Raw genomic sequence first — 509,575 nt, 5'->3', positions numbered from 1 at the left:
CTTCCAGATAATGAGACATAAAATCACATAAGTTATACCCTTCATTTTCCAATAAAGGGTATAACTAGCCACATTATTCGATCCAATACTTTCTCTTCTACACCGGGATCTGACAATATATTATAACAGTTTATTCCAATTCTTTATTTTAATTTTTTTTACTTACACCTAGCAATATAATTCTGAAAAGAGCTGTGTTTGCTTCCTCCTGAGGTCTCTCCACAGACGCTGAAGCTGCACTATGCTGCATCTGCAGCTGAACCGTCACCTCAGACACAACATCGCCGCCCTAAAGGCAACATTGTCTCCTTATTTGACATTTACCAAGCTGTGGGACCAAAACAGTGAAGCTTGCTGCCCTGATATCTGTAAGTGAATGAGACTTTCCAGTATTTTCCTCAATGATTGGCTCTCAGGCTATGTGTGGGTCCCTTCTTTACCATACCTAAAATGGCTGATTTCCTCTCATCTGCCCTTAATGGACGATCTGTCATGCAATAGTGAGCCGTAATCTGGAAATTAAGGGTGTTACAATGCCAAGAGTTCACACACAACCAATAGCAGCTGGAAAGGCAATCATTGACCCCTGCCATTTTGTGAGTACAAGTAGTGTAATCTATATATTGAATATACTGGATATACTAATACAGCTCCTGCTATTTCTGTGGATTTTGTGGAAAAGGGACCTTGATTTGTTTCAAGTGGTAAATACAAGGACATATGTTGGACAGATAGTACAACATTAATATACAGTGAGTTGCCTTTTAATAAGAACTGTGTTATTTCCCTGTTTGCAAGTATGGCTGAGGAAGAAGAGACACCTGACACAAGACAATCCTCTGCCACCACCGCACCACAGCGTAGGCAGCCAAATTTCACACAATTTTTATTTTTTTTGTAAATTATTATATTGTACTTTGCATAACTAGCACACTTCTTCTAATATTTGTCAAAAAATAAAAACATTGTCCAGGCATGGAAGATAAACACCTTTCATAAATGTAGAAAATGTAACATTATCAATCTTACCCTGCAACCTTTTTAAGTCTAACAAAAGAGGTTTATGTCTGGGTAGCTTTCTGGTATTAGTATTTGACCTTTGGCCCAGTACATTTCTCTCTCTATATATGTCTGTACATGTATTTTGTAAATACTTTGGACACTATACATTGCAACTTTCTTAACTTTTCACACAGGTGGCGTTGGAAAAACCGTGCCGGAGCATCTCTAATAAAGAGTAACCAGAAAGAATAAAAATATTAGTAATGAGTAACTAAATATAGAAACAATTAGGGAGATCTTTAAACATGATATGGTGCTAATGATGTAATGGTACAATATTTGACAATTGATTGTACTCGTACACCATGAGGCAAAGAGTGTTAATATGTTGCCATGGTGACAGAACTACCATTTATGAGTACAGTGTCTACCAATATATTTAAGACAAGTTACTTGTAAATAAGGATGTGATAGAAAATAGTGCCTAATAGCCAAGCGTCAACAAGTGGCTTTGCACCTTCAAATAGTTCAAATATGGACACTGCCATGGACATTTATTTGCAAATGGCTCTCAAATATTTTGGGGCCAGTGGACCAAAATGCAGATAATACAACTATCTCATGAGAGAGAACCTGCAGAGCGACAGTGCCAGACTGCAGATATGCACTGCATGGAGACAAGCTGTTATGGAGGCAGCAGAGAGAAAAGCTGCCAAGCCAGCCAACAAACAGAAAGAGAAGCTGCAGAATGAGAGGCAGAAAGGAGAAACTAGTGGGAACTTGCCAAACAGACCCCGTCCAGAGCAATTCCATGTTCTAGAGAAAAATGGGGATTTAGACTTTTCTGGCAGAGTTTGTAAAGGCTTGCCGACAGTATGGGCTGTCAAAATACCAGTGGGCCCAGTTCTTAAGCCCTGGTATGAGAGGTAAAGCCTTGGGGACATTTGCAGACCTTCCCCCTGAAAGGAGAGAGATTATGAGGTTATCGAAAGAGCACTGTTGCAGCATTTTAACATCACCCCTGAGGCTCACAGACAAGAGAGTTTAAACACAGTGCCTCTGATACTTATTCCGGTCTTGTGGCCAATTGTCTGCTTCTTTCCAACAGTGGAAAGAAACAGGGGGGTTGAATATCACCAACTTTATGCTGTTAAAGATTTAATGATCCAGGAACAATTTCTCACTTTGTGCCCAGCTGGTGTGAATGAATGGGTAGTGGATCATGACCATACATCATCGGAGTAGGCCGCTAGACTTGATGACAAGTACACTAACCCCTCCGATCTTCTTCAGCTGTCCTGTGTGTAGGTGGACACCAAGCAAGCCAGAGGGACAACCTGCAACCCGTCACTGTCAGTGACAAGGTAACTTTGGGATTAAGAGACACTGACTCAATCAGACCTGGTGGGGCTGGAGGACATCATTTCAGGAAAATATATTTTTGTGCAAGGGATGGGAGGAATTCACCTTGCAGTCTCTATGGCCAATGTTTATCTTGATTGGGGTGTGGGAAGAGGTCTAAGAGAAGTAGGGGGATCAGACAATATTCCTACAAATGTTTTGCAATCTCAATATGTCTCAGATGATGCTGGTGACTCTCCTGTGTTAGAGAATAACCATGTTTTCCCCAGGTACCAGGATGTCACAATGAAAATGTATGTTCAATTGTACCTGAAATGTGTAAACTGTCTGTATCTGAGGAGGTTGGGGATGTTCCTTCTTAATCTGTGTCAGTGCTGTATAGAATGTGTAGAAGGTTTATTCGTTCACATCAGTCTGTGCTAGAGTGGAGCTTACAATGTAATTTCTCTACCATGAGCAATCAGATGCATACATACTAAGGCCAATTTACTTATCAGTATGTTTTTATATTTACCACCATAGGGCACTGAATTTGAATGAGGGAACTATAAACTCCCTTACATCTCTGGGCCCAGGACTACTGCCCCAAACATCCTTTTTTATAACCATCCACTCTGCTCCCTCCTAAATCTCCAGCCTCATCAGGGGCACACTTAGGGGGGTTTCCAGTTACCCAGAATCCCCCCTTTCTCTAATCATGGAACCTCCCAGTTTGTAGGTATATTGAATTTAATATAGCACTTTTTATAACAGGTCTGCAGCCTAGGAAGCATTTCAATGAGCATCTGCATATGTTTTCATGAACGTTAGCCTCAACAAAATGGCCACCGTCACTTTTATCTCTAGTTTATTAGTTATGCAGTTTTGTATCTAATGTATTAGTATTTCTCTGACATAGACAATGCAGAAAGTAAATGCACTGTTATCATCTGCAGTCTGGTGTGCATCACTGGGCAAGTATCTATTACACTAATTTAATTTAGTTTTTATTTTAATTGGGTATGAGAGGAGATTACTATTAGCTTTGTAGAGTAATATTAATTTGGTAAAATGGTCAGATTTATTTAAAGCAGTGGTCACATTAATGTACAGCTTACCTTATGCCTCATTCTATTTTATGTAACATTTTATTACATTTATATACATTTTACTGTTTTAATTCTAGTTTTCATATCTGAATACAGCACTAGTGCCTGATTTCTGCTTTGTATGCAATTCTGAATTGTCTTACTATACTAAATATATGGACACTGCACAGTAACACTTCACTTTATGAAATACTTCCACTGTACATATGAACATTCATAGTATCATTTTTCTTTATGCAATTTTCATTCTGTACATATGGACACTGCACAGTACCACTTCTCTTTGTCATTTTCATGCCGTACATTTCAAAAGTCTCTTAAGCTTGGTGGTGGCCATAGTTTTTTTTTATTTTAAATTAAAGTTAAACTTAAAATATTAAAATAAGTTAGAATTAATAGGTTTTCGTGAACATTTCTTGATCAGGGACAAATTTACAGAGAACAAGGAATAAAACCGACGTGAAAACAGTGGAGCAAACGCCTCTCAGTAGCTACTTCTGCACCAACTGTTATTAGATTACGTCTTACACTCTGTGACTCAATCTCCCGTCTTATTTAAAGTTAAACAATTTAAAACTGTTGCCGGTGTATTGTAGCATGTTTGTTGCTTTGTTCCAAAATTAGACATTTGAAAACCCTCCCTCTAGAAATCATCATCAGTTATTTATATAGCGCCACTAATTCTGCGGCGCTGTACAGAGAACTCATTTAGAACTGTCCCTGCCCCATTGGAGCTTACAGTCTAAATTCCCTAACATACACACACACAGAGACTAAGGTCAATTTTGAAAGCAGCCAATTAACCTACCAGTATGTTTTTGGAGTGTGGGAGGAAACCGGAGCACCTGGAGGAAACCCACGCAAACATGGGGAGAACATACAAACTCCACACAGATAAGGCCATGGTCAGGAATCGAACTCATGACCCCAGTGCTGTGAGGCAGAAGTGCTAACCACTATGCAACTGTGCTGCCCCCAATCCTGTGTTCGCCCCTGTACATGGGCAAATCATTACCTAGTTTGGCCACACACATGGACAGTAGGTTGTGTCTGATTTCTGATAATACTTGGCACTGTGTATACATATACTATTTTTTAAAATGTAAATATATAGACATTTGTCACTATATTTGTGTATCCAAATAAGAATCGAATCATTTTGTAGATGAAATCATAAAAATATTTTTCAAATAGCATATTCTAATAAAACATCCCTAAATTGCATTCTCAAAAAACGGACGTTTCAGTCCTCTCAATGATATTTTATAGATTTTGAAATATGTTCATGCTTTCCACCACTAGATGTCACTATCGCTCAAGCAAATAAGTGGGCTGCACTAATGAGAAGCGGGTAATTACGCTGGCATATATGCCATCATGATTCATGCTAACTTTTATTTTAGAATCTTCTATTGTGTTGTATGAAAGTGGTTGATAAGATAGCCTAATTGCACAAGGAATCATTGAATGAAACACTTGAAAGATATCCTATGTGAAATGTGAATATGGTTTGATTTGTACATAAGCACCTCACCTGCTTTTATCTATTGTTTAATTTGTATCATTTTGCTGCTTGTGTTACAAAGTTTTAATGTGTGCCATGAACACAAGATTGGATACAGAGAGAATATAACAATAGGCTGATATCCTTAAAGGAGAACACCAGCCAAAAATATTTACACTTTTACTTTCCACTTTGTTTTCCTTACCTCAACTAATAGAGCTGCAGGATATACAAAAAAACCTTACCCCTGTGCTGTAATGCTTTTCCAAGGCAGTAAACTGCATTCTTTGGATGCAGGTGATTCAGCCGACCAGTTAGCTGCATAGGACATTTTTCGTGGCCTTAATTTACTTTTAAATTTCTCCTAATAGTTAGCCAGGGAAAAGCTAGTCTGGATATGCTCTGGACATGAACTGCTCATAGTATGGGTGCAGGACCTTTGTTTATTGTGGGACATCTCTTGTATATCCACAGCTGATATACCAGCTAGCAATAGGTCACAATTATCAGTGATCTACAAATGTAGAGCTGTAGGGGAGATATAGATCATACTCTTCTGCCCTCTTCTCCAAACACCATTCATTTGCACCCATGCACCAGTGAATGAGACATACCTCCCAAATATCCTACCTGCGGGACAAACTTGTACTGTTTGGGATGTGGGACAGAGCCCGCAAATTGGGACTGCCCTCGTGACAGTTGGGAGGTATGTGCGCGCCTCTAACCTTAAGGAAGTGGCAGTGATGTCCCAATCATCTCACAACTTTCTGGAAACCCCAATGCGTAAATTCCGTTTTCCATGGTCCAGTTATGGGTGGGCATCTAAAGGTTTCATTCAGTCTGGGGAGATGCAATCGCTGGGCGTAAATGCAGTTCTGATACACAATTTACAAAGTGGTGGACAATCACAGCTAATTATCACTTATGTCATTATCATCATCGTCATCATTGTTTATAAGTGTGGTGCCACAGATTCCATAATCAACATAGATGACATACATGAAACAGCAAGGACCTGAACAGGTACATGGGTACTATTGAGCAGAATAATAAATGTGTGGATGCAATTAGCAGAATAAAGTGCATGGTATATAGAAGTAATTTAGCGCCAGACATGACAAGGGACATACAAGGTATACAGCGGACAGACATGAGACATAAGCTAGAGTGAGACCTGCCCTAAGAGCTTACAATCTAGAGCGGAAGAGGGGTGGGGGTGAGGAGAAACAGTAGGATTAAGTGGGACAATTTGTTTGGGAGTATGGACCAGGTGACGGGGCAGTGAGGAGAGTTATTTCAAGCCCCTATACAGCAACTTCTTGTGACCCCTTCCATAGCTGCAGAAACAGGTGTGGTCACATCAGGATGGTGGCTCCTCCCACTACACAGGCAGCCCCCTGGTACATAGTACGTACCCCTCCCCCCTCTCAGTGCCCCTGCATGCACCAATGCACATTTTATGACTCGCTACTATCTCTGTTATTAGTCATAACTCTCAGCACTTGCATTACTTTAGTCAGCTAATTAATGTGCTCACATGTGGCTGTTCTGGTAAATGGCCTACACCCCTATGAAGCGCTAGTCTAGCGGGATGTGATTGCAGGAGGGGTGGGCAGATGCAATTGACATGGAACAAAAAGTGAACAGTATCTGAGGAGAACCAGCTACAATCTGCTACAATAAGAATCTGCATTTCTCATCTCACTATCCTGCATAATGTAACTCATACTTGTCTACTCTCTAGGAATTCCCAGGAGGCTCCCGGACTGCTGGAAGAGTAGGCAAACCTCCCGCATTCTCTGAAATTCATGGCATTGAATGGTGGGGATGGGGCTTAATTGCATTATTAAGGCCCACCCCCGCGTGGTGATGCAACAACATCACCACGCGCCCTCCTATCCCCTATCACACAACTTCTTCCCCGGATCTCTCAAGGAGTAGATTTTAAAAGTATGATGTAACTTGCTAATTTTTTATTCTTTTTATTTGCTTTTGCTTTTCCCTTAGTCCCTTGCCACTTATTCTCAAATCCCACAATTTTACAAACTGTTTTCTTACTGTCCCTCCTTGACATTATCTATAGTAATTATGTATCTATATATCATATGTAAATATGGCATCTGTAATTGGAATATACACCCCCCCCTACCACATAACCCTTTATCCATGTTGCCCCTTACCAGCCTCTCTCCTGTCATTAACACTTATTTCCCATCTTTGTTCATTAACTGCAACATCCTCAGACTGTCCAAATGAGACCTTTTAAAACTTACAATCATCTTTTCTACATTTCAATCCTTCTACTTCCAGCAGCTGGTGATATATGGCCAAATCCAGGTCCCCCCACATCTCCTACACACTTCATTCTGATTTAGTACATTGCAAACTTCCAACATATCACCCGCCTCCCTTCAATGTCAAAATCCAATGTGCCCTATGGAGCACACGCTCGGTCTAACCCCATCTATGACCTCTGTCTCTTAAACAAGCTCAGCTTTCTGGCAGTAACAGAAACATCAAAGTGAAGAATGTACTAATATCCGTAGCTGTAGTGGGAGGTGTTTTGTTTACGCGCTATAAACCACAGCGTCTTCCACCTGCGTGGGGTAACCTGGCGTCCTTTATAGTTCTTCCTTATTGTCAATTTTCTATAGACTTATGTATATTAATCCTATATACATTGTATATAAACACCAATTTATTTATAATCAATCACCCACATACCAAACATTCCCCCTCCGGTCCCTCTACCACCTCCTCCGGCACAGAATAATTCATATTAAAAAAAAACACACACACACACACACACACAAACATTAACCCCAAACCCCCCTCCCTCCCCCAATACATTAACCCTAGTAGTGCCAGTGGAATACAGCCAGCACAACACAGTAGATAAATATAATAGCGCCCCCCCCCCCCCTCCAAAAAAAAATGACAGATTAACCCTAGTGCTGCCAGCCTTGGATGGTACTAGCAAAATCAGGGGGACAAAAAGTGTGGGTTGCTCCCAATTTTACTAGAACCAGCACTAAGTGGCAGCACGGGGGTTAATCTATTTGGGAGGGAGCACACTGAGTTATTTATTTACTGTAATTGGTGGCACTATAGCAGGGGAACCCACAGCGTGGGGTCCCCCTGCCATAATGACAACTAGCCCCTGTCTGGTCAGCATAGGGCTGGATTCCCAAAGGAGACAGGGTCCACAAAGAAAAAATAGTTTTGTTGGTGGGAGAGACAATGGAGCTGTCACTGAGAACATTAATTTAAGACATACGTGAAGCTGGGGTAAGCAGTATTTTAGGACCAAAAATAAAAGACGTCATTGAAATTAATAGAGTGAGTGGTTCTAACGTGGCAGAAAATTGAATTTTGAAGTGATGTTTTTTACCACCCCCCAAGTCCCTACAACCGTGACGTGCCACACTTTTACCCATATACACAATGGTGTACAAATAGACACATGGGAGTAAATGTATCAAGCTGAAAGTTTTCCGGCGGGTTTGAAAAGTGGAGATATTGCCTATAGCAACCAATCAGATTCTAGCTATCATTTTGTAGAATGTACTAAATAAATGATAGCTCTAATCTGATTGGTTTTTCAAACCTGCTGGAAAACTCTCAGCTTGATACATTTACCCCATGATGTTACAACACTGCAGCTTTGTAAATGACTCTATGTCATCCTGTATTACTGCTCCAGTTATTTCAATTGCTCTAGTTTAGTTTAATTCCAGAGCCCTGGATCAAATTATCCTTTGATAGTTCTCACTTGTTTGCTTTCCTAACCTTTTGGCTTGTTTATTGATGACACACCATCTGTTACACTTTCACGCGCCACCGTTCTGTGGCCGGTTAAAGTGGGTGATATTCCTGTGTGCCCAATACCAGCTGCAAACACCTAGTGCAAGTCCTAGTGCTTTAATATTCTTAGGTGTACTAAACAATGTCCATATGAAATATTGTAGCTGTAATAGTATTATTTGTAACAGATCCATTCAAAAAATCTTTAATTTCAAGTTCATATCAAACCATAATTGTTTCAAATAATGATTTTCATGTATAAGTCATCACTTATGTATATTTGTTTATCTGTTATTTTGGATTGTTTTTATTAGAATTTGTCGTCCAAAACCAACCTTTTAAAATACCTCTGGCTCTGGCATTGTAAACTTTATTTAAAAGGACCTTGGACAAAAAATGTTGTTCCTAATTTTAAATATTTTGGTCTCTTTACCTCTCTGTTGATATTTTTTTTAAACAGTTTTTTTTTTGCAACACTACAAAGTGAACTGGTAACCATTGAGTATTATGCTGTTTGGTACAGATTATTCAAGTGACTTGCTGGCTGTAATGCAGCTGTACACTCTGCGGTAGTGTAGCCGATATTGGACAATTGGCCTAATACTGTGGCATCTGTGGGGCCATACAATAAGATGCCCAATAGTAATCTGATCTAAATTGATCAGATCATCAGAAGATAATCACAGATCACCACTGTCAGACTGTATTTGCAGCCATCTTCCGAAAGCACTTACATGCTCCAATCAAGTGCTGCTATAATGCATGGCCAGTTTGGATATTGGACTTGTCGTCAGGTGCTCGTGCTGAGCAGCAGGATTGACCAATCTGTGGCCAACTTAAGTATGAAGCGTAATCAATGGCGTAACTACCATTGGTACAACAGGTGCAATGCATCGTGGCCCATGGAGATAATAGGACCCATTGCACAGACAACTAACGAGTTCCCCGCTTCCCTGCTCCAGGGGCCAAAGCTCGCAAGTTCCTCCTCTGAGCGTATTATACCAGGTCCACTTGCCAAAATACTTTGGGTCATGTGAACCAGTGATTATATAGTAAATAGTTTGTGAATTTACAAGTATAGTACAAAAGCAACAGCTTACTCTGCTAACAACCCGAAAGTGCTTCTGAAGTGTGTGTGGGTGATATTAGCTTTTAAACACTTGAGTATTTGTTATCTATTTAAACCTATACTCTTGACTCGTAATCGACCACTTGCTACTTACTAGAGCTTTTGATTATTAGTATGCATTATTTAGCCACAAAAAGGGCAACATGTAGATCTTTGCAATATATCACATGTTAATGCTATAGAAACCAAGCACATCCTAGTTGATTGTTTACATTACAGAATCAATAGTTTAAGCGTGATATAATAACTATGTGAGAAATGCTGGAGGGTGGAAAGGTTGAAGACAAATGCACGTAGGTGGGTAAAAATGGAAATCAATATGCAGATAGAGGGTCAGTGATCCGGCACATTACAGCTGTTTGTAAAGAGTAGGCTGTTTATTCTTCCATTGGTGTCATCTATTATGCTGCCGTTATTAGAGAGAACATAATAACAGGTAAGGGAACGGTAGCATGATTTTACAGACTGACAGTAATGAATAGATGTAGATGTGACTTTTAATGCGTCGGAGGGCGCCTGGGAACAGTACTTAAACCTCAGAGATGGTGCCTACAAATAAGCATCTAAATATACAGGTCACAGCTGTACATAAGAAATAATGAAGCCTTTTCTGGCAGAAAAAAAAGCTGCAATAGTATAAAATCATCAGAATGTTGTTCTCTCATTATATATATCATATTATCATAATTATATTTTTTGAGCATTACGTTTTTGGTTATTTCGTATATTGAGAGTGGATACGCAACATGTTAAGTTTTTGGGGATGACCAATCTCACTGTATACCCTTCATCATCATCATCATCACCATTTATAAAGCGCCACTAATTCCGCAGCGCTGTACAGAGAACTCATTCACATCAGTCCCTGCCCCACCCTTATTTGTCATAAGGGGGTTGTCATTAAGATTATTTTACTTTATATATCACTGTATATGTCAACTACTTCTTTGCGATCAAGAGATATAGTTGACTTATTCCAATATAAAAGTTAACACTGACTATGATTCCACAAAGAACAAGAGGGGCAATCTTCTTGCTCTACTGTAGATTAAATGCATCTATCTATAGTTAGACATTGTCTAGTTCCCTAAGAGGAGAATGGAGTCTAACAACGATTAAAGGTATTGCGTTACGAGCAGCAATTTCATAGGTGGGAAGCGATGCCACGCAGTTTGGCTGGAGATGAATGGGCCATGCTGCAAGATCCCCATCCACTTTGAAATTTCTGCCAGGAACGTAATAGCATTGTGGATTTTAACCTCCCACCGTCTTCCTTTTCTTCTGCAGTCCTTTAAGGATGGCTTGACTCCAAATTCACTTATTTCAATAGAAATTTTAGTCCTGAGAAGTGTAATATGGCAGTTCAGACATGTACATTATTGCAGGAGGTGCTGACATTGTCTTTGGTGTGGTATCAAGTATCCAGGAAAGAAGAGGATAGGATTCCACCAATCACTCTGTATTTTTTTTAATGGTCTTATGTGTAACTCTATTAGGTCACAGAGGTTCTGTAAACCTGAGCTTTAATTGGCTATTAGCAAGTATGCTTTCTGTCATATACAGACATTGGCAGGCAATCAGTGGCAGAATGTTGACACTCTCTACCAATAACAGCAGCTGGGAGTTGAATAAACTAGCCACCAGAAACAGAGTCTGTATTGTGCAACAGCAACCAGAGGACATGGTGTGCATTGTACACTAGCCAATAAGCAGTGGTTCTGTGTTGTTCACTAGCTGCTGAGAAGTATAGATGACAGCACCGCAGTTGCTTGAGCACCCCCAATATTTGTGCTGCCATTATCAATGTCAAAGCATCTTATTTTTCAGTCATATGGGGGTATATGAGCACCGCGCCCCCCCTCCCCCCCAATCTTTTTAAAAAGTTGTTTTCAATGCTTGGATGAGAATAGTTCTCTGTACACTAGCCAGCAGAAACACCATCAATATTGTATACTAGCCTTCAGGAAGAGGGTTTGTATTATAAGATGCATCAATTGACAACAGGGATTTATAGAGAACAAAAGCCACTAGGATTGGGATTAGTATTACACACTAGTGTAACTCCTGGGTAGGTAGGCCCTTGAGTTTAATAATATGTTTGTACTTACAGTTGGTATCTTCAGTGCTCCACCAGTATCAGTGTTGCATGGGAAGCACAACAGGAAGTGGGTGAGTTCTTTACCTGTTAGGGGTTGACTCTGTAGAACCTCTGCCTGTTTCACCCAGGGACTTGAAGTTCTCGACTCTCCGTGCAATAGTGACTTTCTGTAGGTATCCAATCTCTGCTCTATTCATATATACAGAACAAACTGGAGTTATACTGAGGTCCAGCTATCACCACTCTGTATTGGTGCCTGTGGCTAAGCCTTGCTCCATCTATGGAGCTATCTCACCTACCTTCCTTCTCTAACTCTATTTAAGGCGGAAGAGAATAATAAAGTTGCTTCACATGGGATATGTTTTTTTAAACGGATGTTCCAAATTGCAGCTGTGGCTGATAGGATATTTGTTATCACCAGAAGTCAACTGATGGGAAGGTTGTCAGGGCCTAACGGAATGCCCAATAACTCCATCTACCAGAGAAACACAGCTTGGAATGGGGCTTACATTAAACTACCAGGATCAGTCATTAATTATTATATACTTACCTGAAGGAAATGTTTTGCATTGGGCAGTAGCTATCAGAAAGGGGCTTAGTATTAAAAATCAGCTACCAACAAAGGTATTGGTAATTTATTGTATGCTAGCCACTAAAGGTAAGGTTTGTTCTGTACACCAACAGGAAAAACGATCTCAATACTCGTGCCATCACAAATGGCTTCTATAATAGTCCACTAGCCACTACCATGGTAGTCTGCATGAAAGTTCATAAAAACTCAAGCATGCTTGTGATGCTCTTTTCATATGCTTTTCTCTCATTATGGGAGCCCTGCTCAGCATAAAGATATTATATATCAGTATTGTACACTAGATACCAGGAAGGAGATCAATAATGTACATTTGCCCCATGAAAAGGAGTTTGTGTTATACATTAGCCACCACATAATGGATTAGCTTTGTACAATGGTCTTAAGGGAGCAGGTTGTTGTATGTTACCCAACAGGGAGACACTATGCATTGCACTAAGACGAAAGACAGTACTGTACGCTAGTCACCTTGAAGGGTTCAATATGTTACAACTGTCTGTTTGTTTTCTACATGAGACCCCAAAAAGAGGGTGAGTGTTGTATATAAGTCATCAGCAGGGGAGATCATATTATATACTAGCCACCAGGGAAAGGATCATGATTGTTACATTAGCTACCACAAATGGATTGAAATTATAGACCAGCCACAAGGAAAGGTTTGCAGTGTACACTAACTACAAGAAGGGGTCTGTATTATACACTGACCAGGGCATCATTAAAGGTTCAGGCTGCCCTAGGCTTATACGCTCATAGTTCCCCTTCCAGACAAAGCTTATACGCGGTAGGTAAAAACAAACTTGTCATTAACCTAATATCCAGCTTCCATCACCTTTCTACCAATGTTTATGTGCCCGTGTTTTCGAAACTCAGCTCCACTTGGTTTTGTAAAAGAACCACGGCAATCTTTGTCACTCATTCAGTGTTCAATAAAATCAGAATTGAACAAGCACTTCTACTCGCTTATCCGCATATCCTCAGCCATTAACATGGGAATATGGTAAGATTAAAACCTTACTACATTTTTCTTTCATGTTATCTTTATTATTGGGCTCATTATTTCTATATTTATTTCGGGGGCATTATTTATTGATGACTTACGGGACCAGCACTTATAATGCACATGTCCATGTGCATGCTGCTGCTTGTTGTTCTACAAGTGTCAAAATGCAATAACACTCATGGTTTATCAAGCTTCGGATTTGAAAAAGTGGAGTTGTTGCCTATAGCAACCAATCAGATTCAAGCTGTCATTTTGTAGACTGTACTAAATAAATGATAACTAGAAAATCATTGGTTGTTTTAGGCAACATCTCCACTTTTTCAAAACCGCAGCTTGGTAAATTTACCTCATGGGCTATAGTACCACAAGTGCTTGCGCTATATTTGGACATTTTTTTCCTAGCACCAAAAAGCCAGGGGTACCAGATGTGGGGCTCCATCAAACCACTGCTTGATACATAAGTTGGGTTGTATTCCGGCAATGTCTGTAAAGACCTTGCAATTTTGTTTCATGCATTTGATGCTGTTTTGCACGGTTCACAAGCTGCGCAATTTATCGTACAGTTACTCTGCATTAAGGGTCTAGAAGAACTGTGGTTTTCAGATCTGTTGATCATTAATACTTTTACCTTTTTCTTGGACGATTCCTTTTCTACCAATATCTTTGTATATCGGTGCCATCTACACAACTAATACATAAGGTGCACTTGCATATGTAACCCCCTGTCACTGTCTGTAGTGTTGAGGTGCACAGTTTAGGCGGTGCACATCCTTCTCAGCCCTGGGTAGCTCCTGACATGGATGTAGATGACCAGAGGGTCCCCGCACATGCAGTTTATTTTTACTTTAAAGTCTCTTTGTAGTTGGTGGGACACAGATGATGTAACTTGGTGATGCAGTATAATCAGACGTCACAATAATCTGTGCCCCACACCATCTCTATATTGCAAAATAAACTCTTTATTTACACTCCTTCATCACTCCAGCACATTCTTAAACTGTTGCAGTGTTAATGTAAATATGTACAGTTCCTATATATATATATATATGTAATGCCCCCTAGTGGCGTTTTAGTAAAACCTGCACCTCAGTGAATACAGGAGGGGTCACCTAGAGGGCAAGCTAGAAGTTTATGAAAAGTTAAATAAACTGGTTACCATGGTGATAACCCAGCCCAGCCTGTGAGACCAAGTGAGAGGAAGGAGGAGCTGTGAGAAAGGGGGGACAAGAGATAGGGAGAGAGAGGAGACACAGGAGAGAAGAGATGTAGCTGGGGACCAAGGAGAGTGGGGTGGAAGCTCCAGGATCCCCCAGCATTGCCTGGAAGTCTGAGCGTGGTGACTGTGCCAGGGCAAGGAATGTGTGCCCTGGATGAGGGGGAGAACTCCATGTCACTATAGAGAACCCAAGAGAGAGGGGGACACTTCGCATGGAAGAGACCCTGGAGTGAGGGTTGCCACAAGAGGCACGGTCACTGTATTGTCAGAGCCTGAGGCTGGGAGAGCCCACAGGAGACATTATCCCCGCAGAGGAGGGGTGAGCTGCAGTTGAGAGGTACACAGTGTGTCAGAGCTGCATGGAGGAGAAGCTGCCTGCATGTTAGCATCCATGTGAGTGCCCCTGCAGAAAGGGTGATCTGCAAGACATGTGATTTATGTTATATAACATCTGGATAACATTAAGAACTGTGCAGGAGGAGTAATGAGATATATTTGCAACCATATTCGTATTGATCATTAAGAACTGTGCTGGAGAGAGTAAGGAGCTGTATTTATTTTTCTTTATTGCTGCAACCATTATGATTATCGTGCTGGAGGAAGAGGAGTGTAAATAAATAGTTCAGTTTGTCATAGAGATGGTCTGGCGCCCAAATTATTGTGACTTTTATTACACTGCACCAAAGTGACATTACCTGTGTCCCACTAACTACAAAGAAACACCTGCATGTGCAGGGACCCCCTGATCATTTACACTCATGCCCATCAGATAGCCAGGGCTTGAGAAGGAGGTGCACTGTGTACCCTTTGCACCCCACAATACACACAGTGACAGGGGGTTACATATATCTCCTGTCTCCTCCTACACAGTTCTTCAGGCTACATGGACAGAACCACTATGGGGGAGTCACATCCAAAATGGTGGCTCTCTAGCTCACCCTCATCTCTCTCTCTCACAGTAGTGGTCACTCACACTTCCTCTGTGGCGGCATTACCTGTCTCCCATTCTCTGTGGGGGTGATATCTCTCTCCTGTCCTCTATGTTTGCTGCCACTTCTTTCTATCATCCTGTCACATTCTGAGGTAATTTATCTTGGAAACCTGCCCCATGTCACTAGTATTCTGTCTGTGATGTTGTACTATGGCCCCTAGTGACAGCAGGCGATGGACCAGCTCCTCGAGATTACAAGAGGGTGGTCCCAGGACCTCATCCCCACTGTCCTGGGTCCCTGGCTCTTCCTCTCTCTACTGGTTCTGATCCCCTCAGTTCATACCAGCCTGTCTCCTCTGGGTCTTAGTGCTAGGCCACACAATGAGTCACTGGGGGAGGGGGGGGGGGTGAAAAACAACACCAGAGGGGGTGTTACACATAGTTGGCCTGAAGAGCAAACAAGGTGTATTTTATAAGTTTTAATCACATTATAACTACAGAATTCATTATCTGATTCTTTGTGATAATGCCAGCTATATGAGCTACAGGAAACAGGGGAAGGAGAGCAGGTTCAAGCTACAGGGGTATTAAAGATAAATAAGTGAAGATGCCCAATCGGGTTGTGGTACCAAAGCACAAAGGGCGATTTATTAAAAATAGAGGTGCGTTCAGAAATTAAGGACAGAAATAACATTCAAAAATACCACCAAACGCTTGAAGGTAACAAGCTCGTGCAGCCAGTACAAACACCAAGCTTTAATAATGAACAATCTGCTGTCCTATGAACTGTGCTGAGTTATTTATGCACAAGAGGGTGCAGGGGGGTCAACTGTATAACAGTAGATTTGGGCACAGTTACACTGATCACTATCCTATAAGTCAAAGGCCAGGGACATCCCAATAACACGGTCATTATAGGTCACCTATTCAGTTCTTTGTTCTTGAGGCTTGGGTCTTTCTCCATGGTAATTGTATATATGACCAACTGCTCATCCTCCAGCCACTCACTAGATCCTGATTACACAAGTATTTCCCCATTAGGCTCCTGCCATTAAAAAGTTATATAAGGGTACTCAATATAATGTTATAGACTTTAGCCTGATTTTATACACAATGAAACAATAATATTAAAAAATCAGATGAGGTAGCATCAGTGTAAAATACGATAGCAACTAACAGCAAATGTATACGTTTAATGTAGATCGCATCAGACACGACATAATCAGAAATATACATTGATTCAGATTGATCTTTCATACAATTTTAATAGTTTAACTTTAACAGTCCACCCTTTGATATTTCATGACATAATACACTTTCCCAAGTGGGATCATGTTGCAGATTGTCCAGTTCTGTGTTGTATGCTTTTATTAAATCCATTTCTGTATTTACTGATTCACACTCATTTTGTTTTACCCCTTAACCACACTTCATTTCCAGAGTAACACATTTACAGAACTTGTAGATGATTAGTAAAATACCTAAGGTTAGGATCAAGCGCTTCCTAGTTCTTTTACCCATTCACCAAATCCTGAGAACCAATTTACTTTATTCAGCCATAAGACCCTCTCTCCCTAACTCTGGTCAGAGGGGCATTATGTATTTTCTAAATTCCCATTACAATTGCAGGATCTCATCTATCTTATGGTCAATAATTTCCTTGGGATCGTCAGTGTTAGTCATTATATAGGTACACCATTTAACTCCAAACTGAGTGGCTAAAGTGACACAATACCCACCAGTGACAGCTAATTGATCAGCCGGTGCTAGACTAGTTCTTTCTTCTATGCTTGTAGCTCTTGACCTGTGTACCTAAAAGTATCATCATACATTTCTGTAATATTTTCAATTAATTTAGCTAAGGCCTAAATGTAATTGAAATGAATAGTTCCTCTGGCAACTTTAGTTATGTCCAAAGCTACCAAGAACTGATAGGCTTCGGACTCCATGATTAGATTTGTGACTAAGAGCTCTTCACCAGGAGACATACTTCTCTTGGATCGGTGTTCATATGTTGTGTACATAGGGAGGTGGTGAGCATGTGTGTATCTTGGTCATTTGTTCGTGTGGAAAAGTTATTATTCCCGGTATTACCTTTCCAATAAAACAAACTTTCTCAGTGTTCGGAGGTAACCATTTTTAAGCTATTTATACACAGATATAGTAAATGTCATCAGGGAGGATATATATAATTGAGTAGCCTAAAATAGTAGTACACATGCAGTATCTAAATCTACCTAACTCCAGAGCTTCCATCTGTTGACTATATGTATTAGTCTGGATGGTAACCCTGCAGTATCCAGGCTGTACCGTACCCATTAACAATCTTCTGGCCTTACCCATATACCCCACACTACTGAAATAGTTGTCACCCTTGATTTGATTGACTTTATCTGTGTCTATAGCCTAGTGTCTTCCCTTGCAAAGTAGGTTACAGTCCAAGTGTGCCGTATTATCTCCCAGTAGCCAGATTTCTTTGTATTTGTAATATTGACTTTATCTGTGTCTATAGCCTAGTGTCTTCCCTTGCAAAGTAGGTTACAGTCCAAGTGTGCCGTATTATCTCCCAGTAGCCAGATTTCTTTGTATTTGTAATATTGATGCATATCAAAGTTTTGTCCAGTGAATATTGGAGACGTTTTAAATTTGGAGACTTAGTTGAATTGAATTTCCAATCAGTAAGTCTTTCCTCCTGCAATTGAAGGACCTCCGAGAAATTTAATGACATGGGGAGTAATCCTACATTATTATGTCCCTGAGGCATGTGAGAACATACCCAACAATAACTTTGGTTCAGTAACTTTCCCACTAAAGAATGGTATCTATCCAGCGGTAGTTGTTCATAATCATTATTGTCATTGGATTTACACTACTGAATACATTTTTCCACAATAATATTACCAAAATAATTACAAATGCAATGCTCTTCAGACAACAATCCCTCACCCTGGGTTTTATGGTTGGCAGACCTTTTCTTAACTCTTTATTTGAAGGAGGTGTAGGGTTGATCCGAGGGGGCTATTTAATTACTGTCTACATCCCCAGAATTGATATCTTTGTCCTCGATATCACTACAAAAATAGGAGATACTGAAAAAAAAAGAAAAAAAGAGAAAAATCAAATCCATGGGGTATTCGTTACTGGTTGTTTTTGGATTTTAAGCAAGTCAAGTCTCCTTAAATAGATTCATAAGTGACAGTGATGTGTCACTCTCAAAATGTGACAGGTTAAGAGGTGGTTTAGGAGTAGTTCTGATACTAAGTAACCCTAGTGGCAGGGCTTCTGGCGCCGCCAATCCTGTTTCACATTGCTCAACTTATTCTTGATAGTGCCATTAACTATAGGGAGTGTGCAATTTACTATCAATGCCCAGAAGGTTACACATTGTTTGAAACACACCATCAGAGAAATAGGTACCCTTATCACTTTCAATGATCCTAGAGGTACCATACCTACACACAAATTCCTGCACAATTTGTTTTGCAGTAAATATAGCACTTTTACATGTAGGGAGGGATCTAGCTACAGTATCCAATTGTGCTCTGTAATAGTCTATTGGTTGGTTAGCATCACCATGTTTTTGTGTCAAGACTCCTGCCGCTCAGCCAACACTCTAGGTACAAAATATATGACATAGTTTGTCATAGTCTGGGATGCCCAATGCCGGTGATTGTGTCAAACTTTACTTGAGTGCTAGGAAGGCTAGGAAACACTAAATTGTTTAATGTCAGTTATAGCAGACTCTAATGAGTCTGAGCACAACAACAAATCATCAACGTATGGTATCAGAACAGATCCACAAGTAGGTTGAAAAAATTGTAAACAGTCATGTAAGGCTTGAGAGAAGATACCAGGACTGTCAATGAACCCCTCAGGAAATCAAATCCAAGTGTATTATACCACCCAAAAGGTGAAAAGAAATCAGAACACAGATCAATTACAGTGAAATGAGTGGCATAAGAAGGAACTTGCATCAAGATAACAGCTGAATTAGGTACTATCGGGAATTGGCTCTCAACTACTTTGGTTACATCTCTTAAATCCTGCACTAGTCTGTAGCACTTTGCACCACTCTTCATGACAGGAAAGATGGGACTATTGGCTGTGCTGGATGTACGAATTAAAATATCATGCAGCAACATCCTTTCAATAACTGGAAAAACCCCAAGTTCAACTTCAGGTTTCAACAGGTATTGTAGAAATTTTTAACACTTTTCTACCTCTTTTTAGATAAAGACAAGTTCTCCTTGACACATAAATAGATAAGAGAAAAGGGAGTGTAATTGTAGTCAACCATGCATTATACTGACAATATATCTGTCATAGAATACCAAATGTGTAGAATGTGTAAACGATGTATGTGGATAAAGTAACAGAATTATTAATGCAAATAAACAATGTTTAATGTCTCTCTATACAGTCTTGCACAAAAACGTTTCTGACCAGAAAACAGGATTACCATAAGTATGAAATATATTTCTAATGCATGCATGTGCTAATTTAGAGTTGAAATAACGCAGTTTAGTGAGCCACAGAAGTAAATGGATACAACATGAGTAATAAATAATAAAGTCCAGAATTAAATCTCAGTCTCTAGTTCAGTGTCTTATTCCAAATGGTTCTTTAAATAAAAGAAATGCTTGAGAATAGCAACCAAATGGTTTGTATGTTCAATCTGTTCAGATTTTTTCTTTTTTAAAACACTGCAAAGGGCTGTGCTGAAGATCAACAGCAGCAGTGCAGATCTTGACACCAGCTCTCAGGCACCAGGAAATGATGCACCTACTGACAGGCATAGACTTTACATTACAAGACGTGAATGTATACTTCCAGAACATGGTGCCAGCAGTATCAACATGGATCTAGGTGAGAAATAAAGAGGGTAAAAGAGGGCATGGTAGGGGTGTTTTATTTCAAATAAATTTAGTTTCAAAATTATGTATTTGGATGCCAGGGCATGCTGGAACTTGTGGTTCACCACAGACAATAATGGTTAATTAATTGTATTTTTTTTACAAATTAACCCACACCCATTGCCCAGAGGTGTGGGAATAACCCTAGTGCTAATCAACATGAGGCTGGATACATCTAGGCATTAATTATGTGGGGCAGAGCCCCCTTGGGAATCTAGACCAATGCTTACTGACCTAGGGCTGGATTGGCACTCTGACAGGAGGACCCCACGCTGTGGGTTCCCCTGCTATATTGTTACCGGCCCTGGCTGGCATAGCCTAACACTGGTACTGGTAAAATCGGACAGACTCCAATCTTTTTGCCCCCCCCCCCCCTGATTTTGCCAGTACCAGACTAGGCTGGCTGCACTAGGGATGTTTATGTTTTTTGTGGGGGCTAATTAGTTTTTCTTTAAATTATCTTTTTTTTAAGGTTATGGGGCCATTGCATATGATACACTAAAAGCTTATCTTACACTTGCAACATAGGATACGCTTTAAGCAAATGCTACGAAAATGTATGCACTATACCGTGTCGCACCTATTTTAAGAATATATTAAGGCTTGGAATACATAATAAATTACAGGACAGAATTTACCCTTACTCTTGAAAGGGTAAATTGCGTCCAACTCTACATAAGGCCCTAAGGGGTAATTAAGAGCAAAAGAAGAGCAAAGGTGCATAGCAAATGCTGTGTTGTTCATGCACATACATTCGCTCACATGTGCCAAGTTTAGCATGAAAACGTATGGATTATTTAAATTAGCTAAAGGGACAGATAGGGTGCATTTATGGGGACTTACCGTACCGGCATTACCTTTCTGTAAAAGAGCTTGTACTCTTAGCCACCTCTGTGGTCCAAGAGAATGGACCTCAGCCCTATACTTATAACGAGAAATATTTTACACCTTCTACTCTGCAGGAAAACACGTTCCTTCACACACTTCCATCAATATAATAAAACGCTCAAATACACAAAGTATAATAAAGACAGTCTTAATATCCCTTCACTGTTATTTTTAAGTCATAAACTTGGTTTAAACTGAGAAAAATTGTAGGAAAGAAAACTAAAAAGTTGTTCATTAATAGAGGGTGGTCCTAATGTCCTACAGTGATAGGAGGTTTCCATCATGCTCATTTTCTGGAGCGCCCACCAACCCTTAAAACTAGGCACTAACTTTTGAGTTATGAGGGTGTTGCATTAGGCGGACTTACGCACAAAAAGAAGCATTATGGGTTGTTAGAGTTTGCGGATCGTAAATGAGCCTCGTAGTCTCCTATGTGACATTATTCCTAATGTCCAAATTATCATTAAACAAGTTAGTATTTACCATTTTCCCTTGTTTCTTTTTCTTCAGACCGCTAATATTGGTTTGTGACTCCGGACTACCATGGTAACCACAGCCACATGATGTAGTGAGCAGGGAGGCTTTAGAATGCTTTACTGAGCTCTGTATGCATTATGACATCCCCCTCCTCCCCTCTGCCATCACATGACATGCTAAGAGCTGTGAGCCTGTGCCTGTGCAACTGACTGTGTCTGGTAACCATTTTTGTTTGCCAACCAGAAAGCTTTTAAATAGGAGATAATGATATGCAGAAGGGTAATAAATTGACTGTCAGATATATATCATTATAAAAATAGCCTGAGACTTCTCCAATGAGCCGGAATTTTATTCCATCCATATACATGCATAGTAACAACATTTGTTGAGAAATTATTTCTATCAGAAGTAGAACTTTTATCTCTGTGATCACCAGTCGCAGTATTGTTACACTTATAGGTACTGTAAATATATAATACATATGAATTAGATTCATATTTGCAGCATCATGTTTAGGGTTAAGATTTTTAACTGTATTTCTTAAAAGATAAAACTGGCTGACTTCAGTTCATAACTTACAATACTGCTTCCGGTAAATTTGTTCATTCATTATAAAGTATTGCATTAACAGCAAAGATTTTTTTAAAAATTCAGACAAAAATGCATCAGCAAATGAAAATACAGTTACTATACAAAAAAAAAAATCCATCTTCATTTAACATACAGTTTTCGGATTGAAAAAGTGAACAGGAACAGACTGCTACATACAAATGCAAAGCCTAATGTCTAAATTATTGTATCTGCTAAAGTATAGCTGTGATGTAAGAAGATTCTAATTGTATTGGGTCTTAACGGAGCTATATTCACACCGACCTGCTTGAAATGCCAATCACTGCTTTCGACTGTGATTGGCCAGAAGTTTGAAAAGACTAAGAGACAATCACTACCATAGAAGGTGAAATATGACTAGTTGCAGTGGCAGAACTGTGGGTCCGTAGCTACTGCACCCCCTGCGCCTTCTATTGGTACGTCCCTCATTGGTTATGAGTGTATATCAACCAATCATATCTTGTCGTCAAGAGCACTGAAAATTCTCTTACTTTTCTATTGTCTTCCAGCTGATCACTGTCAAACGCAACTATTGGCATTTAAAGGACAGGATATTGGGTACACAACCCATATAATGCAAATTGCTAGCACCGAAATATTTCAAAAGCATTATTTAATAATATGGGACAAATAGCAGCCAATCACGTGCTCTTGGTTTAATCGGGCAATCACATAGAATGCTATGCTGTGTCTTCATCGTATTTGTGATTGTGTGATTGTGCTGTATATGCACCATGTTATTAAATAATCTCATTTATATATTGGGTTAAAACCTGTTTAAGTTATATTTCAGCAGAGACCATCTATTCGTTCTGCAACAGCGTAGAAAAAGGGGGGGAAAAAGTCAGTATACACAAGTGCTTCTGAAGCTATTCCTAATATGTTTGTTTTTTTTCTGTAATGTTGTGTCTATATTATTTAAAATCTACTATACAGGTGCAAACCATATGTGCTACACAATAACTATACAATAACATTACAAATGACTTTAATGTAAAGTTCTTTAAATAAAAAATAACGTAACCACAGCTACAACTGGGCCCAGCGGTGACTGCTGTGCAGGATAAGTAGGTTTTTCCTGTGTAGATGGCTCCTGCACAGAAGTCAGCGCTGGGCACAAATGTATAAACACTGCTGGTAAAATAAATAATAGGGAAGAATGGCACCAATAATACACTTTTACGCATAACCATTATGGAATTACACTTCATATCTTCAAGTCATTATAAATGAATGGGTATCCTGATTGTCCAGGTCTCAATAAAGCAGCATTGTTTTTTTTTGTTTGTTTGTTTGTTTGTTTTTCTCTCTGACTGCAGGAAACAAATATACTACATAATTTACCAAAATCTCCACGCACGTTTGTTCATTTGACATGCTCGGCAGCATGTGACAAGCAGTAAAACTTTTTGTGAGTAATAAAGTTTGAAAGATTGTTAAACTGAATATCACACAGGCGACAATACTTCCCACCGGTGGCAGCTGCGCCAGAGCCGTTTAGGCTTTTCGTAACGCTCGACACCTGGTCCTCAGCCGTCGGGGCTGCAGGAGAAACATTTTCATTGGCTGCCAAAGGTTTGTCAGAAACCCAGGAGGGGGACTTGCATCCGTCTTCTTGTGGAGGGTTCTGGGAAATATTTTCTTGCTGGGAAATGACCACAGGTCTCTCCTCCTGCTTAAGTCCACCGTTCACTATTACCATACCCCTATTTTTTGGCAATAGCGGGAGTGACTCTTTCTTCAGCAGTGAACATCCATTTGAAGGTAGCTGGCTTTTGGGAGATTCGCTTCCCACATTTGTGCTTTGATCTAAATCCGCATTGTGCATTACAAGAGACCCAGATATATAATCACTTGGCTTGATGCCATAATACGGAGAGAGCTGATCCGCTCCTTTCGCTTTTTTTATTGCTCCTGGGTAAAGGCATTGTGGGAAAAACGCATTTTTGTTTTCTTCTTTCACTGTGATAAGCTGGGCTGCCTCACTAAAGACTTTAAGACCTTGAAGAGTGGCTAAGTGCGAAGAGAACAAGTTCCCGTTTGGTGAAGACTGTTTCGAGGTCCTGTTCTTTTCACACTTTATGGCCTTCCTTTCAAAGTTGGCCTCAGGACTGCTCCTTTCGCTCTCTGGGTTGGGAAACACTTTGCTTTCTAGATTCCCTATGTCATTACGTTGGTTTGCTGTAACAGGACAGAAGTTTTGCTTATGGGCAAGATAGTTTTCAACTTTATTAAAGCCTATTTTACATACCGTGCATTCATGATAGTCCAGAAGCCTTTTGGGAGACGTGGATACCCTATCTGATTGTGTTAAACATTTTTTACTGAGGTCTATAGGAGTGTCCATCTCCAGAGAGGAAATGGTTGAGTGTGAAGGTTCACATTTCACCACTGGAACACATTTAGTAATTGAAAGTGATGCTTCCAAATGTTTTGGAACAACTCCTGGAAAGATATCGCACCTGGGGTGATAACAGTCCCCCAGTCCTTCCGCTGACTCTTGAGCAGATGTACATGGGTTGCCAAGATTAGCTACTTGAAGAAAATGTTGTTGAACTAGTGGAGGCCTCTGATCGTGCTCAGGCAGACACATCTCATACATCTTTCTTCTCTTCCTCGTACGCATCGTTCTCTGCATGGCAGGCACTTTGTTTAAAGCAGACCGTTTTAACGGAGGGTCATGGCGAGTAGCGCAGTAGTACTGTTTATGGACCATGAATGTTTCGTGCCTGCTAAATGTGATATTACAGGCTTCACAGGTAGTTTTGTTCGGGTCACTGTTGTCTCCATCCACCTGAGGCGGTGTGGCATTTTTTATTTCGTTGGGTTTTCCATTAATTTTTTCATCGTTGGTGCCGGTGTTGGCTAACTTTTTGACTTCCGAAGCAAATTCTTTGTCCCTTGACTTCATATTTTGCCCCAGCAAATCTAGAACAGTGCCTGAGTTGATGCTGGATGTCTGAAGGAGTTGGTTGTCGGTTTCGGAAGAATGAAGAGGCGTGTTTAGAAGGTTTACGGAATTCTGAGCGTTGGTTGGACTTACGGATTCTGGAATCTTCTCCGTAACGCTGGGGAAGTCGGTCAACTTGGTAATATGCTGCCATCGGCTGCTGCAGTAGTGTTTCTTATGTACCAAATAGTTGTCCAAGTTGTTGAACGTTATATTGCACTCAAAGCAAGTTGCTCCTTTTGGCATCAAGGGGCTGTAAATTACAGGGGGGTAGCTATTGCTGCCATGCCGTAACCTCCTATGTACCAGCTCAGACATCTTTGCAAGTATTTCTGAGGCTTGAGGGACCACTGTGATATCGTGCGGGAAAGCAAACTGTGACAGAAAAGGTCCCATTGGGAAGGAAGGTCCAAGATTGGGTTGTACTGGAGATGAAGCAAGCCTAGGGCTGGACGGCTCAGATTTGATTTTAGTGTATGAAAACACATTTTTGTTCGTTACCTCCGGCCTCTGATTGGCCAGGAAGGGATGCGGTTTCTTTTCACTCTTTTCCAGTTCACTGTCTGAGCTTGCATCTTTGTTCTGCACAGTCTTTTGGCTTCGTAGAAGTTCATTTTTATTCAGCAATTCTGGCGTCTGTTGCGCATTTGCTTCGCTGGCACCGGGAGAATGTTCTGTGTCGGCTTCCTGTTGTAGTTTACTTCCAGGGACGTGAAGCTCCTGGTGTTGTAGGAGTTCCCTCTGAGTCTGAAAGCCAAAATGGCACTGATTGCATCTAAAGGCAGCTTGAGTTAGATGAGAGAACAGGTGTTTGTGGAAGTTAATCACAGATTCTGCAGTGTAGTTACAGACTGTACATTTCAGACTGGCCCCAGGAGGAAGGAAATCTTCCACTTTAACACCTGCGAAAGACAGGAATATGTAACTACAAATAAATTGTGCTAATCTATCGACAAACTCTAAAAAATATTGTATTACATTAAAAAACATCAAATCTCTCTGGCGTTTGAAACAACATGTCATTTTGCAGTTATTCTGCTTAATTGAAAACAAGAATGCAGAGACCATGTAATCTTAAACGTGTTTTCCACCCTCAGACGAATTTAATATATTTTGTAGATATGCTCGTATATCCTTTACTAAATATATAGCTGTATATTTCTCGTTATCTTCTAAAAATAATACATCAACTATTGAATACTACACCATAAAACATTTTAGTAATATTAATAAATATAAGTTTTAATAAATCACTAAAGATCTATAAGAGAAACCGATCTTTAGTCAAAGTCAATCTGTGTTTTTTCATAGCCGGAGTTTCAACATATGTAAAATCTTGAGTTAAATGAATGTTATCTGGAACTAAACCTCAGTAATAAAGTTTCAGAGATCTCAATATGATTTACAATATCATTGTCCATATTGTTTTCCACTGAAATTAATAACATTGCATATGGGCAGGCACAGTCCTAATTTTTAAAGTTATATTACAAGCCCAATATCCTGGCATATGTTTTCTTCACTGCCAGGTTTGGACATTTTTCAAAACACAAGTGATAGAGCCTGTGTCTTAAATGAGTTGTCAACTTCTCGAAACACCACCTTGTTGTATTCTTTACCTAAAGCCAGAGATGCTAACTGCACTATGACCGCTGGTCACCTCACGCTGCCCAGTCATTTTCCTTAGAACTTCATAGAACACTGCTGAAGAGCACAGGATGGATTGTAATACTATCTCCAGGGACTCAGGGCCTCACGTAACAGTGAGGAGTGGTTCACCATCAGATTGCAGGGCCAGTTATATTAATGTGGGGCTGGCAAAAAAGTGGATAACCCCTTTAAGTACTAAAAAGTAGATTCCTGTATTTAGAAAATTATGAAGAAGTGATGTATAGGATTTGTTAAGATTTATTTTGGTCTAACATTTCAATCTGCTTCCCATTGGTCTCCTCTGTTCCCCAGACAAACAATGCACCTGCTTGTGAAATTTAGTCTTGAACCATACGGTACATATGCTGCTATAACATCCAGATCTACTCAATTTTAGATTGCAAAATCAGTCCTCCTGGAATGATTGGTGGAGATCCCTAAACAATCTACCACCTGTCCTCCAACATCAGCCACCACATTTCCCTCAAGAAGCAACACTTGCCTTACATCGATCACATAACACTGGCTGCAAAGCTCTGGAAGAAAAGGGGTTAATTAAAGACACCCAGCTTTATCAATCACTGGACCAAATTCTAGGAGGCAGGAGTCATCGAAACTCCAGCAAGCCAACTGATGGTGCTTATCTAAGTTCTGGGTGGTGGCCTGTCATGTACTACAACCTAATGTCATCATTTCGTCAGGGCCAATTATACTTCAAACCGCTGTCCAGAGGTACTCACCTTACCTGATGCCCCATCAGCCCTGGTCCACATGATTTGGATGACATGACAGTATATGCCAAAGTAAGAACATCATCAAACAGATATGAAACCCGTCTCTCTCTGCATACAGAATTTTGCCTTTTCCTCCCAATGATCCAGTGCTACCAATACCCAACTAATATTAATAATCTTCTGTCCATTATACAGATTGTAATTCTACACGTTGAATAATCTGATTGATGTACTTACCGCTGTGTGACGTTAAGTGCATTTCCAGAGCTCTGGCATTAGAAAAACTTTTTGTACACTGCGGAAATGGACAGACACTGGACATCTGTGGGGAGCTGTCCTCGTTGTCCTCCGGGAGCTGAGAGTTTTCCCTCTGACGGCCGCTGCAGTAATACATTAGGTGAGCTTGCAAGTTGCGTTCACTTCGGTACCAGATTCCACAGGATTTGCAGGGAAATATATCTTCTACAAAGGAGGCAGCATAATAAACAAAATTAACTCTTTTGCATAGACCCTTAGGGAAAGAAAACACTGTTGTGCATGATTAACACCGTTAAAATGTAATTCTTAGTGTTTATTCTTCTTCTTAGCATCCTAAATTATCATAATAATTTCTAAAAAAATAATAATATTGCATGATATACTAGACATTAACAAACTAGCACGAAAAGCAGAGTGAGCCCTGCTCACAAGAGCTTGCAATCTAAATAGGTATACTCATTTTGTTAATAAAGGGGACTGAGCGATTTTAGTGGTATGGATACTGAATGCATAAATGGCCAGGGAGACCCTGTACGGATACAATATATGAACTGCAGATGTCCAGAAGGATTCAGAAATGGAGCTACAAGGCTATTCCTGTATTTTAAGTTGTGAAGGGTTTTGGAAAACATATTAATATGCGTCTGTCAAGGGAAGTTTGGAACAGGGCACAGTGGTCAAGGTCACTACAGCAGCAGTTTGTCTAATTCTGAATAACAATTGAATATACTGATTTAAATTTATGATCAAACAGTATCGGTGCCTACAGCTGCAATCATCCATCCTACAGTTCCCTATATGGCTTGAGACTGCATAGAATTCAAGGTTGCATCTGATTAGATAAAACCCCATAATTGTCCATTCAGGTGCAGCCTTTCATCCTACACCTTTTCCAAATCACAGATGCATCTCTAGGTAAGCTTCAGGTCAGAGGCGGAACTGTCATGGGTACAGGGAGTTCTCCCTCTACTGCCACTTTCAAGGCTTCTGCATCACTCCCCAAACAGCAGAGCGGAATCCATTTCTGCTTGGCACAGTGGTTGCCACACCGCGTATGCTTAAAAGAGGCCCCCTCTCTGCTCTTCTCAGAGCAAAGAGGCCACAGCAACTCTCTGGGCCCCTGCACAAGTTTTGCCATGGGGCCCAGCAATGCATTGTTTCACTCCTGCTCCAGGTACTGATATCTAGTGAGCAGTGTTCTGTGGAATCTGGGATATAGTGAACTGGAGGGAATTAGGCTGATACATTGACCAGGGAAGAGAGGAAAGACAAAAAAGACTAAAAACTGAACATTGCTTTAAACCAGCAAAAGTAGACACTTTCATTATGGTTGGATACAAGCAAAAAAAAAAAAAGAAAAAGAAAAACTAAAAAAAGAAATAAAAAGACAAAGAGTAACCAATCCTTTACAGTAAGCTTTGCAAAACTTAAATTAGATTTAAATGTAATTGTCATCTACATGTAAGTGTTTGTCAAGATGACTCACTTCATACATGTCCACTATTGTAAATCTACAGTAAAATATTATATGCTATTAGTAAATCTTAATATTCATCACTTTATCTACCACTTATGTTTGATTGCCTTAATATGGGATTGATGCTGTACCAATCACTACTGACATCAGTAACTATTTTATTATTGTTTTAAAAAGTACAGAACAGGCATCCATCACTATTAATTTCCGAGCCGTTCTCTATTGGTCACATTCTGTTTCTGTTTTTTGCCTATTACTGAAGAACAAGTTCGTGCGCAGCTTTCTAACTGTTCAAGTATGTTACGGAGAGCTCAATATTCCAATATATAAAGTGCACCTAAGAGGTTTATATTATAAGTGTTCTACTGTATATTGTGGGTCTCTTACAAATGCAATGTTTTATAATTAAAATATTTCTGCTGTGTTAATAATTTTGTCTTCATAGCAAAGTTTAAGTTTAAAAATGCTTTCCTTGGTATGAATACAGTCTTATCTTGCACTTGAAAAGTGTTTGACAATTTCAAAAGATCTAGTATAGTCTGTGACACCTACTGTTGACAATGGCTGTAGGCAAGATAGAAGCCATGGCTGCTTGTTGAGGAAGCAATTGTATTGAGTCCAACAAGCGAGCCGGATACATTCCTTCTGTAAGAGTCATTTGAGTGGCAGCTTGTAGCCTTGAGTCGAAATCCACAACAAAGGCAATTAACTCCTCGCCCTCAGCGATCGGCTTGGTGGTTGTACACCACAGTTGTCCTCCTGTAAGCACAAATAAAGAAGTTTACCGTATAAGGCAAAATAAATCCAATTGTCAAACAGGAATTAAACAAAAATTAGTAACATCTTCAGGTTACCCGAGAGCCGAGTAACCAAAACTGTAAACAATTTACTGTAAAAGTTTCAGGGACTTTATGCACATCTATGTCACTCCAAGTCTTAATAGACTACATGCCAAAGATGAAATAACAGCCATAAATACAGAGAATTGTAGTCTGACAACAGTTGAAGAGACCGCCCTACTAAATACATTGTTTTTTCCTATCTTTCTTGTCCCCTCTGTGCTTTTCAGTGGTGTCTTTATATAATCATGCAGATACATGTATGCTTCTTGTCCTGAGTTATGACACAGTCTTGCTGTGCTCTCTGTGTTGGATGCAATTGTATCCACAGAACAGCTTTGTTTTATACACCGCAAGAAAAATAAACAACACTGTTTGCTATAAAGACATGGTTGAAAACTTTGCAAGGAGGCAAGAAATTAAAATGTAGTAATAGTTACAGGAGTGTATGTACAAGATAATAAGTTAAAGTCATCTAAAAGTGGGAACCCCTTTAATTGACAAAGCTTCCCTAGTCCTTGAGTAAATGATGTGATCTCACTTGATCTAGTTAGACACCATAGGTTTACTTATAATTAAAAACAGCAACAATTATTACTTATTCAAACATTTTAATTGAGAGTGGTTGTCTCACAATATCATAATGAATTATGTTTTATTTACAAAGCCAAAACATCACATTTTTGTTTGAAATAACACAATATACACATGAGATGTTAATCCCCTACTACAAAAGTACACTTTTATATATTTTATTATATGTATGCAGCACACACTTATCATAGGTTTATCTTCACTTAGTAGAGTTTGTTATACTTTTCTGGTGGTCATCAGTAGGAGTCATGAACACATCATCTCTGAGATAGGCGGAATAGGAAATGCCTTGCACCAATGATCTTTTTTTGGCAAACACAAACCAAACAGAGATAAAAACCTGATTAAAATAAAGTATCTGCAGAAGAATAGGGGATGTAATCTCATTTATATAATTAATTTAAAAAGCAGTACAAGCCTTCTTAAAAGGGAAGGTATTCACATACTTAAAGTTTATCAGCACTAGGGAATAATCCTCACAGATGTGCATATTGCTAATTATTTGAGTGGTATTATAACTTTGTCAGTGCAAAAAAAGACCAATACCTTCTGATATAGGATTGCGCCAACTATTTCCTAGACTACAAAACTGGTTGACCCAATTATCGCACCAAGCAATGAACCTTCTCGCATTTGCTTAATACAAAGCATTAAATATTATAATAATGTAAATCATGGAAGATCCGAGACGGCAGCTTTCAATTAAAGCACCATGGCGTCTGACGTCTCCCGCTACGGAGAAAGCTAAGCAGCACCGAAAGTTATGGCCAGAGAACCCAGTTAAATAAGATTGCCGGGATTCTGATAAATACAGCAAATAAGTACTAATATTGTGAATGTAGGGGATTTAGTAAAGTTATTAAATAAAGTAAAAGACCCCTTTAATTGCTGTTGCAAATGATGGCATTCTTGTGGGATTCTGCATTAAAAAAAAACTAGATTAGGTTTGATGTATTAATGAGTTGAAGGAAGAAACTAATTTGTTTAACTTGTTTAGACACAAAACAAATCACTTAAATGGTGTTATCTTTAATTCCAGACATAGGTATAAATCCATATCTGTTTTGGCCGGAATAATATCCCATATTGTAGCGTTTACATTTTTTTGTGCATGTGGTATATAGACGCTGTATTCACTGTGCAAGTGAAAAGTGTATCCATATTGATAAGTAACACTGCAGTGTTAATCATAGGAGATAACTGCCTTTTCAACTTCACTTCATTTTTCTCCTCAAAGAGATTACAGTTTTAAAACAACTTATTACAGGAATCTGCTGGCAGAGATAAGGCCGGATGATAGTCTAGAGCTAAATTGCAGAAATTTGGACATTGTTTAGCGGGAAACACTAAACAATTAATTCGCCACGTCTGATTGATTTTAAAGATGAGGAAGCAAATATGTTTCAAAACGGAATTTTCGACGTCAATTTTTAAATTGCAGATTTATACGGCACCGCCAACAGGCGAAATTATATAACAAATTGATTTCCAAGATGAAATATGTGAAGTTATTTTCCTATTTGTCAGCTTATTTTGTTATTATTCTATTTACTTAGCAAAATATTGTTATCCATTGGATATAGAGTAATTAAATATTTTTGCTTTTTTTTTTTACCATCAAGAGCCAAAGAAGAATAACAGAACATAGAAGTAGATTTGTATCAATGGAACCTGCAGGGACACTCCATTGTCTTAGCCACTAGCCACACCTCATGCATGCAGAACGTTCTCTAATTTTGTTGGATGTGTCGTAGAACAGACTATAGTGACAGCATCCTCTTGCCTGGTAGGTTTACATCAATTTGTTTTTCTTATTCCCTCAGTTTTTTTCTCCCTTACTGATGAAAGAGAGGAAGCAGTTTGACTTCTATAATCTAATATATAAATGCCTAGTGGCGTGTGTGGGAAAAAAAAAACAAGCTGCAGCGCCACCTACTGGGCAGAGTTATACACTGACCTATATATTTCTTGAAGGAGAAGTGACAGTTGGGAGTGGTTGGTGGTTGCCGGGGGTGACAGTGGGGAGTTTTTAACACCTTAAGTAGCTTGATGAAGGATGTGGCGATGAAGATGAAGGATGAGGTGATGGAGAAAAATGATGAGGTGGTGACATGTGGACAAAACCACGTTAAAAAAGGGCGCTTGCGTCGGGAAGTAACGCTCTTCCCCTGAGGAGGCCTGGGCTAGGCCCAAATGCATGACAAGAACCTTTTTTACACCTTAAGTAGCTTGATTTGACTAGAATGCATGAGTATCATGCACGGGTTAACTTGTTTAATATAAATGCACACCCTACTTTGTATGTTATAAACACCAGAATAGTGACAGATGAAAGAAATATAGTTCATTGGTGCTTTTCTGAAGTGTTCATCTTGTTCTGGGAAATATTTCTCACACTCCGCCAGCGGACTTCATGTTACCTGAACCCAAGAGCTGGGTTATAGAGCACACAATTCATCCTTATCTCGACAGTAAAAATCTATGGCAGAGCTATGGACATACTGTATATGTATATGGCTCAGTGCTTAGCACTTCTGCCTCACAGCACTGCGGTCATGAGTTCAATTCCCGACCATGGCCTTATCTGTGTGGAGTTTGTATGTCCTCCCCATGTTTGCGTGGGTTTCCTCCGGGTGCTCCGCTTTCCTCCCACACTTCAAAAACATACTGGTAGGTTAATTGGCTGCTATTAAATTGACCCTAGTCTCTGTCTGTCTGTGTGTATTTTAGGGAATTTAGACTGTAAGCTCCAATGGGGCAGGGACTGATGTGAGTGAATTCTCTGTACAGCGCTGCGGAATTAGTAGCACTATATAAATAGAAGATGATGATGATATGTATATATAATGCAATATATTACCCTATAGCAAATAGCACAATTCAACTCTAGCTAGCTCCGATATGCTGTATGTGGGTGGCAGAACATTTGAGGGGTTGCCTAAATCTTGACAACCTCTTAAACCCGCCATCACTATTAAAACCAGCCACATTATCAGTACAATAAAAAAAAATCATTGAAGCTATAAAATATTGTTAATAAATAACTTTGTTTAACTTTATATGATTTATTTATCATACCCTTTATTTAAATGACTATGTTTTTCCTTTTCAAATGACTAAGACTATATAAGTCTCTGGGTTTCTAAAATCTGTGGACATGATATTCCCTGCTGTGTTAATAATCAAGATTCTTTAACCAAACAGATCTGGTTCCTTTGCAGGAAGTGTAGAACTTTTCGCTCATAATTGCTGTCAAAACTACGCTGAAGTATCTAGTGAGTTGTGATAATAAAGTATGAAATCATGGTTCAAACTTGATTACATTTTGGGAATGTGCGCTTCCCTTGCAAGAATCAGTGGTCTTAAATATCTCTCTACACCGCCAACAAAATTTCACTCACACTTTTCATTATTTTAAATAAATCATCTTCTGTGCAATGTCACAGAGCCCTTTTCCTGATAAACTCTAATTAAGATTAAGACAAGCCTTTTGGAAAGAATCCCATCATTAGCGAGCTTGATAAACACAAAAATACTCCCAGCTTGTCAACTAGAGGTAATTTGGGAGTCTTAACATGGCTATCTGTTGCTAGGAAACAGGGCTGACAAAGCTTCAATTATCTTACATTATGCGGACATACCTTAAAAAAGTAATCTGAATGGAGTTTTTGTATACAAGCGTGTCATTTTCTTGGTTGCACCTAACATTAACAGATATTACGGATTTCAATGGGTCTTTGATTAAACCTACATTTGCAAACTAATTAGGATAACAGGATTTTCAGATTGGGACTTAGATTCATAAATACTCTCAGAAAACTCATGATAAACTCACCTCCCTGTTCGTTCTTGCCCCCTTGTTTACATAACATCTCAGAATCGGTAACCCATTAAACACACACAGGTGTGGGCAGGGGGTGACTGGTATATTTGAGCCTGGGGAGGGGTCCAGACTTGGCTCAGAAGCCTATTAGGGACATTTGTGAAGAAAAAAATGTAGGTAGCCCAGTGATCTAGCCAAAGTTAGCCCACAATGGGTCCGGCCAGGGGGGCAAATGCCTGCCCCCCGCAGCCCAGCCAGCCTTTGGGTATGGTATCCATTATCTAGACTGTAATGTTAAACAACAACATCTCTAAAGCCCTTACTTAATTAATTACAATATTAAATCAGACTATAATTGATGATATAAGTATTTACCGCTTTTGCAAAATTACACCTACAAAATAAACCTTATTGCAATTAATTGTCTTCAGAGGTTCCATACAGAACTGAGTGGAGTCCTTCTGTGTACAAGTAAATTGTTTTAATTGAACTCAAAATGAGCTCCCACATTTGGTTAGTGCATTTCCAAACAAGAGCTTCATGGAGAGAGCATTATCTCAATGAGCATTATCTATTGAGTTGTGCCCCTATTCTGGTAAACTGTAGCTACTCTATAACTGACTGGTTTTCATAACTCTCTCTCGGAGATGCGGGATAAAAAGGAAGGGTGGGTGTTCCTCGATGATGATGTTACTTGCATAATCAAGTGGGTGGGGTAAAGCATATGATGACATCATCTTGTCCCTGCTCCCATAGTGTTTACTGAGGTGGGCTTGATGACACAATTTGCATCATCACTGCAGGTCTCCTCCCACTTAGCAGGTAAGAAGGAGCACTTGCATTGAAATTCTGGATTCTTTCTGTAAAAGTAGGATTTTATTGGAAATCTTATTTTCCTGTTTGATTGCCCTTTATTTGTTCAGTGCCCCTCGTAGATTGTAAGATGATTTAGGCAGAACAATCTCTACAAACTGTTTCCCTATCAGTGGCGCACGCAGGGGGGGTTTCTGAGTCTCTAGAAACCCCCCCCTGCGCTAACTAAGTGGCCACTGTCCTATACAGCAGCCGCGGCGCTGTCAAAGAAGCATCCGCGGCGGTGATGTAGTGTATACAGCACCACTGCGGACGCTTCTTAGACAGCGCCGCGGCTGCTGTATAGGACAGATCTGACGAAACGGAGCTGCTGCGCATTGTTTTTTTTGTTTTGTTTGTTTTTTGGGTCGGGGGGGGGGAACCCCCCCCCCGACAATCCTCCGTGCGCCCCTGCCTATATATATTTGTATGTAGTCTGTCTGTAACTTAACCCTTTGATTGCTATCACTATAGGATCTGCAGAGATGACATCCAGAGTTTGGGACAGACACTGTCACATACAGCTCTGTGTTCACTAATGCAGAGTGGACAAAGGAATAGCTACCTTGACACCAGCAGCACACTAGTCTCCTGAAATACTCTGTGCTGCAGAACACATTCTATTGATCTTATTTGCCACATCTCAGCCCGAAACTGGAGACATAAAGGATGAACAGGAAATTAATTTTGACTACAAAACGAGTTCTCTAACCCTGGTCATATGTTCCTTAAGACACAGATCATGTTTTTATTTTATTTATTATGTCCCAAAACACAGGTGAAATCTCCAATAAAGTACACATATTTAGTATCCCTGTAACATTAGGCGTCACAGAATAAACTGAATGGAGTATTTTCTGGGCTGAGTTAATTTTGTAAAAATAATGGAAGAATTATGCAAAAATATATTTTTTTTAACCGAAAGAGTCCAATTTTCCTCATATAATGTCCGTGAATTAAAAATATATTTACTTACTATGGGACCTAAAAAAAGGCTTATCTGTCCTGAAAAAAAAAGCAATATAAAACTTTCTTTGGTAGGGTATTCGCAGCTCAAAAGTCTAAAACATGCTTAGACCCACTGATGTGCAAATTTGACATGTACCTCTGGCAGCAAAGTGGTTAATCCTTATTGTGTAACACTGTTTATTACTGTATGTTGGCAATCGCTAAATAAAGGGAAATAATGAGGATAATAATTATCCCACCATAACTGCTGACTTTTTGTTATCTCCCGTCTCGGAGATCCTGGGAAGAGGTCCAAGGTGCAAGTGTGGGGGGACATGGCAATGTGCATTGCGCTATCCTCATGGCACCCACCCACTTCTCCAGGGAAGTGGACAGGAAGCGGGAGGGTGGACTTCTCTCCTGGGAGTCTGGGAGGACTTCACGAAATGTCACTGGTCTCCCAGAAGAGTCAGTAAAGTATAAACTATAAATTTACCACCACTACAGGACTACTACTACTACTAATAACAATATTTATTGTTGTTGTTATTAATATTATTAATCTTTATAATACAAAAATAAAATTAATGAAAATAAATAAAAAATATTCTTTGTATCCCATTGTCTTTGTTTTGTCAGAGTTTTTAAATTAGCATTGGTTAGAGAATTCCATCAAATACACTAAATTTACTTAAAAAAATAAATTAAACTTAAAAAAAAGTATCTGAAGTAGGAACAGGGCTTTTTGAAGCAGACTGGAACTAGAGCTTAGAGTCTGACCGGGCTCTGGAAACAGTTTGGAACTTGAGCTAAGAGTCTGTCACAGATCTGAAGCATCCTGGAACTGGAGCTAAGAGTGTGTCGTGGATCTGGAGACAGTGTGGAACTAGAGCTTAGAGTCTGACCTGGCTCTGGAGACAGCCTGGAGCTAGACCTAAGAGTGTGCTGTGGATTTGGAGACAGTGTGGAGCTAGAGCTTAGAGTATGACTTGTCTTTGGAAACAGCCTGGAACTTAAGCAAAGAGTCTGTCACAGATTTGAAGAAACCTGGAAATCAAGCTAAGAGTGTGTTGAGGATCTGAAGTTAGTCTGGAGCTAGAGCTTAGAGTCTGACTTGTCTCTGGAAACAGCCTGGAACTTGAGCAAAGAGTCTGTCACAGATTTGAAGAAGCCTGGAACTGGAGCTAAGAGTGTGTTGTGGATCTGGAGTTAATCTGGAGCTAGAACTTAGAGTCTAATTTGGCTCTGGAAACAGCTTGGAACTTGAGCTAAGAGTCTGTCACAGATCTGAAGCATCCTGGAACTGGAGCTTAGAATCTGACCTGGCTCTGGAGACAGCCTGGAACAGGACCTAATAGTGTGCTGTGAATTTGGAGACAGCCTGGAATTAGAGCTTAGAGTCTGACCTGGCTCTGGAGACAGTATGGAACTGGAGCTAAGCGTCTGATGTGATTCTGGAGAGAACCTGGAACTGGAACTAATAGTCTGTAGTGGCTCAGGAGACATCCTGGAACCAGAGCTAAGAGTCTCTCATGGCTTTGGAGAAAGCCTGGAACCGGAGCTAAGCATCTGATGTGATTCTGGAGACAGCCTGGAACTGGAGCTAAGAGTGTGCTGTGGATTTGGAGACAGCCTGGAAGTAAAGCTTAGACTCTAAGCCTTAGAGTCTGACCTGGCTCTGGAGACAGCCTGGAACTAGAGCTAATAGTCTGAAGTGGCTCAGTAGACAGCCTGGAACCAGAGCTAAGAGTCTCTCATGGCTTTGGAGACAGCCTGGAACTGGATCTAAGTCAATGCAGACATTCTGGAACTGATAATCCAGGAGTACCACCAACACAAGTGTTCTATTCACTCTAATAGACTCTGCTTCTACTCTCTGTATAACAGTCACAAGCAAAACTGCAGCAGAAACGTAATTTGTACAGTCTGATACAACTGCAGCTGAGTGACTCTGAAAGTGTCAGTGTTACTGTCACTCCCAACATTGTAGTTTTAGTACCTTACTATACCGGCTGAATGGTGTACAGGTGAAATAAACTCAATGTGATTTCCATATACAACGGCTCGGTATAATGCATATATCTGATGCAACAACGCTGCCAACAACGCAGGTTTAAAAGTATTTCTGGCACAAGAACACAAAATCAATCTAACAACACAATTTTAATAGATACAGCATTTACGTCAAGAATTAGGAAGGGAAGATATGAGACACAAAGCAAAATTCAGACTGAGACAAATTAAAATCTGAACTCTTGACCCATCAGGATGAAAACCGAGAAATGTTTTTTCTTCCGCTGGTCGGTTTTACTGGTCTTTGAAATTCTGCAAATTGCAGAAAGTCGGGTAGAGCGGCAACTAGCAGAGTATAAAATTAAACTGATGCAAATAGAACTAATGGCTCTATTTTTTACCATTCCGAAACAAAGTGATTATGTCTCAGCAGGATAGCATGTAACACACTGGCAATATACAATACACATGTTTTAATTAGGCTTAACTGACTGAAGTTTTCCGAGACGCCACCATTTTTTCATTTATTTTGCATCGTTAACATACTTGTCTTTCTCTTTTCTTTTTTTTATATTTTAAACTTCTTTATTCCGTGTCTCTTATTATGTGCTAGGGACTTTAAATAGCGACAAACAAAATGCCAGTTGGTTGTCATTTACTGTTTAAAGCTGTTAACACATTCAAGCGCACTCAAATATATGTCCAAATATACATATATATATCATCATTATCATCATCATTTATTTATATAGCGCCAACATATTCCGTAGCGCTTTACAATTGTGGACAAACATAATAAACTAATAATCAAACTGGGTAAAACAGACAAAGAGGTGAGAAAATCCTGCTCGCAAGCTTACAATCTATGGGACAATGGGAGATTGACACATGAGGTTAAGTCTACATTTTGCATTGTGGCCCAGCCAGACTGCAAGGTTAAAAGTGACTCATAAGCTAAATGATGATCCCGTCACACAACAATGTTGGTCAGGGGGTAGTTGTCTTGTGTGAAATTGTGTAACAGGCTAAAGGTAGCGAGGTTAAGAGGGTGGCTGAGGAATATTATAAGCTTGTCTGAAGAGGTAGATTTTCAGAGAACGCTTGAAAGTTTGTAGACCAGAGGAGAGTCTTACTTTCCTCTCTCTATATATATAAGCATTCACATATATATATAAGCATTCACTTATAAATGTTGTTATGCCTTACATAACACCAATAAAGAAATGACAGACAGCTTGGCGGGCTGTTGGCGGCACCAAGGGCCGCTTGTTGTACTCTGGTCTACACTATGCACATTTATGTTAGCTTGTGGTCACTATTTTCACTTTCCTTTGGCCTAAGCGTATAACCCTGCATTTCTGCTAGATAGTTTTGCCTGGAGTTCTCATTTAGGTGCTAATTCTTTAAATCAGGCCCCACCTTTTATTTGAGAGGGTTAGCACACAGTCATAATATCACGTTAATCGAAGCTAGGTAAAGTCCTGCAACAGGAATGTTATTAAACATTCATCGCTTAATACTTGCAATACACAAATAAAACTGGAAAATACAACAAATGTAATGAGTGCGCCATTAATAAAATGGACTTGCTCAGTAAACGTCAGGTTTACATGTAAAGCTCTTCCAAGCCAATCAGCACGTGTCGATTTGAAACTTACCGCTTATCTACAACTAGACAATAAAAAACTCGTCTCTCATTCATTTAACGGTATTTTGTTTTTTAAATGTTTGAAACAAAGCATGTTTTAGACTAATTAGAGCCCCTGCTTCATCTTCCACGGCTGCACGAGCCAACATACAGATCTCTAATTAGGCACCAACGTGCCGCATATATCTATATGTAGCCACATGGTTTGATTAAAAAATATAATGGATTTAAATTCAATACTGTTGAAATTCTTGACAGTGGAGTAGTGGATGGAGGAGAACTTAGAAATTATGTGTGCCCCTTCTTTGAAAAGTGCATCGGAGGTTTCTTTGTGCACTGGCAAATACAGTAGGAACATGAGGCATTGTGTGTTTCCTCCTGCACAGCACCTGATAAAAGAATAAAGAACTGTGACATATTCTTAAGACAATAGAGGAATTAAAAAGAGACAATGAGCCAGCTGCTTCATTAATACAATGAAAAGGCAGCCCAGCTCACAGTAGTCCAGATAATTAAGCACCACTGTTTTAGCCCTTCTTTCTATAAAACAGCTAAAAACACATTAACCAGTTCATAGTTGCTATATACATATATGTACTTGCTTATTTAGCTTGATGAATGCTTGCGTGCAGCCCGGTATCATGCCAACTCATGCTTTGTACAACTTTCCAACCGAAAAGAAAAAAAGTAAGTGATAAAAATCAGGTGGACGCATAGTAATAAATCAAAGCTCTGTGTAATGTGGACTTTTTCTCTCGAGCTGGAGAATTCACATCAACTGAAAAGCTAACCAACAATAGTGTACCGGCAATAGTCTCCATGAAACGTATTAGCTCTCATCAGTGCAAAATATGGAAGGGAGCAGTCCATGGTTTAGGACTTGTAGAACAATTGTGGTTAGAGTGAGCTGGGCGAAATGGAACCAAAAAGACCTCCACTGTAAATTAAATACAGTAATAAAGTATAAATGCTATAAATTAGCATTGTCTCAAAAAAACAAAAAAAAATATTATTATTATTATTATTATTATTATTATTATTATTAATATGTGGCGATAACAGGGAGAAAATCAATTACCGCTGCAAATTGCTACAAAATTATCGCTAGTCCAGTCTTTAAAAAGAAAGAAATAATTATTATTTTAAAATATTTACATTTCGAGAAACTGCTTTATTTAAGCAATATAGCATTGTTTCCTTATATTATCTTCTGCATTATCGCCATCCTTGTTAAACAGGCTTCCCCAATGCTCTTCAAAGGGAAAGTTCTTGCATGAGAAAGTGAGCAAATCTCTTCGCCCTCGGTGGCTACCATACGGGATAGCACTCCGGTGGCCTTTGATAGATCGTGTGAAGCCCTATGTGTCGAAAACACCAGTTTTTGTCGGAAATAGGCCTTTTGAATTGAACCGGATTCTCCGGCACAACTCTCACTGTCAAAGCGCCCATAAACGGCCTTCGTACAAATGTGTTGCCAAACTGAATGATCTGCCCATTTAATGTTCAAAAGTGCAGTTCATACAGAGAACAGTCACTGCAGTCTGACAATGAATACATAAATCACAGCCAGTGTAGGCACCTTTCATCAGTGCTCTTAACCACTGAGCTGTAACATCTTAAAATACATAGAATGACATAAATCTCTCAGGTTCAATATTATAACAGCAACTTAGTAAGTAGAGAGAATGCTGCCACCAGGCGTATTGTATTGACCATGAGTGCCAGTACTAGACTTATCAAAGCTTTATTGCTCTCTAATAGAACTAACACTATTTTCTGGGCTGCATCTTTTGCTGATGAACAATTTTGAAAAAGGAAACTGGATTTCCCTTGCATCTCTTTAGGCAACAGAAATGATCGTAGGCTCCCATATGGGCACCACATACTGAAAAAACTCATGGTAGGAAAATAGAAGCTCAATGGAACAAACTTCCAACAAGAAAAACTTGGGATGTCCTTAGTAAACCAGGAAAAATGGGAGTTTGTGCCTGTTTGTTGAAAATAAAACAAAAAGACCTTCCAAACAGGCTGAACATCACCATACTCGTAAGCTCCCACTGTCAGACAATAATATTTCTATATGATAAAAATGTGGTCAACTGATGGCTGCATCAATATATGTGTGGGACCTACCAGTTTGCATGTCACCCCCCTTACAATCCAGTCACTAAGGTCATACATCTGAACTATAAGAATAAATAGCCAGATTGTCCTGTGTGGACATCTCTTTAAGGGGGGCTTACTTCATAGTTACAACTGAAGTCCACAATGGTCTAATTTCTTTGATACCAAGATTTAGAGTTTGACAATTCTCCCATGGCTCAGATTGTTGTACAATTCACAATATTAGACCAATAATTCATTTGGAGAATTGAATCACAAATCTTTTACTAATGATTCAAAATAAGTAATTTAAAAAGATACTTTAATTGTATAAAACTGATTTTATAATATATATTTGACCACCATTCCCTACAAAGCCCTCCATCCCCCGTTATATACATCTGATATCTCATCTTAAAATACTCTCCCGCTCGTCCTGTTACCTCTGACCTGTACGTTGACTAGTCTCTGGTAACCACCTCTCTCTCCCACCTACAAGACTTCTCCTGTGCTGCTCCCCACTTATAGAGTTCCTTACCATCCCTGATCAAATCTTTAAAATCTCTCTAAAAACCCACCTTTATATTAGAGCTTACCCTATTCCCACCTGTATTACAAACACTAATACACCTTCACAACTGCCCCAATCTCCACTCTGAACAACATTCGTTCTTCTTGTTTCATCTATACCCTTTACCAATTATATTGTAGGACCAGGACTTTCCATACTCTTTTATATCTGCATTTATTTTATCTACCTTGTATGTCCCTGTTCTTAGGTATGTCCTGTTTCCCTCGCTGTCAGGAACCTTACAAATCAACAAGAATAATAATAATTTCTTTTATGATTTTTGGTTTCCTGAAAACATTATACATAAAGATGTAAAGGATAATGTTTTTGCACACAAACAACATTTTAAATACATTATTTTTCAGTAGAAGTCTCATCTATTATTTTGCTAACCCTAAAACATTGATATTCATAAAAACTCGAAACTCACTGAAATGCTCCACTCATCTTAAAATCAGTATTAGCTTTAATAAGACACTGAAATAAGTACTAGATAATTTCCCTCATTATCAAGTGAAAGAATCAATGATCAACACACTCCTACACAGTAACCCGATTTCCTCTATCATATAAACGGCTACACTTGCCAATTATGTAGCTATTCAGGCAAGATTGCACAACAATCAGACTACACAATTGCACAATAAAACAGTTAATATAAAGTGATTTGATAAAGTGGGAAAGATAAGAACAAATGAATGTGTCTGTGTTTGCACAATGATTATTGCTATTTTAAAAACATCATGCTTTGTAATGTGATGAACTGAGAAATTAGGAAAAAAGCAGAATACCAGGCACCGTAAATTCACTCCTAGAAAAAGTCAATTATCGTGCTTGGTCTTTCACTGCCAACAAGCATTAGTTTACGAGTAGTCTTTAAGGCTTAGAACAATTTAGTCCTGTGGGTCCCAAAAAGCCGGTGTTAGAACTACCGTAATAACGGTAATTACGTGCACTATTACGGCCATAACGGTAATAGTTTTAGCGCGGCTGCACTTCGGGGGGGATTGAATTCCCCCTTAGAGTCTCCACAATTTTTTCCAGGCACCCCTACGCCAAAATAATTACCAAGTAGTCCCCCACCTTGTTTACCACCAGCCCTCGCTGCGGCACCCCTGTGAGATCACTGGCGCAACCCAGGAAGCCGCGGCACAGTTTGGGAACCGCTGATTTAGTCTGATTTCAATCGTGACCCCCCCCCCACCACCAAAAAAAAATGGAGAAAGGTTCTTGGTTGAAATTTTGGACCTGAGCCTCCGTACCCCACCCAACATCATCCTCTCATTCACCACCCAGCAGTATTTTTGGAATTAATACTTCTTAATTCCATATTTTAAAAAAGCATAGAATTAAAGTAACTTAGGAAGATGTTGCAGAGAGTCACAAGAAGTGTTTAACACAGGTCTCCCTTGATTTTCTTCGGCTTTCTTCTTCTTCTAGTGAAAATTCCCATGGTGAACATAATCCTTTGGGCCCCTCTAATATCAATGATCCCCAGTGACTTAGTGAGCTAGGCTGTAACCAATCACAAGTGGCACTTCTAAAGACTGAACTTCAGCCTTAAAATTCCTGCTGACATAATCATAATTGTAGGGTACATTTCCTTTCCTTCCTAATTATCATATTTTAACATTGTTTTGCACAAGTCCTCCACATTCCTTATTCTATTTATTAGAGGTCAACTCCATCCAAAAATTAAAGTTTTTGTTTCCATTTGAGTTCTGTACAAACTAAAATACAGAGTATTACTACTGGTGGTTTGTTGTTCTTATGAGACAGATCACTCATATGTTTACTGTCCCCAATGCTCCTAAATGCTCAGGATGCAGCAATTTATCAAGGTCCTTCCATTCCCGCTCAGAGAATATCAATATATACAGCGCCAGGCAAGCAAGTTTTAGCTTAATTTAATCATGGCTGGGTGTCATATTAGCCATTTTTAACCTGCTTATTTAATTTTACTCACATTATTGATTTATTTATTTACATAGCGCCACTAATTCCGCAGCGCTGTACAGAGAACTCACTCACATCAGTCCCTGCTCTACTGGAGCTTACAGTCTACATTCCCTAATATACACACACATACACAGACAGACGAGAGAGACTAAGGTCAATTTGATAGCAGCCAACTAACCTACTAGTATGATTTTGAAGTGTGGGAGGAAACTGGAGCACCCCGAGGAAACCCACCTAAACACGAAGAGAACATACAAACTCCTCACAGATAAGGCCATGGTTGGGAATCAAACTCATGACCCCAGCGCTGTGAGGCAGAAATGCTAACCACTGAGCCACCGTGCTTAGCATAGCTCACGACTGCCATGCTTTTAATATCATATCAATAAGCTAAGGGTTAAATCATATTCGACGACTTCTTTGACCTTCCCTCTGGGATATCCTGGAGTAATTTGCAATTAAGCAGGTCAACAAGCCTCCTTCTCTGCAGAAGAGTAAGTATGGGTTAAATAGCCGTGTTGAAATAGTTACTTCGCCATAGCACATGAGCAACATAAAAAATGTGTGAACGCACGATCTCACTTTATCGGGTGCTTTTCTTTCTTTTTTGCTATTAATACACACAAAGCTCTCTTAAATAAGCATGTCAATTAAACTATTTTTTCCAGTGTTTGACAAAATTCAGGCCAATTCCTTTTTCCCTTGATTGAGTTTTTAGAGCTTATTTATTACATTGGGAGCTTCCTAGACGAATATCCTCAGAAGTTCTGTGAATTTTAAGAAGCTTATTTCTTTCTATTGGGACCTGAGTTGAAATCCAGAGTTGATCGAGCTGAGTATACATATCCTTTCATTAGATGACTATAAAAGTCTTAGGTGAAATCAGTTCCTGGAGGACTACAACTATTAACTATTTGGCACAAAAAAGCAGATTGGACTCAAAAAGCCTAAAAATGATGACTGAACGAGGCTCCCAGAGCACTCAAAGACTTGGAACCGAAAGAAAGTCAATGATCCTAAACATCTCCCTAATTAATTCGGCAGAAATGCTTAGCACCGAGAAAAAAATAAATATTTAGAGGTGAAGCCATAGTGTACTTATTTAACGTGATAGTTAATGATACAGTATGATGATTAATGGTACAGTGCGTTAATTAATGGTACAGTAAATTCATGGGCTAGATTTACTAAACTGCGGGTTTGAAAAAGTGGAAATGTTTCCTATAGCAACCGATCAGATTCTAGCTGTCATTTTGTAGAATGTACTAAATAAATGATAACTAGAATCTGATTGGTTGCTATAGGCAACATCTCCACTTTTTCAAACCTGCAGTTTAGTAAATAAATCCCCATGTCTCTTTTATTTCAGATGTTGTATTAATTTATCAATACAATGCAACCCTACTGTCAAAGTTCAGAGCAGGGTAGTTTGCTTGCAACAATGTAACTGTTATATTATCCTATTATATACAATTGTATTTATTTGTTACAACCATTGACAATTTTGTGTATATATTGGGCTCTGGCTATTCACCACCATCATACTCATGTTTTTCAATAGCTTCAGTTAAACAGCTCACTGTGATTTTCAGAGCTTTCATGTATGACCCTTAGGCCCTTTACCCAAAGTTGACAAAAATGATACCTTTATTAGTATTTTATTCTAGTAAAAACATAAAAACTGCTAAGGGCTATGGGACCTATTGTCAAGCTTATATATTTATTAAGCAGAGATAGGACTATTAAAACCTCCTATCGCTGCAAAAAAATAAAAATAAAAATAAAAAATGAATTATTGTCTGGCACTCCACTCCACTCCACTACAAAACAAAGCTTTATTTACATAAATAAAGTATCGCCATCCTGAGGTCCCAATAATGATAGGGGCTTTCCCATGCTTGGCAACCCCTTGAGAAATCCTATCTCCGGTGAAAACACCTGTTTTATCCAGAGAAACGGGGATTCTCCCTGTGTGTCAAACTTATTTAGATTACAAAACAGTGATATTTGTGCTCCCTGTAGAGTGTTTGTAACACATTTGTACCTGTTTTTATATTAATAAAAAAAGAGTGTTAGTGCTCTGAAAATAGAACGTGCAGTATTTATTTTAGTGATGTGTGACGTCAGTGCTAGTATGTAAATCTGTAAATTGTTTAATATTTGTCCTAAATTTAGAGCATTTTCAGGGAATTTGTTTAATTCGCCATTTACTAATTGTTCATTTTTGGCCAGTTGTGAAACTACCACACATCGGCGGAGATATTGCCCTCCCAGCTGCTGCATTTATTGGTTTGGAGACTGAAAAGTCAAATCGCCATTGACGTGTGGCCATTATATAACTCCTAAATCGCATGTGGTTTAGGGGAAACCCCCATTAGCCCCGGCCCAATTCTAAGGAGCACTGGGCCCCTCCTGGTACTTCTGGGCAGTGGATAACAGGGAAAGAGTGAACCGATTTTAAATTGACTACTAAATAATACATAAATTAAGCCTATTGCCCCCATTACTAAATAAATCATCATCATCATTTATTTATATAGCGCCACTAATTCCGCAGCGCTGTACAGAGAACTCATTCACATCAGTCCCTGCCCCATTAGAGCTTACAGTCTAAATTCTCTACTATAGACACACACTCACACAGACAGAGAGGGAGAGACTAGGGTCAATTTTATTTTATTTTTTTTATTTTTTTTTAAATAAATGTCTAACTGTGCCCCCATTTCATACTTTAATAACTTATAGTGCTCCCATATATTATATAAATACTTAATAGTGCCTCCTGTTTATTAAATAAATAAACAATGTTTTCCTAAAAATTAATCAATAAATAATATGGTCCCTATAAAATAAATAATATTGTAGCATCACATAAGTAGCACAGTGGTATTAATTTATAATTACCTGGAATCCTGATCGCACATAATCCATATGGGTAGAAAAAATACCCTCTTTGCAGACATGGACTGCTCCCAAGGAAATGAGTTAATGTGGGGTAAGCCCGCCTACTTAATAGCTGACCAGCCAATCAGTAGCTGTTTCTCATCTTTCATGGCTTAGAGACCACTCTTTAATTGGCTGGGGATTTAAATTTAGGAACAAAGCAAAAACATTTTAAAAAAGGAGCAAATTTGCACCTTGGTAGAACAATGTTGCACTGCAGGGGAGGCAAAGTTAAAATGTGCAGGTGGACTTAGAGTTGGTAGGGGGTGTGTCCTAGCTAAACTCTAAATTGCTGTGTAAAAATAAAGTTGTGCAGTATGTCATACTTACCAACTTTCTTCAGCTCCCTTCCGGGAGCCAGCCAGTGGAGGTGGGCTTGAGGGGGGCGGGGCAGCCAAAATCGCGTCATTTCGCGGCGTTTGGGATCTAATTCTGCCCACTTCACTATGAATTCCAGGAGAGTTGGCAAGTATGCAGTATGTGTGCTATATGCAAAGGCAGCCAGTATGTACCCTGCATGCACAAAAAATAATGCATTTGTCACACTTGCATCACAACAAATTTGTACTTTTTTTTTCTTTGTAACTCTAAATGATGCCACAGAGTGTTAAAATAACATCCTTTGAATTTATGGTTTGTTGCACTAAACTCAACAATTCACTCAATAATTATAATGGGATTTTTTTGGATCTTACCATCTCTTTTACGGAATGCTGTATGGTAACCATGCCACAGTCCCATAAATCTTTGTGTATAGCAATAAAAAATGTATGCATGGGCATAAAAGATCTCAGTATATAAAGCTGCTTTGTAAACTCCACCGTACAATGGTGTGTTTGCTGTAAACATATTACTACTACAGCCTGCCTAGTCACAATAAATTTAAATGGCCAGAAAAGAATGAGGGTCCCAATGGGAGGCTGTCAAAATTCAGACATGCAGCTGATAAGCTGATTACAAATCTGCAGAACACGTTGCTTGTAAACAAAAGCATTTATCAATTAATAATTTGCAGTAAAGTAATGTAACTTCCAGCTGAGGCCCAAACTATAATTGTCTTTACCATCTGCCTATGAAAATAGCTTTCCTGGCCATCAGACAGGAGCAGAGATAGATGATTTCAAATAGAAATAATAAATACATTGTTATACTGGAGCAACTGCAGATAGTGAAAACAACATAAGACATGAGAGGAGTTTTATTTAACGCACTTTGGGAGCTATTTACTAAAGACGCAGTTAATATGCAAATCCAATATGATACAGTGTAACTGTAGGGGCTATAAACCAGTGGGTGAATATGGGTGAGAGTCTTTAGCGCAGGAATAATCTTTGCAGTACTTTAAAGCAGGAAATTGCCTGGCTCCAGTGGTAGTTTAATTTGAGATATGAGAACAGTGACCAGCAATAGTGGGGTAAAAATTCAAACCAGGACAGCAAACAAAAGTGATTATCATCATCAATCATCATCAACATTTATTTATATAGCGCCAGCAGATTCCGTAGCGCTTTACAATTGGGAACAAACAGTAATAAAACAATACTGGATAATACATACATACAGAGAGGTAAGAGGGCTTAGATCGCAAGCTTACCATCTAAGATAACAAGCCTGATAAGGGTGTCTCAGGTAAAAACAGTAATTCAACGGAGGTATGGCCCCAGGACAGCGGGACAGAGTCCTAAAATCAAGACTGTCCCAGTAAAGTATACTAGAATGAACAGTATCATAAGGATAATCACAGAATTCATGAGGGGGGGATAAACCCTTTGTTAAATAACATTTTTGTGTATATGTATAACATGCATATAATCTACACATGTATATGGTATATAGAGATAGGAATGTGTCACAAAGGTACAAAGTTCTGGTTGACGTTTTGAGCACCAGAATTAATAATACTAGTACAGGCTATTGTTTTTTTGTCCACTTGCTAGTGATCCTAACACATCTATTGATCACTGTGAGAATTGCTCTGTCGTATTGGATCTAGTAACTGTTTTTCACTAACTTATAAAGGGATGTCTGTAGTCTGTCACATTTGCTAGTTGTCAGATTCCTTATTCATCACTGTCTCATTCTCAAACTGTGTGCAGTGTGCAAAGCTTACAGCACAGTTAAATGCAGCATCCTAAGCACAGCTGCAGCCCAGTTGTAGAGAAGCTGAAATTCATACAATTTACTTTGAATTGGTGTATTTACTCTCTGACACCTTCTCTTCATTTAATCCTTGCTAATGTAGATAAACTAAACCTTTACAACAATTAAAAAAAGTTAATACTGGCATTGGCAGACAAACATTGAACAATTACCTTATTCTCAAAAACGAATGTAAGATTCTGATTTTGAAGATAATTGTACTGTTATTGAGGTCGAGGTAGAGTGAGAAGGGGTTGATAGATGTTACTTATAATTGGATAAAGATTAAAATACAGATGTAAAACATGGATATGGTGAAGATGGATCAGTTAGTTTGTTATTTTAGCCCTAGTTGTTATCCCCAAGAATGACATCCTTGCCCCAGCATACAGTGGCCCTGCTCCCCTGCCCCTATACAGTGCTGCTAGGTGCTATGCTGATTATTTGAAAAAAGAAGACTCTGCTCCACAAATTTATTCAAGTATTCTTAAATCAATAGCAAAGTTGTCTGTTAAATGGCACAAGCTAAGGAGTGGCTCACCTCATGTTAGTGCCATGGGCAGAATGACTTTACATTGTGCCAATTCTTTAGCATCAAAATCACATGGAGACTATATGATAGCATATGCCCACTAGAAAGTGGGCAAAAGTGGCCAAGGGGATAGTAGCAACAATAACGGGCAGCAATTGCATCTTTCTCAGCAGCTGCAACACATACAAGGCAACATCATGTATAAAATGTTTTGAGGGACATTTGCACCTCTCAATGTCTTACATATATATATATACATCTATAAATTAAATGGAATTAATTTCGGAAAATCTATAATGGAAAAAGATTTGGGAGTGCTCGTAGACAGTAGACTTAGCAATAGTGCTCAATATCAAGCAGCAGCTGCAAGAGCCAATAAAGTATTGGCATGCATAAAAAGGGGCATAGATGCAAGGGAAGACAGTGTAATTTTGCCACTGTGTAAATCGTTGATAAGACCTCATCTTGAATATGCAGTACAGTTCTGGGCACCACTCTATAGAAAAGACAATTTGGAACTAGAAAGGGTTCAGAGAAGGGCAACAAAATTGATAAAGGGTATGGAGTCATTAAGTTGTGAGGAAAGGTTAGCCAGTTTAGGCATGTTTACTTTAGAAAAGAGGCATCTAAGAGGAGATATGATTACTATGTACAAATACATTAAGGGTCAATACAGAGAACTTTCATAGGAATTTTTTACCCCAAGGACTATACATAGGACACACGGTCACCCCCTAAGGTTAGAGGAGGGGACATTTCACAACCAGCAAAGAAAGGGGTTCTTTACAGTAAGGGCAGTCAAGATATGGACAAATTTTTTGCAGAAAAGTGTATCCAGGCATACGACCGTTAATTAAAATGAAGGATAGTAGTGGATGTAGGGTAAAAATAGGACTGCAATGTTGGGTCTGGGGGGATTTTCACAATTGAAACAGATTGGCGGTTGCTTACTCTGGATCAATTTCAAATATAAGTGAGGGATCACAGGAGATCCAAAATAGGTTGAACTTGATGGACTGGTGTCTTTTTTCAACCTCAACTATGTTACTATGTTTATATTTTCTAACTCATGCTTCCTCAAGTGCAATCTTCTATGTCTGGCTCAGGCGACCAATCTGTGTCCAGTTATGCTATAGTGTATCTGCTCTTGTAAATTTCAATAAAAAATGTTTATTAAAAAAAAAAAAAAAATTGAGGGAAAGTCCCATCCAGCTTCAAATGTCTTGGCAAGATGTGGATGGAATTTGGTCCCTGTGCACTGTAAGCTGATTAAGTTACAAATAAAGTAAATACTGCTATATTGTAAATTTGGTATGCAGATTAACAGGCATTTCTGTATATGAAATATATATAGCTATTTCTGTACATATTTCTGTACATAAAAAGCAATACTGTGATTTTACTAAAATGTTAAATTCGTATAGATGAGCATAATACACCATATAAAAGACATTAAACAGAAATCTATTGTTTCATCCTTGCACTGTATAGAAACATGAACTCGCCAGTAGAGGGCGCACTATGCATTTGAGTTAAACCAGAATCCGTCATTAGAAAACATTGTTCTGTATAACCGTGTTGCTTTGTTTTACATCATTATATAAGCGCTTGAATTATTATATAACCATGCAAATGACACAGTAAACAGCAACACTAAGTACATCTGGCATCCCAGTGGTATATTGTCCTAAATTCAGAACATAGAGGAAAAGAATTTAATTAATATTTTAAGTTTGACATGTACAGTATTATATATAGTGCTACAGAAACTTGCCCAATGATGCAAAGAAATGAAAATGAGATTTAAATTAGATTATTTCGCAGCCCCACTGTCTAATTAACCCTTTAAGACATACAAAGATATCAGGTAGGGAAGGTCTGCGGGGGATTCAACGAATGACACTCCTAGATAGTCTGTTTCATGTTGATAAAAATAGGATATAAATAACAAGCCACCAAAGTAAATGTTCAGGCCGAATTAAACAAAAATGTTGATGTTGAAGAACCTTGGGAAATAAGGGATACTCGGCTAATATTTTATTCTTCACCCGATAAGATTCCGGAGGGTGAGGTGAAGAGCAAGGGTGTCATTCCACCGTGAGTGGCGGGTTCAAAGTGACGCACCATGAAGGCCCCCATCCCATTTTGGCCCCGCCCCCCACAAGTAAAATGACATTTTATAGCGGGGGGCAGGGCCAAAATGCCATTGTCGATTTAGCAAGGGATTTGCGTGATGCGGGATAAATGCCAGCTCTTCCGGGAATCAGGGAGACCGACCCGAATTTCGGGAGTCTCCCGGACTTTCCGGGAGAGTTGGCAAGTATGCCCTATTCACTAGGAAGTGAGCAGGATACAGGAGAATGGCCTGCTCTACCAGGAGTCTGAGAAACCTAGCCGGACACCGGGGGTCTCCCGGTCCTACATGCAATGTTCGTTAACAACCCTCAATAACATTTAATTGAATGCACTGGGGGGATTCATGCACACCCCTACCACCTTCAATGGGGCAGCACAGAGGAACGAGGGAGAGTACAGCGCACTCCTTCTCCCTCCTCCAGGTATTGCCGCGTGTCCTCCCTGCACTGTGCAGAGGTGGTCACATGACTGGCAAGTCCGCTGCCCCCGTTCTGATAAGATCGGGTGCAGCCGGTCGGGGGGCTCTCTCTGAGTCGCTGGCTGCCCACCCCTGCTATAGAGGGACAGAAAAGAAGCAACTTGTTTTCTTTTACTTATTTCTGCTTGTCATTTCTTAAATGTTCTGTTGTATTGCTTGAACCAAAAGCCAAAAGGGATTCTGGGATGCAATAAAAAGACAGTCAGCCCAAAACATAGACAACAGAAACTAAAATGTAATACTAGCTTAATGCAGGGAGATTATCACTGTGCCTCAGTGGCCTCATAGCAAATTTTGGTTAGTGGTCCAGTAATGCTGTTGTCACCCCCGCTCTGCTGTCATTAGAGCTTGTACCCAGAAGAGTCCTCTGCACTTCTCTTTTGAGAGCACTGTTCTGCTTCCTCCTATTACTTATCATTAAGCAGGTTCTGTTCTGCTTCCTCCTGTACCTTATCATTAAGCAGGTTCTGTTCTGCTTCCTCCTGTACCTTATCATTAAGCAGGTTCTGTTCTGCTTCCTCCTGTACCTTATCATTAAGCAGGTTCTGTTCTACTTCCTCCTGGACCTTATCATTAAGCAGGTTCTGTTCTGCTTTCTCCTATTACTTATCAATAAGCAGGTTCTGTTCTGCTTCCTCCTATTACTTATCAATAAGCAGGTTCTGTTCTGATTCCCCCTGTACCTTATCATTAAGCAGGTTCTGTTCTGATTCCTCCTATTACTTCTCATTAAGCAGGTTCTGTTCTGATTCCTCCTATTACTTATCAATAAGCAGGTTCTGTTCTGATTCCTCCTATTACTTCTCATTAAGCAGGTTCTGTTCTGATTCCTCCTATTACTTATCATTAAGCAGGTTCTGTTCTGATTCCTCCTATTACTTATCAATAAGCAGGTTCTGTTCTGATTCCTCCTATTACTTCTCATTAAGCAGGTTCTGTTCTGATTCCTCCTATTACTTATCATTAAGCAGGTTCTGTTCTTATTTCTCCTTATTACTTATCATTATGCAATTTCTGTTCTGCTTCCCCCTGTACCTTATCATTAAGCAGGTTCTGTTCTGCTATCTCCTGTACTCTTATCATTAAGCAGGTTCTGTTCTGCTATCTCCTGTACCCTTATCATTAAGCAGGTTCTGTTCTGTTTCCTCCTATTACTTATCATTAAGCAGGTTCTGTTCTGTTTCCTCCTATTACTTATCATTAAGCAGGTTCTGTTCTGTTTCCTCCTGTACCTTATCATTAAGCAGGTTCTGTTCTGTTTCCTCCTATTACTTATCATTAAGCAGGTTCTGTTCTGTTTCCTCCTGTACCCTTATCATTAAACAGGTTATGTTCTGCTTCCCCCTGTACCTTATCCAGGGCCGCCGAGAGGGGGGGGGAGCGGGTACATTTTACCCGGGCCCGGCCATGCCAGGGGGCCCGGGCCGGGCCCTTGCTGCTATTTTTTGTCATTTTTTTTTTTTATTTTATTTTTTTGTATTTTGCGTATTTTTTTTTTTTTTTAAAAAAAATTCCCGCGGGGTAGGGGGAGGGGGGGGGGGGGGGGCGTTGGTGGGGGGAGCTATAAGAAATAAAAAAAAAAAAAAAAAAAAAATCAATACTCACGTGACCGCGGCGCCGCGTCCCTCCTCTCCTGTCTTCTCCATTCACACTGACTGTCGGGCGTGACGTCATCAAGTCACGCCCGGCAGTCAGTCAGTGAGGAGCGCCGCAGCCTGACAAGACCAAAGAAGAAGAAAGAAGAGAAGACAGAAGAGAAGAGAAGAAAAGAAAGAAGCTGACAAAAGGTAAGGAAAGAAACTGAGAGGCACAGAGGAGGAAAAGAGAGGGACAGAGGAGGAAAAGAGAGGCACAGAGGAGGAAAAGAGAGGCACAGAGGAGGAAAAGAGAGGCACAGAGGAGGAAAAGAGAGGCACAGGGGAGGAAAAGAGAGGCACAGAGGAGGAAAAGAGAGGCACAGAGGAGGAAAAGAGGGGCACAGAGGAGGAAAAGAGAGGCACAGAGGAGGAAAAGAGGGGCACAGAGGAGGAAAAGAGGGGCACAGAGGAGGAAAAGAGAGGCACAGAGGAGGAAAAGGGGGCACAGAGGAGGAAAAGAGAGGCACAGAGGAGGAAAAGAGAGGCACAGAGGAGGAAAAGAGAGGCACAGAGGAGGAAAAGAGGGGCACAGAGGAGGAAAAGAGGGGCACAGAGGAGGAAAAGAGGGGCACAGAGGAGGAAAAGAGGGGCACAGAGGAGGAAAAGAGGGGCAGAGAGGCACAGAGGAGGAAAAGAGGGGCAGAGAGGCACAGAGGAGGAAAAGAGGGGCAGAGAGGCACAGAGGAGGAAAAGAGGGGCAGAGAGGCACAGAGGAGGAAAACAGGGGCAGAGAGGCACAGAGGAGGAAAACAGCGGCAGAGAGGCACAGAGTTATAAAAAAAAGGGGCAAAGAGGCACAGAGTGAATAAAAAGGGGGGAAAGCAGCATGGAGGGCGCAGTGTAGTTGTGATGGGGCTTGTTGCAATGTAGTGTGTGTGCGGTAGGTGGTGGCTAATTAATGGGCGCTATTTTGTTTGTAGGGTGATGGTGAGGCAATTTAATAGTGGGGATTATTAATTTAAGATGGGGTGATTTGGGGCCTATTGAATGTGGAGGTGAGTTTGGGGAGGATGAGGTCTATTTATTAAATGTGACTATGAATTATTTAATGGCAGTGATGGTTGCGGGAAATAGGTATTGCTAGGCTGTTTGCATGACGGGAAATAGGTTTATTTATTACATGTGAATTCTATTATTTTAATGTTGGGGCTGGAGGAAGGCCTAATTATTAATCGTGGGTGCTATTGATTTAACGCTGCGTCTGACTGAAATTTTCTAAATGTAGCCATTTTTTTCCCAAATAGGTCCTTCTACATTCCAAGATCCAGGCAAGCCACAACTAAAGAAACCAGCAGCCTCGGGTGGAGAAAGTGAGAAGAACAGGTAGGACAGAGCAGCATAGTGTGTGAAATGTTGTGATTCTAGTAGGGACAATGCCAATGTTTGGTGAGCCCAGTGGGCGCAGGCCAAGACTGAACTGTTTGTGTACACACTGCATTCTTTGTATACTACACTGTGGTGCTGGATGTCTTAAAAGTCAGGAGTGCTTGGACATATGTGACGCTGTGGTGAATTCAGGACCTAGTGATTTTGATGTGCTAGCTATGCGCCCAACGGTGCATTGCCACGGCCCCAAATGTATGACCACATTCCCGAAAATTTTTGCACCGTCGTTAGGCTAGCTACGCCCCAATGGCGCATTGACACGCCCCTGAATGTATGACCAAACCCGCGTCGTGTTTTTAGCGCCGCCGTCAGGCGGCGCAAAAAATTTTTAGGGCTTACTCAACTATGGGGGGGCCCCATGAGTTTGTTGTACCCGGGCCCTGAATTCCTCTTGGCAGCCCTGACCTTATCATTAAACAGGTTCTGTTCTGTTTCCTCCTGTACCTTATCATTAAGCAGGTTCTGTTCTGTTTCTTCCTGGACCTTATCATTAAGCAGGTTCTGTTCTGTTTCCTCCTGGACCTTATCATTAAGCAGGTTCTGTTCATTCTGAACCTTTCTTCCCAGATAAAATAAATGTAGATGACAAATAAGCTGGAGGGGGAGAAACGGACCCTTGTTCGGTCAGTTGTAGCAATTTCCTTATTACTGTAAGAAGGAAAATGAGAAAAAAAAACTAAATCGAGGTCCTTTCATCTTTTGATCTGTGATAAAATGTGCATATTTTTACTTTCCTTGTTATGAACCTAGATTAGCTCATCTTCCCTTTCTTTCATCTTGAACTATTTTTTCATATCATCTGCATTATCAAATTCATCAATTTAAATGCATTCATTTTAAGTTACGGACATCTCATGTTATTTAAATCACTGTATTAATATTTAAATTTAAAAACTGACCCCTTCATATTTTTAGACATTTATCTGTGCCTTACACTGGTACAATTAAGGATGCATTGAGCTATAACCAACAGGCACATTTTAATAAGGTAAGTATTCTAACATCCCCTCCTATGCTTCGACAGTGTCAGTTAGCTGAGCTGAAATATTCTGTGCTGCTAACATTCTAAGGCTCTGATTGGCTGCAGATTGTTCTAACTCCTCCCACTTTACCTCCCGTTTGTCCGTGTGTTCCCAGTTTGGAAGAACACATTCAATAGGAGCTCTGACCCAAGTCAAATGCACCAAAAGAAAACACACCTTGAAAACAACCTATACCTTCCATGATTATTCATGCTAAAAGAGGGATCCTCTGATATAAGTCAAGTGTTTTAAATTTTGTTTTGTTTGTAACCTATGAATACATTTTGCAAATCAAAATTTGTTGCAGAATAGGCCGTTTAGATTTTAAACAATGACGCTCAATACATTCTGCTCATTTACTAACACCATGCATTCAATTAAACCATTTTTTTGTTTTGTTGATATTTAAACATTATCTTATAAACGTTGTCGTTCATGTTTCTGGGCTGAGCATGTGTTGGACACATTTAATGAAAACGTTGGACCTCATTTATGACACTAGTGACGCTGTGGGCCTCGATTTGTGCAGACGCACCTACATTTCTGCCAATGCAAGATGCCAACGCTTGCAGAAGAGCATAGATTTACACTGACCGATAGGAGGAGGACTCTTTCCACACTACGGGGAAGGAACGCTGATAAGTTTAGCTTTGCAAAGCAGTGCAAACATGGCTTCCTATTTGCAGAGCAAGATTATTGAAATAAGGAGTGGAGAGGGCCCGTTCTAGGGTCATTCCTTGCTTTACGTAAGGGACCACACTCATTTCCACTCTGCAGAAACACCTGATTTTTGCACCATTTCTGAGCTGGTGGAGATCTGGTCTCACAATATGGGGCAAATTCAATTGCCAGTAGGTTCCGACGGAGCTTAGCGAGAGGTGTTTCTGCACACAATACTGGCAATTACGGTACACAAATCTTTTCACTCATTTTTGCTTGCACTTCTATGGCCTGTGAGCAAAAATGAGCAAAGATTTAAGCCATAAACAGCTGGAGACACCCAGCTAATTGAATCAGTCCCTATATCTCTACATTTTGCCACAAATCAGAACGGCTGGTGTGACCATATCACGAAGGGGTGTGTGGCCTTTTCACAATTAGATGTGTGGCCATGTCACTATGGGGGTATGGCCACATCACAATGGAGGTGTGGCCACAGTCTTGGGGGCCTGCTTAACACTTTTAAGTGCTAGGCTCCTCCGAAAAACCCTGCCTTCCTAACAGCAGAACCAGTGGCATCTGTGCACAGAATTGGTTCACCATTGCTCTGTGAATTGGCGATACCTCTCAACTGTCCCTGTTTTGGCGAGACATTTCGAGTCACAGCCCGCAAAAGGGGCGTGTCTTAATGGGAAAGTGGGTGGGGGTTTGACCTAATATGGCAATTTGTGGGTGGAGTTTGTGTGTACCGGCTGCAACGTGGGGGCAGGGTTTATTTTGCCCCGCTTTCGGGATTCTGAATGTTAGAAGCTTATGCAGTTGTTGGTATGCAGTTCCAATGTCCCGTACACTTATGTTTAATAAGTTATGCTAAAAGAAGGGGGTGATTTCATACAGTGTTAGGGGGTTTGACTTTGATGTTTACACTTTTGAATAACGAGTCTCTTCAGATTTTTAAATATTTAAATAAATAGTAAATTGACACTAATCACAATCAGAAGCATTTTAATAGCCCCTATTACAATGTCTAACATGCCTATTTGTTAACAATTTAACATTAATGCATTCGATTATTAAAACAACACCCAGAAGAATGCTGGAGTTTAGAAATTAGCAGCAGTGAAGGTGTTGAAGTGTAATTCTGATTTATTCTGAAATTGAGTACACGATCTGCCAAAAGTCCTCAATTTTATTCAAGTTTACTCTAGAGTAAACTAATCCAGCAGAATGAAGCCTCACAATAATTCATCTTCATGTATTAAAAGTCATTACACTTTTTTGGCACAGAAGTGAGCAAATCAAGAAAAAGGATGTAAAAATGAAATTTTAACCTTTCCTATTAATGTTGCAACCTGGCGCTGTCAATTAGCCTGCATTGCATTAGACTGCATAAAATATGACACCATTAAAATGCCAAGTACTTTAGCAGACAATGTAAAACTGTAACTGAAAAGTGCAAATTCTTATGCTTTTTATAGTTAATTGAGCGACATAATACCAGAATGGCATATTATTGTCACCTTGACGGAGGCCTTGTGCAAAAATGCTTGCAAACAGCATGCAATTTATTTGCATAATTAATTCAAATTACTGGGAGGATGCATAGTGCCCACAGAGGGTTAAAAATAAGATTGCCCCTACCACTTAAATAAATTGACCATAACGGTGCAAATAAGTAGCAACACCTCCATTGTTATCAATATGACAGGGAAAAAACAATTCATGGCAATTTTTTACTATGTCAAACATATTACTTTGATTTTCACAATTATTCTTTATAATCTGTATTTACCTATATTTAATATTAATTTATAGGAGTGGGGTGAATCAATGGAAATAAAATATTTGAGTTGGGCACAATTTGGGGATTCAGCTGATGGGTTAATAGAGAATTTGTTGGGAAAAAAAATTCAGCTAGAGCTTTTATTTAATTAACAAATCAAATACTGACAGGTGTCCCTGGGTGTTTGCAGTATTAAAAAAAGACATATTTAGCATGAGCAAAGCAAGTGAAGCATCACACACATTGCAATAAATGGCAGATATTTTTGCGTTTTCAGGTTGTATTTGAGGTATAGGTGTGTAAACAAGTGCATGAAAAACAGATGTGCAATTATTTTTGCTCATATGATGCTTGCTTGCTTTTTGTTGCATTGAGCAAGGTGCAATGTAGCTAAATGGGATCCTCCTGTTCAATGCAATAAAATGCAATACGAGAGCATTTCAAGTGCACACGTGCTTTTCAATTACTTTTGATATTTTAAGATGAGTGCAGAAGCTCGTGAGCACATTGCTATGACCTCTGCTATACAGTCCTAGAACCACTTAATCCCGGGCAGCATGCAATATTTCACTATATTATTTTCCATAAGCACAAAAAAACTACATTATTATTCAAAATTAATCTTTATTTTTTAAAAAAAGAAGACAATTCACTGTGACCTCCATTTAATGCAGCATCCAGTCCCTTACTGCTCTCACTTCTGCACTCAAAATGAACTCCTGTCTGCACTGAAGACAGTTTTCTTAGACAAGCGCCGCTCCGAGTTATGATTGGTTGCCTTAGCCATTCAAAACTATTCTCTGGCATGTGACTGTTTTGCAAGGCCAGCCAATCAGAATGCTAGACATGTTTTGTTGCACTTCCATGTTACAGAGAAGACACTAAAGTGTAGAACAAAAAAGTGGAAACCGGAGGAATTCTATGTAAACACGGGGAGAACACACAAACTCAGCTATGACCCTGGTTGAAATCTAACCCATTACTTCAGCACTGTGAAGCAGCGATGCTAACTATATTGCCATCGTGCTGCCACATATCCTTTGATGTACACACTTACCTAAAACACATCCTGATTTTTTGTTACAAACAACTCAGTTAATTTACTGGATCATACTATGTGCCCTTAAGGGCAGCATGGTGGCTCAGTGGTTAGCACTTCTGCTTCACAGCGCTGGGGTCATGAGTTCAGTTCCTGACCACGGCCTTATTTGTGTGGAATTTGTATGTTTGTATGCCCTGTGTTTGTGTGAGTTTCCTCCAGACACTCCTGTTTCCTATCACACTCCAAAAACATATTAGTAGGTTAATTGGCTGCTATCAAATTAACCCTAATCTGTGTGTGTGTCTGTGTCTGTGTTTGTGTGTGTATATATATTATGGAATTTAGACTGTAAGCTCTAATGGGACAGGGACTGATGTGAGTTCTCTGTACAGCGCTGCGGAATTAGTGGCGCTATATAAATAGCTGATGACGATGATGTGTATTATTTGTATGGACATTAATAGTTTCTTTTAACTTTCCTACAAAGTAACCTTTTTATACCATGGGCTAGACTTACTAAACTGCGGGTTGAATAAATGGACGTGTTGCCTATAGCAACCAATCAGATTCTAGTTATCACTTATCTAGTGCATTCTACAACTGACAGCTAGAATCTGATTGGTTGCTATAGGCAACATCTCCACTTTTTCAAACCCGCAGTTTAGTAAATATACCCCTATATGTCATTCTAACCTTTTACATAAGTATTATGTTCATTTATTTTTTTTACTGTAAAAGGTCAAAACGAGAAAGAAAACATTACATTCAGATAATGAGGAAAATAACAGTAAATACAGCAAACGCATTCTTACAGAAAACAGGCTGTCAGTTTTCATTAGTTATAAATTATGGAGTATTAGGAACCCTGATTTCATGTGTCACATTTGGTTGCTCCGCTGCTCCCTTCTGATCCCATTCTGCTGTCCTGGCAGTGCCACTGTGCCCCAGGTATCATGGCTGGGCCATCTGCACCCGACATCTGTCGCTCCATTGATCAGACGGGTTTAGCACTTGATCAAACAGAGCAGGACAGAGTACGTCTCTTTCTGCATTACAGCAAATGCCAACTGCTGCATTGACACCGCAACAAAAGCATTCCATTAGCCTTTCTAAATAATACGGGATCCTGCTGTAAACTACAATAAAATTGTTATGGTGTAGTTGGTCTGCTGCTTTCTGAGGCAGACAAAATGCAAACAAACAACTATCTCACTGCAGAGTGTAATCAGACTAGTGTTATGTACTGAGGGGAGGGGGGGGATCAAATTGCATGTTGATTTGTGGATAACTGTTATAGTATGCAAATATATAAAGGGAGGGGGTTGCATATTAATGTATTGTCATTTGCAATGTTTATTGGTTTTCTAAACGTTTCAAATGACAGAAAAATAGTCAGGAATGGGATCAGCCCTAATATTAACAATTGCCCCCATGGAATGTTAGTCCCCCTGCAAAATTAGCATGATGTTTAGTGCACTTGGGTCTAACCTAAGTATTTTAAATACTCTTCTTATATTAATAATATATTAATGTTTAATATTAAATGATAAAGTCCACAGAATTGTGGGAATATAATGTTATATATAAAATAAAAGAAATTGGAATGTGAAAATTGTTACATTTTAAAAATGAATGACTTTGCCAGGGGAAAATAAATCTGGGACAAATCTTTAAAACCTGAGACTGGACTTTGCAATTCAGGGACCGCTGACCATCCTGGTGTTAATATCCTGTTATATGAAGTATAAGAGAGGGATAACTACAGTACTTAAACATGACAGCATATATAAGGGGGGGAATTCAATTGGCCGTGTTACTCTCGAAAGTAACGCATCTGCGCACTATTACTGTTCTTACGGTAATTTTAACCCGGATTTCAAAAAATCAGCGTTAAAAATTACCGTACTAACAGTAATAATGCGCGTACTATTACCGTAGAAAAGGTAATAGTGCTCAGGCCGCCTTACTTTTGAGAGTAACGCGGCCACTTGAATTCCCCCCCAAAGAATAAGATGGGTAAATTAAATCCCCCTGGGTGCGAATATTTTTTGTTTCTTTTACTGGTACCAAAGATATAAATCTACTCTATAACTCTTATGTTGTAGATTGTCACATTTGCATGCTAATAGTTTTCTTTAAATGGACAAATACCTTTGCAGAATGCCCTGCTCCAACTATACTTTATTAGACTCATTAATGCATTTTTCTGATAACTTTAATAACAAAAATAATAATCACAACCTTAACACTGGATTTACAATGTCTTATGTCCTGAATACAGAAGTCGGTCGAGCTGTGGCTCTATGGCTGTTGTACTGGACCGTTAGGACCTGCTTGGACTTGTAGTTCCACAACAGCTGTACAGACATAGGGTTGTCCCAGACTCTCGGAAAATCATACATTTTTTGTTTGTTTTTTTAAGACTCCCTAAATTAATTCTTAGGGGCGTATTCAATTGTTAGCGTTAACGCTAACAAACGAGCGCTCGAAAAATCTTACCGTTAATACGGTAATTACTTGCGGAATTTCAGCTCGCTGCTCCCTGAGCTGCGAGCTGAAATTCCGCGAGTAAACTACCGTATTAACGCTTTTCGCGTGCAATATTACCGTATAAACGGTAATATTTTTCAAGCGCTCATTTTTCAGCGTTAACGCTCACAATTGAATACGCCCCTTAGGGGCATATTCAATTGTTAGCGTTAACGCTAACAAACGAGCGCTCGAAAAATCTTACCGTTAATACAGTAATAACTCACGGAATTTCAGCTCGCCGCTCCCTGAGCTGCGAGCTGAAATTCCGCGAGTAAACTACCGTATTAACGCTTTTCTCGCGCAATATTAACGTATAAACGGTAATATTTTTCAAGCGCTCGTTTTTCAGCGTTAACGCTAACAATTGAATACGCCCCATAGAGTAACTCTGTTCCTTGTTCCAATGATGCTGTTTGTTGGAAAGCACAATTTACCCATTTACATTATACATTTCTTACATCTTCTTCACCATTAAAACTATTACAGACACCCTTGTGGGCACCAGGGCTCTTGGAGTTATATCCAAAATTCCTCCTATTATTGGCAGTGTTGCTTGGAGTCAACAGGGATTTATAGCACAAAAATAATTCTGTAACTATGTTGTTTCACAGATACACATAGACAATACACCAACATGTCTTTCCTATTAATTAAGTTGTAGGTAAAGACATAATAAGGATTTCGCATAGCTGCGCGTTAGCTGAACTTGCACATATAACTGCACGACAAATGAATATTGAAAGCTAATTGAAACTGTGCTACCTACAAAGATTAAGCTTCTTTCTATTCCAAATACTAAAGGCATTAGAATAACATTTTTAATGCCTTGTCTGAATGAGCCCTGACATTAATGCAAAGCTACATTAAAGCGCTGAAATGACCAGCTCTTTTGTAATGCATTCTATATGATCAGACACTGGGTCAGTTATGGGCACGGCGTCTGAAGTGAAATCAAGTGGAAGCTAATTAAAATATACTCGCAATGGAAGTTAACTGAAAAAGACACCAGCGATCACATGTAAGGTAGCGGAATATTGTACATCTGAGAAATGTGAGCAGTCAATAATCCTAATACCTCATCCATTGCAAAAAGGCATAGGAATGCCATGGAAATGTATTTTTTCACCGCTGCCGTTATAGGTCAATCTATTTATAGGTGGTGGAACGAGTTGGGTTGTTTGTAAGCTGTTTTTATTATGACAAGTATTTCTTTTAACCTATTCTTTCTGTTAAAAGGTTCATGAGGACTATAGAATAATGATATGTGTATCTACATCAGTGATGGGCAACAGACAGCACTTGGGCTACTTGCGGCCCTCCGAGCCTTCATCTGTGGCCCCCATCTCCGTCCTAATTTAGTGTCATATATTTGTTATATCTGATAATGCTTATTAAAAATGCCCGCGATATGTTATTACAAATAGGTGTCCCTTTCTTCCATTAATTGTATTATTTGAACTTATTACTGAGATTAAGTGTAATGTGTGGCCCGCCAACGGGGCCCCTGATATGTATCAGATAGACTATCATTGATCTACAGGGTCTTAAGGGCTGTAGTTTGCTTCCAGGGGTAGAAGACCGCTGGAGAGGGCTCAACGATGCAGTCCCATCTCACGGACCCCGATCTTCTTTCGGTTTCACCGTGTTTGTGCTGAAATGATAGCAATAGGAAATACCACAGTTGCACGGAACGCATTGACTATGGGCCCCCTCGCTCATCTCCGGACCCTGTGGCTCCTGCAACAGCCATAGTTCTGCCACTGTTTGCCTCTATATTCTACGGTGAATATGGCTGTAATGGAACGCATATATTTGTGTCAGGGATACTCATTCAGAGCACATTCTGAGTGTGCCATGAACATTCTTTTTGGTGTAGCGCTGGTAAAAGTGTTACTCTGTACTCACACAGCACTCACTATCACTCTCAAGGATTATATTCATCCAAGACTTGCTCACTATGGGATAAGTACAGACACAGGAGAACCAAAGGTCCGGTGTGTATAGATGCGCCCAGAGTTAATTTAAAAGATATATGTAACCTAAAATATGACAAATCCCAGATGGGTGTGCTTAACTTGACTCTGCAGGCACTTAGGGTACAAGCTGTGCGCATGCGCAGTGCAACAAAGTTCTAGGGGTAAATGTATCAAGCTGAGAGTTTTCCGGCGGGTTTGAAAAACCAAACAGATTCTAGCTGTCATTTATTTAGTACATTCTACAAACTGACAGTTAGAATCTGATTGGTTGCTATGGGCAACATCTCCACTTTTCAAACCTGCCGGAAAACTCTCAGCTTGATACATTTACCCCCTAGAGAGACACAAAACACCCACGTGCAAGTGCGCTTGCATCCAACTGTAACTAGTCCAGAAATATAACCGTTGATTATTGTAGGTTGCCATGGCTACCTGGAGCCAATATGGCTGAAAACAGTCAACCAATGTCAACCAGAAAGTGACATCATACTAAAGATATTTTAGCTATATCAACATCAAGCAGGAAAGATCATAGGGAACAATCATAAGAAGATAATATTGCAAATAAAAATATATTAAGACTATACCAACCATTACCTCTCATCATACAAACCTGATACCCAATAAACTGCAGCAAAACTTGCAACAGTAATAAACTATATTTAGAGGTAATTCTGTATGCATTACGCAAAACTGCAAATTGACCAATGAAAGGGATCATATATTGTAGGCTACCTAACGAGATATGTGCAAAAGCTTTGTTTTCCCAGAGGTTGAGACTAATAGTAAGAAAGAATGAAGAAATGAGGCTTCCTTTAAGCATGAGCTGGTAGATCTGCCGAGACCTGGCACTTAATATGACTGCAATTGCCCTAGTGACACCCATTTCTAGGCCACAAAGCCAGCAGTGACCCATATCTGATTGAGCCAATAAAGATTCACATATATCAGGATTTAGTCCTTTTTATTATGCATTTTAAAGGCTTTGAATAATGTTTCACACAGCCTGCCAACACTTACCATGTTATTTATGGGAATAAAGCTTTAAGAATTCCCTTATTTCTATCCTTAGAGACAAGGCTCTTGTGCAAGCTCTCTGCCTTGTTAATTTAATGTAATGATTGCCTCTGTTTTTATATTGTATACATTATTTAGATTCAAACGATGGCTGTGTACTGATGTTTGTTCAGAACAGATTAAACATTTTTTTCTTTCTTTATTATGTTATAGTAACAAAATTTGATAACCCTGGTCCCAAATTAAATTCAAGCACCTTTCATTAATATGCATGATTTACTAAGTTTAAAGGAGATTCAGTGATTCTATGGAGTAGATTTAGCAAACATTCTAAAAAGGTAGAGTGAAGGTGTTGCCCATAGCAACCATTTAGATTCTAGCTATCATTTTCTAGAATGTGCTACTACTGATTGGTTGCTATGGGCATCACCTACGTTTCCTTTTTAGAAGGTTTATAAGAGTAGATTGTTAAATCTACTCTTATATATCAGATTTACTGTTTTAAGGTCATGTCCAATGACCAGGAAATGGACCTCAGAATGAAAATAAAACAGTTGTATATTATTATTATAAATGACTTCCTTGTATAAGAATATTACATAATTTGCTCTTTCAACCCTAAGACCTAACTAATAAGTCCCTCTATTGTCAATTAAGACAGTTCAGTTCTCATTTTCAAACTATATAATAAAAGTTGAAGGGACTAATATCTGAGGAATGGGATGATACTTAATATTTAAATAGGAGCTAAAGTGGGGCGCGTTAGCAGCAGATAGCTGCCATCTTAACAGTAAATTAAAATCAGTCACAAGTCTGAATCCACACTCTCTTTTAATATTTCGCTATTATCGTTTATCAATTTATTTTAACAACATTAACATAATTTTAATGTACATCAATAAAGTTTACTAATACATTTTACAGAGAACAGACCTCTGGGTGCCCTGCTAGACACATTTCTTCTTTCCTCTCTATATGGTTATTGACCCAATCAATCAATTCATGTCACATGACTCATTCTCAACATATTCCAGATTATAATACACAAAAGTCATAGAGGGTATATTTACTCAACCTGCAGGTTTCAAAAAGTGGAGATGTTGCCTATAGCAACCAATCAGATTCTAGTTGTCATTTATTTAGCACATTCTACAAAATGACAGCTAGAATCTGATTGGTTGCTATAGGTAACATCTCCACATTTTCAAACCTGCAGTTTAGTAAATATACCCCTTACTATCCAACACCTCTGAAAAATCCAGCAAGGCATTGACTAGAATAAAGATTCCCAGTAGAATAAATTATCTGATCTAGTACTTTCCAAAACGCTGCTAGGTGCTGTGGTAGTGAACGGCCATGAGGTGCTTGGTTTGCTCCCTACAGTATAAGGTTACCGGAAGATTAAAAATACATGTTGCAATGCAAGAGGTGGAAATGCATGTATTGGTTTTTGCATGCAGGGCACGTACTGCCTGTTTTTGCATGTAGCAGTCAAATACTGGACAGCTTTGTTTTTTCTGCAACTTAGAGTTGAGCCAGGACATGCCGCCTCTTCCCAAATCTAAACATGTCCGCACATTTTAAATTCCCCCTCCTGCCATGCAACTTGGTTTTGCCAAGGTGCAAATTTGATCCTAACTCTACAATGCGCAAGTTTGTTGCATTGTTAAATTTCTTTATGCAATATCCTCATCACATCATTGCACGTCGCTGCAGTATATGTCAGCACTACCTAAAGAAACTTGCAAAAAGGGAAAAGTGGAGGTGTTGCCCATAGCGACCAATCAGATACTAGCTATTATTTTCTAGAATGTACTAGATAAATGATAGCTACAATCTGATTGGTTGCTATGGGCAACACCTCCACTTTTCCTTTTCAGAAGATTTAGGATTTAATTCACTTGTAGGTAATTTGTGACTATCAGGATGTTTTAGAACTATAAGTTCCAGCATGTCCTGTCGGATTTTTGTTGACAAAGCATGGTGGGCACGCTAAAGAAAAACGCTGCAGAACTATTATACTACAGTATGTGTAACAGCAGTAACATTATTATTATATTATAATATATACGTCTTGTTTTCTCTCTTGCATTAACACTGTTGCCACCTTCCTTATTTAAAATTGTTTATGCTAATGAACCCAAACAGCACCAATGTGTTCAGACATTGTTACCGGCTTATTTCACTGATACTATGGCTTATACTAATTAGTCATTACCAGGATGCTTACATGGCCAACATAATAATTGTTTTTCCCCGGCATGATAAAAAAAAAGAAAGCAGCCACCTCCAAGTAAAATAAAAGAAGTAATGATAAAAATATAACCTCCGTTGGTAGCTGTACAAAAGGCTCATTTATCGCCCTCCGCCCACCTGGAGTACGGAACTCAGGGCTAATGTGGCATATTGTTATTTTCTTTCTCCGGATATCTGCAGATCTAATCTAACCTTCTCTATTCACTTCTGCTGTTTGCTCCCATTATCTGCGTTTCACGCCTGCTTGTCAATGGAAGACGTCAGATGAGTTAATAGAGAGCAGATGTTGGGATTTCACCAATGACGACATTTTTAATTGAACAATTCTAAAGATATGGTGAAAGGCAGGTTTCTAACACAAGTTGGTACGCTGCAAGAAAACTACAAGTAGTTATTGTGGAGTACATGAGTCTTACATGATCACTTATATGGGCTTATTTAGCAACACTGCATACTGAGGGCCTGATTCGTCCCAGGCGCGGACTCTGAGCTCAACGTGTGTTTGTTTAAAAACGTACGTAAATGGGCTCTCTGTGTACAAGGATCTGAAGATACGTGCGCTGATGAATTCGGGTGTAGGTCTGCTCTTCCCTACTACACAAGACACTGCAGGATATGCCAAATGCATATGTGGAATATACAGTTGCAAAAGAGCGTACAGCAAAAAAAAATAATGCTGAGTTAATGTTACGGTTAATAATACAGGCATTAATGACAAAACAGAAAACAAAATTATTTTTTTTTATATATTTTCTTTCCATGAAATACATTTATTAAGATGATATTAATGTCTACTGAACATAAAATACATTTTTACAGTAGCTCCTGATTGCAAACACATGTTATAGCATGCATACAACATAATACTCAGGACGTAGACTAGTCCTGTAGCTGGAGCAAGAGATACGGCAGAAAAACAAGTAACTTTGAGATGCCCAGAGCTTGAGTTGGATGTGACTGTGTGTGCTCGAGTTCTGCATGCCCCCACTGTGCATTGTCTGTGGGCAAACGCCTCTTCCCCGCCCTGTTCCCTCCCAGAAATCATAGGCTGCAGTAAGTGTGCTATGAGTAAGTAGATGCTGGCGTATATGTCCTGGTTCTGGGCATTTTGTGTACAATACGCACCTTGATGAATCAGGCCCTTATTCTTTAATCCGTATTCCCTTTATGTTCTAAAGCATCTTACCAGCTGCCCTGCACTAAGATCTCCTACAGACAGCTGCAACATTGTTGCGACAAAGTGAAGAAATACAAGTGGTTCTGGCTGCTTGCCAAGTTCTACTATAGTCAACGGGGAAAGGAAGGGGCTGGTGGTCGCCCAGACTACTATCTTTTGATACTCACTTGATAGATGTCAACTGTTCTCTCCAGCTCACAAGTAGATAGGTTACTAACAACTGTACATTAGTCTTATTTTTCATCCTGAAAAACAAATATTACCAATTTTCAAATGGTCTTACTATAAATTAGAGCAGTGATGGACTAGAGGGTCTAGGGTCGCATGCGGCCCTCCGTGTCTTCCCCTGCGGCCACCAGCTCCTCTGTGTCACAAATGCCCGCTGAATGTTTTTACAGGTAGGTGTCTCTTTCTTTGAGTAAATGTATTACTTTAACCTTTTACTGATATAAGGGTTATGAGCGGCCCTTTGAAAGGTTAGAGGATCTGAATTGTAGCAGTTGGCCCATCAGTGGCCTAGGGCATATGAAATAAACAAATATGTGTGCTTATCAAGACTATAATTTTAAAGTATATTATGCTAAAATCTCTCCTTTTGCTATCGGAGTGATTTTTTGCCAGAATAAGGGATTGATTGATTGATTGATTTTTGTAAGACAGCAAATTAAATCAAGAGGACTCAGGTCAGGAAACAAACAGGGGCCCATTGTAATCATTAATTATTATTATTATTAATTTTTATTTATAGGGCGCTACTAAGTGTCTGTAGCGCCGTACAGGGACAAACGAAATTACAATACGAGGAGAGACAGCACAGTACAGTAAACAATCAGCACAATAACTCTGAGAGCTCAAAGCACAGCTAGGGGTGGGGGAGGGGAGAGGGGAAGGTCCGCATACGACGGAGCCCAAGAAGGAAGGTACGGATGACAGGGAGACCCCCAGGGGGGAGAGGAGGGAGTGAGAGGGCACAGGGGGGGGAAAGAAAAGAAAATTTGAATCATTAGTTACAATGTAACAATATGTAAACTGTGCTGGAGCTAGAGGATCACAATCCAGACTTAAAGCCCCCTGGAATCAGGGGCAGGCTGGGCTGGGGGGCAGGGGAGCATCTGCCCCCCAGGCCGGTCCCATAGTGGACTAACTTGGGCTGGGTCAATGGGCCATCTGCATTTTTATTTCCTATGAAATGTTCCTAATAGGCTGTCGAGTCGAGCCTTGTCCTCCCCTGCCCAGAATGCACTGTGAATTAATTTATTATAAAATAGTTACCGTACAATCTACAGCTTATACCCTGCTGGCAATTCTGCACGTTTTGCAGTATAAATGGGTGGCTGGTACAAATCAATAGACAAAAACTGTTTAATCACCAGGGATTTCAATGAAAAGTGCCTGTGTATACCTAGGCCTATACAGCAAATACAGGTGACCAGTCCTCTCTGACCTGCCCTAATACTGGCAGTATACACTGGGGTATAGAAATGAATACACATTTTCAGTCTCAAGAACAGACAGATAGAACTGACAAGCACTTAAAGGGACCATTTATTAAACTGTGGCAGTCAGTTTCCCGAGGACTACAATAACGACAAGAAGGGCAACTACTTAAAAATCACGATGAGCAGCAATGCGACAGTGAAGAAATATCTACATACCATTATTTAGCTGAACTGTCTCTCCGGCAGCAGTTATATCCACTAGCTGTAAATTGCAAATAGAGAAAATCCGGCCATTGCTAACCCATACTTGCCAACTTTTCCTCGTTGGCTTCAGGGAGATCCTGGGGGAGGTGGGCGTGCGGGTGGCGGGGCTTTATGAATTGCATCATGTTGGCCCCTTACAGCAAGGGGACGGGGCTAAGATGACACGATATTTGCGTCATTAAAAGCAGCTAATGAATCTCTAGAGACTGAAGTGTCTTTTACATTTCTGTCTCCATTACTGAAGTCCTGTTGTCTTACCTGTCAGTCTTTTATTAAATATTGGTCTCCATGAAAATGGCCACCTCCATAGGCATCAATACATGGACATAGGACACAATTTCTGAACTGTGTCATCATGCCACAGATGATGAAGCCAACCACGTCTTGTACTGGCTCAGCATCAGGGAGAATGCCAGACTCTTCAGGGAGTGAGGGAGCTCACCCCTATTTCAGGGAGTCACCCTGACATTCAGGGAGAGTTGGCAAGTATGTGCTAACGTCATCATTCACAGTGGCCACAGTGCGATTGGCGCTTTAAGGCAGCAATGGGTATTCCCGGTGCTAGAATACATTATCGAGGTGTCGGTCCACCCATTGCCACCTTAAAAGTGGCAATCTCCCTGTGACCACTGTGAATGACGAGGTTAGCAGTGGCTGGATTTTCTCTATTCGCAGTTTACAGCTGACGGATATAACTGCTGCCTGAGGGACAGTTCATCTAAATAATGGTATGTAGATATTTCATCACTGTCGTATTGCTGTTCATCGTGATTTTTTTGTCTGTGTCCTTCTTGTGGTTATTGTAGACATCGCCAATACCTACCCCACCCTTATTAAAAGGGGGGAACAGGAAAAAAGGTTCTGTAATTCATAGAAAAAAATGTAACTGTTTTTTTTTTTGTCTGTTTGTTTGTTTTTAAAAGAGTAACTTTTTAAATGAACGCAGAAATATGATTGGTTGTTGTGGTCTACATTACCTTTTTTCAAGAACAAGAAGGAAGTCATCCTCTCTGGTCTGTATGCTATCTGCCGAAATGGACAAATACAAATGTTGTGATCCAGCAACCCCCAAACTGTGGTAGACTCCCCGCATCGTGCCACAAAACCCAGAGCACTCAATTCTACATCACTCGCGGCAGCAGCGCTGAGCCTGGATAGCCCAGAGCCTGCCTGTCTGTCTGGTGTTTGATCGTACCACTTCACCCAACAAGGTGTGTTCCATTATAGATACTACATTACTTCAAACTGTAGCAGGTGAAAAGGATTCTACCTTATAGCCTGTTGTCTATTTAATTTAACTGCATGTTTTAAGTCATAAAACAAGCAAAAATGAAGATGGCTTGTGTTTTATTAATAAATAGAGAAATATTTTTTTACATACTGAATGATCAGTAAAGAGAAAAACATTTATGAATTTAAAAGAATATCTTAAGAAATGTTATTAAGCTTTTTTTACAAACTTAAGGTTTATTTTACGTGATCTCTGTACAGTACGGCCTTTGCCAAGTACTTATATTTTTACAATCCACTGGAGATGCACTCCGTAACCCAGGACTCATTTACTTAAAACATGATCCTTGACCGAAAGACGGACATCTTTCGGGTCACGATACTGCAAAGTTGTCAGAGACGAGTGGAGAGACCTACGGAGCGTGTGTCTCCGACACGTTCTAACTCTAGGTGGTGATATTAGTCTTTCAACGTCATTAGCACTTAAAATTCAGCAAGTTCACCCATTTCTTTAAAGAAGTAAATTAAATGCAACTAGACACATTCAATCAGGATTAGGAAATTCATACCTGGCTAGTGTGGGTAATGCCTGGCTGGCCAGAGATTAAAGTGAAGAGTCCCAGAAATTTATATTATAGAATACGAAAAGTTCCCATTATCTCATTAGAATTTCAACAGATCCAATTAAAAAGATAACAGAAGCAGGAATATCAGTCAATATCAGCAGCTAACGCATTTTAACAAACTCGTTGGTCTATGAATTCTAATGGGTTTCATTAGAAATGTGTCTATGAGACAAATAAGAATCCCTTTACATGTAAAACAAACATTACCCAGTCTATGCAAACATTGTAATGATTTTAAAAGAACCAGGCAGATCTGCCCTGGTTTCATTCTGTATTAATGTCAATGTAAAGTGAGAAGGAGCTTTACAGCCTCCCCTGTCTGTTCCAGCCACCGCATTGTCTTTCTTGTGTATCACAATGTCTACTGATAACAGGATTTAGGGCCGTAATATTGGCACAAAGAGATATGTACGTATACCCAGGCGGAAAGACCTTGTAAATCTATAAACCTCATTATAATACAGAGGTAATAGTCACTCTAGCACCTGTTTACATTTATTTTTCCAAAGGGAAAAATCTGCAATTGTTCTTGCTTGGTCTGTCTGTCAGTCCGTACGTACTCACAAATAGACTAGCAAACTCTCCTGACCTCGTTTATTTTTAGTGCTTATCTCGTTATGCATCTCATAAGCACAATTAAAGCAAATGATCATCTTAAACAACAATAAAAGGGATGTATAACTAAGCCCCTTCCCTAAGATTTCACCATTAACAGTACACAAGTCCTTACTATAGAGTACTTCAGACAGAGGGGCGTAACTACCATAGGAGCGGCTGCAGCGGGGTCCACAGCTGAGGGGGGGGGGGGCTGCCTCCTCGCAAAGCCCCATCTGTTTATGTGAGTCGTTCACCACAGGGGCGACATGGGGCTCCAAAATGTCTATTTAGGCCCCTGTTCAGACATGGCAGTAGAGTAGATCTCAGGGTATCCTTGTTATCTGATTGGATAGCTGTAGCGGATAACTTCTTGCAAAATTCTCCAGGCTCACGGCCTGCAAGTGCCCATTGGACGCCTCAGACGGTGCTCCGGCTTACAGAGCTGCGAGCAAAAATCACAGCTGAAATTACCATAGTAACGGTAATAATGCACAGCTATTACCATAATCACTGTAATAGTGTGCAACCCACGTTGTTTTAAAGAGTAATGCGGGGATTTGAATCTGCCCCTATGTCACTCATTCAGTGGTTTACGCTCCCCTACCTCTGGCGCCCTAGAAAACTATCTAGGTTTGTCTAGCCGTAGAGTGGGCCCAGTCCAGGCTCTAATGCCCGTAAAATAAATTGCTCAGCGGGTCTGCATATCGGTCACATTGAGGGTGCACATAGTTACTCCGATTCACAGCGCATATTAATAGGTAAAAACATTTTTGCAAAAAAGAGCAAGTTTACAACGTCTATTGTAAACGTTATGCAATATGTTAGATGCAAACAGTTATATGTTGGGAAGAGCTCGGTGCTCCACACAAACATTTTTGGGACAAGGTGCAAAATAATTCTTAACAACGTTATATTATAATGACGATAATATGTGAAAAAAAATTCTGGTGCAAGAACTACATCACCCGATTCTACTTTAAAGCTGCACAGGTCACACATTAGAATAACTACATACGGATGTAATATTTTTAAGGCTACAAAATGCAAAAAAACTATAAAATAAATTAAGAGGATATTTCAGATGGAATATATATCGTAACCTGGCTCCTGTGATAGCCAAGACGTAAATATCTCCCTACATTTCTGAGATATTTGCATCATAGCCGACAGGTTAATATGGCTATTGAATATCTTGAACCTTGTCCTACCATATAACGATACACTTGTGTTGTGATTAATGGTCCAAATAAAATGCATGCGAGAGACAAGTGTTACTGGACCCTTTAGAGCAGTAACATGAAATGTGATCGTATGTGATTTTTTTTTTTTTCCTTCAAATTCATCTCGGAACTCGACAGGACTGAAAACATCACATAACGAGTATGAATATCTGTGAACAAGTAGGAAATGTCAAAGGTAAACAAGAAACATTCTCCGCATGGCCAAAGGGAAATTGGCCTATTTTATTAGCATCAATAAATACAACGTGCAGTAAGTAAAATTGGGATAAAAAAGCAAGCTTGCAAAATTAATTTGAGAAAGTATACACCTAAAAACAACAAAACTGAATAAAGTGTTAATAAACAGTTTAATAGAGTCTATTCTATTGTTCAATGTTCCAAAACAAAGCTGTACATTGATGGGATCTATATATACACGTACATGCTTGATTACCGCTGGTATGTAAAGGCTGGGTAAACACTACAACTTACTTGCCAACTCTCCCTGAATGTCAGGGAGACTCCCTGAAATAGGGGTGATCTCCCTCACTCCCTGAAGAGTCTGGCATTCTCCCTGATGCTGAGCCAGTACAAGACGTGGTTGGCTTCGCCATCTGTGGCATGATGACACAGTTCAGAAATTGTGTCCTATGTCCATGTATTGATGCTTATGGAGGTGGCCATTTTCATGGAAACCAAGATTTAATCAAAGACTGACAGGTAAGACAACATGACTTCAGTAATGGAGACAGAAATGTAAAAGACACTTCAGTCTCTAGAGATTCATTAGCTGCTTTTCTTTAACGCATAGTTGCCTACTCTCCCGGAATGTCCAGGAGACTCCTGCATTTCTGGGAGACCTCCTGGGCTCCTGGGAGAGCAGGGCAACCTCCCGGTTCTCGCCCCAGCAATAGATAAGTGGCGAGGGGCTATGACGAAAATATTGTGTCATCTTAGCCCCGCCCCTGCTGTAATTGGCCAAAAGTGTGACAATCGTTGAGGGACGGGGCCAAAATGATGCGATTCATCAAGCCCCGAGCCCACACACCCACCTCCCTGGGATCTCCCTGAAGCCAACAAGGAAAATTTGGCAAGTATGCACTACAACGCAACAGAAAAGTGCGACATTTTTAACGATTTTACAAACAACAGAAAAAGAAAAAAAAGTCCCGATCAAAATGCCGATTCATATGTACACACTAAACACGTTTTACACGATTTACCGTCAGATCTGTGCTCTTAAATCTGTCATAACCATCGGCTGAAAAGATGGTGACTCTGCACACTCCATAGAGATCTATGGACACTGCCGGTCCTGAGTGCTTACACACTGCAGAATTGGAACAACATCATTCCATCGTTGAACGAGATTTTTAGTTCAGTTTAAAAATTAAATGAAACGATACAATGTGCTTTGGAACGATAATTGTCCATCGGTGGAGCGTACACACTAATGTGATATCTGGCAGAGCGGTCGTTTATCATGTGATTGGCCCAATACTGGGTTAAAAGCCCTGCAGTGTGTACCCAGTCTAAGGCAACCTCTAATTATAGCAATTATATAAACTCACCTATTATCATGGCTCTAGAGTGAATTAAAACAATGGTCAAAACAACACATACACATCCTTCCCATTATTAAGATTAAGACTGACAATTTAATTGGGCAGAATTTAATTTCTGAAAGATTTACTCCCTTTTAATTATCCTGAAAACAAGGAGCTTTGTGTCTAAGACCCAGAACTGTCAGATTACTTTATTTTGTTTTCTATATTCTGCTGAAAACATTGCAAATAGTATAATATAGTTATAATATGTAACACGATGTAGACAAGACCAGAAATAATAATGTAGCGGAATTTTTTTTCCCTATTGTGCCTCTCCTATGACAAAACCCATCCCCTACCTTGTATTATTATCCTTATGAGGTTTTATTATTTTAATGCATGATCAACTGAAATTATTATTTAAATATGTAAAGTTACTCTTAGGCTAGGTACAAACTGTAGAGTTTTCATCCAATAATCATACGACCGTTCGTTCGAAACTCGGGTTAGTGCGTATAGTGACACGATGGTCGAATGTCGTCACAAACATAGGCAAACCGAGGGGGTTTCTCTAGTGCCTGGAAACCCCCCTCCAAGACTGGGGCACTGTATAATTGAGGTGGCTGCTCCCTGCTCCTGCTTCACACGGCGCTGCGTGCACCTAACAGTAGTGCACGCAGCATTGCCCATGTATATTATGGGGATAGGAAGAGTTGGAGAGCAGCCAAGCACTGTCTAATATTATAGCCACGCCCCCATGAACGCTGGTCACGCCTACTGGCGGCGTGGTGTGGACCCCCCTCTACGAATCCTGCGTTTGCCCATGCCAAATTGTCCATTGTCGTCTCATTTGGTTGGCCACACTGTTTAATATTTTACTCCCAATCACCTAACGATCGTGTAGTGTGTATAAATTTCCGATCGATCCGCAAGCAACTGCCGATACGTCCTCGAACTGCGACTTCTTTGGGGGTGTGTGTATGTAAATTTCTGATGTCTGTACCTGTTCCACGTGATGCAGTGTCCGCACGTCACTCAGTTGGAAATTAGGTGCTTCTAGCGGTAAAACAATCGCAGGTGTCTATTGCATTTACGCGTATAGCATATGTCTGCCAGTTCAATTACAAACCTTTGTCAGTGTAGTGTTATAAAAAAACAATGTCTTGTTGATATGTACATGGACCTCATATGTCGTTTTAGGGTGTACGAAATTCAAATCTTTGCTCACGACAATATGGTGGTGAAAAGTCGCTGCCCAGTCAATCGGTCTTTCGTTAATCATCTAAAACGTGACTAGTGTGTACGCATTAATCGCCCGAGCGATCGGACCTTCGGTGGAAGGTAAAGTCGTTGTAGATAACACGTCGGTCAGAAAATTCTCCAGTGTGTACCTAGCCTTACTGAAACAGAAATAAGATATCTATATTAATGTTACAAGGAACACATAATTAAAGATTTATATTTGGTTATTGTGATTCTCCTATAACTCGCATTGTTACTTTGTGCTTTGTGTTGAGATCATGGCTGGGCATGCTGGATCTTGAAAGACAAACGGCTAATTAATATGGCTTAGGGCACATTTTTACACAATTTTATAAAATAAAACTTGATTTTCTTGCTTTTATTGAATGCTGTGATCGTGAAAAGATCGAACATATCAACAGATCTGACACAGAAGAATACAGGCTGAGCGATTCTATTACTGAAAAGAAAAAGCAGATCAGTTAAAAAGAAATATTGTCCTTTCAGCTATCAATGTTCCTAAATATATAATGTGACTTGTGGACAAAAACAATGGTCATTCTCTTAACGACGGCTCATCAGCATTTTTCACTAATGGTACATTAGCATTAAAAAATCCCCTAAAAGTATACAAATATATTTCTTTTATTTTTAGGCACTGTGCATAAAGTAAGTGATATTACACACATATTGGAAGTAACAAATCTCTGTAATCTGATAATAAAAAAACACAGGCAGTCACGATGCCACCTCTTCTTGTCTATGATGAATAGATACATAACCCATTGATCTGCCAGTGTGGTACCAGCTTTGCCAACTGACTCAGTAGTCCTGCTCCCTGAATCCTCATTATTTTTTGACAATTAGACCTCGTTGTCTCCTAAAATCTGTATTGAGCAGCTGTGAAGTCCTCTGAACACAGAAAACCCGCAAATTTAGGAAACTGTCATTAACAAACACCAAAGCCGGACAATTAATTTCTCCGTCATTCTCATCTGAAACATCAAGGGAAGTGTATAGTACATACAGTGTAGTGTCCATGCCGGTAAAAGGTAATTTATAATATATGTAACATCACAAATTCCAAATCCAAAATTTCTAATCTCTAGCAATATTTTCTAACTTTGTTGTGTAACATCAAAAACAAGAGTCTGGGCTTTTTGGACAAAGTTTCAGGAGAAGACTGCAGCCTCTGGATCACACATCCCTCCCAAAATTTTAGAAAACTCCCAAATAATCTGATTCAACCAAACTCTGTACAAATCCACCTAACAACACCCACATTCACGCCCAATTCCTGGCAGGCCATGGTCCCTCTAGGGTCTGAGAATCAGAATACTCTCACCAAAACTTGAAGTATTGGAAAGTATGCACACAGGTGTTACTCCCATCTGATGTAATATTGGCAAGTATTATTCTAACAAGGGTAAATCCTTTAGACATAATTATGGACAGCATGGTGGCTTAGTGGTTAACACTTCTGCCTCACAGCATTGGGGCTATGAGTTTGATTCTTGACCATGTCTTTATCTGTAATGAGTTTGTATGTTCTCCCCGTGTTTGCGTGGGTTTCCTCCGGGTACTCTGGTTTCCTCCCACACTCCAAAAACATATTAGTGGGTTAATTGGCTGCTAAATTAACCTTCGTCTCTCAGTCTGTGTGTGTGTATGTTAGGGAATTTAGACTGTAAGCTCCAATGGGGCAGGGACTGATGTGAGTGAGTTCTCTGTACAGCACTGCAGAATTAGTGACACTAAATAAATAGCTGATGATAACTACTTTAGAGGAATACTGAATTCTTAACATACTGACTTGTTCCCAACTAACGAGATTTTACATGGCAATTTTGGGTTGTCTTGCTCTGTTATCAAGTGTAAATGTTTCAATCAATATGTAGGAAAAGAATACAGCAAAGAATGAACATTGTTTGTTAAAAGCAAACACTGGTCACTGCTCTAACCCAGGAACATTAGTGTGTCTACTAAGTAGAGTGAGAGTGTTGCTGATGTGTGACTTATACAGTCTACTGACACAGTGTCGGGAGGAGAGAGAACTGTACAGAGCACAAAACATACTCACTGCTCTAACCCAGGAACATTAGTGTGTCTACTGAGTAGTGTGAGAGTGTTGCTGATGTGTGACTTATACAGTCTACTGACACAATGTCAGGAGGAGAGAGAACTGTACAGAGCACAAAACATACTCACTGCTCTAACCCAGGAACATTAGTGTGTCTACTAAGTAGTGTGACAGTGGTGCTGATGTGCGATTTATACAGTCTACTGACACAGTGCCGGGAGGAGAGAGAACTGTATAGAGCACAAAACATACTCACTGCTCTAACCCAGGAACATTAGTGTGTCTACTAAGTAGTGTGACAGTGGTGCTGATGTGCGATTTATACAGTCTACTGACACAGTGCCGGGAGGAGAGAGAACTGTATAGAGCACAAAACATACTCACTGCTCTAACCCAGGAACATTAGTGTGTCTAGTAAGTAGTGTGAGAGTGTTGCTGATGTGTGACTTATACAGTCTACTGACACAGTGTCGGGAGGAGAGAGAACTGTACAGAGCACAGAACATACTCACTGCTCTAACCCAGGAACATTAGTGTGTCTACTAAGTAGTGTGACAGTGGTGCTGATGTGCGATTTATACAGTCTACTGACACAGTGTCGGGAGGAGAGAGAACTGTATAGAGCACAAAACATACTCACTGCTCTAACCCAGGAACATTAGTGTGTCTACTAAGTAGAGTGAGAGTGTTGCTGATGTGTGACTTATACAGTTTACTGACACAGTGCCGGGAGGAGAGAGAACTGTACAGAGCACAAAACACACTCACTGCTCTAACCCAGGAACATTAGTGTGGATATTACATAGTCAGAGACACCGGCTGCTCTGGAACCTGTGTTGTCTACTGACATACTGCAGGGAGTAATCAGAAATGTACAGAACACTGTCCACTCTCACTGCACTAATCTTTAACATTCTTGTGTTTATACTAAGTTGTGTGAAAACATTTTAATAGATCTGCGCTCAGATAAGCTCACCCTGAAAACCGTCACTGCTGGGCTGAGTTTTTGAAGCAATGAGTTAGACTAATCCTCTCACAGACAGACTTAAACATGGACTGTTAAGAACACACAATGAGAGGAGTAAGGGAAAAGTACCCTGTTGTGACATCACTATACAGTAAGAGCCGCTCTCTACAGCAGAAATGTGATACGTCAATTGTATTATTGTTATCATCAGAATATGTGCTTTTTTCATTGGATACATTCCCTTTAAAATCCGATTGTCGGTTTATATTTCAGGTAAGAGGCGAACATATCACATGGTGAGATTCTTATTACACTCTAATAGAAGTAAGTGCTGGTTATCTTAAGCCTTTGTGGACAGCAGGTAGTTGACATTATTATAAGCACATTTTTACTTAAATTGCCACTGCTGCGATATAATTTGATGCTCTTTTGATACCATCGCACGCCGCTTGTAAGACTAACTTTACAGTCAGACAAATTATAGAGTACATCTATAGTACACAGAGAAACATAAGCAAGGGGATATTTTGCCTTGAGGGTTTCATCTCTGTTCGCTCCTTTGGTATATATTCTATCGCTTCTCCTGCTCCACACAATCTGATCAAACGTTTAGTTCCACACAATCCTTCAAAGAAAAAAAAAAAAAAGTAGCTTATTTGATCAACTATGTTATTGCGCTGATGTCTAACCTACATGTGCAAAGTTATTGAGCGTACATGGCCAGTGTTTTTCTGTATGTTTAACATTTTTACATCTTAAACAAACAATTGATGGAGGCTGCCATATTGGAAAATAGCTATTGTTCATTAGTGGTAAAAAAAAATTTAAAAAAGTGCTTTTCTTTTTTGGTTCTCACTTTGTTTGTGGAAAATGTATGTTGGTGTTTTATAAATAAAGTTCTTACGAAAAAAAAATTGCATTTTAAAATGATGGTGAACCCACTATAATGGGAATAGGTACTAACTTTAAAATGCAATGGGTTTGATTGACTATATTAGCTACATGTCTCCATTGTGGTCAGTGACTCCCAGTCTGCTCTTCTGAGAGCCTTGTGGGGTCCTTGGGAAGAAGGAGCCGGATCGCCAGGGCTTTCCCCCAAATTTTGACCCGGTCTTCCAACCCTGATGTAGTGATCTGACATTAAGGCTAGTTACGCTCTGGGTCATATGATATGTGTTTAGACGTACCTCCCAACATGCAAGTCCCCGGCAGCAGAACAGAGGCATGACTATGTCTCGGTGGGGATAGGACATGCCATGATGGGGAGCGTGACTACACCCCCCCAGAGGACTGCTGTAAAACGTTGTGCTGCCCATTAGATATCTCCCTTCCCCCAACATGCCCAAACATGCCCCCAGGTTGGACAATGGGATAGGACCCTAAATTCGAGACTGTCCCGCTGAACAGTTCAGAGGTATGCATAAACTCTAAAATAAAGTCTAGGGAGAAACTAAAGCATCCCAAAGTAATGGCAATTACTACAAATATGGACTCTTTGCTAACACAAACCCCACCTTAATATCACATCCATCCATTCCAACATTCCATATGGACCTCCCCTTCTATACTGTACAACCTGCTTAGCCCAAGTTCACCCATCATCATGAAAAAATATTTGCAGTCAACGCCACTCTGCCAGCTAATCCATGAATGATCCATAAAAACGGGTTTATCACAATATTGGAGAATATTAAGTTCCTAAGACATTAATAAGAGTATGAGATACTTGAATTATTTAGCTATTAATGCTTTATGTTTACATTCTAAAATAGAATGTTGCTAATAATCAGGTGTTGTTGACAATGTTGCATGCATTGCTGGGAATACCCCTTCTGCACAACCATTTCTGAAAGCCTTTGTGATAGTAAATATCAGTCTAACTCATGGACACTAAAGACAACATACAACTAAATAAAATATCCGGTCACTAAGGCAATATACAGACCCCATGAGAGGTAGGAACATATTTTTCTACCACTTGCATGCCATTTACTTACTTCTCCGCACGTGCTCTGCAAACAAGCGGATCAGGTGCCGAGCACTGCTGAGGAGAGGTGTAATCATTCTGGCAGGAAAAAATCAAATGCTTCAGATCATCTTATGCCAATGTTATATGAGCTTTCAACTGGATGGAATTTAACTCCGCAGATTATCTACTGGTAGGACACCGCTGACACACACAGAATTTGCTTTTGAAGCAGAATATATTTACTCACTCTTAATCCCACCACTTTCTACTAGGAAAAAAAAAAAGGAATCTTACAGATATTCACAACCGTGTAAAATAATCAGAGGGAGGGAAAATGTTTTTCCCATTTACTTTCTATCATGAATATATGGCTATATGTTAATGTACAATCATATATAATGAATAACACAACAATTGAGTTAATTTTGCAGCATATTCCTATGTAGACAAATGTACTGCAAACCACATTAAGAAATCATATTAAAGGGCTTATTTATGATGAAGCAGCTACAGGATTAGTTTGCTATCGCTGCTAATTGCAGTGATCGAAAACTTTTTTTTTCGACCAATTCACCATAAAAATGTTATAGGCATCTTTATGATACTCAGGTCCACGGCGGTACTGGCTGGCAGCAATAAGAGGACTCTTAGAGGTAAATGTATCAAGCTGAGAGTTTACGGCGGGTTTGAACAACCAATCAGAGTCTAGCTATCATATATTTAGTACATTCTACAAAATGATAGCTAGAATCTGATTGGTTACTGTAGGCAACATCTCCACTTTTCAAACCCGCCGGAAAACTGTCAGCTTGATACATTTAGCCCTTATTGTTTCACCAGTCAGTCCTGGTGCGCATTAATTTTTTCCATTAATTGTTCGGATGTAAGTACCGCTGCGTGCCGTATCTTGCGTGAAATTGGTGAGCGCAAGCTCAGAAATGGAATTTATACCAGTGAACGCAAATGCGTTCAATTTAAGCCCGCAAGCAAAAGACACTTTCGACTGCCTACAACTTGAAGGGTGTAACGGGGGTAGGAATGGGAGTGACACACGGAGGAAATGTACAGTAGGGGCGTACCAAACTCGAGCGCATATATGCATCCAATTTCAGCTCTGGGCATCTCTCAGGTACATGTATTTTAGCCGTATAATTGCACCAGCTACAGGTCGGGTGTCAGTGCCGACTGATAGTGATGACTACACATATACATGCCAGAAAATGTGTTTGCAAGTAAGAGAATCTATAACAATACATTTTATGTGCGCATTAATAACATCCTGATTTAAGTCTTTCATGTAATAACATACATATTTGCATAAATGTATATTAGATTATAGTTGTTATTAGATTTGCAATTGTCAATTTATTTTGCACATATGCTTTATGCCGATCGTGCAGCCTGTTCTGTCTGTCTGCATATGGCAAGTAACGTATATATAACATATGTTCAAATGGAAACGTCTCTTGAGTTCTGCTTGTACGTGACTACAGGTGGATGTGTGTGCAATTGCGTGCATTTTTTTTACACGCTAGTTGCGTTCACATTGCGTTTGAAGATGAATCAGGCACAAAGTGTTTAATTTCTTTCTTTTTTTTTTAAATGCAATTGAATCTAACCTTTCCGATTCCCAGAAAGGCTTTATTGAAATATATAAATCCTTTCTTCAAGTATTCTCCTCTACTAATGCCATTATGAGATGGCGAATGCTACAGGAGGACAGTGGTGGTATGCTCTTCCATGGGGAAGCTTTCGGCAGGGACCCCTGACGAAAGATATTGCTGGAATAACCCTATCTAACACTAGCCCAGGGGCTTTGATAAACAGGTAGAGGCAGTGCCGTAACTAGACATTTCAGTGCCCTGGGCAAGACAGGGCACCGGCGCCCCCCATCGAAGTGGGAGTGACATTTGCCAAGTGGGTTTTTTACTGTGCCACAGAGGGGAAGGAAGCGGGCAGCTGCTGCGCCCCCTTGGGCTTGCACCCTGGGCGACGGCACTGCCCGCAGCACCCTAGTTACGGCTCTGGGGAGAGGCCCTAAATCTGGTGAAAACTTTCATTTTCACTGGAGAAAGGGCTTTTCTCCCTATCATAAATAGGCCTCTAAAGCCATCAATGCATTAGCACAAGTTAGAAAATAAAAGCAAACATGTAACCGGTTGTCATGAGTTACAACACCTTTGTGCACACTGCACCACATTACCAAATAAGTCCCATTGTCTGGTTACACTTTGGCAGGCGGCACATAATACGTTTAAAAGCATCTTCCTTTCTCAAGAATTAACCACACAAACATAATATAACAGCAAGATAGGCGAGCTTTGCATCTTAAGTGACCCTGAAAATCTTACACAGAGACTACACATTACAGCTGCACCATCAGATGTAATGAGTTATGTTACTATTGGTACGTTGATAAGATATAGCCCAAAGAGGAACAAGAAGGATGTATAAAAATTATGGCCAGAGGATGGGATAAAATTATCAGCCAGTGTGTTTTCCTGTTTGGTTTTAATCTACATTTAATTAAATTCTTATCTTCTGTGTACTTATGGTCGCATTTGAATGGCGAGACTGCATTCATTATGAATAGTGAAACTTAAGTCAGGGAACATAGCATGTGGGTTTGTGAAAAAAATAAAAAAGACAAATTTATTTTTATTTTTTTTTCCAGTGGAGCGCACTTGTTTTTAGTCAAGTTCCATGTGGGAGAATTATCTCATATTTATTCTTGTTTGATGTGAGTGGGGAAAAAAGATGACCACGTATTTCTATTTTGCAGTTCAAGAAATCATTGTAATATTGTGTAAAGTTCTCTACAATCATCATCATCACCATTTATTTATATAGCGCCACTAATTCCGCAGCGCTGTACAGAGAACTCACTCACATCAGTCGCTGCCCCATCGGAGCTTACAGTCTAAATTCTCTAACACACACACAGAGAGAGAGAGAGACTAGGGTCAATTTTGTTGGCAGCCAATTAACCTACTATTATGTTTTTGGAGTGTGGGAGAAAACCGTAGCACCCGGAGGAAACCCACGCAAACACTGGGAGGACATACAAACTCCACGCAGATAAGGCCATAGTCGGGAATTGAACTCATAACGCTATAAGGCAGAAGTGCTAACCACTTAGCTACCGTGCTCCCCACTATAACTGAACTTTGCATTTTATTATATTTTTAAAATGTCCCAGGGTCCAGTTATACTTATTTTGCAGCATTCCTTGTGGGCAGCTATTCATCAAAATGCAACCAATTGAAACAGAACTTTGACAACTATTTATTTGGTACGAACCATTATTTTTACAATTGCAGCCTTTAAATTCCAAAGAACATCATGACATCACTGAGTCACTTAGTGGTTTAGCCCAGACAATGGCTGCCTTTGTTTAGGCAATGGAATCCTCGGGAAGAGTTGAACGTAAGTCCATTTGTGCACTATAAAATATGAGCTTCATTGATGCGCATGCGTACAAAGTAGACTTACGCTTGCATCAGTGTGCAGAGCAAGTGGCATACTGCGTTTAGGACCCCTAGCGCTTATAGAGGTGGATCAGGGGTGGCAAGGGGCGTGCAAGTCTAGGACAAGTTATCTAAGGGCGTGTTTAAGTAAATGCGACCTAGAAACAGGCACAGTCTGGAAATGTATCTGTTACGGGTGCTCTACCCCTGGTGTAAGATACAAAAGGGGTATATTTACTAAACTGCGGGTTTGAAAAAGTGGAGATGTTGCCTATAGCAACCAATCAGATTCTAGCTGTCATTCTGTAGAATGCACTAAATAAATGAAAGCTATAATCTGATTGGTTGCTATAGGCAACATCTCCACTTTTACAAAAACCCGCAGTTTAGTAAATCTAGCCCAAACTGTTAATGCTGAGATGCGACCAATTCCGTATACTGGGGCTTATGTTAAGCTGAACGTGCAAATCTGGCGTATAATACCTTATTTTACTTCTGGGCAAGCGTGCAAAGCACTATTTCCGAAAAACAATGGTGTGTGCGCACGCCTACATGTAAAAAAGCACATTATATGCCATAAACATGAGACACACTATGTAGAATGTATTTGTGGAGACAATTGAATTTCACATTTTAGACGGAAATTACATCCAACTCTATACGAGGCCCGAAATTTACAGATCCAAATATTTATCACAGAGTTTACACGTTATTTAGGCTTGGTAAGCAATATACATGTCACGTTACATTCAGACATTCCTACTTTTAACAAACCGGATCCTTCTCTAGACAGATCTGTCACCTTTATACTTTGTTTTCTTTCCCCATTCAATTTATTATCAAATATTTTGTTGGCACACCTGCAACCAATGCTACACATTTACTCTTTATTATTATTATTATTATTATTATTACTATTATTAATAATAATAAAGTGTTGTTGTTTCATTTTTGTATGGGCATATTGTGTGACTCATGGTAAACATTACATCCAATGCTTCATCCCAAGACATTGCACATTCTGACCTTTCCAACAAAAGAACATCATTCCGATAATGATGAAACAACTGCGTCCTTTATACTGGTTCAGGCAATGTGCATAAAGTGGGATGTTCGGTCTTAAGCCTATAATTAATAAAGGCACAATCTCCACCATTGGAAATAATGTTACTGATGAACAAACTTGTTATTGCATCTCTGTCTTGACATTATGCTCTGTACACTAATACTCCCAATTACTAACGGAGAGAGAGTAATCAGGAGCCCATGCAATGGAAATTAGCATTCCAGAGGAAAGTTAAAGACACAGAAGAAGTGTTTTAAAAATAATAATGATGTCAACTAGTTACAATGTTAAAACGTGATTTTTATTACAGATCCTTATTAGGGGGATAGAGTGATGTATCCCATTATTAGAACTGGTATTTCGGAAAATGTTAATAGGCTCCTTGTAGGAGGTCTCTTACAGACAAAGCGAAAATACAGTATATATTGTATGTGTGAAATCACTAAACTACCCATACCATGCACTCCTAATTTAAAGATTGCTCTGAAGTTCAACGTTTGATACATGGTCTTCCCAAAGTCAGACTTGAACCTCTACAATCTATTTTGCACGCAACGGCTAGATTGATTTTCCTTACTAACCGTTCTTCCTCTGCTGAGCCACTCTGTCAATCTCTACATTGGCTGCCTGTATCTCAATGAATCCAATATAAAATTTTTCTACTAACATACAAGGCCATCAATAAAAATGCACCGACATACATTTCCTCACTTGTCTCGAAATATCTCCCAACTCGACACCTCCGTTCTGCACAAGCTCTGCGTCTCTCTTCCACTCTCATCACTTCCTCCCATTCTCGGTTACAGGACTTTTTTCGGGCTGCACCCACTTTGTGGAATTCCCTCCCTCGCACAGTAAGACTTTCCTCTGGTCTTCAAACCTTCAAGTGTTCACTGAAAACCCACCTCTTCAGACAAGGTTATGATATTCCTCAACCACCATCTTAATTTCCCTAGATTACCCGATTACCATCCTCTACACAGCTAACGCAAGACAACAACCCTCTGACCAACATTGCAACACACACAGCCCACTCAATACTTTTACCTTTGCATTCTAGCTGGTCCATTGTGCAATATGTAGCACATGCCCTTGGGTTTCTAACTCCCATTGTCCTATAGATTGTAAGCTTGCGAGCAGGGTTCTCTTACCTCTCTTGTCTGTATGTATTACCCAGTTTTGTCTTAACAATGTTTGTTCCCAATTATAAAGCGCTACGGAATTAGTGGCACTATATAAATAAATTATGATGATGATAATGGTTATATAACAACATTGCTTAAAAGTGTATATGTGTAGTAGCTTATATCAACCAATCAGCAATCAGCTTTTATCTATAGTGTAAGTTAGACAATAAAATCCAAAGTCTGACTGGTTGGTATAGTTTGGTGTAGATTGGCACCTCTGCTGTAATGATTATAAATCTAAAGGGGAAAAAATGATAGGCTTATGTCTGTCAGATTTTTTTAATCAACATGTTATATATATATATATATATATATATATATATATATATATATATGTATATATATATATATATATATATATATGTATATATATATATATATATATATATATATATATATATATATATATATATATACGTGTATATATATATATATATATATATATATATATATATATGCATATACACATAAATTTATGCAGCAACACTAGCATACCTTAACGATCAGGTAACTGTAGGTATGTGATAAGATACACACTTTGAAAGCAGTATATATTCTCTGTTCTGCTAGTGCTAACTATGGAATATGAGGGAGATAAAATGGGATTTATCATGACACAGCTGAGAGCCAATAAACTTTGACTGCCATGAATTGTGCAGCAGTACTGAATGTGCATGAAGATAGTCATATTTGTTTTTAAATATTCCAGAACATGAGCACAATATGAGCTTGTCAATGCATAAAAACATTATGAGTGGACAGAGACAGAATTATTCTCTCACAGCTTGTACCCTTTCTCCATTAGTCAAGGTCTTCGTAGGCAACGTTCATGCAAATAATATACTGTAGTTGTTTGTGGTGGGGGAAAAAGACAAACCTTGCTTAAAGGAACAGTCACAAAAAAGCAGATTCACTTTCAGATAAGGCAAAATAATTATAAATTTAATGGGATACAGAAATTAACACAACTGGTTTCGGGCAAGAGACATGTGATTAACATTCACCAAGAACTTGTTTTAAACCCTACATTACATATTGGAATATTAAAACCTTGGTATTAAATGATTTCACATTTGCTAATTATTTTGTCGGGCAGAAATTAGGTATAGTCTTAAGACCTCCATTGCACAAATATGGTCACTGGTGCAGGGATTTCTGGGTAAAATATTCACATGGCTACTGATGTTTATAAAGTACAGTAAGTGGCCAAACAAGATAGTATTGCTATGGGTTACCTACCTATGAATGTTTAAACAGATTGGAAAAAAAATATTCTTATGTTACTTTTTCATTCTTATTATCCGTGCAAGATATTAATACTATATATTGTTTTTTGTTAAGGTAAAATAATAAAAAAAAAAAAAGACAGAAAAGTAGACAGTGAATCTGAATCAAATGGGGCAGCACGGTGGCTCAGTGCTTAGCACTTCTGCCTCACAGTGCTGGGGTCATGAGTTTAATTCCCGACCATGGCCTTATCTGTGTGGAGTTTGTATGTTCTCCCTGTATTTGCGTGGGTTTCTGGGTGCTCCAGTTTCCTCCCACACTCCAAAAAAACATACTAGTAGGTTAATTGGCTGCTATAAAAAAAATTGACCCTAGTCTCTCTCTCTCTGTGTATGTTAGGGAATTTAGACTGTAAGCTCCAATGGGGCAGGGACTGATGTGAGTGAGTTCTCTGTACAGCGCTGTGGAATCAGTGGCGCTCAATAAATAAATGGTGATAATGATGTGTGTTGTTGGTTCAATGTAAGAAGCATCTTGTAAGATGAGCTCTTTAATAATAACATAATATTCTTTCATTTCAACACACTTGGACAATGTCCTGAGTCATGTTTTATAGCATGACCACTGACTGACTAGATCTACATACAATCCAGATCTGACAGCTGTCAGGCTGAGTGGCGGGATCCCATGGGGCTCCGTAAGTGCGGACAGCCGATGACGGCGCAGACAGATAGCGATAACTATGCATTATCAGCCAAAGATGGTTCAAATATTCTCTATCATCACTTGTGGTAAGTGGAGCCCATCACACAACATGCTTTTGAGGGTCTATTTACTAAACTGCGGGTTTGAAAAAGGGGAGATGTTGCCTATAGCAACCAATCAGATTCTACCTGTAGAATGTACTAAATAAATGATAACTAGAATCTGATTGGCTGCTTTGCGCAACATCTCCACTTTTTTTAAGTAAATATACCCCTTGGTCTCAAATGGCCAAACTGGTCGACAAAATCAGCACAGGCGCCCCAAGTTATTATAATTGATAATTAATTAATTGCTAACCTTTATCGTCGCAGCTGCTTTCCACAACAATGCGTTTGTTCCAAAAGCTTCAACTGTTTAGTTACTAAAAGTAGCAGAACCGGTAACTTCATGTTCTACAGCTGTTGCCTTAAATTCAGAAAGTCATAGCTAAATGAACGGGTGAAACCTCACCCTATATTATAATAACATTCATTTTCAAGATTGAGTCGAGCTTGGAACAAGTTATTTCACCCTAAACAAATATGTGCTTTAAAAATAAAAAGCTGGAAAGACACCTGTGGAATAATGATCTGTATGTTTTGTTTAATCCTCTGATCACGGAAGATCTCAGCAGGTTCCACCGACGGGAATGTGTTTCGCTGGAACCCTGCTGACAATCACTGTGTCTGGAGGGCTGAACAACATACAACTCCCCATCCAAAGCTTTATTAATAATTAACTTTCAAAACGATTGACAATACTGTTTGAAATAATATTTGAAGAACGATTTCTGCAATTAGATGTATGAATTAGTCACAGCACTAGTACATGTACTAGGCACCGCAATGTCCTTCATGGTTAAAAAAACAAAATCGCCACCCAATGCTTCCGACGCTTTGCATTTACCTAACGCTCTATCAGGATGGCCCTTGTAGCTGGGGGTGAGCAATTGAAATAAATTCTTTATTATTAAAATACAGCATTTTTTCCTTTTTTTTTTTATTAAAAGTAATTTTTTTCTATATATTTTTTTTTTTTGTTAAATAACTTATTTTTATTACACTTTTATTGAATTTGCGCATGCTCGAGCCGTGCCCTAATTGACCGTAGACTGGCCTGCAAGCAGTACTCCTCGTACAGCTGCCAGCCAGTATCAGCATCGCACAGCTGCCCTGTCGTCCTTTTACTAATAAATTGTCTTATCCACAACTGCAAGGATTTGATAAATAGACCCCAGTGGTGTTATAATAACCCCGTTGGCTGTGATTCAAAGTATAGAACACTTAAATGTTTCCTAACCTCCATGCCTTGTCGTTCATCTAAACCTACACCCCTTATCTGTGGGCACACCCTTTAGGTACCCTTGTAAAAGATGGCAACTGGGGGGTATGGTATAACTATGCATATATTGTGATGAAGTATAATTGTTTTCTGTCCCAGTACAAAAAGGACGTGGGATGATATATTTGAGGCATAACTTTTTTATAGAGAAGATGAGAATCATTTTGTGAAGTGAGCAGATCGGGTTAGAAATATTATCCTTTTATCATCTTTAAACAAATACCTCCTATACTCTGTGTTTCAGTATACAGGGCCTCATTTAACAATAAGAGCAAATTTGCACCTTCACAAAGCCATGTTAAACTGCAGTGGGTGGGGGATTTAAAATGTGCGGGCGGATTTAGAGTTGGGAGGTGTCTGAGCTCAACTCTAAGTTGCAGTGTAAAAATAAAGCAGCCCGTGCAGGGGAGGGCTGGCAAACTTCAGCCCAGGGGGCAAGAGTAGACTCAGCAGCCTATTTTAAAGGGAAAGAATGCTTGTGGCCCAGTGACCAAGCCCAAGGTAGCCCATTTTGAGACCAGCCCGGGGGGGGGCAGATGCCCCCCTGTCTCCCAGCCTAGCCTGCCCCTGAGCCCGTGTCATACCTCCGTGTCTGTCTCCGGCAGCGGGACAGGAGGCGTGGTCACGGTACAAAGGGGCATGGCCACACCATGACTGGTGGCTTGATCACGCCCCCAGAGGGTGGCCTAGCGCTGTTAAGCACTAGGATGCCCGTTACATATCTCCCTTCCCCCCAATCAGAGCTGGATTAACAATAGGGCTAAAGGGGCTACAGCCCAGGGGCCTCGGGCAACTGGGGGTCCCACCGGCATTCATCGGGTCGGGGGCGGGCTCCGACTGTCATCTGTTCAAGGAGAATGGCAGGCAGCTAACAGCAAATGTTATGCTGTCAGCTGCCTACTGTCAGTGTAGTACTTACGCGGTGTGCAGTAATTTCCTTACTGAGATCTCGTGAGAGTGAGACTATGAGTCATAGTCTCACTCTCACGATATCTCCTCAGTAAGGAGATTACAGCACACCGCGGAAAGCACTACAGGGAGTGGGGGGAGGGTCATGGGTGGGGGGGTGGGGCTTATGGGGGGGTGGAGGCTCACAGTACCCTTAGCCCGGGGGGCCTCCCTTCCCTTAAACCAGCCCTGCCCCCAATATTGCCACCCAGACAGGACAGCGGGAGGTATGCATTATTTTCTCTGCATGCAAAAAAAATAAATGCAGTTGCACCCTTTGCATTGCAACATGGTTTATCCAGGAGCAAATTTACACCTTTTTTGCTTTGCTCTAAATGAGGCCCATAATGTTCATTCACAGTAAAGCCTTTTTAAATACATATTTACTTTGTCTCGTATCACCATAATTGTCTAATATGCAAGTAGCTTCCTATAGGTCCTAACGCTACCTTAATTCATATCTTCCTTCATTTGAATTTGTTAATCTTAAATGTTTTGATTCATGCAGGTTTGGCTTCGCTGATCACTGGAAATTTCACTGCAATACAAAGCCATTAACACCCAGCTAGTTACGAACTAAACTCCATTCACTCTGCTAATGAGCCATTCACAGATTTACAGAATATTGAGCAGGACCTTAAACTCTTCTCTTTCTTCACATTGACAAACACAGTGTTTTCTTCATTACCACACGGATGGCTTTTGTCCTCGTCTTTGCCTCTTGTTCCTTCCTCATTGATTCCTCCTTTCTTCATTACTTTCAGTCCGCTCTCTGCAATGCACCTGATGATCACTTAATACACGTCCTTTTGCTAAGTACAAGATTTCGCCCATTGCTCTCTCTACCTTTCGTGTCTGTGGCATTGTCTTTTGCAGGACTCATCAGCACTATATGTACAACCATTAAAGGAAAATTGCTATGAAGATGCATTTTTAAAATGCTATGTAATAGTGATCGAACAGTAAAACAGATAAACTGTGCGTGACATTGTGTCGCCAAATGTGACCTAGCCCAACCAGACCCAAATCCATTGTCTACGTTGCATTCAATTACAATTACACCCACCTCCCTTGAGTTTGGCGGGTTCCGATTTAGCACAATCTCCCAGCCGGCTACTCGCCCGCAGTCCCCATTTTAATTTCATCTAGCACGGTGGCGTAGTGGTTAGCACCTCTGCCTTACAGCACTGGGGTCATGAGTTCAATTCCCAACCATGCCCTTATCTGTGAGGAGTTTGTATGTTCTCCCTGTGTTTGCGTGGGTTTCTTCCGGGTGCTCTGGTTTCCTCCCACACTCCAAAAACATACTGGTAGATTAATTGGCTGCTAACAAATTGACCCTAGTCTGTGTGTGTGTGTGTTAGGGAATTTAGACTGTGAGCCCCAATGGGGCAGGGACTGATGTGAGCTCTCTGTACAGCGCTGTGGAATCAGTGGCGCTATAAAAATAAATGGTGATCATGATGATTATCCGAACCCACCCAAATCCCATTTAGATATATGTGTTCCTACCTACTATGTAAGACGAAATATAATTGATCAATGCATTTTTATTAGTAAACTATGCTTTTCTTTTATTATATTGAGTGGCTTGGTTCCTCTTTGTTGTCTACAGAAGACGTCAAAGGAACTTCATCTCCAGCGGTTATAACAAAAGTGTCATTAGCAGGTTACAGAATGGTAATGTATAGCTCCCAGCAGCAACAACAAAGGCGTTGATGTTTATTTTAATTTAGTGACACACTGTAATAAATTACACATCTCGGGATGGCGATAGCCGGGGGTCAGCACTTGAAAAAATGCTTTATTATTAAAAAAATATATTAATTTTTTTCATTTTAATTTCCTTTTTTCATCTGAATTTTTATACATTCATTTCTACATTTTTACTTTTATAGCTTTTAACAAAAATGGAACTAGAATCCAAAATATGGGCTTCCAGATTCACTGCGCATGCGTGAAACGTAAGCTGGTCCTGCATGCACATAGGCTCCCACAATGGGAACTGAGCCGGAGCAGCACGGTGGCTCAGTGGTTAGCACTTCTGCCTCACAGCACTGGGGTCATAAGTTCGATTCCTGACCATGGTCTTATCTGTGTGGAGTTTGTATGTTCTCCCCATGTTTGTGTGGGTTTCCTCTGGGTGCTCCGGTTTCCTCCCACAATCCAAAAATTACTAGTAGGTTAATTAGCTGCTATCAAATTGACCTTAGTCTCTCTCTGTCTGTATATGAATGTTAGGGAATTTAGTCTGTAAACTCCAATGGGGCAGGGACTGATGTGTGTACGTTCTCTGTACAGCGCTGCAGAATTAGTGGCGCTATATAAATAAATAATGATGATGATGATGAAGATGGGCTTTCACAGAAACATGGCATCTTGCAGTGAGATACGTCTGAATGATTCTCTACCATTCAAGAAAAGGCAAGATATTCTAGTTCTCATTCATATCTCAAAATAATGTATTTCTTTAGCTTTAATCCTAAAATCTGCAAAAACGTTAAAAATGTTTTTTCATTGATATATAATAATGATCATTTTTATTGCACTGATTTATGTATTCTTCCGTGTTTAATCTCTCTGTTTTAAAATCCAAAGTTTATGTCAAGAAACCACAGTCCTTTTTGTATTTAAAGATTATGAACCTACAAGCTGAAAGTTAATTTTCTTTTTTTTTTTTTCTTTTTTTTCCTAGTGTGACTTTTTTTTTTTTTCCACCCATAAATGCTTAATCATAAAAAATCATTAGAACCGCAATGCTTCAGTACAATGTCTTCACTGCCCATTGCTCCAGTAGCTTAGTCAAACCTTCCCTAGATTACTGTAATTTACAAAATGAATAAAAAGTGTGAAGGCTTTGTTCGGCTTTTCAATGCACCATTAATACACTGTTAGAAATTGGTTCCAAATATGAAATTGCTAAATTTCTGGAAGATTTGATGTTTCTTACTAATGAGAAGCAACATCCCTCACTTGCTAAGGATCCAGACTTCCCTGATAGAGACTTGGGCTGTTTATTAATAATGAATTTGAATGTTCGCATGTGGAATGTTATCAGCTCACACACAATCCAACCAATAGTTAGCCCTGATGGGGCAAGCTGGGATCCTCATTAGCCGAACATATTTAATCCAGAAGTTTCTTATCAAATGTCACACCTGCATCTCGAAATGGCATTTTCACATTCATTCGCATGTATTTCATAGATGAGACTCCAAGGTGCTTTACGGAGATTAAGAAGGAGAGACTACAAGCTTATTTTATCATTTAGTGAGTCTGGAAAGAATCCAAGAAGTTTTTGTGTTGTTGTTGTAATTAGAAAGCCTTTTAAGTGATAACGTATGCATAGGAATATGAATATGTAGCGATCATGCAAATGCTATTTGAAATAAGGGGGGGGGGCAGCTCCTAATTTTTTTTTTTGTTGCATGCAGGAAAACATTGAATTATATAGTGTATGGCAGGGATTAACTTAAAAACTTTAGTACAGCAACTAAACCTACTCCTATCTGTTGTTCGCAGACTTGTAGAGACAGACAGCTGAATACAGTCTTTGAGTTTGCTGTAAAAAAAATAAAATAAAACACATTAAAGGGCTTTAGAGGTGGCATATTGTACAACCACGACACTGAGGGGGTTAAGGAAAATCAATTGGAGAAAGAAAGCGAAATGAGGGACGGTATAAATGTACTTGTCCAAAATGACTTTTGTTTGTATACTCTGGGAAGCTTTTGCTTCTGGGAGCACCGGGGGCTGTAACTTCTGAGAAGAGATAAACAGGATTAAATTGTTTCATTTAAAGCGGTAGTTTTAATGTCGTTCATAATTTAAAGATAAATGTTCTGGTCAGGGCTGGGTTGACATCATTGGCGCCTGTAGACACGCAACCTTTGGTGCCATAAACCCACTAACAAACTCCTCCTCTAAACTACACTATATTCCACCACTTTTAGAGAATGGTAAGGGGGCTGAGGGTGGCGTGGGCCCAACGTTATATGGGATTCTCGTTGCGTTGGCGCACACCACCAAGTCTCGACTCCTAAACATACTTGCTAACTCTTCCTTGTTGGCTTCAGCGAGATCCCGTGGGAGGTGGGTTAGTGGTGGCGGGGCTTGATGAATCACATCATGCTGGCCCCGCCCCTAAACAATTGTCACAATTTTGGCCAATTACAGCAGCGGGCGTGGCTTATATGATGCAATATTTAGCGTCATTAAGCCCCATGCCACTTATCTATTGTGGGGGCGAGAACCGGCAGGTTACCCTGCTCTCCCAGGTGCCCGGGAGGTCTCCTAGAAATGCAGGAGTCTCCCGGACATTCCGGGAGAGTAGGCAACTATGCGTTAAAGAAAAGCAGCTAATGAATCTTTAGAGACTGAAGTGTCGTTTACATTTCTGTCTCCATTACTGAAGTCATGTTGTCTTACCTTTCAGTCTTTAATTAAATCTTGGTCTCCACGAAAATGGCCACCTCCATAAGCATCAATACATGGACATAAGACACAATTTCTGAACTGTGTCATCATGCCACAGATGGCGAAGCCAACCACATCTTGTACTGGCTCAGCATCAGGGAGAATGCCAGACTCTTCAGGGAGTGAGGGAGATCAGCCCTATTTCAGGGAGTCTCCCTGACATTCAGGAAGAGTTGGCAAGTATGCTCCTAAATGATAAATGTTGTGAGGTATTCAATATTACTCAAAGCAAGACGCATCCCTGCTTCCCAACATTTATTCAGGCAAAATCAGGACAACATAAGCACAAATCTGGCTCAACCACACCCACTTGTAGGTCATCTATAGAGAATGTAGGGGAAAGCTCCACCCACTTATTTATAAACCCCGCCCCTTTCAAGGCCAGCAATTGTTTGAGAGGAATGTATATTTTGTGTTTGTCAGAGTGTTTATGTAATGGTTTTACAGGTTTATTTGTGGTTTGCTGCGATAAGTATGCATGACTAACTTAGTGTTGGACAAGAACAAAACAGCAAAATCAATAACTGATAGACTATAAAAAATATTTAAACAACTGAAAGGGGAGTTGCCTGTGCAAAAGCAAATGTGTTTATTTCATGGAGGAAAGGTCACATCTGTAAATTGTGTAATTTTTTCCCCCTTGTTTTACCTAAACAGTCACAATTTTGATGAGACAAAATACTTGCCAGCATTTGTGATCTCCTCTCCGATGCCGGGTGCAGGGGGGCATCATAGGCAAACAGAGGGGGGGTTCCTAGTGCCTGGAAACCCACCTCCAAGCCTGGGGCACTGTATAATTGAGGTGGCTGGACCCTGCCCCCACTTTACACGGCTCTGCTCGAAAAGAGAGAGCTGCATTCACCTAACAGTAGTGCACGCAGCATTGCCCATGTATATTATGGGGATAGGGAGAGTTGGAGAGCAGCCAAGCACTCTCTAAAATTATAGCTATGCCCCCATGCCTGCTGGTCACACCCACTGGCGGCGTGGTGTGGAAACCCCCCTCTGCAGATCCTGTGTTTGTCCCTGATGTGGCTATGCGAATTCCAAACCCCCCCCCCCATCACTGCTTAATATGAATCTTGTCAATAAGCTCCACCCTCTTCACTAGGGAAGTGAGCAGGGTACGGGAGAACTCCAAGAAATATAGTTTCCCGGAATGTCCAGGAGACTAGGCAACTATATTATTTCTGCTTCTGAAAGGTGGCAGAGCTTTCACTATTAAGAGGTGAAACATTGTTATTGCCTTGAAATCATACTTGCCCATATTTGTTGGAAAGTGGCGGAGGAGTGGTGATGCCATCGCTTCATCATAGCCCAGCCCTGGTACGACTCGCGGCATCGTGGCACAGGACAGTAGGCATGTATGTTTAACATGTTCAGATTTCCCAATTAGGAATAAAGTTATGTATGGGTAGAGCTGTCATTGGGTCACAGGCTGCATGGGTTCCAGATGTATTATACACGCAATATGTACACAGTCTTAATCGTTATTATTATAACCGTTTATTTATAATTCGCCACAAGAGTTCTGCAGCGCCGTACAGTTCATAACAACCGCTGCATTGATTGATCTACGTCTGTATAAGTATTTTTCCAATCTTAAATAATTTATTCCTTTATTCTACTGCAAAATTTATAGTGAATTACAGTATACACTGCTGTTTTCATTCAATAGTAAAACAAAATGTTGTTTTGTTTGTTAGTTAACATCAATGTAGCGTTTTCCATCTCAAATAAACAGAGACAGATAGAAAATCTCTATGAGAGGTTCATTTAAAAAAAAAAAAAAAAAAGAATCGGCTAAGAGTAGCTGACAAATATCAACAGAATGTTTATCTACCACATTTTAAAAAGATTTATGCTATCGTTCAAATTTAATGGGTTCTATCTTGTCCCTCAGGCTGGTATGGCGGAATATTAAACATTAGAGCACGATCTTTGCTTGGCAGCCCACAGGGAGCTATGTAATATTTTAAAAAGTGGTCTTCTAATTTCAAAGAAAAGATTACAGTAATGCAACTCTCTGCGTCTGGAGCCTACCCTGCTATAGGTATGTGTCCAAAGTAGATTAGCATATAAATATTAAATATCGCATGTTACATATTAAAGCTGGTTTAATTTTTGGACTTATACCTACCCTCCTGCAAACTTTACTAAACAGTGGTTAGCACTTCTGCCTCACAGCACTGGGGTCATGAGTTCGATTCCTGACCATGGCCTTATCTGTGTGGAGTTTGTATGTTCTCCCTGTGTTTGCGTGGGTTTCCTCCGGGTGCTCCGGTTTCCTCCCACACTCCAAAAACATACTAGTAGGTTAATTGGCTGCTATCACAAATTGACCCTAGTCTCTCCCTCTGTGTGTGTGTGTGTGTGTGTGTGTGTGTGTGTGTGTGTGTGTGTCTATATTAGGGAATTTAGACTATAAGCTCCAATGGGGCAGGGACTGATGTGAGTGAGTTCTCTGTACAGCGCTGCGGAATTAGTGGCGCTATATAAATAAATGATGATGATGATGCTTTCATTTTTTGGCCTCCTTTCGGTGTTATCAAGCGTGTTTTCGGATTATCAGACTGAGCTGTTCATTTCTATTGGCAGAAATGCATCATACCCATTGGCCATTGCAATAAACAAATCTTATTATATAAAGATATGGCTGGTAAAGCAAGACAGAGACCGGAAACAAAGCAATGCACGTAGTTAAGGTTGCAGAAGAGCACATGTTAACCAATAAATTAAAATAATCGGAAGGTGGAAAATCCCTTTCAATAATAAAAGAGATGGACATTTTTTTTTTTATAAACATAAATAAAAAAATATAAATTTGATATAAACTCTCACTTTCAACCTAAACAAGCATAAAAGGGCTTTGCAATATTGCTTTTAGCATTATTTTGCTCCTTTGCTGTGTTCATATCTACACAAGCCTTTACCCGGTACTCAAGATAAGTCCTGAACGGAGAAGTATTGATCCAGTAAGAGCAGTTCAGAGTTTGACTGGGACACCGTAACCCTCAAGACATAATGTCATAGGCTCTTATCCCCTTGCCTCTTAACATTACCTGCCTATCTCCTCTGAGCTGTCACCTCTGGTAATACAGTTCCAAAAGCTTTCTAATCGTTACTCGCTCAGGCTGTATTTATTTCTCTGGCTTGTATATGAGTTGAGGAATTGCTTTGAGTTGCAAGAAGAACACGATTTCTTGTGTCGTAGCTTTTCCTTTATGGTCGGGCTTAACGGCTACAATACAGGGAAAATAGAGAACCCTTACAGGCCAGACAATATGAGACTGCAAGAGAGGAGTAGGCTTAAGAGAAATTGCTGTATTTGGGGCTGAACTGATGAATTTATCTCAGGGAACCTCAAGCCTTTCATAATGTCTGAGAGAAAGGGACTTTGTAAACATTGTGCTAATCCTAATATACAGCAATAGAGATGCACATTTGGGCAGGCTGTAATACCTTTCACTGTAACAATATCCTCATCCGGTAATAGAGTACTTGTAGGCTAGATCCGGTAGGTATTAAAAATATATTGCACACAGATGGAGCATGGTTTACTGCAGCAAGAAGCACAGCAGGATGTGTTTTGCAATGGACCTGGACACCTCAAGCTAAACACAACTAAGCTAATCAGATTTTTCACAATGTGTAGCAAAAAATGTTTTTTTTATATTTTTTTATTATTATTGCAATACCGTGTTAGTCAGAAAAATCTATGTGATATTAAATACTCTTGTGTCAAAAAAGACAAAAATAAAGTACCTTTATTGGCTAGCCATAAATAATTATAATATTTGCTAGCGTTCAGATCACATAGGTCCATTCATCAGGCACCTTTACAAATGGATGACTGAGAAAACAGCACAACATATAAGAGCTGTTACATGAAGAAATTTGTACAGGAGGAGGAGGGGATACATCATTAAGATAATAAAAAGGAGGTTTTCATTATGGGTGGAAGAGTAAAAGTCCTATGAGTTCAGAGGTTTGCACTCTGCTGTGGGGTGTGAAGTGTGTCCATGTAGTGGGTCATAAATCCAGGTGTTAGATTGAGTCCTTTGGTCAATGACTGGAATGTTCTTATCAGCTTGAATTCCCATATTTTTCTCTCCCTGACATTTTTACAAAGACCTTTCAGTATTAGGACTTTTAAATCTGTCATACTGTATCCTGGTCCAGAGAAGTGTTTACCCACAGGGGTGTACAGAGTCTTCTTTATTGTGTGTCTGTGTAGATTCATCCTGGATTGCAGTTTCTGCTTGGTCTCTCCAATGTATATTCCCTCATGGCACCTTGTGCACTGTATCATGTACACAACATTGGAGGATGTACACGAGAATGTGTCAGTTATTTTATAGTCCCGTTGTGTGCAGGGTATGTGGACTGTGTTTGTTGGTAGGACATGGGTGCAGGTTTTGCATTTTTTTGTTTTTGCAAGGGAAGGTGCCAGTCTCTGATGGGGATGAGAGGGCACTTCTAAAGAGGCTGTTTGTAGGAAAGGAGAGGTAATTCTGGGAATATTTCCTTCAGTCTATTGTCTTTCTGACAAAAATTACTTTTCTTTTGGGAAAGAAATATACCTGTAGTGTATGGGAAGTGCCTTGAGTAGTAAGATCTCACCTCAGTATGCTAATCTTTTCATGGCTAAACTAGAGGAGGAATTCTTATCAACTTGCACAATGAAACCTCTAGCATACTTCCGTTATATTGATGATTTGCTACTAATCTGGACGGGCTCTGAAGATGAGCTGCTGACTTTCCATAAAAACATCCACAAATTTCACCCAACCATTAGACTCACTCTTAACTACTCACAATCTCAGATACATTTCCTGGACATGACCTTATACAATAAATACAATTCTATACAAATATCAGTCTATCATAAACCTATAAGCCCCTCAGAATATCTGAGATGGAACAGCTTTCACCCAGGACACATAAAGAAGTCCATCATTTACAGGCAAGCTCTGAGATGCATTCGTATTTGTTCAGACAGTGAAGACAGAAAACAACACCTGCTATCACTGAGGAATACATTCCTACAACAAGGATACCATCCAATAGATGAACAGATCCACAGAGCCACAAGGATCCCAAGGAGTAGACTCCTGGATTACAAATAGAAGGAGGTTAACAGCAGGGTGCCCCTAGTGGTCACTTACAATCCCCACATGAATATCTTACGGAAAATTGCTGCTGACCTTCATCATGCCCTCAGCACGCCCTTACTGTACATTGCCTATGTCTGTCCGCACCCTCCCACCACTGTTCCGCCCTTCAAGTGGGGCAGCACGGTGGCTCAGTGGTTAGCACTTCTGCCTCACAGTACTGGGGTCATGAGTTCAATTCCCGACCATGGCCTTATCTGTGTGGAGTTTGTATGTTCTCCCCATGTTTGCATGGGTTTCCCCCAGGCGCTCCAGTTTTCGTCCCACACTTCAAAAACATACTAGTAGGTTAATTGGCTGCTATCAAATTGACCATAGCCTCTCTCTATGTCTGTTTGTGTGTATTAGGAAATTTAGACTGTAAGGCAGGGACTGTATTTATTAAAGACCTTTGAATTTAATTGTACTTTTTAATTCTAATATACTTCTTATATACCTGAAAATGTACATTTCTTTTTAAAGTGAGTAATTTGCAGTGTTAATTAACTTTAAGTTTATACAACTATCTTTATATTACACTTATTATTTTACTTTAATAATAAGGTAACCTGCAATGCCAGAGTAAGTTGTAACCACACACTCCTCCTTACAGCCGTGGGAGAAATACTGAATTTCTGGTGCCTTCTTGCGTGGCCTTTTTGATTTTGTAATACTTTAATGCTGCTCAACTAACTTCCATTAAATAGTTCTTGTGGGATAGTATTCCAAGGTTAAAGTCATTAAATAACTTTTATGGTTGATCAAATATAAGCCCTTATTATACGCAGTAGGCAAAACCATACGTTTTAATTACTTTGTTATCAACCATCTAGTTATTTACATTTCATTTTTCAGTAAGAAATATGAATTTGTGCCCCTTTCACTGAAATCGCGCAGTTTAAAGTATAAGTGTTTCTTTTTTTAAAAAAATCCTTTTTGTAGAGAGGCATTGCACCTGAAAATTAAATGTGATGGAGGTACATAGTTATCTTTAATTTTGTAGAAGCAAAAAAAAAAAAAAGGTTGGGGCTGGTAGATTTTCCCTTACAATGTGTTTGACTAAGGTCTAAGCACCTTCTTCTGTCCAATCTTTATCCCCTGTTTATCCTCGTCTATCCTGTTTTAAAGTGGACAGGGATAGAACAACCCAATCAGATCATTGGAATGTTCAGAGCAACATAAATTATTTCAGGAGATCAATGTTCTGGGCTTACTCCTAATTCTGTTGCTGTGTAAGTGATGTCAAATCTGCATGTGGCAGGGCAGTGTCAAGAGGTGAGCAGAGTAACAGAGGCAAGGAGAAAGTGGTAAACTGACAATTAGATAGTGGAAAGAACAGGGTCTTCCAACAGCACAGAGCAGTGATGTGATTCTCACTTCAAACTGATACTGGATCATTGTGCAGTATATGAAATTAAGTTCATCATTTAATTTGTTTTACTTGAAAGTAAATTGTACTGTAGAAAAATAATTATCCATCACACATAAAGATTGCACACAGTCATACCTCCCAATATTTTAAAAAGCAAATTAGCATAAGAGCTCCCTCCCATATTCCACCCAAATTACGCCTTGACCCACCCAAATCAAGCCCCAGTTTGCCCAACTTCATCAACATTATTCTTGGTATTATTACTGACGTTGATTTGTAGGGTACCACAGGGCTCCACCATGCCGAATAGCAGGGAACCATACATGAAACAGAGATATATAAGGTAGCAAAAATAAGATGGCAAAATAAGTGCAGATGTGAAGACAAAGGGTAGGGAGGGCCCTGCTAGTGGGAGAACTTGCAATCTAGTGGACAAAATGCAGAGTGGAGACAAGGCTCAGAGCGGAGATTGGGACAGATGTGAGGGTGCATTACTGTGGGCAGTATGGGGGGCAGTAGGGTAAGAGATGGATTTTTAGAGCATGAAAATAATTAAAGGCTGTGGGAGAGTATGATCAGTTAGCATAGGCAAACCAAGGGGGGGTTTCCTAGTGCCTGGAAACACCCCTCCTAGCCTGGGGCACTGTATAATTGAGGTGACTGGACCCTGCTACAGCTTCACACGGCTCTGCTTGAAAAGGGAGAGCTGCGTGCACCTAACAGTAGTGCACGCAGCATTGCCCATGTATATTATGGGGATAGGAAGAGTTTGAGAGCAGCCAAGCACTGTCTAAAATTATAACCACACCCCCATGCATGCTGGCCACGCCCACTGACGGCGTGGTGTGGAAACCCCCCTCTACAAATCCTGCATTTGCCCCTGCGTTAGGTAGGGAATTCCGTAGGTAAGTAGCATTATGGGAGAAGTGTTGTCAGTAGCCCGATGTGGTTGATCAGCGAGGAGATTCAGGTAGAACGAAGAGGATGTGAGGAGAACATTTTGGGTTGGGGTTTGAGATGTATGAATGGGTGATGTTACTGAAGGCTTTGTAGGTGAAGGTGAGTAAATTGAATTGAAATTTTGAAGGATATGGGGTGCCAGTGTAGGAATTTGTAGAGTGGTGCGGTGGATTTGGAGAAGCGAGAGAGGAAGATCAGTCTTGCAACACTTAGGATGAATTGAGGCAGCAGTATATGTGTGAGAATAAACATTAATGTGTTCGATTTCAAAGGTTGCTTTGAAAACCATTAAGTATACTACACAGTGTAGCCATTGACATGTTCAAAGCTGCTCAAAATTTAAGCCTCATCAAAGTTCAAGAATTTTTCATGAATTTTAAAACTAGTTTGAAGACTATTTTTAAACTATTTTTAAACTATTTTAAATTTTTTCTTTTACATTGTTCTCTTAAAGAATATTAAACAAATTGGTTGGCAAGTCTCTGCATATGTAAACATACATGTAGTCCTGGGGTAAATGTATCAAGCTGCGGGTTTGAAAAGTGGAGATGTTGTCAATAGCAACCAATCAGATTCTAGTTGTCATTTTGTAGAATATACTAAATAAATGATAACTATAATCTGATTGGTTGTTATAGGCAACATCTCCACTTTTTAAACCCGTTGAAAACTAGCAGCCTGATACATTTACACCTGGAGATATTTCATACAATCTTACACAGAATAAGAACAAAAACTCATTGATCAGATTATACCTCTATTCTCTGAATGAGTTTAAGAAACAAAAAAAGCAGCTTTTTAAAACAGACAACAGCACGTATACTGCAACTTGTCTCATAACCTGTAGCTTTCAATGACTGAATGTATAATGACTGAATTCTCCTTTTAAAGAAGAACTTGTCAGAGTTATCCATTAATACATGAAAAAAATGGAAAAATTTAAGGGCTATCCATTAACCTTTAACACAGGTGTAAAAACAGATTTATTACAATTAGGTAGTTATTCCTTTTTGGTATCTCGCACCATAAATATTTCAAAATAAAACTGTAAGGTGATACATTAATAAAGATAAGAGTCTGGGATAATGGCGACTGCATTAGAAACGGAACTTAGCCAGATGCTCCGTAAATGGAGTACAAGATCAAACTTATTTTTAAAATAAGATCAGTTAAGATTTCGACTATTATTGCATGCATAACTCTTTACACATAGGCAAGTGCAGGGGGATTACAATTGCCATGGATCCCCCCTCTGTACCCTATTTATTGTTTAAAGAGAAGCTTTTGCCCTTCTGCCACATAATCGCACACATAATTTTGTCAGAGCCTAATTAACCTCACACATGCCTAATTCTTGGACCTCCACTCTCGGAGATCCCGGATAGGCGGTCCAAGGGACAAGTGTGGGCGGTGACATTGCAACTTACACCATCACAGACCCTCCCTTGTTTCGCAACATTCCGGGAGAGTAGACCAGTATGATTAGACCACTGGTATGGATTTTGGACTGTGGGAGCAAACTGAGGCACCCTGAGGAATTCCATGCAAACACAATGAGAATATACAAACTCATGGTCCCAGCGATGTGAGGCAGCGATGCTAATCACTTGTCATGGTCCTCTATGTATATACAGAGAATATGAATATTTGGGTGAACGGCAAAATTAGAATCCGTACTATACAAACCCTCGTTTCTTCTACATACTGTAAGCAAACCTAAACTTCAACTAAATAATAGGAAATAATCTTTTATATGGTTTGCTAAGGTTTGAAGTGACTCCTGAATAAACAGTTTTTATGAATTAATAACAAAATATCTAAAATCAAATATCGAAATCAATTTAGCCTGAAAATGATGAGACTAAAATCAGGTTTCCGTTGTATCTGGAGTAATTTAACTGAATGTGAGGTATATTTACTAACAATGCTCAAAGCTGCAAATCAGCACTGGACTCACAGAGATCTGATACTTTAGCCATCTTCAAACTGCAACTTGTTAAACAAATAGTAATGCTAAGTCATATATATGGAGACAATAAGCTATATAGAGGCACACAATATCAGCACACATTACACGAGTAATAAAATAAATCATTCCTTATCTGTCAGACACAAGGGGCCGTGTCTTTGTACCTGGTACACTCTTACATTACAGGACAATGCAGAAACACCACTTTGTGATATCACAGCGAGGACACTGAATACTGCTCCATCTGTAAAGCATCAAGTGCAGTTTACTCTTTGGGCAATATATGTATTGTACAAACTGAAGCTGCATGCCACATACATTGCCATAGCAGTGGTGGGCAGCATGATATATTACAGACAGGTCACCACCCCACAGACATATACATTATACTGCTTGTTTTTCTAAAGCTTGGAAATCATGGGGGATTCATTGCTGGTCATGAGGGCCCATATGAACCTCTTGAACTCAAGCAAACTTTTCCCAGCACTACAGTAAATGCTGTCTTGGGTTATGAAATCTGGCGCTCATGTCCAAGCGGCTGCAAATAATCAGATTCTATCTGTCTTTTTCTAACCCATACTTGCTGATTTCCGCAAGACTTCCAATATAGTGAGTGATCTACCAAACTCCCTGAAACTGGGCCAGATAGGTAATCAGGCACGATGATACAATTTACTCCATCGTGCACCGCCTAATGCAGAGTGATGATGAGAATTGTATAGGGTGGAGCTGTTAATATGGGGCGCTACGCTCCATCTCCCATCTTGTTAGTGGTGTCCCCTGAGATTTAGTGAAGACGAGAAATGGGGCAGCCTCCAGCCGTCAGCATCGCTCTACTGAAAATGCCCAGACAGGAAGTTCAGCTCTCAGCAAGTTCTTCCAGTGACAGTTGAACTGTAAAGACATCATAATGGAGCTGCATCCTTTTTGTGTTAAAGCTTTCTTATATATAGATATATAAAGTGACGGGAGGCAGAAAATTATATAAGAGCAACCTGTTCTCTGACATTGCCCACAATATAAACTTACTACCATCTGCATATATTGCGGCACTATAATAGTGTTAAGTACATTAACTGCATAAGCTTGTCATACTGCCTGTCTGTTGCAGTCAGTATTAACTGTGAGCAACAGGATATATGTATATATCATCTTTACAACGGTTCTGAAATAAAACCAACAAATTGGTAAAATCTAAAAGCTTCTTGTGGTTTAACATCTACCACCAACGCCGCTGACACCTATTATATATAACAGCACAAGTGCCCTAATAATAGGTTTCTGCCAATAGGGGCATTATCAAGAAACTCATAAAATTACGTCCTGCCCACCCTCAACTTCAATGATCTGTCTTCAACAGTGAGATGTGAAAAGTTGCCAATTATGTTTTAGTCTCTTTTATCATTTCAGAATTTTTTTAAGCATATATACAACATTTTTGTACCTAGCATCGTAATGAACCTGTATATTCGCACTGACAATGGTCCCTGTAAGTGTCCTCATTTCCAACCTTGATAATAAGTAATAAACAAATGCCCCAATGCAACTACACTATGACCTTATTTAATACTCTTGACAACAGAGTCCCTTTAGAAATGTAATTTGGCTACATCCAAATCTTTGCGGTGATATGTGGCAATTCAAGTTAGCTGTTAAACCACGAGATTTGTTCGACCCTCATTTTCCTCTTCACAGGACATGGTGGTAATAAGATGTGGCTGATTTTTATGCTCTGCCTGATCAACCAATATTTTTTGGCTATAGTGATCATTGCATGAGTGACACATGCCAATTGTGTTTGATTAGAAATTGCAAAATTGTGAGAAAAAAAACCAGCTGGGCCTAGCGTAGTGTCACCTCTTTCAATTGTGATCAGTGGTCAAAGCGGAAACTTTAGAAGGGCAGCATGGTGGCTAAGTGGTTAGCACTTCTGCCTCACAGCGCTGGGGTCATGAGTTCAATTCCTGACCATGGCCTTATCTGTGTGGAGTTTGTATGTTCTCCCCGTATTTGCATGGGTTTCCTCTGGGTGCTCCAGTTTCCTCCCACACTCCAAAAACATACTGGTAGGTTAATTGGCTGCTATCAAAATTGACCCTAGTCTGTCTGTGTCTGTGTGTCTGTGTGTGTGTGTGTTAGGGAATTTAGACTGTAAGCCCCAATGGGGCAGGGACTCATGTGAATGAGTTTTCTGTACAGCGCTGCAGAATTAGTGGCACTATATAAATAAATGGTAATGATGATGAAGTGCTGGTATGAAAAATGTAATGGGAATGTAAGTGAACAGAATTTGATAGTTTAATAATGAAGGCAGTAGGAGAAGAGGCGGTATGGTATACTATCGTATACACCCTCGCTACCACCACTGATTGTGATCATACCACGCAAGTGTGCAAAATGTCACACACTTCATTGTATTTTCTTAAAAACCTGTCAAAACTCTAGTTCTCGGATGCTCATATGCACAATGCACAAAATACATTTAATTTGACAGCCTACACAAACCACGAATAAGCTGCCATTTAAATACCTTACATGGATTACCTAATCAGCGAATCTGCTCTGTATGCAAAAAAGTGGCAGACTTATGGAAATTGGGAAGTCGGTAATGATGCCATGTACTAAGGAGAAGCACTTTTGCACAGTGAGAGATTAAACCCAACATACAAAGTAATCTAGAGTCATTTATAATGATGCATAATTCATCATTAAGATTAGGTTTAAAACCTTGAAGGAAAAAAAAAGGATATATTAATATATAAATCTTATCGTTGCTCTCGGTGGCAAAAAAAAAAAAGCATGATCTTAACTATGCAGGTCTGTACTAAAACACGTTACATTAGCATGAAAAGAGAATACTTTGTGTTTAATCCTGAAGTTACATTTTTGCAAAGAATGTATCCAGTACTCTTTTTAGAAATGTAGTTTAGAGTTTTTGCCGAGGGATGCAAAATTCTAAAGAGATCTGTAATGGAAAGGTAAATCTGTTTTTCATTTGTATAAACAGCAACACGTATGAGTCAGTGATTAGCTTAAAACACCGTTTTGAAATACATGGTATATGAATACTAAAGAAGCCTTGAAAAGCATGTAGCCCAGTGATGTACATCAATAGACCTTACATATACGCATCTATGATCCTGTCTCCAGAATTCAGTTTAATATATAGATCGTTCATACATTTATACAATGCACAATATATAGATTTTTCTAAAATATAAATAGCCTTAAATTCTTAAGCCGGCAGCCTTGGATCCATCGCGTAAGTCGTTCAGCGCAGATTGCTTATAAATTAAATCTGTTTTGGCAACCCTGACAACAGTTGAAAGAGAGGTAAAAAACTAGGTCAGACATTATGATGTACTGAATAGATATTTTTTTTAGGCTGCATACAGAATGCGTCTTGTAGCAGGATAGAAATATAGATTCAGACGAGATGAATGAATGCAAAATGACAGTGCAGAAGTCAGAAACACTGGACTCCAGGCAAGTAGACCTGAGATAAACCAGAGATCTCGTTCATTCTGTAGGTATACTGTATCCCAGTGAATTGTGGGAGAAAAAGGGGCCGGTGCAGAGGGGGGTGTACGCCAGTTAGCGTAGTGGATCTTGGGTGAAAATGTTCTGTAAGTGCCAAGACAATGGTCACATGCGTATGCTCCTATGTAGACTTTTGTGATTCTGGCACTTAAATTCGCCTATGCCTGGTGAGGTAGGAGGGGGAGGGGGGAAGGGGGCATTGGCCGAGTACAGGATAGGCGTGTTTATGCAAATGCAGATCATGCTGACCTGCCGAAACATGAATATACAACCGTAAGGAGGAGTCTCTCTAGGGGGCATATTTAATAAAGCACGATAGTGCTTTTAACGGGTCATTAAGGTCCCACAGTGTCCTCCGCAAATTTATTAAGGGGGCATCGCAGCAGATATCATGGATATCTGCTGCTTTTCACTCCTCTTCGTTTTTGGGAGCAGTCACCATTCAGCAGAATGGTGACTGCTCCTTGCCGCAATCTAACAAGTCCCGAAAAAACATTTTTTTCGGGAACTTGTCATGTTAATGTACGCCAGCTGAAGCTGGGGTACATCATCGGAATTGAAGAAATCTAATGCTGTCAGCTCTGCTCCGGAGAGCAGAGCTGGACAGCGCATGTGTGGAGGGATCACATGATCCCTCCCTGTCACTCAGCGCGCTCTCTCTGCAACGATAGAGGGGATCTGTGTGCGCATGTGCAGTTCTTGGAACTGGACATGCGCAATTGAAGAGTGAAGAGAAGACCCGGAGACAGCGCTTCCGAAGAGGGGGGTAAGTATGATTTTTTTTATCACTGAAACAGCAGTTTTTCAGAACTGCTGTTTCTGTGCAGGGCTGTACATAAATGTGAGAAGTAGTTCAATCCTTATCATTGCGATAAGGATTGAAAACTACTTTTCACTTTATGTGAATATTGATAAATGTGCCCCTAAGGATGATGACTTGTCGTAACACAGGCACATATACAACTCATACTAGCCAACTTTGGCAACACTATCTCTGGGAGGGGAGATCTCACTGCTGCATCCTAGGTGCGTGGCCCCAAGAATCGCGTCTTTAGGCCCTGTCCCACAGCTAAACTTTACCTATTTCTGCCTAATACAGCAAGGGGTAGGGCCAGGATGCCACTATTACCCCTGCCTCCACCCACTTCACTAACGAAGTGGGCAGGATGCGGGAGTTAGCCCTGCTGTCCTGGTGAGTCTGTGAGAACTCTCAAAAATTCAGGAGTCTCCCAGACATTCCGGTAGACTAAGCAACTATGATCCTACTGATGTGAACACATCTCAGGATATGTACAGCTCTGCATATGGGTGGAAATATGGTATATCCGTGCTCTCTTTTTAAGAATAATTTACATCGATTTTGCAGTCAATTCTGCCTCAGTCCGAAAATCTGCATCTCTCTCTCTGACACCCTAAACAATAGCCAACATGAATTTGCAATGCACTAGTGACATTTTCACCATTTTGTCCACCTGAACAGTATACACATTCCTCTCATTCTCAGTAGGGCTGATTGCAGCCAGAATGTGGCAACCTTTGCAGACATATGTTTAGTTTTATTCCAGGGTCCCTAGGACCCTTATTCCCAATTGTAACCGTTGCTATGGTAAGAAATACTGAATATACCATGAAAACAATACAAGAACATACATGAAATCGAAGACGTGAGAGTGCTGCTTGCTGGAGCGTACAATCCAAAGGAAGCCAAATTAAAGGACCGGGACCTGTATTAAGTCATATTGTAAAGATCAAAATTGACTATGTTTTTATACTGCAAGAGAATGTAAAATACTTTGCACAATATGTGTACCCTGGTAAACTAGGAACTGGCTAACAGTTGTTTCTGTTATCAACATTGCTTCAATAGTCTTACAGACAGAAAGCCTGGTGTGCACAGAAAAACTGCTTCCCCCCCAAAAGTTGGCAATATGAAAAGAGATCCTGAAATATAATATATATATATATATATATATATATATATATATACATACTGCGCTACAAGTGTATATTGCATATGCTCTTTAATACCTAGGGCAGCACACACATATAGCCATATTGCTATTGGAATAATGTAACATATCACACACTTTTTATATGTTCTATATATTTCACGGAGGTTGAGACTGAAATCCAGTGATGTAATGATTTGGCATTGAGGATTTATAATTGATGGTGATAGCGGTTATCTGTCTAACGGTACAAGTCATCGGAGAGATATTCAACACTCCCACGTGCAGTGGTGAACACTTTAATTTTATGACATTTACAGTTACTTTCTATAGAGTAAAAATAAATATCATATAATGAGTTTTCACATTTCTAAGAAGTAAATATGAAAATATATAATAATTAGAGAAATGTCAGTGTGTTTCTGGCTTAATTGACATATAAAAATAACATTTCCACTATCCAATTTGTACACAGAGCAGCCTAGACAGTCATCTGGTGACCTGTCCTAAAATGAAGTAAATGTAATAATAATACAAAAGAAAATGATGTATTATTATATATGGGAACTTTGAGGTTTAATACAACATTGCTATAGGCACACATGTGCTGTTACCCATATTAAGAAATTCTAACAGTTATTCATCTAGAGCTATTGGAAAATGAATGCAAACATGTGACTGATTGCTATGGGTTACAGCACATTTATGCCCATGACACCAATCTATCACGACTGTTTCTTTATATTGCTGGGAATGCTGGGAATTAGATGTGGCTGATTTTTCTGCTCATTTGGGTTTTGATTGCTGAAAATGTCTATTCCTTTTTTCTAATCGCATGTAGGCTACGTGCATGTAAAAGTGTATAGGGGGAATTTAATTGGCAGAGATGTGACACGGAGTGCCAATATTAAACCCCAGCAGTGCATTCAGAACTGTCTACCTCCCTCTGCTGCTATATTGTCCTGTTCCATATGTCTCCCCTTTACACACTGATAGCTCAATACAGCTTTACTTTTACCCATAAGCCTGTGCGAGTGGTGCGCTCCTGATAACGGAAGCACACTCCTATAGGAAACACAATCTAGTTTGACTTATTTTTATGTAAATGATCAGTAACAGTATCTCATTTCTCTACAGCCCTGTGAACATTTTAATTCTCTGATATAAAGCAGTTTGGACTAGCTATGTGGACACTCTAATTCTCTGATTGGCTGCAGGTTGGACTAGCTATGTGGACACTAATTCTCTGATTGGCTGCAGGTTGGACTAGCTATGTGGACACTCTAATTCTCTGATTGGCTGCAGGTTGGACTAGCTATGTGGACACTCTAATTCTCTGATTGGCTGCATGTTGAACTAGCTATGTGAACAATCTAATTCTCTGATTTACTGCAGTTTGTACTAGCTATGTGAACAATCTAATTCTCTGATTGGCTGCAGTTTGGACTAGCTATGTGGAGACTCTAATTCTCTGATTGGCTGCATGTTGAACTAGCTATGTGAACAATCTAATTCTCTGACTGGTTGCAGGTTGGACAAGCTATGTGGACACTCTAATTCTCTGACTGGCTGCAGGTTGGACTAGCTATGTGGACACTCTAATTCTCTGATTGGCTGCAGGTTGGACTAGCTATGTGGACACTCTAATTCTCTGATTGGCTGCAGGTTGGACTAGCTATGTGAACATTTTAACTCTGTGATTGGCTGCACATTGGTCCAACTCTGTGAAAGCTCTAAGACGTTGATTAGCTACAGGTTGGTCTAGCTCCTTATATTTTGTACAGCTGTGACTGGCTACAGGTTGGTCTAGCTCCTTATATTTTGTACAGCTGTGACTGGCTACAGGTTGGTCTAGCTCCTTATATTTCGTACAGCTGTGACTGGCTACAGGTTGGTCTAGCAAATATCCACATTTAGGAACATTTTCCTAATGTAGACTTAATAGACCAAAAGTGCTTTTGAAATCCCTGGCGTCATTTGCCAAGATCAATGGTTTTTAAAAACCCTGGTTCAAGTAGCTTTTCAAGCTGGGGATTTTAAAACTGTTGCTGATAAACTGGAGATAAAAGCAGTGTTATTTTTATTTTTTATAGCATACAGAGTTCATCTACCACACTTGAGTTGCAAGTCTATTTGGTTTTAAACGGCTGACCCTGATTGGTGATTGCTTTAGTTTCTTAAAATGAAGGACTGCGCACTATACAACAGCATCAACTGCCAATGAATTTGTATTGTTAAAATTATTAAGAAGCAAATTCAGGCTATAAAAAAAAAGAAAGAAAGAGAGCTGAATGTAATATATTCAGGGTTATCGCACCTCATGAAGAATCAGAAAACAAATATCCCTGTTGAGTACTTTTGTACTGGTATCAAAGTGTCTTATCGCACTAGTTCAAATGCTTTCTGTTCCTGTGTGGATTTAAACACGGCTTTGATTTGTGAGATGTGTATGGTAAAAATCTTGGCAATCATCATAAACAGTAAATATAAAGTAAGAGCCTGTAAATGCTACAAGCTATATAACAGGTACAGTGTATGAATGTAAAGAAACACGAAACTGCGCTGCAAAATGTTGATGGATGATTAGTTGCACAATATAATTATAACATATTGTCTAAAAATATATTTAACAAAAATATATTCTGAATTGGCTTAATTGGACAACTCCACAGGTTTGATGACGGATTGAATTGTTGGGATGGTCCTATCCTCTAGTTCAGGGGTCAGGGAACTTTTTTACCTTTTACCACCAAATATATTTAGATACGCCAACGTTACCCCATTGATTTGAAAGGAAGTAAATCCTATATTATTAATTATTGGAATTCAAAATTTTATTGAATCTATTCAAAATTTCTTTGAAAGCTTCAACTTCAAAACTTCAGGTTTTGGAGAAATGAAGTTGCTTCATTTTTGATACGAGAGCACCAATATTGGGGCATTTTGATGTCAGAGCAATTTGGATACAGTCTTCAGCGTCCAATTGATTTCTCTGCTTTGTTTTTATGTTCGTTAGAGTGGAAAATCCTTGTTCGCAAAGGTAGGTTGTTGCAAAAGGCAGCAACTGTTTGACTGCCTCCTCATGTACAATTTTGATGCCTTTGCAGCTGTTGACATCCAAAAATATGACAGATCTGCTTTGTTTTCAAATGCAATACTTGCTTCATTATTGCATCAAAGCTCAAGAAGTGCCTCTGCCAACCCTTGAGGCTCTTCTGGTACAACAGCAATTTCACATTTAAAGGGGTCTACAATCCAACTGACAGCATGTGAATCGGCAGTATTACCCCCAGGAATTTCATTTTTACCCCATTTGGGGTAATTTACCCCTGTTCCCTGACCACTGCTATAGTTAGTCATTGACCAATAGCTCTGTAAATTCAAATATATTATTATTGACCCCTCCAAGATGCAAGGAGTTATTAACAGGCAAAGAAAAAATGCCTACAGGATGTGCATAATGCATTCCAAATATTGGGGATGAACCCGGTGGTCGTGATTGTGTACATACACAGATACTGGTTTCCCTAGTAAGAAGAATACATGCTTTTTATTTGTAATTTCCCTGACTAAGGGACACAAAGAGATCTTTGTGGTGTAGGAGGAGATATAAAGGAGCTCCTGGCAGCGCGTGTCATGGGAGCACTCAATGTCACACATCAAGGGTCTACCGACTGGCCTCTGGCAGTGGTTAATTAAGCCGGTGATGCCTCATGGCAAGTGCGATACTGAGATCCACCAGGGCGGGGCTATTGCTCTCTCTGGAGTGGGGCACGGGAGAAGGCAGTAGAACGGAGACACAGGATTAGGTCTAACACACAGGAGGAAGAGGAGGCAGAGCCTGGACACAGGGGGGGCAGGAAATTAGTACTAATGGGCAGCATGGTTGCTCGGTAGTTACCACTTCTGCCTCACAGCGCTGGGGTCATGAGTTCAATTCCCGACCATGACCTTATCTGTGTGGAGTTTGTATGTTCTCCCCGTGTTTGCGTGGGTTTCCTCCGGGTGCTCCGGTTTTCTCCAACACTCCAAAAACATACCAGTAAGTTAACTGGCTGCTGTCAAAATTGACCCTAGTCTCTCTCTCTCTCTGTCTGTGTGTGTATGTTAGAGAATTTAGACTGGCAGAGACTGATGTGAGTGAGTTCTCTGTACAGCACTGCTTAATCAGTGGAGCTATATAAATAAATGATGATGATGAATATACTGTATATGGTAAACTACATATTGTATACTTGACTGCTAAACACCATAGGGACTACGGTATAATGTTCTGGGCAATACTGAAACTATATAGATCTGCACCAAATTGGGACCACTGCATACTGTGCTGGACCGCACTGGGACTCCAGCATACAACTATGTACTCTATCCATACTTCTGCTATTGGCTCTATTGATACTACTGTATACGATATTAGTCATTGTATACTGTGTGCTAGACACTATGTAGGACACACTATCTATGTTGGGCATTGTGGCGAGGACAGTAATCTAGACATTGCTAGATATAACTGATGCATGTGCCCTTTAAACCTATAAAGTGACATCGGGTTCAAAAAATAAAAAATACATCACAAATTAAGCCACACACACTTTCTATTGCATAGCTGCGCCAACATTATTATTATTTTTTAAGGCATCCTTCTGTTACTTTCCCTAGCACACATAGCATGCTGCTTTAGTTCCTTCCTTGCATCCTTGGCACTATTCCCAAAACTGATGCCTTTCGCAAACTCTGATGTTTTCCAACTTTGATTAGACCCTAGCCCTGGATGCACCTATTGTAGAAGTTTATTTCATAGTATATAGTTCAACTAATTTAATTAATTGACTAGCTGAGTATTTAAATGTAAGTTTTAGAATAAATGTATGTTTGCACGCAGACCACTTTTCAGCAATAAACTACGATCCCATATTAAATGATAAAACGTGAATCATTAGTACATTCATGAGTTCCTTGAACTAATATATACATTGCATTCATTTTACAAATGTGGGCAAATCCATAAGGGTCATTCCAATTGTAAAAATGAATGTGTAAATACTAGTAACACATTAGTAACTCTGTGATATAATGTATGCAAAATAATACATCCGGTATACAACACCAAGCTGAACAAAAAGACTATGCCAATTAATAGCTATTATAAATAAGTTGATTTAGTAGTACAAGCAATTCAGCATGCTTTTTATGACACAGCACAGTGTGTGCCAGGCTAGTAGATGTCCGTCGTGATCACTGAATAGACGTCCGTGATTTCCACTGAAAGATTTATTAGACTTTACGCCGTAAAGCATACTGGATTATGGCTCAGCTTACTTTATAAAATGAAATTTTGCCATTATAGGCAAGAGTTCACCGTTGTAATTATTGCAATGCACTTCCCAATCAATGCGTGTAAGACGGCCGAGCCAAACCCTCTCCTGCATGCGCAGGTCATTGTAGAAGAAAGTCCTACAGCTTCAACAACTTTGTGTGACCTTGCACTGAATAACACTGGGAAATTGATTTGGCTCCAGTAATAAAAGCCCGTCTGCATTATCTGCATTCTAATTATAATTAATATGACCAGGATAACTGCGGTATTATTTACGATTAGAGCTATGGCGAGCACAGTGTAATAATAATCTGGTACATAATTTTTTATTGATCGGATGGTTTTACTGCACAAAACAAAATGTTACACTGCTGTTCTTCCAAAATCACTTTTCTTGATATATTATTTTACGCTAACAAGTTTTATTCAATATTGTTTCTTTTTTCATCACATCAAACCCCTGCAGTTTGTATTATTTCACTGAACAATAATAACAATCATTGTTCCTGTCTTATACCTGTTAAAGTTTATCCATGCAATAAAAGGGCCTTTCCACTTTCAGATTATTCTACTTTATTGACCTGATGTACCCGCCTGCAAATTTCACTAATTACATCCTTTTTTTTTTTTTGCTTTTTAGCTTCCTCTGTGTTTTTTAGTCATGCATGTATATCACCAGGATGTGTTGTTTATTTTCGTTACCTAGGATACTGCACAGAGCTGGTCTGTGGATACAATGTATCCCATTCAGAAAACGGCTGTTGTATCGCAAGGATATAAACAACTCTGCTTAGTGATAGAAAGACATGGGTAAAATGCACAGAAATAAGTAAGAAACAAAATTACAATTCTAATACTTGCAGACAGGCATAGATAAGCCAAATAACAGTGGCATAAAAATAGAAAACATCTTAATATATTAATTTGCTTACTCTAACTATCTTTCCAATAACTAAAGAGCAACATAGTAAGACACTCTGCCACATTAGAGATAATTAAATCTCCCACAGTTTAGATATTAGATATGTTTTTGGTATTGGACCAATATTTTATATTTCACCTGAAGTAGGGCTAGTTCCCTAATCTTTTAGATGTGCTACAAGTAGAAAAAAATAAAAATAAAAAGGGTAAGTTTCAAATTGATCAATTTGTTGTTTTTGTTGTTTTTACAGACTTTGTCATTCAAAAAATGAAAATTGATATTTTTAACAGATCTGCATATTCAATAACTCCTTATAAGCAAACTTTCCGTGATCTCATTATTCCAAACCGTAACACATTGTTTCACTGTGGTTTGTGAATCAATAAAACATAGCATAACATTATTAGAACTAGGCATTTTTGCAATCCAGGTTCTCATATGACTGGAAAAACACAAGATTTAATTTTTTAGGACTTTTGCACTATGGAGGTTCACCAACGGATCACAATTAGCACATTCCTAACAAACGAGACAACAACAGCTGTAATTTCTAGGTCTGGTCACTAGAGGCAGCATAGTCTTTAGAACTCTTTTGTGACATCACAGCCCAGCGCCACACTCACTTCTCATTATAGACATGGAGGAGCAGCCGCCAACTTCACAGGTAATGTCAGGGCGCTGCTGGGACGTTAAAAGCACTGAATGAATGATACTGTCATACATCAATGTGTTAGGCGCCCCTAAACATTGGCGCCCTAGTGTATTATTATTATTATTATTACCATTTATTTATATAGTGCCATTAATTCCGCAGTGCTGTACAGAGAACTCACTCACATCAGTCCCTGCCCCATTGGAGCTTACAGTCTAAATTCCCTAACATACACACAGACAGACAGACACACAGACTAGGGTCAAATTGTTAGCAGCCAATTAACCTACCAGTATGTTTTTGGAGTGTGGGAGGAAACCGGAGCACCCGGAGGAAACCCACGCAAACACGGGGAGAACATACAAACTCCTCACAGATAAAGCCATGGTCGGGAGTTGAACTCATGACCCCAGTGCTGTGAGGCAACAAGATTCACCCAAGATTGGCGCTAAGCTAAGGCAATATTGCACTAACTGGAGTTTCTTTCTGCGCAGGGCAGTAGGTATTGATTGTGCAAAGATCCACGCTGAATAAAATAACAAAGGAGTGGGAATAAAAGGCGTGTAAGATTAGAATAATGCTATTATCTGATTCTGTAGCAGGGACAAGATTTAAAAAGAATCAAGTCCAACATAACTGTCACCTACACATAACGTAAGCAGCCGTTTTAACCAATATTCAGATTATCAATGCACTAGGAACAATTGACATCACAGAAGCATGTGAGACGTATACGGCAGTGATGTCACAGATTCTGAGTGAAGCGATTGGCTGCATTCTCATACATATTGATTCAGGCATAAAATGTAAAACAGGTGGGATCAATTATTTCTCGCCCCTTATAGTGCAGCATTTTGATGTGTAAAAGAAATCCAAAAGCCTAACGCCTAACCTATGAAGGGATAACACATGCAATGAAAACGAGTCATGTGTTTATCTCAAAGATGGTCTGTTTTATGGAGAGAGCAAAATAAAAGACAGACTCATTGTGTTATCCAATAAATTTGGCTAAGCTTCCGGACCATTGCTTTGCAGGCACCTAAACCTTACTTGCCTACATTTTAGGTGCAAGTGGTAAGTGGTGAGTTCAGGGGACGTGACAAAGAGATTCACGGCATCACTGCCCCCCCCCCTTATGCCGCAGTGCCGTGATTCGTGTCATCGCACAGCGGGAGTGGGGCCATGACAATGCAATTTGCGGCGAACCCAGAAGGTGCCTACACTTCGAGCTGAGCGGTCTCGGAGAACTTCCTGATATTCTCCTGTCTACCGGACATTCCCGGAGAATAAGTGTGTACGAGCGAAAATAAAATTTCAAGTCTCAATTCACTGTTTAAATGACAATCACATTAGCAACATTACATTCCATCCCCCCATTATATTTACAGATTGCTGTTACACTAAATAGTATGGATGTAGACGTTACAACGCCAATTCCTTCGTTTTCTGTGTGACAGCTGAATTATCACATGACTGTCTGTTTAAATGTCTCAGTACTCTATCCGGGAGGCCATATTTAATCTTGATTTTGATATCTCTACTAAGATACTCCCACGAAAGAAGTACCAGGTACTTTTGTTATATATTACAGTTAATGGGCTCATCACGTTTCACATTACAGAATCCATTAGCACTCTTCATTTAGAAATATTTTGTGGTTAAACAACCTTTAGATGATCTGCGATAACGGACTATCAGCCAGAGCCAGTGAGTTAGAATATCTTGATATTAAGGGTGTAATGTTTATTAGGCTTGGTTTTATGCTGTGTGGCATTGAATGTACAATTGACACCCTTTAGCTCATCCAGTTTATGACTTAGAAGCAAACATGGTGGGCTTGGCTCCTTAACTTAGCTTTGTAAAATGATGAGGCCTATTCTGCTTAGAGAAGAAATTTCTATTTTGAGGTATATGTAATGAAAGTGCAAATATCACAATATATGATATCCAACTAGTACGAAATAACGTTAAGCCAGCAGATATGTGGAGTTTTCATTTCTCAGTCAATCTAACACAGCAGTCTTATGTTGTTCAATGGAGGTAGAAATATACAGCTGCCTGGATATAATCTTATATAGAAAAAGCAGTTTAAATGAAATAATCTCCACTCTGTTAAACAATGACATTGTAATGTACAAGTGGGTGTGGCCAGTTTCTTGGGTACAGATGAATCAGCCGTGCATAGTAAGGAGTAAAATTATCAAGCTGCGGGTTTGAGAAAGTGGAGATGTTGCCTATAGCAACCAATCAGATTGTAGCTGTGACTTTGTAAAATGCACTAAATGGATGATAACTAGAATAACAACTAAATATGGCACATAGATCCCAATGTTCATCCCAATTAGAGTCAGGGTGTGACACTATTTATTTTTTTTATAGCACTTGCTGCTGATTGAAGATTAATACATGCTAATTAGCATATAATAATTATATTCCGAGTACACAATGCTGAAAAAAATAATGTTTTGGTTTTGATTGGTCGGCCTTTGGGAAATAAAATTAGCTAATTAAATATTAATTAATATTAAGATGAGTGATTTACCTACGTACATTGTTTTATCTCTAGTTCTGCAGAGTGCAACATGGCACATGAAATTATCATTTTATTGTCCCACTGATGTCTTTAAAGAACCACTAAAACTAAAATATGTGTAGTTTTATATAACAGCTACTGATATTACATAAGGTACAAATATGTACACGCAAAAGTTTGGAGAGCATCTCAGAACAGAAGGTATGTGAGATAAAGTTGTAATCTATGTCTATTAAAGGCTGTATCTGTGGGAAGTGTCTGATAAGAGCCCATGAACACATTAAGTCAGACACTAGTAGGCCCAAGGCAATGATCACAATAGAGGGTCCCCAATCTCCTTTTGCAAAACAAAATAGGAACTTCTAGCTGCATCGCTGAAGCAGAACGTTTCCAAAGTTTCTTATGGAAAGTAAAAACGTTTCCAGTGTGACCAATTAGCCCTTGTGAGGGTTTGTTACATTTTTAGAAATTGAGGTGAACGATCTTTCGTGACTAAGAATATGCTGATAGCTTGAACTATGGTTATGGTAAGGCTTGGGATGGGAATCAGGCTAGAACGAGAGTTAAAATAAGAATACATGTATCCAGGTTCAAGATTTGGGGTAATGTTAGAGCAATGTAAAAGTACTTATATCAAAAGGCAAGGTTAGTGTTTAGGTTTTTAGTGATAGGATTTTTTATTTATTTATTTGGTATTTTATTTTACATTTAAATTGAAAGGTGACACTCTCTCCCCAGAAACAAAGTCTCTTTTGTCTATTTACCTTTACCTCCAAATATATTTAAATACGCCGACGTTACCCCCTTCATTTGATAGGAAGGAAATCATATATATTATTAATTATTGGAATTTCTTTGAATGCTTCAACTTCAAAACTTCAGGTTTTGGAGAAATGATGTTGATTCATTTTTGATACGAGAGCACCAATATTGGGGCATTTTGATGTCAGAGCAATTTGGATACAGTCTTCAGCGTCCAATCGTTTTCTCTGCTTTGTTTTTATGTTCGCTCGAGTGGAAAATCCTTGTTCTCAAAGGTAGGTTGTTGCAAAAGGCAGCAACTTTTTGACTGCCTCCTCATGTGCAATTTTGAATGCCTTTGCAGCTGTTGACATCCAAAAATTTGACAGATCTGCTTTGTTTTCAAATGCAATACGTGCTTCATTATTGCATCAAAGCTCAAGAAGTGCCTCTGCCAACCCTTAAAGGCTCTTCTGGTACAACAGCAATTTCACATTTAAAGGGGTCTACAATTCAACTGACAGCATGTGAATCGCAGCGTTACCCCCAAGAATTTCATTTTTACCCCATTTGGGGTAATTTACCCCTTTTCCCTGACCACTGATTTAGGACACTGGATGCGGCTTTTTGGAGCTTTCTCTAATTAAATAGTTCCCAAATCTGGAGGTAAATGTATCAAGCTACGAGTTTCTGGCGGGTTTGAAAAGTGGAGATGTTGCCTATAGCAACCAATCAGATTCTAACTGTCATTTTGTAGAATGTACTAAATAAGTGGTATCTAGAATCTGATTGGTTGCTACAGGCAACATCTCCACTTTTCAAACCAGCGGAAACTCCTAGTTTGATACATTTATCTCCTGGGGTCTAGCTAGAAACACGTTTGGAGTTTCTGCCATCCAGGCTTCCCTGTTAGGAAATCTAATGGTGGGCTCTCTGGCTCTGTGGGCCAAGGGCAACTTCCCCTTTCCTAAGGAGAATAGCACATGTAAATATCAGATGTTTGAGTGTGTACTGAATCCTATATTATTCTGTCGGCCCTGATAGTGTGTATATAGGCTTAAGACACAAAGAGGTTTGTTCGTACAATTAACACATTCAAAAAAAGGAGAGATTTGGCAAAATCATTGACATCCTTTACATGACGTATTTCTGTAGTGTCCGGCATTGTCGTCCACTGCAACAATGCTCAGCGCACGAGGAGTTAATAAAACCCCCTCAGACTGTCTCGGTCCCCATACTGTATCTTATGATAAAATGATGAAAGGATCTGAGGCTATTGAAATGTGATGCTGCTCTGCATTGAAAGATTCCGTTGAAAATCTGCATTACAATACCTTTGATTCTCAATTCTTAGTGAGCTCCACTACATTAGACAGGGGGAAAAAAAACAGCACATTTCAATGACAACTATTAATATCGAAGGAGTAGCAGCTACATTAACTACACATAGAAAAAAATGACTTTTAAAATATCCCCTATTCTGTTATTTTAGAGTAAGTTGGCATGCAGAGAAGGACGCTAAATAAAATGTTCCCAAACCTTTTCTTGTGTTATTATTTTTAAATAGTGGTTATGTATCGTGTATAGAAGAGTCTCACACACTAGAAAAATACCGCAACTCAAACTTCCCAATAATGTGATCTGCTCCAAATCCACAATTACAATATTCAACAGGAAAAGCCTCAGTACCACTATTTCGGTCATGGCTCGGTCTTGCCTTCGATCATGGCGTTGGTCTTGCTTCGGTCATGGCTTGATAAAGGTCATTCTGGGACTAAAATGTTATTTGTGCCAATTAGTGTCCCCATAGATTATAAGCTTGCGAGCAGGGCCTTCTCACCTCTTTGTCTGTTTTACCCAGTTTGTTTATTAGTTTATTATGTTTGTCCCCAATTGTAAAGCGCTACGAAATATGTTGGCGCTATATAAATAAATGATGATGATGAATTAGTGAATAAAATCTTACCATGCCCTGTGAATTTTACTGTATCTGTATTGGTGTTGGGTCATACAACATTTATCAAATAAGTTCTGCATTCAATTAAAATAATAATTAAAGACCCGATTACTTAAGACCTAGGGCTGGGACTCTGGTGCAGATTCATTTTTAATAGTACTACATGCTGTAGTTCTTTAGAATTTAAATTCCCAGACCAACATCTTCAACACAATCCCAAATTGTGTCCATAAAATGACAATTAAAACACAAGGAATTCCTAAAATGCCTACTTTATTTTCACCTTGTGCTGTTAGTGATAGTGATTAGTGCTGTAAGACGTAGTGTTATTTCTGAAACCACCGGACTGTCAGACAGTGCTATGGAAAATATTTCCTTGCCGAGTGGATTTCGTGTCTGCTAGTTCCTAATTCCTGCAAGCAGCCATCGCAGCCTCCTCAATCACCATGTGTTGTTTCTCATTTAAATGAACAGTTGGATTCCTTTATTTCTTACAAGTGCTGGATTTTCTTTATCGCCCTTGTTCCTTTGGGGGTTGCCAATTGGTTTTATCCACGGATGTATCATTCCTCATACCTCCTTTTTTTTCCCTTACAAAGAAAAAGAACCACTTCGTCAACAAGCCTCTCCGGAGTGGAAGATTAAAAACCTAGACATCACCTACCTTGCAGCGCTACTCCCAACTGGGTTGAGTAAAACTCAATTAAACTTGTCCCCATTGAATACTGCATTACAGTACATTAAACAGAAAATTCTTCAAGCGTGATGACAGCTTGAAACCTTGCCTCAAAGCTGCTCCGTGTAGCTTTCTTTAACATTTTTGTCTTTATAGTTTTGGTCTCCCGTTGACACAACTTTAGTCCAGCTAGGAAGAATCACAGTGCCCCACAGGTATTAAAAGAAACAGGAAGAATACACTGGATGCGGCTTTTTGGAGCTTTCTCTAATGAAATAGTTCCCAACACGCAAGAGGCTGCACTACAATACACAGCAAATGTTCACAACATACACAAGTCCGTGGATACGTCTACAACTATTATTCCAAAAAATGGTGCAACTTCCAATGAAGTGTGAATATATTATTAATCTGTGGTGATAGCTTAATGATTAATCCAAAGGAGTTTTACCGGTGATAGTCTGTTTAACGATACTGACTACCCCAACAGCGACTACAATGACATGGAAATTCCGAAGACTACTACCCGGACATGAAAAAAAACGACTTACCATGACACAGATGAAGTGACGTGACGACCCGATGTGTTGCCGACTAAGGAAAAAGACGCCACGTCAAAATGCGACTCCTTTTAAAGCGCCGATCTACGGACACGGGTGCCATTCATCCAATGTAAGTATTATTTTAGGGGTTAGGGCAGTGGCGGGCTGGCCCGGGGGGCAGGGGGGCATCGCCCCCCCGGGCCGCTCGGTCAGGCCGCTATTAGGGCCGGGGGGGTAGGCCGACCGGCCGCCCCCCCGGCTGCAAAATACAATTCTTTCCCCCGCGGCCGCATCTGATGACATCAGATGCGGCCGCGTCAGCGCACAGGCGGCCGCATCACATGACAGGGGATGCGGCCGCGTCATCAATGACGCGGCCGCATCCCTTTTCATGAGATGCGGCCGCCTGTTTGCCCCCCGGCCACGCCTCTCCCAGCCCGCGTCTGGGTTAGGGTTAGGAGTTAGGGTTAACCGTAGCTTTACCTTCACAAGTCCGTCCATCAATGCTTTAAAAGGAATCGCGTTTTGACGTGACGCTATTTTCCTCAGTCGGCAACACATCGGAACATCACATCACTTCATCTGTGTCATGGTAAGTTGTTGTTTTTTTCATGTCGGGGTAGTACTCTTCGGAATTGCCATGTCGTTGTATTCGCTGTTGGGGTAGTGAGTATAGTTAAATGGTACTACACCCGGTTTTACAACCCCTCTCCTTGTCCGCCCTGTGCATTTTTATATATTGATCCAGGTCCTCTATTTATCTTTAATGATGACCTCAGCTTGAGGCCTTTTCAACAACAACGATGCAATGTACAGGTTGAAATGACAGGTCGCTCCCGATTGGACACCCACGGCACTCTTCCAATCAGAAGCCAACTGTCATCCCTACCTACACGTCAGATTGTTGCCATCTTTTATTATTGTTTGAATGGAAAGCAAGACAGGGGGGTAAATGTATGAACGTGCGGGTTCTTCAACACACCGCGTGTTCCGCGCGTTCGGCGATTAAATTTCAAGCGGCGCTGCATTGTAAAGGGAAACTTCCCTTTACAATGCAGCGCCGCTTGAAATTTAATCGCCGAACTCGCTGAACACGCGGGTGTTGAAGAACCCGCACGTTCATACATTTACCCCAGGGTGTGAAAATAGCCACAGGTGACCATGCTATTGCAATCGGATTTGGCAACATAAGCGCCCCAGAACCAAGGACCTCAAAGGGCCACCTTGATTTCTGTAAGCTGAAATTTGATTAGGCGGTCAATGAGGATTAAAGTAATGTAGATCAGCGAAAGGTCAAATGACTAAATATAATTTTTAATTAGTACGTTGCAATACTGTGTATTCTTTTGGAATAGCACTAATTTTGGTGAGAGGGTGCAAAATTAGCAATAAAATCGATTGTTATGAAACCAAGTAATTTTTAGAGGGCAAATTGCTATTTTTCTTAGTAAAGTCTATCATTTTCTAAAATGTAAACTTTCTTTGGAACATCAGAACAATGTGGACGGAAAGTTAGACAGTCTAGAACAATTATACCACTCCCCTCCCTCATTTCCTTATTCCAAAATCACTGGATCTTGGGAGCCTAATAAGCCAATAGAGCTTTAGGATATGGGTTTTTATAGTCAAAGCAGTACAACTCAATCTTTTGTGGCTTACAGCACGGTGACATAGTAGATATTAGACAGAAATTAAAGGATTTATGAGTGCCTCTAAGGATTTTCTAAGTTTTTCATTTTAAGCGCTAACAGTCTAAAAGAATAATTTATAAAGCTGGAAAAGATTCAGTAACTTGTCTCGGTATTAGGAGATGTCTAATAATATTGGCTTCATAATGACATAAGACACTTTGGGAATGGTCTGTATAATGGCGTGTGGGAATAGAGCTGCACAAAACCCTATTTTTCTCATATGAATGACTTCACTGGTAATACTTTGAAAGCCAGTTTGCAGGTTTTGAATGGGGTGGAACTTCATCCAATCCGACCTTACCCAAGGTAGAACGGGCACCATCAAAATAATAATAAAGAGTAATAACAATATACATTATAGACATTTTGGAGCAGATTCAATTAGCCGCGATGTTCCTTAGATCATCGCGGCTCTGCACTTTATCCATTACTACGGTAAAAATATCCGCTTACTTTTCCTTGAACCTCGATGGAACGTATATTTCTGTAAAAATATCCGTCGCAAAGAGTCACCGGAATGGTTTCGAGACACTTTGCGGCTAATTGAATTCCCCCTTTCTATACATTTACAGTAAGGCAATATATACTATCCACAATCCATTTAATCATCATCATCATCATCATTTATTTATATAGCGCCAGTAATTCCGCAGCGCTGTACAGAGAACTCACTCACATCAGTCCCTGCCCCATTGGAGCTTACAGTCTAAATTCCCTAACATACACACAAACACAGACAGACAGACAGGGAGACAGACAGACAGGGAGAGACTAGGGTCAATTTTTTTTTTTTTTTTTTTTTTTATAGCAGCCAATTAACCTACCAGTATGTTTTTGGAGTGTGGGAGGAAACCGGAGCACCCGGAGGAAACCCACGCAAACACAGGGAGAACATACAAACTCCACACAGATAATGCCAGGTCGGGAATCAAACTCATGACCCCAGTGCTGTGAGGCAGAAGTGCTAACCACTAGACCACTGGATTTAAAGTTTCCTGAGATCACAATTATTAGGTAAACTGGATCTTATCTTGCGGGAGAATAAGTAGATAATACTGGAAAATATACCAAGAATTGGTCATTATGGTGCTGATTACATCAGAAGGTGCTCAGAAGAAATATATCCTGGGTTCCACTCTCACTATACCAATCATTTAACATAATTCCTTATCTAGGTGTATTGCATCCATTGACAATAATGTATTCATCACTGAACATTTTCAGAATACATCATATGACATAAGAAATTAAAAAGGCCAAAAGGTCCAGCTATAATTAGTGGAAAAACCCTTTGTTCAAAGGGGTGGAAATGCAGAGAGTGATGGCAGCAATGTGATGAAAAGCCACTTTGTCAGTCTAACAGCGAAACAAACATTTCAGGGGAAAACAAATATTTACTACCGAATGCTGTTTTTTGCCTCATCCCTTTATCGATAGTTAAGCACAGCCCACTGTCACCAGGATGAAGTCAATCTCCCTATCCCTAATGTCCAAATTCTTACCGTTGATAGTCAATGATAACGGTACATATAATTAGACACCCCCCCTCCCCAATACGGGCGGGCTGCTTGCGTGCCTAGCAGCCCAGAGCCAAGCAGAGGATCCTGCCCGGCCGACCAGATTAAGTTTTAAAGACCACTGGAGCGACTGGGCAGCATGCTCTTGGCTGCCAGTCACATGTACTTAGCGTGCAAGTAGCCCACCCCTGGTAGGAGTGAAAGGGGGGTGGGATCCTTCAATCAAAGTGATGACTTCTCCATAAGAAAATGTCTACATCCGCCCACTGGCTGTGACCCATATCTGCAAATCATCATCATCATCATCATCATCACCATTTATTTATATAGCGCCACTAATTCCGCAGCGCTGCACAGAGAACTCACTCACATCAGTCCCTGTCCCATTGGAGCTTACAGTCTAAATCCAAAACTTGTTAAGATGGAAACACTGGAATGTTTGAACGTGGTGTTTTTACAGTAAAAATAAGTTGCATTCTTAATTCATACGATGCTCATGTATGGCACTAAGGCTATTTATGAACAATGTTCCAATGTCCAAATACTAACACTATAGCAGCTAATTATTGGTTAGTATGGTTTTAACGCAGATTTGAACCTTTGAAAAAAAAAAAAACCTTGCTGAGTTTGGTACACACAAAATTTCTTGAAAGCACATAAAGCCACAAATTGACATTAACATCTAGCAAATACTGTGTATTGAGCTGGGTACACACCACACGGTTTTCGTCCAATAATCGGCTCAATCAGCCGTCATACGACCGCTTGTTCAAAACTCGGGTCAGTGTGTGCAGTGACACGATGGTCGAAAGTCTGCCCAAATGGATGATTGTCGCCTCATTTGGTTGGTCGTAGCGTTTAATATTTTCGTTCCAATCTCGTTTCCGCTGTGTAGTGTGTATAAACTTCCGACCGATCCACAACAGTGAGTACGAAATTACAGTCCTTGCTCACGACAACTTGGCTGTAAATAGTCGCTAAATAGACGTCCGCTCTTCCCTTTATCGTCTTAAACAAGGCTAGTGTGTATGCAGTCCATGGACCGAGCGATCGGAACATCGATCGCATGTAAAATCGATCGGCATAAAAAGTTGGTGGAAAATTCTGTAGTGTGTACCCAGCTTAACAGAGCTGTATAATGCACATATAAGCAGTGTTTACTAAACATTCCCACCATGCTCTCTCTATCACTTCTCTGTAGCAGATTGTCATGTTAGGAAGGCTGTGCTTCTCTAACGAAGCAGGCAGCGTTTGAGTGAAAGCTGTGCAAACTTGTGCAGAAATGCACAATGTTGATTGGTTAATTCATACAAAGGGGCGGGTCGGTGATAGCACAGTAACTACAATGTCTCCAGAATGAGCTTTTTGACCTGCAGTAGCAACTGCATGTAGTGCTGTGGGGAGGAAATTTTACTTTTTAACAGAGCTGCAACAGTATATCAGGGTGAAACTGAGCAGTGTATTTTATCTCCGTGGTGCATATATGAAAATGTTAACTTGGGGGGTTAAGTGGTTCTTTAAGCCGTGAAAATGAATGGTCACTCATGCAGTGCTTCACAGCTCAAGTGCTTTCATGTGAAAAGGATTTAACATTTCCCATTGAATGTTATATATGTGACACTAGACAAGCTCCTGACAGATTTAGTGACTTTTTTTTTTCCCGCAGGAAAAAACATGGTGTTTAAAATCATTGTGTGACATGTAAGCTAGAAAAGGAAATATAATAAAAATGTAAAAAAAAATAACTAAAAATAATTGTTTTCATATAGTTCATACAGTTTTACCTGAGATGGTGACTCTACACACTCCATAGAGATCTGCCTACACTGTTGGTCGTGAGTGCATACGCACTTCCACATTGGCCTGACATCGGTCCATCGTTGACAGTGATTTTTAGTCAGTCTATAAAATCAAACTAAATTATACGATGTGCTTTGTTACGATAAAACATTATAGCGGGAGTGACCACACTAATGCCATTTCCGTCCTAACAGCCGTTTATCGTGTGATTGGCACGATAATTGGTAGAAAATCCCAGCTTTAGGTTTTCAGTACCAATTGTTAATATATATAAAATAAATAAAATGTTAAAAAATATCTATAAAAATATTTCATCAAAATTAGAATTTTGCTGTTATTGCACTTTTAAATAAAGCTTTATTCAAATAAATAAATAAAGTATTTATGTGAATATCTCCTGAGATGACAATAGCAGAAGAAGGTTTGTGGATTGTGGCAGTAAAGCCACGATCCTTGTTAAACAGGCTTACCCAAGCCTGGGGAAGATTACCCCAGAGAAACATGGCAATATATTCTCCGGCGGGGACTGGGGACGGCCATATCACAGTTGTATTCTTTGATAGATAGGGAGAAAACACTCATTGTCACCAGAGAGGCTTTTCTCTGCTTAATAAATAGAGCCCACACGGCGATATTAGAGGAAACACAAGGAGATGACACAGGGATTTATACCTGGATGTCAACAAGTTTTTCAGCATAATTTTTAGATCTGTAAGCTCTGGTAATAAAAGTGTTAAATGAATTGTTAGCAAAAGTCCATCAGCTAGGGTTGCACTGAACAGCAGATTCTTAATGTAAACATCATACCTGCCTTTGGCAAGTTGTATCTGGAAGAGGGGCATGCCTAGAGGGTGGGAGGGGCCGGTGCACATGTGAATCGCGTCATTTTGCCCCCGCATCAAATATGCCATTTTGTTGCAGGGGCGTGGCCAAAAATGACGCAATTCACCGCGAATCGCGTCATTTTAGCCCCGCAATTGCGGAATGCGGCAGATTTGCCAGGGGAGAGTAGGCAAGTATGGTAAACATTCTGGGTGATTTTTCAGTAGATTTATCACTCAACTCTTATTTGTAGATGGCTCTAAGAGGAATCATTGCTCTCCACAACTTTTTTGTATCCCCCATACACCCTGTACCCCTGCTGGCCTCTTTCATACACACTCACCCTCATTATCACCCCATCTGTATATTTGCATGCAATGCTATAAGTTTAGAGCATACACAATAGGCAAATATACCATGGGACATCTCACAAATATGTCTGGTTTCAGAATAGGCCCTGATGTCAGTCATCCGGGGTGTACAGTATAATGTGTTATCACTGGTCTGTATATAATACATATTTATTTTTTATTTGCCCAGCCCATGTTATTAGTTATCCCAGCCAAACACCCAGCTCACTCCTCTGTGTCTCATGTACATCCGTTTCAACATTTCTGAATATTTTCTCCAGCTAGCAGATCAACCACATTAGTTCATCATAGTTTTAGAGTTGAAGGTTAGGGCATTGCAGTCAATTCCTGTTACTGACTGATGCTTGTTTTTGTCAAGATTACTTTATTTTTTTTTTCTTCCTGTGTAATTTAGTAGTTCTTTCTGAACTCAGAGTAAGATGCCAAACACATATAACCGCATGTGAGATTTGAAGTAGCAATTTATCCTCACCTATATATCATCTCAAGGATCAATGTCTTTTTTCAGTTTTTTGTTTTTTTTTAACTTACTGTATTAATAATGTTTACTTTTCTGTTGCAGTAGTGCTACTGGAAAATATGTGTATTTGGAAGAATCAATGGAGGTCATTTGAGAAGGGGAAAATGCACACCCCACAGTGCACAGTGCCGTTGGCTGTGTGGCTCCCTTTGCGCAAATTCCAAGGTACATAGGTTTGCTGAGCAAAGTAGGCATATTTGCGTTAGAGGAGACATTTGCACGGATAGAGGGGGGAAGGTGGGTGGACTTAAGGTGTTCCAGTACAGAGAAGCACTGTCATCATTTAGCAGATCAGACTCAATATTATTGTAATGAGGTAAAGGGATGGAGCCAGATCCCGCCTCCTTCCCTTATGAAGTGGGTGGGGAGGAGCCGTGATGACGTTGTTCCAATTCAATTGCATCATCAGGGCACCACCCCCTGCTACGTGATTGGCACAGCAGGGGGGGCGTGGTCTGTGATAATGCAAAATTTGTCCCTTGGACCTCCCCCCTTTTTTTTTTTATTACATCTAAAAAAAGGGGTAAAGAAGGGTTTTGGAAGTCTTTTATTCAAGAAAGGCTTATTTCATAACAGTTATTTATTTATATATTGCTCTTATACTTGGTATAATATGCAGGGATCATCATGGGTGCAAATTTGCCACACTAGGAGGCACAATCTTGTTAACTACCCTAGTCCACAAACCTAGGGGGAATGAAAGAGCTCCTTTCAACAATTGGCTGGTAGACTGTGGGAGAAGGGACACTGTTTGTTTGGTCCTGATTTTCACTATAGCAGGGGGACGTCTCACTTGCGGTGTGCCTTTGATAATATAAACCAGCCCAGGCTAGGTGAGAATTAGGCATGCTTTTTTAAAAATATTTTTTTGCACAAGTGCACTCTATATGCCATATGGGGACCATTTTACCCATACTTGCCAACTCTCCCTGAATGTCAGGGAGACTCCCTGAAATAGGGGTGATCTCCCTCACTCCCTGAAGAGTTTGGCATTCTCCCTGATGCTGAGCCAGTACAAGACGTGGTTGGCTTTGCCATCTGTGGCATGATGACACAGTTCAGAAATTGTGTCATATGTCCATGTATTGATGCCTATGGAGGTGGCCATTTTCATGGAGACCAAAATTTAATCAAAGATTGCCAGGTAAGACAACAAGACTTCAGTAATAGAGACAAAAAATGTAAAAGACACTTCAGTATCTAGAGATACATTAGCTGCTTTTCTTTAAGCCATAATTGCCTACTCTCCTGGAATGTCCGGGAGACTCCCGCATTTCTGGGAGACCTCCTCCGGTTCTTGCCCCCACAATAGATAAGTGGCGGGGGCGGGGCTTAATGACGCAAATATCACGTCATCTTAGCCGCCCCTGCTGTAATTGGCCAAAATTGTGCCAAATGTTTAGGGGGCGGGGCCAAAATGATGTGATTCGTCAAGCCCAGCACCCGCACGCCCACCTCCCCCGTGATATCCCCGAAGCCAACAAGGAAAAGTTGCCAAGTATGATTTTACCACAGGTGGCGAGTGCACTAACAGGACCCAATCATGACAGAAGCGATTCAAACACTTGTTCTGAGGGGCTGAACAGCCTGATTTCATCCAATTTGACCACTGTTTTTATATTATGGATTTCTCCCTCCTGCTGACACTCACAATGTCAGGGGTCTATTTCCCCCGTGTTTTTGTACTTACCTATTTTCAGTTGCTGAAGATTGAACCTATTCCTGGTGAACTGTTTAGGAGAACTGGGATGGAATAAACGCAAGGATTATCCCACCGGCCATGTTTGGGCTGTTATTGATTAAGGGGCTTATTTAACAAAAAAAAAAAAAAAAGCACTTTCTCCAATGAAAGCGATAATCAGTGATAACACCGGGTTTTTATAAGCAGAACCCTGATTCACTTTGATTTGTGATATACTAAAATTCTGCAAGTACAGAGATCACTTTGTGAATGCATAGAAAGTACAGTACTCACAGATATGTCAAATTTTGATGCACAATTTCTTTTCTACTACATACTTGTAGATTTTTCATGTATATGCTTATAGCATTTTAGTCTAATCATCCCGTACGATACCCGAAGAGAATGTCTCTCATATCAGTGCACATATATTTTATATATCTTGTTTCAACATCCTTTTATAAGTAAAAATAAAAAAAAATGTTGATCAGGTTACATTTCAAAAATGCCAACAGGACATCTTTCGATTTTCAAAATAATCTTAAAAACATCTAAACAGCACTTCTTATAATACATTCTCCGATATAAGAAATTCGCTTTTTTTTTTTTTTTTCAATTTTGATCGAAGAAGAAGGAAAAAAAAGAAAATTGAAAAGATAAGTCTTAATTTTCCAGAAGTAAAGCTTTGGCTAGCATGAAACTTCAATCCATGAAGAGTGCGTATTAGAAAGCTGTAGATTTAAAACTTGTCCACCATGATCAAACTGGATTTATAGTACATCATAACTCCCCAGACACCAGGCTGCAGCTTATTAATTTAATAGACTCCTGTCCATTCCGTGATGTTCTGGCCATGACAGTTTTTTCAGATAAGGCAAAAGGCTTCTGACAGCACAGAGTGCCCATATATATATATATATATATATATATATATATATATATATATATATATATATATATTTCCTGTTTCCCTTCAAGCAGGGATTGTAAGGTGCACTCAGACTTCATTTGTGAAATTGAGGAAAATAAACTTGGTAAATTGTTTTATCATATATTTACACATAAGATTGTAGTACTATTCTAATAGATTATCCACATAATGTACACTATGGGAAGTAAAATAAATAAGGATACAGTGAAATACTATATAATCATCATCATCAACATTTATTTATATAGCGCCAGCAAATTCCGTAGCGCTTTACAATTGGATGCATACTGCAATTGCTGTCAAACATCCTCAACTTTGTCACTACGGTGCCCATTTTGGAACATAACTCATCAGAAAGGGAGAGACAAAGATAATATACTTGACATTTGTTCATGTACCATGTTTGAACAATATTTACATCTCTTTCTCAATATTTACATCTCTTTCTGATGATTTCCCTCTTTGTGCAATAAATTTACCTCAGATACTTATTATTCTAGTGACAAAACACAACACCAGCCCCACCCCGCCCCGCCCTGCCCCGGGTCAGCCCCTACGCCATGTAATTGTTTTCTGTCACATAATCCTCTCACAAGATGCAGCTTTGTGACAGGCTGACAGCATAGTATTCTCTCATTGAAAAAAATGCAATTCATGATAAAACAAAACAAAAAGTAATACAATGGTAACTGAAATGATAAAATGCTTTTAATTTCTTTGTCAAATGCTCATAAATAATACTCATGTATTATAAAAAAAAAAGAATGTACCCCAGGTCACCTAGGAGTTCTATGACCTGCAGACTCATGTTTTTATAGGGTCAAGAATCATCATCATTTATTTATATAGTGCCACTAATTCCGCAGCGCTGTACAGAGAACTCATTCACATCAGTCCCTGCCACATTGGGGCTTACTGTCTATATTCCCTAACACATACACACACAGACAGAGAGAGACTAGGGTCAATTTTGATAGCAGCCAATTAACCTACTAGTATGTTTTTTGAGGAGAAACTGGAGCACCTGGATAAAACCCACGCAAACATGGAGAGAACATGCAAACATGGGGAGAACATACAAACTCCACACAGATAAGGCCATGGTCGGGAATTGAACTCATGACCCCAGCGCTGTGAGGCAGAAGTGCTAACCACTTAGCCACCGTGCTGCCACCGTGAATCCCCTCTATGACTTCTAATATCATTATATTTCACAGTAGGGTTGCATTACACCATATGTACTGTACACGCGTTTCATTATAAATAATGATAAGTTAGTTTCTAAACCCATACAAATCATTACTTCATCGTAACAGAAGCTAATGGAATAAAATAGCATTTTCTGCAAGTCAAATGATTACAGAATTGATACTGGGTAACAGGGGAGGGCTGGCAAATTTGTGCTGCCCAGCACTGCATTCACTGGGAGTTGAACACAACCTAAGAGATCTCAAAACACTATTTCCACTGATCACTATTGGGAGCTTATGAATAGTCACCGCACTTTATCCAAACACTGGATGGAATTCCAAAATTAGAATAATCTGCGTTCAAGGTCCACATATCATTTGGAAGAAATACAACAATGTGTCCCATAGCAACCAATCAGATGTTTGCCTTCTTTGGAAACTGCTCTAGAAAAATGACTAAGGGGTAAATTGATCAAACCTAAAAAGGAAAAGTGATGGTGTTGTCCATAGCAACCAATCAGATTATATTCATCATGTATCTAGTGCATAGCTAGAATCTAATTGGTTACTATGAATCTGAAACGGAGCACCATTCATAAATGCTCCCAACCATCTTTTAAAATTAATATGTATCTTATTATATTTATATATGATCATAGCGATGGCGGGCAGAAATGAATCATTTAATTTAAAATATATCTATAATACAGCCCATATTTATTTGAAGGAAATGGTTTTAGGTGTTGCTGTTTTATAAAAAGAAAAATAGCGTTATGTACAATATATATTTGACAGTTCTTAACAAACGATCAATAATGATCAATTCCAGAGAATTCTAGAATGCTGACTCCCAGCCCCCGATTCTGGAGCCTGCCAATTGGCAAAGGAGGCTTGAGATTTTGGACGAGTGCTTTCAAGCCTGTGTCATGTCAACAGATTACTGCCACTATTCAATTTGAAACATCACCTATCTTTTTGCAAAACAACCGAGTGGCCTCTGACTTTCCTAAAACATGTTGGTTTTTTTACAGCATGGCGTTATCCTGTGGTGCTTTGCAATCAATTACTGTTATAGCACCATCATTAATAATTTCCTTAATGAAAATGATTCTGTTGATCTCCGCTGTATTTTAATTATCAGAGTTAAGCATAATTACATTGCCGCTCTGAGCTGGCATGTACACTCCTTTAGGGCGCAATTTTGTTTTAACACACTGATAATGTAATTTTACATTGTGTCAGTTGTTTAGTTATTATCCAGTCGTACAATTCCGCTGTATTCCTGATAACAGATAATAACCTTAGTACCTACCATATCCTGAAGTCATTTAAAAAGCAATATTGGAATTTCTTAACTAGCTAACTTAATCGTCTTATGAATGCATAATTCCCATTGCTAAATATTTGTACCGACACCCTGTTTTAATAATGCCTCTGAAGGCAGGTAGCCATACATGTAATGAGAAAAGAGGAGATAATTACATTTCGTTGCACAAACACGTCTATTCTTCAATAACAATGCAATATTTTGTTCCTGGATATTCCTGCAGAGGGTTGATATTTTATTTCATCTACAGAAATGTGTCACAAATTCTTGGATATACTGTATATTTATTCAGTTTTGAACAGGGTCGTGAACTGCCTGTGGTTGCTATACCATGGAGTATATCTTGGCTTGGACCAAGCAGGACCATTGTTAAAATTGAGGAGTGGTGGCACTTGGGAGAGTGGTAGTGTCTTTGTAGGGTTGTATGAAGACCAGAATTCCGCTACAATTCAGAAATGAAATGAATGAAATAAAAAGCGCAAGGAGGGACTATGTGAAGATACGGGCAACTTGCACAACGGGAAGAAAAAAATCTACAAAGAAACATCAGATTAAGAGGGGGATTCATTTAGCCTCAAAGTGTCTCCAGAACGTCATTGAAGTATCTCAAGGACGTTCCAGACACTTTGCGGTGGAGATTTCTTAGAAATATCCGTTCACTTTTCCTCGCACCCCATAGAATTGAATTCCCCCCATAGTAATTTCTTAATAATAAATCAATGTAAAATAAAAAAAATTGGTAAAAAAGACAATATTGTTATGTGGAATGCCCCATACCAAGCATAATAATAATAATAATAATAATAATAATAATAATAATAATAATACTACATATAACAATCATTTGTCTATTTGATGAATAAAGTAGTTTTGCAAAAAGTAACAATTTCAGTAGATCACTACAACAATCAGGAGGAAATTCTCATTTTTTAAAGAGATGGGGATCAACCCTAAGCAATATGCCAAACAATGTATTGAGATGCGGCTCACTGGTTAAAAAATTGTAATAATGGACTAATACATTTGAAGTTAGCAACTGTGCATACCGCATGCTCAAATCACAATGGCCATCACACCTCCCATAGGCCACAGTAGCAAAAACATCAAAACACGGTGGTCTCCTAACTTGTATTGTATCTCATATACATGTTGTTACTTGTACTATGACAGTTAGTAGTTAGCTCTGTCAACTAACGTGTTGATTGGCTAGAGATTATTATGGTCCTGTGAGAATGTTAATGGTTTAATTGGCACTTCCTCTCTGTCTCCCAACCCAGTAAGCCCCTGATATCATTAATAGGCGCCGTTCTCACAAATATGGTTTAAACCCACAAATTGGCTCCCAGCACTGTACGTAGGTGACAGCTACATTTTAAGATTTAATCAATGCACATATTTATGGTATATATTTTCATTTTAAGGATTACACCATTGATAATATATTTGAATGACAGATTTCCAGTTAACGTGACACATGAGTTCTTACACAAGATTCCTGCAATATTGATCTAAGCTTTAAAACAGTTAAATGTCCTTTATTCCGTACTGTATCATATTCATATATGTAAGACGTATGGAGACCACAGATCTGATGGCATTTTTTATGCTATGTTTGTATTGTGTTATAAGATGTAAGAAGTAAATCTTGGTCAGACGTCTTCCTCCTGACTTGGCATTTAAAATATGTTTTAACATGACAAATATCTTGAGCTTCCGATGATTAAAGGTGACAGGTCACGGGAGAGAGGAGATGCATGTTTAACTAGACAGCAACTCAAGCTTGGAGCTGATTATCTTACCATGAAGTGAGCATCACTTTTCATATATAAGTTTTGAAAGGGTTTATTGAAACTCAGTTAATAGTAAAAAACATGATACATTTAAATAGGTAAATATATGATAAATGTAAAAGTTCATACAAGTACATACAATGGAGGCAGTCAGACAATGCCCAGCACAGAAATTAGTGACACCCCTGATTTATCCTGGAGAAATGACACATTGGCAGTAATAGAAGTGGCGGTTGTTTTTATGGTCATACTCGGACATTAAGGTGCAGGTTACTGTATTGACCATATTTGGGGGGGCAAACATAGTGTATGTTATGGCCCTGGAAAATAAGGTTAGCCTAGGAATCAGAGGGGGGAGCATTTAGTGCCAAAATATAATATTGGTTGTCAGCTACAGTGACTGCCCTCCCTGTCAAACAACCAAACCAATGCTGCACTCTCTGGCACACAACCAATCCGATCCTGCCCTCTCTGGCACACAACTAATCCGATCCTGCCATCTCTGATATACAACCAATCCGATGCTGCCCTCTCTGGCATACAACCAATCCGATACTGCCCTCTCTGGCATACAACCAATCCGATACTGCCCTCTCTGGCACACTGACAATCCGTTGCCACCCTCTCTGGCACACAACCAATGCCATCCAGCCCTCTATGGCACAAAACTAATCCGATCCTGCTCTCTCTGGCACACAACTAATCGGATCCTGCCATCTCTGATATACAACCAATCCGATGCTGCCCTCTCTGGCATACAACCAATCCGATGCTGCCCTCTCTGGCACACTGCCAATCCGATGCCACCCTCTCTGTCAAACAACCAATCCAATGTTGCACTCTCTGCCACACAACCAATCCGATCCAGCCCTCTCTGGCACACTAGCACACTATCAATCCGATGCTGCCCTCTCTGCCACACAACCAATCCGATCCTGCCCTCTCTGCCACACAACCAATCCGCTGCTGCCCTCTCTACCACACAACCAATCTGATGCTGCCCTCTCTGGCACTGAACACTTCCTCCTTTTATAAACTTCTGTTGGCTGAACCTATCAAAAAGCGTGACTGGTTTATAATGCAAGGGGAAGATACAGCCCTTTTAAAAATGTGTTTTCTTTTAATTATTGTTAGCTATAAGTATAATAATAATTATTGTTACAACATATATTATTATTATTATTATTATTATTATTATTATTATTATTATCATTATTATTATTATTATTTCTACATGTACCGAGGAAGTACAGAAAACCAAAAAGTAAAAAAAAAAAAGGAAGTAATTGCTGCTTTTCAGAAATAACGTAACACACGTCACCATGATCACTGAGGGTTTCCTCCTGCAGTCACTGAGGAGAGACTGTAATTAGAAGGGAAATACCAGGAGGGAAGGATGGGAGATTTTTAAATGTAATTTAGTTTATTTTAGGCATGGTGCCCCAAATTATGGAATAACCCTTTATCCAGAAAACCCAAGCCCTAAGCATTCTTTTTGTTTGATCATACATCTTTATTACTGTTGCAATATAACACAGTATTTAGACATTCTAATAGTATTTTTGCACAATATAATTTTTAAATAGTATTACTAATTAATTCCTATTCATATATATTCATATACACAAGGTGGTAGCTTCTAAAAAGGAAAAGTGGAGATGTTGCCCATAGCGACCAATCTGATTCCAGCTATCATTTTCTACAACGTACTAGATCAGGGATAGGCAACAGACGGCCCTAGTACCGAATGTGGCCCTCCAAGCCGTCACCTGCGTCCCCTTCCTAATTTATTGTCATATTTGTTTGTTATAGCTTTGCTCACTCGTGTAAAATGCCAACTGATATCTTATTACAGAAAGGTGTCTCTCTTTGATTAAACGTATTGATTTAACTTATATTTTGAAGGTTAGATGGCCGGAACATGCAGATTTCCTATCACTGTAATAGATAGCTAGAATCTGGTTTTAGAAGCTTTATGAAATCTACCCCTAGCTTTTCAAAAGATGATACTGGTAACCTACAGAACTTACAATTTGCTTCACAGGGTTAAGGCATTGGACCTTTATTTAGAGTCGGAAGCAAAGTCCGTTTTAGGCGCATCTAACCAAAAAACACTACCACGCATGTGTAGAAAGCACCAAATCCGCCTGCATCTTGGATGCAATTAACAGTTGCGACAGCTTGCGACTCACTACGAGAGAATGGGAGGAACGCGGAATTGTGAAGGCGTGAGCATGTAAATACATCCTAGTCGCAGTGAGCCGCAGGCGCAACACACGTCAAAACAGGGATAAAGCTGTGCGGCAGGAATTAGGTGCCGCAAGCGGTTAGCTAGCTGCAGGAACTGCTCGCAGCTCGGTAGGGTATTAAGAGTGGGACGCAACTGGGGTTGCTTGCAACTAGTAATACCCTACCAAGCTGCGGCACACTCCCACTCCTACACTTCTTAAACGGACTTTGCGTCCGACTCTAAATGAGGTCCATTATGTTATACAGGGTTCAGACCTCCGAAGACAGCTGTAGAAAATGTTTGAGACGATGAACATGCTTACAGAATCGATATATATAGAAATACAGCTATCCAGATAAGGAAAGAACTTTGCATTTTTAGCACCAGTCAGTCTTAGCATTCATACTCTGCCTTCTTTTACAAGACAACACTGTTTTTGTTTGTGAACCAATAAATGGTTAAGTTCGGCTCTATGAATAATAAATCTGGTTATTGTAACTCAGGTCATCTAGGAGCAGAGAGCATTGAAGGAGATACACCGAGCTGTAGTATCTGAGATAAACGCAGATAGCTACCAGCCGACAGCACTTTCCCCATTGTGCGCATTCCTGCACAACAAATGTTATGTTTTACAGAACCTGACATACGTTATTTAAATGCAAATTGATGCTGTGTATTTATATATTTAATATTTCATTTAGCAGTTTCAAAGACTTGTGAAGGTTAAAAAGAAATATACTTCTGAGTGTATAAAATGTAATGATTAAAAGAACAACTTGTAATTGTTTCGAGGAAGTTTTTTTTGAAAGTCTTTGATGTTACGATTAATGTTTTGGATGTAAATAATTTGATACAAATGCCTGTTTGCTTACATTCTTGGGTTTTATTATTTTTTTTTCTTTACAGCAGTCAGTAGGTTTGCCTTGGAAAAAATAAACATATTTCATCTCAGTGTGTGTGTGTATAGTTGAGAACCTAGAAGAAAATGTGTAAAATCGTAATATATTCTGTGAAATCTACAAAGAGGCAATCAAAGTCACTTCAAGGCGCAACTATAACTTATCTTGGTTAACAATAGGCAACATTATCATACAGGACCTGTGTGCTATGTACTGTACGGTGGTGTCTGTCTGCCTTAATAACTTCATTTACTACAATATTATTTCACTTGAAAGACAGAGCCATTTGCAAATTATTTCTTTTTTAAGATTCATTGTCAGAAATTACCACACACAACTATTTATCATCCCTGTCAGACAGCTTTGTTAGGTAGCTAAAAATAGAGTTCTGATAATAAAATCTGATACCACTTTAATTATAAATAAGTTTCTAAAGGCACAATGGCATAGATTAATAATATGATGGCCCCACCAGCCTGTAAATATGAATAGGTGCTTAATGCCAGGTTCAATACCAAATCTTTTAGTTTTCCCCAATTTAAATAAATATTCACTATGTTTTACTCATGAAACAGAATATGGAAGAAAAGCTTACTGTTATAATTTCAAGAGATGTTAGCCCCACGTCTGTATCTATAAGAAAAAATTCTCTAGATATGACAGCCTGGAAAACTCTGTGCTGATTTGACAGAACCACTGGCCGTGGCTTTTGAGAGGATGTTGGCTTGGTCCTACGAGTTGGGAGGAGGTAGGTTTAATTCTATGAGGTGGGAGGAGTTAGGCTTGGCTCTACGCATTGGGAGGTTGTAGGCCTGGCTCTAAGCATTGGGAGGAGGTAGGCTTAGTTCTATGAGTTGGGAGGAGGTAGGCTTAGATCTATGAGGTGAGAGGAGGTAGGCTTAGTCCTATGAGGTGAGAGGAGGTAGGCTTACTTCTATGAGTTGGGGAGAGGTAGTTTCAGTTCTATGAGGTGAGAGGAGGTAGACTCAGTTCTATGAGGTGAGAGGAGGTAGGCTTACTTCTATGAGTTGGGAGGAGGTAGGCTTAGTTCTATGAGGTGAGAGGAGGTAGGCTTAGTTCTATGAGTTGGGAAGAGATAGGCTTAGTTCTATGAGTTGGGAGGGGGTAGGCTTAGTTCTATGAGGTGAGAGGAGGTAGGCTTAGTTCTATGAGTTGGGAGGAGGTAGGCTTAGTCCTATGAGATGGGAGGAGGTAGGCTTACTTCTATGAGTTGGGAGGAGGCAGGCTTAGTTCTATGAGATGAGAGGAGGTAGGCTTACTTCTATGAGTTGGGAGGAGGTAGGCTTAGTTCTATGAGATGGGAGGGGGTAGGCTTACTTCTATGAGATGGGAGAAGGTAGGCTTGGCTCTATGAGGTGGGAGGAGATAGGCTTAGTTCTGTGAGGTGAGAGAAGGTAGACTCAGTTCTATGAGTTGGGAGGAGGAAGGCTTAGTTCAATGAGTTTGGAAGAAGGAGGCTTGGTACTACAAGTTGGGAAGAGGTAGGCTCAGTTCTATGAGATGGTAGAAGGTAGGCTTAGCTCTATGAGATGGTAGAAGGTAGTCTTAGTTCTATGAGATGGGAGGAGGTAGGCTTAGTTCTATGAGATGGGAGAAGGTAGGTTTGGCTCTATGAGTTGGGAGGAGGTAGGCTTAGTTCTACAAGATGAGAGGAGGTAGACATATTTCTACGAGTTTGGGAGGATGTAGCCATAGTTCGATGAGTCGGGGGGGAGGATGTAGGTTTAGTTCTATGAGTTGTGAGGAGGCAAGCTTAGTTCTAAGAGTTGGGAGGAGGCAAGCTTAGTTCTAAGAGTTGGGAGGAGGGAAGCTTAGTTCTAAGAGTTGGGAGGAGGCAAGCTTAGTTCTACGAGTTGGCCTAAAATGTTCCAGATTTCAAAACGTAAATGTTTAAATGTATGGTATCAGATTGGTTGCCATCTCTTACAAAACAGTATTTGTTGGTTTATCATTTGTTTACTTGTGTTCACCAGTTGTGTTCTTAATGAATGTCTGATTACTTTGGGAAATAAATGCCTCTTTATGAATGTTAGAAGCCTTTCTTGTGAGCACTGTTCTACTGCTTGTCATTACCTCACAACGCATTAACCCTTTCCGCCAATTAACTGTAAAAGGGTTTCTATAGCAACATGGCATTAAGCCACAGCTAAAAAGTGATTGTATTGTCCTGGTGCACACTCCATGCACACAAAAATGTAATACGACAACAGTGAAATGCACTAGGTCTGCTTCACATATTGAAACAGTGGCATTGAACAAGAATTTCTAACACTACATGTTGAGCACAGGAAAAATAAAGAATTAATTTTTCACACACCTAGTATTGGTTTAACAATCATGTGGAAACAGTGTTTTAAAAGTGTGTATACAATTAACTGCTGTTTGAAATAATTAAACCTTATATTGCAGCGACGTTTTTTACAAATAATGTTATCAAAAATGGTGCCTGTAAGGTGCTGGCAATCTTTCGCTCAAATCATTTTTGAAGATAATGGAGGTCCTTAACAAGACTTATTTGAAGGAATTCTTATGAATGCAATGTGATAGAATTGTAGAAAATAATTTGATAACACAGTATCACTATTGTTTTATACAGGACCAGTTATACGTAACAAATATAATTAGTTTCTGCATCTAATATATATGGATTTTGCAAAAACATAATATATAATACATAACAATCTGATACATACTTGTCTACTCTCCCGGAATGTCCGGGAGACAACTGAATTTCGGTGAGTCCCCCCCGAAGAGTAGGCCACCCTCCCGGATCCCGCCCAATCTTCTTGCGAAGTGGGCGGGACGTGGTGACGCGATTCGCTGCGAAACGCGTCTGCTCTGCCCCAAGTCCTCTTCCGGGCACTTCCCCGGTGGACTGCTGCGTAAAGCAACTGAGGAGACAAATATGGAGGAAAGAGTGGAAGTGCAAATTTGTAATCCCTGAATAAAAGAATAAAAGTGTTGAGGTCTTATGGGTAGCACACAAATCACAAAATTAGCACCAATTTACTCATAAAACTCACACAGCACCAGGCTTCTTCTCAAGCAGACTCTCTCAGGACTGAGCATGTGCAAAACAAACCTTTTTTTATCAAGCCCGGAGAACTTCAGACCCCAGCTGTTCCCTACTAGGCAATCTTTGTTGCCAGATTTTAATAAGACCGGCTGCAGTAAGGCAACACCCTATCAATGCTAAAACAGGGACCTTCTCTCCTGGTGGAACAATATGAATACACACCCTGTCTGTACCACTTCCTAACTGGAAATGGAAAAACTGAAATTTTTTTTGGAATGGGTTGCACTGAACAGTAGATTATCGATGTAGTCTTTCAGGATGGTGTTCTCCATAGTTACGTTTTTAACTCATTAATTTCCAAGTCACTCAATTTAGATTAAACATTGTTCAACACCAGCATTGGTCACAAAATCTCACAATAATTTTACAGAAAATGTTATGTTTGTTTTATGTGTCCTTGTAATCCAGAAATTCTCTTTGCTCTCCGTGCCTGTAAAACCACAATGTGTTTTTTCCACAATAATACATACATTTCTGCACGACGGACCATAATATATCAATGAGTTTTGACTGTAGCAAGAATTGGGACAATCTCTTCCAGTAGAATAACAAACAATCTATGTTAGGAATACAAATCACAACCTTCTTTTAAATCATGGAGAATGAGCAATTCCGTTTGGCAACATTAATTTTATGTCAATCAAGAGAAATGGTGAGGACTCCAAATTCATGCCAAATAGTTTGCTAATTTAAAGCGGTCACACAAGCAGCAAACTGGTTGACCAACTTCGTCAATTTAAGCCACAGTGACTCATCCCTGCCACATTTGAATGACCTAAAAAGCTTTCAGAAATCTGTAATCTGGCGTTTGCAAAATCAAATACAGGTGATTGGAGGCACAGCGACCAAATCACTGCATGCTCTAAAAGTTAATTTTCTTGCATTTTAACTACTTAGAAAATTAGGAAAAAACTTAAAATGTATTGCCCTATGTCAAAAATAACTGCAATTTTGCACACAAGGATCTATATGTCTAATATTTAGAACTTTGTTGCCAAATACAGATTAAATAAAGTTTGTCTTACAGTTATAACAATATTTTCAAAGTACAACATTATAGCACTATGCTTGTTTGACACAATGGATATGTTACCAGTATATCTATCACCTAGTCAATGGAGGTAGCCATAATGTAGCTTGAAACAATATTCATTAATCAGCAGCCTATCAATCCTTTATGAACTATTCACATGTCAGCTTTTCCTAGTATATCGGCTGCATTTTTGTTGAATAATGATTCCACCCACAAAATTGCTGCCTTACCGTATGTAAGGGAAAAGCATGTTTTAAGACACTTTCATTTAAATTAGACACTATTAATATGAATACACATTTAAAGTTTCGAATCACCAGAATTCTGTAATTATAAGCATTATAAGTTAAATTAATGCTATCTTCAACATAGTGGATAACTTAGTTTTATGTTAAACACAATGTACAGGATGTGTTTAGGAATGTAAGAATTGTATAGTCGTTTTATATTTTTTGTATATGATTTTGATGCACTTTTACAGAAGTCGGCAGACAGTGTTGCTATGGGAATAAATGCACCAAAATTATATATTGCCACCATTGTTCCCCTGGTACTCCACCCACACCCTCCCCCCAGTATGACTGACTTTCACGGTGATAGTAAGTAGCCAGATTACCACCAGCTATCAGATAGTGGTGCCTATAGCCCAGGTAGCCTGAGCACGCTATAAGAGATTCCGGAGCAGGAGATATTAGCAAGTGAGATCTAGCCGATATGCAAGGTTCTTCTAGAAACACAGTGGATACACACACAGTGATAACAAGTCAATACAGCAAACAATACACTTACCATTTACATTTTGTAACATTTATTACAAGACTCTATACTATATATAATGTCCTATTAGAGTTAAATTATCATCAAACTCTATTACTATCATCTATGATTAAGTATAGGGAACACCATACCTCCAAACCATCCCGATTTAGGCAGGGCAGTCACGATTTGTGGATTCTGTCCCGCCACCCTGAATGGGTCAGCTTTGCCTCAATCAGTGGCGAATTTGGGGGAGATTCTGTCCACTGTTGCTCTGCTTGGCTGAGCAGCTTTGAATGGGTTCAAGTGTGCACGTCAATGAAGAGGTTTGGAGGGGAAGGAAGGACAGAACGGGGCAGCCTAGCGCTCCCACGCCCCAGGCCCCTCTCCCGCTGCCGGAGAGACAAACTTTGGGTATTATGGATCACTACGATTTACTTCATTACAAAACATTCAGTTCTGGTGATATTTAGGATTTAGCTCTGATGTATGTAGCTAAACAGGAGTTTTCACTAGCCAAAGGCAAAAAATTTCATTCGCCAAATTAAACAAAAGTCCTTTAAAGCATTTGCTTTAATGTGTAAATGTTTTTAAATATTTTGTATTTATTTTTGAAATACATTTTATTTATTTTAAATATATTTATTTTTATTAAGTGGACCTGAAAGTTCCAAATATGGGCTTTAAGTTCCACCGCACATGTGAGAACTGACAAGCTGACGCACATCTACAAGGACTGGCCCCGGTGGAACCGAAAGTTAACTCTTACTGTTCTGTGTCGTTATCGCTGGGCAAGCAATTAGTGGCTGTAAAGAATATTCCTTGTGTCCACAAAGGGGCTCTTAATAATAGACACCTTAACCTCTTAATCCATCACAGTAGCATCTATGACACATCAAAATTATAAACCAAAACGGAGCAACAAAAAAAACTAAGGCATTATAACAAAACTGATGAAACAATGTATTTATTCTAATAAAGTAAACTCAAACATTCATTTATATTTCATTTAAAACATACAAACTCTAATTTTATATAAAAGTAGGTGTCAAACACAAGACTTGTGTGAAATCATTGAGGTCTGTACAATGAAGCCTTTGCATCAATAGTATAATGACATGAGACAGTGTTTACCTTTGCAGTACACAATACAGTTGTTCTTGTTGTCCTCGACGCCTTGCCACGTCACGTCCAACAACCATTTGGGACCATCGCTCAATATAAGGGGCACAGGAGCCTTGGTTTTCTGCAGAAAATAAGATAACCAACAACTGCCACTTAGTTTCGCTCGTTTATAAACACAATATTCATTATTAATAAAACTCTTAGCCATGGGCTATAGCCCTGTGTCTTCTTCCTAGAAGAACAAAGAAAAGCATTCCATGTTTTTGCACTCATCTGAATAGCTACATGATCACTGAGGATATTTCAAAAAAGATTCTGGATCAGATCTCACAGATTAGGAAGATCTCCGGCGGTTTGAAATTATAAAGAGGATACAGACGACTTTCAGAGTACAAACCCATGTTTGCAAGTGAACTTTAGGCACATTGTACTCTCTTATCAACAAGATCTCACTATTTCCTGAAACAGACAGGAAAGAATTCAGGGAATCAGTATCCATTTCAAAACCTTATCCGCCGTAACATTTATTTTCTAGTAGGAAATTATTCTGAATGAATAATGTAATTTTTCCCCCCTCTATCTTCGCCGCGTGATGATGTACAGTTTTAGTGCGGCTGAAATAATAATATTGCTAATGTTTCAATATGTAGTCTAGAGACTATAAAAGAGACGGAGTGAATACATTTCAAGGCAGGGGAAGCAAAGCATGACACCCTCTTGTCCTCTGAGATATAAAAAAAATAGCGTTTATTCCATATATTTCTACACTGAGGATTTATTTTTATACATAATTAAGATTTATTTTACGCCCTCTTATTAAAAGATGCTGTTATACTGCGCTGATATATTATGGTTTTCTTAGCATAAACATGGTTTGCACTGCATAAGACATGTTGTACATATTGTATATTCAATTTAATTAATGCTGGAATTGTGACCTTGTTGTTTTTCTAGATCAGGCTTAAGGAGGGACTCCAGGTTAGGGTGAAATCTAAATAAATAATATCAAACTCTGCTAAGAATTATACATGACCTTTGTGTAGGGTCTGCCTATGATTTGTTGTAGGCCTGGTGAAGAAGGTACGTTATTGGTGGCTTGGGATCACATGACTGCTCTCCAGAACTCTACCTACTTCGATTGTCTTGTAAGGGAACGGACCACTTTTCAAATAATTTTTTGTTCAGCTTCTGTACCTAGCAACATCAGACTGATGGAAAAGAAGAACTGTTGCAGCCAATCACTGAAAAACTACACTCCCCAGAATTCAGCTGAGATTCACAATGACTGAACAGCACCAGAAGACCTAACTCTGGGGCTAACAACTTTTTAGTGGTAAAAACACAGGGAATGACAATAAGGATTTTTTTTCTATTAAAGCCAAAATCAAATGTTATTACATTGTTATGTATTATATGTCTTACTAATTAGTAAGTTAGAGGTAGACGCTTCTTTTAAGTCAACTATGGCTCTCCAGCTGTTCTCGACTTGTCTTGCTGTTTCCAAAAGGCTGTTTTTATCTCATAGTTATGATGTAACAAAAAACATTGCGGGGGTTGCACTGAACAGCAAAATGTAAAGTTTGGTCATTAAATGTGGAGTTTTGACTCGATTCGTCTTTTAATTATTTTATTTCCAGAACGGGCAGCTTAGGGGGACAATTGTTTACAAAATTGAAGAGGGCCGGACAATGTCAATAGATACAGGCAGAGAGGTAACAAAGTAAATGTAATAAATGAACAGAATTAACAAAAAAAAAGTCGTATTCCAGTCGTATTATGCATTAGTTCTTGCTGATTGATATAAAAAAAAAAGAGTTACAGCTTAATCCAATGAAAATCTGCTGTTCGGGGTAATTTGCACAACCCTAGAGACCAGTTTCTTTTTAACACTATAATTTCCTGATTCCTTATCTCAGAGTGTACAGTGACGTAATGCAACTGCTGACTACATAGCTGTAATTACTAAATGTTAGTTTGTTAGGGCCCTATCAATGCTGTGCTTTTAAAGTAGATTCTTATAAATGAGTTAATCTTATTGTCTTCAGAATAAACCAGAGCACAGCTGGAATGCTGTGCTATTTTTCCACAATAAAAGACGGTGGATTCCTGCTCTGTTTGCATTATATAGCAGTCAATGGAGAGAGCGTGATCTCATACTTATTTCTATCACAGTGGGTCATGGAGCAATTTGAATATTTGGATTGTATAAAGATTATCACAGTAGTGTTGTCATCAAAGGCAGCCTTATAGACGCTGTTCATAAATCATTTTCAATAAAAAAAAAAAAAAAACACAAGTGAAATATTATACCGCAAAAAAATGTTTTTATTGCCAAAAGAAAGCAAGTTAAAGCGTATCCTTTATAAAGAATCAGAAATATACAAAGCGACTCAAATTTCAATTAGAAAATGATAAACATTTATAAAAAGAATGCAGAAATAACATTTGTGGAAACAATAATGTTACTGTGTTTACCATACCTGCTAATAATATAAGTACATGAGGCCTGCCAAGTAAAGGGAGACTAGAATGGATGACAAATGGGTTTGTTTAACAAAAACTTCCTGGATTAATATATTTAGTATGTACATAACAAAATAACAATTGTATTCCATTGTTTAAAGCTTAAGACGGATGCATTGACAACTGCAGTCTCTTGTTCTGTTACGATATTTAATATAATCACAATTCCTATTTCTAAGTTAATGTTATTTTAAATATTATTATATTATAAATGTTCTGTATGCTTCATTAATGTATCATTAATTACACCACACCCACTTATTCCATTGCCAACTCTCCCTTAATGTCAGGGAGACTCCCTGAAATAGGGGTGATCTCCCTCACTCCCTGAAGAGTCTGGCATTCTCCCTGATGCTGAGCCAGTACAAGACGTGGTTGGCTTCACCATCTGTGGCATGATGACACAGTTCAGAAATTGTGTCCTATGTCCATGTATTGATGCCTATGGAGGTGGCCATTTTCATGGAGACCAAAATTTAATCATAGACTGAGAGGTAAGACAACTTGACTTCATTAATGGAGACAGAAATGTAAAAGACACTGCAGTCTCTAGAGATTCATTAGCTGCTTTTCTTTAACGCATAGTTGCCTACTCTCCCGAAATGTCCGGGAGACTCCCGCAATTCTGGGAGACCTCCCGGGCTCCAGGGAGAGCAGGGCAACCTCCCGGTTCTCGCCCACGCAATAGATAAGTGGCAGGGGCGGGGCTTCATGACGCAAATGACGCCCCCGCACGCCCACCTCCCCCGGTATCTCCCTAAAGCCAATGAGGAAAAGTCGGCAAGTATGACTTATTTGCATAGCCACACCTATTGTTTTGCATGACCACTCACATTCCTTTCAACAGTGAGCGTCAAAGCTCCACAATGTGCTCACTATCATGAATGGTTCTAGACCCAGCACTTTTTTTTCCAAGATAAGGATTTTTTTCATAAGTTGCAATACCATGCCTAAAATGTAATATAATAAATTTACCAAGACCCCCATTTTTCCCCACATTCTCCTACTTAGCAGTGCTCTTCATAGTAACTCCCAGTGATCATGTCTGCGTGTTTGACATTATCAACAAGCTGCAGCAAAATTGTATTTGCTGTCTGTGTTTTGGAACTTTCTGGATAAGAGATCCAGACCTATTTCACAAACATATGTATTAAATGAAAGGAAAAATAGTTTGTTCTAGTAAATTCAAACATAAATAAGACAGCCGGCATAAAGAGATGAGAAGAATATTGGTTTCTTTTCAGGATAAGTTGGATTTTGGGTGGCTCAGGGTCAAACAATAATTCATGGAGTGAAACCTGTGAAGTTCAGATAAAAAATAATTATTAAATATTGCTACTGACATAAAGGTATATAATGGTAACTACAGTTTAATGTATTTATACAATGGTAGCGTTGTGAGTAGGTGATTGCATTAGTACATATACACATCGTAAAATAACTTTTGACAACCAATTGTTTCCTTGACTCTGTTCCTGCCCGGTCATTATTGTTATGATAAAGAATGTACAGGAAGGAAGGAGAAAGTGGATGTTTCCTGAGACAATATTATAACAGTGACATCAGACAGAGAGAACCGGAGACCATGGATAGTAAACAGTGATTTACTCACCACTGCGCAGCACGTCAGTATTTGCACAATTGTCTACCTCTATGTCAGAGGCGGGCTGGCGAATCTCAGCCCGGGGGGCACACCGGCGTCCGCATCACATGACAGGCGATGCGGCAGCGATATCAATGACGCGGCCGCCTGTGTGCTAACACGGCCGCAGGTAAGTATTAAAAAAAACGTGCATTCCCCCTGCCCCCCCCTGCTCTATGTCACAAGTACACCCCCTTTTTCCTACTCATCTGCTCTGGCAAATTTTTGGGGGATAAAATAGGGCGCTTACAATTCAGTGTTCATCATCTGTCACAGTAAAGCCTCAATACTGTCTATTATTATTATTATTATTGTTTATAGAGAGCCAATCATATTAAGCCGTACTTGCCAACTCTCCCGGAAAGTGCGGGAGACTCACGAATTCCGGTTGTCCCCCACAAGCCTCGTGCTTCAAAACTACTAGGACCGCCCCGAGAATGACCAGACCCAATCACGATGTGACTACGTCCCCACCGTTGTTGGGAGGTGTGCATCCTCATTAATAAGATATCTAACTACACAGATATGTGAAAAGATGAATTTACAAGAAATTACACAGCTGTGACACACAGTAAATGTAACATAGGTTAAGTTATATGTCTTTTCAGATACCCGTTTCATTTGTAGTTGTGCATGCTTGTCTACTATAATACCGCCCCTCAGGGAGATCCTGGAGGGGAGGGGCAAATGTGGGGGCCTTGTGAGGCAATTTCCATCATTCCAGCCCAGCCCCCACTGCACAATGCCGTACTAACATCGTCATGCAGCAAATTGCATCATTACGGACGGCTCCACCAACTTCACAAGAACATCGGATGGAAACCGGAATGGTAGCTAACCCTTCCGGGAGTCTAGCAGGATTCCCCGAAATGTAGGAGTCTCCAGGACACTTGGGGTGGGGGGGGGGGGGAGTAGGCAAGAATGGCTGTGTATATGTGACAGATCCAGATTAAATCAATAGTAAACAAGATATGAAATACTCATGTGCAATACTGGGTCTAATTATTTTTCATTTAGTTATATCATAATGGGGTTTATTTAACAGTATGGTGCAATCAGCAGCTGTAGATGTTGGTTGTACACTTGATTATTACATATTGATTATAACTAAATAAGTGGGTGGTTGACTCCCTGGAATGACAGGTGGGCGGAGTTTATATCAGAGCAGCGCCTCCATTTCAATCCATGTTCATATAATTAACAATTGCCATATTTTACTGTATAAGCCAAAACAAATCAACTTACAGAAATACGTTTATGACTCCTACAAACTGTCCTTGCAACGCAAAACATGTCTCTATATAGAAAATGAACGCGAATATTATCATTTTGAGTAAAAAATACTTTTTTTGTAAATAGAACTATTCAATGCAATTCTGTTCCTCCAAAGGTGCAGATATGAAAACAAGCAAGTAAAATATATCTCTGCCAATAACAATTCTTCCTTGTGATCTTGTGTACAGGAGGGAGCATTCAATGTCGTGTGCATACTGTATCTCAGTCTGCCTCTATAAGTAATGTGGAGAGTATGTTGCTAATTGTCAGCAGCTGCTTACGTGTCACACAGAGATAGTCATTTGTTCCTCAGGGCGGAAGTCCCCCCAGGCCAGGTTTGAGGCTGTTGCAAAGTAAATGACACTCGGCTGCTTTAGAACTGTCAGCGAAGAATATTACTGAACAATTCTCTTTTCTGTTACTGTATCTCGTGTAATAACTTCAGGATCAGATACAAGTAGGACCCACGATTATCCAGGATGGTTGTGTGACAATCAGGATGAACATAGACAGCATTTTAATATGATAAACATATTGTAGGTCAGAACAATTTATATATATATATATATATATATATATATATAGGGACTGTCACACAATTATCAGGACTGTTTGGGTTGGTATCTTTTAGATTCAATCTCATGTCTCTCTTTATTTTGTTATTGTACTATACTGCATATCTTTGTAGAAACAGTTCTCATCGACTCCCAAAATTGAATAATTGAATTTGAAATAATCATCTATATATTTATATGGCGCCACTAATTCTGCAGCGCTGTACAGAGAACTCACTCACTTCAGTCCCTGCCCCATTGGAGCTTACAGTCTAAATTTCCTAACACACACACAGACTAGGGTCAATTTGATAGCAGCCAATTAACCTACTAGTATGTTTTTGGAAAGTGGGAGGAAACCCACGCAGACACAGGGAGTATACACAAACTCCACACAGATAAGGCCATGGTTTGGAATCGAATTCATGACCTCAGCGCTATAAAGCAGAAGTGCTAACCACTGAGCCACCGTATACCCTATGTCATTTTTTTGTTTTACTTCATAAAGGATGCAAACAAAACAACTCAAAATATCTCCCTCCCTATAATAATAATCCATTCTAATAAAGCAATATAATCATACAAAAACAAAAGAATATCAGATTAAATTTCATACCATTTGGAACAGTAAAAACATTGCTTACCTTCACTCTACAATAAATTCACTACAATAAATGTGTGCAAGTAGAAATCAGCAGCATATGTACTATTGTGGTTGGCTGATATCTATTGACCTGTATCAGTATCATGTGTTAGAAAGCAATAATGTGCATGTGACTGTACAAATATAATTACCAAACTTTCCAATGTTATGGTTGGGGGCTAAAATTGGGACTTTGTGGTGACAGTCGCTGTTGGTGTGGTCACCATGGCTGAGAGCCAACGCTGTTCTGGGCATTGTGAGCGAATTTGCCATAAATTAGTGAGTGTGCACTCAATATGCTCATGCCCCTTGTATATATCATCCACTCCCCCCTTATTTTTACTGGGAAAAATGTGTTTGGTTAATACTACGTAGCAAACAAAACTAAGAAAAAAGTAAATAAAATGTAACATCACACTCTATCCATGAAGCCCACTGAACAGACCTGCCATAGGCATGTGCCTTCATTGCTTACTGTAAAAGTATGGCACATTCATACTCTGTTACATCATCATCATCATTTATTTATATAGCGCCACTGATTCCGCAGCGCTGTACAGAGAACTCACTCACATCAGTCCCTGCCCCATTGGAGCTTACAGTCTAAATTCCCTAACATACACACACACAGACTGAGAGAGACTAAGGTCAATTTTGATAGCAGCCAATTAACCTACTAGGATGCTTTTGGAGTGTGGGAAGAAACCGGAGCACCCAGAGGAAACCCACACAGACACGGGGAGAACATACAAACTCCACACAGATAAGGCCATGGTCGGGAATTGAACTCATGACCCCAGCGCTGTGAGGCAGAAGTGCTAACCACTCAGCCACCGTGCTGCCCATGACATCAAATCATAAGACAAGAAAATATGTCTTTATTATATGTCCACAGCTTTCTGATAAATGTGCATCTAAGACGCGCAGGAGTGGTAGTGTGCTGCAGCCTGGTAGGGTATTACGGGTGACATGCAACCCCAATTGCATCCCACCCGTAATACCCTACCGAGCTGCGACCAGCTCCTGCAGCTAGCTTACTACTTGCGCCACCTAATTCCTGCCGCACATTTTTAGTCCTTTTTTGACGTGTGTTGCGTCTGCGCCTTACTGCGTCCAGGATTTACTTACGGGGTTACACCCCCTGTGTCTATATTATACAAGTTCATACCTTCACAATTCCCTCTTAAGCCCTTTCCCTCGTATTAAGCCACAAGTAGTCGCAAGTGTAAATTGCGTCCGAGATGCAGACGGATATGGTGCTTGCTGCACATGCGCGATAGTGGTTTTGTGGTCGATGCGCCTAAAACGGACTTTGCGTCCGACTCTAAATGACGTCCTAAATGTATGGGGCTCCATAATTGAGAAAAAGGGACATTCACATGACCTGAACTTTGCTCAGCCTAAAAAGGCTGCCCCCCCCTCTGTATATTATATTTCAAATTAGTTCTGATAATCCAGGTGCATCAGGAGCCTGCATTTTAGGTAAATGATCCTTCTAATTTAAAGATATCCAATAGCAAAAAACAGAACTATCCTGCAAAATATGTGTAGCAAAGGACCCAGAACAATAATACTTGGTACCGGGCAGAAGCACCAATTAAATTGCAAGTGAATACACGTCCATAGGGTCCAGAATTTTGAAACATATTTCCTGCAATGCACTAAACACTGCCGTTATTAAATGCATTTTCACAAGTTGCATTTCGAACAGGTTTCATATAATCAGTGCTGTGCACCAAACAATAAATATTATGGAACAATGTCTATACACTGCGTAATTGGGTATGAACCCTAAAACATCACTCTTTGGTCATTTGATAGTCTAGGAGATATGAAAACAAAACAGCTGCTTCTTATATCTTATATATATATTACTTACCACATTAGTAATTTTCAACATGAAAAAAAAATAAACCTTTTTCAATGTCGTATAATAAAGCAAAATCTTGGTACAATGTATCACATTTCAGCTGCAAATACTTTGCAGCTATAAACAATCAGCCCCTGGCCATAGAACACTGGTATTTTTCTCTTATGTATGGAAATACCTAATTGTCAGGAAAATGATTCCGAAGGTCCAATCTTTGAAGATCGTTCTGCTTTAAAGCTAATATAGCTGGATGCCAATAAGTAATCCCTGAGTAATCTTCTATCACGGCCTAATTCTTGGCTGCAATAAACAAACATACAGTGTGGGGCGAGTATATTGTTTACAAAAAATGGAGTTGAACAGCGTAGAAAGCCATGAAAAAAAGATTTTATCATAAACACTATTATGGTCAGTCTTAAAGACAAAAAATAATGATTTTGTTGCAACTGAGTTTTAAAGAGTATATTTCACGTTCCGGAATGCCCCACATGTCACCTTATTTTAAAAAGCTTTGTATGCTATGGTATTTGGAATCTTAACAAGTAAAAAAAAAACTTTTCAAAAAACTAAAAATATGTTCATAACCCTATGGGCCAATTATCAGCATTATTTTTCTTTTATCCACCAAGTTTTGACATAAAAAATTCAGGACATATTTATTAAGTGTAAAAATACCCTTTCTTCGACAAAAATGGCTGTTTAGAGTTCGGGTTCTCCTGAAGGGGAGTTTTTTTTAATGGAAAAAAATGTATTCTACTTGTTTTAAGTGATAATATTAAAAGCAGGTGTAAAATATATATTTGCAGTAAAAAAAAAGTAAACGTTTTGACAAAAAAACGGGAATTATTTATAAACATGACAAAAAGAAAGATGATATGCTATAACCTATAGCACAAGAAAATTAGATCTGATTGGTCACTGTATTACGCCATGTAGATTTATCAAACTGTCTAAAAGCAAAAAGTGATGGTATTGCCCATAACAACCAATCAGATTCTGTACTAGATAAATGATAGCTAGAATCTGATTGGTTGCTATGGGCCACACCTCCACTTTTCCTTTTTAGAAAGCTTGATAAATCTACCTTTAGAGTTTTGCTTGCACTCTAAACTGGTGCACAAGTATCTGTGCAAGACAAAGGTACCATAATCCATAACAACCAACCAGACATTTGTTTCCATTTTTCAAAAATGTCAGTGATCTACACTTTTCACTCTATCTGCCAACATTCCAGAATGGAAAATCAGGACATAGGACTCTAGGGGGTAAATGTATCAAGCTGCGAGTTTACGGTTTGAAAGTGGAGATGTTGCCTACAGAAACCAATCAGATTCTAGCTGTCATTTTGTAGAATGTACTAAATAAAATAATAGCTAGAATCTGATTGGTTGCTATAAGCAACATGTCCACTTTTCAAACTCGCAGCTTGATACATTTACCCCTAGGAGTTTATGGTTTTATTGTTTTTTCACCGCTGTCCTACAGTTATCTGGGGATAATATTACATGTGAGCTCTGCAGTAAAAACATCTTCTGTCTCCCAACATTAAAAATCAGGAATAAATATGCCTCACCCTATTCTACAGAACCACTCCCACGAACCCACCATCCACACTCTATTTTGTCAAAGCCACAATCTTATTCTGATAAGTCAAACCTATTTTGGGGGTGGGAAAAAAGGGACTGTAATAATGGGACTGTGGGGAGGTATGAGAAATTTACTGGGTTATTATGAAAATAACCCACTATTATAAGAAATCCAGCCAGTTGCATATATAATCTCCATCTATCGGACTTTACATCAGAACAGGCAGCACGGTGGCTCAGTGGTTAGCACTTCTGCTTCACAGCACTGGGGTCATGAGTCCAATTACGACCATGGCCTTATCTGTGTGGAGCTTGCATGTTCTCTCCGTGTTTTACGTGGTTTTCTCCATAAACATACTAGTAGGTTAACTGGCTGCTATTAAATTGACCTTGTGTGTGTGTGTGTTAGGAACTTTAGACTGTAAGCTCCAAATGGGGCAGGGACTGATGTGAGTGAGTTCTCTGCACAAAAAAAATATATTCACTGTTAAACAAATTTTCCAGCCATGATTTTTGGAGATTTCTAACACATTTATCAACCCTTTTCAGTCATACATTAACCTCACAATAGTATGACACAATGCAACAACTTCCAAAATAAGGAGGACACCCCAATCACTGCACAGTAACCCTACCCAGTCCATACTATCACTCTGTGACTGTGACGCAGGCACAGGTGGGTGGTGCAAATTGCTCGCCTAGAGATCCGCTCTCCATCTTGTTGTGAGCCCCATTAGGCCTTGCTCCATCTGTACTTTCTGATCCTTTGCATAAGTTGTGATTTCTTTGTTGTACTCAGTGTCTATTTCAGAGAGTCTTGCTAAATGCAACCCTAAAATGCAGACCACCGGTTTCACATTTTGGGACGACCACTCCATATCTGAGACTTAGGCCCAGCATATTCATCTCTTTCTCACTGATATTGCAGAATTTTAGTTAATTGTCCACAAATACATACTTGCATAAGAGGTATCAGAAAAAAAATATCAAAAGCCATTATCACAAAGACATTTCCAGCACATGCAATGGTGATTCAATCAATAGACAATAGAGGCCAGACTACTCACACTGAACCCAGTGCAATTGTTGTGGGACCTGCAGACTGTTTCTATTTATAATTTTTTTTTAAAGAAGAGGGTCTCCTCAAGACTCATTTTATATTCCTAGTTACCTCCAAAGCCTTCTATAGGACCATGTGCTTGATTTTTATAAGGCACTGAAAGGGAGAGCCAAGACAGCTGTTTGCTGTTGCTTATTGTCCTGGAATGTTTGGACTCCCGGGAGAGCAGTGCCCCCCCCCCCAAATCACGCTCTCATGCCCCCATAATTGGCATCTGGATCTCATGAAATTTTTACCTGTTCCAAGGCCACTCCCCTGTCTAGATTAAAATAGAACAGAATAGAATTTACAATACACACGAGCCATGATACCACTGTCTTGCTCCCAAGTCCTGGCTGTAAGTTAATATACGCTGCACTATATTAAAGTACATTACAAAATGAGCTATACTATAACGTGCTATCATAGTACAGTACATTATTCTCAGCATGGAGAGGAGAATATAGGACCACGCTTACAGTGAGTACTCAGGATCTGAGCAGAGCCAGGAGAGATATCAGTCAGTGCTGGAGAGCACGCATGGTGAGCATTAAAATAGCCTACTCCAGGTGGAGAACCTGCCTAATTACTGTTTGTATTTGAGATGATCCTCATAACTAGGTGTGTATTAGTCTTATAAACTCAGTCAAGGGGGTTTTGGGTAATATGGAGCGCCATGCCTAAGTATACTATATAATTAATACCCCTGTCTTTCTCCACCCTGTGCCTTGTCTTCCATTACTTATTAAATAGTTTAGCAGTGCTCCTCATAGTGACTACAAACGGATACTGTGAGGAGTAAGAGTCTATGATTATTACTGTTTTTGCGTTCTAGTTTTTCGGAACTTTCTAGATAACAGGTTTCTAATTAAGAAATCTCATATCATCTTTGCCTATTCTCCCAGAATGTCTGGGAGACTCCCAGATTTCGAGGAGTTCTCCTGAACTCCAGGGAGAGCAGGACACCCTCCTGCATCCTGCCCATTTCCTAGTGAATGAACAGGACGGGGCCTCAATGATGTGATTAAGGGTGAACTTCATAATTTTGGCCAACATGAAGTGAATCACCGCATCACGCCACCTGACCTCCCCTCCGGACTCTCCCAGTTAGATAAAGTGGGCAAGGATGCCATACATGAAAAGCCCAAAGTTGATGCATTCACCACTGACATGTGTAAAGCTTTTTATTTCCAATATTTTGTTCTTGGGGGAAACACATGGTGTATGCCGCTGTATCTTAAGTCTATAATTAACTTAGAGTGCCACAGGGCAGTATTTAATAAGTACAGATAAAGAACTGAGCCATAACATTTTACAGCAAATAGTAAAACAAAAAAAAGAGAATGTAATTTAAGCCCCGAAACATATAAAGTGAAATAATCAAGATGAAATAGGCTATCTCGCTTAGAACAGAAATACTCGGTAAAGGATACAGTAGCAACAGAATATTATAGTCAGCTTTGCAGTGATTACCAACCCATGCTCCAAATTCACTATAAAATGAAAATCAATATTTCCACAAGTTCCTGCAACATAAAAGATAACCTTCATTGATTTTTATAGACTTAGACTTCGCTGATAACATCTAATATAAATTTTCAACCAGGAGGATTTGGATCAGAGCGGAGGCGATAAGTCCTGCACATCTTTTAAGAGGTGGATTTTTATTTTTTTTATTTTTTTTTTAAAGTGCGCATTCATAGCTATTTATAATTTGTCTTGTGTATGTGAAAAGCCAGTCCATCCGCTCTATCAGGCATCTCTTCTAATTTTTATTACTGCCAGGCTAAAGCCTGTTCCAGATAATTTGGGAATTTCAGTGGAATCGTGATAGGGCTGATGGTGCAGACCGGGATGGCTTGAGAAAAAAAATAAATAAAGTGCTAACCCGTAATAGCCTCCATGGCCACAATGATTAAATGCTGCCATAGATGAAAGGCCTGCCATCGCTGCAATAAATTAACCAATCACACAAATCCCAAGTCGCTGTTAATCCTTCCTTGATACTCTGATCCTCTGATCAGCTCAAGGAGGTAAGGAGACGGGCTTTTGACTGTTGGTTCTCTAACCCCGGCATTTCATGTATACAACCAGCTAATGATATCTCGCTGACCAGTTCAACCGCATGTGCTATCCTTCCCTTTATTAGTACGTTTCTCAGCCTTGGGGGGAAAAAGAAGCACATTACAATAACATGTTATTTTTTTTTTTCCGCCTTTTGTTCCTGTTGCAGTATTGCAAATTAGGATGTTCTCATACGAGCCTGTACTCATATATGCATTAACGGTACAAGGCAATCATATTTTAAACGTGCTGTCAGATTAATATCAGAAAGAAAAGCATAATTTCATTGCGGTTATATATAAATAAATGGCATTTATTTTCCGCAGTACTCATTTTAATGCCACAGCAGTGGGGCAGTATAAATTAATAAGTCAGAATAGGAAGCTAATTAAGTGTATACCCAACATTTAATAAGGCCAAAGAAGGATAGTTAAAGACACATTACAATTTTTAGCATTATGGGTGTAACTGCATCCATACAGAAGTATGCATTACTACACACTTATAACATGCTGCAAAAATATATATTTTCAACTGTTTGAAGGTTTACATTTTTAGTACTTAGTGTCAATTTTGTGCATTGTACTACCTTTTTTTAAAATGCTAGCACAACACACAAACAAAAAGCAGGTGTGAAAATTGAACCATTATTTTCAATGACCCCCTTAACTCACGTTTGGGAGTGTTGTAGCTTACGAAAATGCAAATCAACCACTACATTCCAAACATATTTGCATTTAACATAAGGTATCTCTGGCATTTGAACTAGCGTTTTAAAACACAATATCAAACAACAGTGGGAATAGGGCCTTAGAGTAGACGGTGCTCCAGGAATAATGATTGATTATTCCCTAAATTAGCGACTGATCTTTTCCGATTTTTTTTGTTATTCAAATCCTGTTACATACAGTATGGGGGAATAAAGTTATTCTTTAATTCTAAGTCTGTTGGTTACTGCTACCTACAAAGTACACTGCTTGTGCTTCGAGAGCACTAGTGTCACTCACCGGACCGTGAGTGCCTCTAATCTGGTGCGAGGTCCTCCATCTTTTCTCGCTACACCTGTGTGGAATCGTGGCCGCTCGCTATCCTGCCATCTGCGCATGCGCAGGTCTCGCTAGTAGCTTCACATGTCCATGGAGGTGATTGACAGATCAATCACCTCACCCTATTTGAGGCACCTGCAAGCCTAGGTAGGGGCCTGATCTTGAAGTCTCATTCCCAGTGAACTTCTATAGGTGTGTGCAGATCCCAGACTGCTTCCAGCTTTACTCGTTATACAGTTTCCAAACTGTGTGAAGATTGTTCCTACCACAGCTTCCACGCTGCTCCCTGGTTCAACTCGGCGGCGGTTCCCACACTGCTACAACACTATCATCCCACTGATCATGTCACAGCTTCCACGCTGCTCCTGGCTCCACTCAGCAGCGGTCCTCTGACCGTTCCAACGCTGACATCCTGCTGATCGTGTCACAGCTTCCACGCTGCTCCTGGCTCCACTCAGCAGCGGTTCTCTGACCGTTCCAACGCTGACATCCTGCTGATCGTGTCACAGCTTCCACGCTGCTTCTGGCTCCACTCAGCAGCGGTCCTCTGACCGTTCCAACGCTGACATCCTGCTGATCGTGTCACAGCTTCCACGCTGCTCCTGGCTCCACTCAGCAGCGGTCCTCTGACCGTTCCAACGCTGACACCCTGCTGATCGTGTTACAGCTTCCACGCTGCTTCCCTGCTCAACTCAGCGGCGGTTCCCATACCGCTACAACGCTTCATCTCCCAGCTGATTCCGGATCTACACAACTGGGTATGCGTTACTACTATTGACTATTATCTATGCTACTCACATACCAGTTGCATCCATTATTGTTTATTGCGCAGGGTACAGGTACCATATAGACTGTGTTTCCGCATTGCTCCAGTTAGGACTGCTGTCACTCAAGCTCGTTACCTACTCACGCTACTACTTGGCGTCATTGTGCATAAACTGCTGTGTTCATCTTCTCCTCACTGCAAGGCACCAACTATATATACAGACTATTCAGTGTGCCTTCCAAGACATTGCTCTACTCGCGCTGTTCCCATACAGCCACAGTTTGCCTTTCTACTTCACTCTCCTACACCTGGACAAGTCCTTACTCCCTCCACAGCAGTGGTACAACTTGCTGCACGCAGACCACTGACTTCCCTGCTACATACCTGCACCTGGACAAGTCCTCCTATCACAGCAGTGGTACAACTTGCTACTCGCAGACCACTGACTTTCCTATTACCTACCTACACCTGGATCCGTTTCCTCACCATAGCGGTGGTACAACTTGCTGCACGCAGACCACCGACTACCCTGCTACCTACCTGCACCAATCCTATTCTTCCCATCAGAGCAGTGGTACAACTTGCTGTATGCAGACCACTGACTCCTCCTCTACCTATCATCACCGATCCACGTCCACTCCTCGTGTCTACATTATCTCCTGATTGACTATCTCTACTCTCCTGCTGTTGTGTCGCTCCAATCATTCACCTGCCTGCTTTGAGGTGCGTGCCATGTCCCCGCCTCTCCAGCAGAGTACCATCTGGTGAAACTCGGGTAGCAACTCCTAGTGCCCGTGACAACTAGATAGGAAAAACCCTATCGACTATTTCAGACAAGAAGTCATGTGCAAAACAAAGAATACCTAAAATCATGCTCTATGATGTCTCGCTACGCTTATTTGAATAGGAGATAGACAGAGACATAAAGTTCATGTGGTACTTTAATGTCCAGTCTAACATGTTACTTTGGCATCCCACTTCAGATAACAGTGAGGGACCCATTGAAGTGGTACATGGGTGAGAGACATCTCGAAGCATCAAACACCACAATGGACTGCATCTTAGTATCCTCACAAATAGTACTGATACATATGCTATTTGGATGCTCTTTAAAGATTAGAGCAAAAATATTGTAGAATAAACTGATTTATCAGAACCACCGATACGGCACCTTGTAGGTCACAAACTGATTAGGAGTTATTTGCTAACTATGTGCAAATGTTCAATAACTCATAGCAATTAATTAGTCTTCTGCATTGGTGGAACTACCATAGGTGCTGTCGCATCAAGGCTCGGAGGTGAGGGTGGCCTGGCAATCGCCTCCGATACACCCACAGGTGCCCCAATCCCCAGAGACCCCACCTCAACTATGAAGCAACTGCTCTACTCTCTTTTGAGAGGCGGATGCGAAGCGGGCTGCACATGCTCAGAAGAGGTCCCCACTCTGCTCTTTGCAGGGGCCCCAGGAGGTTGCAGCTCCATGATCTCTACCCAAACTTTGCTACAGGTCCCGGTGATGCAGAGCTTCACCCCTGGCTTTCATTGTCTAACGATTCCCATACAAGGTCAGATATGGCCACTTGACCTAAACAGCCACAATTCACGTGGTCAGATGATGACGACACATATGGTAGGAGGAATCTCACTGTGTGGATGCCCTCTTAGAGAGCTAAGAATAGACTGGTTGCTATGGGAACTACACATTCATATTTGTTTTCAATAAACAATCACTATTTACACTTAAATTGCACTGGTGCAGAATGCATTGCTGAAAATGCTTTAATATGTGGCCCTAATGAATGAATTGTTCAAGGTTGTACAGAACATTAACACAAATCAGAGTTTAGTTCACAATACTATAAATATTTGTCTAAACCAAGAATAACATTTTCTGGTCCTTTTGCTTTGCAGATTTTTAGACATTTTAGGCAGAGTGTCTGACTGTCTATGTCCACAGTAATGTGTGTTAAGGTATCTCTCCCGATATGACCTCCCCTCAGGCAGATCTGCTCACTGATGGGCCCGCAGAGAACGAGCTGAACGGTAAGGAACTAAACACAAGGGGATTAATTAGTAAGAAGATTGCGAGAACACAAATTGAGCGCCTGCAAAACCTCCTAGGCCAAGATTTTGGAGCAACAAAATACTCTCTTGGTAACATAGTTGTCCAAGAACAACAGATGGCAAAACAGTCAAGAGATGCGGTCTAAAAAGTTTATTCAGCAGAATCGCTAGCTGGAAAATGTAAAACTATGTTACTTGTCAGGTTTAAATGGCCGCACTTTCAACTTTTCCTTTAGACGTTTCTTGTGTCAGGCCTGTTTGCCGTCACTTTAAAATTGAACTTCTCAATGGACCTTTAATGTAATTGAAAGAAATACAATAGGTGGTGAAAAGCACATAGCTTGTGTGGGCTGGATACTGTAATACAGAGCAAAGTTAGCTTATATAATATATATACAGTGAAATGACATGGTCTAATAATGAAGAGGGAACTCAGTATATATATATATATATATATATATATATATATATACACATATATATATATATATATATATATATATATATATATACAAGTTAACCCGTGCATGATACTCATGCATTCTAGTCAAATCAAGCTACTTAAGGTGTTAAAAAGGTTCTTGTCATGCATTTGGGGCTAGGCCAGGCCTCCTCAGGGGAAGAGCGTTACTTCCCGACGTAAGCGCCCTTTTTTAACGTGGTTTTGTCCACATGTCACCACCTCATCATTCTTCTCCATCACCTCATCCTTCATCGCCACATCCTTAATCTTCATCGTCTTACTGTTCTAAAACCTCTCGATACACAACGTTTCTGCTAAACACCTTATCGCTGTGCTCTATCAGTCTTCCTTGAAGGGCAGTATTCATAACCTGCACTTTCACATCACTGCTTCTCCGTACTCGTGAAAATGCGACATACAATTGTCCATGACCAAAGACAGGCTCTGGTAAATAAATACCCACACGGTCAAGAGTTTGAGTCCTCAACTGGTAAATTTAGCCTTTACTACCCCTCCCACGGGGGGAAGGGGGGATGATGGAAGTTAACTGACTTCACTATTATAATTTTTTTGTAAAATAATGTCAGTATACCAAATTTCAGGTCAATTGGATGAGCCCTTTCTGAGAAAATAGTTTTTTCCACACACACACACAATAACACACTCCGCTAGGCTTATATATATACATATTTATATATATTAGATATATATATATATATATATATATATATATATATATATATATATAAAAAAAATTTAATCATATCCCCAATTGATAATTAGAAGATTTGCAAATTATTACTATAATTAATGCTGCATTTTGGAAGGAAACTATGCATATATAACAGTAGTTTCTAACTGACTTCTCCACTGGTGAACTGGCAATAATTTTGTGAATGGTGGGAGTGGAGGGATGTTTCCATAACTGTGCTATCGCTGTCCTGGCAGTTATGAGAATATGTCCACAGATACAGGGTGTTCGGAAAGTCACTGTGCACTCTTCATAAAGCAGTGAAAACAATGGAGAATTGAAGCAGTGGAGAAGTTGCCCATGGCAACCATTCAGCTGCTCCGTATAAGTTTATAATATGCAAATTAGAAATGTTACCTCAATGCTGATTGGTTGCCATGGGCAACTTCACCACTGCTTCAATTCTCCATTGTTTTCACTGCTTTATGAAGAGTGCACAGTGACTTTCCGAACACCCTGTATATCGATGATGCTTTGGCAGTCGGTCTGGGTATAGATGAAAAAAGTTGAACAAGAGGAGATGGGGCAATGATATTGAGGCGACTTTCCTGGCTAGCTCGAAAGGACAGTTATTTCCAACAGTGTCAAAAAAATAAATAAAAACAATAATACATGGACATAATTTGTTCAGGAACTGTCATAACTTTATTCTTTGTTCCTTAACTCCTTAATTAGCGATTCAGGCAGTTTGCGCACTTCGCAGTCTCCGTCATTTTTTTATTTTATTTTAAATATCCTGCTCACTCTTCCACCATCGCTCATCACTTCAGCCAGGTGAGTAAACAGATTTCACACCGTATAACAGAAGTAAAGACTCTATGCTGGATTCTGCTTTAATTTCTCAATGACTTGTATAGATAACACAGGAGAACCTTCAAGTGCTTTTTAAATAGTTGAAATGAGGTGATTAGCGTCCTACAATTTTTTTCGTGGCCTGAAATACAAACAGCCCCAGTGTCCCCTTACTTTCCTGTGCTTTTTAATACATAAATGATGATGGAGTGAGCAGTGCACTGGCAGGAAACAGGAAAAATACTAATTAACGTGCTGAGGTCACAAGATAGGCACTTTCTCACTTTAAATAGAGAATCTGCAATTATAGCGCAAAGTGTCTAAGCAGATGGACCATGAAATTACTGTTTGGGGTCTGAGCCTATTTATGTCAGGTGCGTTAAAGGACCACTGAACGTAAAAATACAAGTAGTGACATCCAGTAAGGGATACAGTAATGAGCTTAGCTTGTGTGGGAGACGGGTTGTGTGAGTACTATCAACACAGGGTCCTACACCTAATAAACCGAGAAAAAGTCATCCGTAGCCGTGAGGAATATATGGAATACTGACACATCTCAGAGATAGGGAAAGAACCTGTATATAATAATGTATAAAGGTTAACTCTTAGCCAGCAGTGTTTTACTGGGAGATAGTGAAGTTGTACAGGAGTGCGGAGGGTAGGAGCATGAGATGGGGATGACAGAGAGATCTACAGTTACAATGTAGGAATACATAAAGAAGGAAACGAATAAACATGGAAATGAGAGTACAAATACAAACAAAAAAAATACAAAATAAAAATAAGAGTAATGAGAAGTAAATATAATACTTTTACAAAATTACAAATAACAAGACTAATATTAATTGAAATAAAACTAGAGATTGCATGGTGACAAATCAAGAGTGCAAAGGTGTGAGTGGGAGTATCACAACTAAACTCACTATGTGTAAGAATATGGGTAGCACGACTGGAGTAGAGAGACGGAGGAAGTGGGGTCAGGGGCAGGCTGGGCTGGGGGGCAGGGGGCATCTGCCCCTCGGGCCGGTCTCATAATGGGCTACCTTGGGCTGGGTCACTGGGCCACCTGCATTTTATTCCATTAAAATCGACTCGAGTCTTGCCCCCCAGGCTGAAATTTGCCAGCCCTCCCCTGAGCGGGGTGTTAGGTGTGGCGGATATGGAAAGTGCGTTTAAAGTGCATTTAAAGTGCAGTATGGCAATGAGATGGATAGGGGAATAACTTTTAAATTGAAGTGACCCTGGTTTAATAGATAAGAGGGACTGAAGAAATGGTGTAAACCAGACATGCTCGGTTCCATTCCAGAACTACCAGCAGGTCATGTTTTCAGGATTTCTGTCTGTAGAAACAGGTGGGATAATTATTGAGGCAGCCAAATAGATTAATTCCCCTATGAATTATTTTAAAAAAATCCTGACAACATGAACTGTTGGCGGCTCTTGAAGAATTAGTTTGGGCACCCTTGGTGCAAACTGTGTTTGTAGAGGTCTTCGCTGTGTGGGAGACATTCACAATTGATTCCAATGAGAGGACCACCACACACATAGTTTGCTGACCCACTTATATTGCTATTTATGCTCTTATAACTTCGTATTGTATTTAACTGCTATCCAATCTCCCGGTTTTTATATGTATAACCAACACCATCACACGTTTATTTTATTTTACTCTATTTTATTGTACATTTTATTCCACCATCACATTATTTATCCACTTTTCACTATCCCTCTATTCCCTCACAGCTATAACCAGTATCACATTGAATGTCATTCACTTATCCATCTGCTTTTTGTACTTTTAAGCACCCTCTCGAAAGCCCCTGTCACTATTACCCTACCCCATTTGTGCCAATCAAAATATTAACGCTTTAGGCATTAAATTCCTACTTGTTCACATTCCCACTCCTGATTTGTCATTCCTACTATCTTTATTTAAATTAATATTAGTCTTGTTATTTATAGTTTTATTATTACTATTATGTTTTCATTTTATTTTTATTCAGTTTCCAAGATTCTTCTCTTTCGCCTTCATTCAACCTTCATCATAATTGTGCATCTTTCTGTCACACCCACCAAACTCCTGCACCACTTAAATGTCTCCCAGTCACACGCCTCTTGCTAACCTTTTACCCTTGTAAAACACTATATACAGGTTTATTTCCCAGTTCTCATGAAATGCATTAGTATATTCCTCATGATGTATCTTTTTGTACCGAGTAACAGTTAACACTCTACACCTACAAAGACTTTTACTCCACTTAATCAAGAACAACTCAGGGTCGTAACTAGGGTTGTGCGAGGGGGGGGGGAGGGAGCTTCCGAGGGAGCAAATATAATGGGGGCACGGGGAAATAATATTTTCCATTAATTTGGTCAGAACTGAAGGGTGGGGGCAGGGGCGGGCCGGGGGGGTAGGCTTTTAGGTCCGGGGGGTAGGCCTGCCAGCCGCCCCCCGATGCAATTTCTCCGGATTTTTTTCTGCGGCCGCATCTGATGACATCAGATGCGGCCGCATCACCGCACAGGCGGCCGTATCCCATGACACGGGATGGGGGGGGGGGGTCAAATTTCTATCTTGACCCAGACTCCAAAGTTTATAGTTACGTCTCTGCCTGTGACAAACTACTCCGGACATCCAGTTACTCCTTGCAGTGCTCCATGTAGTGCTCCATGCAGTGCTCCAAGTAGTGCTCCATGCAGTGCTCCGTGTAGAGCTCCATGCAGTGCTCCATGTATTGCTCCATGCAGTGCTCCATGCAGTGCGTCATGCAGTTTAGTGCTCCATGCAGTGCTCTATGTAGTGCTCCATGCAGTGCTCCATGTAGTGCTCCATGTAGTGCTCCATGCAGTGCTCCATGTAGTGCTCCATGTAGTGCTCCATGCAGTGCTCCATGTAGTGCTCCATGCAGTGCTCCATGTAGTGCTCCATATAGTGCTCATTACAAGTTGCATTATGATAAAGAGCTACTAATAACTTTCACAAATGTGGGTGACCAAAATAACTAATACAATGTTATCTTAACTAAGAAAATGAAGACAGCTGCCAAATACCAGACACTGAGCATATGATGTGAATGATCCAGGTGGGGAACCTCAGCATATTATCCAGGTGTTTTACAAGCCACGTTACTGCCTGTTAATTAGCAGTAATGACCCTAATCTTGTAATTATTTATTCAGATGAAGTTTTCGCAGGTCTAGCACACATGTATAAATTACGCAAGTAGGAGGACCAAGTATATCACAAATATAAGTGAATATTTTGACAATGTATCAGCACAATAATAATATATATATGTTTTATTTTAAGATAACTTTAATAAAATAGAATGACTTTTATGCATGTTTTTATTCTGTGTATGTGTGGATAACTGCACTGTGCACCTTATGTAGTTCAGAATGCTGGATGCAATTCTCAATGTGTGCTCTTATTAGTGGAAAACTGCACAGTACCCCACTTTCATCTGCATGCAATCCTTAATGTCTGTTCTTATTCTCTGTGTGTGGACAACAGCACAGTACCACTTCTAATTCCACATGCTGCATGTAATATCAAGTAAAGAGCATAGAATGTATACATTATCTGAAATTATAAATATTCTGTGCTATTTACTGCAACAACTTTACTGCATTTTAACATCACCCTAAGTGTGTACGTACTTTAGATAAACATCTTTCTCTATCAAAATTGATTCTAACCTGTCTACTTGTGAGCTCAAGATTTCAGCAGTTGTATCAATTAGCTTGAAAAGATAATAGAATGTGTTTTCCCACTCTGCCTCTTCCTTATCACTGAAATAAAGCACTTACATCTGATGTTTTAAAGTTTAAACACATCTTTTTATCTGAAGTAGGATCCAGCCCAAACTATTTTTTTTAAAATAAACAAGTTAGGGCTTTCACAACCAAACTCACTAATATACTATTATATTAAAACAGACTGTGGTCAGAAGTCAGCTTTTAACATTCAGAGCTGTCCCCAACCCTTTTTATTCTTAAATGCATTTAACTCTTGAATCAGAGAACTTGAGATGTCTAAATGCAATATTTCAACCATATGGAAGCACACAAAGAAATCGAAATGATTTGCAAATCATTGTAATATCAGTTGGGGAATATGAATGATAAAGAAAATGAAGTAGAATTAATTTAACTGACACATACATTTTATTTAAATAAGCTGTACATTCTAAGGCTGGATTTTAAAAGAGAAAAAAAATATATGTCTCATTTAGTCTCCTGAGTAGCTTATACAATTACATAGGCACATGCATAACAAAATGTACAATAATCCAGTGACTACTATTAGTATATACTGGTCCATTGGGACACATTAAGCAAGAAATATAATTGAGCTACACAGTTATCCTCTGTTACTCCCTTTAATAGATCCAGCATTTCTCCCAGATTGCTCAGTAAAGGCTTACAAAGATGAAAGGTTTTCTTCGGATTAAAAAATACTATTCCTCGCAAAAGAAAAAAATAATTCTAGGCCATATAGGAATGTTCCTTTGAGTTCTTTTTACACTTGCAATATTTTATTTTAACGGGTTGTCTGAAATTCTATGTTATTGAACATACTTTAAAAGTAGTTGTAATCTTGTGCAGTCTTAAAAAGATAAAAAAAAAATTCCATTAGATTCTCCTACCTGTCTGTCGACTAAGCCCAATTAGATTTGGCCTTGAGAAAGAGTAGTATGCTACTTTTTAAAAGACCGGGCCAGGACCTAAGACGCTATCTGCAGGTAGCTTCGTTTGCACTGTAATTAGGGATTTCGAATATAAAACACTTTAGATACATCATTATACTGAAACCTGACTTAATCAACTTAGTTTAATTTTTCTATGCATTGGCTCTGAAAAGGAAGTCTGTGTCAGCTTTCTACGCGCACAAATACATTTTGTAGGTTTGTTATTAAAATTTTATTTTTTTTGTCTTGTATTTGACGTATGTATACATAGACTTGTGTTTCTACCAGACTACACTGTACTTAAACGTGCTCATACTTCTGAAGTGTCCAGATTTTGGTGGGATAGGCCTGAACCACGGACCTCAAAAGGGGTGGGGCTGACACAAAAATGGGCCGACTCTCACTCCAAAGTGGATGCTGTAAGGAGGATCTGGGCGGCAGTTGATTTATACCGAGAAGGTAGATGACCCTCATTGTGGTATTTTGGTATTGGTTCTAACTGGCTGCTTGTGCTTCCTCCGTTACCATACGTTTGTTTACTATTAATAAAACTGATTCTCGTTTGCCAAAAGTTGCTATCTGTGTGTTTATTTTATGTTAAAGGAAGCTATGTTTTTGGGAGTTATAGCAATGCTGACCATCAACCGTTAGCCTTTTATGTCTTTACTGCATATGGGCAGCACAGTGGCTCAGTGGTTAGCACTTCTGCCTTACAGCACTGGGGTCATGAGTTCAATTCCCGACCGTGTCCTTATCTGTGAGGAGTTTGTATGTTCTCCCCATGTTTGCGTGGGTTTCCTGCCACACTCCAAAAAACATATTGGTAGGTTAATTGGCTGCTAACAAACTGACTCTAGTCTGTGTGTGTATGTTAGGGAATTTAAACTGTAAGCTCCAATGGGGCAGGGACTGACGTGAGTGAGTTCTCTGTACAGCGCTGCGGAATTAGTGGCGCTATATAAATAAATGGTGATGCTGATATGGTAAATATCTTTACTTTTATTGTCCTAGATTATGACACTCTTATGCTACAACTGCACCCGTTCAGCAGATTGATATAAACACATGGCTAAGAAGTACTTATGAAAGCTAAACATAAAGAGCTATGCATTTAATTTGCAGGAGGGCGTGTACAAGCCAAAATTCAAGTCATTAAAAGGCATAAAACTTTATTAGAAATATAACATATCTGCAAATTTTACTGCATCATCTTATGGCAAGGCTAAATATTAGCACTGCAAATGTAAGTATCGTGTACATACAAAACTGCTAAGCAAACTCTTTTTTATTATTATTTTTGAGAGTTTTCAGATTTTGTCACCAAATAAGCACTAAAGCAATGAAAACATCTTAGGAATTTTATATGCACAATAAAAGAATGTTAATAGAATCGAACTGTACAGGAACGATAAGCTGTAAAGTCATCTGTACACTGTAAGATAATCTTAAAATACTGGTGGTGGAAGATTCCCATCTGGAGATAAACATTCTATTGGCTAGTGTTAGGCATACTTGTCAACTTTTTGTTACCCCTCAGTGAGGGGAGGTGACGTACGACTGTGGAGGGGGCAGAATGTAGCAAATCGCTTCATTTTGGCCCCACCCCCGCTATGTAATAACGCACTCGAGAGTCTCCCGGAAATTTCGGGAGAGTGGGCAATTATGGTATAAGAAGAGCCTGGTACACAGACATTGGAATATACTTATAAATTTGTCATCTGTTTTAGAATGCAGGGTTTGCTAAATGATGTAACCTAAGATGACCATTATAAATAATATTCTGTTGTGAAGGTCTTTTATGACCAGAGTGTGGCACGGGTTATTGTAAGCAATGGTGACAGATGTTTGCATGGACCACGTACTATATTGGGGAAGTCTGCAGCTTATCACTCCTATGCGATAATACAAAAACAGAACATTGTGGATCAAGAACATTACAGCAGAAAAGTATATAAACTAGAATCTTTTACAATTACAGAGATACAATGATTACATATTGGGCCTGAGACATTAAGGAGAGTAAAGCATAAAAAAAGGAGTAACTTTGCACCTGGGCAAAACCATGTTGCATTGGAGGGGGAGGTAAATTTAAAATGTGGGGGCAGTTTTATAGTTAGGGTAGGGCTTGTCCTATATCAACTTTAATTTCTAGAGTAAAAATAAAGCTACAAGTATTTGTGTGCTAGACGAAAAAAAGCCAATCTTTAAGTTATGTGCAAAATAATAAACTAATTTGCACCCCTTGCATCGTAACATGGTTTATCCAGGAGAACATGTTCTCCTTTTTTTGCCTTTTGCCTTAATGACTCAGGCCCAGTATGTTTTATGAATACAATGTGATCGACTAGGGTAAGACTATCTATTTACAGTCACTTTTCTCTCCTGATCATCTGGTAAGCCCACAGTTTTAACATGGGAATATAACAACATATAGCCAGTCAAATCCTCAGAGTGTTCCCAGCAGCGCTGAGAATTTCAGGATATGACTGTTCTGGTCTTGTGAGAGGCTGTGACCAGTCAACTCGTGTGATTGAATGAGGACAGGGTTGCAAGTGACAGGGGCAGTGTTGTGACGAGGGGAATGGTGGCAGCAGGAAGCCACAGACTGAGTTTTAGATTGTAAGGAGCAGCAGAGAGTAGCGCTGGCCCAGTAGAGGTGCTACATTCACCTCTATATGAAACTAGGTTCGTACATCTAACATGTCAAAGTTGTCAAGTTATAAAATTTTCATGCAACTCAGGGGCGCATGCAGGGGGGGTTCTGGTTCTCCAGAAACCGCTCCTCGAATGAACGGGCGCTAAACATTGCCCCTACACAGCAGCACAGTACAGTACAACTGCGGCGCTGTCAAAGAAGTGTCCGCAGTGGTGCTGTATTGTACTACAATATAGCACTGCTGCGGACGCTTCTTTGACAATGCCACGGCTGCTGTACAATTCATCATCACCGAAATGGAGCTGCTGCACATGGGCGGCCGTATGTGCAGCAGCTCTATATATTTTTTTTTTTTTTTTTTTTTTTGGGGGGGGGGGGGGGGGATCCCTCCTTAAATATCCTGCATTTGCCCCTGCAACTGGATAGGCTAGAATGTTAATAACATTTTTCTTTGGATTTCATGTGACATAAATTTGTATATTGTCCGTGTCAGTGAAACATCAAACTGCATCCGATATTGTGAAAAAACAAAGTAACACAGAGACGAATTCTAATGCAACAGAAATAGAGCATGCAGGTGGTATTGAGCGATGGCTGCATGTAGATCAGCTGGGACTTCTACCTCCCTCATAATCATCTGTAATATAAAGTAGTTAAACATTTGTGACGGCAGTGGGCAATTACAAAGTGGTGCTGAGGAATGTCATCGCACGGGGTCGTCTTGAGGATCTACCAGGATACGTTCTCATCTCAGCTGCTGAACCCAGTAACTGTCACTGCGGTTGCCATCTCTGTTGTGGTGATCTGCGAGGTCTCCTTGGCTGCTGCAGTGGCTGCCATAACTTCTGCCAACGTTGGGATCCGGTGTTCTGGCTTTATGTCCAGCAACGAGGCGGGGTGCCAAACAAATATACTGGGCACACAGCTAATCCGGGCTGGCAGGTAACCACAAGAGTGCCAGAGCAACACAAAAGAGACAGCCTTTTCCAGAAGAAGAAGAAGGGTGTTGGGTTAATGTAAAGGGTGGGCCTGGGTGCCAGCTTTTATCTGTCCTTATAGTTCTACAATGTCTAGTTCACGTTTTATGCCACCACCTTGCCCTGTGTCACCTCATTCCAGCTGTACCACAAAGCCAGTAACATTTATTTCAGAGAGTAAAGTGCTTGTATTCATATTGTAAGCAGCCACCCCTAACGTTGTGTATCTATTTGATTCCGTAAGTTGCCCCTGACCTAGTCTGTTGGACACACACAGGTACTTTTATGTGGAGATATTACACATGATCTTCAAATAATTCTACCTGTGTAGCAGTACTGCTACTACAAAATAATGATTATAATTTAGTTTCTTTTAAGCAGGATATGGAGTTAAAGAACTAATTTTCTTGCTTTTAAAGGGATTGGACTATCATGTTTAATGCTATCAGCTGGGAGATACTGAAGCTGTGCTGTTCCTGATCACAGAGGGAGAGACGTGATTGGTCATATGATCACTACACATCCCATCAGATGCCACGCTTTTTACCTTAACACACCCGCTGCTTCAATGTCTCCCGACTGATGGTGTTAAATGACTTCATTGGCTGGAAGTGAGTAAATGCCATAAATTATATATGTAGAATGTCTAAAAAGCTTAGTCTTACCCATAAGGGTAGATTTTCTAAAAAGGAAAAGTGGAGGTGTTGCCCATAGCAACCAATCGGATTCTAGCTATCATTTTCTAGAATGTACGCGGCCTGGGATAATATTTAACTGCTTTTCAAATGCTATTACACTACCAACCCCACAGTCCTGTACTAGCTCTGCACTCCAGAATAATGGAAGTTGTAGTCCAATTACAGCTGCAAAATAGTTTGAGCAGATGTTGGTGTGGTTAAAAGTGCCGCAATTGAGCTGTAAAAATGTCAAGTACCAATTTTATGTATTTTAATTAGTCAATTCCAGGAAGGTTGACGAGAGATTAATAAAATCAAACAGACAAAAAAAATACCCAACAAGTCAGTGATCTGTCGCCCCAAAGTACTGTGGACACCACCTACGTATACATTAATACAGAAATAATTACAAAGGCCTTTCATTTGCATATCATTAACATATCTCTTTTTACCAAACTCTCGGAACATGGTGTGACCATGCCATAAAGGTTACATTAGAGGCTTCAAAAAAATTTCAGATCTGACCTTGACCCTCGTAAATGTCACGTTCAAATACTCCAGCTTTGCTCAGGGGGCCCAGAGTGTATATATATATATACCCCCTCAAATTATGTATGGACATAAATTATTGGATTAAATCCAAAAATGAAATGACGGCATCCAAATAAACCAGATAAGACACTAAAATCATTTGTGTAATGCGACCATGGAATCCAATCTTTCTCATTTTTAACTGCTGTCTAATTTCCCGGCTAACACTTCATGTAAATTCCAGATAAAGTAGTCGTATTTTTCTTTCTGGAATTCTATTTCGGTCTCATTATATGTTCTATACGACGCCAGGTCAGAGGCATGATTGAAGTTTCTGCGGTTCATTAGTATTCAACCGGTTGAGGTTTTTTTTTCTCTTTTCGGTTGATAATTCCTTTATCAAACACTACGATTAGTCAATTTCATTGGCTTTACATAATACATTTTTATACATAGTATAGTGTGTTGGTCAAGGGGTGTATGTGTCCTACACATAAAGCTCTTATCTAGCCTTACTTCACCAACCAAAAGAAAAAAAAAAACACCCCCAAAAAAACAACATTGTGCTGCCACCTCCCAATTCGGCATTTCTAGCTAGCAGCTGCTATCAGAAACCTCAATAGCAAAAATATGCAAACTTGCACACTAATTCCCTTTGGAGATAGATCTTGGCTGCAGCCCTGTCATAAATCAGAGAATTTCGATATGAAATGAGGCAAGCAGCTCTAATCATTTCTGCATTTCAAATTGGATCACTGGCTCAATCACTGGGCTTTTTTAAACTGCTTGCCTAAGAGCAAATGTGAGGCAGGAGATAATTCTGAAGAAATCTCTTTTGTGGCCGTCGAACTCTTTTAACTGTTTCAAGACTGAAAGGAAGTCATTTTAGTGATAATGGCACATATCTGCTAGGAGAGATACGGATCCTAAAAGGCATTTTTCTTCTCTTTAAACTTATATAATCCGACCAATATTAGTTTATGTATATGTGTGTGTGTGCGCGTGTGTGTGTGTGTGTGTGTGTGTGTGTGCGAGGGTGTTTGCCCAGGAATTTGCCTATTAAAATTGATATTTTATTTATAGTAGTTAAATGGAAAGATGCAAAGGAGCTGCACTTATTACCATATCTCGGCAATGATGCCAACACGACAACACAGATATTTTATTTGACATGAAACAAAGTGTTAATAAGTAACTGGCGAGTTTAGGGCAGATGTATTAGTGTTTGTATGGCCAACATTAACATTTAAATGTATTTATTTGTATTTTTAAGGCAAGGATGATTGACTTTTTTTTTTTTCAGTAAAACATTTGAAAAATAATATTTTGGTAAAAAAAAAAAATTGCAGGGAGCAGAATGTGAAATAGGCTTGCGGAGTATTTACCTAAATGTAGTTGGGTATATGAATGTTTCCTAGCTATAAAGAGGTCCAGTTTTATTTTTATAATAAAATAAACATCAATTAATCCTAGTAATTTTTTTTTAAGAAACACAATCTTCTTTTCCTAATTTCAAAGTACTACATATATTGCAACATGTTTACATAGTTTTAAAATACATTTTATATTTAAAGATAAACAATTCGCCAACAAAGATCACCTCTGTGCAAAGATACCATAAGAAAGTTTTTCAGTGCAAATCTGGTAGATATTTAACAATTTTATTTTCACTTATTATTTATTTAATAAAGTCATTAGAAGTAGATTTGCCCAACAAGTCACTTAATAAGAAAAAATATTTGTTATACTACTTCTAAATGGAAAGTATAAAAAAACCTAATAAACATTTAGTTTGATATATAATTATTATTGTTGTTGCTGTAATTAAGATGATGATGATTATTATTATTATTATAATTATTATTATTATTACTATCGTTCAACATTCATAATATTTTGCATTTTGGGGGTCATCGGTTTATATGAAACATAGTAAACCAAACAAAACACACACAAAATCAATTAAAAACTAAACAAAATGCAACAAGTATTATTATAATATTCTACCAAGAAAGATAAAAAGATATATATAAAAAAAAACATAGTTAAAACATTCAATGTAAAACTTGGTGGTGTTTTTAAGACTATTTTTGATAACTTATAGATGAAACTTCATTTGACATAAAATCTTAAATAAGTATATAGTATTTAATGTTATCAGGTGGCTTGATGATCTATGACAATTACATACATCTTAGCAGTAGGTAAAATTAACAATAATAGCTATTTTTTATAATTTGTTTTCATATTCATTTGCTCCAGTACCCTTATGATGGAAAGTAATATTTAAAATGAATAGCTCCTTGGAAGCACTAAGGGGTAAATTTATCAAGCTGCGATTTTCCGGCGGGTTTGAAATGTAGAGATGTTGTCTATAGCAACCAATCAGATTGTAGTTATCATTTTTTTTAGTACGTTCTACAAAATGATAGCTAGAATCTGATTGGCTGCTATAGGCAACATCTCCACTTTTGAAACCCGAAGGTTGATAAGTTTACTCCTAAGAGTTAACTGGTCTGAAAACAGTTGCAACATTGTTGCAACAATGTAATGAAAGTAAGATTAGCCTCTAGGTTATCAAGTCCTTTTGTAGTGCATAGGGAATAGAGAGGAATGTAAGAGCTCAGACTACTATCTTTTCAAACTGAATTCATACATGACATCTAAAATCTCTACCTCACAAGTAGATATGATATTTTTAATCAATGCTTATTATAGCAGAAATGGTAATAACAATAATTTGCAAATTATATTGTTATCAATTTGGCATATGGATTAACATCGATTATAGAGTTCCCATTTAGTATAAACTTTAACCAAAGCTGTCCCCAGTCTAAGCATTGTGGGGGCTCTGGAGCCAAGACCAAAAAAGCAGTAAGACATCAATGATATCTCAGCGACACCTAGCTGCGTTGTAACAACGCACAACATCTGTATGGGCATTCTGTTAAGATGTTGGAGAGTTTAAGTTTGTCTTTTGCGCTGTCAAAAGCTGTGAAAACATGTTCTGCTTCCAATGTTTATATTTTCCGAGCAACGTGCAAATCTCCTCAAAAGGCACATTATGCCATTGTATATACAGTCAAAATACAGTAATGATTGATCATGTGTTTGCATGTCTAAACTGAGACCATTTTAGGAATACTAGGCATGATATCCTCTCTTTAACTTATCTACTGAACACTGATAAATTCTTGTAATAACTCGGCTTTATCCCGCTAATCCATCCTCTATTTATATTTTGTTGGATGGGACCCAAACTACTGTACTACTCTTGGCATGCCGCAGCTTTCCCCTTTCATGTCCAAGGTCTTAATACCAGGAGCGATGGTTGTGTGAGCTTTGTGCAGGACTGGCTGGCATCTGTCATACTGCTTCCTTACAGCGGCGGCTAGCTGGTACCTGTGTAGGAATATGGCTATAAAAAAATTCTAAGAGGCTAAACAACTCATGGCTAGCTAGTCGCTGTGGAACTACAAGCCACAGCAGGGCCTGCAAGCCAGATATTAGCAAGGTATGCTGGGACATGAGATTCTACAAAATCTGGGGAGGCAAGGCTGTCCAAGCCCATTCTAGTGATTGCCTAAGCCTGCCGCTAATATTATACTGTAAGACCTTATAGAAATAAATAACCAAAAAACTGAAATAGATATACTAATAATACCCACATATGGTCTAGTGGTTAGGATTCCTGGTTTTCACCCAGGCGGCATGGGTTCGACTCCCGGTATGGGAATTCGAATATTGGGGAAGCACGGTGGCTAAGTGGTTAGCACTTCTGCCTCACAGCGCTGGGGTCATGAGTTCAATTTCCGACCATGGCCTTATCTGTGTGGAGTTTGTATGTTCTCCCTGTGTTTGCGTGGGATTCCTCCAGGTGCTCAGGTTTCCTCCCACACTCCAAAAACATACTAGTAGGTTAATTGGCTGCTATCAAAATTAACCCTAATCTGTCTGTGTGTGTATGTTAGGGAATTTAGACTGCAAGCTCCAATGGGGCAGGGACTGATGTGAGTAAGTTCTCTGTACAGCGCTGCGGAATCAGTGGCGCCATATAAATAAATGGTGATGATGATGATGATATCTATATATTAAACTATCAGGGGCATATCTGAATGTCAAACTGCTGGAACTGAAAGGAGGTCGTTGACACCTAATAAACCAGTGTACCAGAGGACTATTACGTTCAGGTGAAACACTTACCTCCTATCTACCAGAAGTTGTACCTAAAAGGGCGGACTCCCCAAAATTCGGGAGCCTCCCGGGAATTCTGGGAGAGTGGGCAAGTTTTTGAATAGTCCTTTGTCGTGCAGCAGTCCACTCGTTAGTAGTGGGAGCCCACCCAGCCTACGCATTTACTTGTCTCTAGTACAGCTAGGACTGAGCATAGCGGCCAACAGCATTTTTTTTATTGACAGAAAGTGTGGAACTAATATGACACCTGATTTAAATCTAATTGGATTGGATTGGACATGGGCCGCTCTCCATTCAGGTGCTACATTAGTTCCTCACTTTCATCTGGATAGGGTGGTATTTCCTACCCAATATACACTGCTGTAATGTGAGAGTTGAGGGTTATTTGTCCTTGGTGGCTATAAACAAGTAACAACAGTGGTCTGGAGTCTGGGGTTGGGGGCCTCTGAAATACATTGGTCTTTTCTGAATGAGAAGAGATTTCTAAAAGGGGATATCACCTTACAGAATGTCGTCTTAGGTCAAGAACAACAGAACCAGAATTATAATTTTATCGCACACAAACCAAACCGCAGCATGCCCTGATCTGTCAACAGCATCAAAATATGCAAATTACGAGTGTACAACTATTAGACATTTCAAACATGCCAGAAGAACCAGAAGAGCACAGAAAGGTATATTTACTAAACTGAAAAAGTGGAAATGTTGCCTATAGCAACCAATCAGATTCTAGTTATCATTTATTTATTACATTCTACAAAATGACAGCTAGAATCAGATTGGTTGCTATAGGCTACACCTCCACTTTTTCAATGCCACAGTTTAGTAAATATACCCTAGAGACTCCTCTTACCACACATGCAGGCCGGACCTATCAGTTGCCCAAAATCTCACAAGGTGACGCCATGTCCCAAGCCCTTCCATCACAGGTTTTGGGTGGAACCATGCATCACTATTCTGGATCTAGTTGAACATATAGGATCAGTCAGGCTCATCTAAAACATCAAGGGAAGTGTATAGTACATACGGTGTAGTGTCTGTGCCGGTAAAGGCTAACTTATAATAGATGTAACATCACAAATTCCCTATCCAAAATTTCTAATCTCTACCAATATTTTCAAACCTTGTTGTGCACCATCAAAAACAAGAGTCTGGACTTTCTGGACAAATATTCAGGAGAAGACTACAGTCTCTGGATCACACATCCCTCCCAATATTTTAGAAAACAGAATCAAGACAAAAATAATCTGACCGTGATTCAACCGAACCCCGTCCAAATCCACCTAACAACACCCACAATCACACACATGCATGCCCAATTCCTGGCAGGCATGACCCCTTTAGGGTCTGAGAATCAGAGTACCTCACCAAAACTTGAACTATTGGATAGTATGCACACAGGCATCTGATGTAATATTGCCAAGTATTATTCAAACAAGGGTAAATCCTTTAGACATAATTATGGGAAGCACGGTGGCTCAGCGGTTAGCACTTCTGCCTTACATCACTGGGGTCATGAGTTCAATTCCCGACATTGGCCTTATGTATGTGGAGTTTGTATGTTCTCCCCGTGTTTGCATGGGTTTCCTCCGGGTGCTCCGGTTTCCTCCCACACTCCAAAAAACATACTGGTAGGTTAATTGGCTGCTAATAAATTGACCCTAGTGTGTGTTAGGGAATTTAGACTGTAAGCAGTAATGGGGCAGGGACTGATGGGAGTGAGTTCTCTGTACAGCGCTGCGGAATTAGTGGCGCTATATAAATAAATGGTGATGATGATATAGGGAAATCTCTACGCTTAAAATAGTTGAGGGTCTATTAATGTGTCTTCTTACAAGAGAATTTGACAACTCAGTATTCTACAGTTCCAAAGAAGTGATAGCTTATTACCATGGAATAATGCTTTAACATTCTGTACTACTGGTCATAAAAAAATTAAAGGAAGGCTCTTAAAATGAAGGGAAATATATGCTTAATTACACAGCTATGAATTAATCATTATTAATTCATAAAAATTAGCTTTATACTTTTTTTATTCACGGCAACAGACTCTGTGTTTTCATTTGTGTGAAGCTCCTGTCTTCTGGTTTATTCAAATGTATTTGCATATAGACCTCAAATGCTGGGTTCTCCTCCGTTGTTTGCTTATAGATAGAAAATACAGGTGTTAAAGCAAATTTTGGACAACATCAAATAAGATAGTCAATCCATTTATAATTTTTAAATGACTGCGTAAAAGCAGCGTAAAAATCCAGGAAAATTTAACGTAAGGAAAGTCTAAAACGACCTAAAACAAGATAGATAAGAGAAAAAAGAAAGAAACTCAAATCGTAGCTGAACGCAGTAGTCTAATGAAAACTGTCTACACACTGTGAACTTTTCATAACAAAAATCTATACCACCTACCTCTGTGTCGTACGTACACTATTGTGTACTTTTGTGAAAATAAAACATGAATATCATGCTTTAAATTTGCAGCGATACACAACAAAAAGTACTATTGAAATGTAAAAGTTGCTTTTGTTTCTATCTATTTTGAGTTAAAAGTCTTAGAAATAATCAGCAGGCAAAATATTGTTTTTCCTAAAATACATGTATTCCTTGCAGGATAATATATCTGCCTCCAGATGTTATATAAATCTGCACATATTTGAAAATCATAAGAGAAACTGCAGATCAAATATGATCCAAAATTTGGAGCTTAAGTCTTCCAATATAACGCTGGCTGTTCAGAGGTAAGCAAGCGGTTAAAGTCTGCTTTGTGTTTCATCCTAACAAAGTGGGGGGAAAAAAATAGGATGCTGTTTCCTTATTTTAACAGCACGCCCTGGAAAGAACACATTTTTATGACAAGATGAAGAAGCTGTGCAATCTCATCCAGCAAATGATCTCACTTTGACCCTTACACTAAGTTTGTGATTAAGCACAAACAGACACATTTTCAGATATTGATTCCAACTAATGTCTGATCCTAACAGGCATGATCTTATCGGGGCCGGCGTATAACAGAAGGAGTGTCACTGAATAGTTCTGGATAAGATCACAATCTCCTCCACATGATATTATCAGAGATCCGCTATAGTAAAACAAGTAATTATCGTCAATGGCTATCGGTAATTGAAGCTGTCTCCAAACAAAGTGGAGTGTTGGAAACCCTGCTGTATTCTGGTGTGGAGTTGCACAGGGGTAGCAGTGATTTTGTTACGAGTACAAAGGACCTTGTGATTCTCAACGGAGGACTTTTATGCTGCCTGTGTTACAGATACAACCAACAGATGAGAGTTTAGTCACTCACTGTAATAAGAAAAGAAGCTGAACTTTAGGGATACTATGCAACTCCTGACCACATGGTAGACTGAAAGACAAAAAGGCTCATTGCAGACTATACTCGCCGACTCCCGGATTCCGGTTGGGTCTCCCGGACTCCCGGGAGAGAATGGCAGCCACCCGCATCTGCCCACTTCCTAGTGAAGTGGGCAGAATTAGATATAAAATGCAGCGATTCTCAGGAAATCGCGGAATTTGCGTCATTACGACACGGGGCGGGGCCAAAATGACGCTATTTTTCTGAGCCCGGCCCCACACGCCCATCTTCTCCCGGCAGCATAAACCATTTTTCTGTATACCCACAGCTATGTGTATGGATAAGCGCGTGTCTTCACAAACTCCAGGACTCCAGGATCCCTTGATAACACGATTCAATATGGATCTCATGGCCATGGTCCCACCATTTGGTGCACGATGACCCGAATAGTTTTGCTGTAACATTACGCATTTGTCTACCCTCCGGGCAAGTATGGTACATGAAGATGATGGCAGCTGTCTGGCAGCAAAATTCTGCTTCGTCTGATGCTGAATGTGGGTTATCTTCACTAACACACTCTCTATTGTAACATCCAAAAATAAGATTACGTGTAGTGGGATCAGAAACTCTAAAACTCTAGCAAGCTTCACCACATTGTTCCACAAACCTTTTCACTAAGGTGGAAGGTTACCTAGGCAAATCAAGGCACATGATGTTGCTAAAGAGGATTTTGCACTGCACCTTAAATAAGGACCAAGGTGTTTGCTAAAGGCAAATTTTTCACTTCATAATTTCTTTAGAGAAGGCCTAGAAAAACCTGTGGCTCTCCGAATGTTGTGAAACTACAAGTCCCAGCATACTCTGCCAGCTATTGTCTAGCTATCTTGTGGCAAAGCATGTTGGGCCTTGTAGTTTCACAACACAAGAGCCACAAGTTCGCCAGACCTACTTTAGCGCATACAATCACTTTCTAAATACCACTTGGAAGTAGATTTACTAAACCGCTGTATTTACTAAAGGCCAAACCACCAACAAAATGGCTGAAAATGAACAAAATACAAGTTATTTTTCATTATATCAAGGGGCAATATTATTGTATTATTATATTATGAGGGCAATATGTAGTGCCCCATGTGTTCAATAGTAATATTCCCCTGGGCGCTTATGGGATGAAGATGGCTAAAAGCATAGAGCATGAGTATTGAGCATTTATTCAAACATTTGTAAAAATTGAGTTGCAACTAAAATAACAGTTCAACAATATAAGCGTGGCTCACAAAGCATACAGATAATAAACAGAACACCAACTGGTATGTTATACAAAGATGCTTGTAAATATCAGAATTGCCATTTCAAGGGTAAGTCCGATGACCAGCCGCTATCTCTGGCCTTTATCCAATGGACAAATCTGCCCAGATTCTCAATTAAGGACTATACAAATAATCAGCACTTTTATATGGACTGACATTGTTTAGCCATAAAAGCATTGGCATTGTGGGAGTTTTTTCTCACAGGATTCTACAATTGTGGACAATAATATCTGAGCAATTCTGATATTTACAAGCATCTTTGTATAACATACCAGTTGGTGTTCTGTTTATTATCTGTATGCTTTGTGAACCACGCTTATATTGTTGCAACTCAATTTTTACAAATGTTTGAATAAATGTTCAATACTCATGCTATATGCGGTTAGCCATCTTTATCCCATAAGCGCCCAGGGGAATATTACTATTGAAATCATCTATAGGGTTGAGGGTTGAGCTACCCTTCACCCAATATCCATCCCTGTCCCCTCTATCCCCATTTTTCCTGTCCCTCATTCCTTATCCCGAGTGGCTGCTATATTAGAACACATTTTAGGGAGCGCTGATTTGAACCCATTTCTATATAGTGCCCCATGTGTGCATAATAAATAATTATAGTTCCCATTAACAATAAAACAGTATTGCCCCCTTGATATAATTATGACCCCATAATTCATGAGTCAATGGTGCCTTCTCTTATATTTTGAATGGAAAGATAGCTCAAACAGCATACGGTTTTGATGGCGGTTTTGACTAAAACGCCAGGGGTTTAGCTGTGTTCAATTCGCCATACAACGCCATACAATTAACATCCCAGCCTCAAATAGCAAATCAGTAAATGTGGCGGTTTGGAATACTAAACCTCCAGCGATGTATGGCGGTATAAAAATAGGTAATTTTGTCCAGATTATATAAGCTCGAATGAGACATGAAGACCTTTCACTCGTAGTTCTGCAATAAACAGCATTTGATCATAAACAGTAGAAGTGAGTAAAAAAAGGTTGTTTTTATACCACACCCAAACAACTGTTTAAAGCCAGACTGATGAACAGAACAAGCAACAATATACACTATACAAATGTACTTATCAAGACAAATACAGCTCAGGAGAAAGCTCTGAAAAAACCCAAACATGAAATAAAAATGTTCTGCAATGCGTTACTTAATGACTCCGACTCCTTTTCTATCCGACGACAGAGGACTCCAATACTTATCATATATTACAAGCTATAAAGGCTGACGATTTTGTGGGATCTGGCAGAAAGGTCACGCAAGGCCATTTGAGTCCGCTCTTGAAAATCACTTTACCTGGTATTGTCTCCAGAAAATGTATTAGGGAAGAGATCAATATCTCAATATACTGCATCTTTATGAGCAAAAACATGAACACATGTGACACGTCGCTACCAGATACATTTTCCATCTTTCTTAATAAAGTGCAGAGCTGAGACACTGTGTTAAATATTTATTAACCCATAAATATGTTGTCAGATCTCCATACACTTGGGCAGCCATTTATTTAAATGACATTATGGTGTCGGATGATTTACTGAATTACAGTTACTTCTATGTATCAGTCATAACACACACACACACATACACACATACACACATACACACACACACATACACACATACACACATACACACATACACACACACACATACACACATACACACATACACACACATACATACACACATACATACACACATACATACACACATACACACACACACATAGATACACACACACACATCGGAAAACAATATTTACAGCAAAAGACACAAAACATGTTCATATACTATATATATATATATATATATATATATATATATATATATATACAGATCTATCTATCTATCTATCTAGATCTATCTATCTATCTATCTATCTATCTAGATCTATCTATATATCTATACAGATCTATCTATCTATCTATCTATATATCTATACAGATCTATCTATCTATCTATCTAGATCTATCTATCTATATATCTATACAGATCTATCTATCTATCTATCTATCTATCTATACAGATCTATCTATCTATCTATCCAGATCTATCTATCTATCTATCTATCTATCTAGATCTATTTATCTATCTATCTATCTATCTATCTATCTATCTAGATCTATCTATATATCTATACAGATCTATCTATCTATCTATCTATCTATCTATCTATCTATCTATACAGATCTATCTATCTATCTATCTAGATCTATCTATCTATCTATCTATCTATCTATCTATCTATCTATCTATCTATCTATCCAGATCTATCTATCTATCTATCTATCTATATATCTATACAGATCTATCTATCTATCTATCTATCTATCTATCTATCTATATATCTATATATATTCATAGATATATATATACATATATATAAAAGTATATATATATATATATATATATATATATATATATATAATACCCCATGAGAACACTTGTACCTTATTGGCTGATGCAATGTAGGTCTATAAGTGCATACCTCAGTACTTTTTGCTCTTCATCCATTCACTGTCTGCTCCCGGAAGTGATGCTATTTCAAAGCATAGGTGTTGTATGACTGCATGGTCATCATAATAAACAATGTGGCCAATTACCCCTCTATTGATAGCTAGTGTGCTGGCATTGGCTCTTTCTCTTCCCTTTCAGCCGATGATCACCTCTGGTACACCTCTACATTTTAACAATCATCTGTGTCAAATTTCCAAGATAAACCATTCCTGCCATTTCAGCATGATTTTAAATGAAATATCCTCAATAGCCACATTCTACTGGCCGCATTGTATGATAACATGCTTATTTGTAATAAACTGAGAACTGGGTAAAGGTAAACACTAAACCACCATTTATTATAACCCTATCTTCATCAAACGTGTCCTCCCACAAACAGTATAGCAAATAGGGAGGGTTCTTCGAAGGAAAACATCATATTATTGGCTGGATGGAAGTACTATGGAGTCAAGGTGCAAGTTGGCTTCAGGTAAGAGGTGATTTTCCGCAAGGGAATCCCACATTCTTATACATATATGGGGGCCTGTTTGAGCAAGTTAAAATTATAATAAGTAGAGTTTCAGTATTTAACCTTATCCATACTATGGCGCCTACACAAACAGAGCCACATTCTTTTTTAGGAGTATGTATGGTATCATAGGAGTATGTATGGTATCATAGGAGCATGTATGGTATCATAGGAGCATGTATGGTACCATAGGAGCATGTATGATATCATAGGAGCATGTATGGTATCATAGGAACATGTATGGTATCATAGGAGCATGTATGGTATCATAGGAGCATGTATGGTATCATAGGAACATGTATGGTATCATAGGAGCATGTATGGTATCACAGGAGTATGTATGGTATCATAGGAGTATGTATGGTATCATAGGAGTATGTATGGTATCATAGGAGTATGTATGGTATCATAGGAACATGTATGGTATCACATGAGTATGTATGGTATCATAGGAGTATGTATGGTATCATAGGAGTATGTATGGTATCATAGGAGCATGTATGGTATCATAAGAGTATGTATGGTATCATAGGAGCATGTATGGTATCATAGGAGTATGTATGGTATCATAGGAGCATGTATGGTATCATAGGAGCATGTATGGTATCACAGGAGTATGTATGGTATCATAGGAACATGTATGGTATCATAGGAGTATGTATGGTATCATAGGAGCATGTATGGTATCATAGGAACATGTATGGTATCATAGGAGCATGTATGGTATCATAGGAGCATGTATGGTATCATAGGAACATGTATGGTATCATAGGAGCATGTATGGTATCACAGGAGTATGTATGGTATCATAGGAGTATGTATGGTATCATAGGAGTATGTATGGTATCATAGGAACATGTATGGTATCACATGAGTATGTATGGTATCATAGGAGCATGTATGGTATCATAGGAGCATGTATGGTATCATAGGAACATGTATGGTATCATAGGAACATGTATGGTATCACAGGAGTATGTATGGTATCATAGGAGTATGTATGGTATCATAGGAGTATGTATGGTATCATAGGAGTATGTATGGTATCATAGGAACATGTATGGTATCACATGAGTATGTATGGTATCATAGGAGTATGTATGGTATCATAGGAGTATGTATGGTATCATAGGAGCATGTATGGTATCATAGGAGTATGTATGGTATCATAGGAGCATGTATGGTATCATAGGAGTATGTATGGTATCATAGGAGCATGTATGGTATCATAGGAGCATGTATGGTATCACAGGAGTATGTATGGTATCATAGGAACATGTATGGTATCATAGGAGTATGTATGGTATCATAGGAGCATGTATGGTATCATAGGAGTATGTATGGTATCATAGGAGTATGTATGGTATCATAGGAGCATGTATGGTATCATAGGAGCATGTATGGTATCATAGGAACATGTATGGTATCATAGGAGTATGTATGGTATCATAGGAGCATGTATGGTATCATAGGAGTATGTATGGTATCATAGGAGCATGTATGGTATCATAGGAACATGTATGGTATCATAGGAGCATGTATGGTATCATAGGAGCATGTATGGTATCATAGGAACATGTATGGTATCATAGGAGCATGTATGGTATCATAGGAACATGTATGGTATCATAGGAGTATGTATGGTATCACAGGAGTATGTATGGTATCATAGGAGTATGTATGGTATCATAGGAACATGTATGGTATCATAGGAGCATGTATGGTATCATAGGAACATGTATGGTATCATAGGAGTATGTATGGTATCATAGGAGCATGTATGGTATCATAGGAACATGTATGGTATCATAGGAGCATGTATGGTATCACAGGAGTATGTATGGTATCATAGGAGCATGTATGGTATCATAGGAACATGTATGGTATCATAGGAGCATGTATGGTATCATAGGAACATGTATGGTATCATAGGAGTATGTATGGTATCATAGGAGCATGTATGGTATCATAGGAGTATGCATTGTCTTTCTGTACCGCTATACCTATGCAGGCTTATCATTGTATATGAGCCAGGAGGGACAAGTCTCTGCCATAATATAAGTGTAGAGGGGGCTTATCGGAGGTCATTCTCATTAAGAGTATCTCTACCTTTTGTTTTTCAACCGAGCAACATAATCTTTACACTTTTAATATAACAGAGCTTTTAGATCACTGCACAATAGCAACGTTTTTATTTAAAGATTCACTTTTACATTGCACACCGTCATTACTTAATCTATTTCTCCTCTAGTTACATATCAGATTATTGCTCTCTATGCGGAGATGCTGGTGCGGTGCCCGGTGTTACTAATGCAGATGACAGAAAAGTGGGAGGGGCAGAGTAGAACATGTTCCCTTCACCAGTAGACCTTGCCAAGATGGCCGCTTGCAATGCACCAAAAACTCTCCGTATAGACCATTAATCTCTATGTGACATTTCATCTGCCCTCCATTCACCTGACAAAGTTAGAAGAGAAGAAAGGCAGAAATAACTGACATCCAAGTTCATAAAGCTTTAAAAATATGATTTGGCACAATGATCATATTGGTGTCTACTTAAAGGTTAATTAGCAACCAATATTTTGAGAGATTTATAAATCTGCGTTAGTTTAAATCAGCTGGATCCAATGTTTCTGGTGTACACCATAAAATTGGTATAATGAGGGAATTGTCTAAGGACACCAAGATTTTGAGGAGCCACAAATTCAATAGCTTAGGATATGTAAATGCACCCTTTCTTGTTGCTGTTGTCTGAATTAGCTGCATTTTATAATACATACAAATATTACATTGGTACACCTTCTAACGCTTTAGGTCACGCCCCAATCCAACTAAACCACACCCACAAAAATGCCTCTCAATCCTTAAATCGGGAAGCTCCACCCTTTTTTTTGCTGCAGAAATCAGGACAGTCCCCCCTGAATGGTTATGGTGGCTATGCTCTCATTTGTATATGGAATTAATGTGCAATTTTAGGTTTGCACTTCAAGCAGCAGTGGGTTAAGTGAGGCAGCACGGTGGCGAGATGGTATGTTCTCCCTGTGTTTGTGTGGGTTTCCTCTGAGTACTCCGGTTTCCTCCCACACTCCAAAAACATACTAGTAGGTTAATTGGGTGCTATCAAATTGACCTTAGTCTCTCTCGGTCTGTGTGTGAGTATATTAGAGAATTTAGACTGTAAGCTCCAATGGCGCAGGGACTGATGTGAGTGAGTTCTCTGTACAGCGCTGCGGAATCAGTGGCGCTATATAAATAACTGCTGATGATGATGATCCTAGGTATACAAAACAATCATAATATTAAATACAGTTGTTACAGTAATATGGAATAAGTGTTAACCTTTCTTAGTGTGTTAGACTCATGAATTACAGGCCCTATTGCCACAATGAAGTAAAGGCCACCTTAGATCACATTCCGTCAGATAAACTTATATTTTACTTCTTGCTATTCATATGAAGAGATACCGGCCACATGAGGGGATATGCTATTTAAAGCATCTTTGTGCAAAAGAAGAAAAAAAAAAACTGTATATACAGAGGTCCATGTGATGACAATAGTGTCACCAGACATATTTTAGGATCCTGGAAGCCCCTTACAATGCTTTTTTTAGGTCTCTAATCACAGTATTTCCATCACACAGCTGACAATAGTCTATTGAAGTGTTCGCATTGAACTTATTCCCAGTGGCCTGCTTGTAGATCAAAGAGAGCACATGTAAAAACCTCACAACTTCCCCCAACATCGTGTAAAACAAATACAAGTTATACACGCGACACTAAAGTGTTCGAGACTTTGGTGGGGATTCAGAGAAATAGTCTTTTAACTTATGTTCAATCAATATATATATATATATATATATATAATAAGAGGGGACCTCTGAAGCTACCATATGTTCATTTAACAAAGCTGAATCTATTTAGTATCCTACTGTGCAGCAATGTTTCCAAGACAAAAACAAAACAAAATAACACAATAACAAATGACCACTTTATACTGACAACTGATGAGTACATCTATAAAAATAAAATAAAATAATAGTAATGCAATTAATAAAAAGTAATGCATATTGTTAATGACAAACAAATTCATCTTCTTTGTTATTTTTCAACTCGATTGACACTGATTTTGATACAATACAGTAATAAATTCACAATAATTTTATTACCTATAGAATTCTTACTCTCTTCTACCTGTATATATTGGCGGCACACTTTGCTGCAGCCTGCAGAGCAATGCAATTCCATGACTGGGCAGTAGGGGGAATAGCAAGGCATATAAAAGCAATATCAGAAAGGATAGGGGGTGTGGTTAAGTGTGCCCCAATTTTTAAATCAGGTATGTTGTCATGTGTGAAATTTCAAATTAGCGGGAGGGAAGAGATAAACAGAAAACAAGTTTCTAAAGAGTTACAGTATCAGGACCTTTGGACTATATTAGTGATCCAGATTAATTCACAGTAAAAACACAATCACAATGGCAACATAAGACAAATAGTAGCAATCAACAATAACACATACCAAACATGCATTCAAAAATGGACGCAGATTATTCCAGACCCTATCCAGCTTAATCTGGCTAATGTCAAAAACAGGATTTTCCTACATAGTCAGTGTTATATTGGAGGACTTCCTATATTTTTTCTATGCTTGGGGTAAGAATATATATATTTTTATACATTATGTTATGAATTAAACAATATTCTCTTACACATACATATTGTTGTTTTATTGCTAATAGTCAAATTACTCCTTTTCATTGGAAAACTGTTTAAAGACGATGGTCTTGTATGGTGTTGATGTGCATTGGACAAGCATCCATAGTCATTAACAGCAGCCTCTGAATCCTTTGTGCAATCTGTGGCATCTAACAGCTCAGGGTAAGGAGCTTTTCTCACCAAGCACCTTCTAAATGTCCTTTGTTAAAAGGTCTCACATCTGAAAAGTCATTTCAACTTACATGATTCACAGCCAGGATTAGTATATATAAAGCTGCTAAACAGAGAGGATCGATTGGCTAGAGAGTAACTGGCTACCTTACTAGCATAGATGATGCACTCTGTTCAAATTAAGGATGTCTACTATGTACATAGTGTGAATAAAAGCATTAAATCAATTATACACTGATAGTACATAAGTATGCTTCAATGAGGTCAGAAATTGTGTGTTTAGTCATTGACATTTTTATTAAGTAGAGCAGGGTCAAATTATTGGTGGAAAAAAAAAGAATGATATATAAATGAACCGGTTTTATATTTTGGAAGCTTTTGAGACACAAAGGTTCCAGCTTTGGGTAATTTACCAAATCCATGATTTTCGCTTTTAAGGGCACAAAGGGGCATATTCAATTCTTTCGTTTCCCCGCGGCGTTAAAACTATTACCGGTATTACGGTAATAGTAAGCTGGATTTCAGCTTGCAGCTCCCTGAGCCGCGAGCTGAAATCCAGCGAGAAAAGTACCGTAATACCGGTATTTCCACGCACTATTACCGTCATAATAGTGTGTAAGCCGCAAGATTTTTGCCTATAACGCCCAAAATTGAATATGCCCCAAAGGGTTAGATATACCAAACCCTCTAAAATGGAAAAGTGTAGGTGTTGATCATAGTAACCAATCAGATTCTAGCTACCATTTATTTAGCACATTATAGAAAATGATAGCTAAATTGGTCCCACATTTACATTATAGAGGCGGTGGGTCTGGGATTTGTCGCTTTAAAAGCGGCGTTTGCAGTCTGGCCATTAGTAGCGACGTCATTTCTCAGTGTACAGATTTTGAAGAAGTCGCTGTTGAGGTGTGCAGGTCATTTAAAGTGCCGGATATACTGGCAGTCTATTATTATACGGTCAGTGGATATTATAATGTGGTCGCTGTTACAGTCTTCGTGATTTTTTTGTCGTTGGAATGTGTGCCGGAATTATCAGTGGCGCTAAAGTGATGACCGCTGCATCTCTTAGGTGCGTGTTCTTTAGCCGTATCACTTGCACCGGCTACAGTGCTGATAGTGATGACTACACATATATGTGCCAGAACATGTTTTTTCAAGTAAGAGACACTATAAAAACTATAAAAGCAGACTGTATGTACAGTACACATTATGAACATCCTTATTTATGTATTCCATGTTAAAAAATTGTTATATTAATGATTATAGTATTAAGAGTAATTTTTTTTTTTGCATGCGGTCTGATAGGACTTTATGTTGCAATATGTATTCTGCGTATCTTACACTGTGTTAACATACAGCAAGTAGGATAATCCCTGATGCCCTTATTGCTATGAGAGCATTACATTATTTTGCTGCAAAAATGTGAACGGAAAACAAATTTGCCATGCAGGATAATTTATTAAACCTTTATTACTATGTATTGACATTTATTTATATAGCACCTAAATATTATGCAGAACTTTACAGGGAATGTTTAATCATTCACATCAGCCCCTGCCCCGTTGGAGTTTATAATCTATATCCCCTACCTCATGCACAAACACGGACATCGGGGATAATGAGGTTGAATAATATGCAAAGCAGTCATGCATTAGGAATGGACACTATGCAGCCAAGTTAATATGCACCAAAAATGAATATGGTGCTCTAAGGTAGCGTGAATTGGAATCGAATACTTCAGTATGGAATTATACAGTAATGTTATTATGCACTAGGCTTGTGCGCAAGAGCTCTATGCCTTGTAATACATAGTTGCCTCCATTCCCCGAGTATCTGGGAGGATCCCAAATTTTGTCCCACATAGCTCCCTTCTGGGAGTTCCTGGAGTGGAGCTTTATTTGTACACTGACATTTAAAGTTGATCTGGGACATGCCCCACCCTAACTATAAATGTCCCCACATTTTAAATTTACCTTCCCGTCCAATGCAACATGGTTTTGCCCAGGTGCAAAGTTACTCTTTTTTATGCTTTGCTCTCCTTAATGAATCAAGCCCTATGTATCTTAATGCAATGTTAGGAATGCAGCTTTCATTTGTAAATTACATATTTGAATTGAGTACTATTCAGACATGCACTCTGTTGCTTCCATTCTTTTTTACTCTACATACTCTATTGAAACATGCAAAATACATATGGTGAAACGTAATAATATTTTTATGCATGGTCTACACATGCTCTATAGGTCAGTAATAGCGGTGCATTGTACTCTAGCTCCAATCTCATATATTTACCACTGAACCGTCAGACAGTCGGAACCACACGTTACACATCTATATTCTAATATTTGCACAATATGATGAGCTTCTAATCCACCCTGATATTTTCTAGCACAGGCCTCAGTGATATGTTTTATACATCTTTACTTCATTTCCCCCTCACTTATTACACATCCCACGATTTTAGTTTTACTAGTGATACTATTTTAGGCTTGGCACAAAAATGACCGAGTGTTAATGACAAACGTATTGTTCTTATCTAAATGTGCTTAGTCTGTTCTGCCAATGACTCTCTAAAATAAAGCCTTTTCTGTTTAGTTATCAGGTTATTTGCATTCCTTATGACTGTTTGCTCTGACCAATCAAAATACAGAATAGAACAATTGCATAGTGTGGTCATACTTTACATCCTTTTTTTGTTAAATTACCCCACATGGGGCAGATAGAAGTGATGTGATCTAGTTCAGGCCTGTTCAACCTGTGGCTTTCTAGGTGTTGTGAAACTACAAGTCCCAGCATACCCTGCCAGCTATCAGCTGGCAATCTACTGGCAAAGCATGCTGGAACTTGTAGTTTCACAACACCTGGAGATTCACAGTTTGGCCAGGCCTGATTAGTCAATCCACATGATGTCGGGGGAGATTTATCACACTTTCTAAAAAAGAAAAGTGGAGGTGTTGCCCATAGCAACCAATCGTATTCTAGCTATCATTTCTATAGTGCATTCTAAAGAATGGTAGCTAGAGTCTGATTGGTTACTATGGTCAACAACCTCCACTTTTACTTTTTAGAAGGTTTGATACATCCCGCAATGTCAGCCAGAGGTGTCACATGCCAAGATGCAATGGGAAATATTTTTCCCATTGCATTTTTTTCGTACTTATATTTTATCCAATATCGACGACACTAAAAATATGTTGATAATTCAATTTACAAGAATTCGTCTCCATGACTTTGACATCAATCCAGTTTTTTTTAACATTTATTATGTAAGGATTAATTATATTACGTCATGTGATAATGTACAATAGTTGACTTAATTAAAAAAGGAAAAACAACCACATACCAAAGTGTTGCTATCATTGTTCAAATCCATCTTGCCAGCAAAAGGACCCCACGTTGTTCCAACTGGAAGCTGCTGTCGGCTTTGAATCCTGCGCTCTCCGTCCTTCTGAAACACTTCCAACTCTCCTGCGCAGACAGAAAATGAGACATGCGCTGAACACTCTCTTCTTCCTTGAACAACAGTCACATCCTGTCCCTGTCTGTTTCACAAGCCCTAATTTACGAAAGTCCAAAAAACCCAAAATAACACTATAACAGTTGTCAAAACTTCAGAACTTGTGTCTACAGACTCGTAATTGATTATAATTATATATTTTATCTCTGTTAAACTAAATCAAAATTGTTTTTTTTTTTTTTACTATTCTTTAACTTTGTGTATGCGTATAGATGAAGGCAATGTGTGTGTAATTCTTCTAAAATATATGCTTATATTTAGAGAGGAGTGATGTAATTACTCATACTAGTAGACTTTTATAGGGGTACATTATCCCATGTTTGTGTGTTTAATACTAGGCAGCACGGTGGCTTAGTGGTTAGCACTTCTCCCTCACAGTGCTGGGGTCATGAGTTTAATTCCCGACCATGGCCTTATCTGTCTGGAGTTTGTATGTTCTCCCTGTGTTTGCGTGGGTTTCCTTTGGGTGCTCCAGTTTCCTCCCACACTCCAAAAACATAGTGGTAGGTTAAATTGGCTGCTATCAAAATTTACCCTAGGCTCTCTCTGTGTATGGCTGCTAACAAATTGATCCTAGTGTGTGTGTGTGTGTTAGGGAATTTAGACTGTAAGCTCCAATGGGACAGGAACTGATGTGAATGAGTTCTCTGTACAGCGCTGTGGAATCAGTGGCGCTATATAAATAAATAATGATATATCTGTGGGTCACACTGAAGGAATATGTTTATTAAAGAGACATTTCCTTATCGTTAACAAACATACTCCATCGGTGTGACCCTGCAGCACACTTAAATTTCTAAAGGCTAGATTTACTAAGCTGCGGGTTTGAAAAAGTGGGGATGTTGCCTATAGCAACTAATCAGATTCTAGCTTTCATTTATTTACTACTTTCTACAAAATGACTGCTAGAATCTGATTGGTTGCTATAGGCAACATCCCCACTTTTTGAAACCTGCAGCTTAGTAACTCTAGCCCTAAGTCTCTTTTGGTACCGTAAGAAATTATAAGTGGTTTAAGAGACTTCTTAAATAAGGTGCCATAATTAAAAGAGAATGAATTCAGTGCTAAGATAAACAGACAAGGATATGATATTTTTGGGGGGTTAGTATCTCTTCTGCCTCTTTTTGTTCACAGGCAGAGCACATTTGGAAACACAGCACATTAACTCACATAATAAAAGACAAGAGACTTGATAACATGAAGGCTGACATCATTCAAAACTCATTTTATCTCTACCCCCTTCTGCTGGTTCTTTGGGTACATGTAAGCAAATGTGATTTGATCGCCGAAATGTCCAAACTTACATGTGTGATTGTCTGCAGTTTATAATTTGGACGGGGGTAAGTTTATACTTCACGGCTTTGCTTGTCCAGTTATCCGTGTGATTATCTGTGTGTGTCATTCCTTACCAATGACTCCTTGCCACGAGCAACTCTTTCTGAAGTGTCTGTCTCCATGTTGGCGTTGTGTTTACTCTATTGCCTTTAACAGACAGACATAGCTCATTCAGCCAAAAGCACACTCTCCCGGGCAGAAGTTACTCTCTGAGATGTTCTGAAACACTGTTACTAATCCAAGTCATTTTATTCATATATTAGTACAAATGTAACATCTTGAAATATGTATTTCGTCTGCAAGTCTATCCAAAATGTTGCACACACATTGTCAGTATAACATGATAGTGATATGTTGATGTTTTAAATTCTTTGATCTGCAGTGAGTGAATAGTGTGATTGTACACTATACATATTACACTACTGGAATAAAGCCACATGTGTGTACACAGCAAAACTAGTGCATTCAGAAATGAAGGAGGGCAAGTTAAATAAAAGGTTAGAATATAGATAACAAAGGGCCTGATTCATTAAGGATCTTAAATGAAGAGGTGTCTTATTTCAGTCTCCTGGACAAAACCATGTTACAATGCAAGGGGTGCAAACTAGTTTTCTGTTTTGCACATAAGTTAAATACTGGCTGTTTTTTCATGTAGCACACAAATACTTGATATCTTATTTGTACACTGAAATTTAAAGTTGATATTTGTGTGCTACATGAAAAAACAGTCAGTATTTAACTTATGTGCAAAACAGAATACTAATTTGCACCCCTTGCATTGTAACATGGTTTTGTCCAGGAGACTGAAATAAGATACCTCTTCATTTAAGATCCTTAATGAATCAGACCCAAAGACATTTAATTTCACCTTACAGTTAATATACTGGCATGCAGGAATAGCAGATTGCCATTGTATCAAAAACACACAATATTCTTAGACTATGGAGGGTATTCAATTGACAGGGAGTTTTTTTTTAAGACCGCATTAAGTCATTTTAATGCTGTTTTTCTTTTTCGAGCGGGTTAACTTTACCAGCAATTCAATTCCATTTTTACCGCTCAGTTTTTTTTTCATGAAACGGTCCTCTCGCGCTCCAGTAAAAGGTCTATTGAAAGTAAAGGGTGTGCGAGAGGCAGCCGCGTTAAAAGCTATTCAATTGTTTTTTAACGCGGCGTCTTAAAACAGGGAAATATGCTGTTTTATCTCGTACCTCTTTAGGGTGTGATAAAAATAAAAAACCTATGAAAACTATTTGAAATCATGTAATAATGAGAGAAAAAAAGTTAAACTATGTTTATCACTAATGCCTAACATGTAAAAGTTGATTTTCTTGTGAAAAAATAATGAAATAAAAAAAACATAAAAAAAATAAAAATTAAAATCACTAATTAATTATATTTATGTATGCTTTTGGTACAAATATGTATGTACTAATGTGTTTTGACATGGTATAGATGATTCTATGTTAAAAAAATAGTTCAATAAAAAAATATGTTAAAGAAAGTACTGTAATGTAGATATTATCAATGTGTAATGCAATCTAATATATGTAAATCCTTTATTTTGTGTTATACATGACCATGTTAAAACCCCCCTTCACTCCCCTAAAAACTCGCAAACAAAATGGTTAACGCACAGGGGCAGCGTTCCCTCTTTTTCAATTGAATTGCATGAGTTTTCGCACTGCGCTAACTAAAAACGGTCGCTATAGCAGTTGAAAGCCCGCGGTTGATTTTTTTTTTTTTTTTAACGCTGTGGGGAAAAAAAATATCTTGCGGTCAATTGAATACCCCCCTATATGGCTAGAAACATAGTTACATTTGGTGTTATCTTATGCATTGTGAGTGTTATTTGTCTACCCAACACTCATTTTTCAGTATCCTACTGGACAAAATAGATGTGCTTAATGTGTTAGCACTTCTGCCTAACAGCACCGGGGTGGGGTCATGAGTTCAATTCCCGACCATGGCCTTATCTGTGTGGAGTTTGTATGTTCTCCCCGTGTTTGCGTGGGTTTCCTCCGGGTGCTCCTCCACTGTAACTCCTATGGTTCATGGTCCTTCTACTGGAACTTCTATGGTTCCAGGTACCTCCACTGAACATCCTATGGTTCTTGGTACCTCCACTGGACATCCTGGCTGTCACTGACAGCAGAGCCCTGAGCTTATAAATGGTTGCAACAATTATAGCTTAAAGTTACATTTTTGTAAATATGACATAACAGGGCTGGACAAATCTCAAAATAACCACTGCTCCTAACTTTTTTAGTCATTCGCATGCTGAAGGTGTTCTCCGCTCTATCCCCACTTTCTCACAGAAAAAGCTGCCAGCAGCCAATCACGTGGCTATCTCACATTCAGGGTGGGGAGCCAAGTGCCAATCATCTATCACGTGGTTACTCTACAGCTTGTGAGTGCACACTACTTGCTGCACAAGTGGGCTCTACGTGTTAATTATTCATTAACAGACAGCTGCCATCTTATTATTAGATAACATATCACACTAAGTGAATAAGCAACACTTTGCGACTCAAATATACTTGTTCTTTACAGTAAAATAGTTTGACTACAAAAGAGGCAAGCATTTGGAACCCCCCCACCCCCCTAGAGATCCTGCGTTTGCCCCTGGGGCATAGTATATGCCTGTAATAAAAGTATTACAGCTGGGGCACACATATCTGTTTGGATACAGATTTGCCAGCATGAATTGCTGCCGCTGACTATATAAAAGGCAGACGGTTTATTTCTAAGTGCAACTTCCAAATCCTGCGGAGTTGAGATTTAAATCTCTGCACTGTCTCAGCATTTTGAAGTCAAATACACAGAACTAATGCAGCTAGCTCTCTGATCTTCATCTTACAAGGTCAAAGCGTGATCATACAAGGTCACCGTGTCATTACAGTGGAAGTTGAAGAAAGAGATGCTGCTGAACTGAATTCCCCAGTCATAAAATGTAATGTTACAGTACAAGTGACAGATAAGATATGTTGGAAAAAATGATATATTGTATACATACACATAGAGAGAGTGAACTAGAATCCCCACAGCAGAACCAGGGACAAAAAGTTACTTGCAATGGTCTACAGTACTGACCAAATCACATTAGTACAGGGAATATACAGCCATTGATAAATAGTTATAACCTCAAACACCCAATAGTCCTTGTTTTCATGAAACAGTCATCATCATCAACACCATTTATTTATATAGTGCCACTGATTCCGTAGCGCTGTACAGAGAACTCATTCACAACTGTCCCTGCTCCATTGGGGCTTACAGTCTAATTTCCTAACACACACACAGACAGACTATGGTCAATTTAATAGCAGCCAATTAACCTACCAGTATGTTTTTGGAGTGTGGGAGGAAACCGGAGCACCCAGAGGAAACCGGGAGAACATACAAACTCCTCATGGTTGGGAATTGAACTCATGACCCCAGTGCTGTAAGGCAGAAGTGCTAACCACTTAGCCACCGTGCTGCCTAACAGTCCGGTAAAAGGTCACAGTCAAGGGATAAGATAGGCAGGTGTCCAAATATGTCCTGAATTTTACGTTGGCAATATTAAGTGGTACAACTAGGGCTGTTGAAGTCTATTGACAATTATCCCTGGAGGAAGGCTTTAATAACTTTTTTTAAATTGAAATTGGAACGGGAAGCATGACTGACCTCACCATACGCGGACTAACTCATGGCGAGCGAGAAAACTCCTCTTACCGCTGCCAGCCAATATTACTTGGGACATTTTCTTGGTAAATTGGGAGGTAAAAGATTTTCTGACACTGTGAAAAGCAACAATAGCAAATTTTTCATAGCGTCTAAAATTAAATTAAGTATTAAGAATTAATTAAGTAGAGCCCGTTATGTATTGGAAATGGGAATATATAAAATATACGCTGGCAACAGGATATCTGTGACAGATAATGGATATAATATGCTTGACAATTGTATCTAGTTTTGACTTTCACAGCACACTAAGGGCCTGATTCATTAAGGACCGTAAATGGCGATATGTGCCGTATTTTGCATAAAATCGCTCTGCGCATGCCCAGAAATTGACTATATGCCAGTGAATGCAGGAACATCCAATTCAGCACATAGAACACTTATGACAGTGTACAATTTCATGGGTTGAATGAGTAGGGGACTAGACGTACGCACATAGTCAATGTAAAGTAAGGGAGTGCCAAGCTCGAGCGCACGCAATAGCGTCCTATTCAAGCTTCGAGCATCTCTCAGGTATGTGTTTCTCTCTTGTATCACTTGCACCAATTAGATAAAATGTAAACAATTGTTTCATTCATGACATGACTATATTATTAACAGGTGACAATAATTGAATATTTTTTTTTCCTGTCCATTCTGCTGGGACTTTATATTCCACATATACATTGGACTTATCCTGCAGAGTATTATAATTATAATCAGATCTGCTTGTAGTTGCATCCGGATGTGCGTATGCCCAAATTCCGTCCATTTTTTTTTTTTAAAAAAAAAGCACAATACGTTCGTTTTGCGCTATTAATGAATCAGGCCCTAAGTATCTATTATTGTACATTTTCATCAAACCATCCATTCCAAGAAAATTCCTAAAGTTTGACCAAGTATTTCACATTAAACACATTTACAAGTGCACAGATCCAATGTAAAGTTTGTACTACAACTTCAACAATTCTTTAGTAGCCAAAAGGCAACTTGTAACCTAGTTTCAAATTCTAGAATTACTGTATGTGAACCACCGTGTCTTTATTTTCGAATGTACAGACCACACCCCTGATCCACCCCCTGATCCACCCATCCGGTCCATTCGAACCGTCTCCAGTTAGTGAAACTCCGCCCCTTTTCAGCGGAGGAAGTGCAGAGTGTCCCGACAATAAACGGGATTATTGGGTGGTACGCTAAAGGCATCAATCATTTTTATTAATAACACTTAATAGCAAATAAAAATAACTTATTAAAATATTATATTGTACCCGTCTTTCTCTAAAAATCTTCCACCGTTAGATCTCCATCTACTTCTTAGATGATGCAATGCTTTCTGATAAAAAGACAATTTGAGAATTCTACTATTGCAGACACTTAACAAAACTGACTTATCCTGAACACATTTCATATGATTGTTGACTACTGCTACTAATAAAAAATACATGGCAATGGTAAATAATAAATAGATTAAAGTCTGAGAAGTAATCTTATTTTTTCCTTCCTGCTATATTCAACTACCCAACTTCTATGGAGGAAAAAACACTCTTTCATCCCATGCAGCTATAAGATTCTAACTGATGCTTATACATATAAAAAGAAGCTACGAGGTCTGTGGACATGACACATTTATCTGATAGCACAGGAATCGTGGAAATCTTTAAAAACCTTTATATAATATAATTCCGTTTTCCCTTCTGTCAGTGACATTTTTCATTTGAAAAGGGTTCAGACTCCGTCAAACAGTGACTCCTTATCTGTACCTGTGGATTTACAAGCGGCCTCTCTTTAAATGGATTAAGAACTACAAACTTTAGAGCAGATAGTCAACAGATACACAAATACCAAAGTAAATTTAAGGCATTGAAATATGGCAAAATAAACAAACTCTTTCGATAAAGTGACTCCGAGCTTTAAAATGTTGAGGATGCTGAATTTCCCGTTAGACCTATTAAAAAATAAACACTTTCGGGAACGTTTGTTGAACAGACTAAAAGCATCCGCTGTATATTTCTCTGGCTGGATTGTCTGGGAGGAAAGTATGTTTTTCACTTTCTAAGTCCAATTGCGTTCTGTATCTTGCATTAAATTGCTCTGCATATGCTCAAAATTTTACACCAGTGAACACAAATGCATCCAATTCATGTCCAAACGCAAATGACACTTCCGACTGCCTACGACTTCATGGGCGTAACGGGGGCGGACGCACATAGGCCGTCTATAGTAAGGGCATACCGAGGGCGACGACACGCACAAAGGTCCGATTTAAGATCAGGGTACCTCTCAGGTATGTGTTTTTTAGCCGTATCACTTGCACCAGCTACAGGACAGGTGTAAGAGCCTATTGATAGTGATGACTACACACATGTATGCATGCCAGGACATGTGTTTGCAAGTAAGAAAAACTGCAAATTTGCATTTTACATACAGTACGCATTAAGCACATCCTGATTTATGTATTTCATGTAAAAAAAAAGTAATTTAAATATATTTCTAGTAATGATTATAGTATTAATAGTAATAAATTATTTTTATAAATTATTTTTGTTCTGGTGGGAATTTATATTACACATATGCATATGCGTATTTTGCATACTGTTCTGTCTCTATACAGTAAGTAACGTATAGCCAGACCGTAATTATACCCAAGGTCAAACAGAAATGTTTCTTGAGATCTGCTTGTACATGAATATAGGCGCTTGTGTGTGTAAGTTACGTCCAATTATTTGAAACACAAGTTGCATTCCAAGATGCATCAGGCTGTTTGTGTGCATGGGACTGATTAACCCCTTGCTACCAGACGTCTGCTGACTTTTTACACCTCATACTAACCATCAAAATCTGTATTACATATTCAGACCAAGCTGCGGGTTTCCGGCGGGTTTGAAAATCAGATTCTAGCTATCATTTATTTAGTACATTCTACAAAATGATAGCTAGAATCTGGTTGGTTGCTATTGGCAACATCTCTACTTTTCAAACCCGCTGGAAACTTGCAGCTTGATTCATTTACCCCTATAGGTTTTCCGAAAGTAAATATCCATTGCTTGTAGAATTTAAAATTAGTGTCCATGATTTTTGTACTCGCCTTCAGATCTGTGCTCTTCATCTGTCATAACCATCAGCTGAAAAGATTGTAACTCTCCACACTCCATAGAGATCTATGGACACTGCCGTGAGAGCATACCCACAGCAGAATTGGAAGGACATTGTTCCATTGTTGACCAACATTTTTAGTCTGGTTTAAAAATCAAATTAAAACATACAATATGCTTTGGTACGATAATCATTCATCGTTGGAGAGTACACACTAATGCAATATCGGACAAACTGACGTTTATTGTGTGATTGACCCAATAATCAGCTGAAAACCCTGTAGTGGGTACCCAGCCTTACAGAGAACAATCTCGGAACAGCCCAGGGCTGATCTGAAGACCAGTAGAACATTCTGTCACTCCAAGAAGGCTAACAACAGGCTCCCCTTATCAGGGGACAAGATTTGTTCCACATGTAGGTAACATCTACTGTCCTTTCACTCATACTTGCCAAGAGTTCTCCCATGCATGATTACATTGGAGAGGACGTGTACAGACATATGGTCACATCGGCGGCACTGAAAGAGTTAATTGTGGGCAGCATGGTGGCTCAGTGGTTAGCACTTCTGCCTTATAACACTGGGGACATGAGTTTGATTCCCGACCATGGCCTTATCTGTGTGGAGTTTGTATGTTCTCCCCGTGTTTGCATGGGTTTCCTCCGGGTGCTCCGGTTTCCTCCCACACTCCAAAAACATATTAGTAGGTTTATTAGCTACTCTCAAATTGACCCAAATCTGTGTGTGTGTTTGTTAGAGAATTTAGACTGTAAGCTCCAATGGGGCAGGGACTGATGTGAGTGAGTTCTCTGTACAGCCCTGCGGAATTAGTGGCGCTATATAAAATAAATGGTGATGATGATGATGATATATTATATTTGATGTTAAAAATTGGAACCATTGTGCTCCGAAGAGGTCAGTGGAAATGTTGTCCATTTATTATTGTGCTTTTTCAGTTTGTTAAACAATGCCAGTTGTAGAATTTACCTGCTAGTCAGCAAATTTAGAAGCCAAATTGAAATTAACAGAACAAAAAAAACACTGATTTATCAAACTAGATTATTGGACAATTGCACATGAGATACTATAGATGTGCTGCCTGTATTGAGCATGCCATCCAATAGTAGTTTGTTATACTCATACACTTCAAGTACATCATTATTCTGTATTTCAGAGGCCTCTGTTCATGTGTTGGCTGCTTAGCCAGGCCTGTACAGGTAATACGCTCTCTGATGTCAATTCACCAGCTAACTTAATCTCAGGCAGCGAGAAACAGGAGCCTGTACCTAAATATATAGTACATGAAGATGGACAGATAAGAGGCACTTTCATCCAATGGATAAGAATCTGTGCTACGATTTCAATTATATTCACAATGGATAAAACAATTAAGTAAAAAACATTTTACATGAGTATGGATGGTAACAGCGATTATGAATGATGTGCGTTGTAGCAGAAGAGATCTTGGACTTCTATAGTCACACACTGTACAAGAGCCAGCTTTAATGTAGAGACAATAGTTCTGTATTGTTATAACGTATCAATCAATATGTTTTTTTTTTATAATCAAGTATAGGATTTTATTTTTGCCTAACCTCTAAGTAATTTCTCTGGTTGTGATATTAAACCTTCATTATATAAATCATGGGGACCATCCAGTGATATATGAAATGGGTACTGAGACTCCCAACCCACCCAAAGGGGTATGACCACTTTTACACAAATATATGTGTATAAGTTATCATACCCTACGGCATGTACATACTTAGTGCAAGCCATCATCTTAACCAGACTTTAGAGGATCTACGTAGTTCTGTCGCAGCTTCTTCAACTACACCAGATGCCTGACATAAATTGGAAAAAACTTCCCCCCTATGAAACAAAGGTAATCTCAAATTAATCCAGTTTCTGAATTGTTCCGATACTGTATATAATTGTGAATGTTACTAGTTCCACATAAAGTAATTTGTATTCTTGGCTTAGCTTTCTGTGTGTATAACGAAGTCCCGTATAAAATATTCCCTAAAATAGGACAACCGGCTATAAATGTCATCGTTTTAGAACATAGAAACAGAAAGTGGGTCCACTAATTAGGTCCAACTGGGCTGAACACAAAATGTTAGATGTGAAAATAAGGATAACTGATTGGAACCCACAATCACTGGTGTAACTGCATAGTGTGTGTAGTTTAGTAGTTTAATATAATAATAATAATAGGCTATATAAAATGTCATATTTATCTGTTTAAAGTCCCCCAATAGCCTTGCACCCTATACTGCAGCCTAGTCAGCCAATTGGGCACTCAGGCTCTGACAGAGATAGACCTGCATATAATGAGGTGCCCTTGACGCTGGGATACAGGCTTAAATGTTTTGATCAAAATATGAACTAATACCTCATGTTTTCATTTTGCTAGATACACACAGATATGTAGTGTAAAGGATAAGCGCTGACAACTGTCTTTTTCTTTTGTCTGTCTGGTCGGGAAACAAACTCACGACCCCAGTGCACACCACATATATACTGTGTATATGAAGTTACGGCAAGGATTTCAAGTTAAAGTTAACAAATGTAAAAACGTGTCAAAAAGCAAAGGCAGCAAATAGTTATGGCAAATGCAGGCCAACCAATCGCACCTGTCATTCAAACACAGTAAGGAGAGAAAAATATATATAATAAGAGCTTCGCAAAATAAAAATTGTATCTTAAAACCCCTATTCATAAAGTTTGTATAAGCATCAGAATTTTTCCAAGTTGAGCACTTAAAAAAAAAAAAATGCTTACATTTCCAGATTGAAAAATGTTTTGCACAAAACAGATGAGAAATATCCACTGGACTAATTAATTAGTGGTCAAAGATAGCACTGTTAGTATTGCAGCCTGCTTATCTTATAATGTTGATGTTGCATACTTTAGAGTCAGTGATTAATCAGAGACTTATGATAGCTTTAAAGCAAAAAAAAAAAAAAAGAAAAAGCAGTGACTCATTACACTACAAAGAAGCACTTCTAGAGAGATACCATTCTCACCGAATGGATACAGTGACCTTACATATTATACACATCCCATTGAAGATCACAAAAACTATTTAAGTGTTCTCATAATTTATGTTTGAAGCAAATGTTTATTATAGTGTGCAAAAAAAACATAAAATATAGATTACATCTAAGATCTAGGCACTTGAGTACATACAAATATTGGATTTTGTGTTGGTTATGGGATAGACAAAGTAAATGTGTGCATGGGGTCTATTTACACAAAGAAGAAACCCCATTTTCACTGGAGATAGCACTTCTTCCAAAGGGTTACAGCATAATTATTTTCTTCTCAATTTTTGCTAAAAACATTTTTCCATTTTTGCTTTTTTAATGAAAGTGGAACTGGAAGCCCCAGTTAGGCAAATCCGGGACAGGCTTGTGCCGAGGCATCCAGAACTAGCTGTAAAAGTATGGTTACCGCTACCAGTCACTGGGCAGCTGAGTATCACTTAGCAGCTCCGGCAATATTTTTATAGTAAATTGCATCGATAACTGATTTTTGTGATAGGTGGGGATAGAAAATCATTGTTATTACTGCATGTTGATAAATAGGGGTCTGCATATATATATATATATATATATATATATATGTACAGTGCTTTTTTGTAAGAAAAAAGGTGCCCGGAACTCACCTCTTTCTGTCCCCTCGTTATTCTGTAGCCCTCTCTTTCTGCCCCCTCATTTTTTTGTAGCCCTCCTTCTGCCCCCTCCTTTTTCTGTAGCCCTCTCTTTCTGCCCCCCTCATTTTTCTGTAGCCCACTCTTTCTACGCCCCCTTCCCCGCTTTCTGTAGTCTGTACTTACCTTCTATGCTTCTTTTCTTGCTTCTCTGCTTGATCGCGGCTCCTCTCACTGGCAGCGTCGTGACCCTCACAACGCTGCCGGAGCCGGAAGCAGGACACACATTAAGCGGGGGCAAGAATCGACTCAGCAACCTATTAGGAATGTTTTTAATGAACAAAAATACAGGTAGCTCAGTGACCAAGCTCAAGGTAGCCCAAAATGGGACCAGCCAAGGGGGCACATGACCCCCTGCCCCCCAGACCAGCCTGCCCCTGGCTACCAGTATTGTACAGTTCCTACGTAAAGTATGCATTTATACATTTTTCTCCCAATTATTAAATCATATTAGAGTGTATTTAAGCACTGGTTGCACTTTGGCACAGTCGGCTGCAGGGTATCTGAGCTCTAACTAAGACCACTGGTGGTTTTGTGCTACCATGGCTAATTCTTTTGGCCAATAAGCTTCTTGCATTAGGTGATCTAGCACAGCTTGCAAAGGATCCATTTTCCATGTACATTCCCTGAAAGATCATTTCTTTGTGTTACAGTCCTTGCAAAGAGTCTACGTTATTATTTGTACAAGAACCCTAAAGACCTCAGGTAGTCAATAAAGTTTCTGTCGCCACATGTAACAAATAGAGGAGTCTCCTCCGAGAACTCCTGTAACAACTTGGAGCACTGTAGGGCTTCATCCATCCACATCTCTTCAATAGATCCGCACGACTCTGCTGTAAGTGCTGCAGCCAAGCGAGCCCATCTGGAATGTGACCTGAGCTTATGGAAAGGTGCTTCCATTTTTGCGGCTGACCTGAGCTCCCCCGACTCTGAGCTGGTGAGGAATTCCAGTTATTTTGCTCAGTAGGAATGGTTATCGATGACAGGCTGTGCCCTCTCCATCCCTCTATCTCATTATAATAATTTTCCTCCTCCAAAAAAAACGGTAGCTTCACCAAACAAAATTCATTGGAGAGTCTCGTCCATAGTCCAGTCCTTGACTCTACCCAACCCCTTCCCTTTGTCTACGCCAACTCATTCTCCTCTGTGAATGTGGTCATCTTATTGTGCAAACATATGTGTTCCTGAGGAAATCTTGGCAAACTAACGAAAACAGAGGCGCGTGGTGCATCTAAAGCCGCATGTGCACTGCAGAGTTTTGTGCTTCTTAAATGACCCCCACTACCACTTAATAATTACTTTTCTCTCCTGTTGTTTATTATTAGAGGGTTAAATTAGCAGTGAAACATCAGTACTAAAGAGAATGTCATTTAAAGTATAACACCCACAATTAGGCAGTAAGTCCCCAGATGGTCCAGCAATACCCTCCCCACCTGTCTATTGCCCCTTGCCTGTTTCAAGCAAGCGGAGTATTATCAAAGCCCCGCCTCCATAACCTTACCATTCGCGTGAAGGAGGGACATTGACAACACATCATCCTTGAAACAGGGCCTGTGTCAGCATGTGCGAATAGAGTGATTCTGGACTCTTACAGGCATTAGGGGAACCGTCAGATCAAGAATTAAGCCGGAAACCCAGGTGATAAATATTCAGTATTATTAACTTATTGAATTTCACCCAAAAATAGCATTTTCAGTTTTGGATGAGTCATCGTTTAACGATTGTTGTGGGCAACGTTCTTAGAGATGACCATGTGACACTACACCTAGGGTGCAGGCGTATACGCCCAAGTTCAACTCCCAAGGGTGTCGTCAAACTAACTCAGGTTGGCAGCAAATCATGAAAAAAATTCTGAACAGCTAAGTGTAGCATATGAACGAGTGCGCTTCGAGCCAAAACATGGACAGCCTTTGACTGCCCCCAGCCCTCGCTAATGACCGCCGATGTGTCAATAAGCCGCCTATTTACTACAATAACGTGACATCTGTACAAGGAACACAATCCCTGGCAACAGAACAGCTATATGTGAACTTGGAGTGTTAGCAGCTAGACACTGAGCAGAGCTTTAGCTGTACAGTAAATCCCTTGTGCAATATATGCAAGTAAATTGGAAATTTGGTGAATGCCCAAAGGCAGCAGGACAGATTAATGTAATTTGATTCCTCACAGTCTCTGTGAAAAAAATAAAAAATAATAATAAAGAAATAAATAAACATCACAAACTGCACAGAATTTTTATCTAAAGTAAATGTTGCATGTGCACATTAGATAAACCGTCGTGTTTATGCCGCTTCTATTGCTCTTGAAACAATGTACAGTAGTTCAAGAAAATATATTATGACTCTCATTTGGCAGAGTTAGGCTGACTTATTGAAAAGCCTTTTTTTCAATTTTACTACCGCGACGCTGAAGTCTCAGACACAAAACGCACTAAAGTATCGTTGGGAACATAAAGTTGAAATATGACATTTTCTACTCAAGTACTCCGGTCAAACCCTGATAAATCAGACTAGCCAAGCAGCGATCTTATCCCTCCTGACTTAAATAACTCCAGCCTTGCAAGTTCATGTTGTTGGAAGTTGTCACTAAATAGAACTGTGACCTTATCCGATATGTGAACTTATCCGCCAGACAGCCACATTTATCGTGAAGATTAGAGGACGAGAGAAAAAAAAAAATACTTTGGATAATTGTAATCTGGGCCATATGCATCTTTCAGAGACGAGATCTGTGTCATGTTTACTAATGATGCTCAAACGCCACGACGACCACTCAAAATCAGGCATTTGCTGCAGGTGACAGAGGGGCCGTATTTATACTGTGTAATGAGGGATAAGTTATTACAGTCTGGAATAGGCTTGTACTTTACAACATAAAATACAAGCAAATCACAACAGTTATTCAAAAGATACAGATCACACTACAACGATCACCTGTAAGTGATTGGCGCATATAATCAATGACCTCATATTATGTACGTAAGGAATGAAGATTAATAGCGTAAACGTCAGTGCAATTAAATAAAGCAAAACATATGCAACTAAATAAAAAAGCATACTTTTCACTCAGTCGTGTTGTTCACATTGGACCTCTTTTAGAGTCCGACGCAAAGTCCGTTTAAGAAGTGTAGGAGTGGGAGTGTACCGCAGCTTGGTAGGGTATTATGAGTGGCATACAACCCCAGTTGCGTCCCACTCTTAATACCCTATGGAGCTGCGAGCAGTTCCTGCAGCCAGCTAACCGCTTGCGCCACCTAATTCCTGCCGCACAGCTTTAGCCCTGTTTTGAAGTGTGTTGCGTCTGCGCCTCACTGCGACTAGGATGTATTCACATGGTCACGCCTTCACAAATCCGTGTTCCTCCCATTCTCTCGTAGTGAGTCGCAAGCTGTCGCAAGTGGTAATTGCGTCCAGGATGCAGGCGGATTTGGGGCTTTCTGCACATGCGTGGTAGTGTTTTTTGCTTAGATGCGCCTAAAACGGACTTTGCGTCCGACTCTAAATGAGGTCCATTATGTTAAATACAAAAGTGGAACTTCGGTGATATGCCCTAACGCCATTTCTCTAACGTAGCAATGCGCTACGTTAATTGCGTAAGCGCCAAATACTGTAATATGTGATTTCCCCACTAGCGTGGGCAAAATACCATAATACAGTACTTAGCTCTTACGCAAACAGCGTAAGATCATCGCGGAACGGACCTCCTACTAGGTAGGAGGTGTTTGCGGCGGCTCCTGGCTTTTATTTTTTTTTACTTCAATCAAGACTAAAGAATCGGGAAATTACAAATATGGGCCCCTTCTGGGTGAAGTGTTCCAGTTGGCACAGATTCGTTTATGGAGGTATAAATGGCTGGGACTGGGGCAAGCCGGCAACATGGATGTAGAAATAATAAGGGACATTGGATCAAGAAAGAAGACATCACTGGTAAGTATTTGTTTTTTTTTATTTTTAATAAATAGTTGTGGTTTAAAAGAGGGTGGTTAGTGTCTTTATTGTGGGTTTTATTATTTTTAATAAATATGTGTGGTTTGTATGAGGGTGTTGCTGTTTTGTTAACTTTTTTCTTTGTGGAACTACAGGGCCCAGCAAGCCAGGAATGTCAGGGCATGTTGGCACTTGTGGTTCTCCAAGTGCCAACATGCCCTGGCTGCCGTGGGTATGCTGGTGTTTGTAGTTATACAAGCACCAGCATGGCCACACTGTTTTTGGCAACCTGGCTGGCTGGGACTTGTAGTTCCACAATCAAAATTGGTGTCAGTTTGTTTTTTTAACCATTTAGCGCCGTATTACCCTACTACCCACAGCCCAGGGGTAGTAGGAAGAGCCCTAGTGCTATCAGCACTGGGCTGGTTCTTTCTAGGGGGGGGGCCCGCTCGTTTTTTTCAGCGGACCCCACTCCCTAGGGAATCCAGCCCAGCGCTGAACAGTCTAGGGTTGGTTAGTCATTATGGCAGGGGGACCCCTGCCTCGCGTCCCCCTGCTATAGTGCCGCCAACCCTGGCTGGTTTGCCTAGTGCTGGTAAAGTGAAAATCGGGGGGACCCCACGCAAAATTTTTCCCCAATTTTCACGGGACCAGCACTAGTCAGGCAGCACTAGGGTTAAGCATAAATAGAGGGAGGACCCCACACTTTTTTTTAAACTTTTATCTGTTCTTTAACATTTTAACAGCTGCCAGAGCTCTGGCAGCTGTATGACAGGTCAGTGTAACAGTGATGTGTTTACAACTCACTGTTACAACACAGGAGAGTTTGCCAAACACAGGAGAGTTAGCTAAACTCGGGAGTGTTTACATCGCTCAAAATCGCCAGAGATGACCAGCGATTTTGAACATGAGTGTCAAAATCGCAGCTTGATACATTTCCAGTTTTTTTTTAAAAAATTAAAATTTTTCCGCGATTTCAACACGCTGGCAAACTCGCAGTTTGATACATTTACCCCCAGAGGTGCAAAGATCACAGATAATGGACTATCGAGCTGAGGATGGAAGTGACGAAACATACGTCAACGTGTTCTCGATGGACGAGTGTATGTGTGTGCATTCCAAACTCTAGAGCCCTGAGTGATTATTCCCAAAAGTGAAGGTTTCTGGTGCTTCCGTAATGTGGTGGGGAGCGTTTTCCTGGCATAGTCTGGGTGCAGTCTTTGACTTAGAAGGCAATGCCAATGATAATCGCTATTGAACAGTAATGAGTTTTGTAGCATTTCTTTCCTGACAGGTGGGGTGGCTTCCAAGATGACAATGTCCCCATCCACAGAGAACGTGTGGCCGCCCAGTGGTCTGATAAGCACAACACTGCTGGTATCCATATATCACAGCTCTCTCAGTCCTCAGATCTGAGCACTATGGAGCATTTACAGGATATTCTGGAGAACATTTTCCACAACCAGATGTCTGTGGAGTGACTTTCCTGTGGAAGAATGGTGCTCCATCCCTCCGGCACACTTCCAGGCATCGGTAGACTCTATGCCATGGGGCACACAGGCCTTACTGGCCGCACATGGTAGTCCAACACCCTATTAAGTGACTTTAAATTACTTAAAATTGATGTGTCCATTTTTTTACCTACTACCTATATACATCCCAACCATCTTTATAATAACCACACCTACTGTGTTTTAACATTAGTCCGACAATTTTATATCTATTTTTTTCCAGTAACTTGGGCAACAGCCCTCGCCTTGGGGTGCACTATATATCCCGCCATGGATAAACATAAGGCAGCTATGAGCATAGAGTAAGTGAAGATGTTGCCTATAGCAACCAATCAGATTCTAGCTTTCATTTATTTAGTGAATTCTACAAAATGACAGCTAGAATCTGATTGGTTGCTATAGGCAACATCTCCACTTTTTCAAACCCGCAGTTTAGTAAATCTAGCCCTAAGTGTCAAAACGTATTTATTTTCACATGAACATAATTAGGCCTTATCTCTTTTCATGGATATGAGTCCAATTTAGGCTTTTATAAGGGTGTCGGAGGTTGACAATGACAACACGACAGATATGGCACTGCTGTCCGCACACTTGGGTGATTTCTGCACGCAGCTCACTCGTAAACTTTGCTCAGTTATGTCTCCAGCCTCCCTGTGTCCCCTTTTATATCTTTATTTCTCTGTCACTCTCGTCCTGCCTGGTTTTCCTCGCACAAATGCACATGATACAGAAATGCCAGGGACTTGGCAAGAGGCAGTTGATGATAGGACTGGAGAGGGTTTTGTTGATAAGATCATCATCTGCTCCTGGACTCGAGGGTTTGCTTCTTTCCATAGAAGAGGTGCAGCAGCCCCTGATAAATGTCCCTTTGTGTGAAGATCTTCCCTGATACATGCAAAGACATTTTGTCCTCCCATCTGTTTGTTTTGTTATGTGTTCAGGATTAATATCGCACAGTCCAATGCCTTTTTGTCGCTGCATCTCTAGAAACACTGAATCTGTTCTCTTTATACAGAACACATCATCTTCCCGATTGTTATAAACCGCACTAAATAGGCCCAGAACGGGTTAACAAAAAAAATAGTGTGTGGGTCAACGACGGTATATTTACATGTATATCTCTGCACCTGATTTAGATGCCACATGGCTGAGCTGTGGAGCTAGCAATCTATTCTTTGATGTTTGAGACAAATAAAACAACAAGTAACTTTCATACTCTGACTCTTCCATACGACTCTACTCTCCGTCACCCACACAGCAGCTTATTGGGCAATGTCCTAGAGGCACTGAAAGATAACATTGGGTGTATAGAGAGATCGACCACAATAATAATAAGAAAAATTGACTTGAAAATAATTTGCTGACAAACTCTAACATTGTAATTAAGATTAATGATGCATCGCTGTGAATCAAAAATTATTGCACACCAGATATTCAGTAAAAAAATAATGTTCTTGAAACAATGTTTTGTAAAGGAAAGTTTTAATGTTTTACTAAAGAGGTGATAACTGTGCAATTATCATTAACCCCTCCCCCCCCCCTTCCTGGCAGTCAGGGGGAAACGAATATGTTGGTATAACAATGCAGATGCTATTTTATTTATGTTTTCTCTTATGCAGAACGGCAGATCAGAAGTTCATTCTACAATGTGAAAAAAAACACTCTCTGTGTTGGATCAAATGTTAGATGTACAGTACAAAAGGCCAGAGAATTACTGCTGTAGTAAAAGTCTGTTACACTATTTGTTGTGATGTTCTCCTGAGACCGATGTTACAGAATTTCTCACTATATCGTTTGATGCACTATTTAAAAGTAAATGTTAAAATCAAAGGCTCTGAGTCATTAAGTAAAAGTAAGACAAAAAAAAATGAGTAAATGATCTCCGGGACAGACCATGTTACAATGCAAGGGGTGCAAATTAGTTTATATATTTGCACATAAGTTAAATACTGGCTGTTTTTTTCATCTACCACACAAATATTTCATAGCTGTTTTTTTACACTGAACTTTAAAGATGATCTAGGACAGTGTTGGCTAACCTGTGACACTCCAGGTGTTGTGAAACTACAAGTCCCAGCATACCCTGCCAGCAATAAGCTGCTATATATTGGCAGAGCATGCTGGGACTTGTAGTTTCACAACACCTGGAGTGTCACAGGTTAGCCAACACTGATCTAGGACATGCCCTACCCCAACTATAAATCTGTCCTCACGTTTTAATTTACCACCCCCTCCAATGCAACATGGTTTTGCCCAGGTGCAAAGTTACTCCTTTTTATGCTTTGCTCTCCTTAATGACTCAGGCCCAAAGTATAAAACAAAGAAGTGTTAGAATTTATGATGGGAAGATGCAGATGAAACAGCCTTTATTGCAGCATGTAACTCATATTGCTCACTATGGTTTACCCAATAAATACATCATTATCTATATTTATCCATTTAGGTGAATTATTGCAGCTGTCACATGCTGGAATCTGCATAGATTACGCACTAAATGGGCGTGCAGCGAAGTCTACCACTATGAAAATCCTATCACTTCATATACACTTAAAAACCTTATTGTGTATTATCAGTGAATCATAAGAATAGCAAACACTTCATCTGCTTTGCAATATAGACATTACAGTGTTAAAAACAAGCGCAAGCCATGCATATGCAGGGTTGTTCTGAACAGCAGATTCTAAATGCAGCCCGTTAAAGTTGTAAACTTATCAGATTTGTCTATGAATATTTGAACTTTTTTTTAATCTTTTATGAAACACTGATGATATCTTACACCCGGTCATTGCTGCTAGCAGCTCTGGAGGTTTATTTTAGTGGTTTATTGCTAAAGCTTAGGTATCCTGGGAACTTATAGCTGCTTGGAAACTACAAATCCCAGCATGCCCTGCCAGCCAGAGGGTGAAAGATAGGGCTGGGAGATGTAGTTCCCCAAAAAAGATGGAGGGCAAGAGGATGCCAACGTTCTCTAAAAATATCTAAAATATAGACATATACTTGACAATTCTTAATGTTTACAGATACAACATGTTAATGTTATCACTCCATTGGTGTTTAACTCATCTCTAATTATTATCATTAACATACAAATATATTTTACACTCTCTGGTCATGTGTTATGATATGTAAATAGAACCTTTCCATCATCATCATTAACATCAGCTATTTATATAGCTCCACTAATTCCGCAGCACTGTACAGAGAACTCACTCGCATCAGTCCCTGCCCCATTGGAGCTTACAGTCTAAATTCCCTAACACACACACACAGACAGAAAGAGAGAGAGACTAAGGTCTATTTAATAGCAGCCAATTAACCTACTAGTATATTTTGGAGTGTGAGGAAACTGGAGCACCCGGAGGAAACCCACGCAAACTTTTCAACTGTGCTGGTTAAAAAAAACTGTTTTTGATTTTTTTGGGAGGGACAAAACACACATTAACGTTTCTGAACATGAGGAGAGATTCATTGTGTACAAAAAGACATCATGTGTAAAACAGGATTCCTCGAAAATATTAATGCATCACGGCTGAATGGCATACATCCTACATGCAGCAATCACATTTGATGAGAGCAGAATATCTGTCCCGAAATCTTGTGCAGCCTATAAAAGTTTAAGATGGGAATCTGAAAGAGGCAAAATGACAAGGTACAGCGAGCAAATGATGTCCTATTTATAATCCTGTAAACTGTGACACTGTGGCGGCAGAAGCATGATAGGAAACGCTGCAGCTGAAGGAGGAATGTCACAGCATTTTGATAAGAGAGCAATAAACTTTTTTTTTCCCCTCCCGGTGAGATTATCAAGGAGAAGGGAACAAAAATGCCTCATTTATAACCCGTTGCCCCACCGCTATCTTATTATTTAAGACACCCAAGGACCTTTTTTCTCTAGACAAAAGTTCTCCATTAGGTTCTGACTACTCTCTTTATTATTATTATTAATAATTTTTATTTATAGGGCGCCACAAAGTATCCGTAGCGCCGTACAAGGACAAACAATGGCACAGTACAAGGTGAAACAGCACAGTACAAGTAACAGTAAGCACTATAACTCTGGGGGCTCAGGCACAGCATGAAAGAGAGGGAGGGAGGGGAAAAGTGAGTATAGGCAGGTAACTATGACCCAAGAGGGTGGGCACGGATGACAGGTTGAGAGTCACTGAGGGGAGCGGAGAGAAGCGAGAGGAGACAGAGGGCAGAGGGACCGAGAGGAGGTGAGCTGAGTAGCTGGAGAGCGCAGTAAAAGTGATGGAAACAGAAGGTAGGAGAGCCCTGCTCAAAGGAGCGAACAATCTAAAGGGAGGGGAAGACAGACAGACACATGGATGAGACGGAGAGACGGGAGAAACGGAGACGGAGTCGAGGAAGGGGGAGAAGGGAAGAAGGGATGAGAAAGAGAGGTAGCCGACCGGTGGGATTTTAGGCATGAGACTGGAAGGCTTTAAGGATTCATGAACGAAAGTTGACACACATGTGGCTACATTTTCCAAGCACCGCTATGGGCGGCAGAAAGGCCCCTTCTAGACCCTCAAAGTCATCCAGCTCAAAAGTACAGAGGAAGGATATGAGCAGTGAAAACTGCTTTGATCCCAGATAATGTCTTATATTTCTAAAGAGGAATATAATGCACACTACAATAAAAACACAAAGCATAAAGTTAACCTAAAAACACTGCTTCACTGATGAACATTCTGTTCCTCTGTGAAAATCCTATACTTAGGACCACTGCAATTTGATATTTGCCTTCAGTCAGTGAAGGAGTAGGAAGTATTAGAAAATGTTACTTTATTGCTCAACGTTTTTTCAGCAACTGAATGAAAATTCTGCATAATATAATTGGTGCTATATAAATAAATAAAAACAAATAAGATATTATTTTGCCTATTGTATAGGTGAATTAATATGTCTGCTGTCACTTATTATATATACATAAAGACAGTGAGAGATACTCTGCTTTATATTTTAGTAACAAAGTACTGTGCAATAATAACAATATAGTTGCAATATAATGCTTGCATGATAGCTACCACAGTATCAAACATTTGTGGAAAGTTTTCTTGGTACCATGCATTAACCATCGAAGGATTAACATCTCAAACACACCACTATTTTTGTTTAACTCATGAAAATGAGCCCTGCAAAATATATATTGTCTTCAAAATAAGTAATATAGTTGAACTCATTTTAATGAAATGAAATATTTTAGACTTTAACTAGAAGGGACGTTCAATCATCAAAATTTTGACTAGGCTGGAGTACACGACAAAGTCTATAGACAAAATGAAGGCGAATTTGTAGCTCTAGTAGAGCATTTAATCGCGTGTGTCTGCTTTCCACTGGCTGTGGCTCGTACGTATCCCTAGGACTTAGCAGAGATGCGTTTTAATGAGATGCATGGAATTCTGTGTGTGTGAATGACAATGATTAACATTTCATTCAAAGCTTAAATAATGCAATGGAAAACTTTCTTACATTTGGCATGTCCGCCATCAGAAACAGATGCAAAGTATGAACAATGCAAATCTCCTCTTCATGCTAATGTAAGAGATATAATACTGATATAATGATATATTTATAGCCTCACCCCATTAAGACTGTGGTAACCGACCATCACCCTTGAATGTATTCAAGTTGTTATACCCTCCAAAACACAAAGGAAAAAAAAATATTATTAATCCACCCCCCTGCTTGCCCCCTTGATGTTTTGTCATCGTTATGTACTAACGTATGTACTAACATATCAACGCACTCATGTGGATGCTCTCAACCTCCTCAGCCAGCAGTCAGAAATTGCAGGCAGCAGAATAGGGGTTATCTGTAACTAGTGTATAAAACTCAGGTTACCTGGACAATCACAGCACCAGGAACACACTACAAATAAGACTGCAGCTCCCCTCCAGTGGCAAATGCTGGCGTTTGTATGGTGAATGTAGCTTGAGTAGATTTAATGCTATCTATTTGATACACTGACAACTGTTTCACTTGCTGGCTGGCCCTGAAATGCTATAAGTAGCCTTCAAGGATTGGACAGTATTTGAAACAAGATCAAGGTCTACACGTTTCTCATCCTACTGACTGTATGATTACATCCATTGCAGCAGAAAGAATGGAATTCCGTGGAATGGCAACACAAAGGTTGTATCACCAGAATTCCGCACCTGTGCGAAACATTCTGTTCCATGGTCAACCTCGATTTGCAGGAAGATTTACCGCAATCTCACTTACCTCTACATTCATCCTGTAGTCACCAAGCTCGGTAGACAATGGAGCTTACCAGAATGCAAACACATAAAGGGAGGCTGAGTTGTTTACTCTCCAGGCATTTAAGTTTTATATATTGCAAGGTATGCTGGGTTGTTTAAAACCACACTAGACATTTTATATCTGGCAAAATGGTGCTTTTCATAATATTGTGCCATTTCACACTCCAGTCTTCTCCAAACACTGTACACCTGTACTTTACTGTACATGACGGAACAGATGTAGCCTATTCCGCACAGAACTTAGTAGCTGATACAACACAGCAGATGGTGTTTTGCTGCAGCCAAATATATTTCAACAGAATAATTTCGGGAAAACAAAACTTGGTACTTTTGACATAAAAAAATAAATGTATGAGAATGTAGCTATATAAAGAGATTATTTTGTCTAGGAGAGTTCCATCTGTTTTATTCATGAAATAAGCGACATCAAGAAAGAAGGTCTCCAAGACTTCTGACGTGCTGCCCCCATTCTTTGGAACTCCCTACCTCGCCTCACTCAACTCTCCCCCAACCTTCAGTCCTTCAAATGCTCACTCAAAACTCACCTTTTCAAGCTCGCCTATCCTACCACCTCCTGACCATCTTATCCATCACCTCCTCTTTCTAGCCTGCCCTCTCCATTTTCTCCCAGTTAATCCTACAGTCTCTCACCACCCCTCCCTCTAGAATGTAAGCTCTCACGAGTAGGGTCCTCTCAACCTATTGTCCTTTGTTTAATGTCTGACTCTCACGTATATCCTGTCATGTCTTTTGCTGCATTCTATGTGAGTCCCCATAGCATTACTCACACCCACCTGTGTTACTAATGTGTATTACATCATTTATTTGTTATTTGCTTCTGTATCCGGCGCTACGGAATCTGTGTTGACTTATAAATAACTAAATAATAATAATAAGGTGTTATGCAATCTTTCCTCTGTAAACCCCCAGACATGCCAAGGTCAGGCTGGGCTGGGGGGGCGGGGGGTAGGGATTATCTGCCCCCCTGGGCTGTTCGTATAGCGGGCTTCCTTGGCCTGGGTCACATGCATTTTTTTTTTTTTTTTTTTTAAATGTGTGTCTGTTATGGAATTTAGACTGTAAGCTCCAATGGGGCAGGGCCTGATGTAAATGACAAATATTCTCTGTAATATTGTATTGCTATATAAATAAATGATAATAATATACCAGTTTACATATTATAAACACAAAATTATAAAGCAAAAACTGTGATACGATCAATAAATGCTAAATGATCAGTAATATTTCTGTAAAATATTTTTTTTCGTGTATTTTACTAAAGTGGCCTATTCCCTTGATTGCGGTTTGTGATTCATCCTCCAAAGAGGAACAGTGGAGCCCTGGAAAATTGGAGCAGCCCCCAGGGCTCTGGCTAAGGGAACCGGCAGCCCCTTAGTAGCATCTTATACTTTGGTCATCTTTAAATAACCAAACAACAATGCTGCCTTGTTCTCTGTTTGATCAAAATACTAAAATTTACATCTCAGAGACCAAACAGTATGAATTGTTAGTTTTAAAGACATAGGGCCTGATTCATGTTCTAATGTAAGTCCTTTGAGTGCCGTATCATGCTTGAAACAGCTCAGGGCCTGCTCAGAAACGTATTATACCACAATGCTTTCAATTCATGTCAGAACGCAAATGAACCTGACTGCTGCCTACAACGGGGGAGGGAGGGGGAGGATAAATGTAGGCAACGCGCCGGGGTTTCTATGTACAGTACAGTAAGGGCATGCACCAACACACAGGGGTAAACTCAGGATTTGAAGAGGGGGGATTCCACACCACGCCGCCAGTGGGCGTGACCAGCATGCATGGGGGCGTGGCTATAATTTTAGATAGTGCTTGGCTGCTCTCCAACTCTTCCTATCCCTTTAATATACATGGGCAATCCTGCGTGCACTACTGTTGCGTGCATGCAGCTTTTCCTTTTCAAGCAGAGCCGTATGAAGCGGGGGCAGGGTCCAGCCTCGTCAATTATACAATGCTCCAGGCTTCGAGGGGGGTTTCCAAGCACTAGGTAACCCCCCCCTCAGTTTGCCTATGAACACAGATGTGGCCGATTCAAGTCCTGTGTTTATAATTGCATGTTTTTTTAGCAGTATCATTTGCATTAGTTACAGGGCAGGTGCAAGTGCAGGCTGATAATGATGACTGTCATGACATAGACTTTGTATTAAGAATTACATGTCTGAGTGCCACTAGGTACCAAAGAACATGTGTGTATATAAGGAAAAGAGAATATAAAAATGCATTGTATGTACAGTACCCATAAAGAACACTCTGATTCATGTATTTACTGTTAATATTTTTAAAAATAAAAAAGCAATACATATTTTAATTAATGATTTTAGCATTAAGAGTTTTGATTTTATGTAATACAATTTTCTTTTGCACTCTGACGTAACGTTATATTGTACATATTCATGTGTGTATCCTGCATTATGTTCTGTCTGCCTACATTCGGCAAGTAACATTTAGGCAGAGAGTACTTACACCCAGGTTCAGATCCGCCTAGATTTGAATACAGTCTGAACTACGTTTAAGTTCCGCGCTCGTTTTTTAAACGCAAGTTGCGTGTAGTTGCGTCCAACCATTAAACAGGCCCATAGTTCTCCATAACACTAGGAAACGTATAAATGTCCTTCCCTGTATAACACAGTTATATCGGCTTTTATCAGTAGCAGATTGGAACCATTAAGGAAAAACATCCAGTTTAAAGATGCTGAAATCACAGCTGTAAGTGTGTGTTTATTGATGACACCTCCCAATACTCAGAGATTCTGAGCAATCTTTCTAACGTGGGAGACAATAAACTTCACTATTAAGTCCAGTTCTTGAGAAGAAGCAGAAATCCACAGTGAATTCTGTATAAATCCACAATCTCGATCTGCAGAGTGGGCTGGAGGGGACAGTTTGCAGGTGTCTTTGGTCATAAAGAATTATAGCGTGTTGTGAACAGGATGACTAAGTGTTCAGAACTCTGGTCAACAAAAGTGAACTGTCCAGTCACATGTTCAGTCCCCTGAAGCTCTCATTCATATCCCTCCCTGCCCTGCAAATGCCTCTAGCACCATATCATATCCAATGCATCAAGAAAAACACTCCCAACATGTGCTAAACCTATACAAGAAAATAGCTTCAGATTTATTTTTATTTTAATTGTATAAACATGGGATCTCTTGCTTTCATTTTATTTGTGAATTCATATTACCTCACACACTGGAAAACTTTTAAATGTGGTTATTTCATACTTGCCAACTTTGGAGATCACCCTTCCAAGATCTGCAAAGTTGGCTGTGTCTTGTGGGCGGGGCCATGCTAATTGCATCATTAGGCCCCGTCCCCTGCCATACTATAACAATTTTGACCTATTACAGCTGGGTGTGGGGACAGGGTGATGTGATTAGGCCCACACCCCCACCAGCTTCATCAACGAAGTGGGCAGGATTCGGGAGGTTGTCCCAAAAATTCATAAGTCTCCCGCACATTCTGGGAGAGTGGGCAACTATGGGTTATTTATTGTACAATGTATATATAACTATATCTGGCCACAATCCATTTTAATTAACAGTAAAACAAAGGAGAATAGAGATGGAAGATGGTCGTCTAAACTGAATCCTTCTATATTTGCATTACAGTGAATATTAATGTGGCACGTTAGTTTGCAGGAATTGCCATTCTACATACACAGCAAGAGCATAGGTGAGATCTGAATCATCATAGCCAAGAAAAAATATCACATACCAGGTAGGTAAATGCCTATTGTCACAGCATTCAAAATAGGAAGTCTCGTAATAGAGGTGATAACGTATCGCATAGTTGCCTACTCTCCCGGAATGTCCAGGAGACTCCCGAATTTCTGGGAGTCCTGGACCAGGTCAACCTCCCGGATTCTAATAATCTTAATGTGGCAGGCTTAGGATGTGAATCGTGCATCATCCTGGTCCCGCCCCCTGCTTCAATTGGTCAGAACAGATGATTGCTGTTTAGGGGGCGGGGTCATATGACATGATGACACACCAAGCCCCACCCCAAACACGCCCACCTCCCCCTGATCTCCTGGAGCCCTCCTTGTGATAGTTGACAAGTATGGTGTATTGTACACAAAATCATTCTGCCCATGCCCAGAACCAAACCATATGCAGCCATCTGCTCCGTCTTCATACACAAAGGCCATTTACTACAGCCTACAATTTCAGGGAGGGAACGGGACGGAGAAGGGCCGTTCGTTCATAGCTGATGTACAATAGGGGCGTGCCAATCTCAAGTGTAGGCAGCAGCTTCCGAATCCAGCCCTGGGCAAGTCACTTGTTTTTCCGCCGTATCCCTTGCTCCAGGTACAGGGCTAGTCTAAGTCCTGAGTACTAGTGATGGCGGTCTAAGATGTATGCTAGAACATGTGTTTGGAATCAAGAGCAACAGTAAAAATGTATTATATGTTCAGTAGACATTAACAACATACTAACAAATGTAGTTTATGAAGGGGGTTATCATTAATGCCTACATAATAATTTTTTTCTGTGCATTCTTTTTGCAAATGTATAATCCACATAGGTATTGGACGTATCCTGCAGTGTCTTGTGCAGCAGAGCAGAGCAGACTTAAACCCGAATTCATCAGCGCAGCTATATTCAAATCCGTTTCTTTTTGAATCGCGGAGTGCGTAGAGCCGATTTCCGTACGGTTTAAAACAAAGGCCCGTAGCTCTTAGTATGCTGCCTTGATGCATCAACCACTTAGGGTATTATTTGGCGTGAGAAACAAATCCAACCTCAAGTAGAGTTGAAAGCATTCTACATCCAAAAAGGCAGACTTAAGATGCGTCCGAAAAAATGGTGCAATGCCAGTCATCAACATTAAGTTACTTTTACTGAGTCTAAGGAAACAAAGAATGACATTTTAGGAATACTAATATTGTAACTAAGTCAAAAGTAGACTTGTAATAAAAAAGATTATAAACAGCAATGAAGCCTCTGGTCAGTGAAGAACCTGCATACAATGAGGTACCCTTGATGCTGGGATTCAGGATTAAATGTTTTGATCAAAGTATGAACCAATACCTCATGTTTTCATTTTGCTAAATACACAGAGATATGCAGTGTTAAGGATAAGTGCTGACAACAACTGTCTTATTGTTTTGCAAACAGAACTCTAGTGTTATGAATCAAATATAATGTGTTTCACAGTCTGAAAAGCCGTACATCTCCTAATTACATATATGTTTATTTGTTTTACATTCCTCCCAAAGTTATGACTTTGCTAGCATATTATATCATATAATGTTTATTTAACCATATCAAATGACTGCAGTCCCCACTGCAAAGGTATCTCCCTCGGTGCAAATTAGCGAGATATAGTTAGCTATCAAAAGTTGCATCCTTAAAAACTTTAATGAATCACCCGGGAGCAATTATGAATGCCAAAGTTATTAAAATGCAAAGTTAATGGCTCTTGATATACATTCGATCCCTTGAGGAGTGCGTCTTCCGCTCCTAGTCATAACACAGGACTTGTGTAAGATTTTAAGATTACACTGGCGAAAAGGCCACCGCCACGCAGCTGCCGAGGGACTTGACTGTCTGACAAAGATATTTTCCTTGGCCGCGGATATCAAGACAATGTAGAATTAGTTAACTGATGACCAATATAATGAGTCACTTTAGAACCTGTCTGAAAGAATCGAGAAAATCGGGTCCCCTTGAAGGAGATTGGTTCAGCTGTTTAAATAATTGACAGAGAAGCTAAAGATCACTGGATTATAAACACCACAAAGTTAATAGCAAATTAAGTTCTTCCTTTTAGTCACAGGAGATGTCTCTGGCATGAAAGAGACTTACCACCAAAGTATACTTAGTGACTCTCCCTCGACCTGCTGTCAACCTATGAGACATTTTTATTTCGCAGATCTACTTAGAATACTAATGAGAATTTCCCCAGTGGTTCCTCAACCCTTACTTCATTCTGGCTGAAGATGTGTAGCTTAAAAGCCCAATCAGATAAGCCCTATTTACATATTTATAAAGGTTCCCTCGAAAAAAAAAAAAAAAAATATAGCAGAGAATCTGGTTCCTCTTGTAGCTACTATATATAGTCCTTTCAATGTATCTTGTGGTTCCCTGCGCTCCACCGCTCCGCTCACTTCCATTTATTGCATAATATGATTTCAATGTAAATGTTGTTCGCCGTACAATCACAGCACTTCAGAAACTCTTTTCTGCTAGGATAGCTTAAATCTGAACACACTCAAGCAGCATACAGCACGGGAGCAAGACTTTCTCCACAAGGGGGGAGAAAGAAATAAAAAAAATAGAAAAAAAAAGTCAAAAATCCTTAAACAACAATGCCAGGCGGGGGAAAAAAAACGTGAACAGTTTCTGCAGAAAGATGGTCTGTCTCCAAATCCTTGTGCCCTATCAGACAAATTAAAGTAAATCAAGCATGAAATGAAGCAGAAGAGCCATGAGATAAGGCTTCTTTAAGTCGTTTACAGATTAGGATAGAGAGAGGTGCATCTGGTCTCTGGCAGTGGAAGAGGCCAGTTTCACCGTCTCACAATAGCAGCCTGTGTATAGGATTACCTTGCTTGTCAATGACAAGGCAAACGGCGCCTGCAAAATGTCTCTAACTAACTTCTTAATGTTCCCCCATCTACCGGCTCCTATTAACGTATTAACTGTTACAATGGCAGAAATGAATTTTGATAAAACCTTAAAAAAAATAAGCAGAGAATGGCTCTTGATTTATTGATGAGTTACATTACTGATAAACTGGCAGGAGCTGAGCTTGCAGCAGATGAAACTGCTGTTATCAGGCAAAGCTTTTGCACTGCTCAAATCTGTAGATAACTTTCCAACTGGAATTAGTGACGCAGTCAGACACCCCGCGCGTTTGCTGGTTGGACTGGTACTTGAACAGAAGCTAAAGGATGCTGTCGCACTATCTGATGGGATGTCGCTGATGTAGAGTGAGGGCCAATTTTTAATTGAAATTGGCATCCCGTTCGTGGAAGGGGGTCGGTCTGGTTCTCCGGGAAAGGAAGCACGCCGGCTTCGCCTCTTATCAGTTCAAATTCGGCTGCTATGAATTGGAGAACTTTTATGTGGAACAAGCAAATTTGCTGGTGGTTTAGATTGTGCTCGTTGTACCCGGCAGATCTGGCACGCTGGTGCCTGGCTCGTGAATGTGAACAACTAGAGGGCCACAGCCGATAACATCTTTATTGATATGTACAGCACAAAAAACAGATACAAGAATTTCATATCTTGTATTTCAAACGGCATTTTTAAAAACCAATTCATACAACCAGACTACCCATTTCTGTTAAGCCCAAAGGGGATTTTATAACAGAAGACATGTATATAAAAAAAAAAAAAACACTTCAATTGCATAACTGTAAACAAAATTTAGCAATACTTTAAAAAAAATAATCTTAAAACATGAACATAAACGAACATAAAAACAATGCACGTGTACACATAAAAAATGAAAATGCCATCAACTGGCTAATGTTCTACAGGTCATAATTATTGGATAGTTTACTCTGCAATACTTCTTTTTGTTTTTAAATGTTGCATGTATAATATTCTAAATATATATTAAACAGTCACACTTAGAACCATCTGCACTTTACACATAGAATACTCAGACTGCGATACGTTTCCTATTTTTTAAACATTTTGATTCTGCAGATGCTTCATAAATGTTATTCGTTGTATCACATTGGCTCTTACGTGATAAAAACAAAGGAAAAAGAGGGAAGGCGAAAGTCACACAGCAGCATGAAATTAATATATTTTAGTTATATATATATATATATATATATATATATATATACATACACATATATATGGTCTGTGATGCTGTTGCTAATCCCGGTAAAACAAAAAAAAACACAGTAAGATTCATTTACAAAGCTGTGATACTGGTTGCGCTAATGCAATGTGGTAGCTGGCGGTATGCTCAACATACTAATGAGGAACTGCACCTGCTTAAAATAAAGGTTTGTCTTCAGACTCAATTCACTGGAGTCTAAGAACCTTTTTTATCAGTGATATTACACAGTCATGTGTATGTGACTTTAAAGTGAATAGGTTTAGGGACCACCTGGAGGTATACGGTTTACTATAATGTTAATCAAGGCCTGATTAAATGTTCAGGATGCGCTAGGCTAATACATTCGTACCACCTACTCCCCTTCCTTGCCAGGCTAATACCTGGTAGGAAAAAACAAACTTGTCCTTAATGTAACATCTGGCTTCCCTCACCCGTCCCCCAATCAATGTTTATGTTTCTGTGTTTGTTTTCGAAACCAGATCTGCTTGGTTTTTCAAAAGGGTCAAAGCAATCTTTGTTACTTATATAGTTTTCATTAAAATCAGAATGGTATAGCAGAATGGAAGCATGAACGAGTGCTATTGAGGGTGAAGATTTGTAGCGGGAGGGGGGCTGTCATGCCTGCACCCGTTTCCATCTTTGACTATCCTACCTTTTTAACCTTGTACACTGCCCAAGCATGACTCATTGTCATCAGCCTTTACCATGGGAATATGTCAAGATTACTACATTTATCTTTCGTGTTTTATTTTTATTTTGGAGAACAACTATTCTCTTATATTTAAAAATTACTTTCAGTTTATACCTCTCTCTGAAACAATTTTGCACTCTTCCAAAAGCCTTAAGACATAGGTTGCAGCCTAGTCAGCCTACTGGTTAATCTGCCCCCAATGTTGATGGTGGAAAGTTGACTATATCAACATTTGGCCGATCTGAGCTTAAGACTGTCCACAGGACTAGACCAACCTGTAACCAGTCATATCATTAGAATGTACACAGAACTAGGCCAAACCATGGCCAATTAGAGCATTTCAACAAGGCTAGACCAACCTGTAGCCATTAGTTTATATCAACCCTTAGCCACTCAATTATACAACACAACAGTTAACATAACAACAGTCAAAGGCAATATAATTAATAGTGAAACATTTGTGTGAAACACGTCGCCATATAAAATAAATTACATATAGCTATTTCATTTTTCTTTAACTATTAATAAAACATTTTGGTAACCGTATAGTAACATACATACACTGCACAAACAACCTCATTCTCTGTAGACCTGTATCTGCTAACGTAAGTGGGAGTTTACACATAAACTGTGCTACTAAAGTATCCACACTGCATTCAAGTATCAGCTCCATCTGTACTTAATTTCCAGGAATATTCCTTATTTTTTTTAAAAAAACTTTTATGTGGACAATGACCTTGCTTTCTATAACTGACTAACTAAATGCTTCCAATTCTTTTACGTTTGTTTCCTTGAAGCAAATCTCAATATATATGATAAAGTTTATTGAACCGTTCAATTTCAAATATAGTATAATAGAATAGTATCCTGGTCATGAGGTCCAATATGCAATGTTTGTGACATGCATAGATACAATAACTTGTCTCTGTTAATTGTTTTTATATGTTGAAAACTAATTTTATAATACTGTATTTATAAAATAGTTTAGTCTTACATATCCCATGCTTTACTCAGAGACAAATACCATAAGCAGCAAACAAGAAAAAACAGGAAGTAAATGGTATGTAAGAACTTACTGTCTAAAAGTGATGCTGGAAATTATACACAGGGCACAAGTGCTTGATTTGTACAAAGTACTGACCACATAGATCACAGGAATGAATCCTGACAAGTGTTAAACAATGCGGAGTGGACCTATAGTTTCTGAGCAAGAAGTGTGCAGTGGAACACATATTAATAGTGGATGGGTCAGAGGAAGAAAGAGTACTGGTTGACCAGCACAGGCTAAGCAGCTTCAATGGAGGAAAAGACAGGTAAACTAATTATCATAAAGTCGTTTTTCCTGCTGTTCCCTGAACACAACTGTCCTAGTGGGTTGTCTGCCATAGAGAACCCTTCAGGAACACAGTGGAAGAGGCCTAGCATGCTCTTCTCCATACATAGCATCCACCATACCCCTAGAGCTAGACGTCCCCAGGCTTTAAGCACAAAAGTCTCCATTATTCCATCAGGGAACATACAGATAATGTTAAAAGAACTAGGGTCACAGGTAGCAATACAAAGGAAAATCCAAGCATACATTTAACAAAGACAGATGAACGTAGTACCAAATTATCAGTCAAAGCCGAGGTCAGGGTCGCAAGTCAAGGTCAAGGCCAGGGCAAAGGTAAGATTCAAAAGATCCAAATATCAGGAACAAAACCAGGGTACAGCTTACTGAATGCAGTGCTTGGAGGATGGTGCAACCAGGAAGCAGTGGTGGAGAAGAGATGTGCACGCACAAGTTAGTGTTTCACCCAAAAAAAGGGAGAATATTGTCTTTGCTTTGCCAGGAGATGCAAAACATCATTTCAGCATTATACCTAGGCATTCCTATGTCTACAATGTAAACACAACTTTACCAAAGGCTATCTGACAACAAGCACCATCCATTATCACCATTATCACCAGAGTTGGACTGGGCATTCATGTAAAGTTAAGCGAACATCCCATTAACCAAAAACTATACTTCAGAAGCCACAATACAGGCATAATTCATTCCTCAATGGCTGTCTTCAATAATATACCATCCTATCAAAACTAAACATCTAATGTATTTAATTTTTTTTAGATTTAAGTCAAGCTGCTGAGCAAAGCAACGGCTTATCGGATTCCTGCACTTGACATACACTATTCATGTATTTAGTGTTATAATATGTGTATTCTACATTTAATTTTCATTTAGAAGTGGTGATTATAAATGATACACAAACTCTATATTGGATGACTATATGGTTTCCCCGTGTAATAAAAAAATGAGTACAAAGGCACTTGCGGGAGTGGAATAGCTGAAGACATATAATCATCACAGTTTTCCGCTTCCAAAATCAAGTTTTAGTTTTGCCATTCCAGATAGGAATGTCTGAGCACTTTTCCTAAATGACAACTCTATACGGTTTAATCGCCATGACTGATTAATTGCTAGTCATTTGTCAAAGTGAAGCAATGAGGCCTGGAGGTTTCTACTGAGTTCTTGGTTCATTCTTTACTAAATGTTCCGGCAATGATTCACTGGAAATAATTAATAATTTCAGCAACCAAGAACTGGAATCCCGTTAGGTAGTTTTTATTTTGGATACTAATGATGATTTTCCCTCTAACTAAGGACCATGGTTTGCACCTGAAAATCTTAACCTGTGGGTCAGCCCTGAAACAATGGTACCTTATGTCACTTAGGGTGGGTCGGGATAAAGCTATGTGTGTACTGTCAAATGATGAATCAGTTTAATACATTAGTTTATTGTCCTATTGACTACACACGTTAATGATAAAATGACTGCAGTAAAGTAAGGAAAAGTAAGTACAGCATTCATTAAAATCTGAACCATGAGTGATGCAGCTGATTCAAAGAGATATACTGACCTAAAGCCCTGATCTAGGGTAAAAAGATTAGATTAAAAATACAAGGCTAGTTATATACCATATGTATCAATTATTCCCCATGCACTTTAGATCAATGATGGGCAACATGTTGTCCTCCAAGCCTTCATCTGTATCCTTCACCTATTGGAGAGCAGAGCAGAGAATTACTACATATGTGTCCATTGATATCTGAATGTGTTCAGCCAATCAGAGGAGCCTTGTTATGGAAACTATTATATGTTGCTAGGAGACACATGCTCTAAATTGCTCAAGACAAAAGCATTTATGTTATCAATTTTTTTATTTTTTTTTATAGTTTATTTTATTTTTTTTGGTAGTTACCCATGCCCACCCTATTATCAGCTTATCCTTTATAAGGGAGGATTTTAAAAAATAAATAAATAAATTATAATATAAATAAATATATTGATAAAATATTACTAAACTTCTGCTGCGAATAATAATCACCATCATAAAATATAACAATATTAAAAAATACTGCTGCTTTAATTAGTACTACTAATAATAATTATAATAATTATAATGATAATAAAAATATTAGTAATCCATTTACATACAAAGTTAAAAAATACATATATTTGCGCTAGAGTATGTACTTATTGCTTTATTGTCCTAATACACACAGTGAAATGTCAAATTAATTTTAAAATATATTTAATTCCTTTGTGCGCATAACACTATATTATCTTTTTTCTCCTCTTCTTTTCTCAATAATTACAAATAAATTTGTTCTCTTCCCTCCTGTGAAGTTTTGCTGTTGTTGTTATTGTTGTTGTTGCTCTTGTAAGATGAGTTGTGTTCAAAACTCCCAAAAAAATAAAAATAAAAAGATGAAGCCAGCATTTAAATTCATCTCACAGTCCAGAATTTACTTAACGGCCAGCCTGTGCGCTGTGATAAACGGAATGATGATCCGGCAACATGTCTTTATCCATGGTTTGCTTTAATTAACACCGGCTTGTTTGTTGAAAAGATGATTAATATGCCAATGAAAATTGCATAATTGAATACCACAACACTGGCACAATCAGGAGGACACATGCAGGTTTTTTTTTTTATTGTTTTATTACTATTTTTTATATTTATTATTGTAACCATTGTTCTTGGTGTTCTACTCTTTTCTGGAATTCCTTTTGACCAAATGTTAGAGGGAATAAGGACTACGCTTGGAATTTATCCAGACAAACAGAGGGAGGGAAAAAAAAAAAGACACAATATGTGAGGCTTCAAATATTGTAGCTTCGGTTAATTAGACCTCACGTTTGGTACTGAGCACATCCTGGGCAATTAAATAAAAATACCAGCTAGGCAGGCATCTTAAAATGACAGAAGTTGTCATTTTAATTAGTATTAGTGGGTTGGTATGTTTAGAATGGTTTAAAACTGCAGATTGCTACACGTTTCAGATTTTTTTCCCATTTTTTTTAAATAAAACTACAATTCTTTATATATTACCAGTAAATATTATTATTGAATAGGATTAAATAGTCTAAAATACATTTTTCTTGCATGTGTCCAGCACTAAGACTACGTACTAAGGGGCATATTTAACAAGCTCCTAAACCTGCCATTTTCGGGGGACCACCGCAATTTTAAGTATCCCCTCTATTTATTACTAGACAATTGCAGCAGATATCGGAAAATCTGCTGCTTTCCCACTGTTTCTTGAACGTAACACCAGTCCCCATAGGGTTCGATGGGGACAGCTATTTTGCATGATTTAACAAGTTCCGGAAATCAAAGATACAAACATGTATGGTAGAATGATTTTTATTTTCACATTCCATTTACGTGCACTTAACTTGTGTTAAAGCCACATGTAAAGGGCATACCTTTAATGCCAGGAGCTGCGTAGTCTTCAGCTAGGCGGCCAACAGCGTTCCACATGTTGTTTGTTAAGAACTCCACTCAGGAGAATGTGTTTACGATATACCCCTGGCACAGTTCTGTCCGACCTGTGAAACAACAATCACCAACATGATTTGCCAGCTGCTAGCTGACAATGTATGCTGGGACTTGTGGTTTCACAACACCTGAAGAGCCACAGATTGGCCAAACCTGCACTATACTCATCCCGGGCAGGGATTCTAAATATATTACAGCAGGAGAGTTATGGGGTATAGAGGAAGCCGGCCCTGGTGAAATCGTGCAGTGGCGGAACTACCTTTGGTGTGGCAGGTGCCATGCACCGGGGCTCATGGGGATAATGGAAGTCTGGGACTCTTGCCATTTGGCAAATGCGTACCCATCAATAATTTATTATTTAATTATTAAATGTGTCCTAGTTCTCTTGTGCTTAACTGCAGCAGGCACAAAGTTTACTCTTTAAGGACACCTCGTTCCCTGAGGCATACCGCAACGCCCCACCACTCCATTACCCAAATAGTTGAAGAGCGATTATAAGAGGAGAACATCCAGAAAATTGTGCTTCAAATTCTGACGATTCGCAGATAATAGTCAGACCAACTGACGCGTTTCGTCACAGCTGTGACTTTTTCAAAGATGTCTAATAATTCTAAACGCTGCATGTAATTGCTCTACGTGCTCATCTAACATGTCTGTGTATTTGCAACGCTCTTATGTGATGAGAGTTATGGGAGATTTTTATATTTCTACAGAGGCAAATGAATGCAATCTGATTATACAGCGTGTTTGCTATGTGCTTCTTTATAGATAATATTCTACTTATACATTCTGCACTAGTCTAATTGTAATACAAATGTTGATGTTCAGAATACATTTTTGTGATTTATTTTAAATAAACTTTTTAAGCAGATATTGGGAGCCATTTTGTTTTAGTTTTACTTAGACTTCTGCCATAATCATAGGTTTTCATTCATTAGTGACCCTTTGCTGCCTGGCGCTTTCCCAGTATTTATGAGATTTCTGCAAAGCAAGTATGTCATGCTGTCAGTCACAGTCTGCCTATTCAGCTATCGCAGAACTTCCCTTCTGGCAAAGAAATAGTGAAAGAGAGCATGGCTGATATATTTAGTTAAGAATTCACAGTTCAGCTAGTGTATCTCATATATATATATATATATATTATTTTTATTTTTTTTCTTCATAGCGACTTTACTAATTTAACCTCCCTGAAAAGCTAGTCAATCCACAATGTTTTCACACTCCTAGTGGTAAATGTATCGAGCTGCGAGTTTCAAGGGGGTTTAAAAAGTGGAGATGTTGCCAAGAGAAACCAATCAGTTTCTAGTTATCATTTTGTAGAATGTACTAAAAAAATGATATTGGAATTTGATTGGTTGCTATAGGCAACGCCTCCCCTTTTTAAACCCATTAGAAATTTGCTGCTTGATAAATTTACCCCCTAGTGTACACTTCAATTGCTATATATGACAGTTATAGGGCAGAGGAGGAGCTGAATGGGGTGGGGAGCATGACATCTTCGGTAAAAATGCCATATGATTAGATAGAAGATCAAATATTGCATTTCCTAAAATGACTTTCGCATCTCCCATGGTTTACTGTAGAAGGCTGTAGATACCTTTAATACAATCAAATATTCCATTCTTCTGTACAGAAAAATAATATTTTAAATTAACTACACGGAAAATAAAGGGAAAAACACTTGTAACTATAAGCTCTCTGATATTATTTTCTTCTTTGCTTAACAGTGATTAGAACAAGGGAATGAATATTTTACACCTAGTTTCCCCTAGACTATACCCATCACCATTGTATTGTGACAGAAATACTTTGAGAGGAAATGAAGGATTATGGGATAGAGACACAAACACTGGCAGTACCAGTGAATAATATTCTCTTCCAGCAGACTTAGTAATTAGTAGTTACATCAGACAAATACAAAATGAAAACTAAAAAAATATATATTAGGTTGATGTGTTTTTACTGTCGTTCCTGCAAGTGGTAAATAAAAACAGCATACATTTTTTTATTTCTTTAAAAGCAAATAAAACACAATGTAATTCACTGGCACGTTATGCTATAAGCTGTGGAACTGGAGTACTCTTTGTGCTTAGATGTTGAACAATGCCTTCCTTTTTCCAAACAAACGCATGTAAACACACCCTTAACTTGTCATCACGATCCTTAACTTATCCTCCTGAGCCTCATTTCAGAATCTGCTGCTTTTGGATTCAGTCCTGTGACCTTTAGGCACCGGGCCAAGACGTGACAATTGTTGAACCGATCCTGACAGATCGCAAACATCTCTTTAAAGCAACAGTTCAGTTTTGTCCGTACGCAGCCGGGGACTAAACAATCTCTTTGCTTATGATTCAGCCAGCTCGAAACTAATTGCATCCTGTTTTTCCTCTAATAATCTGATGTTTTCTTTAAAAGCTGTGAATTCAAAAATGCCTGGTGTTACCGATTGCTATCTTCCAGAGAAAGTTTCCAAGTATACGCCAGAACAAAGCACAAGAGCAGGGAGGCTATGCCAAAAAAAGAATGTAGTGGGTGAATTGTGTGTGCTACGATGACATATTTCCGCTTGCCCGCTACACATGTACAATTGCTCTCTTGCACTCGTGCCAGTTCAGAATTATTTGCAGGCATCGGTATCTACTCTAGCAGTAAACTCGGTGCATTAGGAAGATTTGAGCAATAAAGTGTACAGCTTGGGGGATGAAATGATCACCCTTTTAAAATGACTTACAGATATGCCATGTTCCTCTGCCTAAATATTTGTTTAGAAACAAATTTTGTTACCCTCGTGAGTTGCATGTTGCCAACTGTAAAGCTGTTTTTATAGAAACATTAAACGAAATGGGATTTTGTTGCCATTTGTGTATTGAAATAAATCAGGACTGTTTTAGAATTTTATTTTCATTCAGCTAGTTACAAAAAAATCATAGCATTGTGGTTGCATGAAGAACTTTAGATAATAGGGTTGTTTGAGGCCCCTAGAAATGTCAACTCTGCTTGCCAACACTGTTTAGGATCAAAATTTGTGAATAATGGCAAAATAACTTGAAAATATATAACAGTTTTATCTGAAAAATAATAGTGACTAGGTACTTGACATCTTAGTTTTGCACAAGCCATCAATCAATAAAATAATGCAGATCCAAATAATAATTTTTTCAGAGTGCGCGTGAAGGGGATGTGCTCTAAGATGACTCCTGCTATACTTTTTCCCTTTGTCTAATACTTCCAGCAGTGATACAATGTAGTTCATTGCAGTTAGTGGTGAGACCCTTTCTCTTCTAGTCATTTTAATTATGCAAATTATGCAAAGCCTATTTTGTCAATGCAAACGGGAGTGGCTCATTCATTACCAGATCAGTGGTCCACAAGTTTCTTCCTTCACAAGAATGTCCAGCTGGCTGAAAACTGCCATGTGACCTTATTAGGTAACTATTGTGCATTCAAAGATGGAATCTGCAAATCTGTAAAAAATAATCCCACTTCTTCTGTGTTACAGTTGGTGACATCTGCTTTAACGTTGTATAAAACAGCTGCATGTAACATCATCATTATCTGAGAATGATCTGATTAATATGAGCATCCAGTCTGTACACTGTCGCCTTCAAAATTTTAATTACAGCTTATGAAAGTAAGGTAAATATCATCATTTAATTACCTCTTTCTCACTGACAAATACTATAGGTTGCTGGTCTTCAATTCACATGATATTCTGACATACAGGGGCATATTCAATTCCGATCCCGATCCGTGGGATCGCGCCGGAACGGCCGCAAACCTAATTCGCGTTATTGCGGTACCGTATTACCGGCAGTACTGCGCATTTTCCGTTACCGCGGATCGGATCGGAATTGAATATGCCCCACAGAGCTACTTTGGGATAAATTTTACACATGTCGTGGCACTAAATCATGGTCACAGTATAGATTCCATATAATATCAATAGCTCTATTCAAAAGTAGAGTTGAATGTATGCACATGTCACATTCAGCCACCATGTAATTTAATCACAGATTGTTCGTACACAAACCCCCCAATTTAAAGCTGGCTTAGATAAAGCCAGGTACACACTTAGGTGTTTTCAGCCGATTGTCGGCCCAATCAAACAATAAGCAACCGATTGGCCCGATATCGCATTAGTGTGTGTACACCCCAATGATGAAGATTATCGTTACAAAGCTCATCGTATCATTTAATTTGATTTTTAAACCGGACTAAAAATGTCGTTCAACAATGGAACAATATCCTTCCAATTCTGCAGTGTGTATGTACTCACGATCGGCAGTGTCCATACATCTCTTTGGAGTGTGCAGTCGCGATCTTTTCAGCCCATGGTTAAGACAGTTAGCACAGATCTGAAGGCAAATCGTGTAAAATGTGTCTAGTGTGTACACACATGCCGATCAGGACTTTATTTTTTTAAATCACTGGTAAAATCGTTAACGATATCGTATCAGGAAAAATTTTCCTATAGTGTGTATCTAGCCTAAATAGTGCCGTAAGTATAATACAAAATATTCAAGTATGCAGATAACTTTATATATAATGCCCTATTTTCACCCTCAGAAGTATTATTTATTATTGATTATAGATTATTGTCAATGGAGCCGAGGGGTGGGTGATGCTCATGACCAATAGATTCTGTTACTATATCCAAGATAGCAGTGATGAGCAGCGCAGAGATAACTAATTTCATATAGTAAATCCAAAATATCTAACTCCATGTATACTTGTCGTAAAAAAAAAATCTTACCTTAGCCGTCCCTCTTTATAGCGAGTTTATGACTCTCACACAAAAATCATTAATGATGTGAACTCTAAACTCTAAAGTCACATTTCTGCAAATGGATTGGTGAAAGGCTACATTTTCCGCTTTTATTTCTGGCTCAGAGGTTACATAGTAAAAGCCATCTTTACATTTGAATTTGCGAGAGAAAGCCTAGCTTTAGGGCAGGGTAGGAGAAGACATAAAAAAATTAATTAACTGAAGACTAAAAGACAACCATGAAATACATAACCGGAATTTCCAGTAAAGTAATAAAAAAAAGTCTGTAAGAGGTACGAATTCAACTTTGTAGGAGAAACCAAAGAGATCCTTCTTTAAATTTCAGGTTGATCTACATAAATTGTAGCTGAGACAGGAAAACTGTGGTCCTGGCTCTTGGGGAACTGCAAGTTCCAGCATGCCCTGCCAGCCTGAGGGAACATGCTCTTTTCTGGACATAGTTCCCCAACAAACAGATTCATGATGCCTCTGTTCAACTATAGAAGAGCATGCTGATACTTGTAGTTCCCCGACAGCTTATATAGTTTGCTTAAGTCTACTGTAAATTAGCAATATGGCCTCTAAACCTTCCGTTAACAACATATATCTTGAATGTACCCGATGTGTCTACACCTTCATTCCCACTTCACATCTACTGTCAGTTCAGCTGGAGCTCCAGTACATCAGAGGACACTCTCACTGTAGATTGACCAATCTCTAAGGGCTTCTCTTTTTTTTTTTTCTTCAAAATGCTTCGTGTAAGCAGCTTGAGGGGTTCAATCAGCACTGCTTTGATTTCGGCTGGAAATATAATTATTTAACATTGTTACAAGGATTTCTATAATCCATCCTACCATTAAATCCCTATTACACCCTCATCTTCTGAAGCCTAATCTGCATCTATACACTTGGTTTGTCTCTCGTGTTGGTTTCATCAGGCTGTGCCATTCTCCAACATCCAAAATGATGATTCTCTCTCTCTTTTTTTTTTTTTTGTAATGAAATAACTTCCTTTTAAATTGAAAACTGAAAGGAAGGTCTTGTACATTTGCTACCGTTTGATGTGATAGTTATATAGCTTAAGTATAATCCATCGACCAAATTTGAATCTCATAAATTTATTTCATAGGCATTTATTACTATATATAGTATACATTCATATACATGTACAAATATTTACAAGTTACAGATTCGTACATGACTGGGGCTAACGGCTCAGTTGAACTGGCCTTAGATAGGTAGATAGACCAATGTTTAGGCCAAGCAGATCACTGAGGGCCCCGGTTGGAGAATCATGGTTCATAGAGACAGATCAGCGACCACATTTTCAGACAGTACTGACTGACATCAGTTTAATCCCAATCAGAGGTTGATCAAGACTACGGGCTAGATTGACAAAACTGTGGGTTTGAAAAAGTAGACACATTACCTATAGCAACCAATCAGATTCTAGTTATCATTTATTTAGTAAAATCTACTAAATTATAACTAGAATCTGATTGGTTGCTATAGGCAACATCTCCACTATTTCAAACCCGCAGTTTAGTAAATATACCTCTTACTAGTTGTTTGGGCTCTATTCCACAGCAATTGGAAGTTAGTTTCAGTTAACCAACACCACACTTCCAAATCAATGTGTGTATAGGAAACTTTAGAAACATCTGTCTCAACAAATACTTTTGTAGAACTGAATAAATACCAAAAACAATAATCAGAATTAAAAATTGGGGCAAATTGGTAATGCCTTCTGAATCACTTGATTACACCCCCAAATAGCACATCCATGCTACAATTTACATTGGCCTTCCACCCTTGCCTGTGGGACAGTGGTACTCTTTGGGGTTACACATATCTTGTCTTAGATGTTTTGTGGGATTGAAGAACAAGTAAAACTGTTTAACATTCATAAGTCTTAAATACTTAACTAAGCATGTCCACCATGCTCTCATTCATTCAACTTCTGTAGTTTGCCATCATCAGAAGAAGGCGTTTCTCTAACACAACACAGACTTGCTTTTCAGAAATGCACTGTGTACATTGGTTGACTAACAAACAGGGGCAGGGATCGTGATACCATGACAATTCAAATGACTTTATTCTCAGTTTGTTAACCTGTATCAGGACGCTGTTCTAAAGATGCAGGAGGAGCTTCATCAGGAAGGTCATACTTTATTCTGTAACAGAGTTACAGTAAAGTCATCTTAACACTATATTATATATCTCACATTCACGGTTCATATCTCAAAGTTTCACTAACCCATAGCGACCAATCACATGCTTTCAATAATCTAACTTTCACTAGATAAATCGAAATTTACTACTGATTGGTGGCAATTTAGAACTGCACAAGTTAGCAGGTAAACATCTCCCAATTGCTTAAGTTTTCTTTACATTATACTGAACTGTAACAAATGTTTTGCTTTTATTTCAGATGCCATAAATATAATACTAATTTATATTTCATTATTAGGAAGACTGCACTATATTTCCTGGTGGAGAACTGCTCTGCTAGTAATCTCTGTTTTATGTCCCACACACTCTCGTGCAGAGATAAATCTCTGGTAGAGAAACACGTTTGTTTATTTCATGGAAGAATCTGCAATTCTATGGTGATACACGCTTCCTTTTACAAATAATATATCATGTGCTGGCTGGCCTCGGTGATGGAAGGGTCAGCTGGAGAGAGGTCATGAAGAAAATTGGATGCTATGAGAAGCACGGATCCGGGAGGTTAAAAGGAAAAGGTACACCTGTGTGGGTACAGGCAGCAGATGATGGGTGGGGAATGAAAGACAGGATAAGTTACAAACTCAACGTAAACAACAGGAAAGGAAAAAGATAGAGGAGTCTGATGAGCCAAATGGCACTGGCTAGATTAAGATAACAAGACTGGAAAACAAAACAAGTTTATCCTGATGTGCGACCTCAGATAAAGCAATAAAAAAAACCTACTAAATGTCATTACAGGTAACGGTTTTCATGTAAGAAATGTCTTCTGAAACAGCTAATCCTGATAGCAGCGGAGATGATTGTATGCGGAGTTGGCACATTTGGCAGTGGTACAAAAGGCTAATTTACGATGTGCAGCTCTTGTGCGTGATTTTGCTTTGTGCTTTTATCTAAAACCTGCGTAATTGTGCCCAACTTGCAGCATGTCTAAGATTTCATTGTAGGTCCTGAGACCGCCCTGTATGCATGCCACGCCATGCAGTAAGGGTACAACTGATTATTCTGGTACACTTCTAATTATATTGCTTTCCTGGGTACACATGTGGACACTGATGGGGTCCTGATGAGTTTAACACAAATTTTTATTTTATAATGCGCTTTTTTACTTCTGCGCAAGTGCAAAAAGCACTGGTTTAGAAACTAGTGGTTTGTGCGTAGGCGCAGATGTAAAAAAACGCATTATACGCCAAATCGCAATTCAGTCATCATGACTCCCTGAGTATTTTGTTTGCAGCAGGGGACCTCCTATCAGAAACCCAGTTGTACACAGATTCCAGGCAGTTGTAAAAGTGCAAGCTCTAATTCCCCCATATACAGCGGGTGAAATAAGTATTGAACACATCAACATTTTTCTCAGTAAATATATATTTAATGTGGCTATTGTAAAGAAATTAACATCAAATGTCAACAACAACCCTTGCAATCCGCACATGCAAAGATATCAAACCATAGATGTCCATAAATTAAGTTTTGTGTAATAATGTGAAATGACATAGGGAAAAAGTATTGAACACGCTTCCTGAAAATTGTTTAATACTGTGTACAAAAGTCTTTGTTGGTAATGACAGCTTCAAGATGCCACCTGTATGGAGAAAATAGTTGCATGCATTGCTCAGTTGTGATTTTGCCCCATTCTGCAATGCAAATAGTCTTCAAATCTTGAAGGTTGCGTGGGCTTCTTCTATGAACTCTGATCTTTACTTCTTTTCATAGATTTTCAATTGGATTCAATTCAGGTGATTGGCTGGGACATTCTAGCAGCTTAATTTTCTTTCTCTGAAACCAATTGAGAGTGTCCTTGGCAGTGTGTTTGGGATCCATTGCTTTGCTGAAATGTCCACCCTCGTTTCATCTTCAGCAACCTGATAGATGGCAGCAGATTTTTATCAAGAATGTCTCTGTACATTTTTCCATTCATCCTTCTTTCAATCATATGCAGTATGCGAGTACCGTGTGCAGAAAAACAGCCCCGCACCATGATGTTCCCACCTTCAAACGTCACTGTTGGTATGGTGTTTTTGGGGTGATGTGCAGTGCCATATCTCCTCCAAACATGGTGTGTATTATGGCATCCAAAGCATTCTATTTTGCTCTCATCTGACCACACTATATTCTCCCAGTATTTCACAGACATGTCCAAATGTTGTGCAGCAAACTTTAAACGAGCTTCAATATGTTTTATCTTCAGCAAAGGAGTCTTGCGTGGTGAGCGTGCATACAGGCTATGGAGGTTGAGTCCATTACTTATTGTTTTCTTTGAAACAATGTACCTGCTAATTCCAGGTCTTTCTGAAGCTCTCCACAAGTGGTCCTTAGTTCTTGAACAACTCTTCTAATAATTTTTTTCACTCCTCTGTCAGAAATCTTCTGTGGTGCACGTGGTCGTGGCTAGTTTATGGTGAAATTATGTTCTTTCCACTTCCAGATTATGGCCCCAACAGAGCTCACTTGAACATTCAGCAGTTTAGAGATCCTTCTGTAACCAATGCCTTCAGTATGTTTTGCAACAATAAGGTAGCGAAGGTCTTGAGAGAGCTCTTTGCTTTTACCCATCATGAGATGTTTCTTGTGTGACACCTTCGTAATAAGACACCTTTTTATAGGCCATCAGTTGTGGCTGAACCAGCTGCAGGATTGCTTTCTAATTACTGATAGATTTCAGCTGGTGTCTTGGCTTTCCATGCCTTTTTGCACCTCCCTTTCTTCATGTGCTCAATACTTTTTCCCTCTGTCATTTCTCATTATTACACAAAACTTAATTTATGGCCATCTATGGTTTGATGGCTTTGCATGTGTGGATTGCAAGGGTTGTTGCTGACATTTGGTGTAAATCACATTACAATAGCCACATTAGATATAGAAGAATGTTTATGTGTTCAATACTTATTTCACCCACTGTATGTATTAGTGAATGTATGGGGGGGCTTGTATCTAACCCACAAAAACAACCCAGTTAAATTTGAAGGAGTTTTACACAGTTTTGTAGTCTCCAGTTCTTACATCCTGACGTCCCCAGGTAGTGAGAAAGTCAACATTACCAGGCAAACTTTTATAAAGGTCTCACACATTTTGGCTGTTAGAGACTTGCTACTGTATGACAGATATATTGATTTGATATAATTTTCAAAACATACATAGAATCCAGGAACAACCCTAAAATATATTTGTCTACTCTCCTGGAACGTCTGGGAGACTCATGAATTTCAGGGATCCCGTCTCTTCTTATTGAGCAGAGGATGGAGCCTTGATGACACAATGTGCGTGGTAATGACCCTAGCTGCCACCGCGTGATGACTCAATGAACTCCTCTCCCCCGCACTTGACTCCTTTACCCCCAGATGGTATATCCTAAAAGTAGGCAGGTATGCCCCAAAACAGGATTTGTCCAAAAACATAACACCGAATCAGCAAAATTTGTGGAGTCCCAACAATGTGTATCCATTCCTCCAGAGGTCCTGCTATGCTCTTCGAAGCATTTGCGGAATCAAGATATATATAGTGAAGCCCTGTTGGACATTTCATTTCCGGAACCAAAAACCCCAACGAGGCTTCACTGTGCCTGCACTGGCCTGCCCATACACTAAGAAGAGCAGGGACCTCTGTATGCAAATGGTTTGGCTCACCTACCACCGGCTCCACAGTATACAATCTCTTACAGGGACTTTCCTGTAGCTGGTTACTTTCTCCACGCACCACTAACATAACCTTGTTGGGCCTTTTTGTTTTGTTAATTGTATTTGAGCATTGATGTAATTGTCTGTGCATTCACAGCAAAGGTTGCTAAACTGAAATAAATAATCGTAACTGATAATCTTAAATACACACATGTGTGCCTAAAAACTGTTAGGTTTGGCAATCTTTCTCTTGGGTGTAACACTTATTTTATTAAATGTGTTTATTTTATCCAAGTGATCCCTTATCAAAGAGTAACGCTGTTCCAGTAAAAAGAGAACGAACATTCTAACAACATTCTAACAACATTCTAACATAATCTATTGTTTATTCCTATCAATTTAATTCTATAGCAAAAAAAAACAGTAATTAGGAACAAAATGGTCTCTGTGTCTCAGTCATTCAATCACTATGTGTAATTTAACACCTAATTAAAAAATGTATTTGTGTTTTTTTCCCCCCTACAAATAATTATTATCCATGGCTGTTCTTAAGCTTGGCTAATGAGTTTATAAATAATTTGAAACAACACAGACACACAGTTATCCTCATTAACAGACGGGTTATATTTCATATTCAATGCTTATAGGGTAATTGATGTTTAACATAAAAACACCTATAATTTGGTAAATACATGCCATTAGGCTAAGCGGTATCAGTGCTGTTTTAATACCATGTAACAGCTAACAATATTATAAATATTATATCATATGCACTTTTATTTTTTTATTAGTTTTATATAAGTGTGAACTACATTAATTAACTTTTCTATAAAAAGTAATTATTCTTACATTTCCTGCTTAAAAAAAATACAATTCTGAAATATTCTAAAAGATCAGAAAATCAGCATTAAAATGAACACTGAAACCTGCAAAACCATATGGTATAAACACGGCGGTCAAAATAGACCGTTGACATCTAGTTCACAGGCCAGTCTAGGTCACTTTCCAATAGATATTTAAATACAATGTTGTCTATATATTTCTTTCTTCCCACATTGGAATGTGATATTAGTGTGTGAAAGATATACATGTTACCCTTTGATTCATTTATTTAATTACAATTTCTGGATTTTAGTAGATTTAATTTGGTCTTGGCTTTCACTCAGGATGATAATCAGCTATAATGTTCCAGAAGGCTTTGGCTGTTTTGTGTAGTGAAATATATAACAATATACAAAGAAAAAAATGAAGCTTAAAGCTGCACTACCACCTACATTTTACCATCTCCCCCTAGCTGGGGACTTGGGGTCTGCTACTTGCAGCCCTTTTTCTGCAAACCTATTTTGTTCGACTTTAAATGGCAGCGGAGGGGGTGTGAGTGGTTGGACCAATCACAGCTTCAATCTCTTAATTGTGGGTTGTATTTGGGTTTCCCAACCACGGTTTTGAGCCAGGGCATCAAGAGGAACAGCAGCATGGAACAGTCCCCAGAATGCAGGCTAGGGGGTAAAGGCAAATATTTTTGGTAGTGCAGTATTAATACTTCCTGGTGTGCAAAATAACATATTCTGTACAATGGTGGAGATCATTAAGGCAAGGTCCTTTAATGAATGGCTGTAGCTGCTGATAACTCTCTCTTTTTATAATTTAAGAGATTTGTACAGAATTTATTAATATATTCAATAACATTGCTAATGCAAATGTATTCCTATATGAAAAATATGCCCACCCAAAATAGGTGGTATTGCACAGACGTGTCTATTACTTCCCTACAAAAATTGGAGCTACTGAAGTAATTCGGCTGCACCCCGTGTAAACTCTCTAATATCTACCACCTCCTTTTACAAATATGTGACAACTTTCAGTGTGCAGAGTAATGTCTAATTACCCTTATAGTCTTGGGCTTTCACACAAGGCAACATATGCTTATACCTAGTGTCTGCAACTAGTTCAGTCAAGGAAAGCACTTTGTCTGAGGTGGCCCTTTAACAGAGACATTAGACTGAAGCAGATTACCTAAGGCAGACCAGTTAATTAGACCACAGTGTCAAATTAATGTACAATATGGAGCTAAATTATCGTGGCCGGCCAATGACTGCAAACACAAACAGGCCACGATCATTGACCACCTAGTTTTTTGGAACACACTGTCTATATATTCTGGTTGATCCCAAGCAGTTTTTACTAAGCATTGCTGCACAGTGGCCTAGTGGTTAGCTCTTCTGCCTCACAGCACTGGGGTCATGAGTTCAATTCCCGACCATGGTCTTATCTGTGTGGAGTTTGTATGTTCTCCCTGTGTTTGCGTGGGTTTCCTCCGGGTGCTCCGTTTTCCTCCCACACTCCAAAAACATACTGGTAGGTTAATTGGCTGCTATCAAAATTGACCCTAGTCTCTCTCTCTCTCTCTCTCTCTCTCTCTCTCTCTCTCTGTCTGTCTGTCTATGTTAGGGAATTTAAGCTCCAATTGAACAGGGACTGATGTGAATGAGTTCTCTGTACAGCACTGCGGAATTAGTGGCGCTATATAAATAACTGATGATGATGATGATTGCTGGTCGTTTTTCGGCCCATACACAAAGCGAGGTGTTGCCAGTTTAGTCGAAAGCGGCCAAGCTGCCCAAAATAATCATGTCACGTGTGTCCAGGGAAGCTTACAAGCTTACAAGTACTACATGTCCACTTACACTTGTTGTCATATGATTGTTGCAATGACACGTTTTATGCTGGAATGTTAATATCAATTCTTTGTTTCTCTTGTCATAAATTTACAGACATTAAATTATTTCACAACCTGTTCTCTGTGTAACGCTGTTGCACATCTGCTATATAATCTAACAAGTAGAAAGAGTGAAAAATGCCATTGACAACGTGAAGGTCATTGCAAGTGGAAATCATTAATGGAGATGTCCAGGCATCCTGGGGATAGCCATTCAATATATAACCGAAATCCATTTAACCTCTTCACCCTCTGAGCCCTTTGGCTGGTGGCATTTGCTTGTCAATCCTCTTACTGCATCACAAACAAAGGGAAACAAATTCTATAATATACAGAAAAAGACTGCACCTAGAATGCAAGTGGCCTTATATCAAAAGTTATCATAAACATTCAACGTGTCAAAAAGTAAGATCGCCAGCCACACATATAAGTCACCAAACTGGACGTAGATCTGTGTCAGCTGTGGCCAAACAGCAAAGTCTGCCCATGTATCAGCACATTAAGGATATTGATAAGATTACGGGGAGCCTTTCTAAAGCTAAAACGGACGATAACAGATGACAAACTATTATGCTACGCCAGATATCAATGTTGAATACAATTGAAAACATCTGTTCAGCCATGCTGTGAATATTGAATTATTATATATACACATTTGTGGATAACATAACGGGCCCAATTCATCTTGGAATGCAAAGTGAACGCATTTGCGTTCCATTTTATGAACATACGGAAATTGCACGCACTTATTTAAGTACAAGAGGATCTCAAGATATGTTTTCATTTGAATACAGGTATAAGTACACTTTGGCTATACGGTAATAACTCCGATCCCTTTTCTAATGTATATTGGTTCAGCTGTGTGTACACTCTAACATTGTGAATAATACATAGCACATTTGTAAAGAGTTAATCACAGATCAAGTGACTGGACATTATTGTACAATGCATGTTCTGTTCATTCTGAGAAACCACATATCAAATTAATTAGGTGGAAAAGTAACCACAGAATAACATGACATGATATAAATATTTGTTTACATGTTGGTCGGCAAATTAACATATTGATTTCATATTCATATGTGATGCAGAGAGTGCAGGACGTACGAGGTCCCCCCTCGATGGAAAATAATAGGGAACAAATCTGATAATGAAATTGCTGTAATTAAAATACAACAGACAGAAAACTGACTGCTATCTTAAGAGATGACCATGGAACATTGCTCAAATTATACATTTCATGTCGTAGGAAAGAGTTCCCCAGAGAAAACGTGTGACTTTACTTTTTAACTAAGGGTGATGGTGGTGGTGGGGGGTTCACCCTTCACAGTCGACCGCTAGACCTAGATTTCAACACCGTGTATCTCTGGGGTAGAAATTAGCACAACTCAAAAAGGCATTCAAGCAAGTGGAACTAAAACTGTCAGCAGGGCATCAATAGAAGGAAGTATACTGTGTTGGTCTTTAAATCGAGGACTGCATATTCATTATACCATAATAATGATTAAGCAAGCCATAAGTGAATGTTGTTGTATGTGTTGTTGACCTGGCCCTGTGTTTTGTATACTCGCTGCCTTATGTCATTCGGTAAAGAAGTCAGGATTACTAAAACAGCATGGAAGGTTCTAAAGAATGACAGTAGAATTCTGGTGTCCACTCAATGTGATGTTAGACTCAGTCACCATAAGTATGTACAGTGCTGAGTAGAATGATACGCTCTCAAGAATAGTAAATAATGCTACTAATAATAAATTAATTTACAATAATCACAGGAGTACCCAAAGTCAACTCCTTGTGGATTAAAACCCCACTGAAGCATCAATTGCAATAGATATTATAGTCCTCATCGGAGGGGACAATTTGCTATTTCAATCTCAATGGGTCTCCCAAATCTCTATCAGATGGCGACGAAACCAAACTCTCAATTGTGGTTAGGTCTATCGAAACGCTTTGCACTGCTGTTGACACAGTGCTTCAAGGGGTAGACGATACTGTTGAAGCTTAAGCATGCGCTATGTTTTGCTTAACTAGTCTTCTAAAACTATATACTTTATTAAAAAAAAAAATAGACGAAGAAAAGCGTTGCATTCATCAGTCTCCATTTGAACGGCGGAGCCAGGTAGTGTCTCAAGCTGAAATGGCATTGAAATCAACAAAAGCGCAGGGTTTAACTTGCTATTCCAAGATGTAACACACTCAGGTAATTCAATTAAACATTTAATTGAAATATGAATTATATACTGTATTGAAGGCTATAGGCAACATCATATCTATTCTCTATCCTATCCATCTACATTTACACCACTACATGTACATTTTTATGATTTGGCGTGCTTATAAATGCACAGCCTCTGCTGTACACTATTACATTCATTCTCTCCTTTAATTAAGTTTAACTTTCCTGTTTTCTCCAAAAATGTTGCTTGTTTCACTCTATTTTTACTATAGTTCTACATTAGATTCTGAATTGCTTGTGCACAATGTTATAGTAAACTAAGGGCAAACGCAGGATTTGTAGAGGGGGGTTTCTACACCACGCTGTCAGTGGGCGTGACCAGCATGCATGGGGGCGTAGCTATAATTTCAGACAGTGCTTGGCTGCTCTCCAACTCTTCCTATCCCTATAATATACATGGGCAATGCTGCGTGCACTATTGTTAGGTACACGCAGCTCTCCCTTTTCAAGCAGAGCTGTGCAAAGTGGGAGCAGGGTCCAGCCACCTCAATTATACAGTGCCCCAGGCTTGGGGTGGGGGGGTTTCCAGGCACTAGAAACCACCTTCGGTTTGCCTATGTAGACAATGGTGTTCTTCTTTGCCTGGGACAGAGCACATAATATAGATTTCTCTCGGCCGTGGTAGCTAGACTCGCTTTCTAGACAAACTGTTGGCAATACACAATGATTTCCCCAGGGCCGGCTTCCTCTATACCCCACAACTCTCCTGCTGTAATATATCGAGGATCCCAGCCCGGTGAGAGTATAGTGCATGCCTTGCCAACCTGTGGCTCTCCAGGTTTTGTGAAACTACAAGCCCCAGCATGCTTTACCAGCTATCGGCTGGCTATCTTCTAGCAAAGCATGCCGGGCCTTGAAGTTTCGCGATACCTGGAGAGCTACAGGTTGGCCAGGCCTGGTATAGTGCATAGAATGCATGCTGTATTAAATGCCAACATGCCAAACACGGTTATAGTGAAACCCAATTTTATGCAAATTACATGTGTAGTAAGCATATAAAAAGTGTACAGAACCTGGTGACAGTTTTACTTTAATCAGTGACTAGTATAGTCGCTATGGCACGCCACCCAACTGTGCCGATTCGTGGAATGCAAAAGGTGGGTGGAGTTCCATTCAAAAATGGGTGTTTCTGGATGGATCGGAGCAGAGTTAGGGCAGATATGGGGCGGGGATTATTTTGTCCCGATTTCGCAAGGCTAAATGTTGAGATGTATGCAAAGGGGCAATCTTTATTTTTTCTTTCTTGTCCTGGATTATTATAGCTCTTTCTGCCGTAGATGCATTTGTTTTTAGAGAGCAGTTTAACGTTGAGTCAACAAAAACAAACAACTGCTTGATGATATAAAGATTAAAAAGTGCAGAAAGAAGCTAGAAAAAAGCTCAACATATTTAATGTGTCTAAAAAACAGAATTATTTGAAGTGCAATCAATGCTCTAGAATGCAATGATTGAACTTTTCTGTAATGTTTGGCATAGTTCCAAATGCATTTTTAGTGTAAATGAAGGAAAATATATAATTCATTGAAGGAGAATGAATTTCCCATTGGTTTCTCTGCTCTGTAAAAGGGTTTATTCATTTAACCTGCTGTTTTCCAGAACCCTTAAAAAGTGGTCATGGTTAGAGAGGAACCAAAGCTCAAAGACAATCCTCCTCCACTGTTTTCTGTTCCCGACAGAGAGACTGGTTGCTTTATTCTAATAATCTGATATCCACTTCACAACAGAAGATTTATTTAGACTGCCTCTTGTTTTATAAAGGGCTTGGAAGTCTGTAGTAATTTTTGACACTTTGTTATAATGTTTTCTGTGATGACCTCCCCCAGCCTCATTTTCATACGGATACAAAGCGCAGTGATGAAATGATGGTTCATTATAGTGGTACAGAGCCCTTATCTTCATCCGGCAAGAGTCATTTCCTTCTAAAGATTGAAATGCAAATGTGAAAATTAATGATAACTGCATTATCTGATAGCAGAGATAATACTGATTCACTGTCAGGGTAACACACAGTCTTTCTATGATTTCGTCTGCTCCTTCACAATATTCCTCTTACTGTCAAACTATCTCTACCGTTAACTATGTTTCAATGTGCTTTTTTTTTTTTTTTATTTAATTTACATCAAATGGCATTTCTGTAGATTCTCTATCTACCACATTTTCGCAATCAGTGAAAAAAAATAAAAAAAAAATTGGAAAGCAGGACTGGCAATCTCAATGTCCTTCTTAGGTCTCTCTAAACGGAACTGCGCTAATAGCAGTCACTTCGTTCAATTAGATTTGGTATAGATTAGGAACAAAAAATATATATATATTTTTCGAGAGATGTATTTAAAGGAATACCATCATCAAAATTGAATACAATTTTAATCACATGTAAATGTAGCGCTAAATGCAGTAGAAATTGTCATCTATTGTTCATAGATAAACCATGTCCTTTTTGTATATTTCATCATCATCATCACCATTTATTTATATAGCGCCACTAATTCCGCAGCGCTGTACAGAGAACTCACTCACATCAGTCCCTGCCCCATTGGAGCTTACAGTCTAAATTCCCTAACACACACACAGGCAGACAGGGAGAGAGAGACGCAGACAGACTATTGTCAATTTGATAGCAGTCAATTAACCTACCAGTATGTTTTTGGAGTGTGGGAGGAAACCAGAGCACCTGGAGGATACCCACGCAAACACAGGGAGAACATACAAACTCCACACAGATAAGGCCATATTTAATTAACTGCGATGTTCGGATGGAAATTACAGCTGCGCATTTTTTACGGGATTACGGTACCGCAACATTGCGGATTTCCCTTCGCTTCCCACAGGTTCTGCGTAACGCTGAGTGCATTCACACACGTTTCATAGGCTCTCCGCGCACAAGTGAATATGCCGCTTTGTGTCAATAACTTATCTATTGTCACCATTCTGCAAAATAATTAGCTGCTATTGCTCAGAGAGCTTTGTGGTAACTAAAGCAGCCATCTCATGAAAAAAAAAAAATCAGGGGACAGATTTACTAAAACTTCTATAAAAGGAAAGGTGAAGGTGTTGCCCATAGCAACCAATCAAATTCTAGTTATTGTTTTAATAAATGACAGCTAGAATCTGAATGGTTGCTATGGGCAACACCATCACTTTTCTTTTTTTTTTTTTTTTTTTATGTTGGCCATACAGAGAGCTTATAAAAGGGAGATAATGATTTGTAGGAGAATGAGAAAATCACATGCATGCTTAAAAGGTACTTAACTTGCTATTTAAAGAGAAGTAAATAAAGGTATATTCTATGTGTGATTGCTGCATTAAGTGAATAGTTAGTTCATGTCCAAGAAAGTACTTTTATTATATACTGGATTTCCAAAGTTAAACGCTTCTTCTATGCTGTCTGGGGGGAGCAGCATACATAGGACAGTATAGGGAATCAATAGACCTTGGTCAATGGTAATCATAATTATCATCTATTTTTATAGTGCCACTAATTCCGCAGCGCTGTACAGAGAACTCACTCACATCAGTCCCTGCCCCATTGGAGCTTACAGTCTAAATTCCCTAACATACACACACACAGAGAGGGAGAGGGACTAGGGTCAATTTGATAGCAGCCAATTAACCTACCAGTAAAGGGAAACTTCCCTTTACAAGGCAGCGCCGCTTTAAATTTAAGCTGCGAAGACGCCAAACTCGCGGGAGTTGAATAAACCGGAGGTTGATACATTTATCCCCAGTTCTCCTTCTTTTTATCATATCATAAAAACAAGCAATCAGTCATTACTAGCAGTTACTCAATACAACCCATCAGCACTTCATGCCCTAAAGAGAATGAAAATCTAGTTAGATACTAACGTACTACAAATAAGAATGGGTTGTCTAAAGGTCGAACTGTTAATATGACCCCAGATGATTCTATATCAACACAAAAAGCACAAATTCAAAAGAGGAACCACAATTCTGATTGTCCATTAAGTTGGAAAGCCAAAGCGGATATATAGCAAGCGCTTAAAGGGAGTAATAAGTAAATAAATAACAATATGGAACGTCAGATGGTATACATCAAGTGTGATTACCACTATACTATTATAGCTATCACCTAAAACAGGGTTTCCCAAACCCAGTCCTCAGGGCCCCCTAACAGTGCAGGTTTTCTGGATCACATGTGACATAATTAGGACCACCTGTGGATCTGTTACAATGTGTCAGTCAGTAATGAATACACCTGTGCTCCAGCAAGGAGATATGGAAAACCTGCACTGCTGGGGAACCCTGAGGAATAAGTTTGGGGAAACCCTGACCTAAAATATAGTTACAGGTATTTAACTGTCATATTCAATTCTGGTTCTTTAAGCTAGTTACCTGATTTAAAAATGTATTGCATGCACAATGTTTTTGAAAAGCATAATGTTTTTTTTGTACCCCGTCTGTGTCGTTATACTTATCAACCTGCACAATATGTTAGATGCTGCTTAGTCATTTTACATATTGCAATGCAGATGAGTATTAGGTTGAAGGTTAAAGTAAAAAAATATAGCATTAAATGTTGTAAACGGTGAGGTGAACCATAGATTTATGAAGGTGTTGCCCATCGCGACCAATCAGATTCTAGCTCTCATTTATCTAGTACATTCTGGATAAATGACAGCTAGAATATGATTGGTTGTTATGAGCGACGCATCCCCTATTCCTTTTGAGAAGCTTTGATAAATCTACCCCAATGTGTTAATTATTCAAACGTGGGTCTGACACTGGTTAGACTACTCTACTGGAAACACAGTTACATTTTTGGGAGAAGCGTAGGAGAGAAGTCAACTTCTCTCTTTGGTGTATACTCCCATATATCATGCTGCTGTCTATCCGGACTTCACTTACTTTAAGGGTAAACGCATATGTATATATTGTATACAGTATATACTTAATTCTGTTTTGCAATGAATAGCTTCAGAATACATAAGACCTATTTATAGGACCAACAAATCAAAAATAGGAATTGCCTGATATAAAACACAAGTATGTGTGTAAAAGCCCCAAACCTTCAGTTTGTGCGAGAGAAACAGGTTGCTACATGGAGGTGCAAAGTTGCAGCGATATAATCTCTGTGTTCCGCTTTCGATTCACCGTAGCATGGAATGCGATTATAAACTGTGTTTCAAAATTCACTTTATAGTCTATGAATAGAACTAGGATGGCATCGACCAATTAGTACTGCTATGTGGTCCATTTGGGGAAGGATGGGAACCCTTTAGCTTAAATCCACCGGCAACACATGGAACATTTTGGATGTGGATTCAGGGGAGAATATTTCATGGAACAGTTTGGAAAATTTCACCCATCTCTACTCTACAAAACTAGAGATGGGATCTTGTACATATAGGACCTCATTTAGAGACGGACGCAAAGTCCGTTTAAGAAGTGTAGGAGTGGGAGTGTGCCGCAGGTTGGTAGGGTATTACGAGTAGCAAGCAACCCCAGTTGCGTCCCGCTCGTAATACCCTACCGAGCTGCGAGCAGTTCCTGCAGCTAGCTAATGCTTGCGCCACCTAATTCCTGCCGCACAGCTTTAGCCCTGTTTTGCCGTATGTTGCGTCTGTGCCTCACTACGACTAGGATGCATTTACATGGTCACACCTTCACAATTCCGTGTTCCTCCCATTCTCTCGTAATGAGTCGCAAGCTGTCGCAAGTGTTAATTGCGTCCAAGATACTTTCTGCACATGTGTGGTAATGTTTTTTGGTTAGATGCGCCTAAAACGGACTTTGCATCCGACTCTAAATGAGGTCCAATGAGTGCAAGCTATTGTTCTTTGTGTGCAGTGATTTCAGAGTGACCTTTACTGTGTTGTTATACTGTACATGCTTAGTTAAACACAAGAAATTAGCGGGTACAGGAGCAAGATCTCCCCCCACAGTCACATTTATATCACACCATCATACACTTAGAAACAAATTAAAGTACATAAGCTGAATTGCCTGTAATGCTGACTTATATAGGGATTAGGTCACCGCTGCTTCTAAATCCCTAAAATATTTATTTTTTGACTCCAGAGGCCAAAACCAGTTTGATTCCCAAATTGAGCAACATTGGACAAAACAATGATTCAAACATTCAAAAGAGCAACAACAAAAAACACAATGATCACTCAATTTAAAAAAATTGTTTCTGATAGACACAAATATACTACAGACAATGAAAGTGCAACTATATAAGCAGTCTACTGGGGTAAGTTTATCAAGCTGCGGGTTTAAAAAGTGGAGATGTTGCCTAAACCAACCAATCACATTCTAGCTGTCATTTTGTCCACTGAGATGTAAATAAACAATAGATGATAACTTAATGTAGCTTTTTATACTCTTTAATGTCATTTATTATAGTACCAAATGCAGATTCCCCCTTACCTGGCCCATCCCAGCCGTCAGCTAACATTTCTGCCTTTATAGTTTTCTCCGACTGTGTTTCACTCTCCGACTCTGCCGTTCCGTGACTGCCGTCTTCATCTCCTAAAACCAAGATTAAAGGGGAAGTGATATATTATGAACAGAACGAATACTTGTTGCATAAATGAAAACATTCTCCTGATTATTTGTTAAGTGATAACTCCACCCGAAACTAAAATTTAGTATTGGATGGAATTCAATGAGTTAAAACAAAAAAAGGAAAACCTTGTATGTGTCATTCAATGGTCCCTGGTGGCTGTAACGATCTGACTCTGCTCTGTTCTGTACTCTAACTGCTCCCATATAAGGGAGAGGTAAAGGGGGAGGGGCATCGACAACCTCTTTAACTGATTAAAACAGGTAACTTGTTAGAGTACAATGCAGAGCTTTAAAGGACCATTACTATTGTAAGCCAATGCAAAAAAAAAATTAAAAATGTTAATAAAACGCTTAAACAGTAATACTACACGTTGATCAGGAGAACTATAAAAAATGTTAATGATGGATGAAATATAAAGTATTGATGCATAAACTATTCAAGCTCAAAATATTGGGAGTCAAATCAGTTTGCAAAAGGCATGCTTCCCGCATTAAACTAGGCTGATTCCATATAGGAAAAAAATCCATCCATTCTGCTTTTAAATGTAAGAAAATTATAATAGACACACTATTCCCAACTTGGTTTACGTTTATATCTGATTTGTTCTACATACTATAATCCTTTGTTTAAAAGTCTGGCAAACATTTGATCTTTTATATATACACTACTTCAATATTCTTGTGATCTTATTCTTTATTATATGCGCCCAGCTCTTCTGCTATTTTGCAATCTCCTTCAAAAAGCATTAAAAAAAAATGGATCGAAGATGATCCAAGCCTGATTATTTTTATTTTCGTCGTCAAATGAACATTAACCTTACTTGCAGCTCCAAACAGTAAAAATGTTTAAGTCAGGGGCAAACGCAGGATTTGTAGAGGGGGGATTCCACACCACGCCACCAGTGGGCATGACCAGCATGCATGGGAGCATCGCTGTAATATTAGACAGTGCTTGGCTGCTCTCCAACTCTTCCTATCCCTATAATATACATGGGCAATGCTGTGTGCACTACTGATAGATGCATGCAGCTCTCCCTTTTCAAGCAGAGCCATGTGAAGCGGGGGCAGGGTCCAGCCACCTCAATTATACAGTGCCCCAGGCTTGGAGGGGGGTTTCCGGGCACTAGGAAATCCCCCCCCCCCTCGGTTTGCCTATGTAAGTACACCCCATAGGAAATACTTGCCCACTTATTGTTAGATCCAGATGCAAGGTAGAAAAAGATGAGGTAGGTGGAGGTTGGACTTTGCCATTTGCAGCAAAAAAAGTGAGTGGGACAATCATGTTCCCACTCACCTCAGTACACATGGAGCGGCTGTGATTGAAAAACCAGCGGTTATAGCATTGATTAGTTTAATGCAAGCAGCACAATGAAAGCAAGTGTCTGTGTCTGGTTTGTTGCATTTCACAAGTGCACTTTTTAGCAAATAACCACCATATATATTTATCTTGTCTCTCTAACCCTACATCACCGAGGTGTATGTTGATTATATACGTATGTAATGACAATACTAAGCTTATATGGACACCAAAGCATTGGATGCATTCAGTGCAAGGTGATTGCTGCGCTGTTCTATACTGCCAGTCAGCTGCTTTTATTTGCATTTACCATAATAAGTATCTAACATATGAGGGGGATGTAACGGACCAGAAACAAATGACAAATCTAGGTAGGAAAGATAATGTTCAGCCTGCAGGGAGGGTCTGCAAGCTGCTAGCACAAGGGGTGTTCAATCAGCTGTAATCAGTGATCTATCGGTGTCCTCATTCTAGACATATCCTGTGAAAACAAGGAATCAAAGATTCCAGTCAATAAGCTTATAGGCGATTTGCACAAACATCTCCCACAGCAAGGTAAACTACAAAGTCAAATTGGCTTTTCTTCCAAGTTTACTTATTTATTCATTTAAGCTGAATCTGTGATACACCATTATAAACAGCTTCATAATAAAATACCATACTTTGCATTTGCCGAGGTCAGGATACCAAGGTTCTAGGCCTTTAGTAACTGATCCCTTTAAAGTGGAAATCTTCAAAATTAAATTTTTTTGCTTGGCTCCTTCTCTGAATTAAAACTATGGTACTAGCCCCTCCAACATAACTCCTTCCAAACAGTGCAAAATGCTCTTCTCACAAACTTTCCACTTAATCCGTAATTGCAGTTATCTGGGCTGAATTCATTAACTGATTTGAAGATAGAGTTGATCCTCTCACGAGGCAAGAGCATGGGTTGAGGTGCCACCATTCTAGGGGCGACAAAGACAAAGGTTCTCACCTTGGCACTTGGACCCTACGTGCCTCTCCGCACCCCTCCAGTGATCCGTTCACTGATTGCTCACTTCAGAAGCGGGCGCAATGACTGACGGTGTGAGATGGGTGACGGGACTACGCTCGCTCCCGTAGTGAGTGGTCGGTGGACGGAACGATGGGTGGCAGTGTACAAGATGACAGGCAAACATTTGTATTGATTGGTCTTATGGTTGAAAATCAAAATTTAGATGTGTCACATTATCTACAGCACTAAAGCGGTGCACACAGGATCTTTGAGCGCGAATGCTTTACCAGCTAGAGAGGCGCTAGCATTCAAAGTGCTCAAACCCCACCGTCACACAATGACGGTTAAGCTCTAAAGAACCTGCATTCTGCATTTTCTGAGCTCCATTGCTCCCGTGTTACAGAGGAAGAGCGTTGTCCCTTCACTTAAACTTGTCACCATGCGAGCGATTGAGCGCTACTAATGCTAGTGCTTTACCAGCCAGAACCGCTCTAGCAATAATAGTGCTCAATTGCTTCTGTGGTGACAGACTAATGGTTCTGTTTATGAAGAGGTGCAGAGCCTAAGTGCTGAAAAAAGGCTTTTTCGCCACTATGTCTCATTTATCAAAGAATTAACACTGGAGAAATGAGAGATTTCTCCAGCCTTAAGCATCTTTCTGTTGTTTAGCACCGTCCCCATAGTCCTCTCTGGGGATAGTGAAATTAATCAATTCATCTAACACTAAAAACTTAACGCCATCACAGGATGGTGCTATTTACCTTTTCAAATGGAGTGTGGTCCCATTGCAGAGGATCCTCTATGCAGGCTGCTGCTCCTTCCCGTCTTAGGCCAGAGTTGACTTTAACGCGCATGCGCGACCAAACACCGGCACATGCGCAGTAAGTCAACTCGGTTTCTTCAGTGGAGCCGTTTCATTGTAGAGAGGGTTTTTCACCAAAGATGATGTTTCTGCATCACTGTGAAGAGCGGCAATACAGATCCTTAAATACCGCTGCTCAACAATGATAAATAGATCCCTAAGCTTTAAGGAAACTGCATTCAGCATTTTGTGAGCTTAATGCTCACATGTTACAAAGAAAAAGCGTTCGCCCTTCGGAGATAGAGTGCTATGAAGCTAGCACTATTCTACCTGGTAAAGCGCTCTCATCCAAATTGCCCGTGTGACACCAACCTAAGAGTTCTCTGTTTTGTAGAACACTATAGAATGCCCTCTAGTTTGATGCCTTCCTCCTAGAACAAGGCGCACCACTCCCAAGCATCCTACATAATTTACCATTGCAACCTGTGCTCATAAATGAATGAATTTGGCATACATAATTGCAATAGCTAAGGTGGGCAGAGCAATTTGTACTGGGTACAAGGGGTAATTTTGGAGGGTCCGTTGTGGCAACAAAGTAAAATTCTAACCACAGTGGCAGCTGTCAAGTTTAATTATAATGAAGGGAGACCTCTACCATTTTTTTCAAACGTGCATGGTTCATGTTCATGCAGAAAATCTCCAACATACAAGCAGTCGTGTTTATTCAGCCAGAAAAGTTAATAAAATAAATAACAAATCAGTTTCCTTTCATGTAAGAGACATAAATGTAAAAATATGCAGACTTTCCTATAATGAGCCACAGTAAAAAGTTTCTTTACTACTAGTATGTTTGTTTGATTATTAAGTTCCAATCTTAGAAAAATGCAACAAATAAGAGGAACAGCCACGATCTCCTCTGTTGAAACGTATGTAACTTTTCATAAACACATCCTGCTTGACCTTCAGGGTCACACTGCTCTAGAAGAATGTACGAGTAGCCAAGCAACAGCGCAAGAGACAGCACTACAGTCAAACAATAATAAAGCAATGAAAAAAAGAGCATAAAGTAAAGACCCGTGGTAGACATAGACTAATTAAAGAAGATAGCGTTTAAGATATTGTATAAATATACATATCTATTGCTATAAATATGTTTTGTTTTATCTCTCTTGTTAAAAATTATATATGACATTTATGATGTGGTTATGGCAAGAGATGACTTTAAGCTACGCTACCACCTAGGGTGGGAGTGGACAGCCTATCCCCAGGTTCTGTGATTCCTAGCCCCAGGTTCTGTCGTTCTTAGCCCCAGGTTCTGTGGTTCATAGCCCCTGGTTCTGTGGTTCTTAGCCCCAGGTTCTGTGGTTCCTAGCCCCAGGTTCTGTGGTTCTTAGCCCCAGGTTCTGTGATTCCTAGCCCCAGGTTCTGTGGTTCTTAGCCCCAGGTTCTGTGATTCTTAGCCCCAGGTTCTGTCGTTCTTAGCCCCAGGTTCTGTCGTTCTTAGCCCCAGGTTCTGTGGTTCTTAGCCCCAGGTTCTGTGACTACTGGACCCAGGTTCTGTGGTTCCTAGCCCCAGGTTCTGTGTTTCATAGCCCTAGGTTCTATGGTTCTTAGCCCCAGGTTCTGTGATTCTTAGCCCCGGGTTCTATGACTCCTGGCCCCAGGTTCTGTGGTTCCTAGCCCCAGGTTCTGTGGTTTATATCCCTAAGGTTCTGTGGTTCTTAGCACCAGGTTCTGTGATTCTTAGCCCCAGGTTCTGTGACTCCTGGTCCCAAGTTCTGTGTTTCCCAGCCCCAGGTTCTGTGGTTCACAGCCCCAGGTTCTGTGACTTGTGGTTCCTAGCTCTGGGTTCTGTGGTTCTTAGCCCCCAGGTTCTGTGATTCTTAGCCCCAGGTTCTGTGATTCTTAGCCCCAGGTTCTGTGACTCCTGACCCCAGGTTATGTGGTTCCTAGCCCCAGGTTCTGTGGTTCATAGCCCTAGGTTCTGTGATTCCTAGCCCCAGGTTCTGTCGTTCTTAGTCCCAGGTTCTGTGGTTCATAGCCCCAGGTTCTGTGATTCCTAGCCCCAGGTTCTGTCGTTCTTAGCCCCAGGTTCTGTGGTTCCTAGCCCCAGGTTCTGTGATTCCTGGACCCAGGTTCTGTGGTTCCTAGCCCCAGGTTCTGTGGTTCATAGCCCTAGGTTCTGTGGTTCTTAGCCCCAGGTTCTGTGATTCTTAGCCCCAGGTTCTGTGACTCCTGGCCCCAGGTTCTGTGGTTCCTAGCTCCAGGTTCTGTGGTTTATATCCCTAAGGTTCTGTGGTTCTTTGCCCCAGGTTCTGTGATTCTTAGCCCCAGGTTCTGTGACTCCTGGCCCCAGGTTCTGTGGTTCCTAGCCCCAGGTTCTGTGGTTCATAGCCCTAGGTTCTGTGATTCCTAGCCCCAGGTTCTGTGATTCTTAGCCCCAGGTTCTGTAGTTCATAGCCCTAGGTTCTGTGATTCCTAGCCCCAGGTTCTGTCGTTCTTAGCCCCAGGTTCTGTGGTTCTTAGCCCCAGGTTCTGTGACTCCTGGACCCAGGTTCTGGGGTTCCTAGCCCCAGGTTCTGTGGTTCATAGCCCCAGGTTCTGTGGTTCTTAGCCCCAGGTTCTGTGGTTCCTAGCCCCAGGTTCTGTGGTTCTTAGCCCCAGGTTCTGTGATTCCTAGCCCCAGGTTCTGTCGTTCTTAGCCCCAGGTTCTGTGGTTCCTAGCCCCAGGTTCTGTGATTCCTGGACCCAGGTTCTGTGGTTCCTAGCCCCAGGTTCTGTGTTTCATAGCCCTAGGTTCTGTGGTTCTTAGCCCCAGGTTCTGTGATTCTTAGCCCCCGGTTCTGTGACTCCTGGCCCCAGGTTCTGTGGTTCCTAGCTCCAGGTTCTGTGGTTCATATCCCTAAGGTTCTGTGGTTCTTAGCCCCAGGTTCTGTGATTCTTAGCCCCAGTTATGTGACTCCTGGCCCCAGGTTCTGTGGTTCCTAGCCCCAGGTTCTGTGGTTCATAGCCCTAGGTTCTGTGATTCCTAGCCCCAGGTTCTGTGATTCTTAGCCCCAGATTCTGTGACTCCTGGCCCCAGGTTCTGTGGTTCATAGCCCTAGGTTCTGTGATTCCTAGCCCCAGGTTCTGTGATTCTTAGCCCCAGGTTCTGTGACTCCTGGCCCCAGGTTCTGTGGTTCCCAGTCACAGGTTCTGTGGTTCTTAGCACCAGGTTCTGTGGTTCCCAGCTCCAGCTTCTGTGGTTCCTAGCCCAAGGTTCTGTGGTTCCTAGCCCCAGGTTCTGTGACTTGTTGTTCCTAGCTCTGGGTTCTGTGGATCCTAGCCCCAGGTTCTGTGATTCTTAGCCCCAGGTTCTGTGACTCCTGGCCCCAGGTTCTGTGGTTCCTAGCTCCAGGTTCTGTGGTTCATATCCCTAAGGTTCTGTGGTTCTTAGCCCCAGTTATGTGACTCCTGGCCCCAGGTTCTGTGGTTCCTAGCCCCAGGTTCTGTGGTTCATAGCCCTAGGTTCTGTGATTCCTAGCCCCAGGTTCTGTGATTCTTAGCCCCAGATTCTGTGACTCCTGGCCCCAGGTTCTGTGGTTCCTAGCCCCAGGTTCTGTGGTTCATAGCCCTAGGTTCTGTGATTCCTAGCCCCAGGTTCTGTGATTCTTAGCCCCAGGTTCTGTGACTCCTGGCCCCAGGTTCTGTGGTTCCCAGTCACAGGTTCTGTGGTTCTTAGCACCAGGTTCTGTGGTTCCCAGCTCCAGCTTCTGTGGTTCCTAGCCCAAGGTTCTGTGGTTCCTAGCCCCAGGTTCTGTGACTTGTTGTTCCTAGCTCTGGGTTCTGTGGATCCTAGCCCCAGGTTCTGTGGTTCATAGCCCCAGGTTCTGTGACTCGTGGTTCCTAGGTCCGAGTTTTGTGGTTCCTAGCCCCGGGTTCTAAGGTTCCTAGCCCTGGATTCTGTGATTCCTAGCCCCAGGTTCTGCGATTCTTAGCCCCAGGTCCGGAGATTCCTAGCCCCAGGTTCTGTGGTTCCTAGCCCCTAGGATCTGTGGTTAGTCTCACAGCCTAGGCTAAAAACTGAAGGAGTGTGTTGTTCTGGAGGGGGGGTGAGCCGAGCACCAATGAGAAGCTGAAATTTGCGGCTTCTCATTGGTCGCTCCCCTCAGACCCCTAATCTGCAGACAAAAATGTTCATCACTTCAGGTGGTCTTGCAGCTTTAAAGGGATAATCACTTTTTTGCATTTTCTTTGCTTAATTGTATCTAGTACCGGGGGATGTATGCCATAAACATAGTTTTACATTATCCTTCTATGTAGGTTATAAGTAAATGTAGGGCTTCTCTCTGCCACCTCTTGTGTACACTCTGTCATGTTTTTAGTTCTTTCCGGATATGGCCATATCCCAAATAAGGTCATACGCTGCCAGGAGAATTTTATGAATGCAGTGGGCCACCTGTGTGCAAGAGTAGTGCCAGGACGCACGGGGGGCAGATTGGGAGGGAAGGAGGAAGACTGTTAGCACCAGGGCCCCCCTGAATGCAGATGGATCATAACCAATGCCTCCCCTTTATCAGGCCTGCCCCTAGACCCATATGCACTACATACCTTGCACCCATGATATATACACTAGTGTATCCTGCCTCCAATGACATCACAGATATGCCTTGCCGCTAAGCCATGCCTTAAAGCTATTATATTCTGAGAGGATGATCACCCATCAATAAGAGTAACAGGAGAGCTTTGAAAGGAGATAAAGGGATTATGGAGAAGAGAAGAAATTAATGACAACTGTAATAAATAATAAGCTCCGTAAGCCAACTTACTAGAACTTTCCTATCAACTAGATATTCCTGTAGAATGAATGTTTTTAAACTGTGCCCGGAGGGGCTTGCTTTGCCACCTGGTCTGTTGCGGAATAGGAGAAGCGATTTTACACAATTTATCTGGATTGCTTTCTCTCTGTCAGTAACCGACTGCTACTGACCACTCCTACTGGTGTCAGTTGCCACTAAACACTTGCCGACTTACGAACGTCAACTGCGCAACAGTTATAGGGGATTTGGCTGCCACCACTGGGCCCCTTCACTGGCACCTGGAACAGTTTACTTCTGGGTAGCTGGTATAGCTGTTGTAGGCTTGCTGGTGCATTCTAACTATGGATCAGGAATGCTGGCTAGCGGGCAGAGGGTTGATACAAAGACACTGGTTTCAACAAAGGACAGCCCACAGATTAGAGGGTAAGCTCTTATCTGTTGGTCAGAGGATACAGCAGGCAATAGGTGTCAGAATCTTTATGCTGTTTATTTCTCAAAGGTCCTTTTAAGGACCTTTACACATTAGTTGGAGGTACTAGTAATCATCCAGAAGTTCACATGGTATACTATAGTTAAAATACAAAATACAGCTCTTTATATACTGTTTCTGACACAAATGTTGGCAGGGCGTAACCCAGCTCCCTAAGCCTATCTGGCACCACAAAGTCTGAGATATTACATCCAATGTTTAGCATCAGGATGTAATATAGTCTCTAAACTTGGGGATTTAACACAATTTAAACTTAACAAAATTTACAACAATCTGTGATTTCCTAAATTACTTGCTGTTACATTATTCAAATAGTTTTTTATCTTTTTAACAGGACAGAACACACGGGATAGAAAGGTAACAACCCTGTGCTGTGTATTGACTTAATTAGGATGGGTTTTCCTTTCTTCCTTTCTTACAAAAAGCATGTTTCCTCCAACATGGCATATTACCTCATAAATCAAGACATGCACAATATAAAAATGAATACGTTTACACTCCCTTTCTGGCGCAGCGCGCTGGTTAGTTGCCGGTGCCACCGCACCCATACGTTAAATGCACTCATTCATTACTGTAGTGCTGGCAGACCCGGCAGTTTGCACATGCGCACCGGTACACCAATCTCCAGTTAGCGATTTGTGTCCTGGCAAGCCTGGAGACCAGGGGAAAAAAAGGAGAGAACAGCCCACACGAGCTGAGAAAATAGGAAGGTATCGGTGGCTTAGGGGTTAGCACTTCTGCCTCACAGCACTGGGGTCATGAGTTTGATTCCCGACCATGGCCTTATCTGTGTGGAGTTTGTATGTTCTCTCCTCCCACAATCCAAAAACATACTGGTAGGTTAATTGGCGGCTAACAAATTGACCCTAGTCTGTGTGTTTGTCTGTGTCTGTATATTAGGGAATTTAGACTGTAAGCCCCAATGGGACAGGGACTGATGTGAGTGAGATCTCTGTACAGCGCTGTGGAAATAGTGGCGCTATATAAATAAATAATGATGATGATTATTCAGGAGGTGCTGATTTTCACAAACACCCACAGAACTGCTAGTCGGGGGAGGGAAGTGGTGTAGAAACAATGTTTAAAAAAAGGATGTCCCCTTCAATCTGCTGGACATTGTATGTAGGTTAGAACATTATATTATTCTTCAGTATAAGCTCATTTTGGTTGTGAAACGAGCCTTCAATAGGTTTACAAGTAACATCTGGTGTATATGGTTAATTTGCTTTTACTATGATTTTTGCTTTTTCTGTTTTTATCGCAAACATATCCATTTCTGATGAGAACATTAAACTGTGTAATTCTTGCTAATAACGTTTGTATATAAGGCAAAGTTAATTTTGTTTACTTGTCCTTTAGGGAAGGGTTACTACAATTTTATATTGTGTACATGTATTTGCAGTACACCCACTTATGTGTAATATTTATACCAAGTACACTCTACTGTTTAAACATTTCCATCTAGCAACACAATATCTCTGAATGATTAGAACAAACCTTCTTAGTTGTTCTGTATTTAACTTACTTACAAGTAAACTGTTCATTTCAACTTAATTATTTTCGACTGTAAGCTCCACTTTGGCAGGGACTGATGTGAATGATTATACATTCCCTGTAAAGCGCTGAATAATATATTGGTGCTTTATTAACAAAGATTATATTATTAATAATAATAATAATAATAATAATAGAGTTAAATTTAACAGGTGGAAAGACTAATTGAATCTCCCAGAAATACCGCATATCATATGTTGAGAAAACCTTCGTTAGGGCTACATTATACCAGTGGTTGTAAAGTGTGGCCACCAAATTTTTGTTGGCTTTGTGTGTGTGGCCCGGGCATGGAATACGATCACGGGTCCCAAGGCCCAAGGATGGCTGCCCAGTTCACTCCCCAGGCACGAGCTGGACGTCCGTGGGGGTCGTACGATGCCCGCTTTTTAATTTAGCTAGCTTGGGTCTGCCATGCCCCCCAGTGGCCCGAGCCCTAGGGCTTAAGCCCTGGCTACCCCCCTCCTCTCATCGTAGGTGGCTACAGGAATATCTCTGGTGACTACACCCAGAAATGGCTACAAATCGGAGAACAACCAGAGCTGTGATTGCTAAGAATGCAGACTACCTATCCATGATTCAATTTGCATTTAAATAGCTTAACCTCACGACTCAATACCTCCCTAATTTGTCACACAAAAATATTTCTTGTATTTGTGTTAATACAGTACCTTTGTTACAGAAGTATTCCACATCGTCACAGGTCATATTCTCTGATTCAAACTCTGATGTGAAACTTTCTTCTAGTGGAAAATCTTCTTTCGAGACAATAACATTTTCCTCAGACAAACAATCTTCATCATCCTCAATAGCATCCTCCAGGGGCCCTTAAAACAAAATTCAGACAGCTAAGTATGCTTCTATGCCGAATGCTTTTGTGGTTCACAAAAATGTCAGAAATTAAATTCATACTCCCCAACTGATAATAAGATGATCCGCTAAACACTGTTATTCTTTTACCATTGCCTTATTGTGGAAATAAAGCACATACTAATGCTGTTTTTAACACATCTACTGGTGCAAAGAAAACATCATACTGCACATAATACACTACAGTGTCGTGAATGGGGCAGGACCAGCGTTGTCACATGACTGCAGTCCCTGCATCAAGTCCCATCTGGATGTGGGAGGAGCTTGAGCTGTCCGTAAGAAAGTGGGACGGTCATATCTTACATTCTATCCAAGCAGACAGTGGAATTTAAGGCTTAATACTAAGAATGTGTTTTATTTTCACGGTTCCTATAAAAAAATGTAACTTTAGTGATTCTTTAAATAAGAACAGTTTTTATGGAAGTGATGCTCAATAACTGATCATATGACCTCCATAATTTGAGGCAAAAACTGTATTTACATGAAACAATCACATAATCTGCTTGAGCTGCGGGTCAAACATTATTTTAATTTCTATTCTAGTCTGCTTTATTGTAGTGAAATATATAATTTCTGATGGAATACAAAGCTACCACAATATAGTCGATAATCTCTACCTCTTTCTCCTGTAACCCAAACCATTTTGATGATACAACTGCAGTGGAAATTCCAGTTGACAAATAGTAGCTAGAAATAGGTCATTTGAGTTTTGCTTTTTGTTGAATGAAATGATCATTCATAAGAATAAGCGGTTAAATTATATGAGCGACGGCACATTTTTATTTCGCGCTAATGATATCTTGGTGTTATCCCGAGCTCAATTCCCGACCATGGCCTTATCTGTGTGGAGTTTGTATGTTGTCCCTGTGTTTGCGTGGGTTTCCTCCGGGTGCTCCAGTTTCCTCCCACACTCCAAAAACATACTGGTAGGTTAATTGACTGCTATCAAATTGACCCTAGTCTATGTGTGAGTGTGTTAGGGAATTTAGACTGTAAGCTACAGTGGGGCAGGGACTGATGTGAGTGAGTTCTCAGAGCTGCGGAATTAGTGGTGCTATATAAATAGCTGATGATGCTGATGATGATGATCCCAAGCAGAAAGGTCCCCGAAATTCCTGTGATCATGTAAAAACACAAAGGCCCTGGCAGAAGTTATACTGCCCACATACAAACAATGAACTGCCAGATTAGTGAGCAATGTGGGAACACGCAAGTGGCCAAATACTACAGATCGAGTTAATCATGAGCCGAAAAAACAGACCTCAATGCAGATATAGGGGTAAATGTATCAATATGCGGGTTCTTCAACACCCGCATGTTCAGCCTCTTCCGCGATTAAATTTCAAGCAGCGCTGCATTGTAAAGGGAAGTTAACCCTTTACAATGCAGCGCCGCTTGAAATTTAATCGCGGAAGAGGCTGAACACGCGGGTGTTGAAGAACCCGCATATTGATACATTTACCCCATAGGCTCCTTCACATCTGAGCTGAGCATTGACCCCACCTGGCTTTCCATCGTATCTGATCGAATTTGATCCAATCAGACTGGTTTTCGATCAGGTATGAAAAACGCACACAATAATTGATTTGATCAAAACTACCAAATTAATCATTGAAATTCACATGTGTTGCAAAAGTAAGTCTAGAATCTACCAGGTATGATATTCTGCATAGTAGATTGATTAATGTCCTCTAAATTGGAGGTTGAAGTGAATGGAATTTGATAGTTTTACAATGAACAAATACTGAAAGTCTTAAGGCAAGAAAATACATTTAGCTCATATCATGTGAGATGAGACGAGAGCATGTGTACAGTAAAAAACTAAGTGGTATAAAACTTAACAAGAGCTGCTTTCGAACAGAGATTATTCCAATGCTGGACTATTGAGAGACAAAGACATGATGGGGGGGGGGGGGCAGTTAGTGTGGAAACATGTACAAAAGATCAATGGATGGCGTTCGACAATCTGTGCGTATACTTGCCTACATTTGGCTGGCTCCCTCCAGGAGATCACTGAAGAGGGGTGTAGGGGGAGGGCGGAAGGGGGTGGGGTATCGCGAATCACGTCATTTTGGACCCGCCCCCAGTGACGTAATGCCTGTTTTGGGTCTTTTTACCAGTGTTTTACCAAAACAGGCATTACGTCACTGGAGGTGGGGCCAAAATAGCGCGATTCAGGAAGTACTGCTCCCTGCGCCCATAACATAACTCCATGCCGGCTCTGATGCGGGAGAAATGCTAGCTCTCCCGGGATTCCGGGAGACCCACCCGAATTTCGGGAGTCTTCTGGACAGTCCGGGAGAGTTGGCATGTATGTCTGTGTGTAGAACTGAGGATGGTGAAAAATTAGGAACAAAAGAAAGGGGGGGGGTAAAGGGAAGGTGGAAAGTCACTAAACTGCAATGTTAGAAGGGAAGGGGCAGGTAGAAGCATATTACACAGTTTCATAGAGTAATCAGGCCAAGGGGCAGCACGGTGGCTTAGTGGTTAGCACTTCTGCCTCACAGACATCCAGAAAAGTCACATTAAGCAGATAGAATAAGAGTTATCGTCTCAAACTACCTTCCAACACGATATCCTAAATCTCCGGTTGGAAGCATCTGTACAAATATTCAGGGCAACTGGGCGACTTGTGGCTCTCTGGGTGTTGTGAAACTACAAGCCCCAGCATGCTTTGCCAGTAGATAGCCAGCCCATAGTCAGAAATGTATTCTGGGACTTGTGGTTTCACAACACCTGGAGAGCCACAGGTTGGCCAGGTCTGAAAGTAAAGGCATAGCATAACAGTTCCTCACCACAGGAATTCACAAGTACGGCTCATGCACGTCCCACAGAGCACTTTAATGTATGTGTGTCTGTTCTACGGACATTGCAACTCCGCATAAGCCTTATGTAATTGAGCTTAACAGCAAGAATAAAAGTCCCATTTCTCCAGCATCTAAAAATCTATTTTAAATGGGTAAAGTTCCTCCTGCAGCCACTCACTTTTTAACATGAGTTTGCATCAGGGGATCTTGTAGGATGGAAACAGTTTTATTAATTTTTCTCTTATCGGCAGCAGAATGTTGCTTTTTCATTTACATTCCTAGCCTCCAGGTAGCTGAGTAGAGAATCCTAGACTAGAAAATTTTGATTAATTTCTCTCCATGTGTTATGTTATTTCTTATATATAATTGATTTCTTTTGCTTGTAGCTGTACATCTATTTTATATCTGCACCTATTGCCTCCCTTCAATCAAGAAAGTTGAAGAAAATTACCTGAATTTTGTTAAGTTTATTAAAAAAAAAAAAAAAAAAGAACTACGAGAGCTCAGTGAATATTTAAATTGTTAAGTTTATTAAAAAGAGCTCCGTGAATATTTAAATTGCGTTTTGAAATGCTAACGAAAGGAAGATATTACAGAATTTTAATAGTAGGTTCAATTTGACCCGCCGACTTTCTGCGGGAAGGGTCAAAAATTATTCAAATTGTTTCTTTACACTCAAAGAAGAAAACCTTTGATTTTTTATTTTTTTTTAAATAGATTAATATTCTCTTCCGCTAGGTCTTTTGACACATTGCTGTATGACAGTATTAATTCTACTGGTGTATAAATTTTTCAAAGACCTTTATGCTTTCATTTTCATGTACGCTCTTAACTTTTTTTTTATCTTTATTATTATGATAGAAGAAGCTTTTATTAAGATTTTTTGGCCTCTTTTTTTAGCTGGCCAAAATACTGCTGACATTTCAACAGAAGACCTACCTGGTTTTTGAAGTGGGGAAAAAAAAAAGTTCAGAGACATGGCGGTTTTTACTATTCAGTAAACAGGTGATGCGCTACTGGTGGCCCTGGGGCCGTTTGTGGCCCTCTGAGTCTTCACCTGCTGCCCCAAGCTTCTCCCTGCATTATTGTTAGATTTGTTTATTGTAACCTGTAACACTTGTGTAAAATACCTGCTGATATGTTATTACAGACAGTTGTCTTTTCTTTGTTTTGGGGCTAGATTTACTAAATTGCGGGTTTGAAAAAGTGGAGATGTTGCCTATAGCAACCAATCAGATTCTAGCTTTCATTTATTTAGTGCACTCTACCAAATGACAGCTAGAATCTGATTGGTTGCTATAGGCAACATCTCCACTTTTTCAAACCCGCAGTTTAGTACATTTACCCTTTAATGTATTATTTTATCTTATTACTGAGATTAAGTGTGGCCCTTTTGACGGTTTGAGCGCTGCACCATGAGGCTCTTGAAGTGTATGAGGTTGCCTATCACTGGATTAATAAAATATTACGATATGAAAGTAAGATATGAATATATCTTGGGAAACTCAGGAGCAGCAATTTCACAGTCAATAGTTTCATACAGAACATTTATACTAGGACAATGACTTTTCCTCATTAAAATATAACAGCAATCAACATAAGACAGTCCGGTACTTACACACGGAGGAGGCGGCCATTTTCTAGGCTGAGCCATTAGAATACAGCCTATCAATTCACTAAGACCCAGTGACATCACTGACGAATTACTGTGTAGTTGGCTGAAAGTTGTCAGTAGTTCATAAAAGTGAATTGAAAGGTTGAAAATTGTTTAAGCCCCCAAAATGACTAAGTCCCACTACGCATGCGCGAGCCCTCAAAATCAGCTCATGTGTGTACATGTCCCAGTGGACAGTGGCTCGGCAAAGCAGTAAGTTAACCCTTGATTCAATTGATATGTCTAAGAAAGGGTTAGACAAATTTTTAGCTAAAGAGGGTTTCCAGGGTTACGACCGTTAATTAAAATGAAGGACAGTAGTGGGTCCAGGGAGAAATAGGACTGAAATATTGGGTCAGGAGGGATTTTTCCCGATTGAAACAGATTGGCGATTGCTTCATCTGGATCAATTTCAAATATAAGTGAGGGATCGCAGGAGATCCAAAATAGGTTGAACTTGATGGACTGGTGTATTTTTTCAACCTCATCAACTATGTTATTATGTAGATAGATAGATAGATAGATAGACAGACAGACAGATAGATAGATATGAGATAGATGGATAGATAGATAGATAGATAGATAGATAGATAGATATGAGATAGATAGATAGATAGATAGATAGATAGATAGATATGAGATAGATAGATAGATAGATAGATATGAGATAGATAGATAGATAGATAGATAGATAGATATGAGATAGATAGACAGAGAGGCAGACAGACAGATAGATAGATAGATAGATAGATAGATAGATAGATAGATAGATAGATAGATAGATAAATAGCTGATTAAACATGAGGCAATTGACCTCTACTGACCAATAAACCCTCCATACACCCTGCCTATCAGTTTTTTACTTTGAAAGCTATGGAGTAACTCTAAGGACTTAAGCTGGGTGCACACGACAGAAAATCTCCCCCGATGCGATATCTTTAACGATTTTACCAACGACTGAAAGTCCCGATCAGCAGCCGATTCCTGAGTACACACTATACACGTTTTACCTTCAGATCTGTGCTCTTCATCTGTCATAACCATCAGCTGAAAAGACTGTCACTCTGTAACCTCTATGGAGATCTGCCTACACTGCTGGTCCTGAGTGCGTACACACTGCAGGATTGGGACAACATCATTCCATCATTTATAGAGATTTTTAGCCTGGTTATAAAATCAAATGAAACGATACAATGTGCTTTGGAAACGACAAGACATGGTCGTGGGAACGTACTCACAAATGCAATATCGGAACTTACAGTCGTTTATCGTGTGATTGACCCAAAAATCGGGTGAAAAATCAGTAGTGTGCACCCAGATTAAGACATGGTTATACAGACAGAGCATATTTCTTTCAACTAATAGCACATTCTGGCATCTCTGATGCGCTGGGCGTACGCTGGATGGCAAAGAAACACCTCCATCATGTGGGTGGTATCTTCAGCCTCCCATCTGCCACTGCTACACACCGCTATGCAGGGGTGTAATTATGAATGGAGGTTCAAGGCTGCTCAGCAATTTCAAGGTGAGACGACCGGGAAGGGGGCATGGTTGTGTCCCGATTCCTAAACATACGATGTTCGAGACATGATACATGTGTGCATATATAAATATATGCATGTAAACTTTTTGGAGATGGTGACATATAATTTACACAAGTACAGCATATTATTACGGAAAGCATTAATACATAATATGATGGAGTCCACTGGCTAATAAAACGTTTTCAGTCTAAGAAAGTGGATGACAAAGCAGGTGGCGCAGACTTCAGTACCCTTAATGTGATGTTCCCCAGCGCCCATGCTGCAGAATGTCCCAAATAACCCGCACTACAGTGTGTAACTACAGATCCAAACTGTGAGTCAAGTAAGTTTAAAGTCTGCTCAATCTGTGCATAATGATGGAGCCAGAGTAACAGTGCAGGTTATCTAGGAGTTTGGTGCAAACAAAGAGGATGAAAATGAACACTCTAACCCCAGGACTGATGATCTCTTAGTCCTCAAAGTGTTTTATATGAGGATCAGGGGCGCACGCAGAATTTTTAAGGGGGGGCTCCCCCCACCCCAAAAAAACAAAAAAACAACAACAAAAGAGAGAGCTGCTGCGCACGCGCATGCGCAGAAGCTCAGTTTCGGCAGCAATGTTCTATACAGCAGTCGCGGCGCTGTCAAAGAAGCGTCCGCGGCGCTGCTGTATACAACACAGCACTGCCGTGGGCGCTTCTTTGACAGCGCCGCGGCTGCTATATAGTACAGTGCCGCTACGTAGGGACACTTCTTTAGTGGAGGGGAGGGGTTTCTGGAGACCCAGAAACTTCGCCTGCGTGCGCCCCTAAAGATAGATTTTGCAAACATAAGCAATGTAACTTCTAACTAATAACAGCAGGGGTTTGCTTCCCCACCATACCCAAACCTCAAAATAAAGTCATATTATACCATCATTACTACAGCGTAATCTTAGTTACATCAGTAGACAAAAAAGGAGCAACTAAACACTCATAAAGTTAATATATCAGTGATGATCTGCTTCGCCGCTGGCCGTATTATTAAGGGCGGCTACATGCCTGATTAAATCACCCAGTAGTCCTGAAAATAACATGAATATCCAACCATTTATAAAGAGGAAGCAGGCTTGCTGCTTCAAGTACTCAACAGGGAATTTTCCTGCTATATTTTATTAAGTAGATATAACCCTTCTTTCAGCTACTGAATCAATATAGGAAAAGACATTTATACGAGTCAGATTAAATCCTTGACTTAAAATATCCCATTTACACACTGGAGATCGATTTTCCTTTCTCAGCGCATGCCCCCTGTAATTGCTAAGAGCATCATAAATTGCAAAACAAGATCTATATTAAAACAGGGTGGAAAAAGGGAATGCAAGGCCAATAATCTCTGGAGCAGAGATAGAGTCGGCAACGTCAATAAAACAGTTGCCGTGTTACTATTACTGATCACATTGCGGGATAAATGTCACAACAGTGATTTGAGAGATTGCGGAGTGTTTTGTAGGTTAGTGTATTCAAATGCCACGGTGGGCTTTTTTTTCTCTCCACATGGCGTAGACGATGTATTATTTTGTGAGGATTACAGGGTACCCTGCCAACGATTCTAATAAGATCACACACTCGCTGAGTCTCTCGTCTCAATTTTGACACACAGAATCGCAGGGAATGAACCGGTAACCAAAAGGTCTCTTCTTGCCAAGAAATGTACCACTGAGTTAAAAGATGGTTTTTGTCATTATTGTAGCAGCTGATTCTTGAAATTCACAACAGTTCCTGTATTTGTCTGTGCAGCATCACAGCATACGGCACAGGGAGAAGATATTACTGTATGGTCACACAATGAGCCGGCAGATACATGTCCTGGATTTGAAAGATTGATTCAATTGAGAGACTGATGCATTAGTCCCATGTTATGAGACATCAGGGGCAAGCTGGACAGAGGGGTCTCCCCCCAGTCCCAGCTTTGGGCTGGGTCAATGGGCCACATGTATTTTCCATTTTCCTTTAAAATGTTCCCAGTAGGCTGCTGAGCCGAGTCTTGCCCCTCAGGCTAAAATTTGTCAGGCAGCCCCTGTGGGACATGCATTAAAAAATATATACATACATCATACTTGCCAACTCTCCTGAAATGTCCGGGAGACTCCCGCATTTTGCGAGAGTCTCCCGGACTCCCGGGCGAGTGTGGCAATCTCCCGAATTCTGCCCACTTCACTAGGAAGTGCCCCACTTCCTAGTGAAGTGGGCAGAATTAGATCCCAAACACCGCGATTAGCGGTGAATAGTGGCCAAAATGACGCGATTTCTGCGCTCCGCCCCCTGCACGCCCACCTGCTACAGAGAGTCTCCCGGACACCAACTTAAAATAGTTGGTAAGTATGACATACATACATACATACATATATATATATATATGTATAGGATTTCATAAACCATACAGAGTGGAGATATTATGCACAGGGATTTACATTATTGTTGTCATAAAGTCTTATGCTAATTAAGTCAGCAACTTAAAACCCCATATAAAATACACATATTGCTCCCCTGTAAGTATTGCAGATCTATGCTGCATGTTTGCACAGTATCATCTGCATGCATAGACAGGGGCAAGGCTTTCTTTTAAAGTAACTTGAATTTTCCTTTAAATAATCTGACAGCCCAAGTGCTGACATATACAGTAATATACAACATGTATTCCATCTTGTATATATATTCTGTTTAATGTAACATATCAGTTTCATTGTAAAAGAATGTATGCAATATCGCAACGATGTCTGCTACATACAGTTACATAGTAAATTATATAAAACAGTGTCCTAGTGGTTAGCACTTCTGCCTCACAGCACTGGGGTCATAAGTTCAATTCCCGATCATGGCCTTATCTGTGTGGAGATTGTATGTTCTGTCTGTGTTTGCGTGGGTTTCCTCCAGGTGCTCCGGTTTCCTCCCACACTCCAAAAACATACTCGTAGGTTAATTGGCTGCTATCAAAATTGACCCTAGTCTCTCCCTCTCTGTCTGTTTGTGTGTGAGTGTGTGTCTCTATATTAGGGAATTTAGACTGTAAGCTCCAAAGGGGCAGGGACTGATGTGAATGAGTTCTCTGTACAGCGCTGCGGAATTAGTGGCGCTATATAAATAAATGATGATGATGATGAAACTCATTCATTTGTCGGTTCCGGTCTGTATAATAATAAAACATTTTAAGGTATATAGCAAAACTAGTGCAAAACTCAAAGTGAAGATTATAATATAGCATAGGAAAGGATTCTTCACTGTAAGGGTGGTAATACTGTGGAATTCCTTAGCATATTGGGCGGTGATGGAGAATTCCCTAATTAATGTAACAATGGGTTGGATGCTTTTCTTAAAATAATGGCTGTAGCTCTAGATAAAAAAGGATATTTCGGGTGGATACGTATTCAGGAAATTTATGGAATTGCTATTTTGGGGTCTGAAAGGATTTAGTCCCCCTTTTAAGGCTAAACTGACAACTACTGCATTGGGGTTATTTTTGTTTTACCTTCCTCTGGATCAAAAGAATTTGTGAAAGTTTAATCTGATGGACTTCTGACTTCTTTTCAACCATAGTATGCCCCTATGTTATATAACAAATTAGAGACTGTCACTATATTGAGGAAAAGGTATATTTTCCCTTTTAAAGTTTATGGGGTATATTTACTAAACTGCAGGTTTGAAAAAAATGGAAATGTTGCCTATAGCAACCAATCAGATTCTAGCTGTCATTTTGTAGAATGTACTAAATGTACTAAACAAATAACTAGAATCGTATTGGTTGCTATAGGCAACATCTCCACATTTTCGAAACCTGCAGTTTAGTAAATATACCCCTGAAACTTTAAAAGTGAAAATACACCTTTTCCTCAATATAGTGACAGACACAATAGGACTTATTTAATAAAAGTGTGCAATGTGCACAAAAAGTGCTGTATCTCCTAGCAACCAATCACAATGTAAGTTTTATTATTCTAGTGAACACTGGCAAATCAACAACAGACATCTGATTGGTTGGTACTTACTAAACAAGAGAGAAGATTTTAGTTTTGTACCAAGTTAGTACCAAATAAACTTTATTAACAAGCCTACAAAACAGGCAAAAGCACAACACAGATTCTACCAAATAAACTTTATTAACAAGACTACAAAACAAACAAAAGCACAACACAGATTCTACCAAATAAACTTTATTAACAAGCCTACAAAACAAGCAAAAGCACAACACAGATTCTACCAAATAAACTTTATTAACAAGCCTACAAAACAGGCAAAAGCACAACACAGATTCTACCAAATAAACTTTATTAACAAGCCTACAAAACAGGTAAAACCACAACATAGATTTCTATAGATCAAAAAATTGGTGTGATCCAGTGTTTAGTGAAAACTAAATAGTTAATATATAAGCTGTATAATGTAATAATAAAGATGAACAGCAACAATAATAAAAATAATTTAAAAAAAGCCATAAAAATCATAATGTATTTATCCGGAAGTGTTGGGGGTTTGCAAGATAGAGACCTTTCCTAAAGTCCCATCAGAACGTAAGCCAAAAAAAATAAAAAGTTATAACAGATATTAACAACTCTTAACACTTTAATAAAAATATATGTAAAAAATGTTTTAATTATTTTTCTCCATAAAATACACAAATCAGGATGTTCTTAATACGCACTGTACATAAGCATATTTATACTTTATCTTACTTGCAAATACATGTTGTGGCACCCATACAAGTAGCCATCACTATCAATCGGCACTTACACCTGCTCTGTGGCTATTTCATGCAAGATTCAGCACACAACAGGACTCAGGCTCTATGTGTTTCTCCCATGGTGTTTTGAAAACATTAAATGGATGTTGGAAAACAGTTCAATGGTCCTATTATCTATCACCCTTACTGCAACTCTGGCTGTTCAGTGTCCCTCCTATTTCAGATTATAACACTATTTGAAGGATGGGGATATTTGCTCAGTCTCATGCACATTCTAGTGCAAATGTCAAATGTGAATGGCCCTATTACTGTTACATGCACAGATGATCATACACAGCAACAGCACACAGTATATTGTAGGTCAACCTGTCAACTGCGCAAAGGTCAGACAACCACTTTGTTTGCTGAACCAATATTCAGCCAATCATTTCACTAGGAACAAGTGACATCACTGAAGCATGAGGCATTGATGTCACCAGTCCCTAGTGAATTAATATGAGACACTTAAATGAATATTGGTTCAACCCTCCACTGTGTATAGGTAACGGGTCTACTTTACAAGCTACCGTGCACAAGGGTTTAACATTTTAAATCCTCTTATAGTGCACTAAACCCTCCTATGTGATTCATGCATTGAAAGGAATTAAATGTAGGATAACACAAAATGAAATATTTAATGGAATTGTACTTAATATTAATGTATAAATTCATGTACTAAAATGTAAATATGCTAATTACTTTTATATATAAAATGCTTTTAGAGCTGTTGGGAGGAGGTGTGGTAGGAACAAGAGGAGCTAGAAACTGTTATTGGAGAGGAATAACACACTTCAAAGCATTCATTAATATATGCTTAATGAGATTAAAAAATAGTTTATTGATGTCATATGCTTGGCTTAATTAACTTTTTTTTCTATAGAGTCATGATTCTAATCTTCTTTATCAACTGTTCAACAAACTATAACAATATAGCCCATTAATGTCAAGAGGGACAGGAAGCAAAGGGTGTTCATCGGTGATGGGCAACCCAATATACATGTGCTGCCCTCCAATCTTCAAAATGGTCGCACATTACCCTTAATTTCAAGAATGACAACTGGCCCCAAAACTAGTTTGGCACCCCATATCACTTATCCCAAAATGTCCCCCCCTCCCACATGCACCACAATATTACACCACATGCCATTCAAACCTCCCACTTGCTCCAGAATATCCTGACATGCCCTTAGGCTCCACATGCCCCCATATGCCATTCAGGCCTACCCACATACTCCCTGCATGCCACTCAGACCTTTTTACATGCCTCCACATGCCATTTAGATCTACCAACATGCTGCTCACATGCCACACAGAACTGCCTACATGCCACTCAGTCCTCTCTACTTGCTCCCACATCCCACTCAGACCTCACACATGCCCTTCAAATGTCACTCAGATCTCTCCCAAATGCTACTCACACCTTTGCCACATGCCACTCACACCTTCCCCACATGTCTGGAAACACCTGCACAGCCAGAACCCACAGATGAAGAAGGGAAAGCACATGGTGCAGGATGCAGAATGCGCTACACTAACTCCTCCTCCTCCCCCTGATTGGTTGTGCTGCATGACCTCCCTGCTGTGAGCGGAGGAGATCACGTGGCGCAAACGCCAGCTGCTCCCAGTATAATACTCTGCTTAATAACAAAGCAGAAAATAAGTCAGAACAGGGAGCAGAACTCGGGGCCACATGTGCAGTCTTGCTGGACCGCTGGCTGTCTGTTGGTGAGCACATCTATACACAGACCATCAAGCCATCAATAGTTGCTAAGATGGATATCCCTTGCATAAAAAACACTAAGGGCTAGATTTACTAAGCTGCGGGTTTGCAAAAGTGGGGATTTTGCCTATAGCAACCAATCAGAATCTAGCTTTCATTTATTTAGTACCTTCTACAAAATAAAAGCTAGAATCTGATTGGTTGCTATAAGCAACATCCCCACTTTTTCAAACCCGCAGCTTAGTAAAATCTAGCCCTAAGGGTCTTATGTTAAGTTGAACACAACTTGCGTTCTTGGCATATAATGCGCCTTTTTACTACTGAACAAGTGCACAATGCACTAATGCCGAAATTAGTGGTTTATGCTCATATGTAACTTAGCGCATTATACGCCAACAACGCAACTTGTGTTCAACTTAACATAAGCCCCTTAGAGTTTTTAATAACATACAATCACAAAACTGTGTCTTTTTTAATTAGATTGCTGGATGAATGAATGCAAGACAAAGTTATGTACAGTAGAACGATAATGAATAATATGAGGTTGTGACAAACACAATAATAAAAAAAAAGGAAACTCGGATAAACAATATTAAACTGTGGACAAATAAGTACCAGCTGCAGATTCCCTCACAGTTGCCCATTTGGATGTTATTTTAATTACAGGGAAGTAACTTGTGAGCACACCTAGTCTCGTTTTATTACTCTGTCTGTTCCCAGTTGCAAAGCACAACGGAATATGCTGCCGCGATGTAAATAATTGTTAATAAATATTGTTAATGTTAGTACCTCTCTATTGTGTTACAATATTGCAATTTCACATCTTGAACTGGGTCAGTCTATACCAAAAGGGATCACCAGAAATAATCGAGGGATTTGAACAGATGGTGACCCGGTGCCTGACGTGTTGTCATGCATGTAAAATGGGTAATTAAAGCCTAATTTAGCTAAGATCAAGGGACATTTACTGCACATAGCCACTTTTATTTATTTCACACACAAGTATATGACTTAAATGAATCAAATGTACGTTGCATCTTTGTAACACTGTGGATGCAAAATAACAAAAGGGAGCGGATCTACTTACTAAACCATTTACACATGCCAAAAATATAACTTTACAGTATAAAAAAAAAATGATTCATAAAAGAAGTTGGATCTATGAACTTAGTTTGATAGAGAGATGCATTTCACAGGTATGTATACACAGTAGATGCGGGTTATTGTATTACAGCTATCAGTTGGGTCTTTGACATTTTTTCCTGTTTTTAACGTTTTCCTGATAGCCTACAGGTTCCTGTGCACTAATGATATATATATATATATATATATATATATATATATATATACATATCCTGGTGCAACCTATGATGTACCAAGTTTAAATTGTCAACGTTGGGAGGTACATTCTACTTAGAGATAATTTAAGTTCACACAACATTAGACAAGAGAGGGAAGGGAGCACATATGTGAGTATTTGAGCTACTTAGGATACATGAACATTAGAACTACCTTGAAGATGTGTTGAAAGACAAAAGTCAATATATTTGGACTTCTGAAGCCTATTGCAATTGTACTCAACTGCAGGAGGTGTACAATTATACCAAATTACATTAAGGCTCATCCACGCAAGCAGAATACTTGCAAATGGAATGCAATGCGAGCAACTAGCAGCAACAAGGGCATTATCATCATCGATTATTTATATAGTGCCACTAATTTTGCTGCACTGTACAGAGAACTCACTCACATGAGTTGGAGCCCCCATTGGGGCTTACAGTCTACGTTCCCTAATATACACACACATACTAGAGTCAATTTGCTAGCAGCCAATTAACCTACTAGTATGTTTTTTGAGATTGGGAGGAAACCCACGCAAACATAGGGAGAATATACAAACTCCACACAGATAAGGCCATGGTCGGGAATCGAACTCATGACCCAAGTGCTGTGAGGCAGAAGTGCTAACCACTGAGCCACCGTGCTGTCTCGATCACTTAACCGCTAAAAGACGATAAACACCATTTTCACACCACATGGGATTTCATGATGTCCATCTGATGGTATTTAGCTGGTGGTTTCCTCATGTCAAGTTCCGTTTGGATCGCAAAGCAAGTCTTCCACTCGCATGGAAGAGTCCTTACGCTAGATTCCAGATAGTCATCTCTGAAATTGTCCTGAGGATAAGTACCAAAACAAGAGTTTCTCTGGCCTCCCTTGGTGCCTCTACTTCACTTGTCTACTTGTATGTAATCAGGATATTTTAATAATCATTTAAAAAAAATAGACAGCATCTCTTTAAAGTGTTCAGTTTTCAAAATAAGTAAAACTGAACAGTAAGGTGAAAAACGGACGTTAATTTCTAAAACCCAATAAAGGAGACGACACTAGGACTACCCAGGACTTCTTTTGACTGGACCTCAGGTAATTAGAACTATGTAACAAATATAATATAATAAGATAAGATGTAATTAAGATAAAAAAGAAAATAAAAAAATGAAACAAATTAACTTGGAAACAGACAAAAAATAAATTAAAAGAATTTCGGGCTTTATATTTCAATTTTAATAGTATCAAGATGTGACAGTCACGGGTACACTGTAAGTGGTATTAGGAGGGGACCTGCAGTAAACCAGGGGAGGGACTTAGGCACCGGGAGTTATTTTTAACAGTTTCATTTTGTATTTTTCAATAAGGAAATGTTGATGAACTGTCTGCTTTAACATCGAAAAGTTACAATGTGACACTTTTACGTTAGACACAAAGACGCACTCTCCCCACATCTAAGGTTTAAGCAGTCTTCCTATTTGATAACATCTGCTACAGCTACAACAAATAACAAAAAAATGAGTGTGAAGTCTGATGAATGTTTAAACAGAACATTTTTTATGGATCAGCTAAATCTTTTCTGCTTTTTAATTAAAAGTAAAGAAAATGGAACTTAATTATCCTGTAAAGATTAGCTTGTGGGCATCTTTCTGCAAATTGCTTCTAATTGAAAGCAAATCGTCAAATGACATTCAAAGTACTGTCCTTTAAAACGCAGCTGTTCCGTTGCTGATTTCAGTGCATTACAGTACTTTCTTGTCGTAATGTGGCATATATGAATATTTAAATAGTTATGGTTTTTTTTTTTCCACAGCTTATTATATCTTAATCACATTCCATCCACACCCCACTTATGATAAATACTGTAGCAAAACAAAACATAAACAGCCCTCCCCCTTTTAAAAAAAACACTGCAACCCACTCCGAGCGCCCTATCTGCAAAGCTGTCCTTTCAAGTCCGCAAATTTTCAGAGGGTGTTTTTTTGGTTAAAATAATATTACATCTAAGAAAAGCTTAATAAACTGGATGGTAATTACTTTTATCTTCCTCCAAGTAACCCACCTCAACATGGTTACTGCATTATCAGTTTGTTTACAAAAATCCTACACATATTTTCAGTAGATCAAAAAGAATTGATATTTAGTATTCGAAAAAATGTACTTTCTAGATAAACCTTTATTTTTCGAGTCTAAGCTGCTTTTAATCGCCATGTTCTTGTATTGTAGCTTTATATGTTGTACTATTCTATTTTGCACAGCAGAACAGGCTATAATATTATAATCATTGGTCAAACGGGGCTGGTCTTCGGTGGTACGCCGTGCCGCCATTTCTCCTACTGCCTTCATTGTAGAACTATTAAAATTTCACTCACATTTTCCGTACCGCCATTTCTAAATTATCACTTCAACCACTGAATATAATATTATAATACATGACTGACATGATCTGTAAAACATCCTGTATAGTATTATCCTTAAAGTTGGTAAGCAGCGATGTTATCAGTTATATCTGGAGAGTAGTGATGTCACTACAGTAAAAATATAATTTATATTTGGGGAGTAGTGACGTCACTCAAATCACATGACTCATTTTTAACGCTTTCTGTGATGGAAGGCACAACTCTCGGTGAAGGTACATCTGGATGAGGCATACTTGTCCACTTATTTGATCTCCTCTCCAGGAGATTCTGAAAGTGAGGTCCAATTGGCAAGAACAGGGAGACCGTGAAGCCACGATTTGCACCAACTTGGCTCCGCCTCTCCACTATGACCCCGTCCAAGTCATCTTGCAGCCAGGAGCTGGACAAAAATGATGCAATTCCAGTCTCCCGTCCATGTCCCTAAGGAAGTGGCCAGAGATTGTCTATCTCCAGAGTCCGGGAGCGTTCTCCGATCTTCAGGAATCTCCCGGACATTAAAGGAGACTTGGCAAGTACTTTTCAGAGAATACTGACTCACTGCCCCAATGGAGACATTTTTGTCAGAAGTCAATTAATTGACTTGAAGGAAGCCGGAACACCCGGAGGAAACCTATGCAAATGTGGGAAGAACGTACAAACTCAACACAGATAGCACCCTGGCCAGAACTGAACCCACAACCCCATTGCTGTGAGTGAGCAATGCTAACCAGTGTGTCACTATGATGCGCTCTTATCGTAAGGAACAATGGAACCTTGTTACTGTAAAAAAAAAAGACACTTTGTAGTTTCTTGGCCTGAAGCCTCATTGCTTTTAAATGGTTATGTGGTTGGTGAGTTCCAATGTCATTTATTATACTTGTGAGTTTTGGGGGTATATTTACTAAACTGTGGGTTTGAAAAAGTGGAGATGTTGCCTATAGCAACCAATCAGATTCTAAGTGTCATTTTGTAGAATGCACTAACTAAATGAAAGCTAGAATCTGATTGGTTGCTATAGGCAACATCTCCACTTTTCCAAACCCGCAGTTTAGTAAATCTAGCCCTTGGTGTCATTACTTCATTGCTTATGTGTGTGTAGTAAGTGTGTATTATAAGTACTAAAGCACAGATATTGGAAGTCACAAGGGGTTTGTCCTTCAGTACATGCCTTTATATTGTTGCGTAACTCCTCCATGACTTCTAATTCTTTTATAATTTAAAGTAATGGACACATATCCCATTCTAAATAGACAAGATGGGTGAAAATAAATACATGGACGTCAGAACTCTATAAATACTATAAGACTAAATATTACATAAAGTCATTAACATGACTTCAATCCCTTTCGGTAGGACTTGTGTTTTACATACCCAGGGGCATAACTAGAAAACATTGGGTCCTTTAGCAAAAATTTCAAGGGGTTCTTTTCTGGTCTAAGCCCCAGTGATAGGTACATCTTTAAAAATCTAAAACAGTTGCCGTGACGACATAGACAATCCATCTAACCCTGGAGATAGCGAATGATTGCTGCCTGAAAAAATCAATACGCAGTTAGACTAAGAGTGGCCACCACATTTTCCAGTATAATGTGTAAACATTCAAACAGATATCTGGGTGTTTACTGATTGGGCAAAGACAGAAATGGCCACATGAAGATTCCTTGTTCTGGACAGCCGATGGCATCATACAAGCAGCAATGTGTGATAACCGGCAGGGTTTGCCATCCCGTTTCATTGATTCTGATCTGATTGGATCAGAATTTGATTGTCTGATTAGACATATATGCTACGATGCCAGTCTACTGTGCTAAAAATGTTCCAAATGCAGTTTTATTTGTGTATTTAGGCAATTGGATCGTCCTGGGTCGAAGGTTCCGTAGTCCAGTGAGACCCATAATACATACATGGGCTGTTATGGCTTCAGTGTTTTTACCTATGTGCCTAGACACAGAGCACATTGGGAACATGGACAATTCCATCAACATGTTACATACAGTTATAAAAAAATAGTATTTCAAAGATAGAAACAATTCCAAAAAGAGCAATTTATGAAACTGGATAATTACAATTGCCGACACACTAAGAGATTCAAAAGAAAATCTTGTCATCTTGTTCCTCCTCTCAAGGAGACCGCAAGGTGAGATCAAGTGTGGAGATTGTGCTGTGGGGCAAGGCCAAAATTACGCAATTTGCCAGGAATCGTGTCATCGAGGCCCCTGTCTCACCCACTTCACTAGGAAGTGGGAGTGATGCGGGAGAATGGACTGCTCTCCCGGAAGTCCAGGAGTACTACCCAAAACTCGGGAATCTCCCCGGACAGTCCAGAAGAGTAAGCAGCTATGTCCAAAATGTATCTATAAGTCAAGGGCAAAAACACCACAGCTCGAACCACCATTGTTAAATGTCTGAAACCCAATAAGGCAAAGTAGCTTGTTGAAAGTCACAAAGAGTTGGCTCTGGGACTCAAATCTGGGTTTCCTACAGTTTCCTCTATTTTTATTGTTCTTCAGTCTGCGCACTTACCCACTGAGCTACACCTTCTTCTTGTACAATACTGTACAATATGCTATTTTCACTTCCCAGACATACTTATATATACTTCTTATACTTTTTCCGAATACCATTTAAGAAAAAATATTGCATTAATGTGAGAATTAGCAAAAATGAGAAAAGAACATATATATATATATATATATATATATATATATATATATATATATATATACATACTACAATAAAGAAGTAATTAAATAATCTGTAGCAAAAGAAAAAAACCCTGTTATTTATAGCGATACCTTTAGCAGACAGTGTAATCTGATGATGTCTGTCCTGACAAATCACCATCAGAGAGACCTGGCTTTGTTCTGCACCCCAGCACGTTCTTTTTTGCCTCCCAATCTAGAGTTCAAAACAGATTTGACTGGTAGTGTGGGTTTTTGGACGTCTACTTGCCGATTCAGTAGAGTTATCAATCCCAACAGATGCACAATTCGGGTCCAATGTCACTTCTCCTCATTATGTTAATAGTTAATACATGCAAATGAAAACACTCTGGCAATTTGATTTCATTGAAGATAGTTTGCATATTGTCTTAGCCATAATGACAGTACACTTTCCGCAGCCGGGATTTATGCAAGGGTAGCCAGTTCAATTTTATTAACACAAAAGTACAGTGGTTCTATTGGAATGTGGGGCCGTGCTTCCCTCTACCTCTCACCTAATTGCCATGCAGGTACCATCGGCAGATTTTTCATGCTACCGGTGTTTTTCTTAATTAAGAAACAAATGAATTGTTTCCAAGTAGAAGGATGGAACAACAGCACAAGATGCCAGGGGTTGATGTTCAGTTTCTTAATTGAAGCTGTTCTATTGTTCCTTGGTGTTGTGAGGGGGCACCGGTGTCTCGAGTTGAGACTATTTATAAAATGCAGACACAAAAAAAGACATTTTGCATTGCAAAGCTTTAATCAATAATGTGTTGGGGTTTTTTTTTAACATGGCACAAAAAAATAATCCCTAGATAAAAATTATTTGTAACATTTGAATGCCCCCTTGGTTTTAAGTTTTGCCCAGTGGGTAAATGTATCAAGCTGAGAGTTTTCCGGCGGGTTTGAAAAACCAATCAGATTCTAGTTATCATTTATTTAGTACATTCTACAAAATTATAGCTAGAATCTGATTGGTTGCTATAGGCAACATCTCCACTATTCAAGCCGGGAAAACTCTCAGCTTGATACATTTACCCCCTTCTTTCCCAAGGCTTTATCTGCAATGTTCACCTTCCTCAATCATGACGATCATTTAGGAGGTGACCATACCACCATGGACTAAGCCAGCGGGCTCCAGGCTCCATGTCATGATTACACGCACAAAAATAAATAAACGGTTAAAGGCTCCAAGAAAGGTTAACTACTTCCAAAAAGATATCCATACAAGTTGTTTGAGGAAATGAGACGAGTGTGGGGCAGTTTGGATTTACTAAGTCTATGCCAAGTTGTCTCAACCTCTGTTTCCTTTTGTTACTTCCAAAGTCCTACCAACCCAAGTGTTACCCGTTTATTTGTACAGGAAACAGGTAATTACTAATGGATCAGAAAGGACAATGTTTTTATTTCAACTTGGCACTAACGTAGATTACACATACTTACAGCATTTAGCTACGGATCTTAATGTTTCCCCAGACATAAACTGTTGCTATCTGCTTTAAATCAAGTAGTTTCTTCAAAATAAGGAATCTAGTCGAGGTCATTAACAATGGGTAGTCAGAATTGCATGTTTGTGTTATAATTGTGCCAGAGTTTTTGCTTTTGTGACCGGTTATGCAACCTGAGACATTTATGTTGATAATATTAAGCTTTAGCAAAAAAACACTGGATCAGGCTGTGGAAGGGTAGGATGTAGGGCAGCACGGTGGCTCAGTGGTTAGCACTTCTGCCTCACAGTGCTGGATTCCTCAGTTTAATTCCTGACCATGGCCTTATCTGTGTGGAGTTTGTATGTTCTCCCTGTGTTTGCGTGGGTTTCCTCCGGGTGCTCCGGTTTCCTCCCACACTCCAAAAACATATTGGTAGGTTAATTGGCTGCTATCAAATTGCCCTTAGTCTCTCTCGGTCTGTGTCTGTGTGTGTTAGGGGATTTAGACTGTAAGCTCCAATGGGGCAGAGACTGATGTGAGTGAGTTCTCTCTACAGCGGAATTAGTGGGGAAATGGGCAATGTGTAAGCCTAATAAATGAACTGAAGAGGAAACTAAATATGACACTTCAATTCAAGATATTCCTTGTATAACATGTGTCTGGTTGAGGAGCCTGGCTATTACTCAAATGGGTCATTTTCCATGCATGGTCCGCAGGTGCCAACACTATAATTAATAAATGTTTATACTTATCTGATTAACACACAAATATCTGACGCATATTAGTGGTTTAGCTCACATAGCTAACACTATGTTATGGTCTCCTTATTTGCATTATTTACAATGTATGAAGTTGTTTGAGTGGACAAAGACTTAGGCTGGGTACACACTATAGGGTTTTCAGCAGAGTATTGGGTCAAACAGACACGTTTGGCCCAATATCGCATTAGTGTGTACGCTCCAGCGATGAACAAGGATAGCTACAAAACACAAATCATTGTTTGATTTGATTGTTCAGCAGAACTATAGATCTCGTTCTGCGATGGAACGACGTCCTTCCAATCCTGCAGTGTGTACGCACTCACGATCAGGATCTCCATAAAGTTTACAGAGTCAACATCTTTTCAGCCGATGGATATGACAGAAGAAGAGCACAGATATGAGGGTAAATCTTTGTATAGTGTGTAAGCATGAATCGGCATGCTTTCTTTTTTTTAATCGTTGTTAAAATCGCTGTAGATAACACATTGGTCAGGAAATTCTGTAGTGTGTATCAAGCCTTGAGATTTATAGTAAGACGTTATCAACACTAGCAGCCACCGATTGTGCTAGTCAAATCAAAAATAATTTTTGATTGTGTTTACACACCTTGTAAAACAGACACCTCATTTATTCGTTATATGTGAAACAACAATGCTAAAATATTGTAATACACTCATTGGTTGAGCGGAAGGGTAAAGCTGGGTACACACTACAGAATTTACCACCAACTTTTTATGCCGATCAATTTTACACCCGATCGACAGTCCGATCTCTCGGTCCATGGACTGCATACACACTGGCCTTGTTTTAGACGATAAAGGGATGAGCGGCCGCCCCGTTAGCGACTTTTCACAGCCATGTTGTCGTGAGCAACGAATGTAATTTCGTACACACTGTCGTGGATCGGTCGGAAGTTTATACACACTACACAACGGAAAGGAGATTGGAATGAAAATATTGAACGGTACGACCAACCAAATGAGGCGACAATAGTCCATTTGGGCAGACTTTCGACCATTGTGTCACTACACACACTGACCCGACTTTAGAACGAGCGGTCGTATGTTGGCTGGTTGAGCCGATTGTTGGACAAAAACCCTGTAGTGTGTACCCAGCTTTAGACTGTGTGTGGCCAGTTTAAGCTTATTCTTTTGATTTCCAATTTCCAATATATAGATATAGCACTTGGAATGGACTATTATATACAAATAATTTTACTGATAAGAGTTAAAGCTTTACCACATTTTCAAATCATAATTTCATATACGTTATTATTATTTTATTTCAAATATGTGAATATAACCTGAATTGGACGCAGATTTAATTATACTTTTTGTTTAAGTAAGGTTATTCGAAAACCGGTTCTTTAGCGGGTGACCAAAGACCAAAATGGATCATCTTTATTTTAGATTACAGACTACATATCTATACAAAGCAATCACGCTTTCTCCTAAAATAACACATAAACGATTGTTACTGAGGTCCTGGATGTGGAAATACTCGAAACACATTGAAACACGATTTAAAAAAATGAGAGAACCGAAAAATGACCCAAAAGGTTTATCTCAATCAATGATGCGTCTTCACTAATACGGACTGCGCGTTAACGCTCTCCATCCATCACCAGTATTCATTTAAGTCAAAGGCTTCCGTTAGAATATCAGCCACACAGTTCAGCGGTGGTTAGAACCCTCATTAATCTTCAATCTAAAGTAGAGTGAATGACTCTGGCATTCAATACACGAAGCTGAGACAATAAAATCGTAATTAAGAAAATCAGTGTAAACAGTTTTACTCGAGCACATTAATGTTCACATAAAATACCGAAAAAATATGAGCAGAGTGTAGACAGAACTGCCTTTCACCCACTGGGCTCTCCTTACAGAAGTCTGATCTTTATTTCCCTCTGTTCCTCTCTAGACCATATCCTTACATTTGCTGAATTCCTGGCTCACTGAGTAAGGGAGGACAGTCCATACAATAAGAGTGTTGATAATGAGGAGACAGACAAAGTTACACCAGCTGGTTTATCCCAATAAATCATGTCTACGGTTCAAAACACGACAGTTCTCTGACACAATCATTTTCACATATTAGCCGGCAAGCCTTTTATCAGTGGCTTTACTCAGCTCGGGTAAAAGGGAAAAATATATATCATTTATGCACATACTGTTTATTTTCTCTATAATATAAATAACTCGGACATTAGGAAAATTCTATAAAATTGGAGGAAGCATAATGTGGAGGTAAACTATCCATAAAATCCAGGTAAATTAAGTCCATCATCTATAAATGTAAAATCTACACACTTTAATTTCACGTTTAGCCCAAAAAGTGGGGGTATTTTTTTTTTTTTTAGAGCATAGGGGGTTTATTTTTATTATTGTAGAATTGTGAGGCGCCACCGCGCTCAGCAGCGGCCAGACAGTGGGAAAACGGGACATCCATAAAACAGGGACGCACAAGGTAGACAAAATAAATGCAGACATGAAACACCTACTCTCAGTATTCCCCAGAGCTAACAATCTAAAGGAGTTTAATTGTAAACAGCGCGCAATAAAAGGTTTTGCTGCAGCTGATTTCACAGATACGATGGTTGGTCCAATCAGCTGCATTGGCAACTGTACACTGTTCAAACTTCTTCACGCTGTTATTCCTGTAGGTGAGTAACTCCTGAATTACAGGAGTTCTGGGTATAAGACACTCGCCATCCTTTCAAGTCTACATGATAGAAGATAAAAGTTCATTTATAAAGTATATATTAAACTACAGTCCTTTATGGTATTTTGAAAGCAAGAATTTAACCGAATTTATGATGTTTCATGGTTATGTCATGTAGAACATAAACCAACCCATTGCGCGGAGATAACGTGTCTGCAGTAACACATGTGACGCAAATCTCTTCCACTCTTACGCTTTATATTTAATAGACACTGTTGTGGGCTATTTAGAGCAATGCTGAATTATACTGTAGAACTATTATTGCATTTTGTATGGCATGTATGCAAGTTTGAGTGCAAGAACACTCACGCACACTCACACACACTCACATTCACAGAACACGTACCTCCCAGCCGCCCTGATTTAGGCGGGTTGTACCGATTTGAGGGCTCTCTTCCGCCATCTCTAAGCGGGACAGCTGACTACCCAAATGTTGGGAGACATGATCTCAAAGGGCTTTATCATACTGAGTAGAAATGGTGCAAACAAACTTTGCAGGCAGGACCAGCATTGTTTGACATCACTTAGTCTTCCATATATGGATTTTGGTAGAAAGTGTTGCAATGCTAAGTCTGATTAATCAGCTGTCACTGGGATGACCCAGAGCAATAATGGTTAACGTAACACTTTGATAGGCCCGTTTCAGCATGTTTTCATGAGTGGACCATTGAGCTCATTGCGCATTTGCGGTGACACTGAAAGCCCAGGTTTGAGTGCATTAAAGCATTTTTTAAAAATGCATATAATTGAATGCATTAAAATAATGCTGTATTCAAAGGCATGGTGAAGCCCTCGCTGCCAAAAAAAAGTCTGCAAATCTTACCGCTGGCAGGATCATCGCTGATGATAGTAGTGTTAGGGCTAAGCAAAAAAAAAAAAAAACCTTATTATGAAAACTCCAACTTTCGATAGCAAAAAGGTTTTTCACTCTTTGATGAAGCTGCCCCTTGGTGTATTGCATATATGAATATATGAAGAATTTAATACTGAAGCTTTTACTTGCCAGAAGGCAGGAATGGAAACCCTATCTCACAATGCACTACATAAGACATGTATACATATACCAGACCATTAGCAAAACTGAACTTTGGCAAGCATGTCATTTGCGTTACATTTTGCCAAAAACTATTGCCAAATATCCAAGTTAAAAAAAAACCCAGCTGAATGGCAGTAAAACATCTGAACATAATTGTACATTAAAATATATAAATACTGTATACACTAGAAGTGCAAGCTTTAAAAGCACTATTTCTGCTACACCAGGCAAACGATTCATGTAACACAGTAATTTTGCCTGCGACTAATTATGCCCGTAAACCTACATGTTCAGATACATGTAAGAAAAAAAGAAACAAATTAATATTTTTATTAAATTTGCAGGGTGATGTTGAAATGTTGGATCGCCTAAAGTACAAAGAGATGCCAATTATCTAGAGCACCGCAGTGAGTGTTCCATTCAATCAGCCCATGTTTCTGAAAAAATATCCTCCTTTTCCTTTCCGCTTGATAAAGTATGTTAGTAATGGGAACAAAGGGAATTATGGAAAAAGAGTCCTTGTATAATAACTAAGATGAGCTGTGGAAGGAGTGGATGACACTGGTACATTAGGAAGGTTATAGTCAAGAACTGGGCATATTCATCTTAAAATTCTCTATAAAACACCTACTCCTGAATTGGCCATATTTTGAATAAGTGTAAAGGATAGATGTATCTAACCTTCTGTAAAGGAATAGTGGAGGTGTTGCCCATAGCAACCAATCAGATTCTAGCTATCATTATTCTTGTACAGCGATGAGGAACCTGATATATATACTTCATGCAGCCCTGCAACCTCCAAACGGGCCACACTTACCCTTAATTTCAAAACAAATTCAGCACCCCTGCGTCACACAACCCAAAATTGCACTACATGCCACTATGATCTGTCACTTACTCCTGTATATCACAACATGCCCTCAGACTCCCAGTTGTCACAAAATGCCCTCACATGTGATTCGAGAATCCCATATTCCATTCAGACCTGCCCATATGCCCCTCACATCTCCCCACAGATCTCTTCACCATACTTGGCAACTAATCAAACCTTCCCTCCGGCTGGCAAGAGCAGGAGGGGTGGAAGTGACGCGATCGTGTCACCATGGCCACATCCCCTACAGTGCCGCGATTGGCGCCTAGGGTGGGACGAGTGCGTCATCGAGCCCCATTTCACTACTGAAGTGGGCAGGATCCGTGAGGGGGGTCTTGCTGCTCCTGGAAGTTCGGGAGTCTTCCAGACATTCTGGGAGAGTGAGCAAGAATGCCTATAACCAGCCGGAGCCCGCATTGGATGTATTCCAAACTGCTCTGCACCAACTCCTCTTCCTCCTCTGATTGGTTCTGCTGTGTGACATCCCAGCTGCTCACATGATGAGAATACGTGACATCAGGAGCAGTAGGTTTGGGGCCACAGGTGAATGCTTAGACTGTTGCTTAACATTGTTCTAAAACATTCTAGAAAATGAATGGTAGTATGTGATAGTATAGTATAGTTCTTTTATATAAGGTTTGATACATCTAACCCATACTTGCCATCTCTCCCGGAATGTCCGGGAGACCCCCGCATTTTGAGAGAGTCTCCCGGACTCCTGGGCGAGTGTGGCAAAATCCCGGATCTGCCCACTTCCTAGTGAAGTGGGCACAATTAGGTCACAAACGCCGCGATTCCTGGTGAATCGCGGTGTTTGGCCCCGCCCCCCACTGTCAAATGACGCATTTTGCATCATGCCGTCACGGGGGCGGGTCCAAAATGACGCGAATTTTGGAGGCCCGCCCCCCATGACGCCCACCTCCCTCGCAGGCTCCCGGATACCAACATTGTAAAGTTGGTAAGCATGATCTAACCCTAAGAGTAAATCTTCAGAATTATGCTCCTTTTACTAAGAATTTTTTTACAGGTTTATCAGCCGCCAAAACAAAAAGGTATTTTTTCAATGGATTGCTTTGTACCCTTGTAAGTGCATTACTTGGTAGCATATTTGCCTACTCTCCTAAAACATCGGGGAGACTCCTGAATATGGGCTCGAGACACAAAATAGCTGCCTCCTCTTTGTGTAGGCAAACAAGATTCGGATGCAAAATGTGTGGGGCTACAAATGAGGGATTGTGGTCTCATCCAATGGGATCATGGCCTTGATAAATTGAGAGCATGGCCAATGATGTCACACATTTTCGCCCTGGAGCGTTGGAACGTACGATATGCGTTTGAATTAATTTAGAAAGAACAGAAAGTGTAAATATGCACAACTAAAGGTCAACTCTAAAGCCAAATAAATATATAAACACAAACTATAAAAACATAAAATATTAAACTACTAAACTAAAAACAACACACTATAAGCCATCAATCTATAAAAGCTGCTACTAAACATTAAAAAGATAAGTTTACTTTTCTTTCACATATGAATATACATATATACAGTTTGACATCTGTATATGCGTACATCACAAAATAAGCACATATTGTTTTTGGAAACTGTTCAGGGAATCACACATTCTTAGAAAGGTGCAAAAATTGCTGCAATTCATGCCCCTTGACACCCACCCCTAAAAGTCCTTTGGAAAACAGTTAAGGGAAAAAATGGCAGGAATCTTAGAATCACTCAGAATGTAAAACATCTGATTAAGATGAAAGATGAACTGTTTCTGGCACAGAAGAGGACGATTTCAAAACTTGGGAAAACAAATTGAGTAGATTAAAAAGTCTTGGTAACCGGGTTACTTAATCAGACACAATCCTTACTAAACACCAGTGCTCTGCTGCAGATGTACAGAAAGCTTAAAATGATAGCAAACACCCAGCATCTAGTGTTTCCATTTTAAGGAGTAATTAAACCCATTATTGGGCAGTAATGTATGTCAAAGCCAGTGATAGTTAAAATTAACTGAAATAATTAAAGGGCCGCTAAGTATTAAAAGCAAATAAAAGTGAAATCATTTGTATAAATAAAATGTTTTTTGAAAATTTATTTTTAAATCAGTGATGGGCAACAGATAGGTGTCTCTTTATTTGATCAAAAAATGCCGGTTCTGTATGCTGATTTCAAAGTCGGAGTTATGCTAATTCCTGGGGACCCTCCAACTACATCACATCGCCCTGCCTTGTAGGATAGGGGAACACTAGAGCATAGGGGAACACTAGGAAGAAGCCACCCAGGGGTGAGTAAGACTTTAAATCCACCATACAGCATTTCTAAATAATCAGCGTTTAGTAATTAGTATTTTTGTATGGTATGCTGTTTTACCTCTTGGCGAAAGCAGAAATATTTTAATGTCCAGTAAACGTTAAATTAAAATTGCCTTATTTAAAAGACCTAATGAGAACATTTTGAAACCTGCATGCAGTAGTGTCAGGTGCTCATCCTCTGATGAAACCTTACAGGAAGTCAGCAGAGAAACGCGTTAGTGCATATTAAACTGGTAGTAGCTTGTCAACTAACGAACCTTTGATGTAATTTGTGCCTGGATAATGGTTACACCATATTGAAATTTTTATTGAATATTCAAAAGTTAGCTGGCTATTATTATAACTACAAGTACACAGTATACTACACAGATGTCCTGTCAATTGGAAAAATCATTCCATATGGGGTAATTTGTGATACCAGAAAGGGACGTTTTGTTCCGGATTAACAGCTCAAATTTTGTTGCCGCTGTCCCCAAATTTGAACAATTTTGTTTTCTCCCACGGAGAATATAAGATTAGTTTCAATAAGTTATTATTGATTATAAAGGTGAATGTTTGAGCAAATATATGTGATTTACATCATATTATTCAACACATCCATATTTTGTTTTATTTTGAATGCTCTTATATATAATGGGCTATGCTGCACATGTAATACGTCTTTCATTTTTTTTTGTGCAAATCTTGAGTGCCAACCAATACTTTCTCGATGTATCCTTCTGTGACATCGGACCTGAAGTTATATAAATATGTATATATAGATAGATAGATAGATAGATAGATAGATAGATAGATAGATAGATACGGATATATATATATATATATATATATATATATATATATATATATATATATATATATATATATAGAATTAGATAGATATAGATATAGATATAGATACATATATATATATATGTATATATATATATATATATATATATATATATATATATATATATATATATATTAGTGGATCACTATGTCCCTCTATTTTCCCAAGATCTTCTTGAATTGAGGCCGGTTTGAAATATGTCTGAAGTACACGCTCACGTCGTCCTGCCCTTAAGTGAAATCTGTGTCCTCTGCCAAATTCTGTTCATGGAATTAAAAACAACATCAGTTCAAAATATTAAGCCAGGTTCCTGTGATTTAGTTGATGTCACACTACACTCCAAAATACAGAGCGGTAGCTATGGACTCCCTACAAATCTCGAGACTGAAAGCCAGATAAACAATTGCACGAAGTTAGTGTTGACATTGTAAACGTGTGTGAAAGTTTGCAAGGGAAGGAAACTCAATAGGAAAGTGGGTTGTCATAATTATGAGAATTTGATTGTGTGATACATCTGAGAATATCAACAGAGGAAGTCTGTATTTTGGGAAATAGGGAAAATAAAATTATGTAAATTCTACCTTGGAAAGGGCTTGGTTTGTCTTCTATGGTAGTAATTTTAAATCTTGTGTGAATTGAAGTCTACATATGAGCTTAATGTGGTTCAGTAAACATTTTGGGTATGACTACAAACAGTTTTGTAACAAATCACAAAAGTGAATAAGGCTAGTCATAATTTTGACAAAATGTCTGCAATATTATTTCCTTTGTTGGATGTACTTTCTAGCAGAGTGTATCTAACATTAACTGCAATGAAAATAAGTTATTTTCAGAGGATGAGCTCGTTTGCAAGCCGCCCCCACCTCAACGCCATCTGCTGACATCAGCGAGTTTGAAATCTAGAGCACAAAAAAATGCAGACTTATCTTTTATTAACAATGTCTTATTTGAGCATCTTCTGTTTCAGCAAATTGATGAGAAACTGAATCAAAATGTTAATTTGCATTATATAAAACAAGACATTTGAAGAAAAAAATAAATATATGGATATTGTTAAAACTATTAAAATTCAGCATTGGACTAAATGTCCTTAGTGACAGATATATCATCATCATCACCATTTATTTATATAGCGCCACTGATTCTGCAGCGCTGTACAGAGAACTCATTCACATCAGTCCCTGCCCCATTGGAGCTTACAGTATAAATTCCCTAACATACACACACAGACAGAGAGAGAGACTAGGGTCAATTTTGATAGCAACCAATTAACCTACTAGTAGGTTTTTTGGAGTGTGGGAGGAAACCGGAGCACCCGGAAGAAATCCACGCAAACACGGGGAGAACATACAAACTCCACACAGATAAGGCCATGGTTGGGAATTGAACTCATGACCCCAGTGCTGTGAGGCAGAAGTGCTAACCACTGAGCCACCGTGCTGCCCATATATGACAGATATATGTTGCAATATGTCACAGCTAAACAAAATTAATTTTAACAAATGCTACAAATGTAATTTCCAGAGACATATTAATGCGATTCTTAGTCCTTGCACTGTTAATGCACCAGAATAGGGATTCCCAACATGACTTTTTTTTAACTTGCCAACCGGCTCTTGGAGCCCAACAGAGTCCTAATATAATAAAATAAACCATTTCTTCTCCATTAGAACATCCACTGCAGCCACCAGTGTGTGTGTTAGACCACTGACCACCAGTCCTGGCAGGTGTGGGCAATAACCTCCAACATTTTTCAATATCACTGCAAAGTATTACACCTGCCTCCACCTGGCTACTTCTTAATGCTTGCAATACTTTCTGGGGAGAACACAGTACTGTATAAGATTATGTTTTAATAATAGGTTCATGAGCATATCGTTGTATTCTTCTCTATGGAAATGGCTGGACAGCACTGCATTAGATTAATAGGCTTATAATAGGTAACACTATGTAGGAAAGACTACACCAAAATGTTCAATAAATTATAGACTTGTTTGTACAAATTTATAATTAGTATAACAAAGTTCTTAAAACATTATATCTACAAAACTGTGTTAGAGTAAAGCAACTGATATAGAGAAGGTTCATATGAGGAGGTACCAATTCAGGGGATAACTCAATATCTGACCAATAGGCATTCAGGATAATACACATCTTTAAAGTGCATGGTTTTAGAACCTATTGGGAAATCCTTACCTTCACCTCCTTTCTGAATCATGGAAAGGAAGCCCAACAGTTTGGAAGGTTCTAATCTGCCATCTCCAACAACTCCAGTCTTGGAAAAGTATAAATGTAGTGTACAAAAATATAAATGGCTATCTTCAGGAATGATGTTTTAAAGATCAAACGGAATTGCATTTGCTTTTTCCATTAAATATTAATCTTGGGACAGATATTGATTGGAAAACTAGCTTAAATATGCAAAAAGTAATTTTCAGTAAATGACAATTTATTAAAAAAAAGATTTTGCTATATATTGAAGTTAAATTGAGCTTCCACTTAACATGCTTTCTTCAAAGGTATCCAATGTTACTTTAAAACATTGCTGAGACTAGATTGGAATGTATTTGATAAATTAGACAGTGTCTATACTTCCCTTGTGATAATCTGAGTGCACCGCTACCTTGTAGTATCTAATATTAGTTGGGCAGATAATTAATGTTCACTGTGAAGTCAGGACCTCTCCTCAACCCAATTTCATTCATTTAAGTCCAGGTCAGTGAAGAGTTAAGCCTGGGGAATGTGGATTGTGACACAGCTGGGGAAGAGGCGGAGCTTAGTTTGGAGAAAGATATAGTGGAAGAAACTGGGACAATTAGATTTTGGAAAAGGGAACTATGGCCCTGATTCATTAAGGATCTTAAATTGAGAAGTATCTTAATAAAGTCTCCTGGACAAAACCATGTTACAATGCAAGTGCAGCTAAATAGTGTTCAGTTTGGCACACAAGTTAAATACTGACTGTTTTTTATTGTAGCACACAAATATCAACTTTAAATTTCAGTGTACAAATAAGCTATCAAGTATTTGTGTGCTACATAAAAAAACAGACAGTATTTAACTTATGTGCCAAACAAAAATCTAATTTGCACCTCTTGCATTGTAACATGGTTTTGTCCAGGAGACTGAAATAAGAAGTTTCTTAAGTTAAGATCCTTAATGAATCAGGCCCTATATCCTCAATTTGAAAGGTGCAACGTATACGATGCCTTATAAATGTAACCCCTGGGGATGCTGCAGTTGGACTTGAGCACCCAGGGGCTAATAATCACAATTGCATCAGTAAGAAAAGAGATGCATATAGCTATTTACCAGTCAAGGAGAAGGAACTACATCTCCCAGAAAGCTGTTATGAAGAGGGGGCGGAGCCTAAGAAGACTGAGAAACCAGAGGGCGGAGAGAGAGAGGGAGAGAGGAGCATCCTGGGAGAGACTGAGCTGTGTGACCAGTTCAGATAGGTGACCCTAGGCAGAAGGGCACTGGATGAGTGATCTGAGCAGAGAGAGCAGTCTGCAGAGATATCAAAGCTCGGTGCAGTTCTGAACAGAACCTGTTGGAAGCCACAATTTGAAGCTGTAGGAGGAGGTTTGCATGCATCTCTGAAGAAGGACATTTTACAAGTCAGCCATTTTGGAGATAATCAAGTTCAGACCTGTGACACACTGGTGCAGATAAGTTACTGGTTATTTTTATCTATCTGTTGTTGTTCAAGTGGGGTTTGGACTATATCTGGCCACAAGGGCTGAAGAGTTAGGGATAGATGGGTGGGCAGGTAAATATGCACCAAGTGTGTGTCTAATCAGCACTTGTGGAACTACAAGTCCCAGGATACAAATTAGAAAGGATTTTACAGTTGTTGCTAGAGGAGGGTCTGCATACTGTGACTGCTGTACCTCACTGCAAGTGATTTAAAGATCTCCAAAATCTGCAAACTGGACACATGATGTTTCCATGCCGTGCTGCATACATACAGAAGGGCCCCAACGTGCAGTGCACTGCTCTATTTGTGTGGTGTGTTTGAATACTGCTGTGTGTGTTTGGCAGTACATTGTAGGTCTTTAAGGGAAAATATATAAATTCACCCTGCAAGATATTCACAGTATCAGGAGCAAGTAAGATATCTGATATATTTTTTCATGTGTATAAAGCTGTGACAGTTAATGGTTATATTGTTATATATTATATTATATTGTATGCTGTTATTGATTTATTGCGAGTTTTTGTGTTAACTTGGTGTGCATAGTAAGAAGTGGTGCGCCACTTTCATCCACACTTGTTTTATTACTGTATTGTATTGTTTGCACTATTATTTCAAATTATACTAAAGTATATTTTTCTATAAAATTACAAAGCTGCATTTAGGATTTCCATTTAAATAAATGTGCCTGGCTGGCTTATGCAGCACACATTTTGTCACAGAGTGTTAATACTGGGCAGGGGGTTTCCCGAATCTCCCCCTGGTGTATCTTTTGAACACCCCCCAGAAGAGAAAGCAGAGATTCGGGTGGAGGCACTGAAAACCAAGTACCAAGGTGAGAAGCATCTGCGTGGTTCAATATATATATATACCCTCACAACGCTTAACACACAAGGGGGTGTTACATAAAAAAACAATATACAGAAGAAATTAAATACACTATAATATTGCAAGTGAAAGTATTAAATACCCATGAGATAAGTTACTCTTGTCCTTAAGTGCCTGCACTCTAAGTAACTTAATGCATGCCCTAAATGCAAATCATGTGTCTTTTTTTTCTATTTGTAAAAGATCATTTATGGTACTAATTCCCTAAGTGCCATTAGAAAGCCAAAGAAGAGCAATACACTCCCGTGCCCTTACAATATATATAGTATGTCAGATTTCCACCCCTACTTAATCTTCAGAACGTAAGTCACATGGAGCAGTTACTCTTCATTAGATCATTGAATAAATGTGCTGTAATGGTGTCATGCTTTCTATTTACAAAGCTCAGGCCTGTGCGTTGCCCCAGATATGGCATCTATGGCTGCATTCATATTTCTGAGTCATTTGTTTCCTTTTTAACATCAGAGAGAAAGTTTTCCTTTTGGGGAATGCTCATTTTTCAGATTAAAGAAAAGGGTGTTTCTCTGGACTGAAACTCCAGTGAACATTGTGCTGTAAGAGCTTTAAATAGATAATTACTTGTGGCTATTATTAGAGCTCACGCTTTAGAAGCATAATGTTATTTTTTTTATTTTTTTAATAAAACTCTTCCAGTGAACATGTTTCCCTGTTCCTTAGAATACAGCTAATGAATATTTTAAGCAGTATTCCAAAGCACAAAAAAAAATCCATTCAAAAGGTTGGCTAAGTTTTAAATGTGATTTGTTTGTCTGTTTCAGGGAACGGATTCTTGCAATCAATAAAGCCACAGACATCAGAACATGGTGCCACGGCAACACCATCTTTTCTAGATCACAGTTTTAATCCTACAACCTGATTCTCAGGTACCTACTGTATTTCTGACGTCACAGATAAGTGCCTTTAGCTCAGAGTGGGGAATAAAGGGCACAGAATAAAAAGTATGTTTGTGTACCAAGATGGCCCAGTCCTGTATGAATGTCACCAGAATTAGGCTCTGTATTGTATACTGGTTACCATAATGGGGCTATGTATTATATACTGGTTACCATAATGGGGCTATGTAATGTATATCAGTCATTGGAATGTGGATCTGCATTGTACACAGCTCATTCAAATTGGACTCTGTATTGTATACTGGCTGTCATAATGGGGTTATGTATTGTATACTGGCTGTCATAATGGAGCTATGCATTGTATACTGGCTGTCATAATGGGGCTATGTATTGTATACTGGCTGTCATAATGGAGCTATGTATTGTATACTGGCTGTCATAATGGAGCTATGCATTGTATACTGGTTGCCATAATGGAGCTATGCATTGTATACTGGTTGCCATAATGGAGCTATGTATTGTATACTGGTTACCATAATGGAGCTATGCACTGTATATCAGCCATTGGAATATGGATCTGCATTTTACGAAGCTCCTCCAAATTGGACTACTGGTGACCAGAATGTGGCTCTGTGCAATATATAATGGTCATCAGCACGGAGCTCTTCATTACATCCTGGTCATCAGGGTTCGGCTTTGTATTGCATTCTAGTCTTCACAAAGGGCTTCTGTTAATTGTAGACTGGCTATCAGAATGGAGCTCTGTGCATTTTATACTAACAATCAGAATATCGTGGATAACTGACGTTCTATAATGTACGATAATGTTGTGACAATGTTCTAGACTACACTGTGTTTCTTCACATAATGCAGAAATACAGTGTTGTTGGCTCTATATCCCCTTGTTACATAGTTTGTGATATGCATTATTAAGTACTAGTGGCCTTTCTCATATATACGGTACGGTGACATAGTGTATGGGTAGGTGAAGTAAGGCGGTGTGGTGTCATTTTCTTACAAACTGCCTATTGACGTTTGTAAAGATAACAAACAGAACAGGAAGAAACATTTTAAGTGCGTTTAACCCGTTCCTGGCTGTGCACATCCTGCCGCCACCCAGAGCTCAGACCGTAAGTATGTTTATGTCCGTTCAATATGGTGACCGTGCAGGCTTGTGTGCTGCCCCATGGTTTAACGTAACATACTCAGGGTGTCCTGACCTGGACGTAAATTGCTACATCTGGGTCCTGTCCTCCCGGACGCAGCTCAAGGCGAAACACCAGGAGCCTGAGTCATTAAGGAGAGCAAAGCATAAAAAAAAAGTAACTTTGCACCTAGGCAAAACCATTTTGCATTGGAGGGGGAGGTAAATTTAAAATGTGGGAACAGTTATGTAGTTGGGGTAGGGCATGTTCTAGATCAGCTTTAAATTTCAGTGTAAAAGTAAAGCTTTCAAGTATTTGTGTGCTACATGAAAAAACAGACAGCATTTAACTTATGTGAAAAAAAATAAACTAATTTGCACCCCTTGCATTGTAACATGGTTTGTCCCGGAGAACATTTACACCTTTTTTTGCCTTACTTTCCTCAATGACTCAGGTCCCAGGTGTGCGGGTGAGTGTGTGTGTGTGTGTATATATATATATATATATATATATATATATATATATATATATATATATATATATATATATATATATGTGTGTGTGTGTATATATATATATATATATATATATATATGTGTGTGTGTGTATATATATATATATATATATATACAGCGGTCATTTTAAATGTAATAAGTATATATTATATTCCGTATAATAAATAACATACATCTCTCTTTCTCTCTCCATTTTGCCATTGTTGCACTATACTGTACCTTTAATTGCTCTGCACAGAAATACTTCCGATGCATTCCAACTTGGAACAGAGCAGCGCCTGACACTGCACAGGGACTGACCTCTTTGTCCTTCAGGTTTGCCTATCAGGGCCCTCTTCTATCGCAAAAGCCAAATCATCTGATCCCAAACTAACTGTCAACTGCTTGTGATGGTGGCAAAGCAAGACATCAATCAATCAGTCTTTATCAGAGGCGCCCTTCTCTCCTCTCTTGTGCTCATCTTATCACCTGACCCAGTTGTAGCCCTGACTTCTACAGCTTCAGAAACTTGGAAACAAAATATGTGCCTACCCATGTCATCGGTGCATTGTTATAAGGTTATGCTTTCAAGCTAGGTTTGCAATTTTTTTTTTAGAGGTTCTTAAGATACAATGAAATATAATTCCTACATTGTCAGGAGTATTATTATCAATAAGACTGGATTGCTTATTGAACATGGTCTACCATCTGTGCTTAAAGAAAAATAATACACAATTAAATGTGTCATTTTGGTTCCGCGTTTAAATAAAATGATACTTGTTTTAAGACACTCGGCAGATACTGATAAAGTGCTACCATTACATTTGTTTAATTAGCTAAAATCTAAAAAGTTTACTACAATGTATGTATGCAAGTTGGATGCATATATATTTATATATCTATATGTATATGAACATTGTACATATGCAAGTTGGTTTCATACAGAGGCGCTCTGTTCAAACAGCTACCACTTTGTGTTTTTGGAGGTCCCTGTTTCTTCCACTAACCCTTATTCTCAGGCTTCCTGCTTGTCACTGTTCCCTTCACACATCATGACACTGCCCCGGTCTTACCGAGGCCTCGATTACACAATAAACATAAGTGGATAGGTCACTGCCTCCCACAAGATCAGCGAACTCATCTCCTGAAATATTATGTGCTGCTGTGAACATTCCGATGATCTAATTGGCTGCATGTTGTTCCATCCCGACCCATGTCAAAACTGGGGACAGAGCGGACAAGCGGGAGATGAAGTTTAATAATGCAGACGTGCTCTGACCCTGCACAAAGAGCCCACATAGCAAAATCTGACTGTTAAACCCCTCTCCATAACAATGTGTCACTAAAGCACACCCACCTGACACTCCATCCCAAAACACTATCCGCATTTCAACACACTAATTACATTTTTATCTGACTGACATAGATGGTTATTGATATCTACATATAACATATAACTATACATTGGGGGCCTGATTCATTAAGAAACATAAATCCCTATATGTGTCATATGTTGTGCAAAATCGTGGACGCATTCTGCAGTGTATTCTCTGTTACAGCAGAGCGGACCTAGACCCACATTCAACAACAGACCTATCTTCAGATCCGCTCCTAGTTGAATACAAACATGCGTAGTCCCGATTTACATGCGTTTTCTATGCCTTAATGAATGGCGCCCTGCCTGTGAAGTCGCTCTGCTTCTCTAAAATATTAACATGCATTAAAATGTATTCCTTTATCGGACCCTTTAATTGTTTCCTCAAAGTTTCAACCAAGTGGTTGCATGTGCTGCTGCAGCGTACTCGCCTACTCTCTCGGAACGTCCGTCAGACTACAGAATTTCGGGGAGTTCTCCCAGGACAGTCGGCCACGCTCCCAGAACTTTCCTCTTCTTCTTGTAAAGAGGATGGGCAGGTCTCGATGATGCTATTCAGGGGCAAACGCAGGATTTGTAGAAAGGGGTTTCCACACAACGCCGCCAGTGTGCGTGACCAGCATGCATGGGGGCTATAATTTTAGACAGTGCTTGGCTGCTCTCTTACTCTTCCTATCCCCATAATATACATGGGCAATGCTGTTAGGTGCACGCAGCTCCCCCTTTTCAAGCAGAGCCATGTGAATCGGGAGCAGGGTCCACCCACCTCAATTATAGAGTGTCCCAGGCTTGGAGGGGGGTTTCCAGGCACTAGGAAACCCCCCTCGGTTTGCCTATGCTATTTGCGTCATCATTTATCCACCCCCAGCTATGCAATAACGCAATTACATCATTGCGCATGGCCAAGCCATGATGACGCGATCTGTGTTGTCACGTCCCCTCCCCCACTTGTCCTCCAAAAAGTAGGCAAGAATATGCTAGGTTTTATATTAAATTGCACTTGTCATCAACAGCGAGTAGAGACAGATATTTTGTGGGTTAAACCAGTATTCATGATATTGAGAGACGAGGTGAAGTAGCTGGTTGCTAGTGAATTGATAGACTGTCCCCTCCGTGTAGAGGTGAAAGGCACACTTTAAGAGATTGCTATTATTACTTTGAATAAAGTCATCTTTTGTCCCATAAAGATTAAGCTTTTATTTTTACAAGTAAAGTTATGGCAAGTTGTATGTTGAGAAAGAGTTCTAAACACAATATGAAACGTCTGCTTTCCCTTCTATCAGGCTATAATGTCCTCACTTTGCCTCAGTATCAAGTACAGCAAGATGACTTTATGTATGGTACTAATTAAATTAGCGACATATAGCCCATCAATCAATCATCAGGCTTTTAATCAAATGAGGAACTGTTTCCTGATCCTTTGAAGGTAGACAATATTTATGGTAGTGAAGATTTATGGTTTGTTGCAACGAGGAGCAAGACTTGAAAGGTGTAGTCAAAGAAACCTTCATAGAGAACTGGGATACATATTCTGCTGATAAAATTATAAAATAAACTGCCCTGAAAACTTAATATTCAACATCGCATTTTAATGAAATATTGCTGAATTTCCAGTTTCAAATGCCTAAGATTTTTTGGGGTCCCTAATTTTTGAAAAACTGATCAGACATAAGTTATGCTATATTAAAATAATACACATGGCATATAGCAATTGAAATGCATCTATTTTCTATACATTTCTAACATTTGATGTCAATATTCTGCCCCGCTGTGAAATTAGATTGCAAGCTCCGACGGTCAGAGATCCCCATATAGATATACCACAACATTCTGATTCACAAACAACAGGCACATACAGTACTCAAACAGCTCTATATAGATCTGTTCATATGAGATTACAGTCGAATATTAGCTTGAGTGTTTCACATGCGAGACGTTAGTTGTAAAAGGAAGTCAGGAAAATGTAAATCAGAAGTAGGAAGATGTAGCAGATTTGGAGAGCTTTGTTTGAACTACTTACATTGGGGTTTGTACCACGTTCCAACTTGAAGCTCACCGATCCCGCTTTATTATAGTTACAAACATATAGTCATCCTCTCAAGACCATTAAACCTAAAATACAACTTGCTTATTATAAAAGACCTCTGATCCACAAGTCTCCCAACACTACTGACCAAACTGGGAGGACACTGTAGCTTTTTGCCACAGTAAAACAGATCTGCCTGCAAATAACAGGACTGGTGTTGTAGGCGGTGTGTTATAACAGAAGAGTACGTAAAAGTTTCAGAAGCTTGTCAGAACTGTGGATATTTGGGATTAACATGCTATATGAGATTTTTTTCCATTGTGCTTCTTGTATAAGGGCGTTCAAAGCCATTTGTGAATGATATCAGTATCTATTTTATATAAGGCAACATGTTAATTAGTTTTTTTTTTAAATACATGGGAAATAGTCCAGCAAAGGATGGATATAAGGGGCCTCATTTAGAATCGGATGCAAAGTCCATTTCAGGCGCATCCTGCACATGTCCACTGATGGGGCATGCGCAGTAAGCAACAGTTCCCTGCAGTTCCGTCTGCTTTTCAGACGCAGTGTGCACTGCGACAGCTTGTGTCTCAGTCCGAGGGAAAGGGTGGAACACGGAGTTATGTAGGCGTGACCGTGAATAATTCAGATACTGTGGGCGTCTACCTTCAAAAACTACCGTAGTCGGATCAAGACGCAGGCGGAACACACGTCAAACAAGACTGAAAATGTGCGTCAGGAATTAGGTGGCGCAAGTAGTTAGTTAGCTGCAGGAACTGGTCGCAGCTCGGTAGGGTATTACGAGTGGGACGCAACCGGGGTTGTATACCACTCGTATTACCCTACCACGCTGCGGAGCACGCCCACTCCTACTCTTTCATGTAAGTCTTAGACGCACATAGCGTCCGACTCTGAATGAAGCCCAAGGTGTCCTTCTGTAGGAGTATGACAAACAAGGGTCTCCAGGTAAATATCAAAGTGGGTGCTGCAAGGCTGCTTTATGACTGCTGACTTTTGTTAAATTCTGCTCATGCCACACTTGAAGTGGTATACATACATAGAACCCTGCCAAAACTCTCAGAACTATTCCACGTTTGTGATAAGGGCTCCAAGAGAAGGGTAATTCATTAATTAAAGGACATTTTTGTTTGGCTGCACCCTTACACGCCAACTGGGTTACAGTCATCTTCCGACCGTCCTTGTAGAGTACCATTCCCTGTGTTCTCCTGTGGTCCAGAAAAATGAATGAGAATGCAAACAGAAAGAAGTATAGGATGTAGGAGAGAAGGAAAGTGTATGTATATATATATATATATATATATATATATATATACACATTGGCAGTATGGAAAATGTGAGTAAATGGCATTTGATAGATGTACAATGAAAGCAGTAGGAGAAGTGGAGGTATGACAAAGAACCATATACCAGCCCACTTCGACCACTGTACATATATATTTTGTAGTGAAGAAAACAAGCAGTTGTCCTATGGCAGCTGAACAGCAGGAAGAACACAGAGAGAGCATCTGGACGCAGAGCATTGTGCATGAGTAGATAGAGAAGGCATGTTGGTTCCCAATAGACATTAAATAATAAATAAATAAGAGTGACACACCTTACCTAATGAGCATTTTGTATACTGAGTAAATAAATCCAACCCATTAATCCTATTTAAAGGGGTTGTCCATCTTCAAATTATTTGAATGAATTGTTTAGCACATCCGCTCTTAGAACTTTTGCAGCATAAATAGCTTTGTTTTTCTGGCTGACTTCTGTACAAGGATTGCTTATTTTGTTTTGCTTAAATACTACACAGATCTGCTTTGCACTTTATGACAGTTACATTTGCACCCAGAGAACCGCTGGTCCTAAACCAGAGATACGAAAATGAACAACTCTGTGTGATGATATAAATGTACAGCAGAAACTCATAGAAGCAAGCTAGGACAAAAAAGAAAAACAATGTATGTAGTAAAAAAAAAAAAATCACCAGAGGGTATATAGAAGCCAATAAATGAAATTACCCGAAGGTGGGAACCCTATTTAAAGCAGCAATGCTATTTACTATTTCCCTTGTTTTTATCTTCCAGCTGCAATTCAATATTTATGATTCTGGACTACCATGGTAACCACAGTCACACCGCACATGATTTGGTGAGCAGAGAGGCTTTGGAATGCCCCTCTGAGCTCTGTCACAAACACTAAAGGATGAGGTCAATCTGAACTTTCTGGGAACAGGGATCTTTTTTCGCAATCTACTACACAAACCCAGAACAACAATTACACATAAGGATTAATATCGGATATCTGCCTAGTAAATGAGAAGCAATAATAATTTTGGAACAACAGTAATCAGACATAAATCAGTCTGTAGATAAAGAATAGGATACTGCATTTTAAAAGCACCTGAGCGAGAACATCCTATTGCTGCATAAAGATGAATGCATACAATGCAGAACTAGTTATAGATAAGTTGGTGGGGTCAGTATGTAGATTTATGAGCTTTAATTTAATGCATTAATATGCATAAATGTATGTGCTTCATACCTGACAATTCACAAGACATTTTCAACAAAATCTGATATTTATTATTTGAACAGTTATATAAATATATTCACACGATAGATATATATATATATATATATATATATATATATATATATATATATATATATATATATATATATATATATATATATATATAGACACTAAGCACTAAGAACCTCCTACTTATTCCAAAAGATAAATGACAGAATGTATAGTGCAATATTGGAAAGCAATAAGCATAAGCATGTATATCTAAAAAATAATATATATTGTGGATAGATTTTATTATATATATATATTTATATATATACTATATGAAAATTTCTATAAACAAATGACTACATACTATTATTTATATACTCACCTCTCTAGTTATCATTCTGCATTAGTTTCCAAAATCAACAGTATCTCCCCCTATTAACCTGGCCTTCTTAATCTCCATTTGATTATCCATAAAGATACATAATATTGCATTACGTTTAGTGGTAGTAGTGTTACTTTGCATGATGTGATTTCCGTTTCACAAATGCAGAGGTTTGCTTTGTAATAAAGGAGATATTACATGAAATCCTGCTACACTTATATGATAGAGAGGTCGCAGTGTACAAAATTACATTTATCACCTGAAGCAATTGGGAATTTTATCTCTGCTTTTCGTTTGTATAATTGCGTTGCAGTGGGCAGTAGGAGGTATATATCATTATGAATGTTTCCAACAAACAGAAATATGGAAACAGAAGAATGTGCAGAACAGGTGGAGAGGTGTTGGAATACAGCTGCGTGAACGTGATAGATAGGGAACATCTGCGGGTACTCCCTAAATGACACACAACCCCCCCCCCCCCCCCCCCCCACCAGCTAATTTAACCACAATTCCAATCCATTTTTTCAAAAACATATAAACCAGCTATGTGTGCAGTTCTGTTTTACTCTTCTCCAACCGAACATGCACTTTATAATTAAGATTAAGCTGCCATGTAAAACGGCATTAGTGAATGCACGGCCAAGGCTTTGCCTGCATTACCCATTCAATGGTGGACGTTGGCCTAATATATTCTGTATCATTCTACATATGCTCAAAAGCAATTATCAAAATAACATGCATTGGGATGATTATAAGCTCCGAAGAACAAGACTATTTCATCTGCCGTAGTAATGCAAACAATCCATCAATCTTATATACACAAAAGGCTAGACAATGATTGTGCGCAATCGCCCGTTCTATGGATTATGCGGACGGTATTTTGTTTTTGCATGTGAGGCAATTCCGAAGTTCACAGAGGGTTCTTTTGGCTTAGAGCCACATGTTTGTCAGTGACTATTTGCACACCAGTATTGGTTTTATGATTATCCAGGTATATACAGTCATTACATTTTGTTATTCTCCTTTTGGTGAATGTTATATTTCATTATACACTGTTTAAGAACACACAAAAGAATATGGCATTTAAATAATAAGAAAACGATTATAGGGTTGTGAATAAGACAACACATACAGTAAAACAGGATGAGGGTCGAGTAACATGATTATGTTTTTATTTGGCCCAATCAGAGGAGAGCCAACTGCTATCCCCTAACCCAGGGTTTCCTAAACCCAGTCCTCAGGGCTCCAAAACAGTGCAGGTTTTCCGGATCACATGTGACATAATTAGGACCACCTGTGGATTTGTTACAATGTGTCAGTCAGTAATGAATACACCTGTGCTCCAGCAAGGAGATATGGAAAACCTGCACTGTTGGGGAGCCCAGAGGACTGGGTTTGGGAAACCCTGCACTAACCTCTATTGCAGAGTGTTCCGATCACCCCCAGCTGTGAGCAGATAGATAGAGCCGCATATTCCAACTGCATTTTTCACTGTATCTTACATGACATTTATAACTCAGAGCACTGGTCGAATTGAGGGTGTGTACGGTTTATGCCCTACCGCCACTTTACCTACCGCCTTCATTGTAAAACTATTGTAATTACATTTTTCAAAAAACAATACCGCCACTTCAAAAATTTCCATACCGCCACTTCGAAATTTACTTTTCAACCACTGCATGAGAGGCAAAATCCCATAAACTACAACAACTGCTTATCCACTAAATACATTTGCTGCAATTTATCTTTTCTTGCAGCAACTTATTTTGTCTTGCACAAAAGAGGTAAAACTACTGTATATATTAGACGACATACCCACTGAAGTTTGAGCTGCTATTTTTTTTTACTCTTGCAAAATAAAAAATCGTATCAAAGAAAATGTGTGCAATCCTTGTTTGATTTGCATTTTTAGAGATTTAGAGATTCATTTATAGATTCAAATGGAGTGAAATTTGGCAATCAAACAGAAATGGAACAAGTGGCATTTAAAAGAACGCTATTGCAACATTAATAAACACAGTAATGGACTTAGAACATTGATTATTACTGTTACACTATTTTACATTTGTTATAAATGCATGTAAATTGCAGAAATCAAACGCTAGTGGGCTTGTAGCCTAAACTTTGTTTGCATTTTGGTAGCTGCTAAATATTAGACAATTGTGTATTATATATAGCGCACGTCATGAAAAGTAGCAAATTAAATCACACTAATGTTTCTCACTAATGTTTCTGTACTGTTTGTACAACATTCCCTTGTACTAATGTTGTACAAACAGTACATATGCTACATATATACATTTAAGGTTTATCAAATACTGTATCAAATATGTATACTCATCCCACAAGATTTGCTATAGTATCTGTTTCATACCTTCTAAACTGTATTTGTCTGCAATTAGTAATGCTTTGTTAAAGCAATAGCTATGAAACAAGCATGAAAGTTAGCGCAAGGTGTCCAAAGTAAAGCCTTAAAAGCCTTCCACTGTAATACAGTCGCAATAAAATCCTTCTAAGAACAAAAGGTACTCACATGTTCCTTGTTGTAAAATGCTATTTTCTCAGATAACTAACAAATGAGGGGTGAAATACTTGCACACAATTCTACAGGAAAACTTCACAGTGAAAATTTTTTTTATCGAACACTGTTTCATATGACAGCTAGCTATCTTCAAGACTTTCGAGGGTACACTTACTAAACTACGGGTTTGAAAAAGTGGAGATGTTACCTATAGCAACCAATCAGATTCTAGCTGTCATTTTGTAGAATGTACTAAACAAACGATAACTAGAATCTGATTGGTTGCTATAGGCAACATCTTCACTTTTTCAAACCTGCAGTTTAGTAAATATACCTCTTGGTGTTTTATTACGTTCGTACAGTATATGTTTAATTAATACAGGGAACTATTTCATGGCAAAAAATGGTTGTAACAACAGTTCACGTATAGTATACCCACAAAATCTGTTACACAAAGAACTGCTGAACTATTACAGGATTGTAGAGAACTGGCCTTTGACAACATCCCCACAGTTGTCCACCGTCATACACAATACATTGTGTGATATGTATATAAATCTTGCATAGCAACAGAACACAAAATCTTTAAAAAAGAATTATCAGTCTTAAATTGTAACTGTAATAATTATCTACCCATATAATAACAGTAGTGGCTGTATTTATAAGACTTCCAAGTTTCATCTGTTGTTCTTTGCTTCTGTATTTGTTCTAAAGGGTTAGTAATATTTTTTATTAGTATTAACATTCAGACACATCAGTTCCTGTTTCAGCAGAGCTTACTATCTAGTGCACACGCTCACACACCAGGGATAATTTAGTAGGAAGATAATTAACCTACCAGTACATCTGTGGATATTGGAAGATACTGACGTACCCGGGTGGAGCCAATGAAAACATGGGGAGAGCATATTAATTTCACACAGATTGTACCCAGTTGAAATTAAACACAAGGCCTCAGCAAACACCAGACAGCGATGCTAACTACTGGGCCACATAATACATAACTTGCACAGGGAAGAAAATAATAACTAATATCGTATCAGATCTAAACAATAATTGTGATTGTATGGACAAATACTGAAATATATCTTTGCAAGATAATATTACTGTCTTTTACTTTACTGGTCCCTGGAACATCTCACAACGGTATCACTTACAAAAAAAAAAAAAAGATCTGCACAAAAGGCGTCTTTAATCTGATTTTACCCTGCTACACAGCAAAACGTCATCTTTTGCAAAGGAGTATTTTATTATGCTTTGGAAGATGGACAGACTGGGGGAGATAAGTGTTCTCTATCTTTCAGCTAAAATGCAAATCAAAGGAAACCTATAAACGAAACACTTTTGTGGACTTTTTTGGGGGAGTTAATACCACCTCTATCCTATCTGTAAGCATTTGCTATATATACTCCCTAGCAGACTAAATAGCAGTTACTCGTCTTGCAGTTCCTGCCATCTTCGGGGGACCGATTGAGTCCTCTGTCTACACAAACCCAACATCATTGGGTTTCAACTCAGTGACACAAATTGCTTTTCACGCTACTCTATTCAAATTGAATGGCTTTGGCGGATAGACATGGCAGAGGGGGTTGGCCATAGACAGAGGTCTCACTACGGCTGGCCTAAGCAGGAAAGGTAAGTGGTATATCGGCTCTACTAGAGAGTGGAGTTTTCCTTAGTTAACCACGAATAACCATGTATATGTCAAAACATGATGGAAAAGCACTTTCAGACTCTAAAGCCATTTATTTTCTGCTGCTATGCCATGTGGCTGCTTGGGCATGGAATATGGCAAGATAGCGTTTTTGCAAAGGGGCAAAATTTTGATGAGAACGATGGTAGATCCTGGGACCAATGCCTAACTGGCAAACTGTAAAAAAAAAATGTTTTTGGAAGCTGCACAGGAAGCTAAGATACTTAAATGAACAAAAACAGATGGAGATATGGCAAACTTGTAAGTTCTTCCTATTCTGCATAGCTACCACGTAAATGGCCAGGATTTTTTTTAACACATTCTCAAAGGCGGCTTTAATTACTTCTTTCAATGATATTCCATCTCCTCTTCATAGATGCACTGAAAAAGCCCAAAATCAACTAAGCATCTTAGAACAAAGAACCCCAAATGCTAGGGTCTAAAATAAATAAAAGTTGAATTTTTTTTATTGGGCATGTTTTCTCAATTTCAATTTCTTTAAGTCTTGAACGCATCAGTAATCATTTATGAGCACAGCATGCAAACATTCACGTACAAAAACTGAATATTGACCCCAAAAAACAAATAAATGTACACATAACTAACATATTAAACACTTCACCTCAGTTCCGTTACTTCCACACGCATAATCAAAATACTTATTTGTAAGATGGTCAAGAATGCAGTACAATTTCCAGACTAAGACCACTGAATTAATGAGGGGCCCGGGCATTAAGATACAGGTAAGGAGCATGAAAACACAAACTACATAAGGATTGCGGAATAGCATCTATGTCTGGTAGTGATCATGGGGTAAGCTTATTCTTCTACCAAAGCTGTAGTTATCCAGCGAAAAAGACAGAAGCACAATTTTTTGCCTAAATCGTCCACCGTGGGCAGAATTTATCTGCTTGTATTTCTACAGACATCCAGAATCAAACATAAAAGTACAATAGACCATGTTACAGTACAAGCTATTTAAAACCAATTCAACATTTACCATTGGCTAACTGGAAAAAGTATCCTGACAACAACTGTAGTAATAGGTACGACAGTAAGTCCTAAAGATGGTTCATACACTATCATAAGTGATGAGGATACTCACCTTTATGTGCCTTATAATAGAGACACTGTACATTATATCTAACATTCCTTTAGTTCTTAGACAAATCTTTGTAAAACAAAATAAAGTATAACAAATACTTTGCTTTTTAATTATCTTTGTTTTTTTTTTCTTTTTACATATTTCACACTATTTAGGATGACGTAAAAAAACATGTATTTAGCAGGCAAGTATACCCCACAGATGGTATCCTTTTCTTGCCAACACTCAGTAAATACCATAACTGCCAGACTATATGAATATTACTATAACTAGAATCTCTTCTCGACCCAAAGTAAAAAATCCCTATATAACTGTCTACTCCCCACTGTGCTCAACGTTGTCCGAGCAGTGAATTTCATTACTATACAGGTTTCGAAAATATCCCAAAACTATTAGGATTAAAATATTTTGACCTTTTGAGAATTTGAAACTTACAGAACGGGAGGGAGAATGAAGGACATAAAAATAACAATATTTAAAGTGATGGTTGGAATGATAAGATATGTAACGTTTTATTAAATACAAGCTTACGTTATATATACTAATGCTGTGGGTTAATAAAAATCCATTCCAAAATCTGCAACTACAAGCATCATAATTTTGTTTTTTAAACTGAACATAAAACAAAACATAAATATATATATATATATATATATATATATATATATATATATATGTATATATATATATATATATATATATATATATATATATATATATATATATATATATATTTAAATATTTAAATCATGATCACTGGTCAATTTTTACAAACATTTTAAAGCTGACCAGCAACCCCCAAGAAACAAACACGAACAAAGGCAAATACCGAGGAAGCAACAACAATTAGTTTTTGGAACAAGCAAAACTTTATCAGAAACAATTTAAACCAGTGATTATCTAATTTTCTATTTATTGTCATTCTAACATTTTAATAAAACACTGAGTTCAATAAAAAAAATCACTTCCCCCTTGTGCCAGTCCTGCAGAAAAAAAAATCACTCTGACGGAAATAAAATCAGCGCCTTATGGTCAAGCTTCCTTCCGGCTGTTATTATTTAAATCTTCCCTATCCCTTGCGATTGCAATTCAGTTTCTATTTGCAAACAAAAAAAAACCTAAATCAATGCAGTTAGAGTTCAAACTAGATCCCTAAACAGTTTGCCACTCTCTATGAACAGATAAGATAAACTTTCTCTGACCCAAGAGATGAAGTTGCCATGACAATACCACAGTCCACTTTCTGTATTGATATTTTGCTGATGTAACAACAAATAGAACCAGATCTTAGCGCTGATAACGGTGATTAATTAATACTAATATTGATCCATACAAGCAAGAGACAAGGCTATTAACTTAAAGCCTGAAAAGTCAATTGTTACCTGTGGCAGAGATACTAACAGCTGATTCTGCGAGACAATAAACAAATGTGTTATCTTTATGCTAATACCTTGTTAAAGGATGCACAGGATTTTCATATTTGTACCCGTTAAAGTCCACAAAACAGAACGGCTTTCGTTCAAAAGCTTCCAATTATTTTGGATTTTTTTTAAAAAAAAAATAATATACACGTCAACAGATTTTCTTTGTATAATTGAAAGTTATATTTAGCTATCAACTGCAACGTTAATACTTATCAGATTGATAATCTATAATAAGAATTTAAAAAAAATCACTCAAATATAAACAAAAAATTCTGGAAACACCATAAGTGCATAATAATAATTAAATTATTATTAATTAATAAAGCGCCATCAATCTCCAGGAGAATAAGGAATACATACAGAGTATTATAACACTGGCATGATTTTAACATTTTCACACATAGAAGACAGTAGGAAAGAGAACCTTGCTCAAAGAGCTTACAATCTAAAGGAAAACAAATAGAATTAAGAAGTTAAGGAGCATGGAAGATAATGGGATGTATAATGTAAATCAGATCATGGTTTTGAAGTACTGATAAAGTATCAATAATTATAGTACACATTATTATTATAATAAAAATAAAAATAATATCAATAATAATAATAATAACTCTGGATAATAAAATCTGGAAAAATAGTTTCTACCACATGGCATTTTACAGCACCTGAGGAAGATATCCTTCTAGTACAAGTTTATCATAGCTGAGAACTGCCAGCTTCTCTAATGATCTACTCTGACACTGATTTTCCAATTTTATGCACTCATACCGGCACATTGCTAAGCGTGCACTTAATTAAAACAAACAGAAATGAAGTAACATAATAATTTACATTAGGGTTGTAAAATGCACATTACACTACACACCTTGCAGGTTTACCAAAAAAAATAACCTTTTTTTTTTGTGATTGAATTTTCAACTTTCCACCTATAGCCAAGAATATCTTGAGGTCATCCAACGGTAAGACCTATGATTGTCAATATAATCTGCACCTCAAGCTCGGCTGCTGCAGGAACTTGGGGAGGGGACTCGGATTAAGTGAGCCTAAATTTTATTCTCAGGGACAGATGATCAATAAACTGGCAACAGCGCCATGTTGGTTTGCAAAGAGTTCGGTTCATTTTATCTATAGAGGTTTTTTTTTCTTTTTTTAAGAAAATTAATATTAATTTTATGCTTCCTGTACTTTATTAGAATTAAATTTATTTTGTACGTCATCCTTATGAAATTAAATATAAACCTATAACATAGTAATAAACATGTATTTGCTTACATGTAGTTATTAAATTATTATGTTAATCCATAGTAATGTAAAAGTGATTTCCATGCTTCAGTCTTGCTTATTTATTTTTTGTAAAAAAAAATAAAAGATAGTGTGGACAGGCTAGTAATTTCTGAGTAGAACAGGAGTATGAGCTCTTTAGAGTTTTTCATCCAAATTTCCATGCTAAAAAATTGAAGCGCTTAAGAAAAAAATGCAGGGAAACCCCAAAAAAAGGTAACCTTCCAAATTGGGGCAGCAACTTGTCATGTTGTCAGTGCAGATTCCTGTACTGTGCGGCCTTATACATCAATACACAGTGAATCATATTAATTAAACATGAGATGAATCTGGATTTTAGTTTTAAACTTTTTTTCCAATTATTCCGAATATTTGTGTTCTATGGTGCTAAATTCTTCACCATGAAAAATATAAATGTCATAAAAATTGCAATTGATTTTATAGCTAATATAGAATAAATAAGATATGTTAAAATCAGTTGAATTATGTCAGATAATCAAGTAACACGCAGAAGACATTTGCCATGAACAGGCAGATTTACACATTTCCTAACACAGACAAAGCCTTTATTGTGGCATCTATTCAACAGATTCTATTCAATTATCCTAATGCTTGCAAAGGGTCCAACCTTATTTTTAAATCAAATTGTTCCGAGTTGTACAGTTGGCTGCTCTCCTTCCATACCATCCAGACGCTTGATTTAATTTGTGTCATCGCAGGTGTTTGCTACCTTAGCACTACCGGATGCCATGGGCTACATTTTACATAAGTACCAAATGTACCTCTGCAGATGATAAAGTTATAGGAAATGGAAACACAAACAACTACACAACTTGAAAAATAAATTGACAAAACCATATGCATGGTTTCAGAGCTTTTAAAGATTTGCACAACTGCTTAAAAAAAAAGAATAAATATACCTATAAAAAAAATAATGTATTCCAGAGATATTGGACATAACTGTCAAATAATACATATTAAAATATATATATAAAAATATATATTTTTTTTACTTTTTTAATGTAATGTACGTATTAAATAATATCTATTAAAAATCAATATGCATTATAATTCTAAAAATGCATATCTAAATTTTTATGTATATATATATATATATATATATATATATATATATATAAATTAATAGAGACACCATAATGTGTGTGTGTGTGTGTATATATATATATATATATATATATATATATATATATATATATACACGCACATGAATAAACGACTTACAATAAATTAAGCAAATAACAGGAAAAGCTGGCAAGTAGCAGTCACCTACTGTTCAGTAATATAGTTGATGATGAGTCAATTACAATACTCTCAAATTACATTCTCCAAGCCCAGTTTATTACTAACAACATTAATGGACCCGTGTGAAAACTATACAACGATCAGCAAATTTTCATTAAACTAAGTGACATAATTACTTTTGACGCACTAAATAAATATAAAAAAAAATAAATATATATATATATATATATATATATATATATATATATATATAATGAGAATGACGGAGCCAGATTCTAATAATATATTAGAAAGGGTTAAATGAATTTCTTTAATAGGTGTAGCTATACCCACCTCCTTTATTTAGTATTTAGCATGAATTATTTAAACAGAGATTGTCAAGTCATATTATTTTGAAAATTAGATTAAATAAATATTCTGTATTCTGTTGCACAGGTTTTTTTTTTATAAACATGTGTTACATAAAATTGCATGAGCAATAAATCGTGTCTCCTTATGTTTGCATTGTGTGTTTATTTAAAAGCTTTGGAATGCTATGACACATGGTTGTAGAATTCTGTTTGCCAACAAAACAAAACTATGATTCTAAGCCCCTCCCACTATTTCTGGAACCTCTACAGCGCCTTAGTAAATGTCAACTACCTATTAGGAGTTTGGAGACAATACAAAGTCCTGTACAGGAAAGTGGTCACTAACAGTTCCACATCTGCTGAAAACATAAATAAAAACTGCCACTTCTCTCATAAATTTTACTCTAAAATTACAGAGGGAAGGACAATCTGGGCAATTTATTGGCATATTGGCAGGGGTGATAAGGCTAAAAACAACAGCAGCTAGCAGCTGGTGCGGGGAGATGGGCTGATAGCATTGATACAGAGCTCCCACACAAAACACCTCGTTTCCTATCACTGCTTTTTATCAACCTCATATTACAATAATAGCTCATGAGAGAGGTTGTATTTTTCTGGACTGGGAGGGGATTTCTCTATCAGAGGCTTGTAATGAAATAAACTACAAAAAAAAAACCCAACACATAATAAAATCTGAATTTTTCTGACAAAACGTGGGGGCAAAATACATAATTTATCACTGCATTATCAGGATATCCAGGCAGCCAAATCAAGGAGCACTGAGTGACTATTTTTTGCCTTATCATCCAAAGTGGTGGAAACGGAGAAGGAATTATCAGCCTTCTGCAGATTGCTGCCCTGGAATTTTAATGGTAATAATCGGGTTTCTGATGGTATATCTTCCCAGCTTATCTTTCCCATTATCTCCCCTTATCTGGCCAGTCATCTGAGCAAATTAATGGTGCTCTTTCAGCTTCGCCTTTTTATCGCTGCCCAGAGAGCACCCAAGGGGAAAGTATAAGCAAAATATTAAAATACTGCATAAATCACAATTTTAGATAGCAGAGAAAGAATGCAGTATGTGGAGGGAAAAAAAAACTCTTCCCAACAACCTTTTTGTCCTTTAAAATGACTGTCTCTGGAGTTTCTTGGCATAAGCTGACTTTTGTTTTGCTGGTTTAGTTATAAGCAATCGTCAATGTTTCTACCTGCAGCGACTGTTTCCTCTATAGAAGTTATAAATGTATTCAAGTACAGCAAGGGGCCACTGCAGTTTTATGTGTTAACAATCTACATGAATATGGTTAATTGCACAGTTAATATAGTATACTGCATCAAAAAAATGCTTCCACTACATCCATACGTAAGGTAATGTACTGTGTACTACAACAAAAATTATGCAATATGCATAGATGATATGCGTATAGATGTAAAATATACACACATATACCTGTAATTATATATCTATATATATATATATATATATATATATATATATATATATATATATATATATATATCTATATATATATATATATATATATATAGATATATATATGTATAAATATATATATAACATATATAACTGTGCCACAAATTTATGTTTGCTACACAATGAAGCTTTTCAAATGTTAAAACAATGTTTTCGGACGTCCTTTATATCTCAGAGGCCTTGTAAAACTTGCAATAGTTGCTCAGCTTTTATGATAATGTGTACACTAAGGGACTACGACTCCATAAATGCCATTCAGCCATACAGCTAGACTTGATATACAGAACACATGTACACAATTACAGTATGCATATTGTATATAAGCTCTTTTTAATTATTCACATATTTAAATGCTATATACCGTAAAGTATAATATATATTTCAAATGAAAGAATAAAGAAGCTTTAAGTAAAACATATATGATATACTATATATACATGGCTGTGATCCAGTTCTGATCCATAATGTTAATGATATTTTTCGCAAGCACAAACTTGATTCTATCAACATTAACCTGTCAAACAATTCTGACCCAAAATGGACTGGTTAACTACATCATATGTGTTTTCCAATTAACAGGCACACTTTTATCTCCAATCATTAGCTGGATGCAAAAAATAAATAAATAAAATGAATAAATTTAATTGCGGAGATAACAATGTATACAAAAGGCCAATCAGATTGTCTGTGTTCCACTAGCCAATTACTGCTAATAATTTATTAACAATCGAGTCACCAACCTTACAGTGAAATGGCAGACGGCATAATTACATAACGACATGCATGCAGTGCAAAAAACTATGCACACACCTAGTAATACACAGCCTAATGCATAATAAAAACAAACAAGCAGTTTTGTTTACAAAGTTCTTATCAGCATACAGCATGATGAGAAATCAAAGTCCAATAAACTATTAACACACACACACACACACACACACACACACACACACACACCTACTAAGTGTAAAATACATAAATATTTTAAACAATATTGTATTAAATGTTATGATTTAAAAAATAATTATTATTATTTTTAACTAATAAAAAGGCGTAACTGCAAAAAGAATGAATAATCCTTGCATCAAAATATATACGTATCAGTAAAATGGTTATTACTTAAATAAGTGCTTTAGAGAGTCTATAAAAGTCATAACAAATTAGCTATACTAGAGCAATTAGAGTGAAGAAAAATCAATAGCAAAATGCTATGAAACAGTCCTGTAGTGTGACATGAGGATTAGTTGGATACAAGTCTGCAGATGAAGATGCAAAGTTACAGTGCTGGGAATTGTATCTAATTAATTAATGCTCTAATGTATCAGAGGTCAGAATAAGCAGAGAAAATATCTTACAGTATATAAAACTATACAAGGGGAAAAAGTTTATAAAAAGTCTCTTCCTATGGTATGAAATGAGCCAGGAAAAAAAAAGTGTCTTTGTTTAGCAGCAAGAATTACAAGAAGTGACCATCATACCATACACATTTAAATGAAATACACTCTTCATAAAATGAAAGTAAGGCATAAAAGTGTGTTGCAAAGTTATAGGCGTAAAACATGTTATGGTATCAATTTATATGCATGGATAAAAAAAAAAAGCACACCCAAAGAGTGAAGACTAAAAGCAATTATTCCAAATACAGAAGCCAAATAAATAAACTTGGGTAAAGTTCTTTTCTTTTTTTTTTTTTTTTCCACACAAGTGTCGCTGATAATAGGGCGTTCAACTTAGGCCGATGACGATAAACAGTTTTGAGAGTGAAAAAGTCTGCACAGAGACAAGTACATCAATTAGGACGTGACCTCTTTCCCTGCACACCCTGAGTTGACAGCTGAGAGTTGTAATCCTGGAGAGGCCAGATAGAGATTGTGCATACAACATACTGTCCTATCTGTACTGTACCTGTATGACACACATGTTCCTGCTACATGACATGTCTATATGTTTAGGGTTCAGTCTCTGCTTCCCATGTAACTTCTCCAATCCCCCCTTAGCTCCACACTCGCTCTGCATTCCCTAAGGCACACTGGGATGGGGGACTCACGTTTAATTTGTCGGGGTTTGCTCTGCTTCCTCCGAGACATGCTGCTTTACTTCCTCCAGGTACCCGAGTGACAGATCAATTGGTTTGTTTCATAGAAGAAGCGATCGATGTCTTGCGATGCAAAGTCAAATGAATTGTGATAGACAGGGGGTGGCGAGGAAGAGAGGAGAGGGGAAGTAGAGTGACTGGAGTGCAGAGAGACAAGAGGGACAGTGAGAGGTTGGAGGGTAAAGGATGAGAGAGTGCAGAGAGAGAGCTGAGAGAGGTGGGAGTGCAGGGATGAAAGGAGTGCACAGAGAGAGAGAGAGAGAAAGGGACAGTAAGAGGTGGGAGGGAGGTCCACTCATGAAGTCCCAGGGTGGATGCTGCTGCTGCCGATGGCTGTGCCCATAATGTTCACATTCACTCTCTCTGACTGATTGCTGAATGGGGAGGAAATAAGAGGTGGAGCAAAAAAAAAAAAAATAATGCACTTTTCCAGTAGGAGGGGAGGGAGATAAGAAATTAGCAGGGAGGAAAAGCCCTATACAGAACTGTCACAAAAAGAATGCATGAAGACAGTAGCGCCCAACACTGCATATGGCGGAGGAGGAGGTAGAGCTGCACGTTTGGCTACATGTTGTCTGCAGGGTGAATGAGAGAACTCTGCACGTCTCCTGGTGTCACCAGCCTGGAGTCAGAGTTATAAGAATGTAAAAGTTTTCTGACCATTTTTTCTCATTACAATACATTTCCTCCTGCTCTGCAACACAGATCTTATCTCTGTCAGGCTAAACTTAATCTAGATGCTGCTGCTCAGTCCACCTGCAGCATATGCACAGGACCCAGAACAGAAAAATTCATCTGATAATGTCAATAATTACATAGTTGCCAGCATTTGAATAGAATTTCCAAGGACACTGGGGCTGAGCAGGTGTATCAGGAGCTGTGCTTTTTAGACAGCCACTACAACCTGTCATGACCTCTAGATATGAAAGGCATTCTGGATTAAAATGCAATTTTCATGCATTTTAACTATCGCCCTTCAGAGCAAATGCAATAAATGCTGATAATTACACCTAGGGTTAGATTTACTAAACGCCGGGTTTGAAAAAGTGGAGATGTTGCCTATAGCAACCAATCAGATTCTAGTTATCATTTATTTAGTACGTTCTACAAAATGACAACCAGAATCTGATTGGTTGCTATAGGCAACATCTCCACGTTTTCAAACCTGCAGTTTAGTAAATATACCTCTTAGTGTTTTGAAGCCCAGAGGAAGCAAACAATTGCTTTCAAAAGACGTTGGAATTTTTATTTCTGTAAAATCCAAACACTAATGTGGTAACCTTGTCAACAAGCTTAAAAGGTTTGGAGCCATTGGTCAGCAATGACAATATTAGCATTATTATAGCATCAGGGACGTATTGTTGGCTGTTCATACACTGTAATTTGGAGACCACTCACAGCCAATGCCTTCGGCTGAGCTACCATAGCTCTATATATCGTTATGTTTCATTGACCGTGAAGATAGTATCAATGACAGGAGAAAGTGACCTAGGCATCTATTTATGATCCCTTGCAATTTTTGTATGTTAACTATTATTTCTTATTGCAGTGATAAGAAATGAACTAATGTATATATTTATTTAAATTCTTCAACAGTGGCCCAGATAGGAGCCTGTCCCTGTGAATAGTCTATGGTAAAGTGATCGCATTCACAATCAGATAGCGTTAGCTGTTGGGGTCAAGCTCTGAATTTCAGAGCTTGATAACCTATGGGGACAGTATTTGCAATTGAAAATGCTGGGACCTCTAATAATAAAGAGCCTCATTAGTTAAAATGCTGTAATTCCCAGAAAAGTGCAATTTTAGGGGAATTTTCCGTGATGTGAGGTTAATTAATAGAACCCTAAGGGGCAAATGTATCAAGCTGCGAGTTTCCAGCGGGTTTGAAAAGTGGATATGTTGCCTATAGCAACCAATCAGATTCTAGTTATCATTTATTTAGTACATTCTACAAAATGATAACTAGAATCTGATTAGTTGCTATAGGCAACATCTCCACTTTTCAAACCCGACGGAAATTCGCAGCTTGATATATTTACCCCCTAGTCTTTGAGATATCAACAAATGTTGTGTTCCAGTTTTTGACTGGTAATGGGAATCCTTTGAAGACAGTGGAACACTGCATTATACATTATACATACTTACTTAACGATCTGCCCTATATATGAATTTAAAAATTATTTAAATATATATATTTTTGGACTGTTATTGGTTTTTAGTACTCTTGTCTGAGTTTATAACCTGCGTATTATTAGTTTCGGAAAAATATATAGATCCTATTAATTTTTGTGAACTACTGCTTATCCATCTCTTTCTATCGTAAAGGGTAGTCACATCATTTTTTATAGTTTCTAATTAATATTATTATTATTATCTTTAATTTATAAGGCGCCACAAAGGGTCCGCAGCACCGTATATGACATATACAGAAAACAGTGACCCATGACACAACATGATACATAAAGAAATAAATATGAGGAACAAAAATATATAAATATACACACACACAAACACACACACACAGGTAACATGGTAATGCAAATCAAATTATTTCTGGGACAATGAGTGAGAGTGATTGTAGAAATCAGCGAGAAATAGGCTGAAGCTTAAGAAAAAAGGGCTAGGGAAGCAGGCCAAGAGGTACAGAGGGTGATGGATTAGTAGAAGGAGCACACAAGGAAAGAGGGCCCTGCTCCTAAGAGCTTACAAACTACAGGAAAGGGGGACAGACAAATAGGGTGGTACTAACTGGGGGACAAGGGAGTTAGGAGGAGGACTGATAGACTTGAATAAAGAAATGAGTCTTAAGGGCACGCTTGAAATGTTTGAGAGTAGATGCTAACTAATACTAATCTTATTTACACCTATTTTCTATCATTATCTACAATACTCATAAGTTCAATGATATTCAATAACGAGGGATTTCGAGCATAAAAGTCACCAGGTCCTGTTACAATTTACTACATTCTGGACCTAGTTTTTAATGGTCTATGACATGTTTGTTTTGCAAAAAGGCTTCTTGTTGTCAGCCCCCCACGAAAGCTCAGAAAATAGTGTCTATATATTGACAAGCCATACTCTGCATTCCAGAAAGTAAAATGCTTAATTTATGGTATGGTGCTAAGAGTGGAAGGGCGTCCGGTAGCTCTGAGTCCACCCACCCGTGGCGATCACCCTTCATTTTAGATCAAGTGTTTTGGACATCACTGCTCATGCTCAGGAGAGCCCTCCCCCAAAAATTGGTTTTTCATATATTAAGACTATAGGATTGAGAAACACACTATCCATCTAAATACTTAAATTCCCCTTTCCTACTATTAGATCACAAATTCTTAGCACTAATACTCCCCTCACTTTCTGTATTTCTCCATAGCTCTTCAGCCTACACATCTATACACTTATAGGAATCTCGTACTATTAATCGGCAATACCAACTTTACATCCTCTCCTCTCTCCTATCTCCTCCTTCAACCACACTAATCTAACTACCACAGGGTAGAATCATTCCACATCACTCTAACCAACAACCCTGGTACACAAAACACACAAACTATCTAAAACATTTATAAAATAACTGGTGGCGGTATGGCATGGGTGAGAAAATTGAATAGGTACTTTAAATACTACAAAAACAGAAACCTTTAGGGATAATATCTGTGAGGCCCAAACTATTATTTTTATAATCATAATATCTTTGTTATTTTCATATTATTTCTTATATCATTTTATTTCAGTTGTGTCACCTTAAACAACTTTGGTCACATTCAGCTCTGTCCTTCATCCCTCTCCTCCATCTTGTACACTATGAATTACATTGGAGAATTTTGGCAAGTACTTTAGCAATAAATTGATAAACTTATTAATGATAATCATAACCGTAGTCGAGATCTTCTCCCCACCATTTCTTTCCCAGTTCCTTCTCTGCTTGTGATATACTATCCTTTCCAAATCCAATCATATTATCTACTTTTTTTATCCATTGTCTTCCACCTTTCCTCCTCAATCATCTAGAATGTATTCTTGACCTTCTAACTTTAATTTATCTCTTTCCATTATCACATTTGCATCTTCTTTGAAACATGCTGTTATAAAGCCTGACATTAAAATAAAAACTCTGGATAATACATCCGCCCCACAGATTTTATATGTCTTTTTTCTTCCAAACTTCATGTGCTTACAGAATACCTATTCACTATTGTGAGGATTCCAGGGTAATGTTTAGCTCTGTTCATTCTTCCAGTCAACTGGTCTGCATGTAGGTCATCCCTATGTGTCACCCCTGGTACCTCTACATGGGTTATATAAATCACATAGGTATATAGTAGATGAAAGGCGCACCCTTTTATTTTATATATATATATATATATATATATATATATATATATATATATATATATATAAAACACATGGCACACAGAATAGCAAATATGCAACAATACTAGAGGGTTCACTCAACACTGTAACTAGGGTTGTGTGACAGGGGCGACCGCCCAGGGTACAACGCTGAAGGGGGGCGCAATTTAGGAATATTTTAGGTTAATCTGATTAAAATTGAGGGCGAGGGGGGCGGCATTTGTCTTTCTCACCCCAGGCACTAGAATTCTTAGTTACGGCTCTGAGTTCACTACACTATGAACTACACACTCATATACCTCACCAGCCTCTTTTTCTCAGTCACTTAAATTTGCAATCCTGATTGATGAGCCATGTTCTTCACTCCTCTACCTACATGGTAGGGACTAAGCTCAATGTCCTCCTGCTTTTTGAAAGTTTCACAAAGAAAGCACAGATGGAGTAATTGCACCTTTAATTTAATGCTGGGGTGGTGAGCTATTAATTGATTGTGGGGCTGTTTGGGGAGAATGAGGTCTATTTATTAAATGTGATTATGAATTATTTAATGCCTGGGATTATTGTGGGAAATGGTTATATTTGTTAGATGTAAATGCTATTTAAAATAATGCTGAGGGGAGGGAAATAGGTTTGTATATTAAATGTGTTTGCTATCTAATGTCAGGGTTGGTTGGAGGGAAAGAGATCTATTTAGCAAATATGAATATTATTATTTTAAATTGTTGTGGCTGGAGGGAGGCCTAATTATAAAACGTGGGTGCTATTGATTTAACACTGGAACTTTGTTTTCTAAATTTTATGTACCCATTTTTTTTTCCAAATAGGGCCTCCAATATTCCAGGATCCAGACAACCAGCAAATGAGTTAAAGTAACCAGCAGCCACAAGGGGTGACAGTGACAAGAACAGGTAGGAGAGAACAGGACAGTCTGCCAACTGTCCTGAATCTGGTGAGACAGTTCCGAACTTGGGTCACTGATTCCCTTAGGACAGTTGGGAGGTATGTCCCGCTTCACCGTGTACTGCTCGTGAAGGCAGAACTGTGTGCACCTAACAGTAGTGCACACAGTATTGCCTGTGTATTTGTCTAAAATGATAACCATGCTACATCATAGGGGGTTACCCAGTCTAAAGTGCCCAGGCCCCCCAGAGCCTTAATCCAGCTCTGGGCCTGGGCATGAAATATATATATGGATTAGGCAACACTACAATAGCCTCTTTTTATATAGATAAATATATACTGCACCAAAAACCACCCTTTAAGGATGGGCCGCTGCTGTGTGCTTGCCCCCCGGGCTAAAATCAGCCAGCCCTCCCCTGTTTGTGTTGCACACACATAGACAAAAAGACATCTACAATTACCTCCACACCTCCACATGCCCTTAAACCTGCACTTGCCATAAAATGTCCACCCATGCCACTCATACTCCCACATGTTCTTAGACTCACACTTGCCACTTGTAGCTCGTAAGCCACAAAATGCCCTAAATGCCCTTAGGTCCCACGTTTATACCAAAACTCATCGTCACTTAGACGTCAACCCTTTGTAGTATCTGTGACCACTCAATACTAATTAACATCTAGTGACCACTAATTGACAATTAATTACTATTATACCACACTGCCCAGACCTTGTCAGTCAGGATTCCGGCCTGTCCCACTAAGCAAGAAGGAGATCTCATGGTGCTTATCTGTACTCCTTTCATCTACACTCATTCTGCATTCTCCTTCGGTCATGTAAAGTGGAAGTGGCTTTTCCCCATCAATGATCAATCTATTTCTCCTTCAAGATTTCTCAAGTCTGCTGGATAGTATTACTGACTGTCATGGAGCTGTCTTCTTCTTAATATTCTTTATTTAGATTAACATTAAAACAGGTTTGCAATTACCCTACTTCTACATCAGTTCCCTGTCCAACATGACAATGACTGTATATAACATTGTACTTTTTCTGTCTCCCCAAGCATGTTTCTTAGCCCCTCTTAACATCATCTTCTTCATTTTAAAACAAATCTCATACTCAGCATTTCCTCACGCATAAGACGGTTTAAATACTTGTGCGTGCGCTTATCATATCCTGTCTAGATTACTACAACTCTCTCCTTTGGTTCTTCTACTGATTGGCTGCTCTCCATCTATTATGATTATTGCAGCTAGTCTTATACTGTTCACCTCTGCCCCTACTCCTGATGCAACTCACTCATAAAACCTGACCCTGTTAGCTTTACTCAACTCACTTGCGAAATACTTCCATGTACACTATAAATTTACAATGAACCATCACCACTGATATAATATCTGTTTCCAACCCCACAGGTTTACCACACTTTGGGCCTGATTCAGAGTTGGACATATTGTTAATTTGTGTAGCATACTTTGCATAAAATCACACTGTGCGTGCTCACAAAATGAGCGTACATGAGCGTATCCATATGGGTATGAGCGTAAATCGTACCCGAACGCACTTGAGACTTACAACACCATATGACTTGAGAGGCGGAACAGGGGAGGGAAAGGATAGTCTACCATAGCCCAGGTACAGTAAGGATGTGTTCACGCAGGTAAGACTCATTCAGCCTCAGATCTATGCGTTAGTACGCATGTTGCCAGACTTGTGTTTTGCATTTGCTACAGGGCAGCTTCATTTGCGGCCGAAATAGTGTGTTTGTATCTGTATGCATGTCTCTAAACATAACCATCAAAAAAGCAAAAAAACAAATCCTCCACTAAATTTTAAATTGATGAAAGTCTCAACAAATCACAGATAAACAGTATCTGATTGGCTGAGATTATCCATCAATCATATACGGGAACTGCTGGGGACAACATGTAATAGTGGAAACTTCAGTTAAGGAGTGTTTGTGACAGAGTCTATGTGGCAGACATATGCTATCCCAATAAATATGCCAAGTGGTGTTGAAGGGAGAAGATTGAAGAATAGATAAGAAGAAAAAAAGATCAGCAGTAGATGTCTAAAGTAGAAGAATTACCAGGGTGGCACAGATGACTAGGAGAGAAGTAAAAGAAATACTATAAATAATATGGTAGAAAAGAATAAAGAGAAGTAGTTAGTTATTTTATCTGCAGCACTATACATTTTACAGTGATTAATTAAGACTCAACCAACTTTCCTAATGTTGGACACACGCTCTGTCCAAGCTCTTAGTAATAGTATTTTATTTTATTTTGGTCATACACATGAGTGGACACATTGAGCAAGTGTAGCTATTTGGCCCAGGGGCTGAGAACCTGGATTGCATGGGGGCCTGTTATTGCAGCTAGGCGATGATTGCAGCTGACAATGGCCATCCACAGGCCAGATTTTTGGGTATCCCAACAATTATCACATGGATTTTAAATGGGTCATTCTCAGGCAAGTTTTTGTGCCACTCATTCATTGATATTGGACATATCAGAGCTAAGCCTGATGCAAGCATTATTTGACCTTCCTTTCTTCCTTCTTTCCTTCCTTCCTTCCTTTCTTCCTTCCTTCCTTCCATCCTACTCTTCCTTCCTTCTCTTCCTTCTTTCCTTTCTTCCTTCCTTCTCTTTCTTCTCTTCCTTCCTTCTCTACCTACCTTCCTTATCTCACTTCCTTCCTTTGTTTCTCTTTTTCCTTCCTTCTTTCTTTCCTTCCTTCCTACCTTCCTTTCTTCCATTCCTTTTTTCCTTTCTCTTATGTCTTCCTTCCTTCCTTTCCTTCCTTCCATTCCTTCTTTCCTTTCTCTCCTTCCTTCCTTTCCTTCCTTTCCTTCCTTCCATTCCTTCTTTCCTTTCTCTCCTTCCCTCATCCCTTCCCTTCCTTCTCCACCTTCCTTGCTTCTCTTCCTTCCTTCTCTTTCTTCTTTCCTTTCCTTCCTTCCTCCCTTCTCTCCTTTCTTCCTTCCTTCTCTTTCTTCTCTTCCTTCCTTCTCTACCTACCTTCCTTATCTCCCTTCCTTCCTTTGTTTCTCTCTTTCCTTCCTTCTTTCTTTTCTTTCTTCCTTCCTTCTCTTCCTTCCTACCTTCCTTTCTTCCATTCCTTCTTTCCTTTCTCTCCTTTCTTCCTTCTTTCTCTCATTCCTTCTCTACCTTCCTTGCTTCTCTTCCTTCTTACTGTTCCTTCCTTTTCTTCCTTCCTTCTCTTCCTTCCGTCTCTTTCTGCCTTCTCTTTCTTCTGTCCTTTTCTTTCTTCTTTTCCTTTTTCTTTCTTCTCTTCCTTATCTCCCTTCCTTCCTTTCTTCCTTTGTTTGTTTGTTTCTTTCCTTCATTTCTTCTTTTCCTTCCCTTCTTTCCTTTCTTCCTTCCTTCTCTCCCTTTCTGCCTTCTCTCCCTTCCTTTCTTCCTTCTCTCTCTCCCTTCCTTCATTCTCTCCCTTCCTTCCTTCTCTCCCTTCCTTCCGTCCTTCTCTCCCTTTCTTCCTTTGTTTCTCTTTCTTTCTTTCATTCCTTCTTGCTGTTTTTTCCTCTCTTTCTTTATCACTCTTCATTGCGTTCTCTTTTTCTTTATTTCTTTTTCTAGCTTTCTTTCTCCTTTTCTCTTGAAACATTGACACATTTATTATTTTCCGATAAGTACATCTATGCTAAATAATACTGGTTCTATGCTGCGTGTTGAATGACTGTTTGTCTGCAAATTAACTATGCAATGGTAAAGTGTAGTAAACTCAATCAACAAACACAGAGCATAATGCCAATGATAACTGATGTGATTGAAGTCTCTGGACTAAAATATTGTTTTTGCCATTGTTTTGCACAGATGGCAATGGTAATTAATATTTTGCTTTCAGCATTTGTGGAATTCCAGATGACAGAATTCACAGATTATGTAATAAATTGCTAAGTTATGGGACATAAAAATGGTTTATGGAAATGTATCCGTATATCAAGCTGAGGTTCATGTTGGGGGCTGCACTTAAAATCTTTAAATAGTTTAATATGTTCTGTTGTTTCTAAACACAAATGGGCAATTTTAAAGATACAGCAAAATTATTTAAAAATGTAATTCTTGTGAAATGCTTTTTAACAACAGCATATTATATGAGCATTTATCTCATTTCATCACAGGAAGAATTAAACATTGTACAGAGTATGTCTTAATTAGGCAGATACTACATTGAATTTTAATGAGCCTACAATAATTGCAGAAAAACAATTGAGCACATCAGGAATTTTAAATATGGCCATATCTGATACCTTCACCACAATAGAAAAATATTTGCTGACATGAAATAAATCTAATTAATCACAGATGGACTAAAGTTTATTGAATGCCTATTGCATAAATATACATTTCCTGATTTTACACTTTCCTGAAATCTGACACTTTCTTCACATTCCCTCACTTCCAAATGCATTTCAGTGGGACAATTTTCCATGATTTTCCATGCTATTTTACAAGATCATTTTTGGTGTTGTTGCAGTTGTGAATTCATCATCATCATCATCATCATCATCATTAACATTTATTTATATAGTGCCAGCAAATTCCCTAGCGCTTTACAATTGGGAACAAACATTAATAAAACAATACTGGGTAATACATACAGACAGAGAGGTAAGAGAACCCTGCTCGCAAGCTTACAATCTATGGGGCAATGGGAATTTGAAACACAAGGGCATGTGCTACATCATATTGCACAATGGACCAGCTAGAATGCAAAGGTAAAAGTATTGAGTGGGCTGTGTGTGTGGAAATGTTGGTCAGAGGGTTGTTGTCCTGTGTAGAGGTTGGTAATAGGGTAACATAGGGAGATTAAGATGGTGGTTGAGGAATATCGTAAGCTTGTCTGAAGAGGGCAACACGGTGGTTCAGTGGTTAGCACTTCTGCCTCACACACGCTGGGATCATGAGTTCAATTCCCGACCATGACCTTATCTGTGAGGAGTTTGTATGTTCTCCCCGTGTTTGCGTGGGTTTCCTATGGGTGCTCCGGTTTCCTCCCACACTCCAAAAACATACTAGTAGGTTAATTGGCTGCTATCAAAAATTGACCCTAGTCTCTCTCTCTCTCTCTCTCTCTCTCTCTTTGTATGTTAGGGAATTTAGACTGTAAGCTTCAATGGGGCAGGGACTGATGTGAATGAGTTCTCTGTACAGCACTGCGGAATCAGTGGCGCTATATAAATAAATGGTGATGATGAAGAGGTGAGTTTTCAGAGAATGCTTGAAGGTTTGAAGACTAGAGGAAAGTCTTACTGTGCAAGGGATGGAATTCCATAAAGTGGGTGCAGCCCGAAAAAAGTCCTGTAACCGAGAATGGGAGGGTGTGATGAGAGTGGAAGAGAGACGCAGATCTTGTGCAGAACGGAGGTGTCGAGTAGGGAGATATTTTGAGACAAGTGAGGAAATGTATGTCGGTGCAATTTTGTTGACTGCCTTGTATGTTAGTAGAAGAATTTTATATTGGGTTCGTTGAAATACAGGCAACCAATGTAGAGACTGACAAAGTGGCTCAGCAGAGGAAGAACGGTTTGAAAGGAAAATCAATCTAGCCGCTGCGTGCAAAATAGATTGTAGGGGTTCGAGTCTGACTTTGGGAAGACCAGTAAGGAGGGAATTGCAATAGTCGATGTGGGAGATGATGAGTGCATGAATTGAGGTTTTTGTGGTGTCTTGTGTGAGATATGTGCATATTCTGGAAACGTTCTTTAGATGTATGTAACATGATTTAAATATGGAGTTGATGTGGGAAATAAATGATAATTGTGGGTCAAGGATTACACCTAGGCAGCGAGCTTGCAGGGTGGGATTTATGGTCATGTTATCAACAGAAATAGAAATGTCAGGCAGGAAGCTTCTGTTTTTGGGTGGAAATATTATTAATTCAGTTTTTGAAAGATTGAGTTTGAGTTTGCGAGAAGACATCCAAGATGAAATGGCAGAAAGACAGTCAGAACTGCGAGACAACACAGATGGTGAAAGATCAGGAGAGGATAGATAGATTTGTGTATCATCCGCATACGTTTTCCACGAGAAGTGGTGTAGATAGAGAATAGCAGAGGACCTAAGACTGAGCCTTGTGGTACTCCAACTGATTAAGGCAAGTACTCCATACAGTTGGGGCTCCCTTTATTTTAATTATTAAAAATTATTGATCACACTGGCTAATGAACAGCATGTATTTATAAGCTTTGCAGGGGCAGCAGGAATGCATTACTCTAGTCCCTGGCCCACAATAGACATATAGGGAGAATGAACTTTGGATATCAGCTATTAATATTAATTTTATTATTAATATGATTATGCAAATACGATGGGAAGTGGATTTAAACAAGATGCTTACAGAAGCACAATGGGAACAGATCTTTACCACTTCACACAGGGCCTGATTCATGTTCATACGCAACCTGCATGCAACTTGCGTTTAAAAAATGAGCACGGAACTTGAGCATAGTTTCCACCGTATTCAGATCCAAAAGGATTTCAAGATACGTTTCAGTTTGAATTACGAAGTACGCTCTGCCTAATGTTACTTGCCGTATGTTTAAAGACAGAATTCAGTGCAGGATATGCATATGCATATGTGCATATTAAAAAAATATTTGCATTAAAAATGTTGTTGTTCTTTTTAACATTAAATACATAAATCAGGATGTTCTTTATATTCTCTCTTACTTGCTATCTATTGGCACGCATATATGTAGTTTTTAACATAAAGACCAAAAAAGAGTCAGCGTGTAGATCAAATAACTCCCGGGCAATCTCCGCTAGACAGTCCCTCTCTCCTCCGGTTCGTGTAACACTGCTGTTAAGTGGGCGGATCTGTGTTAACCGACGCGTTTTAACCCCGCCTCTGGGGTCTTTGTCAAGGCATACACAGAATCCGTTCAGCTTCCATTTAAACTAGAAGGGAAGTTTGCAGGGATGAATCCTGTCGGATTTGCTCTCTCTGCGCTCTGGGATTCCGCTGACTCTAGGCACTTTCCCACTTCAACTTGGAGGAGAGGAGCAGCCCTCTGTGTGAAGAGATTCTGCAGCAGCTTCTCTCACATAACTGGTCGTTATTACCACACACGGTTGTGGATGGCGGCTGTCTGTCACCTCTCTCCTAACATGTTCGCCCACTCCTTCCCACCACATTTCCAGCCTCCAGTTTGTAGGCAGTCGCAAGTGTCATTTGCCTTCAGACATGAATTGCATGCAATTGCGTTCATTGGCATAAGGTCTGTTTATGAGTATGTACAGAGCTATTTTATGCAAGATACGGCACGCAAATGGACTTACATTTCAACATGAATCAGGCCCTGTATGTCTAAATGCCTGAACCATTCAGAGGTGCTGATTTAACTTTAAGTAGGTTAAACCTCACTCCAGATAGAGAACATTAAATGTGACCCAACCAAGCTAACAATTGCTGGTATGGTTATAGTGAGATTAAGGATAGTAACCATTTATTTTGGAACTGTCCTTTATCTCAACCACACTAGGAATTTGATGGCGGCTGCCTACCAGTAGTTGGCGCAGCTGATCAAGGAGGCGCAGAGTATAGGTTTGGGATATGCTGCGTGGAATGTACAGGTCGCGACCCTCAATGTCACTCACTGGCGAAGCAGCAGGTGATGAACAGTCAATCAAGCTGAGGTCAATAATAGATAATAAACGGAGCCAAATCAGATGCCAAAGAAGAAGTCAGGAATAGCAGAGGTCTAAGCATGGTAATCAATTGAGCCAAATCAGATGCCAAAGAGGTAGTCAGGAACAGCAGAGGTTTAAGCCAGGTAAACATTAATATTAGCAGGATCAGGAGAATGCTGGAGCTGGAACACAAGTGACCCAATAATCTGGCAACCAGCAGGTGTGGGAATCTGCCTTATAGGCAATACAATTAGATTTGGAGGTCAAAAACTTCATCCACCACAGACCGCTGGCAGGAAAAGTGGAAAAGCATCTGCAGACTGGCAAAGATGAAGCTGGAGATTGTGTTTCGTTGCCAGGTAATGGGCTTGTGTGCCCAACAGCGGAGGAGGCGTCTGTCCCTGCGATGAAGCAGGTGAACAGTGACGACGTCTGACACCCTGTTATCCAACCACTGTAGCAAGAAGTTTTTACATTGGTGAATACATTTAAAATATTGATTTAATATCCTCCCTGTAGGAAGCTTTACTTCATCTCTACTACATTTTTAATGTGACAATAGCAGCCATTGATCAGAACGGGAAGAATCCAGCTCCACCTTCTATTACTAAGCTTGTATCTAAAATCCAGTCTAATCTTCACATGGAAACTATGGGAGTCATGGCCATCTTAACAACATTATGGGCCCCTGGGCAAAGCAGTGCACCGGGGCCCCTAGATATAGATATAGATATATAGATGTATACAGATATAGACATATAGAGATAGAGATAGATAGATGTACTTGCTCAGTGACCCTTGTAGGGTTTTTTTGCAGGTTTTTTTCTTTTGCAGGATTATTTATTCTCATTAAGAACCATGCCTATGGGGCCCCCTTGCTCGTGGGGCCCCAGGGCAGCTGCCCATCATGCCCAATGGAAAAGATGGCCCTGATGGGAGTATCCTACTCAACCTCTGTATCGTCACCTATGATTAAATGGTTTCAATGGCATGAATTTGTGAAAGGAGAACGTTCTACATTGATTGATACCGGGAGTGACTCTGACATTTTACTTACTGGAACAGACTGTTTACCAAAATAATACAATGTGGCCAACTGTGAATTGTCTGCTGTGTTTTTCTTTCTTTTATTTGAAGTTTTGGGTGACTTTGGACTCGTTTTAAACTTTCATGTATGTTACACCAATTTTTCCTGGTTCCCAGAAAAATGTAAAATGGGGGTTTACTGTATCCTCAAAATAATCAAAAACTCATTCACATTACACTTTTGAGAAAAAAAGTATATATGTGGATGATAAAAAAAAAAACACTTATTTTAAAATGTTAACATAAACTTTAGTATATACCTCTATTTTGTGGAGTGTACCAAACACTGTACATTGGCTTCTTGGTATCTTCAGGTCAAAGTGAAGTCTTCAGCAGTTAACTTATATGACCACTTACAAGTCTTTTCCAGTGCACTTTCCTTAGATGTCTTAAATGACAGCAAAAGTGACTCATAGTAAAGTTTTGTAAACAATGAAAAAGGCCAAAGTGACTCCAAAGTGACATTTCCAGATAAGACACATGACAGTAAAATGCAAAGGTGGAAAAATGTTTAGAGATGCAGGGACTGATTCATCCAACGCAGCCTACACGCAAGTGGTGTTTTTAAAATGAACACGGAACTTGAGCATAGTTCTGACCGTATTCAAATCTAGTGGATCTCAAGATACATTACTATTTGATTCTGGGTATAAGAACGCTCTGACTATACTATATAAATATATATATATATATAGTATATACTATATATAATATAGTATATACTATACTATATATATATATATATGTTACTTGCCATATGTAGATAGGCAGAACAGCCTGCAGGATACGCACAAGTATATGTGCAATATAAAGTCCCATCAGAACTCATGCAATAAACAGAAAATATAAAACAAATTACCAACTCATAATACTATAATCATATGTTTTAAAGAAAATATTTTCATTTTTTTACATTAAATACATAAATCAGGATGTTCTTAATTGATAGTGTACATAAAATTCTTATATATAGTGTGACAGAAGTATAGGGAAAGTGCTGATTGGCCGAGGTATAGATCCTAGACTTTCTGCCTTGTGTATATTAAAACCCAATGGAGATTGTTTATGTGTATGGGAAAAGCTTCCAAAAGTGTGTTTATCAGCTGTAGGAAAAACTGGTAAGAGTCCCTGGGGTTATGTATGGAAAGTGAAGGGTGGGCTCCATATAAGGCCTAGTTCGGGTCTACTGATCTCCCAGTCTCACAGCAGACTAATCAGGAGTTGCATCTGCAAGGTGCTGACAAAAAGTTACTGGTCAGTTTCCTGTGTTTCTCACAGCCGGGGGAGGAGGTTGGATGCCTCCTGAGAGACACTGCAAATGGTGACCAGTTAATAATGTATTTTTGTATGTGTCTGGGACACAAAGTCCCTCACTTGAGAGAGGGTGTTCCTGAATGTTTATTTAGTGCCAGACAGTATTGATGACTGGAAAATAAACTAGCTGTGGCTAGTCAAACCAAAACAATTGACTGGTGTGATATTCTTGTATGGTTTATCTGAAGTGCAGTCATCTACCCCATAAGACCGCAACCCCGTTCTGATTAGCTCACAATAGTCAATTTTGTTGCATACATATGTTCTCTGGAACGCATACGTGTAGTTTTTAATACAAAGACTATGACAGAAGTGGAAGTTGCTCAATCAATTTATAGACTCATAGCAGGTGCTTGAAAGGGTGGGGTTGTTCCTTTTAGGATAACCCCACCCTTGCAAGCACCTGCTATGAGCCTATAAATGATTGAGCAACTTCCACTTCTGTATTTGAGATGCATGTTGGTGTCAGTAGCTGAAGGGGAGTACTGGCATTGGATTGCTGTTTGGAGGCTTTTGGGGTACCTCTTGATATGTTAGCTCTCAATTTAAAAACGCACATATATATATATATATATATATATATATATATGGCCCAAATATATGGGACTCTCATTGTTTAGAGTTAGGACCACCCTATTAGCAAAAGCGCCGTGGAGTGGCGAGTGGCTTTAACATACATTTGCAAATGTGTGCAACAAAGACTATGACATGTCAGTCATCACTATCAGTTGGCACTTGCACCTGCCCTTTAACTGGTGCTAAAAAACCCAGGACTTGAATCGACCACATCTGCGTTGGCACACCCTCGGCACGCCCTATTTGTACATTGCCTACGTTCATCCGCCCATTACCTGCCCCGTTCCACTCTTCAAGCCGTAGGCAGCCGTAAGTGGCATTTGCGTTGGGACATGAATTGCATGTAATTGCATTGATTGGTGTAAGGTCTGCTTCTGAGAATGGGCAGAGCTATTTCATGCAAGATACAGCATTAAAAGCAACTTACATCCAAAGATGTATCAGGTCCGCAATGTACAAAAGTGTAAATGTCACACCTCCTATCACTTTAGTTCCACTCTATTCAATTAAATAAATGTTTATGTTTTTCTCCTGTAATGCTGCTTTGCTTAGAATTGTTTATATCTGCAAAGTTTCGGGCAGTTTTTTATCACAGATGCCCCTTTTGAGTGTCTAGAGAGGCACTTTCCCACTGAAGTGCAATGTGTTTACTGGGTTTTATTGTTTCGGCAACCCCAAACAATGACCTCCACCAGTGCTGGTCCTGATCTCACCGGGCAGGTTTAAATTAAAACACTGAACAATTAAAAGCAAGTAGCATGCCCCCTTTCCAAATTCTCAATTACCACTGTATTAAATGTATTTTCTTTTTCTGTATCTGGCATAATGGCAAATTCCAAAAATCCAAAAAACCCACCACACTGGCAATAAAGTGATAAAGAATAGGTGCTTTTTTTTCTTTCTTTTTTCTGACAGAATCTGATCCATTACACCTGCATCGCCTTCCTGACAAAGGTGCGGGCAGGATATATAGGGGTCTATTTAGTATAGCTTTTTTTCATTACATTTCCCTGAATTTTTTGCAGTTTTCAGGGGACCGACGCATGTTTAAGTAATATGCACATATATTAACAGTGCATCGTAGCAGATATCATAAATATCTGCTGCTATGCATTTTTTTTCAAAATACAGTGCATTTCCCATATATGTCTATGGGGACTGCTCTGTACGGCAATCTAATAAGGAATGAAAAGGCATTGACACATACGGTAATGTACGGCAGCTCAGCCTGGCGTACATTACCATATGCGTAATTCTTCAGCTCTGCTCCTCGGGTCACTATCGCAAAGGTGGTCACTTTGCGATAATGACCATAGGAATTATAGGAGAGGGGTCTTCGCAGTTTTTCGTGACTGCTGTTCTTGTTAAAGTTTTTTAGTAAATGCACAAGATCTTTCAATCCTTATCTTTGCAATAATGATTGAAAAGGATCGTGTTAAAAATGCCCCCTTTAATAAATATGCCCCCTAATCCCTTAGCTTCCTGCAGTCTGTGCAACTGGTAATTTTGTTTTGCTCTGTAAACATTGTCTTGTTCCATTCCTCCTTACATGGCTTGTTATAAGCCTGCCTTGACCTTGTCCTATATACTTTGACTCTACTCATATATATTCAGGTTACCAGACTGTAAATAAAGGAATATAAAAGTATAAGAAATACATTTTACAAGGGGATAAACGGTTCGGATTCAGGATAATCCGGCAAATCCGAGTTTTACATATCTGAGTTGAGCCTCAGATAGATTCGAAATAGCCCCTGCGCCTTGGATCTGAATGTGAGGCAAAATGTAATTTTCGCATGATCAGATCTCCGATCTCGCAAGATTTGGTTGTCACTCCCCCAGGCTTCTGACTTTCTGGGAGCTTTAGTCCTGATCACATTACAGTGCATAATGTTTATGAAAGCACAAGCACAACTACAAATTCCAGAAGCCTGTGCACAGGTCACATGATATTAAAATATCAATCAGAGAGCAGAAAATCCTCAGAGAAAAACATCTGTTGTCACTGATTCAAGAGAAGTGGAGAGAACCTGCTCAGCAGCAGAATAACATATGTTATAGCAGGGTTTCAAGTCTGTAGCAATGTCTAAACAAGGTAGATAAGTGTATTTTAATCTTTATGCCTTTATCATACTTACCAACTCTCCCGGAAAGTCCGGGAGACTCCCGAAATTCGGGTCAGTCTCCCGGGCTCCCGGGGGAGATGGCATTTCTCCCGCATCCCGGATTTCACCGAGAATCACGTCATTTTGGCCCCGCCCCCCGCAAAAACGTAATTTGCGTCGCGGGGGGCGGGCCAAAATGACGTGATTGGCCTCGTCCCACCCCCTCCCGCCCTCCAGTCTCGCCCCCTCTCCCGGAAACAAGTTTCCGGGAGTTGGCAACTATGGCCTTTATTGGGTATTGTAGTGTCCACAGTGGAAGGAGTAAGGCAAGCAGTGTCACAAAAACTCCAATAGAGTTGGGAATAGTCATCCTATCTCAAGGATTAAAGAGCCAGTTATTATTCTGGCAGTTTCTGGTTCCAGGGAGCTGTATATATAGGCCTGTGGTAACTAACCTCAGGTGTTAACACTTGATCACTAGCAGGAGATCATTAGTCAATCTCTGATGCAGTTTCCCTATATGTAATACACAAGCTATAGCAGGCTGTTAATTGAGCAGTGCCTGACTGCACTCACAAGACCTCGCTGCTGCAGAGTTCAGTGTTTTGAATTCTTCATGGAATTAGCAGCAAGCCTGACAGGGCTGGTACTGGGATTTCCAATGCCCCCGTGCCTGGGGTTGGTGTAGGTGCCGCTTGCTCATATCTCTGTGCTTGTTCCGATACCTGCTCTGTTCAAAGTGGGGATGCAGAACATAAGGGGGGCACGTCGCCAAAAAATATATTGTTCTTCTGTGCTGGCTCGGAACCCCCTTTCTCCCAGTATCCCTTATCTTCCAGGTTTCATAATTAGCTTTGGTGGATGGATATCCATAGCAGGTGCCCAAGATCGTTCTGCAATGCTGTACCCCTTCCACTTAATGAGGTACTGTACTTGGCCCCTGACTAGTGGAAATCGAAAATATATTCCAAATATTATTCCAAATGAACCTAGATAGGTGGTGGGGCTCTTGAGATTTTGGTTGTGGGACATGGAGGTTTTAATGATGAGACATGAAAGACTGGATACTTTTCCAGTATTCAGAGTTCAGTGGTGTGAATCCTGCTGGGATGATTGCACCACCTTTGGGAATGGAATTAAGGAGCCTAACAATTATATTACATTAGTGACGGCTTCCATCAACAAGGCAGAGTGTAATGCAAGAAACTGTGTTGGCACAAACGCTCAACTAATAGAAGATAATCTATAAATACACTTTACATTTTAATACTAATGTAGGAAGAAAAAAATATTCAAAATCATATGTTTGTATGTGTTTTGTTTTTAGTAGTTTCATCAATCTGTGACTTTCTTTATTGTATATTGCAATGTTTCAACTTTTCCTCCAGACATCATATTTAATGTATGTGGTCCAGGAAAAGCCTTAAGTTGGAATTAGGCTATCGTTTTTATGCTAAACCATGCTTAACATCCAATTTCCATGTGAAAGCATGCACAATGTTTTTGGGTAATGTAGTCTTATTGAATAACCCCTCCTTGTTTAATCCATACGACCCCTCAGAGATTCTCGTAGGAATGTCCCGTATGTAGACTGTGATCTGAATGCTGAATCATATGTCACCCCGTTGCTCATGCATCTGATTGGATAAGATTCTCGTCCAATCAGATACATGGGAGTCGGTGGTAAAAATTGCTGACACCAATTAGAACTCAGAGAGTTTACAATAGAGCCTGTCCAGTGTGCTGTGTCCTGGAATCCAGGCTAAATCACTTATTTTTATATTATTGTGTTTGTGCTACTGTGGCAGGATGTAGAAAAGTGTGAGAAAGGGGTTAAGTTCTCATGGAGTCAAATAGCCCCACCTCATCCCCACACAATTGGACAGAGTTTTAGCTTTTATAAGGTCTGACAACCTGGATTGAATTTTTCTGCTAGGAGGGAAAAGTATTGCTGTGAAGTGTTGCCAAACCTCTGCCAGTATTGCTGCTGGGTTTGCACCTCTTACGGTGTACCTGTGAGCTCCTGTGTGTTTCTGCACTGATAATACAAAGCATCAAACTTAGAACTTGCCCGTCCCCTCCTTACTGACTCGACACTATATAGAACTGAGGATCAAGGGCTTCAATTAAGACGTGTTTATATGTGATTAAAACTGAGGAAAAATAAATTGATTGTTTACACATAGGATGGTTGGTAACTACTAAGGGATTAAATCAGATCGTGAAAAAAAACACTTTTTTTTTATTAAGGAGTGGGATTGTTGTTTTTGTTTTACTGTATTTGTATTACTCGATTGTTGTTTTGTGTGTACTGGTCAGAGGTCTTGTAGACCCATGCATAGGGCATGGGGAGGACACTGAGGCATCTGAGCATTAGTCAATGGACACCGCGGCACTGGCACAGAGCGATAAGAGTCTCTGCCCTTTTGTGCCTGCATATAATTAACTAGAAAATACATGTAAACATGTTACACACATGTAAAAAAAATGATATGTAGATTATATATAATGTTGTTTTTTAAATTATATTATTAAAGTTCTTTATTTTTATTTGCATACATAAATATAATATAATGGAAACATTAATGCATTAAAATGCTTTATTTAAAAAAACATTTTTTTATAGATGCTTCATAAAAGAAAATCTAGCCTATGCTTAGCATCAACAGGGTTTTTCCTGGCAAAAAACAAAAAGGGTAGCATAGCTCCATGAATCATGTCATGTTAGTCCCGTCCACAAACCAAAATGACGGAATTTGCAGAGTATGGCGTCATCGAAGTGCCAGTCCCGCCCACTTCACTAGGAAATGGGCAGGGTGCTGGGGGTACCTGCTGTCCTGGGAATCCTAGAGACGTACCCAGATATTCTGGGAGAGTGGGCAAGTGAGAGTTGTCATAGTGATCAAACCTGCAGTAAAACATTTCTAAATAGCTCGGGAATCTCCAACCCTGCAAAAATGCAAATTGCAGACATTTACTAAGTATGTGACCAGATGTTTGGGAGAAACACTGCAGATCTGGCACGTAGACATTTATTCATACATGCATATTAGCATAAATTATATTTATATATATAACAGTAAAAAAAAAGAAATATAAAAAACTATTATTTAAAATTGTATCTATAAAAAAAATAATGTCAACCATCTTAAAAGTATATTTAAGCATAAATATAGATAGTGTTAATATTTATAGCATTTTAATGACTTTTCTTTAGCTTGTTTGAGAACTGAGAAAAGATGGACAATGTTGCTGACACAGGTACCTGAATATGAGCATCTGGTGGGGCAAGTGGTTAGTTGGCTGGTATACAGCAGAGCTGCTCACACACATCGATCTAAGGTAAACCACTAAAAATAGTCTTTGCTTTAAATAGCACAGTACATTGAGGAACATGTATAATATGAGACAGCAGCGCTGTAACTTCAAGTACTACATAAAAATGAGGCTGTAGGTTTTTATAGTGATAGCAGAAAGCAGAGATGGAAAATTCGCCATGATCCATTCCTCCCAGAGAGCAAAACTACTATAATATAAATACAATGCATCAGAGAAGGGCTCTTGGCCTGATCTCTGAGATTATAAAACACATAGTGGACAGTCCATTATAATAGTCAAGAATTTAATGACTATTATCATCATCATTTATTTATATAGCGCCACTCATTCCGCAGTGTACAGAGAACTCACTCACATCAGTCCCTGCCCCATTGGGGCTTACAGTATAAATTCCCTAATATAGCCACACACAGATACAGACTAGGGTCAATTTGTTAGCAGCCAATTAACCTACCAGTATGTTTTTGGAGTGTGGGAGGAAACCGGAGCACCTGGAGGAAACCCACGCAAACACGGGGAGAACATACAAACTCCACACAGATAAGGCCATAGTCGGGAATTGAACTCATGACCCCAGTGCTGTGAGGCAGAGGTTCTAACCACTAAGCCACCGTGCTGCCCGATATTATAAAGATCTTTATAACCTATTGGGCCCCTAGTTCTTCTGCCGACTCTCTGGAGAATTAATCTAACTCTTTTCTGTTCTCTCAGCCATTCCCACTTCTCTCTGATGCTGACCCTCACTTCCTGAATGTTGACTTTACGCAGGAAGAGACACTGTCGGCGATCAAATCGTTAAAATCGTCCTCAGCTTCTGGCCCAGACGGCTTCACTCCTCAATTTTACAAAAATTCTACTCCAACTGTTTCCCCCTCCAATGCAACATGGTTTTGCCCAGGTGCACAGTTACTCCTTTTTTTATGTTTTTTTCTCCTTAATGACTCAGGCTCTTGGTCTCTACATCTCCCTTATCTTTGCACCCCTATCAGTGGCTCTTATCCTGTTAGCTGGGCCCACATTCAGGGTTACACAATATAATAATGGCATGAAACTTTATATACACAAGAGAGAATATTGTATTGGCAGTTATTAATAAATAAAAAAACAACCATATTTTCATAATAAAATGTGATTAACTACAAAACACAAATACAAAATAAATTTATAAATTAAATATGGACATATATTGTTTTCCCATTTAAAAATCAAATAGCAATGTACTTTGCTGCAGTAGTCCAAACTGTGATAAGAGAATAAACGGCCTACAACTTCATATATAGCTGTGATGCTAATGATTTAAGCACTGTAAGCTGGAGGGATCAAGAGGCAATCAGCCAATCAGAATTGGCTACATAGTGCTGCCATAGTTATCATCATTGTGTATCGTTGAACCAGACCTCCAGCATCCACAAGACATACGCCACCTAAAAGGTGTATCCTCGGTTTCATCCATGTATAATTTTGACGCAGTGGCATTATTGCCCCTATAATGTACTCAGCATGTGCTTGCCCGTTGTTGCCTGGCCCGATTCCGTCTGTCTAGGTGCAAGTTGATGCAAATCAACGATAAACGCCCATGACAAAAACATGTCACAGGTATGGCTGTACACATTAGAGTGAGCACCAGATATACTTCTGTATATTATGCATGGCATCAGTTATAGCTGAACCTTATAGCCAGATGTGGCTCAGCATGTTATACTGGGCAACAGATATGGCCCAACAAACAGTGTCTCCTACTTTTGGGAGGTGGCTCCTAGTGTGTGGATGCATTTATAGAGACCTGCTCATACTGTAAGTGCCTCTGAAACCTGCCCTATTGTTGGTTTGCTGAAATACAGCAGAACCCAGAAGCTACAGGTTTGTGTAGGGAACATTTTATAATTCCTCTAGTTTAAATAATAAATTGATATATAATCTGCACAATGATGGGTTGTAGACCTTTGTTATTTTAAATGACATCTTTATGACATTTTTAATTTTTTACATATTTCCAAATTAAACCCCCGACCTATCTAAAATTGTTTGTTAGATAAACTCTCTAGTACATACATAAATATATTACCTGAATTGAACAAAATTTGCCCAGTCTGCTATGACACATTATCAGTCTAACGTCAAAAGATTTAAAATATTATACAAAGAACAGCAACAGATAGGAGAACCGGGAACTGTGAAAAACTACATATGGTTTTGCTTTGGTAATAAAAATATTTTAAATGTTAAATTAGCTCTGCATGGTTAACTACAATAAAACTTATATTAAGTGGGAGGTTTGAGAGCAGAGCATTTATTGGAAGAGGTCTCGCTAGAGGGTCTAGAAATGGTGGTTTGATTGAAGTGGGGCTAGTTTGATAATAGACATAATGACATTTTTTTTTAAATAACATTAACTTAGAAACAGGAATTTTAAATAAAACATTGAAACATATCCCAGCATAAAGAAGAAGAGAAGTAGTACTATGCATTTCTCAATGCACAAAGGAAAACAACCAAGGCGGGCTCAACAAATTTGTGGCTTCCATCTTTAGTGATTTGCCCTGGCTGAGAAGTAGCAGAACTTTGCCCTGTCTCATCTTGGTCCGATTAAACCACTAAAACAGAGACATATTACAGAAATAAATGAGCCAACAGTTACATTGTTATAACTGAGTATATTTTATGTTTAATAACCATCCATAGCTAATGCCCTACAAGTGAAAAGCGCACAGTCACATTGCAGCTTTCATATGCTGATTATTACACTGTGGTTCCATGCAGCTTTAACAAAACAGAATTAGGTCAGGATATATTAAGATCCAATTCTGCAAGGCTGCAATCTATTTAGTGGTTTCAAAATCGAGTTACGTATTATAAGCTATTTACACGTTGAAACTCAACATCTCCAAATCCGAGCTCATCATCTTTCCTCCTGCCAATGTTGCTATCCCTCCCAATATCACGAAAGTCCATCTGTTCCTCTTTCAGGAAGCAACCAAAATCCTGCTCCATTCCCTCATCATTTCTCATCTGGACTATTGCAACCTCCTTCTCACTGACCTTCCTCACTTTCGTATTTCTGACCTTCAATCCACACAGAATGCTGCGGCTACGCTCATCTTCCTCTTCCACCGCACATCTTCCACTTCTTCTCTGTGTAAATCCCTTCATTGGCTCCCTATCCATTAGAGAATTCTGTTCAAGCTCTTTACCATCACTTACAAAGCCCTTACCAACACTTCTCCCCTTTAGATCTCTGACCTTGTATCGAGGTACAAACCTCCCCGTCCACTCCGCTCTGTCTCTGACCTCCGCCTCAATTCAGCTCTCATTACTTCCTCCCATGTTTTTTCAAGACTTCTGCTGTACTGTCCCTAATCTCTGGAACTCCCTCCCCGTCTCACTCGACTCTCCCTCAACCCCCATTATTGTCACCATAGATAGTGGACTGACTTGAATCTAAAATGTTGTCTAAATTATAGTGTAAGTCCATAAGGCCTGTTAAATTCAGTTGTTATTTTTTCTGAATTCCAAATATACTTATCTAGCGAGAACCCCTTTTATCAATTTTGCTTTAAACAAAAAATCAAAACATCTTCCTGCAGCTGGTTTTCACCTTTATTCTATGTGTGCACAAGCTTCCCTATATATGGTATCAGAAGTCATTTATTTACTTTCCTTCAAGATGGCTCTGAGTTAGAGAAACAAACAACTTATTGCGGTGGATCAGGATGTTTCCCATAGAGCTGAGACAACCACGGTCAATTCATTCTGCTGTGTGCTCTGGTAGGGGCAGGACTGGCAACACTTATGGCCAAATTCTGCCAGGGAAACATGCAAAACACTGCCAAAGGTGGAGTATCGTGAAAAGTCTAGTTGCCAGTTATCTAGTACATTCTATAATGTAAAATAATTAAACAAAAAAACCCTCTTTGCATTACTGCTTCCTCTTGAATAAGTCTTTAAAGTAAATTTATAAAGGAACCATGGTAGAGTCAGAAGAAGATAGGACCAATCTACGGTTAGAGAATCCTTCTGAATAGAGATAAGAGATGTAGCGGAATTTCATGAAAATCGAACAGGTCATCTTGAAGAGGTTCGAAATTCAGATGATACAATGTTTGAGTCCCAGTTTTGCTTCACTGCTTCAAGGAATGCCAGTTTTACAGTTTCTTTCTAGATTTGTATTTCTAGTCATTTAAAGACTACAAATAGAGCTGGCGCGACAAGTTAGGAAGCCATACCTGGCTCCAAAGCAAGCTCTGGAATCAGAGAGTTCCCCAAGGCTCTGGAATCTGAGTTGCTATGTCACACATCTTGTCCATCCTGATTGGTCACACTTAGAATGACAAGATATTAATATGAATTGCTTGTAAGCTCTCACAAGCAGGGCCGCATAGTCACTCTTCTGTGCCCTCAATTGAGCTCTGATGGGACCAGAGCCTCATCCTCCCTTAACTAATCACCACCCCCTCTCTCGGTGCCCCGGTATACAAGGATTCAGTGTAATTGTGTGGTTGCATTCAGCATTATACTTGCTTCCCAGTGACTCTTTCATATGTCACTCGCAAGGCAGGGAGCTGAATGAAAGGTAACTGTGATGGAGTGTGGGGGCCATACAGGGATGCTAAAAATCTAAAAATCAATATAAACACCCAGACTCAGTGGCCTTTTCTAGAGACACATCAATGTCAGAAAGAGAAGGATTAGACAGACGGGAATCGGTACCGATTGTTATCACCAGGTCCGATCAGAATTATTTCGGAGGAAAAGAGGAGGAATAAAGTTTTGATTTAAAAAGATGAGAATAAGCTTGAGAGGTGACAAAGCTATAACAACAACAGAAACCAAAATAAATACAAGAATGTAGGGGTTATCAAGTATGTATCTAAAGCCTATAATAAAACCAAGAGTGTAAAATCTAAAACCATTAAAGAAACCAACTCAGTAAAAACTAACCATAGTTTAAGTAATGATAAAAATATGAAAAATACAGGTGTATTTAATCTATCAAGTAAAACACTGACAGTAGCTCAAATGGAGTTACTAAGTAAAGGATTTAGCTGTGCCCCAGCTATGGAACCGAATCTGTTTTAATTATTTACAGAACTAAACAGATAGATGAGGCTGCTTTGCAGAAAGAAGTACTTTGCAACTAAAAAATTGAGGAAAAAAAATGAAAACTGATGTACAACTAATTACACTAGATAGTGAACAAGATAATCAAATATTATTGGATCTTGAGGAACTATGGCTTTGCGGTAATGTGGTGAATTCTGACTCTATGTTTGATATTAATCAGTCGAATGAAATAACTAAATCAAAGTTCAAACGAAAATCTGAATTTGTTCCTACTCAGATGAAAAGTGTTCAGATGGACTGATTCTATAAGGTGACTATGGAACAATTCAGCAACTTATGTTCCTTTAAAAATAGAAAGAGATTTTCATAGGAAATTACGGTCAGACTCCTCCATTATTATCAAAAATGTTGAAAAAGGGGAAGGTGTGGTGGTCAAGAATGTGCTGGATTACCAAAAAGAAACTTCCAGACAATTGGTTAATAGAAGTTATCACAAAAAAATTAGAGGCTAATCCAAGTGAGGGGTATAAATTAGAATTGAAGAACATCTTAGACCTCGTCTTGGCCGATGGTGTCATCTCGAGGGATGAATTCAGGTTTTTATTTGTCACTCACCCTATCACACCTATATATTACCACCTCCCCAAAATTCACAAGCACCTATCCAACCCACCAGGGCATACTATCGTTTCTGGCATTGAGTGACTTACAGTGAATCTATCAAGTTGCATAGACTTTTACTTGCCACCCCTGGTGACCAATTTGAGGTCTCACATTCGGGATTCCACGCATCTTTTGAATCTATTACAGGATATTATAAGCTGGGAGGAAAACTTGCCTTCCTCACTCTGGAGGTTGAGTCCCTATACACAAATACTCTGCATGATAGAGGTTTACAGGTCATTGAGAAAGTGTTATGTGAACAGAATAGGACCTCACCGGATTACCAAAGGTTCATTGTAAACGCTATATCTTTCATATTATCACATATTCATTTATTGTTCGATGGCAGTAATTATGTACAGATGATGGGAACGGCCATGGGGACGCACTTCACTCAGAGCTACACCTTCTTGTACATGGAGGACTTTGAAGAGTCCCACGTGTGGGCCTGTGAACTAGGGGCGGACCTCGTTCTCTATGGCCGTTATATTGATGATTTGTTTTTTATATGGAAGGGGGGGGAAGCACAGGCACTGGATTTTGTTAATTTTTTAAATACCAATGATTATAATTTAAAATTCACATACACATATAATGTTACACAGATTGAATTCCTTGATATGACCCTCTCGACCACAGCGGTTCTATTTCCACCTCCACCTTTTGCAAAAAAGTTGATTGTAGTATCTATCTATATTACTCTAGTGCCCATTACCAGAAATGGAAGCAAAATATCCCTAAGGGGCAATTTATGTGGCTTTGCAGAAACTGTTCCAATATTTTGTCTGCTTATTTCATAGATCGTGGGTACCCTTCGACTCTCATATATCAGGCTCTTGAAAAAGTCAAGAGGATGGGCACAATAGCCCTTTTGATCCCCAATGCAGTTAAGAATAGTGGACATAATCCAGATAGGGAGGTAAGACAAGACAACATTAAATTGAACAGTGGTAAGAATGCTAATAATCATGAATGTGCATTCATCTCAAAATACAATGAATTATCATTCAACATTAAGAGGATTATATGCTCCAACTATTTTATTCTAAGACAGGATCCAGTACTAAATACACTTCTTCCAAACAAAACAGCAGTGGTTTTTAAAAAAGCAACAACTTAAAAAACATCTTGGCGCCCAGTTTTTTAAAGCTTTCAATGGACCAGATGAGGGACTGATCACCTAGGGAAGGTTATTTGATCAAAGAGTTGAATACTGTTGAAATGAAAAAGGCTTGGGGGTAAATGTATGAAGCTCCTGGTTCTTCAACACCCGCGAGTTCGGCGTCTTCAGCGCTTAAATTTAAAGCGGTGCTGCCTTGTAAAGGGAAGTTTCCCTTTACAAGGCAGCGCCGCTTTAAATTTAAGCGCTGAAGACGCCGAACTCGCGGGTGTTGAAGAACCCGGAGCTTCATACATTTACCCCTTGGTTTCCTTCTATCCCCGATGGGTGTTATAAGTGTAGAGGTCAATGTTGTATTACATGTAAATATATCGAAAATAGAATACAATATGTAAATTCAAACACAGATGAAATAGAGCATAAGATTAGGGGCTTTATCAATTGCAATTCCACATTTGTAACCTAACTATTGAAATGTAGTTGTAATCTGTACCATGTTGACAGAACAACGAGAGCTCTTATAATCCATTTTAATGAGCATAAGCGTAACATATTAAATGGCCTGAGAACTCATAGCGTTTCAAGGCATTTTGCCTTGGTACACAATTGCAATCCTAATGGTCTGTCTTTAATTGGGAGGGGACTGATAAAAACTACCCCTAGAGGGGGCGACAGGTTCATAAATCTGTGCAAACAAGAGTTTTTTTGGATTTACCTCCTCAACACATTATCACCAATGGGTTTAAATGAATCCCTTGAACTCAAGAGATTATTTAAATAAGAGTACATAACTTGGTCCTTTAGTTGAGTCTACTAATACTACCTTTGACTGTTATTACTCATTAAGACTTTAGCGTTGGTTTCTGCACATTCACATCTTTAAATTCATTCTACTATCTATATTTAGTCCTAGTTATTAATTTTATTTGATGAGGTCTCTTCTTTGGAAGAAGTGAATTATACTGTTCATTATTTATTATTAAATATGTGTTTCTCTTTAGTATTACCTATCCGTGATTACGATTATAGGATTTATTTCGTCCATATCATAATCTAATAGATCTAGAGAGTTAAATGTCTGGTCTATTTAATAGAGTTTTCTAATCCAGCTAAGTGCATGAAGTCTGTATGACCAGTGATGTACATTTGGTATAAAGCCTATACACACCCTGATATTTAGTTAATTGTTCTCAGTATTCAAAGATTCTAAATTCAGTTGGCTTTACAAAAAAGAATTGGAATATTTATGGAATAAGTTCATGTGTATTTTTTATACATATTTTTTTAAATATGTTATAATGTTCATATTATTTTTGATTGTCTCCTTTGATCCTACCGGTATCTCATTTGTTTGTATTATGGGCGTGATACATTAAGAATGTAATCATATTGTAATTATGTTTTATTTATATTATGTATGTGATAAAATAACACTTGAGCCCTATTTACATAGAAGGGGTAAGTCCTAACAGGTGTCAAGTAATCAATTATTGATTCACAGGTATATTTGGAAGCTGGTAAATGCTTTAGCTATGTCTCTGAGGAAATCGCATACTGGTGATGAAACGCGTCAGTCATATTTTGCTGTGATACATGTGGTGTTCATCATACTATCCTTTGGAGGAACAGTCAGTCTACTGATATTGGATTCCTAACTTCAGTCTTGCCCTTAAGTCGGGTGCTGCTCTACACTCCTTTGCCATCAATACTTGGTTTAGGCCCTAAGAAGAGATATAAACCAGTCTGCGTGAATGAGTTTGCTGGGGCAGCCAGTTCCTTACTGCACCTCCCGAGTACACGGAGGCTATCCAGTGAGTGAATTGGTCTACACTATACACTCTGGCGGAACACTATCCAGTAATCTGGTAAGGTACCAGCTATCTTTGAGTTCTTATAGCGGACATCATTATTACATACAACCTGTCGGGCTTTCTTATTTGTTTCCATCCAGAGTACAATTATTCGTATTGTCTTGAGGAATGATCCCTTATCCCAGCATATTATATATAGCATGTTGGGCTGACTCATCCGCTCTATTTCTATTTCTCCGAGCATGGGATGGCGGTACAGAGCCTTTAAATCAGGACGTCCTTCATACATTGGGACAGTTGGGAAGAATGTTTTTGGTATATTTTTTGGAAGAAGCCTTTTTCACATTAGATCTGCACAAGTGATCTTTTAATGTTTGAAGCCCCTTTAAATTAAGAATAGCTTTTCTTAAAATAAGTGCCCAGTTTTTATGACTTGTCTAAGTGTTATCCTCCTAATCTTGTGCATTAAAATTGAATTCTCCGGTTGATATTTGAATTTTTTTACTTTGTTTTGCACTAATGGATTTTACTTGTAATTGGATTTAATATAACTCTTTCTTGTATCGGCTTTCAGTAAACATATTAGTGAACTTCTCAGCTGCTGCTTCATAAGCATTGTCCATAATTGCCTACATCCTGAACCTCTTTCCCCGGGAGATTTGATATATCACAGGTCTGCCTGCCACTGTGCAACAACAGGATTTGTGTTATCGTGCAGAGGGGGGTTAGGCTATTATAACAAGATTTGCATTGAACTGGGTCATCAAGGTCACACCTACTTCCAAAGGAGTGTTGCCTATTCTCCCAGGATTTCAGGAGAACTCATGGAAATTTGGGAGTATCTCTGGCATTCCAAGAGAGTAGGCAAGTATGCTATTGTCACTAGATATCCTGAGACTATGGACTGTTCTCACTTGCATAAAAATGTGGATTTGACCTAAATTGAGTGTTAGATATACGCATTAACGGCCTGAGTCATAAAGGAAAGTAAAGCATAAAAAAGGAGTAACTTTGTACCTGGGCAAAACCATGTTGATTGGAGAGGGAGGTAAATTTAAAATTGTGGGGATAGATATATAGTTGGGGTAGGGCATGTCCTACCCCACTTTAAATTTCAGTGTAAAAATAAAGTTATCAAGTATCTGTGTGCTACATGAAAAAACAGCCAGTATTTAACTTATGTGCAAAATAATAAACTAATTTAGTCCTTTTTTTGCCTTGCTATTCTTAATGCCTCAGGCCCTAAATGTATATGAATGGAATGACATTCATATTTAAAGTCGTATGCACAATTTTAAAATCTGAAATGGTAGATGTCAAAATCCTGCTTTTACATGATGAGTCTTAAAAAAAAAACACATGTTTTACATTACACTGCACTGACAGACGAACATTTACAGTGAAACTTCCAAGTGAATAATTACAAAATCCACTTTTTTATACACATGTGAAGGGTTCTAGGACATGGATTCAGCTGTCTTGTGGGTATAGTACTGACAACACAGGACTATGGTGTTTCAATGCTAGTAATGCATTTTTATGTCCCAAAGTGTTAACATATAGGTCTGTAAATAAATGTTTCCCTCTGAAGTTAATTATATCCAACGCAACTTTCAATTACCATCAGGCATATTCTCTGCACAAAAGTACAATCATATGTATTAATCTCGTATATTCCACTATATTTCCAACTCCACCCTCGCTGTAATACCAGTTTTGCTTTGTGATTTACTCTGGCTGTCTATAGTGGAAGTGCTGTATCTAATTTTTTGTATCATAAAATGTGAAGGAACAGAGAGTTAGCTGTAATTTTGTTTAAGCCCTCATTATTACTCTGTGTCTAGATTATATTTTTTAGAACAGCGACAGCACAATACCACTTGTGCAGGAAAAGTTTTAGAAAATGTTTTACCTTTATGAAGTGGATATGTTAAAACAAAGAGGAAGCTAAGTTTTATATTATTTTATGTGATTGTAAGTATTGTTTTTAACCTATTTTTACAGATCAAATTTCTTTAAGTAATGTGAAGACCATAACGCTCTCAAATTGAGTACTTTCAAAGATTTATTTATATGTTCATTTGCATGTAGTATTATGTTCCAACAAGTTTTAGAGTTTGAACATAAAAAAATCGCAATCCAGCTTTCCAATTGAGACACTAATGGTGTGACTCAGCTGGTAATAGTGATGTTTTCCACCCCATGGCATCTTTGGCGCAAAATCTTTATTTAGCGAAACATTGGCAAATGTCTGAGAAAAACACATAACGGAATTTTTTAATGCTATCGTATTTATTAAGGAAATGACAATATTTGGGGTTTGATTTAAAAAGAATTTCACTAAAAACATCAGATTATTGTTTAAAGTAACTGCTAATTTATTATTTTTGTGAATTTAAAGCAGCAATGGCAGGACCCTCCAACTGCACAATTTACTGTAAGGGTTAGGGTTAGAATTAGTGTTAGGGTTAGGATTAGGGTTATGGTTAGGGTCAGGGTAAGGATTAGGGTTATGGTTAGGGTCAGGGTTAGGATTAGGGTTATGGTTAGGGTCAGGATTAGGGTTAGGGTTATGGTTATGGTTTGGGTCAGGGTTAGAATTAGGTTTAGAGTTAGGGTTAGGATTAGGTTTAGGGTCAAGGTTAGGATTAGGGTTATGGTTAGGGTTAGGGTCAGGATTAGGGTTAGGGTTAGCGTTAGGTACCGCATTCTGCCATTGCCGCTTTAAAATCACAAAGCTCAATGTCGCTCTGTTTTGTGGTATAATACAGAAGTGCCAGCATGCAGTAAGTTCGGAATTTATAGCAGTCTGCAAGCTAGTGTTTTCGAATATGTTCTATGTCTGGATTAATGTAAGTCAGCATTTCAAGCATGTTGGTTTTATGCCAATCGGGTTATTTTTGTCTATATAGTCGGTGTTGCTATTATAAGCGGCACATTAACGTACCACACTCATTATAAATAAAGCAATGCGTGTACCAAAAAAGAACATGCTGTATTCATGGTCCTTCCAGTGATTGAGTATGTGTATTGCAGACACTTTTACCATGGAGCTAAATCTAATTTTGATAACAGAGGTGTTCACTGTGTTGTAAATAAAGTTAAAAGCCCAGTGGACAAGTGTATGTCTTCTTAGCAGTGCAGCTACCGACGGTCACTTACAAACCTCAAAAGTGGAAAATCTCAGCACATTCCTACTTTTGTGCTAGTACTCCCAGTTTTTGGGGCGACTGCATGGAATTTTGAGCCAAGATGGAGTGCAAATGTCTGCACCATCTGATATAAGTTAGGCAGTTTGGCGGTGTACCTTACACAGTAATAATAAGGCACATGAGTGCTACTATTTTTTGATCAACAGGCAAAAAGTAAATAACATTTTGCCTTAAAGGGGAGAGGGCACATTTGCAGAGCATTCCCTGCCTTGTTGCAGTGCGCACAACCTTTTTCTCTCCAAAAGGACTGATTTTTTTGGCACCCTATTGGGTCTCATCCTTATACTTTCACTGGGACTATTTAGTAATTTGCATTTGCACTTTTGCAGGAAAGAGCATATTTAGGCTCATTTTCGAGGAATGCAATAAAATGTTTCAAAAATACAAAAGTGACTCCTGCAATAAGTAAAGTCTTGATATCCTCTGACTCTCATGATTAAAGACATTAGCGAGACTAGAAAAAGCAGCATTTTAGGAGAACAATGTACAAGATCAAAATAATGATGGGGTGGTTTTAAAGTGGAAGTATGTAGACTGTTCATGTGATGTGATTACTATTTTCACCTTGAACATTTTCAGGCGTTTCCACTAATTCGCAAAGCTAAGCAAAGATTCTTTTTTGAGAGCAGTCCCAAGGACGCAAAGTCCGTGTGCACTTTAAAATGTGCTAGGCAGACAAGGAGCTGCACTTGTGCGCATTAAGACAGATTATTAATTTGCACTTTTTGTGACTCCTAAATGACTATCACCGCTATGCAGACGAGAATTGTTCTTTTTCAGTGCATTAGGCATTAAATATTTATATCCACAATGTTTATATATTTGCCTTTTGTGGGGTTAACATAATTGGTGTTTTAGAACCAAAATCTTACTCTACTATAATATAGTATAACTGTTTACTTTATTTGGCGCATACAAGGAGGTATGAGATGTATTTTATGGATTAAGCAAACTTCAGATCAAATGGTTGTATTATTCATAATGGTATAACTACTATACATGTTTTATTAATTTCCTTATTCAATTGATGTGCATTTATAGTGAAACTTCCGTATATGGCTCATTTATAGGTATTTTTTACATAGGATACACAGTTGCGTACTGCGTATTGACGCCACAATTTGCGTATTACGTCTCCTTAAATAACGAGACTGATTAAATAACTCACCTTTAATTATTGGTATTACAAATTTAATGTTTGTCCCCTTCAATATACTCCCCATTTGCACTAATACATCGCTGTAGTCTTGTTTTCCACTGGTTGAAGGCGTGGAGCAAATCAATTTCTGTCACTTGTTTCAACATATCTGCCATTTTCTTCTTTACAGCATCAACTGACTCAAAATGTGTCCTTTTTAAGCACTGATTTAACTTTTGGGAAAAGATAAAAATTCACAAGGTGCTAAATCAGGCGAATATGGAGGATGTTCAAGTGTAGTAATGTGTTTGTCGGTCAAAAACTGCTTCACAGAAAGTGCTGTGTGAGCAGGCGCATTGTCCTGGTGAAGAAAGAAACCATTTTTCCATAGTTGCGGCCGTTTCTTTCTGAATCTTTCTCTCAGCTTTTGCAAAACTTCCTTATAATAATTCTGATTCTTCCAAAATTACACCCTTGCTATAGAAAAAGCATTGAGCATTGCTTCATATTTTGACTTGCCTTGACGAGCTTTTTTCATTCTTGGTAATGACGGTGTTTTCCAGTGCATTAACTGTCATTTGGTTTCAGGATCGTACTGGAAGATCCAGGACTCATCACAAGTGATTACTTTATGAAACAGGTTTGGATCTGTGTCAAGTTGCTGCAGAATGTCAACATAAAATTCCTTTGCGACGTTCTTTTTGCTCTGGTGTGAGAACCCTTGGGACCATCTTTGTACAAACTTTCATCATGCAAAATTTTCCATACAGTGTCTTTGTCAATGTTCACGGATTCAGCTATCATTCGAACACTGATTTGGCGGTCTTTTAAAAAAACTGACTAATTTTTTCTAGATTTTCTTCGGTTCTTGAAGTGCAATGTCATCCAGGGCGTTCATCATCTTCAACATTCTCACGTCCCTCACTAAATTGTTTGTGCCACTCAAACTAACGCGCACGAGACAGGCAGTCATTCCCATAGGCAGTAGTAAGCATTTGAAAACATTCTGTTGGTGTTTTGTGCAAGTTTACTAAAAATTTCAAATTGACACGTTCTTCAACTTTTAAACTTAGCATTTTTGGGCACTCTACAGAAAACACAACCAAACTAAAAGGCGACTCACAATCAACTGAACTTCATAGAGTGTTGCAACTTGTCATGCAGGTTCAGACAGGTTCAGGGTTACTATGTATGCAGGTAAAACCGGTTCTGACTGCTTTGTTTACTAAGTGGAATCACAGTCTCGTTATTTAATAGAACCACCTCGTATACGCAATGATGACTATCAGCAGAACTAAGTAGCCAGCTCTGATTGGCTGACTGCTGATTGACCTCTCCAGCTAATAGCACTGAAAACATTAACTGTATATATAGCATTAGATGACGGAGAAAGAAAAATTGTGCCCAATTTGCCCCTGAGGAAGTCCCCATGAGCAGGGGTGTAGGAACGAAGATTTTCATAGGGAGGCAAAAGGCCAAGGACTACAATAGGACTTGGAGCACTTTTTTCTTGCATTTGGTATCTCATTTTACGACAGTGTCTGTAGATATACAACATTTTTGTCAGTATTTCAGGGGTTGCCCAACCCCAGTTTCATTGTTTATTTTACTATAAAAATGTATTTATACATTATTAAATAAATATTACTATTAATATTAACTACCTATTAGTACAATAGCCTTTACAAAGGTAGATAAATTAAATTGTTCATCTTAATAATTTACATTTTTTCATAGTCATTAACCTAGTTTTTATTCAGATTTCGTTGACTGCATCTCATTTGATTGGGAGTATTTTAAAATCTATAGTCACTGCCTCACTGGTTATAGTATGTGCTATAAATTTAAATTGCTATATCTCATGTTTGTTATTAGACGCAACACACAAAATTCATGGTAAAAGTAAAGTGAAAGGTTGCTCATCATCAATATAGGTTGTTTATTAAATGTTTATGACTAAGTGACTAGAAGCAATTAACTATAACAAGAGAGGCCCTTATAGCTGAACGCACTTAAACGCAATATGTTTGAATGATTATAGAAAGCACTTTCCTACTACGGATTAAAGTTTTGTCAGGACATTTTCCATCAGCCAATGAGATCCGTAAGGGAGTTTCTTGAGTTTTCCTATATAGGTAACCTCGTTGGAAAATCTTGCCTTTTTTGCTGCACAAAATCCCTCCCTCCCAGCTTCAGTCAAAGTGTTCTATATAATGAACGCACGTTACTAGTTTTTTTCCTTACAGACGAGGCACAGCTGGCAGGGAAGCATTGAGGCCAGCGACCAATATAAGGCTACTTTGAGGTGCTTTCCCCCCTCGAGGTTACTTCCCCCCTAGAGGTACTCTGGCTCTTGGTCCTTTGTGTGGGAGACCCCTTGACCTGTTTGTGTGGACAGATCACTTTGAGTCCAGCGGGGACGCAGTTTGTCAGGTTAAACGCTGGCCATTCCAGGCCAGTTGGCCATCCACTAGTTTTGGTTTACCATTAGTCTGGTTTAGTTGAACTCGCAGATTGCCTTCTCTGCCACCAGTTTCAACTTAATTATAATTAAACCGTGATCTTTTTGCCAAATTCATAATGATGTCCATGTCTTATTTTCATTGTTAAAGTGATACGTTTAACGTGGTGTAAGAAGTCTATTGTGGAGAAGAGAAGATCATCAATTTTATACAGTTTATGAGAGTCTGGAGGGCAGAACCTCTGTCAGATGACGAATGGACTAATATTGAATGAGAAAGGGGTTAAACAAAATTGAATATCCAATTTAATAGGCTTAAAATATATAGGAGAAAATTCAGGAGGAGGTAATACTTTTAACAGTTTTCTGTGATTTGATTCTTATTAGAGATTAGTGTTCTCCTTGCTCATTAAAATATGGTCAACAGAACCAACTACGAAGTATTTCCTTATATTTTCTTTGCTTCTTTTTGTTCCAATTGATATTAATATTAAACTGGTACTGATCTGTGACATAATAAGTCTTATTCTGGGTTTACATCTCTGCTAATATGAAGCGGCACATGCAACTTATTAAATCTTGCCAAATGATTTTGTTTCATCGCATATGATCATGTTGTATTTCATCTTTAATACTTGAAGGATTGAAGATGGTATTAAGAAAAACTTGTTGCATCTTAATATTATTTGAACTAATAAACTAATAAAAGTGTGATTAACAAAACATATATTAAATCTATTAGTACGTGGGTGGTCAATTCTTTAAAGTCTAGACATTTAGAACACAGAAGGAATTTTATGTAAGTAAAAAATCACAGCATTCTTAAACATTCTTTTCATGATCATAACAGGGAGTTCGAGACCATAAAGTATTGAGCATATTAGTCCTATACCTAGAGGAGGTAACAGGTTTAATAAGCTTTTTCAATGTGAAGTATCTTGGATTTTTAACCTAGGTGCATTATATCCAGATGGCCTAAATGAAGTACTAGATATTCATGGTAGTCAGTATTTTACATATTTTAGATCTTTATTTTTAATGTTCTATTAATTTGATCTAAATCTATATATTTGTCAATATTTAATTGGGTATAACAAATATGTTACAGCACTGAAAGAATAATATACAATTAGTGAAGGCTCTCACATTGTGAATGATTAATGTTAGTGCAGCATATCCCATATGGCAAATACATGTTTTCCTATTATCATTAAGAACAATTCGCCAAGGATAATCATATGTAAAACTGCTAATTCCATTGCATAACAATAGGTCAACCGTATACATTTAAATACAAACAGATAAGTAACTATATGATAGATCGGGGGGGAGGTGGGTTTAGGAGGAGTAATAATATATCTCATTGCATGTTAGATTTCCTGCTCTCAATCCAGTTCTTAAATCTGTACTGTTGGTTCCTTGAGAAGAAGTCTTGTTTCATATCATGTTGCTGATTAAAAATAGGTTTCAAGTTGTAATCTAGTGATATTTAACAAGTTATCAATAAAGCTTTCCCAAATTGAAAAAAAAAGATTTAACTTTCTGTTCTCTGCATGGATATTTCTAACATTCATTCTAAAGATGAACAAAAAGGTTTTCATTAAACATTGATATTGATGGGGGAACAGGATGATTTTATTGCAGCAGAATACACTTTTCTGCCATAGCAGATAATAATATTGAGAGGTTTTCATACTACCTTTTGGGTAAAATTTAAGGGGTTCTGACTAGCATAGGATTTGACTTGTATCCAGAATCGCTTTATTGAATAGTGATCCCATAAAACATTATATAAATATGCATTCTGGGCTGAGCATTTGGGCAACTAGAGGCGTTTGAAATGCCAATCGATTGGCATCAATAACAAGACAGATAACCTCTATAACATATTCTATAAATCATCTCTCAGTATGTTTTTGCCGCAAGACTATTGATTGATTATGTGAGGACTTTTTGTATGTCTGAGAACTATAGGTAAGGAAATTCCTCCTGCCACTTGGTAATATCGGTTCTATATATAGATGAGACACAAGGGGGTCTATTTACTAAACTGCAGGTTTGAAAAACTGCAAATGTTGCTTATAGCAACCAATCAGATTCTAGCTGTCATTTTGTAGAATGTACTAAATAAATGATAACTAGAATCTGATTGGTTGCTATAGGCAACATCTCCAGTTTTTCAAAGCTGCAGTTTAGTAAATATACCCCAAGGACTGTGAATAATATTACAATAGATAGAAATTGCTTATGGTATGTATTGTTTGCTTTGTAATATACAAACTTATTGATTATTCCAATCAAAGGGAGAGAGAAAGGGAAGGACTTTGCATATGTAATGTTAAGACTAGAGGAAGGCAAAAACATGGGAACGACTATACTCCAGATTAGAGCTAGCTTCTGCAAATCTTGCAAAGTTTTTTTTCCCGTTGGGGTATTAGTCCAGTTTCTAATGCTTGTTTATCCTCTCTTCTCCTATAGTACAAAGGGTATGTGGTTGACTCTAGTTAGAACACAGAATATCAGGCAGAAGGTGGAATAAAGAATGATGTGAATTAATTTTGGATTTATGCCTAGTCTGATGCCAAACTATCCATGTCGTCATCAACAAGGGATTTTCCAAAGACTCGTCCGGTATCTCCCCTTTGTGTAAATGAAGACTATAAGGTAAGTGCATGGCGGGTAGGAATTGTTGCTCCAACATATTGTCAGTAACATGTATTTTGTCCTGTGAACCTGATTATATAACAAAATATTTGGAAAATATATCCCTCCACTGCTTTAGCTTTCTGTAATATTCTAAGGCTAATTCAATTTTTTTTCCCAATTCCACATCCAATATCTGAAAGCTGTGTTAATAAGTTTTTTTTATCTTTGGTCGTCAGCAGAAGTACTTGTAATGAGTATAATCATTTGGGAAAGGTTACCATTTTTATGAAATTAGCTCTAGATAGGACAGTTGTAGGTATTGCCAATTCCACAAGTCCACTGACATGTTCTCCGTTGCAGGAGTTACATTCAGTCTATAAGTTACTTATATTTTTGGGGATCTGGATACCTAAATACGGGATGGATTGCCTAGATCACTGCCGTCCAAGTGTCCAACCACATGTTGGTCGATGTTCGTTTCCCAAGGACACTTCAATGGATTTGTCAATGTTAATTGTGAATCCTGATATTATTCCATGTTGTTGTATTTTTCCCATTATTGATGGTAGACTTTGGTCAGGGTTCTCTGTATATAAAAGCTGATCATCTGGAAAGACTATTATTTTTGTTTCATCTTCCCCAATTTTAATCCTCTGAAATCAGCCCAAAGTCTGCAGTATCCTAAGCAATGGTTCTAAGGCCAAGTTAAATAAAAAGGTGTAAAATGGACATTCCTATCTTGTGTCTCTTATCATTCACCTCGTTAACAATCAATGTGGTATTTGGTGTCTGATAAATAAAAATGGACCAAGGTGTGTAAACTCAGATCCAAAATCTCTTTTTTCAAAAATATGCTGAAACTGTGTCCATGACATCTTATCAAACAGCATTTCAGCATCTCAATCTAACAGCATTTTTTCGGTTTATGGGACGTTGTTTAATAACGACTGTCATTGCAGTCCTAATTCCATGTACTGCATAAAGCTACGAGTAAGTCCAATCTGATGGCTTGTTAGAAGGTCTGCCATTAAAGTCTGTAGTCTTGTAGCTATTATTGTTTTTAAGAGTTTGAAGTCTTGGTTTTAATATGTTATGGGTCTATAGGGCATAATGAGTTCAATATTTTTTATTTGGTTTAGGAATTAGTATTGCAATGGCGTCATTGAAGTTAGAGTATGGTAAGTTCTCTTTACGTATTTTTTGAAATAGTTGAGTTAATGTTAGTACCAGGTTGTCTTTTAGCATTTTGTAATAATTACTATTAAACCTGTCAGGTCCAGGGGATTTGTTTTAAGTGTAATGACCTGAAAGCCATCTCAACCTCCTCCTCAGTGATCTCTTCATTGAGTATCATATATGAATTGCTTTAATCAATCTTATATTTCAATACAGATAATATAATCATCTAGGTGTGTCTGTACACTTAATGACACGATGATGGTTTTCCCTAGAATGGATGGGAAGGAATATGGTGAACGGGGACAGTGCAGAGAAGAGCAGCTCCGGGACTAATAATATACTTGGAATGGTTCGCACCTCTCCTTTGTATGTTTTTGTGCTTTGTAAATAACCTAAGTTTTCAAGTCAATATATATATATATATATATATATATATATATATATATATACACTGTATATACAGTAAATATTTTATTGCATATAACAAATATGTTACAACATTGAAAGACAATATACAATTAGTAAAGGCTCACACATTGTGAATGATTAATTCTAGTGCAGCATGTCCCATATGGCAAATGCATGTTTTCCAATTATCATTAGTAACAATTTGCCAAGGATAATCATATGTAAAACTGTTAATACCATTGCATAACAATAGGTTTAGTGTATGTAAACCTTATACATTTAAATACAAAACAGATAAGTAACTATATGATAGATCGGGGGGAGGTGGGATTAGGGGGGGTAGTAGAGTTTTTGTTGCATGTTAAATGTGAAGGAAGTTTTGTTTATCTCTTGTATAGCACCTTACGTTAAGAGTTATTTCCAACTCTCTATCCAGTTATATATATATTTATATATATATTTTTATATATAGTAAATATTTTATTGCGTATAATAAATATAAAATTAGTAATGGCTCACACATTGTGAATGATGAATTCTACTGCAGCATATTCCAGTGGGTAAATGCATGTTTTGTGTGTTGTGGATAACCTGTCAGTAAAGTGTTCAAGTCAACATGTCTTAAGAAAATTCTGCTGAAAGTTTTGTGTAGTTTTATTGGAACTTTAGATTCGACTTAATGCAGAATATTTCTTTGTTCCCAATCGCAGTAATGTTATTATGATACAATAGATTTTTTTTTACATACTCCAGCACACGTATCGTTGTTGTGAACCTTGTGGGGGTGAATTTAGGCGTCATCCATTGTTGATTCATTTTTATGGATGTTAGAATTTGCAAATTGATGGGGAATAGCTGACTGATTTTGTTTTAGAATCCTACCAGCAGCACTGACATGAATACAATACACAAGACTAGGGGCAGGAAAGAGGTTTAATGGGGAATGCAGATAACTCTGTCCGTCTTTTAAGCTTCTGTTAATCTTCACAACTAGATGTAAGTACAATAGAGCAATTCAGGTGTGCTGTTTCTACCCATTAGTTGCAGAATTGGGTGGCTCTTCAGCCCCTTGCTAAAAATGGCTGCCTTATTTCCATCAAATCAGCTTCTATAGCTTCTCTGTGTTGTTCCCATCATTACATCCTTCTTGTAGCTTATACCTGGTGCTTTTTATTGCCATTCCTACACCTGTTTTGATGTTCTAAAAGTATTACAGGGATGACTTTTGTTTTAAAATAGCTACTAGTCAAGCATTAAATGCAGTTATGTAAAAATAAAATTTGATTATGAAGTCTGATAAGTATATTTATAAAAGAGCTTCTGCCAATAATTTATAAACAACAGCAGGTGTAATGTATTCATAAAGGTTATTTGTATCTCCAAAAAGTCTATACAGACCTAGGGAAGCTCTCCCCTAATTGAAGAGATGATTATGGGGAAATCATTTCCTCCTGATAAATATTTTTTGGGTTTTCACCAACTACCCACCAATCGTCCAATTTTCAGCCTCAATTTCAGCATTAAAAGAGGGTGGAGTCCAATGATTCATGGAGGGTGCTACACTTGATTTAAGGCATGGTTGGCCAGATAGGGGGCGTGACTTGAGAGTTTAAGGGGCATGGTCCAAATTGTCTAAATTTTTCAATTCCTAACATACTTCGATTCCAAATGGAATAATTAAGAAACATTAGGCTACGCCTAAGTGCAACCAAACTGTGCTTCTGATCTGCACATCAATGACACAAGTAGGGCACGGCCTTGAACATAAATCAATAAATCACCCCTCTTTTTGCAAAATTACATTTATGCAGCTAAAACACTTTAGGTCACGTCTTTAGACTGAACTTATTATGTCAACATGAAACTCTGTTGGTGTTTTTATAACATCAAATAAGAACGAGTCTACTTTGTCTTAAAGTCCAAAACACATCATGTAATTACCTTTTTCTACCATCTTCCAGAAGAGCCAGGAAAGAACTATCTTGCCGTAATGGAAAGCTGATACATTTGATTGCTCAATGTTATTTGCATACTACGGTCACTGGCATAAAATAGGAAATGTCAGCAGGAAGGGAAGAGAGGGATTAAGAAAGGATAAATACACAAAGGACATACAGTATGTATTTCTTTAAAATAGCAAGCCAGATTTATAAGTATATTTTCTTAATTAGTGAATCAGAAAATCTGACATCTGAAAATCAGATATTTTTGCTAGCAAGCGATTGAGTGCTAGCAGATTTTTTTGAAGTCATTAGTACATTAGTATCTACCAGTAGAGCATTGTAAAATGTATGTTAATTCCTTTCTTATGGCAGTGATTTTTAAGGTGTGCCTGTGCATCCTTTATGTACCCAGGTTATTAGTCAACAAGAATGTTCTTAGCAATTAAGATGAGCTGATCTTGTGGGAGGCAGGGACATGGCCACGTGTGTGACTAAGTGAGGACAGGGCTGCATGTGACAGGGACAATGACATGAGGTGAGGAGGGGAATGGAGGCAGCAGGAAGCCACTGACTGAGAGTTATATAGTGGAAGGAGCAGGGTCCCCCAGCAGTACATATATCAGGAGATGAGTGATGTGTTAGTGAGGACAGGGCTGCATGTGACAGGGACAATGACATGAGGTGAGGAGGGGAAGGGAGGCAGCCGGAAGGCACAGACTGAGAGCTATATAGTGTAAGGAGCAGGGTCGCCCAGCAGCACAGAGTATATAAGGAGATGAGTGATGTGTTAGGTAGGACAGTGCTGCACATGACAGGGGCAGTGTCATGATATGAAGAGGGGAATGGAGGCAGCAGGAAGCCACCGACTGAGAGTTATGAAGTGGAAAAAGCAGGGTCCCCCAGCAGCACAGAGTATATCAGGAGATGTCAAAGAATAAAAAAGCAATTTGCGAGCTACAAAAGATAAAGCACAGCACAAACTCTATTTAGTGATGTTCCATGCAAACCGTTTAGGCAGTTGCTAACTTTAACAAGGAAGTGTTTAGATTTGCAGGCCAAAATGGCAGTATCTGCGGGAGTGCTAAAGTTTAGACCAGCAGATGAGAGGAGCATGGCGGATGGAGGGTGATCTCTGCTTAGAGTGCTTTATGCATCAAAGAGTCTTGCTTTTTAGTTTATTTATAATCATGGTATGATTTGAATGATTAGTGTGATAGTCATTTACAGGAGCTTTCCATGCTCTGTGACAGGGTGCACTGCCCTTTTCTCCATGCAAAAGGACTTGGATTTATCCTGCATCTCGGGGTCCTGGTGTTCAGGTCTTGCCTGTATACTTTTAATGTGAAGCATCTTGGAAACCGGCTCAAAACTGCAGAGACCAGGGGCAGATTGGGAGCTTAAAGTGGCCCTGGAAAAAATTCTGAAAGTGGCCTCAGTGCATTCAACCTTTTTAATGAGGAATTCCTGACCAGGAATAAGATACACACACACAAAGGAGGGTACAGCGATGCACACACACAAAGGAGGGGACAGAGGGCACACACACAAAGGAGAGGACAGAGATGCACACACACAAAGGAGGGGACAGAGGGCACACACACAAAGGAGGGTACAGCGATGCACACACACAAAGGAGGGGACAGCGATGCACACACACAAAGGAGGGTACAGAGATGCACACACACAAAGGAGGGAACAGAGGGCACACACACAAAGGAGGGGACAGAGGGCACACACACAAAGGAGAGGACAGAGGGCACACACACAAAGGAGGGGACAGAGGGCACACACACAAAGGAGGGGACAGCGATGCACACACACAAAGGAGGGTACAGAGATGCACACACACAAAGGAGGGAACAGAGGGCACACACACAAAGGAGGGGACAGAGGGCACACACACAAAGGAGAGGACAGAGGGCACACACACAAAGGAGGGGACAGCGATGCACACACACAAAGGAGGGTACAGAGATGCACACACACAAAGGAGGGAACAGAGGGCACACACACAAAGGAGGGTACAGCGATGCACACACACAAAGGAGGGGACAGCGATGCACACACACAAAGGAGGGGACAGAGGTGCACACACAAAGGAGGGGACAGAGATGCACACACACAAAGGAGAGGACAGAGATGCACACACACAAAGGAGGGGACAGAGATGCACACACACAAAGGAGGGTACAGAGATGCACACACACAAAGGAGGGTACAGAGATGCACACACACAAAGGAGGTGACAAAGATGCACACACACAAAGGAGGGGACAGAAGTGCACACACACAAAGGAGAGGACAGAGATGCACACACACAAAGGAGGGGACAGAGAGGCACACACACAAAGGAGAGGACAGAGATGCACACACACAAAGGAGGGGACAGAGGGCACACACACAAAGGAGAGGACAGAGATGCACACACACAAAGGAGGGGACAGAGGGCACACACACAAAGGAGAGGACAGAGATGCACACACACAAAGGAGGGGACAGAGGGCACACACACAAAGGAGAGGACAGAGATGCACACACACAAAGGAGAGGACAGAGATGCACACACACAAAGGAGGGGACAGAGATGCACACACACAAAGGAGGGGACAGAGGGCACACACACAAAGGAGGGTACAGCGATGCACACACACAAAGGAGGGGACAGCGATGCACACACACAAAGGAGGGTACAGAGATGCACACACACAAAGGAGGGAACAGAGGGCACACACACAAAGGAGGGGACAGAGGGCACACACACAAAGGAGAGGACAGAGGGCACACACACAAAGGAGGGGACAGAGGGCACACACACAAAGGAGGGGACAGCGATGCACACACACAAAGGAGGGTACAGAGATGCACACACACAAAGGAGGGAACAGAGGGCACACACACAATGGAGGGGACAGAGGGCACACACACAAAGGAGAGGACAGAGGGCACACACACAAAGGAGGGGACAGCGATGCACACACACAAAGGAGGGTACAGAGATGCACACACACAAAGGAGGGAACAGAGGGCACACACACAAAGGAGGGTACAGCGATGCACACACACAAAGGAGGGGACAGCGATGCACACACACAAAGGAGGGGACAGAGGTGCACACACACAAAGGAGGGGACAGAGATGCACACACACAAAGGAGAGGACAGAGATGCACACACACAAAGGAGGGGACAGAGATGCACACACACAAAGGAGGGTACAGAGATGCACACACACAAAGGAGGGTACAGAGATGCACACACACAAAGGAGGTGACAAAGATGCACACACACAAAGGAGGGGACAGAAGTGCACACACACAAAGGAGAGGACAGAGATGCACACACACAAAGGAGGGGACAGAGAGGCACACACACAAAGGAGAGGACAGAGATGCACACACACAAAGGAGGGGACAGAGGGCACACACACAAAGGAGAGGACAGAGATGCACACACACAAAGGAGGGGACAGAGGGCACACACACAAAGGAGAGGACAGAGATGCACACACACAAAGGAGGGGACAGAGGGCACACACACAAAGGAGAGGACAGAGATGCACACACACAAAGGAGAGGACAGAGATGCACACACACAAAAGAGAGGACAGAGATGCACACACACAAAGGAGGGGACAGAGATGCACACACACAAAGGAGAGGACAGAGATGCACACACACAAAGGAGGGGACAGAGATGCACACACACAAAGGAGAGGACAGAGATGCACACACACAAAGGAGGGGACAGAGATGCACACACACAAAGGAGGGTACAGAGATGCACACACACAAAGGAGGGTACAGAGATGCACACACACAAAGGAGGTGACAAAGATGCACACACACAAAGGAGGGGACAGAAGTGCACACACACAAAGGAGAGGACAGAGATGCACACACACAAAGGAGGGGACAGAGAGGCACACACACAAAGGAGAGGACAGAGATGCACACACACAAAGGAGGGGACAGAGGGCACACACACAAAGGAGAGGACAGAGATGCACACACACAAAGGAGGGGACAGAGGGCACACACACAAAGGAGAGGACAGAGATGCACACACACAAAGGAGGGGACAGAGGGCACACACACAAAGGAGAGGACAGAGATGCACACACACAAAGTAGAGGACAGAGATGCACACACACAAAAGAGAGGACAGAGATGCACACACACAAAGGAGGGGACAGAGATGCACACACACAAAGGAGAGGACAGAGATGCACACACACAAAGGAGGGGACAGAGGGCACACACACAAAGGAGAGGACAGAGATGCACACACACAAAGGAGAGAACAGAGATGCACACACACAAAGGAGGGGACAGAGGGCACACACAAAAAGGAGGGGACAGAGATGCACACACACAAAGGAGGGTACAGAAGTGCACACACACAAAGGAGGGGACAGAAGTGCACACACACAAAGGAGAGGACAGAGGGCACACACACAAAGGAGGGGACAGAGGTGCACACACAAAAAGGAGGTGACAGAGATGCACACACACAAAGGCGGGGACAGAGATGCACACACACAAAGTAGGTGATAGAGGTACACACACACAAAGGAAGTGACAGAGATACACACACAAAGGAGAACACAGAGGGCACACACACAAAGGAGAACACAGAGGGCACACACACAAAGGAGGGGACAGAGGTGCACACACACAAAGGAGGTGACAGAGGTGGAAACACACAAAGGAGGTGACAGAGATGTACACACACAAAGGAAGGGACAGAGGGCACACACACAAAAGAGGGGACAGAGGTGCACACACACAAAGGAGGTGACAGAGGTGCACACACACAAAGGAAGGGACAGAGGTGCACACACACAAAGGAGGTGACAGAGGTGCACACACACAATGGAGGGGACAGAGATGCACACACACAAAGCAGGTGACAGAGGTGGAAACACACAAAGGAGGTGACAGAGATGCACACACACAAAGGAGGTGACAGAGGTGGAAACACACAAAGGAGGTGACAAAGATGCACACACACAAAGGAGGTGACAGAGATGCACACACACAAAGGAGATGACAGAGATGCACACACACAACGGAGGGGACAGAGGTGCACACACACAAAGGAGGGGACAGAGATGCACACACACAAAGGAGGTGACAGAGGTGCACACACACAAAGGAGGTGACAGAGATGCACACGCACAAAGGAGAGCACAGAGGGCACACACACAAAGGAGGGGACAGAGATGCACACACACAAAGAAGGGGACAGAGGCGCCGCACAGAAGCATGCACTTATATGGAGGTTTTATTGGAGGTAATAGCGATCACCCAAACACCACAAAACCAGATGATGAGTGTCCAATGCCTCATAATTGAAACTGAGTAGGGCAGGTAAGCACATGGAGTTGGCGGTTTTGAGACACTGCTGGTCAGGAATTCCCCATTTTGCATGCACTAAGAAAAGGCAAAATATCTCTTTGAAAAATCAAGCTATTTTGAAACATTATACACTCTTCTGCATTTGTAAATTGCTTTTAATGAGTTAAAAGCAAAACTATCAATAAAAATGATATATATTACCTCCTACTCCCACTTGACTATTAGAAGAGTTTGAACCCACCAACACATGCAGGGCAAGGAAGAGCAATCAGTCCACTTCATGTTAATGATTAACCCCTTGCTTGCCAGAGAATTGTGCACAATAGGGAAGCCTATAGTAATCCCTTGTTTCCCAAGGGTCCTCATCCGGGTCATCCGATAATTATTTCTGGGTAACTCCTCCACATCAGGGCATTGGGAAACAAGAGATACTAGAGGACACAGCGGGTGAGACAAACATGGTGGGAGGGAATGGAGTCAGGGGTCGGCAGGGATGCAGAGGGGGGGGCTACTCATATTTTCTCACCTTCTGCTGGGACCATGCCAATGGAGGAAGCCGGGGGGAGCTGGGGAAGCAGAGGTGAGGTGTGGGGCTAGAGATAGAGGCTGCGCTCTTTGTGTAAATGACAACAGGCAGTACGTTGCCCAGACTACAAGATGCTGGCCCAAACATCAACTATGCTACAAGGCGGGCCCACCTTTCCCTCAAGTGGCCCAATTACATCATGGGAGGACTATCAGCCTACCAGGAAAACACCCGTCAAGGTCAATGGTCAATCCGGCCCTGGCAGAGCCTGACCTGCAGTACCACTCTATGCCAGTATCGCTAGGGCTGTCGTGTACACTTCCATACTATACAATACTACAATATTTTTTTTTTTTTATAAATTCTGCTGATAAGTGATTTTTTCTTCTCAATAATAAGCAATGGTAATAAATAATTCTGATCACCACCATGGGGTTGTGAGGCTACACACACCTGATGTCCCCTTACTCTCATGCTTAGTTTAAGACTAGTATTTTAGGAAAAAAATAGAAAATTTTAAATGCATAAAGGGGGGTGATTCTAACGCGGTAGCAGGTGAGACATTAATGTAACTTTTATACGGCCTCCAGAGCATCTGACAAGCCACAAAACTAGGCACAGGTTGATTCTACGTGAGCATTCCCAAAGCAAAGTGGCTGTACACCCTGAAACGTGCTTGGCAGAAAAGTAAGCACACTTTTGCCCACATACAGAAGCACTGCACGTCCGCAAGTTCTGCCATAATTAAACCATTGAGAGTTAGATAAGTCTCCAGTAGCATGGAGTAATGTGAGGCTCTTTTTATACTGATACAAGAAGATTATTATGTCTTATGCATCTCTATAGAAAACAAACTTCATACATCCAGCTTGTTCAAAAATTATTTTTATTAGAATGTTGTTTAGTGACATTTGTCACAAGAGCCCAAGAGCAGTATTGTATAGTGGTGAATCTGTTAGTGAAAAGTCACTTGGACCTCTGACAATGGAATAGTCTTGCATCAGTTGTGGTGAATACTTGCACAGTAAACAAATTAAAGAATTCACCTTACAAAGATTTTGCTAGTGTCAATCCCAAAAAATATTAATGGTGGCTAAGTGGTTAGCACTTCTGCTTTTCAGCACTGGGGTCATGAGTTCAATTCCCGAGCATGGCCTTATCTGTGAGGAGTTTGTATGTTCTTCCTGTGTTTGCGTGGGTTTCCTCCGGGTGCTCTGGTTTCCTCCCACTCTCCAAAAACATACAGGTAGGTTAATTGGCTACTAACAAATTGACCCTAGTCTGTCGGTCTGTCTCTGTCTGTGTCTGTGTGTTAGGGAATTTAGACTGTAAGCCCCAATGGGGCAGGGACTGATGTGAGTGAGTTCTCTGTACAGCGCTGCGGAATTAGTGGCACTATATAAATAAATGGTAATAATAATAATAATTAAGAAAACAACCACCCCCTCCTAAACCCCACCCCCTCACCAACACAAAGTGGGCAGGCCCGATTGATCTGTAGGTTCTTTTCTGCTTCAAATTCTATGTTTCTATGATACAATACATCGTAAACAAGATAGAACATTGAGCACCCTCACAAATTGTTTCGGAAACTTGTATAACTCAAGTTATTTGCAACAACCAATGTTATGTAGAGGAACTTTTTTTTCGGTATATAAGAGGCTTCCTGCTCTACAGACCTAGAACCCCGCTAATAAAGACTTTTATTGAAAAAACACAGCTGGACCATTTTTTATTTAGCTATGCTTGTCGGGTATGATCTGTAAAGGCTGACTTATGGACCATCCACTGTCATGTGCCTAGTTTTGCTGCGAAGAGCTTTCAAGCCATTCCTACATGTTTAGAGTTAAAAATCCATTTGATAATTTAGTATTCATGCTGAGCCTCTAGCATTCTGTAAAACATTTATGCAGCTGATCCTTGTTATGGCAGAATATATTTCAACCCAATTCTCTCATAACTATATTTACAGAGACAATTTTCGCAGAAAATGAGTTCTATAAAATTAGGGGTAATCATGGACAGGTGTACACAGGAGAATGTCCCTATCTGAAACAAGGTCTTTGTCAGTCACCATCAAAGAAACTTTATTAAAGACATTTTAAGTGAGTTTTGTACAATGCGGCTAAATCAGATCACGTGACTTGGAACACATTGTTTAAATGCTACTTAGGGCTGGTGAAAAGAAAATGATCTTATCTAATATTTGATAAAAAGAGATTACGGATGCCTGTAATATTCTTTACAGGCAGGCATTCCTATCATGTCATATCAAAGTCTCCCAAACCGTTAAAAGTTGGAAATGTTATCATGCATTAGCAGGCATTTAAAGGACGCATGGTGAATATTTCCGGCGTTAAAAAAAAGGTATTTCATGTGATGTAAATTAATGATAATTTTCTGACTTTAAAAGAGAGCGATGCCAATGCATTTCAGTGTCCTGGACCCAATTCTGCAAATATGGAGATGCTTTCAATTTGCTCAGACCAGCTCCTTCGCTTAGATGGCTATGATTGCTGAGAAATTAATCCATTTAAAAATCTGCAGCTTAAACTTAAGAATCTCCAGCCCCCCCCCCCCCCTCTTCTTTCCTCTCTCTCTCTCTTTTTTATAAGAATATCAATAAGTTCCAATTGAAGAGTGGATTCTTTTGCAATTCAGGCATGTGCCGGCGATAAGGGGCGAGTTGGCATGAAGTGAGGCAGAGATGGATTAATTATGCAGAGAACATGGAAATTCGGCTTATCATCGGCTAGCAAAGGAGCCCAGCTCACATAATCAGCAAACGAAGAGAGAAAAAAAATAACAATGCAATGGCACCTTCCAGCCTATCATCACATTTTTTTTTACCCCCCTTGTAATTAAAAAATAACATACAATTATAGCCCTATCTGCTGCGCAGGCAAGGAGTGGGTGTCCACAATATAATTGCGTTGGGATAATAAAATAGGAAGCAGGAACTGTCCATTTCTGCATTGCTCTATGCCCCAATCTATATTTTCCCCCTTCTCTCTCTCTCTCTCATTTTGTCTTCCCTTGGACTCAATACTTTATTATTTTGGCTGCAGTCAGAAGAAGATTAATATCTCAGGTGACATTCTATATTAGTGGCTATAAACACAACATCACTGCCTTATCTTCCAGGAAACACAGTGTGACTGTGTGATTTTCTTGTATTACGCTCCACCTGTGGTCATGGGAAATCACTATGTGTGTAGCAATCTATCGGTGACCTGCGTTATTGTCTTTTATTTTTAACCCCTCCTTAGATGGGAATTTCGCTTTCGACAAAACCAACGTAGAAGCAATTTAGGGACGACACTGGAAAAAAATTGTAAGAAAAAAAAATAAAACATTTTCATTGATGTCTTTGTTGTGTAATATCAGTTTAACACATACAGCTTGGTTACTTGTTAAGAAAAATGTCATCATGAATGATTTTTAAATTACAGATGATCAAACATTGCCTTTGACCTAATTTACAAATGTGCTTTAGAAAAAAGAAAAATAGTTAACGAGATGAAGAAGAAAAAAAAAAAAAGTTAGCATGTACAAATCACTTTCTGCTCCAGTTATTTAGACAAAAGTTGTGCTTATCATTTTTCCACAAATTGGTAATTGCTATGTTTTTAAATGTATGCTGTGACAATTTATATGTAAAATATGCTGGAATATTTTAAACTAATGCTTTTTTTTTGTATTTTAATCCTCACACATCTTAAATAACTCCCAAATAGCTTCCTGTTTTGGAAAAATATAATATAATTTGATATAAAATGATTTATCATTATTTCCATAATTTATGTCGCCCAAAATATAATTATAAATAGACACAAACAGAAAGTGGAATTCAAATAGAGGTGCTAAAAATATAAAATGACATATCTTTATTTTAATGTTAAAATTAGGTTTATGTTATGGTTATACTTCTGTCCAGTCCTGACATGTATCTGTCATTATATGTGTAAGTAATGACTATATACACTGTACGTACTCTTCCAATAGATGTCCTGTTTGTTTTAGCGCATTCTTCCAAATATCAATAAAATATTGCATATATTTCTAGGATTACATTTTAAGATTTAGTTTTGTAGTAGTAATAGTTGATCATATGTTTTTTGTTAAGTTGCTACTTGTTCTTGAGAGAAATACTTTTGAACTTTTGTAGATTTGCATTCATTTATAATCACTAAGATATTGCAAGAGACACTTAAAGCGCTAGCCTACGAAAGTTGTCTTTGCAATGGCAATCTAAGACATTTTGACTATCAGGAAGCACAAAAGATGTAATTCTGAACCAGCACAAGTTTGTGCGCGGAGTCAAACGCGACGCCATTCTTCACCAGAGCCCGCCACAAAGCAGGATGGAATTGGTTGCGCATCACACAAGTCGCAGCCCCTGGGTAGATCTTGAGCGTGGTTCGTGTGTGCGGGAAGAAGAGCATCAGAATAAAGTGGTACCAGAATGTCACACTGAGAACTTGATAGCTGTTGGAAGGTACTGAGTTTGGGCAACCACATAATGATATCAGCAGTGTACGGTGCTAGACCATAGGCCTGCAGGGTACCATTCTTAGAATAATGCCAACAGTATATCACACGTATTATGGCCAGCCGGGTACAGCACCAAGAATATGTCAGCAGGTTACAGCACCAGGAATATGCCAGCTGGATACAGCACCAGGAATATGCCAGCTGGATACAGCACCAGGAATATGCCAGCAGGGTTCAGTACCAGGAATATGCCAGCTGGATACAGCACCAGGAATATGCCAGCTGGATACAGCACCAGGAATATGCCAGCTGTATACAGCACCAGGAATATGCCAGCTGGATACAGCACCAGGAATATGCCAGCTGGATACAGCACCAGGAATATGCCAGCTGGATACAGCACCAGGAATATGCCAGCAGGGTTCAGTACCAGGAATATGCCAGCCATATCCAGCACCTGGAATATGTCAGCAGGGTACAGCACCAAGAATATGTCAGCAGGTTACAGCACCAGGAATATGCCAGCTGGATACAGCACCAGGAATATGCCAGCTGGATACAGCACCAGGAATATGCCAGCTGGATACAGCACCAGGAATATGCCAACAGGGTTCAGTACCAGGAATATGCCAGCCATATCCAGCACCTGGAATATGTCAGCAGGGTTCAGCACCAAGAATATGCCAGCTGTATACAGCACCAGGAATATGTCAGCCAGATACAGCACCAGGAATATGCCAGCCGTATACAGCACCAGGAATCAGGGAAGGGCTGGCTAATTTTAACCCGGGGGCATGATCCGACCCAGCAGCCCATTTTAATGGAACAAAAAGCAGGTGACCCAGTGACCCAGCCCAAGTTAGCTCACTGTGGGAACAGCCTGGGGGGCAGATGCCCCCTGCCCCTGCCATGAATATGCCAGCAGAATTTAGCAATCGAAATGTGCCTGTAGGATTCAGCAACAGAATTACACCAGTGGGATTTCAAATAGGGAGTCAGGAAGTCTAGACTGGGGGTCTTAGATAAATGTTCTGGCACCCTAATGGTGCACACAGCTAGTTTATGTAGTGAAGAGAGAGGAATGAACAATCTTGTAACTGAACTTATAAAGGATCAGATATCGAGGCAATGATGGGATGCTGTCGGTTGAGAGATGTCCCGGCAGGGCCACAAAGATGAAACTGAAAATGAGCTGAGCGCCAGACGAAATAAGTCCAGCACTTAACAGTAACCTCTCGCTCACTATTGACCTATCTAGAACACAAGTGAGTCTGTGACAGAATTTATGATAATGAACACCAGGGGGTAAACGTATCAAGGTGCGATTTTGCGAAATCAGCGATTTTCTCGGGAGAGTTGAAACTCGCAGATGTATGAAGCAGAGATTTCATGCAAAAAGTTGTGCTTCTGTCGAAATCGCTATTTCCAAAATCGCCAGAGTTGTGCTTCTGTCGAAATCGCTATTTCCAAAATCGCCAGAGATCAAACTACCGACTGTTTGCCACTGCAGCTATACAAGTCTCAAAGATATGAAGCTGCGATTAAGCAAACTCAGGAAAGTTTGCTTTTAAACACGCCAGATACAACACGCTGCTTGATAGCAGTGTGTTGTATAAACACATCACTGTTACACTGGCCTGTCAGTGTAAAAACTGTAAAGAATAGATGAAAGTGACAAAAAAAAAAGCGTGAGGTCCCCCCACTATTCATGTTTAACCCTAGTGCTGCCTGACTACTGCTGGTTCCGTGAAAATCGGGGAAAAATTTTGCGTGGGGTCCCCCCGATTTTCACTTAACCAGCACTAGGCAAACCAGCTGGGGTTGGAGGCACTATAGCAGGGGGGACACGCAGCAGGGGTCCCCCTGCCATAATGACTAATCAACCCCAGGCTGTTCAGCGCTGGGCTGGATTCTCTAGGGAGTGGGGTCCGCCGAAAAAAATGAGCGGGCCCCCCCCTAGAGACACCCAGCCCATTGCTGATAGCACTAGGGCTCTTCCTACACCCCTGGGCGGTGGCTGTAGGGTAATAAACAGCAATAAATGGTAAAAAAAACAAACAAAAAATGGATGCCATTTTTTTTTGTGGAACTACAAGTCCCAGCCAGCCAGGTTGCCCTAAATAGTGTGGGCATGCTGCTGCTTGTATAACTACAAGTCCCTGACACCCAGGGCTGGCTGGGACCTGTAGTTCCACATTTTTTTTTTTAAAAAAACCACCACACCCTCATTAAAACCACTAGAATTTATTAAAAATAATAAACCCACATTAAATACAGTAAACACCCTCATTGAGACCACATATTTTTATTAAAAATAAAAAATTCCCTGATACTCACCAATGAAGTTTTCTCCTTTTGTCAGCAGCTTTCAATCCAAAAATGGCTGTAAACCAAGTCCAAAATAAATCTGTATCCAAAGTCCTGGCTTACCCCTGTCCCAAAGTTATTTATACTTCCAAATGTCATGGCTTGACAAAGTCCAAAAACAATTTGTAGATCTAAAAGTCCTGGCTTGCCCCAGTCCCAAAGTTATTTATACTTCCAACTGTCCTGGCTTGTAATCTGTTCAATTCTTTGCCCGGGGGGGTCCATTGTTGATTGAATTTTTCAGTTCTTCACCGGGGGGGGGGGGGGGGGGGGAACATATTTGTACATCCCACGAATCTTCTTGCTTGATTGCAGAAAAATAAAAAAGGGAGGAGCCGCCGCAAACTCCGACAGCTGTATGACAGGGCAGTGTAACAGTGATGGGTTTACAACATGCTGCTACAACACAGGAGAGTTTGCCAAACACGGGAGTGTTTGAAATCTCTGCAAATCGCCGGAGATGACCAGTGATTTTGAATTTCAGGGTAAAAATCGCAGCTTGATACATTTGATGAGCTTGGAACTAAAATCGCGGGTTAATACCCGCGATTTGCCGCGATTTTAACACGCTGGCAAACTCGGACTTTGATACATTTACCCCCAGGGGAAGCCTGTCTTTGTAGGTTTGAGGGCAAACAGTGTTACCAGAAAAGCAGATCATCTCATTGTGTAGATGCAGAGTTTGAAGTTAATTTTCATGACACTCCATATGATTTTTACAATGGAAAAAGTCAGAAATCCATTCAGATGAACACGTAAGCAGTTCAACACCTGAAAAAAACAGTGTCATTAATAAGATTATTAGACAAAGACCTCATCTGACGAATACTAAAAATATAATAGCAAACATGAATATGCTTGGTTGCCAGACAAACTGCGACACAAAGTAAATATTTAGATAAGTTAATAGTAAACATAAACTTGTTATACAATGCAGAGAACATTCTATATTACTATACAATGTAGACCCTATTCTGTTCCACCATCCCCATATAATATCATCATCACCCAGGGCCGGACTGGCCATCTGGCGCTTCAGGGCCGATGGCTTAGATGGGCTGGTGTAGGGACCTAGTCTATGATTTGCAGGCCCTGACTCTCATTGGCTTCCTGGTGGCTGGCCAGAGAATTGCTGCTCCATTATTCCCCCCCCCCCTATCCTCACCTGCCTCTGCCCTCTGTCAGTAAGCTGGAACTGTGCCCTGCAATCTGGACACAGTTTCCAGCTCTGTCCTGAAGATTTTTTTTTCCAGAAGGGTGGAGGGGGGTGCGGGGGAGGTGGGTGTGTGGGTATTAGACCACGAGTCGTGCGCATGGGAGGGGGTTGCAGTGGGTGTGACAGGGACAAGGACTGGGGAGGAGGTGGTGCAGGAATATGTGTGAGTGTGCCAGGGGAGGAGGTGGTGCAGGGAGAGGGGTGAGAATGCCAGGGGAGGAGGTGGTGCAGGAAGACGGGTGAGAGTGCCAGGGGACTAGGTGGTGCAGGGAGAGGGGTGAGAGTGCCAGGGGAGGCGGTAGTGCACAGAGCCGGGTACGAGTGCCAGGGGAGGAGGTGGTGCAGGGAGAGGGGTGAGAGTGCCAGCAGAGGAGGTGGTGCAGGGAGCGGGGTATGAGTGCCAGGGGAGGAGGTGGTGCAGGGAGAGGGGTGAGAGTGCCAGGGGAGGTGGTGGTGCAGGAAGAGGGGTGAGAGTGCAGGGGAGGAGGTGGTGCATGGTGAGGGGTGACAGTTCCAGGGGAGGAAGTAGTGCAGGGAGCGGGGTGAGAGTGCCAGAGGAGGAGGTGGTGCAGGGAGAGGGGTGAGAGTGCCAGGGGAGGAGGTGGTGCAGGAAGAGGGGTGAGAGGGCCAGGGGAGAAGGTGGTGCAGGTAGAGGGGTGAGAGGGACAGGGGAGGAGATGGTGCAGGGAGATAGGTAAAAGAAAGTGTAAAGGGAGAGACATCTCAAGAAAGGGAACATCAGGGATGCAGCCACCATAAAACAAAAGTAGTAATGAAGGATGGGAATGTACAGAGGGGGCAAGTGTTAAAAAAAATAAAAAATCAAGCCTTCATACTCCATTCACTTATATTTTCCATACTCCCACTTCTAAATTTCCAATTGACCACTGCCCTCTGTCCCTGCTCACGACTGTCTGTGTGAGCTGACAGCTGCAGATCCCTCCTCGCCCAGTAGGAGAACAAAACACAGGATGCCATAATCAGGTAAGTTCATATATTTTCTCATGTGCAATGTGTTTCTTGAGTGCTTCCTTTCTTGAACTGGGGGCATAATATGATTTGGGGGCACTACTGTATGGCTTAATATGATTTAAAGGCACTATTGTTGCATAATATGATTTAGGGGCACTATTGTGGCATAATATGATTTAGGGGCACTATTGTGGCATAATATGATTTGTGGGCACTGTTGTGGCATAATATGATTTAGGGGCACTATTGTGGCATAATATGATTTAGGGGCACTATTGGGGCTTAATATAATTTGTGGGCACTATTGTATGGCATAATATGATTTGGGGGTACTATTGTGGCATAACATGATTTGTGGGCACTACTGTATGGCCTAATATGAATTCAGGGTAATACAATGTGGCATAATATGACCTGGGGGCACTACGGTGTGGTACAATATGAACAGGGGGCACTACAGTGTGGCATAATATGAACTTATGCCAAAGGCAAGTCTCTCATTGTTGACTATGACGGGGCCCAAAGAACTTGCTGTACCAGGGCCCAAAATTCCTGTTGTCGGCCCTGCCTATGAGTCAAGGGGGTAGACGTCTCCAGGGAAATCTTTCTTTTTTTGGATCATTGGGTCAACTTGTTACACATTGGGTATCCATGGTGGAAGTTTGAAGTCAATATCCTATACGGTGGTGGAAGTATCTTTAAATAGGACATTTTCATATTACGCAATGTTATGTTTTCTTCTGTTATTTGGACCGTTGAGTCCTTTCTAGAATTGTTGTGTTACATACAGTCATTGAAGAACACATTGCATTGTGATTTTCTTCCTGTTGTGCTAAGAAGGAAGCGCAAAGTGTATGTATGAATCTTTTGTCTCCAGGTAAATAATCTAAATGTTTCCAATATAATCAAACTGATGGATCACATCCAATTATCTCTCACCTACCTCCTCTATCCCTCTTAATTTATATACTGTGTTATTTAAAATGAGTAGAAAAGATGCATATCCAATTACTGTAGTAAAAAAAATATTGTCCTCTGACATTTTGCTGTAGATGAAAATACTTTTAATGCGGCAGTGTAGGGTCAGGTGATCATTCATCAGTTATGTTTTTTCTGATATATTTGTTAGAATTTTGTTTTGTGTGGAATGATACATGAAAATTCTGCCATTACTGTTTAATTGAGGGAAAAGGGTACCTGTTAATTATATGTGTAAGTACTCTGTTGTTGCTATTTTGTGGGAGATTTGAAAAAAGCAGGACATTGGTTTCCTACAGTGGTGCCTGTATAATTGGTGGTATTGCTGTAGTATGGGGTTGCGTCAGAGCTGGATTAAGGCTTCGGGGGGCCCGGGGCACTTAAGACAGGGGGGGCCCTAAGATCTAAAATTAAGGGCATAGTGACACATCCTACATTATATCACCTACAGCCCACAGTATGACACTTACAGCTCTCCCAGAGGGCTCGCTTAGGTTGTCTGCATAAGAAAAATCATTGCTTCCACAAACTAAAATACTGTACATTAAAACAATCATCAAAACACCACATTAAAATGGGTATTGACACCACACATTAAAACTAGCAATGATATCATACATTAAAAATACCATTGATAACGTACACTAAAACTAGCAATGATACCGCACGCTAAAACTAGCAATGATACCGAACTTTAAAAATAAAATTTATAATGCACATTAAAACTAGCAATGATACCGCAAATTGAAATACCATTGATAATGCATCATTGGGCATGGCCAGGCCACCCTCCTACAGAAAAAAAAACTGCATTGTTGTGTACACCATTGAACGGTCACCAAAAATTGGGATTGTCCCACTAGAATCACAACATTTCACAGACTTTGCTGATCTCTCCTACCTGTTCTTCTCACTTTCACCACCTGTGCTGCAGGTTTCTTTAGTTGCAGCTTGTCTGGATCCTGGAATGTTAGGGGCCCTACTTGAAAAAAAAAATGGGTACATTTAGAAAATTACAACCACCCCCGGCATTAAATCAGTACCACCCATGATTAATAATTAGGCCTTCCTCCAGCCCCAACATTAAAATAATAGTATTCACATTTAATAAATAAACCTATTTCCCTCCCTACAAACAGCCCCAGCAATAAATTAATAGTATTTACATTTCAGAAATATACCTATTTCTCGCAACCGTCACTGCCATTAAATAATTCATAGGCACATTTAATAAAGGGACCTCATTCTCCCCAAACTCACCCCCACATTCAGTAGCGCCCAAACCACCCCATCTTAAATTAATTGTCCCCACTATTGTGCCTCTCTTCTCCCCCTTTTTCCTTACTGTGCCTCTCTTCTCCCCCTTTTTACCTTACTGTGCTTCTCTTCTCCCCCTTTTTTCTTACTGTGCCTCTCCTCTCCCCCTTTTTTCCTTACTGTGCCTCTCTTTTCCCCCTTTTTCCTTACTGTGCCTCTCTTCTCCCCCTTTTTCCTCCATAGTGTCCCTTTCTTCTCCCCCTTTTTCCTTCATAGTGTCCCTTTCTTCTCCCCCTTTTTCCTCCATACTGTGCCTTTCTTCTCCCCCTTTTTCCTCCATAGTGTCCCTTTCTTCTCCCCTTTTTTCCTCCATAGTGTCCCTTTCTTCTCCCCCTTTTTCCTCCATACTGTGCCTTTCTTCTCCTTTTTTCCTACATAGTATCCCTTTCTTCTCCTTTTTTCCTACATAGTGTCCCTTTCTTCTCCTTTTTTTCCTACATAGTGTCCCTTTCTTCTCCTTTTTTTCCTACATAGTGTCCCTTTCTTCTCCCCCTTTTTCCTCCATACTGTGCCTTTCTTCTCCTTTTTTCCTACATAGTGTCCCTTTCTTCTCCTTTTTCCTACATAGTGTCCCTTTCTTCTCCATTTTTTCCTACATAGTGTCCCTTTCTTCTCCCCCTTTTTCCTCCATACTGTGCCTTTCTTCTCCTTTTTTCCCTACATAGTGTCCCTTTCTTCTCCTTTTTTCCTACATAGTGTCCCTTTCTTCTCCCCCTTTTTCCTCCATACTGTGCCTTTCTTCTCCTTTTTTCCTACATAGTGTCCCTTTCTTCTCCTTTTTTCCTCCATAGTGTCCCTTTCTTCTCCCCCTTTTTCCTCCATACTGTGCCTTTCTTCTCCTTTTTTCCTACATAGTGTCCCTTTCTTCTCCTTTTTTTCCTACATAGTGTCCCTTTCTTCTCCTTTTTCCTACATAGTGTCCCTTTCTTCTCCTTTTTTCCTACATAGTGTCCCTTTCTTCTCCCCCTTTTTCCTCCATACTGTCCCTTTCTTCTCCTTTTTTCCTACATAGTGTCCCTTTCTTCTCCCTTTTTCCTCCATAGTGTCCCTTTCTTCTCCCCCTTTTTCCTCCATACTGTGCCTTTCTTCTCCTTTTTTCCTACATAGTGTCCCTTTCTTCTCCTTTTTTTCCTACATAGTGTCCCTTTCTTCTCCTTTTTCCTACATAGTGTCTCTTTTTTCTCCTTTTTTTCCTACATAGTGTCCCTTTCTTCTCCCCCTTTTTCCTCCATACTGTGCCTTTCTTCTCCTTTTTCGTACATAGTATCCCTTTCTTCTCCTTTTTTTCCTACATAGTGTCCCTTTCTTCTCCTTTTTTCCTACATAGTGTCCCTTTCTTCTCCTTTTTTCCTACATAGTGTCCCTTTCTTCTCCTTTTTTTCCTCCATAGTGTCCCTTTCTTCTCCTTTTTCCTACATAGTATCCCTTTCTTCTCCTTTTTTTCCTACATAGTGTCCCTTTCTTCTCCTTTTTTCCTACATAGTGTCCCTTTCTTCTCCTTTTTTTCCTCCATAGTGTCCCTTTCTTCTCCTTTTTTCCTACATAGTGTCCCTTTCTTCTCCTTTTTTCCTACATAGTGTCCCTTTCTTCTCCTTTTTTCCTACATAGTGTCCCTTTCTTCTCCCCCTTTTTCCTCCATACTGTGCCTTTCTTCTCCTTTTTTCCTACATAGTGTCCCTTTCTTCTCCTTTTTTCCTACATAGTGTCCCTTTCTTCTCCTTTTTTTCCTACATTGTGTCCCTTTCTTCGTTATTCCCTTTTTTTTTTACTTACCTTTCTTGGAGCTTCTTTCTTCTCTTCTCTTCTGTCTTCCTGTTTCTTTCCTGGTCCTCTCCGCGCTGCTCCTCACTGAATGACAGGCATGACTTGATGACGTCACGCCTGTCATTCAGTGTTAACAGTGCAGAGAGGTGGGACGCCGGCGCTGCGAGGAGGTGAGTAGCATCTATATTTTTTTTTCACTATCCTGCTCCCCCCACCAACGCAGGGAGCCCCGAACCCGAGCACAACCCCCCCTCTCTCCGAGGACCCCCCGCCGCCGCCGCTATTAAGAAAAAAATAATAATAAAAAAAAAAATCAGTAGAGGTGATGCGCGCGGCGGCGGCGGGGGGCCCTTGGATAGAGGGCGGCCCGGGGCACGTGCCCCCTGTGCCCCCCCCTTAATCCGGCTATGGGTTACGTGGTGGTGGCAATGTTGTAGTGTGCTTGGGGAGAGGGTATTGCTATAATGTGGGGGTGATGCAGGTTGCTGTAATGTGGAGGTGATGCTGGTTGCTATAATGTGGGGGTGATGCAGGTTGCTGTAATGTGGGAGGTGATGCAGGTTGCTGTAATGTGTGGGATGATGCTGGTTGCTGTAATGTGGGGGATGATGCAGGTTGCTGTAATGTGGGGATGATGCTGGTTGCTGTAATGTGGGGATGATGCTGGTTGCTGTAACGTGGGGGGGGGGTGATGCTGGTTGCTGTAATGTGGGGGTGATGCAGGTTGCTGTAATGTGGGGATGATGCTGGTTGCTGTAATGTGGGGGGGTGATGCTGGTTGCTGTAATGTGGGGGTGATGCTGGATGCTGTAATGTGGGGGGTGATACTGGATGCTGTAATGTGGGGGGGGGGGTGATGCGGGTTGCTGTAATGTGGGGGTGATGCAGGTTGCTGTAATGTGGGGGTGATGCTGGTTGCTGTAATGTGGGGGTGATTCTGGTTTCTGTAATGTGGGGGATGATGCTGGTTGCTGTAAAAAACCTTTGTCTTATTTACTGACAGTAGGAAAAAAAATCAACGCATGTGAGGTTCACCCCAATAAATTATCCCTCAACAATTAAATCTAAGATTTTAAAGTTGTTAAGTTGTTCCATCTTTGGTGTCTCTTCATGATGTCATCATCTTCGCAAACTACGATGGGAATGGTCTTGTGAGGTATAGTCATCTTTGACATCTGGTTTGGGTCTCATCTGTGTCCAAGTCCTGCCATTCTGTATCCTTAGCGACCACCTTAGTAACTCTTGTCATCTCTCAGAGATACCATGTGCTACAGCTGGGCACCACCTTAATTCTCATCTGTCTTGTAGGAAATAAAAAAAATATCATTTGTTTTGAAGTTTTTACTTTCTCCTTCCCATCTGTCGTTCTCTCAATTGTGTCCGCTTGTAGAATTCTGATCCTGATCCTCTGCAGTTTTCCACTTCTTGGTTCCTAATATGGGAAGATAAACAAGATACTCTTCTGGGAATTCTCCCTTCTGAGCATAGTTAATAATCCCACCCCGTTCCATCAGATGATTTACGAATATCATTCCAGGTATTGCTATAATTATGGAATTGAAAAACCATATTTTGCTGTCCTTTGCTAGTATTATGGACCAAACTTCACATAATTTCGACCACTAGGTGGCGTCAGGGACTGTAGACTGCCTTAGCTTATTACATTCTCATGAAAATTCCTTCACAGTGTTCCTGTACCTGGGAATATTTCTAATTTTTATATCCTTTTTTTAGCATTACCATTATCCCCCTTTTCTCATTTCCAATGATCTATGTATCAGTTGGGAATGAGAAATAAAGGAATCCTGTTCTTAGTAACCTGTGAGACAGAAAGAAATGTAAGTACACACAATACATTTATGTCACATAACGTCATCTTACCTAATCATATCTCCAAGGACACACAATGTTTAGAGATTTACCCGTTTAGTATATTGGGGATGGCAATTTCCCCCTGAAGAACCGCTTTAAACACTTAAAAGCTTTAGAAATTTTGTACATTACCACCTTTGCTGGGTAGCGGATCTGTATATCCACTACTGATGTTCTCTCTCTAAAAAAACCTGATTTAGGCACGTTATAGCCCCTACTGACCAGCAAAGGTTAATGTAACAAAATCACTAAACTACCATTTTGTTTTAAAACTTTTACTGCAGTTGGTAAACTATCACTGCTTACATTTTCTATATGATCCATATAAGTCCCCCTGATCCTGGTGAATAAAACTACCACCCACTGGGATTTTACTTTATTTAACTAGGTTTTTACAGGTATTTATGAACACAAACTTTTTGAAAATTTGTGTCTGCCATTAGCAAACACTATTATTCATGCCCTGGGTTTCTCCTTGACTCTAATTAACCATGTTACCTACAATTGTGTGATTTCCTACCTAGTCCTTATATAATGATACAACAGTTCTGATGGCATTTATCAGATGCCGTGTAACCCTACATAAGTGGGAATTTCCATGTCACATTTTTGAGTGGCATATACCACTGTGCATGAGGATCCCACTTTTTATCCCTAGGCAATTAAACACATTACCATTATCCAGGGGTTTCATTAATTCTAATGCTACATGTTGCCAAACACCTTCAAAATAATGATATATAATTATCAGATCTATATCTTATCCCGCCTTTTTCCAGAATACTACTAACTCTGATGAAGGGACTACATTACATACTCACTAGACAGTGTGTTTGTTACTAATTTTATTTGTTCTTTCCTATATACCATTATAAATTACCTGTATATACCTGGATTTTTAAAATGAGTAGTATTTTAAATACCACCTCTCTATTATCCCATATATCCATATATACAGTTTTAAAACAAATGCATATATATCTCAGACATTGCAAAGACTAAATCAATTATCATTTGTTGACATAACAGCAAGGACGTCTCCTTGTATACATTCAACTACCTCCAATGACAAAACACAAATTGAAATTTTACTAATTATTCCCTCTTAATTATGGGAAGCATAGCCAATAAGGAGAGCAGGGGTGGGCTGGCCCGGATGGCAGGGTCAGAATTACCGATGCTAGGGCCGGCCGTTTTTTTCCGGCAGCCGCATCACAAGACATGCGATGCGGCTGCGTCATCACACAGGCAGCCGCATCTCTTGTCATGAGATGCGGCCGCCTGTGCGCCCCCCCGGGCTGGAATTGCCAGCCCGCTCCTGAAGGAGAGGCCCTTTTTAAAGCAAAAAGAAATACCTAAGGGAGGCAATAGACTTAAGTGTATGCTTGCAAATGCAAGAAGCCTGACAGATAAAATGGGGGAGCTAGAACTAGTAGCAATGAATGAGCAGTATGATAATATAGGTATTACAGAGACCAGGTGGGATGATACACATGACTGGGCAGTCAACTTGGAAGGCTATACTCTCTTCAGGAGAGATAGGGTAAATAAAAGGGGAGGAGGAGTATGTCTTTATATTAAGCCAGAATTAAAACCAAGTATTCAGGAAGTTATATACGAGAATATTGGTGATAATATAGAGGCATTATGGGTGGAAATATCCAGCGGAGGAAAAAGTTCAGAGAAGTTACTGATAGGGATATACTATAAACCGCCAGATATTAGTACGATTGAGGAAGCCCAACTTCTAAAGCAAATTGAAAAGGCTACACAACTAGGTCAAATTTTAATTATGGGGGATTTTAATTATCCGGACATTGATTGGAGTACTGAGACCTGCGGTACAGTTAGGGGAAATAGGTTTCTGAGCACGCTAAAAGACCATTACATGTCCCAATTAGTAGAGGAACCAACTAGGAACTGGACTATTCTGGACCTAGTAATAACAAACAATGTAGACATATTATCAAATCTTCAAATAAGGGAGCACTTGGGAAACAGTGATCATAATATAGTCTCATTTGAGATTAGTTCCAGAAGCAAAGGTATAAGGGATCAACTAGGACTTTAAACTTTAAGTCTATAAAGGGCATAGAGCATAGAGTCTATAAAGAGCATAGACTGGGACAAAGCCTTTGAAGGAAAAAATACGGAAGAAAAGTGGGCTGTTTTTAAAATGTTGTTGGAAACATACACGTATAAGTTCATTCCTATGGGAAATAAATGCAAAAGATTTAAGTCTAAAGTAAACCAATGTGGCTAAATAAAACGGTAAGGGAAGAAATGCAAAGGAAGAAGCGTGCATTTAAATTGTTTAAGTCTGAAGGGTCAGAGGAGTCCTTCCGTAGGTACAAGGAATGTAATAAAACATGCAAAAAGGAAATTAGATTGGCTAAATTAGAAAATGAAAGGCACGTTACAAAAGAAAATAAGACAAACCCCAAAAAGTTTTTTAAGTATATAAATGGCAAAAGGATTAAAAAAGATAATATAGGACCCCTAAGAAGTGAGATGGGTGAATTGATAAATGATACTAAGGAAAAAGCAGAGGTATTAAACACTTTCTTTTCTTCAGTATTTACTAGAGAGGAACAAATGGTAGGAGTAATACAAAAAAATAGAAATGAAACCATGCCATTAATTAATACTTGGTTGTCAGAGGAAGAAGTCCAAAGGCGACTGAAGAATATTAACATAAATAAAGCTCCAGGTCCAGATGGCATACACCCAAGGGTCCTTATGGAGTTAAACTTGGAAATAGCTAGACCGCTATTCTTAATTTTCAGAGATTCAATATCATCAGGCTCAGTACCAAGGGATTGGCGAATAGCAGATGTGGTGCCGTTGTTTAAAAAGGGGACGAGATCACTACCAGGGAATTATAGACCTGTAAGCCTGACATCAATAGTGGGGAAACTACTGGAAGGTATTTTAAGGGATAGTATTCAGGATTACTTGGTACGCAATAAAATTATTAGTGGGAATCAACATGGATTTGTGAGGGATAGGTCATGTCAAACTAATCTAATTAGTTTTTACAAAGAAGTTAGTGGGAACTTAGACCAGGGCAGCACAGTAGATGTGGTCTACTTAGATTTTGCAAAGGCCTTTGATACAATGCCACACAAAAGGTTGATTTACAAAATAAGGGAACTGGGTGTAGGAATCAACATTTGTACTTGGATCGAAAACTGGTTAGAGAATAGGGAACAGAGAGTTGTGATAAATGGAACATTTGCTAATTGGTCAAAAGTCTTAAGTGGAGTACCTCAAGGTTCCGTGCTGGGGCCACTCCTTTTTAATATATTTATTAATGACCTTGGTGATGGTTTAGAGAGTAAAGTTTCTATTTTTGCAGATGACACTAAACTCTATAAGGTAATAAAATCAGAGCAAGATGTAGCTTCTCTACAGAGGGACTTAAATAAACTGGAGGATTGGGCGGCCAAATGGAATATGAGGTTTAACATAGATAAATGTATGGTTATGCATTCAGGGATCAAAAACAAAAATACAATCTATAAATTAAATGGAATTAATTTAGGAGAATCTATAATGGAAAAGGATTTGGGAGTGCTCGTAGACAGTAGACATAGCAATAGTGCTCAATATCAAGCAGCAGCTGCAAGGGCAAACAAAGTATTGGCATGCATAAAAAGGGGCATAGATGCAAGGGAAGACAGTGTAATTTTGCCACTGTATAAATCGATGGTAAGACCTCATCTTGAATATGCAGTACAGTTCTGAGTACCACTCTATAAAAAAGATCATTTGGAACTAGAAAGGGTTCAGAGAAGGGCGACAAAATTGATAAAGTGTATGGAGTCATTAAGTTATTAGGAAAGGTTAGCCAGTTTAGGCATGTTTACTTTAGAAAAGAGGCGTCTAAGGGGAGATATGATTACTATGTACCAGAGCCGGATTTACACCTCATGGGGCCCTAGGCAAGATATCGGTTTGGGCCCCCCCCTTCACACACACAGTGGCCCCTCACACACACATAATACACGCACGCAGTGGCCCCTCACACACACATAATACACATAATAATACATGCACACAGTGGCCCCTCACACACACACACACATAATACACGCACGCAGTGGCCCCTCACACACACACACACACATAATACATGCACACATAATACACGCACACAGTGGCCCCTCACACACACATAATACACACAGACAGTGGCCACACACACACACACACACACAGACAATACACACAGACAGTGGCCACACACACACACACACACACGGGGCCTGATTAAGGGTTCTGGCAGCCCTAGGCTAATACGGCCGCAGCACCCCCATCCTCCCCCCCCCGGATATATATGTGTATAGGAACACTCCTGAATATGAATGTTCAGGTGTATTCTCCAGCATTCAAATTTAGACAGATTGTGCCATTGTCTCTTACCTGTTCTTGCTCTTCTCTCTTGCAATTTTGTTATCCTCTCGCTGGCTTCTGGTAAGTTGGCGTCCTGTTTTGAAAAAGCAAAAATTTATTATAATGCAAAATGTTAACAAACCCTGAATGATTAGGCCCTTTAGTTATAACAAAACACCCCATTATGGCCGGCTAAAAGTACCCCATTGTACAGGCATATATAAGCAATATCTAAATATTTGTGGTCAATCAAATACAAACCTCTACCAGCCCCATCTCACTAATATTTAGTATTCTAGTGATTGCTGAGACCACAGAGAGCATCCATGTGACCACCACACAATCATGAGATAATGCCCTCCAAAGCTGCTCTATTTTTTAAATAACCCCTGCAGCCATTTTCCTTAACCCCCCCCCCCTACAGCCATTTTCCTTACCTCCCACCCTGAATCCATCCCCCTTGCAGCTATTTTCCTTACCTCCACTCGGTAGTGTCACGACTAGTATAGCGTACCTGCTATCGTTGGCACTACTCGGAGGAAGGTGCGGAGTCTAACGTGCCCCTGGTGTTCACCAGGGACCCCCGCAAGGAGGTATGGACTTAGCTGCAGGAAACACGCAGGTCGCGGTCCTTCCACGAGTCAGATAGCGAAGCACGAGAGGAATATCAGACAGGCAGGTTCGGCAACGGTGCGGGTAATGCAGGTACACAAGGAGAATCCGAACGGGTAGTGAATCAAGCCGGGTCGATAACGTTCTGACAGCGAGGTACAAAAAGGAGATCCAAAAGGGGTAGTCAAGGCAATCCGGGTCACAATGGTCACAGGCAAACGGCAATAAACTGGAGGAAGGCAAGGGTCAGGAAACAGATAATCACAGGAACACTGGAACGCTGGAGGACAGGAAAGGACCTGAAACTCTGGCACAGGAGGTGGTGTCAGAGTGACTTAAATAGTGCTGCTAGCCAATGCCCTCAGCACTAGTAGTGCTGTCATAGCTGCAGCGCCGTAGCGCTAGTCATCCTTCAGCGCCGTAGCGCTATCTTCATGCAGCGTCCCGTTGCCTAGCAACGGGAACGCTTCTAGGTCTGTAGCTGGCCAGCCGGGCGGAAGGGGAAGTGACGCGTCTGGTTGCTAGGCAACCAGACGCTCTGTGCGGACGGGCGGGCGGCCGCCGAGCGGCGCCTGACAGTATGCCCTCCTCCTTCTCCCCTTGTTTGGAGGAATCTCTTGAGTAACTGAGGAGCCTGAAGGTCCGGTTTATCCACCCAAGATCTTTCTTCCGGACCAAATCCCTTCCAGTGTACAAGGAACTGTGGTTGCCCGTAGCGAATGCGGACATCCAGAATCCGGCTGATCTCAAACTCTGTTCCAGAGGAGGTTTGAACAGGAGGAGGTCGAGATGGAGGTACAAAGAACCTGTTAAGCACCAATGGCCGGAGTAGGGACACATGAAAAGTATTATGACATCGTAAAGAAGCCGGTAGCTTTAGTTTAACACACACAGGATTAATAACTTGTGAGATGATGTAAGGACCAATAAAACGTGGAGCCATTTTCATAGATGGTACTTTGAGTTTTAAATCTTTAGTGGAAAGCCATACTTGATCCCCTACCTTCAATAGGGGAGTAGCTCTTAGGTGGCGATCTGCAAAGGTCTTATGGTGCTGTGATGCTTTTTGCAGAGCTGCTTTGGTTGTGGCCCAAATGAGAGAGAATTCTCGATAGAGTGAGTCCACCGCTGGAACAGAGGAGGAAGAATTTGGAAACGGATCTGGGATAATAGGATGCATCCCGGTCACACAATAAAGAATGGAGAAAACCCGGTAGATTCATGGACATGGTGATTGTGTGAGAATTCTGCCCAGGGAAGGAATTGTGACCATCTGCTTTGATTATCAGCGGTAAAGCAACGGAGAAAAGTCTCTAAATCCTGGTTGATCCGCTCGGTCTGACCATTGGTCTGGAGGTGATATCCCGATGAGAATTTTAACTCCGTACCCAGTTTTTTACAGAAAGCCCTCCAGAACCGGGAGATGAATTGCACTCCCCTGTCAGAGATAATTTCCTTAGGGCAATTAGGGGCATATTCAATTCTCGCCATTTTCCGCTGAGTTAAAACTACTACCGTTATTACGGTAATGGTAAGCTGGATTTCTGAGCTGCGAGCTGAAATCCAGTGAGAAAACTACCGTAATAACGGTTTTTACGCGAACTATTACCATAATAACGGTAATAGTGCGCGGAGCGCAAGACTTTCGACGTGGCCGACAATTGAATATGCCCCATACTGTCAACCCACTCCTCACAAAGGTAATTGCGATTTAACCTAAGAAGTATGATTCTTATTTTTCCTTAAATCCACAGGACCAATATTTATACAATAGCCTATGCTCATATTTTCAAGAAAAACTATGCACAAAATATAGTTTTATTTAAAATGTGTTGTATTATTAACATTCTAATTGTAAAACTTATGTATATATTATAAAACAGTAGACAGCGTAACAATATTTTACACAAAGTATAGATTTTGGTGCAATACATTACATTTATTGCCTGATATATAAATATACAAGTCATTGTGTGTGTGGTTTGACTAACTATTATCTAAAGGTGTGTGAATGTGTGTGTGTGTGTGTGTATGTGTAGGGGAAGGAGGGGGGAGACCTGTTGGGGAGAGAGAGACACACACTCAAGCATACATTTTAACCTTCCAAATATTCTCACATACTCTACCACATTTATCTATCTATCCATCTATCATTTCATTTCACTTATCTCAGTCAAAGTCCAACAGCCATTATTCACTATCCACATTCCCTTCACATGAGAGTTTCTAGATGCCAACCATTTTACAAGCATGGAGCTTCTAGATCCATTTCCTCTATTGTCTGAACTCAGCATGTTCTAAACACATGGTGTTTCACCCTGCTACCATATTAACTACATCAAAATTTCCAGCAATAAACCACATTATTTCAGAGATTCAGAGTTACAAACTACCCTTTAAACCAACAGTCTAACAAAACATTATATTTAACAATCTGACCACTTCCTGAACAATCCAATCACTTGCTATGCATCTAAATTCTAATTTCAGCCACACTTATCAACAGCAGCATAGCAGACTTTCCAATACCACCTACACGGTTTCTTCACTTTCCCATGAAATACTTTTCCAACATCACCATTCTATCTAACAAACAAACTATGCACAGCCATTTCCATACACTTACTATACATTTACACTAAACTGCATAAAACAAACTATTTCCATACACTGCTATTACACAACATTTGCAGTTTTCATTAGCCTTCCAAGAATAACCTTTGCCAAAACCACAAATGCTTCCATGACCAAAACTTCACTAAACCACACAGACACAGAACCACACAGCAACCGTCTTCAATTCAAAAACACATTGCAAACTATATATTTCCAGATTCACTCACCTTTCATTCATTCCATTCAAAACTTATTATAACATTTTTCCTGCTAGCCAGGTTCTTTCAAGGCCCCATATACAGACCTCCATGGAACTAAGCTTGCAGTCTCCATCAGCTAAGTCCTCTCACCTTGGAAGCAGGGCAGGAAAAGGAAGTTTTCTACCTTGTGTAATGTGTATTTAAAACCTTTCTTCTGGGGGGAGTTTACCTTTCCACAAGATACAGACCACTGCCTTTCACATGTTAATCTGACCAACTGCTCAAAACATGTTTATCTGGTATTCAAGTTCCATTGTAACAGGTGGGGGAAGGGATTATATGTGCACAGTCAGTGTGCTTATTCAACTATGGCTGAATTCTGATATTTATTATAAAATAAGATATAAAATAATAGATTGTTTATATACTCTTCATCAGATGGATTTCAGACAAAACCCAGACCACACTACTATCTCGATAAGTGGTAATTATCCCAATTCTAACAGTAAGAACTTTTGTCCCGACTGATGGGACTGTTGGGAGGTATGGCCCACACAATTTAACACCGGGATGTTTTTGGAGAAAGGGTGGGGGTGGGAAAATGGGAGTTGCAGGAGGCATAGCGCTTTACAAACTCCAGGCAAGTCCCTGAAGGGTGTAGCTACACACACACACACACATATATATATATATATATATATATATATATATATATATTATATTCTGTCAAGCATCCACTAAGCTACTCCATTGCCAGGGACCACCCAGGACCCTCTCTTACACTGACATACTGCAGCCAGGGACCACCCAGGACCCTCTCTTACATTGACATACTGCAGCAAATCAGCGAATCAGTTCATGTTTCAAAATTTAAAATCAACCAATCACTTCTTATTATAAATATGGCAATTGGTGGCATTGGTTTGTGCAATAAATCCCACTGTGCATCAAAGAAGTTATCTGCAACTCTGACTGACAGATGAAATTATAAATAACGGCAACTCAATCTCTTTGGCCTCTCCACATAACTAAGATGAAACACTGTCAGTAATAATTTTGTTGCTGATCCACAATCACAAAATGGAAATTTAAAAATATAAAAGATTTCTTAAAATTGTTTTTAACATTTTTTTGTTATAGATATGAAGACCAGTGACAATTTTGCTGAGAAATACTGGTACTTGTAGAAATTCTAAGTTTACCAAAACATTTCCTCTTCTTTAAAAGTAATATATAAATTGATATTTTAATGATTAAATGATTCTTTAGTATTAAAGTGTATTTGACCCTTAAATTTGTCATGAAAGTATCAGACTTTAGGGTTCACTAAAGTGATTTGTGATGGTGATTTTGTGTGTGGATTAAAAAATGTGATATTTACTAAAGGCCAAAACACACAAAAAAATTGCACGAGTTTTTAAAATTTCAAGTATGTATAAGTTGTGCCGTTTAAGAACCTACAATTTACAAAATCGCACTAAACCGGTTTCTTGACATGGTTCTGATAGGTGAGATAAAATCCCCATCCCTTTCATTTTCAAAAGCCCAACCTAGTCATCATCTGGCTGGTCCTCCGGGGGATGGCTCACAAAAAAGATGCTGAATACTACTGGCTCCCTTGGTACTCCTGGACAGTATATACCAGGGTTTAAATGTTCAAATAAAGTGCCCGCTCTTCTGGCACTACAAGTGCCAGCATGCAGTCTTGCGCCAGTGCATCTTGTACTCGTAGTGGCCACTACAAGTGTTGGCCCCTTTGTTAAATTATTAAAATTTCCCCAGATTATACACTTAAATAATATATAGTGTCCCCTTGTAAAATAATATAATAGACATTGTCCCTGTGAATAAATAAAATAATATATAATGCCCCCTTGAATAAAAAAAATAATATAGCGCCCCTTGTCAAAATATAAAAAATATTAGTGATGCCTTAATTTAAAAAAAATGTATATAACATGATTTTTAATTTAAGATATTTTCCGAATATATGCATACCTAATTTTTCCTTTTCTTCAGGAATATTGGCTAAAAGACGGCTCCTAATTGGTTGGCCAGCTAGTAAGTAGGCATGCTCACTGGAGATCTACTCGCTTTGCGCTGGGAATAGCTAGTGCGCGGTCCATCTCTTCTATATGTTTATTTTTTAATCCCCATATGGATTATGTTGGATGAAGAAAAGAAGAAGATATTTTATTATTCAATGTTGTATATATGTTTTATTTGCTCTGGGAGGATGGACTACATTGCCAGTGCTCCTTCCAAATTTTGCTATGGGGCCTGGGGAAGGTTACACTATATATTTTTTAATTTTATTGTATGTCCCTGCAGAGCAGAGAGTGGGCAGATAGTGGGAATTACACAGAGCCTGGGGTTCGGTGAGATGTTACCAGGGTGAGAGAGAGGACTCGTAGGGATGACTTTTGGATGTGAGATTGTTTGTGCTTGTAATGCCCGGTGAGTGTGTTGGTTGCAGGAAAAAAAAACAATTCATGGGTGTAAACTAGCGAGGAGGGAAGTAGTGAAGGGGAAATAGTAATGTAGGAGGGAGAATTTGGATGGTGTTGAAGGCAGAGTTTGAAGGGAAGCGTGGTAAAAGAGAGTAGGACAATTAGAGATTGTAAGTTGAGTAGGAGGGTGGCATATTGATGTAAGAGATGAATGTGGATTATTTAGAGTTGTTATTAAAACAGCAGGAAGAACAATTGATCCTGGCAGTGCAGGAGAGTGGAGGAGTAATAGAATAATGGAATAGACAGACTTTACTGCTTGGACATGTGGTCTGGGGCACTGATAGTTGGACTCCAGCAGCTGAACAGTGATGCTAGTCCGGTAGATCCTTTATACAGCCTTGTTCTTAATCTGATTGCACTCCTTGGTGCTACTGCATTATTTACCACTGGTTTCCATGAGTTTTTAAAGCTTTATATTTGTGAGAATAATATTGTGTAGGTCATAGAGGAACTAATGTCCAGCTATGTCAAACTACTGTCTGCATATGGCACCTTTGATGACTAGCCCTCCTAAATTGATTTTATTTCACAGTATGGGTAGGTGCTGGCTGGGCTGGGGGGCAGGAGGGCACCTGCCCCCCTGTACTGGTCCCATAGTTGGCTACCTTGGGCTGGGCCCCCGGGCTACCTGCATTTCTTTACCGTTCTGTCCCTGATAGGCTGCTAAACTGAGTCTTGCCCCCCAGGCTAACATTTGCCAGCCAACCCTTGGGTATTGGGTAATGTTTTAAACCTTAATGGCTTGTGCTAGGGATATCTTTTCTTCTATTCTGATTTATCTACAACAAGGGACTGAAGCGTTAATGTTTAGTGAGTACACAGTATAGGAGTACTGTTTTGATTTTTCTTTCCTGTAATGTGTAAAACTTGCCATGCAGCAATACCAATGTAGTATTAAGGGTTGTTGCACACAAACACTTTTGAACATGGTAGTGTTCAACAATGCATAGATTGGGAAACACTGACCCCCCTCACACATGAGAGAGCTTCAGCTGTCAAAACGCTGTTTGCAGAACATCGATAGCTCTGAAAATGCTGAATTGTGCCAGGGGAACATCGTTTTCAATCCAATACCATGTGTCAGTACAGAGGCAGCTTTACAATGTTGTGGTTGTCTGGCTGAAAATCTGTGGCATTCAAAAAATGCCCGTGTGCCACATTCCTTACTGAGCGCACTGTGTATAGCATGGCACAGTGATATGACTTCTGTACCAAAAAATGAAAAACTTTATATGTTTGGTGTAATTCTTTTGGGATAGAGGGAGGGGGGATTGATATTTTTACAATTGGAGTACTTTTAATTTAGGCAAATGGTGCAATCACTCATCTGCCTCAAGAGATCATCATCATCATCATCATCACCATTTATTTATTTAGCACCACTGATTCCGCAGCGATCCCAAACTTCACGTAAAACTCCTCCACAATACCGCTGAAATACAAGTGAATGGTCAGGGTTACTGCGCCACATTCCAGCGAGTCCTCCTCACATCATGCGTCTTGTGCCGATTGTGAAAACAAATTAATAAGGGGAGATGGAGAACATTTAATTTGGTCAAAGTCAGTGGAGAGAGGAGCTTAACAACACATAAACAAGGTTTCAGCTTATGTTCAGTAAATACTCTGGAATCATTTTTTAAAAACAGTGCTTTTAGAGTTGTTGGGGAATTAAGTTGTGTCCGTGTGAGGGGACAACCTTTATATACTGTATATTTAAGCATATTTTTTTTTATTTTTTTATTTTATGCTGGTAGAATCATCTTTTTTCTTTATTGCTTGCTAGGAATTGTTTACTGTTTACTTGTTTACTGTAGTTCCACACCAGCTATAGAACCACAGTTGTCTTAATCTGAATTGCAGAATGAAGCATGCTTAGACAACCTGCGGCTCTTTATCTACAGTGGAACTACAAGACCCAAAAATATTGGGCCTTCTCCCCTCTCTACCTAACCGCTATTTACTTAATTCCTCTGCTCTGCTTATAATTTTTTCCATCTCAAGCAACCATTGGCCTCTGCACTACAGAATTTCTCAAACACATCATGACGTCACTACACCTACCTTCCCTATTAATAGGCTTATTAAGTTTATTATTATAGTAAATGGAACAGAACAATTGTGAGATCTTATGCTGTACAGCTTGCTGTTGGAAGGCAGTTGAGCATGGGAACTGCCCTCGGAAAGAGAATACATGAAACAAACAGAAAGGGATTTTTAAGAAAAAGATAAAACAAATAAATAAGGAAATACTAATGTTTCTTTAAATGAATGCCACAATGATTATCAACAACTAAAGTGAAACTGGTACAATGGTATTGCTGGCTGATCTGTTTTTCTATGCACTGGTTTATCAAATAACAAGTTCTTTTAAACTCTTTGATGAAACAACTCCATAGAATAACACACAGCAGTAAGTGATTATATCTCACGTGAGATAATATCATCTGTTTGATGAATATACCTTATGGTTCTTTTCAAAGAATCTACTTGTTTGTATCTTATTGCTAAGCGAGGAAATATGATGCATAATTTATTATGTGCAAATTCTTACATTTCCTTTTAAACAGTTTCTCTATAAGAATGCAATTTTGAAATTCTTATCTTTATTCAAACAAATTGTGTTCCCTAGCGCAGTTCATAAATAAAACAAAAGAATGAAAAACAGCATAGTAAACTACTTTAAGCATCATCATCAAGAGCTAAACATTTGGTATATTCATTGATACTGTATTTGAGGAAAGCCAGGTATGGAATGTGATGCAAGAGTGAAGAGTGAAAATTGGGGAATAAAGTGGGCCACATTTATAAAATCTGTTGCAAGAAGAAACTGCAAAAAGGTGTTTTAGGCAATAGCAACAGACCTGGCGCTTACTTTCATTTTCTAAACTGTACTAGAAAAGTAGCATAATTTGATTGGTTACTATGTGTCACATGTAACAGTTAGGCTGGGTAGACACTGGAGGTTTTTCATCCGATAATTGGGCCAAACAGCCAACATACGACCGTTCGGTCGGATGTCGCGTTAGTAGGTATACTGACACGATGTTCGAAAGTCGTCCCAAAATGCCGATTGTTGGCTAATTTGGTTGGTCGTACTGTTTAATAATCTCCTTCCAATCACCTTCCGATCATGCAGTGTGTATGCACTCACAACCACGATCTCCATAGAGTTTACAGAGTCATGGTCTTTACAGCCGATGCCGGCAATGAACATGTCCTGGTGACTAAATGTAGAGAGTGCTGTAGATGGAATAATTTGTTAGTAAAGTCGTATAGTAAGCGCTCAAATGCCACTATTAAATTGGAATAATCTAGATGTAGTATAATGCTCTAGTATGATGTAAATGTTTAGTACTATCAAAGATAGAGTGATGATGGTAATACACTCGCAGAGCAGTGTGACTAATTTTGGACCCAATAGTGAATGATGGTATGATATCAATTAAAATGTCACGTATTTAATATCTAAAAAACATCAAAGAATACATTACAATGTTTGCAGCTGCAAATAGATACAATAAAAGGATAGGACAATTACCGTATATACTCGTGTATAAGCCGAGTTTTTCAGCATACTTTTGTATGCTGAAAAAGGGCACTCGGCTTATACACGGGTGAACTTACCTGGTGTCCGGTCCCTCGGCTTCAACTTCTGCATATGCGTTCCAACAACAGGAAGTTCGGCATTTGAAGCGCAAACTTGCGTTCCAAATGCCGAACTTCCTGTTGTTGGGACGCATATGCGTTCCACTGCCGGGTAAGTGAAAAAATCTCTCTCTCTCTCTCTCTCTCTCTCTCTCTCTCTCTCTCATTTTTTTGTTTTTTAATTTACAGTGCAATTACATAATGAACAAACAATACAGCCACCATGTTCATACATTTATATCCCTACCCCTTATATACCCCTTTATTTAGGTTAGGTTGTACCCAATGCCAATGATTTTATAATCATTTATGAATGTTCCTTGTCATCTACTGTTATTTATGGTTTAGCTAAAAATGATTTCATAGATTGAACCTATCATTTTTATTTAGGTTTTTAAATTAGCGCTCTTTTCCACCCTAGGCTTATACTCGAGTCAATAAGTTTTCCCAGTTTTATGTAGTAAAATTAGGTGCCTTGGCTCATATTCGGGTCGACTTATACTCGAGTATATACGGTATATTACTAAACAATCACTGACCGTATGATTAATCAAATTAGTATTGACAATCAAGTCCACATGATGCCAAGACTAAAATTGAATTCAATATATTAAAATGTCCAAGAGAAAAACTCAGTGGTAAACGAGAAGTGAGTCCATCGATCCAATATTGTAAAAGTCTTTTATAACCAACCTTGATGTCTTGAACTGATGAAGTATGTACGTCCACAAATGTATTATTCGGTAAAACCCAACGCGTTTCATTCGCCGGAGCGAATTTCTTCAGGGGAAGCTCCCCTGAGGAAATTCGCTCCGGCGAATGAAACGCGTTGGGTTACACCCCATTTATGTGACGTCACACCGGAAGGAAGTGTTATGCATTCCACTGTGGAACGCATATTGTTTGCCTGTCGTTCTCTATACGGAACACTCGTGGTCTACCGCCCGTAGCGCTGTGAGCGCATCAGTGTATAACGGTCATCTGGCACACCTTTTATCACCAATACTTACCGAATAATACATTTGTAAAAAAAAAAGGTGTAAGCTCCCTACCTAGTTGCTTTAGTGGCACACATGCCTGTACACTGTTACTTATGCACGTGTGATACATGATTGTTCATGGGTTTGGCAGATGCATAGTGTGTTTTGCAGCAAAGTAATCTATGTGTGAACTCTGATTGGCGCTGCTAGAAGCATTTTTGCTCTTGCTCACTGTCAATTGTACCTCTTGTTTGTCTTTCCTGGGGGAGCACTCTGTATCCATCCTAATTTGTGTGTTGGCGATCCTGCTTTGTATTAGACCCTATATTCAAACAAAAAACAGAGTTGAAACAGAAGACACTCCAGTCCAGAAAAAGGAAGACACATGTTTTTACAATATTAACACCACTTTTATTAGAAATTTAAAGTAAAAGTATTTATTCTCATTTCATCTTTCACCAAGTCCTGTTATGGCAAAATATTGAAAACAATCTAGATAAAGAAAGTGAGAATAGATAAACAAAAGTGCTCTATTAAAATATATTTTACTAACTCCTTGGGTAGATTTGCTAAGTTAGGTTCTTGTGGATTCTATGGTAAAATTATGACTTATTTTACAGTCATGGCCAAAAGTTTTGAGAATGAAACAAGTATTGGTTTTCACAAACTTGCTGCTTCAGTGTTTTTAGACCTTTTTGTCAGATGTTGCTATGGTATACTGAAGTAAAATTACAAGCATTTCATAAGTGTCAAAAGCTTTTATTGACAATTACATTATGTTTATGCAAAGAGTCAATATTTGCAGTGTTGACCCTTCTTTTGGAAGACCTCTGCAATTCGCCCTGGCATGCTGTCACTCAACTTCTGGGCCACATACTGACAGATGGCCGCCCATTCTAGAGTGAGTAGATTGTAGATATTTATTAGGAAGAGTTGGGCTCGTTCTCTGCACACAAAAGCAGCACTCTCTCCTAACTGTGTCTTTTATCTGCATATTTGGTGCATTTAAACCCTTTATGTATCATTATGTTATATATTTGCACATACCAGTGAAGTTCAAGATTAGCAACTTTACCTATAATATTGTATCTTATCTTCGCAATAGATGATCACATCCCAATCTGAATGTTTTAATTCTTTATATAGTCTAAAACAGTATGTCACAGCTCATGTCTATGTTTCTAGATCCCTGCATTATTTCTGGAATTCTGTGAAGAGAACTGGAAAATCTGAGTAGCGAAACCATAAGTGGACATTTTCAAATCAGTGCAATAGCTGCTTTAGCCTGTTTGCAATGCCATTACTCCTACCTTTTCACTGTGCACATTCCTGTGGCTGTGACAGTTATTATTATTATTATTATTGCTAATATATAGCACTGGTCATATTACACAGTGCTGAGAATAGAACATGTACTCATTCACATCAGTCCTTTCCACATTCAGGCAAACATGGAGAGAACATACTAACTACAACTAAATAGTGCCCTGTCAGAATGTAGCTCATGATCCTAGTGATGTGAGGCAGCAATGCTAACCACTGTGCCACCATGCTGCCCAAATATAACTTAGGAAAAAGAATTTTGGAAAATCCATCATCCTATCTACACTTGGAGCCCATCGACAACTTCCAGAGGAGACTTAGCAGATGTCACACTTCAATGTAGAAATCACAACTGAGGAGGCAAGAATATGGTGAAACACACAATGTTTATTGCAGGATGGTACAAACTGGATGGAGTAGGCATAGAATGAGGATTGCAGGGAGATGCAGAAAGCAAATACCAGGAACACAGCTGATGCAGGTAAACAGGTAATATGAAGATATCCCAGGAAACAGGTGAACCATGAGCACAGCAGGGAACAGCGCAGAAACATACAACAGCAACAACAATAACAACAATGACCAGCAAGGTATACTGGGAGTGACAGGTATAAGAGATACACCCAGGTGCAAGAGATAATTGGTGCAACAAGTTAACCCCTAGTGATGAAAGGGAAGGCACAATAGTAACACCTCTGGTGAACAGAGGCACTGCAAGATAATACATAAAACACAAATCCAAAGTCCAGGAGGCAGGACCTAGAATAAGAGCGACCATGAATCAAAAATAGGAACAACTGTTCTGAATGCAGGCTCCCAATGGACAAGTGTACTGGTGGAGTCTTGCTTAAAATTCTACCCCCATTCAGGCCACATACAATGATGATAGGATCCATATTAATGAATGGAATAGTTAAGGCTTCTACTAGCTCAAAATCCAGGCCTTCCACTATCTATGAAAGCAGAGACATCAGAGACATTATTATCAAAGGATATACGAGTTGGTAATAAGCGAGAATTTTCAGAAGAGACTAATTGTAAAGCTAGATGGACCAAGCACGAGCCACATAACTTTTGCATCTGTAATATACACAGAGGCCTAAAGAGTGTCTTCTAGATTTTTCCTCCTGGGGAAGCCTATAAGCCCCAAGCTGCATGATTTCTATGGTATTAGGTATAAAGGTGGAGTTTATTGGAGGCAGATTAGCGGAAGGCAGATCTTTCTCCATTTTCCTTTCTGTAATGCGTCTGTCAAACTTGATAGATAATTGCATGAGTTTTTCAAGGTTGTCTTGAACCACTTTTGTGTTGGATTTGATTAGCTGGATCTTGAACAGGACTTGGTGGTCCAGTTGCTTTGGGAACTCCTTTTCCCAAAACAGCTGATTATAATGTAAGAGACACCAGATAAATTACTAGAACCAGTGTGGTACAAGAGGTCTTCCCCTATAGCAAGCCACCTTTATAGAGAGCTATAGTCTCATAGGTACTCAGATCCCCGCCAGGACTTAAGCTCAAAGTAGTAGGAATTAATTTGTGCTAGGTAACGAAGGGGTATAGAGAGTGGAAGTATGCTGGCGGACTGTGAGGCAGAATAGCTGACGGTGTACAAGCGAATAGAGCAACAAAACAGCAGGCTTCATGAGTGCAACACCAATGCTAACTCCAGCAGGGAGGCTAAGCACTGCCTGCAATTTAAACTAATGTTGGGAAATCAGAAAGCTCCATCTGGAGCAAGACCCCCACAGCCTGTAGTTACACTGCAGATATGTGACCACCGAAGAAAAGGAAGTTGCGTTCTGGGACGGAACTGTTCTGCCTGAGCCGTCACGATTAGCTCATAATACCTACACACCAAATGATTTGGAATTGTTTTCTGCGTTACACATTATTTAACAGACTTAAAAAAACTCTGCATGTTAGTCATTGTGATGTCATCATACAACCCACTCATGCTTCTTTGATTTTCTTAACTGTCAGCAGTGACTATGAGTGACTGCCAATTACATGAACAAGGGTCCCACATGACTTGAGTTTCAGTAGAACTCTGTCTAATATGTAAGTGGTCTTGCTGCTGGTTTTCTGTGGAGGCACAGCCTGGTATTCTCAAAGTGCACTGTCTAATTTCTGGGCCACTGTTGCTGGTATTCTGTAGGAGCGCTTGCTTATATGTGGCGGCACTGGTGCGGGTATTTTGTGGTTAAAGACTAATGTGTGTGGGCAAAAGTTGGTATACTGTGAGGGCATTGGTGTACTATGGGGAACCATATGGTATGTGAGGACACTGTCACTGGTGTATTGTGGGTGCAGCAGCTGGTCTTAAATGCAATGGTATATTGCAGAAAGATTAGCTAATATATTCTACACTGGAAACCCTTACACTACTGAGTCCAGTTCAAACTCCTCACCCTCAACTATAAAGCTGTCACCCAATCCTCCACTTCTTACATCTCAAGCCTCATCTCCCTCCACGCTCCCTCCTGCTCTCTCCATTCTGCCATTGACTGCTGCCTCTCCTCTTAAATCATTACCTCCTCTCACTTCCACCTCCAAGACTTCTCCTGTGCTGCTCACCTCCTCTGGAACTCACTTCCTCTCCCACTCAGGCTCTCTACCTCCATCAAAGGCCTCAAACATGCTCTAAAAACCCATTTCTTCATCAAAATCAGCTCTCCTCCTAACCCTCCCCTGCTCCTCTCTTCACACTGTCCTATTCCTATTCCTTCTGTATCATCCTATATGTAGACCTCTGCCCCTTAGATTGTAAGCTCTCACAAGCAGAGCCCTCTTCCCTTGTGTCCTCCTCCTCTCATTACTTAAGCCATCAGCTCACATAAGTCTTCCATTCTATCCTCAGCCAGTGGCTCTGATCCTGTTTGCTGCACCTACACTCCTGTGCACAGGCTCAGATTGTGCTAACTTGCTCCCCCCACCTCTAGTCACTGGACTGGACTATTCCCCGCCTTACACTTTTTTTTGCTGTTGGTTTGGCTATTTGTTTGCTTTGTATTCTATTATATTGCCAATTTGTAGTGCTCTGTTTTTGCCTTTATTGTAATGTACTGTTTTTCCCTTGTACTGTTTTACAATATTCTTTATGTACGGCGCTGTGTAAGTTTTGTGGTGCCTTATAAATTAAAGATTATTGATAATAATAATAAAAATAATAAACAATGATGGTATTCTCTTGGGGCACAGATTGGTATGTGGGGACACCAATATATTGATGCCAGTGTACGTGGGTGCACTTGTGTCTGTCTAATGTTGGACACTAGCTGGGCTAACTCTGCAGGTCAGTCTGTATATTTTGCATACCATATATTGTATATAAACCTTTAGGTTGGAGCTTGCATTATGTACTAGTTAAGAGAGTGGGGTTTGCTTTGTGTATTTATCACATAGTTGGAAAGCAAAACTCTTGCGGACTCCAGAGGAGGTAGAATAATCTCCAATATGCCTACTGTGCCTCCCGTACTACAGCAAAATGGCCATTGTTCTTATAAATAGGGACATGTGTTGTTATATTTATATGAATTAAAATTGTCCTCTAGTGTTTCCTCTAGGTAACTGACGTATTCAGCAACTTGAAGATCAGTTCTACAAGAAAATGTCCACTGCTGTCTAGCACACAGGAGTAGTCCTTGCTTCCCCCCAGTGTTTCCCCAGGATAACTGGCCATTGAGTTATATAATAGAATAGAAGTGTGTGTACATTGGTGTGTTTGTCTGTTTGTGAGTCTGTAATTTAGAAATATATTAAAAACAGTTTCAATATTTGTTTCCTTTCATGATTAATTAAATACATTAATTAAGGGAAACCAAGCAGTATTTTAGGAGGAAAGGGGTGGTCCTAAGTAGGTTGTACTTTAAAATACTGGGGTTTGTAAATGAATGTTTGTGAAAAGAGTCAATTTGACAGACATGCATTAGATAAATGTATCTGAGCACAAAAGAGAATTTTCATTTCCAAAGCAGCATTGTATTTAGGGGCCACCTTCTATGCACTGCTATCAACAGACCATTTATAACAAGGTACTTAAGTTCCTTTCCACACAACAAAGTGTGCTAACACCAATCCTTTTGTTAGACAAATTAAAGGTCATAAAATGCCAGTATGTAAATCGTTCAGTGGAATTCCAGAACGCTGACTATATTTGACGTCATTGTCAGTTCTCATTAAGATTGCGGAAATCCGTTTCGAAGCGCACTGATACGTTTTGTACAGCTTAATATGATCAGACAAGAATGTCAGGTAGAGGCAATAATGTATCATGATTTTTAAGTTAAAAGGGAGAATATTATATTTTGCTTGTTCCTCTGATATAAACTGACAGTGACGTCAGGTTTAGTCAGAGCTCATTCCTTCAGAAGGCAGACTTTCTTTTTAAGCTATTATTTATGCACTGATAGTTTTTTCTGATCATGTGAGCTGCTGAATATTTTAGTCTTTTATGGATTGTGATTATATTTCAGGGAGGTGAATGTACTTTAAGGATGCAAAGTGCCATACAGAAATTTTTGGAAAGCCAAACAAGTTCCAAAGGCATTATCTCCTTTCTGAATGTGTTCCGCAGCTGTGGAGTCAGCATGCTACAAATGTTTGCAAAGAGCAAAGAACTTTGAGATTTATTTGGGGGAACACATATTACCTCTTTATTTTAAGGTAATCAAGTGCAGTTAAATAAAATAAAATCAAAATACAATATCATGAACACTTCTGTCATATGTTACCTTTTGGGGGGGTGCTGTGTTTTGTGGGGTATGGTCCGGCTTTGGGCTCCTGAAGATTAATTGTGCGGATTATATGCTCAAAATTGTCGATTACGTCCCTTAATGTATCAGGATCTATGTGTCTCCCGTTTGTCTGTCTCTTACCTTTATATTGTAAGCTCCCATGAGTAGGGCCCTCTTACCTCATATCCTCCCCATCTTGTTTCCTTTGCCTTTGGCACTCCAGCTTCATTTTGCATCTCCTCCCTGGGCTCCATGCCCTTGGTCTCCACAGCTCCCTTATCTTCGCATCCTAATCTCTGGCTTTGATCCTGTTAGTAGTGCCCATACACCTGGGCACAAGTTCAGCTTGCTCTGGGTTCATTCTTCTACCTCTCATCCTTCCCTTTTCTAGTTTTCTAGTTTTCTGGGATTCGCTTATACTTTACTGCCCTGTGTGGTTGTTCGTAGCTGTGTTGTGATTTTAACTGTAGTGTGTTTATTTATTGTCCTATAATGCTACATACTGTTTTGTTCTATGGTCTCTGTACGGCACTGCGGACCCTTCGTTGTGCCCTATTAATAATAACTTTTATAATAATAATAATAATGGAGCATATGTGCCTCTAGCACAAAAGTAAAAAATACTTTAATGATGAACATAAAAGAGAGTAACAACAATCTTCAGATTTGGCTAACTAGTTGATAGCAAGTAGTTGGTAGAAACACTGTAAAGGCTCTCTCTTTATCATCTAGGTTTGATGTAAAAAGCAATCACGTAAAATGTTGCTGTCACATCGCAACACATTGTGCTTGATGCCGAGTTGGAGTTATGCTTATTTGTGTAACATAAATTCTGAGAATTTGTACTTCACTGCCAACAAGGAGAGTGCATGTATATGCACTGATGCAGAGTTATACGCTTCTGACATGTGCTTACTACTGGAGAAGCGGAACGGGGGAGTGAGGGGCAGACTAATGTAAGCCGCGGACAGTAAGTTCTGACCACCGCGGGCAGCATATACACCTGAAACATATTTTTGTGCACCTGCTAGAGAGCTGTTGCAAACACCCGATGATGATGATCACGGTCGTCAGTTTACTGCATTGAGGGAGCGGATTTTATAGGATTATGTGGGCGGATTTTAAAAATAATTTTAAAAATGTATTATATTTACTGTACTATATCAAGCCTAATGTGTTTTCACTTTCAAACCAAATGTTAACAAACCTGTTTGCGCATGTGTGTGTATGTGAGTGTATGTGTGCCTGGCGTATATGCTGCAGGTGCAGATCTAGATGCATCTTGCCATGTAAATACGCTATTTTTACAGACAGCTTTTCTGAGCATAAATTACTCCCATTTTGCACCCAACCCTGCATCAGGCCCATGTTGGCTTATTTTTCTCTATTTTTCCCTATTAATTTCCCTATTTTTCAATATCCATTGCCTGCACAATAAAATGCTTTTTCTTGACTGCAATTCTTGCCATCCGTTCTTATTACCTGGGCTTCCTTTGGCAAGATCTATTAAGGAGGATTATTTAAAATAGAAAAAGCCGCCATCTTGGATCCAGATCTGCGCATGCGCAGACCCGGCAGCTGCACTAATCCTTCTGCCTCCAGTTATGCCTGTATTGTGCGGATCCTGGTCATCTTTTGAATGCCTGTCCCAAGAGGTCGGGAAATGCCAGACCCTAACGTGCTCAGGAGAGGTCAGATTAGGGCTTTCCAAAACCTCTCCCTCCTTTAAAATTCCCAATGTGGGCTCCTTCCCTGTTACCCTCCATGGCCCTTTTGATCCCGTTCACACTTCTGCGTTGCTGGATTCCGGAGCGGCCTGAAATTTCATTTTTTTCTCTTTGATTTCACAGGTTTCTATACCAACTGTACCGCTGGAGTTTCCTGTCTCTATCACTGCCATTGACGGTTCCCGTATAGCCAATGGCACAGTGGAATTCTGGACTAAACCCATCATCCTTCAAGCTGGAGCCTTACATCATGAAGTGATTACTTTTCATGTGCTGCCATCTACCACTACTCTCGTCATCCTTGGACTACCATGGCTCCAGCAGCTCTCCCCTCAGCTTGACTGGTCCACCTCTCAGATTCTCTCCTATGGTTCTACTTGTTCCCTGAAATGTCTGACTCGAGTTCAACCTCTCGGCTCCATTTCCACCTCCTCTAATTCCAAGTCCACCATCCTGCCCAGATAATATCATTCTTTTCTGGACGTGTTTGACAAAGTTCGCTCGGAGCATCTGCCACCTCATCGCCCGTGGTACTATTGAACTTCAGCCTGGGAAAATACCTCCTCGAGGTCGAGTGTATCCTCTCTCCTTACCCGAAACCGCTTCCATGTCGGAATATGTGAAGGAGAACCTATTGCGAGGCTTTATCAGACCGTCCTCATCACAAGCGGGATCAGGTTTTTTCTTTGTTAAGAAAAAGGATGGATCCTTAAGACCTTGCATCGACTATCGTGGAATGAATGCTATAACGGTCAAAAACCGTTACCCCATCCCGCTCATTACTGAGCTTTTTGATCGTATTAAGGGAGCAAAGATTTTTACCAAACTGGATCTACGGGGCGCATATAATCTCATTTGGATTAGAGCAGGAGACGAGTGGAAGACGGCCTTTAATACACGCGATGGCCATTACGAATATCTTGTAGTGCCCTTTGGTCTGTGCAACGCACCTGCTGTCTTTCAGAGTTTTATCAATGAAATATTTAGAGATCTACTCTACGTTTGTGTCGTGGTGTATTTAGATGATATTTTGGTCTTATCTCCTGACATCACCTCTCACCGTCTGCACGTGACTGAAGTCCTTTCCAGATTACGCCGCCATCAACTTTTCTGTAAATTGGAGAAATGCTTCTTCGAGCTCCATCAGATGCCATTCCTTGGTTACATCGTATCCGGATCTGGACTACAAATGGACCCAGACAAGGTCAGAGCAATCTTAGAATGGCCTCTTCCTCTTGGGCTGAAGCCTATTCAGCGATTCCCTGGATTCGCTAACTACTATAGACACTTCATCCAGGGTTACTTCACCATTGTGGCGCCTATTGTGGCCCTAACACGAAAGGGTTCCAACCCTAAATCTTGGTCTTCAGCCGCTTCCTGAAAAAAGCCTTTGCCTCAGCACCTATCCTCCAACAACCGGATACCTCCTCCCCGTTCTTCCTGGAGATCGATGCTTCCAACATAGGCATCGGAGCCGTTCTCTCACAGAAATCTCCTCAGGCTCAATTCCATCCGTGCGCTTTCTTCTCTAGGAAATTTCTTCCTGCAGAGAAAAACTATACCATAGGGGATAAAGAGTTGCTGGCAATCAAAGCAGCTCTGGCTGAATGGCGATATCTCCTTGAAGGAGCACAACATCCGGTGACAATCTTCACAGACCACAAGAACTTACTCTACCTCCAAACCGCACAATGCTTAAACCCCAGACAAGCACGCTGGTCACTATTCTTTTCCCGCTTTGAACTCCGCATTACTTTCAAACCTGGTATTAGGAATAAAAGAGCCGATGCCCTTTCTCGTGCATTTCCCACTCACGAATCCACGGAGGAGGATCCTGCTCGTCCCATCCTGGACCCAAAATGCTTAGTCTCAGCAACCCAGCTTAAACCTCCACCAGGGAAAAGATTTTTCTCTCCTGATTTTCGCCACAAGCTGCTGAAACATTATTATTCCACCATCTTCGCCGGACATACCGGTACCCGCAAGACCACTGAATTGATATCCAGGAGCTATTGGTGGCCCAGCCTTCACGCTGACGTTAAGGACTTTGTTTCCTCCTGTAGCATTTGTTCTCAAAACAAATCCACACATCAGTCTCCCACTGGTCTACTACTCCCATTGCCCATACCTTGAGAACCTTGGACCCATATAAGCATGGATTATATTACTGATTCCACCTAGCAAGAATTGTACTGTCATATGGGTTGTAGTGGATCGATTTTCTAAAATGGCCCATTTCACTGCACATCCTGGTCTTCCTTCGTCTCCAGTCCTAGTATCCCACTTTGTCAAAGAGATATTTCGTCTGCATAGTCTTAGATTGAGGTGTTCAATTTGTTTCCAAATTCTGGAGATCTCTCTGCAAGTTGTTGGGAATCAAACTGAATTTATCTTCTGGGTACCACCCTCAATCCAATGGACAGACCGAAAGGGTGAACCAGGATCTGGAGACTTACCTCAGAATGTTCTCTTCTGCCAACCAGGACAACTGGGTAGATCTCCTACCTTGGGCCGAATTTGTCCACAACAACGCCTTCCATTAGTCTTCTTCTAAGTCTCCTTTCTTGGTGGTCTATGGACATCACCCTTCCCTTCCTAAATTTACACCCCTCCCACCCACCCAGGTCCCTGTGGTTAATTCTCTATACAGCAATTTCCTCTCCATTTGGATGCAAGTGAGGTCCTGTCTTAAGAAGACTTTTACACGCTATAAGCTGGCCGCTGATAAGAGACGTAGATTTCTTCCCACCTTCAAAGTTGGTGATAGAGTGTGGCTCTCCACCAAGAATATACGCCTCAAATTCCCTTGTATGAAATTGGCTCTGCGATTTATTAGCCCATACGGTATCTCTGGAGTCATTAACCCGGTCTGCTTCAAATTACGATTACCGGCATCTCTTCGTATTGTCAACCCTTTCCATGTGTCTCTGTTAAAACCTCTGAAGATTAATCGGTTTTCATCAGTATCTCCTTCCACCACTCCAGGAGCCCATCAAGAGGAGGAGTTCGAACTCAAACAAATCCTAGACTCTAAAAATTGTAAAGGCGGCCAGAAGTATCTGGTAGATTGGAAGGGGTTCGGTCCTGAAGAGCGTTCGTGCCTCCGACATGCACGCCCTTTATCTGCTGGATAAATTTCACAAGAAGTTTCCCTTGAAACCTTCCAGTAGACGTGCAGTGCCCATCTTTAAAGGGGGGGGTACTATCAAGCGCCGGGTGTTCGGGCAGCGCACCCGACACCTGGCAGACTTACCTGCTCCCGGCGCTCCGCTTCCCGCTGCACTAATCCTTCTGCCTTCTCCTGATTGGTCCCTCTCCCTGGCGGCAAGTTTAAAAGGCACCTCCTCTCATTCTTCTGTGCCTGTTCTTTGAGTCACCTCCTGGTGACAGAAGTGGCTTCCTATGTGTCCTGCCTTTTGTCTGCAGAGCTGACGCTCATATCCTGAGTCTACTCTACAGTTGTCCGCAGAGCTGACGCTCCTCCTGCTTCATCCGCCACACAGTGGTCTGCAGAGCTGACGCTCATATCCTGCATCTACACTACAGTTGTCCGCAGAGCTGACGCTCCTCCCGCTTCATCCGCCACACAGTGGTCTGCAGAGCTGACGCTAATCTCCTGCATCTACGCTACATCTGTCTGCAGAACTGCCACTCCTCCTACGGTACTATTCCCTGTAGCCTTCCCAAGGGCTTCCGTACAGTACTCTTAGTGGGGACCGCGACCTGCGAGGAAGAGGTGGTTAAGCCCATACTGCTTTGCGGCGGTTCTCTGTGAAAACCGTCTCCTCGTTAGACTCCGCGCCCTGCTGGAGTAGTGCAAATCTGTACGAATCTCTAGGATTCGCTGCATCTACTGAATTCCTTCGTGAGAACCGTGATAGGTGGTAAGCAAAGAGGGGGATACTTGGTAATTATTTTGGCTTAGGGGTGCCTTGAAAAAATTATGGAGATCCTAAGGGTGCCTTCGAACAGAGAAAGTTTGGTATCCTCTGGTTTAGACTACAAAACAATTTCTCCTTATAATGTGTCGTTCACAATGTAGTTCTTAACTTCTTTCATGAGAGAAGGTAGATGATATAATTCTCTGCAACCATGGTATAAAGGGTTTGTAATCTACCGATGATTAAAAAATATTTCTTCGTGAAGTAGATATCTCATTATTGTGGCCATGTTTAACTTTATCAAATAGAAAAGTGTGCCTGTGATTGATATTAAAGACACAGAAACACCATATTATTGTAATTACATTTAAAACGAATAAGCGATCCTTACATGTCTTACAACAGTACCTGATTATTTGAAAACAATTATCTTCTGATGTCAATAAAGACAGGCAGCGCTGTAAGCCTCCCAATGAAATTAGCATGGGTCAAAAAGTTGGACTGGCAGATGAAATACATAATCATTTTTAATGTATCTAACAGGGCAGCAGCAGCTTGACTTAAGTCTATTAAATTAAACTTGATTTAAGACATCTGTGTAATACTCAATGCATAATAAAGACATCACAGGACTATAATTATATACGCAACCGATACTACTTGTGTTGCTAGATTTACATATATCATATTACAGGTGCATTCAGGAATGTACAATATCAATGTTTGATATATAAACCTAATATATAACCTGTAAAAGATTTTATTTTAATTCCTATAACTATACTTCCTACTTATCTTATGTTCTGAATGGCAAAATAGCTCAAACAGCATGTTTGAGCTATCAAGCCGTTCAGAAGAAGGTATTAAACTGTCCTGTCCTTTCTTTCGCATGGTGTTCTTGATGGCGGTTTGGACAAAACTGCCGGTGGTTTAGCTGTTTTTAATCCGCCACACATCGCCAACCATTGTAAATTGCAGGCTCAAACCGCCACATAGTAAAAGCAACGGTTTGGACCACTAAACTGCTGGCGATGTGCGGTGGTTTAAAACTAGGGATGTGCACCGGCGACTTTTGAGGTCTCGTGTTTTGTGTTTTGTATCCGGATTTTCGTTATTTTTGAGGTTCGGATTTGTCTCGCAAAACACTTGACGAAAGGTCTCGGTTCGGATTTAAGGTATTGGATTCGGATTTTTTTTGAAAAAAACATAAAAAGTTTAAAAATCAAGTTTTTGGGCTTATTTTCACTCCTAGGCTATTATTAACCTCAATAACATTCAATAACAAGCATTTCCACTAATTTACAGTGTATTCTGAACACCTCACAATATAGTTATTAGTCCAAAACGTTGCAACAAGGTATCTTTCTGGACTGCGTAGAGGAGTGGGTCACCACAATATATATTAAAAACCCTGAACTTTTATGATTCGCACCAATAATTGTACCTGGACTGCGTAGAGGAGTGGGTCACCACAATATCTTAAAAACCCTGAACTTTTATGAATCGCACCAATAAATGTACCTGGACTGCGTAGAGGAGTGGGTCACCACAATATATTAAAAACCCTGAACTTTTATGAATCGCACCAATAAATGTACCTGGACTGCGTAGAGGAGTGGGTCACCACAATATATTAAAAACCCTGAACTTTTATGAATCGCACCAATAAATGTACCTGGACTGCGTAGAGGAGTGGGTCACCACAATATCTTAAAAACCCTGAACTTTTATGAATCGCACCAATAAATGTACCTGGACTGCGTAGAGGAGTGGGTCACCACAATATATATAATAAGAAAACCATCAACTTGTTTGATTCGCACCAATAAATGTACCTGGACTGCGTAGAGGAGTGGGTCACCACAATATATTAAAAACCCTGAACTTTTATGAATCGCACCAATAAATGTACCTGGACTGCGTAGAGGAGTGGGTCACCACAATATCTTAAAAACCCTGAACTTTTATGAATCGCACCAATAAATGTACCTGGACTGCGTAGAGGAGTGGGTCACCACAATATATTAAAAACCCTGAACTTTTATGAATCGCACCAATAAATGTACCTGGACTGCGTAGAGGAGTGGGTCACCACAATATCTTAAAAACCCTGAACTTTTATGAATCGCACCAATAAATGTACCTGGACTGCGTAGAGGAGTGGGTCACCACAATATATTAAAAACCCTGAACTTTTATGAATCGCACCAATAAATGTACCTGGACTGCGTAGAGGAGTGGGTCACCACAATATCTTAAAAACCCTGAACTTTTATGAATCGCACCAATAAATGTACCTGGACTGCGTAGAGGAGTGGGTCACCACAATATATTAAAAACCCTGAACTTTTATGAATCGCACCAATAAATGTACCTGGACTGCGTAGAGGAGTGGGTCACCACAATATATATAATAAGAAAACCATCAACTTGTTTGATTCGCACCAATAAATGTACCTGGACTGCGTAGAGGAGTGGGTCACCACAATATATTAAAAACCCTGAACTTTTATGAATCGCACCAATAAATGTACCTGGACTGCGTAGAGGAGTGGGCACTGGGCACCACAATAAAATATATAAAAAACCTTCAACAGGTCTGCATTACACTACACATACGGCTGCTCCTCCATCCTCTCCATCATATACATGTTGGAGTTTTAGCGTGTGACAACCTCTTGTTTTTGATAATGTCAGTGCATTTTGAATATTTTTCAATTTGCCCCACACCACTGAATGTACTTTATCTATGATACGCATCTATCTATCTTGACTGCGTAGTGTGGTGGCCCCGGTACACAATTTGGTACCGAGGCCACAATATAATTAAAAAACCCTCCACGTGTCAGAATTCCACCAAACAAGTATCTTGACTGCGTAGTGGGGTGGCCCCGGTACCCAACTTGATACCGGGGCCACAATAAAATAAATACACCCTCCACGTGTCAGAATTCCACCAAACAAGTATCTGGACTGCGTAGTGGGGTGGCCCCGGTACCCAACTTGATACCGGGGCCACAATAAAATAAATACACCCTCCACGTGTCAGAATTCCACCAAACAAGTATCTGGACTGCGTAGTGGGGTGGCCCCGGTACCCAACTTGATACCGGGGCCACAATAAAATAAATACACCCTCCACGTGTCAGAATTCCACCAAACAAGTATCTGGACTGCGTAGTGGGGTGGCCCCGGTACCCAACTTGATACCGGGGCCACAATAAAATAAATACACCCTCCACGTGTCAGAATTCCACCAAACAAGTATCTGGACTGCGTAGTGGGGTGGCCCCGGTACCCAACTTGATACCGGGGCCACAATAAAATAAATACACCCTCCACGTGTCAGAATTCCACCAAACAAGTATCTGGACTGCGTAGTGGGGTGGCCCCGGTACCCAACTTGATACCGGGGCCACAATAAAATAAATACACCCTCCACGTGTCAGAATTCCACCAAACAAGTATCTGGACTGCGTAGTGGGGTGGCCCCGGTACCCAACTTGATACCGGGGCCACAATAAAATAAATACACCCTCCACGTGTCAGAATTCCACCAAACAAGTATCTGGACTGCGTAGTGGGGTGGCCCCGGTACCCAACTTGATACCGGGGCCACAATACCTCCTCCAAACATGCTACAGACAATTCGTCATTGAGATCCCATTAAGTATGTTAAAGACAGACAGGGTCCAAGTGTTATTAGTTGACTTTGTAAAGAAAAAAACTGTCCCTGTTGCACATAGTCGTGCAATGAAGACTTACTTTTTCATTTAAAGGCACGATCTTTCAAGTGTAGTGTTTGTAAGTCTAAGTCATATTATACTTTTGGTAAAATTGGTTTTTTTTGTTCCTCTTTATGTTAATTAATTAGTAATAGAATTAAAGTAGGAAATAGAATTAAATAGAATTAAAGTAGGAAATAGAGTGGTATAGAGTTGTAGTGTGGTATAGATAGAGTGGTCCACACAATATAATAATAAAACCCTCAACTGGTCTGAATTCCACCAAACAAGTATCTTGACTGCGTAGTGTGGTGGCCCCGGTACACAATTTGGTACCGAGGCCACAATATAATTTAAAAACCCTCCACGTGTCGGAATTCCACCAAACAAGTATCTGGACTGCATAGTGGGGTGGCCCCGGTACCCAATTTGATACCGGGGCCACAATACCTCCTCAAAACATGCTCCAGACAATTCGTCATTGACAGACCCCAGACAGACAGGGTCGTAGTGTTATTGTTTGACTTTGTAAACCCAAAAAAATGTCCCTGTTGCACTTGCACATAGTCGTGCAATGAAGACTGACTTTTTCATTTAAAGGCACGATCTTTAAAGTGTCAGAAAGAGAGAGAAGACACAGGAGAGGAGAGTTGTAGCTGGGGACCTGGGGTGGAAGCTCCCAGGCTCCCCCAGCATTGCCTGGAAGTCTGAGCGTGGTGACTGAGCCAGGGCAAGGAATGTGTGCCCTGGATGAGGGGGAGAACTCCATGCCACTATAGTGAACCCAAGAGAGAGGGGGACACTGCACATGGAAGAGGCCCTGGAGTGAGGGCTGCTACAAGAGGCATGGTAGCTGTAGTGTCAGATCCTGAGGCTGAGAGTACACAGAGTGACGTGTCAGAGCACAGGAGACATTATCCCCGCAGAGGAGGGATGAGCTGCAGTTGAGAGGTCTGCTGTTGAAATAGGACATGCACACTTTAACAAACCAATCATTTCAGCGACAGGGCCTACCAAACAACTTTGACTGAAATGATTGGTTTGTTTGGGCCCCCACACCAAAAAAGCTATTCATCTCTCCCTGTACAGACTAAACAGGCTCTACTGAGGCAAGATGTCGTCCTCATCCTCAACCTCTGATTCCTCTACCCCTACAGTGTGTACTTCCTCCTCATCACACATTATCAATTCGTCCCCGCTGGACTCCACAACCACAGGTCCCTCTGTAGTATCTGGAGGGCAGTGCTGTACTTCATTGAGGAATTGATTATTCATTTTTATAAACATCATTTTTTCAACGTTGTGAGGAAGCAACCTCCTTCGCCGCTCACTGACCAGGTTCCCCGCTGCACTAAAAACTCTTTCCGAGTACACACTGGAGGGGGGACAACTCAGGTAAAATAGAGCCAGTTTGTACAGGGGCTTCCAAACTGCCTTTTTTTCCTGCCAGTAACAATATGGACTGTCTGACATGTCTACTTGGATGGTGTCAGCAAAGTAATCATCCACAATTTTTTCTATTGTGACAGCATCCAATGCAGCGAGAGTAGACATGTCTGCAATGGTTGGCAGGTCCTTCAGTCCGGACCAGATGTTATCAGCATCCCCGCCAGTGCCTCTTTTGGGAAAACTGAGCTTTTTCCTCGCAGCCATAGATGTGGAAGAAAATGAGGGTGGAGCTGTTGGCATGTCACGGTCCTCTTCAGAGGACAATCTCCTGACCAGCAGGTCTTTACACCGCTGTAGATTTGTGTCCGCCGGAAACAGAGACACAACATACGCTTTAAACCGAGGATCGAGCACGGTGGCCAGAATGTATTCCTCTGACTTTAAAAGAGTGACCACCCTCGGATCCTGGCAAAGCGTACGAAGGGCTACATCCACAAGAGCTACATGCTTGCTGTAATCGCAATGGCTTACCAGCTCCTCCCTCACTTTCTCCAGCTGCTTCTGCAACAGCCTGATCAGGGGAATGACCTGACTCAAGCTGGCAGTGTCGGAACTGACTTCTCGTGTGGCAAGTTCAAATGGCTGCAGAACCTTGCACAACACGGAAATCAGTCTCCACTGCGCTTGACTCAGGCGCATCCCCACTCCTTTGCCTATGTCGTAGGTGGCTGTGTAGGCCTGAATGGCCTTTTGCTGCTCCTCCATCCTCTGCAGCATATAGAGGGTGGAGTTCCAGCGCGTCACAACCTCTTGTTTGAGGTGATGGCAGGGCAGGTTCAAGCTTTTTTGATGTGCCTCTAGTCTGCGGTAGGCACTGGCTGAATGCCGAAAGTGTCCAGCAATTTTGCGGGCCACCGCAAGCATCTCCTGCACACCCCTGTCACTCTTGAGGTAATGCTGCACCACCAAATTAATGGTGTGGGCAAAACATGGGACGTGCTGGAAATTGCCCATATTTAATGCCCGCACAATGTTACTGGCATTGTCTGACACCACAAATCCCCATGAGAGTCTAAGTGGGGTAAGCCACTGGGAGATAATTTCCCTCATTTTCTCTAATATGTTGGCAGCGTTGTGCCTCTTATTAAAGCCTGTAATGCACAATGTTGCCTGCCTTTGCATGAGCAGCCATTTTGTAGATGCTGCTACTGATGCAGCTGTTGCTGCGGAAGGGGATGCATCTACCCAGTGGGCTGTCACAGTCATATAGTCCTTCGTTTGCCCAGAACCACTTGTCCACATGTCCGTGGTTAAGTGGACAGTGGGTACAACCGCATTTTTAAGAGCACTGAGGACACTTGATCGTACTTCTCTGTACATTTTTGGTATCGCCTGCCTAGTGAAGTGGAATCTCGAGGGGATTTGGTACCGGGGACACAATACCTCCATCAACCCTCTAAATCCCACTCCACTGATGGCGGACACCGGGCGCACGTCTAACACCAACATTGCAGTTACAGCCGCAGTTATACGCTTTGCAATAGGGTGACTACTATCGTATTTGGTGGTCATGGCAAACGACTGTTGGACGGTCAATTGTTTGGTGAAAGACTTAGCGGTCTTACGACTTCCCCTCTGGGAAGATGACCGACTAACAGCAGCAACAGCAGCAGTGGCAGTAGTAGGCGTACCGCTGCAGGATTCCTCGGATGAATCCCGTATTGAGGAGGACTCAGTCTGGCTGGTGACTTGGGCTGCAGGACTGAATCTGATGGAGATTGTGGAGGAAGTTGACGAGGAGGGTGTTGCTGGTGTGTATCCAACTGGACCACGGGATTTAGGTGTCCCTGTACCAATGAGGGTCCTAGCCCCAGTTCCTGAACTAACCACTGAACTATGAAGGTTATTCAGGTGACGTATAAGGGAGGATGTTCCTAGGTGGGCAAGATCCTTACCCCTGCTTATTTGAGCTTTACATAAGCTACATATTGCCATACATTGGTTGTCTGGATTTGGATAAAAATAACTCCAGACCGAAGAGGTGCATTTTTTGGTCTTCTGACCAGGCATGACGATGGGCTTTTTCATCCCATGGACATCAGCTGTTTCCCCCCCTGGTGCCTCATTTACAATAACCACATCACCATCCTCATCATCAAGTTCCTCCACAGCGCCAGCTACATCATCAATAGCCTCCTCCCGAGCCACCTCTTCCCGTACAGTGATGGGAAGGTCAGGCTTGACAACCACCAACACCCTTGGACTCGCCTTGGGGATTTGTGATAATTTCTCTTTAGAAGGCAGAGTTGTTTGCTGTTTTGTTGCTGACAGCATAACTCTCTTCAATTTTTTGTAGGGGGGGGGAGGAGGAGGAGGGCTAAGATCCGTGGGTGAAGCTGAACCACTAGTCATGAACACGGGCCAGGGCCTAAGCCGTTCCTTGCCACTCCGTGTCGTAAATGGCATATTGGCAACTTTACGTTTCTCCTCAGATGATTTTAAGTTTCTCTTTTTGCTACTTTTTCTTAACTTGGGCTTTTTGGATTTTACATGCCCGGTACTACGAGATTGGGCATCGGGCTTGGAAGACGACGTTGATGGCATTTCATCGTCTATGTCATGACTAGTGGCAGCAGCTTCAGCATTAGGAGGAAGTGGGTCTTGATCTTTCCCTACTTTATCCTCCAAATTTTTGGTCTCCATTATATGTAGCACAAGATACTGCAGAATGTGTGAACTTGGTAATATTGCAGTACCAATGGACTTATAATGCTGGATTGGTTTTGCAAATTTGGTTATAATTATTATATATTTATTTTTTTTTTTAATTTTTTATTTTTTTTTACTTTTTTTTTATTTTTTACAAACTTGGGAATAATGGGGAAATAACTATGCCCTTAGACGCACAGAGCACAGGACACAGCACCACTGGACTGAACAGGACACGGCACAGGACCCAGCAGCACTACGGAACTCAGCAGGACAGAGCACAGGACACAGCACCACTGGACTGATACTGCAGAATGTGTAAACTTTGTAATATTGCAGTACCACTGGACTTTTACTGCTGAATGTGTGAACTTGGTAATATTGCAGTACCAATGGACTTATAATGCTGGATTGGTTTTGCAAATTTGGTTATAATTATTATATATTTTTTTTTTTTTTAAATTTTTTATTTTTTTTTACTTTTTTTTTATTTTTTACAAACTTGGGAATAATGGGGAAATAACTATGCCCTTAGAAGCACAGAGCACAGGACACAGCACCACTGGACTGAACAGGACACGGCACAGGACCCAGCAGCACTACGGAACTCAGCAGGACAGAGCACAGGACACAGCACCACTGGACTGATACTGCAGAATGTGTAAACTTTGTAATATTGCAGTACCACTGGACTTTTACTGCTGAATGTGTGAACTTGGTAATATTGCAGTACCAATGGGCTTATACTGCAGGATTGGTTGTGAAAATTTTGTGGTAATTAAAAAATATTAAAGTAGTTTTTGGTATTTTATAAAAAAAACTTTTTTTTATTTTTTTAAACACAGGGGAATATTGGGGAAATAACTATGCCCTTAGAAGCACAGAGCACAGGACACAGCACCACTGAACTGAACAGGACACAGCACAGGACCCAGCAGCACCACTGACCTCAGAAGGACAGAGCACAGCACACAGCACCACTGGACTGATACTGCAGAACACAGCACAGCACAGCACAGCACAGCACAGCACTAAACAGCACAGCACAGCACAGCACTAAACAGCACAGAACTAAACAGCACAGAACTAAACAGCACAGAGGACCACCTAACACACCCTCCCTCTACCCTGATCAATGCCCGAGTGAAGATGGCGGCGACTAGCGGGGAATTTATAGGATCCGAGTATCGCGAGATCCGACAACGGGATTATGAGTCAGAGCCTCAGTTTCACTTTTGAATTTGGCGCCAATACCCGGATCTGTCTCGGATCCGACTCGGATCCGCAACGTTCGGGTGGGCTCGGATTTCAGAAATCCGAGCGCGCTCATCCCTATTTAAAACCGCCACCAACCTCGATTCTTAGTAAATCTAGCCCCAAAAATGCTATTTAGACAATGTCGCATTGTCGTTATGTCGTGTTTGTGGTGAGTTTGATATTTTCAATTTTGCCGCTCTGCCGCTTTGTCACATGTTCGCTATGTTGTCTTATAGCTTACTCTTACTTTTTCTACACTAAATAACAATGCATGATTTGGCAGTTTTACCTTAAGAGCTGTGGTAGATATTCACCAACAAACAAGCAAACAAAATTCTTCATTTATATATATAATAATAATAATAATAATAATATATACAGTATATTATAATTATTTAATTATATATTTTTATATATATATATATATATATATATATATATATATATACACACATATATTGGCAATGTTTTTCTACTGATTTAATTTTGTACTCACTTACTGGACATCTTCTAAATAGACCAAGGTCATTGCACATTCTAGAAATGTTTTTAACAAACATGCTGATGCACAGATGAATCTGCCCAGCACACCAAGGTCCCAAATATTAGTCATGCTCTGTCCAGGTTAGACTTTAGTGTCCATGAAGAGCAGGTCCGCACATCATATTCTGTTTAATCATTTCTTTATACTAGGAGGACAGAAGCAGGTTGTCCTGTCTGCAGGCCTGGTGCTCCCATTAGGCAACTTAAGACAGTTGCCTAGGGTGCTGGGCTCTGGTGGGCGCCACAGAAGTAAAATGCAGATAGTATTATACTTTAATACTGTGCGGCGACCGCTGAGCATACCTTCCACGGCTGCCGTACAGCTATGAATCACCCCCGCCGCCCTCCCCTCCAACAGCTGATGGGGCGCTCCGTCGCACGTCCCTCCGTCTCCTCAACTCCCCCTCCCCCCACTGACTGTCGGGCGTGACATCATCATCACTGCCTGACAGTGTCAGTGAGGGACGGGACCCGGCAGAGAGGAGCAGCGTTATGGAGCCAAGTTTAAGGTAAGGAAAGACCGGGGGGACAGATTTTGAAATTGTGCCTGCGGGGGGGCGTATTTCAAAATTGTGTCTAGGGCGCCGAGGACCCTAGCACCAGCCCTGCCTGTCTGAATTTCATAACTATAATGTAGTCGAGCATCTAGGGCTACATGAATCCACATGTCTATCGTCTTGGAGTCCTTGGTGGCCTAGTCTCAGACCTGCTGTTAAGTCTTTTATTAATTCATATATTGTTTGTGCCAGGAGAATAAGAACTTTGGGTTCGTCCTACTGGTAAACTGCAACCTCTGTGTTCTATGCACTATGCACCCATCTGTCCATGAATTTTGCTGTAGACCTCTTATCATCTCATGGCCATTCTTTTGTACTTATTGCAGTGGACAAGTTCCTTCTCATCTACCCTCTGCTAGAATTCTGATAATTCTTTTTACATTGCAAATCTTCAATTATTACTATATGCCTGATAATACTGTGTTGGAGGCTAACAGGGCATGTTAGAATTTGTTGTTCCACAACACTGGAGAGCCACAAATTGCCTTAGCCTGCCTTAATGTATCCTTAATATATGCAAGGGAAGGTGATCATCTCTGGAACAATTGTCTTGCACATTATTTAGCTGGTTGATTATTGAGTCTGCAGGAGAATTGTACTGTAAGTTTAAGTATAAATAAAAGCAATATGTTATTTATTCAGTTTCGCTACTTTCATATTGTAGGCAGAGAAATATTGTTTGGGAAAAAGACATAATAATCAAATTGTATGTCAATGTAATTCAAATACATTCTGATGTATTCAAATATATGAGTAATGCATTTGAATGTGCATAAATAGTTTCTTATCAACAAATATCTGAATAACAAACTAAGCAACTCACCGAGCTAACTTGTGTGTACAACAAATATTTTGTGAGATGATGGTGGATTTCTTATACAAACCATGGAAATGGTGAGTACAGTATTGAGGTGTAGTTCTCTTATTTTTCTAACATAACAAATACATGATTTACACTGGAGTTTCAGATTCTATATTTATGTATACTTTATAATATTAACGTATGTGTATACAGATGGTGTGGAGACTGACTAGAGAGTTTTCAGCTAATTATCTGGCCAATCAAATGAAAAATGACCGTTCGGCCTGATATCGCATTAGTATGTATGCTGCAACAATGAACGATAATCGTTCCAAAGCTCATCGTATCGTTCCATTTGATTTTTAAACCGGACGAAAGATCTAGTTCATTGATGGAACGATGTCGTTCCAATTCTGCAGTGTGTATGCACTCATGACCGGCAGTGTCTATAGAGCTCTATGGAGTGTGCAGAGTCACCATCTTTTCAGCAGATGGTTATGACAGATGAAGAGCACAGATCTGACGATGAATCTTGTAAAAGGTGTCTAGGGTGTACACGAGAATCGGCATGCTGATCTGGGGGTATATTTACTAAACTGGGATTGAAAGAGTGGAGATGTTCCCTATAGCAACCAATCGGATTCTTGTTATCATTTATTTACTACATTCTAAAAAATGACAGCTAGATTCTGATTGGTTGCTATAGGCAACATCTCCACTTTTTCAAACCCGCAGTTTAGTAAATATACTCCTTGGACTTTATTATTTGATTTTTTTAGGCATTGGTAAAATCATAAACGATATCATATGGGGATAAATTTACTGTAGTGTGTACCCAGTCTTAATCAGGGCGTCCAAGAGGAATTTTGGGCACCTTGTACAGCAACTTTTTGGGTCCACTTCCATAGTTTCATTCTATAAGCCCAGAAAGAAAGAAATCAAGATAACTCAATATCTTAATTAATTGGTCATTATGTAAATATAGTTATATTTTCATACACCAAATCTGTGGGCAGGCTCAGAGAGGGTAAAACTGAATAGGGGAGCAGATGTGATAGCTTCGGAGCCAACAGAATTAGAAGGAGGGCTGGCCTTGAATGAAAAGAAGAGTTGTTAAGGCACATTTGAAGGCTTGGAAAGTGTGTTCCAGACGTTGGTAACAAGGTTAAGAAATCTTGAAGGCGGTAGTAATCAGTGAGTTTATGAGGCGGTTGTCATTGACAGATTGGAGTGGGTAGGAGGGATAGCATGTGTATGTATATAAATTTCAAGATGTAGGGGTAAGAGGAATGGTTGAGGGCTTTGTAGATGAGGGTAAGGTCTCTGAATTAAAATCTGAAGCAGTCATGAAACAAGTGTAGTGACTGCAGGGTAGCAGAGGTAGAGCGGCAAGAAAGAAAGATGAGTCAGGCAGCAGTGCTCAGGACAGATGGAAGAAAGGAAGGTCAGAGCAAAGAGAGTGTTAATGAATGAATGGATGAGAGTTTTAGTTGCAAAAAGGATGAGTAAGCACCTAATTCTGGAGATATTATGAAGGTGAAGTCAGTAGGATTGGGAGAGGGACTGAATGTTTGGGGTGTGTTAGGACTCTGTCTTCATTCGGCATTAGGCCTGCAGTACCACTGTGCTACCAGAGGTGCTATTTGAACATTTTCTCCTTGCCTGCCATGGATTAAGCCATCATCATCTGATCTGGATCATTTGTGTCTGGCCTTTTTAAGACTGCCTTTTCCAACAGACTTGTTGGAAAAGGCAGTTTGTTTCTGCTGCTGGTCTTTCTGAGTAACTCTTCTGATCTGGTCCTGATTTTCTCACTGCTGTTTTTTCAACTATTTTGCACCTTTGTTTCTGACCCAGACCTGACTTCGTTTGACTTTGCTCCTGTCTTCCACCTGGTATTGTTGTGGATCTCCCTGCTTCTGACTCTGGCTTGCCTGACCTCCCTCCTGTCTGATGCTGTACCTGCAGTTAACCTGTTGTGCATGATATCCCGCATCTCCAGCTTCCCTGCTAAACCTGGTAATCCTGGTATCCTGCTCAATCTGCTAATCCTGGAAATCCTGGTATCCTGCTTCATCTAGCAAACCTGGTATTCCTGGTATTCTGCTTCATCTGCTAAACCTGGTAATCCTGGTATCCTGTTATCTCTTGAAATTGTGCAGAGCTGCACAGTATCTACTTAATTCACCTGTTATCTGTGTTATCAATCCCATTGATTTCCTCATTTGCTACCTGCTGTTTCTATGGACTTATGCTAGCTGTTTAGCCATTGACTGCACCTAGTTATACCTGTGTGATCCTTGCTTGTAATAAAGACATTCTGTTTTCAAGTACTACAACTCTCTCTGTGGTTTTCACACTGGGAATCTTTAACAGGATGAAGAAGTGGAAGAAGTCAAGGACGACAGGCAAACAGGACTTGAAGGACAGGAGAGAGGGTGGTATAATAACAGAGAGGGAGAGAAGCTAAGTATTATAGGGGAATATGCTGAGACCTTCACCTTCTATTGCTCTAAACTCTAGATATGTCCCTATTTTATTAGTTAATTCACTATTCTGTATGGTTCATTTTATTTTACATTTTATTTTACTTATGATTCCCATGTCACCAGGGCAAACAGAAGGCACCACAGGATTAGGACCACTCATAAATGTAGCAACAAGACAGTGCTGGCCACACAATGAAAAATCAGTCTCCAGCATTTAAGCCGGCCTTATCTAGATCTTGAGATTGCCAGGAATTCACTGCAGCTGGGTGTATTGGGGAGGACAGGACAGACCAGATAGGAGAGACAGTGAGCACTGCAGAACATAGGAAGGGGTAGACTACATCACATGCTCCTATTGCCCTGAAGCCGAGGAGCGGGAAATGAAATACACAGACCCTGGGCTCCGAACATTGCTACAATTCTGTTTCAAGTGTGATTATTTGGTATCAGTAGGGCAATATCATAAATATATGACATTTTGCTACTTATTTAGCTCACACATGGGTGTGGCTTGTGAATATAGGCATTGTCTTATTTTTAGGTGGCACCTCAATTTTTAAAGTGATAGCACGCAGCACGAAAACAATATAAATAACCCAGCTTTATAAATCTGGAACTGCGCTATGCATGAAAAGGTTAAATACAGGAATGTTAAAACAAGCAACATATTTAGCGTATCATCCATGGTGTGTTTTCTGTGTGCCTCAGGTATACAGTACCATATATTATTGCCAGGGGTCAATACACAGAAGAGCTTAGAGCGGCGGCTCCCAAAGTGTGCGCCGCGGCTCCCAGGGGTGCCGCAGCGCTGTCACTGGGGTGCCGCGAGCCAGACATAAAAAAAAGAGAAGACAGAAACTTACCAATCAGCGCGGCGTCGGGACCCAGCAGCCTCCTCTCTCCCGCAGCAGCTTGTCACTGACGTCTATATTCAGTGACAGCTGCGGGAGAGAGGAGGCTGCTGGGTCCCAGCGCCGCGCTGATTGGTAAGTTTCTGTCTTCTCTTTTTTTTATGACTGGCGTGGGGCAGAGTGAAAAGGATGGTGGCACCGGAGGGGGACAGTGTGGCAGCGGAGGGGGACAGTGTGGAAGCGCAGGGGGACAGTGGACAGCGGAGGGGGACAGGGAGGCACTGGAGGGGGACAGTGTGGCAGCGGAGGGACAGTGTGGCAGCGGAGGGGGACAGTGTGGAAGCAGAGGGGGACAGGGTGACAGCGGAGGGGGACAGGTGGCAGCGGAGGAAGACAGGTGACAGCGGAGGGGGACAGGTGGCAGCGGAGGGGGACAGGTGACAGCGGAGGGGGACAGGTGGCAGCGGAGGGGAACAGGTGGCAGCAGAGGGGGACAGTGTGACAGCGGGGGGGTCAGCAGGCAGCAGAGGGGGACAGTGTGACAGCAGAGAAGGACAGCGGGCAGCGGAGGGGGACAGTGTGGCAGCAGAGGAGGACAGGTGGCAGCAGAGGGGGACAGTGTGACAGCGGGGGGGACAGCAGGCAGCAGAGGGGGACAGTGTGACAGTGGAGAAGGACAGCGGGCAGCGGAGGGGGACAGTGTGGCAGCAGAGGGGGACAGTGGGCAGCAGAGGGGGACAGTTTGACAGCGGAGGTAGACAGTGTGACAGCGGAGGGGGACAGCGGGCAGCAGAGGGGGGCAGCGTGACAGAGGGCTGCAGATGGGGCAGCGTGACAGAGGGCTGCAGAGGGGGCAGCGTGCCTGGGGGTAGAGGAGGGGGACAGCGTGGCAAAGGGCAGAGGAGGTGACAGAGGGCAGAGGAGGGGACAGCGTGACAGAGGGCAGAGGAGGGGAACAGCGTGACAGAGGGCAGAGGAGGGGACAGCGTGACAGAGGGGGCAGAGTGCCTGGATGCAGAGGGGGCAGAGTGCCTGGATGCAGAGGGGGCAGAGTGTCTGGATGCAAAGGGGGCAGTGTCTCTGGATGCAGAGGGGCATTTTTGCATACACCTAAATAAGTATTTTTGTCGTGACCTAAATACTTATTACAATTTTTTGACCCAACTACTTCTAAAACAGGACTGCTCAGTAATTATTTTGGAGGGGTGCCTTGAAAAAATTTGGAGACTCTAAGGGTGCCGTGAACTGCAAAAGTTTGGGAACCACTGGCTTAGAGGGTAGATGTTGTATATTTCTATATTTAGAAAATATATTTTTGCATTCACGTTGTTGTTAAATGTATATGAAACTATCTACTTGACCTTGTGAAGATCAGATTGTGTGCACAGATGGTGGAACACTATCCATAAACCATTCCTTTCACTATGAGTTTTACAGCACTAACAAAAGGAAATAAAAACTTGAAACATCTATTTCAGACAATATGCAAATAATTCCATCACACACAGGGCCATCACAGACCCAGGTGACCCTAAGGCAATCCTCATCCTAAAGTCAGGGACTTCTAAGGTGGGTTAGTTCTGCTGGGAAGAACTTAAATATAGTTGTCTTAAATATAGTTGTACAGGTACCTACCAGTATCTTGAAATGCAAAGGCTCTGGGGGTTTAGTATGACCAATATAGTAAAAATTAATAGTTATTGTAGTTAACTATTAACAGTGACCTCTCTTTTAATTCTTCCAGATACGGTCCTATATAAAATGAATAGCGGTAGTAGGAAAACTGAGTAACGACTTTTCCTACCAAATAGTCTGGCTGAGTTTTGATGTGTTCACATTCTGTGAAATTGAACATACATTTAAAGTGAACAAGTTTGAGAAAGTTACATAATGACAAAACGCGTCAGTTTGCGGGGTGCTACTGTGGGGGGAACACTGTTGTGATTTCTAGCACTGATTGAATACAACTAACATTTGAGGATGTTTTTTCTTGCTAAGCACCTAGCTCTAAACCACACAGGAGCCACGGACCATATCTCTTACCTGTCACAGGAAAACCGCATTGGCATCAGGATAAGCCAGTGGACGTTCCCATGTGAGAAATTTAAATATAATTTATTTTGGCAGAATATTTTCTAACGGAGGGACCCAGTCCACTGTTTGTTCTATTTGTACGGGATTGTTTTGCTCTTTGGTGTCCAGAGGTGCATATACTAAGTGACTGCTGAGATTTCCAAAAGCCAAGTATTTATATATATATATATATATATATATATATATATATATATATATATATATATATATATATCAATTACCAACAACTGCTGTTTGTAAACGGAGAAGAATTCCCCCCTCACTGTTTTATCTAGCTTGAACAATTTAGCGCCTATGATATTCAGTTGGTATTTGGTACATTTAAAGTGCCCTTGTAATCTGTACACAGTCGGCTGTTTTGTGGCGTGAACCAGTATTCATGAGAATACGTATTAGCAAATCCATTAGGAACCAGTACTATACCTGAGCCACAAAGGTCCTCCCACAATGTACAGAGGAATGCCTATAGGACCACATGATGGTGTCCGCTTTAGAACCAGCAGAGATGTGGAAGGCAGGAATTAGAGGCCGACAAAAAACATTGAAACAACAAACAAACATATTTAATAACCTGGAATTCCAAATCACGGTTATAGTACTTTTTAACGTACACTTTTTAATATTTGTTTTTATGATACAGTGCCTCCAAGCTATAGAGATCTCCATCTTTACTTTGTAATCACTACTATACCCTTCACATCTTATAAGCATTACAGACTTTGGAGGATTAGCGGTTCTAAGAAGACTTAATGTTTTTTAAACTACGCAGTGAATTGAAGACATCCCACTGCAGAACATGTGTAAGCAGCTGATGTGCAGTTTTCTGTCCAGACTTTCCATTGACACCAGTTGTAAGTTGTCACATTGAGTCTCTAGACCTCCATAAACTCCATAGCTCAGTGGTTCCCAAACTGAGCCCCTAGGCTCCCTGGGGTGTCTTGGAGATCTTACAGGGGTGCCTCGGCCAGGGCCAGTGGTAAGCAAGGCGGGGGACTACTTGGTAATTAGTTTGGCTTAGGGGTGCCTTGAAAATTTTTTGTAGACCATAAGGGTGCCTTGAACTGAAAAAGTTTGGAATCCATTGCCATAGCTCAATAAATGTTCCAGTTCCACCTGTGATTGTTAAACTGACAATCCCAGAGGAGGAACCCCGAACTGACCGCATGTACATGCAAAAGAGGGGCAATGTGCTTGAGTTCCCCCTTAATTGTGCTCAGTTGAACCAATGTTATAAACTCTCATCTGTTGTTCGTTTTTCATCAATATTTTTCTCTCGCTGTTGTTATACTGAAATTCATTTCCATGATTCATTTCCATGTCAGACTCGTCTAAATAAATAGAAAATATTTGTAGAACCATGAAGGAATGCAATTTTACATTTAATACCACGCTTTTCAAGGCGAGAATGAGCATGGCAACACAATGTAACATAAATCCCTTAATGTGCATCTGAAGAGACGAGGCTACACAAGATATTTCTGTCTTCCCTTTTTTTGACTTAAATTTTTGCACATCAAAACATTCTTTTAAATTTCACTTCATTTGCAGATTTCAGCAGGCTTGTTACGGCACACCTGTTGTGCTGTCTGTCTTTCCTTTTTCTGATCATAGGCTTCTAACAAAGAGGGAGGGAAGAAAGATTTTATCAAGCGCTCTTCACCGGACAATGCATTTTCTTCACCATTTGAATGTATCTGTGGAATGCCTGAGTGATTCATTACAGCAGATTCTCAAGTATGACAATGGGCTACAGAAATGACTGATGCTATCTTTTTCCTGATTTCATTTCCCTGATCCTCTTCATCCCTTGCCCTGTGTACCTCGATTAATTAGAAACCAGGGATTTTCACTCAGCTGATGGGTTTCATGCTCAACTCTGTCACAAATCTTCTGCCTGCACTATCTCTCTTACAGCTGGCGTCTGCTTTAAAAAACTTGCCTTTTTTTTTTGTAGACGCTGCTTTGTGACTTCAGGTTTAGGCCTTTTTAAGATTCAGACATATTTTTTTTTAAAGAGATTAAAAATTAAAGTAAAGAAGATTCAAAATCTCTGATTAAGTTAATCCCTATCCAAAAAATACTTGTCGAAAATGAACTTTTGAAGAGATAATGATGTAAATGTTTCGCAGCTCTCAGCTTTCTACTTTGGCTTTTTTTTTTCTCCAAGATATAATAACTGAAGTACCGCGCCGCGCGTGGATTAAATTGAATCACATTCTTTCTTTCTTTTTTTTTTCTACTGGAGAAAATAAAGGAAGTTTACGAAATTCAAAATATATAGGAGTGCAATGCTTTCCGGGGTACCTCGCACAGAACAAGGATCATGCTGACTGCAAGGCTTCATTCCTGGTTCTGGAATTGCTCCCATAAAAGCGCTCTGCGTGTCCTCTTGCAGGTTTTCAGGTGTGCCTGGATATGCGTAAGGTGGAAACAATAGAAACACTTCTATATAGTCCAGTTTGCTAATGCTTTAGGGCCACTTTATTGTCCAAAATAAAGCAAAGGGGCCACACAGAGGAAGGAAGGAATGCACAGTGCACTGTCTCCTCCTCTAGGTATGTCACATGACCTCCTTTTACTGTGCAGAGGAGGTCATGTGACACGTAAGACGGCTGCCCCCGTTCTAGAAACATAGGGCCTGAGTCATTAAGGAGAGTAAGGCAAAAAAAGGAGTAGATGTTCTCCGGGACAAACCATGTTACAATGCAAGGGGTGCAAATGAGTTTATTATTTTGCACGTAAATTAAATGCTGGCTGTTTATTCATCTAGCACACAAATACTTGATAGCTTTATTTTTACACTGAAATTTAAAGTTGATCTAGGACATGCCTTACCCCAACTATAAATCTGTCCTTGCATTTTAAATTTACCTCCCCCTCAAATGCAACATAGTTTTGCCCGGATGCAAAGTTACACCTTCTTTATGCTTTGCTCTCCTTAATGACTCAGGCCCATAGAATCATAGTTTGACGGCAGATAAGAACCACTTGACCCATCTAGTCTGCCCAACTTTTAACCTATTTGATCCTTTAATCTTTGCAAGGATATCCTTATGTCTATCCCACGCATGGTTAAATTGCTCTATTGTATTAGTCTCTACCACCTCTGATCGGAGGCTATTTCACTTATCCACTACCCTTTCTGTGAAGTAGGTTTTCCTCAAGTTTCCTCTGAACCTACTTCCCTCCAGTGTCAGTGCATGTCCTCATGTTCTAATACTTCTCTTCCTTTGAAGAATATTTCCCTCCTCCAGTGTCGTAACTAGAAATTTTAGCGCCCTGGTTGAGACAGGACAACGGCGCCTCTCATCTAAGTGGGAGTGACAATCGTCGAGTGGGTGTTGTCAACCTACTGTGGGGTGTGGCTAGTGCTTTACAAGTTCTAGACCGCACTGAAAACCCCTCCCCGTTCTTCACGTTCTGGCTCTGTAAGGATCTTTATGTAATGAGCCTCCATAGAATCACAGTACTTTCAATGCAGCTATCTGTATAAAAAATGAATTGGTTATTGAAAAAAACCTCACTGAAACAAATTGAAACATAATTGTAATGGTACCATCTTTATCCCACTGCCCCTTCATCACACTGTGCCCTCCATCACAGTTTCCACTTCATCAGCTTCCCCTTTATCACACTGTGCCCCCTATCACCATCAGACTAAATAAATATATATATATATATATATATATATATATATATATATATATATATATATATATATCCTTCCTGTCCAGCTGTCTCTGCCTGGCTCTTCTCTGCATCTCAGCTCCCCTGCTGCCTAGCAACGTCATGACATCAGCCGCTGAGGGACAGAGGGCAGTGTTTAGAAGGGAGGAGGAGCCCACTGCTGGGCGCCATTTTGGATGTGCCGGGCGGCCGGCAGTCTGATTCTGAGGTCTGTCAGTCATAGAGGCAGGTATCGGGCGCCTGGTGCGGCCCTCTTGGACTTGCGTCCTGGACAACGGCACCGCCAGCACCTGCATAGTTACAGCTCTGCCCTCCTGTACCTTGTTAAAACCCTTGATATATTTCTATCATGTCCCTTTTTCTCTTCTTTGCTCCAAACTATACATATCAATATATTTTAGTCTTTCCGGGTAAGTTTAGTGCTGTAGGCCAGGCACCATTTTAATTGCCGTTTGTTGTACAGTCTCTAATGTATTTAAATCCTTCTGGAGATATGGCCTCCAGAACTGAACACAGTATTCTAGATGAGGTCATACCAATGAACTATAAGTACGGCTTCATCTAGAATACTGTGTTCGGTTCTGGAGGCCATATCTCCAGAAGGATATAAATACATTTGAGACTGTACAAAGAACAGCAACTAAAATGGTGCATGGCCTACAGCACAAAACTAATCAGATGTTTCCCACCGCTGTACTAGATAAATGAAAGCTAGACTCTGATTGGTTGCTATGGGCACACCCCCTTTCCTTTTGAAAGGTTTGATAAATCTACCCAATAGTCTTAAGTTTGTATGTGAGTTTTCTTTTTTGCACAACAAAGTGTTAATGCATTCAAAGATCCAGCGGTTGCCCATGCAACCTATAATAAGATACTCTGGTAAATCATTTAAATATTATTGTTTCTGGGGGGAAATATGTCATAATTGAAATATGTACTCCTTGAGGCATATACCAAATTAATACATATGGCAACAGAGACCCTAGGGAAACAAAGTATAATTAAATTGTATTTAAAAGGCAGCACATTCGAGATGGCGTTCAGCGTTGTCAAAATATACGATATCGTATCAAGAAACCAGAGTGTAACTAAAAATCTAATTTCATTCTTTCTGGTTTACAAAACATACACAAAATTATTTGCATTTGTGACACACTCGTCGGACACGTCGTTTTTAAATTGGTAGCAGAAATTGGTTTTTTTAAAGGCTCTGTTGTGCATTACTTATTTTCTTGTTAAATCACAAATCTCTTGAGATGTCATGAAGTGGAAGAAAGTTTCAATAGTATTTATTGGTAGGCGAGCACAAATTAAGTAATAATAATTCAAAGCAGTTAAATGGGTACCAAACTATAGGTACTTGTAGGATGGTGGCCGGTGAGAGCTTATGGGGGGTTTCTAGTTGCCCACAATCCCCCAGTGTGTTGGTATCACCACCGCCTGTCAGCAACTGTGCAGAGGCAGTATACTCATGTCAGCCGCACAGGATGTGGAAGCCCCTTTAATCTTCCCCCTTCTTTGACTGCAGTGCACGGCTCCCGTCTTCTAACAGGTCATGGTGGGACCCCCTTCCTCTGCACTGTGGGTAATGCCTAATACTATACAAAAATGCATCACATGGCCATTTATGCTGTAGATTACATACCCCATCCCCACCTCTACTCAGGTGAGTGGCACCTGAGTATTTCCCCTCCCCCCCACACTCCGCTAATCCTCCTCTCCTGACTCCTCCTCCATATTTGTGTCCTATAAATCCTGCTGTTTGTTCTTATATAAAGAGAGAGTAGCAGGAGCGCTACTGTTGTTTTGTGCCTGCTCTATGTACGGCTCTGTGGAACCTTTGTGGCGCCATACAAATAAAAGATAATAATAATAATAGTACATAGAAATCTGACTTTAATATTTATATTAACAGAATTATTATGAATGAAATTGTACTTGCCAGCAATAAATGATTAAAAATTTGACAATACATATAATCAAATAGACTGGAGGTCATATACAGCACCTAATATTCATATACTTATAAGTGCGGAACTAACCAAAATATGTGGAAGTCTTATTCAGACTTGTCTATTAGTGAGTTATAATCTCTTTTCTCGGAATATCCAAACGTTCCTCACAATAATTCTTAAGTTCCATATGTTCTTCCACTTCAAATCATGGAATAATCATACTATTTTTTGAAAAAAAATGTTAATTATTTATTGGACTATTTATTTCAGCTTTCTGCTAAACTGCAGCCAGATGCTCCAGGAAATTCGTATCACAAAGTCAGTTGCTGATCTTCTTAGAAGATCGTGTCACAGCATCTCATATTACTACTTTTTCTGTGGGAAGGAATTACATCATGCATAGGTTCATTGAGAATAGTTTAAGCATTGAAATCCCACTTCTGACACCTCCCAAGCCCCATGTTATTGTGTCTTGTGTGTGACTGTGTCTCTTGCCCCCCTAACCCTATGTCTGACTCCCCTTTGTATGTGCACCTCTCTCCATCTCCAGTCTAGTGAGAATGAAGGGGCGTGTGTATGATTTCGGAGGATGAGTGTGGCAGAGCTGCACCGGAGCCCACTGTCCTTTATTAAGGCAGGGAGCAGACAACATGTTTGGGGAGAAGTTGAGTGGCTGTCTGTAATGCCGGAAATTATGTTAGAGACCCTGGGGACAATTAATCAATAGGCTCCTTATTCTAGCAATAAGTAGGATTTAATCACCAATTATCGTAGTGAAAACACACTTATCATTCCAATTTATCCAAAAACTATTGCGGACCCAGCTGTGTGATGTAACATTTACCCAAACTATCTATATTTATAAGGATATCTGAATCATCATCATCATCATCATTTATTTATATAGCGCCACTAATTCCGCAGCGCTGTACAGAGAACTTATTCACATCAGTCCCTGCCCCATTGGAGCTTAGAGTCTACATTCCCTAATATAACAGACATTCACACACAGACAGACAGACAGAGAGGGAGAGACTAGGGTCAATTTTGATAGCAGCCAATTAACCTACCAGTATGTTTTTGGAGTGTGGGAGGAAACTGGAGCATCCGGAGGAAACCAACGCAAACACAGGGAGAACATACAAACTCCACACAGATAAGGCCATGGTCGAGAATCGAAGTCATGACCCCAGTGCTGTGAGGCAGAAGTGCTAACCACTAGGCCACTGTGCTGTGAATAAATGCAAATACATGAGCGACTTCAATGCACAAGCCAGAAAGGCAACACACTGCATCAACTTTTTCACACTTGTGTGTTAAAGGGACGTGATAATAAAGAGGGCCATTGTTTTCACTTATTTCTATTGTGGACACTAAGGGCCTGATTCACCAAGGCACGCATACTAAGCGTAATGTGCGCTTGTTATAAAACACACATAAATCAGGTATATGTTACGTACGCCTGAATTCAACTAGCAACGGATGTGAAGATACGTGTAGGTGATGAATACTGGTGTAGGTCTGCTCTGTGCTATTAGACCAGACACTGCCGTATACATTCAATGCCTATGTGGAATATGAAATCACAAAAGAATGCACAGAATAACAAAAACTATTCACCTAATGTCCTCTGTTAATAATACAAGCATTGATGATAAGACATAAAAAATAAAAAAAATGTTTTTTTTAATACATTTATTTTCCATGAAATACATTTACTAGTATGTTATTAATGTCTACTGTACATAAATAAATTTTTACAGTTGCTCCTTATTGCAAACACATGTTATAGCATACATATGAGACTGTCATCTCTAGTAATCTGCACTTACACCAGACCTGTAGCTGGAGCAAGAGATACGCCTGAAAAACTTGTGCCTGAGAGATGCCCAGAGCTTGAATCGGACACTGCTGAGTGTACTCAAGATCAGCACGTCAACAATAGACCCTACCCTCATGCTTGCTGTCTTGGTGTCATTCTTGATTCAGAAACGCCCTTTGTTCCCCACATCCAATCTGTATCCAAATGCTGTTACATACACACCAAAGTTTTTTCAGAATATGCACATATCTCACACAAGACACGTAATTCATGCATTGACCTTCTCTAGTTTTCATCATCATCATCTATTTATATAGCGCCACTATTTCCGCAGCGCTGTACAGAGAACTCACATCAGTCCCTGCCCCATTGGAGCTTACAATCTAAATTCCCTAACATACACACATACAGATCGAGAGAGACTAAGGTCAATTTTAATAGCAGCCAATTAGCCTAGTACTAGTACTAGTATGTTTTTGGAGTGTGGGAGGAAACCCATGAAAACATGGGGAGAACATACAAACTCCACACAGATAATGCCATGATCGGGAATTAAACTCCTGACCCCAGTGCTGTGAGCCAGAGGTGCTAATCACTAAGCCACCATGCTGCCCTAGTATTAACTATTGCAATCATTATCGGTCTTCCCCTTACCAGACTTTTACAGGTACAAGTTATTTTGAATGCATCATTAGCTTCTGCTGCTCTGTCAGTCCCTACATTGGTTGCCTGTATTTTAGCAAATTCAATATAAAATACTTCTTACCTGTTCCCATTCCTGGATAGTGGACTGTTTTTGGGCTGCACCCACTCTGTGTTCCCTAAAATCTCACCTCTTTAGGCAAAATAATCAAACTCCCGAACCATCATTTTAGCCTCCCAAGGCTATACTGCCCAATTACTACCCTTCTATAAAGTTCAATCAAACTTACATTTCTTTTCCTTCTATACTCAGACAACTCTCTGACCATCAAACTAACATGTGATCCAACTATATGATCCAGTTTGACTGGATCATATAGCTCTGCTAAACTTTTTCCCATTGCAATCTGGCCAAACCAATTTGCAATAGGTGCACTAACCTCATGTATCATATTCCTATAGATTGTAATCTTACAAGCTGAGCCTTCTTTACCTGTTCATATCCAGCCGTGTCCTATTACTTTGTTCCCAATTGTGATGCACTGTGTTATATAAATAAATGTTAATAATATTTGGGAGGGGTCTTATAGACCACTTATCATTATACTGGGATCCTATGGGTGACAAACTTGCCACTCTAGCAGTCCCATACCTTATCATTATGCTGGCACTCACAGCCCTTCTTCTTTACTGCTGTTCATCTCAGTATTTCCAGGCTTTATTAAGGGGGACCACTCATTTTGTTCCTCCTCCATTTATAATAGAGGTGGCCCAGCCTGTGTAGCCTGGAACATGTAAAACGGCATTTGCCACAATGTGCGATTGCACAAAAAAAAATTGCACTTAGGGCTCTGTATGCCTGAAGTGGTGGATCAGTGGTATGCACATGCAAGTGCAGTACAACAGGCACATGCACATGCAAGTGCAGTACAACAGGCACATGCACATGCAAGTGCAGTACAACAGGCACATGCATATGTAAGTGTAGAACAACCACTGAAAATGTGGCTTAGTTAATGATGACTGCATACCCAGATGCACCACTTAAGAGGTGTACCATTTTTCGGTGTCTGATACTTGGTGTAAAAATACATGCTGATAATTACGACAGTATCAGTATTTTTTTTAAAAAAAAGTAAATTAATTTATTTTGAAATAAAGGGTTGCCAGAGCACGACTGAGCTAGTGGAATTACAGGACCCACTAGAACATGAATTATTTAAGACTTGTAGTTCTACTATCAGGGTCGGACTGGCCCGCCGGGGGACCGGTCTATCCACCGGTAGGCCCCGACTCTGATCGCTCCCCTCTTCGTTGGTGGGGGGAGCGAGTAACTGAAGGAAAAACAACAACAACAAAAAAAACAAACCTTGCGTGACTGCGGCGCCGGCTTCGTACGCACTGAATGCCGGGTGTGACGTCATCACGCCCGACATTCAGTGAGCAGCGCCACAAACAGAAGACAGAAGAGAAGAAAGTAGCAGATAGAAAATGTAAGTGAGGGAATGGAAGAAAGAAGAGATCATGAAGGCAGAGTGAAGGGGGACATGAAGGCAGAGTGAAGGGGGACATGATGGCAGAGTGAAGGGGGACATGATGGCAGAGTGAAGGGGGACATGAAGGAAGAATGAAGGGGGACATGATGGCAGAGTGAAGGGGGACATGATGGCAGAGTGAAGGGGGAGCATGAAGGCCGAGTGAAGGGGGAGCATGAAGGCAGAGTGAAGGGGGAGCATGAAGGCAGAGTGAAGGGGAAGCATGAAGGCAGAGTGAAGGGGGAGCATGAAGGCAGAGTGAAGGGGGAGCATGATGGCAGAGTGAAGGGCTAAGCATGTTGGGGCTGGAGGAAGGCCTAAGTATTAATTGTTGGTCCTATTGATTTAATGACAGGGCTGGTTGGAATCTTCTAAATGTACTCATTATTTTTTCCAAATAGGGCCCCCAACATTCCAGGATCCAGACAAGCCACAACTAAAGAAACCTGCAGCTACAGGTGGTAAAAGTGACAACAGGTATAACAGTCTGTCAAATATTCTAGTCTAGTGCAGGCTTAGCAAACTTGTGGCACTCCAGATGTTGTGAAACTACAAGTCTCAGCACACCCTTCCAGCAATAATCTGCTATATATTGGCAAAGCATGCTGGGGCTTGTAGTTTCACAACACCTGGAGTGCCACAGGTTAGCCAAGCCTGGTCTATTGGGACAATCCCGATTTATGGTGACTGTTCTGTCCAATCTAAGGGGCTGGTCAGACTGTATACTCTTTTTATACACACTGCATTCTTTATATACTACACTATGATGCTAGCTGTCCTTCGTGGGCTGACCACTCCCCCTCTAGCATCTAGTCTTGCCTCTATGATGGCTGGCCACACCCCCTCTGGTTGGCCCCTAGCCTTGCAGTCCCCCGGTGGGCCCTTCATGCCCCAGTCCGACACTGTCTACTATTGTCTAATTTTGGGGCTCATTATACATGCTGCTGTACCCTGGTGCTGGTTGCTACTTTTGCAGGGGGACCCCACCCTCATTGTCTCCCAACTGCCCAGGATATAGCTCTGGTGCTGGTTACCGATTAAGGGACTAAATATTTACAATGAAGAGAGAAAGAAGAAAAATGTGCTAATAGGGGCACTCAGAGATCCAATTATAATAAAATTTGATACTTTATTGGTACATTTAAAAACAAAATATTTATTTCCCTACACATTCGATTAGCAAAATATTTAAAATACATAAATGGTGACTGAAGAGCAATAGTGAATTAAAATAGCAATTTATGCTATGTCCCGCTACTTGATATGCAATAAAATAACCTTTTTGTTGTATAATATGAAATCCTTCTTATTTTTATCTATAATAAACTACTCCAACAAGAAATATCTAAATATAAAAGGAAGGGCGGTTTCACCTCTGATGAAACCGCCCAGTTTGGAGGCGGAGAAACGCTTCAGGCTGACGTGGAAGAGTCTGGACACACCCACTTTTTTGGACTTCCGTGTATACACGTGTTTTCTAGTCCTTGCACTTTATGGAGACATAGAGCCATCACATTCCACGGTTGTGGCACTTCACTGTTTCATAGCGGCATAGGGGGATTTAAATACAAGAGAGCGATAAGGAGAATCCAGTTCCAGCGAGGTATTCTACCAGTATATTGTGGATCTGTGTGACTTTTTGCTGCACTCAATGTGCTAGGAGCATGTGAGCTTCATTGGTCGGACTATCTTACCCACAGCTGGTTATGTACAATCGCTTCTCAGTCTGAAGGAGGAGTTGCTCTAAAAGCAATAATGATTTGTCTATACTGATTATTACTCCATCATTTCTCCGTTGGTTATTACCTATGTGTTGCTATTGATCAATTTCACAATCTATGTTTATGTATATATATATATATATATACCTACAGAGCTCTGTCAGTATTTAAGGTGTCTTAATATCCAGCTCGATCCATGGATTTAATTACATGTCAATGTTTGAATAATTAATATTTTTTATCAATATGTTTTAATAAACTAGATATACTTTATACATCAGCGCTGCCACTTATATATATTTTTCCTTGTACTCCAATACGAACTGGTTTACTTGTCGTAATAAGAGTGACACTTAGGGCTAGATTTACTAAGCTGCGGGTTTGAAAAAGTGGGGATGTTGCCTATAGCAACCAATCAGAGTCTACCTGTCATTTTGTAGAAGGTACTAAATAAATGAAAGCTAGAATCTGATTGGTTGCTATAGGCAACATCCCCACTTTTTCAAACCCGCAGCTTAGTAAATCTAGCCCTTAGTCTGGTTTAATTATTGTAATAACTTATTTATATAACCAGCCTCCTTAGAGTAATAATTAGTAATAGATTATCCAATTTCCTTACTATAAGGAATTCCTTATATTAGGGTCAGACATATTAATAAGAGCACATGACCAATCCTTCCAGACCTTAACTCCATATGTGCTCTGTCTATCTAGGTAGATACAAAGTAACATACATACAATTTTAATATAATATGGTGTTGATCTCTGTGACAGGTATCACTTGGGGTATGTTGTCGGGAATAAGAGTATTTCTTATTATTAGGAGCAAACCACTTGTTCACTCTACCCAGAAACTGAGTTAAAGTGCAATTAAGCTACTTAGGGCAAGTTAGCAATTGTCATTATTATGTAGCTACTAGATATATTCTGAAAAAGATTACCCTTATATGGAAAGGATTACTAACTTAGACTAATGCCACGTAGTCACATACACTAACAAGTGGACCCTATAGTCAATTTATATTGTAAGAATTCCTTGGCTGGTTCATTCAAAAATAACCCTGCCAAGCAATCACATACATTGAGATATAAACCCTTTAGTGAGAGGTCTTAATATAAGGTATTGGTAATAAGAGTCAGTAATGGAGCAGATCATATCAGTAGCGAGGCGAACACCGACGCGCGTTTCGCTACTCGCTTTTTCAAGGCAACCAATAAACCAATTAATATACAGCAGTTATAGGCAACAAGTTGATGATGATCACCGCTATAGCTGTACTCTGGCTGTATCTATACGCCAGACGTATGTTGATACAAAATGGCATTTTGTTTTGCACGTGCAACTCTAAATACACTCAACAACAATTTTGTGGGTGTAGGTTTGAGCCTATTTTATGGAGTGCACAATTGGATTCTTAAAGAGGTCTGTAGTGTTTGTGTTTTTCAGTTCATGAAAGCATTCTGAGTTTACAGCCAAAGGATTCCCATAATGATGGATAATTTGGTGGAAGCAATCCTAAAAACCCAGGTCAATGTCTAATGACCGTGCTATGGTCCGTTCCTAGCTTGTCTATCACTTGTCTATGCTGGTGGGTCTGTAATTAGATGAACTGTGTTGAGCTCTCATTCTATTATATAGTAGAACTTTACTGTTTGATAATTTAAAAGATGCAAATGTCTCACACCCATTCACTGACTTGATTCAATAAATAATCTGCCCTTCTAGAATGTGATCTAGAGCAAACTTTCCACCTGTTGACAAGGCTACATACAAGAAACAAATATGGCAGAACTTATCTAGATGGCAGCATGCCCAGATGAAGGCACTGCTATCATAGCTGACCACTGAGGGGATGTGCAACTAATCTACATGTAGTTAATAGGTCAGTAAGTATCTCCATCCCATTATCTACCAACATACCAGGCTCCTGGCCAATGGTGGACTAGTCCTGAAGAGCAGATCTCAAGGGCTGGGCTTCTGCAGAAATAGACAAAACTTTCATTTAAAAGTGGTTGTTTTATGGGGATATGGATGGGGTTCAGGCAAGTAGGGGAAGGGCTTATTGTATCTCCATTCTCAAAGTCTCAGTGTTGGGAGGTATGTGGGTTGGAGAAATAAAAGTGTGATGGTGATGTTGTTTGCCAGTGGGAGAGGATGGAAATTGGAGATGAGAGAGAAAGTACAGGGGGGGTGGGATTTGTGGATAAATCTGGTATATACATGTGTGCAACACACCTCTAGATGGAGACAACTTCCTATATTTCAGGATTCCCAATATAAAAAACACTGAGAGAGTGCAAGTGGAACAAAGTGGTTTTTATTTAACACGTGTTACACAGGTAAGGGATAAAAAGGGATTACTCAGGAAGCCAGAGATGAAGAGGCAGTTCTTAAAAACCACGGGTGTCAGGATACTAGGTTTACTCTGGAGGCATGAGGTACCGGATCAGTCACAGGATGATCAGCAACCAAAGAAAGTGTAGTGGTCTGCAGAGGCGTTATCACTAGATAGTGGAGATGACACACAGGGTGCAATAGTCTGCGGACCAATACACATGAGATACTGGAGACAGGATGCAATGATCTGCGGAGCGTTACCACTAGACAGTGGAGATGACACACAGGGTGCAATGGAATGCAGACACAGGAGCTGGACATGCTACTGAGTGTAGGTACAAGATTACTAGTGGTGCAATGGAATGCAGACACCGTAAAGCAAGAGGGTCAAACAAGCCAGGGGTCAAAGCAACATGGTCCATCACGATACCAGGGAGAAGGCAAAAGAGAAGTCACAACAAAGCCAGGTCTGGGTCTTAAGATGAGGTGCAAAATGAGGAGCCAAGCAGATGTCAAAACCAGGAAAATAAACAGGATTTATAAACAGGAAAACCAGCAGTAGTAAAGGCAACAGATGAACTGGCAAAAGCTGCTGGGACAGGTAGGCTTTTATAGGCCAGGGACAGGTGCTAAGCATCCTGGAGTAACGAGCTTAGCTCTGACAGGTAGGAGAGCAGTCCAAGTACTACTGTGGCCCCTTCAGTGGAACAGTGGTACTGCAAGCTGGATACATATAAATGCAAATGTCTAACATAGTACAATGCATACAGAAGCTGCAGGAGGCAGATCGTGACACTATATCCAACTTTGTTCTACTTTCATCACACATATATGTAGATATATAGATATATATACATACATATACATATATAAAGAGCATTGGTCTTGTTTTCTCTAGACCACTCTCAGTTTTTGATTTTTTTTAACACACCTTTCCCCCTCTCGGATCATCACCGTGTCAGCTACTTGCTTACCCCCACTACTTTAATCTCTCCACTGTCACATTCTACAGAGCCTCTTCATACCTGCAGGAACATTAACTCTATTAACCTTCAACAGTTCTACCCCACGATCCAACACCTTCTCTCACCAATCTCTACATTCTCCTCCCCTAATATGGCGGTACTTTATTTTCACAAACCCTAGCAACAGCCCTGAGTCAAGTGGCTCCAGTAAATATTCATACTACACATCGACTTCGATATCAGCCATGGCACACTAAAGTAACACGAAATCTTCAAAAACTTTCCCTTAAAGCAGAACGCCACTGGCGTAAATCTCGTACCTCTAATAATTTCTTCACATATACTTCTATCTACCACTCCTATCAAACTGCTCTGGACACTGCAAAACAAACATACTACTAATCTCTCATCTATGCTCAGACTTCAAGCCCCAAACGCCTGTTTAACACATTTAAATCTTTTCTCAACTCACCCCAAACCCTTTGACTACTATCAGTGCTCAGGATCTTGCTTCCTACTTCAAGGACAAGATTGATAAGATCAGACTAGAAATGGTATAATCCTCCTCGACAAAAAATCAGCTCTATTGCTTCCCAGCAACCTCTGACACCCTCTCTTCATTTGATCCCGCAAATGAAGATGAAGTATCTACTTTTTTCTTATCTTCCTACTCTACCTCCCCTCTCTGTCTTGCCTTACACTGGCTCCCCTTCCCCTACAGAATCCTTTTCAAACTCCTTACCACCACTTACAAGGCTCTCTCCCAGTCTACTGCCCCTTATATCTCTAACCTCCTCTCCATTCACACTCCTGCCCGCTCCCTGCGCTCAGCCAATGATCGCCGACTCTCCTCCACTCTGATCACCTCTTCCCACTCTAGAATCCAAGACTTCTCCCACGCTGCCCCCCTTCACTGGAATGACCTCCCACGCTCCATCCGTCTCTCACCAAACCTGTGCTCCTTCAAACGGGCACTTAAAACTTACCTGTTCCTTAAGGCCTACCAACCATCCACTTAACCTTTCATCTCTTCTGTTTCTCCCCTGGCCCCATTTTTTCTCTCCCCTTTGCTTCACTGTCTCCCTTCTGTGCCTGATTTTGTTCACCCTCCCTTAGGATGTAAGCTCGTATGAGCAGGGCCCTCTTTCCTCCTGTCTCCATACCTGTTCTTCCGCTCCGTCTCTACTGTATTTGCCTGCCCGGAGTTTCTGAAATATTGGTATTTTAAGTTTAATGTTCTGTACTGTTTTACCCTGTATGGTCTACTGTTTGTACTGTGTACGGCGCTGCGGAAACCATGTGGCGCCTTACAAATAAACGATAATAATAATAATAATACCTCCTGTCCTCTTGATCCTATACTCTCACAAATCGGTAGATCCCTGTCTCCTGTGCTCATTCCACCTCTGACTAACATCTGGAATCTCACTCTCTCTACTGGTATCTTCCCATCATTATGCAAGCACGCAGTGATTACTCCTATTCTGAAAAAAACAAAATTCTGACCCAAACTCGCTCTCAAATTACCATCCCATCTCTCAGCTCCCATGCCCCTCCAAGCTTCTAGAGAGACTTGCTTACAGTCACCTCACATGCTTCTTTTCGCAAACAGCCTATGGGATCTTCTTCAGTCAGGCTTTCGTTCTCAACACTCCACAGAGACATTGACATTGTCTAAAGTTGTCAATAATTTGATCATTGCTAAAACTAAAGGCCATTACTCTCTCCTAATTCTCCTGGATCTCTCTGCTGCATTTGAGACTGTTGACCACTCTCTTCTCATACAAATGCTACAATCCCTAGGTCATCAAGAAACTGTCATATCCTGGTTCTCTTCCTACCCTTCCAATCGCACTTTCAGTGCTAATTTCTCTGGATCCACCTCTGCTCCACTTCCTTTATCAGTTAGAGTACCACAAGGCTCAGTGCTAGGTCCTCTGCTGTTCTCTATCTATACCGCTTCTCTTGGAAAACTAATAAGCTCCTTTGGATTTCAGTATCATCTCTTTGCAAATGATACCCAAATTTATCTATCCTCTCCTGATCTCTCCCCATCTGCATTATTGACTGACTTTCTGCCTTTTCATCTTGGATGTCCTCTCACCAATTGAAACTTAATCTTTCAAAAATAGAGTTAATTATATTCCCACCCGCCAACAGAAGTTACCTACCTGACATTTATATTTCTGTTGACAGTCTGACCACAAATTCCACCCCGCAAGCTCGCTGCCTAGGTGTGATCCTTGACTTGCAATTATCCTTTTTTCCCACATCAACTCTATATCTAAATGATGCTACATACATCTAAGAAACATTTCCAGAATACGCACATATCTTACAGACATTACTGCAAAAACTCTAATTCATGCACTCCTCTCCCACATTGACTATTGCAATTCCCTCCTTACTGGTCTTCCCCAAAACAGATTCTCATACCTACCATCTATTTTGCATGCAGTGGCTAGATTGAATTTCCTTGCAAATCATTCTTCCTCTGCTGCATCATTCTGTCAGTCTCTACATTGGTTCCCTGTTTTTTACAGAATCCAATATAAAATTCCTTTACTAACATACAAGGCCATCAACAAATCTGCACCAACTTGCATCTTCTCACTTGTCTCAAAATATCTCCCAACTCGACACCTCCATTCTCCTCAAGGGGCCTGATTCACTAAGGATATTAACTTGAGAAACTTCTTATTTCAGTCTCCTGGACAAAACCATGTTACAATGCAAGGGGTTCAAATTAGTATTCTGTTTTGCACATAAGTTAAATACTGACTGTTTTTTCATGTAGCACACAAATATCAACTTTAAATTTCAGTGTACAAATAAGCTATCAAGTATTTGTGTGCTACATGAAAAAACAGGCAGTATTTAACTTATGTGCAAAACAGAATACTAATTTGCACCCCTTGCATTGTAACGTGGTTTTGTCCAGGAGACTGAAATAAGAAGTTTCTCAAGTTAAGATCCTTAATGAATCAGGCCCAAGATCTGCATCTCTCATCTACTCTTATTACATCCTTCCATTCCTGTTTACAGGACTTTTTTCGAGCTGCACTCACTCTATGGAATTCACTCCCTCTGGTCCAGAAACCTTCAAGCATTCTCTGAAAACGCACCTCTTAAGGCAAGCTTATAATATTCCTCAACCACCCTCTTATCCTCACTATGTTACCCTATTACCATCCTTTATATAATTCACACAAGGTACCAACACTCTGACCCCCTGACTAACATTGCTGTGTGACTGGATCATGACTTTGTATGCTATCACTGGTGATAGCATTCATAGCAATCACTTTTACCTTTGTAATCCGTCTGAATTGATATGTAATATGTAGACTTAACCTCATGTATCCAACTTCCATTGTCCCATAACTTGTAAGCTTATGAGCAGGGCCCTCTCACCTCTTTGTCTGTATTACTCAGTATTGTTTTATTACTATGTTTGTCACCAATTGTATAGCACTACGGAATTTGTCGGCACTATATAAATAAATGTTGATGATGATGATGATGAGAACATTGTCATGGTTAGAGAACTGTCTATGTTCTCAAGTTATTTAGTGCATTAGGTCTCACTTTAATAGATATAATCCAGGCAGATCAATTATTCTATAATTGCAAAATTTGTATAGTTTTACATTTCATGAAGGTGTTTTTTTGTTCTTTGTGATTATATTATCCTTACTTTCACTCTGTCTCCGCCTTTGCTTGTATATTAAACACACATTTAAACTCTGCATCTGTGTACGGCCGATGTAACATCAGGAACTATGCTGAGCAGCCGATGAATAGACACCAACCTCTTAACTGACCACCACTACAAGAAGCAGACTGAGATGAGGCACTGCATGCTTCCTTTGTATGCTGCCTGGGGTATACACTGTAATTTAGCACATGGTCAGCATAGACCTGTTATATCTACTCATTTTGTGCTACACCTACTTGTAACACATACATATATTTTAACCTCTCCTCCATATTATACACAAAACCTCTTCATTTGTCTGACTAATAATATATATACCCTTTTGCATAATCATAACTGTCAACTTTGTTATTCGGACAGGAGGTCAAGTGGCAACGGCAGAAGGGCGTGGTTCTGCAAATGCCGTCATTTGGCCCCGCCCCTTGCAGCGCAATGCCATGATCTTGTCGTCATGCTGCAGGGACAAAAATGACGGGATTGGCAGTAAATTGCATCTTTGAGGCCATCCCCCTAGTGCAGTGGGTGGGATCCAGAAGAAAGACCTGCTCCCCTGGGGGTCCAGGACAACTACCCGAAATTCTGGAATTTCCCGGACATTCCGTCAGATTAGGCAAGTATGTGTATAATGTTGTGAACTGTGTGGACCAGTCTATTGCATCCTAATCACCAAACAATATTTAATTTTGCCCCTTAATTGACAGGTAGTAACCTTTAGGGTGTGAACTAATCTACTGTATTTTATATAATGAATGAATGTTAAAAAACAAGTAAATCTACTATTTTGACATATTTATATATATATATATATGGAACGTTGTGATGAACTAAGCTTAGTAATGCACATAAAGTAACTGTAATATTTATATTTAAACAAAAATCAATCATGTTGTCTTTTACCCTCCGCAGCATTTAAGGAGGGAGGTGGTTCCCTAGCTGCACAGGCGCTTTGCGACTAAAATGCTTGTTCTCTGGATTAGTAGATTCATACGCAGAGCATGGCCAGTGATGTCCAAGAAAGTAAAGTGCCCCATTAGCTGGGCACAGACAGCTGATTGGTAATGCAGCATTAAAATAAACCCACATTTTTTGGAGTTGGAATGAGCTTTTAGTGCTAGGTCCCTTGTTCTGTTTCTTGTAATGTATATTCCTGGTTGTCATGTCAGGTAAGTTAATCTATGAATATTTTGTACATATAAGTTTTCATTCTAGCACACCCTTATTTAAGCTCCACCCGCCATTTAGCTTACCCACATATTTTCCCTGCTAGCTTGCACGACTTTCATGTAATATGCGCTATATGACACAATATGCTCATTCTCATGAATGAAATATCTCTGGCACTTTTTTTTTGTTTAGGGTCACTGATTAGGACATGTCTGAAGATGTGAGAAGTAGTTTTCGCTGTCTGTAATGGAGCCATTGGAGACAATTGATAGCAAACAATGACTTGGGAAACGGGGTAAAGTGGCAGTGGGTGCAGGGTGGGTGCATTGGACCTTACTGTCACAAACAGTGGTCTCCACATAGTGGAGATGGATACAAGCGCACACAAGCATGCACACAAGAATTGTGTAAGCGCAATTCACTCTGCAGACTCAGGTGCATGTTATACTTAATCATTATCATCGTCACCATTTATTTATATAGCGCCACTGATTCCGCAGCGCTGTACAGAGAACTCATTCACATCAGTCCCTGCCCCATTGGAGCTTACAGTCTAAATTCTCTAACACACACACACACACACACACACACATACACACATTGAGAGAGAGAGAGACTAGGATCAATTTTTGATAGCAGCCAATTAACCAGTATGTTTTTGGAGTGTGGGAGGAAACCAGAGCACCCGGAGGAAACCCATGCAAACAAGGGGAGAACGTACAAACTCCACACAGATAAGGCCATGGTCAGGAATTGAACTCATGACCCCAGCGCAGTGAGGCAGAAGTACTAACCACTTAGCCACCGTGCTGCCCCATGATCTGTGATTGCGAAATAGTGGAGGGAAGGGGTGGGCAAGCATATGACAAGTGCCGCAAAGGTGTGCTAATGTACCTGCTATCTATGCAGAGGTTGAGACAGCCGCAGATACACCTGGCAGGAGGCTTATCTGGTGCGGGAACTCGACACCTGGTGCAAGTTATGTGCCGGTGCTGCTGATAACCATTAGCACAGGCCTTTTAAAAACTTGTCCTTCCTCCCAAAAATGCAACCAACACTAGCACTCATAGCCCAGGCTGGTAATGTCAATTTTGGGGGGACAAACAACACAGGCCCCCTCCCTAAAAAAAACTATTATCAACTATGGCAGACTGGGATGGTGACCCAATAACAGGGAAAGCCGCAGTGTGGGGTCCCTCGGTCATAATGTCAACTAACCCTATTCCATTAGGCACAGGGCTGAATTCCCTAAGGTAATTAGGACCGGCAAAAGAAAGGTGGGCCCCCAGCCTCCTGGGAAAAAAATAGCCTCATGCTGAAAGTACTAGGACTTTTCCCACATGCCTGAAGAGGTGGATGTGGGGTAATAAAGACTGAATTAAGAAAGATGTATTTTTACCCATGCCCACCAGAACATGCTGGTTACTTGAGAACTACAAACCCAAGGATCCAGGGTCCGCTGGGGCTTGTGGTGCAACTTTAAATAAAATACACTGAAATAAATACACACACTGTGATAAAGTATTTTATTAAATAAGAGACCCCAACACAAACCCTCTTTTACCCACATATTGCTCAACTAATCCCGTTGTTTAGTCCTTTTCTGCCGTCAAGCTTTATATCCATTGGGATAAAAAAAAACCCTAGGATGCTGAAGATTATCTCCTTAAAAAGCCGCAACGTGAATGACCGGTTCTGCCTCTGCCGAACTAGCCATTACACAGGGGCTCTACTCTGATTAGTCAGAGTGTCGGAATGCTGCTTTGTATTGGTTAGTAGTAATGAATGGATTTAAAGCTTCAAGACAGAAGAAGCGCACATTCTAATGGAATTAGGTAGCAATAAATGGGTAAAAGGACTTTTATTGCGGTGTGTACATTGAATTTGTTGCATTTTTCTTACATGTGCACTACAATCCCAGGCAGGGAATGCTGGCACTTGTAGTTCTGCAAGCACCAGCGTACCCAAGCAGTTTACAGCTGTCAGCTGTAGTGCACCAGCATAAAACACATTTCCCTTATTTAACTCTTTATTACACCACATCCACCACACCAGGGTTGTGGGAAGAGCCATAAACAGTTTGGGTATGAAGTCCTCACCAGAACTTTTATGAGGGCGGCGATGGGGCATACAAAAATGTATATTTTTATAAAATAAAACACATTAACACACCAGTCGTCATCAAGTTGACGATGATTGCTGGCATCTCTCTGCTACATGACACACTTTAAGTGTATGATAAGCTTTAAATGTATCTTCCTCCAACCTACATATTCTATGTATTATGCTAAGATTCATGCAGCTCAGCATACCCTCCCGTAATTGCAAAAATAAAAAGTTGAATACCTGTGCATTTTTTATCCTTCAAAACAAATTCTCTCATCATACTATTTTCCTGCTATTTTATGTCGTTAATTTAAGTCAGTCAATCTATTAAATCTATTACCGGTATATTATATTTATATTTTATGTTTATATATTATCTATTATTGTATCTATTATTTCCTGTGTTGCTTTATATGCTTTTATTGTTATTATATCTTTGCTAGAAATACTACATAACGTTGATAAAAATAATACCCTCTCAAGCCTAATCTCACCTATGTGAGCAATGCGAGCTGTCTGTAAGTGTGCTTTTTTTATTTTGTTTATTTTTTTTTATCAGAAATGTGTGTGCGTGAATAGGTCATGAATGTGTAATTTTGTCACTTTGAGACATTTGCATATTGCATTTGCATATCACATGCATGTGCATACTCTGAAACCAATCACAGAGAGAAAAGCCGCATTGGCAGACAGCTGCATGGTTTGGACAGACGACGGGGGGATTAAACGATGAATAAAAGTAAGGAGAGGCAACAGCCAATTGTGAAGGAAAATATAATTATTGAAACCCAGTTTTTTGAATATTGGAGCGATCTTGTGCTGGGAGATTTTTCTGTGCAGGATCTAAACTACCGGCATGTAACATAGAATTCTTTCTGCCATACTAATCAGTGTCACCTAACTACTGGCATAATACAATCAGTGCATTCAGAAATAAACTCTCCTTAATAATATCTGTCTAATTTATATTATATATTAATAGATTTACACATTTCTGTGCAAAATAATATTATAATGATAATATAGCGCTATAATCATCATCATCATCATCACCATTTATTTATATAGCGCCACTAATTCCGCAGCGCTGTACAGAGAACTCACTCACATCAGTCCCTGCCCCATTAGGGCTTACAGTCTAAATTCCCTAACACACACACACAGACAGAGACAGACAGACTAGGGTCAATTTGTTAGCAGCCAATTAACCTACCAGTATGTTTTTGGAGTGTGGGAGGAAACCGGAGCACCCGGAGGGAACCCACGCAAACACGGGGAGAGAACATACAAACTCCTCACAGATAAGGCCATGGTCGGGAATTGAAATCATGACCCCAGTGCTGTAAGGCAGAAGTGCTAACCACTACGCCACCGTGCTATAATCAGAGCTAGTCAATTGTGATGTCACAACAAGTCAATTATATTACTATTATTATTATTTTTATTTTGCATGTCAACTCCTTTATTTCTTGCCTGACTCCTCTCTATAAAATAAAGATGTATTTCAGAAATTCCTGGCTTGCACAAAACTTGTGGCTGAGACCACGAATGTCCAACGTGTAAAAGTGGCTCGTACCGTAGGATAGAAACTGCTGGAGGGAACTATTGTCATGTAATGGATATTCCTATTGTTATTTGATTTAATCTCTCTCTCTCTCATAACTTCCATCAGAAAATTGGGGATCACTCATAAATAAAAAAAACCGATCTGCCAGTCAATTAACCCATAAATGCTAATAATCCACATAGGGCCCCACACAAACAACACACATTTTATAATATTGCACATATTTTTGCATTTGTTAGAGCAGAGGGATCTTACATATTATCTGCATATAGCAATTTGCATACACATAATTATGTTTATGCAAGCAAAATGCCTAAAAATATCCCTGTCTCTCTTTGCAAGATTGCCTACCTCTTATCTAAACGTTACTGAGGCAGTAAATCTATATGAAGAACGATTATTTGAGCAGTTAAACTATTTTATAAATAAAGGACATGATGTGAGAAACAGTGAAAAATACAGGAACATCCATCCTCATTCAATAGTAAAATATATTTAAATTTCTATTGTGTTGTTACATTCTGAGCCTGGACAATATAATGCGATCGAATGTCAATGTTGTTTTTTGATGAAGTTTTAATATATGTTATACAGGTGAATTATTGTATATGATATTATGGAACAATTATAAAAGCTGAATTAAAATCAAATATGTAAGTATGCATGAGCAAATATTAGTCCATAAAATCATAAGTGTCATTTTTTAAAGGCCTCTGCAAAGATCAAGTTTGGATAGAGCCTGAACATTATTGTCATTGTAATACCCTAGGGATGTTAATATATGCATAAACTTCCATAAATAATATATTATAATCAGCGAGTTCTGATTTCATCACTTTAATCTTTATTAGGAAAAGGAATGATGCTTAATTATAAATTTCTCAGAGGTTTGCAGGGGAGGGCTGGGCCGGGCCAAAAAAGATGAATTCGGGCCGGACCCTGTGGTCTGTATTAGTGACTGGCCCCTCCCACGGGCCAGCCACCATCTCTAATTGGCCGCGGCGCGGATCTCCGTCCCTTCAACTATTTGACCTCCTAATGTCACATGGGACGGCCCCACTTTAAAGGTGCCGTCCCATATGCACATAGATGAAAAACTGCACAGCGCGCCGATGAACCAGGTGAGTGCTGGGGGGGGGGCAGGGGGGGGTAGTAGTATATTAATAAAGTGTATGTTTGTGTCAGTATAATAAATGAATGTGTGTATGTTAGCGGGGCAGTATATGAATGTGTGTGTGTGTGAGAGAAGTGGCCAGTGTGTGAATGTATGTGTGTGTGTGGGATGGGGCCAGTATACGAACTAGTAATGGGCAGGCTCGGTTCCCTGAGAACCGAACCCGCCCGAACTTGAGGTTTCCCTCGGCTCGGTACTCTGGCGCCAATTCGGATTCGAAATCGAGGCAAAACGTCATTGTGACGTCGTCGGATCTCGGAGCTTGGTTCTCGCGATGTTTGAAATCCATAAATACGGCTCCACAGCAATCCAGCGCCATTTGACAGAAGGAGAGAGAAGGGTTAGGTCACAGGCAGCATTAGAGCAGGGAGAGAGCACATCTTGCAGCACTTATTATAGCACTTGTTATAGCACTTCTTACAGCACTTCTTACAGAAGGAAGAGAGGAGCATAGAGGAGGCATTTTTGCAAATATTACCATCTGTTTGGGGTGTCATATTCCCTCCTCCAGAAACTATTTTCTCCCTGCAGAATTAGTAATATACCAGCAGTATATATTTTGGAATTTGCACTACAAGTGCTTGGGGTGTGACATATTGCCCAGTTCCAATAAATCTATCTTCTGGTGCTGATATCATTAGATACCAGCACTATACATTTCTGAATTTGCACTACAAGTGTTTGGAGTGTCAGATATTCCCCACTTCTAAAAAAAAGCCATTTTCTGTTGTTCAAAATAGTATATACCAGCAGTATATATTTGTTAATTTGCACTACATGTGTTTGGGGTGTCAGATATTCCTCTATTTTCAAAAAACAATTTTTCTGGTGCTGAAAGTATTATCTAGCAGCACTATATATTTCAGATTTTGCACTACAAGTGTTTGGGGGTGTCAGATATTCCCCTCTATCAAAAAAACAATTTTCTGGTGCTGAAATTATTATATACCAGCAGTATATATTTCTGAATTTGCACTACAAGTGCTTTGGGTCTCATTAAAATTGATTCACAGCAGTTCACATATGAGCAGGGTCAGCAAGCAGCTGCTGGCACCAGTCCTGATGGTCTTTTTAAGTCAGGGAAAAAAACACACCCAAAAAAACCTTTTACCGTGTTGAAGAGAAAAAGAGGTGTAACTGATGAAAAGTTAATAGCCGAGAAAAAAAAATTGTCAACACGCCATTCTACACACGCAGTGGCAACGAAAGAATGAGGCCTTCACCTTTCTCTATGAGTGTGAGATCTAAAAATGTTACCGAGCCTTCTTCTTGTGAGGTCACTCGTGACCAAGCAAGACCAAGTAATTTGGAGTCCAAAAGTGGTGCACAACTACTGTTACGTGTGAAAGCCGAGCTGCAAGAAAACAGTAAGGCATTAGAGGAAAATATATGCTCAGAATCAGAAATGACACCAATCCCTGTGGAGAGTCCATCCACCAGTGGTATGTGTAATCGTGACCATTCTGAGAGTGTACCCATAAAGAGGGGCCCTTTCAGCATTTCTGCTGATGTGTGCCTGAACAGCCCGAGTGTAGCCGGTGATACACCAATTGAGGAAGCCACTTTTGAATTAGAAGAGGATAAGGTGGAGATTTGTGTAGGCGACGAGGGCGCTGATGAGGATGCGGTTGATTTTTTTTTGTGCAAACAAAAATTGACTGGAAATGACTGAATTTTTTTTTTTATTTTAGTCCAAACAATGAAATTTTGCAAAAAATAGCAAACCAAAACCAAAACACGAAGGTAATCCAGATCCAAAACCAAAACTGAAACACGGGGATCAGTGACCATCTCTAATATATATATATATATATATATATATATATATATATATATATATATATATATGGGGCCCCCTTAACTTACCTTTCAATCGCCTAAATCCGATCCCCTTCATGGAAGAGGGGACCAGGGAGGGAGCCGGATTATGACCACAAAAGGAAAGTTTTGTTTTTGTCTTGTTTTTTCATTTTTTTTCCATTGCTTTGGGCCCCCTTTCCCCCTTGGCCCCCGGGCACCTGCCCATCGTGCCCAGTCGGAAAGACGGTCCTGGTTCACGAGGTGGGGGGGGGAATCATGATGGGGGCCTGCCTGCTTCATTTGTACTGGGCCCCACAATTTCTGATGGCAGCCCTGCCCCCAGGAACATCTTGTTGACCTTTAATGTTCGCATCATTTACAGTAGTAGGGACTGATTTATTATATATATTATCCTTTAATGTATATATCACTAACGCATTCTGCAGCACCATATAAAAGGAAGTATTCAGTAAGAATTTAGACATAATTGAAAATTAAAAAAGTATATATGTTTTTTTCACTCCACATTCATTAAAAACATTTTTTGAAAATGTAAATGTAATATTAGTTTGATATTGTACTGTACAACTTGTTGATTCACGTAGACTGAGATTTAGCCAGTGATAGCAGCACCATAACAAAATAATAATAAAAAACTATGTATTTCTAATGATATCAATTATCATCTTATGTTATTGATTTTTAATGTTTTGTTCTCTCTAAGCTGAACTGTTCATAAAAGGAGTTAAGATTACATTTAACGAGGGTTCTATCCTGAAGGGTTCAGTTCACAATCTGCAAGTTTAATGCAATTAAATTTTTACACAGAGGTGACAAAAAAAATATTTATTACTGGACTTTTGCCTTTAAATTCATTTTTTTTAAATGTAATAAATATCTTTTTTGGAATGTTCAAAAAAAAAAAAAAGAGAGAAAATACTTTTGCAGTTGACTGATGAGTTTTATCTCGTGCTGTGATGCCTGATATTTGATAAATGGCACCCATCAAGCAATCATGCATTGGCCTTTATTTTCTTGATGTTATGAAGATGCAGGTGGCTTCCCTCTAAATCCTGCGAGTACTGGATAAAATAGTAGGCATTGTCTGGGGTCTAACAGAAGTTACTGTTATCTTACTCATCTGTGTCATCCTCACTGTGATGATTTTGGATTGAAGCCATGTCTATCTTTTTTTTTTCCCCTGCTTCTGAGAGATATTCATATTGCCTCTAGGACTTTGTGCAGAGCTACATTGCAATGTGTTTCTTTTATTATTATGGTGTTTCCACACGCCTGCTTACTATGACTGTGTAATTTAGCGAAGGCAAGAAAGTGGATACTCATGTACAGTTCTTCCCCTCTATGTAACTGTAGCAAATCAAATGCGCTGTCTTTACCTATCATATACCCATCCTGCCATCCTCATCGGCTTGTCCTCTCTATCAATCCATACAATGGCCTCATGTAGAGTTGGATGGAAGTCTATCTGCGTAGCATAAAATATGGATTTCACTACTATGCAAGCCCGCAAAATAGACTTACGCTGCAGTCTGTCGCATCTTGTGTACATGACTCCTTACGCTTATAGAGGCTGATCGGGGAGGCGTGCAAGGTTTGTTCAAGAAAATGCGACTGATGTAGACCTGAACGCCGTTACGGATACGTCTGTCAGGAAAATGTATCCGTTGCCGGTGCTCTACTGCTGGTATAAGTTATGAACTGATAATGATGATGATCAGTTGAGATGAGTCTGACTCAGCATGAGCATCTTAGTAAGAAATTGTGTCCAATTCTGAATGAGGCCCTAAATCATTTATGGCTATCCCTCCCCCACCACATGCCGTCGGCATATCAGCACAGCAGCTACACATTACAGACAATCTTTCTTCTACAAGCTGATTAGACATGAAAATGCAACAGTGGGAGAAAAAGCTTTATATATATGCAAACGGATGCACTATGAACTGGGCAAGTGGCTCTCGGAATAGAATAATCTTCAAACAGGAAAGACAGAAACAAAAGAATTCTTTGAAAGAAAGAAGCTGAAATCGAAATTGAAGCTCTTAGAATCTGCATCTCCTAAAAAAAACATTGCTCAGTTTAGATCTACTTAATCTATATGTTATAAATCAAATATCCAACAAGAAAGAAAAGATTACCTGTGGAGTGCATGGTGGGGTGTTGATTTTCACCTCAGTCACTGATGCTGCACTATTATTGGTCCCTATTTTGCTTTATTTGAAACAACAAGAACTCTTCAAAGAACTCCAAGTATACCTGAGGGACTGATCACATGATGTGTATTTATACCTACTATTGTCTGGTATGCATATTAGCTAATTTTTTTGTTTGGCAGTATTAATAATGCTTTTTAATAATACTGTACTATTGTCATAAATCACCCTATGAGTTGAGTTATCAGAACCTGTTGTTGACGAGACGCTTCACCTATAGCAACCCCCTTTCCCATAGAACCAGATATGTACGCCGGTACTCGGTTGTCCTCAGGACTTATTCTCGAGTACTGATAACTCAACTCCCGTAGGTAGGCACCACAGAGGACTTGACAATGGGATGCTGAGCAGAGATACTCCTGGACCAGATTAAGCAGGAATACTGAGTAGTAACAGGATGCAGTACCAACCTTCACCAGTGTTACAGACTGGCAGTGGGGAGCAGAGGATGGTGTAGTACCAGCTGTGGCCTGAGTGAGATGGAGCTAGAGAGCAGCACAGTGTCAGGGAAAATGTCAGAGCAAGATAGAGCAGTAAAACTGTACCGTGATGGGAGGAGATCTCTCAGATGAAAAGCCAGAATCTGAATCCAGGCAGAGGTCAGGGTCACGAGCAAACAAGCAAGGTCAGAATTCAGGCAGAGGTCAGGGTCATGAGCAAACAAGCAAGGTCGGTATCCAGGCAGAGGTCACAACAGTATCAATCAGGAAAACTGGCAGACTATTCGCAGACACAGGAACACAGAGAAGCAAGCGTGTGAATGCTATAACCAGCAAAGGCAGAGTGAAGCTGACAGGTATTAAAACCAGTAGTAGCCAATCAGGGCAGGTGTCAAATAGAGCTGAGCAGATATAACTTTAAAATAAATCATAGTTGCAATAAAATTAATTTAATTTTACTGAAGTTTTGTTTACTTTAAATCGTATTTTATTTCTCTAATCAGAGATTTTGAATATTTTCTAAATAGCATTTTTGGTCTATTTATCAAAGGATTTGCTAATATACAGTATATGTGTGTGTGCTATATAACACTTACACATACTGCAATAACCATACTAAAAATGATAAAACAAAATACATACAACATATTACAGCAAGAAGATACATAAAAGTCACTTCACGAAAAAAGCAGCTAAATCACAATTATCATTAAATGCAGAATCAATGTATCCATTTAAAAAATCCATTCAGTTACACAGTGTCCTAGCATTTAAGCATAGTTAACTCCCCTCAAACCCAAATGAGCCTCTTATATTCCAAGCCATTTTAGCTCATCATGATGATTATTATGTTTTTTGGTGAAATATTTATAAATCTCATGGATATCAGCCTACTATGATAATATCTCCTCCTCTTTATATATCTACTAGTACACCCAATATATTTTAGTCCACAGGAAGAGGAACAGAAAAGTAAATAAACCAAAAACATAGAATCACGAAAATAATTTTAAACTTTTCTATATCTTCAAAGAAACAATATTTTTGTATATTTGAAGTTGTTCCATAAACATACTACATTGTCCACAGCTGGACCATTAATAGTGTTATCAACCTTTGGAATTTTAATGGAGGGAGCAAGCAGATTTTTAAAAAAGTATTGTTCCTTTTAAATATAAATTTAGGGTACAAAAAAAATGTTTTTTTTAAAAAAAAAATGTCACAGTTCTTTCTTATGATTTATTTTTTAATACTTTTGGATTCAAATCTAAAGGTAGAAACTAAATTATAATAATACCAATAATCTATTCTATCCTTTTTAATACCAATGTGCGATTCAGGTTTATTAAGGAGTTTATTTCCATCCTAATTTATGCCAACTAATTTGGGTCAAAATCTTTTCTCCAAAAATCTGTTTAAAGTATCCTGGTTCTCGTAATCCCTTGTCCTTTTTTAACCTAATCATGTAGCTTTTAATAAAGGCAGTGGCTTCTGGACACAAGGCCCCCAAATAGATATAGAAAGCTGATATGGGGTGTAACGTCAAAATAAAATGTAAGAATGAAAAATTGTTGAATTAAAATGTTATATTTTAATATAATATTACACAGTATGTCAGATTTCTCTATTTATTTGAGGGTCTTGTGTTCCAAATCTGTTGGATAGTTTGGTTGTGTTTGGAGTTACATTGGGAACCCCTGTTTCTGATCCAGACCGCAAAGGACATTCTGATGTCAGGATTACTTGTAATCATCAGCAAGAATCACTAGGTGGCGTTGGCCTATTGCTACCTTCATGTGGCTTTTAGGAGTACCTATAAACCAAGATGATTTATGATGACTATAAACATAGAGGTAAGTGTTAGTTTTCTTTAATAAAAGTTTTAGAACAAAGTTTTAAAATTTGATTTTATCAACAAAAATATTTAAATTAAGAAAAGAGATACAATATGCATTAAATACATTGCTAACTTTGAGGTGAAGCTCATTATTAGATAAAAATTTCCAAAATGCATCTAGCGTAACATTATCACTTTCCCAAATAAAACAAATATAATCTATGTATTTTCTTATGCAACATGCTACCAAAGCTCTTATCCATTCTCTCATCATCTCCCGTCTTGACTATTGCAACTTCTTGCTATCTGGCATTTCTGACATCCATATATCCACACTTCAATGCATCCCAAATGTTGCTGCAAGACTGATCTCCCTCTCTCACCGCTCCACATCTGCTGCACCACTTTGCAAATCCCTACACTGGCTTCCTGTGTCCTCCAGAATGAAAATCAAATTACTCACCCTTACCTACAAAGCCCTCAACAACACCACCCCAGCATACAGCTCAAATCTCATATCAAAATACTCTCCCTTCTTTCCTGTTAGATCTACCTCTGACCTGCGCCTTGTCTCGTCTCTGGTAACCACCTCTCATTCGCGCCTACAATACTTCTCCCGTGCTGCTCCCCACTTATGGAATTCCCTACCACGCTCAATCAGGCTTTCCCACAGTCTTCAAATTTTTAGATGCTCCTTAAAAACCCATCACTTTTTTAGAGGTCACCTTATCGCCGATAACACTATTCACACTAATGCACCCTCAAAACTGTCCCAATCTCCACTCTGAGCCACGCTCGCTCCTCTTATTCCAGCTGTGCCCTCTTTCACTTAGAATGTACGCTCTCTAATAAGCAGGGTCCTTCATACCCTTTGTTTTCATGTCTGTGTTTATTTTGCCTTGTATGTCCCTGTTTTATGTATGTACTGTTTTCCCTACTGTACGGTGCTGTGGAGCACTGTGGCGCCTTACAAATCTGCGATACTAAAAAAATTAATAATAATAATGTATCTATACCCACTGTGTCTATGTTCACTAATTGGAATGTAGACAAAGATATATTTTAGATTCCAAAAACCCAAAGAAAGATTTACTGTACTTGATGCCACAGATGTTCCCATTGAAACTCCTCTGTGTTGAATATAAAACTTATTATCAAATTTAAAATAACTATACAGGAGAACAAACTCTGCACATGGTAGGGTAAATTGCAAATGGTCATTCTCTAAGCGAGTAGACTTATGTATAAAAAAATCCATAACATGCAAACAATCTTGATGTATAATGACAGACTAGAGTGGTTAAATATCACAAGAATATTGCAAAAAAGCAAAAGAAAACCCTATTCCCATCTAAAATAGTGACACATTTTAATACTGTCACCCAAATACTGTAAATAGGATTTAAGCTTACTGACAATAGGCTTAAAAAAAATCAACATATTTAGATGCATTAAGAGTAAAAGAATATATTTCTAAAATAATAGGTCTACTCCCCGATGGGGATACTAATGATTTGTAGATTTTGGGCAGACAAGTAAAATAAGATTAGAAACATACAAAAAAATAAACTAATCCTTAGTAATATTATTAAAAATACCTTATTGAAATTATCAAATAACGACTTACTAAGAAACCGTTTGAGGACTGTATAATAATTTACATCTTCTAATCGTGTTAAACATTCATTCTTGTTGCCGGCAGGGCCGGATTAAGGGAATGGAGGCCCCTGGGCTAAGGGTACCTCCATTCCCCCGTGAGGCCCCCAATGTGAGCCACCCGCCGCCCCCCCATACCCCATGAGGGCCCCCCCCAAGCGCTTACCTGTCACTGTAGTCCTCCATCCCCGGCGCGCTGTAAGCTCCTTACTGAGGAGATCTCGCGAGAGTTCACTCGCGAGATCTCCTCAGTAAGCAGATTACTGAGCGCCGGGGACGGAGGACTACAGTGACAGTGCTCAGCAGCATTGATCGGGCTGGGGGCGCCCCTGCCCCCGGACCGATCAATAATGCTGCTGAGGACTTTGAAGGGCCCCCTGGATGCCCGAGGCCCCTGGGCTATAGCCCAGTTAGACCTCGGGTTAATCCGGCACTGGTTGCCGGTAGCATTTCAAATCACCACTCCATCCCCTTTGCTAGCTTGCTTGATTGTGAGAAGTGGGTTGACACATAATAATTTTACGGCTACTTGTTCCACTTTATTAATATTAGAACAACGATTTTGCGCTATTAATTTGAAAAGTTGTAACAATCGAAAACTTTTTGCAACTGAAAACCATCAGAATGGATAATTCAAATTCCAAATACTCACTGTTCTTTTCACCAACTTTTAATAGTCTATTTTTAAATCCCTTCCTTCAGGTGCATTATATAGATACCCAGAGATTTTTTGCAATATGGTGATATTTAAAATCGCTGGTCAATACTGCTAAACAGTTCCATTGTCTTTTGATTGGTTGATATGATTTTTTGTCTTTCTTTAACCTCTCCTATATGCACAATTGCACTGTCCATTCAAATCAATCCTGCTCCATCCTTACATACATATATAAACATACACACACACACTTGCTTTTATTGCATCGTGAGGACCCATGTCTGGAACATGGGGTGTAGGGACACTCCTTTCCTAATGCCCTGTCAACAGAACAATCATAGGGGTATGTGTAGGAGCAGTTTGTCATTAGTTACCACATGAGATTTACACTTTGACTTTGCATAAAGTACTGACACGGACTGCAAGATGGGAAAGTGTCATGTATTTTGACTGTCTGAGAACATCCGCATGCCCGCTTACACCGGCACCTAGCCCTGGAGGCTACAGCCCAGTTCAACCACTTTGCATCTTTTCAACAAGTTTGATCCCTCTTTAAAGCTGTTAGGCGGTTCTCTAAGTATAATTTCACCCCTGACCAGTTTCAATTTTTGAGTCTGGATGATTCAGCCATGAGGCACGCAACACAGTGTCGCTTTCCGGGCACCCGGCCTGTCTGTATAAACCTCATCAGGTGTTTCTCCACAGCATGGACCTCCTCTCTGTACCAGGATTTCCTCCGTACTTCTTTGCAACCTGAAAGGAAGTAGAGTGGCTCTACTTCCTCTACTTAGAGTGGAAGTATTATGGCTCCGCAAAATACAGAGAAGGAAAACTTCCTCTGCCTAGCAAAACTGTGTGCTACACCTACCTGTGGAAGCCATGGCTGGGCGCTGGTCCCATGTTGCCAGGTCCATACACCGCCTCTCTTCTGCCGTGGAAGTGTTGACTAAAAGCTTGGCCACTTGTCCCTCTGTCACGGGGGATTGCTCATCATCCGAGATGTCGCTCTGTAGCTGGACTGGTTCTGAAGAAAAACAGATATGTAAATGACCGAGGTAAGAGTCAAAACCATGCATCAGACACCAGATTTTCCACATATCGTCCGGATCAATGTGCATCTTGTCCAAATTCTTGCCTTGAAATTCGGCCAGTTGGCCACTCTCGAGAGCCATTAACAGTTTGCTGATCTTGGTGAGTTGGAGGGTACCTTCTGGGAGGCGGTGATACTGCCGGTGCACCCTGATGTTGTGCCCAAGGAAGTCTGCTAACTGATCGAATTCTGTTTCGTTTAGGTTGAGGACCTTCGCGAGAGTGGCAATATGCTTTAGAAGCTTCGTGGAAGACAGCGTGTTGGGATGCTTGGCCCCACACACTCGGGCAAACAGTCGTATGCAATCAGAGCCTCTGAAGTGTGACAAGGCAGTTGGTCTGGCGAACATGTAGACATTTTGGCTATCCACTCCACATTTGTCACGCTGTTCGGCGAGAAGTTCCATTGCAGCTTGCATGGCTGGTATCAGCAGGATGGGGACTTTTCTCCCTCGTTTTCCACGGATTTCAATACGAGTGAAATGCCCGGCAGAGCTTTCTCTCAACCTCAGAAAGCGCTAAGGAAACATCTTTGTGGAGATCAGAGGTCTCTCTTGAGGAGAAAGTAGTCTGCAACATTTTTGAAATTTCCCCTTCCCTTCTTCGATAGAACAAGATCACCTGTGCAAGGGTGACTTTTGCAAGTAGTGCCCAGTGGTTAACGGTAGGCTCAGTGGATAGCCCACTTCGGTAGGCTTGCTGCTTCTCATTAAGGTACAAGTACATCTTTTTCATATCTCCCATGAAAGGTAAGAGCTGAGGCATGTTCATTTTGGAATCCTTAAGAGTTTTCAAGGCAGCCGATGAGATCAACGGATTCCATCTCACCTCATATAGCTTTCTGAAATTCTGTGTGTTTTCAACCGCAGCAGTGCAGCCCGCCATCATGGCTCGGCACACCACAATGCTCGCTATCTTTTGCAGGCCATATCTGACCTTGAGTGCCAGTGAGGGCATATTAAATGCACCTGTCTCCTCGTCATAGCCAGCTACCAGCTTCACAGTGTCTACTACATGCAGAAAGTTTGATGGGGCGGTAAAGTCTTCCATCTTCTCCAAAGGGGTAGCTCTTCTGGCCTGTAGCAGTAGCCTGCCCATTTCTCTAAGCTTCTGATGGATGTACTTGTACCTGCCAACATCTGATCGGACTCGGTTGAACAGATGCTGTCCCATCTGCATGATGCATCAATCATTTCTGACTGCATATAAGACTTCATCCTGGGTCATGTCACTCAAGAGCTTCCAAAAGCTATCACTGATGTCAGGTGGAACAGGCTGAGCAATGGTGCACAGTGACTAGACTCTGTTCTTGCCAGGTGTGAGATTCTTGCCCTTTTGGTTTAGCTTACATCTATTCATATGTCGCCACAGGTATTTCCTTGCAAACAGGCAATGGCAAGCTGCACAGTGCATGAAACCTTCAGAACCCATCTCTTTGTCTGGAAGTTTGCATGGGATCAGAACGCCATGGCCTGCCCTCATTGCCTCATCATTGTGTGCAAAGTTGCCCCTATTGCGAAGATGTGCCAAGTGCATGCACCTTTCTTTCGAGTGCTTAGGGAATTTTAGGGCCCAGGCTACTTCAGTCTCATTGCGGTGAACATGCTCCATATGCCGGGCAATTTTTAAGAGGGGCTTCTCACAGTAGAGGCAATACTGCTTTTTTTATTACACCCTGGAGCCATCACTGTTTCTGGATAGCGTTTGGACAGACACTGCATCATCTCTCAGACCCTCTGTGTTTAAAACACTGCTAGCAGAAGGTCGAGAATGGTCCTACATAGAACTCATCAATGGGTACCTGCACTCTGCTGTGCTGGTGGACAACGGGGCATGAGAATGGAGATGTAGAGGGGAGAGGTTGGGTTAGGGCTTTATAGGTGAGGGTAAGAAGTTTGAATTGGACTCTGTAGTGGGGTGGGAGCCAGTTAAGAGTTTGACAGAGAGAAAAGGCAGATGCAGTGCATCAGGAAAGGAAAATGAGATGGGCAGCATCATTGAGGATTGATTGGAGCAGGAAGAGGCAGGAGGAAGAGAGCCCAGTGAAAAGGAGGTACGAATAGTCCAGATGAGAGATTGAATGTGGAGAGTGAAAGAGAGTGAAGAGTCAAGTGTCCATGTACAGATGATGCCTGTTACTTTTAGATAACAATGTGATCAACTCATCCACGTTTCAGAATTGGTGGAATTAATTCACCCATCCCTAATGAACAGAGTTAATAGAATGTGTTACTTGTAAACTGGCCAAAAGTGCAGACTTGGAAACCACTTTAATTTTAAGCAGTGGATGAAAATTTTTGGAGTGCCCAGAACCTCAATGACCCATCTCCAGAATTATGTCTCTTGCCATCACAGCCATGTATAGTAAAGTACTAATATATATATATATATATATATATATATATATATATATATATATATATATATATATATAAAACATGGTCTTTCTCTATTCACCTGTTATCACATACAGCTCTCAGACTGGTGCCTCTATTAGAGGGTTAGTAGGCCAGAAAAAGGTGTGCCCCTTCAAAAAGGCAACCGGACCCATGTTTTTTGGTAGTGGAGTATTAAGAAAAATTAATAATGTTGAATACAATGTTGGAAGCTGAGTGGGGTTTTCTTTTTCGTTTACTTGCCATTTTAAGTCACTGGGTCAACAGAAGAATGAGGACAAGGACATACTTGTAGGGAAAAGCATTGTTGGTTCTTGGACTACTTAAAATGAAATAAATATGGATTCAGTTTCAGAAAGATTTTGTGGGGGGAGTGGTATGTTTTTTGTTCAATATCTGATACTTTTTTCAAATATGTGCAATTATACTTTTTAGATATAATGGACCCCTTGGCCAAAAATGTGGACCACAGGTTTTGCAAACTTGCCATCCCTGGGTTTCCTGAATTCAACTTTGTTCATTACCCAGATTCCACATAGCCCATGGGGTCTGGATGGGGCCAAACATTTTTCTCTATGAGGCTGATAGCCTTTGGTAGGAGTGATAGATCATTTCCTCCTAAGTCTGTAATAGAAGAGTCGGCACTGACCTAAGTAGTCTGAGAGCTGGTTACGACAGGAAGACCTCACACTTCTGGTTTTCCTCTACTATGAGAATTAACCATTGTTGGCTAGCACAGGGGTTGGCAGTAGAATTTGCAGATGGAGGCTGGTTATTGTGTAACTATTAAATAATTATTAGCTTTCATCCATTAACACCTGTGACAACTGATAATGTAGAATTGGTCACTACTAATTAGGGATGTGCACCGGCGACTTTTGAGGTCTCGTGTTTTGTGTTTTGGATCCGGATTTTCGTTATTTTTGAGGTTCGGATTTGTCTCGCAAAACACTTGACGAAAGGTCTCGGTTCGGATTTAAGGTATTGGATTCGGATTTTTTTTGAAAAAAACATAAAAAGTTTAAAAATCAAGTTTTTGGGCTTATTTTCACTCCTAGGCTATTATTAACCTCAATAACATTCAATAACAAGCATTTCCACTAATTTACAGTGTATTCTGAACACCTCACAATATAGTTATTAGTCCAAAACTTTGCAACAAGGTATCTTTCTGGACTGCGTAGAGGAGTGGGTCACCACAATATATATTAAAAACCCTGAACTTTTATGATTCGCACCAATAATTGTACCTGGACTGCGTAGAGGAGTGGGTCACCACAATATCTTAAAAACCCTGAACTTTTATGATTCGCACCAATAATTGTACCTGGACTGCGTAGAGGAGTGGGTCACCACAATATCTTAAAAACCCTGAACTTTTATGATTCGCACCAATAATTGTACCTGGACTGCGTAGAGGAGTGGGTCACCACAATATCTTAAAAACCCTGAACTTTTATGATTCGCACCAATAATTGTACCTGGACTGCGTAGAGGAGTGGGTCACCACAATATCTTAAAAACCCTGAACTTTTATGATTCGCACCAATAATTGTACCTGGACTGCGTAGAGGAGTGGGTCACCACAAGATATATTAAAAACCCTGAACTTTTATGATTCGCACCAATAAATGTACCTGGACTGCGTAGAGGAGTGGGTCACCACAATATCTATTAAAAACCCTGAACTTTTAGGAATCGCACCAATAAATGTACCTGGACTGCGTAGAGGAGTGGGTCACCACAAGATATATTAAAAACCCTGAACTTTTATGATTCGCACCAATAATTGTACCTGGACTGCGTAGAGGAGTGGGTCACCACAATATCTTAAAAACCCTGAACTTTTATGATTCGCACCAATAATTGTACCTGGACTGCGTAGAGGAGTGGGTCACCACAAGATATATTAAAAACCCTGAACTTTTATGATTCGCACCAATAAATGTACCTGGACTGCGTAGAGGAGTGGGTCACCACAATATCTATTAAAAACCCTGAACTTTTATGAATCGCACCAATAAATGTACCTGGACTGCGTAGAGGAGTGGGTCACCACAAGATATATTAAAAACCCTGAACTTTTATGATTCGCACCAATAAATGTACCTGGACTGCGTAGAGGAGTGGGTCACCACAATATCTATTAAAAACCCTGAACTTTTATGATTCGCACCAATAAATGTACCTGGACTGCGTAGAGGAGTGGGTCACCACAATATCTATTAAAAACCCTGAACTTTTATGATTCGCACCAATAAATGTACCTGGACTGCGTAGAGGAGTGGGTCACCACAATATCTATTAAAAACCCTGAACTTTTATGATTCGCACCAATAAATGTACCTGGACTGCGTAGAGGAGTGGGTCACCACAATATCTATTAAAAACCCTGAACTTTTATGAATCGCACCAATAAATGTACCTGGACTGCGTATAGGAGTGGGTCACCACAAGATATCTTAAAAACCCTGAACTTTTATGAATCGCACCAATAAATGTACCTGGACTGCGTATAGGAGTGGGTCACCACAAGATATCTTAAAAACCCTGAACTTTTATGATTCGCACCAATAAATGTACCTGGACTGCGTAGAGGAGTGGGTCACCACAATATCTATTAAAAACCCTGAACTTTTATGAATCGCACCAATAAATGTACCTGGACTGCGTAGAGGAGTGGGTCACCACAATATCTATTAAAAACCCTGAACTTTTATGATTCGCACCAATAAATGTACCTGGACTGCGTAGAGGAGTGGGTCACCACAATATCTATTAAAAACCCTGAACTTTTATGATTCGCACCAATAAATGTACCTGGACTGCGTAGAGGAGTGGGTCACCACAATATCTATTAAAAACCCTGAACTTTTATGAATCGCACCAATAAATGTACCTGGACTGCGTATAGGAGTGGGTCACCACAAGATATCTTAAAAACCCTGAACTTTTATGAATCGCACCAATAAATGTACCTGGACTGCGTATAGGAGTGGGTCACCACAAGATATCTTAAAAACCCTGAACTTTTATGAATCGCACCAATAAATGTACCTGGACTGCGTAGAGGAGTGGGTCACCACAATATATATTAAAAACCCTGAACTTTTATGATTCGCACCAATAAATGTATCTGGACTGCGTAGAGGAGTGGGCACTGGGCACCACAATAAAATATATAAAAAACCTTCAACAGATCTGCATTACACTACACATACGGCTGCTCCTCCATCCTCTCCATCATATACATGTTGGAGTTTTAGCGTGTGACAACCTCTTGTTTTTGATAATGTCAGTGCATTTGGAATATTTTTCAATTTGCCCCACACCACTGAATGTACTTTATCTATGATACGCAATACGCATCTATCTATCTTGACTGCGTAGTGTGGTGGCCCCGGTACACAATTTGGTACCGAGGCCACAATATAATTAAAAAACCCTCCACGTGTCGGAATTCCACCAAACAAGTATCTGGACTGCATAGTGGGGTGGCCCCGGTACCCAATTTGATACCGGGGCCACAATACCTCCTCCAAACATGCTACAGACAATTCGTCATTGAGAGACCCCAGACAGACAGGGTCGAAGTGTTATTGTTTGACTTTGTAAACCCAAAAAAATGTCCCTGTTGCACATAGTCGTGCAATGAAGACTGACTTTTTCATTTAAAGGCACGATCTTTAAAGTGTAGTGTTTGTAAGTCTAAGTCATATTATACTTTTGGTAAAATTGGTTTTTTTTGTTCCTCTTTATGGAATTAATTAGTAATAGAATTAAAGTAGGAAATAGAATTAAATAGAATTAAAGTAGGAAATAGAGTGGTATAGAGTTGTAGTGTGGTATAGATAGAGTGGTCCACACAATATAAAAATAAAACCCTCAACTGGTCTGAATTCCACCAAACAAGTATCTTGACTGCGTAGTGTGGTGGCCCCGGTACACAATTTGGTACCGAGGCCACAATATAATTAAAAAACCCTCCACGTGTCGGAATTCCACCAAACAAGTATCTGGACTGCATAGTGGGGTGGCCCCGGTACCCAATTTGATACCGGGGCCACAATACCTCCTCCAAACATGCTACAGACAATTCGTCATTGAGAGACCCCAGACAGACAGGGTCGAAGTGTTATTGTTTGACTTTGTAAACCCAAAAAAATGTCCCTGTTGCACTTGCACATAGTCGTGCAATGAAGACTGACTTTTTCATTTAAAGGCACGATCTTTAAAGTGTCAGAAAGAGAGAGAAGACACAGGAGAGGAGAGTTGTAGCTGGGGACCTGGGGTGGAAGCTCCCAGGCTCCCCCAGCATTGCCTGGAAGTCTGAGCGTGGTGACTGAGCCAGGGCAAGGAATGTGTGCCCTGGATGAGGGGGAGAACTCCATGCCACTATAGTGAACCCAAGAGAGAGGGGGACACTGCACATGGAAGAGGCCCTGGAGTGAGGGCTGCTACAAGAGGCATGGTAGCTGTAGTGTCAGATCCTGAGTGTCACTCACCGGACCGTGAGTGCCTCTTCCCGGACATTTAGGAACCGTGGCCGTCCACCATCCTGAGGGTCTGCGCATGCGCAGCCCTTTTCTATACTTCAGTGTATACCCCTTTAACTTAATTGGCAGATCAGGCAACCTCCCTATATTAAGCACCTGTGGTCACCACCACATTGCCTGATCTTGGAGTCTCATTCCTCATGAGTCTCTGAAGGTGTTCCTGTATTACTTGTGTATTCAGTGTTGCTGATTCCTGTGGTTTCCAAACCACTTCTACTACTGTGGTTCCATACCACTTCTACCATCAACTTTATCATCATGACTGTTTGCTGATTCCTATCCGCTGCCTCCGTGCACTACAGTCTTCTACACCACTTCAACGTTATTTTATATCAATGTGACTGTTTGCTCATTGCTATCCGCTGCCTCCGTGCACTCCAGCTTTTACCTCCCTCACCTGCTTCTCATCAAGTCTGTTAGCTGTCTACTATCCGCTGCCTCTGTGCACTACAGTCTCCTGCTTGCAACTCGCCTGTGTTCAACATCGTGACTGCCAGCTGACTACTATCCGCTGCCTCTGTGCACTACAGTCTCCTGCTTGCAACTCGCCTGTGTTCAACATCGTGACTGCCAGCTGACTACTATCCGCTGCCTCTGTGCACTACAGTCGCCTGTGTTCAACATCGTGACTGCCAGCTGATTACTATCCGCTGCCTCCGTGCACTACACTCTCATCTCATCTTTGCTGTGACTTCCTCGAGACTGCCGCTTTTCATTACCATCTGCTACACTTCGTGATCTACAGCTCCTGCCCTGCGCTGCACTCCTGTTTCCCATCGCTGTTGGTTCCTGTGGTTGCTACTGGTTACCTCCGTGTGCCGCTGAGTCCTGCCGCTGTGGTCAGCGCTATCGTCCATCTCCTGCTGATCCACTCTCCACGCCTTCACGTGTTCCACTGGCCTCTACCCTCCTGTCAGCATTGGATTTGTATCTCTTCTACTACCCTCTGCTGGATCATCTCCATTCTCCTGGGTTTCCTATGAGTCCAGTTCCACGTGTTGCTGACTCCTGTGGATTCGTGTCCCTGTCGGTCTACTCACCTGTGCGCTGCACCTGCTAGACCGCTGCTTCTCCTATCCAGGGACTTCCTATCCAGTCGGCCTCCAGCCGCTCAGGTACCGCTGCAATCCCATCTGACTGCTACTGCTGAACCACGGTATGCATACTTCTCATTGACTGTGCTGTGTATTGCATATCTTGCTGGACTGTGTTTGGTTCTCTCTGGAGTCTGCTATCCGCTGAGTCTATTGCCATCATTGACTGTGTTATCATTGTGCTGGACTACTTCAAGAGACTTTCTAGATTGCAGACCTGATCAGTCATTTACATATATATATACCTATATTGTGCATATTACTGTGGATCGTGTATAAGGTGCCTGTGTATATCCTGTGTTGCAGTCTTCCCCCGTGCACCTCCTCACATATATATGCAGTGGTACAACTTGCTGATGTCAGACCACTGATCCCTGTTTCCGGTATCACCTGTTCCATTATCCTCTCACATAGCAGTGGTACAACTTGCTACCGCAGACCACTGACTACCTGGATACCTCCACTTGGATTCCATTCCTTCACTCAGACAGCGGTACAACTTGCTACCCGCAGACCGCTGACTCTCATCACCTCCTTGTTTCTGTTGGACATTCCTCCTCACTATAGCAGTGGTACAACTTGCTATCGCAGACCACTGACTACTTTCACGTGTCCTTGTCCATACAGTTCCTTGTGTATCATTACCTCATTATTACCAGTGTTGCTAGTCATAGACTTTCCTGAGCATCTCATCGGCCATCATTTCATGTTCCGTGATCACCCAGCTACCAGAGTACCCTATTACCATCTACATTGCTCTGGTAAGCCTACCATCTGGTGATCCCTGGGTAAAGACTCCTAGTGCCCGTGACAGTAAGATCAGGCCATGACAGACCCAGATGTGGAACCTACCGCCAAAGAGATGCTGCAACATCTGGTTAGCCGTGTGGAGCAACAGGATGCCCGCCAACAGCTGTTACTTCAGTGTTATCAGTCATTAACCTCCCAAGGAACATCTGGACAGACTGTGACAGCTACTACTGAAGCTCCTGTGCTTTCCTCCGTTTCCCCATTGCCATTCCAGGTGTCTATAGCTTCCACGCTTCACCTGCCTACTCCGTCAAAGTACGATGGAGACCCCAAAACTTGTAGGGGTTTCCTTAACCAATGTTCAGTCCATTTTGAGCTCCAACCTCAAAATTTTTCTACCCATCGTTCCAGAGTGGCCTATCTTATCTCTTTGTTTTCAGGACAAGCCCTGGCTTGGGCCTCCCCTCTGTGGGAGAGGAACGATCCAATATTACAAGATAGTGCCAAATTCATTTCTACATTCCGAAGTGTGTTCGATGAACCAGGTCGTGTGACCTCCGCTGCTTCCAGCATCCTCCGTCTGCGACAAGGATCTCATACTGTAGGCCAGTACGTCATTCAATTTAGGATCTTAGCCTCTGAACTTCAGTGGAACACTGAAGCCCTAGTTGCCGCCTTCTGGCAGGGGCTTTCCGATAAAATTAAAGATGCACTGACTACCCAAGAGCTTCCTTCGTCACTTGAAGATTTGATCTCTCTATGCCATCGTGTTGATATGAGATTTCGTGAAAGAGAGGCTGAGAAAACGACTTCTGCTAAAGCACCTTTTCGCTCTAACCCTCAATTTCGTCCAGTGTCACCCGCTGTGATTCCCATGGAGATTGGACGTTCCAAGTTATCTTCTGAGGAGAGGAAACGAAGAGTCAAGAATAGACTCTGTATCTATTGTGCTGATTCCACTCATGTCCTCAGCTCCTGCCCTAAGAGATCGGGAAATGCCAGGCCCTAACTAGTTCTGGAGAGGTGAAGTTAGGGTCCCTGGAGTCCTCTCCATCGTCTATGAAATCTAAAGTCTGCGCTTTTGATGTGACTATTTCCTTTGCTACCAAGACCTTTGAGTCACAGGCATTGATTGATTCCGGAGCAGCAGGAAATTTTATTTCCAAATCGTTAGTTAATCAATGGTCTCTACCAATGATTACCTTAAAAACTCCCATTACTGTGACGGCTATCGATGGATCACGTCTCATCAACGGTCTCATCACCCAGAGTACGTCTCCAGTAACCCTTCAGATTGGTGCTCTGCATCATGAAGAGATATCGTTTTTAATTCTTCCTGTTACGACAAGTCCGATTGTCCTAGGCCTTCCATGGCTTCAGTGTCACTCTCCCCAGATTGACTGGCGCACCCCTCAAGTCACGTCTTGGGGGCCTGAATGTCACCATCATTGCCTTTCCCAAGTCATTCCTCTCAAGGTACAGCAAGCTTCCATTTCAGCTATTTCACCGGGACTCCCTCCTCAATATGCTTCATTTACCGATGTTTTTGATAAAGCTCAGTCTGAACGTCTTCCTCCTCATCGTTCTTGGGATTGTCCGATTGATCTTCTTCCTGGCAAGACTCCTCCCAGAGGCCGGGTCTATCCACTCTCGTTACCTGAAACTCAAGCTACATCTGAATATATACGGGAGAACCTCCAGCGTGGGTTCATTCGACCTTCCACCTCGCCCGCTGGAGCTGGGTTCTTCTTTGTCAAAAAGAAGGATGGATCATTACGCCCTTGTATAGATTTTCGTGGACTCAATGCCATTACTATCAAGAACCGGTATCCCATTCCGTTGATCACTGAGCTATTTGACCGCATTAAGGGAGCCCGTATTTTTACTAAGTTGGATCTTCGTGGTGCTTACAATTTAATCAGAATCCGTTCCGGTGACGAATGGAAGACGGCGTTTAACACCAGAGACGGGCATTACGAATATCTGGTAATGCCTTTCGGGCTATGTAATGCCCCCGCTGTTTTTCAGGGCTTCATCAATGAGATTTTTCGGGACTTATTATATGTATGTGTCGTCGTCTACCTGGACGACATATTGATTTTTTCACAGGACCTGCCTTCTCACCACCAACATGTGGCAGAAGTCCTCTCCAGGCTACGGAAAAATTCATTGTTCTGTAAATTAGAAAAATGTTCATTCGAATTACCCCAGATTCCATTCTTGGGGTATATTGTTTCCGGAGTTGGTCTGAAGATGGATCCTGACAAAGTAAATGCTGTACTACATTGGCCCCAGCCAACTACTCTTCGTGCCATCCAGCGTTTTTTAGGTTTTGCCAATTACTATAGACGCTTCATTCAAGACTTTTCTTCCATTGCATCTCCTATTGTGGCCCTGACTCGTAAAGGGGCTAATCCTAAGCAATGGTCTACTGAGGCTATTCAAGCCTTTCAAACATTAAAAGAGTCCTTCTCTTCGGCTCCAATCCTTCGTCAGCCTGATGTGACACTCCCTTTTTTCCTAGAAGTAGATGCCTCTAATGTGGGCTTAGGAGCTATTCTCTCCCAACGCTCGGAACAGCAAAAATTCCACCCTTGTGCCTTCTATTCTCGGGGTCTCCTACCCGCAGAGAAGAATTATACCATCGGAGACAAGGAATTACTGGCTATCAAAGCCGCATTAGAGGAATGGAGATACTTGTTGGAGGGAGCTCGCCATCCGGTGACGATCTTCACGGATCATAAGAACTTGTCATATCTCCAGTCTGCCCAATGCTTGAACCCTCGTCAAGCAAGATGGTCTCTTTTCTTTTCCCGTTTTGAATTAATAATTACCTTCAAACCAGCTGCCAAGAACAAAAAAGCTGATGCCTTATCTAGAGCCTTTGCTACGTCCTCTGATATAGAAGAGGTTTCCAACCATACCATTCTAGACCCCAAATGTATCTCACTGGCTGCTTCATCCACCAAAACGCTACCATTTGGGAAGACCCTCGTGCCTCCTACTCTAAGGAGGAAAATCCTTTCGTGGTTCCATGCCTCTCGTTTTTCTGGACACGCCGGTGAACACAAGACTTTTGAGATCCTCTCTCGAAGTTACTGGTGGCCTTCAATGAGGAGAGACGTCAAAGAGTTCATTGCTTCCTGTGAATTATGTTCGCAATTCAAATCCTCCCGCAGAACCCCAGCAGGGTTGCTGCGACCACTACCCATTCCGTCCAAACCATGGACCCATATTAGTATGGATTTCGTTACTGACTTACCACCTAGTAAGAACCATAACACTATTTGGGTCGTAGTGGACAGATTTTCGAAGATGGCTCATTTCATCCCTCTGTCTGGTTTGCCTTCCTCGTCTATCCTGGCTGAACATTTCATTAAAGAGATCTTCCGTATCCATGGATGTCCATCTGAGATTGTGTCTGATAGAGGAGTACAATTCGTGTCCAGATTCTGGCGAGCCCTTTGTAAAACCTTGGGCATACGATTAGCACTCTCATCTTCTTACCATCCACAATCCAATGGACAAACCGAACGTGTCAATCAAGATCTTGAGACTTTTATAAGGATATTTTCATCAGCCAATCAAGACAACTGGGTAGAGTTACTCCCTTGGGCTGAGTTCGCCCATAACAACATGTACCATGAGTCATCATCCAAAACTCCATTCTTTGTGGTCTACGGTCACCATCCGTCTTTTCCGGAATTTCCTGCCCTCCCGCCCACCCAAGTTCCTGCGGTGGAGACTGTTTGTCAGACCTTTAAAAATATCTGGTCTCAGGTTAGAACCTGTTTGAAGAAGACATCTGTCAAATATAAATCTTTCGCTGATAAGAAGAGGCGGGCTATTCCACCACTAAAAATTGGAGATCGTGTCTGGTTATCCACAAAAAATATTCGTTTGAAGGTTCCATCCATGAAATTCGCCCCTCGTTTTATTGGTCCATATAGGATCATTCAAGTTATCAATCCAGTATGTGTGAAACTCCTTCTTCCTAAGAGTCTTCGGATTTCTAATGCCTTCCATGTATCTTTGCTCAAACCTCTTATTATCAACCGTTTTTCAACTCCTCCCTCAGCTCCGCAGCCAGTTCAAGTCCATCAGGAGGAGGATTTTGAGATTACCGAGGTACTAGATGCAAAAATTTCGCGAGGAGCCCTCCACTTCCTCGTTCATTGGAAGGGCTTTGGTCCTGAGGAGCGCTCTTGGATCAAAGCTGAAGATCTTAATGCTCCTGCCCTTTTGAAGAAGTTTTACTCCAAAAATCCGGACAAGCCCGGTTCCAGGCGTTCTGTGCCCACCTTTAAAAGGGGGGGTACTGTCACTCACCGGACCGTGAGTGCCTCTTCCCGGACATTTAGGAACCGTGGCCGTCCACCATCCTGAGGGTCTGCGCATGCGCAGCCCTTTTCTATACTTCAGTGTATACCCCTTTAACTTAATTGGCAGATCAGGCAACCTCCCTATATTAAGCACCTGTGGTCACCACCACATTGCCTGATCTTGGAGTCTCATTCCTCATGAGTCTCTGAAGGTGTTCCTGTATTACTTGTGTATTCAGTGTTGCTGATTCCTGTGGTTTCCAAACCACTTCTACTACTGTGGTTCCATACCACTTCTACCATCAACTTTATCATCATGACTGTTTGCTGATTCCTATCCGCTGCCTCCGTGCACTACAGTCTTCTACACCACTTCAACGTTATTTTATATCAATGTGACTGTTTGCTCATTGCTATCCGCTGCCTCCGTGCACTCCAGCTTTTACCTCCCTCACCTGCTTCTCATCAAGTCTGTTAGCTGTCTACTATCCGCTGCCTCTGTGCACTACAGTCTCCTGCTTGCAACTCGCCTGTGTTCAACATCGTGACTGCCAGCTGACTACTATCCGCTGCCTCTGTGCACTACAGTCTCCTGCTTGCAACTCGCCTGTGTTCAACATCGTGACTGCCAGCTGACTACTATCCGCTGCCTCTGTGCACTACAGTCGCCTGTGTTCAACATCGTGACTGCCAGCTGATTACTATCCGCTGCCTCCGTGCACTACACTCTCATCTCATCTTTGCTGTGACTTCCTCGAGACTGCCGCTTTTCATTACCATATGCTACACTTCGTGATCTACAGCTCCTGCCCTGCGCTGCACTCCTGTTTCCCATCGCTGTTGGTTCCTGTGGTTGCTACTGGTTACCTCCGTGTGCCGCTGAGTCCTGCCGCTGTGGTCAGCGCTATCGTCCATCTCCTGCTGATCCACTCTCCACGCCTTCACGTGTTCCACTGGCCTCTACCCTCCTGTCAGCATTGGATTTGTATCTCTTCTACTACCCTCTGCTGGATCATCTCCATTCTCCTGGGTTTCCTATGAGTCCAGTTCCACGTGTTGCTGACTCCTGTGGATTCGTGTCCCTGTCGGTCTACTCACCTGTGCGCTGCACCTGCTAGACCGCTGCTTCTCCTATCCAGGGACTTCCTATCCAGTCGGCCTCCAGCCGCTCAGGTACCGCTGCAATCCCATCTGACTGCTACTGCTGAACCACGGTATGCATACTTCTCATTGACTGTGCTGTGTATTGCATATCTTGCTGGACTGTGTTTGGTTCTCTCTGGAGTCTGCTATCCGCTGAGTCTATTGCCATCATTGACTGTGTTATCATTGTGCTGGACTACTTCAAGAGACTTTCTAGATTGCAGACCTGATCAGTCATTTACATATATATATACCTATATTGTGCATATTACTGTGGATCGTGTATAAGGTGCCTGTGTATATCCTGTGTTGCAGTCTTCCCCCGTGCACCTCCTCACATATATATGCAGTGGTACAACTTGCTGATGTCAGACCACTGATCCCTGTTTCCGGTATCACCTGTTCCATTATCCTCTCACATAGCAGTGGTACAACTTGCTACCGCAGACCACTGACTACCTGGATACCTCCACTTGGATTCCATTCCTTCACTCAGACAGCGGTACAACTTGCTACCCGCAGACCGCTGACTCTCATCACCTCCTTGTTTCTGTTGGACATTCCTCCTCACTATAGCAGTGGTACAACTTGCTATCGCAGACCACTGACTACTTTCACGTGTCCTTGTCCATACAGTTCCTTGTGTATCATTACCTCATTATTACCAGTGTTGCTAGTCATAGACTTTCCTGAGCATCTCATCGGCCATCATTTCATGTTCCGTGATCACCCAGCTACCAGAGTACCCTATTACCATCTACATTGCTCTGGTAAGCCTACCATCTGGTGATCCCTGGGTAAAGACTCCTAGTGCCCGTGACACTGAGGCTGAGAGTACACAGAGTGACGTGTCAGAGCACAGGAGACATTATCCCCGCAGAGGAGGGATGAGCTGCAGTTGAGAGGTATGTTGTTGAAATAGGACATGCACACTTTAACAAACCAATCATTTCAGCGACAGGGCCTACCAAACAACTTTGACTGAAATGATTGGTTTGTTTGGGCCCCCACACCAAAAAAGCTATTCATCTCTCCCTGTACAGACTAAACAGGCTCTACTGAGGCAAGATGTCATCCTCATCCTCAACCTCTGATTCCTCTCCCCCTACAGTGTCTACTTCCTCCTCATCACACATTATCAATTCGTCCCCGCTGGACTCCACAACCACAGGTCCCTCTGTAGTATCTGGAGGGCAGTGCTGTACTTCATTGAGGAATTGATTATTCATTTTTATAAACATCATTTTTTCAACGTTGTGAGGAAGCAACCTCCTTCGCCGCTCACTGACCAGGTTCCCCGCTGCACTAAAAACTCTTTCCGAGTACACACTGGAGGGGGGACAACTCAGGTAAAATAGAGCCAGTTTGTACAGGGGCTTCCAAACTGCCTTTTTTTCCTGCCAGTAACAATATGGACTGTCTGACATGTCTACTTGGATGGTGTCAGCAAAGTAATCATCCACAATTTTTTCTATTGTCACAGCATCCAATGCAGCGAGAGTAGACCTGTCTGCAATGGTTGGCAGGTCCTTCAGTCCGGACCAGATGTTATCAGCATCCCCGCCAGTGCCTCTTTTGGGAAAACTGAGCTTTTTCCTCGCAGCCATAGATGTGGAAGAAAATGAGGGTGGAGCTGTTGGCATGTCACGGTCCTCTTCAGAGGACAATCTCCTGACCAGCAGGTCTTTGCACCGCTGTAGATTTGTGTCCGCCGGAAACAGAGACACAACATACGCTTTAAACCGAGGATCGAGCACGGTGGCCAGAATGTATTCCTCTGACTTTAAAAGAGTGACCACCCTCGGATCCTGGCAAAGCGTACGAAGGGCTACATCCACAAGAGCTACATGCTTGCTGTAATCGCAATGGCTTACCAGCTCCTCCCTCACTTTCTCCAGCTGCTTCTGCAACAGCCTGATCAGGGGAATGACCTGACTCAAGCTGGCAGTGTCGGAACTGACTTCTCGTGTGGCAAGTTCAAATGGCTGCAGAACCTTGCACAACACGGAAATCAGTCTCCACTGCGCTTGACTCAGGCGCATCCCCACTCCTTTGCCTATGTCGTAGGTGGCTGTGTAGGCCTGAATGGCCTTTTGCTGCTCCTCCATCCTCTGCAGCATATAGAGGGTGGAGTTCCAGCGCGTCACAACCTCTTGTTTGAGGTGATGGCAGGGCAGGTTCAAGCTTTTTTGATGTGCCTCTAGTCTGCGGTAGGCACTGGCTGAATGCCGAAAGTGTCCAGCAATTTTGCGGGCCACCGCAAGCATCTCCTGCACACCCCTGTCACTCTTGAGGTAATGCTGCACCACCAAATTAATGGTGTGGGCAAAACATGGGACGTGCTGGAAATTGCCCATATTTAATGCCCGCACAATGTTACTGGCATTGTCTGACACCACAAATCCCCATGAGAGTCTAAGTGGGGTAAGCCACTGGGAGATAATTTCCCTCATTTTCTCTAATATGTTGTCAGCGTTGTGCCTCTTATTAAAGCCTGTAATGCACAATGTTGCCTGCCTTTGCATGAGCAGCCATTTTGTAGATGCTGCTACTGATGCAGCTGTTGCTGTTGCTGCGGAAGGGGATGCATCTACCCAGTGGGCTGTCACAGTCATATAGTCCTTCGTTTGCCCAGAACCACTTGTCCACATGTCCGTGGTTAAGTGGACAGTGGGTACAACCGCATTTTTAAGAGCACTGAGGACACTTGATCGTACTTCTCTGTACATTTTTGGTATCGCCTGCCTAGTGAAGTGGAATCTCGAGGGGATTTGGTACCGGGGACACAATACCTCCATCAACCCTCTAAATCCCACTCCACTGATGGCGGACACCGGGCGCACGTCTAACACCAACATTGCAGTTACAGCCGCAGTTATACGCTTTGCAATAGGGTGACTACTATCGTATTTGGTGGTCATGGCAAACGACTGTTGGACGGTCAATTGTTTGGTGAAAGACTTAGCGGTCTTACGACTTCCCCTCTGGGAAGATGACCGACTAACAGCAGCAACAGCAGCAGTGGCAGTAGTAGGCGTACCGCTGCAGGATTCCTCGGATGAATCCCGTATTGAGGAGGACTCAGTCTGGCTGCTGACTTGGGCTGCAGGACTGAATCTGATGGAGATTGTGGAGGAAGTTGACGAGGAGGGTGTTGCTGGTGTGTATCCAACTGGACCACGGGATTTAGGTGTCCCTGTACCGATGAGGGTCCTAGCCCCAGTTCCTGAACTAACCACTGAACTATGAAGGTTATTCAGGTGACGTATAAGGGAGGATGTTCCTAGGTGGGCAAGATCCTTACCCCTGCTTATTTGAGCTTTACATAAGCTACATATTGCCATACATTGGTTGTCTGGATTTGGATAAAAATATCTCCAGACCGAAGAGGTGCATTTTTTGGTCTTCTGACCAGGCATGACGATGGGCTTTTTCATCCCATGGACATCAGCTGTTTCCCCCCCTGGTGCCTCATTTACAATAACCACATCACCATCCTCATCATCAAGTTCCTCCACAGCGCCAGCTACATCATCAATAGCCTCCTCCCGAGCCACCTCTTCCCGTACAGTGATGGGAAGGTCAGGCTTGACAACCACCAACACCCTTGGACTCGCCTTGGGGATTTGTGATAATTTCTCTTTAGAAGGCAGAGTTGTTTGCTGTTTTGTTGCTGACAGCATAACTCTCTTCAATTTTTTGTAGGGGGGGGGAGGAGGAGGAGGGCTAAGATCCGTGGGTGAAGCTGAACCACTAGTCATGAACACGGGCCAGGGCCTAAGCCGTTCCTTGCCACTCCGTGTCGTAAATGGCATATTGGCAACTTTACGTTTCTCCTCAGATGATTTTAAGTTTCTCTTTTTGCTACTTTTTCTTAACTTGGGCTTTTTGGATTTTACATGCCCGGTACTACGAGATTGGGCATCGGGCTTGGAAGACGACGTTGATGGCATTTCATCGTCTATGTCATGACTAGTGGCAGCAGCTTCAGCATTAGGAGGAAGTGGGTCTTGATCTTTCCCTACTTTATCCTCCAAATTTTTGGTCTCCATTATATGTAGCACAAGATACTGCAGAATGTGTGAACTTGGTAATATTGCAGTACCAATGGACTTATAATGCTGGATTGGTTTTGCAAATTTGGTTATAATTATTATATATATTTTTTTTTTTTAAATTTTTTATTTTTTTTTACTTTTTTTTTATTTTTTAAAAACTTGGGAATAATGGGGAAATAACTATGCCCTTAGAAGCACAGAGCACAGGACACAGCACCACTGGACTGAACAGGACACGGCACAGGACCCAGCAGCACTACGGAACTCAGCAGGACAGAGCACAGGACACAGCACCACTGGACTGATACTGCAGAATGTGTAAACTTTGTAATATTGCAGTACCACTGGACTTTTACTGCTGAATGTGTGAACTTGGTAATATTGCAGTACCAATGGGCTTATACTGCAGGATTGGTTGTGAAAATTTTGTGGTAATTAAAAAATATTAAAGTAGTTTTTGGTATTTTTTAAAAAAACTTTTTTTTATTTTTTTAAACACAGGGGAATATTGGGGAAATAACTATGCCCTTAGAAGCACAGAGCACAGGACACAGCACCACTGGACTGAACAGGACACAGCACAGGACCCAGCAGCACCACTGACCTCAGAAGGACAGAGCACAGCACACAGCACCACTGGACTGATACTGCAGAACACAACACAGCACAGCACAGCACAGCACAGCACTAAACAGCACAGCACAGCACAGCACTAAACAGCACAGAACTAAACAGCACAGAACTAAACAGCACAGAACTAAACAGCACAGAGGACCACCTAACACACCCTCCCTCTACCCTGATCAATGCCCGAGTGAAGATGGCGGCGACTAGCGGGGAATTTATAGGATCCGAGTATCGCGAGATCCGACAACGGGATTATGAGTCAGAGCCTCAGTTTCACTTTTGAATTTGGCGCCAATACCCGGATCTGTCTCGGATCCGACTCGGATCCGCAACGTTCGGGTGGGCTCGGATTTCAGAAATCCGAGCGCGCTCATCCCTACTACTAATCCCTTTTCATTTTCATTGGTACACTGGTTTTCTCAAGATTGTATGCCTTGGGGACTGACATTGTAGAGGACTATGCTGATTATCTTAATAAATTTTGTCTTGATGCTCCTTAAATATCACCACTGAAGTAGGTGGTTTTCAGTGTAGTAATATGTGACTATAATCCGGATTAAAAAAACATTAACTTTTTATAAATATACCCATTGGTAAGCAAATGGGAGACATAGGGGGTATATTTACTAAACTGTGGGTTTGAAAAAGTGGAGCTGTTGCCTATAGCAACCAAACAGATTCTAGCTTTAATTTTGTAGAATGTACTAAATAAATGATAACTAGAATCTGATTGGCTGCCATAGGCAACTCCAGTTTTTCAAACCCGCAGTTTAGTAAATATAATCCTAATCAAGAAACCTTGAAATAATAGTTTTACTCTGTATATGAAGAATCCTTAAAGCTCTCAGCCAATGGAAAGATGGAGGGAGAAAATAATGGTTGCTATAATTTTCATACCCATTATATAATGTGCGGTGAAAATTAAAATGAAGACTATGAAAACATGAATATTGGTTTTAAGAAAGATTAGATGGAGAAATCATAGAAGGTGCCAAAGACAGAAACCAGCAACAAAGTGGATGTACATTTACCAAGGAAACTGAGTAATGAAAAACCCATACCCTGGGGTATTTCCAGTTAATGATTATTTAGGAAGGACCACATAATTCATTATTACCATTTATAAATTCTATTGAATTTGGATGGTTCTAGGGCATTAAAGTTGTTTGTGATACGATTGTGATTTTTTGGCAAGTTTGAGTTGTATCCTGCCCTCAGATGGTGAACCTCAAAATCAAATTTGCAGTTCGACATTTCAGTTCGAAGGTCAAGTTTGCAGCTTTTGGTTACAATAACAGATGTTAAAACAAACAAAATGTTGCCTGTTCAAGCTAAAGGGCCTGATTCATTAAGATACTTAGGCAAGAAATTGAGTAAGTTTTCTTACTTAAGTTTTCTGGACAGCACTATGTTACAATGTAAGGGGTGTAAATTAGTTTATTATTTTGCACATAAGATAAATGCTGTTTTTTTTTCATGTAGCACACAAATATCAACTTTAAATTTCAGTGTACAATTAAGCTATCAAATATTTGTGTGCTACATGAAAAAACAATCAGTATTTAACTTATGTGCAAAATACTAAATTAATTTGCACCCCTTGTATTGTGACATGGTTTTGTCCAGAAAACTTAAGTAAGAAAACTTACTAAATTACTTGCTTAAGTTCCTTAATGAATCAGGCCCTAAGTGGCTGAGTTTTATAGCATTTTTAAAAAAAATTAATCTGAACAGAGAACATTATTGTGTTCAAGTTTGAATTAGCCGGTCACTTGGAAAACCATTGAGAATATTATACAATGTAGCAATTTAAACATAAAAAATATTGAACACATTTGCACCAGCTAGTGCAAACCTATTTGCCTTGCACGAATTTAGCTAGAATTTTTTTGTCTAAATTTTGAGAACCTCTCACAATTTTTCTAACTTTAGAGTTGAAATAAATAGTTAAAGAAGAACTTTGAAACAAATTCCAGCATCTTTACTAATAAGTTGTCCAGCAATAGTGTGGCATGCTGCCATTATTTTGAAAATGAAAAGATAATTGCATGTTTAAATAATGTCTTTCATAATAAAGCTAATATTTGGTCAAAAAATTAGTCATTTTTTTTGTTTTATTGTTGTGATCCCAGAAGTACGTTTTGTAGGAGCTTTTGAAAAATACCAGTTTTTTGGCTTTTCATTTTTTCAACTGTCTCACAGACAGACACAGAGTTTAAATGAGCTTCCAGTCTTCAGGAGAGAAGACACCTAAAGGTTGAAGCCCCAGGATCTCCCTACAAGACACAAACATTATCATAGAAAAAATCATGGAAGATAACAGAGGTTAATGTCAGGAAAGGAGTCAAAGGGCTAGATTTACTAAGCTGCGGGTTTGCAAAAGTGGGGATGTTGCCAATAGCAACCAATCAGATTCTAGCTATCATTTTGTAGACGGTACTTAATAAATGAAAGCTAGAATCTGATTGGTTGCTATAGGCAACATCCCCACTTTTTCAAACCCGCAGCTTAGTAAATCTGGCCCAAAGTGTTACAAGTAGGCAGAGATGGTAGGAAGAAAAGTTGGGTCAGATACGGGAGGCTTTGGATTAGCACATAATACCCAAAATAATATGTTGCTCAAGCACATTGTCATATACTGTGCAAACTTTTGACTGTAGCATATCATGTACTATACATAAAAGATGAACAGAGATGTGGGTGCACACTCAAACTTCCTAAACAGAAGAGAAAGCTACTGTAAACCACCAAATGCACAGAACGTGGCTGATCCAAGATTACTAAAGGAGAAACTAATACCTAAAGTTCTGTTCTGGTTCTTCTTGCAACACTCCTTATGAAAACAATGCTCTCTAAATACAATAAGGAACACATCTTCCATTAGACGTTATGGTCGGCGCATAACACCTAACCTTCCTTATTTATTCTTCAATGCCCTGTTGTCTCTGTAGCATCTATCCTTTTTCTATCATTTAGTGATGTCAACTTGGGCTGATGAAAATCACAGAATTTTTGGGGCATGTAAAACGCATAACTGTCAGACTCTCAACATTCCACAGAGACTGCACTGACCAAGGTTGTCAATGATTTGATCACAGCTAAAACTAAAGCCCGTTACTCTCTTCTAATTCTCCTGGATCTCTCTGCTGGATTTTACACTGTTGACCACTCTCTTCTCATACAAACGCTACAATCCCTAGGTCTTCAAGACACTGTCCAATCCTGGTTCTCATCCTACCTATCTAATCGCTCTTTCAGTGTTAATTCATCATCATCATCAAAATGTATTTATATAGCGCTAGCAAATTCCGTAGCGCTTTACAATTCTGAACAAACAGTAATAAAACAATACTGGGTAATAAATACATATGTAGAGGTAAGAAGGCCCTGCTCGCAAGCTTACAATCTATGGGACAATGGTTTGATACACAAGGGTAAGTGCTACATCATATTGAATATTTGTCCAGCTGGGATGCAAAAGTTACAAAGTATTTAGTGGACTGTATTCTCAGTCACACAACTATGTTGGTCAGAGGTTTGTTGTCTTGTGTTAGCTGTGTAGAGGGTAGTAATAGGGTAACCTAGGGAGATTAAGAGGGTGGTAGAGGAATATTATAAGCTTGTCTAAAGAGGTGGGTTTTTCCACCTCGTTAGACCTCGCAGCTGGATTCTATTTAGTAGCTTCGGTCTGCTTGTACACTGTAAAAGCAGAATTTGCGTCGTCTGTAAATTGGGTTTATTATTTTTTTCAAGCATGTTCCAGATTTGGATTACAAATATGGGGCCCCTCCTGGGCTGAAGAAAAGAAAACTGCTAACAACAAGTGGGCCTTTTTGGCCAAGAAGAACAGAAGATATTTACAAGCAGGGACTTTGGAATTACAAATTATTTTGGACTATTCAAGCTGAACTTTTGGGTATACAATTTATTTTGGATGTGGTTCAAGCCTGGACTTTTGGAATTGATAATGTATTTGGGACATGGTTTTCAAGCATTTTTGGATTAAAAGCTGCTGAAGAAAGAAGAAGAAATCTGACTGGTGAGTATTTCGAGGTTTTCTTATTTTTAATACATTTATGTGGTATAAATGAGGGTGTGCATTGTTTTTATTGGGGTTTTATTATTTTCATTAAAATTTGGTGGTTTAAAACGGAGTGGTGGTTTTTTTAAACATTAAAATTTGGTGGTTTAAAACGGAGTGGTGGTTTTTTTAAACATTTTTTTTGTGGAACTTCAGGTCTCAGCCAGCCATGAGTGTCAGGGCATGTTGGCACTTGTGGTTCTCCAAGTGCCAGCAAGCCCTGGCTGCCATGGGTATGCTGGTGCTTGTAGTTATACAAGTATTATACAAGTAACAGCATGCCCACACTGTTTATGGCAGGTCGGGCTGGCTGGGACTTGTAGTTCTACAAAACAAAATGGTGTCCTTTTATTTTTTTACATTAACTTTGGCCATTATTACCCTACACCCACCGCCCAGGGGTGTAGTAAGAGCCCTAGTGCTTTCAGCACTGGGCTGGTTATTCCTAGAGGTGGGGCCCGCTCTTTTTCTTTGGCGGACCCCACTCCCTAGGGAATCCAACCCAGCGCTGAAGAGCCTGGGGTTGGTTTGTCATTATGGCAGGGGGACCCCTGCCACATGTCCCCCTGCTGTAGTGCCACCCACCCCAGCTGGTTTGCCTAGTGCTGGTTATGTGAAAATCGGGGGGACCCCATGCAAATTTTTTCCCCTATTTTCACGTAACAAGCAGCAGGCTGGCAGCACTAGGGTTAATAGTGCTCGGACGGGGGGACACCATGCTTTTATTTTATTTAACTTTTATCTATCTTTAAACATTTTACAGCTCCCGGGACCTCCGGCTCTATAGGCAGGGACAGTGTAACAGTGATGTGTTTACTAATCTAACAGCTAGATAAGGACAACACGGGAGAGCTAGAGATGACCAGCGATTTTGAACATCAGGGTAAAAATCGCAGCATAATACATTTGAGAACTTTTTGAATAAAATAGCGGGTTATCACCCGCGATTTGCCACAATTTTAACACGCTGAAAAAATCAGACCTTGATACATTTACCCTCAGATCTGCTTTCTCATACCATCTAGCTGGATCCTGGCACTCTACTGGGTGTTATGACTTCCTAATACAGCCAATGCATTGATCTTCTGGTGTCATGAAATTTAGGAGACTGGGGGGAAAAAGAGGGAGACCAGAATACTGGAATCAAATGCAGGAGATTTCTGAGAGCTCTGGCAAACTTAACAGCCCTGAAGATGGCCCACTGCTTTTTTCTCCACCTGAACATTTCATTCTAATGACAACATGCAGATAGGATAGGAGTAGAGGGTCTCCAGCAGCATTACATATATTGCACTGACCACCAAGAACAGACAGCTGGACCTTGCTCATAATGCATCTCATTGTCTAGCAAGCAGGAACTGAAGAACCCCATATTCCAGCCATTTCCCTGTTGGTAGATTAATGCTGGGGAATGATAGAGCAATGGAACTGAGCTGTAGACACATGTCCCAATCTTTATCTACACTTTAAAGTATATGAAGGTAAAAGCATATTTACCAATTACAAGTGTACAATCAAGCAATTGTTTTTCTCTGGAATTATCATTAGACATTGATAAAAAAAAAAAAGTGCCCTGCAGGATTTTGAACTTCAACAATATAATATTTATAATGGGAACTTCTTGCCCAAACAATTAGAATTGAAATAAGAGCCAAAAAAAGAACCGTACACATTAGAATGTAAGGAAAGGGAGCAGGAGACGTGATCCAAAGGGTAGCACAAGGCACTTATCAATGGGAGCTAGATTCAATTAACTTTTCTACAATTAGCTTGAATGAAATGTCAGACATTTCTTATCTGTGAAATATTCCTACACTCTGCTCCTCATTAGACAGTGTACTTCGGTAGTCATATAAAAGAAATATCTAGCCAGAATCTAACGGTAACAAAAAAAGCAATCAAGAATTCTGTATGAGGTGGGTAGACCTAAATTGTTCCTAAAATGTTTAAACTGTTGATATTTCTTGCCAAGTGTCTTTCAAAATCATGAAAGTTTGCAAATATGTTAAACGTCAGAAGTGGTTCTGTGCTAATAATAGGATGATGATAGCCTATGATTGACATAACATTCTCTGTGCAAAATTAATGTTAAACAAAGTACTGCTTTATATTTAAATATGAAAAATAGCACTTTTCATATATGTGCTCGTTTATATAAAAAGTTTTTAAAAAATATATAAAAAGTAAACCTAAAACAAAAATAAGAATTCAGAGCACAGTATAGCTAATTTAACCAGTTCTATGTGTATTTATATGTGTATTTTTTTTCGATCGGCACAATATAGTGTATCAAAAAGATTTAAAATAAACCATTCACCAAGGGTATTGGCAGTATTATATACAGTAGTGCTTTGCACACTATTGGGTATATTTACTAAATGGCGGGTTTGAAAAAGTGAGATGTTGCCTATAGCAACCAATCAGATTCTAGTTATTATTTATTAGCACATTATACAAAAGGACAACCAGAATCCAGGCCCGGCGCTTCCATTAGGCAAGGTTAGGCAGTTGCGCCGGGCTCTGGTGGGCGCCACAGAATTAAAATTACTTTAAAACTGTGCGGCGACCGCTGACCATACCTTCCATGGCCGCCACACAGCTTGAGATAAATCCACGGGGAGGGGGGAGGGGCTATAGATCACCACCGCCGCCCTCCCCTCCAACAGCTGATGGGGCGCTCCGTCTCCTCCCCTCCACTCACTGACTGTTGGGCGTGACATCATCATCACGGCCCGACAGTGTGAGTGACCCGGCAGAGAGGAGCAGCTTTATGGAGCCAAGTTATGGTAAGGAAAGACGTGGGGGGTGGGTGGATTTTGAAAGTGTGCCGGGGGAAAGGGGGGGGGAGGATTTCGAAAAAGTGTGCCTAGGGCGCCAAGGACCCTAGCTACGGCCCTGCCAGAATCTGATTGGTTGCTATAGGCAACATCTCCACTTTTTTAAACCCGCAGTCTAGTAAATATACCCCTATGCCTCCAAAAACAATAGCATCCCTCTGTTGCCTAGTTTGCACAGATGCAAGCTTTTGAATGAGGAATGAGAGAGAATCACATGTTTCATTCAATACATTCAATTAGAGGGGATGGAATGAATGATTTGTGCAAGAAAATAGGGTTATTTTGTACCAGTCAGTGAATTGTAAAAAAAATATACACCCATTGAGATGGCAGTATATTGCCTCTGTATTTTTACACTTAAAGAGCCAATGGCACTAATGACAAGAATCACAAGTTGGGATAGCAATATAAATAGCTGATGATGATGATAGCAATCAATGTATTGTCTGGATATTTGAATACCTATGAATAATGACAAGTTCAGAAATAATGTGTTTTGAATTTAATATACTATTGAAATAAAAAAAGTGTGTTGGGGTATGATGATATGAGCAATTTGGACAAAGGAAAAAAAAACCTATAGAAACCTGTTGGACTCCAATTTCAGGATTGGCTGAATCGATTCACCGACCTCTACAGAAAACTAATTATGAAAGAGGGGAGTTTTAAACCTAGAATTTTCAGGACCCTATAGAAAAATTGTGATGGGGCCCCCTAGGTACCATCATAAAGCAATCCCAAACCAAAATGTCTGCTATACACCTAACCAATGAGGTAGAGTATTATTTGCATTAGTACCAATCTGGCACTTTAGTCTACATCATATATACATCATGCAATCTCATTACTTTCCCAATCATATAATTGCCAGAATCAATTTCTTAAGAAGTCATAACAAATTTGGACATTTTCTTCGCCACCATACCCACTCACGTTCCTACTTGCAGTCCGGACAGATCCGGATTAACCATAGGGCTAACTGGGCTACAGCCCAGGGGCCTATGGCATCCAGGGGGCCCTTGAAAGTGCTCAGCAGCAGTATTGATCGGTCGGGGGCGGGGGCGCCCCCCGGCGCGATCAGTGCTGCTGAGCACTTTCACTGCGGTCCTTCTCCGGCGCGCTGCAGTCTCCTTACTGAGGAGATCTAGTGAGTCTCACTCTCACGAGATCTCCTCAGTAAAGAGCGTACAGCGCACCGGAGAAGGAGGTAAGTGCCGGGGGGGGCGCAGGCAGCTCAGATCACGGGGGTGGGCCTCACAGGGGAATGGAGGCCCCCTTAGCCCAGGGGCCTCCATTCCCTTAATCCGGCCCTGAGTCCGGAGGGTTGTTTTACGTTGCTAAGTTGAGTTTTTCAGCCCCTATCTTCAACTATAATAACACTGAATGTGAAACGCGTTGATGCAGTGTCACAGGTGTTTGAACTTCTCTTGTAGAAATGCCAGTGGGTAACCAGCTTTATTGTGTATGTACAAAGTCTTATAATGAATTTAAGTTTATGCAGACAGAGTAAATCAAGTCTTGTTTGTGAAATTAATAGAAACATATATTGTTTTGTTCCCTATTCTAAATCAATGTAATTCGGAAAAATTAAGGTCTGAGTCAACGTGGAATTTTAGATTCAGCTAAGGTATCTTGGCTTCTGAAAATTTTCATGGTTTGTGGTGACAGGAACAAATAGTTTAACGGATCATGGTGGTCTACTCATGTGTGGTCTTTAAAATCAACTGAGGGAGTGTTCTGAGGAGTTACACAATATTTACACATCCTACACTGCCTGAGGCTGGGTACACACTACAGATTTTTTTTGCCCAATGTGCTTTCTATAGAGATTTTACTAATAACTGAAAAACAAGTCCTGATCAGCATGTGTACACACTATATATGTTTTAAAAGATTTAGGGCTAGATTTACTAAGCAGCGGGTTTGAAAAAGTGGGGATGTTGCCTATAGCAACCAATCAGATTATAGCTGTCATTTTGTAGTAAGCACTAAATAAATGAAAGCTAGAATCTGATTGGTTGCTATAGGCAACATCCCCACTTTTTCAAACCTGCAGCTTAGTAAATCTAGCCCATAACCTCAGATCTGTGCTCTTCATCTGTCATAACCGTTGGCTGAAAAGATCATGATTCTGTAAACTCTATGGAGATCCTGAATGTGAGTGCGTACACACTGCAGAATTGGAAGGATGTAGTTGAAAGAGATTTATAATTCTGCTGAACAATCAAAGCAAAGAATGGTCGGTGCTTTGGAACGACTATTGTTCATTGTCTAAGTATACACACTAATGCGATCGGGTGATTAGCCCGTTAATTGGCTGAAAACAATATAGTCTGTACCCAGCCTTAGTGTATTCCGGCGAAAGTCCCAAATTGTATGGTAGGAAAATTAAACAAAAATATATCTTAAAGCAAGTGCCAGTGAAGGCAAATACCTACAGAATTCAAGGCCAGTTACAATTAAAAAAAAATAAATCACACATTTCATTGTATGTAACTGAATTTCCATTTACAAATGATAACTGCTGTGTCCTTAATTAAAAAATGGCTATGCTATACTGAAATGCTATCACAATCTACTTATTCTTGGAATCATATCAGTAATTACCTCAACATCGACATAAATGAGAAACATTTGACATCTGGCCTAAAAACAAGACAGTGAGCCACGAAGACTTTTATTAAAAAAAAAAAACTTTTTACAATTTTTTTTTTTCCAATCAGTAATTTTGCTTCTTTTGCTGTCAAATGAAGGTCTCTTTCAACACCTGCAAATTTCCAACCAAGACACACAGGTCTAGAAATATACAGGTCCTGGATTGGATCGTTGTATTCAAACACTAATGCTGGAATCTGCAAATGTATCTGATTAAAATTTTAGATATTTTATTACATAACTTGCTGCGTGTTTAAGAAAGAAAATGAGAGAAAAAAAAAATGTTTAAGAACTTAATTGAGCAAGATCAGATGAGAACATGTTCACAGTTTGGCTAAAGAACATGTTCAATTCTGACAATTATAATAAATATTCAAAATATTCTCCTGTTAAAATAAAGGGGCAAGTGCAGGATTTTTTCTATGTGGGGCAGGGTGCTGGAATCCCACCTTAGTAATTTATCCAACAAAAATTTGCAAATAAATACCAAAAAATGCACATTGTATATTGAAACTGCCCTAAAATGCACAGTCCACCACAAGTTTCAGCAAAGGTAAATAATCATTGGAAGGATTCTCTGCACCTCAAGCAGTGGTAATATTGTAAAGTGGGTCTCTGCTCAAATTAATATATTTCTCCCATCAACAACCCATACCCTTATGACTGACCTCCCCCACCCTCATCCAGTATGGCCACTATCTATTTTAATTATTTTTTAGAATCTATCCTGCTCAGCTGACTGCCATCAGTCTGCAGGAAACAATTTGACAGATGTACAATTTATTTTGTAAATGATTATTGTGATTATTGATTGTCCTGGCAAGCATAAGTAATGAAACAAATAGTGTTGAAAAAGTGCCAGACAGCATTTCTGCAAATCTGTTCCCATAGGTACCGGCCTGTGGGGCCTTTCCACAAATTCAGGCTTGTTGACGGATCTGCAGACTAAAGTTTCCATACGGATATTCTGTTTCTCTTGTATGCTGCAATGTGCTAAATCTGGTAGCACTTTACATTGGAACCTAGATCTATTATGTGCTATGAAATATATCACAATACAGTGTATTGGAGAGGAAGGAGATTTGTAAGGAAATGTAGACCTGGAGACCCGTCAAATGGTTTGTAACAAAACTCTGCGTGGTGTGTAATGTCCGCTCACCATTCAATCAGATGTGCCAAGCGACTGGAAGCAATCGTACAACGCTTTGTAAAGTACATTGTCCATGGCCACATACTTACATTTCCCCCTTAACAGCAACGATAACAGCATCGCGGTCGGCTGGTCGAGGTCATCAAGTCGCGCCGGATTCTTCATTCATCGCGATTGCTTCTAGTCGCTTGACACATCAGTCGTCCTGGAGCTTCGTCGGGAAGAAGCCCTTCGGTGTGAAGACGTCGGGGTAAGTCTTGTCGGAATAATCAGCATCATTATTCCGTACCGCACCCCTGGGGAGGGGGTGGAAGCAAGTGGATGGTAAGGGTATTATTAATCCCTTAATTCTGAACTTCTGAACAGTAAGTTCACATTTTTGTGTCTTGGTATCTACCATTAAAATGAGTTACTGTAAGTACTATGGGTCTTTTATTCTGAAAACTTATTTTGAAAGTAAAAAACATTGTGTAATTTAAATGTTCTTCCAGTTCACGGTATCAATATTCAAATCGCTAAAGAAGAATGAATCTCTGTTGCCAGAAATATGGAGATATTGAAATGAGGAGCCGTGAGGCTGCAATATCACCATGAATTAAATTTCTAAAGTGAGACGCAAGCTTTTGGCTCAGGAGACGGGGTCTGAGTGAACTTCTGTAAGGAACGCAGCAGTAATGAGCCGTCACACAGCCTCTTTCCTCACAGAAGGCAATTTAGGTGAAAAAAACTTGGTGCTACGGTCATTTTTAATATAACTGTTTTAAGGTTAGAGACAAAAGCGTTAGCCCCAGGAAAATGCTTCCCATCTGTCCACTAAATTGCAAGCAAAGTATCTCTGCTATTGTAATGTTCTAATAAACTTACTCCAGTCCCAAAGATCAATGAGATATACTGTACCACATAATGGCACAATAAAATTGACTTTTTAAATTTATGAAGTTGACAAAAGAAATGACAATACGGGGCCTCATTCATGGGAGGAACAGTGCATTGCTGGGGACCTAGCAAAATTTTGGTAAGGGCCCTCTTCTGAGCTTGTGCCGGTCACCGCATGCATCCAATGTGCTCGCACCCCTCAAAAGAAGCCTCCACCCTTTTGAGAGCAGTCTGGGGATCCAGGAGGGAACAGATGCCCCAAAGGGGAAGGAGCGACCCTGCATTTCAAGGGTTCCCCTAACTTCGAACGCAATAACCGCCGTACCACCTTTTGTTAAACCTCTGGCTACATTTACCATGAATAAAATGGTTGAGGCTCAGTGTAAAAGGAATGGAAATGGCACATTTTAAAGCACAACCATTTTCACGCCACAAGGACATGTTTGTGAATCCGCTCAGAGATTGGGTACCCACTTTTTATTTTTCTCCAAAACTACTGTTTATTCCAACTTCAATTAAGTTAATAATGACATTGGGGGGAAATAATACTTCCTTAGTACATGTGTTGCATCTTCATATTTAAATGCTTTTATTACATTGGGCAAAATGCACACATTTCATGGAGGAAGAGTCTTTTCGGTGCCTGCTAAAAAGGGAAGGCTTCCTTGAATCTCATTTGAATTTCACTTTTAATATCTATTTTGTACATGCACCTCCTTACGCTTGGTGAGGCAGAACAGGGAGGGAAAAGGCGGTGGAGCCGCAGACTGAGTACATTGTGTAACTGTGAGCTGAGGCAGATGCGCACAAAGATGGATTTGAGCAGATGTATAATTTGCGGGTGCCTGAGGGCTGGTGCAAATACACGCTGAAGATGTTCACAGTCACCAGCATTAGCTCAAAGCTTTTGATTGGCTGGTGGTGGATTCATCTCTGGAACTGATAGGCGCTCTCTTCTTTGCTTATGCCTAAATTATATGATTTCCTGGGCGTACTTTAGAATTAATTTTCGCCATTTTAATTTGAACATGAGTAGGGAGATTATACTTGCTATATTATTTAAATCAAACCTAATAGCAGATGCGCTTTTTGCTATAAAACAAAAGTTAAAATACTCTTCTTGCGCTGATGACGTGTTTGGGTGTAAGTGTATCTGGGTACAAGTACTCGTGACGTAAACCTGGTACTCAAGCGACTGGTGCAGAGTGGGATGTATCTTGAGATGCCTCTGACTCAGCATACCGGTGTAAATACGCTATTTTAACATGCACATTTTTAGAGCAAATCTTTTTAATGCGCGTGTGTTCAACTCAGTGTGAAATCAGCCTGAGCCTCCAGGTCTATAAGTCAATTTTCTTTATATTGCATACGATGATTATATTAAAATAATTTGATCCTACTGCTATATTTATTTAGGTTGCAAAAAAGAGGAAGTCACTATAACAGTGTTTTATGCTCAACTACACATATGCAATATTAATTTCAGTTTAAAAGAGGTGTTTATTGGACAGCGAATGTATTGTCATGATTAAAAAAAAGTGTATTCCAAGGATCTGAGCCACATTTACTGCATTATTTATTTGAATGTAAATGCCATGCACTGGCCTTCTGTATCTGCTCGCTGTAGTTGTTGAGATATTTCCCCTTAGGTTTCTGTGCATATGCTTCAGATGCTAGTTTGGCATTGTGGCTGCTCTACCTAGTTGGTCTCTTATTTATTTAATTGTTGATATCTTTATTACTTTCCTGTCAGTAACAGCCATCTTGCTTGCTGGCATGACCATTTCCTGTGCTTTGTCATTTTGGATCCATACCTATATAAACCCATTAATATAGTCTGATTATAGTGCAGGGTGTTTTGCTGAGCAACAGAGCCATAAACATTGTTGATACTTTGTTGCTAACATGTTACTTTCTAAGGTTACTGTCATGTGTCGATGACTGTTGTGTTGTAATTGGGTTATTTTCATTTGTTTGGCAGTGATTGAGCTGCTTCTATTGGCTGTATTTTATCAATCCACCAAAGGTCCTCTAAATCCAGGTTAATTCATCATCACCATCATCACCATTTATTTATATAGCGCCACTAATTCCGCAGCAGTGTACAGAGAACTCACTCAGTCCCTGCCCCATTGAGGCTTACAGTCTAAATTCCTTAACACACATAGAGACAGACATACAGACTAGTGTCAATTTGTTAGCAGCCAATTAACCTACCATTATAGTTTTGGAGTGTGGGAGGAAACTGGAGCACCCAGAGTAAACCCACACAAACACCGGGAGAACATACAAACTCCTCACAGATAAGGCCATGGTTCGGAATTGAACTCATGACCCCAGTGCTGTAAGGCAGAAGTGCTAACCACTGAGCCACCGTACTACCCAAGAATCACAGAATTATTAGTTATACCCGAATGGATGATTTTCAACTTCAGATGAATCGATTTGCTCATATTATTGGTGAGTTTAATAAATGTAAGTTAGAAGAGTATTACATAGTATCGGAAAAGAAACCAAATACAAGCAGAATCGAGGGAAAGACCAAGTTTGAATTCAGGTTGTAAAGTCAACTTTAAATATATTTTCTTTGAATCCACATACATATCCTCCTTAAATGTTAAATTTGCAAGAAGGATAATGATGGCTAACTGTAACAAACTTAAAAAAAATCCACACTTACTTAATATAGTTTTTTGTTTCAATAACTCTAACCTTTGTGTGTTAACAACATATTGAACTTTCCAGCATACAGTATTTGGGAAGTTTGGTATAACAAGTCAGTACAACATTTCGATAATTAAAAATTGTAATATATTTCTAACAGTGTACATGTACTTGTTTGTCATATTGAATACCAAAATGGCTTCCTCCCATTAAAATGTATCAGCAACACAGGAACATTAAATATTTAATTCTGTTTGAACTAATCTTTCATTTTGTTTCTACAGTTCGAAAAATTCAGTTTCTACAAATTATTATTTACATTGTATTTGTGTAAATTCCTCTCACACAGCATCGAATATTTGAGTGTCTTCATGCTTGAAAAGTATTCCCAATACCAGCCTGAGTGAATAGGTTACAAATCTTTTTTTTTTTTCCTATTTCTTTTTTCATGTGTCATGTAGTTGTGTGTGTTTTTGATACGTGTTGCTGAAGATGCCACATTGGGTGTTTTTTTAGGATTTACAGTGGCTGACAAGAACCTAGCATTTACTTCCTCACTGGCCTCCCCCACTCACATCTCTCCCCCCTCCGCTCTGTACTCAATGCATCCGCAAGACTCATCTTCCTCTCACGCCGCTCCTCCTCTGCCTCCCCTCTCTGCCTCTTCCTTACACTGGCTTCCCTTACCCTACAGAATCCTTTTCAAACTCCTCACCACCACTTACAAGGCTCTCTCCCACTCTACAGCCCCCTACATCTCTAACCTCCTTTCCATTCACACTCCTGCCCGCTCCCTGCGCTCAGCCAATGATCAATGCCTCTCCTCCACTCTGATCACCTCTTCCCACTCCAGAATCCAAGATTTTTCCCGTGCTGCCCCCCTTCACTGGAATGACCTCCCTCGCTCCATCCGTCTCTCCCCTACTCTGTGCTCCTTCAAACGTGCACTGAAAACCCACCTCTTCCTTAAAGCCTACCAACCATCCACATAACCCCTTCATTTCCTCCACTCGCTCTCTCCCTTGCCTCATCTGGCTCCCCTTGTGCCTGTTCTGTTTTCCCTCCCTTAGGATGTAAGCTCACTTGAGCAGGGCCCTCTTTCCTCCTGTCTCCATACCTGTTCTTCTGCTCCGTGTTTATTGCTTTAAACTGCCTGGAGTTCCTGAAGTACTGGTATCTCTGTTTATTGTTTTGTACTGTTTCACCCTGTATAGTGTACTGTTTGTATGGTGTATGGCGCTGCGGAAATCTTGTGGCGCCTAACAAATAAAGGATAATAGTAATAATAATAATAATAATAATAATAATACAATACGTAGGCATAAGTAGTAGATGAATGCTTGGTTGATGTGGCTGATATATTTATTATTAATCTTCCCTCAACTAGCAGAACTTTCAGGGTATTTTTCCAGGGAAGCCCACAGTTGAGGACATCCTGCTTCTACCAGGGCTGCAAAAGATCTTCTCTCTGTGTTGACAATGCAGCAAATGTAACATTCGAGTAGAGCTGTATCCCTTTGTAACACAAGCATTGACATAGGCTGGAATGAAACACAGCATCATAGCAAAGTTTTTGGGAGGGCCCATTGATGGTGCGCCACCATCCCGGAATGTAGCTTCACTTAGCACGTGCTGGATCTTGGAAGCTCAGAAGAGGCCCCAAATGTGTTCTCGTGAGACCTCCCATCTGGGCCCCGTAGCACCCGTAGCCCCTGTGGAAATGGTAGTTCCGCTACTGGACATAGGTGTCGCATTTTTTTCATTTCAGAATTAGCAGATCGCTAGCCAAAGTGAACAACCTCTTATAACCCTATTATGATGAACTGCTGAGTCTCATAAATACATTGTTTCCCAACAATCCGTGATGAAAGAATATCTCATACTTTGTTCGACATTCTATCTCACATGATAAATTCAAGACGTAAACGAGGCTAAACTGAACAGTCTTGTAGGAGGAAAAGTTGAAATTTATGAACAGGATGTTCCTAAAGTTACAGTAGAATGGACTTTGAATTCACGTTTTTACATCATACATCACATTTCCAATCAGTGGACTGCAAGGGAAACATCCAATTGGGTGCATCTCCTTCCAGCTCCGATTCAGTGGCTGTAATAGTGATCATTGCTGTTTCTCTATATGGTTTTTTCGCTTCATGATGTAAGTCAGTGAGGCATGTATTAAACTGGTAAAATTTCATATTTTAATACTGGCTTCTCCCTCCCCACAATTTTGATATGTTCAATGAATTGTGATGACACCATTGGGATAGAAGCACTAGGGTCAGTAGGCTAGCTAGGAACCATATCTCTGTTTCTGACAGAGCTTTGTCACATTATAAAATACTGCCACCTTGCCTGTTGTTAAGCAGTAGGCCAATTAAACATACTTAAGCTAGTATAGGAGATATTCATGATGATTCACATAACAGGCCAAACAAGGTGCAATATGAAATAAATGAGAACAGAGTGCAGGGGCAAATGCAGGATTTGTAGAGGGGGGTTTCCATGCCAATCTGCCAGAGGGCGTGGCAAGCATGCATGGGGGCGTGGCTATAATTTTAGACAGTGCTTGGCGGTTCTCCAACTCTTCCTATCCCCATAATATACATGGGCAATGCTGCGTGCACTACTGTTGGGTGCACACAGCTCTCCCTTTTCAAGCAGAGCGGTGTGAAGCGGGGGCAGGGTCCAGCCACCTCAATTATACAGTTCCCTAGGCTTGGAGGGGGGTTTCCAGACACTAGGAAACACCACCCCCCCCCCCCCTCGGTTTGCCTATGGAGTGGTACAGATCCAATAGAGGAATATATTGAATCTTATTCCTTATTAACCCACTTTTCTCTCAATAACATTTAGTAGTGCTACCTGAATTTAAAGGGGAGCTCCACCTTCAGAGAATTCTGATGTCCAGTTGGCTTGTTACCCTTCAATTGGACAACATTTCAACTATGTAAATATGATTGAATCCAATCCACAGATCTGAACTTATATCTTATCCACAGACAATGAAAAGAAACAAATCCATAGAATGTTCTGATGGTAAACTTCCTCCTTGAAAAACAAGGGAATTATGTCCAACCTTGTGATGAATTCCAAGCATTTTACTTGTCTCTTTTGCTGTCACCTAGTTTGTGAAACACTCAGAATTCAAGGAGTCTAAATGGGAAACAAACATACTATATAAACTTTTCTTTTGTATCATTCTATAACTAATATTCTCCACACAGGAGCAATTTTAGCTGCACGGACATGACAATAAACAGAAACTAATTTATAGAATTTATTAAACCACCAATGTACATCCATTCATTATATATAGCCTAATAATAAAAGGAAGAACCCTGAGATTAATTGGCATAAAAATTCAGTTGTAATTCTTTAGGTAGAAATAATAGCAGTGAGGAATAAAATCCTCTGAAAGTCATTTGAGTTCTGAAAAGAAAGCAAAGCTGTGCACCAACTAGATGCTCGACAAGAGGTAATACTAACCCTGCAAAACAAAGTATTTTTCTTTATCATAATAAATTCTGTTTAGTGAAGTGAAGTGACTTGTGGATGCCACGAAAGGGGAACAAGGATTAAATGTATCAGTGACAGAATTAAAGTATGGGCAATGGGTATTGCCAAGGTGGGCCACTTAGCCGCCATGGGCAACATGGCAGCTAAGTGGTTAGCACTTCTGCCTTACAGCACTGGGGTCATGAGTTCGATTCCCGACCATGGCCTTATCTGTGTGGAGTTTGTATGTTCTCCCCGTGTTTGCGTGGATTTTCTCTGGGTGCTCTGGTTTCCTCCCACACTCCAAAAACATACTGGTAGGTTAATTGGCTGCTAACACATTGACCCTAGTCTGTGTGTGTATGTTAGGGAATTTAGACTGTAAGCTCCAATGGGGCAGGGACTGATGTGAGTGAGTTCTCTGTATATTCTTTTTCTAATGTAAACTATACCAATGAACTCTACTAATATTATTATATTAATTATTCCTGGGAGAATTAATTAAATCTCTCAAGTTTAGTTACAGTCTATGTTCAACTGACAGTCAAATATAGTTCATTGTCCTTTACCTTAAACCTGCAGTTCAGAAGATAGTAACTGAATGCCAGATTGCAGTAACATCATGAATGGCCGTTCATAACCTTAGATTAAGTATCTCAAACACAGAGCTAGTAAAGGATATGAATCATTTTAAAAATGAAAATGGTGACAATAATAATAATTTTAATTGTTGCAGACATGGCACAAATCTTTTTTTATGGTTTACCATAATGTGACCTAAAGTGACAGAAGTGATTTTGTTTTATAATTTGGACAGTTTTTCATATAATTTATGGATGAGCTTATGCGTAGCGTAAAAGAGGGAAATTTGAACTGCACTTGTCCACAAAAATACCAAACCTCCATATGCAGGTTTGGTACTTGTCCCTCTTTATGCTTGGAGCGGCGGAGCACAGACCTAGTACAGTAAGGGCGAACATGGCCAGACCTGCACAGAGACCCAGATAGACCTACCAGTAGCCGTATCACTTGCCGTTGCCTGAGGGCTGATGCATAAATGCATGAGTTACCAGCACTGTTCTGATTGGCTGAATGCAGATTCACCCCTGAAGCTTCATTGCTTGTACTTATATTATGCGATTTTGTGGTCGTATTTCACAATTAATTTTTTGCTACTTTCTTTCGTACATGAGAAGGAATTACTGCTGTATTATAGAGGGCATTTGTTTTTATTTACATCAAACCTATCTAACCACATGTTAAAAAAAATAATATTGTGCTTCTGACCTCGTTGGGTGTAAGTACGTGTATCTGGGTGTAAGTGCACCTGGCGTAACCCTGGCGCATACGCTACTGATACACAGCTGGATGCATGTTGACTCTATGGGCTACTTTTGCAGGTACGTAGTGATTATGTCACCTCGGCATGCGCTCCCAGCCTATCAGTGTCAGGCAGCCACTGCATCGTGGAGGGATGCAGAGTCACGGCGGTTGGAGTAGGGGGCCCGGACAGACGGAGGGGTCTGTCCGGGCTCCTTACAGCTATACTGTATCCCCCTGATGGCGGCCCTGATGATCTGACTAGTGGAATATCCCGTGCTGATAAGACTGGGGCTCCTGCACCATCCCTGTGCACTGGGCGTTTGTGTAATAATGTGTAAAAGTAAAGAGCATGAATTTTCACATGTGGCACTGATGGTCCTATCAAGCGCAGGCAGCTGTAAACTGCTTATAAGTTGCTTGTGTATGCTGGCCCCTGTAGAACTACAAATGCTACCATCAGGGGTAGGCTGGCCTGCGAGGCAGAGGGACATCTGCCCCCCAGGGCCATCTCATAGTGCCCTACCTTGGGCTGGCTCACTGGGCCACCTGCATTTTTTTCCTAATAGACTGCTGAGTTGAGTCTAAAATTTTACACCCCTCCCCTGATATACATGGCTACCAGAGCACACTGGTGCTTGTAGAACTACAAGTGCCAGAATGCCCTGTCATCCAAGGCCTGCTGGGACAAGTAACATATACATAGAAATATACATATACATAGAAACATACTGTAAAAAACAAAAACAAAAAAAAAACATAGACAACATAGAAATAATCCTTTATTTAAAATAAAGCCAAACATTTGTTCACTACTTTATTTAATGCCTAATTCCAAAAGGATCCTTTACTTTATTCTTCTTTTTCCATATATCCAAAGGGAAAACAAAAAAACATGTTAACAATGCTGAACTGCTCATTGCAGAGCTGGTGTGAATGATGTCTGCAACTAACCAATCCAGAGCAACCTTTAATTATATCGCAATTGCATGAGCATGCATTTACTGCACTCAGCCTACACTTGAACACCCCTTATTGCCCCTGTTACACCTCTCAAGGCGTGAGTAGGCGCAAGTCATGCATACGTAAAAATTTCAATAAGGACATACACTGACGCATTGTTGGTGCACATGTGCAGTCAGAAGAAAATTACTTTAATTCAACTCTAAGGGGTAAATGTATCAAGCTGCGAGTTGCCTATAGCAACCAATCAGATTCTTGCTGTCATTTTGTAGAATGTACTAAATAAATAATAACTAGAATCTAATTGGTTGCTTTAGGCAACATCTGCACTTTTCAAACCCGCCGGAAACTCGCAGCTTGATACATTTGCACCTAAATGACCTCCATAGTTAGTAAAGTACCACTTTTGACACTTTGAGACTAGAATGAAGCAATATGAGTTACAAAAAGTGAGAGAGAATTATTAGATAGAAGAATTACTTGCAATACAGTATCATCTAACATGTATTATGTGTGAATCACTATATTACTTCAAATTTCCAGACTTTTTTTTTCTTCTTTTTTCTTTCCTTCAGGAATGCGCATTCTTCTACATCTTGCTTATCTGCTGATCAGTATAACTCATTAGTATTAGTAACAAGAAAAGAAAGTCATGTTTACCGTGAAAGAAATATTTACAGAATTAACAGAAGTTGTCACGGAGATTTTAATATTGTTTTATCAATACTAATATTGACTTATCATAGTCTGAAAAATTGCTTTTCTAAATGACATTTCATGGGACTGAAAAAATAAACAGAACATCTCAGACTGCTAAAGATGCGAAATATAAATTGTTTTATTAAAATTTGTATTGAGCTAATGTGCCTTTGGGTCTTTCTTGAAAAGAATAGTTTGTTGTATTGTGAATTTTCTACACAGACAGTACATTCTAATAAATATGTGTTTCAGTATAGAGACTGTATTAATTCTGATTTGTGATCAGGGCTGTATTTAAAGTTAAAGGTATTTCAGACATATTGATTGAAAACAGTGGTGGATTATAATAGGGCAGCCCACAGCTCTGTCCCAACCTTCCTGGGGGATCGTCACCTGTTTCTTTGCTCTGTTTATTCTACTTTTTTACATTTCCCTCGGTTACTAAATGTCCTGATGCTAATTCATGCCCTGCCCTGACTGGCTGTACTGTCAGCCTAGGGTAAGATATTAAAGTAATAGAGTGTGGGATATTAATGTAATGTGTGTCAGGTGTATTAATGTAATGTGGGTTGTATTAAGTTAATGTATCGAAGGCATTCATTTTAATATATGCACCAAGTCTCTCTGCACTTGGGGCATGCTGGAATGTGTAGTTTCCAGGACCAGATGATGCATTGGACTGCCCCAAGACAATTGCTCCTTCTCTCCAGTCTCTACACATCTGGGGACTTTTGTTAGTAGGTTCAGTCCTGAGAGAGAGTATATCTGTACAGAATGCATTGTATAGAATAAAATAGAATTTAGAGATGAAGAGTTGTACTGAGCATTTGAAGAGTAACCTTAATTAAATAGAATAATATTAAGCATCTCTAACTTGCTGTATTGTATCGTATCCAGGAATTTGTAGATGGGTAAATTATTCAAAATTTTGGTGGCGGGTTAAAAGTCCAAGTATAAAATTATTTTGTATATTATTATATTTAATTACCTTGTAAACTGGACTGAGTGCTGAGCCCCCGAAAATTTTGAGACTATTCTGGGACCAAAGGGAGGGAACAGATTATCTTGAATTACATTCAGGACATTTGCTTTCTGTTGTTCACAATTTCTGATATGTACTTTTGTAAGCTAGATGAGCTCTATGAAGCACCTTATAATGCTGTTCTAAATATGTTCCAACTATCTAATATATCTTGATATGTCATACAATTTCCGGTCTCTGGAGACCACTTATTGCCTGCATCTGTAAAGCTTTGAGAGGACAGTTTGGATGTGCTTAAAGTTTGAAGTAATACTGTTTTTAACTGTCTCCTTTTAAGGTTGAGAGTGATGGGTACATATGGTGACTTTGAAAAGACCCACAATTTTTTTATAAATGTAATGTAATGCAAGAATTGGACATGTTTTAGAAAAGGTATGGCAGTTTGTGTGAAGTGGCTAAATTAGTTTATTGTGTCAAATTTAGCTGTTACAGAAGAAGCCGGATAATAATAATAATAACAAGATTAAAAACATTAACGGCATGTCATCTGCAAAAATGGCTAATTTGTATTCTATGTGTCCATAATCTATAATTGAGTAGGACTAATTTGATGACTTGTGCAAATGGTTCAAAAGATAAATTAAAGAGAAAAGGTAAAAAGGGGCAGCCCTAATTGTTTTCATGTCCCAAGATAAATGGGTAGGATGCTGTATATTGGCCACAATATTACCTACATGCAGCTTGAGGTAGGTTATAAATAGATTGAATTAGGTTAAGAAAATTTCCCTGTCTGAACACCCTTACACCGAGAAAACTGAATATACTCCTCTTCCCCTTTTATCCACCTATATCATTGAATCTATCCTATTTCTATCTCATACTTCCTCTTATGTAGCTATTTCTAACTTATTTTAGTTGTAATTCAATGTTATTATATTTTATTATTTATTCATTTATTTATTTATTTATTACTATGCGTAACCTCTCTTACCTTTGTATTTTATTTTATTTTTAATTAATTTTATTTTACTTTATTTTAGAAACAATTATTATTATTATTATTATTATTATTATTATAATTATTATTATTATTATTATTATTATTTTTATTTATATTTAGTTTTAGTTCTATTTTTATTTAATCTATTACATTTTTGCTCTTTTATCCCATTTCCTTTTTATAATACTTCACATCTTTAATTTTACATTATTTATCAGTTCTTATCTATCCACTTCTATTCCCACTTTTACTCCATCCACTCCCTTTCATTCCTGGGGAATCCTGTTCCCACATACCCTATCACTCAGGCTCATCTTTTCCACTTTTTCCCACCACGGGTTAAGACATGCCCTCCAATTAATGCCCACTTTGTATCCCACGGCATCACTCTCCTTCTTCTCCACATTATCACACAGATCTCATCCCCTCTCTCCTTCCCCACCAACTACTTCCAGATCTCCTTCACGTTGGCACCTCATACACCCTGTCATTTCCCCCCATCCCCATAGATGCAGAACTCAACTCACAGTACATCTTAGAACCCACCCACCTTTTCTTTATCCCATCTCCTACCTGTCAATCACTCCCTCCACCTCTATACCCACCCAATCACCTCCCCAACCTCCCTACCCGTCCGCTCACCTGATCACTCTATAAGAAGACATCTCCACCACTGAAAAGGTAAACCCTGAGGAAGTCACACCAGGGGGTAAATGTATCAAACTACAGGTTTGAAAAGTGGAGATGTTCCCTATAGCAACCAATCAGATTCTAGCTATCGTTTTCTAGAATATAAAAAATTAATGATAACTACAATCTGATTGGTTGTTATAGGCAACACCTCCACTTTTCAAACCCACCGGAAACACGCAGCTTGATACATTTACCCCCAGATTGAAACATGTTTAACAATACAAGACTCTACTCAACCTCAACACACTCCCCAGGACACCAGATCGAAAAACAGCTATGGAACAGGAAACAGAAGTCTATGTGTTCCATTTGTCAACTTGCATTCCAATTGGGCATCTTGCATCACAGAAGGCACATTTCAGTTGCAATCCTGTCCAATTGTCAGTGCCAGTGATTCCTACAATAAACCAAATGCTCTTCTAAGAGCAAAAGAGCTATAAACGTATCACCATGCAGCTGTACTCTCTCCTCAGTGTACTATAAACACATGAGTGCCATTTAATACTAAGCTTTAAACATTGGGCTGAGTAACTACACTTCCCAGGCCCACCAACCCTTTCGGCACTTGTACACAGCCCTCTCTCCTTACCTCCAGCATACATAAGAGCTATAGACATGCACGGCATTTCACAGCTATAAACATATACCCACAGGTATTCATCATCATCATCATCATTTATTATTTATTTAGCGCCACTAATTACACAGCGCTGTACAGAGAACTCATTCACATTAGTCCCTGCCCCATTGGAGCTTACAGTCTAAATTCCCTAATATAGACACACACTCACACACAGACAGACAGGGAGAGAGACAAAGAGGGAGAGACTAGGGTCAATTTTATATATGGATATTGTTAAAACTATTAAAATTCAGCATTGGACTAAATGTCCTTAGTGACAGATATATCATCATCATCATCACTATTTATTTATATAGCGCCACTGATTCTGCAGCGCTGTACAGAGAACTCATTCACATCAGTCCCTGCCCCATTGGAGCTTACAGTCTAAATTCCCTAACATACACACACAGACAGAGAGAGAGACTAGGGTCAATTTTGATAGCAGCCAATTAACCTACCAGTATGTTTTTTTTGGAGTTTGGGAGGAAACCGGAGGACCCGGAGGAAACCCACGCAAACACAGGGAGAACATACAAACTCCACACAGATAAGGTCATGGTCGGGTATTGAACTCATGACCCCAGTGCTGGGAGGCAGAAGTGCTAACCACTACTGCTGTAAACGTTCTTCTGAGCTACACTAACTTAAATAGCACGGTTATGATCTTTTTCTTATACTATATCTCACACTCCAGCTATCAGCCATTCCTTGCAACATTTGCACCGCTCTGCAGGATTGGTGGTATGGAACACCTGATGGAACACCACCAAAAACAGAAGCAGAATAAAACGAGGAGCCGAAAGAAAGAGAGAGTGTAGAGAGAGAGAACAGAGGGAAAAAAATATAACAACAAAGAAACAGAAGGAAAACTTCAAAGAAGGTGAAAAAAACTGGTAAATACTCAGGGCGAGCTGGGCCGGACAGACAGTCTATTTTGGGCCTGTGCAAAGGCTGGTCCAAGTCTTTATTGCTTGGTGGTTGGCCCCTCCTCCGGGACCAGCCACCTTACATCATTGGCTGCCGCAGATGTCTTGATGCGTGGCTATCTGGAATCACATGGGATGCGCACCACGTGACAGGTGCCATCCCATGTGCGAGGAGCACATGGCGCGGATGGAGCTAGATAAGTGGTGTTAAAAAAATATGTGTTTAATGTATGTGTGTGTGAGGGGGTCATGTCAGCATTATATGTGTGTGTGTGTGTGTGTGTGTGTGTCGGGAGGCATGTCAGCATTATATGTGCGTGAGTGGGGCTTGTCAGCATTATATATGTGTGGGGGGGTATGTCAGCATTATATATGTGTGTGAGGGGGTCATGTCAGCATTATATGTGTGTGTGTGTGTGTGTGTGTGTGTCGGGAGGCATGTCAGCATTATATGTGCGTGAGTGGGGCTTGTCAGCATTATATATGTGTGGGGGGCATGTCAGCATTATATATGTGTGTGAGGGGGGGCATGTCAGCATTATATATGTGTATGACGGGGCATGTCGGCATTATATATATGTGATTGTGTGGGGGGCACTTCAGCATTATATGTGTGTGGGGGGGAATGTCAGCATTATATATGTGTGTAGGGCAGAGATTGATTATCCAATAGGCTGTAAAGGCTGTGACCTAGGGCGTGAAGCCTTTTGGGGGATGCACAACATGTTTTCGGTTACACAATTTTGTCAGCGAGAGGTAAAAACTGAAATAAATTTAAAAATAATCAGAAAATAGTTGTTCTCCAAAGTAAAAAGAAATCATGAAAGAAAAATGTAGTACGGTTTTAATCTTGACATATTCCCATGGTATAGACTGAAGAAAATAAGGGGTCCTTGGGCGGGTGCTAGTGGATAAGCGAGTAGAGGAGACAAAGATGGCGACAGGCACAGAAGTGACAGCCCCTCCCCCTCTAGCGCTTATTCACAAGGGAGGGCTGGCAAGTTTCAGCCTGAGGGGCGAGACTTGACTCAACAGCATATTTTAAAGGAAAAAAATGCAGGTGGCCCAGTGACCCAGCCCAAGGTAGCCCATTATGGGACCCTCCTAGGGGATTTTATAAAAATGAGTGATAAAGATTGCTGTGACCCTTTTAAAAAGTCAACTGGAGCTGAGTTTCGAAAACACGACAATATAAACATTGGTGGGCTGAAGAGAAGGAAGACGGATTTAAAATTATGGTTGAGTTTGTTTTTACCTACCGTGGAGTGGAAAGCGAGGAGGCGCTAGGATCATTTTAGCCTAGGGCGGCCTGAACCCTTAACCAAGCCCTGGTGTGGGAGGTGGCATGTCAGCATTATATGTATGTGAGGGGTGAGCATGTCAACATATTGTGTTTGTGGAGGGGGGGAGGTATGTTAATATAATGTCTGAGGGAAGGGGGTCTTAATATAGTGTCAGAAGTAGGCTATTTAATGGTGAGGACTAATTATTTAATGGGTGTTATTTTATTTGTGGGGTTATGGTGGGGCTATTTAATAATGGGGCCTATTAATTGAAGGTGAGGTGATGGGATCTTTAATTTAATGCTGGGGTGGTTTGGGGCTATTAATTGAATATGGGGCTAGGTTTGGAGAGGAGGGCTATTTATTAAATGTGAATATGAATTATTTAATGCCAGGGAAGGTTGTGGGAAATGGTTATAGTTATTAAACATATATCATATTAAGTTTATTGCTGGGACTGTTTGGATGCAGGGAAATATGCAGGTTTATTTATTAAATGGGAATACTATTAAGATAATGTTGGGGCTGAAATCGAGGAAAATAGGTATATATATTAAATGTGTTTGCTATTTATTTAATGTCAAAATTGTTTGAAAGGAAATATATATCTATTTAGCAAATGTAAATATTATTATTTTAATGTTGGGGCTGTTTGGAGTTTTTTAAATTTCATGTACCCATTTTTTTCCAAATAGGGCATCCAATATTCCAGGATCCAGACAAACAGCAAATCAGTTAAAGAAAAAAGCAGCCACAGGTGGTGACAGTGAGTCTGGTGGGACA

The 509,575-nt window shown here is 39.9% G+C and overlaps 1 protein-coding gene across 1 annotated transcript; it reads right to left on the bottom strand.

The window, feature by feature from the left end:
* Window positions 1–22,335: 22,335 nt before the first annotated feature.
* On the bottom strand, window positions 22,336–322,969 carry ZFPM2 (zinc finger protein, FOG family member 2). Its single transcript, XM_075213954.1, has 8 exons — window positions 322,566–322,969; window positions 266,942–267,097; window positions 256,218–256,319; window positions 197,191–197,315; window positions 148,458–148,569; window positions 30,232–30,438; window positions 28,182–28,406; window positions 22,336–26,462 (listed from the first exon to the last, which is right to left on the bottom strand). Exons 1-8 carry the CDS (start codon window positions 322,603–322,605, stop codon window positions 23,977–23,979), a joined length of 3,453 nt encoding a protein of 1,150 aa, XP_075070055.1. The 5' UTR covers window positions 322,606–322,969; the 3' UTR covers window positions 22,336–23,976.
* Between the last annotated feature and the right edge of the window lie 186,606 nt (window positions 322,970–509,575).

The sequence above is a fragment of the Mixophyes fleayi genome, chromosome 5, assembly GCF_038048845.1.
Source record: "Mixophyes fleayi isolate aMixFle1 chromosome 5, aMixFle1.hap1, whole genome shotgun sequence".
NCBI classification, from domain to species: domain Eukaryota; kingdom Metazoa; phylum Chordata; class Amphibia; order Anura; family Limnodynastidae; genus Mixophyes; species Mixophyes fleayi.
This window is presented reverse-complemented; position numbering and strand designations above follow the sequence as displayed.

What these genes read in the sequence shown, in the direction of transcription:
- ZFPM2 (XM_075213954.1), bottom strand. Translation starts at nt 322,605, where the DNA reads ATGTCTCGGAGGAAGCAGAGCAAACCCCGACAAATTAAAC. An exon ending in CTGTATTGTGTACTGCAAAG is followed by an intron (nt 30,439 to 148,457) that starts GTAAACACTGTC and finishes TTGTGCTTACAG; the next exon opens with GAGGACAACTGTGGTGTACA. An exon ending in GCACTTAACGTCACACAGCG is followed by an intron (nt 26,463 to 28,181) that starts GTAAGTACATCA and finishes TGTCTTTCGCAG; the next exon opens with GTGTTAAAGTGGAAGATTTC.